Raw genomic sequence first — 576,716 nt, forward strand, 5'->3', positions numbered from 1 at the left:
ACAGTGGGTGCACCACTGACATTCCCCCTAACAAGGGTTCCCTTATCTCCACATTCTCAACACTTGTTCTTTTCTGTTGTTTTGACAGTAGCCATACTAATGGGTGTGAGGTGGTATCTCATTGTAGTTTTGTTTTGCATTTCCCTAATGATTAGTGATATTACACATCTTTTCATGTTCTTACTGGCCAACACATTTACTTTTAAAGGAATAAAGCATAATTAAAAAAAAAAAAAGATCAGTTATTAAAACAGCACTTAAACAGAGGGGGGAAAATAAATGAAAAATTTGAGCAGCTGTAGTTTAGAATCCAAGGGTTCACGTTCCCCATGAGGTTCCAGGAAAAATGTTTCTTCAGGATTAAGGAAGCAGGGCTGGCTGCCCAGTACGGTGTGCTGCCCCCTAGTGCCCAAGAGCAAAGGGCCCTGGGTGGCTCTCCCCAAGGGATCCAAGGAAGCGTCTGAGGAAGGCTCCAGTGACCTGCCCCAGGAGCTCCACTGCTTCCCCAGCTGTGTGGGGATCTAGAGAAGCTAGCTGTAACAGAACTTCTCCCTCAAGCAGGAATGGCCCCATGAGGCATAATTGTCTTCAACAGTTCATGTCCACACTGAGAAAATGATCATGCATTGCTGGTGGGAGTGGAAAATGATATAATCACCCTGGAAGAGAGTTAGCGGTTTCTTATAAGCATACACTTACCATATGACCCAGCAATCCAACCCCTAGGCATTTACCCAAAAGAAATAAGAACATATGTCCACACAAAGACTTGTTCATGAATATTCACAGCAGCTTCATTCATAATGGCCTCAAACTGGAAAACAACACCACATCTGCCAGCAGGAGAATGAATAAACAAGTTGTAGTATTTTCCTACAATGGAATACCCTTCGACAATAAAAAGGAGTTAACTACTGATACATTTGACAAAATGGGTAAATCTTACAGATGTTTTACTGAGTGAAATTCCATTCAAATGAAAGGCTAGAAAACAAATCTATAGTGACAGAAAGCAGATCAGTGGTTGTCTGAAGCTGGGGTGGGGGAGGGATGGCTGCAAAGAGCAGCAGGGAACATTCTGGGGTGTCGGAAATGTTCTGTGACTCGATTGTGGTGGTGGTTCCACTGGTATGTACATTCTGCAAAACCGATCAGACTGTATACTTAAAATAGGTGCATTTTATTGTGCATACATGTTAAAATTTTTAAGTTGATTTAGAGACAAATAAATAGATGATGCAATGTTTCTTGCACATTGGAATTTGTGCAGTGTATCAAAGCCACTACAAAGATTATTTCATTTAATCCTCATAATACGATTGTAAAATAGTTATTATTACCCTCACTTCTCAGATAAGGAATTGTTTAGGAAAACCACCCCCCAGCCTTTCCCCTTGTGTTTCTCCTTTGCTCTCACACCATGTCATACCACACCTACCACTTCTGACACCAGACGTATGGGGGTTTTCACCTACAAGCAGCAATTCTCTGTGACACCAGCTGGGTGTCCTACAATTTAATTCAGTTCTGACACTCCCTGGAGCTAGTGTCAGATCCCACAGGTTAAGGGCTCAGCCTTACAAGACTCTCCACCCCCTACCCGCCCCCGCCTTCAGATGCCAGCCCCAAGTCCAGGTTGTTACCTGTGCTTCTGACCAAGCAGCTATAGATTGGAGATTCCCACGACCCCCTCCTCAGTTTCAATTAATTTGCTAGAGTGGCTCACAGAACTCAGAGAAACATTTTACTCACCAGATTACCAGGAATACCCAGGTGGGAGAGAGACACAGGGCGAGGTATGAAGAAAGGGCGGGGAGCTTCCAGGCCCTCTCTGAGTGCACCATTCTCCCCATGTCTCCACGTGTTCACCAACCCAGAAGCTCTCTGAACCTCATGCTTTTGGAATTTTGGTGGAGGCTTCTTCTTCTTCTTCTTCTTCTTCTTCTTCTTTTTGTGTCTGCACCACGTGGCATGTAGGATCTTAGTTCCCTGATCAGGGATCGAACCCATGCCCTCTGCAGTGGAGGCATGGAGTCTTAACCACTGGACGGCCAGGGATGTCCCTGCGGAGGCTTCATTACATAGGCCTGAGCAATCGTTAACTCTGAAGGACAGGAGGCTGGTGCTGAAAACTCCAAGCTTCTCAACATGGCTTGGTCTTTCTAGAGACTGGCCCCAATCCAGGAGCCCACCCTGAGTCACTTCATCAGAAAAAAAGACACTCCTGTCACTCAGGAAACTACAAGGGTTTTAGGAGCTCTTTGCCAGGTACTGGGGGCTGAGACCAATATATATTTTTTCTATTATCTCACAGGCATCAAGGCTTAGAGAAAAACCTCTCGAGCTGTGCTTGTCTGGGCATTACAGCCACAATGCACATCTCTAACAAAGAGCCCGATCAGTTGTTAGCAGCTCACTTTGCGGAAGAAAACCTGTCTGCTCTCAGGGGTGCTGAGAGCATGTCCGAGTACTACGGCAAGTGTGGGAAATGCAGCTTCCACTCTGGGGATACAGATCTAGTTAGTCTGGGAGATTGTGGGAAAGTTAAAGTTGTAGACCTGTACGTACCTAAGGGTGTATTGTGTCCAGGTGGAAAAGCATTCCTCACCTGGGAGATGGGAAGAGATGCTACAGGGAGTTTCCACGAACCCCTTTGCTTCTGTGGCTCATGCAAACCAAGTGTTTGTTCCTGGGTTGCTTGGGAAGCCAGCTGCTTCCTTCTCTCTGTTCCTTTTACCCAGCCTGGGTTTCCTCACACAACTTGGGCGAAACTGGTCTCCTGGGGAGCAAGGCCGTCCCCTCTCCCCTCATCACTGGCCCTCCATGTCCAGTGTAAGGCTCCTCATTCATTCATGTACGCCAGATCTCCATGGCCCAGACAGAGTCTAAGGTAGGAGTGGGACTCCAAAGAGAAGAATAATAGCAAACCCTCCTCATACAAACCATCGCACCTCCTCCTCACTGAGAGCTTTTGCTGTACTTATTATGGGGTGAGTGCTTTGTGACTATGGCGCAGTCCCAGCTCTCAAGGGGCTCGCGGACTAGCGGGAGAAAAGAGAAATGCACGTGGAATTTCAACCCAGAGTGCCAGAAGCAGCCCTGGGGGAGGTGAGGGTGCGAGGATGCTGTGCCTCGCTCCACGCTCACTGTACTTCCCCAGTAGTTCTCTCTGCTCCCAGAGGGAAGCCTAGCAGGGCCCTTACGCCAAGAGACCGAGGACACCTGGGTGAATGGCTGGGGGAGAGGGTCCTGGCAGGGGTGGTGTTTTCCGGGATGGGACTGTCAGGTTCTCTTCCATCCCCAGAGAGTGGCCCTGAGAGGCTCTGGCACACACGGGTTCTGCCACTGGGAAGAAGTCATCTGAGGCCATCACTGCACAAGAGAATATTGTGCAGGACATTATTGTTGAGGCATGAAGAATTTTTTCCTCTTTCCCTTTGCCCTTCCAATTAGAAGGGCTGTTTGCCCTTCCCTTCAGGAAGGGTGTGAAGGGGTGGAGGGCAGAAAAAAAGAGGCTTCTAGCCTTTGGTTTCCAACAGCTTAGCTCTTAGGGGAATGGAGAGAGTTATGGGCATAAACAGGATGTTGGGAGGGAGGAAGGAAGAGTGAGAGAGAGAGAGAGGTGTTCTTGGTCCCCCAGAGAAAGTGCCTTGGCCTCTGGTCTGTACTTACTTGGGGAGCCAGAGCCTAGCCTGGGGTGGGTGGCTTCTGGCCTCACTGAAGTAGGACTAGTTGGGGGCCCATCACCTCCCCACCTCATGCTTTGCAGTGATCTGAGCTTGAATTGTTGCCCTGCTACTTCCTACCCTGGAGTTTTGAGCAAGTCGTTTCCTTCTTGGAGGCACAGCTTTCTCACCTGTAAAATGGGGATCGTGCTGCCCACTCCCCGGCACTGTGGTTGCTGAGAGGGTGGGCAGGGAGGAGAGCGCGGCAAGCCTGACCCACACCTGCCAGCTCCTGTCCCTCCTCGGTCCTCCCTCTTCTCCCCGTCCCCTCGGCCCCTTGTCCCTCTGGGCCTTGAGGGCCCAGGAGTCTCAGCTCTCCTGCCGTCGGTCTGCCGCCCTCCTCCCTGACCTCCCACGGTAACAGGCCCCGGCTGGGCCCTCCCCTCCCCCGTCTGCTCACTAATTGCCAGGCGCAGCCTCTTCTAGAGGAGGGGAGCCTTTCCACCGGCTGTCTTGTCCTGTGTAGCAGCCATGCCGGCCTCAGGGCTGCGACTGTCCCTCTGCACAGCAGGTAAGGCCACCGCCTGGGCAGGAGGGCACCAGGCTCCACGCACGTCCAGGGCACAGACCTGCGGGAAGGGTGCCTCTCCCCGAGATGCCCGGACTTTGGGGTTGAAGGGGAGACAAAGTGGGAAGCAGGGACTGTTTCTGCATGTCAGCCTGGCTCCCCGCCCCTGCCCTGCCCCCTCTCACCCCTTCCCCGCCCCCCGCCCGCCCGCACCCCACCACCAGGGGTCAGAACCTGGAACTGGCTGTTTTATGTAGAATTTCACTCATTCATTTCTTCACTGACGCATCTAACCAACACATTAAGTGCTAATGGGTGCCAGTCAGGAATGGTGCCCCGCTTTACGGAGCCCACATCCATCCTAGTGGGGGTCAGAGACGTTCGGCAAGAAGACAGTAAACAAGATCATCACAGAATGTGACAAGAGCAATGAAGGAGATGATCAGGGTGACGAGGGACAGTCACAGGGAGAGGCATGTCGGGGACTCTTTAGGTCAAGTGGGCGGGAAGCTTTCACTGAGGAGGGGAGATTTGGGCTGAGCCTAAGGGCTAAACGAAGGAACCTCAAAGAATAAAGCTAGAGAAAGGTCCCGAGGCACGGGGTCGAGCCTTGTGGATGAGTAGGGTGCATGCATGAGCAAGTGCGGGAGCCTGAGGAGGCTTTGCCTATGACAGCAGGGCCAGGACACCCAGGGCCTGGGGACGGTGGTAAGGAGCCCGTCCTGTGACCCGCGGCAGTGACAGGGGGAGCATCTCAGAAAGGTCCTTCTGCACGCAGAGTGGGGAGGGGACTGTGATAGTGGAGGACGGAAGCAGAGAGAGCCTTTGGGGCTGGTGCTGTCAGTCCCAGGGAGGGGATGGTGACTTGGGCCAGGGTGGCAGTGGGCACGGAAAGAAGTGGAAAGTTCGAGAAGGTCCAAGATGCACACTTGCTGTAGAACCGATGGGATTTGCCAAGACAGAGACACAGAGGCACCAACAGTGACTCCTGGGTGGGGCTTGAGGTGCTGGGGTGAGGGGTGGCATGTGATGAGCTGGGACGACTAGGACAGGCCGAATGGCAGGGTGAACCCATGTGCATGTGAGAAACGGACAGTCGGACACGTACACTGAGCTCCAGGGTGGAGGCTGTGTCTGGGAATTGTCATCTCAAGGTGTTTAAAGCCAGGAGATCAGCTGGGGCAGCAGGATTTTTCAAACTGTGGGTTGGGACCCATAACATCCTAAAGTCAATTTAGTGGACCACAGCCAGTGATTTTTAAAAAAATAAACAGAATAGGATAAACAAATATCAAAGTGAATCACACGTCACAAGAAAGTAATTTCTTTCTATTCCTTTTCTCCTGCCCAGGGATCCTCCAACTTCTGTCAGCGACAGGCAGCATCTTCTTGGCCTCTGGTGGGTGTGAGAAGCATCATTCTTTTTGGCAGGCACCTCATCAGGCCTTTCCCGTGTCCTCCCCCATTGTGCACATCCTTGCCCCTCTGTATGCCCGGTTTTTCAGTCTCATTTTGCTCTCCTAGGGCTCTGGCTTGAGGCTGGCTCCTTAAGGACTAGGACGCCCCCTCTCCCACCCCAAGACCCTGAGCAGAGCAGTCCTTAACCAGCCCTCATTTGCTGGCACCTCCACAAGGGGATGGAGTCAGGAAGGAAGGAAGTGAACATTGAGTTCCTGGGGTTCGGGTCGGTTCCCCGGGAGAAGTCTGTGCTCATTCGTTCACTCATTCATTCATTTTCAATACACCCAGCCCGTCTGATGTGCTGGGCACTGGGAATATAATGATGAATAAGGCTCCCAAGCTGCCTGGAGCTAGCGGTGGAGACAGACAAGCCAAAAGGTCCTTTTCCCCAGGGACTTTAAACAAATTCTAATGCTAGTCCCAGCAAAAGATTCAGATCCTTGCTGTTGGGCGTCCTGGGCATTGGTGTATTGGAAAAGTTCCCCAGGTGATTCTAATGTGCAGCCCCAGTTATGAGCCTGTGACACCTACATCAGGGCAAAACCATGCTCTGTCTAAGGGCCTTGCCCTGGGAGCCCCACCCATGGTCCCTGGGCCCTGGTTCTACCCCTTCCCACTGGGTGGCCTTGGCTAAGTCACTTAACTCTCAGTGACTTGGTTTTTTAATTTGTAAAACAGTCATGGTTCTGTTTATCCTAGGGAGTTAGCTGTTGGAAAGGATTCAGTGAGCTAATCGCACCTGGTGAGTGCTCAGTAAACACTTTCTACTGTTGCTAAGCATTAACAAAGGTACATTGTTGCTCATAGGAAGGGAGCCTGCCCAGGATGGGGCAGAGGGAAGGGGGAGATGAGAAACGGGAGAATGGGGGATCCAGGGAGCAGGTGAGGATGGCCAGTCTTTCAGGCCAAGAGAGCAGCTTGTGCAGAGGCCCGGAAGCAGAGCTGTGGTGCTGTGCAAGTGGAGGGCGGGAGGGGAGGGGTGGAGTGGGTTAGGAGAGGCTGGGGAGGCTGCCTGTGGTGTGGCCGAACACCCTGGATTTGGGAGTAGGGTACGGGCAGCCACACGATGACAATCTCTCCTGCCCCAGCCCTGCAGCTGACCAGTGACAGCAAGACCTTCTGGAGGGTGGAAGAGGAGCTGAGCTGGCCTGAGGCCCTGCAGTACTGCCGGCAGCGCCACACAGACCTGGCCGAGCTGCAGAGCACGGGGCGACTGGAGCAACATCAAGACCCTCTCTTCCCTTACCAGCAGCCCCGCGGCCTGGATCGGCCTCTTCTTCGACGTGCGCCTCGGGGGCCTGAGATGGTCCAGCGGCTCCACCTTCAGCGTGCCAGGGTGGAGCTCGCCGCCGTTCTTCGAGGAGGGTCTCTGTGCCACTCTGTATTCAATAGCCATTTTCCCCAGCCTGGGGGCCGCCTCGTGCACTGCTCAGAAGCCCTTCATCTGCTACTACGGTGTGTTCAGAGTCATATTCTGGGCCTGGTCTTCCTCCTAGGGTTTTGCTTCTCAAGAGTAAATGAGAGAGAGAGAGAGTGAGCGAGCATGGGTCTGGCTCAAGCCTTTCAGAGGGTAACTATCAGCTTAATGCTTTTTTGCTACATTCTTCTCTGCCGCCTTAGTTTCTATCTCTTCTGTCCCTCATTCCAAAGGCTCCATCAGAGAAATGGGTGTAAATCAGGGTAGTCAAAAAGTAAAATCTGAAATGTTCCACTATGTCCCCTCCTTCTGCCAATTAAGGATCTGAGGAAAGAGGAAAAAGAAAGGGAGGAAAATGGGAAAGTCAGGTTGGGGATCCATTTGCGTCTGTGCAGGAACCAGAGCAGAGTCCAAGGTCTCTCTCCTCATTAAGCGCGGGGTGGCTTTGTCTCGCAGGGCTGGGGGAATGTGGCACAGCCACTCTCTGGGAGAACCCTTGCTTTGGGGAGGTAGGTGGGTGCCCCTCTGCAGAAAAACCATTTACTCAGTGCACGTGGTGCCGGCTGTTGGGGAACGGCCCCCCATCCTTGCCCCCTGGCTGGCTCCTCTCTGCCCAGGCAGCCCATGCCACTGACCCTTGTCTTACAGGTGCTGAGATCACACGGGGGATGGTTATAGACAGCATGTTCCTGATAAACAGTGCCAGTGTCTGCTTTTCTCTCAGTCAGCCAAGGCACACCCCAAGTCCTCAAATAGGGGTATGGGGGACCAACCTGACGTGTCCCCAGTTCTCTGCACACCATGCCCGTCACGGGGCCTTGAAATGTAGCCCAGGGTAGCCTAGGTTTGATCTTGCAATTCCCAAGCCAGAAAAGAGATTTTTCCAGGAGTGGTGAGTGTGCCGGGGTGGGAGTGGGAGTCCGCTTGAAGGAAGGGCTGTGTGTGCGGGGCTCTCCCTCACTCCCCCTGGAGTCTTTGGACTCCACCCAGACGCGTCCTAACTGCACCCACTTCTCTCCAGCTCTGCAGGTCCACACACCGGCACAGCTCTCCGTGGCGTCTGCACGGCCCCCTCCCGTCTGTTCTGTACAGAGTGAACTCTTAAAAATGTAAATCAGACCACTTTGCTTAAACACATTCAGTAGGTTCCCTTAGCACTTAGAATCACTTCCTTTTTGTAGCCAACCCAGCCCTGCTTGAGACCCTTGGCCTCATCTCCTATTTCTCTCCCTGGCCACACTGGCTGCTTTCCACTCCTCAAACACATGTGGCCCCTTCCCACCTTAGCTCTGCCTGGGGTATTCCTTCCTACCTCTTTGCAAGGCTGGCTCCTTCTCATATTCTCCTCAAGAACAAAGATCTTGCTTGTCTTATACCTGTTATTTTTCCAGGGCCTACCATAGTGTCTGTCACACAACGGCTGCTCAATGTATATATCTATTTATGGAATACACGTAGATAGGAACAAAGGAGCCTCTCTACCCTGGAGCTACGTTTCTCCTGCTTCAACTTGGCGGTTCCCGGTGCCCGCAGAGCACACTGGGCAGCCGCACTCCCGCCCCATAACATGCGGCCCGTTTCACAGATCCTGCCCTGGAGCCCCACACCCTCCTGGAACCGGCTCTCAGCCTGACCACCTCTCCAAAGCCAGGTGCACACCCAGGGCTCCAGGGCTCTGCCTTCCCTTGCACTTGTCCACCTGGGCCAGCTGGCTTCCCCCACCCCTGCCTGGCCCAGGGATCCCCTGGCTTTGCGGCCCCCAGGCTGACACCCAAGCAGAGGCTCAATGCTTTTGTTATTCAGCTGGCCCCGGGTTGGGGGGGGGGGAGGAGCGGGGGTGGGGGGGTGGGGGAAGGTCTCCAACCAGTCCAGGCTGCATCCCAGTCTTCTGGTGCCCCTACCCTTAGCGGCTTGCGGGTGGGGGGCAAGGGCAGCACCTCTCCACAGTCCAGGCTCATCCACCTGCTGAGGGGGATATTACTGCCCTGATATTTTACAAAGCGTTTCTTGGTGTCTGGTTAGAGACATTTCAAAGGAAATTCACTCCTCAGCCTGCTTTGTAAAGTCGGTTTTCTGCTTGTTGTGGAACATGGCGCTGCGGAGTGAAGATAGCACAGGCTTCCGAGGAGGGCAGACCTGCACTTGAATCTCGTCTTGCCACTTAATAAGGCATGAGTTTGGGCAAGTCATCACCTCCCCGAGTCTCCCTTTTCTCCTCTGTAAATGAGGTTAATAACATCTGCGTCTCAGGATTATAGTGAGGATTTTAAAAGATGACGTGTGCGACACGCAAAGCTCAGGGCTGGTGAGGACTAGGTGCTTAAAAAAGGGTAGCTTTAAAAGACCAGTTTAGATAGGGAACATGAGGGAAATAGGCAAATCTCGACGGGGCTTCGGTGAGCAGGCATGTGTCAGAGAGTTTGGGAGGCCCTATTTGACTCTGAGGATGTGATACCCAATTTTGCAAACAGAGGTGTTTCCTTTAACAGGTCTCTGGAATCAATCCCTCAGGTGGTGCCAAAGCACCTCCTTTCCAAACTTCCCTTGTTTAGAATCACAGATGCTTGTGTGCTGCAGATGAGACAGGCCTGGCCAGGGGCAGGGCAGGCGGGGGCTGGAGGTAGAGGCTGTGAGAAGCTGAGTCTTGGTCTGAGCTCCACCAGAAGTCAGGGCCACTGACCAGCCGGTGTGCCCCTCGCCAGGCTCACCTCTTGTCCCTGGCTCTCCTGATGGTGTGAGCCTGAGACTATCACACACTCCCTCTATCCTACCTCAGCCGGGAGCCTCCTGAGAGCCCGTGCGGCAGGCACAGACCCTGGAAACCACAAATGAGGCTGAATCCAGACCAGGATCGTCCCATCTCCCTCATCACCTCCCCGCAAAGTTTAACCCTACCATTTAATTGAGTGTTTAATATTTGCACACGCTGTGGTAAATCATTTGTATACGTGGTTTCATCTAATCCTTTAAACGAAATACATTTAGGTACTATTACTATCCCTGTTGTACAGATGGAGAAATTGAGGCTTAGACTTGACTTGTAAGGCCATACAGCCAAGAGGAGAGTTCTTAACCCCTGCCTTTCCTAATGAATGGTCTTTCCCCCAGCTGCTGCTATGATAGCTCATTCATTCTCCCAGTCTGGTGTTTAGTTTGCCTATAAACTTGTGGGTTTGATCAAACCTAACACCTGAGGATGGGGAACAAGGGCAGGGCCCAAACCAGGGCTCTGTCCTGGGGGCGATGAGCGCTGAGCAGGCAGAGATCCCGGACCTCAAGCCTGTGGTCTCTACATTCTTTGCCCGCAGCTGAGGTTCAGATCAGCAATCTGAACTTCAAGCAATTTGACCAAGAAAGGAAGTGGCTGGCAGCTGTGCGGTACTGCCACAGACACCACACAGACCTGGCTGACCCGCAGACAGTGACTGAGGAGACAGACAAGGGGGCCTTGAAATCCATCATGACTAAGACTGAGGCCTGGGTTGGCCTCTACTTCAGTGCGGCCTCTGGGTCTCTGAGATGGTCCAGCGACGCGGGTGCCAGCGTCCCGACCTGGCTGCAGGTGCCTGAGTTTGGGGCAGGACTGTGTGCGGGTCTCTGCAGCTACTGGAGCTTCTCCCCCAGAATTTCTGCAGTGACCTGCTCTTCCCTGAAACCCTTCATCTGCTTCGATGGTGCGTGACAGTCGTCCCCGCTGCCCCTTGACCCACCAAGGCTAGGCTGGGATGGGAAATGGGTTTTCTTGGCAGCCGGAGGCGGTGAGGATACACCTAAGGAAGTATTTCTAGATTCCGAGGGGAGCGGAGTTCTGGAACAGGTTTTAATTTAATTCTGGGGCATCTTTAAAGAATGGAACGCACCCCATCTAGCCTCAGGGCATCAGCAATTAGCAACAGCAATTACTTATTGCGCAATAAAGAGGTGAAAAGTGTGGCCTGTGGAATCAGACTTTATCACTTGCTAGAAATAAGGTGAGCGGCATCTCTGAGCCTCATTTCCCTCATCTGGAAAAAACAAAATGGTATTGATGATGCACCTCATAAGATGGCTTTGAAGAATGAATGAGAATAAATATAAGGGACCTAGTAGAGACCCTGGCACAGAGTAAGCACCCAAAAGATACTAGCTACTGACACTGTTGTTGTCACCACAGTCACATGGGAACCAGAGGCCCACCTGGTTATTCTGGATCTTGTGTGTGAAACGTCTCCTCAGCAACAGACTTCATCCTGCCTTGTCATTTCCATCTCTCTTCTCTTTCCTCCCTTCCTTCTTTCTTTCCTTCTTGTTTGTATCAGCCTTATTGAGATATAATTCATGTACCTTTAAAATTCGCTCTTTTGAGGTGGCCAGTATAGTGAGATTTAGTACACACCCAGGTGGTCCAATCAACACTACTAATTTTAAGACATTTGTATCACCCCCAATAAGAAACTCCTTACCCTTTAGCAGTGACCCCCCCCATTCTCTCACACCCTCAGCCCTGACAACCACTAATCTACTTTCTGTCTCTGTGGATTTGCCTATTCTTGGCTGTTTCTTTTTGTGTTCTGGATTTGATGAGAATCATGATCCTTATCTGTAAAATAGAAACAATGGTTCCTCCCTTGTTGTGAGAAATAAAGATTGTGAACATACCTGTCCTGTGACAGGTGCCCTCCTGAGTTTGGCTCCTGTGACGGGAGGCTGGTCATCAGTGTCTGGTGGGACCTCTCACAGGCGTGTCGTGCGTGGCAGACCTGCGGGTGCTGTGTCCCCCCTCATCAGCCCTGCCCTCACACTCACCGGTGGTGTTTTCTTGCAGACCCCACCATTGGACACCGGGAGTCAGCAGCCCTCCCTCAGCTCTCCTACACACCCTCCTCAGAAGTGACCATGGGGACAACGCCCAGGCCAAGTACCCTCCCCTGTTTTCTGCTCTCTATGGGTGCTTTGAGCCTGTTCTTGGCTGGATTCTGGGGTCTCCAGGGCCTGGGAAGTGGAGAGGGTGGCCTGGATGCAGCAGCACAGGGTGGGTCCCGTGGGATCCTCCCCAAAGGGCCAGGGAGGGGCCAGGAAAGAGGTGAACCAATGGGGTGGCGACCATGGGCCACTTATGGAGAGGGATTTCCCTGGGCCCCCCACTCTGCTGGGCCAGTTTGGAGGAGGAGGACTCGGTCACCATCAACCTCCTTCCTTGAACTGGACCACTGGACTTGCAGCTCCCGGGCCAGGGGACCCAAGAGAGGTTGTGCAGTCTCTCAGGTGAGGCGATGAGGGCCTGGCCTGGGAGAGAGACAGGAAGACCCCCTCACTGCCCAGCTGAGCAGTGCTTGTGACGAAAGATCATCAGAGAGACCTCTGAGGTTCAGCCTCCAGAGAGGGAAGCGCAATAGAGGGCCAGACAAATCCCTTCAATTTGGGGCTTTTCTGGGAGGAGAGAAGATGAGAGATGAATTGTGGGGACATGGCTGGGAATGACAGTGACAGTGTTGCTTCAGCATCTTTAAATTCCTGAAACATCTTCACAGCTATTGCCTCATTTTGCTTCCCATGAGGTCTGAAGCAAACTAGGATAATTGAGGGTAAAAATCACTGTTCTCCTGGCATCTTTACAGATTCCTACATCTGACAACGGTATTATTGCCTTTTTGAGGACACACAGAAGTTAGGGGGCTTGCTCATAGTCGCACAGAGCTTTATTAATTCCAGGGACACAAGGAAAAGGCGGGGCCTGTTCCGAAGGAGCTGACAGCCAGCTGGGAAGAGGGCTCCTGACAGGCAGTGTTGCCTGTGTAGTCACAGGAATGGTGGGGACACAGAGAAGGGGATTGTCCCCGCTCCTGTAATTAAACGAGGATTTCCTGGAGGAGGTGATTTTGAAGTTAACTTGCAGAGGGAGTGGAGTGGGTCGGGGGTGCGTACCGCTGAGCGGGGAGGCCCCGGTCCTGAAGGGGTGGGGGCCCTGTGAGCTGCCAAGGAACGCGGTCCTCCCCCTGGAGGCAACAGATGAGGTTGAGAAGCGGGGGAAGAGCCTGTCTTCTGCTTCCCATCGAGGTCTCACCTGGCCCAGGCCGCACCTGGCGGGGTCAGGAGGCCCTCCGTGCTTAGCCCTGTCTGCGATGGGTGTGCAGGGCCATGCGCGGAAGAACCGCCCGGCCGCTGCAGGGTCCTGGAGCCCCGCGCACCGCGGTCCCCGCCCCGCACCACCTCCCCCCACAACACCACCCCCCCACCTCCCCCCCCACCTCCCCCACTCCGGCCGCTCGGCGCAGCGGGCCCCACGGCAGCCTTCTCTCTGGCGTAGGGACCAGCGCCGGCCCCGCGCAGGGTCCGGCTGCGGCGGCGCGGCTCCCGCAGCTAGTCAGCCCGGAGCCCGCCGAGCTCGGGCCCCGCCCCCGCGCCCCTCGCGCTTCCGCCTCCGCCGGCCCTGCGGCGCCACAGACCCAAGGGACGGCGGCGCCCAGCCCTCCGACCCACCTCGAGAGCCCTGGGTACGGCCCGGTCCCCGACGGTGGGCCCTCGACCCCGCCAGTCACCGCCCAGAACACGTCCTTCGGCCCCGTGCCCCCGGCCTCCGCGCCGACCCCCCGCCTCGAGCCCCGCGCTCCTGGGGAGCCCCTCTGTCCCCCAGGAAGTGACCGAGACCCCTCTGGCCTCCGCCTCGAGCCCTGCACCTGGCCCCGCGCCCCCGGAGGACCTCGTGACCCAGGGCGGGCCCGGGACGCCGCGGGAGGACGCAGCGGGCTCCTCGCCCGGCTCCACCCGCGGGGCCTCGGCTCACCCGTGGGTAGCGGCGCCCCCCGGGTCTACCACGTCCAGCCGGTCCCGCAGCGCCGAGCTTCTGGGGACGGGAGAAAGCACCTCGGAGCCTTTCGGCTCAGGGAGCTCGGCTGGGCCCCAGAGAACAACGGCGCGCCTGGAGGGGGAACCTCTGAGCCAGGCCGCACGCCAGGAGACCGCTGGCAGCCGGCCAGAGCCTGAGACAGGTGCCCGCCCACTCGCGTCGCTGGGGGTTGGGGACACCGCCCTGGCGCCTGGGTCTTCCTTTGGGGAGACCAAGCCCTAGTTTCCATGCCCCGGCCACAAGTCAGGGAGGTTGAGGGGGTGAGGGTATGTGCTGGGCCACATCTCCCGGCCCTGGGTGCATTCCAGGTCACTCCATGGGGGAATCCTAGAGCCAGTTCACCCCCCTCATCCTCCCCCTAGGTAATAATTTAGGGTGGGGCGATCTAGGGCAGAAAAACCTATCTTTGGCTAGAGGAGTCTTTCAGTCAAGGGTTGGAATGCTGGGTCTTCTACTTACTGTGTGGTCTTAGGCAAACATCCTAACCTCTCTGAACTTCATTTTTCTCATTTTTAAAGTGAACAAAAACACCAGATGTCAAGAGGTATCTTTCAGTGCCTGGCATCAATGAATGGTAGTTATTACTATTCTAATCTCAATTCAGTAATGAAATGTTTAGCGATTCAGTCTCCCATCTGTCCTTACCTTATTCAGTAGACAAGGTTGGCCTCAGTCTCATTTTATTAATTATAAATGATTATGAATGATCACAATTATGAATTATTAAGATTGTGAAATCTCACAGGGCAGGGGCTGTTTTATGTTTTATGCCTCTTTATATCTTTCCCAGGCCTAGAATAGTGTTTTGCACACTGGTAGATGATTTAATTCAACAATCATTTCCTGAGTACCTGTTTTGAACAAGGCAGTGGATACCAAGATGAGCAGGACCCGTTTCCTGTTTTTAAAAGAGCTTACTCTAATACGGGCTAATAGAGACAACCAGGACAGTTTAATTAGTGCTGCCGCAGAAGGGTGAACCAAGAGCCTTGGCAAGAAAATGACTCATTTTTTCTGCCTGCAAAGGTGGTGGTAATTGGACAAAAGGTAATGGAGGATTTCATCAGGCAGCAAAGGCTAGAAGGTTCTTCCTGGCAGAGGGAACAGCATGGGCAAAGATAGGTAGATGTGGAAATATGTGGTTTGGGAAAGACAAGCAGTCTGATGTGACTGGAGTGTCGGTCACATATTTGGGAAGGAAGCGGCAAGTGATGAGGGGAAAGAGCTAGACTGAGGCCAAATTCTGAAGGACTGGATCCTGCAGTCAGCACAGCCATCAGAGGTTTTTAGCAAGTGAGCAAAATGGTCAGCTCTGTAGTCAATAGAAGCAAGGTGGTTTTAATGACATGGGGCAATGCCTGTATCAGGATGCTAAAGGAAAACAGATGATTCAACATTATACATATAACACAGTCACAATAATGTTGAAAGGAAACATCAACCTATACTTGGGAAAAAAAGATTGGAAAGAAACGTGTGAAAATGTTAACAATGGTTAAATTCAGGCAACAAGAATATGAGTGTTTCCCCCCTTCTGTGCTTCTGGATTTTACAAACTTATTCATTTCACTGAAGAAATGTACAATGCTTTGGGTGGAGTAAGAAGAGGGCACTTTGGAGAGGAGACACAGGAAGTGTATGTGTGGGGAAAGACTTGCACAGTCCGGGAGAGTGGAACCGAGGCCAGATCTGGAGCAGTGGAGCAAGGAGGGACTTGAGGGGAACTGATTTTACATCCTTTGCAAGTGACATTAATTGAAGAAATATAAATACAAACACATTTTAAAAAATGCTCAGCTTTGTTCACTGAATCATAGCAATGCAAATTAAAAGCAAGATGCAATAAAAAGTTCTTTGTTTTAACTTAGCAGTTTGGCAAAGATCTGGGGTGATAATGCTGATAAGAATGTGAGAAAATCAGCACTGTCAGACACTGGGTAGCACCGTAAACTGGTGCTACCATTGCAATGCCTGTTAGTTCCAAAATGTGCATACTCTTTCATACAGAAATTCTACCCTTGGAGATTTATTAAGGAAATAATAATACAAGGTGCACATACACATATATACGTGTCCTCCACACACAGGTTGTTTGTTGCAGCATTGTTTATTACAGTGAAAAACTGGAGGCAATCTAATGTCCATTGAAAGCAGATTGATTAAGTTATGGTACATTCAGTGAAATACTATGCAGCCTTTAAAGAGAATAAGGTAGATCTTTACGCATTCAAATTAAAAATTCAAGTGTGTGAAGGATATTCTATAGCAAACTGTTAATAGTGGTTGTCCCTGGGTCAGGGGAGGGGATACTTTTGCTTAAATATTTTACAGTAATATACCACAAGAACAATATGGTTCAAATATTCCATATTTGAAAAAAAAAAAGACATCTGCAAGGCACTGACAGGACTTTGGTGACTGAACGTGACAGCAAGTGAGAGGGAGTAAGGGAGCAGCTGGAGAGCCTCAGTAGACGGGCACCATAAAGGGGGTGGGGAGGCTGCTGGGGGAGGCTGAGCTTGGTTTTGGAATACGTACTTTGAGTTTGAGGTGCTACCCCTTGATGGAGAGGTTGGGGGTTCCTGGGTGCCATGGTGGGGGCCCTGTGTAGCTGGCAGACTACATAAGGGCACTGGGCCTCTTGGGGTAGGAACTACTGAAAATAAACACTCGGTCCTGAGGAGGTATCTTATAATATTGCTAAGCCCCACAAATCCCGGTATCATAGACACTTTATGAGAGATGATGATGTAGCTACTGGGTACATGAGCCTACGGAGGTGAGTGAAGGATTGGCAGGGACTGAGCGTCCCACCCCGGCTGGTTTCTGCAGGACGGTGGCTGCCCGTGCCTGTCTTCTAGCTCAGGGGCGGTCACCAATCTCAGACCACCTTGCTCCTGGCTGTATTTGCAATAACTCGTTTATTTTCCCCTCTTGTAGCTGTGACCAGTGAAAGGAGTGGCACCGATATGACAGATGCAGCTACTGCCACTCAGGCCCAACATTTGAGCTCATCTAATCACCCAGATGCTAAAGAAAACACTCCAACACCAAAACCAGGTAACTGCTTCTGGTTACCAAGTTCCCCTTCTTAACGACCAGGCATTTATATCTGGACAGCCACCCCTTAGCGTAGGGCGCTCAAGACCTTTTTGTGAAAGACAGCCTGAAATGGGAAGGGAACAAGGATGAGGATCCTAGAGTTGGTTAGCTCCCTGGCGATTGTGAAAGCTCGGGGGGCATGTTTCCTTACTTCAGAATCTCCTCTTTCTCATATGCAAAAGGGACGTAGTAAAAACGACCCTGCCTACATCACAGGGTTGTTTCAAGTACCCAATGAGATAATTATGCAAAGGTACTTTATAAACTATAAAATGCTGTACAGATACAGAGTAGTCCTATTATGAGGCTGTAGTTCCTGTGATTACAGCGTTCATGGCCGAAGGCTGAGCATGTTTATAGGCTCAGAGAACTTGAGAGTTTTCTGGGGTACAGCTGGCCTTTACACACGTGGGTCCAGGGGAGAGGTGAATATTTCCAGCATGGTGTGGGATATTTACTCAACAGATTTATTAAAAGGAAGAAGCAAGAATTCCCTGGCAGTCCAGGGATCGATCCCTGGTTGGGGACCTAAGATTCTGCAAGCTGCGTGGCATGCCAAAAAAAAAAAAAAAAAGAAAAGAAAAAAAAAGGAAGAAGGAAAATACTGAGGAGACAGAAAAGAAAATAATTGCCTGAGGGTGGCCAGGATATGGGAGGAGAGCAGTGGTTACTCCACTCATGAGGCTCTTTCCTGTCAGCTACTAGCTGGTTGTGGCTGAGCATGTTTCTGTCCAGCAGTCTCTTTCTTCTTTCTTTTTGAAATCCTAAATCACCATGTAGCATCTATGGTGTCCAGGGGGCACTCCTGACTGCCAAGAACTTGAAGTTTTCAAATGGCTACGAGATAATTTCCCCTGAGCCAGGTAGTACTTTCTTTTTCAGGGCAACTCTTTGGAATCCTGAAAGCAGATTTTCTCATCCCAGTTCTGATGAACCCAGAAGACATGAAAGACCAATTTTTGAGTGAGGTGAGACTTCTCTGTCCTCTAATTTTGATCAGTCAGGTGACTTGACAATGCAAAGCAATCCTGTCGAAGCCAATACAGGAAGAGAAAAAGCTTTGGAAAGTTAGCTCATCTGTCCCCGTTGTCACCATCCTGGCTCATGGTGACAGGTTGGTTCATGTGCTCAGATCTTTTCTTACTCTCTCCATTTTTCCTGAGCTCTTAAAAAAAGTCAATACAGTATAGTCAGAAGGACCTAAATTTGGGTCTTGGCTTTGAGCTTATTAGTTGTGTGACCTTGAGCAAGTAACTTAATCTTTCTTAGCCTCAGTTTCCTCATGAATTAGGAACAACACTACCTAACTCATATGGCTGGTATTACGACAAAATGAAATATTCCATAAAAAGTGCTTAGCAAATTGTCTGGCACATAGGCAGTGCTCAATAAATCTTAGCTATTGTTATTATCAAATTATTATTCTGAATATACATTTGTTCCAGGCTTTTTTTTTCCTCTTGTTTTTTTAAAGTATTGTGAGATGAGAGATTGTGAAGAGGAAGAATTATTCCTAAATAATTGTGACAAAAGCCTCAAGCTGATTTTTGAATATGACCTAAAGGCACATTTTTCAGTGATATCAGATAATAATCATAAGATGTCAGAGCTAGAGAGTTCCTCATAGGCCATCTAGCCAAAACCATAATTTTACAGACAAGGAAACTGATTGGCATTAGTCTGGTAGCTTACTGCAATTTACTCATAGACCAAAGAAATAGCACTCAGGCAATTCATTCTAAAATCTCACAAACTGAAGTCTCTAGGAGGAACAGTTTTTGTGTGTGTGTGTGTGTGTGTGTGTGTGTGTGTGTGTGCGCGTGCCGGTGTGCATGCATGCACAAATGCCTGCCAGGTAGCGGGGAGGGAACTGGAGAGCTTTTGGTGCATTTTGCTGTTGAAGAACAGGTGCAAATGATGCAATTTGGCATCTGATAAATTTTTTAGTAAAAGTTCAAGAAATAAGACTGCAGTGCTGAGTATTAAGTCTACAAAAGTCAAGAACCGTTTTTTTTTTTTTTTTTTTTTTTGGCAGGGGAGGGTTACCAAACCAGAAAGCATCTACCTTTTATTTTAAATTAAAACCAATAATGGGAAAATTGGGGTCAAGATGGGGAATTCCAGCTTCTGGTCACTTTTGTTGGAATATAGCTATCTCATATTAATGGAGAGAATTTCTACCTCACAGATATAAAGGATGGAATTGGTGGGGACAAGGTAGAGTATATTATCAGCTTTAGTAGCATTTACTGATAAAATTTGAAATAGGAGGCAAACAAAACACCTATAGCCAACTTATCCCAGTTCCATGGATGGGAGCAGAGAAAACATTGTAACAGACACTCACGCATTGCTCAAGAGAGAGCTATGGAGTAGTGGCTGTTAACCCTATCTGAACTTAGAATCCCGTGGGGAAGGTTAAAAAAAAAATCCTGGCCCAGTCCTTAGAGAGATTCTATTTAATTGTTCAATGGTGGGTCTAAAGGGGCATCTCTACTCTTACTTTTTCAAGATCCCAAGTGATTCTGATGAACAGTCACGACTGAGAATCCCTGATTGTCATTCGTTTTAGTCTCCTTTGTCATTAAACTTTTTTTGTGTGCTGGGGGTGATGGTGGTGACCTAACAAACTTGATTTCTGTACTTTCCTATTGGTGAAGGTGCTAACGACAGAAGGCAGGTAGCTGCAGGGAGGCTAAGAAAAATAAAGGGTATGGCTGGACATAAAGGGTAGATGGGTGGACAGTTAAGGGCTCAGATGACTAGGAGGTCACAAGATAGCATCAACAACAGTTTCTCTCTTTTTGATGTTTCAGATCCAAGAAGTCTTAAAGCTTACATTAGGTCATGAGCAATTCAGATTGAAATGGGTTGGCTTTGAAGTAAACAAAAAATAGCACACGTCTACTGTGACCTGGAGTCTCCTCACACAATTTTCTCTGGATTTTGAGTGAATTTTAGTTTTTTATTTCATAGTAAAAGAGGAGTAGAAGTCACTAGATATGTGAAGAGGCTAACTGGTGGTATTTCAGACCTATACTTAGCCTTGTAAGAAAACTACTTATGAGACCTGCATCCTGGGGTTTTAAAGAATGAAGGTAAGCAGAAGATGGGGGTATTTGGAAATAACCTCGAGAATTACAAGCAAACAAGAACAAAAAACCCCAACTAGACAACAAAAATCCTGAAACAAACCACATTAATCTGTTGGGGAATTAAGAGAGGATAGTACTGGTCTGGAGAGCTGAGTGGGGCCATACTTTCAATAAAGTGGAGGACATTTTCTTCACCAGTCACAAGCTAGTAAAGAGATTTCCAACTCTCCAGAATGAGGAGCTCTCTGAGGGTGTTATTACAATACGATATGTGTTAATGCTAGCTCTTTGTCCTACAGCTAAATACTTTTTACCTGTAAATTGGGAAATTCTAAGACGCATTGTTCTTAATGTTAAAATATACCTTCAGAATAATGTTCCTGCGTACATTTTATTTCTGGTTTTTCTCCAAGTGTCCTAATCACCCAGATAACATGCTAGAAGTCAAACAGTAATATGTCAAATACAGTAGCAACTTTAGTCTGAAATGTTTAAAGTTAAAGTTTATTTGTATTCTTTGTAGGAATATCAATAAAAGACCTCAAACGTATCTATATCTGTACATGTACAAGAACCGTCAAAAATTATTCACAGAACAAAAATAAATCTTCTTTTAGAACAAACCCAGGTAATGAAATGCAGATATGGATCTCACATATGGAACAATCTAAGTGCCACTAGCACAAAAATATGGCTTTAAAAATAAAATAAAATCTTGGGTTTTGTTTTTCTAATGTGTATTTCTCTTTCTTGAAATAAAAAATAAATTATTTAGAGCTATCATTGTAAAATAGTCATGTGTATTAACACACTCTTATTAAGGCCCTGGAGATGAAAAACAAAATCAAATTTAGAAGTTCCTCACAGGTGTGATTCAGGTTAATGGGCTGCTGTCTGCTTTGAGTTAATTTTAGTGTTAACTAGGAAATGTCGAAGCACCAGTCAAAATTTAACCTGTACTATTTATTTCAAATTTTCTGCAGGATAGTGGTCAATTAGTATTTCACCTTTTGGTGAACTGGGAATTGAAAATTTTCCCTTGGGAGTTTAGAAGTGACATAAATATGACAGTTATTCTTAAATATTTGTAGCCCCACACAGATGATCGAGGCCCCTAAAACACAGCTTCTGTGGAAATCTTTCTACAACAGATATATCTGGTTTTAAATCCCAAACTAAAACATTTCCTAGGGAAAAACAAGGGCACTGAAAAACAAGAACTGAATAGGAAATTAAAATGCATGCTGAAATCTGGACACAAACGACCACCTGGCTTTCCTTGGGTGGCTCATCGCCAAGCCTTGCTGGGTTGGTTCCTCAAACACCTGAGGATTAACTGATCAGGAACCAAAGCTATTCTTTCTGTATCCTACTGTCACATCAGTGATATTCAACTTTCTTTCTGTGACTCCCCAAGGTATCAATAATGATATCTAGGGTTCTTGAGACAATGTCAAGCCAAATTTCAAGTCATTTTAACTTATATATACATATAACACATATGGTACATTTTAAAGAGGAAAGAACCACTGTCATAAAATCTAACAAAGGAGAGCATAAAATCTAAAAAATCTCAAGGAAGTTTGGGAATCACTGCTCTATAAGATGGATTAACATTCAGAAAAAGGAAGCCCTAGGAATTGTGTGTTTTGTGTGGGTACCCACATGTTGTCTACAGAAACGGCCTTTCTATATATATCTATGTATTTCGAGATTGGGCAAAGGATATAAATCCTCCTGTTTCCTTGAACCGTTGGGCTATGGAGAAGGCTGCTGTGCGTTAGTCCCCTTTTGGATCATGTATCTTCCTCGGGTTCTTTCACTCCTCATAAGATATTTATTCTATCTCATGCAAATTTCATCACTTTTGTCCTTCCTAAACTCAAGAGCATTCATAACTGGGTCATGACAGAATGCTTCTAGAACTAATAACAATCACTCAAACACAAAAAGAGATTCTATTTAAAAATTCAACACCCCAACATATCTTGCTTTTAAAAAAACTAGCAAAATAGGTCCTTTCCATTGACATATTGATAAAAACAAAGTATCCCAAATTCTTGGCCCTCAGGTAAGGGGTGGGAAGGCAACTATTTACTGTTGAAGCGAGCAGGAGACTTCACTATCAGACTTGAAAAAGGGAAGGGGAATGGAGAAGAAAGCCCTTTTGGTTTTCCATAATCTGTAGAAGGTGACCCTCCCAAAGGTGAAAACACAGGGAAGGTATGGTGTGGGCTCCAGAGCTGCTGAGTCAGGCCCAGTGACAAGCCTAGTCTGGTGTCAACTCTAGTCAGGGTCACATGGGCCTTAGGTAAATCCCAAGGAGGGTTCCTTCCCAAAGTTCAGTCCCACAACCAGCCTTCTCAGAAAGACCAAACTGGACGTAACTGGAACTAAACCTAGATGGAAGGCAGAACAAATTGTAATCAAACTCACTTGATGGCAACTGTCTTGCTCTGGGGCTTCCAAAAAAGAACTGCTCTCAACCCAGTGTACTTCTGAGGACAGAGTGAGAAACGAGGGTCGGTAGAGCTATAGATCCATAAATAGACTAAGATCTAAAAAGCTTTACTTTTAAAGTCAAGTTAATTCTCAAGGGCATACAGCAGTCGTAGACAGGAAATCCTACTTTTTCTTTCACTGTGCAACACCATTACAGGGAAAGGTAAAGGTAGAAGCAGACTAGAGAAAGCTAATTCTGACCAACTCAATGCCAAGTGAAAGGGCAACGTTACAGCAGCATGATTACCTCATTTTACCACATTTCCCTTACAACAGACTGCCCTGGACCCCAACAGTATCTTGGTGATAGTGCCTGGATCATAGTAAGTGCTCAAGTGTTTGTCATTGTTACCTAGTTATAATCTCCCCTCCTTCATGGCTTGTATTGCAGAGACTCAGGTAATGTGATGACTTGAAGGAAATGTTACTCCTTTTTGCTGCTTTGGCTCAGAAAGCTTATTGCTCTAGTGAAAATAAAAGGGAAATATAAAGCTCTTTTCCTAAATCCTACCAACATTGTCCTTGTTAATGGCCAAATCTGGTTGTCATCTGGACAAGCATTTTGCAAGCACTTCACCGGAATTCCAAATTCCATTCAGCCTTGGTCTATGCTGCACCCCACCATGTGGTGATGTGTTGGGTGTTAGAAGGAGTGCAAGACATGCTATCATAATCCACCCACTTCTCTTCAACCATACACCTCCTCCCAGCAAGAGAGGTATGCACTTATCTGGGCTGAAGAAAAGCCAATTAAGCAATACCTCCATAAAAATTATCAGCTGTTGCTGACTTTTTCCATACTTAAAAAAAAAAATCTTTCAGAATAAGTTCTATAGACTGCAGCATTCTCTAAAGAAATACTCAGAAAAATATTCGGACAGGAATAGGTTCAAAGGATAATCTAAACTTTAACATCTGGCAACTACACTGAACTCCTAGCTTACCTCTAATTTTATTATTTGTTTACTCTTTTCTCTTCATTCAAGATAACCTGATAATAGAGGGCTGCATAAGCTATCCAAACATTTTGGGCATCTAATCTTCCAAAGTAGGCAGCCCTCTAATAAGCTCCCATAATGCCGACAAGATGTACTGCATCCATCAAAAACATATTTGATTTTGTGTCCCCCAACCCTCCAATATAGTTTATCAGTCCTCTGTCATCCGTAATCACCACCTGAGAGCTTCCAAACCTCAATGTAAGACATCACCCATGTTACATACTTAAGGCCACTGAAACTGACCATTCTTTTACCAGGTTTTCTGAAGACTTTTATAAAGAATGGCTAGAGCTGAAAATAGCCACAAACAAGAACAGACCTATGTTTACATACCCTCTCCCCAAACACGAAGCACTGCTTCAGAATTGGTAATGTTTCTTTCCTATTAAAATAAGTCATTTGGCCACAGTGTGCCCTCTGCTTGGAGGGAAGAGAGAAGAATTTGTAAAATAATGATCACGGGTCAAGAAAATACACAAATGCCAATACATGTGGGCAGGAAGTCTGCAGATCAGATAAGCACACTGGGCAGCTCCTGATTTAGATCTCTGACTGGCAGAGACAGGAGTGTTACGAAGGGGAAATGTTTGAAAAGGTTGTGGGCTGGGGACCATGGTGAGGTTGCCGAGATGCAAGGCCCAACACAAAGACCCACCTGAGGGCAGTGCTTAAGAGGTCAGAATGCAAGCCTGGGGGTGCGGTGGAAATGGAGGCTTGGTGTCTCTGTCGGGGCTTCACCCAAAAGGGGACACAATAAATATTCTCTCGTCTCCTTATAAGTATTCTGTTATGTGGAAACACTCACTCCAGGTCTATGGCTTCCTCAGGTGGTTTTTTTTCCCCCTCCTTTCTCCTTTTCCTTCTTAAAAAAAAATTCCTTAAAGTTTATAATTTCAAATAAACATCATTAACTTACTTGAGAAATGTTTTTGCTTTCTCAATATAAACAATTGCTTAGATCTTGCTTAAAGAGATTCTAACCCCTTTAAACATTATATCCAACAGCATAGAAGGCAGGAACTTTTCCTATTTGTGCAGTTATATGTACATATGTGTGAGTATATGTGTATATATACTTGTAAATATAATGTCTGTTTAACTTGTAACATTCCATACTTCTGATAATCAAGGTTGCATTCAAGATGACATTTCACACCTCTGGAAAAAAGGAAGTAACTTAGCTTCCATGACTGTTTCTGTCCTACAATAAACCTGTCCTACAATAAAGCCAACGATGACAGCTAGTGAAACTGGGTTATTATTGCCAAATCTACAAAGAGCATGGGAATAACAGCTGGAATGTGCTGTCCTCCCACTTTTAGTATTTTATTTTTCATTAAGAGTAATCATGACTTTTAAGAGAGCAATGCTTCAGATTTGGATTTCTTTTCTAAATTTTACTGAGGGGATTAGAGGAAGAAGCAATTTAAAAGTTAAAGATTGAGATAAAATTACCCTGCCCAGAGATCTGCTAGTACACCGGGTAAAATCTTTATCCCAAACCAAAATTATAACTTACAAATAGAAAAAAATTTTTTGATAGGAAATATTCAGAGATTCCTGCCATGGTATGGTATGGTTAGCCCTTTTCTGTATGGAAGAAAGGGTGTTTATTTCGGATGGCTTATGGACAGCATATTTGAATAACCTCTCCAGGGGAGAGTAAACCCTGTTGGTGTTGACTGCTCCCACCATGGGGGAGGAAAGGGCAAGTGGGTGTGAAGATGCAGACAGTTTATAGAGACACAAATATTTATAGTTTTGTAAACTCTAAAGAGGAAAAAGAACACCCTTTATTACAACTGGGGTTAAAAAAAAAAGCCCCCTATCTAAAATGGAAAATTCCCGTCTGCTACAGACAGAAGGAAATAAACATCAACAGGAGTTCAGCAGAAATCACTCCTGAAGTCCAGCTTTGATACAACAGCTCTTATCTGTGTCCTCTGGAACAGTGTATCCCCAAATCAGATAGCTGTCCATCCAGAACCAGTCTTGGTTGATCAATGGGATAAACTGTTGTGTTTGGATCTCGGTATTTGCATGTTTTCCTAAAGGACAAGGGAACCGGAGTGGGGTTTTTAAACTGGCAGAGGAATCCCTGAAAAATTCATTCTGACAATGTCCTACTGCGGTCTGTGTGCTCTATCAGACAGACACGTGGTCTCTACCAGCTGAGCCGCCAGGCTCATCTCTCATTCACATGTAGCTCCTACTTTGCCTCCTCTAACAACTGCAGTGCTTTCAACAAGAGGACAACAATAATAAAAATAGCAATAATTAAAAAGGTAATCTACATTATTAACTTCCTTTGGGTATATTACAGTGGTATTTTCTGTACATGGCCCAGAACTAAGTTCCCTATGTACACAGGGATGGGGGGCGTGGGGTGCGGGGGGGCGTGGGGTGCGGGGGGGCGTGGGGTGCGGGGGGGCGTGGGGTGCGGGGGGGCGGGGTGGGGGTGGGGGAGCGTCGACCTTGGAAGTCTTAGCCTTATGCCCTGAAAGACAAGGTTCCTTTCTTCATTGGAGAGTTGCTCGCCACCCTGCTGTTCTGAAGTAGCAACATTCTGTAAACCTGGTGTGGCTGGGGAGAGGGCTGGGGATAGGAGAGCGGGGGCATTTCCTTCTGTCTCCTCCCACAGTCTGTCTATTCACAAAGCCCGTCAGCAGCTGCTGTTTTTGAATTCACCATTCTCCGTGATGGAAAGCTTGGTGGGGTTGGTGGGGGAGATGCCATTGCGGACCTGCATGTTGTACCGCTCCTTCACTTGGGTCAGCGCACTCATCAGTCTGGTGTTGGCCGAATCCAGCGACACGATCCGTTTTTCCTACAACACACCAATCATGGCTTTATTCTGGCTCCACGCAGGCAACTACACCGTAATATTCTACTGAATGACTGTTCTAATGCTTTCTATCAAACAGCAGTACACATGATGCTTCCCAGACAAATGGAACGTCTCTGCCTCTTTCTGCACCCTAGTCAGGCCAGCTTCCCCTGAGCCCAATGGGTCTGTGTTTATTTTCTCTCTTTTTTCCTTTCAGCATAGCAAGATTTGTTATTAATCATCCCTTGGGACCCTAGGACATCATGTAAAAATGACACCATGTGTTACCTCGGACTATGAAACAGAGGTGTCAAGCTGCCTTGCTGTATTAAGTACTTTGGGTCAAAACTAAAACATGGGGATTAGGTGGCAAAGAAAGAAGCACCAGAGGTTTCATTTCACAGAGGAGAAGTGCATGTGATCTATGGGTTCTTAGACCCCGAAGGGGTCACATCAGTCACATTTGGAAAGAATTCACATGGTGCTCAAAACTGAAACAATACATGGTGGCAGTTTATAGTCACCAACAAAGTGAGGATGCAACAGCAAGAGGGGGAGAAGCAGCCAAAAGCTCAGACCAAGGAGTTATTTGAATATGGGAAGGGAGATGTGGCCAAAGGGGGATGCCAGAAACATAACACATGAAAACAAACAGAGAACACAAGCTCCTAGACTCATTCCAGCTCAGAGGTACTCCAGGAAAGCTACCCAATAAGGAGACTGCTTTCATTTTACTTTTGAATCTTGGGGGAAAAAAAAAAAAAAAAAAGGCTTAGAACCAATATTTTGGAACCAAAGACTGTTGAATACACAAAAAAAACCAAGAGAAAAAAGAGGGAAAAAATGGCAATCTAGAGAAAAGTAGGCTCATCTAAATTAAACAAAAATAAAAATCATCCCATCAAAATATCAGTCTCACAAAGACTAGGAGAGAAATCCTAATCTTAGCTTCAGCAGCTAGGTAAATCATCCTAGAACCTTTCCTACATGAAGTTGCCATTTTTTAGAAAACAAGTTAACGCTGAGAAGGACAGTCTTTACCTACATCTATGATATCAAAAAAGAGGAAAAAAAAGCATGTGAGGAACAATCCCCAAAGCCAAAAAGAGCTTTCCTACCCAGGGAGTGTTTTACTCGGGGAAAAGCATGGTAAGGACAGTCATGGTCAGGTTCAGAGAGGACATACAAGGGCTGAGGGTTAGATGCTATTCCTTGCTGTTACAGCATAGCTCCACAGGGCCGTGAGCAGCACTGCTGTGCCGAAACGAGCTGCCCAAGGATGCAGAGTGAAGACCACTGCCCTGGGGGGAAATTTAGGTAAAAGCATATGCAACAACAGCATCAAGTAAGGCTTCCCTTTAATCTCCTGCTTTGGGGGTGGGGCGGGGATCTGTATGGCAGCAGGGCTGGTGGTCACAGTTTCAAAAGTATGAAAAAAAACTAGCTCACACTTGTTATTACTAACATTTTTTTTTTTCCTTTCCCTGATGGAGAACTCAGGTGGTAAGATACAAAAAAATCAGCATTATTAACTAGCCCCTAATCTAGCCTAAGATGCTTTTTACTTTGGGAAGGTAACTTGTTTTAAGGATAAGCAAAACTCAAAGAAAGAAAGAACTACAAGGCTTTTAAAAAAATAATAATTAAAAAAATTACAGCCAGTGGAATTTACTGGGATAACAGGTAGATCTTTTAAAAGTCAGTAAGTAAGGGTTGGCCAGTGGTTACCAGGAGAAAAGGGGTGGGAGCCAGATATGATGTTTCCCCCTATGGTTAGAAATGATCTCTAAGCAGAAAACCTGGTAATATCTAAAAATGATTAAAAAAGAAAAGATATTTTAGTATTAGGATAAATTATCATGCCTCAATTCTAAGGAGTGCAGGATTCTTTAGAGTTGATCCAAAGAAATTAGGCATTCATGAAAAATTATTTGATTCTTAAAGGGTCAAAAAAGGCTAAGAATGATTGTATTTATTTATTTCCTGCAAGAGTAACAGCTGAAGTCAAGCAGCCCTTCTACTAAACAGTTGAAAGTTTCCAAGTGGAGAAACTCCCTTCTGTAACTCCCCCCACTGCCAACCTTTCAAAGTAAAACAAAAAATAAAAGAAAAAAAAATCAAACAGGGACTTTTGAAAGTCAAGTTCAGTTGGCAAAAGATGGCCTTGACTTCTCCATTCTGCCTGGATTGAATGGCAAAGCAATCTAGTTCCTGCCTGACAGGAAGGATTTCAAGTGTGGGGAGTGCAGGAGCTGGAATGTGTAGGAGACCAGTGTACCGGGCCAGGGCTGGGAACTGCTCAGCTAGAGAATGGACGGGTTACTTGCCTGTTTGCATAATCTCATCTCCATTTATGACCTGTAATTTAACACAGCGGAGATATCACTTGCAACAGTAACTAGGCAGCTGCTTGCTTCTCCTAGGAGGAAGTCCTCCATCTGAGTCACATGGAGAGATCCTGGGGGGTGAAAGGTGGCACAGCCCCTGGTCTGACGTTTAAGAAATGGTCCCTTAGTACCATCACCAGGATCTCCATGGTGCTGCTACAAGGCCCAGGACAGGGTCACCAGGGGAGTACTCATCCTCTCCCGGTTCCAGTGGAAAGTGGCTGATCCCAGTGGGGCCTTTGGAGCATAAACTGACTCGAGGAGATGGAGAGGATGAGTTCAGGGACCAGCCTTGTCTGTAGGGGCACAGGGCTGCTGAGAGAGAAGATGGAAACCAGTTCGCTGGGTACCTGACCTGTCCTGTTTTGGGAAATGTTGGGCCCATCGCTAGTATAAGGAAAACAATTCATTTCAGAAATATTTTTTAACTGCCAGTGGCACCAAGGCAGATGTCAGGGACATAAAAGTATGGGTTCCCTCGCTGGGAAGCTTTCACCCCCAAACATGTCCTCATTCTATTAAATAATGCCAGAAGGGCTGCTCTGCTCCATCAAACACTTAAGATGTAAGATTTATCCTTTCAAAGGAAAAGTCATTTGTTACAAAAGACACTAAAGGATTTTCATAGTCTTTTGCTAGAATAAGATTTTAACGTATCAGTGAGACAACAGCTGGAACTGGGAAACCTTCCTTTTAAGGAGATTATAATTTTTAAAAAAACTAGTTTTAGTGTTTATCATCTGTGCTGTGCATGGTGCAGTGGTTTTCAAAATGTGGTCTAATGGATTCTCCAAGTGTTCTTTAGGGATCCATAGTGAGCCTCCAGTAGAAAATTTATTATATAGTAATAAATTTAGTTGAGAGAAGCCCTTGTTCTTGAATGGTCAGCAGGAGCAGCTGGAAAGCAATCTATGGAAGGTATCTCTGGTTCCACCAAAATAGTCCACAGAATCAAACCATTTGAAAACCACTGCCTGAAATATGGACCCAAACTGTTATCTAGTTTAGCCAGACCACAAGTCTGACATTGACTGATGCTTTGAGGATAAGAGTTCTCCCATTCCTGAATGGTGACGCCCTCGTGTTAACTGAGAGAAGGTCCTTACTTTCCAGAGTTTTTGAGCCCTGATGAACCTGATTCCCTCCCTTGCTTTCATCTTCTATGCCTATGACTCATGCTTCATACCTGGTCATCTTACCCTAGATGTCAAAATGGGGGGCAGGGGTGGGGTAGAAATCTTCAGAAGCTAATGATGAGGTTGTCTTGACAGGCAACCGAGAAAGTGGAAATACTATATGCACAGAGCCACGACTACGACACCCCCAAGCTCCCTCTGCTTAAGATTGACACGGTTTTAGACAAGCTGAAATTATTAAAACGGTCTGTATGATCTCATTAGAACTAAAATCTATTCGGGTGTAGTTATTAATAGAACTCTCTCTGCTTTACACCGTCATATTGAAGATCCCAAAGTGAACACTTATCAATACTTGTTTTCCTGACTAAATTGCCTTCTTTATCCAGGCTGTTTCTCTTAAGCCTCTCAGATGAATTTTTACAGTGTGTCGAGAAGGCCTTGTCTCTGCTACCCTTCCCTCACCTACCTTGGGGACACCTAGAAAAGTTTAAAAAATGGACCAAGTAAGAACTTTCTTCTGACTCTTAGGAGGTCTAAATATCCAGAAACTGCAGAGTTCAAGGGTCCAAAATATTCTGGGAACCGTGCTGACGAGAGAGCATGACAACTCACACTCGACTTCCGGGTCTCGTGTATGTGAGGGAGTAGGAGGCCCATGACGCATTCTTCCCATGGCTGTGCTTTCAGCCTTACTCCCAATTCCTTTGTAAAATAAACCCCATCCCATATTAGCCCTGTCAGGAAACTAGACTGGGGGTAAAATGCCTGTTTAAGAATCCTGGGGGCTCTACCATAGACTGACTACTGGCTGATAAGGAGAGAAGAAAGTTGGACATAAAGTCCTCGCTCCCATTTTGATTTCAGAGCTTAGGGAAATGATATGGTACTTAAGGGTGAGAAACGCGAACCTGGCTGGGTGGTCTTCAGGGAGGTGATGCATTCAGTGGCCAGACCAGCCACATCCAAGCTGCACTGCCGTTTGTTATTTGTTTCACTCTAAGAAATACAACCATGTTTTGCACTGATAAAATGAAAAAGGAATTAGAAACATTTCCTGCCTCCTGGGTTTTGCTCTGATCACTGACGTGAACCTGGGAGGGGGTGCTCTTGGCAGTGCTCCGTCATGCCATTATTGTCACAGGTAGAAGCTGCAGTGAGCAGAGGCCCAGGTTCCGATTTCATCAACCAAAAGAGGCTCTCCAAGCACAGCGCCAACAGAGAAGGGCAGCCAAGCGAATCCCAGGCATCAACGCCAAATCCAGAACCAAAAGAGTAACAAGGAAGGGTACCTTTCACCACCCTGTCTTTCCCCTGCAGCTAGACTACTGTTTGGGGCCAGAGGCTGATGGCACAGTGGACGTGACTGACAAGACTGTGAACATCATAGCCAAGCAATGGTCAGTGGAGGTCACAAGCCAGACACATGCAGTGTACTTTTCACAGGTACCCCCTTAGAGAATGCCCTCCTTTCCAGAAGGAAAGAAGTAAACCCCATCATGCACTAGGTTGAGATTTGTCGAGCAACTGCACTAAGCACGCTAAAACTTTGCTAGGTTAACAGACAAGTCACTTGTCACTTGTCACAGTAAAGGAAAGGAAAGGTCATAGAGGTCACAAAGAAACTCTTTTACTCTTCAAAAGGTAATGCTGAGAACTTTCCAGTGACCTATTGTCCATCATGTGCCTTGGCATTTGCAAGGAGTGGGAAGTCAGGAGATAACAGTTATTATAAACAAGTGCCTTCCACTAGATTAAGAATCTGCTTACCTGTGCATCAATTATTTTTTGCTTTGCATCAATAACTGCTTGCATCTCAGCATGATCCTTCTTCAATTCCTCTTCCACAGCCATTAGCCTAGAATTGGGTAGTAAGGAGAGATCAACATCTTCAAGGAGAGAGCTGGCTAACATAGAGGACAAGAAACCCGCACTCAGGACAGCTCAGTACTGCCACTCCTTCCTAGTACAAGATCTGCAACCATGCTCTATCTTCTCACCCACCTTAGAAGAAGACATCCAAACTTGATTTCTCTACTGGGACTGGATTTTCACCTCCTCTGGAATAGCATTCCCACAATTATCATCTCCCTCTTTTCTATCAGATCCTTTCCTCAGCACAACTTATTTCATCTTAAAATAGCAAACCAACCCACAAAAACCAAACCCTCTCTTAATCTTGTTGTCTTGTAACAGGTGACCTTCCTCTTCCCCTGAACAGTTAAGTTTCCTCAGAGCGTACTCTACACATAGTAGGTCTACTTTCTTTCTCATCCACCATTCACATCTTAACCCCCTGATGTTTAACTCCACGAAAAGCCTCTCGGTAAGACTGCTAAATACTTCTGTGCTGCTAAAACAGCAAATCTTCTCTGACTTTAAGTTACTTGACCTGCCTACAGCATTTAACAACACTGAAGCACAGTGGTCATGAGCATGGCCTCTGGGGCTTGACTTCGTGGCTTCAAATCCCAGAAGCAACACTAAGTGACCTTGGGCAAGTGACTTAATGAATTTGTTGCCTGTTTCTTTATTTGTAAAATGAGAATAATAATAATGCCTACTTCAGAGGTTGGCATTAATCAAATTATTATTAACAGATTAAACAAATTTTATCTGTAAAGTGCTTAGAAAAGTACCTGGCCCATAGTAAGTGCTATGTAGCATTTGGTAAAATTGCCCCCTCCCTTAGCCTCCCTTGGACATCCCTGGCCTTCTCCCTTGATTCTCTGGCCCTAAAGACATCCCGTGAAACTCCCTTCCACCTCTCTGGGCTTGTTCTAAAAAAGTAAGTTAACCTTAGACATTGAATACGTACATTTTTAAGATTCAGTTTTCCTCTGAGACCTCTCAAGGGAGTCACTGAGTTTTAGTTTTTTCTAATCGTTACAACTAAAGGAAAATAGACTACCTCTATCTTCAAAGGAAGTGCACTAAGGTCTCACATTTAGAAAAGCATAAGAGATATAGTCAGCCGTCACCTTTGTACCAAGTACCACAGAGGACACGTAGAGTGGAAAATGGCTTTTGCTGCCATTGCTTTAGGATTCTCTGGGTCATCGTCCCACCTCTTCGCAGCCCTAGCTACCCAGCCCACGTCCACCGCCAGGCGACCTCTAACCTGCTGATGATGCTCTTCATCTGGCTGTCCTTCTCCTCCTGCTGCCTGCGCAGCCGCTCCTCGCTGTCCTCCAGCCGGGCCTTGTACTCCAGCAGCAGCTTCTGCATCTGCTGCTCCTGCACCAGCAACCGGCGCTCATACTCCTCTAGCCGCCGGCTGGACACTCGCAGGCGCTCCTTCAGTTTCGTAATTTCCTGTTCGTACTAGAGCAGAGGAGAAGAGGCGCCACAGACAAGGAGAGAAATACTGGAGTTACGCTGGTTTTAGTCGTTAGTGATTTATTTTTTACGAAAGAAACCCTAGGCAATGGAGCTGGAGGCTGCCTGAACTGCCATCCCACGGGCTGCTGATGTTCTTTAAAATTATCAACAGGCATCACTTAGGAGCTCTGCCCACCTCCTAAAATTACATTTTTCATCTTACCTTGGCATTCCAAATCTATATCATTTATGTATCACTCTCCACATTAAACCACCAGTTCCTGCAAGCCACATCCAATCTGTGACGGTATCAAATGGGAGCAGGAAAAAAAAAGATCAAGCACTTAGAAGCGTGACAGATAACTTAAAATAAGCCAAAAGCCAGTGGTCTACATGAGAAAAGATTTCTGTATCATCACCTGTACTGTAGGATCTCTGACATGCCTTCACTCATCAGACTGCCATTCTTTCACCCTACTAGAGCCAGCCCTTTAGAGAGCAAGCAGCACTTCCATAATGTTAAGTTACTAAAACAATAAATAGAATTTTATGGCTGCTTTCTCCCCAGCTATAAAAGCGTAAACCATTCAGGTCACAAGCTCTAAGCAAAAGGCCTACATGTTCTCTGGGGCTGATTAATACTGCCTCTTGGCCTATTTTCATGATGTCGTTCATCTGCCCAGTTTGCTACTGCTTGTTGGAACACATATGTCTGTTTTCTCACTAAAGCTTTATATACATTTATATTCACTAAAGCTTTATATAATTCAATTGGTTACGTGGCCCTTTCTTGTACTGAAGCTGCTGTGGGTTGGGGTTTGAGTAACTGGAATGTCAAATTTCTGGGTGAGGCGAGAAGCATTAAGCTTTCTTGTATATGGCCTATTTAAATTCATTAGTAACTAATGATAAATCTGTATGCTGCTTTGTAAAATGCAATGTATTTTTACATAATATTCCATTTAATTGACAATCAGACAGTTAGCTTCTGCTTATCCAACATCATGGTCCTACACTATGCTTATTAATCCAGAAGGTCAAAGATGACAGTTCTTATACAGTTTGAAGAGGTAGACTGCATCAATAAGCATAGTTTAGGATCCTGCTGATAAGTAAGCAGAAGCTACTTGTCTGGTTGCTAATTAAATTAGGTAATGCCATACATGATGTCAATGTTCTTGTTTGATAATCCTTATTCTTCATGTCAACTTTTCTTAGCAAAACGAAACGAAACAAAACTGAAGCAATAGACAATGTCTTTTTTTTTTTTTTTTTAGTCAATGTCTTTTAAAAAATCAGCTATAGTGTTACAAGTTCTTTACCCAGAAAAGGTGAAAAGAAAAACAAAAAAAGGGACTTCCCTGGTGGCGCAGTGGTTAAGAATCTGCCTGCCAATGCAGGGGACATGGGTTTGAGCCCTGGTCTGGGAAGATTCCCACATGCCGCGGAGCAACTAATCCCGTGCACCACAACTACTGAGCCTGCGCTCTAGAGCCAACGAGCCACAACTACTGAAGCCTGCAAGCCACAACTACTGAAGCTCATGTGCCTAGAGCCTGTGCTCTGCAACAAGAGAAGCCACTGCAATGAGAAGCCCGCGCATCGCAACAAAGAGTAGCCCCTGCTTGTGGCAACTAGAGAAAGCCCGTGCACAGCAACGAAGACCCAACGCAGCCAATAAATAAATAAATAAACAAACAAAAACAAAAAAAGACAAAATCATTACAAAGATATAGAAAGGAAGTCTAGTCCAAGGGTAATCTTGACTATGGTTAGTTATACAGAAACACTAAATATTCACCTAAAATGACTAGAAATGAGTAGCAGAGTTTTCTCCAAGTTAAGGCAACTCATATTAAAAAAAAAAAAAAAAATTAGAGCTAATCTTCCCACCCCAGCTTGATGGACATTTCCGCATATTTTCAAACACAAACACTACTGAATTATCATACACAGATACGCATATAAGGGTTAACATAAGAGGTGGAGCTGAAGTTGGGGACCCTGGGGAGATCATCTCCTTGGCTAGACGATCCTTTGGGTGGCCTATCACTGTGTGGGCAATAAAGACAGACTAGGTTCTACCTTCTCGGCATGCTTGGCTTCATCTTGATTTTGCTCGGTTTCTTCTACATCCTCTTCATATTGCCCATTGTTCAGAACCCAGGCTGCTGTCCTCTCTACTGGGGACATTGTGGCAGAGTCCACAGGTGACTGAACCTGCGTCAGAAATACCTATTAGCATCTCCCAAAAGAGCTCATCCACAGTTATGTTTCACAAAGAGAGCTATTCTTAGAAGACATAATTGTGATCACTGTTTTCTGATAAATGTTCCCAGTTCTAAATAATATTTTGTTACTGCAAGGGCTGGGGGTGAGGGAAGAGAATATCCATTTGTACAAGAATAAAATATTCTGAAATGTTGTGAATAGAAATCACATCTAAGAACCTGCCTTTTTTTCCCTCCAGAGAGGGAAAGCCAAGGCCTTAAAATTGTTAATTAGCCCAATGGTTTCATTAGGTCATTACCTAATGAAATTACGATGATGACAGAATGAGAGAAAGAAAGCACAAGTTGATGGTTGATTGCTCAGGTGAGGAAACACCTGCTTAACCAGGGATGATCAGGAACCAAGGAATTGATTAATGCTAAACAACTCACCTGGTACCCATTTATATATCAGAATGCCAAATTCTTAATTTTCACATCAACCATTTAGGGAAAGAGAAAAAAAAGTGATATTGGTCATTTTTACAGACACACTTCTTCATGGGTTAATATCACTCAGAAGTTCATATTTTACCAGAAAGTTTCTTGATGAATACAGGATCAAAACAATGGACATCAACATAGTCTAAGGGATATTTCTATCCAGTTAGGATAGCTAGATAAATTGCCCTTTTCCAACAGATATACAGAGTGATAAGAATTCTGGCTTTGAGTAGCAATTCTGCTACTTACATTGTCACTTAATCTCTTAAATACTTTTTTCCAAATCTACTGAATAGGGCTACCACCACCATCACCACCTATCCTGACCATCTCCCAGGGAGTTCTAAGGACTGAACAATATAATGTATGTGAAAGTTCTTTGGAAACTATGGAGTACTATAGAGCTTAGATGTTATTACTGTATTTATGCTTAGAAAACTGGCCCTGGATATGATAATTTGTATTGGGCTACTGAACATTAGTGCTTTCTCCATAAACAATGATGGAAATAGACAACAAATTCTTTTTCTCTGGCTTTCTTGAGAGAAAGAGAGAGAGAGAGATAGACAGAACAAAGCATTTTTATGTGAGTTAGCCTTTTTATAATTAAAATGAATTTCTATTTTGAGGACCAACACTCTATAAATAATTGGAAGGGAATTTTCTCTCCCATGCAGAGCTATGTACCTTAAGAATCTTTATGTCATTTTGGAATAAAACCTGGTTAAACTCTAAATACATAGATATTTTAAAATAAGGGGTATCTTGATGACTTTGAGATTTAGAAAGACTAGATGAAAAAAATTGGTTGCAGAGACAAAAAGGTTATTTGGGAGAGACTTTAAAAAATATTCATACAAAAGTAGTATGAGGGTATTTCCTAAAGGTTTGAAGAAGAACCTGGTTTGGCTGATTTACAAACAGATTACAGATACATATCAATAAAAAACAGCTTCATGCCTGAGGCACACACAAGCAACAGTGAATGAACTTTTAGAAATTCCTTCTTTAAAGCCATTTTCTCTGCTGTGTCAAGAAAAATATAAACATGTCTTAAACTTCAGTACCCTCAGTTCTTAAAAAGTCTACCTTCATCTCCACTATGGTAGGTAGGCTTCTTATACTTCATTCATTTGTGTATCATTCTCATTTTTTTTGTCATAACCATGTTGTCACTGATATATTATTTATCATCTCTTTAAAACAACCTTTTTCAGTTAGCTAAGTCCTTATGCTAAGCAAAATTATCAGTAAAATCATGAGTTTAATGTTATATATATTATAAATTTATAAATACATTTTATATTAATAGTTAGATATTTTTCTAATATGTGTTAAAATAATTAAATGATTGATTAAATACCTTGTATACTTAAATAATTTTGAGTATCACACTTTGGAAACACTGATCTATAGACTATAGTATCATTTATATTAAAAAAGATAATAATTATCTACTTCAAAAGTTATTATGAGAAACAAATGAGACAGCATGTAAAAGCAGTTTGTAAACTACAAGGTACTTCACACACACACACACACACACACACACACACACACACACACACACACACACACACACCCCTAGTTCTCCCCCTACTGGATTTTGAAAGCAGAGCACAATAAATTGCTTTAGTATTTAGAGAAAAATAGTTTAAAAAGGGGTTTAGGTTTTTATTTGATATATGTACACCTAAAAGGCAAAATATTGTGGTTCTGAGTCTTTAAAAATTAATAGAAAGTCAATACTTAAAGGAGACAAATGCCTTTTTAGTTTTAGAATCTTATCCCTTTACCACGTAGGGCACAGGAGAGCTGCTTTTCTGTGAAACCAGGATTTTCTATTCAGCAGCTGCTTGAGATAAAGTAGCCACTAAAATGAATAACTTTAATGTTTGGAATTTAAAACTTCAAGGAAGCTAATTAAGTAGCTTTCTGCTTTATAGTTAACAATATGTTGTTCCCAAGAACTTTCTTCCCCTGTGATTTGTTACGAGTAACTAGTGAGTGCCAATAAATGCACTACAAACTAATAGTATCCCTAAGAACATACTGAAGAGAGATCTTAGCCCCTAAAAGCATATTAAAAACAACTTCTTAGGTAATCTAGGCATAAAATGTAAAGTGAGAAGCTGTAAAAATAAAGAGTTGGTTCATTTCACTGGTGTTGGTGGTAGCTACCATATCTTCAGAAGGACTAACAATGTCCACTGAATTATGAGACAGTGTACAATGGGAACTGGGCATTCCAGTCTATTCCTATTTTATTGGTTGAATCTGTTTTTCAACCACTTCCTCATATACCCTAGCACTTTGCATGGCATACGGTAGGTGGTCAATAAGTTTTGAAAAAATAAATCAGACTAATATAACTATTCCTTGTATTTATGATAAAACCTTTACATAATTATAAAGAGCAGAAAAGTAATACTGAACAAATCAGAAATAGTTTTATCTACATTGAAGACTATGGAGGTGATTTTTATTTCAAAATTTTTTTCAAAATTATTTTTTATTGTAATACGTTCTTCATATGAAAGAACTATATACTGTCTTTTACATCTATTTGATTGGTCTTCTGAGTGCTGGTCTTATTTCCTGATTAGACTGTCAACCGTTGAAGCATGGCACCATATATCATAGAATTTTTTTCTTTTGGAATGGTAGTGACTATGTCATTGCACAATTGATGCTCAATAAAATATTATTCATTTATAATTACTTTGGATTCTCTTTAGAATTCATTACCAAAGTGTAATTTATTACTAAAAGAAGGATACCCTATGTTTTTCCTCTAATCCTTTGGAAGTACATCAAAGGCTTTTCCTCAGTGATTGTTCTATCTCCTTTATAAGCTGGATAGACAACAAAATTTAATACCTCTAGTTTATAGTCAAAGAAATTGAGAAAAGAGGTTGGTAAATGGTTCAGATGCCATCTTGCTTAGCTATAGCCTTAAGAAGAGCATTTTCTCCATTGACTTCCAACAGTGGATCATTAAAGAAAATGAAGGATGAAAAAGACGAAATGAAAAGGAGCACGGATTCCTATTAGGAATATCACCCTTTTGAGATAAAGCTTTTATAGGGTTTCTCTGGGAAAAATAATAATGCTTTAGGGCAAAAGGGCTTGAGAAAGCAGTTTCACTGATCCTACAGTTAGCCTGGCTATGCTGAGGATGACTGAGAACAGGCCGGTTCCCTGTTTATTTACTAGATATAAATAAGACTTGTTGCTTTCAGCTTCTCCATAGTCTGAAATAGTCAGGTTCCCATAAATGAATAACACTTTTGCTATCAACACCAAAGAAAGAGCTGACTAAATTAGTAAGTAAACTCTGAGAATCCTTGAAGAGGTTGGTTAGGAGAGGGTTCAACAAATCCAAATGTGAAAACTGTAGCATCATTCTGATAGGCTTGTCAAATACCTATTTAAAAAGCCTCTTCAAATTAGAATTTCTAAGGTTAGGTAACACGCTATAATCTGAACAACTCATATACTGTAAATAGAGTCTATTATGTGCACAGAGTACATGATACACAAAAAAACAAGATGGAGAGGAATATGATTAAAAAGAAATCCAGGGCTTCCCTGGTGGCGCAGTGGTTGAGAGTCTGCCTGCCAATGCAGGGGACATGGGTTCGAGCCCTGGTCTGGGAAGATCCCACATGCCACGGAGCGGCTGTGCCCGTGAGCCACAACTACTGAGCCTGCGCGTCTGGAGCCTGTGCTCCGCAACAAGAGAGGCCGCGATATTGAGAGGCCCGCGCATCGCGATGAAGAGTGGCCCCCGCTTGCCGCAACTAGAGAAGTCCCTTGCACAGAAACGGAGACCCCACACAGCCAAAAATGAATAAATAAATAAATTTAAAAAAAAAAGATTAAAAGAAAAATACTCAAGTGGAATTTACTAAAAAAAAAAAAAAAAAAAGAAATCCAAACAGAGGCCAAAAAGGGTCAAAAAATTCCTTCTCTGTAGAACTAGGATTTTATTTCCTTCCTACTCAGCAAATGGAGACGACTGAAGCTAGTTACATTGCCAACAATGGCCGGTCCTTTGTGCTAAGATACAAATGGAATTTGCATGGGACAAAACCTCCAATAATTACAAATGCCTGCAGAACAATCCCCACAAAGAAATCCTCCAGTTTTTGGGAGAGAAGAATTCCCCAACACAATTTGCAATTAAAATATGTAAAGGAATTTACGTAAAAAATGTGCTGATTATATAGAACATCAGAGGCTTCATGGGAGTGAGATGAGAAAAGCAAGCAAGAAAGATAAGGAACAAAAAAAATAATAACATAAGTTTGAAAGAATAAAACATCTGCATAGAAAAAGCCAGTGTAGAAAAAACAGAAAATTGAGCAATCAAAATACAGTGATTTATGGTTTAACTGGTATGACAGTGGCAGCACCACCAAAGGCACAAACAGGGCTGAATATGTAAAGCTGTGCTGTGGCTATGCCCCACTTCATGCCAACATAATATAGACATTCCCAAGCTCATTAATGGCTATGGCTCAAAAGTATTTTAATTGGTTGTCTGAAGACCATATGCATTTCCTACCTCCCATCTATCCAGACAGCTTTCTATTCACGCACAGAAACACGTAGTGCTTATACGATAGGTGTCATATTTTCCTACAGCACAGATATTATAAATGACAACTGGTTTCAGATGATCACACAAAAGGCTATTTAATTTACAATATCTATAAACAGTCAGTCTGAGTCACGGGTCCTGGGAATTGAGGACAACATGATACAGGAGGGAAGGGTAAACATTCTTCTTTTCTCTCCAGGGCTGGGACTAAGTCCAACTTTGAAAAGTAGGCAGAGGGCCCGCCCTGTGGCCTGTCTTGCCCCTCTCTGCCAATCTGATATTCTTCTCTACTCCTTACCTCATCCTCAGGGCCTTCAAGCTGCACTAAACCCCCACATAGACATTTGCCTCCACACAGTATTGCATCTCTAAAATTACTTATCTTTCTTTTCTCCTCTCAATCAACAATTTAATTATCTGAAAGGGGTTGATCTCAACTAGAAGCTAGCATAAAATCAAAGTATGGAAACTAATTCACAATAAGGTGGGAAAGACTGATAGCCTCCTAACATAAATTAAATGTACATATATGATATATATATATAAAAGATGTATATATATAAAAGCATTTTCATTTAAAGAAAAGGAAAAAATTATATAATATAATCATTATGTAAATTAATAGAGTATAATCTTTTTTCCTTTTCTTTAAATGAAAATGTGTATTAAATCAAATGAATTGGTGAAATTTTGGGAAATATAACAAAATAAAAATGAAAAATTTAAGACTGAAGAAAAAGCTTATTTCTCAGGAAAGCACTGACCAACTAGGAGGTTTTGCTCAGGAAGTTGGCTACCAGAATCAGCTTAAGTTTTTCATCCCTTCTTCTACTTCTGTATCCAAGGATTCTGTAAATGTTCTAATTTTTTTTTTAAACAATAATTATCAAAGTAGGGGCAAGGGCTCTGACCACAGCAGAGTGGTGGCAGAAGCAGCCCAATCAGTAAATGCTTACCTATAAAAATGCAAATATACTAAAGAGATACATTGGGGGTCTCACTGCAGTCTCCTCTGACCAGTGATTCTGCTGACAAAAGGATTTGTCATAGAACTCTTCTAATCACAAAGCTCCCTAATACAAATAAAGTAGGATTAGGTTTCAAAAAAAATTCAACAAAGCTTTTTTTAGGAGAAAAATCTTTTTTAGATGAAAGTAAGATATGTATAAATGCATTCATAAGGTTCTTAGTTTATTTCAAGAGCAAATATGGATTGGTGCCTCAAAATGTAATCTGTAAAGAAGAAATGATAAAATTCTTAAGAAACATTTTTATTTGTGAAGAACAAAGTTTGATAATCTTATATTAAATTTAGGTGAGATATGAGCTGGGCTTGTCCATGTAAATAGAAATATAAGAGATTTTCATAAATGTTTAGAGAATACTTGTCAACCACCTATGTTTCTATCTTTTTACCTCTCTCCTTTACCTTGCTTCTATAGGTGTTCAGTTGTTTATTTTTCTAGCCATTTCCAGGAAAAGGCACACGGGGACTTACTACTTCCAGAGGCAGTTGGGGGATGGAGTAGAGAGCAGTTACACTAAACTCTTGGCTGAAAGTGCCAAACTTTATTCTGGAAACTTAAGAAAAAAAATTAAGGAGGATTAATGTCCAGATTCCCAAAATATATCCTAGTTGAATTGGCCTGTAGATTCACAGCTTAAGTGTCTAATTATTACTCAACATCACAGATTGTTCTCAGTGATAACTGAGATCATAGCTTTGCTGCTTGAAGAGACAGAAAGGCCCCTGGAGTGGTTGTTACAGTCTCCTAAGAGTAATGAGGCAAGCTACATTCTGCTGCCTCATCTAGCCAGAAGCCTCCCAAACTTTTCATTTCCTCTTTCCATTAAAAGGTTGCAAAAAATAGTTTTAAGTGGAAACCCTGCTAGCAATTGGATTTCTCAATGATTTATATATAAAGAACCGAGGAAACAGTTGGACCAAGTACCTGGCAGCCCCCTCCAGCACTCACCCCTACCTGCTGTGTCTGCTGTCTCTGGATCGCTCTCACTTTGGGAACAGGGCTCTCTCTGGAGGAAGAGGACTGCTGCCGGGACCGGCTCCCATTTTGCACAGGTTCGGCCACCAGAGCCGCAGATGCCAGTGACATGCTCCCGGTGCTACGTAGGGAAGCACTGTGTGGCAGAGATGGTGGGGCTTTGGCTCGGGCACCTAGCCCAGCCTGGTCCATTTTTCGGATCTGGGCCTGCCCCGTGCTATTCTGCCGTGGCAGAGCAAGAGGTATGTGTCTGTCCGACACAGTGTGCCGCCTGGAAAAGTCCTCGCTCTGAGTGCTACGTTTGGTGAAATCTTCCATGCTGCTATTGCTGGGTCCACTGAGTTTGAAGTCTTCACTGTTACTTTGGCTCCTGGAACTGGCAGTGCTTAGGTTCTCCAAACTGGAATCCACAGAGGCCTTTGGCATTGCTGGAATTGGGTTATTGAGGTGATAGACAGGGTTCTGGAATGACAAGGGCTGGAGGCTGCCAGGCTGGTTCAAGGCTGGGTGCAGGGGCCTCCGCACTTGGGGTGCGCTCTGGGGAGTGCTCTGGGTTTCCCGAAGTTGTTTGATGCTGGCCACCTGGGTTATGGAAAGCTGGCTTCCAGTCAGGCGCATCGGCACGTCAAGCATGACAGACGCATGCTCCACTTGGGCGGCATGAGTGTCCTGAAGGTCCATGAGGGAGATGCTCCGGCCATTAGGTAGGCTACTTTCCTTTTCATCCTTTTCAGAGTAAGTCATGCTCTGGGAGGAGGCCTGCTGAACCAGCAATAACGTTTTCCCTCTGAAATAGCTATCTGTGTTGTCCTGGCTTGGAGATTTTAGTTTATGCAAATCACTGTGGAAAAGGAAAGGACCCTTAATTACTCCTGTGGCAAATTCAACAGAGTTAAGATTCCTCAACTCAAGCATATGAACTCTTCAGAAGGCTCAGAGGCCTAGTGTGGATACTTACATTGGTTTCTAAACACAGATTTCATCATCACAATTCTTAGGATAAGATCCAACATTTTTAGTTTTTCTTCAAAGGTGGAGAATAACACTGTATAGACCACTCCATCCCTGTCTTAGATGTTTACTAGAATTCCAATCATTTCCTAGTTAGGTTTTAAACCTCCCAAGGTATTCCAATTCCTAGTTAATTGGTTCTGTCTAAACCTTCGAGAAGCCCTGAGTGCACAACCAAAGGGTCCCTACTAAAGGCACAAGTCTTGCCAATACAGAAAACAAAGTCTAAGCATCAACACTGTATCTACCTGTTCAGCTGACACAGCCAGCTCTAAAATATTTTCAACTGAGGTTCTCAGATTTTTGAGCGCTACAATACCTGAAAATATCAATTTCATAGAGCCCTTAGTTTTCCATTAAGCAGGACATAGGTTCTTTTTATAAGTTTGTTGAATATAACTCTACAATATCATTCTAGAAAATAAGTATCTTAGATCATGTGTATTATTATGACAAACAATTGGATTTATCTCAGAAGATTCTTTCCAACTGCTCATGATTTTAAAGTTGTAAATTCAACAAGTAAGTTAAATAGATTTTTCCCAAATCTCTAAATATTATCTCCCTCTGAGATAAGTAGTTCCAATTCTCTCTGAAATTCATACCTGTCAGTAGGGTCTTCAAAAATTTTCTGCAGCCCAGAGGAGAGGCTTCCACTGACATTTGGACTGGAGTTATGCTCAGTGAAGCGTCTCAGTTGCTGTTGTATTGGTGTAGGATTAGTCAGAGATTTGGTAATATCAGCAAGAACACGAGGGAGAGGTCCCAATTTTGCCACGGTCGCCTGTAGGAAGGAATTTTCACCCTAATTGGATAATAAGCATTGCGATATCCACCACAGATTGTTTTTGGGACAACGATGCCCATTGATGGAGGGGTGGAGGTTGGAGGGAAGGGTAGGTGTTTGCATATGGGAGTGGCAGGTTCATAATGCATTGTTATGGAGCAGCAGAACCATGGCGTCGAGATGAATGGAGGAGGCGAAACAAGATGCAGCAGACATTGAGGAAAGAAAGGAAATAGAAATTAGGATTATGCAAATAAAAATTAAAAGACATGCTCAAAACAACCAAACTATTGCCATTCCAACTAAAATAGACATGCAAAGCAAACTAAATCTTTGGGAGGCTGGTAGGTCAAGGTGGGGGAGGGTAGGGGAAGAACCAAACACCTTCTAACCAAAAAGAACTTTAAGACCAGAGGATTGGCTAGTGTGATGAAACTTCCAAAGAAAAGGGATCATGTGAGGAAAGAAATGCATGCCAACATACAAGAAGGTGTTGCATTCAGGGGTCCAGAGCACTGCAGGGCACACAGTTGATATTGCCATCCACTAGCCATTTAATCTTGGGAACCCTGACCTACTGCCAGCTGAGTTTGCATCAGCAAGACAATTTTTTAAGAAAAATTTAAACAGCAAAGTTATGACACATCTATGAGATGTGTCTAGATAGATGTACTGCTGGTTCCCAGGACCAAACAGAGATTAAAAAGGAGAACGTGTGTTTACACAGCAAAGCCTGTTAAAAAGACCTTGACCCTGAATAAACCAGGTTGATTTCAGAAGATAACTGTATCTGCATCCCACTGATGCAGTTATTCAGTGAAGAATAACTTTTTACGATTTGCTTTATCCACCTCAATCATTTTTTTCTTTGGGGAATTCTCATTCTCATGGGGTCTTATGGGAACCTTCATCCGTTAGGCAGTTTTACATGGCTGCCTCTGGGTTTTCGCTGTCTTCTCAACAGACTCTTCTACCCTGCTCAAATGAGTACAGATGCCATCTGAAGAATGTCTTTACTTGCTTGACTCTCTTGAGCCATGATTCATATCCAAGGAATTTACCCTCAGCATAGCTGCAACTTAAAATCTAGCTAGCATTTCTAAAAGTTAAGAAGGGGTCCTTGAGAATAAGAAACAGTTTATTATTTTACAAATGTTTTGGGCACCAGTGGACACCCTACCATTTACATTTCCTCAGGAAAGTGGTCTTTGTTAATAGGTTTTACTCCCCTCTCCCTCATTTTATTGGTGCAATGTTTTTAAAGATAATTGGGGGTGGTGGTGGTGGTGGGATGAATTGGGAGATTGGAATTGATATATATACACTAACATGTATAAAATAGATAACTAATAAGAACCTGCTGTATTAAAAAATAAAATAAAATTCAAAAAATAAAAAAATAAAAAATGTTCTGACTCAAAAAAAAAATAAAGATAATAGGAAAATGGAGGAAAACAAATAAACAAATTCTTATCACAGAAAAATAACTTTGTTTTTTGAAGTTATTCTAACATACCACCACAGATATTTATAAAGTAGCTGTAGCAAACAAAAACATCAATAAATAATTATTGTGATAAACCTAGCCAGAGTCTGTTAGGCTGTTTTCCATAACAATTCTATTCCTCTTTGCAAAATTCGAGAAGGAAGAAAATGATTGGCATGGTATATATTTAGTTATTAATATGATATACAAAAAAATTCTTAGCTTATAGTCAGAAAATAAATGATTAAAAATGATAATTGTTTTCTCTATTCTTAATTCACATCTGCAGATGAAAAGAAAACATCAGGATTTTCAGATCCCACATAACTCTATAGGTACTAATAGTTATATTAAACCCTCTGACTTGCATGATAAAAATAAATCTCAAGGTAAGTTACTTAAACACGATAGTCTCAATATTCTTCTAAGTCCACACTTCCATTAGAAATTACTACATGAGGTTTCATCTCACTCTACTATACATGAATAAGGCTTCACACACTAATATTTGATATTAGTTTCTAGGCAAATACACAAACATATTTGTTTATAGAAATATATACTCCATTAATTCAGGTAACTACTTAAAAATATGTTAATAATTTTGTGGCTTACTAGAATTTTCTGGTTTGTAGGGCACATATTTTACTCAGAAATCATAACTATTTCCTCCCAGACTTCTAGGGCAAAAGGTTGCTTTCAACAAGCAGAAAGCATGAATGTGATTACTCTGTAGATACTCTCCAGAATCCAGGTACATTAGGGTTCTCTACCTCCCATCTCCTGTTACCCTTCCCGCCTACTTTACCTTATCAAGTTGGGAAACTACTTCCCACAGTAAGGAATGCAAAACTGAAAGCTCGCGGCCCAGATCAATGTAACCATCAAAGCCTGGGGTGTTCGAGATGGTGTCCGGATTAGAGATCTCCAAAAGAAAGCGCTTCATTCCACCCCATTCGTGTTCTAAAAAATCATTCATGAATGCCATGTATTCCTCTTTGTTACCAAATCTGAAGTAGAGGGAGAGAAAATGAGAAAGAACATATTCAGGAAAAGAAATGTGACCATTTTGAATTGACTTTACACAGAGCTATAAATTTTTTTTTTTAATTTTGGGGAGGTGACTAATTTGATTATCTATAAGTGATAAATACTAAGACATACTTTCTTAATATTACATTAATAGTCAAAAACTTTGAATAGCTTTCTATTCTCTATAGGGTAAAGACAAAATCCTTGTTTCCTGGTATTTAAAGCCATTGTAAACATTCATTATCAGTATAAACCTTCAATATCGCTAGCTTCTTCAAAGTCCCCCAAATACATTATACTCTTTTTCTTCTCCAAGCCTTTGCTCATGCTATTTATTTCTACTAGAGAACTTCCTCTCTTCTTTGCCTATCTAGGTTCTAGTTATCTTCCAGGCCTTGTTTAAGTCCATAAAGCATGTTCCAAAATAAACTAGAAACAATTTTTACAAGAATTAGCTCAAATATGGGTAAACATGTATATTTCTGTGTTAGCATATATATAGAGCATACAAAGTTAAAATAGTGCACTTCTAAAAAGTCACATGCTAGAAAACAATGTATCTCATTGAAGTTCTAATCTTTTCCTTCAATACATTGCTACTAGAAACTTGTACTTAAGCTTCAATACGGAGTAAGTCTGGGATCGATTTTGCCAGTGTGAATTGCTTCTCAGTGATTTCTTAAAATTGTTTTCTATAAATTATAAAAATTAAACTTAAGAAAAAATTGAAAACAATGAAAAGTGGAAGGAAAAAAGGGTAGGTGTACCCATTTCACCACCCAAACATATCTGCTATTTACAGTTCAGTGCATTTCTTCTCCAACTGCTTTCTCCTAACTTCTTTTGAAAAAGTTGAAAGCTACAGAAAAGTTGAAAGAATATACAACGTACACCCATATGCCATTCACCTATTTTAACCAACCGTTCCCATTTTGCCAAGTTTCTTTTCACTCTCTCTCTTTTTTTGATTGAACCATTTTAAACTAAGTTGCAGGCATAGCCTCTAAGTACATTAGCACCTATTTCTCCAGAATAAGGAATAACTCTTACATAAACCAATGCCATTGTCACACTAAAACTTTTAAAAGACATTACTTATAAATTATCTCATATATAGTTCATATTTAAATTTCACCAATTGTCCCCAAAATGATTTTTATAAATGTTTTTTCCAGTTCAGATCCAATTAAGATTCAAGCACTGCATTGTCTCTTTTAATCCAGAACAGTCCTCCCTCCATCTTTTCCATTTTTCATGATATTGACTTTTTGAAGGGGCCAGGCCACTTGTCTTAGATAATGTAACCATAGAATTTTGACTGATTGTCTTTCCCAACGTTCCTATACTTAGGTTTTTGTGTTTTCATATTGTTGGGATAAAAGTATATGCACCATTTGGTATCCTATCTCTTTTTTTTGGCTGGAGTTTTTAATAAAACTTTTCATTTAATATAATTATATCTTTATCATTTTGCATATTATTGGTTCTTTGTAAACACAACTTGCAGTGGCTGCAAATATTCCACTGAATGCATAGACTACTTAACCATTCCTCTATAAAGTGAATATTCAAATTGATTACAATTTTTTTTGCTATTTTTAATAATACCACAGTGAAAATCATGGAACATGAGTGATGAGGCACCCCACGCTCATCCAAAGGTTAGGCCTCATGTACTTTTTAAACCATGTTGTTAAAAAGTGGTCATGGGGCTTCCCTGGTGGCGCAGTGGTTAAGAATCTGCCTGCCAATGCAGGGGACACGGGTTCGAGCCCTGGTCTGGGAAGATCCCACATGCCACGGAGCGACTAAGCCCGTGAGCCACAACTACTGAGCCTGCGCGTCTGGAGCCTGTGCTCCGCAACGGGAGAGGTCGCGACGGTGAGTGGTCCCCGCTCGCCGCAACTGGAGAAAGCCCTCGCACAGAAACGAAGACCCAACACAGCCAAAAATAAATATAAATTAAAAAAAAAAAAAAAAAAAGTGGCATGGTAGTGACACCTACTTGGCAAAGTTGGCCAGGTTCTGGATGACCTTGGCAATTAGAGTTAGAGTCCGAGATGTGCGGTCATCAGGATATTCCTGCATGAGGTTGAAGAGACTGGGAGACATGATGGCCGGGCACAGAAAACGGAGAAACAACGAGGCACTGATGAGCCGCTCACTGATGTCTTGCTTGCTGCGGTTCAGGCACTGCTGCTTCCAGGATGCAAACACTTCTTTCAACTCACGAGGGAAAACACTGGGGAAGGAAGAAGGACCAAATATAAAAGTACCATAACCCAAGAAAGCACAGGTGATCCCACTCTGGCCCAACAGAGCCAGGTTATGAGGATGGCCTAATAGAGAGAGCTTCTGTCTGATTCATGCCTGAGAAGTGGTGGAAAATTCATAGACATCCAGATGGAGAACAGAAACCCAAAGCTACAAAACTCAGGAATTAGTGTAAACTTAGTTTTGCAAAGTGGGAAAATGGCATGAGGCTCCTGACTAAACCATTTGGTTTACTACAGTTCATCATAACCTCTCTAAAGACTGTTCATCAAAAGCTTCCAAAATCTCACCAATTGCTGGGGTTACAATAATGATCAAAAATCATTAACACATTTGTTTGACACTAGTAAACATGTTTAAAAGTCCTTAAAATACTTTTGGTATTCGAGGATGTGGTGCTAATATTCTGGGGAAACATTATATTTAGGTGGATAGTTCAGAGCAACTTCTGCTTACAAGAGAGGTTTAGATTTTAGACAAAACTGTATTAGGGAAACTTTCAATTTTTCCCATAAGTCCTTCCTTTGGTTGGGAAATAACAGTTAACACTGTGATAACTCATATCGAAAAACTGAAGTTCCAATAGCAGGGAATGAAGCACCGACAGCAGCTCACCAGTAAGAGTTGATGATCTTGCAGAAAGCCAGCTCACAGCACATTTTCAGGTTGCTCTGATGGTCTATCAGTTCACTAGATGAACATTTGCTGGGATCCACTTCACAGTTTTCATCTGACTCATACAAAGCTTTGATGAACTCCCCTATTTCAAGAGAGAAGATGACAGACAGTATAACTATAAATAGTGTCTTCCTGAAGAGAATAAAAGAATGTAGGATTTCTGTACCAAAATGTGTAATGGGGAATTCGTTCTGATTCCTGACATGGAGGGCACAAAACACTGTTCACGAAGGGTTACTGCTTTGGAACCCAAGAGATACCACCTCCTATACGTTATGTTTATTTTCCTTACTCTGGAAGTGGAAAAACAGCACTCATTAACATCATCATCATGGTATTTAAAAAAGAATAATGAAACTACTTTAAAAAATGCTACAACTTTAAATCTTTTATCTAAAACCACAAATATATTAGCAGGAACTCATTACTTATTCTTATTATAAGGCCTCTTTACCTTATGAATAATGTTGTTACTATTTTAGAAGAATAAATAACCCAAGTCTGAATGATTAGCCTACCTATGCTTTTAACTGCTAATACTGGTGCCAAACACATATTCAAGTAAGGGTCTCTAGGCCTACCTCTCCTAATGGGGATAGTCATTCAACATAGCACATAGCAGAGCATCTCTTTATATAATCTGGATGTTTTTCCAAATAAATTTAGCTTAGATGCCCTGTTCATATATCTTAGCCTCTATAGAGATATGCCCAGTATTTCCTGAAAGAGCAAATCCTTACCTTACCTGTTTATCCTCCACCATGCACTATACCTTATATTTGTTCTGTTCTATGTTTCACACTGTTTTGTGCTTATTTGTTCCCACGCCTGTCTCATCTTTAGGATGAATACCATTGAAGGTCAGGGACTGGGTTCTATTCATGTTCAAATCCCAAGCCTATTAAATAGCTTCCAAAGCATTGCAGGGGCTCAATAAATATTTGTTAGAGATGGTAGTATGTTTTTATTTTTTGTTTTTTATAGGTCTTTATGACAGAGGAGTAGAACTTTCACAGCTCCTTTTAAATCTGCTTATATTAATTGAAGTTCAGGCTAGTTATTAATAGACTTCATGAAAGTGAACAGTAATTCCTATAAAAAATTAAGTGGCAGCAGCAATATCAAAGAGCATTTTCTATCAAAATGGTTAGTACTAAGATAAATGAAAGATTTAAAAAATAGCTGTGATAGAGGATGGGAAGTGATTATTTGGAAGAACAATGCTTGGAGAACAGGAATCTAAGTGATGCACAGAAAAGAAAGTGGTGCAGAGAAAAAGTGAAGGCTTTGGAGCCAGAAAGATCTAGGGTCAAATCCTGGACCCATCACTTAACCAACTGTGGGGCCATGAGAAGTCACTTAACTAGTCTGAGTTTTGGGTGCTTTATTTGGAAAACAGCATTAATCACTCCAACCCTCCAGAGCTATGGTGAGGATCTGAAAATAGTGCATGAAAAGAAAAGTGTCTGATACAGTGCCTGGTACTTAGTAGGGGCTCCTTATAATAAGTATTGTTATGTACAAACTTCGTAATTTTAAAATAACTTTTCATAGAGTGAAATAATCAAAATTGGTAAAAGGCTTTTAAAAATGTTTACCAACTCTCACAGGATTTCTACTGAACATGTTCTCAACATCACCTATGCTATGTGCTCCCACACAATTTACCTCATTTAAAGAGTACCTGAATTTAAAAATAAGTCATCAATGTCAAATACTTCATGTAAAAATCAATCCACCTCTAAATTTATATCATTAATATTCAGCTTAGTGAGTTATACCTATTCCAGGAGATAATAACTAATATTAATAAATAACTTGTGAATTTTGAGAGTATTTTTCTTTTATTCTTCAAGAAAAGAACCAAATAAATAACTCAAGGGTCCAGAAGTAAATTAACTATCTAAAGTTTTTTCTCTTTACCCGATTATGATATATTTAAAATCCTCCAAACTTGAGAAAATTTTTTTCACTTTTGAAACTGTAACCTGGGACTTCCCTGGTGGCACAGTGGTTAAGAATCCGCCTGCCAATGCAGGGGACACAGGTTCGATCCCTGGTCCGGGAAGATCCCACAGGCAGCGGAGCAACTAAGCCCGTGCGCCACAACTACTGAGCCTACGCTCTAGAGCCTGCGAGCCACAACTACTGAAGCCCGAGCGCCTAGAGCCCATGCTTTGCAACAAGAGAAGCCACCGCAACGAGAAGCCCGCGCACAGCAATGAAGAGTAGCCCCCACCCCCCACTCGCCGCAACTAGAGAAAGCCCGCGTGCAGCAATGAAGACCCAACGCAGCCAAAAATAAATAAATTTAAAAAAAAAAGACAGGAACTGTAACCTATGTCTGATAGTGTGGAAAGTACCACATTGAAAGGTGAACTTTTTTGGATCTGCACCTAGAAGCTGTTTAGCTGATCAGAAATTACTGAGACAGATTTAATGATCCCTTCATGTCTGCTCTCTTGCCTTTGAAAAAAAAACATCAAGGACAAAGAGGATGGGTGTTCAATATGTTGTTTAAATTTGAGTTTGTGCCTAGAATGTTCTATGGTGTGTTTCATTAACTCATTATTATCTAGCATCCAAATTTCATGTATAGAAATAAGCCACTAGGTATGGATATATTATTGCTAAAAGGAAATTTGCCTCTGCCACCCATGGTGGAAATTAGGCCTTTTTAGAGACTTTTCTATAGGCCACAGAAGATGGTGTTTCCTGTTGATCAGATGCATGAACATGCAAACTGATTTCAATTAGAAAGGCAAAAGGGGTTAACAGATGAAAGACTTAATTTAAGTCAAACTAAGGCGGAGTCTGTAAACAGTAATGCTTTTACTCAAGATAAATGAAGACTGGCTAAAAGGCAGGTAGATATTGTTTAATATGACTGGCAACTTTTAACTCAATTTTCTCTGAGAATTCTTCAGGTAGTCTGCAAATAACATCTATTTTTTTTGTCCAAACTGTACGAAATACAACAAAACTTTAATTATTCAGAGTGCTCAGCTGTACTTATTAATTTGATTTTTTGGTTTACTGAGACTTCACTGTGAAGCCTTTTTATTTAAAACTTCTCACAGGGGCTTCCCTGGTGGCAAAGTGGTTAAGAATCCGCCTGCCAATGCAGGGGACACGGGTTTGAGCCCTGGCCCGGGAAAATCCCACATGCAGCGGAGCAACTAAGCCCGTGCGCCACAACTACTGAGCCTGCGCTCTAGAGCCTCCAAGCCACAACTACTGAGCCCTCATGCCACAACTACTGAAGCCTGCGTGCCTAGAGCCCGTGCTCTGCAACAAGAGAAGCCACCGCAATGAGAAGCCCGCGCACCGCAATGAAGACCCAGTGCAGCCAAAAATAAATAAATAAAATAAATTTATATATATAAAAAAAAGGCTAACTAGAAATATGGGGAGTTAGATGGGGAGAAGACAGTAGAATCTCTTTCCTGAAGAAGCTTACCAATTAATTTTGTTTGTGCTCTTGGAAGCAGTAGCCATTTTCAACACCCTGGTCCTTGCTTTTGGGTTACAAATATAATAGAGATCTTTGTGGGGTTACTTGAATTTCTTCCCCTGCTCACTGAATCAATTTTCAGGTCTCATTGAGCCAATCAGCTATTTAATTATTAACTGTTCTAGGACAGTTAATAATTAACTGTAATGATTAACAAAGGACTTGTCTCTCCTTTTCACTTCAGGAATTATTTCATTTGGGAAGCCTATTTAGCACACTGATGGTAGAATATGAATATCTGATTTTTAAGAAGTAGATGGTCAACAAATATCTACACCTTTATCTCCCCAGAACAGAGAATACTGTTTGAGATGCGTCATCATTGCTTTTTATAAGGCAGTGCAAATCATTAAAGCAAACCATGATATGTAATTTATGATATGACTGTATAAGCTTTTTATGTAAAACTCTGATTCTGTACCTTTCCTAATGTCAATGAAAATCCATTTTCACTAGTCTTGTTTTAAATTCCTATTAGATCTTAAACTAAAGCACATGACTTGAGAAAAGAAAAAAATATGAAGATAGGAAGCAGGAGAAGAAAAAATTTACTTCTCCAAGGTAGGAATTAACTGCTACTACAGTGAGTCCAGCATAGGTAAACACAACGGTTCTGTTTCTTGAGCAGTCATTCACTTTTTAGCCTGTGCAACCTGGCTCCTGTGCTCCTGAGAGCAGTCCCAGCCATCACTAGTCATCAAAATGCACTAGCCATGTTTTCTTTTTAATCTTTACTTTCCCCAATCTCTGACTCTATTGATACTTTTTTCCTCTTGGTGTCTAAGACAGTATTTTCCTGATTTTCTTTCTTTTTTTTGCATGTGTGCATGCATGCTTCCTCTCTCTTTGACCACTTCTCTGATTCCTCTGTTTCCTTCTACACCATAAACCAGGTGCATTGTTAGATCTGTCTTTGGCCTTATTCTCTTCCTGCTCCTGTAATCTTGTAGTTTCATTGATTCCCTCCACATGGGTAACTTAGTCCTAAATTTTCACCAGCCAGCTAGACAGATGTCTTGGGATTTCCTACCTAGAACCTCTGGGATTTCCTACTTGAACTTCAAGTTGAATACATGTGAAGTGAAAATATCATTTCTCATTCTTTCAAGCCTACTACTTTTATGTTCTCTTTCTGTTAAGAATCTCATCATCCTTCTTGTCACTCACGAAGGCCCCAAATTAACTGTAATATTTGATCTCCTCCTCCACCAAGCCGTGCCCCATTCCCACAAACTGAAAAGTTGCCAAGTCCTATTAGCTCAACTTCTTTAATATTTCTTAGATCCAACTTTTCTCTTACTCTTGGCGATTACCTCATTCAGAGTCTTGTTATTTCTTGCCTTCCTTATTATAATGGCTTCTTAACTGGTCTCTGCATTCAGTTGCTTTCTTCACCAACCCATTTAAATCACTCTGTTAAACTGATTCTATTAAAAACACCCTGCTCAAAACTTCCAGTCATTCACCAACGATTACTGTAAAATCTACACTCCTCAGCCAGGCAGTCAAGGCCCTCAACTAATTGGTTCTAATTATTTGTCTAATCATTTTTGTTGTTGTTGACTTGTCTTTTTCACTTTAGTTTCCAGCTAATTGGCTATATTCCAAACATGCCTGGTTCTCTGGTACCTCGATGCCTTTTTGTTCATGAGGTTCTTTCCCCTATGCTAACCCCTGCCATTTCCCTTGTCCAATCTCTGCTTTTACAAACCTTGCTAAACTTCAAGCTACACACACATCATAAATGTCACAAGGGAAATTTTATAATTCCATCAGGTATAATCAATTTCTTTAATTATTTGAAAAGGCACAGGATTCTCTTTCTCTTTTTGGTTACAGGGATATCCTTATCTTTCTTATCTATTTATATTGTAAGCTCCATAATGGCAAACATTTATCCATTCATTCATACCTTATTTTCTATTCTTGATAGTCTCATGTGACTGCTGAGCACTTGAAATTTGGCTAGTGCAAACTGAACATGTAATAAATATAAAATGCACACAATTTCAAGAGTTAGAATGAAAAAAGTAAAATACTTCATTAATAATTCTTATATTGATAACGTATTAAATAATATTTGGATATAATGGGTTAAATAAAATGTTATCAAAATTAAATTTACCTGTTTCTCTTTACCGTTTTTATACTGTGACTACTAGAAAATTTAAATTACTCACATGTGACTCACATTATGTTTCTTTAGGATGGTGCTGCTCTACATTCTGTGTGAAGTACTGGGGATATGGGGATAAAAAAAATGACACTCTTCTTCAAGGAACTCATGTCTGCTTTATCAGAATGTATATCAAAGTGCCGAGCACAGTGTCTTACTCTAGTGGTTAACACCTGAATGTCACGACCAAATATGGAGCTGCAAGTGGGTGGTCTAGTCATTAAGAACTACTGATTGGACAAAAATTAGTTGTGAAAAATTCTGTAGGTCTGGAAGGCAGAAATTGGGAGTTGTGGGAATTGGCAGGAGTTTCTCCATTTTAGATGCATAATGCTAACACTTTCAAGACTTAGGATTTATATCATGATATAAATACCCAACACTTTGGGGGAAACAGGTCAACTAGAAATGACATCTCATTACTAACATTACTGTGTATCTCAGAATCTCAGGGACTTGAGGGCATGGGGGTAGCTGCCTATGCTGATGAGGTTTCTCTTACGGTACATAGTGTAAGAAATCAATCTGCTGTCCCCTGCTGAGTACTGCAGAGACTTCTTACAGCTGAAACTCCAACTTTAACACTTTAATCAGCTAGAACCAGATAACATGCAGAATTTGAGTTCTATTTGGTTGTTTCATGAGGGTCTAAAAATCAAAAGGGAAAGAAAAGAAAACAGATGTTTTTCTTCTCCATACCCAATGCATCATGAAGATACTGTTGTCCCACCAACTTGAGGTATTCCTCAATGGATTTGGTGGCAATGGTGTTCTCTCTGAAGATCAAGACATCATGCTCTCCACAACGATCCACCTCAGACATCACCAAGTCGGTCAGAAAATCCTGGTAGAATAATGTTCAGTCAGGCAGAAAGCAACTGAATAAATAACATACATTAGGAGAGACTGATGAAATATCAAACATCCTGGGAACGCTGCTTTAAAACTAAAGCTACCAGATTCATTTGAAAGAAAAAAGTCAGTCAGGATAAAATTTTAGGTGTCACCAATCCTAAGTTAAAAATTCCTTCAAAGGTTTTTCATCACACTTTTGATATAGACTGTAATTCTGAATGTGGCCTGCAAGTCTCTATATTTTCTGGTTTCTATCTTCCCAGCCTCATCTCATACCATTCTCTCTGTATTGTGCTCTAGTCTCAAGGGCCTTTTTTTTTTGTAGGTCCTTGAATACATCAAGCCCTTTCTAACACACAATGTTGTCTATTCACCACAGAGCTTTCTGCAAATGCTGTTCTCAGTTCTGCTTCACTCCCACCCTTGCTCTGCCCTCACTGCTATGGAGTTAATTCCTCAGAGCCTTTGGATTTTAGTTTGCACATCTTTCCTCAGTGAAGCCTTATCTTACCAACACTGCCCCTGAACTCCATTAGTCAGGACCCCTTAATCCACATTCTCACAGCACCATATAACTTTTTAAAAATCTGCACTTTTCACAGTAATCACACATTTCTGTAATTATTTGATTAACATCTGTCTTCCCCAGAAGACTGTGAGTCCCATGAGACCAAAGACAGTGTCTATTTTTATTCACCTCTATATTTCCAGCATTTAACAGCTTCTGACACATATTAGGCATTCAATATATAATGGTTACAAACTGGTCCATAGTATCAACATGAAATTTCTTGAACTAACCATCTGAATTCATTTTCTAGGCTGATTATATTTGTATGTATGTATGTATCCCCATCCATCCATCCATCCATCCATCCATCCATCCATCCATCCATCCATAGCAAAGGAAGGCATAAGGAGAAATAAAGCCCTTAAGAAATAACTGCTTCATTTCTCAACAGTCTTAAGGAACTTGATTTAAAGTTCATTGTTTACTGTTGTTCAATTTGAAATGTGATAACATCCTGTATTTTGAAAGTTATATATTCACTGGATATTTCAAAGTCTCCAAAATCAAAAACAGAGGGAATATGCTGATTTACTTTTATTTTAAAATTAAGCATTTTAAACATGAATGGGATTTATTCCAGGGTAGATCAACACTGTAAAAGAGTTGTAGACTTAGGAGTCACTACTAAAACTCTTGTGCTAAGGGTCAGGAAGAAACTTGGGGCTGATGGTAACATTCTGTATCTTAATTGCTGTGGTTTCCATGGGTGCATAATCTGTCAAAACTCACTGAATTTTTCACTTTAAATGGGTATAGTTTATGATATGTAAATTGTACCTCAATAAAGCTGTTTAAAAATCCTACATATATCCTTGAACCCTGAGCAAATGAAGAACAGAAAGAATATATCCATACAATTTCAAAGATGAGACTCAAAATTTCAATGACACCTTTTTTAACACCAGAAAGCTCAAAATTATTATTAGTAAATTCAAACACCAAAATGATAATCAGTAGGAGGGCAGTTAAATAAGGGACTAAATATTGAATATTTGATATATTCTGATTTGTATCAAGAAATTTTAAAAACGCTTTATTTTATTGTTCAGTTCTACATAAATTATTCTAGCTGTGAACTCCTCTAGATCTAAAATACAATTTTACCATGACCAATTTGCATATAATATAATGGAGACTTAGCCTAGTTAAGTGAATATGCCTCACAGAGGTGATAATTACCACAGTTCAGGCTGATCAAAGACTCTATCAATTGTTACATCTGAAACTAACACATTGTAAATCAACTATACTCCAATAAAAATTTTTAAAAAAAGACCCTATCATTTGTTTAGTGTTCTTTATACAATTAGTATATTTCTCTCTATCTTCCTGAACTTTTACTTCTATCCAGCATGAATTGACATAAGGTTATCATGAGACAGCTAACAATTAAATAACATCCCTTGGTATTTTAATTCCAAATTTAGATGTTAATCTCATGAAGACTCTTGGTAATGACCAGCATGCTTCTGGAATACCTCATTCTGTGACTAGGGGGGTACAGTCATGAGTCAATCTTAATTTAAAATATAGTGAGGAATAAAACCATCATACAACACACTCCAGAACTAAAGATAAATAATCCTGAACATATTGAGAGAGTATCCACCAATCCTACCATTTATTTTGTCAGACAATAAAGAGCTAGCTGCAGTATCTCTATTTCATGCAAATAAACTTTAAATAAATACTTGTTAGTCTCCATTTTACTGCTTCACTTTTATAATCTCCATCTTTTCTGGATCTAAGAACCACTAATAGGTTTCGTTCCTAATTCTCTTTTTTTTTTTTTTTGACCATTAGCAAAGCATATTTCTCTAATTTGAATCTCCACAGTAAACATGTGCTTGTTTCTTCATAAAAGGTAGGGAGGAGATTTTGGGTAATGCAACCCACCTTTTCCACTTACCTTGGCTCTGCCAGTACTTTGAAGAATGTGCACTAAGGCACAGGCCAACTCTTCCTTATTTCTCACACTAATTACTGGTTCAAGAACAGAACACAACATGGTGTAGTTGCTGGTGACAAATTCTGCAAACTCTTTGTATTGCTCCATAGGCAGAATGGTGATAGTTTGGAAACGTGATTTAATCCGAATAGAAGGTCCTCCTGTCTTTCCTTTGTTGGGTGTAGGTGTACTCACTGGGTACCACTTTTCTACAAATTGGCGACCAGTCACACTGGCAGTGGGGATATTGACTAGCCCTACATAATTATTCTTGTCTTTTTTTTTCTTTTTTTCCACATCTTTATAAATGTGAACTGTGATGCTATGAAGAGGTGGAAGGCTGTAGAACTCAAAATGTTCACCCCAGAAAATATTGTCTGCTTTGGTCTTGCTGGTTGTACGAGCAAAGAGGGTATCATCAAGGCACAGTTCACAGAAATATTTCTTTTTAGGGGCAAGGTCCTTGGCTTCAATAATCCATAAACGGAGAACGTTTTCAGCTCGTCTGCAATTGTCCTATAAAGAAGTAACAAAGTTGTGTTTGAGAGTTGAAATCCCAGAAAGACAACATTTTCCTCTTAAAGTAGGTGATGCTATGTACTTCATTAAGGGCAGTCAAAAAATAATGAAGGGGATTGCAAGCTCTCAGAGAGCCACATACATTCTATTTTACTTGGGTTAAAAAATATCATCCTGTAAGTTTTCATATAGCCAGTCTTGTGGCAACTGAATTAGCTTTCTGCAAATAAAATAGAGATAAGTAATTAAGAAACTTGTGTTCTAGTCCCATTTCTGTCTTGTACTAGCTTCTCACTTGGTCAAGTGACTTAACTTCTCTGAGTCCTCTTATCTACGGGTCCCCAACCCCCAGGCCACGGACTGGTACCGGTCTGTGGCCTGTTAGGAACTGGGCTGCACAGCAGGAGGTGAGCCAGCGGGCAAGCGAGTGAAGCTTCCTCTGTATTTACAGCCGCTCCCCATCGCTCACACGACAGCCTGAGCTCCGCCTCCTATCAGCATTATGGTGAGTTGTATAATTATTTCACTATATATTACAATATAATAATAATAGAAATACAGTACACAATAAATGTAATGCACTTGAATCATCCCAAAACCCCCCCGCCCCCCACCGTCCGTGGAAAAATTGTCTTCCATGGGACTGGTCCCTGGTGCCAAAAAGGTTGGGGACTGCTGCTCTTATCCACACTGGTAATATCATGATACTATCTGTAATAAGATTATTTTGAGCATAAAAGGACAAAACGTATATGTGTTTAAAAGTTCTATAAAATTTAAGGTATTATTACTCTATTTACCTGCAATCAACTTACTGCTTATAGAGTTATACATTTTTTGGACATTCAAAGCCACTATTACCTTATTTGGTTGAACTGTCCTGCGAAGGTTTTCCATCCACTTATCCCTCTCTGAAGCGGAGTTACAGCTGAAGCATTTACTTCCACTTAAGTAGGTAACCTTCAACATAAAGATTAGAGATAAGGAAAAGGAAATACAGGGCTTGGGGTCTCTATCTTCCTAGTTGTATCATTTAAGAGTTAGAGATATGCTATGAACCCATATTATACTACATGGTAACCAAAATGATATTTGCTGGTTTTATGATATCTATATGTACATTCACATTCACTTTTTGCTTTGTTATCTAGTTAGCATCTACTAGAATGCAGGTATGAAGACAAAGGCCATTGAGAATTCAGCTCAGGAACCTAAAACTGGCCTACAGTTTAGAAAGAACAAAACTAAAAACCTTTAATTAAACTTAAACCTTTAAAAATTACCTGCAAATAAATATGCTCAATTCTGAGTTAATAAAAATAACTAAAAAGGGAAGAAGGTCTCTAAAACAACTTACTTCTTGGGACTGCCTTCATTATAATGTTACAGAAGGCTACTACGTGAAACTGAAAAGAGTTACCAGTATTGAATTACTTTGGAACCGATTTCTCTTCTACTAGGCAACCAGTCTGATTGCCAATCATTTAATTAGGTTAGCCTGACGATTATTATCAATGTCCTTTAAAAATGAAGCATGTTGTCTCTATGCCTAGAACCTAACACCTGGCTGGGCATACAATCCGTTGAACTGAGCTCTACAAATATGGCAAAGTTCAAGTGACTTTTATACAAAAGAACACCAATAAATGACCTGTCCAAATTGCTAAAGTGGTACATATTAACTCAATCTCAGATTATAACCTAGTGAATCAGATCAGATGTTACATTCTGTCTAATATGGTAGCTATTAACCACACGTGGCTAGCGAGCACCTGAAATACTAGTCCAAACTGAGATGTGCTGTAAGTGTACAATATACACCAGATTTTGAAGATTCAGTTTTTAAAAAAAGAATGTAGAAAGTTTCAGTGATAATTTTTAGTTCCATGTTAGAAGTGGTAACATTTGGGTTTAATAAAATTTAAAATTACACATGTGGCTTGCACTGTATTTCTGTTGGATAGTGCAGGTCCATAAGAAAAGGTATAAAACATCTTTCAACTTCTACAATATCTAACATAGGACTCATCACTAATAACTTTGTAAGTTTGTGCTCATTAATTAAATCATAACCCTAACAAGTATATGGATGGTTTTGAAATTAAATTTGCAAATGGCCAATTGTGTACATTTACTTTGGGAGGGGGAAATTACCTTATAAAAGGTGATGATGAAATTTTCTGGTGTAGGGCAATTTGTTCACTGAAGAAGTTAGGCACTTGCAATGTGCCAGGGACTGGGCTAAGTGCTGGGGATTACAAAAATAAATAAGACATGGTCCCAGATCTTGAACTGTCCATGTTTTAGTTAGAAAAATTATGGTTTTAGTCAATTTCCTCAAAAGGATCATTAAAATTGGGGGGTTTGGCTTTCAGGAGAAAAATAATAACATATTGTGTGATATCTTTATCAATACTAAAAAATTAAAATACTAACAATAAGTTATTATTAATCTTGTGACCTCTGCTGAGAATGCACTAAGAACCCATTTACTTATTTATTTTTTAAAAATTGGGGTATAGTTGTTTTACAATGTTGTGTTAGTTTCTGCTGTACAGCGAAGTCAATCAGCTATATCTATACATATATCCTCTCTTTTTTGGATTTCCTTCCCATTTAGGTCACCACAGAGCACTGAGTGGAAGAACTCATTTCTTTTGAAAGCAGACAAGCCCAAAAGGAATGAGAAGCCATCATTAATAACTTTAATCACTAACAGAATCAGATTAGCAGATTTCCAATTTTTCCCCTGTAAGTAGGTAATTTTCAGCAACTGAAAACCAGTTAAGATGATCAAATCATCAATACTACAGTAATGCGATCACAAGAATACTGGATAGAAAATCTCTTTGTTGTCTAACTACTCTTCCTTTTTCCTACACTTTTCTACCTCAAAGCAGAAGTCTTGTCCAAGGATGCTGCTATGAAGTGGCTTCACTGATACGGGCTCCCCTCTACCAAGATCCAGACATTCCACTGCACTGCATGGGCTCAGCAGGGATTCATGGGAACGTGACTCTTTTAGTTTAGGCAGCCCACGAGACCTAAAAGTAGAAAAAGATATTTATGGTAGTGTAACCACTTGGCCAACAAGAAAATAAAGGTCAAACGCAATGGAGGCTTAACCAAATGTATAAATGCCTAAGAGGAAAATAAATGAGCAAATTAACAGTTAATCTGTAACAATAATAATAGGACCATATTCATGTGGCACAGATAAACCACATACATATTTGTGTCTGTGTGTACACACTTTCTTTTTTCAACAAAACACAAAAATGTGCTATAATTTTACTAGTCTCAAGGGAGCTTGAAGCTCCGCCACAGACATTGTTTTTATCCTCATTCCTGTGTTGGAGGTGGAGAAATATATATCATCTAAGGTTATCTTACACATTTTTTTTTATGCAAAGGTTTTATCAAAAGACATATCGTTTCTTTTTCTTTTTTTTTTTTTTTCCATGCTATAGCTTTATCCTCTACTATCAGTGACAAAATAGCAGTGACTGAACCCTCATTCTGTTTCCTTTTGCTTTGGCAGAATAAACACGCATACACAAACCCAGATTCAAAGCCAAACTTTTCAGCACAAGATCCTGCTTTTCCAAAGGTCTGATTTCCATCTCTATATGGAATTCTTTTCTGGCAAGCTCTTGGTTCTATCTATGCTTTACTGTACAAATATGAATAAAGAGTAAAATGCCTTGAAGAAACTTCGCACCCTCAAAAGAAATGTTCAAACTAGAAGAACAGACCTTTGTCAACACCGTTCAGGCATTCTGGTTGATTTTGTCCCCTAGTTGTTTAAAAAGGAATGAGGGGAAGCATGACTCTTGTCACTACAGGAGCTAGTACTTCACTGCCTTCCCCTTGGAAGAATCAATGAAGCCAAACAATATAAAACACAATATTCTTGAATCCAGAACTGGGTAGCTATGCAGTTTTACTCAGTAATTATAGTATTTATTGACTGAAACACCCGGAGTTAAATACATATATTTCAAGCAGAAGTACCTAGTAATAGGGATAAAAAGAAATGCCTTGTGGAAAGACATTTGTTTTTGTAAAACACATTAAATAAGCAGCTTCATTAATTTCATTGAAATAACCATGTTAACTTAAAAAGGAACCAAAATACTTAACGTCAGAGTAGCTTTCAGTTAAATTATAAAGTAATGAGATATAGGAAACTAGCACGAAAGGCTGCTCTTACCCTTCTGTTCCCATTCTAACACTGTTTAATCAAACTCCGTACAGTAAAAAACATCTTAAGCAATAGGACCTTAGTCCATTCTTCTTTCCACACACAAAAATGTGTGTTCTAATGTTCAGCAATCTTTTTACGGTCAAAAAGTCAATAATTATATTTACTATTGATAATACAAAGGATGCACAAAAGCCACCTAATGTTTTGTACCTAAAAATATAACAATGTAATGGCTCCACATTTATTTCCTTTTGTTCTACTGGATAAGACAATGACATGTTATATACTGTCAACAGAGCATATCAACTATAAATAACTAAATGCAAAAACAAATTTTAATGTAATTACCATACAACCTTTCCCAATATGCTTCATAGGAAGCCTGGTTGAGGCAACAGGATACTGTAATCTTTTCTAAACACATATGAAACAACAGTTCCAGCCCGTTTTTCCCAGGAGGAGTTGCTTGTAGGGGAAAAGGCTATCCTGCTCTGGGAGTGAGCCTCTCAACAGGGAAGATGAAGGCATATTTAAAATAGGAGGTACAAAATAAGGCTTACTTTTATGTTTTAAATTCTTTAGGAAAATATTCTAAAACATAAATTAATTTTATCTCAAACCAAATAAATGTCTACCTACATGAAGCAACTGTACAGCCATCTTGCAGTGCACCCCCAAATCATAGCGGTGCCACATGTCACGGTACAGCAAATCACTTTCTGAACTACATCTCAGAAAACAACTCTTTAGGAGACAAGAACCAATAGAAGATGGTTTCCCCTGCTGCCTTCGGTTACTGATAACATCTCTGGATAAATGTTTTCCAGGTGTAATTTCAAGTCTTCAGTAGAAGCAGAACAGAAACACATATAACAGAACATGAAGTCATCTTCCGAATAGGCTGCAGGACAGGTAATATTCTTCTCTTCCTCAGGCTGCATCCAGCCCCGCAGGTAACACAAACAAGGTTCCTGGGCTCTAGGCTGGGCCTGTTGCCATGGTGCTACACCTATAAGGAAATTAGAGCCAAAGGCAGCTGGGAGAAGCTGCAGCTTGAAGGACTCAAGGAGCATGCTCTGCAAATGTGACCATTTTAAGACAGAAAGGAAGGAATGGCGAGGCCCCACCCACTTCCATGAACAATTTCGGAGTCAAAAGCTGTGGGAAAAAAACTGAGGCAACTCTGGGGGTGGAGGAGAATCTCTTAACTCTGCTAGAGAACGAAGCTGCGAAGCTTTAGATGTTTGCTAGATGATCCCCAGCCCGCTACTAAAAGGTATTTGCCACATCCCACCTTGCAAGTACAATCTTTCTCTCACATCCGTTTTATTTCCTTTGCAGTGCTTACCCTAGTTTAATGTTTCTAGGTATTACTTTCATTAACTTATCTGAGTTACATTTTTTTTTCTTTCAGAAAGAGTTGGATAATTTTCCTTATTCACTGTATTTCCAGTGCTGAACAAATGTCATTTTGATACTCAGGTTTAACTTCCAAATACAGCCATAAACAGATATCATAACCAAGCCACCTGGAATTAGAATTCAAAATTCTTCCTGGTTATGGAAATTTCAGCTGTTAATATATATAGTTCAGGGTCTCCTGTTGTTCAGCATTTATGTGTTTGTGTGTATGTACACACCGATGCCCATGAACTGAACACCAAAGTTGCTAATATGTTCAACATTGCTAATGAACAAATAAGCAAGCCCTTCCTGTATTGGGAAGAAAGTGACTTGGAGAAGACAGAAGTAATTCCCAGAGAAGCAGGATTACAGTAAACAGGAAGATTAAGCAGCCTGGGAGTGGCAGCGGTGGGGAGGCATAATCTGTGCAAATATTTCTATATAATAGCATTAGTAAGCCCAAGTCCTCTCTAATCATGTTTACCTCCTCCTGTACCTTCCTATGAGTTGATTTTTCTTAGGTCTACTAATCAGAGTTTTAGCAGTTCTGTATGGCACTACAGTTTACTTCTCTAATGGAAAGCAGAAGGTGGATTTATAGAGAGAAAAATAGGAGTTTAAAACGATGTTTCCCAGTCCAATCTGACAATGGCCATCAAGGAACCTAACCTCAAAAGTGGACGTTGTGAATCCCTTGACTACTGGTTCTCTTCCCGATCCCTGCATCCCTACTCCCCAACCCCCACCATCCCAAACACCATGTAATAATTCAGGGCTCAATGTGATAGGTAAGGGTTAAAAATCTAATTGCTTTGCTGATGAAGATTACCTGCTGCTCTGACCTATTTAAGAGAGAAACTACAAGGCAGGAATAGCTTTCTATTACCCACTACAGTGAATTAATATTATATTGCTTTAACCCACATCACTATCTGAAATCAATCTTAAAAGACAAAAGTGAAGGGGTTGGGGGTGAGGAGCCAACACACACACCACTGGATTCACTGAAGAAAAAAAGGGAGTCAAAGAACTCTGAGTAAGAGCAATGTTAAGTAAAACAGCTGGATTTTTCCCAGCTCAACCATCCAATTTTTTAAAAAGCATACTTCCCCCAAAGCACCAGTGGTGCTTGGATGTGCTAGCTCAATCTGGCACATTTTTACAGATTCAGTTACAAATGTGGGAAACTTTTAATTAAAAATATAACTGAAAAAAATGCTTATTGCCACACAAAATCCTGTACTCCAGTGCAGGTGAATTTCTGCTTGGCATGGCAGTTATGATTCTAGACTGCTTTGCTGAGTTCTTGGAAAGACAGCTCAGCCATAAACTGAGTACAGCAATATATGTTTGTATTCACCAGTATGTGTTCCTAAGGCACTTTATCTGGTTTGAAAAATTCCCAGGTAGAAATTAATAAAATTTGGTATCCTAATACTCTACCAATAAACTTACAAAGGGTCTAATCAGTTTTTTAAAAGTTGCATCTGAGCTTTCACTTTGGGAAAAAGGCAGCTTTACTTGCTCCCCAGATTTTACTGTTTTTCAACCTGGTATCTGTGAAACTATCCAACTGATGTTTTCTGTTTGAAAGAGCAGATCCTTTCCTATACTACTGAATATAAACCTTTCCCTACCTGGATTTAAAAAAAAAAAAAGAAAAGAAAGAAAGAAATAAGAGCTCATTCATCAGAGTTCTGCTTGTGTGCTAAAAAAATGTCCCCCCGAGGATCCTGACAGCCCTAGCTGCACTGATTTACCAGCTGCAGTTAAAGCCAGTCCCTACTGCTTATACTACTCACTGGTTTTTATGTTTACTTAAAAAAATATCATACAACCACTCACACAAAAAGCTATTATGGAAACGTAACATATACCGCTGATCTTCCTTCTCTCTGCTCTCAGCCTCTGACAGGATGGTCTAAGGAGCCCAGCTGCTAATGGTAAAGAAGGATGTCTGTCAGTCTGAGTTTTCACTTAAACTCATGGTAAGGAAATTTATCATCACGGTCAAAAATGACATTCAACTTATTTTGGTACATATACATGTATACAGACAATGAAGACAGGCACAGAATGAAGACAAGATTATAAATATTAAAACATGTTCTGAAGGGCAGAAAACTCAACCAGCTTCCAATATGACAGACACTAGGGAACAATCTCCTTACAGAAACTGTACCATATTGTAATACACCTTTTTTTGTTCTTAAATTGCAAATGGAATAAAATCTACTAATGCCTATTAAACAAATTCAATGTAAACACAACTATACTGAATTAAAAAAAAACCCATGAAACTAAACCAAACCACACTCATAAACCACTCAATTAACATACTTACTAGTGTAAGAGTGAGTGGAAAGATTAGTTTTTTTTTTCTTTTTTTCTGAATTTAGGCTTTCAGCCTCATCGTTACCATAAAATTAAGTATGGGTGAAAAGAGGGTAAAAAGTTAGAGAATTCCCTGGAGGTCCAGTGGTTAAGACTCTGCGCTTTCACTGCCAAGGGCATGGGTTCAATTCCTGGTCGGGGAACTAAGATCCCACAAGCTGTGCCACGAGGCCCAAAAAAAAAAAAAAAAAAAAAGAAAGAAAGTTAGACACTGATGAAGTTCAATGACATTTACTTCTTAATCATCCCTAAACTAGGAAAAAGGATGCAATAGTGGCTCTGTGGGCACTTAGTAGGGGCCCTGGATCTTCAGCTGGGGATTCAAAGAAAGTTTCTTGGAGGTAAAAGTAATGTGAAGTTGTGAACTTAAGGATGGAGTGGAATTAGCTCTATGTGGAGGTACTGAGCGTTCTAGAGGGAATGGCCAGCATGTGAGAAGGCCTGTAGTGAGAACATACAAATCTGGGGTGTTTGAGGAACTGAAAAGAATTCAGCAGTGTGGCTCTGGTGCAGTGTGGATGTGTGTTGGGGCTGAGAGAAGAGGCATGGGGAATAATGAGGCTTGAGAGATACCATGATGGGACCCGTAGTAATGTGGGTGTTCCAATTTGATCACAAGGCCAGTGGATGGACATAGAAAGGTTGTGGGTGGTGGAAGGTGAATGACATGATCAGATGTGTGCCTTGGCAAGAGTATACTTTGGCTAAAAAGTGGAGGAAGAGAGGGGTACACAGAGGAGAGAGAAATAATGACTTAGAGACTGGTTCATAGGTTATGATAGTAACCTGAGTAAAGATCACAAACTAGAGCAGCAGAAATACAGAAGTGGATGGATTTGGGGGTATTAGGTGGTAAATAGGCCTTAATGACTGCAATGCTGGAGGCATCAGGGAGAGGGTAGAGTCAAGGTTGAGCCACTGGGTAGAAAGATGGTAATGTCCTTTACAGAGATGGGAAGTGAGAGGCAATGTTGGTTGAAGCAAGGGGGGAAATAAAATCAAGATTAGTACAAGTTTGAGGTTCCTATGGGAGTAGATGTTTGCCACAGACTGAATGTCTCACCCCAAAATTTATGTTGAAATGCTAACCTCCAATGTGATTGTATCAGGAAGTGTGACCTTTGGGAGGTGATCAGGTCAGGGGGGTGGAGCCCTCGTGAAGGGGATTAGTGCCTTTATAAAATGGACCCCAAAGAGATCCATCACCCATTCCCCCATCTGAGGACACAGAGAAAGGGAAGTCTTTTGAACCAGGAAGCAGGTCCCTACCAGACACTGAATCTGCCAGAACCTTGATCTTGGACTTCCTAGCCTCCAGAACTGTGAGAAATAAATTTCTGTTGATTATAAGCTATCTAGTCTATGATGTTTTATTACTGCAGTCTCAACAGACTAAGAGAATGTGAATACTGAAATAGAACATGTAGACTGAGAAAAGGTCCTAAGAAAATAACCTGAGAAATGTTAACATTTAAATCTACAAAACTGACAGAAGAGACTGAAGAATCTGAAAGACAGAAGGAAAACCAGGAGACTCAAGTATCATAAAAGCCCAGGGAAGAGAACTCTTAAAAAGGATGGACTGTCCATTACTGTAGAAGATAGAGTGTGTTAAAATATTAACAGTAGCCATTGGGTATATGAACTGAGAGATAATTGGAGATAATTGTAGCAGTTTCAGTGAAATGACGAGGACAAAAATGAGACTCCAGACGGTTGAGAAAATGAATAGGATATGAGAAAGTGGAGACTAACTCATAGTCTGATGGTGAAGAGGCAGCAACTGGGAAACAGCTACAGGGAGGCATGAGGTTGAAATGGGGTTGAAGGAGGTTTTCTCTAGTTAATCATTTTTTCCCCTTAAATAATAAAGTAATAAATGCTTTTGGTAATAAATGCCAAGAGCTTAGAAGGACAGAAGGTGAAAAATAAAAATAAGGGTACCTCCCTCAATCTCCTACAGAAAATACTATTAATGATTTTTGTGACCCCTCTCAGAAATTTTTTGTACACAGACAACCAAATATTATACATATACATATATGTGTGTGTATGTGTGTGTGTGTATGTATGTATACACATACAAATGAGATTCTACCATACTTTTTTTCCTTAAGAGTATATTTTGGAAATTTGTCTACACTGGAACATATAGATATAAATTGCTGCTTTTTAATGATCACTGTATTCCCTTATATGGGCCTATAGAAGTTTAACCAATCCTTGATGACCATCTAAGTCTCTTTTCTTTTCTCTTTTTTTTTGGTGATCACCACTGAGGTTCAAAAAGTATCTTAGTACATATACCTTGAAGCACATGTGCATGTATTCATGCTTTAAATTTCCAGATGTGAAACTGCTAGGTCAAAGGGCACATACATTTAAAGTTTTGATATTGCTATTTATCCTCCATAATAGATGGCAACAATTTAAAGTCCTACTAATAGTGCATGTTTCTATACACATCACCAAAATGAGATATGGCTAAACTTCAAACATCTTTGCCAGTATAATTGGTAAAAAAGGGTATTTCATTGCTATACTATTGCTTTAGTATGAATTTCTTTAGTTATGAGGTTGAGGACATTTAAACATGTATATTGGCAATCTCAGTTCTCTTTTCTGTGAATTATGAACTGTTATTTCATGTTCTTAAACCATTTTTCTAATTGTTTAACTTAACTGATATGTATTGATACAGACTATGTAAATTAAGTAAATTAGTACTTTTTCTGTCATGTTTGTAATTATTTCCCCCAGTTTATGCTTAGAAAGGGTTCTTCCATTCCAAGAGCACAAGAAATCCAGCTATATTTTCTTTTACTGATTCTATTTTAATTTTTCATCCAAACCACTTGGATTTGGAGGGAAGGGAAGATGATAGGAGCATAGTAGGGAGTCTGCTTTATATTTTACCAAATTGTGAAAATATAATGACCATAAATTGACTCACTAATTATTACTGCATAGTATTCTACTCTTATTAAGAGTTGTTGTTTGAATATGTTTGTGTGTATATATATGTGTGTGTGCATGACTTTTCCTTTTGATCTTTCCTTCTTTCTCAATCATTTTCTCAGCAGGTTAGGCTTCCTATCAACACATGCAACAAAGAGGATAATGGAAAAGGCAATCAACTTGGACCCAAAAGCCCTACGTATTCATGTCAGCTCAAATCACTCACTAGCTATGTGACGTGGAACAAATAATTTATTCCTTCTAAACCTCAGTTATCTCATTTGTAAAACGTGGATAATGATTTCTGTTCCTATACCTCCCATAGTTATTGTGAAAATCAAACGCAATCATCTATGATTTTACAAATATCTCATAAACTACAGTACCATACAAATGGGACTATCATTGCAAACATAGTTTTTCACAGTGATACGACAAGCATTAGTTCATTTTATGTAAACTATTAGGTTAGGAGAGCTATTCCCAAATATATTCCTTGCTGGAAGAATATGAAGATAGAAGGTATAAATGTATGGAAATAATTTTTTTCTATTAAGATAAAGCATTCTAACGAATTTAAAATGCTATCATGACATAATTAGAAACTTCAATTGGATTTTAGTTCACAAAACTAAGGGCTCCTTAACTGGTCCATATCAGTAAACACTAGTAAGGGAAACTCTATAATCTATAGCTAGGCTGTATTGATTAATTAATGGCCTGGAATCCAATAATTTCTGAGAAGTTGTCATTCTATCCAAGTACACCATAGTGAAGGAGATTCTTCTTCTCTATTATCTGGAATTTGTTTGGATTCTTTCCTTTTGTTTCAGGCCAAGAAATTAAGTTCCTTAATAGGACAGGCATTGTGGTAGGGGGTGGGGTTACAAAGATTGTACACTTGCGGAGCTTCCCATCTGCTGCAGTAAGCAGAAACATGAAAATATAAATTCAATAGAAAGCAGTCAGTCCTATAATAAGGTGTATACAGTTGGCCATGGGTGGGTATATGGGGTAGGTGCTTAGTCTAGAATGATGCACAGGAAGAACAAGGAAAAGAAGTCAGGGAGCATATGACTCCTGACTTGGGTACTGTTGCATAAGTATGAATTAGAAGTAAGCCTGTCAAAGGACACGGTGTAGGAATAGGATACGGTATTTGGGATAGAGAGGGCAGCAAGATTAAAAGTAGAGAAATATGAAACAGTTTAGTAAGTAGGTGATGGACTTCTGGTAGGAGTGGTAGGAGATAATGCGGAGAGTTAGGGAATGGACAGAGCCATGTTCCATTTTGTACGTTATGCTCAAGATTATAGATTAGTAAAAATATTATATACATATGTGATGAGATATTAAAATTGAAGTTTCAAATTGAGACTCTAAGATAAAACAGGTGCATGCCGCAGTGAAGTACCAAACTGTAGAATCTACAAAGGAAATGTTTTGGAACCGATTCCATTACCTTGAACCTCTCAGTCAGAGCAGGACTATAAAAAGTGGTGAGAGTATGGAGAAGGGAAAGGATTTTGTGAGAGAGAATTTTTGGAGAAAGCTGTGAGGCTCATCCCTCCCATCCCCACCCTGCCCCCAACATACACAAGGGATATTGGTAGGGAACGCATACAAGGTGGGGTTTGATTTTATCTAGGAAATCTAGAGGATGAGAAATGACTAACTGTTGGTAGCACAGCCCAAGTTGATACTTTTGGATTAGGCTGCACTCCTAGAGGTTTGTCAGGGCAAAGGATGTGTGAATATTTCCTGTAGACCAGAGGATTGGAAGGGTGAAGACTAGAACGGCAAAAATTCCTTCCTAGAAACTGTGGAAGGAGTTGCAAGTGAACACCTAGAATAGAAATGTACCCATGAAACTCAAAAAAACCATAGATGAGAGTTCCTCAAAGATGAGACATTTCTGAAGAATTCTTCAAAGTATCTCATGATAGAAGAGTCAGCTTTAAACATCTGCCAGACTCAGAGAGCATTATGGAAGGCTAAGACAGTACTAAAACTTTTCTTATTCCCTTTCCCCTCCTTTCTGTCTCTTCCCTTGCCCCAAATCTGGAGGGCACCTAAAACCGCGGGTAGTTAAGCTGGATGCGAAGAGTAGATGCGAAGAGAGAAGTAAGTAGTTTATAATACTTCCTTCTCCAAAAGCAGACTGTCTGCAATTGGCTTGGCTGGGGTAAGTATGCAGTTTTGATTACTATCTCGAAGTGAACAGCAATAGGCTCTGAGTCAAGACCTTTGATTTAGAGTAACCATGGATTAACTAAATGGATCATAGACCTAAATATAAAAGCTAAAAATCATAAAACTTCTAAAAGAAAACAGAGGTGAAAATGTCTTGGGACACACACACACACACACACACACACACACAAAACCCATAAAAATGGCTGGTGGGAATGTAAAATTGTACAGGTACTCTGGAAAATAGTTCAGCAGTTTCCTCTAAACCTAAACAAGTACGTATCATACAACCCAGCAACTGCATGCTTGCGTATTTACTGCAGAGAAGTGAAAACTTATGTGTACACAACTGTTCACAGCAGCTTTATTTCTAATAGCTAAAAATCAGAAACCAATGTTCTCCAGTAGGTGATTGGTTAACAAATTTTGATACATCCATAAAATGGAATACTACTCAGCAATAACAAGAAACAAACTATTGATAGATGCAACAATTTGGAGGGATTTCAAGGGCATTTTATTTAGTGAAAAAAAAAGCCAATCTTAAATGGCTACACACTATATGATTCCATTTATATAACATTCTTGAAATAACAAAACCATAGAGGTAGAAAACAAAAAGTGGTTGCTAGGGGACAGGGATGGGTGTGGGGAGGTGGGTATGACTGTAAAGAGTAGCAGAGGGAGTTCTTTTCTGGTAATGGAATAATTCTGTATCTTGATTGTGGTGGTGGTTATGCAAATCTATACATAGGATTAAATTGCATAGAATTATAAACACACACAAATGAGTGCACATAAAAATTGGTGAAAAACAAAATTTGTAGTCTAGTTAACAGTATTGTACCAATGTCAATTACCTGGTTTTGATATTACACTACAGTTATAAGATATCACTACTGGGGGAAGTGCTTGCAAGACTCTACAACTTCTTGTGAGTATACAAATTAAAAAAAAAAAAGTTAAAAAATTAGTTCTAATTAGGAGAAACTCAAGAAGCTGAGTGTATACACCCTACAAATGAACACTACACTTATTCTTAGGTATCTCCTGACAAAGAATAAGCAGACTACTTTAAAACCATGCTTTGTCAGTGAGCCTCAGAATCGAAGACATTACTGCAAAGGTTTTTACTTGAAGGACGTTTGAAGGAGTTGAGAAAATTCTATTCCATATGCTTATCTTTACCTCAAGACTTGGTAAATTTAAGTAGCACTTCCAGAGCAAGGTTGGCAACCTGACAGGCATTCGAAATCCTGGAATGCCTGACAATGCTGTATAACCACGTTTTTTCAGCATTTCCTAGTTTTTCAAACTTTTCAAAGTGTATTTCAATATAAGGCAGAAATAGCAGAGTCTTCTCCTGTCCCAACACCCTTCCACATGACATGGTTTTAATGTGAAAATGCTGCCAATATTGATTCTAGGAAATCACTTTACTGGCTTTTATCTGATTAGATGGCTTTGGAACAATGATGACTTTGTGACATCCTATTGATTTTGCCTCTAAAATGTTTCTCCTATCTTGTCTCTGACTCTTCATTCCCACTGCCAACTACCCTCTTTAGAGCCTTTCTTATTTCCTACAATAGCTTTTTTTTTTTTGCTAATTGGTCTCCCAAACTTACTCTCTGCAAACCAAGTCATTTGAAATTCCATTGTTGGACAAATCTATAATTGGCACAATTCTGATTAGGTCACTTCCATGCTCAAAAATGTTCAAAGATCCCCCATTGCTTATACAATAAAATCCAAACTCCTCATCTGACATTCTGTCCTGTGTATGCAATACTGGGTTGAAAATAACCTCCACTCAGAATTTTGAAAACACTGCTCCACTGACTTTTGATTTTCAATATTCTATTGAGAATTCCAATGCAATGCTTTCATACCTCCTTTGTATGTAACCTATTTTTTCTTTCTAGAAGCTTTTAAGATTTTTTTTTAAACCCTTGGTGTTGTGCTCTTTCATGATGAAGTGAATTGGTGTGTGTGTGTGTGTGTGTGTGTGTGTGTGTGCGTGTGTGTGTGTATGTGTTGGAAAGTCTTTTGTCATTTTTCATTCACTGTATTGGGAATTTGGTGGCCTTTCCAATCTGGATATTTATATTTTCTTGTTTTGGGAAATTTTCTTGTATTATTTCTTTGACAATTTCCTCTCCAAAGTTTTCTAATAAAATTTTTCTTTTACTAGAATCTTCTGGATTGATTTTCTAATTTTCTGTTCCACTTTCTGGGAGATTGACTTGACTTTAGCTTTTATATTTCAATTTCCAAGCTCTCTTTCTTGTTTCTTTGAGGTTCCTTTTCTTATAGCATCTTATTGTTTCATAGATGCACTATCTTATCTTCTGAAAATATTTATTATGCTTTGAAGTTGTTTTTGGCTCTATGCATTGTCTCTGTTTCTTCTGGGTTCTTTTTTCTCTCTTCTATTTATTTGTTTTTCTCTCTGCCTTTCATGTTGAAGAATTTCCTCAAATATCTGGAGATTCTTGGCCATCTGTTTACATTTAAGATTAAAGCACTAAAGAACTCAATGGAAGCTTTGTGTGCTGGAATAGAGCTTACAGATTAGTGAGCTTCACTGCAGAGTACTTCCTGGCCAGCTGTTTTTTTAAAAAAAAATTTAACATCTTTATTGAGATATAATTAACATACCATAAAATCTACCCATTTAAAGTGTACCATTTTCAGTATATTCAGAGTTGTGCAATTATCACCACAGGCTAAGCTTAAAACATTTCATCACTCCAAAAAGAAACTTTATGTCTATTAGCAGTCATTCTTCATTCATCACTTTCCCCTGCCCTATATCCCCAGCCTCTGGCAACCATTAATCTACTGTCTCCATAGATTTGCCTATTCTGGACATTTCATATAAATGGAATTGTACATTATATGGTGTTTTGTGATTGGCTTCTTCCACTTTGCATAAAGTTTTCAAGGTTTGTCCATGTTGTAGCATGTATCAGTACTTCATTCCTTTTTATGACTGAATAATATTGCATTGCATGGATATATCATGTTTTGTATATCCATTCATCAGTTGATGGACATTTGGGTCATTACCACTTTAGAGGCTACTATAAATAATGTTTATGAACATTCATGTTACAAATTTTTATGGGGACATACGTTTTTCATTTCTCTTGGATATACTTAGGAGTAGAATTACCAGCTGAAATTGTAATGGGGGAACATAAATGTTGGTATCTGTAGGTCTTTTTATCTGGTTCAGTTTCTCAAATTTGCTGTGTGATGAATGTAAGCCTGGCTGCTGGCCTGCTAGAGCTGGGTGGGAGCTGAATCTTTCCAGAGTTCTGGGGGTGAGTGGGTAAATCAACGTCTTTCTTATGTTAGAGATGCTAGCTGTCTTCCTAATGCCCGTCTTTTCCTCCTTCCTTAATAACAGACTCCTGTATTATTGGGGGCAACAACGTACCAATGTATAACATTTCCCAGTCTCTCTTGCAGATAAAAGTGACAATGAGAAGCCACTGGGTGAGGTTTCAGGGAAATTGCTCTAAAGGGAGATAACTTGGTTGGAAGACAGGTGTCCTTTTATGGGCCTCTCTTTTCTGGTACCTGAAACATGGATGCTATGGCTAGAGCTCCAGTAGCTAACTTGTGTTCATAAAGAGATCCTTGAAGATCTTGAGAATGGCAGAGGAAAAAGCCCACAAAGAGCCCTGAACCCTTAGTCCTAGACTGCCCACCCTCAGACTTCTTATAGGTGAGGAAAATATAACTTTACCTTGTTTAAGCCATTACTGTTTTGAGTATCTCTTAATTAGCAACTGATCAGAATCATTAAGTGATAGACTTTTTTTCAGAATTTCCTTCTCCAGGCAACTATGTCTGATCTTCCTCTAGTTTTAAGTAATCTATCTTCAGATTTATCCTTGTTTCATCAAAGATGGAGTTCATATTTCTGTTTCTTATATTGAGTCTTTTTTTTTTTTAATTTTTATTTTATTTTATTTTTAATTTTATTTATTTATTTATTTATGGCTGTGTTGGGTCTTCATTTCTGTGCGAGGGCTTTCTCTACTGGCGGCAAGCGGGGGCCACTCTTCATCGCGGTGCACGGGCTTCTCACTATCGTGGCCTCTCTTGTTGCGGAGCATAGGCTCCAGACGCGCAGGTTCAGTAATTGTGGCTCACGGGCCTAGTTGCTCCGCGGCATGTGGGATCTTCCCAGACCAGGGCTCGAACCCGTGTCCCCTACATTGGCAGGCAGATTCTCAACCACTGCGCCACCAGGGAAGCCCCTTGAGTCATTTTTAAGACAAAAAAACACAAAGTTTTTTACCTATCAAAGTAAAAATTGGAACTTTACCTTTCCAATCATTTCCTACCTCACTCCTTTATATACCATGAACTACTCAGTATTTCTTTTCAAGCTCTGTAGTTTCCTGTTTTCTTCTTTTGCTTATTATTTCCATTCTGAGGAATGCTCTCTCCATGTGTCTGTTTCTCAGTTCAAATAATACCTGCTTTTTTAAGGTTCAGCTCACAGGCCACTGCCCTCTAAGGTCTTTCTTGGTCCACCTAACAAGAAGTAATCTCACCTCCCCTATACCATTTCTTCCTGAATATTTACTTCTTCTACTGGACACCTTGAGGTTGGGGCTGTGTCTTTAGTACTCTACATTCCCTGGTAGCAAATGGCTTTCTAGTCTGTACATAACCGTCACAATTAGATATGTTACTGTGTAACAAGAAATTTGGTTCTTAAAAATATTAATTATTTGGCAAAGTTTTACTCCTTATGCCTATGCCCCACAACTTCACAAAGGAAATTCTGAGTTTAAGGATCATTATAAATTGATCCCCAAAGCAACATTGGTACCAAATTCCATCAGGGCCTTAGAGCAGAGTCTACGATTTGCAGATCATTGGGCTAGACAAACCTGGAGGGTCTTTTTGATCAATTAAGTCTGCATGTTAAAATACCCTATGTTCTTTTGCACAGAAAAGCTTACTGATCATATGTAGTAATGAAATAACTTTCTTTAGATGAAATTAACTCATTTACAACTGTTTTTCTGCCATCTGAAAGCAGTAATTCAGACCTCATGAGGATAATTTTATCTTTTTAAAATGTAATCAGTGCAGATAAGGTTTGTTGTTATCAAAAAGCCTGAAGAATTCAAAATATCATGATCATTACTTCATTATCCTCCTAATACCCCAGGTAGAATATTTCCTCCTCCTGAAGAAGTGAGATATAGTGATTTGAACAGCATCATAATGAGAAATTTAATGAGAAAGAGATCCCTGGCTTCTTGAGTTCAGTGTTCTGGTCAAATTTGGCCAGGTAAGCCAACAAAGAAAAAGACTGACATGTTGGACCAAGTGAAAATCTAAAACTTCTATATAATTTAGAGACATGATTTAAAAACACAAGAAACAGACTGGAAGAAAATTTTAACAACGTGCATAATAGTGGCTTACAATCCCTAGTAATAATAAAGCACTACTCCAAACCATAAGAAAAAGGACAAATAGCTCAATAGAAAAATGGCAAAGGGATGAATAAGCAAGTCATAGAAGAAGAAAACTTGTGAAAAGATGGTCAACTTAGTAGGCATTAGGTAACTACAAATTAAAACAAAGAAATGCCCCCCACCTGCCTTTTTTGTGAGAGGCAATATAGCATAAATTAAAAAATGTAGACTCAAGAGCTAGAATTCTTGGATTGGAACCGCAGTACTGCCATTTTCTAAGCTGTGTGAACTTGTGCAATTTACTAATTTCTCTGTTTCAGTTTTCTCATCTTCAAAATGAGGTCATGACTGTAACTAGGGTTGTTACGTTGATTAAATGATTTCATTTATGTAAAGTGCTTAGAACAGTGTATGGCACATAGTACATACTGTATATGTGTTTATTATTACTATTCATCCATCATACTGATAAAATGTAAATGGTTGAATGATAAAAGTAATTTTTTAAAATTGATGTATAGTTGATTTACAATGTTGTGTTAATTTCTGCTGTACAACAAAGTGATTCAGTTATATATATATAGTTCCCTGTGCTATACAGTAAAATCTAAGGGAAAAATATGAGAATGAAAGATCTTTTTTTAATGATTACCTTAAAACAAAAAGGTATAAAAGAGATATTTAACAATACAATTACACTGCAAATTGAACATACTTGCAAATTTCACAGAACATCTCTAACGTGGTTCAGGGATAAGAAGAGCTGATAAAGCAGTAGCCTCTTATCAACTCAGTATGGGGGACAAGTTACTTCACATATAAAACGAGAGTAATTCTCTGCCTGGCAAATCTATAATCTGCCATTATAGAGATTATAATCTATATTTCTGTTTGTTACGCAGATAACTGGAAATAATGGACTTGTTACCAAAAGTAAAAAAAAAACACCCAAGTATAAATAAGAGTATCATTATGAAAGGCAGACATGAGTTTAAATCGAAGCTCTACTACTTAGCTGTGTGACCTTGGGCAAGTTTCTCAATCTATTTTGCCTTAGTTCCTTATCTGTAAAATGAGGATAATAATAGTATCTAGGGCTGTATTACATAAGATACTACATTAAAAATACTTGGCACAGAGTAAGCACTCAATAAATACTGGTGATGGTGATGTGTCAAGACACAAGTACCATTTTCTAAATTTTGAACATTGTAGAGACATGAAATATTACAAATGTGTCCTAGTATACATTCAATCATTTTAGAGGGTTGTTATCCTTAGCAAGCCATGCATTTGAGGTTTGCTTAAGCTGGTAGTGCTAATTATTGAAATCCAGGCCTCCTTTTCATACATATCTTCTAGATGTGACTGCAAATTAATGAGGCCGAGTCCATATACTATACACAAAGAACAATGTAGCAGTGAAGACCATGGACTCTTAGAGCCAAATTGCCCAAGTTTAAATACCATTTTTGCTATTTACTAAGCAGTATAACCTTGGGCAAGATTACTTAACTTCTCTGTTCCTCAGACTTGTCATCTATAAAATGGTGATAATATTAATATTTCTCTTACAGGGTTATTATTAAGATTAAATAAGATAACGCATATAAAGCACTTAATACAGTGCTCAAAAAATGTTAGCTGGGGCTTCCCTGGTGGTGCAGTGGTTGAGAATCTGCCTGCCAATGCAGGGGACACAGGTTCGAGCCCTGGTCTGGGAAGATCCCACATGCCGTGGAGCAACTGGGCCCGTGAGCCAGAACTACTGAGCCTGCGCGTCTGGAGCCTATGCTCCGCAGCAAGAGAGGCCGCGATAGTGAGAGGCCCGCACACCGCGATGAAGAGTGGCCCCCGCTTGCCGCAATTAGAGAAAGCCCTCGCACAGAAACGAAGACCCAACACAGTCATAAATAAATAAATAAATAAAATTTAAAAAGAAAAGATGAAAAAAAAAATGTTAGCTACAGCCATCATCATCCCTTATGGTCATCCTACAAAAGAAAGATACACCTCTGACCACTAGAACTTGATTCGACAGAAACAGCACAACCGATTCTTAAATTAGTTCTTAGGTATCCACACACTCTCTAATATTGTAAGATTTTTAAACTGGTTGGATATTTAAGCCAATATTTTGTACCTTGCCTCAATATGAGCAAGACAAAAAAGTAAATTTTGTATTGGATCTTTCCAACTATCATTGATGCAAAGTTAATGAAGACCGAAATGCCTTATCAAAATGCACTGTAAAATTGCTTTCTTTGTTTTAAGCAAGTGAACTCCTACCTGTCATCTGTATTGCGAAGGGAGGGAAGCCGAAAGCTCGTGTTTCGGTCAAGCTTTGATTGGCTTTTGGTCCTCTTGATGGAGCCTTTCAGGCGCTTGCTGAAGAACCCCTAGAATGAAAAGGCAGAAAGTGATGGGAAAAAGAACCAAAAGGGAACCTTGCTGTCTCCTAACTCATCTGCACTGCCTTTGCAAAAGATACTCAGATTCTTATAATGAAGACCAGAAACAGAATTCAGCTTTTAATTTTTTAATTTGTAAAATACAGCTGCTGGAAACTACCTGATAATGTGATAAAAATTTTTTTCTTCTATGATAATTGGGAGAATTAAACTTTAAAAAAATTTTTTAATTTATTTTTTAACATCTTTATTGAAGTATAATTGCTTTACAATGTTGTGTTAGTTTCTGCTGTATAACAAAGTGAATCAGCTATATGTATACATATATCCCCATATCCCTTCCCTCTTGCGTCTCCCTCCCACCCTCCCTATCCCACCCCTCTAGGTGGTCACAAAGCACCAAGCTGCTCTCCCTGTGCTATGCAGCTGCTTCCCACTAGCTATCTATTTTACACTTGATGGTGTATATATGTCAAGAATTAAACTTTTTGATGGCACTTAATTTCTTATTTCTTAAACAGTTTCTATACTAGCTATGGTAAAGAAACTTCTAACTTCTAAGGTAATATGTTGGTGGTCTCAGCAGTGGCAAAAATTGATCTATGTCACCTTGGATATGGTACTTGTGAAGTTAAATTTTAAATGTAGTTTAACTATTTTAAAATGAAACAGGTATGTATCATGTATGAAACCAGTGAAGCACCTAGACTTCAGAAGAACAAACTGCCTTATAGTTTTTAGCCCTGCTTACCTTCTGCCACTTCCACCAAACTATCTAGAGTGCCTTGAACATCTTCCTAGTCTTAGCACCTGGCAAATAATGGGCATTCAAAAAAGTTTGTTGAATAAAAGAATAAATGCAAGAATGAATTGGCAATTCTACTGTTGCCAGATGAAAGGACATCTCATAGAAGTATATCAAAATGTCTTGACAAAAGACTGTAATTCAAAGAAAAGTATTTTGATGTATGGAATGGACTCTTTCTATTCACCTTGTGATGAATATTAGCTTAGAGAAGCTGTGTAAATAAATATTTCCATAAGGAAGAAAAAAAAATACTAGGCCAATACCAGCACATCAAATCTGTTATATTCTTTTAGTTACCACTAAAGCCCACTGTTTTGGGGTGAAGACTATATTAATCATGATAAGCTAGGTTATGCTTATCTAATAACCCCACAATCTTACTGGCACAAAACGTACTATGTGTCTATGAGCTGGTCAAATATGACGGGGACCTGGCACTATGCTATCCTCACTCAGGGACTTAGGCTAAGGGAGGCTCCATCTTTGTGCTTCTATTAGTTGCTGCCTCAGGATAAAGGAAGTGTGGTAAATTTTGTACTTGCTCTTAAAGCTTCATGTCATTAGTGGTCTCATTTTATTGGACAAAAAAGTCACATGACCACACCTAACTTCAACAGGGAAAGAATGTACAATCCTATCATGTATCTAGAAAGAGATATTTGTTGAACAGTAGGGTGGACTACCATAGTGCTTTTCCATGCCAAGTAAACACACAAGCACTGCCAGAGAAAAAATGGAAACAAACTTATTTGAATCAGAACTAGAGCTATTTAGCTGACTGAAGAAAAATGCTTATGTTATTTCTTGTACTTATAGCCCAAAGAATAAGGGTAAAAACTAGAAAATATCGCATAGACATAATTCCCTAAGCTGTTTTTTATTCCCCAGGCTGTTTTTTATTGTAGGTGTATTGAGATTGATTGGAGGGAAAAAAAACAGGGCTATTTTTAAAAGTACTATATTTCTTAGAGACAGGCATTTGCCTGATCTCCTGTATAATCTTAGCATCATTAGGGAAAGTCACTGTCAGCTGTTCTCTAAGGCAAAGGCTTTATTTACTACTTTCTATGATTCAATCAAGATGAGTCACCACATTTCCTCGTAAATGTAGTCAGCAAACCAGACCTAAATTTATAGAATTCTATTAGGATCATTTATAGTTGGTTCAAAAAACACTGGCCTAAGTTGAGATTCAGCCCAAGGACCGGACCAAATACCATATATAAATACAGTTCTAACACACTACAGTTAAGCAGTTAATTGAGAATGTACTAGTAGATGTTCACTCATATAGTACTTTACCTTCCTGTGGCACTTATTGTATAATACTTCATATTTTAATCCACTTATTTATTAAGTATTTATTTTATGTGTATATGTTATAAAGCATTGTACTAGGTGTTGTAAGGGAAACAAAGATAAAACAAACACAAATTCTGCCCTCAAAGAGCCTGTAGTTTAATATAAGATTAGAAATAAACACAAATATAAATGACACAACATGTATTAGGAAGGTACATGCTCTTAATGCCTGGCATATTTAATCACAAAATAACACTATCATATTTCTTTGAATCTAGGACACCAGTGATTGTAAGTCACACCATTATTTTATGTATACAAAGAAAAAAGCTGCCAATTAACTATAAAACAATGCCTTACCACTTAGAATTTTTATTTTGTATTAAATAAGTTTTTTAAAGACTTACTTTGGCTGGTTTTGTCATATATCACATAGTGTACACATAAAAAGAATATACACAAAATCAGTTAAGGTATCCCTAACGCATCTTCATTCTTCTGAACTATTTTTTTGACTCAGAGTAGCTGTTGTTCATGTTTTTCCACAGAATACCATGATATATTCTTTCTTTCAAAAACGCTGATGACAAATGGCATATGATAAAAGAGTAATTTGAGGGAGACTGGTTCAAGATGGCAGAGTAGAAGGACATGCTCTCACTCCCTCTTGTGAGAGCACTGGAACCACAGCTAACTGCTGAACAATCATCCACAGGAAGACACTGGAACTGACCAAAAAAGATACCCCACATCCAAAGACAAAGGAGAACCCACAATGAGACGGTAGGAGGGGCGCAATCACAATAAAATCAAATCCCATAACTGCTGGGTCAGTGACTCACAAACTAGAGAACACTTGTACCACAGAAGTCCACCCACTGGCGTGAAGGTTCTGAGGCCCACGTCAGGCTTCCCAACCTGGGGGTCAGGCAACGGGAGGAAGAATTCCTAGAGAATCAGACTTTGAAGGCTAGCGGGATTTGATTACAGGACTTCAACAGGACTGGGGGAAACAGAGACTCCACTCTTGGAGGGCACACACAAAGTAATGTGCGCATCGGGTGCCAGGGGAAGGAGCAGTGAACCCATAGGAGACTGAACCAGGCCTACCTGCTGGTGTTGGAGGGTCTCCTGCAGAGGCGGGGGGTGGCTGTGTCTCACTGTGAGGACAAGGACACTGGCAGCAGAAGTTCTGGGAAGTACTCCTTGGTGTGAGCCCTCCCAGAGTCCGCCATTAGCCCCACCAAAGAGTCCGGGTAGGCTCCAGTGTTGGGACGCCTCAGGCCAAACAACTAACAGGGAGGGATCCCAGCCCCACCCATCAGCAGACAAGAGGATTAAAGTTTTACTGAGCTCTGCCCACCCGAGCAAGAGCCAGCTCTACCCACCACCAGTCCCTCCCATCAGGAAATGTGCATAAGCCTCTTAGATAGCCTAATCCACCAGAAGGCAGACAGCAGAAGCAAGAAGAATTACAATCCTGCAGCCTGTGGAACAAAAACCACATTCACAGAAACATAGACAAGATGAAAAGGCAGAGGGCTATGTACCAGATGAAGGAACAAGATAAAACCCCAGAAAAACAACTAAATGAAGTGGAGATAGGCAACCTTCCAGAAAAAGAATTCAGAATAATGATAGTGAAGATGATCCAGGACCTGGGAAAAAGAATAGAGGCAAAGATCGAGAAGATGCAAGAAATGTTTAACAAAGACCTAGAAGAATTAAAGAACGAACACCCAGAAGAATTAAAGAACAAACACACAGAGATGAACAATGCAATAAAACTGAAATGAAAACTACACTAGAAGGAATCAATAGCAGAATAACGGAGGCAGAAGAACGGAGAAGTGTCCTGGAAGACAGAATGGTGGAATTCACTGCTGCAGAACAGAATAAAGAGAAAAGAATGAAAAGAAATGAAGACAGCCTAAGAGACCTCTGGGACAACATTAAACACAACAACATTCGCATTATAGGGGTCCCAGAAGGAGAAGAGAGAGAGAAAGGACCAGAGAACATATTTGAAGAGATTATAGGCAAAAACATCCCTAACATGGGAAAGGAAATAGCCACACAAGTCCAGGAAGTGCAGCAAGTCCCACACAGGATAAACCCAAGGAGAAACACGCCGAGACACATAGTAATCAAACTGGCAAAAATTAAAGACAAAGAAAAATTATTGAAAGCATCAAGGGAAAAAGAACAAATAACATACAAGGGAACTCCCATAAGGTTAACAGCTGATTTCTCAGCAGAAACTCTACAAGCCAGAAGGGAGTGGCATGATATACTTAAAGTGATGAAAGGGAAAAACCTACAACCAAGATTACTCTACCTGGCAAGGATCTCATTCAGATTTGATGGAAAAATCAAAAGCTTTACAGACAAGCAAAAGCTAAGAGAATTCAGCACCACCAAACCAGCTCTACAACAAATGCTAAAGTGGGAAACACAAGAGAAGAAAAGGACCTACAAAAACAAACCCCAAACAATTAAGAAGATGGTCATAGGAACATACATATAGATAATTACCTTAAACATGAATGGATTAAATCCTCCAACCAAAAGACACAGGCGTGCTGAATGGATACAAAGACAAGACCCATATATACGCTGTCTACAAGAGACCCACTTCAGACCTAGGGACACATACAGACTGAAAGTGAGGGGATGGAAAAAGATATTCCATGCAAATGGAAATCAAAAGAAACCTGGAGTAGCAATACTCATATCAGATAAAATAGACTTTAAAATAAAGAATGTTACAAGAGACAAGGAAGGACACTACATAATGATCAAGGGATCAATCCAAGAAGAAGATATAACAATTATAAATATATATGCACCCAACATAGGAGCACCTCAATACATAAGGCAACTGCTAACAGCTGTAAAAGAGGAAAGTGACAGTAACACAATAATAGTGGGGGACTTTAACACCTCACTTACACCAATGGACAGATCATCCAAAATGAAAATAAATAAGGAAACAGAAGCTTTAAATGACACAACAGACCAGATAGATTTAGTTGATATTTATAGGACATTCCATCCAAAAACAGCAGATTACACTTTCTTCTCAAGTGCACATGGAACACTCTCCAGGATAGATCACATCTTGAGTCACAAATCAAGCCTCAGTAAATTTAAGAAAACTGAAATCATATCAAGCATCTTTTCTGACCACAACACTATGAGATTAGAAATGAATTACAGGGAAAAAAACGTAAAAAACACAAATACATGGAGGCTAAACAATATGTTACTAAATAACAAAGAGATCACTGAAGAAATCAAAGAGGAAATCAAAAAATACCTAGAGACAAATGACAATGCAAACACAACGATCCAAAACCTATGGGATGCAGCAAAACCAGTTCTAAGAGGGAAGTTTATAGCTATACAAGCCTACCTCAAGAAACAAGAAAAATCTCAAATAAACAATCTAACCTTACACCTAAAGGAACTACGGAAAGAAGAACAAACAAAACCCAAAGTTAGCAGAAGGAAAGAAATCATAAAGATCAGAGCAGAAATAAATGAAATAGAAACAAAGAAAACAATAGCAAAGATCAATAAAACTAAAAGCTGGTTCTTTGAGAAGATAAACAAAATTGATAAACCATTAGCTAGACTCATGAAGAAAAAGAGGGAGAGGACTCAAATCAATAAAATTAGAAATGAAAAAGGAGAAGTGACAACAGACACCACAGAAATACAAAGCATCCTAAGAGACTACTACAAGCAACTCTATGCCAACAAAATGGACAACCTGGAAGAAATGGACAGATTCTTAGAAAGGTATAACCTTCAAAGACCGAGCCAGGAAGAAACAGAAACTATGAACAGACCACTCACAAGTAATGAAATTGAAACTGGGATTTAAAATCTTCCAACAAACAAAAGTCTAGGACCATATGGCTTCACAGGTGAATTCTATCAAACATTTAGAGAAGAGCTAACACCCATCCTTCTCAAACTATTCCAAAAAATTGCAGAGGAAGGAACACTCCCAAACTCATTCTACGAGGCCACCATCACCCTGATACCAAAATGAGAGAAAGATACTACAAAAAGAGAAAATTACAGACCAATATCACTGATGAATATAGATGCAAAAATCCTCAACAAAATACTAGCAAACAGTATCCAACAACACATTAAAAGAATCATACACCATGACCAAGTGGGATTTATCCCAGGGATGCAAGGATTCTTCAATATATGCAAATCAATCAATGTGATACACCATATTAACAAATTGAAGAGGAAAAAGCATATGATCATCTCAATAGATGCAGAAAAAGCTTTTGACAAAATTTAACACCCATTTATGATAAAAACTCTCCAGACAGTGGGCATAGAGGGATCCTACCTCAACATAATAAAGGCCATATACGACAAACCCACAGCAAACATCATTCTCAATGGTGAAAAACTGAAAGCATTTCCTCTAAGATCAGGAACAAGACAAGGATGTCCACTCTGACCACTATTATTTAACATAGTTTTGGAAGTCCTAGCTATGACAATCAGAGAAGAAAAAGAAATAAAAGGAATACAAATTGGAAAAGAAGAAGTAAAACTGCCACTGTCTGCAGATGACATGATACTATACATAGAGAATTCTAAAGATGCCACCAGAAAACTACTAGAGCTAATCAATGAATTTGGTAAAGTTGCAGGATACAAAATTAATGCACAGAAATCTCTTGTATTCCTATACACTAACGATGAAAAATCTGAAAGAGAAATTATGGAAACACTCCCATTTACCATTGCAACAAAAAGAATAAAATACCTAGGAATAAACCTACCTAGGGAGACAAAAGACCTGTATGCAGAAAACTATGAGACACTGATGAAAGAAATTAAAGATGATACAAACAGATGGAGAGATATACCATGTTCTTGGATTGGAAGAATCAACATTGTGAAAATGAGTATACTACCCAAAGCAATCTACAGATTCACTGCAATCGCTATCAAATTACCAATGGCATTTTTTACAGAACTAAAACAAAAAAATCTTAAAATTTGTATGGAGACGCAAAAGACCCCGAATAGCCAAACAGTCTTGAGGGAAAAAAACAGAGCTGTAGGAATCAGGCTCCCAGACTTCAGACTATACTACAAAGCTACAGTAATCAAGACAATATGGTACTGGCACAGAAACAGAAATATAGATCAGTGGAACAGGATAGAAAGCCCAGAGATAAACCCATGCACCTGTGGTCAACTAACCTATGACAAAGGAGGCAAGGATATACAATGGAGAAAAGACAGTGTCTTCAATAAGTGGTTCTGGGAAAACTGGACAGCTACATGTAAAAGAATGAAATTAGAACACTCCCTAACACCATACACAAAAATAAACTCAAAATGGATTCGAGACCTAGATGTAAGACCAGACAGTATAAAACTCTTAGAGGAAAACATAGGAAGAACACTCTTTGACATAAATCACAGCAAGATCTTTTTTGATCCACCTCCTAGAGTAAGGAAATAAAAACAGAAATAAACAAATGGGACCTAATGAAACTTAAAAGTTTTTGTACAGCAAAGGAAACTACAAACAAGACGAAAAGACAACCCTCAGAATGGGAGAAAATATTTGCAAACGAATCAACGGACAAAGGATGAATCTCCAAAATATATAAACAGCTCATGCAGCTCAATATTATAAAAACAAACAGCTCCTGAACATCACTAACTATTAGAGAAATGCAAATCAAAACTACAGTGAGGTATTACGTCACACCAGTTAGAATGGGCATCATCAGAAAATCTACAAACAACAAATGCTGGAGAGGGTGTGGAGAAAAGGGAACCCTCTTGCACTGTTGATGGGAATGTAAATTGATACAACCACTATGGAGAACAGTATGGTGGTTCCTTAAAAAAGTAAAAATAGAATTCACATATTACCCAGCAATCCCACTACTGGGCATATATCCAGAGAAAACCATAACTCAAAAAGACACATGCACCCCAATGTTCATTGCAGCACTATTTACAATAGCCAGGTCATGGAAGCAACTTAATGCCCATCGACAGATGGATGGATAAAGAAGATGTGGTACATATATACAATGGAATACTACTCAGCCATAAAAAGGAACAAAACTGGGTGATTTGTAGAGACGTGGATGGATCTAGAGACTGTCATACAGAGTGAAGTAAGTCAGAAAGTGATAAAGAAATATTGTACATTAACGCATATATGTGGAACCTAGAAAAATGGTACAGATGAACTGGTCTGTAGGGCAGAAATTGAGACACAGATGCAGAGAACAAACATATGGACACCAAGGGGGGAAAGTGGCGGGGGGAGGGTGGTGGTGTGATGAATTGGGCAATTGGGATTGACATATATACACCAATATGTATAAAATGGATAACTAATAAGAACCTGCTGTATAAAAAAAAAATTCAATAAAATTCAATTTTTATTGGGGAAAAAAAAAACAGTAATCTCCAGAGATGTTAAAATGTGAAAAAATATGCATTTTAGAATTGATGAAACATGGTATTATTATTATTTTTAAAATATATTTATTTATTTTTGGCTGTGTTGGGTCTTCGTTTCTGTGCAAGGGCTTTCTCTAGTTGCGGCGAGCGGGGACCACTCTTCATCGCGGCGTGCGGGCCTCTCACTATCGCGGCCTCTCTTGTTGTGGAGCACAGGCTCTGGACGCGCAGGCTCAGCAATTGTGGCTCACGGGCCCAGTTGCTCTGCGGCATGTGGGATCTTCCCAGACCAGGGCTCGAACCCGTGTCCCCTGCATTGGCAGGCGGATTCTCAACCACTGCACCACCAGGGAAGCCCGAAACATGGTATTATTTTAGAGAGGTACATAGGAAATTATTTCAGGAGTTCGTCAAAACAAAGGGAAATTGTATGGAAGAAGTGGTATATGCTAGGTCCCAAAGGGTAGACATGATTTGGGTTTGGGGGTGTTGAGTAGCAAGGGTATTGTATGGAGCATAGCATGAAAAACGTCATGGAGGTAACAATACACAGGGTATACATTAAGCAGATTTAGTTTGGTGGGTAAATGATTAGTAGTAGTGAAAAATAAGATTGGAAACGTGATTTGTCCAGCTATTCATGTATAATTATTGCTCCCTTTGGCCCTTAAACTTTTGAGGAAAGGTATAATGCTATATCTATCTTAACACTGACCACAGTGTCTAAAGCTTAATAAGTGCTCAGTAAATACCTCAGAAGTATATACATAAAATTATGGTTGTTTAAGGAATATAGATAAGGGAAAGTGTAAGACTGCCGTAAGTGGTCAGTGATATTTCATGGAGGTAGTAGAATCTACTACAAAATTCTGTTTTCATTTCCTTGATATAACTGAAACATGGTTTTCACCTGAGAAGACTGTTTAGCTTACAGCCCTATTTGATAGACGTTTTCCATTCTCCCTACCCAATATTCAATGGTACCAGAAAGAGGAGCTGGGATTTTCCTAGCTTATTACGACTGCTTCCAAACCTTTATTCCATAAAATAATGGTTTGGAGTAAAGCATATTCTTTGAGGTTTATATGACCTTGATTTAATACCCTTTATCACACTCTTTGCCGTTCTCATGTATTAATCTCTCTTTCACTTTCCTTTATTCATTAAGGACTTTAGCCCCCAGCTTGCAATATTTCTCTGTCTCTTAGCTCATAACACCATGCTAGTAAATAACTGCGTAGTGATCCATCTCATATGCTAGCTTCACAATTCCTTAACTCCAATAACCTTTAACCTCCTCTCCAGCCACTCACTCCTAGAACCACGCCCTAGATATTATCATTATTCAGATCCCTCACCTCAGACACCTTAGACAGTAATACTCTTCTTTCTGACTTTTCTTCCTGACCAGGTATGTCTTTCTCCAAATACATCTACTCTCCAACCTCATAGAAACCGCTAGTTCCTTGACCACCCCATTTTTCTCCGTGACCCTGCATTTCTCTCTATTCAACCAAGACTCCCGGACCAATGATCTGAAGCTATTCAATCACCAATAGCCTCCATCCTCTTAATGATCAGCTATCCAAAATCAAAACTGAATCAATGTTTAAAATGTGGTCCTGTGATCAGGCTGTCCAGGAAGACCACATAGCTGAATGGGCTGATGCCACTAAATATTCACTATCTCCAAGCTTGGCTTGGCTTTTACTATGCCTCTGCCTGGACCAACCATGCACTGAGCCTTCCAGCAACATTATTCCCTCTGGGAAGCCTCAGAGCGTATGGTATGCCTTCTTTCCCACGGGCCCCTTCTGAGCAATTCCTTACATACAGGTCAGTATGCTCTGTACCATGAATAGCCCTGGCTATAGCTGAGTAGACCGGGGTGGATACTTGACCTAAAGGTACCTAAAAGAGTGGTCCTGGTAAGAGTTCTACCTGTAGAATACGGTATCATCTGGTAGCTACTAACTGCTCTAGCCGACCCCTGACCATTCCCTACTTCATGCTTTACACGCCAGCAAATCTAAAAGCCTCCAATTCTCTACAGTCATCATGCATCTACGCTACTGTTCATATTCCCTCCCTTTTCCCTGGTTAAGTCATCCTTTCAGACTCAGCTCAGGCATGATCTCTTCTAAGGTGTCTAGTTTGGCATGTCCTGACCCTGCTCTAGATTAGGTGCCCCTCCTATGTGTTTCCAAGAATCTATAAATAGAGCCAGCCTTACATTTAGCACACTGCATACCCACTGATGTGTCAACAGACTTCCCTGCTAAACTCTGAACTCCATAGGACAGGGACTAAACAATTTTTGCATCCCCAAGGCAGGGCTGATATCTGGCATTTAGTAGGGGCTCAATATATGTTTGTAGAACTGAAATAAAATAGGCAGTGAAATGAATAAAAGCCATCATGGTGTTTCTGCTACAACTGCCACCACGGAAAGAACGGGGAACTCAATCAGGAAGTGTGGCTTCAAATCCTGGCTCCAATTTCTCCTAGCTGAATGACCTTGGACAAGTCACAGCTTCTAAGTTTCAGATTGCTTATCTGTAAAATGAGGATTAAAAAATCCTCTTCCTAAGGCCATCCCAAAGAATAAGATAACTGAATGCAAAAGTAGTTTTAAAATAATGGAAAATGGGTACCTATAAGTATTAATTGAATATAAATCTAGGATGAGAGACTACTGAACAGGCTAGGTGAAATCATGAGTCTTTCCTCCCAGAAACTACCACCACAAAGGAAGGGAAGGAAACTAGAAATAAATTCCACAATATCCGGGATTTGGGGCTATTTTGTTCTGTGATGTATGCCAGTGCCTATAAATGATACTTGGTATATCCTAAGTGTTCAATAAACATTTGTTGGCTGAATGAATTTACTGAAGGCTTCCTGGCTATCAAGCACTGGCCAGGTGCTTTCCAATATTTGATACCATTTAATCCATGTAACAACTCCACAAAGCAGGTATTCAGTAACTTGCTTTAGGTAACACAGTTAATAGGTGAGGAGTTAGAATTTAAACCCAGTATATTGCTAGTACTTAAAAAGTTTCATTTGTGTACATTTGTGTATATATTTACTTGTCAGACACTTGAGGCACTTGAGATAATCAGTAAACAAACAAAAATCTTTGCTTTCATTAATCTTATATACCAGTGGAAGGAGACAGACAATAAACAAAGAACAAAATAAATTAGCAAAAGACAAGCACTGTAGAAAAACAGAACTGCATAAAGAGGGTTGGGAATACAAAGTGGTCATGGTAGACCTTATGGAGAAGGATTATATTGAGTAAAGAAGAGGAGGTGAGTTAGCCTTGAGTTAGCAGATACTGGAAGGGAAAATCATTCTAGGCAACAGGACTAGGCTCAGCAAAGGCTTTAAGGCAAAAGCATGCTTAGTGTGATCAAGAAAGAGCCAAGAAGTCAGTGTGGCTGGAATGGAGAAAGCAGTAAGAAGGGTTGTAGGAAATGAGGTCAGAGAGGTAGCAGGCTGGTGTTGGTCCCAGTACTGGGGTAGGGGGTACAGTGTGCAGGGCCTGCAGGCCACTGTAAGGACCTCACCTTTCACTCTGACTTCTAAGGAAATCAACAATGAGAGACAAGACCATTCAAAGCAGTCATAAATAAATAAGCATTTGCTTTTCTGAGAGAAATACTTTTACCTATGAAAATTTAATGTAATTTTGAGCAAGAATGCACAATATATGAAGAGTTCATTTTCTTCATCAACTATATATCAATAGCAGAGATACAGAGAAGCTATCTGACTTTTCCCAAGTCACACAGCTGCTAAGTCGCAAAGTACAACTTCAAGTTCAGGCAGTCTGACTCTGGAACGCTTGCTTTTTAACCATGATACTGTACTAATTCTCCACATTCTAATTTCTCTTCAAATACTCTAGGCACTATAATATAATGCATTTCCCCCATGTGTACTATACTTAATTTCTACACACATCTTATTATAGAATTATATACCACAAAGAGGCAAAAATGCAGTATAACAATTCAAAAATATGAGAGAAAAAAGGAAAACAAACCAAAAAAACCCACTAATGTGACATGTGACTTAAAAAAATTTGCTCCTAAGGCTCCTATCTCTATAATTAAACTAGAGTAAAATTGAAATCCTTTTGAAATTACTTTTTTTTTTTTAAAGGAATTCCTTTATTTTTATTATTTATTTATTTATTTATTTATTTTTGGCTGTGTTGGGTCTTCGTTTCTGTGCGAGGGCTTTCTCTAGTTGCGGCATGCGGGGGCCACTCTTCATCGCGGTGCGCGGGCCTCTCATTATCACGGCCTCTCTTGTTGCGGAGCACAGGCTCCAGACGCGCAAGCTCAGTAGTTGTGGCTCACGGGCCTAGTTACTCCGCAGCATGTGGGATCTTCCCAGACCAAGGCTCGAACCCGTGTCCCCTGCATTGGCAGGCAGATTCTCAACCGCTGTGCCACCAGGGAAGCCCTGAAATTACTTTTATATGTAACTGATTCTGTGGTCACTGAGAAGAAAAACCCAAATATAAAATTTAAAAATAGATGGATGCCAATTAGGAAAATGTTTCTCTCTTTCACAAAAAGTTATGATATCTATGTCTTATGTTAATTTGAAGGGTAAATGATGCTCCTATAAATGTACCCTAAAAATCCTGTATCATAAATGGAAACAAAGGAGAAGACCGCAAATAAACTTGATTTCACCCTTCTGATACCAACCTAATCTGAAAGAACACAAACAAAACCCTCCAAACAAATCCTACTTCATACAATTCTCCTTTGGATTGCTGTTGCTACCATCTACAATTCTTAAAAATAATAAAAAGCGTATCATTTTAAACAACTATATCGTCATAGCAATTGATACAACTAAAATGACTTACTTTAAGTAGTTGGTACTCACTATTTTTGGCCAAAATAAGGCTTAAAATTAGCAACTGCCAGTGAAAGAGAAAAAGCCAAATGGTGTCTTTCTCTAGAGCTTGGTAAATGTTAAGATAACAATAAAAGTTGTTCACCACCTGCAAATTGGAGTAACCCCCGAAGGCTGAACTTGGCTACCAGGGCATGATTGGTAACTGAAATAAAACTGCTGCTATGCAACTGCTCTCAGAAGCCTCAGTGGTGCTAATCAGAGACACTGACTTGCCAGCATCCTAGGGCTGCTGCTGTTCCCTTAAGACATGGAGAAGAGGCAGAGAAACATGTCATCACCTTTCACACAAAAACACAGTGACGTGCAACAGAACCCTGCTTTAATTGTTTGAGACTTTTCCATATCAGTGACCACACAAGGGATTAAACAATTTTAGGTGATTAAGTAATTTTAATAGCAGTTCCTTAAAATGTTATATGACTCACACTAAGAAAATGTCACCTTGTCAACTAGAAAGAACGCAGGTGAGAATTGTTTTTATTCTTACTTTTTAAGTTATAGTTTAATTATTAACTTAACCTGTGTATTTTGCATATTTTAGCAGTTCACATTATTATGGATTGTAATTACCTGAGAAGAAGGGCTGTGCCATATATAAATTATTCCCTCCCTTGTTTTCTTAATATAACTTAGGAACTTACAGATGTTTGATAAATGCTGACTAAAATCTAATTGTAGAAAACAAGGAAAAAGGAAAAGGAAGGGTAACTGAAAATGTCAAACTCTACTTTTCAGTTATCATATTTTACTTAGTTTATCTTCCAGTTATTGGAAGTCTAAACAGAAGGGGAAACTCTAGGTAACAAGAATAATAACAAAACCACAAACAGTTACAAAGTGCTTTATAGTTAATAAGCAGTTTCAATGTGAGTAATTTCTCCTCTAGTGGGGCTTTTTGATTTTGGGTTTTTGTTTTGTCTATGTTTGTTTGCAAATTTAAGCATCACAGGGGAAAAGAAAAGGTTCTATCATAAATTACAATTGTTTTTCTAGCCCAGAGCTGATAAATCAGACTCTTTGATATGAAGCAGTGATCTCCATTTTTAGAAGAATCCAATGATACTTTTGTTAAATGAAGTGAAACTTTTATTATGAAACTCTTAAACATACAAAAGCACAGAAGTTAATACAGTAAACATATACCCGTTAATCAGATCTAAACAATGCTAACATATTGATATTATTAGGTTATATTAAAATATAAAAGTAAAATATGTATATTATGTGACATAACATATGTTATACTTGTTATATATAACATCATAATATAACTTACTGATATGCTGATTTACTAGGGGACCAAACAGACGATATTAAGCACACCTCTTCTATCCCTAATGATAGTCTTTGTCTTAAAGATTCATTTTCACTTGATAGAATACTGTTATGCCAGATTTCCTTTGATAATTTTCTTGTTAAAATTTTTTAAACTTTTTATTTTCAACTTTTATATATTATGTTTCAAATATATCTTTTCTATTAAAAAATTAGGTTCATTGAAGTATACTTTATAAAAGGAAAAATTCACTATTTTTCCTTTCCTATTTTAGGTGTATAGCTTGATGAGTTTTGACAGACGTATACTACCACAATTGAGATACAGAACATTTCTATCGCTCAAAAAATTTATTCGTGGGGCTTCCCTGGTGGAGCAGTGGTTAAGAATCTGCCTGCCAATGCAGGGGACACGGGTTTGAGCCCTGGTCTGGGAAGATCCCACATGCCACGGAGCAACTAAGCCCGTGCACCACAACTACTGAGCCCGTGCTCTAGAGCCCATGAGTCACAACTGCTGAGCCCATGAGCCACAACTACTGAAGCCCACGTGCCTAGAGCCTGTGCTCTGCAACAAGAGAAGCCAACTCAATGAGAAGCCTGCGCACCACAACAAAGAGTAGCCCCTGCTCACCGCAACTAGAGAAAGCCTGTGCACAGCAACGAAGACCCAATGCAGCCAAAAATAAATAAATAAATAAATGAAAAAAAAATTTATTCGTGCCCCTTTATAGTCAATCCCTTCCTCCTCCTTCAGCCCCTAGAAACCACTAATCTGATTCCATATAAATGGAATTATGCAGTAGGGAGTCTTCTTTCACTTAGCATACTGTTTTTGAAATTTATCCATGTTGGTGTATGTATCAGTAGTTGTTCCTTTTTATTCCACTGTATGGATGTACCAAAATTGGTTTATCCATTCCCAACTGATGGACTTTTGGGATGTTTCCCGTTTGTATCTATTAAGAATAAATCTGCTAAAAATTTTTGTGAACAAGTCTGTACTTTTAACATGAGTTAAAAGCCTAGTTGGAAATTCACAAAGGAATAACAGGAAAGAAAGGCAACTAACATTAAGATGTTAATGAGGTGAGTCGGGGAGGGATCTTGAGAAGGGAAGGAATCTCTGATATTTTTTCCTTTATATTTGGAAAAATAGTACAGAGAGTTTTCCTTTGACCAGCTTTGTCTAACATTAACATCGTATGTAACCATAGTATAATTATGAAAACTAGGAATGAACATAGGTACCACACTTGATACAGGCTGGGACCTGGGACCTGGGACCCTTTGCTGTAGTGCTTGCACCTGGACAAACGTCTCCTCCAGCAACAAAATACAAAGGAACTAAAAATAATTGTGTACATGTGCAGTTGGGGAAAATTATGAACAAGATACAAAAAGACCAAAAACCCAAATGCCACTTCTGAGGATCTGGGAGCAAAAGCACCCTGCACACAGCACCACCAAATGAGTGGGCAGACCACCTAAGCCACCCCTCCAGCCCGACCCCTGTACCCACTCCTACCCTCATCCCATATAAGGAGTCAGCTCGCCTCCCCCCAGGGAGCGAGCAAGGGAACCTGTTGTTTGTTTTCGCTCCCTCCTGCTGCAGAAGGGGCCCCAATAAACCACTGCCTGAATTTCTTGTCCGGGCTCTTATCAATTTCTATTAATTAAGCAGGCCAAGAACCCTGGTGGGTAACATACTGACTGAAATTACAGACTTAATTCTAATTTCACCAGTTTTATCACTGGCAGTTTTCTATTGCCACTGTAACAAATTACCACAAACATGGTGGCTTAAACAGTACAAATTTATTATCTTATAGTTCTGTAGGTCAGAAGTCCAACACAGGTCTCATCCGGCTAAAATCAAGGTGTCAGCAGGGCTGTATTCCTTTCTGAAGGCTCTATGGGATAATGCGTTCTTTGCCTTTTCCAACTTCTAAAGGCCACTCACATTCCTTGGCTCATGGTTCCCTTCCTCCATCTTCAAAGCCAACAATATTGCATCTCTCTGAAAGGTTCTCAATTTCTAAGGTCTCATGTGACTAGAATGAACCCACCTGGATAATCTAGGATATTCTTCCCACCTTGAGGTCTTTAGCCTTAATCACATCTGCAACAGTCTCTTTTGCTATGTATGACTACATGTTCATAGATTCTGCATATTAGGATGTGTACATCTTTGAGAGGCCATTACTCTACCTTGCATACGTAGTTGATGTAGTTAATTTCTTATGAGTGGGCATTTAGGTTGTTTCCAGTATTTTGCAATTACAAACAATGCTGCAAGGAATACCTTGTATGTGTGTATTTTCATACTGATGGAGGTTGTATTTTGAAGGTAGACAGCTAAAAGTGGGATTGCTGGGTGGAAAGGTAAATGCATGCGTAGCTTTGCCAAAATCCCCTCTAGAAAGGCTGTACCAGTTTGCATTCCCATCAACAATGTATGAGAGTGTCTGTTTCCCATAACCTGGTCAACTTAATTTGTCATAGTCTATAGTTTTTGCTAGCCTAAAAGGTGAGGTAGTATCTCTATCTTGTTTTAATTTGCATTTCTCTGATTATAAGTGAGTATGAACATTGTTCTTATACGTTCAGAACAATTTTTACTAGTTTCTTTTTTTTTAATAAATTTACCAAATGGCTCAACCATCAATCAGTTTTTATTTATTTATTTATTATTTATTTTTGGCTGTGTTGGGTCTTCGTTTCTGTGCGAGGGCTTTCTCTAGTTGTGGCAAGTGGGGGCCACTCTTCATCGTGGTGCGCGGGCCTCTCACTATCGCGGCCTCTTCTGTTGCGGAGCACAGGCTCCAGACGCGCAGGCTCAGCAATTGTGGCTCACGGGCCTAGTTGCTCCGCGGCATGTGGGATCTTCCCAGACCAGGGCTCGAACCCGTGTCCCCTGCACTGGCAGGCAGATTCCCAACCACTACGCCACCAGGGAAGCCCCCAATTTTTATAGTTTTTGAGCATTACCTATTCATATCTTTTTCAATTTTTCTGTTGGGTTTTTGGTCATTTGTCCTTCATTTTTAAATAATGCTTTATATGTTATGAATATTTTCTCCCAGCCAGTCGGTCGTTTTTTAATTTTTAAAAATTAATTAATTAATTAATTAATTAATGGCTGCATTGGGTCTTCGTTGTTGGGTCTTCATTGCTGCACACGGGCTTTCATAGTGGTGGCGAGCGGGGGCTACTCTTCGTTTCGGGGTTGTTTTTAAACTTTAAAAATAAATAAATAAATTTATTTATTTATGGCTGCATTGGGTCTTCGTTGCTGCGCACGGGCTTTCTCTAGTTGCGGCGAGCAGGGGCTACTCTTCGTTGCAGTGCGTGGGCTTCTCATTGCGGTGGCTTCTCTTGTTGCAGAGCTCAGACTAGCTGCGTGGGCTTCAGTAGTTGTGGCACGTGGGCTCTAGAGCACAGGCTCAGTAGTTGTGGCGCACGGGCTTAGTTGCTCCGTGGCATGTGGGATCTTCCCAGACCAGGGATTGAACCCGTGTCCCCTGCATTGGCAGGCAGATTCTCAACCACTGCGCCACCGGGGAAGTCCCTGTTTTTTAACTTTGTTATGATGTTTTTTGCCATGCACTTAAAAAAAAATTTTTTTTTGGCCTCTGGCTTTTCAGTAACCATTCATTACAGAAGAATATTTTTTAAGGTTAAAGAGGCATTCCTCTATGTTTTCTTCTAGTAGTTGTATCGTTTATTTATTTATTTATTTATTACACTTAGATCCCTAATCCATTTGGAGTTTACGCTTGTGTAAGGTAGCAGATACACCTTACATCTAATTTTATCTTTTTTTCCAAATGGCCACTCAGTTGTCCCTACACTATTTATTTTGAATACCAATGGTTTTGAAAACCATTCTTGATTTCTCTAATAGGAGTTAGTCTCTCACTTCTGATTACCTAAGATGTTTTGTTTATACTACTGTTTTTCTCTGTTTTGACCAATAATTAGTTCTATTCCTATTTTATATCCCTTATTGAGTCTTAACTCCTAAAGGCAAATATTACTGAGCTCATCTTTGTATTTCTTCAATGCTTGGCACACAATGGGCTACTTAACATATATTTGCTAAATGCTAGTAATGATTAACCTGAATTATTAAGCAAATTCCAATTCACTCAAGAAAGTAGGGAAGGGGCTTCCCTGGTGGCGCAGTGGTTGAGAATCTGCCTGCCAATGCAGGGGACACGGGTTCGAGCCCTGGTCTGGGAAGATCCCACATGCCGCGGAGCAACTAGACCCGTGAGCCACAATTGCTGAGCCTGCGCGTCTGGAGCCTGTGCTCCACAACAGAAGAGGCCGCGATAGTGAGAGGCCCGCACACCGCGATGAGGAGTGGCCCCCACTTGCCACTACTAGAGAAAGCCCTCGCACAGAAACGAAGACACAACACAGCCATAAATAAATAAATAATAAATAAATTTTAAAAAAATTAAAAAAAAAAGAAAGGGAAAATATGTAATACATCTGAAGGAAAAAACCCTCAACATTATTAAAATAAAACCGAATCTGGTGTTTAAAGAGGAAAAATTTAGTATCTGAAATACGTACTTCTGTAGACCACCTTAGTTCCTGCTAATGAGGTATATGTTGATTTTCTTATGACTAGAAGAGACTGCTGATCTTACTCAAGTTCACAGAGCATGACTATTAAGGAAGATGGCTTTAAGGGATAAAATAATGAGAAATGAAGGGTTAAAACTAAGAAAGATAACACTCCCCCTAAGTGAGGTCTATTAGTCTATTGGATAGTCTCCCAGAGGTTATCATGGAAGCCTGAAAAAGTATCATATAATGTGAAAGACGTTTTTTCATTGTCAGGGGAGATGAACTAGATGAATTTAATTGAAATTTTCTAGCTCTCATTTCTAGGACTCTAAGAATAACAGCATCATAGATGAAGGGGAGCTTTGGAGCTTATTAGTTGTTTAAAAAAATAAAATTCTTCCTGCCTCTGGTGAAACAAAATGCGCCTAAAACCCATATTATGGAAATGGTGGTGAGCAAAAGGTACAAGTAAAACAACGTAATTACTCTTTACTAATGCCTATCAGGGTAGGCTTTTATTTATTTATTTTTAAAGTATAGAATAAAGTGGGGGAAGGCAGGGAGAAATGCACAATGGAAAAGCCTTTACTAGGCATATTTATATAACTTCTAGAGGCTATTTCCTAACTGTACTCCTTTCTAATGCTGCAAAGATTTTTTTCCATTATGAATTTAGGCACCAAAATATTAACAAATTGGTTCTTAGTACATGATACCTTTTAATCTGCAAACCTGAAAGGATCTTAAAATATTTGTGTGGTATTTCATTATCATATAAAAGGCACCATAGGCCTTAGAAGAGGTCAATTTGCTCTTGGTCACACAAGGGAGATGCTAGCTGAACAAACATTAAAAAATATGGTTCTTACCACTCTTTTCCCTGTTCTATGTCCAAATTCTTAAATGCTAATAATATGAAATCCTTGTACTGATACTCTGGCATAATTAAAAAGGCAGGTGACACTGGCCCTAGATCACATGGGCAGAAGAGTGCAAAGCCTTTTTCAACTGCAGGTAGCTGATTTTAATGGAGAAGTTCTCCTGAGTGACAGCGATGGTCTCACTGACTGCATAAGATATGAGCTCACGTAGCCAAGGACAGATCATCAGGTTTTGACCTTCACTTCTGCCAGATGTAGTATCTTTTTTTTTCATTTAACTTTTAAAAGGCTGAGAGAAGACCACATTACTACACCTCCAATTATTATTTGAGTGAGAAGCAAACTAAGATAGTCCCCATGAGTCATCCTTTCTACCATTAATCTAATAGGGCTTTCAGTGAAAGAAAATTATTTCTTTCTACTCACTGTATTCCACCCTTAATTCTATTTTACTTAACGGATTAATGTAGAATCTTTTTTTAAAAATCCAGTATACAATGCTGATTAATTTAAAACCATCACCTAATGATGAAGATGCTATGGCATAAAAGGTTAATGTCTTTACAATGTGCATATGCTGGGCAATCATGAATGTCACCTATTTATTGAGTTTTCATAAACAGATTAGGAAAAAGAAAAGGTCATTGCTGGAGTTGTAAGATGAATAAGATACAGTCTTGATTTTCTAAAAGAGCAGTTTTTTTAAAATATTGTCATTTTTTTTTAAAGTTTTATTTTTATTGAAGTATAGTTGATTTACAATGTTGTGTTAGTTTCAGCAAAATGATTTAGTTATAGATACATATATATCTATTTTTTTTCAGATTCTTTTCCCTTATATGTTATTACAAAATATTGAGTACAGTTCCCAGTGCTATACAGTAAGTCCTTGTTGGTTACCTATTTTATATGTAGTAGTGTGTATCTGTTAATCCCAAACTCCTATTTTATCCCCCTTCTCCCCTTTCCCCTTTGTCAACCATAAGTTTGTTTCTATGTCTGTGGGTCTATTTCTATTTTGTATATAGGTTCATCTGTATCATTTTTTTTAGATTCCACATATAAGCAATATCATATGATATTTGTCTTTCTGTCTTACTTCACTTAGTATGATAATCTCTAGGTTCATCCATGTTGCTGCAAATGGCATTATTTCATTCTTTTCTATGACTGAGTAATATTCCATTGTATAAATATACCACATCTTCCTTCTGTATTCATCTGTTAATGGACATTTAGGTTGCTTCCATGTCTTGGCTATTGTAAATAGTGCGCAGTGAACACTGGGGTGCATGTGTCTTTTTGAATTATGGTTTTCTCTGGATATATGCCCAGGAGTGGGACTGAAGGATCAGATGATAGCTCTATTTTCAGTTTTTTAGGAACCTCCATACTGTTCTCCATAATAGCTGTACCAATTTTCATTACCAAAACTACAGTAATCAAAATAGTATGGTACTGGCACAAAAACAGAAACAGAGATAATGGAACAGGACAGAAAGCCCAGAAATAAACACATGCACCTATAGTCAATTAATCTAAGACAAAGGAGGCAAGAATACACAATGGAGAAAAGATAGTCTCTTCAATAAGTGGTGTTGGGAAAACTGAACAGCTACAAGTAAAAGAAAGAAATTAGAACATTCTCAAACACCACACACAAAATAAACTCAAAATGGATTAAAGACATAAATGTAAGACCAGATACTATAAAACTCCTGGAAGAAAACACAGGCAGAACACTTTTTGACATAAATCGCAGCAATATCTTTTGGATCCGTCTCATAGAGTAATGGAAATAAGAACAAAAATGAACAAATGGCACCTAATTAAAAGCTTTTGCACAGCAAAGGAAACCACAAACAAAACGAAAAGACAACCCTCAGAATGGGAGAAAATATTTGCAAATGATGCGACCAATAAGGGATTAATCTCAAAATATAAAAATGGCTCATACAGCTCAATATCAAAAAACCAAACTACCCAATCAAAAAATGGGCAGAAGTCTAAATAGACATTTCTCCAAAGAAGACATACAGATGGCCAAAAGGCACATGAAAATATGCTCAACATTGCTAATTATTAGAGAAATACAAATCAAAACTATAATGAGGTATCACCTCACACCAGTCAGAATGGCCGTCATCAAAAAGTCTACAAATAATAAATGCTAGAGAGGGTGTGGAGAAAAAGGAACCCTCCTAGAAGAGTAGTTTTTAAATTGTCTGGACTATGTATCAAATGAGTAAAATATTGTTGGTGTGCATTCCTAAAACTGTTTACTTATAAAGTATAAGAATGTTCTGATGTATGACTATAAAACAGTCAAGAACATAAAAATTTTAAAGAGTGAAATTTAAAAAATCAAACATTTATTATTTTCTTTCTGCAACCCAAATGGATTGTGCTGTGTACCCTCTGAGGTATGTACAACCCATTCTGGAGACTACTAACTAGAATATCATAGACCACAGAAGGTAACTATATACATAATGGCCCTACAATACAGTGGTATCAGTATTATAATGGGTAAATGCACATTCCGAAGGAAGGACAGAGGAGGTCAAGGCTAATATTGCCTACAAGAGGTAGGGAGACACTGGAGCTGAGTTGTGAAGGATGAGAATACTTTTAGGGAGTATAGGAGGTGGCCTTACTAGGCAGAAATGTGCAAAGAAACCTGAGAAAACTTTTTGAGGAACTTAAGTTTGATAAAGATGGAGCACTAAGATGGAGCGCTCTTTAAGTTTGGAGGCTTAAAGAACTGGCGGTAGGGAAGGGGGTATTGTGTATAAAGAAATGAGACTGGAAGGGCAGCAGAAAACTAGATAATGGAAGGCTCTCTGTGCCAAGTTAACTTTGGTTTTGATCACCCAGTAAAACACAAGTTAAACGCAAAAGGTTTCAGCACGTAACTGATGCTTTTTGAAGGAAAAGCTAACTATGTCTGAAGACATTCAAATGAGGGGAAGGAAAAATGCAGAGAGGGAGGAGAGTGGAAAGAACCCACTGTGCAAGCCAAATAAAATGTACAAAATTTGGTCACGTCCATGGGTGTGGGACCATACAGAGCTACTAAAGGACTTTAACCAAGGGAGAGTCAAGTAATGATCAGATTTAAATTTTAAAGAGAACACTCTGGCAGCAGTGTGAAAGCTAAAGTGGGTGAAGGAGGAATCGGAGGCCAGGAGATGAATTAAAATCCCCACTGTATTAGATGGGACCAGCTACATATTTTGAGGAGCTCAGTGCAAAATATTAGGGCCCTTGTTCAAAAAGCAGGAAAACAGTGCCATTAAGTACTAAAATAGAAAATGTTTCCCAGCGGTCTCCCTCTCCATCTGCTATGGTATTTTTCATTTGCTATTTAATGTCATGTTCCCTTGGGCACCAGGGCAAGAGGTGCAGACCTTCACAGATGCCTGGGGCCCTAGCCCACAACTCACTGTGTGGGTGACCCACTGGCTGCTAGGTTGCTCCTCCCCAGCCACCAAACCCATGCGCCATGCCCTGGCCCAGGGCAGGGAAGTTGAGCCAGGTTTCTTCCCTTCCCATGGCTGCCACTCCAACTCACTAGGTACCTGGAATTGGGGATGAACAGAGGCTTGCCTCAACTGGGTTGTGGTCTCTGGTCACCTGTCAGACACCAGTGAAGATGACAGGTAAGGGCAAGGACAGCCCTGCCAAGAGTGCGCAGCCTAATCCCTACCTTTCTTATGCTTGTGCACAGGCCCCACTAGGGTCAGAGAGTGATAGCTGTGGCTGGGTGAGGCAGAGAAAGGAAGGGTGGCTGGTGTTCCAGCGGGTGGGAAAGTGGGGAATGTAGAATCCATCCCAGAGAGGCAGTGGGAGGTGGTACCGTGCCTTGGTTCCAAGTCCCTGCACGTGCTCCATTATCCCATTGGACTTCACTTACAAAACACAGATCACAAATCCAAAAATGAATCATTAAGAATTTTGAGATGGCAACCACTGAGCATTAAACTCCATGCAGAGGGCCTTCCTGAGTGCAGGCCCTGTGCACTGCACTGGTCTCATGCTCATGAAGCCAGGCCTGACTCTTAGGATTTTGGCTCTGGGAACTGAAGAAATTTGTAGTGCTAAAAAGTTAGAAATTCAGAGGGAAAACAGTTTTGGGGAAAAACATAAGTGGGTACAGTTTGGAGCAAGCTAAATTTAAATTACTATGGGACACTGGAACTAAGCATTAGGAGAACACTAACAGAAGACTGTTTAGAAGAAGGCTGTCAAAACAATATCACTTTATATTTCCTGATTTGTGGATCATTAATTACATTGTTATAAAAAGTCATAAAAGCATCCCTCTAATATGAAGATCTCAGCACTAGCAAAAGCTAAAAGAGTATTCCATGCAAATGCAAAAGAAAAGAAAGCTGGGGTAGCAATACTTATATCAGGCAAAATAGACTTTAAAAGAATGATTGTAGCAAGAGACAAAGAAGGACATTACATAATGATAAAGGGATCAATCTAACAAGAAGATATAACAATTGTAAATACATGTGTACCCAACATAGGAGCACCTACATACATAAAGCAAATATTAACAAACATAATGGGAGAAACTGACAGTAAGGCAGTAATAGTAAGTGACCTTAATACCCCACTTACATCAGTGGACAAATTATCCAGACAGAAAATCAGTAAGGGAACACTGGCCTTAAATGAAACATTAGACGAGATGGATTAATAGGTATATAATGAGAACATTTCATCCAAAAACAGCAGAATGCACATTCTTTTCAGGTGCACATGGAACATTCCCCAGGATAGATTACATGCTAGGTCACAGAACAATTCTCAATAAATTTAAGAAGATTGAAATCACAGCAAATATCTTTTCTGCAGTATGAGACTAGAAATCAACCACTAGGGGAAAAAAACTCCAAAAACAGCATGCTAGTAAACAACCAATAGGTCACTGAAGAAATTAGAGGAAATTAAAAAATACCTGGAGAAAAATGATAAATGAAAACACAGTGATCTAAAATCTAAGGGACACAGTAAAAGCAGTTCTAAGAGGGAATTTTATAGTGATACAAGTCTACCTCACAAAACAAGAAAAATCTCAAATAAACAGTCTAACCTTACACCTAAAGGAACTTGAAAATTTCAAGAAGGACAAACAAAACTGAAAGTTAGGAGAAGTAAAGAAATAATGAAGATCAGAGTGGAAATAAATAAAATAGAGACTAAAAAGACAATAAAAAAGATTAGTGAAACTAAGAGCTGGTTCTTTGAAAAGATAAAAAAAATTGATAAACTTTTAACTCTTCAAGAAAAAAAGAGGTAGGGCTCAAATCAATAACATCAGAAGTGAAAAATGAGAAGTTACAACTGACAGCACAGAAAGACAAAGGATCATAAGAGACTAAGAGGAGCAACTATATGCCAATAAAGTGGACAACCTAGAAGAAATGAACAAATTTCTAGAAATGTATAATCTCCCAAGACTGAATCAGGAAGAAATAGAAAATATTAACAGACCTATTACCAGTTATTGATTAATTTATTAATTTATTAAATTATTTATTTTTGGCCACACTGTGTGGCTTGTGGGATATTAGTTCCCCAACCAGAAACTGAACCTGGGCCCATGGCAGTGAAAGTGCCGAGTCCTAACAACTGGACCGCCAGGGAATTCCCTGAATCAGTAATTTAAAAAACTCCCCCCCAAAAAAGTCCAGGATTAGATGCCTTCACAGGTGAATTTTACTAAATATTTAAACAAGAATTAGCACCTATCCTTCTCAAACTACTTCAAAAAGTTGAAGAGAAAGGAATGCTTCCAAACTCAGTCTATGAGGCCAGCATCACCCTGATACCAAAACAAGACAAAGATATCAAAAAAAAAAAAGAAAGAAAGAAAAAGAAAGAAAATTACAGGCCAAGATCACTGATAACGCAGATTCAAAAATCCTCAATAAAATATTAGCAAACCAGGGTTTCCCTGGTGGCGCAGTGGTTGAGAATCTGCCTGCTAATGCAGGGGACACGGGTTCGAGCCCTGGTCTGGGAAGATCCCACATGCCATGGAGCAGCTGGGCCCGTGAGCCACAACTACTGAGCCTGCGCGTCTGGAGCCTGTGCTCCGCAACAAGAGAGGCCGCGATAGTGAGAGGCCTGCGCCCCGCGATGAAGAGTGGCCCCTGCTTGCCACAATTAGAGAAAGCCCTCGCACAGAAACGAAGACCCAACACAGCCATAAAAATAAATAAATAAATAAATATTTTTAAAAAAATGTTTTAAAAAATATTAGCAAACCAAATCCAACAATACATTTAAAAAAATTGCATACCATAATCAAGGTGGATTACTCCAGGGACACAAGAATTTTTCAGTATTTGAAAATCAATCAATGTGATATACCACATTAACAAACTGAAGAATAAAAATCACATGATTATCTCAATAGATGCAAAATAAGCTCTTGACAAATTTCAACTCCATTTATGATAAAAATGCTCCAGAAAGTGGGCATAGTGGGAACACACACCTCAACATAATAAAGGTCATATATGATAGGCTCACAGCTTACATCATACTCAACAGTGAAAAGCTGAAATTATTTCCTCTAAGATCAGGAACAAGACAAGGATGCCCACTCTTGCCACTTTAATTTAACATAGCTTTGGAAGTCCTAGCCACAGCAGTCATACAAGAAAAAGAAATAAAAAGGAATCCAAACTAGAAAGGAAGAAGTAAAACTGTCACTGTTTGCAGATGACATGATACTATACATAGAAAATCCTAAAGACACCACCAGAAAACTACTAGAGGTCATCAATGAATTCAGTCAAGTTGCAGGATACAAAATTAATATACAGAAATCTGTTGCATTTCTATACACTATCAACAAACTGTCAGAAAGAGAAATTAAGGAAACAACCCCATTTACAATTGCACTAAAAAGAATAAAATACCTAAGAATAAACCTACCTAAGGAGGTAAACGACCTGTACTTGGAAAACTACAAGACACTGATGAAAGAAATTTAGGACAAAAAAAACAGATGGAAAGATATACCATGTTCATGGATGGGAAGAATTAATGTTGTTAAAATGACCATACTACCCAAGGCAATCTACAGATTCAATGCAATCCCTATCAAAATACTAAGGATATTTTTCACAGAACTAGAACAAATAACTTTAAAATTTGCATGGAAACATAAAAAACCCTGAATAGCCAAAATAATCTTGAGAAAGAAGAAGAGAGCTGGAGGAATCACACTCCCTGACTTCAGACTATACTACAAAACTACAGTAATCAAAACAGTATGGTACTGGGCTTCCCTGGTGGCGCAGTGGTTGGGAGTCTGCCTGCCAATGCGGGGGACATGGGTTCGAGCCCTGGTCTGGGAGGATCCCACATGCCACGGAGCAGCTGGGCCCGTGAGCCACAACTACTGAGCATGCGCGTCTGGAGCCTGTGCCCCGCAACGGGAGGGGCCGCGATAGTGAAAGGCCCGCGCACCGCGATGAAGAGCAGTCCCCGCACCGCGATGAACAGTGGTCCCCACTTGCCGCAACTAGAGAAAGCCCTCGCACGAACCGAAGACCCAACACAGCCAAAAATAAAATAAATAAATAAAAACATAATTTGCAAAATATAATTTAAAAAAAAAAAAACAAAAAACAGTATGGTACTGGTATAAAAACAGACACACAGATCAATGGAACAGAATATAGAGCCCAGAAATAAACCCATGCTTATGTGGTCAATTAATCTATGACAAAGGAGGCAAAAATATACAATAAGGAAAAGACAGCCTTTTCAATAAATGGGAAAACTGAAGAGTTATATGCAAGAGAATCAAACTGGATTACGTTCTCACACCATATACAAAAATAAACTCAAGATGGATTAAAGACCCAGATGTAAGACCTGAAACCATAAAACTCCTAGAAGAAAATATAGGCAGTATGCTCTTTGACATCAGTCTTAGCAATATTTTTTGGAGCTGTCTCCTCAGGCAAGGGAAACAAAAGCAAAAATAAACAAGTGGGACTACAACAAACTTAAAAGTTTTTGCACAGTAAGGAAACCGTCAACAAACAAAAAGACAGTCTACTGAATAGAATAAAATATTTGCAAACAATATATCCAATAAGGGGTTAATATCCAAAATATACAAAGAAGTTATACAACTCATCAAAGAAAAAAACAAGCTGATTAATAAATGGGTGGAGGACCTGAAGAGATTTTTTTTTCCAAAGAAGACATACAGATGGCCAACAGACACCTGAAAAGATGCTCAAGATCACTAATCATCAGGGAAATGCAAATCAAGACCACAATGAGATACCACCTCACACCTGTCAGAATGGCTATCATCAAATAGACAACAAATAAAAAGTGGTGACAAAGAAGTAGAGATATGGGAACCTTTATACACTGTTGGTGGGAATGCAAACTGGTATAACCACTATGGAAAACAGTATGGAGGTTCCTCAAAAGATTAAAAGTAGAACTACCATAACAGCCACCAATTCCACTTCCGGGTATTTACCTGAAGGAAACAAAAACATTAATTTGAAAAGATATGCACAGCAATGTTCACTGCAGCATTATTTACAATAGCCAAGATATGGAAACAACCTAAGTATCTATTGCTAGATAAATAGATGAAGAAGATGTGGTATGTATGTATATATATGTGTATGTTTGTGTGTAACACACACATACTAGACTATTGGCCATTAAAAAAATAAAATAAAATCTTGCCATTTGTGACAACATGGATGGATCTAGAGGGTATTTTGCTAAGTGAAATAAAGTCAGACAGAGAATGACAAATACAGTATGATCTCACTGCTATGTGGAATGTAAAAACAAAACAAACAAATAAAACAAAATGAAAAACAGACTCATAGATAGAGAGAACAGATGGTGGTTGCCAGAGAAGAGAGAGTGAAATAGGAAGGGGATTAAGAGGTACAAACCTCCAGTTATAAAATAAATAAGCCATAGGGATGTAATATACAGCATAAGGAATATGGTGAATAATATTGTAATAACTTTGTACGGGGACAGATGATTAATAGACTTATCATGGGGACCATTTCATTGTATGCAAATGTCAAATCACTATGCAGTACACCTGAAAAGAACATAATATTGTACATCAACTAGTTTTCAGTTAAAAAATAAGTAAATGATAAATTGAAATTCATAGATGTTTAATATAAAACAAACAAACCATTTAAAGATCCAGTGGAGTGGTACTGGCATTGGTTATAAAATTAAATGGCCTGATGGTAGGAAGGCACCTCAGGGGTATTACTGTTCACCAGCAATGCTTGTACCTTGTTGACTATAGGTATAGCTAAGAAGTACAAAAATACCTTTCTGTACAGCTAACCGTAGCAAATCAAGAAGTTGGCAAGGTTTCCTTTATATATTTCTAACTTCCTAACTTCTTTGAAAGGAGATAGCATCTGATATCAGTTATACTTAGTGGTTAACTATATGCTCCCCTAAGTGGGTATTAGCCCTTCAAAACGTTTATCTCTGGTTGTGATATGAAAGGAGTTAAGCCTCTACTTTCCCATTAAAACAGAAGAAAAATATCTTGGCTTTGAGGAGATGGCCTTAGAGTACACTATCCTTAAGAATGAACTACATTTGAGTTCATCCTGCCCTCTCTCTCAAACAGCCCTTTTCTCCTGGGCAGGATAAGTTGGAATCTCCACTAGTTAGCACTATTGCAAACCTATTTCTAGGAATAACCATAGATTGAGGAGGTTTTCCATCATTCTTTGATTCTTTCAAGTTTAGGATCTTGGCAATATTCCCTGCCATGCCTGCTCTCTTTTCCTCCAGGTATTTGCTATCTGCTTTCTGTCCTCCTTAAGGGGTTGTATGTATCCTTAATCCTTTTTTGTTTCCTCCAAATTTTATATTTTCTGGGGTATTTATCATTAAAAGATTTTAAAATTACACCCGTTCTGATTACAAAATGATTTAGAGGTATAGTTAATATTTAATACCTTCAGACTATAATTTTTCTTTTCTGGCATCCCTATGTTTATTATATTATTTTGATAGACATATAACATGAATATGTATTCATACATATATGAATATAAATGTTCTCTTTATTGAAAAAGGTATCACTGAAGGGTAATCCTACTATGGATTTTAACTCCATGCAGATGGTCAGGAAAGAGAAGAAAGATGAATAAAGAATATTTAAGCAGCAGAGGAAAGAACTTTAAGTGTCCTGGAATACAACAGTAATGAGAATGTAAAAATTGAAACAGGATTGTAGCTCGGGTGCTATGAATTCAAACTGAATATTTTACTGCTAAAACAGATTCTTAGGCTGGTCAGAGGTCACTCTGCCACAATAAAGCAAGTATTTTGTAAAATTAGACAGGTCATCTGAACTGACTGTGGTAAACACTCAGAAGGGCAACTAATATACAACACAGCAACTTGTTTGTGAGCAATAGCATGCCACTGAGAAACTTCACTTGCTAGTTTTTTACGGCAGACTTGAAGGTACAAAAGAAGGCACTGATGTCCACAGGCAATACATTGACTAAGTGGGTTCCTAATACTTCAACCACTCATTTAGACAAATAGTTCTCAACCCTGGTTGCATGTTTGAATCATCTGCAAAGGTTTTAAAAAATACAGAAGACTGGGCTCTAGTCCAGAGATTTTGATTTAACTGGTCTGAGGTGGAGCCCAGGAAGCAGTATATTTTGAAGTTCCTTAGATGATTTTTGTGTACAGCCAGAGTTGAAAACCACTGGTTTAGACAATGAACACTTTCTGGTCTTTATTAAGTGGGCACGAAGCTTTCTGTCTCTTTGTTTACTTTGGAAAAACAAAGATCTTATTGAGGATTCTATTCAAAACAATGGCTAATACCAACTGAGCCCGATATCTCAATACTTAAGAAAGGATGTAACATTACTTTTGTTTTTTTGGCTTTTTTTTTTTTTACAGAATTTAACTTAGTCTACATTTATTCCTCTAAAGCTTTACTTTCTTCTAAAAACTATGCAAAGGTTCCATCTTTTGACAGTCTTCTGTACCTAGTATGTCTGATTGGGAATGCTCAGGAGTCACTGTGACAAGAACACAAGGAGGGTTACATAGGAATAGTCGGTTACTGCTTTAGTTCAAATTTGCATTCTGGTTGTCTTGGCATATATTTTAGTGCCTGAATTCTTTCAGAGCCAAGCTCAAGGCTAATATAAATGAAGCAGCTGCGACTGCATTGTGTTACATTCACAGGGAAGGCCAACTCAGACCATTGTGTTATGGAAATGAAAACACTAAGCGAAGCACCTGGCCCAGAACACAGCAGCTTTCTTTCAGCCAAAGCTAAATTGATGGCATCGTCTAAGGAGAAGTGATACAAAAATCATAAATATCAATAGTCACTTTATAAATAGAATATTAAAGAAAGAAGCCTGTCGCAAAAACTCAGGCAATGTGAAACAAATATATACAACTACAAGATGTTAGCATATTCCCTTTCTGAATTAAATTTAAGTACCTGGATAACTTTTCATTAGTTTACTCATTCCTTCCCAGTCACTCTTGTAACATCATTTAAATGTAGTTTTAACAATATATAAAACATACAATGGATATTTTATTTAAAGGAAAACACAAATATGACAAAGGCAAAAAGTCTAGCAGGATGTTAAAGAAAAAAATGAAAAATAGGATCTTTAAAAAGAGGCAAAAAACTATTCAAATGACTAAAATTGTTCTTGAAGAATCTAATAGCCAAAACTCAAATCTGCAAAAACATTGCAAGCTTATACGTATGTCTGACACCTAAACGGCTCAAAGAAATATCCACAGAGATAAATCATTAAATAAAGAATCCTACCTAGTTTCACTTCCCAACCTAAGTAGAAACAGTATACACTACATACATAAAATATCATAGCCCTGGATTCCAAATATAAATTAAGATCTCTCTTTGTTGAAGAGAAAAAAAAAGGTAACTATTTTGCACAGGTGCACTCCTTTACTCCAAACGATCTCTTAGTGGTTATTAAATGGTTTAGTAATCCACTTGACTAGAGACATCATCTGTAATACCAAGAGAGTAAGTGTGAAACACAGTCACTTGATTCAGGTTCTTAGATAATTCATTTATATTTTATCCACTCAACAATTACTTGTTGAGTGTTTCCTATGTGCAAGGCTCTGTTGTTAGGCATTGGGGTAGCTACAAAGATAACTCTACCCCATGCTCTGCGGTGACCTAAATGGTAAGGAAATCCAAAAAAGAGGGGATATATGTATACGTATAGCTGATTCATTTTGCTGTACAGTAGAAACTAACACAACATTGTAAAGCAACTATACTCCAATTAAAAAAAAAGTTAAGTAGAAGAGATATTTATTGTCTAATGAGGCACACAGACCTACAAACAAATAACTGCAATTGGAATTAAGGTGAAGAGACATGGAATCAGAGTGGAGGAAGAACTGAATAACTACCCTGCACATCTCTGCTTTTCTTATGCCTATGATTAGATAAAAGTACAAATACATTTAAACATTCCCAAAAGCTGAGACCTTACCTTAACCTATAGGTTCAGTGGCCATATGACTTCCTTCTTTCATTTCTTACGTTCTTATTTTTAAACTTATTGACTCTGCTGTCTACTATCTGCATAAAGATGGATTAGACTATGGAATATACGTGAATATACTACTTACTAGTTATCCATTTTAAGTTTAGAAAATATAAATTTGGGGGAATAAGGAAGATATGCAAAGATATATATCCTTTCTGCCTTATCTAGCAGCAGTCAGCAGGATACAAACAACTCTTACCCACTGGCTTCTGGGGATCTCTCAAAGGCTAACCACTACTCTAGAACTACCAGCAGTGTCAGCTGATAGCCAGGGGTGGGTGCTGGACTGGCCTTCTATTGAATGATAGCCCCTTACCTATCACCCTGAGTTGAGATAGTGATAGCAAGAAGAGTCACTTAGGTTAGAGTCAAGTAATTTACCAATATGTCCCAGTATTTATATAACTTGGTTTAGCTTTTAAGCCAAGGCAAATATTTCAATTAAACCAATCTTTAATGCTTTAGTGGCCAGCAAAATTTAGTTAAGCTTGACAAACAAACCCACTCACATTCTTGCCCCAACCTACCTCTCCACCCTCTCTCTAGCCATTTTTGCCTACACGTTTTTCGATTCCTGCCTCGAAAAGCAGGAAATGCTTTCCCATATTCCCTTGAAGCGTGAGTCACCTTATGAAGTATGTCTTTCCAAAATGCTATTCCCTCAGGCTGGAATACTCTCCTTTCCCTCTCAACTATTTTCATTCAGCCTTTGAAACACAGCTGAAATACTGGCTCCTTGACAAAGCCTTAGCTTACATAGTGCATTGTTAAAAACCGGTGTCACCATGCTCATCAACCTCCTTATGAATCTGGTCATTTTTCTGTCTCTTGCTACTAGACTATAAGTTCTCTTGTATGGAAATTCTGTTGTGTTCATTTCTGTTTCCCCAGTACCAAGTAGAGTGCTAAGAAAGCATCAATAGTCTCATCAATATCAATTGGTGAATCACCAATACTTTGCCCAAAGTAAGCATTCATTAAGTGTGTCATTGTCAACAATTTTCATCAAGACTTGTTAAAAATCTATTTTATCTGCCCTCAATAAGCCTGAAAATAGATCTAGGAAGAATAAGGCCCTTTTGGAGAGTCCACAACTAGCTCCTTTTTGGGTCCTCCTGATGGGTAGTGAACCTGCTGTTCACCACAGCAAAGACACCTGAGTCTTAGAACCACAAGTACTTGTGCTTATATCTCACCCCTGCCCCTTTATAAAGTTAACATGAAAATGATCTTAGAGGTACTATATAAGTAACTAAAAGTTAAGTATCTCAAAGTTAGGTTCCTTTTTGTACTGCTTTCCCATATTCAGAAAGTCTTTTGTGATATTTATTACAAAAATATTTTGTGTTAATCTGAAAACTAGACATACTTCTTCTGGCAATACATTTAAGTGATGTAAGTCACATTAGCTATTGGTATCATATGGAGATTTAAAAAATACAGCATACTTCCACAGACATCCAAGTACTGCAGTGCCTCATTTAGCCAGCATATTTTGGTTTCTCTTAAAAGAATATAAATTATTTATCCAGCATCATCAAGGAGTGAGGAACTTCACAAACCAGATTTTTTGGAATAGCAATTTTTATAAAGCTTCACATATCTTTAAGATTTTAAATATTCTCAATGGATATATATCACATAATATTACACAGTTTCCAGTTTTAAAAAAAAGCCTGGTACAAACAATATAATTTCACTTTTCCTTAATGATTCAGGACTATTATTATCAATGTCAATTACTGCACTATGCACCATCCATCCTGTAATACAATGGTACCCTTAAGGACTATCAATAAGTATAAGGCTATATGCCTTTATCCTAAATGAATTCAGATTGTTTTTATGACTCCTTGTTTTTCATTTTCTCTGCCTCCTCCCTCTAATCACTGACAATTTTTTTTTTTTTTGCCATTAAAAAAAATTGCAGTCATTGTGTTTGCACGGTTATTTTTCCAAACAATTGTCTAGATGAAGGCTTATGAATGGCTAAATTCTACTAGAGAGCTAAGTGCATGGGCTTTGTGACTGCAATTTGCTAGTCTGGGGACCCTTCTTTCCCTCAATATTTCTAAATCCATGACGTGGCCGAGATTGTAAAAAGAATAACAAATGAGGGAATTCCCTGGCGGTCCAGTGCTTAGGACTCAGCGTTCTCACTGCCGGGACCTGGGTTCGATCCCTGAGTAAGTAGTCTGTGAGTAGTGCTAGTCTTCATGTATATGCAGCATTGTTTTATTACTTTTACTCAAAAATAATTAGTCTTATTATTAAGGTAAACCTTAAATTAGCTGTCAATTTACTGTTTAAATATAAATGAAAATTGTTATTGCTAATTAATTCAAATTTTAAAGGCCCAGTCATGAACTTCAGATTCAATATAGGAAGTACTTCAAAGTTACCACATGCAGAAGAATATTCTTCTTCAGTTACGGATGTTAAAAGAAAAATAAAATTAAGTATTCACCATTCTATTCTAGCATGACGGTAGGAAAAACTCAAATTCTAACTGAAACCTTTTCACCAAACTCTTTACATAGATAGATAGTTTCACTATATTTGATTGGTTTCATCAGGAAAATAAGACAGGGAAGGGAGAGAAAAGATGCTTTTTTCATTCATGAAAACAAATTTAAATAGATAGTTATGTCTATTAGAATAAAGAAATTTAGTAAAAGGCATGAAATCCAGTATTTTAAAACTCCTGTCATAATTTGGTTAGAATATTAATCCAACACTTGCTTGTGGTCTTTAAAAATGAGAAGATTTGTAAAAATTTGAAGGTCACAGTAATAGATATTCACAAACTCTACAAGGCACCTAGATATAACAAGGGGAAATCTTGCTTCTCATGATTAATGTAAAATAAAACATTCACTTTGGTTAATTTACAAGTGAATGCCAGCTTTATATCTCAAAATACCAGTTCTACTTAAAAGGTCATCCTAACTTTAAAAAATTATATTGGAATAAAGAACACAATGTATTAACTTGGCTGAATTAAAAGAAAAAAAAAATCCTTTTTTTCCCAATAGAAAAGGCTATTTCTACTTTATACTGATTTCCAGTGTACCTATAATAATGACCAACTTCACGGACGTAATTCTTTTCAAGTTTAAAAAGAATTAATTTTAATAAAATGATATGATTAGAAAGTAAGTATATTTCTTATTCAATAAACAAAGAAAATGGATGAATTAAAATCTGGGTTACTCCAAGTTATATCAAAGAGGTCCACACTGCAACTGGTAGTCAGCTGACCTGATCACTTACAGACTTTCCATCTCAGCATTCCTTCATATTTAATATTGATTCTCAGTACTGCCTAGTCAGTTTAAGGAGTATTTTTAACTGGAATATTTCTTCCACGGTATTTCTTAAGCACTTATATAGTCATCTAAAAGATGGCTTAAGCAAAGCATGGGCCAGGTTTCAGGATTAGAATTCACAACTGTCTAATTTTCTAATCTAATTTTCTGATTTTCTGCTCTGCAACTTTATGAGTCTCATCATTCTCTGCTTAGGCTCCATCACTAAAAACACTATAAGCCATCCTTTAAAAAAAAAAAAATTCCTACCAGCATCTTTATAGACTTGTGATAGGTTTTAGTTAGTGACTTGATAAAGAGATTCTTGAGGAACAAAATGTTTTGATTTCTTAGCAGCTGTCTCTAACTCTAAAAAGAAAGGAGAAAAGTAAAGTATTCTTTTTGAGAAGAGAAACACTTACTGGTACTTTGAAGGGTGAGGTATTTGCAGTATCCATAGAGTTGGGTTTCTCTGATGTACTGGTCCCTGAGATACTCCGTCTGCGGGGGGACCTTTCTGCTGGCACCTCTGGAAAAGAAAAAAAGAACATCATAAAAAACACAAATTTAGGATCTTTCGCTAACCTGTAAAATTATTGATTTTTTTCTCACAAAAAATCAGTCTGCTTTAAAGATACATTACATTCTAGCTCTACATAATTTGTTTCTTTACCTCTAAAGAGATATTATCAAGACACTAGGGAGACTTGGTCACTGTTAAGAATCTGCTTTAGTGTGACAGCTTATATCTTTATGTACATATAAAAAGTAATTTCCTCTGAGCTATGTTTAATATCTCTAAGTTCACTTAATATTTGCATCTCAGTGTATGAATCTACTTCTCTATGTCAGCAATATAGGAGTTAATATAAGCCAGTGAAATTTTTTCATATTCTTGTGAACAAATTTTGCCTAGTGAACATGATTTGATGGTGTCTGCACAAGGGTCAAAGTTCAGTTCTGTGCAGATAAGATGATTCACTAGCCTGCAGCCAAAGGTCCATGAGAAGACTAAAAGCTGCTGCTAGGATAAAATAACATATATGCCTATGCTGATATAAAAATAGATCAGCTTCTCCTTGTTCTGGCAATATGACCTCACTAAGATCTTACTCTGGAATCCTAAATCTGTTCAAATTGACCTAACAAGCTTCAGATTTTGCAGATGATGTGGTATTCTCCAATTTAATTACTATACACTATATTAAGGTTACATTTAAAAATTTTTATAGAGTGATATACATATATATGCATATATATATATGCACATAAACACGCACACACAGATGATAGATATATACATATTATACCTTTATCACAACTGCTTCCCATCTCCACTTCAACTGACAGACATATAGGAATCCAGCTTCTCAGATAACATTAGATAATCTCAACATGGACAAGGAAAAAAAAAAACACATCCTAAAAAGAGTATTCTGTGTTATCTTCCAGATCTTAAAAAATAAGGAGTAAATCGTGACTCCGGAGACTGACATTTTCATTCCTGCTGTTCTCCCTTTAAAAGATAGATGCAGTTTAAACTTCCATTTCTGGCCTCCTGGCCCCTGGGATCCGTGCTACTTCCACTTAAGAGAAAGCGTTTTTTCTCGCTCCCTCCCTGTGTCTTGCTCTTCCCCCTCCCTCTCTACAGCTTGCAGAGAGAGCAAGCGAGAAAGCAACACACAGGACTGCAGCTATTCAATCAATTGTTCCGACTGCACATCCTCATTAGTTACTTTCAGGCTATTAGCAGACGCCCAACCACTGCCTCCCCTCAGTTACAGCAAATTTCACTGTATTACACTAATCTGCAGAAGAAAAAACATTTCCTGAAATTTATATTCATCTAGTGCCAAAAGGACACCATTTTACACAGACCCAGTAATACACACAAATCAATCCCTCCTATGAAAATCCAATTGGGAGTGCTTACCCTATTACTATCTTTGCGTGCTGGACACTGATTTTCTTTCCATGACTAAACATTTCTTCACTGTGACATCCTGACCAGTAAGACATAAGCCAAATCGCAACATGCCTAATGACCGAGAGGTTGACAACACAGCGTCTTAAATGCCTGCAGTACAAGAAAGTTCCATGCTATTACTGTGTTTTAAAATTATGACCAATAACTGCCTCTCAACTTCTCTCTAACCATCTGTGGTTAAATGAGCCTTAATGTACAAAGCCATTTTCAGAATTAGGCACACATGAATTCTACTGCACATTTCTAAAAAATGGTACTATAATTAAAATTCATAGGAATGGCACAAAGCACTGAATTTAAACAAATCAGTTTGTCAAAGCACACTGAACAACAAGACTTTCAGACTCCAGGAAGATGACTTTAAAGGGTGATTATCTAAGTCAGGCAATTCTATATGGGGGGCAGGCAGGTGGGGATGGGCTGGTGAAGGTAGAAGGAGATCTCATCTTTCCTCTGATAATTACTGATCATTAGAAGATACATGAGATTGAATATTACAATATATTTTAATCTCTGAATAATTGATGGAGAAACCATATTGGGAGAAAAATAAGTTCCATTAGCAAGGATAAAATGATCTAGTAAACAGTTTTCCTTAATTTGCAATGTTCTGGCTAAGGAAGAAAAAGAAACTTATCTCCTTACTGTCTTCCAAACATCTAATTTTAGTTTTCAGGCATATGAACTCATTACGTAAATATATTTCAGTGCTTTTAGCTATTTGAAATTATTTTGGCTATAATGAGCAACCACATTTCAAACCCTAACAATATGTTCTTTGTTGTACTTATCTTTAGATTCTCTTTCTGTATCACGAAAAAAAAATCACAACTCTGATGTAGCTTAAAGAATGTCACTGGGTTCAAAAAGAAGAAATTAAATTATTTTTGAAGTTTGAACAATTGCCATTAAAGAGGGAAAAGCAAGGAAACAAAATAAGCTAAATCAACTAATGATAAGAGGAGGAAGTCTACACTTCTTGACTTTCCCAGCCCTCACATCAGTGCAACTTATCTGCTGATGTCTTTGAATATTAGGGTTGCTTAGTTTTCAGAAGATTCAAAACTATTTCAAAGCTGAGAGAAGAACATATACCCAAAGAACCAATGTCCACTTAGAAACAGGGGAGCAGCATCAATAAGAACAGAATTAACAACTTGCTGGATTAGTCACAGGCTGGCCTGCATGTTAAACTGGTCCAGCTACCTTTGACTTTAAAGCTCCAAGCAAAAAGGAAAGCTGCTACTATGCTCTTAAAGCTACATTTCTGCTGATTTGGATGGAAAATCTATACCAGTCCCAGCAGACCAAAATTAGACAGCTCTCTACCCTACCCACCCCATGCTACATACTACTGCATTATTTTCACCTGCTGTAAAAATTAATATTCCTTTCATAGTCACAATATTTAATTACAGTCATTTTGAAATATGCTCACTCTCTAAGACAAGAGGCATATGATATTGTTTCGGTAGATAAAGGTCTAAAACTAATTTGTTCACTTTCTCACCCTCTAAAAATAATATTTTTCATCTTCAGATTGAAAGGCAAAAAAAGTTATAAAAAGCCCAGTTAAGTTTTAAATTTATCTCTTCATTTCCTCTGCCATTGGGTATGAACTGAGATGAGGTGACAACTTATAATAATGAGAGATAACCTCCAATACAGCTCCACATAGGATGATGTATTGAACAAAGAGAACATCTGGGTGCTTTTCTTAGCAGCTCTACCAACTATATGTGTGATAATGTGTAAGCCATTTCAACCTTTCCTGCTCTGGTCTGCATTAATAAACTGGGTTATTCAGACCAACCAGAGATGAAGACAAGATGAATGAGTTTATATGCTTTGACCCAAAATTAGCTTTTTGGAAGAATGGGGTTCTCTAAATCCAAAATACATTATTACAACGTCATTTCCTCAAAATACACATTTTCTTCTATGTCAGTGTGCTTTCTTTTAAAAGTGTGGCAAAGGAATTGACAACTAGATAATAATAAGGGCAAAGGCACTTTTGGTGGAAGATGTGCCTATTTGACAAACAGAACTCAATTCTGCCTTTCAGACCTAATAGTGTGCTCATGGCCTTTAGTTTACTTATAACGAAGTCAATGCAACAAATGGTGTTTCAGGGAGGGAAAAAGAATAGGACAGAGAAAGGGAGATGAGTAGGAACAATAATTTCACTACAGTAACTATAGTGAATAGGTAGCTAGATGAATTGAGAAGGTGAGTGGGAGCCAATACTTAAGGAAGTGAAGAGGTCAGGCTTGTAGATTTATCAGGGAGGGAGACTGCAGACAGAGGGAGAACAATACGGAGCTTCTAGGGTAAAGTTCAGCTGGGAGGCCAGTGGGGCTGCTGTCAGTAAGCGGGGACAAATAATAGCAGAAGGCGTAAGAGGAATTAGGGCAGGCATGCTCAGATCATGTAGGCTTTGTAGGCCTACACATAAGGACTTGGCTTTTTACTCTGAACGAAAAACCACCTGGTGAAATGCACTTCATCCAAAGGTACAAGTCACAAAGAACTACTATGGAGAGACACTTATTGGCGCTTTCTTAATTTTTTTTTTTTTTAGGATTTCGAATAATGAATGCGACTGAAATGATTCTAGAATATTATTATGTTTGGAAAGAGAGTAAGGAAAATGCTTATATTCACTGAGGGTTAGGTTCTAAAAGCCTCTGCAAATAAATGAGAAAAGTATCTATTATGTAATGTCATTATGATAAAATATCTATAAATATCAACTATATTTACTTTTTGCTCAGTCACATTTAACCAAATTTCATATACTGTCATGTCATACATGCATATACTTAACATAAACAACATAGCTAAAACTGTCATGAATTCTGATAATGTCTATCACTTAGAGTAAGTTACAATCGTTTTTTGTTTTTTTTTTTTTTAAGTAGAGGAGATGATTCAAAAATACGTTTTTTTAGGAGAAAAAGATGTACTTCAAAATTATTTAAGTACCCCTTTTGTGAATAATTTGTCTAAGGCAGAAATATTTTTCTATTTTTATGATAATTTTTGAGTTAATGTTAAATGTTTGTTATGTGCTAACCACTGGGTCTAGTATCTCTCTTACTTAGTTCTTGCGGTAGCCCCTGAGGTAGTAGCAATTTATTACTCTCTTAGATGAAGATGGAGGCAAAATCTAAAGAAGAGAATAACCTTACCAATGTGAAAGTAATTTCAGAAAATTCAAAACAAACGATAAACAGAATGAAGAAAGATATTTATAAAGTTTCGATTTGGTGGACAATGATGTAAGGAACCAAAATATTCTTCTTACAGCAAAATTCTCTAGTTATGACAGACCAGAAAAACATTACATGTTCACAGATACAGTCAGATGGCATATACAGTATATCTAAACACTTCACATTAATAGCAATCCAAGCCAATTCCTAGTAATTTTGTGTACAGAATTATAAAACATGAATGAATGTGAATGCTCTGTCAATTATAATTATTCACAGGCCCCATTAATATTTTTGACATTATATTTAGGAAACAAGTGCTCTATTGTTATCAAAAGGAAATTCTTTAGTTCACTTCAAAAACCTTTTCAAAAATCAAAAACATTTCAAGAAAGCATGATAGAAAATTAAACACACACCAAAATGTTTGTTCACCCATTCAAGTCACTGGAATTTCAATGTGTATGGTGTTGCTGTGAATGAATCCACTTTGCTATCATCTATTTTCCCTTACATTGCATAAATGATGACAAAATAGGATAAGTCCATGGCTCAAGTTATTAATGAATGAGTTAATAAGCAAATAACTTATTTCTCCATGCTGTGAATTCTAAATTAGGAGAATGCTTCTTCCACAGGAGGCACAGAAGACACTTAAGGAACAGAATAGGAAGGAAGGAATAGTATTAGGAAATGGGTTTGTACCTCTTTAGCAAGAGGGCCTTTAATAACAAATGGCAAACATGAAAGAAAAAAAAAGGCTTCATGACGTTTCATACTTTTTGTTGGAGGATTCCTTAAAGGTAATGAGAGCTTAAAGATGAAGGTAGAGAAGAATTTTATAAAGGAAAAGTGACAAGAGCAAAGAGGAGAAAATTACATCCTGCATTTATATAGTTGCTAACAACATAGCACCTGGGTGTTTTATAGACTTCACCACCTAATTTTCAGCAGGACATTTTCTGCTGTATCTCACTTTTACTGCTGTAAAGCCGAGGCACTGACAGTCACTACCATTCAGCTGCTCTGAAGTACAAATCCCCAGAGCCACTTTAATTCATCCAATTTGTATCACTTAGACTGCAGTACTTCACTCAAACAAGCAGTCCTTTCAAGTTTGCATGCCCTAGACACATTTCAATACGTACAAATTGGTGCTAAGTACAGAAATGTGGTGAATTCTCAGAAAGTAAAGCCATCTAGTCTCCCCCACCTTTTCTTTACTTCAACAAATTTATTCTCTATTATTATTTTTAAAAAATTCTTCTTGTTAATATAGTAGGAGAACAGATTTCTCTCTGGTCAAGCAAGTATTCCATTTCTTCAACTTAGGGCTTCACATGATTATACTGGATGAGATGATAGAGAACACTTTTCACTGTTAACTGGAAAGACTAAGAGAAGAGTTTAGAGATATTTATATGGTTATCTTAATTTTCAAATACAAAGCGTATCTATGGTTCTTAGTGATAACAACCAGGGATCTTAGTAGTAATAATAAAAGTATAACAAGGATAACTACAACACCAAACTAACATTTTTATTCCTTATTACATGCTAAGTGTTTTGTATTAATTTTCTCTTCAATCCTCACAATTCTCTGGAATTGGAATTATAGCCCCCATTTTACAGATGAGGAAGCAAGATGTTCTATTGCTCTGCCCATGTTTGCAGGGCTGGTAAAGGGCAGAATCAGAATTAGAACCCATGCGATCTGAATCTAGAGCCTATACTTTTAATCACCTTGCATGCTATCCTGTTCTCCCTGTGTTTTGTATAATGGATCGTAATGAAGAAAAATAAGATAAACAATCATGGAGACTTCAATTTTCTTACTTCTTCCTAAAAATAACTCAGAGAACTTTAACAAGTGCACACGATTCTTCATATTTCACAGAGAATTAAATCATACTCTTTGGGGGATAATTTACTGCAAACAAAACCCCATCAAAGAAAACTCTCAATACTGGAATGCTAATGCTAATAAGAACATTCTAATCATGAAACAAAGAGAGGTGAGGCAATGTGGTAAAGAAGGAGAAAAGTTACTTGCTTAACATAATGGTGAAAAAATTTGAACAAAATAGGAATTAAGCTATAAAGAATATCTACCACTCATTCCTTGAATTAAAAAGTGACAAAAAGCCCTCCAAAAAATAACCCACCCTTAGGGGGATGGATGAATAAGCAGAGCACAAAGGTTTTTAGGGCAGTGAAAATATTATGTATGATACTGTAAGGGTGGGTACATGTCATTACACATTTGTCCAAACCCACAAAATATACAACATTAAGAATGAGTCCTACTGTACTATATACTTGGGGTGATTATGATGTGTTAGTGTAGGTTCATCGACTGTAACAAATGTATTATTCTGGTGGGGGTATTGATAATGGGGGAGACCATGCATTTGTGGGGACAAGGGTACACAGGAAAATCTCTGTAACCTTCTCTTAATTTTGCTGTGAACCTAAAACTGCTCTAAAAGAACAGTCTTAAAAAAAAAAGAAAACCTGCCCTTCTACCCTCATAAAGCAATCTTCAGTACACCTAAGTGGAAAGATAACTACTTAGGCCAATTCTATGAGACAAAAATAGATAAAAAGCATTGGTCAGCATAAAGTTACTGTTTTGAACATTTCAATCTAGTTATTTATAAGATTTTCTTAATCTCATAGCTTCATTTTGGTGAATAATATTTTGTCCTCAACTCTGGAAGACAATAGGTCTTCTAATTTACAGAGATGCTCTAAGACCTTTATCTAAACTTTTGCTATAACTGACTTTATTAGTATGTTTCAAATATAATTCTGGGTAAATCTGATTTATTCATACCATAATTTCACTGTTCATCTCTAAAATCTTTTTTCAAAAGATCTGATCCTTGATTATGCCAGGGTCTTTTAAGACTAATTTGGGTTTTATTCCAAAACAGACATTAATAGAAAGCATTGAAAGTATTGAAAACATAGAAATATTCAAGCCTCTAATAAAGATTAGAACTTAATCATTTACTGAGGACCAAATATGCATGCGGCACTGCACAAAAAACAAAAAATCTTTACAGTGGACCTCACTTATTAGTGAAAGTAGCAGAAACGGGAGGAGCGTATAATGTTGATTGGTACCCCGTTAGCCACCAAACACTGTCAAGTCTCTCTTTGAACGTTGATTTCATTTTTTTCTCTTTATTTCCACTACCATATATCACTCTAGTCCAGGATTTTTTATTTTCTCATGTAGATTACGGCAGGACCCTCCTAACTAATCTCACTGACTCCTGTCTCTCTCTGTTTAAAGCTATCCTGCTCACCATTACCAGATTACTCTCCCTCAAACAGTACTTTCTTAATGTAATTACCTTCCCAGAAATCTAAAAGATAGACAATCAGGCATTGAAAAAATATCACCTAGCCCCCACCTTACAGAGTCACTCTTTTCTGCCAACACTTTCCAACAAATTGCCTTAGTCAGATGATCTCTGATCTTAAATGGGCCATATTAATTCCTCTGTGTCTGTCTTTGCTAATGGTTTTCACCTATCTGCCAAATCTTAGGTAACCTTCAATACTAATTTCAATTCATCTGCTTCCATAAAACCAGGCCTAATTATTCACATTTCTTTGATTTCCAAGTAATATATTTGTATAAGTTCACATTACTTGATTATATGTTCTCTAGTTTTGGGTGCCAAACTACATGAATTCAGGTCTTGCACTGCAAGATTTGAACAGTGGTGATCCTGTCTAAATTTTCAAATAAAATAAATTTTAATAAATAGAATTCTCTGAATTTTAAGTATTTCTCCCACAAAGTTTCCATAAACAATTTGCACCCATTCTTGCTTGTCTTGCAGGGAATACTGAAACAGAATAAAAGATAATTGGTAACAAATAAATTTTAACTAAACAACTAAAAAATAGTTCAGCATAGTCTGGTCACCTTTTCTCTCCTTTAATAAACACATGTGATCGTATAGAATTGCCATTTTTTTGTATGTTAAAATGGAAAAATATCAGCAATTTCATATGGTTCAACTTAATTCATAATAAAATTATTAATAAATTTTCTAGTTATTTCTAATTCACATATGGCATTAAAGTGTATCACTAATCAAGTTAAAGAATCACTCTCATTTTATGTCTATTAACTTGAATCTTCCACTATAATTGAGAGTTTGATAAAGAAGTTTCATGGGAGATTAAGTTTTTCCTTCTATGCATCATTCTATTTAAAAATTCACAAATTTTCAGGTTTTACTAAGAAGCACACTTGAACATAAATTAATCAGGTTTAAGTCTTGATATTTTGTTATTAATTTCCATTTTCTTGAGATATCTGTTCACCTTGATTTCCTTTAGCTTTTTTTTTTTTAAATAATGTGAGTTTTTAAAAAAAAATTATTTGTTTATTTATTTATTTATTTTTGGCTGTCTTGGGTCTTCGTGTCTGTGCGAGGGCTTTCTCTACTTGTGGCAAGCGGGGGCCATTCTTCATCGCGGTGCGCGGGCCTCTCACTATCGTGGCCTCTCTTGTTGCGGAGCACAGGCTCCAGACGCGCAGGCTCAGTAATTGTGGCTCACGGGCCTAGTTGCTCCGTGGCATGTGGGATCTTCCCAGACCAGGGCTCGAACCCGCGTCCCCTGCATTGGCAGGCAGATTCTCAACCACTGTGCCACCAGGGAAGCCCCCCCTTTAGTTTTTTACTTGCATATCCCTATAAGGAAAAATTTTGAAAGAACTTCCTTTTTTTTTTTTTCCTTTTCTAAGGATATCCCCTCAACAAAGGATGTAATACTTAAAAACTCTAAGGTAACCATGACCACTTGTGGGGCTCAATATGAATTGCCATGCTTAGTTTTTAGCATGGTTCTTAGCATTTTTTTTTTCAATTTAGATACCATTTATTCACTTGCAATGAAAAACTGAACTATCACTGAATGTAAATATTAATGCAAGTGTGATCCAGCATTTATTCTTTTTCAGAAGTCAAGCTATATGAGAAATCAAACCACAATCGGTGGTAGATTTTAAATTATTGATTCAATTTCTTTAATGGTTATAGGTAGCAGCCCTACTTACATTTTTTTATTCCTACTGTAGCCAATTTTAATAAGTTATATCTTTCTTTAAAATGTCAATTTTCTTCAATTTTCAAATAAAGTTGTTCACAATAGTCTATTTTTTAAGTCTCTGATTTTCTGTAATTGTATCCTTTTCCCCATTTCTAACATTGTTTATTTGTGGTTTCTCTTCTGTCTTGGTCAAATCTTGACAGTTCTATCTATTTTCATTGGACTTCTTTAAGAAACAACTCTTAGCTTTATTGATACTATTACATCTAATTTCTGTCTTCTATTTCATTATCATCTGCTGTTATCTTCATTATTTCTTTCCCTAAACTTTCTTTGGGTCTATTCTTTCTTTTTTTGCCTTGTTGAGCTGAATGCTTAATTGGCTCATTTAATTTTATCCTTTTCAATATAAAAGATTAGGGCTGTAAGTTTCACTTAGTAACTATTTTAGCAATATTTTACAAGTTTTGATATGCACTATTTTCAGGATGTTTAGTTCTAAATATTTTATAATTTCTATGGTTATTTTTTCTTTGACTAAAGAGTTATAATAAGTAACTTTAAAAGTTTCCAAAAAGAAAAATTTTAAGAGTAAATTTTTTGGTACTGATTTCTGACTTAGTTCATTAGATCAAGAGAATATGTTTGGGGGACTTCCCTGGTGGTCCAGTGGTTAAGAATCCACCTTCCAGTGCAAGGGACACGGGTTCGATCCCTGGTCGGGGAACTAAGATCCCACATGCCGCAGGGCAACTAAGCCTCCCCACCTCAACTACTGAGCCTGCGCACCACAATTAGAGAGCCCACGTGCTCTGGAGCCCCTGTGCCACACCTAGAGAGAAGCCCATGCACCGAAAAGAAGAGCCAGCATGCCTCAACAAAAGACCCTGCATGCCACAACTAAGACCTGACACAGCCAAATAAAGGAAGGAGGGAAGGAAGAAAGAAAGAAAGAAAGATTAAAAAAAAGAGAATATGTTTGTATGATATAAAGAATTTGATTTGTTGAGATTTATGCCCCAATCCACTGTCAGTTTTCATAAAGATTCCATATGTACTTGAGAAGACTACATAAGTTGGATTCAGGATTCTATACATGTTCATTAACTCAAGCTAATTTTGTTTTTTATATCTTCTATACCCTTACTAATTTTTGTAAATAGGATTGTAGATTTATCAATTTTTCCTTATACTTCTGTCAATTTTTCCTTATAAATTTTAAGGCTTTGTTACTGAGTGCATGTAAGATTGTTATAATTGTCTAGTGATTTTTATATGTTATCATTACATAGGGACCTCCTTTATTTCTAGTAACACTTTCTAACATAAACATCCATTTGATTTCATTTTCAATGGCTATGGTAGCTTTCTTTTAATTAGTATTTGCCTGATATATCTTCTCCCAAAACTTTTACTTTTACTTTTTTTTTTTTGAGGAAATAAATATTTTAAAAATTGATTTATTTTTTTATTGAAGTATAGTTGATTTACCGTATCATGTAAGTTTCAGGTGTACAGCACAGTGATTCAGTTATACATACATATATATAGTCTTTTTTTATTATTTTCCCTTCTAGGTTATTACATAATACTGAGTAGTCCTTGTTGGTTACCTATTTTATACACAGTAGTGTGTATATGTTAATCCCAGCCCCTAATTTATCCCTCTCCCACCACCAAAACTTTTATTTTTAACCCTCTTGGGTCCTTGTGTGTGTGTCTCTCTTTTTTTTTGGCCACACCACATGGCATGGGATCTTAGTTCCCCGACCAGAGATGCAACCTGTGCCCCCTGCAGGGGAAGTGCAAAGTCTTAACTACTGGATCATAGGGAAGTCCCGCTTATGTCTCTCTTATTCACAGCATTAAAAAAAATTGAGTCTAACATACTTTACCTTTTTAACATTTTTATATATTGTGTTTTCTGATATAGTTGGATTTTATTTTTACCATCTTATTGTGTTTTCTGTTTACTTTATTTCTATGCTTTTTTTCTGATTTTCTGTCTTTTCTCAGATTGATCAAGTTTTAAAAATTCATTTTCTCCTCTACTGTTTTTGAAATTATGCACTCTATTTTTATTCTTTTAATAGTTGTCCTTAACATTTTAACACGTGTACCTAAAGCCTAAAGCTAATCCTGATTTCTGTCCTTCTCTTGAATAATTCAGTGATCTTAAAATGCTTCAATTCCAATTACCCCCTTCCTATCTCTGACATATTATTGTTGTCCACTATTTCTGTTTTACCTTATCAGAACTGTGGTTATGAATTCTCAGGGGATTTTTATCTTCCTCCCTCCCCCATCAGTCCAGTCTAAGATAAATAAGACTTGTCAATTTTGTCAGTGAGCAGATTTTTAAATTTCCACTTTCACTCTACAAGGAACCCCGTCCTATGGGGAACAATGGGGTGGGGCTTTCAGTTCTAATTCCTCTCTTTGTTTGGTCCCTAAATCTATCTCCTATCTTGTGGCCATTAAAACTTAACTTTTTGGAATTCTGAGACAGGCAAATGTCCCCAGGGCAATTCACTACCTGGATTTTTAGTTGTTTTCTTTTGTTCTCTTCCTGGGAATTTCCTTTCCCTCCTGAGAGGAGAGTTCAGCCATTTAGTTTTAAATGTTTGTTTCAAAAGACTCCAGGACACAGAGAACAGACTTGTGGTTGCCAAGGGGGAGAGGTTTGGGGAAGTGATGGAGTGGGAGGTTGGGGTTAGCAGATGTAAGCTATTATATACAGAAAGGATAAACAACAAGGTCCTACTGTATAGCAGAGAGAACTATATTCAATATCCTGTGATAAACCATAATGGAAAAGAATATTAAAAAATGTATATATATGTCTAACTGAATCATTTTGCTGTACAGCAGAAATTAACACAACATTGTAAATCAACTATACTTCAATCAAAAAAATAAAATAAAATTTTCATTAATATGACATTTCTAGTTGTTTCTGTATTATTTTTCAGGATATCTAGTCTGACATATTGCCAGAAATGAGAGTTTTAATTTTTGAATATGCTTTCCACCGATGTTAGGTGTGATTTAAAAAAATCAGATAATAATTGCTAATGCCAAATTATTAACTATAGTTAGTAGAGTCACTTAGACACTTAAAAATATTTAGATTTAATAAAAATCGTGTTCCTCTTTTATAGAATTATTCTATTACTTGAATGACTTAATGAAATGAATTCATGTATGTCAGTTTAGAAAATTTAAAGGAGTACAAAATATTTGTTAAGTATTTTCTTTTTTTCTAGAATTTGGAAAACCAATTTATAACGCACTGAATAATAATTGCAAACACTACCAATGTGCCTTAAATGGTACTTGTAGGTATGAGAATAGAGAATAGTAGTAAAAGGTAGATCTGCCAGAATAATTTAGATAACTGTGAAAATGGCTGAATCTCAAACTTGTGGGTATCTGAACAGCATTCATTCATTCATTCAAAAAAGTACTTATTAAGTATTATTAATTAAGCACCTATTTACTACTATTCTGGAAAATGCCAAATATTAAGATCCCTACCCTGCAGTAGCAGGGGAGTGCTGGATGGGTACACAAATAACAACATAAATGGATACACAAATAACCAACTACAACCCAAGTCTGGATAAGACAAATGCCATAAGATTAATACAATGGCTATTATCTTCCTCATCTTTCCTACTTTCTATGGCTAAATCTCCACATGCATCTTTGATTCCTGTATGAGTTTCTCCCTTCTCCCCCTCAAAAGGTTAATTCTGTGCCCTTAATCCCACCTTCACCCTCAAAACCATAAAGGATTTTTGTTCTCTCAGTTATCCTCCTCTCTTGTAAGTTCAATATCTTGTTCTCTCCTCCATCTAAAAATATGCACTTCTCCCCAGTTTTAAAAAAAGGTACCTTTTCCTTTCTATCAGTCACAGATTTCTCCAGACAAGAGACCTAATCTGTGGCTCTCACTGTCTCACCATCTGCTGTCTTTCTCAATATTATAAAATCTGATTTCTTCTCCCTTAACTCTAATGAATGAAATAGCATCGATACCTTCACATGTTATTAAAAGCCTCCCAACTGTCTAATTCAGTGTACAATATTTTCTGACTTCTCTTGGGCTTTTGTAACCAATGACACTATTGACCACACTGTTGACCTTTTCTTTCTTTCCATTAGGATTGTTCTGTATCTCTTCTTCCTCTGTACCCCACCCCACCCCTACCTTTGGTGTTCTTCAAGATTCAATCCCTGCTCTCCACTTTTTCTTGACAGTCTCTCAACAGTAGATAACCTACAAATGCTTCAACAATCTTTCTTCTCTAGATGGCTCCCAGATGCTGCTCTCTATCTGTGACTTCATTTCCAATCATCAGAACTATATTTCTATCCAGATGTGTACTAGTCACCTCAAACTCAATATATCTAAATAGAAATTACCCTCTTCCCTTAAAAACTGGCTCCCTTTCCCAACTTCTCTATTCCTGTTAGTAGTACCATCAGCCTTCCAACTTCAAAAACAGTCTTTGATTCATTTTGTTCCCCATTCCTCTAATCGGTCACCAATTCTGCTTATAGATCTCTTATAATCTCTCCATATTTTCATTTCAGTTATTCATCTGAGCTGTGCAAATATTCATGTACATTTGGAGTGTACTGGTGCTGAAAAGACAGAGGATTGAGCCCCTGTTGTGGAGGCATTCACGATCTAGATTAATAATAAATAAACAACTAGTTATAATATAGAGGGTTAAACCTTAAAATAGAGGCACTTATTTCATATCTGGACTACTGTAATAGCTTTCAAAGAGGTCTAACCACTTCTAGGTTCTTCCCCTAGTGCGACACTTTCAGATATGTCTTCCTAAAAAACTATTTTGAACATATCTTTTTTTGCTCAAGAATCTTTAATTCTTCTCAACTGCTTTCAGGATAAAATTGTCACTAATTAGCCTGTGATGAAAGATCCTAAACAGTGAGACACCAAATATCCTTCAAGTATTATCTCTTACCACTTCTTTACATGAACTTTCCATTCTTTTCAAATCAGTTTACTCTTCGGACATGAAAATAATTTAATATTCCTCATGACACTCCCTTCATACAGCAAACTCCACCATTTCCGTAAAAATATATTCTATCATTTAAGATTCAGGTTAAATCCTATCTCTATAAGGCAATTTTCAGTGTTCCTAATCAAAAATGATGTCTCCCTTCTTCAAATCCTCAAAGAAATTTTTGCCTGGATAAATCATCTCACAATCAGGTTCTGCCTTATTTTATTTTCTCCATTGTTGTCTTGAATTATCATTAATTTTTTCTCACTTAATTGTACATAGTTCATGTTTTCTCCCCAACCAAACTCTATGCTTCTCACAAGCAGCTCTATCTTATACTTCTTTGTATCCAGCCATAGTACCTAGCACAGTATCTTGTTCATGAGCAAGATTTGAAATAGGGGTAGGGTCTCGGAAAGTTCAGTTTGGATGAAGGAACATTGCCGATAGAAGAAACAGCACATGCAAAGGTAGGAAAGGGCAGTGCTTGTCCAAGATAGAGAAAGTTAATGAATTTAGTGGAATGAAGGGTCCTCCCTACCTCTGACCTACCACTGCCGAAAGGAATACTGGAATGTCAGGTGGAAGGGCCAGAATAAGTTCTAGAGTAAGGTGTTTTATCTGATAGGTGATGAGGGAGCCATGGAATTTTTAAATAGACTAATGAAGAGGGCACAGTTTCATGAAATTTCATCAAACCAGCAGTGCACTAAATTAATAGGAAGGCCTGAACATCACTTATGTGGCTATTGTGCAAAGATGAAGTAGTAAAGCCTAACCAGGATTGAGTGCTTTTCTTTCATCTCCTCTCCTAGAAGGATATATGCCATAAAATTCCTTAGGTAAAGAAAGCACAGTTGCATAGGTTATCTGATTCAATGTCCCTTTCAGTTCCACTTATCCTAGATTCACCATAAAGTAGACTGTTTTCTCTTGGCATCTTCCTTGGGAAAAGCACGTTCTCATCAATGGTAACTACATTAGCAAATGACTCACTGCAAGTTATTCCAAGCTATATCAAAGAGAGTTTGCTCCTAGTTCCTCTGGAGGAGTTTAGTAAATTCCTGTCTATCCACAGATGGAGGTGTTTGCTACCCATGCTCAGGACTGAGCTTCAATCCCTAAACTAAGACTTGCTGACATCCAGGGCTCAACCCTGCCACAGCAGAGCACGGGATACATAGCTTCTATTCACTCAGTAACTAACTTCTTGTTACAGCCCTTGAGCAGAATCATGACTCTGACTTACCTGCATTTTATCTATTATATATTCTCAGGTTTCCTTCCACTACGTGGATAATTTGTAGGAATTTGCACTTTTCTTCTAAGTATGTCCTAACATCCTTTGTCTTTATTATCCCCATCTGTGGATAAAGAGGAATGGGAGTGGGGGTGGGTGAGAGGGGGCACAAACTGTAGTACTTTTTATTTGCCCATCTCTATTTATTTGATCAAATCCTTTTTAGGCATAGTAGGGAAATAGCCAAAAAAAGAAATGAATTAATCTTGAGGATTGATAATTAAAATTCATAAAAAATATCATGCAAGAGCAAAGGAAAGATCTTTAGTGATGACTACCTTCCTTGCCCACGATGCAGTAGGGTCTAAGTGGTTGGTTTTACTCAGGGATATTGGTATTTCTCTATGTGTGTGGGGGAAGGGAACGTGAAGCAAGTAGATTTAGAGCAGCTTCAGAGAAATGAGGAGTTAAGAGGTACATGTATTTCTTAAAGTCACCAAATGCCCAAGATAAGCAAAGCTATGATAAACAAATTAAGAATAGGATTAATATCTAAATATATGTATCTGAGTTTTTATAGAATCAAAAAAAAAAAAACCTGATTAGGATGACTCTTTCCATCTAAACTGCATAAAAAAAGAAATCATTTATGGAATGTTAAAGTTGAAAACATAATTGAATTAATAAAACAGAAACTTATATGCTAAATATAATAAAAGAAAGTAAAATAAGACAGAGATATCTTTTGGAATGGCAGAAGACTTTTCATAGGTCATAGAGATTATTTATGAGGAATAAATTAGAACACCATAAATTCTGCCCATTTATAATAAAGGTATACTTATATTTAAGGAAATATACGATAAATTTATAAAAATGATAAATTTGAAGGCAATTATTAATCTAACAAAAGTATTCACAAGTAGGATTTTTATAAGTATCAAGCTCTCCTATTAACTTAAGATACAATTGAATTTACAACCAAACTTTCCTAGGAATTTGTTTATTATATCAATAATTCCATAACCAATAATTGCTTTACTTAGAAATTTATTAGAAAGCACCCGTAAATGGAAAGTTAAAGTGATAGCTGGTCCATGTGTCCTATTTTATACACCCAGTCAAAATCTTATATATGAACATTCCGAATATTTTAAACCTTGCATAAAAGCTACTTCTCAATCCATATGTTGGCTTTCTTGCACACAAAGCCTCCTCCCACTCTCACGCGGCAAGCCTCATCATCACTGTATTGAAAGGTATAGTAAAACAATAATACATTTTGGCTAGTAGAAGTTCTCTAAATACCACGAACAGCTGACCAGATGACATGGTAAGCCTTGCATGGAGCTGGCACTCTTTGTTAAAGCCAAGCAAACTGTCTCTTATTTCTCATAGCTAATGTTGATGGCACTATTTCTACAGACATAAACAAAACTTGAAAAGCAAACAACTTAAACATATTCTGTTAATTCCTCTTCCCCCTTTTAAAAATACAGAAGTGGATTTTAGAAAATTCAGAGTCCTACTCCCCAAAGTAAGAGAAGTTCAGACAACAAAGGGTTAAAAGAACAAGCAGAGCCCTACCGTACCCAGAAATGACAGAAGGCTCTTCTCCTCTTCCGTGCTACTATCCAACCACTCGGCCACATCACCGGGGGAAAGGAGACTCATTCTCCAGCCAGAAAACTTTTCCATACAGAGCACAATTACTGAATGATGGAGCGGGAAAAGAAAGATACAGAGACTAAATTCTTGGGGGTCTAATACTAAAATTGCTGGCTAGGCTGTAATAATGAGAGAGAAAATGTGATCCTCCCTCTACTCTGAATTCTGTCTCTGTGACACCAATCTAATACGGGGGGTGGGTGGGGGTGGGGGAGGGGGAAGGAAATAGAGAGGGTTAAAAGAGGGTGATAGAAGAGAAGGAAAGAGAGATTTGTCTTTCAGTCTCTTGGTGTTAAGCTTTAGCCTGAAAGAAAAGCCAGCAAAAAACTGAATAATGATTTGTGTTCAATGTCAGGAGACAGCAAAGGAAAATAAAGAATAAAGATACTCAAAGAAAAAGAAACAGGTTCCTACACTGAAGCAGCTTAGATAACCAGACAGCACAATAGCTAATCAGTTAAGTAAATCATATCATCAAACAAAAACAAAGGCAAAAGAACAATTTCAGCATTTTGTTTTGTCCTGAGAAGAAAGGTTTTCAAATTTCCTTTCAGTCAGCCGGAAAGAACTGCAGCCCCCAACCCCTTCCTGCTTTAGCTGTTTCAACAGCATCCCAGCCCCCTTTATGAAGATTTCCTGTGAGCAAAGGCAGGTTGATAAATCTGTGAATAGGAAGCTCTCATCCCTCCTTTCTTCTGCTCCTCCTCCATCCCTCCCCCCACCTCGCATGGCGACTGCATTGATCGACAATAATGGAATCTGTAACTGACTGCCAACAGCAACATTAAGGATATTACAAGTCCACTTCATAAGAATTCGAGCCAGTGGTCGGAACCTGGGGGCAACTCTGGGCTTGTAGTCAATAGCTTTGTCTTTCTTAGCAAGAAAGGAAAGGGTGTGTGTGTGTGTGTGTGTGTGTGTGTGTGTGTGTGTGTGTGTAAAGGAAAGAACGCTGAAATCTGAAAGAAGTAAGAGAAGTGAGCTTGTTGGGCTGAAGATTCAAAGATCCACTAATGGAGCAAACAACTGTCCTTCAACTCCTGTCACACTTACAATGTCATTGTGAAGGAGTCAGATCCAGATGGATTTTTTTATGTGATTTACATTATGTATTTACATGGTTTGATTTAGGATTATTTCACAGGGTTATACCTTATTAATAGGCAGAGAAAAATCAAGCAGAAGAGGTATTTTGAGAGACCTAATATCCCTGTTCTCTGGAGATTGATTGGGTTTGTTACTATGAGGAAAAAAAAAAAACTCTCTTGAAAAGACAGAGTTTTCCCCTGCATTAGAAAAAAATTAGCTCTTTTCCCAATAATCTACTCTTTCTTTCTACTCTAGAAATCTGCCTTCAGAGTGAATTCTTACTGCTTAAGGGTTACTATCTCAATATATGGTGAATCCATACCCTCCTCTCCATGTTTACTTCATTATTCTTCTTCTGGACTCTTGTTCACTTTGTAAGTTCCCTGAGGACACAGCTTTGTAACCCTGGCGGCGAGAGCAGTGCCTAGGAGTGTACTTAGTATTTACTGAAGTTTTGGTTGGCTGCTCTAAAAGCTTCAACAGCTTCCACATTGGCAGGAGATCTCAGGTTGGATATTTTACGATCTCTTTTTAAAATTAGTCATTTTGACAGACAGTGACTTAAAAGTCGTTGTAGCAATAGTACCAATTGATTGAGAAAATAGAAAATGTAAAAAAAAAAAAAAAGGGTATTATGAACTCATATGTTTGAATAAATCTATATTTTATTACTCAAAATAACTACATAAAATTGAAAAGTAGTGACAAATACTTATAGAAGACATTTTATTGAAATGTCTTGCTTGTTTAGTATCTAAGCATGGATTGATAATCCCTTTGTAATAACTTGATAACGCATCAGTATCTCTGGAGCTCCCAGGTTGAAACCACTGGCCTAGGGCATTGAGTTCCAACTTTCTGGTGTGATATGGCTCCTGTTGTTTTCTTGGTAGGGGCCCCCAAACTCTCCTCGGCTCAACCCGTTACTGTTTACCTCACTCCCATGCCGTCGCATGTTGCACTTAAAGTAATCTACACAAGGGCAGGAAAAATTTACCTGCTTTGTTCATTGGTATTTCTCCAGTATGAGCATTATCTGGCACACAGTAGGTGCTCAAAAATTTTTGTTGATTGATCTTGGTACCTCCTCTGCGAGGTATCATTCAACCATATGTACTTGACAACATCAAACTGATCCAGTGAGGCTCAGCTCAAATATCACCTCTCCAGGTCTTCCCTGACACTTTAATGCAGAGTTAATAGCCTTCTCATCCACACTTGCACTGTTATTGCTCCTAGTACTTTACTGAAATTATTTGTTTAGGTAGTTATTTCCTCCACTATACAATTAGAAGGCAAAAAGTGTGTTCTACTAATTAAAAAAAAATTTAATGCCTAGTATATAGTGGATGATTAATAAATGTTAGTTGAATAATATATTACTGAAAGTAAGATTGTGATTCTATATACCAAAGATAGATTAAAACAAAAGAATCCCATACATTCCTGAAAGGAATAGGGTTAGGTAATGTTGGAGAGGCCTACAATTTTAGAGGGTAGCCAGGGAGGGCATCTCTGAGAGACTGACTTTTGAGTAAAGGGTTGCTAGGTTTTTAGGAAGAGGCAAAAACCAATAAAAAGGCCTAGAAGCAGTAATAGTCAGGAGATCAGTGCAGGTAGATTGATATGACCCTCATCTTCATAAAAGTATGTATTAGTCCTCCTTATGCAAAATTTTCCTTACAGATAAAGGAATGAAACTTACTTGACAATGTAACAATTTTTATAGTGGACTGTACATTTTGCTAAAATATGAATCAAAGGCACTGAAATACTGTGAGTAGGACTCACAGTTAAGAAACAATGTTTGATTATAATCTTTTCAACAAATGACCAAATCCTGTAGATTTTGGTGGTTTATTGTGTGCCTGAAGTGTAGTAAGGACTTAATCAACATTTGTTGAATTTATTTTATTCATTATTTTCCTAATAATATTGAAAGTACCTGGAAAATGTGATTGAAAGAGTTTCTACTTGAGGGCATTTATGTTTCCGGGTGTGTGTGCGCACAGGCGTGCACATGCACACGCCACTTACTGGGCTACAACTTACTAAAGTATTTTCTGGTTCACTTCACTAAGTGCTTTACATATAATATCTGACTTAAAATTCTTAAACAACAATGTAAGGTGGGTATTATCTTCATTTTACAGATGAGGAAACCAAAGCTCATAAAACTTAAACTTGTTCAATGTAACATAGGTAGTCAAAGAAGAGAAATTTGAACTTCTCAATATCTGGCCAAGGTTCCCTACTATAATAATCTATATCCTACAAGGACTAATTTAGGCAGGTGTTAGCTAACTTCTCTCATAGAGGGTCAGACAGTAAACATTTTATGCTTTGTGGCCCATACAGTCTCTTTCACAACTATTTGAACTCTACTATTAGAGCCCAAAAGCAGTCATGGACAATATGTCGATGAATGGGCATGGCTGTATTCCAATATAACTTTATTTACAAACAAACAAACAAACAAACAAAAACCTGTGGGGTGTAGTTTACTGACACCTGATTTAGGTCCACACTGTCAATTCACTCAATATTTTTTAAGTAATTAATATATGTGTAGATCTCTGCCAGGTCCTTATGATTGTAAAAAAGTAAAAGAATTATTTGCCTGGGTTAAAAAAGTTTTATTTTCATTTTAAGAACTGAATAATTGTCTTTATTATTTTATTTTCAAGACACTAAACACAAGTCATTTCTTTCCTCCCACTTCCTTAGTCTCATGGTCCTATAGGAAACAATTTTTATTTGAATAAAGAGTATAAAACATGTAGCTCTCTCTTCAATTACTTAATATTCCTGATTTTTCTTATAGCTGCCTGTACTTATGATTTCAGATTCACTTATTTGACAACATTAGTGATTAGTAAGTGCCAAGGACTGTTCTAAGCCCTCGGATTCAGTTGTGAATGAAAGAGGCAAAATCTCTGCCCTCATGGAGTTTATATTCTAGGCGGAAGAGATAAACAATACACAAGATTAAAAAGTAAGATATATATTGTGTTAGACGGTGAATAATGTCAAGAAGAAGAGTAAAGCAAGGAACAGGGATAGCTAATATTGGAGAGGTCTACAATTTTAGAGGGTAGCCAGGGAGGGCATCTCTGCGAGATTGACTTTTGAGTAAAGGGTTGCAAGGTTTTTAGGAAGAGGGAAAAACCAATAAAAAGGCTTAGAAGCGGCAATAGTCAGGAGACCAGTGCAGGTAGATTGGAATGACCCTCATCTTCATAAAAGAAGATGAGGTCTGTGAAATAATAGGAAGCCAGATCATGTAAGGTTATAGGGTCTTTGGCCCTTCTCGTTATTTAGATGGAATGACTTTGAGGCAGGAGTGATATGTTAGGCCTTTTTTCATATAAGAGCTTTATTGAAATATAATTCATATACCATAAAATTAATTTTTTAAAAGTGGTTTTAAATATGTTCACAAAGTTGTGTAACCATCACTATAACTTAATTCCAGAACATTTCCTCATCTCAAAAAGAAACCTTGCACCCATGAGGAGTTATTCTCCATTCTTCCCAACCTCTAAGCCCCTAGCAACTACTAATCTATGTTTTCTTTTTATGAATTTTCCTATTGTGGACATTTCATACAAATGAACTCATATAATATGTGACTTTTTGTGCCTGATTTTCATTTAGTTTTGTTCATGTCGCAGCATGTATCACTACTTCATTCTTTTTAATGGCTGAATAGTATTCCACTGACAGCCATTTGGATTGTTTCCACTTTTTAATATTATAAATAATGCTGCTACGAACGTTCTCATACAAGTTCTCATATGGAACCCTTACGCTTTAAAAGGATATCCAAATAAGATGTATCATAGAATCTGCTTTTTCTACACCAGAAATTTTAAAATGCTACAGCATAAGAGAGTTATTTTCTAATTTTACAAGTACCATGTTTTTCTCCTAATTCTTCTAGGATTTCCATCCTTCTTGAAGAAACCAAAACTACTGAATCAGTCTCTTTTCTCCTACTCTATTGTTCTTGCACACAGGAAAAGATTAATGCTAGATACTCAGGAATGAACAAAGGCAAGTAATATATGAAAATAGATCTTTTCGTACATTGCTAACTAAAGTTGGCAAAGTTGGTGGAGTTTTTTTGGGGGGGTAGTTTTACATTTTGATATAGTTTAAAACTTACAAAAAAGGTACAAGTAGAGTACAAGGAACACTTATATACCTTTTAGCCAGATTCACCAATTGTTTACATTTTGTTACCTTTGCTTTATCATTCTTCCTGTGTATATTACTATTATATTGATATATATGCATTTTTCTAAACCATTTGAAAAAGTTGGAGACATTATGCCCTTTACTGCCAACGGCTTCAGTGTGTATTTTCGAAATCAAAGGACATTCTCTTATATAATCCAGAACAATTACCAAAATCAGTACATTTAAAACTGATGTTGGTTGATATTTTAAGGATAAAATTAAATATGTCTCTATGTGTAAAATCTACTATACAAATTCTATTTCAATATCATACAAAGTCCTTTATTTGAAAAAGAAATTGTCTTCAAGCAATGGTGACTGAGAAATCACAGTACTGACTGCAAGTAATAATTAATTCAAAGTAAGAGTCTATATCATATTAAAATAATGCCTATTATATTTCTGAAGGATTACTATTGAACTTATTAACATTCAATATACTGTTGTGATAAAGGCCTAGAAGTAGGAATAACTAATTTTTAAAAAAGGCAACTAAAGGATAAATAAAGTGATTGCATTTCCATCCTGATATTCTTTGGGACACGTATAAACTTTTACCACTAAAGAGCTTCAAGTGAATGTCAAACCATAACTTTTCCTTATATTTTGGTGAGGAGATATTTTACTGTAATAGGAATAGAGTTGACCTTTACAAAATCTTCAGGCCAATACATTAAATAGTACTATTACCATATATATATATATATATATATATATATATATACACACACACACACATACATATATATTCGTCAAACCACTTACATATGATAAGTTATATATCAATGAATGCACTCAACCATTGTTTTCACTTGTCAGAAATGTTATGTTATGACTAGAGCTGAAGAAATAATGAAGCTAAGCTGAATTTTCATCCATTTGGATTTAGAAAGCAGCACTTTTGACATGTGAAGCCACAGAGAAATAAGGATGTTAATATTATAAGAGGCATTCCTATTGTATGATTTTTTAAAATATGTAATAGAAGGTGCTTGATATCCTCCAGTGAAAAGTGGTATCAAAATGTAAAGCAGTTTAAAAAAAATTAAAAGGTAGTTAACACTATTATGAAACAGAAGCTTAAAAGTAACGTGTCAAAGATTAATGGCAGATTTTGTTTGAGGAAGTTGATGATTATCTAGAATTAAAGATAATCAGATTCCTTAAACACTAAAGCTATTCTTTTAAGGACAAAATGTAAATAAAGTGACAACTGTAGTTAATGAACAAATAATTCTTTCTCAAAAAGATCCGGAAAGTGGATAATGTATAATTATTCTTAAATGATTTTTCTTTAAAATAAAAAGTTAAACTTTGCAACTAATTGTACTCAAAGCAATTCTTGGAGTCTTTTATTTAGTATCTAACACAATATCAAGCAGATAGACCCTCAATATTTACTGAGTGAGTGGTTAGATGGATGGATAAACCTACACATCTAAGATTATCACTGCTATGCAAGTAAACTGAAAATATCTTCTTTAATGTCTCTAGAACCAATAATAGTTTGAACATTTGTCGTGAATAATAAAAGATCAAATATATTGTGCACTTACAAGGGTAGTACACGAAGTGCTTTATATGTGCCAACTGAAAATCGGCACTTGCCATCTGCCTCTACAAGAATTAAGTCACTAGCCACTGCAGCTGGCTGCGGACCTTCAACACACCCTGAAAGGAGTTCAGGGTGGAGATCAGGAATGAGGCACTCTGTGCTCTGGGAAAAACTGGCAGGACAGGCCTTCACATAGTTAGATATTTTCAGGAGAAGATTTTATGAGCCCAAATTCTTTCATCTTCTCATATCTAAAAAAGCACTAAAATCCTTAACAGAGATATCTGCTCCTCATGACTAGCAGTAACCTTCACAAGACTAGCAGCAACCTTCTGCAAAAATGTGTGCTTGACTGCATGTATTCCCCTTCACCAAAATCACATATATACTGATCCTTCCCCCACAACCTGTTCAGTGCAGTTCCTCAGAGCTACCTTGAGATGCTGTCTCCTGGGCTATAGTCCTCATTTTGCTCCAAATAAAACAACTCACAACTCTCATATTGTGGGGTTTTTTTTCAGTCAACACATGTTTAATCTCATTTACTCCTCATAACAACCCTGTGTGATAGTAATATTTTCCCCATTTTATATCTGGGGAAACTAAGGTTTAAAGAAAACTAAGGCTTAGAGAAGTGACAAAGTCATATAGCCAGTAAGGGGTTGGAGGTGGGTGGTGCCAGGACTTACATATTCCTATTCCAGAGCTGACCCTCTTTACCACATTTCATATTAGAGGTTTTTTTCCCATAAAATATTTAGATATTTTGGGAAAAGTTTGAAAGGTGAACAGTCATTAAGTGGGAAGTAAAATTATTTTCATTCCTCAATGATCTGAGATAGTACAACAAGGGTAAATAAATTGTGTAGGAATCTAAACATCCCAACAAAATCAGGAAGGCAAATCCCATAGTTTCTAAAGTGAAGGTATGAAAAGATCAACTTGGATTTCATAGAGTACAGACATTTGTTTTATTCCTTTCTACCAATAAGTGATTCTGATAACCTGATTGTTTTTTCACAAGTATCTCTTAACAAAAGGAAAGTTAGTGCAATGCTTGGCCCAGGGTAAGTACTCAATATTTGTTAAGTGAATGAATAAATAAAAATATTTTTCCATGCCTGATCAGGATATGTGACATGGTTGTTTGACCCTATAGGCATTTTAATGAGGCTGTTTGATGCTGTGCTTGACAGATTTGTTACTGCTAATTTTACAATGGAAACCATGTCAATTTTTATTCATCATTTTACGTAATTTTTTCAAGTTAGGTAATGTAACATGTTTGGAGGAAAAAAATATAATGTTTGGTGGATTTAAGAGAAAACCTAACTTGGACATGTGGTACCTAATAAAAATTAATGGGTACTAAAGATTATGGGTACATAATGATTATTATGACAATGAATGTATATATTATTACAGAAATGTTTTGGCAACTCAAAAAAAAATCAAGTGGTTTTGTACTTCCCTGGTGGCACAGTGGTTAAGAATCTGCCTGCCAATGAAGGGGACACGGGTTCGACCCCTGGTCTGGGGAGATCCCACATGCCACGGAGCAACTAAGCCCGTGCGCCACAACTACTGAGCCTGTGCTCTAGAGCCTGTGAGCCACAACTACTGAGCCCACGCACCACAGCTACTGAGCCCACATGCTGCAACTACTGAAGCCTGCATGCCTAGAGCCTGTGCTCCACAACAAGAGAAGCCACCAGAATGAGAAGCCTGCACACCACAACAAAGAGTAGCTCCTGCTCGCCACAACTAGAGAAAGCCTGCACACAGCAATGAAGGCCCAACACAGCCGGGAAAAAAAAAAAAAAATCAAGTGGTTTCACATCTAGTTTTTTACATTAAAAATAGTAACTATCAAAAATTTTAATAAATTTATTTTCACTTGGATTGTTAAATCACCATACATAGACATGCTCAAAAAACAAACACTGCAGTCACCTATTTATTTTCCTTTTGGTTAATATTTGAATATGTTGCAAATTGGGCTTTCATATAAGAATGAATTGGAACAAAATAGTTGCATCAACAGATATGCAAAACATGCTCCATTTGATATTAAATGAGTTTAAAAGGCAGAACTTCTTTACTATTATCTACCTGGGAAGGTTATTCATACAAAAATGGAACACATACAACTCTGGCATCTAAAGATGAATCAGAAAAAGAACTTGTTCTCAAGAAGCTCGTGGTCTATACTTCTCTGATGATCTACCCTTACCACCCAGATTTAAAGAGACAAAGTATCCTTAAGGTCTTTCTCATTTAAACTAAGCTGATCCTTAGTGAACAGTACATTAAAAAAAAAAAAAAAGGAAAAAAAGAAAAAAAAAAAGTACAACCAAAAGAAGGGTAAGGGGATAGTACTTTATTATTTGAAGGAATTTTAGGTTATAATTGCCTGAACAATCCACTCCCCTACTTAGTTTGTGCACAGACTGAAATGATTCTTCCCCTCCCTCTATTCAAAAAAGAACATTGAGTAGGTTATTTCCTATTGCTTCCCACATTTAAAATAAACCCAAAGTGGATTAAGTATCCCTACATTTCAAAGAAAGTGGAAAACAACTGGAGCCAGATACCTACCTCCTCTGGGTTATTGGGAGGTGGCCTCTCTGCTTCCTCAAGTTCTCAGTCTTTACAAGCAGGGCAAAGAGGATTCAAAGATTATCTTCCAAAATGTCAGTGCTGGTCTAGAAAGTAGTGCTTTCCCTGCCTATCTATCCCCTCCCCCCCAACCTAATAAAGAAGCACCAAAAGAATCACTTATAAAGACTGGGTGTATCTGACTAGTAATTCATTCTAGGTTAGAGAGCTGAGGCAGTAGACCTGCTGGAGAAAGGCGGGGGAGGGAGGGAAGGATAAAAAACATGGTTTGAATTGTGTCTCCTAAAAATTCATAGACTGAAGTCTTAACTACCAGTACTTCAGGACAGGACGTATTTGGAAATAGGGCCACTGCTGACATACCTGGTTAACATGAGATCATTAGAGTGGACCTTAATCCAATATTGCTGATATCCTTATAAAATTGAGAAATTAGGACACAGAAGCATGCATACAGAGATAACGCCATATGAAGATGAAGGCAGAGATCGGGGTAATGCTTCTGCAAGCCAAGGAATGTCAAAGATTGTCAGCAAACTAGGCAAGGAATAACATATCTCTCACAGTCCTCAGAAGGAAGCAACCCTGCTGACACCTTAATCTTGGACTTCCAGCCTCCAGAACTGTGAGACAATACATTTTTGTTGTTTAAGCAACCCAGTTTGTAGTAATTTTTTTACAGCAGCCTTAGCAAAATAATACACTGACCAAGATGCAGCAGTGGAGCAGCCTATAGCCTTGTAATTGTATATTCAGCTAAGTAAAAACTTGTGTCCCTTTTCTTAATCCCCTTTCCCAGCTCCAACATCAGAGGGGTTAGAACCAGAAAAGGAAGGGAGGGGGTGGAAGGACTGAAAGAATCAGCTGGGCATCTCCCACTTAAGTTAGAGTGGTGGGAGGGGCATTTTTAATTACTGAAAGTAACCAAAAAACTATTGGTTCCCCACCATATTATTAGAGATCAGCTTTCTAGCACTTACAGTATAGGTGGGGGCTAGGACTGGAGAAAACAACACCCATTCCTCCTCCTCTTGGCTTACACACAGAGGCAGACTTAGGGGCTGAGGGGCCTGAAGCTTGTACAATTTGTGAGCTATCTGTCAGAAAAATATTACAAAATTACAAACACAAATCTCTCTTTTCTTGTTTTCTCTATTTTATTAAGGTCTCTTACACTGAAAAGATCTTGAGGTTTGGGGCAGAAGAAACTGCCATAGATAGAAGAACTTAATTCAACAACAGTAACACAGTCAAAGGTTTGTCAAAGTCCTACAGCCATTTATAAGAGAATCATTCACAGTTCACTGAAAGATAACATCATTTGGCTTTGGTGTGGAATCTATGGTAATAAGTCACTGCCTTGCTTTCCTTTTCAGCAGTGATGTATTTAGTCAGCGTGAAGAAAGATCCCCAGGTTTTTCTGCAGATAATTTAAAAATAACAAAACTTTAAATCTCTTGGGAAATTCATTAGTGATGTTTTATGAAATAAAGTTAGATAAGTAGAGTAAAAGGATAAGCACAAAGTCAGTATGCTGGATAACAAATACTTAAATCTTCTAAGGGGTTTTGAGAATACTAGAAAGGACAATATTTATATTACCAATGACCTACCAGATTTAGTCTTCCTGGCTTTATATCTGTGACTTGGGAGAAATAAATAAACATTTTAATATACTATTATGATAGATTAAAAGATAAAAACCAAATGATCATATCAAGAGATACTGAAAAGGCAACTGATAATATCCAGTAACTCTTCTGAAAGTAATCTTAGAATATTTGGAATAGAGTGGAACTTTCTTAACTTAAAAAAGGATATAGAAACCAGTAGTTCTATTATATACAAACTTAAAACATTAAAAACATTTTTTTTAAGGTTAGGATCAACATAAAGATATCCATAATCAGCACTTTTTTAACAGGATGTAGGCTTGCCGGGGTCTATTATATGTTACTGCTAAGAGGTTCTAGCCAATGTGGTTAAGACAAGACAAGCAATAGGAATATAAATATAAAAAAGAAAGAAACAAATGATAAGTATATGCAGAAAATAAGATGTATCCCTAAGTGAGGACGGCAACAGGGGACAAGACAATCAGTTGAAAAACAATAAAAGGATTTAGTAAGATGATTAGAATAAAGATAAATATACAGTAATTGAGAGTTTCCTTATACATCAGTAACTGCCAATTAGAAAAATTAAAGGGAGAAAAGATCCCATTCAAAAAAAAAAAGAAGGAAACTATAAACTAGGGATAAGCTTAATAAGAAAAATTTAAGACATTTGCAGAAAAATAGGAAACTTTGCATATGACAGATAGGGGTGCTGTTAAATCCATGAGGGAAAAGAAAGACTATTCAATAAAATGAATAGTGGCAGGAAATGGCAGGAAAAAGTTTCAACATGAAAAAAGTGTAAACATATAAAAACCAACTCCTGGTGGAGTAAGGCTTAAATGTCAAGAACAAAAATTTAAAACTCCTAATAAAAAATATCTTGAGGCCTTGGGGTAGGAAATAATTTTGTAAACAAGAAACAAGAAATACTGACTATAAGACATTGATAGGTTTGTCTTTATAAAATTATGAACTTTTGTCCATCCAATCACCTTAAAAAAAGAAAGTGAAAGGACTAGCTACAAATTGAGAATATATTCACAATACACAAAACTGTTAAGGGTGACTATCAAGAACATAAAAAGAACTCCTCCATATTAACAGAAAGAGCATAACAACTCAATAGCAAAATGAGCAAGAGAGAAAAATAATTTTACCAAAGCATTAACATATATAGCCATAGAATTACGAAAAACTGTTAAGTATCACTGGCAATCAGGTTATGCAAATCAAACATTTAATCTTCATTACAAGACTAGAATTTAAAATTCTGACAATATCAAGTATTAGGCAGAATGTGGATCTCTCAGGAGTTCATATACATTGTTGGTGGAAAATAGGTTGGCATTATTTGACCATTATTTGACCATTTATTCACCCTAAGACCCAGAAATTCCACTCTTAGGAATACAGCAAAGAGGAACTCCTGCAAATGAATAAAAGAAGATATGTACAAGAATGTTCATAGCACCACTGATACCAATAGCAAAATTCTGTTAACAAACCAAATACCCTTCAGTGAGAGATGGAACCCTAGAAGCACACCCAACCTAAACTCTAAATTTGTTTGGCATATTCAAACAGTGTAAAAGTCATATAGTAGTCAAATAAATGAACACAGCAACAATATGGAAAGATATTAGTCATATAATATATAACTGAAAACATAAGTCCTAAAAGAATATATAAAACTTGCTCTTTATATATAGTTAAAAACAACTAAAACTTAGAAATGTGTATGAAAGTTAATTCTCCACCAAATAACCTATACTCATTATAATCCTAGGTGAAATATCAACACACATTTTTCTATTTTTGGCTGGTGGTGGGGGACAACTTGCTCTACAGTTCACTTGGAAAAGTAAATGTATGAGCGAAAAGCCAAACACATTTTGAAAAGGAAGAACTAACTAATTAGAAGGAGTCTGCTACATCAGGAAGAGCAGCACATTAAAATCTATAGTCATTAAAACATTGTGATATTGATGTAGGAATAGAACAACAGATCTGTGGAACAGAAAAAGAATCCAGAAAAAGACATATAGATATTTAGCTGATAATAAAGGGCAGTTTTCAAATCATTGAGGAAAAAGTAGGTTATTCAACAAAAGGTGTTAAGACAACTGGCTATACAGGTGGAGAAAAAAAAGAATCTCATTTCAAAAAACCAAAAATAAATTCCAGATAAAGACCAAATCTTAAATTGAGAAAGCCTTTCTAAGCATGAAACAAAAGCCAGAAACTACAATGAAAAAGAGACAGATTGAAAAACATAAAAATTGGAGATTGGTTCAAGATGGCAGAGTAGAAGGACATGAGCTCACTCCGGAGCACCGGAGTGAGCGAGAGCTCACTTGCCAGAGCACAGGAATCACAACTAATTGCTGAACAATCATCGATAGGAAGACACTGGAACTTACCAAAAAAGATACCCCACATCCAAAGAAAAAGGAGAAGCCACAATGAGACAGTAAGAGGGGCACACTCACAATAAAATCAAATCCCATAACCGCTGGGTGGCTGACTCACAAACTGGAGAACAATTATACCACAGAAGTCCACCCACTGGAGTGAAGGTTCTGAGCCCCATGTCAGAATTCCTAACCGGGGGGTCTGGCAATGGAAAGAAGAATTCCCAGAGAATCAGACTTTGAAGGCTAGTGGGATTGGATTGCAGGACTTCAACAGGGCTGGGGGAAACAGAGACTCCACTCTTGGAGTGCACACACAAAGTAGCGTGCACATCAGGACCAAGGGGGAAGGAGCAGAGACCCCATAGGAGACTGAACCAGACCAACCTGCTAGTGGTGGAGGGTCTCCTGCAGAGGCGGTGGGTGGCTGTGGCTCACTGAGGGGACAAGGACACTGGACCATAAGTTCTGGGAAGTACTGCTTGGCGTGAGCCTTCCCAGAGTCCACCTTTAGCCTCACCAAAGACCTGTAGGCTCCAGTACTGGGTCGCCTTAGGCCAAACAACCAACAGGGAGGGAACTCAGACCCACCCATCAGCAGACAAGTGGATTAAAGTTTTATTCAGCTCTGCCCACCAGAGCAACACCCAGCTCTACCCACCACCAGTCCCTCCCATCAGGAAGCTTTCACAAGCCTCTCAGATAGCCTCATCCACCAGAGGGCAGACAGCAGAAGCAAGGAGAACAACAATCCTGCAGCCTGTGGAAAAAAAACCACATTCACAGAAAGATAAACAAAATGAAAAGGCAGAGGACTAGGTACCAGATGAAGGAACAAGATAAAACCCCCAGAAAAACAACTAAATGAAGTGGAGATAGGCAACCTTCCAGAAAAAGAATTCAGAATAATTATAGTGAAGATGATCCAGGACCTTGGAAAAAGAATGGAAGCAAAGATCGGGAAGATGCAAGAAATGTTTAACACAGACCTAGAAGAATTAAAGAACAAACAAACAGAGATGAACAATACAATAATGGAAATGAAAAAACACTAAAAGGAATCAATAGCAGAATAACTGAGGAATAAGAACAGATAAGTGACCTGGAAGACAGAATGGTGGAAATCACTATTGCGTAACAGAATAAAGAAAAAAGAATGAAAAGAAATGAAGACAGCCTAAGAGACCTCTGGGACAACATTAAATGCAACAACATTCGCATTATAGGGGTCCCAGAAGAACAGAGAGAGAAAGGACCCAAGAAAATATTTGAAGAGATTATAGTCAAAAACTTCCCTAATGTGGGAAAGGAAATAGCCACCCAAGTCCAGGAAGCGCAGAGAGATCCAGGCAGGATAAACCCAAGGAGAAACATGCCAAGACACACAGTAATCAAATTGACAAAAACTAAACACAAAGCAAAATTATTAAAAGCAACAAGGGAAAAATGACAAATAACATACAAGGGAACTCCCATAAGGTTAACAGCTGATTTCTCAGCAGAAACTCTACAAGCCAGAAGAGAGTGGCATGACATATTTAAAGTAATGAAAGGGAAGAACCTACAACCAAGATTACTCTACCTGGCAAGGATCTCATTCAGATTCGATGGAGAAATCAAAAGCTTTACAGACAAGCAAAAGCTAAGAGAATTCAGCACCACCAAACCAGCTCTACAACAAATGCTAAAGGAACTTCTCTAAGTGGAAGACACAAGAGAAGAAAAGGACCTACAAAGACAAACCCAAAACAATTAAGAAAATGGTAATAGGAACATACATATTAATAATTACCTTAAAGGTGAATGGATTAAATGCTCCAACCAAAAGACACAGGCTTGCTGAATGGATACAAAAACAAGACCCATATATATGCTCTCTACAAGAGACCCACTTCAGACCTAGGGAAATATACAGACTGAAAGTGAGGGGATGGAAAAAGATATTTCATGCAAATGGAAATCAAAAGAAAGCTGGAGTAGCTATACTCATATCAGATAAAATAGACTTTAAAATAAAGAATGTTACAAGAGACAAGGAAGGACACTACATACTGATCAAGGGATCAATCCAAGAAGAAGATATAACAGTTATAAATATATATGCACCCAACATAGGAGCACCTCAATACATAAGGCAACTGCTCACAGCTGTAAAAGAGGAAATCAACAGTAACACAACAATAATGGGGGACTTTAACACCTCACTTACACCAATGGACAGATCATCCAAAATGAAAATAAATAAGGAAATACAAGCTTTAAGTGACACAATAGACCAGATAGATTTAATTGATATTTATAGGACATTTCATCTGAAAACAGCAGATTACACTTTCTTCTCAAGTGCACATGGAACATTCTCCAGGATAGATCACATCTTGGGTCACCAATCAAGCCTTGGTAAATTTAAGACAACTGAAATCATATCAAGCATCTTTTCTGATCACAATGCAATGAGATTAGAAATCAATTACAGGGAAAAAAACGTAAAAAACACAAACACATGGAGGCTAAACAATACGTTACTAAATAAACAAGAGATCATTGAAGAAATCAAGAGAAAATAAAAAAATACCTAGAGACAAATGACAATGAAAACATGATGATCCAAAACCTATGGGATGCAGCAAAACCAGTTCTAAGAGGGAAGTTTATAGCAATACAATCCTACCTCAAGAAACAACAAACATCTCAAATAAACAATCTAACCTTACACCTAAAGGAACTAGAGAAAGAAGAACAAACAAAACCCAAAGTTAGTAGAAGGAAAGAAATCATAAAGATCAGAGCAGAAATAAATGAAATAGAAACAAAGAAAACAATAGCAAAGATCAATTAAACTAAAAGCTGGTTCTTTGAGAAGATAAACAAAACTGATAAACTTTAGCCAGACTCATGAAGAAAAAGAGGGAGAGGACTCAAATCAATAACATTAGAAATGAAAAAGGAGAAGTTACAATAGACACCACAGAAATACAAACCATCATAAGAGACTACTACAAGCCACTCTAGGCCAATAAAATGGACAACCTGGAAGAAATGGACAAATTCTTAGAAAGGTATAACCTTCCAAGGCTGAACCAGGAAGAAACAGAAAATATGAACAGACCAATCACAAGTAATGAAATTGAAACTGTGATTAAAAATCTTCCAACAAACAAAGTCCAGGACCAGATGGCTTCACAGGTGAATTCTATCAAATATTTAGAGAAAATCTAACACCCATCCTTCTCAAACTCTTCCAAAAAATTGCAGAGGAAGGAACACTCCCAAACTCATTCTACGAGGCCACCATCACCCTGATACCAAAACCAGAAAAAGATATCACAAAAACAGGAAATTACAGACCAATATCACTGATGAATATAGATGCAAAAATCCTCAACAAAATACTAGCAAACTGAATCCAACAACACATTAAAAGGATCATACGCCAAGATTAAGTGGGTATTATCCCAGGGATGCAAGGATTCTTCAATATACGCAAATCAATCAATGTGATACACCATATCAACAAACTAAAGAATAAAAACCGTATGATCATCTCAATAGATGCAGAAAAAGCTTCTGACAAAATTCAACACCCATTTATGATAAAAACTCTCCAGAAAGTGGGCATAGAGGGAACCTACCTCAAGATAATAAAGGCCATATATGACAAACCCACAGCAAACATCATGCTCAGTGGTGAAAAACTGAAAGCATTTGCTCTAAGATCAGGAACGAGACAAGGATGTCCACTCTCACAACTATTATTCAACATAGTTTTGGAAATCCTAGCCACGGTAATCAGAGAAGAAAAAGAAATAAAAGGAATACAAAATGGAAAAGAAGAAGTAAAACTGTCACTGTTTACAGATGACAATGTGATACTATACATAGAGAATCCTAAAGATGCCACCAGAAAACTATTAGAGGTAATCAATGAATCTGGTAAAGTTACAGGATACAAAATTAATGCACAGAAATCTGCTGCATTCCTATACACTAACAACAAAAGATCAGAAAGAGAAATTAAGGAAAGAATCCCATTCACAATTCAAACAAAAAGAATAAAATACCTAGGAATAAACCAACCTAAGGAGGTAAAAGATCTGTACTCAGAAAACTTTAAGACACTGATGAAAGAAATCAAAGATGACACAAACAGATGGAGAAGTATACCATGTTTTTGGATTGGAAGAATCAATATGAAAATGATTGATGAAAATGACTATACTACCTAAAGCAATCTACAGATTCAATGCAATCAATTCCTATCAGATTGCCAATGGCATTTTTTACAGAACTAGAACAAAAAAATCTTAAAATTTGTATGAAGATACAAAAGTCCCCAAACAACCAAAGCAACCTTGAGGGGAAACAAACGGAGCTGGAGGAAAAACTTCAGACTATACTACAAAGCTACAGTAATCAAGACAATATGGTACTGACACAGAAACAGAAATATAGATCAATGGAACAGGATAGAAAGCCCAGAGATAAACCCACGCACCTATGGTCAACTGATCTATGCAAAGGAGGCAAGCATATACAATGGAGAAAAGAAAGCCTCTTCAATAAGTGGTGCTGGGAAAAGCGGACAGTTACATGTAAAAGAAGGAAATTAGAACACTCCCTAACACCATACACAAGAATAAACTCAAAATGGATTCGAGACCTAAATGTAAGACCGGACACTATAAAACTCTTAGAGGAAAACATAGGAAGAACACTCTTTGACATAAATCACAGCAAGATCTTTTTTGATCCACCTCCTAGAGTAATGGAAATAAAAACAAAAATAAACAAATGGGACCTAATGAAACTTCAAAGCTTTTGCAAAGCAAAGGAAACTACAAACAAGATGAAAAGACAACCCTCAGAATGGGAGAAAATATTTGCAAACGAATCAATGGACAAAGGATGAATCTCCAAAATATATAAACAGCTCATGCAGCTCAATATTAAAAAAACAAACAACCCAATCCAAAAATGGGCAGAAGACCTAAACAGACATTTCTCCAAAGAAGACATACAGATGGCCAAGAGGCACATGAAAAACTGCTCAACATCACTAATTATTAGAGAAATGCAAATGAAAACTAAAATGAGGTATCACCTCACACCAGTAAGAATGGACATCATCAGAAAATTTACAAATAACAAGTGCTGGAGAGGGTGTGGAGAAAAAGGAACCCTCTTGCACTGCTGGTGGGAATGTAAATTGATACAGCCACTATGGAGAACAGTATGGAGGTTCCTTAAAAAACTAAAAATAGAATTACCATATGACCCGGCAATCCCACTACTGGACATATACCCAGAGAAAACCATAATTCAAAAAGACACGGCACTCCAGTGTTCATTGCAGCACTATTTACAAAAGCCAAGTCATGGAAGCAAGCTAAATGCCCATCAACAGACAAAGGGATCAAGAAGATGTGGTACATATACACAATAGAATATTACTCAGCCATAAAAAGGAATGAAATTGGGTCATTTGTAGAGACGTGGATGGACCTAGAGACAGTCATACAGAGTGAAGTAAGTCATCAAGAGAAAAACAAATATCGTATATTAACACATATATATGGAATCTAGAAAAATGGTATAGATGAACCGGTTTGCAGGACAGAAATAGAGATACAGATGTAGAGAACAAACATCTGGACACCAAGGGGGGAAAACAGGGGGTGATGGGATGAATTGGGAGATTGGCATTGACATATATACACTAATATGTATAAACTAGATAACTAATAAGAACCTGCTGTATAAATAAATAAATAAAATAAATAAATTAATTAATAAAACCCCCAGGTGGTTAGGTATGGCCAGGTAACTAAGTTCTAGCCAATGGGATGTGAGCATTCGTGACTTGCTCCTCTCCAAGGCCTGGCCCATGAAGATCACCCACGTGCATATCTCCATTTAAATTAAGTTTTAATTTTATAACAATGATAGATTTGCATACAGTCAGAAGGAATAATACAAAGAGATCCCACAGGAAAACTGTATCCTTTACTCAGTTTTCCCCAATGATACATCTTGCAAAAGTATAGTAAAATACCACAACCGGGATCAACATTGATACAATACATCATTGTTTGGATGTAAAAGGTAAATAAACTTCTCTTGTATCAAGCCATTTAGAAAAAAAAAAATTAAAAAATAAAGAAAGAAAGAAAGAAAGAAAGAAAAGAAAAACATAAAAATTAAAAGCTTCAAATAGGAAAGCAAAAGACATCTTGAACAAATTTGCAAGGCTAGTTAACAGTATCTATCAAGTATGAAATGTAAACTACCTTTGATTCTATTTCTAGGAACCAATCCTACAGAAATATCAGCACAAGCAATTGAACATAGATATATGTACAAAGTTGTTTAATAAAAAGTTGGTAATGGCAAAAACTAAAAACAATAAGTGTTCCTAAGTAGGGGAATAGATAAATCTACAATGGAATAATATGCAGACTTTAAGGATCTACAGATGTAAATATAATGAAATGAAAAGATGTCTTCAACATATTATTTTTATTTGAAATATTAAAATAGCATACAATTTAAGTGTAGAGTTTAATGAATTATCTAATATCACCAAAGCAAGAATCAGAACAGTGCCAGCAACCCATAAGTCCCCAAATACTCCATGTGATCCCAATTCCCCCTACCCAATGGATAACCACAATCCTGCTTTCTGTGTTAAACATTCTTTGTGTCTATTTACAGTTTTAACACTCAAATGTGTATTCTTCAATACACAGTTTTGTTTATCCCTTTCTTGAATTTTATATAAATGGTATAACACAACATATGTATTTTTGAATTTGGTTTCTTTTGCTCAAGAATATATATATATATATTTTTAAACATCTTTATTGAAGTATAATTGCTTCACAATGGTGTGTTAGTTTCTGCTTTATAACAAAGTGAATCAGCTACACATATACACACGTTCCCATATCTCCTCCCTCCTGCATCTCCCTCCCTCCCACCCTCCCCATCCTACCCCCCCAGGCGGTCACAAAGCACCGAGCTGATCTCCAGGTGCTGTGCGGCTGCTTCCCACTAGCTATCTATTTTACATTTGGTAGTGTATATATGTCCATGACACTCTCTCACCCTGTCACATCTCACCCCTCCCCCTCCCCATATCCTCAAGTCCATTCTTTAGTAGGTCTGTGTCTTTATTCCCATCTTGCCACTAGGTTCTTCATGACCTTTTTTTTTCCCCTTAGATTCCATATATATGTGTTAGCATACTGTATTTGTTTTTCTCTTTCTGACTTACCTCACTCTGTATGACAGACTCTAACTCCATCCACCTCATTACAAATACCTCCATTTCATTTCTCTTTATGGCTGAGTAATATTCCATTGTATATATGTGCCACATCTTCTTTACCCATTCATCCAATGAAGGACACTTAGGTTGCTTCCATGTCCTGGCTATTGTAAATAGAGCTGCAATGAACATTTTGGTACATGACTCTTTTTGAATTATGGTTTTCTCAGGGTATATGCCCAGTAGTGGGATTGCTGGGTCATATGGTAGTTCTATTTTTAGTTTTTAAAGGAACCTCCATACTGCTCTCCATAGCGGCTGTATCAATTTACATTCCCACCAACAGTGCAAGAGTGTTCCCTTTTCTCTACACCCTCTCCAGCATTTATTGTTTGTAGATTTTTTGATGATGGCCATTCTGACTGGTGTGAGATGATACCTCATTGTAGTTTTGATTTGCTTTTCTCTAATGATTAATGATGTTGAGCATTCTTTCATGTGTCTGTTGGCCATCTGTATATCTTCTTTGGAGAAATGTCTATTTAGGTCTTCTGCCCATTTTTGGATTGGGTTGTTTGTTTTTTTGTTATTGAGTTGCATGAGCTGCTTGTAAATCTTGGAGATTAATCCCTTGTCAGTTGTTTCATTTGCAAATATTTTCTCCCATTCTGAGGGTTGTCTTTTGGTCTTGTTTATGGTTTCCTTTGCTGTGCAAAAGCTTTTCAGTTTCATTAGGTCCCATTTGTTTATTTGTGTTTTTATTTCCATTTCTCTAAGAGCTTGGTCAAAAAGGATCTGGCTGTGATTTATGTCATAGAGTGTTCTGCCTATGTTTTCCTCTAAGAGTTTGATAGTGTCTGGCTTTACACTTAGGTCTTTAATCCATTTTGAGTTTATTTTTGTGTATGGTGTCAGGGAGTGTTCTAATTTCATACTTTTACATGTACCTGTCCAATTTTCCCAGCACCACTTATTGAAGAGGCTGTCTTTTCTCCACTGTATATGCTTGCCTCCTTTACCAAAGATAAGGTGACCATATGTGCGTGGGTTTATCTCTGGGCTTTCTATCCTGTTCCATTGATCTATATTTCTGTTTTTGTGCCAGTACCAAACTGTCTTGATTACTGTAGCTTTGTAATATAGTCTGAAGTCAGGGAGCCTGATTCCTCCAGCTCCATTTTTCGTTCTCAAGGTTGCTTTGGCTATTCGGGGTCTTTTGTGTCTCCATACAAATTGTGAAATTTTTTGTTCTAGTTCTGTGAAAAATGCCAGTGGTAGTTTGATAGGGATTGCATTGAACCTGTAGATTGCTTTGGGTAGTAGAGTCATTTTCACAGTGTTGATTTTTCCAATCCAAGAACATGGTATATCTCTCCATCTATATGTATCATCTTTAATTTCTTTCATCAGTGTCCTATAATTTTCTGCATACAGGTCTTTTGTCTCCTTAGGTAGGTTTATTCCTAGATATTTTATTCTTTTTGTTGCAATGGTAAACGGGAGTGTTTTCTTAATTTCACTTTCAGATTTTTCATCATTAGTATATAGGAATGCAAGAGATTTCTGTGCATTAATTTTGTATCCTGCTACTTTACCAAATTCATTGTTTAGCTCTAGTAGTTTTCTGGTGGCAGTTTTAGGATTCTCTATGTATAGTAGCATGTCATCTGCAAACAGTGACAGCTTTACTTCTTCTTTTCCGATTTGGATTCCTTTTATTTCTATTTCTTCTCTGATTGCTGTGGCTAACACTTCCAAAACTATGTTGAATAATAGTGGTGAGAGTGGGCAATCTTGTCTTGTTCCTGATCTTAGTGGAAATGCTTTCAGTTTTTCACCATTGAGGACAATGTTGGCTGTGGGTTTGTCATATATGGCCTTTATTATGTTGAGGAAAGTTCCCTCTATGCCTACTTTCTGCAGGGCTTTTATCATAAATGGGTGTTGAATTTTGTCGAAAGCTTTCTCTGCATCTATTGAGATGATCATATGGTTTTTCTCCTTCAATTTGTTAATATGGTGTATCACGTTGATTGATTTGCGTATATTGAAGAATCCTTGCATTCCTGGGATAAACCCCACTTGATCATGGTGTATGATCCTTTTAATGTGCTGTTGGATTCTGTTTGCTAGTATTTTGTTGAGGATTTTTGCATCTATGTTCATCAGTGATATTGGCCTGTAGTTTTCTTTCTTTGTGACATCTTTGTCTGGTTTTGGTATCAGGGTGATGGTGGCCTCGTAGAATGAGTTGGGGAGTGTTCCTCCCTCTGCAATATTTTGGAAGAGTTTGAGAAGGATAGGTGTTAGCTCTTCTCTAAATGTTTGATAGAATTCGCCAGTGAAGCCATCTGGTCCTGGGCTTTTGTTTGTTGGAAGATTTTTAATCACAGTTTCAATTTCATTACTTGTGATTGGTCTGTTCATATTTTCTATTTCTTCCTGGTTCAGTCTCGGTAGGTTGTGCATTTCTAAGAACCTGTCCATTTCTTCCAGGTTGTCCATTTTATTGGCATAGAGTTGCTTGTAGTAATCTCTCATGATCGTTTGTATTTCTGCAGTGTCAGTGGTTACTTCTCCTTTTTCATTTCTAATTCTATTGATTTGAGTCTTCTCCCTTTTTCTCTTGATGAGTCTGGCTAATGGTTTATCAATTTTGTTTATCTTCTCGAAGAACCAGCTTTTAGTTTCATTGATTTTTGCTATTGTTTCCTTCATTTCTTTTTCATTTATTTCTGATCTGATCTTTATGATTTCTTTCCTTCTGCTAGCTTTGGGGTTTTTTTGCTCTTCTTTCTCTAATTGCTTTAGGTGCAAGGTTAGGTTGTTTATTCGAGATGTTTCCTGTTTCTTGAGGTAGGCTTGTATTGCTATAAACTTCCCTCTTAGCACTGCTTTTGCTGCATCCCATAGGTTTTGGGTCGTCGTGTCTCCATTGTCATTTGTTTCTAGGTATTTTTTGATTTCCCCTTTGATTTCTTCAGTGATCACTTCGTTATTAAGTAGTGTATTGTGTAGCCTCCATGTGTTTGTATTTTTTACAGATCTTTTCCTGTAATTGATATCTAGTCTCATAGCGTTGTGGTCGGAAAAGATACTTGATACGATTTCAATTTTCTTAAATTTACCAAGGCTTGATTTGTGACCCAAGATATGATCTATCCTGAAGAATGTTCCATGAGCACTTGAGAAAAATGTGTATTCTGTTGTTTTGGGGTGGAATGTCCTATAAATATCAATTAAGTCCATCTTGTTTAATGTATCATTTAAGGCTTGTGTTTCCTTATTTATTTTCATTTTGGATGATCTGTCTATTGGTGAAAGTGGGGTGTTAAAGTCCCCTACTATGATTGTGTTGCTGTCGATTTCCCCTTTTATGGCTGTTAGTATTTGCCTTATGTATTGAGGTGCTCCTATGTTGGGTGCATAAATATTTACAATTGTTATACCTTCCTCTTGGATTGATCCCTTGATCATTATATAGTGTCCTTCTTTGTCTCTTGTAATAGTCTTTATTTTAAAGTCTATTTTGTCTGATATGAGAATTGCTACTCCAGCTTTCTTTTGATTTCCATTTGCATGGAATATCTTTTTCCATCCCCTCACTTTCAGTCTGTATGTGTCTCTAGGTCTGAAGTGGGTCTCTTGTAGACAGCATATATATGGGTCTTGCTTTTGTATCCATTCAGCCAGTCTGTGTCTTTTGGTGGGAGCATTTAATCCATTTACATTTAAGGTAATTATCGATATGTATGTTCCTATTCCCATTTTCTTAAATATTTTGGGTTTGTTATTGTAGGTGTTTTCCTTCTCTTGTATTTCTTGCCTAGAGAAGTTCCTTTAGCATTTGTTGTAAAGCTGGTTTGGTGGTGCTGAACTCTCTCAGCTTTTGCTTGTCTGTAAAAGTTTTAATTTCTCCATCAAATCTGAATGAAATCCTTGCTGGGTAGAGTAACCTTGGTTGTAGGTTTTTCTCCTTCATGACTTTAAGTATATCCTGCCACTCCCTTCTGGCTTGCAGAGTTTCTGCTGAAAGATCAGCTGTTAACCTTATGGGGATTCCCTTGTGTGTTATTTGTTGTTTTTCCCTTTCTGCTTTTAATATGTTTTCTTTATATTTAATTTTTGATAGTTTGATTAATATGTGTTTTGGCGTGTTTCTCCTTGGATTTATCCTGTATGGGACTCTCTGTGCTTCCAGGACTTGATTAACTATTTCCTTTCCCATATTAGGGAAGTTTTCAACTATAATCTCTTCAAATATTTTCTCAGTCCCTTTCTTTTTCTCTTCTTCTTCTGGGTCCCCTATAATTCGAATGTTGGTGCGTTTAATGTTGTCCCAGAGGTCTCTGAGACTGTCCTCAGTTCTTTTCATTCTTTTTTCTTTATTCTGCTCTGCAGTAGTTATTTCCACTATTTTATCTTCCAGGTCACTTATCCGTTCTACTGCCTCAGTCATTCTGCTATTGATCCCATCTAGAGTATTTTTAATTTCATTTATTGTGTTTTTCATCGTTGCTTGGTTCCTCTTTAGTTCTTCTACGTCCTTGTTAAATGTTTCTTGCGTTTTGTCTATTCTATTTCCAAGATTTTGGATCATCTTTACTATCATTATTCTGAATTCTTTTTCAGGTAGACTGCCTATTTCCTCTTCATTTGTTAGGTCTGGTGTGTTTTGACCCTGCTCCTTCACCTGCTGTGTGGTTTTTTGTCTTCTCATTTTGCTTATCTTACTGTGTTTGGGGTCTCCTTTTCACAGGCTGCAGGTTCGTAGTTCCCGTTGTTTTTGGTATCTGTCCCCAGTGGCTAAGGTTGGTTCAGTGGGTTGTGTAGGCTTCCTGGTGGAGGGGACTAGTGCCTGTGTTCTGGTGGATGAGGTTGGATCTTGTCCTTCTGGTGGGCACGTCCACGTCTGGTGGTGTGTTTTGGGGTGTCTGTGGCCTTATTATGATTTTAAGCTGTCTCTCTGCTAATGGATGGGGCTGTGTTCCTGTCTTGCTAGTTGTTTGGCATAGGGTGTCCAGCACTGTAGCTTGCTGGTCGTTGAGTGAAGCTGGGTCTTGGTGTTGAGATGGAGATCTCTGAGTGATTTTCGCCGTTTGGTATTACGTGGAGCTGGGAGGTCTCTTGTGGACCAGTGTCCTGAAGTTGGCTCTCCCACCTCAGAGGCACAGCCCTGATGCCTGGCTGGAGCACCAAGAGCCTTTCATCCACACGGCTCAGAATAAAAGGGAGAAAAAAATAGAAAGAAAGAAAGAAAGAGGATAAAATAAAATAAAATAAAGCTATTATAATAAAAAATAAGAAAAAAATTATTAAGAATAAATGTATTCAGAAAAAAAATTTTTCAATTTTTAAAAATAGATTTATTATTTTTTTATAGTAAAAAATAAATAAATTATTAAGAAAAAATTTAAGAAAAAACCTTTTTTAAATAAAAAATATGAAAAAACTTAATAAAAAATTTTTTTAATTTCTAAAAATAGAAAATAAGGAAAAAATTATTAAGAAAACATTTATTAGGAAAAAAAATTTTTAAGTAAAAAAAAAACAAAAACAAAAATACAAAGCAAAACACAGACGGAAAAGGGGAAAAATTAATATATCCTGCTCCCAAAGTCCACCTCTTGAATTTGGGCTGATTCGTTGTCTATTCAGGTATTCAACAGATGCAGGCACATCAGGTTGTTTGTGGAGCTTTAATCCGCTGCTTCTGAGGCTGCTGGGAGAGATTTCCCTTTCCCTTCTTTGTTCGTACAGCTCCCGGGGTTCAGCTTTGGATTTGGACCCGCCTCTGCGTGTAGGTCGCCTGAGGGCATCTGTTCCCCACCCAGACAGGACGGGGTTAAAGGAGCAGCTGCTTCGGGGGCTCTGGCTCACTCAGGCCAGGGAGAGGGAGGGGCACGGATGTGGGACGAGCCTGCAGCGGCAGAGGCCGGCGTGACATTGCAGCAGCCTGAGGCGCGCCGTGCGTTCTCCTGGCGAAATTGTCCCTGGATCACGGGACCCTGGCAGTGGCGGGCTGCACAGGCTCCCGGGCGGGGCAGTGAGGAGAGTGACCTGTGCTCGCACACAGGCTTCTTGGCGGCGGCAGCAGCAGCCTTAGCGTCTCCTGCCTGTCTCTGGGGTCCGCACTGATCGCCGCGGCTCGCACCCGTCTCTGGAGTTCGTTTAGGCAGCACTCTGAATCCCCTTTCCTTGCGCGCCGCAAAACAAAGAGGCAAGAAAAAGTCTCTTGCCTCTTTGGCAGCTGCAGACTTTTTCCCGGACTCCCTCCCGGCTAGCACCGAGGCCCGAGCCTCAGCTCCCAGCCCCCGCCCGCCCCGGCGGGTGAGCAGACAAGCCTCTCGGGCTGGTGAGCGCTGCTCGGCGCCAAGCCTCTGTGTGGGAATCTTGCCGTTTTTCCCTCTGTGCCCCTGTTGCTGTGGGATCCGCGCTGTTAGCCGTGGCTCGCGCCCGCCTCTGGGGTCCGCGCTGATAGCCGCGGCTCGCGCCCGTCTCTGGAGTTCGTTTAGGCGGCACTCTGAATCCCCTCGCCCCGCGCGCCGCGCAACAAAGAGGCAAGAAAAAGTCTCCTGCCTCTTCGGCAGCTGCAGACTTTTTCCCGGACTCCCTCCCGGCTAGCACTGAAGCCCGAGCCTCAGCTCCCAGCCCCCGCCCGCCCCGGCGGCTGGGCAGACAAGCCTCTCGGGCTGGTGAGTGCTACTCAGCACCAATCCTCCGTGTGGGAATCTCTCCGCTTTGCCCTCTGCACCCCTGTGGCTGCGCTCTCCTCCGTGGCTCTGAAGCTTCCCCCCTCTGCCACCTGCAGTCTCCGCCCACGAAGGGGCTTCCTAGTGTGTGGAAACCTTTCCTCCTTCACAGCTCCCTCCCACTGGTGCAGGTCCGGTCCCTATTCTTTTGTCTCTGTTATTTCTTTTTTCTTTTGCCCTACCCAAGTACGTGGGGATTTTCTTGCCTTTTGGGAGGTCTGACGTCTTCTGCCAGCGTTCAGTGGGTGTTCTGTAGGAGCAGTTCCACGTGTAGATGTATTTCTACCATATCTGTGAGAAGGAAGGTGATCTCCGCGTCTTACTCTTCCGCCATCTTGCCCCTCCCTTCAAGATTATATTTTTAAGATTTATTAATATTGTTGTGTGTCACTACAGTTTTTTCATTTTCATTGATGTATTCTATTGTATGACTATCATACTTTTTAAAAATCCCAATTTATTGATTTTTTTTCCAAGTTGTATCCATTTGAGGGCTATTATGGATGTTTTTAATTTTTGTACATGTATCATCATGTACATAAATATGTATTTCTACTGGGTTAGCATTATTTTCAGTTTTACTAGATAATGCCAAATTGTTTTCTAAAGAAAGTGTATGAATTTTCACTCCTACTAGCAATGTAAGAGCTCCCATTGCTCTTATATTCTTGACAACTTTGGTTTCATCAGATTTTAAATTTCAGCCAACCTAGAGGTTGTACGGTGATATCTTATAGTTTTAATTTGGGTTTCCTTGATTATTAATCAGGCTAAGCACCTCTTCAAATGTATATGGCCATCTGGTTATCTTCTTCTGTGAAGTGCTTATTCAAGTCTTTTGTCCACTTTTCTATTGAGCTTTGTCTTATTAATTTTTAGGAGTGCTTGATATATTCTCGTATTATTTTCTTTGTTGGTTTATGTAGCTTGCCTTTTTGCTCTCTGAGCAGTGTATTTTGATAAAGAGAAGTCCTTAACATAGTAAAATTGATCACTTTTTCCTTCTTTACAGTTAGTGCTTTTTCTGTCTGATTTAAAAATTATTTCTCTATCCTAAAGCCATAAAGACGTTATGATATAGGCAAGAATATACAATGGAGAAAAGACAGTCTCTTCAGTAAGTGGTGTTGGGAAAGCTTGACAGCCACATGTAAATCAATGATGTTAAAACACTCCCTCACACCATACACAAAAATAAACACAAAATGGCTTAAAGACTTAAATATAAGACATGATACTGTAAAACTCCTAGAAGAGAACATAGGCAAAACATTCTCTGACATAAATCGTACCAATGTTTTTTTAGGTCAGTCTCCCAAAGCAAAAGAAATAAAAGCAAAAATAAACAAATGGGACCTAATCAAACTTACAAGCTTTTGCACAGCAAAGGAAACCATAAACAAAATGAAAAGACAACCTATGGACTGGGAGAAAATATTTGCAAACGACATGATCGACAATGGTTTAATTTCCGAAGTATACAATCAGCTCATACAACTCAATAACAAAAAAACCCAACAATCCAATCAAAAATGGGCAGAAGACCTTAATAGACATTTCTCCAAAGAAGACATACAGATAGCCAAGAGGCACATGAAAAGCTGCTCTACATCACTAATTATTAGAGAAATGCAAGTCAAAACTACAATCAGATATCACCTCACACCAGCCAGAATGGCCATCATCAAAAAGTCTACAAATAATAAACGCTGGAGAGAGTGTGGAGAAAAGGGAACCTTCCTTACTTTGTTGGTGGGAATGTAATTGGTAAAGCCACTATGGAAAACAGAATGTAGGTTCCCTAAAAAACTAAAAGTAGAGTTACCATATGATCCAGCAATTCCACTCCTGGGCATATATCTGGAGAAAACTCTAATTCGAAAAGATACAAGCACCCGCAATGTTCACAGCAGCACTATTTACAACAGCCAAGACATGGAAGCAAGCTAAATGTTCATTGACAGATGAATAGATAAAGAAGATGTGGAATATATACACAATGGAATATTACTCAGCCATAAAAAAGAATGAAATAATGCCCTCTGCAGCAACATGGATAGACCTGGAGATTATCATACTTAGTGAAGTAAGCCAGACAGAGAAAGACAAATATCATATAATATCACTTCAATGCGGAATCTAAAAAAGTGATACAAATGAACTTATTTACAAAACGGGAACAGACTCACTGACACAGAAAACAAATTTATGGTTACCAAAGGGGAAAGAGTGGGGGGGAGGGATAAATTAGGAGTTTGGGATTAGCAGATATAAACTACTATATAAAATAGATTAACAACAAGGTCCTACTGTATAGCACAGAGAACCATATTCAATATCCTGTGATAAACCATGATGGAAAAGAATGTGAAAAAGAATACACACATACACACACACACACACACACACACACACACGAAACTGAATCACTTTGCTGTACACCAGAAGCTAACACAATATTGTAAATCAATTATACTACAATTAAAAAAAATATATTTCATGTTATTATTTTGTCATTTACATTTAGGTCTACAATCCATATGAAGTTGATTTTTGTATAACATGTGAAGAAGGAATCACTTCCTTTTTTTTTTTCATTCGAATAACTAGTTGAGCCAGTACCATTTATTGAAAAGACCATAATTTTGCCACCACTCTGCAGTGTCAATTTATCATAAATAAAAATGTACATATATGTACAGATCTGTTTTAAGACTCTTTGTTCCACTGGTCTATTTCTAAAACCAGTATCACTTTGTCTCAATTACTATAGCTTTATAAAAAGTCTTGATAGCTGATAGAGCAAGTCCTACCAATTTATATTTCTTCTAGAGATTTTGGTTATACTCGGGCCTTTGTATAATTTTATAATCCATATAAATTTTATAATCCATTTGTAAAATTCCTCTATAAAACACTCATGAGATTTTTACTGGGATTGTATCGAATGTATAGAGAAATGTAGACAGAAAATTAACATCCTACAAACCAATATTCTGATTCCAGAAATATGGTATAGCCCCCTTTTCAATTATTCTTTAATTTCTTTTAATAAAGTTTTATATTTCTGCTGTACAGCAAAGTGAATCAACTATACTTCAATAAAAAATATTTTACTGCTAAAAAAATGCTAACCATCATCTGAGCCTTTAGCAAGTTGTAATCTTTTTGCTGGTGGATGGTTTGAAATATTGTGAGAATTACCAAAATGTGACACAGAGACATGAAGTGAGCAAATGCTGTTGGAAGAATGGCACCAATAGACTTCCTTGATGCAGGGTTGCCACAAACCTTTAATTTGTAAAAAACTCAGTTATCTGCAAAGTGCAATAAAGTGAAGTGCAATAACAAAATAACAAAGTTTATAGTTTTCTAGATGTTTTGTACATCTTTTACTAGATTTATTTCCTAGGTAATTACTTTTTATGTTATTGTAAATAGTTATCTTTTTTAAAAATTCACTTTTAGTTTGTTGTCGATACAGAAATGCAATTGATTTTTGTTTCCAGATGTTGTATCTATCAACCTTGCTAAACTCATTATCTGTAAAGGTTGTTTTTTTTTAAAATTTCCTGAACAGACAATTACATCATCAGCAAATTATTAAAATTTTGTATCTTTCCAATCCTTATAATATTTGCTTGCCTTGCCGTACTAACTAGGACATCCAGTATAATGTGAAATAGCAGAAGTAACAGTGGACATCCTAGTCTTGATTCTCATCTGCAAGGGGGGCTTTTAACCATTAAGTATGTTTGTTGAGGGGTTTTTGTAGATACCCTTTATCAGAGTAAGGAAGTTCTTTTCTATTCCTGTTTTGCTAAGAGTTATTACGAATGGTTGGTAAATTTTATCAAACATGGTTTTTGCACAATTGAGATGATTTTAAGTTTTTCTCCTTTAGTCCACTGATAGTGAATTATACTAATTATTAAATATTAAACAAACTTTGCATTGGTATAATAAACCCAATTTTGTTATAATGTATTATTCTATTTACTAATATTTGTTTAGGATTTTGGCATCTGTGATAATGAATAAGATTGCCCTATAATTGTCCTTTCATGTAATGTTGTTGTCAGGTGGTATAGAAGTGATGCCAGTGTTATAAAATTAGCTAATGTGTATAGTCTCTTTTCTTTTTCAGAAAGAATTTGTGTAATCTGAAATTATATCTTTTTTCAATTTTTTTAATTGAGTGAAACATTCTTTAAATTCTATAGTGCTTTACAATTTTCAAAAGTTTCATACACACAATTTCATATAGTAAGTCCCCCGCATACAAACGAGTTCCATTCTGAGAGAGCATTCTTAAGTCCAATTTGTTCGTAAGTCAAACAAAGTTAGCTTAGGTACCCAAATAACACAAGCGGGTATACAGTACTGTACCACAATAGGTTTATAATACTTTTCACACAAATAATACATAAAAATAAACAAACACAAAAAAATAAACATTTTTAATCTTACAGTACAGTACCTTGAAAAGTACACAGTAGTACAGTACAACAGCTGGCATATACGGGCTGGCATCAAGTGAACAGGCAAGAAGAGTTACTGACTGGAGGAGGGAGAGGAGGTGGGAGATGGTAGAGCTGAAGGATCATCAGCAATAGGAGATGGAGGGCAAGCTGCAATTTCACTCCCGTCTGACATTGATGGAACACACGTTCGCATCTTTGAAAAGTTCGCAACATGAAGGTTCGTATGTAGGGGACTTACTGTAATCCCATAATAATCCTTTCCCCCCCATCCTATGTTGCCCCTCCCCTCTTCCCTCTCCCCACTGGTAACCACTAGTTTGTTCTCTATATCTGCGAGTCTGCTTCTTTTTTGTTTTATTCACTAGTTTGTTGTATTTTTTAGATTCCACATATAAGTGCCATCATACAGTATTTGTCTTTCTCTGCCTGACTTACCTCACTTAACATAAGGCCCTACAAGTCCATCCATGTTGCCACAAATGGCAAAATTTCATTCTTTCTTATTGCTGAGTAGTGTTCCATTATATGAAATTATATCTTTCTTAAATGTCTGCTAGAATACTTAAGCAAAGACTTCTGGGCTTGGATTTTTATTTGAGGTAAAGCTATTAATTTCAGATTGAATTTCTTTAACAATATTAGGATCTTCTTCTTGTGTCAGTTTTCAGCAAGTTGTATTTTCCTAAAAGTTTCACTAGTTCATGTAATTTAAAAATTTGTTTCCATAAAATTGTTTATAATATTCTGTAAGTATTTTTTACTGTATGCAGGATTGATAGCAACATATCCTTTTCCATTCTGGATAATAATTATATTTTTCTTGATCAGTCTTGCCAAAGGTTTGTCAATTTTATGTCTTTTCAAATAACTAACTCTTAGCTTTGTTGATTTTCTCCACTGCATGTCTGATTTGTTTAATTAATTCCTATTCTAATCCTTTTTTCTTTCCTTCTATGCTCTTTACTATGGTACTATTTTTCTAACTTCAAGTTCTACTCTAGCTAAATCATACAAATTGTGATATATAATATTTTCAGTACCATTTGGTTCTAACTTCTCTTATGACTTCTTCATTGATCTGTGGATTATTTACAAGTGTCTCTGATGCTTTTAAGAGGACAGTTTTTAAAAAAAATACATTTATCTCACTTAGTTGTTTTCAGTAGGAGGGTTATTCGGAAAACCTAGCCCACCATTACCAGAAACAAAGAGCCTATAATATGTTCTTAAGTGAAAAACACAAGTTGAACTACAACATGTATCATTTGATCATGCTGAAAACACAGAAAAATTGTCTATGTTCATGTGCTACTTATACACATACATATACGCACACACACACATATAGAGAGTCTGGTAGGATAAATACTAATTGTTAATTTTAGTTATATGTGCAGAAAATAATAGAATTCCTGGAGTGTGGGGGAAGGAAGAGCTTTTATACCTGGGCCTGGTTTGAACTGTTAGGAATGTCAGCTATTACTGTTATTTTTTTAATTAAGATTTTATTTAAAATAGACCCACATAATACTTCAATTATTATAATGGATTAGAAAATTATACATAATCAAGGGAGCATGGAACTTGAAACTTTATTCAATTAACTTCTTTGGTTTTCAAGTAGGATTTATTTGACCTCAGGAAAAGTAAGATTTAACTTATGATGTCTCACAAAGAAGAAGATCCTAAGAGTCACAGTTTTAAAGCCCCAAACCTACATACTTCTATTTCACTCAGATTCTACATACTGCCATATTCTCTTTTTCCTCCTCTTAATGGATAGGGAAAATAGTTTGTGACAATGCTTTCATATATATTTTGTATTACTGTGTTCCTCACACTGGACAACCTTAATGTCTAAGTTTTCTTCAAGATCTTATTTTCTAGCCTTTCCATCACTGAAAACACGTCCAAAATTTTTTAGATATGGCACATAGAAGAGAACACAGTACTCTAATAAGGACTACAAATTAAACGGAAAATAACTTAATATCTCAAGTGTTATGTTTAAAAACATAATCTAATAAACAAAGCAAAATAAAAATAAATAAATAAAAGTTCAAGGAATAAGAGCGGCACAGGTTACCAAGAATTATGAGGCATTAAAAGATATGCATTTGGAAAGATCTATAATTAGAAGGCAGGATTGAAAATGGGCAGGAAACTGTCATGATGGGCAGGATATACAACATCTTTAGAGGCCTAGGGAGTTCCCTAGAGTTCAGGTCATTCTTCAACAGCAAAATAATTTAAGAATGGATAGGTCTATAACTTTTTAATTCAGAAATTTTAAAAAATTCAGGACTGTCATTCATCAGTTGATGATAAATATGAGGTGGGGTCACATGTTCACCAACAGCTAATTTGGCATCAGAATCTGTTCGGCAATATTTACATGATTATACTGTGTTTTCCTTTATTTTATTAAAAATGGGTGGCAGATTGAAAATGAAAATGCTGCTATCACAGAAAAGAAGCATAGGCTTCATAAAACTAATATTAATTTAATTAAAATAAAGATGAGACTGTTAACCTGCCAGAACTAGAGAATCATTAATTTCAAAGAATAGTCTACATTCGACATGAAAGGGGGGAAAAGAAGCACAATTAAGAATCGTGCACAAAGGCTTTGGTGTTTATGATGTGGGTATATATGGTTCTCACATCTTTGTATAATCCTCTACCCTTGGGTGTAGGTGGGGCCCTGGATCTGTTAATATGATGGGATAGTCACTCCCTCGATTCTGCTGTATTATATGGCAAAGATGATGGTATAGTCATTCTTGTGATTATGTTGCATATTATACTGGACTCCATCATAGTAGACTAGAGTAAGATTCTCTCACTGGCTTTGAAGAAGTAAGTTGCCATGTTCTGGGAGTGTCACAGGAATGAGACGCAAAGGTGGTCTCTAGGAGCTGAGAATGACTCCCTGCCAATAGCCAGCAAGAAAACAGGATTCTCAGTCCTACAACTACAAGAGGACTCTGAGCTCCAGATGAGAATGCAGCCTGCTAATACTTTGGTTTTGACCTTGTGATACGCTGAGCAGACAACCAGCTACACTCTGCCTATACTTTGGTTCTATAGAAACTGTGAAATAATAAATGGGTGTTGTTTTAAGTCATTGAGTGTATGGTTGTTATAACAGCAATAGAAAACTAATTTAGTATGCTAACATGAAAACACTGAGCTTGAGTAAAGCGTGAAATATGAAGGATCTAGTGGAGAAGACTGCTGTAAATGAATCCATAGAACTAAACACATGCATTTTAATGATTCAGAACTGGAAGGATAAGATGGAGGGGGGCGATTTATGTGAGAAGAGAAGAAAGGCATGCTCAAGAAAATATCATGCTTGTATTTTTGCAAAGAAAAAGAAGGAAATTAACATTTATTAAGTATCTTCCATTTATAGTGTTGGATACTTCCACATTTCAGTGATGAAAAACTCTTTTAGACATTTCTCCAAAGAAGATGTACAGATTGCCAACAAACACATGAAAGAATGCTCAACATCATTAATCATTAGAGAAATACAAATCAAAACTACAATGAGATATCATCTCACACTGGTCAGAATGGCCATCATCAAAAAAATCTACAAACAGTAAATGCTGGAGAGGGTGTGGAGAAAAGGGAACCCTCATACACTGTTGGTGGGAATGTAAATTGATACAGCCACTATGGAGAACAGTATGGAGGTTCCTTAAAAAACTAAAAATAGAACTACCATATGACCCAGCAATCCCACTACTGGGCATATACCCTGAGAAAACCATAATTCAAAAAGAGTCATGTACCACAATGTTCATTGCAGCTCTATTTACAATAGCCAGGACACGGAAGCAACCTAAGTGTCCATCGACAGATGAATGGATAAAGAAGATGTGGCACATATATACAATGGAATATTACTCAGCCATAAAAAGAAATGAAATTGAGTTATTTGTAGTGAGGTGGATGGACCTAGAGTCTGTCATACAGAGTGAAATAAGTCAGAAAGAGAAAAACAAATACCGTATGCTAACACATATATATGGAATCTAAAAAAAAAAAAAAAATGGTCATGAAGAACCTAGGGGCAAGATGGGAATACAGACGCGGACCTACTAGAGAATGGACTTGAGGACATGGGGAGGGGGAAGCGTAAGCTGGGACAAAGTGAGAGAGTGGTAGTGTATATATGGACATATATACACTACCAAATGTAAAATAGATAGCTAGTGGGAAGCAGTCGCATAGCACAGGGAGATCAGCTTGGTGCTTTGTGACCAGGTAGAAGGGTGGGATAGGGAGAGTGGGAGGGAGGGAGACGCAAGAGGGAAGAGATATGGGGATATATGTATATGTATAACTGATTCACTTTGTTATAAAGCAGAAACTAACACACCATTGTAAAGCAATTATACTCCAATAAAAATGTTAAAAAAAAAAGTTTTATTTTTCTTCCAATAAAACAAGTAATCACATATCCTTTAAAAGCATAGAAATGTTTTTAAAGCAAAATGATATTAAAGCCAAAGGTACAGAAAACTCTTATTAAATTTGTATCTAGAACTAATTAATAACTATATGTAAAAATTAATGTTTGGTATGAGTAAATTTATATCTTTATATACACTACAGAAATATATATATATAAATTGTTACTACTATAAAATATTTAAGTCATATGAAAATTAGTGTTTTATATGTCTTTGAATGCTTATGAATGGTACTTTGAAAGTTTATGGAAAGCCTGGTAGTTCTATTATTCACATCCTGCAATTTTGTTTTGAAGATGCACTTATAAGCCCAGTCTATCTGAGGCTTTCCCCATCTAACCCTTTAAATGACTCCAAATGTAAAGTCCCTGACAGCACACATAGACTAGGCAAATTTATTTTATTTTTGTCTGCACCGCACGGCTTGCCGCATCTTAGTTCCCCGACCAGGGACTGAACCCGTGGCCTCAGCAGTGAAAGTGCCGAGTCCTTACCGCTGGACCGCCAGGGGATACCCTAGGCAACTTACAATTTAAGAATAAACATGGGGTCATTCCTCACCATCTATGCAAACAAAATGGACTTTCAAAGAATATCATACCATCATCCTGGAAGTTTGCTTATTGTTTTTTGTTTCTATTTTGTGGTTCTGTTTTAGCAAAATGGAAAGATTATAAAAATATCTTTTCTCAGACTCTTTACTAAATGATAACATGCATTCAGAAAAGTGTATAAATAATGAGTGCACAGGTCAATAAAGTTTTTCAAATGGAACTCATCCCAGTAAATAGCACCTAGATTAAACAGAACAGGACAGAACAAAACAAAACAGCATTACTAGCAACCAGAAGCCTCCTTTATACATCCTTTCCAGTCATTACCCCATAAGGATAATCACTATCCTGACTTCTATCACCTCAGATGAATTTGAACTATATAAAAGTAGAATCAAACGGTGTGTATATTCTTTTGAGACTAACTTTTCATGCTCAATATACATTTGTGAGATTTATCCATTCTGTTGCAGGAAGCAGTAGTTCTTTTCAATGCTGTATAGAATTCCATTGTGTAAGCAAACCACAATTTAGCCATTCTACTGCTAATGAGCATTTGGGTGGTTTCTAATTTTTAGCTATTACGAACATTTTTTGTACAGGTGTTTTGGTGAACCTATGTATGCATTTCTGTTGGGTACATATATAGGAGTGGAATTGCTGGGTCACAGAGCATTGTTCAGCTTTAGTAGATACTGTCAAATAGTTCTTCAAGGTAGTTGTACAAATCTATACTCTCATCAGTAGTGTGTGAGAATTCCTTTTGTTCTAGATCCTTGTCAACATTGGGTATTTTCTGTTTTTCTCATTTTAGACATTCTGATGGTTATGCAATTCCATTCTGGTTTAAATTTGCATTTCCCTGATGAATAATGAAACTGAGCACCTTTTCATATACTGAAGACCCACTTGGATAGGCTCTTTTGTAAAATGGGCATTGAAGTCTTGCCTTTTTCTCATAGGTGTGTAGGAGTTTGTTATATATTATGATTGGATATAAAAATTTAAAAATATCTCTTTTCAGATTGTCAGAGAAAAATGTAACATAAGCAACATCTGGACTAAACCTGGAAAGCTTTAAAAAAACCAGTTTCTATTCTCCTGTAACATAGGTTTGACAGGGGAAAAGAGAAACAAAAAGTCTACCTTTAAATATTTAATTCAAGAACTAAGCAAAATAAAAATGGGCTTACAATTTCTGACACTGGAAGAAACCTACTGGGAAGCTGTCATAAATCACAGTATTTTATAGCAATAAAATAGTCACGTCCTTGAAGCTCACTATTTCTTGTTAATTAAAATTTGATTGTCAAATACATTTTGCAGTTTGTTCACATTTTGCAGTTTCTCAGAAGATATGTTTCTGAGAAAAACTGGTAAATAATTGGTTGGATTTTCTTTTTAAAAAGGACCAGAGGAAAGCCTGGCTTCTGCTTTTAAATACCCTTCCATTTACAAATAAAACAAACAAGTAACTTCTAAACTTTCTAAAAAGACTTCTGCCTTTTATATTGCAATAAATTCCCTTTGAATAGTACACTTTGGTTTTGTTAATAAAAATGTTTCCAAGGGAGACTGGTTTTCATTCTTTGTAATGACAGCAATAACTCCTCGGATTTCTTCCTTACACCATGTTTTTGGTTTTGTTAATAAAGATGGTCAACACTGGCTCCAATTGGAAAAAAAAAAAAGAAAAAAAGCTACTTCTTCGGAAAATTTACCTTTACAAGTTGATCATCAATCAAATATTTACTGAGTGCTGTATTTATAAGGAAAGGAAATGAATAAAACCAAAGTTACTAAAAATATATTTCATAATTTTAGCAATTGTCACTGTGCAAATATTTACAAGTAAAAAATGGTACTCATAAAACAGAGTGACATTTATTGTTTCAGGAAACTACCATGATGTTTCACTGAGTATTAAGGGGAGGCAAAAATGCTTCAAGAAAAATTTCAAGATGTACGTAAGCTAACCGTATGGAAGATAAAATAAAGATCTTAATTCATTAAAAATCTCCTTATATTTCAGCTGTATAATGGAGACTCACAAAAATCAGACCAAATACTTACTGTGATACAGTTCCTTTACCATATGCAGAAGGTAAATAATCTATTATCCTTTCTTTGAGTGATTTGTTTCCTATACTTTGAGAAAATGCTAATAAGAAATATAACCATACTGAACAAAATCTTAGAAATGAGCTCTTCATAATGAGCTCTTGGTACACAAAAGATGATTATCCTTCCCTGTTCACAGACACATCACATCTTGTCCTGTCCTTTGACTGAGCAAACCCAATTCTTTCAATGTATTCACACGGGCTAGATTTTTTGGTGGCTCTTCTTGCACTCCCTTTGACACATCATTCCTTTTTTAAACAAATGAAATAAATTATTTCATTTATTTAACTGATGCTTTATAGTCTAGGTGTTCCTAGAAAAAGGGATTATTGAAGTAGGGACCCAAACATCTTATCTTCTCCTATCTGAATCAAGAGACCAGAAATCAAATCAACTGCACACAACCCATTTGAAATGTAATTTAGCAAGAAAGTTACAAACCAGAGGGTTAAAAAGTGAAAGAATATCCAGTTTTTCTAGTTTTCATGTTAACTAAAGGTAATATCTATGAATAGTTAACTATACAACAGTGCTGCTAAGTTTTTCCAAAGGTACTCTATAGTCTGAATTAAATGCAATAATCAGAGTAAGCAAATTGTCCAACAGGCTGGCTATCCTAGGTGACACCTGGTCCTGAATGACACCGGCTTGATCCTAGCAGCTAAACTTGTTTGCTTACTTACTTTTGAAAGTCTGACAAAGAAGAGCAAGCAGAACCAGGTCATTTTTATTCTTCAAAGAACAAAACTGTATTAACCTGAACTAACTTTACAAGTTGCTGTTTCAGCAATTCACTTATTTATAAAATATCGTAAACCTGAGAATGACAGAAATGTGGAGTCTTACAGAGTCTAATTATTGATAAGAACTCCTCACTGGCTCCTTCTCCATGTGTTTAAGTTCAGAGAGCTCCTCATTCAGCAGAATGGTACAGTCTGAGTAGGGGCGAGGAAGGTACCAGAGAAGATAAAGACCTTCATCTGAATTTTAATGATGATTCAGTAAGTCTCTCCTACTTGTCAAGTATGCACAAAGAAAATATTCTCAGTGGCAACGCTTAAGGCTTCCAGACACAAGCAGATATCATACCCATAATTACATGTGAAACTCTGATAGACTGAATCCCCATAAGCACGCACACACACACACACACACACACACACACACACACACACACACACACATACACACAAAGGAAGACAAAAATAAAGAGAAAGAAAAGACAGCTCTAAGAGGATTCATATTGCTGAGTCATAACTCATTTTCTTGACTCACTGTTCAATAGGAAACAACAGGACATAATCAATTTTTTTCTCTTTCTGCACTAAAGAGTTAGATATTTTAGAAAGTTCATGCACCTCAAGTGTAAGAATCTGCTGAATCTGATTTCACCACAGTCACCTGCTTCATTAAAACTGATAGGGAACTGAAAACAAGAACAACCACAAACAACCACTAGAGAGCGTGAAAGAACAGAAAGAACAAAACCAGCGTAACACTTTTCCTCTTTACAGGCTGCTGAAGAAGGTCAAGAGTGGAGCAGAAGGGGAAACACAACCATGTGGTCTACATAATAGGATTCCCAGAGTTTTGAGTGGATAATCAGGTAACCTTTATGAGTAAAGAATTAACTTGACAACTCAGAGCATTACAAAACACTGAATTATACCCAATAAGTAGAGAGAAATTGCAGCGGGAAAGAAGTAACTCCTCTGAATGAGACAAAAGTTTTGATCAACTATAGCCAAACTTTTATCAGAAAAATGTCAATGGCTATGACGCAGAGCTGTTTACCTTCTTTGCAAATTTAATATATAAACTATATGGATATATATTTCATGAAAAAAAATTTAGAGAAACTAGTATCAAGGAAAAAAAATCATGAGTAGTGAAAATGGGCCTGACTTCAAAAAAACAATGGTCAAAAGAAAATTGTTTCACATACATAAGAGAGTTTCTTTCCTCATGTCATTCATTTCACCCTACCCACTCCCTTCCCATTTACAATCTGTCTTTGGTCATAAAATGGGCACCTTATTAGCACACTGCTTTTCTCTAACAGAGAAAGTATAAACCTGCATAATCTGACATCTGTATTCAGGACAGAGAAAGGAGTATGTGTTTCCTTCTAATATTTTTCTCTTTCCAATGCATGGTAGTAATTTTATAATTATCAGATTGGTTAATAAAGTAGTTTCTTTCAAGTTAGGTCAGTAAAATACCAGCAATAGATTAATGACTTGATTGTTTCTAACATGCGGAAATACACTAAGGCCAAAAGTCCATCTTCATCCATCCATCCATCCATCCACCCACCAAATACACACATAATATATACACATATATCATGGCAGTCCTTTCACATACGCCAGCAGGATAAAAGATGAGAGAAAAAAATCTAAGCCCTGTGTAACACAACATGAACACTGTTAAGTTGGATAGAGCATTATGTCCTCATTCTCACAGCCATCAGTCCTTTTATAAACAGTGTGTTTTAATAATGGATTCGGCAGTAAGACAGTCTCTTGTTTCCTTCTGGGTAGAGAATGTACTTTGTAATTTGATTTCCGATAGCCGAGAGCAGTAGTGAAACTGTTCCTTACAACTTACTGTTCATCCCTCACAAACTTATAAATCACAACTGCATCTACACAGACCTAGTCAAAAACTGGAACAGCAGGTCAAGCTTTAACACAAAAACACTGCATCCCTTCACTGTGCTTACAGCCAAATCAAGCTAACTTGTTCCCAGGAATTGTAAAGAGCCATGACAGATCCTTTTGACAGTGGCTATCTTTACTATTTAGCTCACTAGAATAGTGTGGCCTCTTTCAACCCCACAATGGTCTCCAGAAAAATAGAAAGGGCAGCAACCTTTTTAGGGACTAAATGAAAATGTATGAAGACAGATGTTCACTGTCTGTTGTGACTCTCAAGATCCTCCACTTAAGTTACCATCTAACACATAATTCATGAGGTGGTGTAACAGAGGACCCTTATAAATGGAGGAAACAGAGCTGGACCTTGGATAAGGAAGCAACTGGTTCAAACAGCTGGATAATTTTAAAATGTTATCTTACATTAAAAAAATATAAACATAGAGAAGGCAGTGACTATGGGGTGACGTTTTGCTTCCAGTAAATAGATACAAGTTACCCCAAAACAGCTTTACTAACTTAAATTATACAGTTGCTAAGTCCCAAAGTCTTCAAAAGACATTAAAATCAATTTTAATTTTAATTTCATATACAGATATTCAGAACATGCCACAGCTATGTAATTGTTTATATAAAAGCAACATACAAACTATAGTTATTTTCCTTAACTGAAAGCTATTTTTTATTCTGATAAATATTTTGTTATATATTTTTGGTTTCGAAAAAGAATATGATATCAATATTGATGACATCCAACCCCCAATATTTCCTCCCCATAAGATTTCAATCTAGGTTTACGATGCATTTGGTCTTTAGGCAATAATTCATGGTACCTGAGCCAGCAGATACAGTATGGATAAAGTATAAAGCCTAAATGTATTGATAGCTGGTACCATGAAAAAACCAGTAAACTGCAGATCACGAGACCTGGATTTTCTTTTCAATTCTGTTGTAATGCTGTGATCTCGAGCAAGCATCAACTCCCTTAGACCTAAATGTTCTCATTGAAAATGGAGAGAGTGGACTGCAGTAGACGTCTCTCAAGTCTCTTTCAGATTTAACTTTCAATGAGCTAATTAAAGTTTCTAACTTGTCATCTATTGGCAGAGGATATTAAAAGCCTGCTTGGGCAAAAAAACCCACAAAAAACAAAAAACAAGCAAAGTTCTCATTTGAACTCTTACTGTTGTCTATGGATCCAACCTGTTGAGCTTTCCGAATTAAACAGATTTACTACACGCTACTGAGATTCAAGCAAGGTTGTTACAATATTATTAATGGTCAATATATTTTGTCTCCCTCAGAGAGAAATGGGCTGTATCCATTCCCAGGTATCTTAATATTTCATAAAGAATCTGGGGAAGATACAGAATAAGAAATCCACTTCAAATTATTAAAAGAACAAGTAAATGTTGCAGTGTTAGTATTTTGCTATGATCATTACACCTTTAATTTATCTGAGTTTCTCAGAAGGCTATTCTTGAGCTGGATTTTGTACTGGATGTTGACAGCCTCCACACAGTATTCCTGTGAACTCACAGTAATGAAAAACAACCTATTTTTAAAAGCCAATAAGCACAAAAGTAAACAGTCATTCCATTTGTGTAATTTTGAAAAAGCACACATTCCCTTTAAATATATAGGAACTTTTAATTTCTGTCTCAGACAGACTCTAGGAACTCTTACCTGGGGTCTGCATTTCGTGAAGTTTCTGGGTGTTGCTAACATGATCTTTCCGGCATGCCAGTCAAAACACTTTCTATACCGTATGGTACTCACCGTGCTTGCTCACTTGCTCTCTCTCTCTCCACTTCTTTTTTTTTTTTTTTTTTTGCTCTCGCTCTGTGCCTCAGACAGATTGGAATGTAGAAAAGCCAGAGCCAACGCCAGTCAAACTCCATCCCCCCACACACCCCTCCCCGCCCAGTTCTTTTGCTAGAGAGCACTGAACAATGGCTATCCTTCCTGCTCAGAGCGCCTCTCTTTCACAGCACTGGATGACGGAGGCAATCTAGTTCAGGAGAAGCAATGCGATTTACCAAGCGAGGTAATTCATTTCTTCTGTCCCAAGGGTGGATGTGTACATCTGTGTGTTTTAAGAAGTGATTCATTTTTTTAAAAGCAATCTACTTCAAAATCTGTCCTATTTTAGGGATAGAAAAATAAAACAAATTTCAGAGATTCTTATTTTGAGTGTTATTGTGCTGAATTAAAACATAAACTTTTCAAAACCCAGGGAAATATCTTACAGCTGATGTATATATAGAAGTCTGTTAACACAAATATTATTATCTTAAAGTCACTCAGTGTGTCACCTTATTGCAATAGAAATATTTTAAATTCAGAAAAGAAAATTTTTATTTCTCTGAAACCTTTCATTCAGGTCTTAAGCTAGAACTTCATTTTAAAAATAAAGAATAATTAAAAATTAATTTTATAAACAGAATGGCTCCTAACTGATTAGTCAACTAGTTGTGATGAAACTATAGATAATATCACTATTCTCAGTCATTATTTTGGTTTGTTTTCAAATCTGACGTATTTCTAGGGTTTGTTTTTTCCTACATTCCAAAAAAGGAAGGCAGGTCAATGATGTAATCTTCATTATTGGTATGATGACCTAACACATTCTGAAGCTGCTCGTCTGCTAAGGTTAGCATGTCAGGACTGAGCAATTAAAAAATTCACTGTTTGAATCACTGAGCAGATTCCACCTGCCACTTCAGACAGTAGAACAGGACAGACATGAGAAGAGCCCGGTTTCAATCTTTTATCTACCGTTTAACAAACAGCTGATAGAAACAAATATACTCTATCTCTATTTATGTGTTTATATATATGTATTATATATCTCTCTCATATACAATCTAGATATACATTTACACACAGATATATTTGTATATGTACACATACATACATATGTGTGATGAGTGTGAATGTATGTATCTTTGACACCCTTTTTTCCCTCCCCTTTTTCTCTCCAAGTCTCAATGATTCACATATAAAGTCTCCTTTAATTCCATCATAATTTGGTTTTCGTTATCTGCTTTCATTTTCTTTAAAGGATCATAATACTCTAACATTGTATTTTCCTCTGCCTTTACTTTGAGTTTCCTATCTCTACTTCAGAAGAACTATTCCTATAAACCCTATTGCTACTCAAATAAGAGTCATAGAGGGGGAAAAGACATAAACAAAAAGTTATACAGAAAAGAACAAACTAAGGATCTGACCATGAAGACTTACAGACCACAGATTCCCACCCTGCCCTATATGAAACAAAACACCAACAACCCCTACCCTCTTCTCACTCAGGTGAGCTTTACGCTTTATCATTATTTGTCTCATTTATAATTAACCTTAAAATAGTGCAAAGTATACCAAAATTATTTTTACTTATTATTCCTCAGAATATTTATAAAAAATAAGTCATGATTTCCATCATTCTATCCAAGAGTCAGAGTCTAAGTTAGAGTCTAAGCAGTGAGTCTAAATTACCAGGGAAAGAGATTTCAGCTCAATAAAAGGAAGTCAGAGCCATTGCAAGGCGCTTTCCGAAGGGGCTGCCTACTACAAGAGGCAGTGACTCCCTAACTCTTCCCACACGGGTTGGCAGCCCATCTGATGAATAACTGTAGTGCAGCAGCTCTCAAACTATGCTACTGAACTCGCGTTCTGATGACAAAAAAGAATAATAGCAATCTTCCGTGACATGACAGAGAAAGTTCATGTATACGATTTTTTCAAGTGTGAGTTTTTTCTTTTTAAATATATTTTAAAATGTTAGAATCTGTTACTGTTAATTAATCTTAAAGATGCCTGGAATAGTTCCAAATTCAGATCGATAATGACATTTTCAGATATCTAAAGGTGAATTATAACAATAATTTACTGTGTTCTGCAAAAAGCACTTTTCCTACCTAGAGTTCTGACACTTGAGTAAATCTGAGAAGCACTGTTGAGGAAACAATTTTTCATATACCCAAATATGATATTATTCCATTAGTCAACACTGTTCAAAGGATATTATACACCATATTTTATTAATTTCTATACTAAATCTTTTTCACAAGTAAGCATTCCTATTTATAATCCCATTTTATGCCTTCTAGCCTTGAAGTTGCTGCTTCTCTATCTAGAAGTTCCTTCCTTGCCTGGTCTGCCTGTCATACTCTTATTTACCCTTCAAAACCCAGATTTAAAATTATATTCTTAGTGTGGTTTACCTTATTTCCTACCCAGAGTTGATTACATTCTCCTCTGTATTTTTTTTTTTTTTACTCTCCACTATTTTTTTTTTCTTTATAGCCTTCATCATTCTCTAACATTATACTATGTACTGATGTTTAATGTCTCTTTTCTCCACCAGAACATGAGGTAGATGAGGGAGGGGCTTTGTCTTGTTTTCAGCTTATTGCTAGAGCCTATAACAGTGCCTGGCTTAATAGGTACTTAATTAGTGATGCCTGGATGGAGAGATGGATGGATGGATGAAAGAATATATTTCAATTACCAAACCTTTGTAAGTACTTACACTGAGGAGTGCTTTAGAATAACTTGAGGACAGGGACCATAGCATACCATTTTCTGATGCCACAGCCTAGCACTGTGTATGTACATGCGGTGAAACAACAATATAAAGGAATTCGTCTCAGGTTTGTGCAATTTCAAGTTAACTAATTGAAGACAATTGAATTATATACGAAGGGAAAATAGTCATTTCATCATTTACCCAATTAGGACCTACTTGTAATAGGTGAAATCCTGATCCCTAGATGTTGCTTCTTGGAATAATTTTTAATGTCTCTGAACCCACAGCCATGTGTTGTGCTGCCTTGATCACAGAAATGCAGCTTTTGAGGTAGACACTGAAGAGACTGATAAAATCTTAAACTACAACACTAAGGAGTTCTCTAAGAAGCTGGAGAAGCATGCGTAAATGGCTCACACTCCAGCCATGAGCTCAGGTTACAAAGTAACTGAAATCCATGTCCATGCAGAAAATCCCTCATGGGTTAGAAAAGCCTCATAGAGTCTGAAGGTGCTTTGAAATGATATATTGGATCACATAACTAGAAAGCTCAATTCAGCACCCAGCATATTCATTTTGGTTAGATGAGGGCACTTGAGCCATTTTATTTTTGCAAATAGTCACTATTTTGTCAATATCTGGTTTCACATTTCTCCCCTATACAGAGAGTTGGATAGGGTTGTCTTGACTAATCCATCTTACGCAGTCATGATCCAGCACTGTACTTACTAAATGGTTCTACTAGGTTGAACTACGTGAAAATGCCATTTTTGTAAGTCAAAAATAGTCGAATATCAGCAATGATCAAATGAATAATAAGAAAGATTCAAACACTGAATGAAGGGTTGGAGTAGATAATTTTAAAGGTCTCTTCTGGTTCCAGAATTCCATATTATAATTCAAACATAAATAAGAGCATCAATCAAATTTAAAGTTTGGTCACCACCTTGTCAAACTATGGTCCTATTATAACTTAACACAGCACTCTGTTCTTGTCCTTCTTGGAACTTATATAATGTCTACCACATAATAAATGCTTAATAAATATCTGCTAAATAAACAAATAGCTTGAAAACAGGTATAAATGGACTACCGAAGGCTGTATCTATGTGAGTTTCCAAGTTCAGTGTCAACGAATATTGGTTTTCTTTTTAAAACGCTAGGATATTTTTTTTCCAGTTATGAATCAAACAGTATGTTTTGTGAACTTTGAAGAATATGGATAGTATATTTTCTCCCTACCCCTTACAAAAGTAATTATGGAATTCTGACTTTGGTACAGGTATAGAAGTCAATGTAACAGCCATTAAGAAACCCTAAAACTATAGATGCATGATTTTCTGAAAATCAAAGGGCACACACAAAAAAGCTAGCTGCATATAATTAAAAGTTACTTGCACATCCACTTTCTTATCAAACAAATTAACAAATGAGCAAACAAACAAAAAATCCTGGTAATACATGTCATCTCCTCCTCCAAGCAGATACACACATTGATAGCAGTCAAACTGAGGTGTACACCAGTCTGTACGTGTGCTCCCTCTTCTGAACAGCAGATGATCAGAGACACAGCTTCTTCTAACCATAAACACAGTTTCTTTTAATGTCTCCCCATAAACCAGACTGACATTCTGATGCTGTGGCCTTCCTACTGCATTCTTTTCAGAGTTCGTATTAGAAAAGGAAACCATTGTTTATAACTAGAATGACAAACACCAAAGTCACCCACTTATTCAGAAATGCCACTGAAATTCTAATTTTTATTCCATTTTATTTGTATATGATGGGACCACAAGGCATACTTCTCTTCTGATAAAAAGGCATTATAAAGACCAGAGGATCTGTTAGTCATATGGTTAGCAAAGTACTCAGAGTGTTTAGAAAAGGCACATGCCAGACAAGTGACAATTTTGATGGCCACACAACGTTTTTACAACTTCTGGCTAGGCATTAGAGCTTTGCCTTGCTTTTCCAGCTAAGATGATTTAGTAGACTGCATTTGCTTACCTGAAATGGCCACTGGTCAGGAGAAAGCACTATAAAGAGCAGGCAAAATCACACATCAGTCACCCTTCTCAATACTCAGGCTGTCATATGAATAGGACCATACTTCAAAGAAAAATAAGCAAAACCTTTGTGGAAAAATCCAGGTAAATCTTTTTCTAGTTTTATTTCAGTGTATGAGTAATAATATACTACAGAAACAAAAGCAACACTTCTATTTCTATGAAAAAAATCATTAATAAACAGTAAGAAGCAACTAAAAGCTTTCTGGGATAGGGTTGGATATTAATGGATATCTCAATGTGTTCACAGAGCCAAGGACATGCCTATGACATTGGCCCTCCTCATGTAAAAGAAGAGCTTAAATTGAACTTTAATAAAACTTTCAAAAACTCATTTTCTTCAGTGGCTTTAAAATACATATATAACTATCTGCACGGCTTGGCTTGTTGATTTCCTGTTAAGCTAATCTGCTGTCACAACTGAAGTACTATTAGTCCACCTTTCCCATATAATGCAGATAACACTTCAGTTTCAGTAAAAATATGTCATTAGGCATTTATTTTTGCCTTACTTTTAAAGAATATTTGCGAGTGTGGGCTACTGTTTCCATAAATCTACTTATAAAAAGCAAAGATGTCATGGTACAGTCATCTTTGGCATACCACTGATACAACAACATATACATGTACTATATAATTGAAAACACTAGCGCATACTGCAGGTAAAGTCCACTTCACTCAATTTCCATTACTCTCTTACAACTAACTAAAGCAAGCTAAAATCTAGCAGAACTCCAAGATATAAATCATGAAGCAAAGAGGACATCAAAATGGACAACAGACACATGAAAAGATGCTCAACATCACTAGTCATCAGGGAAATGCAAATCAAAACTGCAATAAGATATTATCACCTCACACCCGTCAGAATGATTATCATCTAAAAGACAAGGGACAACAGGTTCTGGTAAGGATGTGGTGAGAAGGGAACCCTCATACACTACTGATGGGAATATAAATTGATCCAATACTATGGAAAATAATATGGGTGTTCCTCAAAAAATTAAAAATAGATCTACCATACAATCCAGCAATTCCACTACTGGGTACATACCCAAAGGAAATGAAAACAGTATTTTAAAGAGATATACACACTCCCATGTTTACTGCAGCATTATTCACAATATCCAAGATACGGAAACAACCTTAAATGTCCATCAACAGATGAGTGGGTAAAAAAGATATGATTTATATACCGATGAAATATTATTAAGCTATGAGATAGGAGGATAGCCTGCCATTTGTGACAACATGCATGGACCTTGAACACATTATGCTAAGTGAGATAAGTCAGACAGAGAAAGACAAATATGGTATGACATCACTTATATATGAAATCTAAAATGTCAAACTCAAAACAAACAAGTCAGACAGTAAAATGGTGCTTACCAGAGGATGGGTTTGGGGGGATAAAACTGATGTTGTTTAAGGGTACAGACTTGCAATGGATAGTAAGTAGGCCATAGAGATCTAATGTACAATGTAATAAATATGGACAACAAAATTATATTACAATTATGTAATGTGATAAATAGCATTACAACGGTAATCATATTACAATATATAAATGTATCAAAGTAACACGTTGTACACCTTAAATTCATACAATGTTATGTGTTAAATATATTTGATTTTTAAAAAGATGGCTCTGATTATTTTTTAATAGAAAAATCCATTCCCCAAAGGAAAACTGAAATTCTTAAGCAAGGGGAAAATTAATCTGTGGTACTTCTAGTCATTACTTCTGAACCATTAGGATGGTGATAGTAATAAAAATTAGACCCTTTTATTCAATTATATTCTAGGCTCCAAGAGTGCATCTCTGTTCCACTTAATGATACTAGTGTTATTACATTTTCGTTTCAAATATTACATTTTGAAATACATACATTTTCCCCCTATTTTTTGAGAAGGGTTATTTTTGAAAGTTCCTATGTAATGATATGAGATTTTTTCTTATTTTAAAAGGTGAGATGAATGATCCGCCAATCTGTTAAAGTCAAGTGTAAAACACTATGGACATGAAAAATAACTCCATAAATAATCATTTTCAGTTTTAGAAAATATCAGTAAATATGAAAAATAACTTTCAAGAGGTTAAACTTCCTTCTAAATTTCTGCACATACGGTAAAAAATAATTCTTTATAGTTACCGAATAAAGTTCTACATAATAAGAAATAAATTAGATAGTCTTCCAGAAAAGGCAAAAGCAATGGTACAAAAGGTACAGAATTATAAGACAAGGCACATAGTCAATTCCAAACCAGCAATCCTACAAAGAAAGCACCATGTAGTTCACCAACAAAAATACTGCATTCAAGGATTGATTTGCCATTTGCTTTAATAACAAATTTTTCGGTCCGTCACAACGGATAACGTATTTTCTCTCCGCAACAGAACATGGCATCTAACTTTATTATTGCTGAAGCTAAAAACCAATGAAAAACTTGAAAATCATCTATGAGAGATTTGTTTCAGTGATAGGAGTGATGTAACTCCAATAAAAAACAAAAATTTGGGTTTTAACATATTCAAGAATTATGATTATGTGCCTGTACTATTCTTTAATCTACCTTCAATAATGGTTACTATTAACAGATAAATCTGCCCCAGGATAAAATAAAGTTAGAGCGCCTATGGCTTGGGTTTTTGAACTAATTTAAAACTAAATAATGTATTTAACATGCTGGTCTTAAAATGTCATATTGATAGAAAACAGAAATAAGTGAAAAATAGCTATATTTAGGGGATGTCTAATACGTAAGTGATATTTTATAAGTGACAAAAATTGAGAGATAAAAGAGGGGTTAATGAATTTGCTAAGGAAATCGTCATTGGTGACTAGGGGCAGAATCACACTTCCACTATTAGATCTCTCAAGAGGCCATCCAGAGAAATAAGAACAGGGATATTTGTGTACGGGAACTGGAAATATCCCTTTCCCCCTCATGTCAGGAAATAAATACAATGGTTTCTATCTCATTGGCAAGAGAAAGATCACAACACTGCTTTTAAGGATATGTTTTGTCCTTAGAGAAGTTCTAGGCTTGAATTTGTAAAATGTGATTATTATGGATCATGGTTTACCCTGTACCATCAGCTGTTGCATGATTAAAATGATCTCCTATAAAACATTCAAAATTTCCTAAGGCTTTCATGATACATATTTTAAATTCCATATCACATGAAATTAAAAAGAATATGATGAATTGGAAAATGCTGAAAATATATTGTGCATCCTTGTTCACTGTTTAATTAGGCTCAATATTTACTGAGTGCTATTAAGTGCCAACCATGTTCTTGGTAGAGAAGTTCTCTGAATGATGCATGAAGTTGCATCTTTAGTAAACAGAATTTCATTCATCATAGTTTTTCCTAAGATTGCCAATAGCAACAAGAAACCTACATATTTTGTTTTCATATTTTCAAATAAATGACGACACATTATTTTCCACTAAGTGACAGTAAAACAGACAACTCTGCTAATAAATTTATTTTTTTAATGGTATAAGGAGATAACGGTTGACAGCGTCACAGGACTCAGGAGTACTCAGCCTCTTTTTGTTTTAGAAGAGATTTTTTAAAATTAATTAATTAATTAATTAATATTTGGCTGCGTTGGGTCTCCGTTGCTGCGCGTGGGCTTTCTCTAGTTGCAGCGAGTGGGGGCTACTCTTCATTGTGGTGTGCGGGCTTCTCATTATGGTGGCTTCTCTTGTTGCAGAGCATGGGCTCTAGGCACGCGGGCTGCAGTAGTTGTGGCACGTGGGCTTCAGCAGTTGTGGCTCGTGGGCTCTAGAGTGCAGGCTCAGTAGTTGTGGCACACAGGCTTAGTTGCTCCGCAGCATGTGGGATCTTCCTGGACCAGGGCTCGAACCTGTGTCCCCTGCATTGGCAGGCGGATTCTTAACCACTGCGCCACCAGGGAAGTCCTAAGAACTCAGCCTCTTTTGCTCACCACTCTAAGGTGAGCAGCAGAAAGAGCATAGAGGTTCAGAGGACTAACTGTAGGGCGAGATTACCAGGTTCAAATACCAGCTGTGCCATTTACTACTTACAGAGTCTTGGAAAAGCCCTGCCTTGGTTTCATTAAATATTAAAAAAGTAAACAAACAGAGATAATAATAGTACCTAGCTCATAGAGTAAAGTAAGTAAATATTTGCAAAGTGCTTGGAACAATCCCTGGCACAAACCACTATGTAAGCATTTGTTGAATAAAATAAAATAAAAATAGTATTCTGTGTGTTTGGGGGAGGGAGGCTGTAAAAAGGCGGGGGGCGGGGAATGAGAACAGTTTTTATCATTCATCCCTGATTTGACATGGCATTCTTTCCCTCAAAAAGCTCACCTTCTTGTGATAAATATCTTTATGGATTTCTTCATTTACCAGGACTCACAAGCTACCATCACCTTGGATTCTCTAAATGGTTCTTTTCCTTCCATTTATAAAAATGTTTAATTCTTTTACCAGAGATCACTTTTAATGCGTTCATTACATGGTCTAGAGTACATCCCCCTGCAACTACAATCATGTGAAGAAGTCTGTAACTTTGTCAAAAAAGTATTACTCTTACCAAGACTACTAGAGATAAGACACTACATATACCCTATACTGTAACAGTAGATGCCTCGATAAGAAAATGCTGACGTTATAAATTACCCAAGGAGAGGTACAAATGAAATGTTCTGTGAAATAATTTCTCAGTAGGTATGTAGGATAGTATCTTATAGAACTTTGGGCATATATTTCAAGCAGCACCAGCAAAACAAACTAACACATCACTTATGTTCCTCATATTACGGGCTAATATTAGCTCAATCTTCAGCACTTATCCAATGAAATAATTTTGAGAAAAGATTGTGCAGGGTTTACTAGTCACCTGATAGTAATGCTGTAATAAAGTGGAACTGAAATAAACTGGTGCCTTCACTTTAGCAGTCAACAACATTTATACTTTTCCTGCCACAAATGACCCTGATAACTTAAGGCAATTTAGTCAACAATATTATCAACCAAGATTTATTGAATGTATAATAAATACTGATCTAAATACTGCTGGAGATAGATTTTCCTGTCCAGTTGATAGTAAGAAGTACATCCAAAGTGGTTAAAGGGCATTAAATTTTGTCAAATTAATTGTTTGCTGTGTACTTCATTTCTGATTACATATTTACTATCTGTGACTGTTTTTTAATGAAAGGAGTTGTTCTCATGAAAAATCTGGCATCTAGAATGTTTGTCATAATCTATTAAACTATGCATAATTTGTACTTAAAGTCTGAAATTTCAGTACCCTACTTAAAAACTAGTTGGATTTTAAATGTGTTCATACATCGATTGTATGGAACTCAAGATTTCTTTTCTCACAGAAAATACAACAAAACTGGCAGAGAGAAAGAAACAAACATTTAATGAGCACACAGTATGTGCCAGCATTCTTCTGGGGAACTTAATTTTAACATGTTATTTTTCACAACACTGTAAAATAGTAACTATCATGCTGATTTTACACGTTCAGAAGGTTGTTTCCTTAAATTACACATTATTAAGTAATATATGTACATTGTGGGAAAAATCTCAACTATACTTAAAATCAAATAAATAAAAAAATAGCAACCCCATAACCCACCCCATCAAAGGCATTCCTTCTTTTAATTTTTAGCCTTGTCTTTTGGTATTTATCTCAACATTTCTAAATAAAACCTAGTGGTATAAGAATATTATTTAGATATATTGAGATTAAATTGAGAAGGCCCTAAAAGCCTTCTATCCTCTTACCCCAGTTTGGACTGGACACTCTCTCAGCCAGCTACATGGCTGCCATCCCGGGACATTCCTTCACCAGTATTCTGGGGATTCCCTTTGTCTTTTTCTTGTTCTTTTCGATTTACCCCTTCTGTTACTTGACAGATCATTTAGCTTGGAATACAATTTCAGTTTTGAGTCATGTTCACGTGGAACTTTAACAGCACTACTCCATGGTCTTAGCCTCTAACATTGCTGTCAAGAACTCAGATGCCACTCTTATTCGAATGCTGTATAGCATATTTTTGTTTCTGTTTTAAATCCCTATAAACTTTTAGGAGGTTCTCCTTATCACAGATGTTCCGAAATTTCCCGAAGATGTGCTTTGAAATAGGTCTTTATTTACGTTGCTGAGCACTTAACAGGTTCATTTAACCTGGAAACTCATAACCTTCAGTTCTGGGAATTTTTCCTTCAGATCTTGACCAAATGTCCCTTAAACAGTGAGATTTTCCCTGGTCATCTCATATAGAATAATGTTCCTCTGCCTTCTTGCCCACCCACAGTACTCTCTAGATCCTGTACCCCACCTCAATTTTCCCCCACTGCATTCATCACCCTATGACATAACATAGAGCTGTCTATCTTTGTCAGTCTACTCCTACCAGAATGTAAGCTCCATGAAGGCAGGGGCTTTGGTCTGCACTGCTGACTGTTTTGAATGCTTTATTCACATAGGCCAGAACAGTGTGCAGCATTTAATAGAAATTTTAAAAATATATATGATGAATGAAAGGATTATCTCCATAAGGAAAGGTAATTTGCTAAGTCAGTCACTCTGTAGGGCTTTGAATCGGGAACAAAATCTTGGGAAGAGAGAAAAGAGAGACAAGGTCTCACAGCTGCTTGTCAGTAATTTAAGTCATTTTAAAATAAGAAATAGTCAATCAGTAATTGCCATTTGTACAAAGGGATGGGGAAGCACCATAATAAACTGGATTTTGAGTCATACATATTTGGGTTTGAATTTTGGTTCTGCCATTCATTTGGCATCAGTATTCTTGTCTATAAAATGAGGATAATAACAGCATCTGTTTCACAGGACTACTGCCAGGAGTAGATGACAGAATGCATAGCCAGTCCTTAGCATGGTCACTATTTCACCATCATTGTGTCTATCTGGCCACACTTCTCGTTTCTTCATATTCATAACTATTCTTTATTTTTATTCTAAAAATATAAAGAGATAAAACTGATAGAGCAATCAGTGATACTAAGAAACAGGAAGAATCAGAGATTCCCACTTAAAATAGCCAGTTCATGGTATTGTATCCAAAAAACATGACAGGAGGTGAGATAAAGTCTACAGAGCATACTTATTCAAGAATTTATTGAATTTATCAAAAAAAAAAAAAACCCAAGTGTATTAGTTTCCTAGGGCTGTTAGAGCAAATTACCACAAACTGAGTGGCTTAGAAATAACAGAAAATTATCTCTCACAGTTTTCTGGAGACGAGAAGTCCAAAATTAAGGTATAGGCAAAGCTGCACTTCCTCCAAAGGCCAAAGGGGAGCATCTTTCCTTGCTTCTTCCAGCTTTTGATAGCTTCAGGCACTTCTTGGCTTGTGTCTATGTAACTCCAATCTTTGCTTCTGCTTCACAAGGCTTTCTCCTCTGTGTCTATGTCTTCTTCTCTTCTGTCTCTTTTAAGGACAGAAATCTTATTGGATTTAGAACCCATCCAGATAAACCAGGATGGCCTCATTGAGAGATCCTTAATTTAATTTCTTCTGCAAAGTCCCTCTTCCCAAATAAAGTCACATTCACAGGTTCTGGATATTAGGACAAGGCCACTTGGAGATCAGGACATTTTTGAAGGCCATCATCAATTCACTACACCAGGTATATATTTTGTTCTTCCTACTGGATTTTTGTTGTATATTCCTATTGGGTTTTCTCTATTGTTTTTGTAGCTACAAGAATCAGTAAGGGTGTCTTCCTGCCCATTATGCCTTCAGATTCAACAACAGATTATGATGTTATTTATTACCGTCTCCATGGCATTTTAACAGTTTTCTGATATCCAGTTTCTAATTTTAAAAAACTTTCTAGCCTCAAGAATCCACCTTCTAGTTTAAATGGATACTAGAATATAGTGTGCTTTAAAATAGCTATTAAGAGGTCCTCAATGACAGCAACTAAACTTGGATACATACAAATACTAGAATTTTATAAAGAGTTTGGTAATTTTTAAGTTTTATTCAAAATAGAAAAGAAACATTAGTTAGAATGAGATTATCCTATTTACCTGGACATTATTACTACATCAAACTGGTCCTTCAGTAAGGACCTTACAATATTTATATGATGGTATGACAACAGTACTGCAACGGACTAAATGTTGGTGTCCCTCCAAAATTCATGTGTTGAAATTCTAACCACCAGAGTGGTGGGATTAGGAGTTGGGGCATTTAGGAGGTAATTAGGTCATGAGGGTGGAGCTCTCATGAATAGAATTAGTACTCTTATAAAAGCGACCCCAGAGAGCTCCCACGTCCTCTTCCCACCATGTGAGGATACAAGAAGTCAGCAGTCTGCAACCCAGAAGAGGGCCCTTAGCAGACATCAAATCTGTTTGATGTTAAACCACCCAGTCTATGGTATCCTATTATAGCAGCAGGGACTAAGACAAGTACTATATAAGAATGTATTATTTAGGCATAAATACAACAGAGCAGTTAAATTCATTGCTAAGTTTGGGAAAGCTTATGGAAATTTTAGTATAATTCTAATTTATTAACCATAGAAACACATTTAGTTATAAAAGCTCATCTTTATCAACAACCCTATGCTATATCACTGACATTAAACATTATTAAAGAGGCCACATTTTCTCCTCATTCCTATTTTGCATGCGGTTTCTTTTTTGGGAGGCTTACCTACCACTGTGGAACCTTCTAGCTTTGAGCAGCTACTCCAAGGCTATTTTTATCTAATTGTTTTGTGCACTGCTGATGATATTCTGCTTTTAAATATATTTTTCTCTCTCTTACTGTCAGTCACTCCCAATGTATTATTTCACAGGCTCCCTCCCTAGCTCATCTGGTTCCTAACACACATCTGAATACTTCCCTACAGTTCCTACTTCTAAAAATTAATTATAAAAGGTTTGTTTAAATATGTTTTTGACTCTTTGATGGCACTACTTTGAGTAAAGTAAAAGGAAAAAAACCCAAAGTGCTCTAAGATAAAAAAAAATGAACTGACATAAAATAATAATCTTTATTACCAGTTCTCTTTCTACTTCAGTCTCTTTCACTTCCTTCCTATCCCAAGAATTCATCTTCTTTTTACTCTTTTCTACCTTGAATTTTTCCTGTTATTCTCTACTCTGTAGTTAGAAATAACATGGCAAACACAGACAAAATAAAAATTATTTTGTAAGCAAAGGGAAAAAATGAAATGGATGGGAAGTTCCTGTTGTGATATATTAACTGTCAACTGAAATGGGAAAAAGTTAACGTGCAAATTTCTGAAGACAACAGGAAAGTAAATAGGCTGTACATTTCAGAGAAAAGAAAGTAGTCAGAACAATCCAGCAGACACAACAGCTTTATGAGAAACTTGGGAGCTTCCTTTCTTAAGTATTGTTACTACAGAAATTAGATGGCAGGGGAGTGCCAAGAGGGTCATAACAAAACACGCTTCATCCCTGGAGGCAGCTCCAGTCTGTTTGGATACAAACTCAACTAGATTTTCCACCTCTCTGATTTACAAATCCTTCTGTTTGAAATATAAACTAAAAAGGCTTCAGTAAATAGCTGAGCCAATCCTGCTCCCTCCCCCACCAAAAAAAGAACAGGAGAAGGGGCTGGGAAGGGTTGGGGAGAGGGAGGGGAAGGAGAGAGGAGAAGGAGACACTGCTGGCGCAAGTAAAGTAAGCAATGCTTAGATAATTTTGCTCAACTTATCTGAATCATATATTTTTCCTTTTTGGAAAGTTTCTATAGCAGCCAAGAGCCTAGATCAAGTCTCAAAAATAAATCTCAAGATGCACTATAAACAACTCCACTCCCATCTTTCTACCTCAAGTTACATAACAGAATGGTGAATTATGACTGTACTTCAGAAGAAAGGAATTTGCCAAACTGTGCAAGTAAAAATGGAAAAAACAAATGAGTAAAGTCATGAGATACAGAGACAGGATGCTTCCTAAGATGCCATACCTGAAGTTTCTTTATTGGGTTGGTTTAAACCTGTCCAAGCAAAATGAGAAACATAAAATGAGAAACATAACACTTCTATTATCTCACTGGTTCCATGAGTCAGAGAGAATTGAAGTTTGTCTCAAATTAAAATTTATGTTGTTGGTCATGCATTCTTCTTTCAAATCATAATAAACATCTCCTCAGATAAGGAAGCTGAGGCTGAGGGTTAAAAATGATGAGAAGAGGGGATTTCCCTGGTGGTCCAGTGGTTAAGACTTCGCCTTCCAATGCAGGGAGTGTGGGTTCGATACCTGTTTGGGGAGCTAAGATCCCACAGGCCTTGGGGCCAAAAAACCGAAACATAAAACAGAAGCAATACTGTAACAAATTCAATAAAGACTTTAAAAATGGTCCACTTCAAGGGAGGGGGTATCTGTATGTGTATGGCTGATTCATTTTGTTGTCCAGTGGAGGCTAACACAACATTGTAAAGCAACCATACCCCAATAAAAATTAATTAAAAAAAAAATGGTCCACATCACACACAAAAAAAATCTTAAAAAAAATATGTGATGAGAAGAGATGGAATTGGAATCCAGTTAGGGCAACTTCAAACCTTGTGCCATTTCCACTGCCTCACAACTGCCTCTGATAAAGGCAATTCTTTCAGAGAGAATGGAGAGTTCCAGTCACAGGTATGAACTTTCTTTCCTAAAGCAGTAAGCTCCCTACCTGTGAGATAACTGCTAAATCTGCTCCTGTGATTTTGATAGACTAATTAATCTCTTAACCGAAACGCCAACAATAGCACACACGTGTATGCTATCAACCTGAAATGCAGCAGAAAGGGTAAAAAGATCATTTTCTATTATTAAAAGAACTTATTTTATCTTACCATTCTGTATTAGGAACAAGAAAATATTTAATAAAAGCTATTTACTACCAACAAAATCTTTAAAAAAAAAAAAGCACAGATGCTGCGCTCACTAACACAACTATGGTTACAATATTAACCAGCAGCACAATCTAAGAGTTCAGATCTGACATTTGCAACCAGGTACACTCAACGCTATGACTTGTTAACTTGGACAATGGCGCATATCAACTTTGCATTTATCAGAACCAACAGTTGTGACTGTATAACTGTTTATAGTCCCTGTGGCCGCATAATGATACTAATTCTCTAATATCATTCCTAAAATATTTCTCTGAAGTGGATGTGGTTTTCCCTGCAGAGGATTGGGGTGGAGGGGAAATACTTCCCACACCTAAGATTACTTTTCACTTTGAAGTGCCTCACCTGAAAAAGTCAAGCAAAGGTTTCTCTAATGTGTCAGTCATTTGCTTAACAATCACTCACTCACTCAACCTGCAACCATGCACAAAAACAACCTGCTAGTTGCCATGGTGACACCAAAATGAAGATAGTGTTGTCAACTAAGAGATTCCAATCTAGTAAAGAAGATACACACCAACAACTTGTTAAAGTGTAAGGACATACATTCATTATTACAGGTTAAAAAAGGAGCTGTTTATCAGAGATAAGTGCTGTGAATTCAGATTAGTGGAATAAAAGAAACAACTGCCAAGAGGTGATATCTAATTGGGCTTCAGGACAAATGCGACTATCATAGATGAGGGTGGTGGAGTGAGAGAACATAGCAAGATAATCCAGGCTGATGGCCCAATGTGAGCAGAAGCCCAGGTATGAGAATGCCCGGGAAACCTGAAGCAGTCCTACGAGGCCTGGACCCAGAATATCTGTGGTGGGTAAAGAAAGAGGAAGTTAGAGAGCCAAGTCTGGGTCAGAATTCAGAGGACCTGTAGTGTTATTGCAAATTTGGATTTCATCCTATAGATAATGGAGATACGGCAAAAGTGTTTAAAGAAATAAAGTAATATGATTCAATAGTGATTTTAAGAAGATTAATGCCAAACAAGCAGTGAAAGGAATAACATGAGGGAAGAAGACAGAACCAAGAAGAGATAGATGGGTAGTTATTAAGACATCTAGGTAGAAACAAATGAGTAATGTAAGGTTAGAAGGACTAGAAGGATGGTGGTCATATTAACAGAAACAGCAATCACATGAGAACAACAGGCTGGGGGGAAGGAGGGGATAAAGAAGGGAACTACACAAAGAGAATGGCTTCAGTTTTGAACATTCCAGTAGAGATGTTCAGATGACCAATTGGGAATTCAGGTCTGGAACTGAGAAATTAAAGCCAGAAATAGGGACTTAAAAGTTATTGGCACCAAGATGATATCTGGAAACATGAAGATAGGTGAAGTTGTCTACAGAGAAAGGACAAAGCAAGCAAAGAAGGGTAAGGATAAGACCTTTAGATACCTGCACTTACAAAGAGGGAAATAGTCAAGAAGGTACAGCGAGGGAGAAACACAACCAAGAGAAAAAAAGTAACAGAAGTCAAGAAAGGAGAGCTCTGAAGAGGGGAGGGAAGTCAACCATTACAAACTCTGAAGAGAGTTAGAAGGTGAAGAGGACAGCAGTTATGGAACTTATCACATCTCTGATACTGCTGGAAATTTCAGTGGCAGATGAAATCAGATTTCAAGGTACAGAAATATGATTAGGTAGTGAGCACAAATAAGCTGCTTTTTAGAAAAGGATGATGAAGAACTGAGCTAGTCCTAAAGTGTCCTAACTTCTAGTCAGTTCTAGAACCAGATAATATACTAAAAATTAGAATGTGACAGTTACTGGAGAAGGATGTTTAGTGAATCAGTGAGAGAGCAGAACTAGGAATGACTCAAGTGTGCTATTTTGATTTTAACTTATCTAGCTTCTAAAATAGAGTAAATTTCATGAATTAAATACTTATAATAAAGTGGGAGGAAGCTGGCTTTAGTCATAAAAGCATTTATTTATGTTGCTTATCACCTCAAGTCTAAGAGGACATTACAACTAGTATTGAACAAGCATGGAAACTTGCTTTAGTTATTGTCATCATTTATTTGCTTAGATTTCTATGTCCTTATTGTCAATTTGATCCCATATTCGTTTCCTGTTGTTTCAATTAATTCAGTTATATCAATTTGGTCTTCTTGGAGAAGTCTTCACGGCAGCCTTCTGACTGCTCCAGTCTGAACTGGCTGTCATCACTCTGCGGCTGCTACCGAGCTATGTAACCGGGTTCCCTCTGCACCCTCCGTCTCTCCCCTGAACTGGATCTCCTATCCTATGTCCCACATCCTGCATGTTCATGGTTAACAATGTATCCCATTAGCCTCAGGAGAAATGATGTGTAGCAGGTAATTTTTTTAACCTTGTATGTCTGAAAATGTCTTTATTTTATCCTCATGTGCAATTCATGACTTACAGCTAAATACAGAATTCTATATTGAAATAATCTTCCATCAGAAGACTGAGGGCATTCCTCATTGTTTTCTAGCTTCTGAAACTGCTGATAGAAGTCTGAAGCCATTCTGATTTCTGGTCCTTAGTTTGTAATCTGTTTTTCCTTTCTTTGGCAGTTTGTAAAACGGCCTCTTTGTCATCAGAGACAAATTGAAATTTCCCGAAAATGTGCCTTGTCATAGGCACTTAGTAATTCCTTTCAATCTGGAACCTCATATCCTTCAGTTGTGGGAATTTTCTTAAATTATTTTGCTAGTGATTTCCTCCCCTTGTTTTTCTTTTTCTGGAACTCATTGTTTTGACTTCCTAAACTGATACTCTAATTATTTTATCTTTTTTTTCCTCTACTTTCTGGGATATTTCCTCATTGTCATCTTCCAACACTTCTACTGAGTTTTATTTCTGTTACAATTTTTTTTAATACACAGCAGCATTTTGGCTTTGTGTAACATTCAGTTCTTGTCTCACGTATGTAATATCTTCTCTCTCTGAAAATAATCATATATTTTTTTTAAGTTTTCTATTCCCTGAATATATCTGTTCCTCCAAGTTTCTTTTTCCTTTTGTTTTTTATTTGTTTTGGATTTTTTCTTTCAAGCTAGAGGCTTTCCCTCTGATGACTACTAGCTTTGGGAATGTCAGTGTCCTTACGTCTTTCCTCTTGGGCTGGTTAAGTATCCCCATGGCACTGATCTCCTGCCTGGAGGGTAAAAGGCAAGTGAGGGAGACAGGTGGAGGGGTCTCATCATTCAGTATGCAGGTGTTCATTTTATTCCCTTGTATTTGGTAGAGTGCCCTGTGCTCTCAACTTTGCCTGGTATAACCCAGTCCAGAGACCCTTGAGTTTTCTCCCCCAGAGAATTAACCTACAGCCTTCCATTAGGGTAGAGATGGGTGCAGGAAGAGCAACGATTCAGTGGTCTGGGGGAGAGGAGAAGACTGAGGGATCTACTACTATGTGTTCCTGGTGTCATCGATTCCTGAGCTATTTGAAGATTCTGAGGTAAAATCTGGTTGGTTCTTGGCTTTCTTCGTTGCTAGATTAAGATTTGGCTTTCTCAGGTCAGCTAGGTCATTTACCACACTCCATTTGCTTTCCAGCTTTCAATTTATTATTATGTATTATTGTTTTTTGTGGTTGTTTTCTTCTTTGCCATTCTCCTTATCCTTGAAGGATCATGTCTTTAAAAGAATATCCCTTTACTACAGTTGTAGTGGGGTTTCTGCAAGGAATACAAATTATATGCTTATGTTCAATACACCATTTTTCTCTTCAGAAGTCCAGGCTGAATCAAAAACCATTCCTGATGCCACTCATTACTATTCCCACCCAATTCTCCAACTACCATAGTGGTTTACTAAGGTTAATATTGCCTTAGGACTGGTCGAGAGAGGCCCCTCGCCTGGGCATCACATTTTAGAGGGCTCTACTTGGTTGGTGTTTTGGGGCACCAACCCCAACAGAGCTTGAATGTATCAGCCAGGATGTCCACATGCCTGTTTGTAGGGCCTCTCATGACATGGGACCAAATTTGAAAATTCTAGCCTGACCTTCCAGATTGTTATAAAAGTATACAGTCAAAGTTGAAGAATAGAATGTATTTTATTTAAGTTAAAAAAAAAGTGTGTTAGACTAACTTAAATATTAAGATATGATACAGTTTCTAAACTTAGCAAGTAGCTGGTCCACAGTTAAACACTGACCTCCTTCATGATTTCTCCTTCCCCAGGTCTTCTGGATTTACAGCAACCCTGACAGTAGCCTATACAAATGACTTAACTGAATCAGAAAAGGAATTTTTTATTTAAGACACCTTACTGCCATCTGCTGGACATTTTATAAAATAAGGACAAATCAACAATGAGAATTAGATGACATGTACCCCTAGTTGCTGGGCAACACATAATTTGCACAACCAGATGGGCAGCATTGCCTTGGAATCACCTTTCACAAAACTGAACTAACCTGTACTATTCCATGATGAGGGTGGGGAGGAAGATAAAAGAGCAAATCAGGAATCTAAACATCCACTTATAACTTAGAAGAGACTGTGGTCTGATACCTTGACTCAGAACCGATTTCCTTGGTTTACCGATTTAAGAAATGATTTAGCTGTTAATCTAAATCTAGCTTATAAGAGTGAAATTTAAAAAATGGCTTTAGGACCAATAGGCTGGGAGCCACTGAATGAGGCATGGCCTGGCAGCCTTTTGGGCTAAGGGCCAGCCCTGCCTATCAGCCCACCCATCGTAGTCAGCTCCAACACAACAGAAGGGCCCATGGAGCCCACACAGGGGACACCCCTAGAGTACATAGCTCTCGTGACCAGAGGGGAGTGTCCTGCTGGGCCTCATAGGATGTCTCCTACATAAGGCCACTTACCCAAAATTGGGAAATGTAACTGACCTACCTAATACAGAGAAAGAGAATTAGGCAAAACAAGGAGATAGAAGATGTTCCAAACAAAGGAACAAGACAAAAATCCCAGAAGCAAAACTAAGCAAAGAAGACATAAGCGATCTACCCAATAAAGAGTTCAAGGTAATGATCATAAACATGCTGAATGAACTTGGGAGAAGAATGGATGAACACAGTGAAGTGTTTAACAAAGAGTTAGAAAATACAAAGAAGAACCAAACAGAGCTGAAGACTACAATAACTGAAATAAAAAATATACTAGAAGGAATCCAAAGTAGATTAGATGATACAGAGGAACAGCTCAGTGAACTGAACGACAGAGTAGTGGAAATCACCCAAGCTGAACAAAAAAGAATTAAAAAAAATAAGGATAGTTTTTAAGATACCTCTGAGACAACATCAAGCATACTAACATTTACATTATAGGGGTACCAAAAGGAGAAGAAAGAGAGAGAGGGCGACAGAGAACTTATTTGAGGAAATAATAGCTGAAAACTTCCCTAACCTGGGAAAGGAAACAAATATCCAAGCCCAGGAAGCACAGAGAGTCCAAAACAAATGAACCTAAAGAGAGCTACAACAAGACACGTTATAATTAAAAGGGCAAAAATTAAAGGTAACAAGAAAATTTTAAAAGCAGCAAGAGAAAAGCAACTAGTTAGGTACAAAGGAACAACCATTAGACCAGTGGTCCCCAACCTTTTTGGCACTAGGGACTGGTTTTGTGGAAGACAATTTTTGCATGGATGGGGGGTGGTAGTTCAGGTGGTAATGTGAGTGATGCGGGGGATGGTTCAGGCGGTAATGTGAGCGATGGGGAGCCATGGGGAGCGGCAGATGAAGCTTCGTTTGCTCGCCCGCCGCTCACCTCCTGCTGTGCAGCTCAGTTCCTAACAGGCCAGGAGCGGTATCGGTCCGCAGCCTGGGGATCAGGGACCCCGGCATTAGACTATTAGCTGACTTTTCAGCAAGAACTTTGCAGGCCAGAAGGGAGTGGCATGATATATTCAAAGTGATGGAAAAAAAAAACCTTACAACTAAGAATCCTCTACTTGGCAAGGCTATTATTCAGATTTAAAGGAGAGATAAAGAGTTTTACAAAAAAGCAAAAGCCAAAAGAGCTCATCATCATTAAACTGGTCTTACAAAAAATGTTTCAAAGACTTTACTAAGGGGAAGAGAAAAGATGACAATTAGAAATACGAAAATTACAAAAGGAAAAATCTCATTTGTAAAGGCAAACATACAGTAAAGGTAGTAAATCAACCATGTACAAAGTTGGTAGGAGGGTTACAAGACAAAAGTAGTAAAATCATCTATATCTACAATAAGTAGTTAAGGGATAGACAAAACATAAGATGTAAAATATGATGTCACAAACATTAAATGTCGGGGGGTGGTGTTAAATGTAGGGTGGTTAAAATGTGTTTGAACTTAAGAGATCATCAACTTAATCTTCCTGCAGCATGAAGAGGGGCCTATAAAATATGTCCCACCTCCTTTCATGCAAGACGCATCCTTCTATTAAGGACCTTAACCCTCTATTTACTTTACCATGTTGCACCATGAGATGATTTTGCCCATCTTCACCATTTGACTGTTGGTAAAAAAGTATATTTTACTGTTTTCCACAAAGTTTGAATCCTGTTTTATCTCTGATTATAATTAACACTTGTTTCTGCAAGATTAGCAAAATGATGACAATTGATGAAGTTCTGTAATGGGCACATGGATGTGTATTGCATTATTCAACTTTGTGTTTGAAAATTCTCATAATAAAAAGCTAAAAATAAAAAAAAGAGAGACCATCAACTTAAAATAATCACATATAGACAGGTTGTTACATATGAACTTCATGGTAACTACAAACCAAAAATATATAATAGATACACACCAAAATAAGAGAAAGGAATCCAAACATAACACTAAATTCCATGAGAAGAAAGCCAGGGTAGCAATACTTACATCAGAAAAAATACACTTTAAGACAAAGACTGTAACAAGAGACAAAGAAGACATTACATAAAGATAAAGGGATCAATCCAACAAGAAGACGTAACACTTGTAAATATATATGCATCCAACACAGGAGCATCTAAATACATAAAGCAAATATTAGCAAACATTAAAGGGAAAAATGACAGTAAGACAATCATAGTAGGAGACTTTAATACCCCACTTACCTCAGTGGATAAATCATCCAGACAGATAATCAATAAGGAAACATTGGTCTTAAATAACACATTAACTATTTGAATGTAATAGATATATACATAGAATAGTCCATCCAAAAGCAGCAGAATACACACACCTTTCAAGTGCACATGAAACATTCTCTGAGATAGATCACATCCTAGGCCACAGACAAATATATTTAAGATATTTTATATTTAAGAAGACTGAAATCATATCAAGCATGTTTTCCAAACACAACAGTATGAGACTAGAAGTCAACCATAAGAAAAAAACTGCAAAAAACACAAACATATGGAGGCTAAGCAATATGTTACTAAATAATCAATGGATCACTGAAGAAATCAAAGAGTCAAAAAATACCTGGAGACAAATGAAAATGAAAACACAATGATCCAAAATCTACGGGATGCAGAAGAAGCAGTTCTAAGAGGGAAGTTTACAGTGATACAAGCCTACCTCAAGAAACAAGAAAAATCTCAAATAAATAATCTAGCCTTACACTTAAAACAACTAGGAAAAAAGAATGAACAAGAAAAACCCAAAGACTGGAGAAAGAAAGAAATCATAAAGATCAGAATAGAAATACAAGGAGACTAAAAAAAAAAGAAAGAAAGAAAAGATCAATGAAACTAAGAGAAGGTTCTTGGAAAAGATAAACAAAAATTGATAAACCTTTAGCCAGACTCATAAAGAATACGAATAAAAAGAGAGGTACCAAATAGATGAAATCAGCAATGAAAGAAGTTATGATTGACCACACAGAGATACAAAAGACCATGAGATTACTATGAACAATTATATGCCAATGAAATGGACAACCTAGAAGAAATGAACAAATTCCTAGAAATGTACTATCTCCCAAGACTGAATCAGGAAGAAACAGAAAATATGAACATACTGATTACCAGGAAGGAAACTGAATCCGTAATTTTTTAAAAACTACCAACAAACAAATGTCCAGGGCCAGAGGGCTTCACAAGTGAATTCTACCAAACATTTAAAGAGTTAACACCTTTCTTAAACTATTCCCAAAAATTGAAGAGAAAGGAATGCTTCTGAACACATTCTACAAGGCCACCATTGCCCTGATAACAAAATCAGATAGACACGACCAAAAAAAAAAGAAAAAAAAGATTACAGGACAATATCACTGATGAACATAACATGCAAAAATCCTCGGCAAATATTAGCAAACCAAATTCAACAATACAATAAAAGGATTATATGCCACAATGAAGTGGGATTTATCTCAGAGAAGCAAGGATAGTTCAATACCTGCATGTCAATCAATGTGATACACCACATTAACAAACTCAAAATAAAAAGTATACAATCATCTCAACAGATGCAGGAAAAAGCTTCCAACAAAATTCAACATCCACTTATGATAGAAACTCTCAACATAGTGGGTATAAAGGGAACATACCTCAACATAATAAAGGCCATATATGACAAACCCAGAGTCAATATCATACAAGACAGTGAAAAGCTGAAAGCATTTCCTCTAAGATCAGGAACAAGACAAGGATGCCCACTCTGTCTACTTTCATTCAACACAGTATTTGAAGTCTCAGCCACAGCAGGCAAGAAAAAAAGAAATGAAAGGAATCCAAATTGGAAAGGAAGAAGTAAAACAGTCACTGCTTGTAGATGGCATGATACTATATATAGAAAATCCTGAAGATGCCACCAAAAAAAACTATTAGAATAAATGAATTTGGTAAAGTTGCAGACTACAAAATTAACATAAGAAATCTGATGCATTTCTATACATTAATAACAAACTATCAGAAAGAGACATTGAGAAAACAATCCCATTTACAATTGTATCAAAAAGAATAAAATACCTTGGAATTAATCTAACTAAGGATTAAAAGACTTGTAGTCAGAAAACTATAAGATAATGCTGAAAGAAATTAAAGACAACATGGACAAATGAAAAGATATACCGTGCTCACAGATGGGAAGAATTAATATTTTTAAAATGACCATATTATCCAAAACAATCTATAGATTCAATGCAATCCCTATCAAAATACCAATGACATTTTTCACAGAAATAGAACAAAATATCCAAAAATTTGTATGAAAACACAAAAGACCTCAAATAGCCAAAACAATATTGAGAAAGAAGAACAAAGCTGGAGGTATCACGTTCCCTGATTTCAAACTATACTACAAGCTACAGCAATCAAAACAGTATAGGACTGGCACAAAAAGAGACATATAGATCAGTGTAAGAGAAATAAACCCATGCTTATATGGTCACTTAATCAATGACAGAGGAGGCAAAAATATATAATAGGGAAAAGATAGCCTCTTCAATAAATGGTGTTGGGAAAACTGAACAGCCACATGCAAAAGATTCAAACTGGACTACTTTCTCACACCATATGCAAAAATAAACTCAAAATGGATTAAAGACCTACATGTAAGACCTAAGACCATGAAACTCCTAGAAGAAGACATAGGCAGTATGCTTTTTAACATTGTTCTTAGCAGTAGTTGTTGGATCTGTCTCTTTAGGCAAAGGAAACAAAAGCAAAAATAAAGAAATGGAACTACATCAAACTAAAATGCTTTTTACACAGCGAAGGATATATAATCACAAATACTTTTATATATATAAATTTAATAGTCAATTTAAATAATGAGTGCTACTATACACAGTCATTATTTATCACCATTTAAAATTCTATTATTTAGTGAACTTATTTACAAAACAGAAACAGACTCACAGACTTACAGGACGAACTTATGGTTACCAGTGGGGAAGGGTGGGTGGTGGGGATAGATTGGGAGTTTGGGATTGACATGTACACACTGCTATATTTAAAATAGATAACCAACACAGACCTACTGTATAGCACAGGGAACGTGGCTCAATATTCTGCAATAACCTAAATGGGAAAAGAATTTGAAAAAGAATAGATACATGTATATGTGTAACTGAATCACTTTGCTGTACACCTGAAACTAATACAACATTATTAATCAAACACATTCCAATACAAAATAAAAATTAAAAAAAATAAAATTAATGTGAAAAAATAAAATTCTATTATTTGAAAAATGGAAGGATATGTTTCTTGTAATATTAAATCTTCATTACTCTCATTTCCCTTTCTTTCAATATTATCATTACCACCTTGTATTTTTATAGAAGACTCTAGCATCTTGAAAATACGTCAATACTCCTAATAGTGAACGTCTTGGGAATAAAAAGAGTCATTAGTTTACACATAAAGTTAGACCTCAGCCTAATTTAACAGAGACAGTCAGGGTTAAAGCTAAGATTTGAATAATCAGTATCCTCTAATAATTTTGATTAAATGAGTTATCCTTTTCAATAATTTTATAAATGTCTTAGTATATGCTACTTTTTAATATTCCTTTTTTAAAAAATTTCCTCAAATTTTCATTACTTGGGTCAATAAACTTAGGAAAACATAGGTGCAAGGCTGGTTTTTCCTCAAATTTTTTCCAGTTTAGTTTCCCTTTTTTTTGGTGGTGTTATTTTAGATTTTCTGTTTGACTTCTTCATTTACATAAACATGAAAATTTCGCACAGCTACCTTTGACTCTAAAAGACTTCTAATATTTTTTTCCTATGCTTGCTAACGTGTATCAAAGGCATACTATGTGAAATTATAATTTTAAGTACATTTACCAGATATTTCTGGGTTTTGAGGACTCCATGATAATGAAACAAATGGGATATCATAGGCACAGTTTTTTAAAAATCCAGAGATTTTGTAAGTAAGAACATGGGGTACTTTTAAGATTTTATCTCAATGTAATAAAATAGAGGCATGGAGATCTCTGCAGCCTTGAATTACTAGATGCTTGGTTTTGAATGTGTCAGTTCAATTTGAACGTTGTTTTTGAGAATTGAGAAAGCATGCACTTATGAGTGTTTGCACTTTCTCATTAAACCAGCTTTATTATCACGTTTCTGACATCACCTGCAAACAAGGGTCTTGCTCACTTCAGGCTCTGACTTTGCTTTGCCCATTTGGGCATCAAAGCATTAACTTTACTGGAATGTCGAAGAAACACAACAACCAGACTGGACAAGTTTCTCAATTCACCTTTGTGCTATCCCCCAGCCAGGCAGCAGACAACATGCAGTAGTAGAGACACATTTTCTTCTATAAATGTATGTGTCACAAAAATGTTGTCCACTGTTCAGCTTTCACTTTTCCTCTATTTAACAGTGTTCTTGAAAGGTGTCCAGTGGCTTTTAAAAAAAAGTTGAATTCATGTAAGTTATATTTACATTGAATATGAATATTTACTCATTCTAGTTCATGTGGTCAATTTATATACCTCCCTGTACTGCTTGTATGCAAAGACCCTACCATCTGAAGAAGTAATTTCCTTTTGAAAATTCAGTAAATCATGCTTTTGCATGGTTTCAATTTGAAAAATCTTTTTTTTATGAATAAATTAAAATCTGGATATTGTTACCAGGGGAAAATAGTTTTTTCTAGGTTTTCTAAATTTGGAAATGGGTGCTTCAGGCCAGATGTTCATATGCCTTAAGAAAATATCTCATTTTCAACGGAAAAAAATTTGCTGTATCAAAATCTGTGTCAAATGCCAGGGTAAATATAAATTTTTTATATTTTGGGTAATCTGTAAGCTGCTGAATGCAAGAGACTGAGAACTAGCGAGTGAGAAGGACATTCTGGGCTTAACCACTCCCCACTCTGCCTCTTCACACACACTTTTTTCTTCTAAGTTCTTGACATTTATTAGGTTTCCCATCACTACGAATTTGCTCATGTTGAACAATGTGTGAGGCAGAAATAGAGGCCTTCCCATCCTTTTTACATTCATGTTTTTTCACCAGTTTGAAGTCTCTGAAGGACAGTAAATTGGCAGCCACTAACAAAAGTTCTTCACAGATCCTTTATATTCACAGGGCTCTTTTCTTTTATGAATTCTCTGAGGTAGAATAAACGGTGCATGTTTTTCACGAGTGGGCATTTCTCCATAGTTGACTGCCTCACACCTGAAATCAAAATGTATGCCATGGTTTTACATCTGCAAAAACTGATCTGTCCTCCTTGGGGTTCCTCTACTGGTGAGGAACAAAGAGAATGCAGAGCTTGCAAAGGGAAAGAACCCTGCAAAAACAGAAGGGCTTCCCCACACACTTGACCTACTTATTTGGAAACAAAATTCTATATTTTCATTCTCTTTCTCTGGTCCATCCTTTACTAATGCTTCCTCATCTTCCTAACCTCTAAATGTTCCAGGGCTTAGTGTTGAGCTTTTCTCTTCTACCTAAATACACTTCCCTTGATGATCTCACTCAATCTCATGGCTTCAAACACCATCTATTTGCTAAAAGCCTGAATCTGTATCTCCAGTCTGTACTTCTCCCTTAATTTCCAGACTCTCTTATTTCTATCTGTGTATCTAATAAGATCCTCGAACTTAAGATGTCCAAACTGAGCTCCTGGCAGTCCCACTTTCAAACTTGGTTCTCCCAGTCTTCCTTATTTTAAAAAATAACTTCATTCTTCCGGCTGCTCTAGCCAAAATTCTTCACTCTTCTGTTTCTCACTTCCCACATCCAATCCAACCAGCGAACTGGCTTGTTGGCTCCACCTTCAAATATAATCTGGTCACTTCTCAGCCCTTCCACTACTACCATTATGGCCCAAGTTCTACCATGTCTTGTCTAGATTATTGCAATAGCACCCTAATTAGTTTCTAAACTCCCATTCTTGCTTCCCTAGTCTCAGTATAGAGGTCAGTGGCTCCCCACCTCCCAGAGTAAAAGCCAAAGCTCCTACGATGACCTACAAAACCTTTATGATCTGCTTGCCAAAGAACTCAATGATGTCATCTCCAACTACTCTCGCCCTTGTTCATTCCGTTCCAGTCTCATTGGCCTCTATGCTGTTCCTGCAACACTCTTAGCATATTCCTACTTTATACTAGCTGTTCCCGAGTGAAACCCCTCACTCACAGGTATCCACATGCATTATATCCACACTTTTATCAAATTTTTAGTCACATGTCACTCAACAGTGGGGCATTCCTTGGTCACCTTAGCTAAAATTATACTTCCCTGACACTTCCTATCCCTGATCCCTACTTTATTTTTTTCTCTGTACTTATCACCTTCTAGCACAGTATATATTTTACTTATTACTCTTGCTTATTGTCTGTCACTACTCAAGAGAATGTAAGCTCCACTAAGGGAGAGGTTTTTGTCTACTTTTTTTTTCACTGCTATATCTCAAGTTCCCAAAACAGCATTTGGCACATAGTTGACACTCAATAATTATTTGTCACATAAATGAATGTTTTTAAAAAATAAAAATCAATAAAAGCCACACAATATACAACAATAATAGTATATACTATGAATAGGCATCAATAATCTATCTTCCTAACTAAGTAAGAATTTTCTAAAGGCAGAAATCTTATCTCTATCTCTTTTCATTCCTAGGGACTGGCATAAATGTTACATATATAGCAATTGCTCAATTAAATAGCTGACAGCAGGAAATTTTGCCTCAAGACAAACCACTGAGAAATAAAAATAGAACAACAGAATAATTATCTAATTCAACATTAGACTGTCATATAAGGAAGAATGGCTCTAAAAGTAGTCTTTTTCTCTCTAATATTTATGGGCCATAGCTCCTAATGCTAATTTAGGACATCCACTCCAAAAATGATCATGGACTGCCATGAGTCAAGGCGGCTGCCAGACTTGTTGTCAAGGACAGAAGGTGGAGGATTGGCTCTGGACTACACATCTTGGCCACCTCATCTTAGTTTGTCTTTTGGACCTGTACCTGGAATGTTGGAGACATTTAACAATTTACTACATATTTCTCTCCTATAAAGTCATAATAGTTATTCAGACTACAATTACAGTTCCTCAAAAATCAGTTGACTTTTGTGGATCAAAGTGTGAATAGTCAAAGGACCCTAGAGAAGTGGCAAAGAGAGTCATCAACATAACATTACAAATAATGACAGCAAAGGAGTTGAAAGAAGGTGACTCTGAGCTAGTCCAATTCACATAGAACTTGTATGTGAAATACAAACAGGCTATAAAATGGTTACATCCAGGAAGGTTTGCAATATAATTTAAGCCCACACCTAAATTGGTTTCAACACATGCTAAAGAAGTACAATGGATGCGAGGAAAATTTGATTTTTCCAAGTATGACCCCTTGGAGAAAAGTGTTTGCTAACCTGACTAATGTCTAGAAAAGCAATAAATGTCACAGGATAAAAAGAGAGCTAAAGGATTCAAATTCTGACTAAGAATCTGAGCTCCATTTAGAAAATGAAAGGAAATGAAGGAAAAGGCAAAAACAAACAAAAAAACCAAAACCCTGATTTTCAAAAATACAACAAAATCACAAAATTATCCACACTAACAAACATAGAGACAATAAATGATTCTGTTTCATCTACCTACTAAATGTCTATGACTAAATGTCTAGGTTCACTAAGCAAACAATAATACCACAATGCAAAACACCAAAGCAACTCCTACTTTTCAAATTCTTTCATTATTTTATTTAATCTTAATTATGTTCACTTAAAATTACCTGACTGGTCTAATTATTTAAATATCCATTGGTAAGCATGCAAAACACCAAACAGAATCATTTGGTAGGAAACAGGGAAAGAGCAGCTTTGATATTGACATTAATTCCTGTAGTATATAACAACTCAAGTGGGGTTTTTTGATGTCTCCCTTCTGTCACCCACTCCAACCACAGTCCTGAATATAATTTACATGGGTCATATAAAATTAGCTCAGCTAAACTAGCCTAATCTGACATTACATTATACAAGACAACACCAGGAGCTGTGTGAACAGGGCACAAACCATTCAATACTAAGTTTCCAACCAAAACTGGCTCCCCAGTGAATATCAGTGCCTCAATAAGATCACCTAATGTTCCTTCAAAATTTAAAGCCAAGCAGTAAAATCAGAAACAACATATCATCCGGCTTGCCTAGGAGTTTACAGAAACCAGCTAGCGCTCAGATAAATCTTCTCTCTGTAAAATAACTTTGCTGCCACTTGGTTATAAAGAATAAAACTTTCTAATGATCTCTAATTCTTGGTTAACATACTATATTTTAAAGTACTTACTTAACAGTAAATGAAGGATGTTTTGTTTTATTGTAACACTCAATAACAAGTCCATAAATTACCGGATAAAAACTAGGAATTTCTTGGGCTTCCCTGGTGGTGCAGTGGTTGAGAATCTGCCTGCCAATGCAGGGAACACGGGTTCGAGCCCTGGTCTGGGAAGATCCCACATGCCGCGGAGCAACTAGGCCCGTGAGCCACAACTACTGAGCCTGCGCGTCTGGAGTCTGTGCTCCGCAACAAGAGAGGCTGCGATAGTGAGACCCGCGCACCGCGATGAAGAGTGGCCCCCGCTCGCCACAACTAGAGAAAGCTCTCGCGCAGAAACGAAGACCCAACACAGCCAAAAATAAATAAATAAATAAATTAAAAAAAAAAAAAAACTAGGAATTTCTTCCCTTTTACATTAGCTTACCCAGTTTAGCGGCGCCCTCTGGTGGGTACTCAGGAAACTGACCCTCGGAAGGGACACTGACAGTTCTCCTCAGGCATCGCCCTTTGGTGGAATCTGTCTGCTGCTCCTGTCCTCCCTCCACAGGTATCTAGTAAACCAAAAAAGAGATGAAACTTAATAGTGCCATAACTACCTTCTGATTGAATAACGTTTTTAATTGATGAAGGCAGGAGTGTGTAATCATCAGAGCAAAACAGAAGAAATGTAGAAATAATGTATGCACAAAGGCTAAAGTCATTACCCTTTTTCAGGAATCTTTTCTTTAAAAAGAAAACTGAAAGATCAGGAAAGGTGAGTATGCAAATTAACTTACATGAAGTATGTACAAATCACATCCAGGTGTGTACCTGCTTAGGGAGCTCAGAAAACAAAACACCCACACAAATAAGATTCTTTTACATCAGAAACTGGTTCACAAGTCCCATTCCTGCCCAATCGTCAATAAGGTAAATGGAAATAAAAGTTGACCAGAAAGATTTCACTCCAAAATTCTCTTAAAAGAAGGTTTTGTTAGATAAAAGTAGTAAAATCAACTAAATTTTCTCCAATTTTAAAATTAAGCACTTAGAGACAGTTAATGAAATACTATACTACCTATACACGTTTTTAGTGTATAGATACTAATTGATACATAAAATGGCATATTTTATTCCACAAGTGAGATTAGTTTTTGAAATCCTAAAAAATACTTTTTCTGGCATAACTTTTTTTTCTGTTTGTACATGTGGAATAAGAACTATGTATGGTACAAAAGATCTCTAATTTCGTTAACTATTTTACAATTTACGCACTGGTTATCACTGTAGGATAATGGGATGGCTCTAAGTTGCTTTTTTTTTTTTTTTTTTTTTCAATTTCGGTAATTCTAAAAGACCAAGTCATCTTACTTCGGGGGTAGAGGGCAAAGACTTTTCACAATGAGATTTTATTAATAACCTCTATCAGACTTAAGAATAGTATTTGTAACATCTTAAATAGTTTGGTAAAATATGTCAGGAATTATGTCACCAAGGCAGTTGCCCAGGAATCATACCTCCTCCCCTCCCTCAAATGGAAACTAACTGCCCTTATCTGAGTTTCATGCTCAATTACAAAAGGAGGAAGCTGCAAACAGAAAAACAAGAACTGGTTAGAGCCAACTAGGCCCAAGATGGCAGAAAACCTGATCTCCAGTGGACCTTGAGCCTCACGGTACGTTCACTGTAATACATTAGCATGCTAAATGACACAACCATGAGCACCATGACAGTTGACAATTGCCATGACAACTGGAAAAGTCCATACAAGGACTGAAAAGGGGTGTTGCCTCAGTTCTGGGTCCAAACCACAGCCTTGTTCTCAGATATCTTATGAATACTTCTCTTTACTCAATTCTTTCCCTTTTACCCGGACCCTTCTATATCTATGGTGTCTCAGCCCGAATCAGGTTGAGAAGTTGATTTGCGAACTAAATTCCCACACTCCTCCATTCTTCGGCCAGTTTCATTATTGGCTGTGTGAATCTTAGTGGAAAAAGAACCTCTCCGGCTGAGACCCCTCGGCCTAGGCTAGGACCCTGGTGCGGGTCCAGGCAACCAATTCAGTAACAATTAATCATAGTCTCTAATTCTTATGGCTCCAATACAGACATTTTTAACAAATTTCAATAATAATGTCTCCAATACAGACATTTTTAACAAATTTCAATAATAATGACTAGAATTAAATTTTTTTTTTTTAATTTTAGATGCCTGCTTTTAAATTTTATTTATTTATTTATTTATTTATGGCTGTGCTGGGTCTTCGTTTCTGTGCGAGGGCTTTTTCTAGTTGAGGCAAGCGGGGGCCACTCTTCATCACGGTGTGCGGGCCTCTCACTATCGCGGCCTCTCTTGTTGCGGAGCACAGGCTCCAGACGCGCAGGCTCAGTAATTGTGGCTCACGGGCCCAGTTGCTCCGCGGCATGTGGGATGTTACAAGACCAGGGCTCGAACCCGTGTCCCCTGCATTGGCAGGCAGATTCTCAACCACTGCGCCACCAGGGAAGCCCGCATTAAATTCTTAGTATGTGCAAGGCTAAGGAATTTACATGTGTGACATTATGAGGAAGCCATTATTATTATCCCCTTTTCACAGAGGAGGAATAATTTATCTCTCCAGATGATTACTATGGGCATATCAATTGATCCAGCAAAACTGGAATAGATACGGGCTTAAACGTACATGCTTTCTGCTTTGCCTCAGTAATCCAACTCCTAAGACTGGGGTCAAGGGGATGATACCAAGGGAAGCTTTCTCTGTGCTACTGACAATTTGAAGAGCAAAATTCTAATGTCTTCATAAGGACTGAAAATTCTCATACTCTTTCCTCATTTCCTCATGACCATAACTACGGTTACTGCTTGCACACTGAGAAACCAAATGGTGGAATTAAGAAAGGTAAAATTCTAAAAAATAAGGGAATATCAAATAATAGCATCAGTAAAGCTAATAAGTCTTCTAAAAGCTCTCTGTAATATAAAACTTTAAGAACAGTAATCTAAGTCATCCACCCCTTTCAGGGTGGAAATGATCTCTACTTAAATAATTAAAAGAGTAGCACCAAGAGGTTAAATAACTCCCTCCTAGTAAGAAAGGTAAAAATGTATCCTCTACCTGCCTTAGGAAAGCATGGAGGTAAATTTGGAAAAAAAAAAAGTAGTCTGAATCTTTGAACAAACAGATGAACATAAATAAACATAACTATTTTTGTAATAGTTCCCCCCAAACTCCTATTACCTGAAATAATGAAGGCGTAAGCCATAGAGAAAAGAGGAGCTATTTTTGACATTTTAGGAGGGAATGACCTACAATCTTATCTGTGGAAATTTATAAAGGCCATATCCAGGAAAAAGAAAGAAATGGTTTCTATTATCATATACTTTGTCTCTATCATATCTAAGAAGAGAATAAATAAAATATATCAAACTTCTTATTTGGGCCTAAACTTCACTCACAATTATATTCTCAAAGTTTCAATGTAGACTCTTCGTTTCCCACTGTTGAAACTTAAAATATGAAGAACGGTTTTATTCACAGTATCACTCTTAAAGTTGAGGGCATTTTATCTCTGACTCAGAATATAAGGGAGAATAGTATTTACTTTTATTCTAAACGTGTGTTTCTTAAGAATCATTTGCTTTTACAACACCACTGACTGTTTCTTACATAAATAATTCTTTTAAAGATATTGACCTGCTTCTTATAAGTTAGTATAATATTTCAAGTATCTTCAAATGAACTAAGCTGGAGTTTACAAATCTTAGTATACAGCCAAAGAAAATCAGTTTTAGAAAAGACAATTTTAGAAAAACGATTCTGTCCATTCTGATTGTCCTAATTTAGTTTACTAGTTCACATTTACTTGTTTACACTGAATTAGTCTAAAAATTGTGTATCTTTCAGGTTCGGTAACATGAGAGAAATTTTTCTTTTTCTTTTTTTTTTTTAAACCTTTTTGCCTTGTATGATGCTTCTTCTGAGCCTTCTTTTTCTTCAGGGAGAATGGTGACCATCACTGTCTTTGGCTGCCTATTGTCCAATGCCTAAAAATAGCTGCTATATATTTTTTTTTCAATTTTTGAATTTTATTTTATTTTTTTATACAGCAGTTTCTTATTAGTTATCTATTTTATACATATTAGTGTATATATGTCAATCCCAATCTCCGAATTCATCACACCACGACCAACCCCATGCCACTTTCCCCTCTTGGTGTCCATACGTTTGTTCTCTACATCTGTGTCTCTACTTCTAACCTGCAAACCGGTTCATCCATGTGAATTTTATAGCTTCCACGTATATGCATTAATATACGATATTTGTTTTTCTCTTTCTGACTTACTTCACTCTGTATAACAGTCTCTAGATCCATCCACGTCTCTACAAATGACCCAACATCGTTCCTTTTTAAGGCTGAGTAATATTCCAGTGTATATATGTACCACAGCTTTATCCATTCATTTGTCGATGGTCATTTAGGTTGCTTCCATGACCTGGCTATTGTAAATAGTGCTGCAATGAACATTGGGGTGCATGTGTCTTTTTGAATTACGGTTTTCTCTGGGTATATGCCCAGTAGTGGGATTGCTGGGTCATATGCTAATCCTATTTTTAGCTTTTTAAGGAACCTCCAAACTGTTCTACATAGTGGTTGTATCAATTTACATTCCCACCAAGAGCGCAAGAGGGTTCTCTTTTCTCCACACCCTCTCCAGCGTTTGTTGATTGTAGATTTTCTGATGATGCCCATTCTAACTGGTGTGAGGTGATACCTCATTGTAGTTTTGATTTGCATTTCTCTAATAATTAGTGATGTTGAGCAGTTTTTCATGTGCCTCTTGGCCATCTGTATGTCTTCTTTGGAGAAATGTCTATTTAGGTCTTCTGCCCATTTTTGGATTGGGTTGTTTGTTTTTTTAATATTGAGCTGCATGAGCTGTTTATATATTTTGGAGATTCATCCTTTGTCTGTTGATTTGTTTGCAAATATTTTCTCCCATTCTGAGGGTTGTCTTTTCGTCTTGTTTGTAGTTTCCTTTGCTTTGCAAAAGCTTTGAAGTTTCATTAGGTCCCATTTGTTTATTTTTGTTTTTATTTCCATTACTCTAGGAGGTGGATCAAAAAAGATCTTGCTGTGATTTATGTCAAAGAGTGTTCTTCCTATGTTTTCCTCTAAGAGTTCTATAGTGTCCAGTCTTACATTAGGTCTCTAACACATTCTGAGTTTATTTTTGTGTATGGTGTTAAGGAGTGTTCTAATTTCATTCTTTTACATGTAGCTGTCCAGTTTTCCAGCACCACTTATTGAAGAGGCTGTCTTTTCTCCATTGTATATCCTTGCCTCCTTTGTCATACATTAGTTGACCATAGGTGCATGGGGTTATCTCTGGGCTTTCTATCCTGTTCCATTGATCTGTATTTCTGTTTTTGTGCCAGTACCATATTGTCTTGATTACTGTAGCTTTGGAGTATAGTCTGAAGTCAGGGAGTCTGATTCCTCCAGCTCCGTTTTTTTCCCTCAAGACTGCTTTGGCTATTCAGGGTCTTCTCTGTCTCCATACAAATTTTAAGATTTTCTGTTCTAGTTCTGTAAAAAACGCCATTGGTAATTTGATTGCATTCAATCTGTAGATTACTTTGGGTAGTATAGTCATTTTCACAATACTGATTCTTCCAATCCAAGAACATGGTATATCTCTCCATCTATTTGTATCATCTTTAATTTCTTTCATCAGTGTCTTATAGTTTTCTGCATACAGGTCTTTTGTCTCCCTAGGTAGGTTTATTCCAGGGATTTTATTCTTTTTGTTGCAGTGGTAAACGGGAGTCTTTCCTTAATTTCTCTTTCAGATTTTTCATCATTAGTGTATAGGAATGCAAGAGATTTCTGTGCATTAATTTTGTATCCTGCAACTTTACCAAATTCATTGAGTAGCTCTAGTTTTCTGGTGGCATCTTTAGGATTCTCTATGTATAGTATCATGTCATCTTCAAACAGTGACAGTGTTACTTCATCTTTTCCAATTTGTATTGCTTTTATTTCTTTTTCTTCTCTGATTGCTGTGGCTAGGACTTCCAAAACTATGTTGAATAACAGTGGCAAAAGTGGACATCCTTGTCTTGTTCCTGATCTTAGAGCAAATGCTTTCAGTTTTTCACCATTGAGAATGATGCTTGCTGTGGGTTTGTCGTATAGGAGCTTTGTTATGTTGAGGTAGGCTCCCTCTATGCCCACTTTCTGGAGAGTTTTTATCACAAATGGGTGTTGAATTCTGTCAAAAGCTTCTTCTGCATCTATTGAGATGATCATATGGTTTTTATTCTTCAATTTGTTAATGTGGTGTATCACATTGATTGATTTGCGTATATTGAAGAATCCTTGCATTCCTGGGATAAATCTCACTTGATCATGGTGTATGATCCTTTTAATGTGTTGTTGGATTCTGCTTGCTAGTATTTGTTGAGGATTTTTGCATCTATATTCATCAGTGATATTGGTCTATAATTTTTTTTTCTCTGTAGTATCTTTGTCTGGTTTTGGTATCAGGGGGATGGTGGCCTCACAGAATGAGTTTGGGAGTGTTCCTCCCTCTGCTTTATTTTGGAAGAGTTTGGGAAGGAGAGGTGTTAGCTCTTGTCTAAAAGTTTGATGGAATTCACCTGTGAAGCCATCTGGTCCTGGGCTTTTGTTTGTTGGAAGATTTTTAATCCCAGTTTCAATTTCATTACTTGTGATTGGTCTGTTCATATTTTCTATTTCTTCCTGGTTCAGTCTTGGAAGGTTATACCTTTCTAAGAATTTGTCCATTTCTTCCAGGTTGTCCATTTTATTGGCCTAGAGTGGCTTGTAGTAGTCTCTTGGGATGCCTTGTATTTCTGCGGTGTCTGTTGTAACATCTCCTTTTTCGTTTCTAATTTTACTAATTTGAGTCCCCTCCCTCTTTTTCTTAATGAGACTGGCTAATGGTTCATCAATTTTGTTTATCTTCTCAAAGAACCAGTCTTTAGTTTTATTGATCTTTGCTATTGTCTTCTTTGTTTCTATTTCATTTATTTCTGCTCTTATCTTTATGATTTCTTTCCTTCTACTAACTTTGGGTTTTGTTTGTTCTTCTTTCTCTAGTTCCTTTAGGTGTAAGGTTAGATTGTTTATTTGAGATTTTTCTTGTTTCTTGAGGTAGGCTTGTATTGCTATAAACTTCCCTCTTAGAACTGCTTTTGCTGCATCCCATAGGTTTTGGATCGTGGTGTTTTCGTTGTAATTTGTCTCTAGGTATTTTCTGATTTCCTCCTTTATTTCTTCAGTGATATCTTGGTTATTTAGTAACGTATTGTTTAGTCTCCATGTGTTTGTGTTTTTTTTCTTCTAACTGATTTCTAATCTCATAGCGTTGTGATCAGAAAAGATGCTTTATATGATTTCAATTTTCTTAAATTTACTCAGGCTTGATTTGTGACCCAAGATGTGATCTATCCTGGAGAATGTTCCATGTGCACTTGAGAAGAAAGTGTAATCTGCTGTTTTTGTTTCCTTATTAATTTTCTGTTTGGATGATCTGTCCATTGGTGTAAGTGAGGTGTTAAAGTTCCCCACTATTACTGTGTTACTGTTGATTTCCTCTTTTATAGCTGTTTGCATTTTTTTTTCCCCCACGGGTTTTTAAAAGTAATTTATTTATTTATTTTTTTTCACACACACACACACACACACACACACACACTGTATTTTATTTTTACAAGAGATAAATAGACTGACACCAAGCATTGTACATGGATGACCACAACAAAAGCAACAATGATTGCAATTACCAAACATGAAACACACTCATACTATGTCATAATATTGACATTCAGTCCAGTAATCCTCCACTGCAACAGCTCCTTTACTTTGCAGTGAAAATTGATTTGTATATTCTTTGCCTCTGAGTCCTTGTGGGATTTTTTTTTTTTTAATTCAGACAGAAAGTCACAAAAATTATACTCATCCTCATCAGTTCACTCAGTCCCATGTAATTAATTTTTTTTTCATCTTGATCTTTTGTTAGCACTTTTATGAGTTCATCAGTTTTTCATTAGAGTTCTGAAAATGCTTATTCATTCAGTTCAGCAGTACAGTCAGTTACCAGAAACCTTTACTTGTCAGAGTCTTTTCCATGAATTTCTTGAAGATGAAACCCTTTTATAGGAACATATTTGCAAAATCATCAGAGTACACCCAGAACTGTCTGTAAATGACAAAAGACTTAAAAATGACCATGGTTAAAGATTTGATGAAAGTTCATAATAATGCAGTTGACAAGAAAATTAGTTGTTTCTGAGATATACATCTTAAAGTAATAACTAGGATTATTACTTATAACATTATACCAGAACATATAAGATTTTTAGAAATTTCATGTAATGTCTGAAACATTTATATTAACATATTTCCATGCAAATAACCCAATGAAAGTTTAGTATTAGTTGTTTTGTTTGTTTGTTTATACTGTAGGTTCTTATTAGGCATCAATTTTATACACATCAGTGTATACATGTCAATCCCAATCGCCCAATTCAGCACACCACCATCCCCACCCCACCGCAGTTTTTTCCCCTTGGTGTCCATATGTCCATTCTCTACATCTGTGTCTCAACTTCTGCCCTGCAAACTGGCTCATCTGTACCATTTTTCTAGGTTCCACATACATGCATTAATATACGATATTTGTTTTTCTCTTTCTGACTTACTTCACTCTGTATGACAGTCTCCAGATCCATCCACGTCTCAACAAATGACTCAATTTCGTTCCTTTTTATGGCTGAGTAATATTCCATTGTATATATGTACCACTTCTTCTTTATCCATTCATCTGTTGATGGGCATTTAGGTTGCTTCCATGACGTGGCTATTGTAAATAGTGCTGCAATGAACATTCGGGTGCATGTGTCTTTTTGAATTACGGTTTTCTCTGGGTATATACCCAGTAGTGGGATTGCTGGGTCATATGGTAATTCTATTTTTAGTTTTTTAAGGAACCTCCATATTGTTCTCCATAGTGGCTGTATCAATTTACATTCCCACCAAGAGTGCAAGAGGTTTCCCTGTTCTCCACACCCTCTCCAGCATTTGTTGTTTGTAGATTTTCTGATGATGCCCATTCTAACAGGAGTGAGGTGATACCTCACTGTAGTTTTGATTTGCATTTCTCTAATAATTAGTGATGTTGAGCATCTTTTCATGTGCTTCGTGGCCGTCTGTATGTCTTCTTTGGAGAAATGTCTATTTAGGTCTTCTGCCCATTTTGGGTTGGGGTGTTTGTTTCTTTAATATTGAGCTGAATGAGCTGTTTATATATTTTGGAGATTAATCCTTTGTCCGTTGATTCGTTTGCAAATATTTTCTCCCATTCTGAGGGTTGTCTTTTCGTCTTGTTTATGGTTTCCTTTGCTGTGCAAAAGCTTTGAAGTTTCATTAGGTCCCACTTGTTTATTTTTGTTTTTATTTCCATTACTCTAGGAGGTGGATCAAAAAAGATCTTGCTGTGATTTATGTCAAAGAGTGTTCTTCCTATGTTTTCCTCTAAGAGATTTATAGTGTCCAGTCTTACATTTAGGTCTCTAATCCATTTTGAGTTTATTTTTGTGTATGGTGTTAGGGAGTATTCTAATTTCATTCTTTTACATGTAGCTGTCCAGTTTTCCCAGCACCACTTATTGAAGAGACTGTCTTTTCTCCATTGTATATCTTTGCCTCCTTTGTCATAGATTAGTTGACCATAGGTGCGTGGGTTAATCTCTGGGCTTTCTATCTTGTTCCCTTGATCTATGTTTCTGTTTTTGTGCCAGTACCATATTGTCTTGATTACTGTAGCTTTGTAGTATAGTCTGAAGTCAGGGAGTCTGATTCCTCCAGCTCCATTTTTTTCCCTCAAGACTGCTTTGGCTATTCGGGGTCTTTTGTGTCTCCATACAAATTTTAAGATGATTTGTTCTAGCTCCGTAAAAAATGCCATTGGTAATTTGATAGGTATTGCATTGAATCTGTAGATTGCTTTGGGTAGTATACTCATTTTCACAATGTTGATTCTTCCAATCCAAGAACATGGTATATCTCTCCATCTGTTGGTATCATCTTTAATTTCTTTCATCAGTGTCTTATAGTTTTCTGCATACAGGTCTTTTGTCTCCCTAGGTAGGTTTATTCCTAGGTATTTTATTCTTTTTGTTGCAATGGTAAATGGGAGTGTTTCCATAATTTCTCTTTCAGATTTTTCATCATTAGTGTATAGGAATGCAAGAGATTTCTGTGCATTAATTTTGTATCCTGCAACTTTACCATATTCATTAATTAGCTCTAGCAGTTTTCTGGTGGCATCTTTAGGATTCTCTATGTATAGTATCATGTCATCCGCAAACAGTGACAGTTTTACTTCTTCTTTTCCAATTTGTATTCTTTTTATTTCTTTTTCTTCTCTGATTGCCGTGGCTAGGACTTCCAGAACTATGTTGAATAATAGTGGTGAGAGTGGACATCCTTGTCTCGTTCCTGATCTTAGAGGAAACGCTTTCAGTTTTTCACCATTGAGAATGATGTTTGCTGTGGGTTTGTCATATATGGCCTTTATTATGTTGAGGTAGGTTCCCTCTATGCCCACTTTCTGGAGAGTTTTTATCAGAAATGGGTGTTGAATTTTGTCAAAAGCTTTTTCTGCATCTATTGAGATGATCATATGGTTTTTTGTCTTCAATTTGTTAATCTGGTGTATCACATTGATTGATTTGCGTATATTGAAGAATCCTTGCATCCCTGGGATAAATCCCACTTGATCATGGTGTATGATCCTTTTAATGTGTCGTTGGATTCTGTTTGCTAGTATTTTGTTGAGGATTTTTGCATCTATATTCATCAGTGATATTGGTCTGTAATTTTCTTTTTTTGTAGTGTCTTTGTCTGGTTTTGGTATCAGGGTGATGGTGGCCTCATAGAATGAGTTTGGGAGTGTTCCTCCCTCTGCAATCTTTTGGAAGAGTTTGAGAAGGATGGGTGTTAGCTCTTCTCTAAATGTTTCATAGAATTCACCTGTGAAGCCATCTGGTCCTGGACTTTTGTTTGTTGGAAGATTTTTAATCCCAGTTTCAATTTCATTACTTGTGATTGGTCTGTTCATATTTTCTGTTTCTTCCTGGTTCAGTCTTGGAAGGTTATACCTTTCTAAGAATTTGTCCATTTCTTCCAGGTTGTCCATTTTATTGGCATAGAGTTGCTTGTAGTAGTCTCTTAGGATGCTTTGTATTTCTGCGGTGTCTGCTGTAACTTCTCCTTTTTCATTTCTGATTTTATTGATTTGAGTCCTCTCCCTCTTTTTCTTGATGAGTCTGGCTAATGGCTTATCAATTTTGTTTATCTTCTCAAAGAACCAACTTTTAGTTTTATTGATCTTTGCTATTGTTTTCTTTGTTTCTATTTCATTTATTTCTGCTCTGATCTTTATGATTTCTTTCCTTCTGCTAACTTTGGGTTTTGTTTGTTCTTCTTTCTCTAGTTTCTTTAGGTGTAAGGTTAGATTGTTTACTTGACATTTTTCTTGTTTCTTTAGGTAGGCTTGTATAGCTATAAACTTCCCTCTTAGAACCGCTTTTGCTGCATCCCATAGGTTTTGGGTCGTCGTGTTTTCATTGTTATTTGTCTCTAGGTATTTTTTGATTTCCTCTTTGATTTCTTCAGTGATCTCTTGGTTATTTAGTAACGTATTGTTTAGCCTCCATGTGTTTGTCTTTTTTACGTTTTTTTCCCTGTAATTCATTTCTAATCTCATAGCGTTGTGGTCAGAAAAGATGCTTGATATGATTTCAATTTTCTTAAATTTACTGAGGCTTGATTTGTGACCCAAGATGTGATCTATCCTGGAGAATGTTCCATGCGCACTTGAGAAGAACGTGTAATCTGCTGTTTTTGGATGGAATGTCCTATATATATCAATTAAATCTATCTGGTCTATTGTGTCATTTAAAGCTTCTGTTTCCTTATTTATTTTCATTTTGGATGATCTGTCCATTGGTGTAAGCGGGGTGTTAAAGTCCCCCACTATTATTGTGTTACTGTCGATTTCCTCTTTTATAGCTGTTAGCAGTTGCCTTATGTATTGAGGTGCTCCTATGTTGGGTGCATATATATTTATAATTGTTATATCTTCTTCATGGATTGATCCCTGGATCATTATGTAGTGTCCTTCCTTGTCTCTTTTAACATTCTTTATTTTAAAGTCTATTTTATCTGATATGAGTATAGCTACTCCAGCTTTCTTTTGATTTCCATTTGCATGGAATATCTTTTTCCATCCCCTCACTTTCAGTCTGTATGTGTCCCTAGGTCTGAAGTGGGTCTCTTGTAGACAGCATATATATGGGTCTTGTTTTTGTATCCATTCAGCGAGCCTGTGTCTTTTGGTTGGGGAATTTAATCCATTTAGTTTTAAGGTAATTATCAATATGTATGTTCCTATTACCATTTTCTTAATTGTTCTGGGTTTGTTTTTGTAGGTCTTTTTCTTCTCTTGTGTTTCCCACTTAGAGAGGTTCCCTTAGCATTTGTTGTAGAGCTGGTTTGGTGGTGCTGAATTCTCTTAGCTGTTGCTTGTCTGTAAAGCTTTTGATTTCTCCATGGAATCTGAATGAGATCCTTGCCGGGTAGAGTAATCTTGGTTGTAGTTCTTCCCTTTCATCACTTTAAGTATATCATGCCACTCCCTTCTGGCTTGTAGAGTTTCTGCTGAGAAATCAGCTGTTAGCCTTATGGGAGTTCCCTTGTATGTTATTTGTCATTTTTCCCTTGTTGCTTTTAATAATTTTTCTTTGTCTTTAATTTTTGTCAATTTGATTACTATGTGTCTCAGCATGTTTCTCCTTGGGTTTATCCTGTATGGGCCTCTCTGCGCTTCCTGGACTTGTGTGGCTATTTCCTTTCCCAAGTTAGGGAAGTTTTTGACTATAATCTCTTCAAATATTTTCTCGGGTCCTTTCTCTCTCTCTCTTCTCCTTCTGGGACCCCTATAATGCGAATGTTGTTGTGTTTAATGTTGTCCCAGAGGTCTCTTAGGCTGTCTTCATTTCCTTCCATTCTTTTTTCTTTATTCTGTTCCGCGGCAGTGAATTCCACTTCCACCATTCTGTCTTCCAGGTCACTTATCCGTTCTTCTGCCTCAGTTTTTCTGCTATTGATTCCTTCTAGTGTATTTTTCATTTCAGTCATTGCATTGTTCATCTCTGTGTGTTTGTTCTTTAATTTTTCTGGGTGTTCGTTCTTTAATTCTTCTAGGTCTTTGTTAAACATTTCTTGCATCTTCTCGATCTTTGCCTCCATTCTTATTCCGAAGTCCTGGATCATCTTCACTATCATTATTCTGAATTCTTTTTCTGGAAGGTTGCCTATCTCCACTTCATTTAGTTGTTATTCTGGGGTTTTATCTTGTTCCTTCATCTGGTACATAGCACTCTGCCTTTTCATCTTGTCTATCTTTCTGTGAATGTGGTTTTTGTTCCACAGGCTGCAGGATTGCAGTTCTTCTTGCTTCTGCTGTCTGCCCTCTGTTGGATTAGGCTATATAAGAGGCTTGTGCAAGTTTCATGATGGGAGGGACTGGTGATGGGCAGAGCTCAGTAAAACTTTAATCTGCTTGTCTGCTGATGGGTGGAGCTGGGTTCCCTCCTTGTTGGTTGTTTGGCCTGAGGCGACCCAACACTGGAGCCTACCTGGCTTTTTGGTGGGGCAAATGGCGGACTCTGGGAGGGTTCACACCAAGGAGTCCTACCCAGAACTGCTGCCAGTTTCCTTGTCCTCATGGTGAGACACAGCCACCCACCACCTCTGCAGGAGACCCTCCACCACTAGCAGGTAGGTCTGGTTCAGTCTCCTATGCGGTCACTTCTCCTTCTCCTGGTTCCCGATGCGCACACTACTTTGTGTGTGCCCTCCAAGAGTGGAGTCTCTGTTTCTCCCAGTCCTGTCGAAGTCCTGCAATCAAATCCCACTAGCCTTCAAAGTCTGATTCTCTAGGAATTCCTCCCCCCGTTGCCGGACCCCCAGGTTGGGAAGCCTGACGTGGGGCTCAGAACCTTCACTCCAGTGGGTGGACTTCTGTGGTACAAGTGTTCTCCAGTTTGTGAGTCACCCACCCAGCAGTTACGGGATTTGATTTTATTGTGATTGTGCCCCTGCTACCGTCTCACTGTGGCTTCTCCTTTGTCTTTGGATGTGGGGTATCTTTTTTGGTGAGTTCCAGTGTCTTCCTGTCGATGATTGTTCAGCAGTTAGTTGTGATTCCGGTGCTCTTGCAAGAGGGAGTGAGCGCAGGTCCTTCTACTCCACCATGTTGAACCAATCTCTGGCTGCTATATATATATTTTTTGGTCCAGTCTTATTTTGTTTGCAATGGGAGGGCTAGTCTTGTACCAGTTACTCCATCACAGCTGGTGTCAAAAGCCTCTTATTCTCTCTTATCCAAACTACTAATACAGTCTCTTCATTGGTGATATTCTGCCCCTTAAATCTATCCTTCACATAGTTACCAGAATATTTCTAAAACGCAATTATAATCATTTAAGGTACACCTCCGTGAGATTCCTCCAATAACAGATCTTTCTCTGGCACTATACTTATACATGGAATCATAATTATTCATTTGTGCAACTAATTCCACATAAGTTAACAGCTTGACTTACCAGTCATTCTGAGACTTAAAGGCCTTCAGTTGCTTTCCTTTGCAGTGTTTTTCAAAGAAGTGATGGTATGTTTGTGTGTGCATGTGACAAGGGACATATCTCTCTGCTTCAACCAGAGCATAATTTGGAGTTTATCTGTTGTACAGGGCTTCTGCATAAGCTTTTCTACAAAAGGCGTTGTTCTGCTAAGAGAGTGTTTTGAAACTAATGTCTTACAGAGCAAGTGCAAGTTCCCTGATATAGTATACCAGGTTTTCCACAATCTGGCCACTGTATAAGTAACCAGCTTTAGACTTTACATACTAGGAACACCAAATTGCTTGCATTTCCCTAACATATTCCTTATGTTGTAGTTCAATGCCTTTGCTTAGTTTGTCCTCTCAGCCTGAAATATTTTCTCTCACTTTCTTTTCTATTCTATACCTGCAAGGTAAACTCCTAACCATCCTAAGGCTTAGGACAGGCATTGCTTCTTCCAGGAACCTTCCTTTCTATCAGTTCCCTAAGGGAGGTTAAGGTACACCTCCCTGAGGTTCCTCCAATAATAGATCTTTCTCTGGCACTATACTTATACATGGAATCATAATTATTCATTTGTGCAACTAATTCCACATAAGTTAACAGCTTAACTTACCAGTCAATCTCCAAACCTTAAAACAGCTCCAACTCACAAATGAATAAATGAATATTTGATGGGTAGAGATGGGGGCCATTTTAGGCAAAGGAAATAACATAACATCAGCCAAGAAGTTGGTAGGCATACTATTTTTTTACTGTATTTGGAACCAGGAGTAGGCCAATTTAGCTACAACCTCTTAAGGGGGAGAAGTGGGAGAACACCAAAATATATTATAACCACATGGGAGGGCTTTAATACCAGGCCATGAATAATTCAGGAAGCACTGGGAAACAATTCAAGTTTTTAGATCAGAGGAATAGTAGTCTCTTAATTGGTCTGTCTCCTTCCTACCTTTCCCTCTTCCAATACATCTTACAGATTAATATTCATAACACATAACTTTGATCCCCTTCCTTTCTTAAGCTTCCTTTGGTAATTGCCCATTGTCAATAGCATCTTAATGACACAGACTACAGTGCTTTAGAATAAATGGATTTCTTTCTTTTATCCTATCCAGTTTACTTGTGCTATTTATCAAATGCCATTTTAAAATTATTTTTCCTATTCCCACAACCAAATTTGGTACTGGGGAGAGGGGAAAGAATTGTGTCTTATTCTTTGTAACTCCTAACAGTGAATTCACATACAGGGGCACATTATGCATCTGCTGAATAACTTGAAAGTAGTTCTGAACGAAATATGCCATGGGTAGTTTACCCCAGGATAAATAATACTTGATTTTAGCTGTTTGCACAAAGCCTAACTGCTATTTTCATCAATATATCTGAGTGTAAATACTGTTTTCCAAAATCATGAAAAATATTTTAAAATATTTTGAAATTGCATTATTACTACCTTGCTGCCTTTACACTAGCATCAAGCTTTTAAAATTCCAAATACAGAAAGTAGAGTCTGACTGAAGAAAAAAGGAGCCACATTTACCATTCTTAATGCCTTGTTATTGCCAAAAGAAAGGAGCTCACAAATTCAGCTTTCTTTTGTATTTTTATACTGGCTGCACCCTGGGGAGTTCATGATTATCTTCTCTACCATTTCCCTCAACTCCTTAATCTCTAGTTTATTTGGTCTTATCTCTTGCAAGCAAAATGGAATTCAAATGGCCTCCTACGTCCTCTTTGAACGGGCTGGTGCCAAGCCAGCTGGGGCCTATCCTGGCATCCGGGCAGGGAAGTAAATTCATAACACATAAGCAATGTCTATTTGGCACAATTTGCATGAAGCAATTTACTGAATCAGTGAATCATTTCTCAAGGTGATACTCCTGGCACCTCTTTCAGCATTCTGCCCAGATCTACTCTTCTGTTACATTCCCATTTTGGAAACTAGTGTACTTAACACTCTTCCCATGTACATTGCCCAAGCAAACTTTTTCCCATTTCTGACAGGAAACATGCAGAGTTAAGAGACAGCATTAAAAGATCCCACACAGTGAATACATGAGTGATACTAGACTAATATAATCCTCCCACATTCCAACAGTGCCTGGCTAAGGATTCAGTTTAAACCCTTACAGAACCCTCTTAATTGATCTTATTAATACAGCAATAAACACCCCTGTGATTAGTTGGTTAAGGTTTAAAACAGCTTTATAAGATAATTTTAGCAGGAAATTCCTTAAAGTCCTTGTTTCAAGGAATTCTAAATTGTTCAACGCAAAACTCCAAAGATAAGAGTTATATTCTTCATGATAATGTGGGTGGAAGGTAAAAAGAGTGACAGCATATTCTGGTCCTTCCACAAAGAAGGAAAAAAAAAAAAAAAGGATTTCTAAACTTTTCCTATCATGAAATTAACAGAATATTAAATAAAATTCAAGTAGCAGGTATAACAATGCCTTAACATTTTCTTATCCTAGAGATTTAATCCAGTTTCTCCAACTTATAGTGGTAGAACATACCTGTCTCAGGGCATTAAACTGCATAAACTTGTCATCCCTTACCTGGTCTATTGCAATAACATAACTCATCTATTTCCTTCCGATCCCTTTCACTCAATTTTCCACGTGATCAACAGAGTTACTTTTCTAAGAAGTAAATGTGATGATGTCATTGCCCTGTTAAATACCTTTCCATGGTCCAAATCATTTCTAGAATAAAGTCCAAATTCCTTAGCATGGCCTTCAAGGTACTTTATTATTCAGCTCTTGCCAGCTATCATTTTTCCTCTTGCAAATTATATTCCAAGAATTCTGAACATTTTGCAGTTTGCCAAAGAGATATAAGATGTTTCTTGACTTTGTATCTTTATATATACATGGAATATCTTTCCCTTCTTTTCCTCCAAGTGAGCTTCTATTTGTCCCTAAAGACATGGCTCAATCATAAATTTATCTGTAGATACTTTTTTGGCATTCTCTACTTTAAACGATAACCCACCCCAGGCAATATCTTAGTTAATCTTTCCCTTGTGGTAATGTAATAATCTTTTTAAAAAAATTGTATTGAGGTGAAATTCACGTAACATAAAATTAACCACTGTAAAGTGAATAATTCAGTGACATTTAGTACATTCATGATGTTGTGCAACCACCACCTCTGTATCTAGTTCTGAACAGTTTTAACTTTTAATTTACCTCAATGTGTTCCCGACAAACTGCATCTTTGCAACCACTATATTTTACACCTAACAGATGCTCAATAAATAAAGATGGAATTTCATATTCAACAATGGAAAAGCATCTTATGGATTATTTTTCCCCTCTTTTATTATCCAGTCTTAGAAAAAATATGTAATTACACCTCTTGTTGTGGGAAGACTTATCACATAAAAAAGAAAAGATAGAAGGTTCGTCTCCTCTCAAACTTAAATTTAAAAAATGGATATTCAGGAATCAAAGTTTATAATGTGGCTTTTTCAAAATTTATTCAACAAATATTTGTTAGAATTTACTTATGTGTCAGGAACTGTTCTAAGCACTGAGGGATATAGCACTGAAAAAAAGACAAAATCCCTGCCCTAAAAGCTTATATAAAAGAGACAATAAACATAATAAATAAATTATATAGCATTTTAGAAGGTGGTAAATGCTATAGGGGAAAAAAAATACAGCCAGGTAATTAGATCGGAAGTTCTGAATGGAGATACAGGGAGGGGTTGCAATTTTGAATAAGTTGGTCAGAGTAGGGCTTATTGAGCAGGTGATATGCAAGCAAAGAGTTGAAGGAGGTGAGAAAGTAAGTAATGCAAATATCTGAGGGAAAAGCCAAGGCTAAGGTCTTGAGGCAGGAACATGCCCAATGTGCTTAAAACAGTGACGAAGCCATATCCAAGTAGAGGTGTATAATGGACAGATGGATATATGAGTCTAGAGAAGAGAGATGTGTAGGACTGAGATAAAAAATTAAGATCATCAGCTTTAGAGGGTATTTGAAGTCATAAGATTGGATGAGATTCCTAAAGAAGTGAGGTCCACGGACTGAACTCTGTAGCACTCCCCTGTTGAGATTTGGAGAGTAGAAGAGAAATCTGCAAAGATGACTCAGAAGGAACTGCCAGAGAGACAGGAAGAAAACTAAGACAGCACAGTGTCATGGAAGCCAAGTGAAGAAAGTGGTTCTAGGAGAAGGAATGAGTGATCAACTGCATTAAATGCCACTAACAGATTAAGTAAGATAAGAAGTGAGAACTGACCACTGAATTTAGCAATGTGGAGGTCACCAGTGAGCTTAACAAGAGCAATTTTCACAAGGTGGTATAGGTCAGAGTATGAATGAAGTAGGTTTAAGAGAGAATGAGAGAAGAATTAGAGACAGTGAGTTTAGAAGTTACCAGAATTTTTGCTGGTAAGGGAAGCAAAGAAAGGGGTGGTAACTGGCGGTAGAAGTGAGATTAATGCAGGCTCATTTTTTCTTTTAAGATGGGAGAAATAATAGCATGCTGATGGGAATGATCTAGTAGAGAACAGAGAGTTGAAGATGTAAAAGAGGTAAGGGAGAACTGCTATTGATACATCCTTGAATAGGCAAGAATGGGCACAAGGGGAGGGGCTGACAGTTGGATTGTAGGCAATCCAACCACAGTGAAAAGAGGGAAATCAGAGTATAAGGAAATAGTTGCTGGCGGATGGGTAGACATGGTAAAAGAGCTCTCTTTTGAGTGGCTGAATTTTCTCAGTGAAATAAGCAGCAAAGTAATCAGCTATAAGTGAGGGTAATAGACAAGGAATTAGAATAGAAGAGGAAGCATGAAAAATCATCTTAGAAATCATCCTGGATTGTGCTACTCCAAGTGTGGTGCAAGGTCCTGTGCTGTTCTGCAAACTGTTTGTTAATGGTCCACAATAAACAATTTAGCAACACAGAAATTGAGAATTGTGCCTGGTGTGATCAGTGGATTCATCTCATTGCACAGCACACTCTCCATGAACATGTACAATTTTTGTAATTCTATTCCTTCTTTTCCTATGTTATCATTATTATTGAACTGTAATTTCATTTTTGTTCAATCTAATAAAAAATTTGGACTTAGACTTTTGTCTTTTTAAAACTTCATTTTTCTTTACAATTCATATTATTGTATTTTATTGTTCATGATGAGGTAGGGAAAAACTTGGTCCTTTACCACGCATAGATTGAGAAGCACTAGTCCAGTAGAGTTGGAAAGTAATTGGACTAGGAAATGTTTTGTGATTGCCAAGCAGCATTAGAGGCTCACATGAGATTTGTAGCCATTAGTTTAAAGACTGTCAGCAGGGTGGAGTGATTTTCTCCAGACACATTATGCTGCATGGAAGCAGGGCAGGATAGATGAGGAGCAGGATTTAACTGACCTATCACATTGCCAAGCGAGTATGATGATGCAAAAAAAGGGCAAGGAAATAGTATGCAAAGATTAAAATGACTGACCATGGAATTCAAGCTGGGAGAAGAGGGAAGAGAGGATATCAGAGGTATGAGGGGCAGAAAAGGTGACAGGATCAATGGCCTATAGGTCCCAAAGGATTGAAAAACTGTTGGAAAAAGGGATGAGCTAGAAAGATAGGAGGTCAGACAGTAAGATGCACACAATTGAGAATATTGAGAAGTTGTAGCAATGAGGCAGGGTAGAGGAAAAGATTCTTGGAGGAGAGGAGTTCAAGGAACTTAGAGCCAGTGTGTTGAAAGAATCATCTCTGCAGATATTGGAATCCTCACAAGTTAAGGCTGGAGTAGTGCTGGAAATAATGATAATGAGCCAGGAGCTAAAATCAACAAGAAATGAGGAGAAATGACAGGGGCCGGGGGTGGGGCTGGAAGATGACTACAACAGGGGACTCAGAGTCTGGGCTTTATAGGGAAAATGAGGGAGAATAGACAGGAAGCAGCCATGAAAGGAGAAGGATGCCTACTACAGGCAGCATGGTATGAAGGCTGTGGGAAAAAACCAGCCATCACTTGACAGGACTTCACAGATGACAGTGTCCTCAGGAAAGCTACTGGTTCTCACGAGACCAAGAAGTTAAGGAACTGCTTCAGAAAAGGGGTGGAAGAAACAGCTGATTTGGCTGATGATGGACTGTGAGTTGCAGAGGGCATAGACAAAGGGTTTCAAGAGGTGGGAAAGGATGAGTGGAAGGCAGGGACAGAAAAGAGGATTTACAGAGCGATATGCAGAAGAGAAAATGAGGGGTTCCCCAGATGTCTAGGGCTACTCTTGATGGCTGGCATAAAAAGCGATGAAGTACATAAGAAATTGTTTTAGAAATCATTCATCATGGACAGTTATTTTATGGGACTAAAGGGAGCCCAAGCCTGGATTACTCAATTGATCAGTAATATTTAATTCATGTATTATATCTTGGTTCTAGATAAGGAATGCTCTTGACCTTATGCTATCTATCTTTAGGCTATATCATTTCTTACATTACTAATTGAATAAAATGTAGGTAAGGGCAAAAAGATGGCAGATGATATGTTCATATCACTCCTTATTAATAGCTCTGATAAAAGACTGCTGACAGAGTCGATTGGTTTAAATGCACGTGTTAAATTATCTGTCTATTCAAATTGGATAATTAGAAATATTCTACACTAATATTCACTCTACCAATTTTTATTATGTATCTACTTAATAGAAACAAAGCAACATGTACTATACTGTTCCAGAAAGGGCTGACCTTTATTGAATTATTTTAATAAAATTAAGTTTAATTATATTACAATACTGGAAAACGGTCATGGGTAGGGAGATGGTAACAAAAGTAAGGGACATTTTTCAATGGTTGGAGAAAAAGAATAACCAAGTTCATAGAGGGCACATTAGCCAGGCCCTTGCAAGGAAGAACTGCCTATGAAAATAAAAGAAGAAACTGAAATTGCTTTATTGCTATGATCTTGCCTTTACGATGTTAAAGAATGCTGAGTAAGAGAAGAGATGCAAAAGAAAAGGGACAGAGGGGGAGGAGAGAGAGAAGAGAAAAGGGAGGTAGAGATCCACAGACTAGAATTAAGAAATGTGTTTTTTGTGCACTGCTTCCTCTGAACTAACTTTTCCAGAGGGATGGCTTATGAAATTGATATTCTACCTACAGCTTTCTAGTTATTTATATATATTTTTGGCAATTAATCTTTCTCCATCATTGAATGAGATCTCTTCTTCTCCTTCCCTCCCATTATCCCTCTTCTTGTCAAGATCATACTAATTTTTTTATGTTGTGGAGCTCGGGAGTAGGATGGTTTTTTGGCCTTACCAAGTCAACTATCCAATAAACCACCAATAAGCAAATGAATTATTTGGATGTGGAAGGATTTGTACACTGTAATAGTTTGAGGAGTAAAGCAATAATAGTATATGATAAGTTCAAGGGTTTTTTCACTTACAAGAACAGAAAGTTTACCTAGAACTAGATGTCTGTGCTAATTACATTCTGTCTGCCTCTCCAGATCTACTCTCTGCCCTTCTCTCCCTTGCTGTACTTCAGGAAACAAATCTCTACAGAACACATCAAAAGCAATCTTTTCCTTTGGCTTCAAGTTAGGTTTGGCCAGTAGGTAACACTGGCAAGAAATCAGAAAGCAGGAAAGAGAGCTGGTGTGTCTGTTCTCCCTTGCTTCCTCCCTGCTGGTCATTTTTGTTTTGGTAGAGGCTGTGTTCTTTTGTGTATAGCCATAGCAACTGCTATGCAGCCCTTTCATGCAACTACAGTTCTCTGGGTTCCAGAAACATTGCTCCCTTCCCTTGCCCTGAAGGTCTAGGGTGATAACTGCTTTCTGCTGTTGCCAGTTCATGGGTACTTTATCCCCATCTGATGGGTCCCCTATGCTGCCCATGCCTCTGTATAGTCCCTTTGTTAAACCTCTTTCAATTAATCTGCTGACTGTGCTATTTGTTACTTGCGAGGAGCTAGACTGATATAATTTCCAATAGCCTCTTTGGACCACTTTCAGGGCCAGGTCTACACAATCCAACCCATTCGCATTGCAAATTACTCAACTCAATATCTCTTTCACTATTCCTTAGTGAAAATCCAGCCCTGTCTTGTTGACATCACGCCTTTGCGGCAATCACGTATCATCATGATGACATCAGCAGCCCCTTAGACCCACTTAGAGTGTATCCTTCATAAAGTCTCCATTTTCATAAATGCAACTCATCAAGATGCAAATAAAAACTAGATTATTTCAGGAATTTGGTCAGAAAAGGGAAGTAGCTTTTCTCAGTAATATCCACCTCACCTCCTTTTCCTTGTTGAGCAACACCAGCTGGCTGTCTGTGAGGATGCAGTACTTCCGCTCCCATGTTGTTGTGTCAGTGTAGGGTGACTGGCCACAAGACAGACGATGGGTAGGTGGCCCTTTCACATCTGTGTGACAAACACAAAAAACAAAAGTGACAAATCATTGCCATGTTTGGTAAACTCCTCGTTCAAATGTAAGATTCTTCAAAATCAAAGTAAGGAGGTCTAAACATAAATCTAAATGGTAAACTGAAAACTTAAATTCCTCTGAAGAAAATAAAAAGTTATATACAGAGGGAAAATTTTGCCCCATAGTCTGAAGAAAAGAGGGCTGAGACACTAGGAAGAATTGTTAGTACAAACTTGACACAGTAATCACCACTGTACATGCACTAAAATAATGGGAGGTCACTTCAGAGCAAAACTAGTATCATTCAAAAGAAAGAGGTGGGCGTGACTCAGAGACAAGAACAAAAGATAGACAGTCTTTAGGAAGAAGATGATATTGCATGTACACTCAAGAGTGCTGCTGATCCAGTACTGAAGGAGTGAGTTATTGGCAGCCTATGTCTTCAAAATAACTTTATTTCTAGTCAGTTGTAAGATTTAGAAATGGTTAAACTACAGCATCATATTACCACTAGAGGCCAGTAAGATCTTAAAAACATAGAAGGCAATTTCCTCAAGGAAAGATCTAAACATATTACCATCATGTCTCTTAAAGGTGGAGGCACACAATATCAAAGTTAAACGTTTCAACTCTTCTAAACGTCTCATTTCCTGTTACTTTAATTTGTTTTCTTTTATTAAGGTATAATTGACGTGTAACATTATACTAGTTTCAAGTGTACAACGTAATGATTCAATATTTGTATATACTGCAAAATAATGACCCCAATAAGTCTAATTACCATCTGTCACCATAAAAAGTTACAAAAAAAATTTTTTTTCTTCTGATGCAAACTTTCTAAGATTTATTCTCTTGATAACTTTCAAATATGCACTACAATATTATAATCACCATGCTATAGTTGACATCCCCATGACTTATAAGTGGAAATTTGTACCTCTTGAAACCTTTCACCCTCTCACCCACCCCCCCCTTCACCCCCTTCCTCTTGGAAATCACCATTCTGTTCTCCGCATCTGTGAGTTTTGTTTTGGTTTTTAGATTCCACATATAAGTGAGGTCATACAGTATTTGTCTGCCTTATTTCATTTAGCATAATACCCTCAAGGTCCATCCATGTTGTCATAAATGACAAGATTTTATCTCTTTCAATGGCTGAGTAGTATTCTATTTATCCACCAATGGACACTTAGGTTGTTTCCATATCTTGGCTATTGTATATATCTTTTCCAATTACTGTTTTCACGTTCTTTGGATAAACACCCAGAAATGAAATTGTTGGATTGAATGGTAGTTCCATTTTAATTTTTTGAGGAACCTCTATACTGTTTTCCATAGTGGCTGCACCAATTTACATTCCCACCAACAGTGCACGAGGGTTCCCTTTTCTCTACATCCTTGCCAACACTTGTTATTTCTTGTCTTTTTGATAATAGCCATTCTAACAGGTGTGAGTGATATCTCATTGTGGTTTTGATTTGCATTTCCCTGATGATTAGGGAAGCTCAACACCTTATTATATACTTGTCCATCTATATGTTTTCTTTGGAAAAATGTCTATTCAGATCCTCTGCCCATTTCTTAATCAGACTGTTTTGGGTGTTTGTTTGTTTTGCTGAGTTGTATGAGTTCTTCATATATTTTGGATATTAACTCCTTATCAGATATATGATTTGCAAATATTTTCTCCAATTCAGAAGGCTGCCATTTCATCTTGTTGATGGTTTCCTTTGCTGTACAGAAGCTTTTTAGTTTGATATAGTCCTACTTGTTTATTTTTGCTTTTTTTACCTTTGCTTTAGGGGTCAGATCCAAAAAAATCACTTAAAAACTCTTTAATATGAACTGTTTGTTCATTTGGGCTGTTGAAAAACTTGGAACATATTTTAACCATAAGTACACATTAGATCCATTGAGTAAGGCTTTTATGACAGTTCAGTATATATTAAAAGTTCTTTAGGGCTTCCCTGGTGGTGCAGTGGTTGAGAGTCCGCCTGCCAGTGCAGGGGACACGGGTTCGAGCCCTGGTCTGGGAGGATCCCACGTGCCGCGGAGCAACTGGGCCCGTGAGCCACAACTACTGAGCTGCGCGTCTGGAGCCTGTGCTCCGCAACAAGAAAGGCTGCGATAGTGAGAGGCCCGCACGCCGCGATGAGGGGTGGCCCCTGCTTGCCGCAACTGGAGAAAGCCCTTGCACAGAAACGAAGATCCAACACAGCCAAAAATAAATAAATTAAATAAATAAATTAAAAAAAAAAAAAAAGTTCTTTAGCCATGAAGGACTAATTCCTCTCAGGAATATACTGCAGGAAACATTTAAAATACATTACTTCTTACTATTTAAATATTACACTAGAGGAGCACCTCAAACTGAAGAAATTAGAAAACAAACACCCATGAGTGCAGGAGAGTTGTAAATAATAAATAAGCACATTTTACCTATTAGGTGAGAATCTTCATTACTATTACTTTCTAAGGACTTTTAGTCTTTTTATCACAGGATGATAGGTATTCCTGGTATTGACTGACTTCAAGGAAATTCAAATGATTTCCTAGATGTTTTTATGCTATAATTATTCAAATATGCATACCTATAGCTGGAGATCTGTAGAAAGTAAAGAAGTTAGTACTTAGGGCATTAGGTATATGTCTCTCTTCTTGCATCCCCTTATGTACCCAATATTATCTTCAGTGCTCCTTCTGGCTTAACTTCCTTGCTCTCTAAAAGTCTATCTAAACTTGTTGCTCTGCATGCTTGGGGAACTTATCAACTACCCTCCAAAATAACTCAAAATTCAAGAACTAATAACATTACCAGGGCTTGGCTTGACATGTTACTAACTCTTAGAAGTTCACTGTTTTTTCCTTTTTCCCCTTGTTTTTCCGCTTCTATCGCCTCTGAACCTCGCACAACCAGTACATGCTGCGTGGATAGCTTCTCCATTCCACGTCAACTCTCTCTTCCCTACCCTTAACTCTTTTATTTCAAGAATTTAAATTAATTTAAAGTTTTCTTTATACTTCAAATTTTCCTAAAATTATCACAAAAAGCTTTAAAGGAACTGACTCAATCATTTTTGACACAGATAAAAGATTCTTGCCTGAACTTAAAAGCCATGTCAAAGCTGATTTTCTTCACATGATTTGGATAAACAAATGGGTTAGATTTTTACCACAATGTAGGCCTATTTTTAGAGTCAAATACCAAGACCACTTCAACAGAGAGGGATGTACCTACTTTATGTAGAAATGTGGTGGTTTTGTGGCCTAGACAAGTTTTCATTCAAATGACTAACCTTCTTATGTAAGTTGGCCGTGGGTGACCTAAACTGCCCCCTGCAATTTAATCTGAATAGTAATCTTATGATCCACACTGAGCAAGAAGACATTGACAGACTCTGTCCATAAAATTAGAATACAGTAAACTGTATTACAGCAGGAAACCCAGTTTTCCTGATAAAATATAAATCTGCATCAGCACTGAATTTAAGAAAACCTAAATTATCTTCCCTGTGTCATCCTGAGTTAATTCTCTTACAGTCTCCCTTAATGCTCTCCCCTTCTCCAACTGGAGCTTTGTTCCTAGTTTCTTCATGGTATTGTGAAACAAGACAATGTCTCATAAAGCATATTGGGGACCCCAAATTACTCCTCTCCAGGGCTAAAGGTAGAATGAAATAGGGAGCAATACTTCTATATTTTACATTTTTCTGTCAGTCTAAATTATGAGGTTGATTAGCCATGTTATAAATTTTATAGTTTCACATTTTTTTCTACTCTCTATTATCCACATTTTGATCATTTTATAAGAATGCATAAAAGGAAGAAAACAAGAAAGAAGTTAGAATAAGTAGGATTTTTTGGTTCTTTTTAGCATTTCTGGATTAAGGTTTGAAGGGCACTTTAAGTAACAATTTAAATAAATTTTTTTAAACCTATAAATTTAATTTATTCATTCTATCTTGTCCTCATTTCCGTGGCTAAATGAAGGTTTAATAGTACACTTGTAAAGCCTGTTTACTGAGACTATATTGACAGGACAAACTCAGATTATTGCCTTATTTCACTTTACCAATTCTACCAGTCCTCCTCTCCCTCCCTCCTTTCCTCCCTCCCACCCTCTTTCTCTCCTGCTCTGGTGACACACATCTAATTTCTGACTTCCAATTACATTTAGTATCTAAAATTCACTACAGAATACGATAACTACCTTAGAATTACAAATAAGAATCTTAATAGCAAAACTGGAAAAAAATTTTATATTTGCGCTGTCCCATTCCTATAAGGATACTGGATGCTGGCCTTATTACAAAAATTGAATAATTTTAGAGATATTAAAAAGAATCAGCGGTTACTCAATGAATCCCATTGGAAAGTGCTTCTTTGAGACTGGATATTACCATGTAGACTAGTAATTATCAAAATTTTTTGATCTCATGATCCCTTTAGACTTTTAAAATTGAGATTTTGTTTCTCTTTGTTTTCAAAGAGATTTTTGTTTATGTGGGTTATATTTACTAATATTTACCATATTAGAAATTAAAACTGAGAAATTTTAAAAATATTTATTCGTTTAACAACAATAACAAACCTACTGCATGTTAACATAAATAACACATTTTTGATGAAATGCAACTATTTTCCAAACAAAACAAAATAATTAGTGAGAGGAGTGACACTGAAGTTTTGCAAGTCTCTTTAAAATCTGGCTGAATAGAAGACAGCTGGGTTCTTGTATCTGTTTCAACTTTTTATCTCTTGCTTTATGTTGTTTTGGTTGAAGTATAAGTAGAAAATCTAGACTCACACAGATATATAGTTGGAAAAGGGAAGAGTATTTTAATAGCATTTTCAGGTAACTGTGGCTCGCCTTTTCTAATACTATACCAAAAACTGGCATGCAGTTGCTCCTTAAAAGTAAGTAAATTGTGGAATTTGACACCACTTCAATAAACTTTTCATACTCTGTTAAGTTAAAAATCATTGGTATACCTTGCCCTTTGAACGGATCTTTTTACCCATATGCATGACTTTGGGGCACTCTGCATTGATCATTTAGGAAAAAATGGTTCACTTAGTTTTGCAGATCTTCTAAACACTGACACTTTTCATTACATAATATCAAAAATTCACATTCATTAATCTTCAGAAAGTCTTGATCATCAGAAAAGTCTTTAAGTACTGGGAAGCTGTCAAGTTCCATGGGGCAGATTCAAGTTTTCCAAAATACTGATCTTTGTTTTGGATCTTAAATTTTATCATCGTCAATAAATACTGTTGTTTTTTTCCCCTTAAGAGACAGGTTTGTGTCTTTTTTTTCCAGAAAATGGATCACCTGTGGCTAGTCAGGAAATCCCCTATGCTCACCATCACCCTTTTTAAGAGAAGAGAAGACAAGCAGGAGATAACATATGACTCTTCTTTCTGGTGAATTATTTCCTTTAGCCTAAGGTTTGCAAACAGCCCTTCTGCTGCCTCACTCTCAGTCTCAGCAGCACCAGGGGCTAAGCACAGGGGTTATTCTAACTCTGCTCCATCACACTTAACTGATAACAACATAATAAGTTCCTTAAAGGCATGACTGACTTAACATTTTTTATCAACTATTCCTTGATAAAGGTAACACTTTTCTTTGCAGAAGAACTAATTTTAGTTTGGGAAGCAATTCCTATGATGGTTCCACCTTGCTTCTCCCTTCCACATCACTAGTACACAGTTTGCACTGCACCTGATCACTTGTGCCATGCAACAGCAGGCAGAGCAGATCATTTCGTTTTCCTTCACTTTTTAGATATGCATTAGAAGAAATAAGTCCCATAATTGCCACATTGGGCCAAGCACAGCTAAAGCAACTATATGGTTTGGGTAACTGAATGGAATGTTATGAATGATGCCATGTTAAGATGACAAATGGCAGTCAATCACAGCTTGCTCTTCAATCCTAATAGTCCACTCACATCTACAGTTCATACTCTTACCTAAACAGAAAAACAGAAAATACTCAAAATAAAATAATTCATTTATATACTCATCCTTAGAAGGAAAAAAAGGGGGTCTATATGCAAGTTTTCTTAAACAGTCAAGCACTGTGCAAATTTAAGAAAAGTGTAAGAAAATATAAGTCTGGCACTTAAAACATAGCCATGGTGTTGTATAAATGATCAAAACTCAAGATCCTTTTTGTATCTCATGTTCCTGTTACTGGTAGAAAAACAAACTATACTAAGAATTAATCTCAAACACTATGTAATACTCTATCTTCTTGTTATATTTAGTACCTCTTCCTATATTAATATACCCCCCATGCCTGCCTCTTTTTGAATTGAATCTCATCGCTTTCCTTTAGGGGCAGCTGCTGTGGGGAAAGAAGTAGAGCTTTTAAAAGAATGTGATTCTTAGAGGAGAAAGGAAAAAAAAAGTAAATAGCTTACCACTATTGAGAGATCAGTTTCTGGGGTTTTCACAATTGGTTATACTGCCAATACTGTGTCATTATCTCACTATACGAGAGTAGAAGGCGGCAGACTGCATTAAAAAATAAAACTTATCAAGAGTTTGGCAGCATTAAAAATTTTTTTAATAGCTCTACCTCTCTCCACAGTATCAAATGGAATAGAACACAGACCTAAATTTGCATCTTTTCTGAATTGTGACCTGTTTGAACCACAAATCACTGAGCTTACAGTGAAAACTATCAAGGAGATAATATGTGCAGGCTTCTCTAAAGAATCCTATCAGTCACTCACTGCTAAGTCACGAAGCCAATTCAGTCAGCTAGGTCCTGACACAACTCAGCTGACTTACATGAGAGGTGAAAAACCTTTCTTGTTATCAAAAAACCAATGACCTCAAATGAGTAAGGGGAAACAAACAACTAAAATATGAGACTATAAAGCAGTAAAAGGAAGCATTTTGCATTTTCTCTTCAATACAATCAACACAAATAGAACGTACATCCTTCTTGTCTAAATCTAGTCCATTTCTGAAAATGTGTTGGATGGCAAATTTTCACATAACGGAGACTATATTCTGATTTTAAGTGGAAAAAGAATAATTCAGTTCAGGCCCATCTAAAACTCCCAATTAATTTCCCCCAATATTAAGTATTCTTAAGCCCCCCTATACAATCCACCAAAAATTTCTAAATTAAAACTAAACATACAAAATCATTTAATATTTAATAAACTTGTTAGTGAATACATTTGTGCATATATACGGTATTAGATACAAGTTACATTTTCCTTTTCTACTGCAAACGTGTTCTATAATTTAAAGAAACAATTATCTGTTAAAGATGCATAATGAATGCAAATAGCAACAAATAAAATTAACTATGAGGTTTCAAAAACTAACATCACTTTCATAATTTTATTTTTTCTCACAAATAGGTAAAAATCATATGTATAGTACATCAGAACATGTGCACAGCCAAGTTTATATCTTTTAACTTTTTGTCTTTTGTCTCTCAGCCTTTATCATTTCCTAACATAAGTTTTTCTAATCCTCCTAGGCTCACCTACTTTTCACAGCCTTTTCCATTATCTTAAAAGATAATTGGAGCTTCCCTGGTGGCACAGTGGTTGAGAATCCGCCTGCCAATGCAGGGGACACGGGTTCGAGCCCTGGTCCGGGAAGATCCCACACGCCACAGAGCCACTAAACCTGTGCGCCACAACTACTGAGCTTGCGCTCTAGAGCCCGCGAACCACAACTACTGAAGCCCGCGTGCCACAACTACTGAAGCCTGCATGCCTAGAGCCCGTGCTCCGCAACAAGAGAAGCCACCACAATGAGAAGCCCACGCTTCGCAACGAAGAGTAGCCCCCGCTCACCGCACCTAGAGAAAGCCTGTGCGCAGCAACAAAGACCCAATGCAGCCAAAAGTAAATAAGTAAATTTATTTTAAAAAAAGATATTTTAAAAAAAAGATAAAGATAATTTAGATTGCATGAAACCTTTAAACAACATTATCACGAAACACAATCCTGTTGTGAAAACAACTGATTCACGGACAATAGTCTACTCCATATTCTCTCACTCAGATTAACGTGCAACTTAATGTTTTTGGCCGGAACATACATGCAAGTTTCTTTCAATGATATTTCAATGTGAATAGTCAATTTTAAGTTAAAAATTTCCAAGAGATAGTAGCAAATATTTAAATGGTGAGAGTTCAGATATCAAGGGATACATTTCACATTATAGACAGTAAAGAGAAAAAAAAGAATATAGGGAAGCAAATAATGATGAGAATCAAGTGGGAGAAGAAATTTAAAAAATAAAGGTCAACAGGATAAGAAATGCATAGAAGAGGAAGAAGGAGACCCTTTGGGAAACAAATCAGAGTTGAAAGATCTTGAAGGTCAGTAAATCACACTTCCTCAATTCATAGATTAATAAAATGAGGCTCAGAGATATAAAATTACTTGTTCAAAGTGACACATCTAGCACAGTTATCTTAGAATTTAGTCTGATATATAAACTAGGATTTTTTCTAGCATATCATAAAGCTTCTCCTTGTTTTTTTGTTTCATTTGGTTTTGGTTGTAATTCAGTAAGTATTTATGCACTGTGTGTAAAGCACTGTACTCAATGCTGGGGATCTAATAGTGAACAAGACAGACCAAGCCACTGAACTCATGGAATTTAAATTTAGTTGAGGGGTCAAATACTGTACAATTAGCATACGATTAAACAATTATGATAAACACTATAAAGAAGCAGTATAGGGTGCTGTGGGAGCACAGAATGAGAGCTATGGACTTAGTCTGGGGCATTATTGCAGCTGGGAGCATGGTTACTGGTGTGTCAGTATGGAGAGGAGTATAAGTATTAGCATTTCAGACAAATGAAATCACAGGCCCAAAAGCCCTTGAGGAATAAAGTGGTTCTGCTCCTCTAACAATCTGAAAAGGAGGCCCCTATGACTGATGCATGGGGAACAAGAAGGTAAGTGCAGAGTTAGGGGGCTGGTGAAACAGTCCAGGCCAAGAACACCCAGAGACCTATAAACCAAGTTAAGGACGTTGATCTTGATCCTAGGAAGGAAAGGAAGCCCCCGAAAGGTTTTAACAGGAGAGTGACACCACTGATTTGCATTTGTGTGAAGAGGTGAATGGGGGTTTCATTTACTGAGATTAAGAATTCTGGAAGAAGATTAGGTTTGAGGGAGAAGCTGATGAATTTAGTTTGGGTCATATCAGGAAAAAAAGAAATCAGTCAAAAGCTAGATCTGTCTATCTAGGTCTAAAACTTCTAACCTTGGCCTACAAAAGAACCCAGAATTACTTCAAGAGGTCCACAAATGCCTTATTCAAGTTTCATTTCAAGAAATACATGGCAGCTACTAGGATAAAATGGCAGACTGAACATATAATTTCAGTCCTTCTCAAAACCCCACTGAAACTACAGTAAAGATAAATTTATATTTATATGTAGAGACAGTGACGATAACCCACAATGACAGAGAAAACAGAAATAGAGAGGAAATAAGTACAATTTTAGAAGCTATAAAGAATACATTCAAGTGGTAACTGACTTAACCAGGCCTGAGAAAATTGAATCCTGAGGTAAGAGTGAGAAAAGGTAAGAACCAACCCAATTTATACTAGAGAATCCTCAAAAAGTTCAGGGATAGGCCAGCACTAGGTATCTCTCAATGGGGAGAAGGGGTGGTCTAAAACAAGAACTGGGTAAAACTGATTTAAGAATGAGAGTCCCAAAAAAAAAAAAAAAAAAAGAATGAGAGTCCCCACAAACATAGAAAATAAACTTATTGTTACCAAAGGGGAAAGGTGGCGGGCGGGGGGAGCAGGGGGAGAAATTAGGAATTTGGGAGTAACATATACACATGACTGTATATAAAACAGATAAACAACAAGGACTTACTGTTTAGCACAGGGAACTATATCAATATTTTGTAATAACCTATATGGGAAAAGAATCTGAAAAAGAATATATATATATAATATGTAAATATATATATAATCACTTTGCTGTGTACCTGAAACTAACACAACATTATAAATCAACTGTACTTCAATTAAAAAAAAAAGATGAATCAGAGTCCCAAGATTCTCTCTCTGACTATTTAATGGGTAACTATCTCCCCAACCCAGGTAAAAGAACAGAGGTTTGCTTGCTTGGAAGGGTAAAATAAGGGGTGGACTAAAGGATGACTGTCACAGTTGAGAAGAACATCCTGGAAACGTTCAAGGAATGCTTAGAAGTGCTTCCTCCAAAGTTCTTTTCACCCCCCATTTGACTCTCATAACAGGCAGATAGACTTGTACTCACCAGGCAGGCAATTAGAAGAGCACTCTTTGGGAATCAGATCAGCTCATGAGGAAAGAACCAAAGATACTAACCAAAGGGGCTCTCCCAACAAACAGCCCACCCGGATCACCTTACGGTAAAGCCCTCAGTGGACAAGGCCCAACTTCATACTCAGATCTTCCAAGCAATTTTCTTATAATCCATTCTTAATCTGGAGCAGACAAACAAGGATTACCAGAGATCAGAGGAAAGGCTCTAGCATGAGAAAATAGAGATCAAAACAAACAGAAAAAGGCAACTTGAAGGAGATACAAGTGATATAGGAGGGAAAAAACCAAACAGCCACCATTATCCTCAAAGAGACATGAGAAGTAATGGCATCCATGAAACAAAAACAGGATACTCTTCATAAAAAACAACATTCATAGAACTAAAAAGAGCTTCTGATATTAAAAACACGATAGAAAAAAATATAAAACAAAATTCAACAGTACAAGTGGAAGATAAGGTTCAGAAAATAATCCCAGTAAGCAGAACAAAAAGACAAAGAGATGGAAAAGAAAAAAGGAATATTGAATAGTGATTTTAAAATATATATATATAGATAGATAGATATAGATAGATAGATATAGATATAGATAACTATGATAAGGAAGTTGGGATGACTGTATGTGATAGCTAAATCCTCATCTATCATAATAGAAAATCAACAAAAAGCTCTAAAATTGATGAATAAAAACGCAGCAGTATATGCATATTGTTTAGAATAAAGAGAAGTATAAATGCCAGAATAAAAACTAGAAGAGTCAGAAGTTCATGTCTCAGAAAAAGGGGACAGAGGTAAGGAAAACCAATATATTCTGTTAAGAAAGGGGCAGACAACCCAAATGAAAAATGGGCAAAAGACATGACTACCACTTCATAAAAAAGAGTATCAAAATGTCCACTTAACATGTAAAAAGTTGCCCAACTTTATTAATCATCAGGGAAATGCAAATTAAAACCACAGTGAGATATTACTACACACCCACCAGAATAGCTATAATGAAAAAGATAACAGTGTTGGTGAGGATGTAAAGTAACTGCAGGTGGGAGTGTGAATTGGTAAAATCACTCTGGAAAACTGACAATATTTACTAAAACAGAACATATACATATCTAGCAATTCTACTCCTAGATACATACCCAAGAGAAATGTGGACACTTATTCAGCAAAAGACGTGTCAGAATGCACACGGCAGCACTATTCTTAATAGTAAAAACTAGAAACAATCCAAAATGACCACAAACAGAATGGATAAATTGTGAAAATTTAGAAAATGGAATATTATATACCAATGAGTGAAAAAACAACTACATATAACACCATATATAAAGCTCACAAATATTAAGCAAGAGAATTCAGACATAAAAGCTGTATAATGGCTTATAGAAAGTTCAAAAATGTAAAATTCACCTACAATATTAAAGTCAGCACCATTGTTACTCTTTGGATGTACAGTGACTGAGAAAGGACATAAGTGAGTTCCTGGGATGCTAGTAATGTTCTGTTTCTTCAGCAGGGTCCAAGTTACTCAGGTATCTTGTCTATGCAAATTCATCAAGCTATACACCAAGCTATAGGATTTGTGCACTTTTCTCTGTGTATATTATATTTCAATAAAAATTATCTTTAAAAAGATTCTAGATCTTCTGTTTATAAGTTGTGTGACTTTGGTCAAATTACTCAGCCTAAGTAAACCTCAATTTCTTCATTTTTAAATAAGGATGACAAAGCAACTATTCTCTTAGGGATTTCTGTGAGGTTCAAATGAGATAATACACATCAAGTGCTTCACAAATGCCTCACACATACTAAGCACAGAATAAAAGTTTATTTGTTAGTATTATTATTAACCACTTGGGCATTAAAAAGGTAGGGGAAATCACTATATGGTCCCATTTTGAACAAATCTAACTCATATGAAACATGAATTTAGCTGTGTAGTCAGATGATTATATTCAAATCTGCTTTTTACTATTTCCATGATTTGGGGCAAATGATTTAACGTCTCTGATACTCCTTTTCTCAATTATAAAAGAGAATAAGATCATGGTATTTTGTGTGTGTGTGTGTGTGTGTGTGTGTGTGTGTGTGTGTTTAGAGATAATTTTTAAAATAGATTAAAAGTGGAAGATAGTTCCAAACAAAGAGTGTTTGAAACTATGTAAGTCTATCTATATTTTCATATGAGTATGTGTGAATGCATGAATTATTTTAAAATATGAAGGTAAGTAGTAGAAAAAGCCTCTAAAGGAGCTGAAAGTGGATGCCTGCATGGAACAGAAACTAGCTGCAGCAATGGGTAAGGAAGCTAGCCACTCTTTTGCATTTCAATCCTTGTAGTACCCACTTGTAACTATATACATCTACTACTTTAAGATTAAAATTTAACTCCAATAAAAATTAATTTAAAAAAGATTAAATTTTAAAATAACTTTATTCAATAAAAAATATATAGTTAGGTACTACCAAATTAAAAAATGATTAAAGGTAAGCTCCAAACTTAAGTTGATCAATTATCAAGCTGATGTAGAAGAAACAAAACAAAGTTTAAAGCACTTCAATACATCCATAATTCAACTTCTCTATCGTGGTACAGAGTGTGGGTGGCATAGAAATGCTAACTTTGAGTCCACAGATTCTTAACTTCCTCTATTAATATAGTTAGAGGACCAAAAAAAAAAAGAAAATAGAGAACCACCTGTTACTAGGGAACCACCTATTTTTAACTAGTTCAAGTCTACTTAAAGACCCTAGGAATCAAAAAAACAAATGCCGGCTATAAGGCTTTAACATATATATATAGCATTTGGAACATGGAGTTGAAACTTATACTCCTCATATGACTCTCTAAGGTTTTAATTTCCCCTGAAAGAAAAGTAATAAAGTACTTCAATATACAGGAAGGTGATACTAACTCACAGTGCCCTGGCACATACTAACCTCGGCTAGGATTCTTATATAGAGCTGCTTAGCATAACTCAACCCTGATTTTCAGCAGATTTGAATTGTTTACAAAGATCTTTGAGAAGAGACTACTAAAGCCAGAAATTTGGCAGTAAGGCTCAGAATCATGGCAGGACCCATGTCCCCAGCGTAGGTTATTTGATTAAGTTAACACACTAGAAAAAGCTGAGAACAATTTCTCAATTTCTGGCACAGGGAAGAAATTCTGGCTCAATAAATATTAGCTCTCATTATTGTTACTGTTATTGAGAGACATAATGGTGGAGCGGTTAAGAGCACAGACTCTGAGTAAGACTGCTTGATAAGGAATCCCATGGCTTACCAGCTGTGAGACTCTAGTCAAGATACTTAACCTCTCAGACTCTCAATTTTCTTACTTTTAAAATGGGAACAATATGGTTTCTACCTCACAGGGAAGTGGTGAGGATTAAATAAGAAATGTCAAGCACTTAGACAGTGTCTGGCATATTGTAAGACTTCAGTAAATGTAAGCTCTTATTATTCTTTTTACATCATGTATCTGAAATAATGGAGTCGTTTCTTAATCCAATTCAAAACTACTGATGCTAAAAATATTGAAATAAAATGAGGGGAAAAAACAACTTAAACTATGAATGATCTTCAGGATTATATGATATATATAAATAAATTTTTCCTTGGAAATATTCTGGGGAAAAAACCAAACTACACAGGTTTGCATCTGTTATCATTGGACAGGTTCTGATAGATCACTGTGCCATGAATATACACAATATTCTTGATGCAAACTTTACAAAGGAAGAGCCAATAAACCTATAGCCACTTGGCCATAGAAACAATTATAAGCAGAAGTGAATGTAAGAGAAGAAACACATACTTGTTTTTGGACTGGTTTGGTCAAATTAATGTACATCATTTAAGTCAGCCTACCAATGGTGAGGGGGTAGCGGGGGGAGGGGAAGGAAGGGAGGAGGAGAGGGGAAGAGGGAGGGAGAAAGAGAGGGAGGAGAAAAAAGAAGATAATCTTTTTAATGGCACTGTTTTATTCTAACCAATTAGTTCAAATACTCTCAGTTCTATAAGCCTCTTACCACTGCACAGCTGATGGCTAAACTTGAGAGGAGCAATTAATCCTCATCTGTCTCTCTACATGTTTCAATTAGCACAAAAACATGTATATACTCCTCAAAAGCAATCACAAGAATGTAAAACAAAAAGAAATTTAGGGCTTCCCTGGTGGCGCAGTGGTTAAGAATCCACCTGCAAGTGCAGGGGACACGGGTTCGAGCCCTGGGCCGGGAAGATCCCACATGCCACAGAGCAACTAAGCCCGTGCACCACAACTACTGAGCCCCCATGCCACAACTACTGAAGCCCGCATGCCTACAGCCTGTGCTCCACAACGAAGAGAGTAGCCCCAGCTCGCCACAACTAGAGAAAGCCTGAGTGCAGCAAAGAAGACCCAATGTAGCCAAAAAAAAATATATATATATAGATATATATATCTCTCTATATATACATATATATACATATATATATATATATATATATACACACATATAAAAAGAAATTTAGCAGGTGATATTTTTTTCTTTTTTAAAAGAGTTGAATCCAAACTCAAAAGATTAAGGAATGGATAGTAAGATTGTCACTGGTTCTTAAAATTAAAGCCTCAGAGAAAACTCTCCCTCTCTTCAGGTGCTTTTCCAAAACTATCTGAACTCCTCTGTAGGTCCACAAACAAGAGATCCATTGTGTGGATCTGTAAATTGTGTGACATCATTGAAACACAAGCACCAATTGGTATCACAGTTTGTGTTTCCAAGGATACCAGGAACTTTAAATACCCTGCAGTTATACAAAGCCCAGGAGCACGACCTTCATAACAATACCAGGAGCCTGCACACTTTCTTTTTAGTCACTGTTTCCAGCAGAGAAAAGGCACTGATTCTGCCCCAATAATACTTCCAAGTAATATTCTCAAGAACGTTCCTCAATCATTTAATTATTCATTTTTATATTCTCAACATAATGACAACAAAAAAGAGGATTAAGAATTTACATAGCCCTGTTAATAGAGAGATTCTCAAAAGGCCAGCCTAGGGTATCTTTAATGAAACCACACTACCGATTTTTAAAATGCAATGCACATAACACTTCTGATTAATCTCTACAGTAATGTTCCTCTGTGTTACAGAGTACTCTTTTAGTAAAAGTAAAATAACTTCTTCCTTGTGTGCCTTTCCTGGAAAAGTTATTTTTCCTTAATATTAGCCTTTAGCTCACACATATGACTTTAGTATGTAAACTTGTTTATTCTAGCTAGAATAACTACAGCAAAATAGAAACACAGGCTAAGTGTGAGGTGATTATGATTAACTATATTATTGTTAAAAGTCAAATAAGTTTATAATCTTTTATAAAGGACTCTTTAAAAAGGTGGTAGTTTAGGGCTACATTGTTATAAAAGGTCTATACTAAGCTCTTCTCTAATATCTGTCTATCCAGAGTTAAACCTAAATACTTATATTATCTTTACATCAACTTTGTGAAATGCTTTCCATTAATTACGTGTGCCATTGAGATTTTGAACAGTTCCAGAGTTATTTTTCTATTTAGGAGATAAATATTTTAAGCAAGTATTTCTCCAAATGCAGGCTGGAAACGTACAAGGAAAATTGGGAGAACTCACGAAGACTGCAGCTAGAGAGTTCCCAAGAGCTGTTTACCGAGGATGGAAGCAAGCAGGGAGTTCGAAGCTGTAAGAATGAAAAGCCATACCTTGTAGTTTTTCTCCATTATACTACCTCACATTTGGACCGTTACAATGCCAAGATTACAGGGCAAAGAAAGAGACTCTCTATTTAGTCATTTTTGTATTTTTTTAAAAAATAACATTGTTGATGATTTTTTAAAGAAATAACATCATTATTTTTTAAAAAAATAACTCCTCTCGGGGAAGGTTGTATTGGGTTGGCCAAAAAGTTTGGTCGAGTTTTTCTGTTAGAGGTTATGGAAAACCCCGAACGAACTTTTTGGCCAACCCAATATTAGATGCCTGTTTATCTTAATTCAAGTTATTAGATGCCTACTTATCTTAATTCAAGTTATTAAGTACTGAGCTTATTTTAGGGCGCTTATACATTGCTTGGTACTTTTGAAGATATATATTACATTGTTTTAATCCTTAGAAAAGTCATAATCTTAGTGAAGAAAAAAATTATTTATGCAAGTGACTTATTTAACCATTCATAAAATCCTTTTTAATAAAAGTAATGTAAAGAATGATGTATGTAAAGGCTCAACTACATCATGCTCAAACTACAGGATAGAGATATAAAATCTAAAGTTTTTTTAACTTTAGAAAGCCCCTTGAGCTTTATATAAGTCCCTTAGAGCCTCCAAAAGTAAGAAATATTGCCTAGTCATCAGTGTCCACATGACAATTAACGAGGAAGGGTAGAGAAAAGTTATCTATTAAATTTAGCAAGGCATTGGTGCAAATCTGAAGCAAAAGAAAGTTTAAAGTACAATTCTAGATGGCAATAATTACAACAAAGAACCAGATCATGGGTTCTGTGCCTTCCAACCATAAAACTGAATTTTGTGACCGTGTACATCTTGTATCAAGCCAAGATTTACACGTAGGTGCATTTCTTTGTCCAAGAGATGACGATCATAAGATGTGATTAAACATATTTTGCTTATAATAAATCACAATTTATTCTGTCAAAATGGGCATCTACTAAAAGTAATTCTTTAAGTGGAATCATCTCACCTTATTGTAAAAGTACCTAATTTCACTGATTAAAAGCCAGTTTTATCATTAATGACAGTGCTTTCAAATTGTCAAATCTAGTCAAGAATTTGAGATAAGTAGCTAAGAAGCTACTCAGTAACTCCTATAATTTCATACTTTCCATTATATCCAAGTAGGAAACAAGGAAGAGTGGGACAAAATGGCCAGGAGCCTATAGCAGGGCAAATGGAAGAAGCAATGTCCACTGAAGCAGAGAGCAAAGAAAGAAATGGCAGGATACTACTACTATAGTTTAGTCATTGCAGACCAAAGACCAAACTGTATGTTTCTCTAGCATTGCAGATCAAAGACCAAACTGTATGTTTTCATAACTATGCCAAGAACAAGCACATGAAGATTATCTGCATCAAGAGGGTGAAGCATATGAACCTGCCCAATCTCTAGTGGTTTACTATATAAACTCTCAGTCCTACAATAAATTAGATAAACAAGATGGCATACATATTAATTTACTGATGACACAGAATTGAGTGGAATGGTACATATGATGGACACACAATAAGGGTCCAAAATTATCATGACAATTAAAAAAATGTGCTAAATATAATAAGCTATAATTTATTGATAATATATTGTTTGCATTGTCTGATGTCCTTTATCATCTTTGAGAATTATTTTTAATGTAGTATTGTACCATATAGATGTACCAAAATTTGAGTGAATTTCTTATGTTGAAAATATAGGTTTGTGCCAATATTTCGATTTTATAAATAATTTCACAACAAATATACACTCAAAGTTTGTATGTATCTCTGATTGTTTCTTAGAATAAGCTGTAGAAACGTAATCATTGAATCAAAGGTTTACAGTTTTTAAGACTCTTATACACATTTTTCCAAACAATCCTTCAGAAAAATGTATGTACAAATTTATACTCTCCAATGCAGAAAATGAAGACATCCATCTCGACACATCTTAAAGTAAATGCATGTCATTTAAATCTATCAATTTTAAAGGGTAGAAAAATGTATGATCTTAAACATTTATTGAGTACTGCTTTAAGCAAATCATTGTGCTAGACATTAGGAAGAAAAGTACAGAGTCCATTGTGATAGACACATAATCAGATATTAGCAATACAATGTGATACACACAAAGAAAAACAAGAAGTGCGTGCTATGGGTAGACAGAGGGAATAATTATTAAATTTAACAGTTGCAGGTATCCAGAGATGGAACAGAAGATATTTTACTCTTATCAATGGTTAAGGATGGGGAGGACAACAACTTGACTGCAAACTTCTTGTAAATGATGGTATGTATGACTATTAGCAAACTAGGTCCAAAGTATACTAGATGCCTTTTTATGTGATCATTTTTTTTAACTTTAGAAAGCCATTGTCAGCTAAATAAAGAATTTTTTTAAAGTTGTACTTGCATGCCTTAAAAAGTATATTTTAAAATCACACATATAAACACAAACCCACTGGCCAATATTTTGTTACAGAGCCAAGCCTTATTTTAGAATGTAAGTCTATTGATTCATAGACTGCACAGTATTTCTGCACAAACCACACCCATTATATACCAACTATGATTTTCAGTTATTTTTTTTACTTAATGAAAACCTGAAGACACTGATGAAATAACTGGAACACAAAGTCTTTCCAAACTTTTTCCCCAGTTTTTTATAGTTGATCATCAGATTAAGAACAATTATTTGTAAACAACCTCTGTTTATTCTTTCCAAAATATGAAAATTTAATTTAATGGAAACTTTTTGCATTCATACTTCATCAATTTACAAAACATGAAAATTTAATGTAATTCCAATAACAAAAATAAAACTGGCAGGTTTGCAAAGAAACATCATTTATTCTTGGTAAGCTTCCAACTTCACTGAAATGTATATAAGTGAGGGTGCATGTTGGAGAGCAGCTTTTTAGCCCCAAATGTCCAGGGCATCCTGAGCGACAGTCACAAGGTTTCACAGAAGGAATGGGGAGTTTTGGGGGATTAATCATATCACCTAATCCACCAAGTCTTTTATAAAATGCTCCAGCTATTTTAGCAATGCTACTTATTGAGGTTACAAAAAGACTTTAAATTATAGAAGAAATAAAATAATGAAAAATAATTTTATATGTAAGCTAACTTGTTTTTTCTTCTTTGGAAGATTCTAAAAAAGGCTTTGTATAAATCATTAATTGATTTTAAAATCTGACGGCAAAAGTCATAATGTTAAACAAAATGAAAATTTTTAATATTTAAAATATTGAAATAATATAATTCTAATCAACTTAATTAAGAATAAGACTTAGAGGGACTTCCCTGGTGGTCCAGTGGCTAAGACGCCACACTCCCAAAACAGGGGGCCCGGGTTCGATCCCTGGTCAGGGAACTAGATCCCACATGCCGCAACTAAAAAAGAGATCCTGCATGCTGCAACTAAAGATCCCGCACGCAGCAATGAAGATCTGGTGTGCTGCAACTAAGATCTGGCACAGCCAAATAATTAATTAATTAATTTTAAAAAAAGAATGAGATTTAGAAAAAGGATCCTAAAATCATAGAACCTGCCATTACATTTCTCCCTTCCCTAAAACTAAAACTAAGAAGGAAACTTCCCTATTAAGTCCATTTTCTAAAGAACAACTGTCTTTCATATGTCTTTCGTTGGTTTACTATCATATCATATTTCATATTCAGGTTTAAATTTCTACCTGGCAAAAGACATTTTTCATGTCACTGTTTGACACAATTTGATTTATACTGAGCAGAAGTCTTAATGAGAACTCTAAAAATGTTAACAAAAGTTAAGACTGTAGAGGAAGATAAAACTAGAACATATACATACAAGATAAAAGACATCAATCTTTCTTGGATCTCCAAATGTGCTAAAACAAGTTTTATAAATTTATTTTTAAAATAACAAAATTAACATCTACTATGAAGGCAAAGCAAACCTCCCATTTCAGGCAATTTGTATCACTCAGTCTAAAATGGAAGATTTTTTTTCAGGAACTCAAATCACTAAAAGGCTGTTTGTGGCTGTACGCTACACTCTAAAGTCTAAAAAGCAATATAATGGTTATAAAATAAACAGTATCTGTGATACCAAAACACATGTAATTTACCTGGGGAGATAGACATTTCTTTTATAGTAGCTTTATTGAAATATAATTCACATAGAATAAAATCAACATGTATAATTCAATGCTTTGTAGTATATTCACAGAACTGTGCAACTACCATCTCCATTGATTTTAGAACATTTTCATCACCTCGAAAAAAAGTTTCATCATGCTTTAACTATCATACTCAATCTTACCCTCTCAATTCTAAGCAACCACTAAGCTACTTTCTGCCTCCATTATATCTCACTATTCTAGATATTTCACATGACTAGAATCACATAATATGTGGGCTTTGCATAACATTTTTAAGACTCACCTATGTTGTAGCGTATATTAGTACACCATTGCATGTATATACAAATTGGGTTATCCATTCATCAGCTGATACACATTTAAGTGGTTTCTGCCCTTTAGTTCTTATGAATAATGCTGCTATAAAAACATTCATGTACACATTTTTATACAGACATATGTTTTCACTTATCTTGGGTAGTTATCCAGAAGTCCATCTATTGAGTCATATGGTTATTCTATGTTTAATTGTTTGAAGGACTGCCAGGTTGTTTTCCAAAGCAGCTGCACCATTTTACATTCCTACCATCAGTATATGAGGGTTCCAATTTCTCTACATCCTCATTAATATTTGTTATTATCTGAGTTTTTAATTCTTTTTTACGGAAACACGTAAGCTCTACTCTCTTAGCAAACTTCAATTGTACAATATAGTATTATCAACCATAGTCACCATGTTATACATGGATCCTCAGACCATATTCATATTATAACTGAAAGTTTGTATACTTTTACCAAACTCTCCCTATTTAGCCCAATCCTGACCCCTGGTAGCCATAATACTACTCTGTTTCTATGAACTCAACTTTCTTTTTATTTAAACTAGATTTACATATAAGTGATACCATTTAGTATTTGTCTTTCTCTGTTTGGTTTATTTCACTTAGGATAATGCCCTTCAACTTCATGCATATTGTTGCAAATAACAGGAGTTCCTTCTTTTTTAAAGCTGAAAAACATTCCATTTTATATATATGTGTATGTGTGTGTGTTTATTTATTTCTTTATCCATTATCCGTAGACAGACATTTAGGTTGTTTCCATACCTTTGCTATCATGAATAATGCTGCACTGAACATGAGAGTACAGATATATCTTTGAGAAAATGATTTTGTTTCGTCTGGATATGCATCCAGAAGTGGGATTGCTGGATCATACGGCAGTTCTAATTTTAATTTCTTGAGAAACCTCCATACTATTTTCCTTAGTGGCTGTACCAGTTTACATTCCCATCAACAGTATTAAAGGGTTCCCTTTTATCCACATCCTCAGCAGCATTTGTTACCTCATGTCTTTTTCATGCTAGTCATCATAGCAGGTCTGAGGCAATATCTCATTGTGGTTTTGATTTGCATTTCCCTGATTTTTAGTGATGCTGAGCACCTTTTCATATATGTGTTGTCCATTTGTATGTCTTCTTTGGGAAAGTACCTATTAAAAGTATTTGCCCAGTTTTTAATTGGGTTAATTTTTTTGCTATTTAGTTGTATGAGTTCCTTGTATATTTTGGATAGTAATCCCTTATTGGATATGGGGTTTGCCAATATTTTCTCCCATTTCCATAGGTTGCCTTTTCATTTTGTTGATGATTTCCTATGCTGAGAAGAAGCTTTTTAGTTTGATGCAGTCCTACCTGTTTATTTTTACATTTGTTGCCTTTGCTTTTAGTGTCAAATCCAAAAAAATCATTTCCAAGACCAATGTCAAGGAGCTTATCCCCTATGTTTTCTACCAAGAGTTTTATAGTTTCAAATCTTATATTTAAGTCTTTAACCAATTTTGAGTTGGTTTTTATGTATGGTGTTGGATAGAAGATCAGTTTCATTCTTTTATGTGTGGATGTCCAGTTTTCCCAACACCATTTATTAAAGAGGCTATTCTTTCCCCATTGTATATCCCTGGCTCCTTTGTTGAAAAGTAAATGACCATATATGTACAGTTTTATTTCTGGGTTCTCTATTCTGTTCCATTGATCTATGTCATTGTTTTTATTCCAATACCACATTGTTTTGATTACTGTAGCTGTCTAGCATAGTTTGAAATCATAAAGTGTGATGTCCCCCAGCTTTGCTGTTCTTTCTCCAGATTGCTTTGGCTATTGGGGGTCTTTTGTGGGTCCATATAAATTTTAGGACTGTTTTTTCTGTGAAAAATGCCATTGGAATTCTGATAGGGATTGCACTGACTCTGTAGGTCACTTTGAGTGGCATGGACATTTTAACAATATTAATTCTTCCAATCCATGACACAAAATATCTTTCAATTTATTTTTGTCTTCTTCAATTTCTGTCAGCAATCTCTTCTATTTTTCAATGTACAGATCTTTTATCTCCTTGGTTAAATTTATTCCTAAGCATTTTGTTCTTTTTGATGCTATTATTATAAATGAGATAGTTTTCTTAATATCTCTTTGCAATAGTTCACTGTTAGTGTATAGAAATGCAACTGATTTTTGTATACAGGCATACCTCACGTATATTGTAAGTTTGGTTTCAGACCACCACAATAAAGTGAACATTGCAATAAAGTGAGTCACACAAATTTTTCTGGTTGCCAGTGCATATGAAAGTTATGTTCATGTTATACTGTAGTCTATTGACTTTGCAATAGCATTATGCAATTTAAAAAAATGTATATTCCATAATTTTAAAATAATGCTATTGGAAAAATGGCACCAATAGGCTTGCTTGCCATGGGTTGTCACAAACCTTCAATTTGAAAAAAGCACAATATCTACAAAGCATAATAAAGTGAAACACAATAAAATGGGGTATGTGTATATTTATTTGTATCCCGAAACTTAACTGAATTTGCTTATTAGTTCTAACAGTTTTCTGATAGAGTCTTCAGAGTTTTCTATATATAAGACTATATCATCTGCAAACACAATTTTACTTCTTCCTTTCCAATTTGGATGTCTTTTATTTTTTTCTTGCCTAATTCCTCTGGCTAGGATTTCCAGTGCTATGCTGAATAACAGTGATGAAAGTGAGCATCCTTGTCTTTTTCCTAATCTCAGAGGAAAAGTATTCAGCTTTTCATCATTGAGTATGTTAGCTGTGGGTTTGTCATATATGCCCTCTATTATGTTGGGGCACATTTCTTCCATACCTATGTTGTTGAGAGGTTTTATTATGAAAGAATATTGACTTGTGTCAAATATTTTCTCTACACCTGTTGAGATGATATTTTTTAGCCTATATTTTGTTAATGTGATGTAGCACATTCACTGACCTGCATATCTTGAACCACTCTTGCATGCCAGGAATAAATCCCACTTGATCATAGTATACAATCCTTTTAATGTGCTGTTGAATTTTGTTTCCTAATATTTTGTTGAAGATTTTCACGTCAATATTCAGCAGGGATACTGGCCTGTAATATTCTCTTCTTGTGTTGTCCTTGTCTGGTTTTGATATCTGGGTAATGCTAGCTTTGTTAAAAGAGTTTAGAAGTGTTCCCTGCTCTTTATTTTTTGGAAGAGTTTGGAAAGAATTGGGATTAATTCTTTAAACATTTGATAGAATTCACCAGTAAAGTCATCTGGTCCTGGACTGCTGTATGGAGGTTTTGGATTATTGATTCAATCTCCTTACTAGTAATTGGTCTGTTCAGATATTCTATTTTTCTTGATTCAGTTTTAGTAGGTTGTATCTTTCTAGGAATTTATTTCTTCTAGGTTATCCAATTTGTTGTCATATAATTTTTCTTGGTACCCTCGTCTGATCCTTTGTACTTCTGTGGTATCGTTTGTAATGTCTCCTCTTTCACTTTTGATTTTATTTGAGTCTTCTCTCTTTTTCCCTTAATCTAGCTAATAATGGTTTGTTAATTTTGTTTAACTTTTCAAAGAAGCAGCTCTTAGTTTCATTGATCTTTTCTATTGCTTTCTAGTAGCTATATGATTTATTTCCACTCTAATTAGTTATTTCCATCCTTCTTCTTCTAGTTCCTGGAGGTATTAAGTTAGGTTATTTATTTAAGCTCTTTCTTTTTTCTTAATATAAGCGTTTATCACTATAAACTTCCCTCTAAGAACTGCTTTTGCTGAAACCCATTAAGTTTTGCTGCATTTAGGATATATCATCCCACAACCTTCTGGCTGACAAGATTTCTGCTAAAAATCTGTTCAAAGTCTTATGGTGATTCCCCTGTATGTACCATAATGCTTTTCTCTTGCTGCATTTAAGATTCTCCTCTTGTCTTTAACTTTTGACAATTTAATTATAACATGTCTCAGTGTGGGTCTCTTTGGATTCATCTTCTTTGAAACCTTCTTGGCTTCCTGAATCTGGGTGTCTATTTCTTTCCTTAGGTTAGGGAAGTTTTCAAACATTATTTCTTTGAATAAGCTTTCTGTCCTATTCTCTCACTAATCTCCTTCTGGGACTGCTATAATGCATATATGGTCCACTTGATGGTACCCCATAAGTCCCTTAAACTATCTTGACTCTTTTTCATTATTTTTTCCTCTGTCTTCAAGTTTGCTGATCCCTTCTTCTGTTTGATTTAGTCTGATGATGAACCCCCCTATTGAATTTATCAATTCAGTTATTTTATTCTTTAGCTCTATGAATTCTGTTTGGTACTTTTTAGTATTTTCTATGTCTGTTGAAATTCTTACTTTGTTCATGCATTGCTCTCCTGACCTGAGTAAGCATCTTTATGACCATTAATTTGAACTCTCTATTGGGTAAATCAATTATCTCCATTTCACAAGATCAGATTCAGGAGATATATCTTCTTCTTTTGTTTGGAACATACTTCCCTGTTTCTTCATTTTCCTTGACTCTCCGTGTTGGTTTTTGCACATTAGATAAAACAGCCACCTCTCAAGCCACTCCTCAAAGTCTTAACATACTGGCCTTGTGTAAGAGATAAATCTTGTCAATCAGCCCAATCTGATAAATCTTGTCAATCAGCTCCTGGTTTTCTCTTGAACCTCTGTGATTGTCCAAAGCACCTTTTTTCTTCTTAGTGGCTCCCAGTAATTGAGGGTGTGCCAAGACCCATCAGTATCTCCAAGGTGTGAGAATTGCCCATACAGGCTCCCAGTGACTACAAACTGACTGACCCTTCGGCTCCCCAGTGTAGGCTAATTAGAAACATTTCAGGTGGGGGCTGGGAGAATCAGGACATTCAATAAATAATCTAATTCCAATCAAGGAGAAGCTGGGAGTTGTGCGTTTTTGCTTACTCACTCTGTGGTGCTTGTGCACTCAAATACAACCACTTCTACATTTTTTGTGGTCCTGACGCTGAAAGCTCGGCCTCTGTGCACCGGTGCCAAATCAAATCTCAGAGACAGAGTTTTGAGTGAAGTAGAAAAGAATAGCTTTATTGCTTTGCCAGGCAAATGGGGACACAGTGGGCTTCTGTCCCAAAAAACTATGTGTCCCAACCTGGGAGGATTTGATAAGGAGTTTTATAGCAATGGTTCAAGGGTGGGGTTGCTGATAAGATTAGGGTGTGTGCAGGGCCTGCACTCCTCTAATCTGGTCTCAGGTAATCTTGATGAGCTTCTCTGGTTCCTGGCCTCTGGTGGTCTTCTCTGGTATGAAGAATGCTGACAGCTTCCATTTGCTGGGTTTTAATTCCATAAAGAGCTTAAAGAATTTGTGATGTGTATCCTTTGAGATGGAACCAGGATGATGCCCCAAGGCTGCACTATTGTTCCTTGGCTCCCTTCCGTTCCCAGATTAGCAACTGTTCGAATCTGCCCTTTGGAACTCAGGGAACATCATGGAGGATGGAGTCTGTTTCCTACAAGAAACGAGGGACACGGAAAGGTTTCTGTGCCCAGGAGCCCCACAGGGTCCTGCTCGGTTTTAGTCCTGGGCTACCTGTGAATGCCAAGCCTGTTCCCAGAGCGATGTGATTTAGGAGCCAGTCCCTTGGGTGGCAGCCTTAACAGTTGGGGTACTAGATGTGTAGACAGGCTCCTTCCAGGGAGATGCTGGCAACTTGATTTAACTGTTGGAATGAGCCAGTTGGAAACAGCGGGGGATGTGCCCACCAGGTCTGTCGGGCCCCCTCTAGTAGTTCACTTAGTACATGCAGGCTGATTAGAAGCTGGAACCTCAGGCAACAACTAGGAAAGTATGCAGTCAAATCCCTTCCAGGTAGAAACTGGGAAACTGGCATTTTTGCCTGACTTTCTGGCTGAGCCCCATCACCCTAACAGTGGAGGGGTGGGATAAGGATAGCTGCAAGAAGTGCATATGCACCCATTTGAAAACTGTTTTTTGTTTTGTTTTGTTTTGCTTAATATGGTCCTGTGGGACTAATGAATGCCAAGTCCTGTTGGTTATCAGGGCTAGGAGATATGATAGCTGGTACCTCAGGTGGCAGCTGTAAAAATGGGGGCATTAGACAGGTGGACACGCTCCTTCCAGGTAGAAACTAGAGACTTTTTTCTTTTTTTTAAATAAGAGTAAGCCAGTGGGAGAATGCAGGGCAAGTACCCACTGGCTTTTTTGGTCTCCCAGTAGGATCACAGTCAGCATCTCTATGCATGCTAATTAGAAGCTGTACCCTCAGGCAGCAGCTTTTAAAGTATGCAGTCAAATCCCTTCCAGGGAAAGACTGGGAGATGGACATGTTTTCCCCTGCTCCCTTTGCACTGAGCCCCAGGGGAATAGCTGCAGTGAGTGCTCACACACTCATTAGTAACTACTTCTTTGTCTGCTATACTCCTGTGGAAGCCCTATTGGTTTTCAGAGCTAGGTGATTTGGGGGCCAGTCCCTCAGCTTTAAAAGTTGGGTCCTAGATATATGATCTAAACCCTTCACTCCTCAGGGAGAGGCTGGGAGTTGAGGCTTCCCTCACAACTATATGGTACTATGTCTGGGATGAGATTTATGGCAAGGATTGTCTCAGCTTTTTTTACCTGTTTTGATATGAGTTTTTCTCAGCTGCCCAATATATAGGAGGCACTCAGCTAGTTTCTGGATTTCTCACAGAAGGAATCATTCTGTGTGTAGCTGTGTATTCAGTGTGTCCATGGTGAGAGAAATTTAGAGCCTCCTATGTTGCTATCTTGGTGATGTCTCTCTCATTGTAGTTTTGATATGCATTTCCCTGATGACTAATGATGTCAAACATCTTTCTTTTTTCCCTGTATTAGGGTTTGTTCAAACATCTTTTCATATGCTTATTATCATTAGTGTATCTTCCTTGGAGAAATGTCTATTCCTTTGCCCATTTTAAAAACTGGGTTGTCTTTTTATTTTTGAAATGTAAGAGTTCTTGATATATTCTGGATAAAAATCCCAAATCAAATAGTTGATATTCAAATATTTTCTTCCATTCTGTGGGGTTGTCTTTTCTTCACTCTCTTGCTGGTATCCTTTAATGCACCAAAGTTTTAATTTTGATTAAGTTCAAATTATCTATTTTTTCTTTTGTTGCTCATACTTTTGGTATCATTTCTCAGAATCCTTTGCTAAACCAAGATCATGAAGATATATCTCCATATTAATTTTTCTAAGAGTATTATAGTTTTAGCTCTTATGTGTATGTCTTTGATCCATTTTGAGTAAATGATGTATCTGGTGTGAGGTAAGGGTCCAATTTCAATTTTTGTATCTGCCTATCAAGTTGTCCCAGAACACTTTGTTCGAAATACTGTTCTTCCCCCACACTGGATGGTCTTAGCACCCTTGTGAAAAAATAGTTGACCTGAAACACATGATTTTATTTGTGGACTTCAATTCTATTCCATTGATATATATTTCTGTCCCTGAGCCAGTAACACACTGTCTGGATTATTGCTGCTTTGTAATAAGTGGTAAAATTGGGCAACATGAGTCCTCCCACTTTGTTATTTTTGATTTTCAAGATTGTTGTGCATATTCTGGTTCTTAGAATTCCATATAGATTTTAGATTCAGCGTATCATTTCTACAAAGAAGTCAGCTGGGGTTCTGATAGGGATTGCATTGAACCTGCAGATCAGTTTAGGGAGTATTGCCATCTTAACAATATTAAGTCTTCTAATTCATGAACTTGAGATATTTTTCCATTTATTGAGATCTTCCTTAATTTCTTACAATAGCATTTTGAAGTTTTTCAGAGTAAAAGTTGTGCACTTCTTTTGTCAAATTCATTCCTAAGTATTTTGCTCTTTTTTTGATGCTACTGTGAATGGAGTTGTTTTCTTAATTTCATTTTTGTATTATTCATTGAAAGTTTATGGCAATACCACTGATTTTTGTATATTTATCTGGCATTCTGCTGAACTCATTTATTTAACAAAATTTTAGTGGCTTTCTTAGGATATTATACTTGAGCATTTCATTTTCAAATAGAGATATTTTTACTCCTTTCTTCCTTCCCAATCTAAATGCCTTTTATTTCCTTCTGTTGCCTAGCTGCCCTGGCTAGGACTTCTAGTAAAATGTCAAGTTGAGATGAGGTCATACTGGAGTATGAATCATGTCCTTATAAAGAGAGGGAGATTTGAAGACCCAGAAGAGACACACAAAGAAAAAGACCATGTGATGATGGAGAAAGAGACTGTAGTGATGAAGCTAAAAGCCAAGGAATGCCAACAATCACCTGAAGCTAGGAGAAAGGCCTAGAACAAATTCTCCCTGACACCTAGATTTCAGACTTTTGGTCTCCTGAATTGTGTGAGAGCCATCTGTGTTTTAAGCTACACAGTTTATGGTAATTTGTTACAGCAGCCCTAGGAAACCAACACAGAGACTATTATGGTAATCCAGGCAAAAGGGATGGTAGATTGGGGTCATTGTGTGGTAGAAGAAATAAAGCAAGGTCATATTAGAGAAATATTTAAGTGGTAGAAAAGACATGACTTGATGATGAACTGGATTTGGTGACAGAAAGGGAAAACAAGGTGTTACTGAAGAATCCTCAGTTTCTGGACTACCAAACTAGATGGTAGATTGTGATTTCATAATGCTTCTTAGCATTTGATCCTTTTTCTAAATATTATTGTAAACTTTTTGCCTTTAACTTTTATCTAAAAATTCATTCTTGAGCTTTCTGAGCCAATGCTTGAGTTCTAATCTTAATAATTAATAGACTTTTTCATTTCTCTTTCTATGTAGCATTTCAGAGATCTGCAACTGAAGGAAAATGACTAAGAGAAACTGGTTGCCAGTTCCTAAACATCACACTAAAAAGTCCCCTGAAAAATAAAATATATGGGCTTCGCTGGTGGCGCAGTGGTTGAGAATCTGCCTGCCAATGCAGGGCACACGTGTTTGAGCCCTGGTCTGGGAAGATCCCACATGCCGCGGAGCAACTAAGCCCGTGAGCCACAACTACTGAGCCTGCGCGTCTGGAGCCTGTGCTCCGCAACGGGAGAGGCCACGACAGTTAGAGGCCTGCGCACCACGACGAAGAGTGGCCCCCGCTCGCCGCAACTGGAGAAAGCCCTCACACAGAAACGAAGACCCAACACAGCCAAAAATAAATAAATAAATAAATTTATTTATTTAAAAAAAAAAAGAAATTACAATGGAAATTTTAAAATGTTTAAAAAATAAAATAAAATATAACTTATCGTTCATTTTCTAATCTTCATGTAACTACAAACATTAAAATATAGAGTTTACTTTTTATTTAAATATCAGTGTTCATATTGAGATCTTGCTGGGATAAGATAGTGCTATCCTAATATTCTCCTCCAAGAATAAGTGAGTAGCAAGATCCCAGGGTGAGTTTACTATCTGAATATTCATAATCTATACCTGGATTATTCCAATTTTACATTTAAAATGCAATAATTCATAGGTTTAGAATATAATTTTTCACTTAATTTTATTTTCAAATCTTGAATTTCTTTCAATTCCTCAGAATTACTTTTGAAGTGAAAATCGTTCAGATTAAATCTCAAAGTGAATTGTAAGGAACAAAAAGCCACCTAAAATAATTTTTCAGATTGCACAAGTTTTCAATTATTTTATTCTCCTGAATATATAACTTTTTCCTTTATCTAAAAAATATAAATTAGCACTGATTCTGGACTACAATGAGAAATCAACTTGGCAAATTTAATGCCTTTTCTGACCTGACCATTTGACTTTTTGAACCTTATAAAAATATTTAGCTAAATCTCACTAATTTAAAATTGTCAAAATCTTGTGTAACATTTCATTTCATATACTGCCTCTACCTGCAACCACTATCAGCTACACCATTAAAGATAATGTAAGAATAAGGTAAATAGTTACATTTTAATTTTCCCTAATAGAATGTAAGCATGTAAGGAAAAGAACTGTCTTACCTTTCTGCATGCACATAATAGCCAGTTGATCAATAATTACTGAATTGAATTAATTAAAATACAATTCTACTGTGGCAGAAGAAGAGACTAAATGTTCTTATAAGTTACCTTTTAGCCCATATTTTATTGTCATTATAATTAATCAACCTACCACTCTTTGCCCCCATTTTCATACTTTTTCATTTCTTTGAAAAGAGTGAAACCTACATTATAATTAAAACTAAGTATAAAAATGAGAAATTATTGTTTGGTCATTATCCATAATTTATACATCCGATTTATATATATATATATTTCTAATATAATGTGGCAAGGAGGATCTATGTTTTTAAATGATGAAGGAAACACAAAAGAAAATGTTCTAACAGAACTATCATCACCCACACATTATACATATATAGTAACTTTGGACTAGTAGTTATGCTGATGAAAAACTGTATACATATTTAATGAGCAAGTGAATGTCAATGCAGAGATGAATAAAGTTATAAGCTTATATAGCACCTTTCTCCCACAGATCTCAAAGCATTTTCCAAAAATTTTTTTACCATCTTCCATGAAGTGAGCAGATGGCAAGATTCTTCTAGCTTTAGATTGCAAGATTTAGACACAAAAAGGTTAAGCAGTTTCCCAAAGAGTCCAAGTGAGTCAGGAACAAAACAGAAATAGAACCCCAAACTCCTGATTCTTAATCTCACACTGAAGCTACCAGACCTCACTTAACCCTTACCTTTTCTGATCTTAGGATTTTACAAAATAACAGTAGTAATAACACCAGCAAACATAATACTTACTAAGTGCTAGCCACTGACTGTACTAAAGGCTTTATATGCATAATCTCATTTAAGCCTCACAGCATTCCTGCAAGGTTGGAATTATAATTACTGGCATATTACACATAACGAAACTGAGGCACAGAGAATTTGAATAAATTGATCACAGTCACACCGTTAGTAGGGAGTAAAGTCAGGATATGAACCAAAGTAGTCTGACTCTGTAGCCCACAATCATAATCATAATGCTATGCTACATCAGGGCTACCCAACAGAAGTCAGGAGATTTGGGATCTCATTAAACTAAGTTATGTACTTACTAGCAATTTGATCATTACTAGTATGACCACATGTCCCAGATTATACCTGTTGTCCCGAATTGTTAATAATGCCCCCTTTCAATCTTCAAAAGTCTCTCTGTTTAGATTACAAATTACAAGGTCATCTTAATATTAGGCATGTCTTTAATATTTTACCCATGTGTAAAATAAAGACACAAGAGGACTTTTAAAGTCTTTCTAAATTCTAAAGTAGTATAACAAAATAAATAAAGTAAAACGACATATACAGGAAGGTTTTTGCTTATATAAGTATTCATTGTAGTCCTCACAGTTATAAATTTTTATAGAGAAATAAAAGTTTACCAAACACAAAAATGTTCACTAGTTAACTGACTCCTTATAAAACTCAATCGCCACTTGAACAGTATCCATCGCTAAACCTTTGTTGATCACTGTTGAATACTGTATGAGTGCAAAATAACTACAGAGTCAAATTGCTAATCTTGTTAAAAAGAGATAGGATTTCACAAAGCTGATGAGAGTTATGTTGGGAAAGAACTCAGATCCCAAGTAAAAGTTCTTATAAGACAGGATGCAGAAGATTTATATTGTTTAACAACTGAAGAAAATTGACATAGATGATCACAGGTTAGGCACTCTAAACAAAAATGTGAATAACAAAGGATTAAGAATGAGTCTTGGACCAGACAAGATGACACAGACTCCTGTCTTGCTGCTGCTCCCTGCTAAATACAACTATAAACTTTGGAACTTGAAAAGGTAGCCATAGGACTCTGAAAATAGAAAGAAGGCTGACTTGTTAGGTGTCTTCGGAATGGAATGCTTCTCAGATTAGCTTCAGTAACAAAGGTTCAAGTATGTCCCAAAAGGGGTGGCGTGAGAAATGGGAGAAAGGCTACAGGAATTGGATTAAGCCATAAGTTGGTACCAACCAGGTGAACGCAGACAGTCTAGCTTCCATGCTGCAGTGAGGACAGCATAGGGTATCACAAAAAAGGATGGGCCCAGGAAGAAGAGATGCAGGAACTCCTAAAGGACAAGATGTGCCCTATGGGTGCTCTGGTATGGGATATTCCCAAATCTCTGGGGTTGTGGAACTGATGGTAAGTATAAGGGCTGTTTGGTTCATATGTTTTGACTTATTTATGTAAGGTAGATAATTCTAATTTTCACTGAATTGGCAGAACATCTTACAACCCCAGGTTCAACAAGAGAAGTTGACCCAGACCTTGCCCCAAACCTAATAACAGGAAGTGCCCTAGGTAGGCTCATTACTTTCAATGACACTAGGCAAGCCCAACAGCACTGGTAAGGGGGTATTGATAGGGAGGACTACAGACAGTGAGCAGCCAAGGAAAGCACTCTCATTCCCCTCCCCAGACCTGAGCCTCCCCTCTCCCACTGAAACACTAGGTCGAGGTATTGAAGGTGGCACTGGAAAGAGAGACCTACCACAACAAGGGCTCAGCCTGGGAATTGTTCTCCATCTCCTACAGACAGTGGGATCTTACCACAGCAGCCCAGCCCAGAAAGCCCCTCTGTATCCACTGGCTGGAGACTCCCTTCTCCCTTCTAGAAGCACAGATAGCCTATTCTGGGGAAGCTCATTCCATTCCCTGCAACCAGCACTAGCAGGGACCAGCAGGAGGTCCAGATAAACCAAGCAGACTAAAACAGTGCTGCAAAGGATCTGAAAATTAAATTGTCATTGGAACCTGCCCCTCAATGGTAGGCCTAAAACTACATGGTAAATCTAAATAAGGTGACTGCCTGCTAAAATAAAAGATTTAAATAGACCCAGAGTTTCCTAATATAACAGTCAAAATGCTCAAGATTCAATTAAAAAAAAAATCATCCATCATACCAAGAAACAGGAATATCACAACTCAAATATGAAAAGAAAATCAACTGAGATGAATCAGATGTTGAAATTATCTGAGAAGGAATTTAAAGCAGCCATCATAAAATGCTTTGCAAACAATTATAAAATCTCTTAGAACAAATTAAGAAAATAGAAAATCTCAACAGAGAAATCAAAATTATTTTTTAAAAACCACATGGAAATTACAGAACTGAAAAATACAATAACAAATAAAAATCTCACTAGAATAGCTCAACAGTAGAATGGAGATGACAGAAGACAGAATCAGCAAACTTGAGGACAGATCAACAGAATTTACTGAAAATAAACAAGAGATAAAATAGACACAAAAAAATAATTTAAAAGGAATAAAGACCTGTAGGATAATATCAAAAGATCCAATATTTGTATCATCAGGGTCCCAGGAGAGGAGTAGGGATAAAAGAGTATTTGAAGAAACAATGGCTGAAGACCTCCCAAAGGGTAGGCAAAGACATAAGCCTACAGATTCAAGAGGCTAAACGAACCCAAATAGGATAAATCCAAAAAAAATCCAAGACAAGACACATCATAATTAAACTTCTGAAAACTAATGACAAAGAAGAAATCTTGAAAGCGGCCAGAGAAAAATGACTTATTACCTATAGGGAATTCAGTGGATTTCTCATCTGAAATCACAGAGGCCAGAAGGAAGTGGGACAAAATGTTTCAAGCGTTGAAAGAAAAGAACTGTCAATGCAAATTCTATACCTGGTGAAACTATCCTTCAGAAATGAAAGGGAAATAAAGACATTCTCAGATGAAAGAAAATTGAAAATCACTAGCAGACCTACCCTTAAAGAACAGCAAAAGAGGATTCTTCAAACAGAAAGGAAATTATAAAAGAAGGAATTTTAGAGCATCGGGAAGAAAGAAAAAAATAATGGTAAGTGCAGAAACATGAAGACGTATAGTCTACCCTCCTCATGAGTTTTATAAATATTTATTGATTGAAGCAAAAATTACAATACCATCTGATACTCAAGAAAATGTTATTTTAAAGTGGAGGGGCTTAAATGGAAGTAAGATTTCCACACTTCACTCACTCAAAGTGGTAAAATGTTGATACCAGTAAACTGTGATGTCGCATATGAATATTGTAAGACTTCTAGAGCAACCACTAAGAAAACTATACAAAGAGATACACTCAAAAACACCATGAACAAATCAAGAAACAACCTGTGGGTGAAATAAGGCAGTTCTCTATCCTAGTGCTCGAATAGTGCTCCATGAGTGAGTGACCAGGTGAACTGAGGAGACAGCTAAAGGTAAACACCATAGCAAGAGAATATAAAATCTTCATATGGAAAGAAGTTTCCAGACGAAGCAGTCCAACTGTAGCCTCTGCATGTACCTCTCTACATATGTATGTATGTGACAGGGGTGGGGGGTGTAATTCATCTGTACTATTATCTGCATTTAGTAGTTAACCAGATGAAGAGTAAAGTTGTTCAAGATACTGCAATGATAAGTTAGGAGGCTGCTTGCCACCCTTGGCTCATTGCCCAGTACAATCCTTGGTCATCCTTCTCTGGCAGAGGAAGAAAAGGTATTAGTAAAGGTTACTGAATCTCACTCATGATCAACGCTAGACTTATTCTAGTTAAATTAATGTAAAGATAGAAGGATAGAGATATCAGGTTGGTAGAGGATTCAGGTCTAACTCTCAGGATCTCCCATTTCTCAATTCTAAATCCACAGCCACATTTTTAAGAGGAAAGAGCTTCCTTCTGGAAATACAATATTTATCTCCATATATAAAGTGTTTTTCCCCATACATAAAGTGAACTTACTACTTTCTCCACAATGTACTTATCAAATAACACATGTGATAGGGTTTGAAAACTACAAAGAACCCCAAAATATACAGTACTTTTGTTGCAATACAGCTCAGAGATCTTTTGATGTCTGTACATAGAGAGCACTTTATTCTTTAATACAGTTACTCAGCACTCCGCATTTTATACCAAGGACAGACAAGATTTATATCAATAATACTCCTTTAGGATATGTAAGTTCTAAATACATAGCACTCCAGAAGGAAGCATGATTATCAACACCTAGATATTCAGATATATTCATAAATTCATTCTATTTTAAAATTTTATTTATAAATTGTAAACTATTCTTTCTTCAGAATTTTTCCTTGTGCTTGATGTCCTGCACTTTAATTTTAAAACAATGTTGTTAAATTAGAACAATGAAAGATCTTTCAATGAAAGAGATCTTTAGTATCTTATTTTAAGGGTACAACACCTCCATCCAGCTCAAGGACCAGTAGTAATACAAGAAGGCTTATTTTTTAAAACCCTTGGTTTAGGATGCTGTCAAGAGGATGGAGGTAAATAAAACTTAAATACTAGAATGTCAGTGCCTCATCTCCACATATTAGAATCATCACACAATCTTAAAGCATGTTTCTTACTCTGAGATTCTGGAAAGTAATACTGTGAAATGGATGAGTTCTACTAGGTAGAATTTTGAGCAGTCCCTTGGGTAGAGTAATGTCTAAATACTTTGAAAAACAAAAAGTTCATTATAAGTTGCTTAAAATACCATCACTACTTCTTAGGAATATTAATCATGTTTTTCTTGAAGACAGCTTAAAGAATGGAATCACAAAGGACCCATGACAGCTATCATTATTTTACCTATACTATCAGTAAGTTGTCGTATATTATTCTGCCAATAGTATAAAATCTTCACTAGTTACAATGTATTTGCAGTATATAAAGCACTGTACTAAACATATACCAAGCATGATCTCTGTCTCTCTTCAAAAAAAAAAAGCTTGGATCTGAGAATAAACCCACAAATGCTGACAACAACTCATATGTTCTTACCACCAGATACCACTTTTCTCCAGAACAACAAACCACACACATAGCATTCAAAATATCCTTTATTTTCACCGTGGTTATGGTTTTATACTGTGCTAAATTATAATTGAATTGGTATCCCTTAAGCTTCAAACTACTTTGACATTTTGGTGACAATGTCTAAAAACATGGATACAACACAGGATTTGTTTTGTAAAGGCAAATGAATAATCATCATCGAATCCAGAAATAAACTAAGAGAAAAAGAAACTAAGGATATCTCAATGAGAAAATTCACAAGAAATGACAGGAAAAATGCCTGTGGTTTACTGACTAAAGCTCAGTAACTACGAACCTGTATACTCATATGGATGAGGTTTCATAATCATAGATTCAGAGTCATTACTCATTTTACTCTTCTCTTTGCTTCCTCACAAAGATATACCGACCTTGAGTGTGAGAAATTAAATGAAAACTGCCTCAGGCAGATAAAAATATGACAATCATCCTGGCAATGAAGACAAATCACCATGTTCATTACAGCCAAGCTACCAAAAGAAAACTCTAGATCACACTAAACTAAAAACATACTTATGTTTATGTTTTCATTACACATGTAGGAAATTGCCAGTTACTGAAAGTAATTGTAGGATATGCCATGTAGGAAATTGCCAATTAATGAAAGTATTCAATTAAGACTAAAATCTTATAAATACCTTATACAAATATTTATTGAGTAAATATACAGATATAAAACACAAATAAAATGGCAAAATTGTTACATGTTTAGATAAAAGATGGGAAACTAAATGTAACTTAAAGTCTCAAAACACTAATTCATTATCTTGGACGCAGGATGTGTCCTTCACAAAACAGAAGGGTAAATACCCAAGAGAAATGAAAACATGTCCACGTAGAAACTTGTTCATGAATGTTCAAAGCAGCATAATTCATAATATCCAAAAAGTAAAAACAATTCAATGTCTATCAACTGATGAATACATAAATAAAATGTGATATATCCATATAAGAGAATACTACTTGGCCATAAAAAGAAGTGCTGATAGATGCTACAATATGGACGAACCTTGAAAACATTATGCTAAGTAAAAGAGGCTATACGCAAAAGGCTATATATTGAATGATTCCATTTATATGAAATCTAAAGGCAAATTTATAGTCACAAAGCACATTAGTGGTTATCTATGGCAGGGGGAGAAGGGGGTGCATTGGGAAGTGATTGCTAATAGGTACAGGGTTTCTTTTTGATGTTATAAAATTGATTGCCATGTTGACTGCAAAACACCATGAATATACTAAAAACAACTAAACTGTACCAAAGGGCAAATATTGTGTGATTCCACTTACATGAAATACCTAGAGTAGTCAAATTCATCAAAACAGAAAGGAGAATGGTGTTACCAGGGGCTGGGGAGACAGAAGAATAGGGAGGTATTTGTTTAATGGATACAGAGTTTCAGTTTAGAAAGATGAAATACTGTGAGATGAATGGTGGTGATGGTTGCACAACAAGGTGAATGTACTTAATTCTACTGAACTCCACACTTAAAACTGTTAAAAAATAAAATAAAATGTTTAAAATGGTAAAATGGTAAACTTTATGGTATGTATATGTTACCACAATTCAAAAAAACCCAATTGAGCTGTAACTTTAAATGAGTAATTTCTATGGTATGTGAACTATATCTCAATAAGCTGTTAAATAAATAAGTTGTGTGGGTATAAAAGTAAGAATGTTAAACTTGTCACCATGATAGGTTAACTCCAAGTCTATAATTGTAAAAGTTGAGTGGCTCTGCTAATAGACTCTGGTTAGCCTGGAGTAAGATGGCCGGATGTGCCAAGGTCAGGGTGCTAGTCTTGACACACTCATTACCCTCACACTACATCCTCCACTGAGTGATTTCATACTCTCCTGTGACTTCAACGTCCTTGTATATCTTCATATGGGACCTCGTCTCTACTTTTGAACTCCTGCCCCTTTATTCCTCAATGCTCATTGGACAGCTATTCCCAGGTTTTTGAAAACCTCTCAAACATCACATCACAAAATGGAGGGTAAGAACAGGAGCCTGGAGTCAGAGAGACCTGGATCCACCACTTAGCTGCGTAGTCTAAGGGAAGTAACTAAACCTTTCTGAACCTCTACTTCCTTACTTTTAAAATGAGAATAATTACCTCACAGGATTATTCAGGGGATTAAACCAGATAAATGCATATAAAGTACCCGGAGGTTGAAAAACCAAGCATATACAAAATACTGAACACATGTTCACTGCCTTCCCCTACGAACTTGTTCTGCTTTATTCTCAAACTTGGTTAAAAGGGTCACCATTTTCTAAATCTACATAATTTGTTACTATTGATTCCTATTTGTCTTCTGCATTATTCTTCGAATTCTATCAATCTACCTCAGAAAAGTCTTTTTAAGTCTCTACCCTCAGTCATTATCAACACTTTAATTTAGGCTTTTTTCATGTCTCATTCTGGCACAATTTAATTGTATCTCTCCATCATTAGTCCACCCTCCATGCTAACATAAAATTATCTTCCTGCTTATCTCCTACTTTAAAATCTCTGTTCAAACTTTAGCTTGGTACTCAGCATAGAACGCTTCAAACACTGACCCTCCACTTTCCTTTCCAGTCACATCTACTCATCTTCACATACTCTACACTTTTTACCTTGTGAACTTCTCACCATTCCCTAGATGTACTCCTGGCCTTCACACTGTTCCCTCTGTCTAGAATACCCCTAACTCCTTTACTTAACTTGAGAGACTTTTATTAATCCAAATCTATTTCAAATGACATCTTCTCAGGGACTATTATTTATCTGTTTACATATCTGCCTCTTCACTACGTTGTAAACTAGTGTGGAGTATGGATAATGGGCTATATTCCTTTCTGTATCATCCTCAGCAGCTAGTGATGAAGAAAAAATGAAGGGAGTCAATAAAGAAAGGAAGATCTGGATCCAGTTACATTAAGGTATCAGAGCCCAATATAAAAAGTCACAGGTTAATTTTGCTCCAAGGTAAATGCCAGACATCCTACTGTTCAGTGCAAGTCATAACATAAAGTTCCAACCAGTGAAATAAACTATTAATCACAATATTTAAAACCAAATCCTTTCTGATTTTTTTTCTTTTTGCTTTACTTTACTTGTTAAGACTTTACTGGAAAACTATGAGCAACTGAAAACTAAGGAATTACTAATCTTTATAGGTTTAAGGAGCAAAAAAATGACCCCGCTGCAACTATATAAAAAAAATTATTACTTGGATGACTAGGCAAGTTTTAGAATGGTTATTGAGAATTCTACTAGCTTTCAGCTTATGTCCAAAATTAGAATCTCTGATTTTGGAAACTGAGATTAACAACAAATTCTAACGCTGAAAGACAGGTCCAGATTACATACCTATGAAGTGATAAATTCTATTCAAGGTTAGAGGTAGCTCAGCACTCAAGATTATTGGGCATAGACTAGAAAAACTGCTATATGGTTGATGGCACCATTAACTCTCAGTAAAGAATATCTTCTGATTATCTAAGGGTTTGATAATCAATGGCTCTCTAACTTAAATTTCTACAAAATGAGCTTGAAAAAAGATACTGGCAGCCAGGAGAAGGTGGGAAAACAGTTGAATAATTTTTGTTTGTTTGTTTGGAAAACACGCTAGGATATTTTAGATAAATAAATAAATAGCTAGGAAATTTTATTCCTTAGGATGTTGGCTCTCTATAAATTTATCGATTTACTTACTGACTTGATGAATTTAAGTTAAACTACTTTGTTTTAGATAAGAAAATCAAACCAGTTATTTGTTAAGGAAAGTCTTTGCATATAAAGCACATATTTTTTTCATTTTATTATTCCGATTGCTCAGAAATTACATAACCACATGGAAAGAGTGAAATCTGATCATTTAAGCATGAGACAAAAAGGACAAGAAAATTCTGCTTTCAAGAATAGATTGAAAATAAGAAAGAATGTATGTATATGTATAACTGAATCACTTTGCTGTATAGCAGTAATTAACACAACATTGTAAATCAATAAAAAAATAAATAAAATTTTTAAAAAGGAATAGACTCATTGAAGCCTTTGATACAAATTCATTGAGGGAAATAAACTAAAATATTCAAGGAAGTTCTTTTTATTGATTATACCTAATAATTAGCTGCATTTATATTAATTGGATTTACTTAAATATGAAGCAAAAATAAATACAAATTGTATTAATGTTGGAGGTTATTTTACTTAGCACATATTAATATACTGAAAATTCACGTGAAAATAATTTAAAAACAGAAAGCACCAAAATGAAACAAGAGGCAGAAAAACAATTATCAATAATAAGGAATGCAAAATATTAAATCACCTTTTTAAAAATATCACTGAATAATTAAGGCACCATGAATGAATTCACTAGAGATAATTTCCAAAGTATTATATATCATTCTAATATTCAGAAAAGGATTACACTTTATTCAAGGGGCTAAAAACTAATACATAGTTTTGACCACAAAATCACTCAAAATAAGATTTAAAAAATTACTGTGCAATCTCAAAGACAGAAACATAGTTACAGATGACTTACCCAAAAAAAAAAAAAAGTGCTAGCATACCTCAGCAAAAAAATACCTCAAACCAATTATCCACCATACATAGGTTATCCTAGACTTTCAATGCTAGTAAAATAATAGAAAAAGAATGATAAAAAAAATAGATCTCAGTAGATGACAATAAGGCATTTAATAACAACTCAGTATTCAACTTTAATTGATACTATAAAATATCAAATATAAAAGTTCTTCATGTGAGAAAAAGCATATTTATTTCTAGAGTCAAAATCATATTTTCTGCAGTAATGCTAGTTATTAACTCTAAATATTTAAATAATAATAGGAGTTAACAGTGGTTGTTGTTAAACATTTAACACTGCAGTTCCTGAAACACCACCATCACCCCAACCATCACCCCTCTCTGATCTGTAACATTTCTGGAGTATAAATAGTCCCACCGTGTCTAATTTTAAGCTATCATTGCCATGTCACTATGGGAATTGGGAACAGATGCACAAAACTGGCTTCTGCTTGCTGCCTCCAACAAACCACTGAGTATTAACTTATTGAGCTCTTACTATCTCACGAGCACATGCTATGAACTTTACACATCCCCTTTCATTTAACCCTCACAACAACATACAAAGTGGATATTACTTTATCTTACAAATAAGGAAACTGAGGCTTAGGGAGATAAAGTAATTTGCCTAAGGTCACATTACTAATGAGTGGTAGAGGCAGAATTTAAGAATATCTTTAATCACTTTAATTATCATTCTTCATTCATGACCTATTGTTATTAAGGGGTCATGCATGGCCTGATTTGTAAATTAATCAACTCATCCATTTATCTCCTTATTTGTACTGCAACATATATTGGTAAAACCATAATTCAAACCCTAATGAAAAAATTCCAGTGACTTACATCAACCTATGCATTCCTTCCCTTCATGTCTGCTTAGTTCTCCCCAGCAAAGGTAAACCCTAAAGTTGGTGTTAATTATTCTCTTTAAAGCCAGGTTTATCTCTAAATATCTCTAAAGAAAACCTCAGATTCTTGACAACTGCATTACGTTGCTTTTTAATAATCTTTCAATATAGATATTATCCTTATTTTAAATATGAGGAAGGTAAGGCTCAAAAAAGTCAAACAAACTCACCAAGAATTACTTAGCAAATAGATGACATAAAAAGAGTTTGAAAACAGTTCTTTATGTCTCCAAAGACCGATCTTTTCACTAAAATATTCTGCTTCAAAAATAAGGTGATTTTAAATATCAGATAATTAATCAGTAATAAACTAGAGCTCACGATAAAGATCAATGTACCTCCTTACCATCTTTAAAATTAACTGTAATATATGCAATAAAAACAGAGCCCAATCATAAGTATAATAATATTTGAAGGTTAATTTTTTTCTCTTATTAAAAAAAATTTGCAAAATTCCAATGGAAAAAATTAAAGAAGTCAAGAACAAATGGAAGTGTGTATACACACACACACACACACACACACACACACACACACACACACGGTGCTCTTGATTGGGAAGACTACATACTGTAAAAAATTGCAATCGTTCTTCTATTAATTAAACAGTTAACAAATAGGAAGCTAAAGTCAAGTATTCCCAGAATTTAAGAACACATTTAGAAAATAACACTTAGACAAAACTGATTTATAAATATATAACTAAGATTGGAATATTTTTATTTATTAAGTCTACTGAAAAAAGATTCCAAGGTGTATCTTCATGAACATACAGCATTATTATTATTTTAAACCATTAATTGAGCTCTTACTATAAGTTAGGTAATGTGCTTGACACATACTATCTGATTTAATCCTTATAACAACTTCATGACATTTGTAATACTAGCTCTATTTTATCGTAAAGAAAATAGAGAATCAGATAGGTTATGCATAAATTTTAAACAGAAAAATTTTTTTACTTTTATAATTGGAGAAAAGGCTATTTCATTTTGCAGGAAAAAAAACACCTTATTGCTTCTAGAAATAGAAAAATCTGTGAAATAAGAGAAATTCCAGGGAACATTTAAAAACAGACATAGAGACATTCAGAATATTTTAAACAAAAAAACTACCAAAAAAGAAAATTACAAGCCAATATCTTTGATGAATATAGATGCAAAAATTCTCAACAAAATATTAGCAAACCAAATCCAATAACACATAAAAAAGACCATATACCACGATCAAGTTGGATTCATCCCAGGGTCACAAGGATGGTTCAACATACACAAATCAATCAGTGTGATACACCACATCAACAAAAGAAAAGACAAAAACCACATGATTATCTCAATAGATGCAGAAAAAGAATTTGATAAAATTCAACATCGATTCATGATTAAAAACTCTTACAAAAGTATGTATAGAAGGAACATATCTCAACATACTAAAAGCTATTTATGACAAACCCACAGCCAACATAATACTCAAGAGTGAAAAGCTGAAAGCCTTCCTGGTAAAATCTGGAATAAGACAAGGATGCCTACTCTCACCACTTCTATTCAACACAGTATTGGAAGTCCTAGCCACAGCAATCAGATAAGAAAAAAGAAATACAAGGCATCCAAACTGCAAGGAAAGAGGTAAAATTGTCATTATATGCAGATGACATGATACTATATATAGAAAACCCTAAAGTCTCCACACAAAAACTACTACAACTGATAAATGAATTCAGCAAGGTAGCAGGATACAAGATTAACACATGGAAATCTGCTGCATTTCTTTACACTAACAATGAAACATCAGAAAGGGAAAGTAAAAAAAGAATCCCTTTTAAAGTCACATCAAAAAAATAAAATATTTAGGAATAAACCTTACCAAGGAGTGAAAGACTTACGTGCTGAGAACTACAAAACATTGCTAAAGGAAACTGAAGATGATTCAGAGAAATGGAAAGATATCCCATGCTCTTGGATTAGAAGAATTAATTTTCTTAAAATTAATATTGTTAAAATGGCCATACAACCCAAAGCAATCTACAGACTTAATGTGATCCCTATCAAATTACCCATGACATTTTTCACAGAACTAGAACAAAAAAAAATCCTAAAATTTATATGGGAGCATAAAACACCCAGAATTGCCAAAGCAATCCTGAGAAAAATGAACAAAACTGGAGGCATAACCCTCCCAGATTTCAGACAATACTACAGTAATCAAAACAGCGTGGTATTGGCACAAAAAACAGACATATGAATTAAAGGAACAGAATAGAGAGCCTAGAAATAAACCCAGACACCTATGGGCAATTAATCTTTGACAAAAGAGGCAAGGATATATAACGGAGAAAAGACAGTCTGTTCAGCAAGTGGTGTAATGTAAATGTAAATCAATGAAGTTAAAACACTCCCTCACACCATACACAAAAATAAACTCAAAATGGCTTAAAGACTTAAATATAAGACATGACACCATAAAACTCCTACTAGAGAACATAGGCAAAACATTTTCTGACATAAATCGTACCAGTGTTTTCCTAGGTCAGTTTCCCAAGACAATAGAAATAAAAGCAAAAATAAACAAATGGGATCTAATCAAACTTATAAGCTTTTGCACAGCAAAGGAAATCATAAACAAAATGAAAAGACAATCTATGGACTGGGAGAAAATATTTGCAAACAATGCAACCAACAAGGACTTAATTTCCAAACTATACAAACAGCTCATACAACTCAATAACAAAAAACCAAGCAACCCAATCAAAAGATGGGTAGAAGACCTAAATAGACATTTCTCCAAAGAAGATACACAGATGGCCAATAGGTAAATGAAAAGATGCTCAACATCATTAATTATTAGAGAAATGCAAATCAAAACTACAATGAGGTATCACCTCACACTGCTCAGAATGGCCATCATTAAAAAGCCTACAAATAACAAATGCTGGAGAGGGTGTGGAGAAAAGGGAACCCTGCTACACTGTTGGTGGGAATGTAAATTGGTTCAGTCACTATGGAAAACAGTATTGAGTTTCCTTAAAAAACTAAAAATAGAGTTACCATATGACCCTGCAATCCCACTCCTGGGCATATATCCAGAAAAGACGAAAACTCTATTTCAAAAAGATACATGCACCCCAATGTTCACAGCAGCACTATTTACAATAGCCAAGACATGGAAGCAACCTAAATGTCCATCGACAGATAAATGGATAAAGAAGATGTGGTATATATATACAATGGAATAGTACTCATCCTTAAAAAAGAACGAAACAATGCCATTTACAGCAACAAGCATAGACCTAGAGATTATCAAACTAAGTGACATAAGTCAGAAAGAGAAAGACAAATACCATAGGATATCACTTATATGTGGAATCTAAGATAAGATACAAATGAACTTATTTACAACACAGAAACAGACTCACAGACATAGAAAACAAACTTATGGTTACCAAAGGGGAAAGGGGGTGGAGGAGGGATAAACTAGGAGTTTGGGGTTAGCAGATACAAACTAATATATTTAAAATAGATAGACAACAAGGACCTACTGTATAGCACAGGGAACTATATTCAATATCCTGTAATAAACCATGATAGAAAAGAACATGAAAAAGCTTATATATATAGTTTATATATATATATATATAAACTTTATATATATATATAAAAGTTAATCACTTTGTTTTACACCAGAAACTAACATTGTAAATCAACTATATTTCAATTTAGGGACTTTCCTGGTGGCGCAGTGGTTAAGAATCCACCTGCCAATGCAGGGGACATGCGTTTGATCCCTGGTCCGGGAAAATTCCACATGCTGCGGAGCAACTAAGCCCGTGCACCACAACTACTGAGCCTGCACTCTAGAGCCCGCAAGCCACAACTACTGAAGCCCGCATGCTCTAGGGCCCGTGTGCCACAACTACTGAGCCCGCATGCTGCAACTACTGAAGCATGTGTGCCTAGAGCCTGTGCTCCACAACAAGAGAAGCCACCGCAATGAAGAGTAGTCCCCACTCACCGCAACTAGAGAAAGCCTGCACACAGCAACAAAGACCCAACGCAGCAAAAAAAAAAACCCAGAAAACTATACTTCAGTTTTTAAAAATTTTTAATAAAAAAAAAATATTTCAAACACATACTGAAATCATGTAGAAAGAAATAATTTGTTACAAAGGTTTTAAGTTACAAATAATTTGCTTAGCTCTATACCTCATTTCATACAACTAAATCAATCCCAGATAGAATATAATTAAGCATTTCCAAAACAAATTTTTAAAATAATGAACTATAAGGATATATTTGTACTAACTGTTAAGATAAATTTTCTAAATAGTCAAGAAATGAAGAAGGATCACAAACATGCTTTAAGGTTTGAATAAGTCTTTTAAACTGCACAAATTTTATTTGAAAACAAAAATATCTGGGATAAATGTAAATGATTTTAAAACCTACAACGTAGAGTAACTGAAAATAAACGAAATATTGCTACATATACTCAGATTCCACTTGATAGTCAAAAGAAACAAGAGAGGCTACTTGAAAAATACTCAAATATTATATTACAAATATAAACTATTTTATGGAAAAATATACCACTTCACTAATAAAATAAAAATACAATAGTAATATTATATACCTATTAAACTAATAACCATAAAAACTTTTTATTAACTAAGTACCTAATAAGAGCTAGATATCTTGTTTCATTTACTATTTATAATAACCCTACAAGATGTTATCACCATCCCACACTTTACTGATGAGAAAATGGATGCTCAGAAAGGTTATGTGAAACTTTCTCAGTCATATAACTAGACAACCACATGGGTAAAAACCTGAACCTACTCATCCAACTCCAAAGATCTTTTCCTTTTCCTCACCCTATGCTATGAGTAAAACACAAATCACAGAACTATAATAAAGCAATGCTTAAGCCCAAATTTGGTAAAGTCATGGGGGGAAATTGTACTCATAAATTGTTATGGGCATTATTAATGTGTTATATCTTTCTAGTGGAAAATCTTATAATATATAATGAGCTACAAGATAGTCATATTCTGCAGTATAATCATTCCTAGTATACCCCCAAAGAAATAAGCCAAATCGGGGAAAGGGGGGTGGGGCACATATCCATAAGGAGAAACTGTAATGGAAAAAAACTATAAACAACTGAAGTGTCCAATAGAGCCTACTTCAACATTTCAATATAATAGATTAGTAGAGTATCCCACATCCTCAACATTTTTATTATTGGTCAATAGACGGGAATATATATGAAATAGTCTTAAATGAAAAAAAGGAATACAACTTATACTGTTTATAACCATTTTAAAAATATACATATACAATGAGAAAAATAAGACAAATTTAAAGTGACATAGCCTATTTTTCTCTAAAGCTCCTTAACTTCATAACAAATTATTTTAAGTTTGAGCATATATATGACTATGTCATATAACATTTTAAAATTTATGCTAGTATATTGCATTAATGACCTCATAATTGATGAGACCTTTGTTCCCTGATGTTATGGACTGAACTGTGTGACTCTAAAGTTCGTATGTTGAAGCCCTAGGCCCCAGTGTGACTGTGGGCCTTTAAGGAAGTCATTAAGGTTAAATGAGGTCATAAGGGTGGGGCCCTAATCTAATAGGACTGGTGTCCCTTTAAGATGAGAGAGAGACACTAGAGTTGCCTGTGCAGAGTAAAGGCCAAGTGAGAATACAAGATAGCCCTGTCTACAAGCTGAGGAAGCCTCAGGAGAAAGCAGCCCAACCACACCTTGATCTTAGACTCCTAGCCTCTCAAACTGTGAGAAAATACATCTGTTTTTTTAAGCCACGTAGTCTGTGGTATTTTGTTATAGAAGCTCTAGCAGACTAATACACCCAGAATACATTTATTTAAAAATAGAAGAATTATACTGATATGTTGGATAATTTTAAATACAATAAAGTTATATGTAAATAGTATAAATTATTAAAGTTCATTGCCTAAGTTTTTAAAAATATATTTATTAACTTCAAAGTTGCTTAACAATAGACATCATAAATATCATAAGTGACAAAATGCTGGACTGACAACTGCAAGACAGCTTAAAAGCAACAGATGAGTGACAAACTGCTAGCTGGGTAGGGGTTATGCATACTGAAATGCAATGATTCTTAGGAGAAATGGCAGAAAAGGAATATATTCCTCTGTATTTTGCAAAGAGGTCTCTTTCGTTAATTCATTATGATATAAAGCAAATAGAAGGTCCAATTATAGAGAAGATCTGAGGTATTATATAAGTTCTTATAATAACTAGACCTTACCACTATTTACTATATGTACATCTTACGAACTGAGTACTCTATTTTTTTTCTAATTTAGGTACTGACTCCCTAGAATAAGTGAGGAAGTCACTAGTTACTTAATTAAATAATGTGCTGTGTTCCCAGTACCAAGAGCAGTGTCTGTTGATTTAATGTATAAGGTCTTTTTGAATTAGATTTTTTATTAATAAGTTGATTAAATTTGAATGACACTATTAAAAGAAAATTATCTTGAAGAAAAAAAAGTAAAGCTTTCTAATTCCCAAGTTAGGAGGTCTTTAAAAATGTAACAGGGGGAGAGAGGATATTGTTATTACTATGACATTATAGATAAAGACAACATATTAACTGTAACCAGAAAGGAGAACTACATAAGGTATATTTAATTTCTTTTCCTACTTTTTTTTCTTTAAGCTTTCAGTCCTATCTATACCTACTGACAGAGGAAGAAAAATAATTTAGGAATAAAATTGCTTCCCAGTAATTTCTCCTTTTAAGTGTTATACACATGGGATATATACAGTTTACATCCCATGTATATTTATATTTTATAAGTTTCTTCTGAGTTTCACACAGCTAATAAGTGACAGTTATGTAGACTATATGGTATTTTGTTGATTTGATATGTCATAATCTGTTTAGTTAATCCTCTTTTATTGGGTGTTTCAATTTATTTCCACTATTGCAAGCATGGTGACACCATTAGACATGGGCCCAAAGCAGTTGGAATTACTTTTAGCTATAAGAAGCACAAGTTTTATTTTTTATATTGTAGCAGGTGAAGGAATATATACTGTACAGCTGGAGGGTTAAACATAGTACAGTAGTGAAACCTCTGAGCTTTTACCTCTTCAATTGGTTAGTAATCCTGAGTATGATATATTTCATTGCTTTAAGCATGAGATTAACAGTATTCAGCTGTGACACAAGGAATTGTTACTTGTATATGCTCAGAACATACACATGCTCAGAACAAGTTCAGAGTCACAGAATTTAAGACTAGCACATTACAATTTATTTATGTTTGGTAATTATAACAAATTCAATGATCAGGTATCCTCTTTCTCTTTCCTATTTTTTTAAAACTATATCCCTATAAGCTCACTTTCTTAATAGAAACAATATCAAATATATACTGAACACTGTAAATCAACTATACTTCAAAAAAAAGGAAAAAAAACATTTTGACTGAAAAAAATGAAAACACAACATTAAAAAAAAAAAAAAAAATATATATATATATATATACTACACAACCGCTATGTGCCAAACACTATTTTAAATGTTTTAAATACATACTATATTATTTAATGCCCGTCATATGCTGCAATTCCTATCAAACAAGAAAAGTAACAAACACTAGTGGGTTTCAAATTTTAAAATATATTGATTTGCTTAAAGACATCTATATTTTAATAATCCCACACCTTGCCATAATACTATAATAGCAACTCTGATAAGAACACGTTCTACTCACACAGCATTTGTGAATAAATGCTACATAAACTATAATTTACATAGTATTTCCAAATTTCATTTATCACTTTGTAAGAAAGAAATTACTATCCCATAAAAGTGTAAAGAGAAATTCAGAGATTAAATTTTAAAAATGAGAATTGGCATAGATGGAAGTAGAATTCAGGTTTCCTGGGTCAATGTATTCTTTCCCCTGTGGGGAATGAGAAATGAAGAAAGGTTTACAACTGCAGAAAGTTCGAAAACCACTTACGTAGACTCTAGGCTGGGTAGAAGCTACCGCGCAAAGAGAAAAGGAAATCTCTACACAAGAACTAGCTCCAGTCTTTGTATTAAACAGTATATTTCTGCCTTAAGAGCTTGACTGTCCACTAGTGAAGCACTTAGGAGATATCATAGTTACTGCTAAATAAAAACTGCTGATCTGACTGGTAGGAACACTATGTACTGTTCTTTACTTCCTGGACCTGAAATTCCTTATAATAGCACCTTAAACTCTGTTTAAGCCTCCATTTGCATAATTATTATATATGATTAGAATGTATAAGATATTATGAAGTAATAAATATAGAATATTTTATATCACTTTAAGTGGACCATAAATGTGTAAGAAGCAAGGACACATTCTCAGAGCACCTCACACATAAGTGGGCTACCAATAGGTTGGCATAGTTGCTAAAAACTGAAAGTTAACTACAAAAGTCCAAAAACGTTTGTAAATACAAATACCAAAAAAAACCCAAAAACCTATAGCCTTCTTTTATCAAATGTATACATGTTAACCACTGAGAGGCACTGATTCTAAGAATTTCTTTTAAACTCTTTATTTCCTTTGATGCTCCTTTACTTAGATCATCCTATGATCACCTGGCAAGGAAACAGACATACTAGTATCCAAGGAAATGCAACAACCTAGCCTTTCAAAAATTTTAGCAGAATGTTAATAGAGGCACATCAAGAAAGACTTTATTCTTTTGGTAATTATCTACAAGCCAAGGGTAAGAAGAAAACATATTTACTTAATAGTATAATTAAAACTCATCGGGCAAAGGGAAATCTAAGGGAGGACAAGGTTTAGGAGAAATACTGAATTTCTGGCACAAATATATTTGGAAAATTACTCAATTTTTTACTGTTATTATTTTTAAAGAAATTAAATTGTACTCCAATAAGAAAATTATTCAACAATTCCCACAGTTTTAGAAAGAGTTTAAACTTCTGCTGATGTGGTCAATCTCATAATAAAGATAAGATAAAGTTTTCTAACGGTAAGAGCATATCCAAAAGTTTCAGTGTTAAGGTTTTCAAAAACAAAAAACAAACAAACATAGGTCCTAACTCATAATTGGAATACTTCATCAGATAAGATCAATCATTTCCAAGGCAATCAGATAAAAATTTAAGTTCTTTCTGTAGTTTAAAATGCTATCATCAATATCATACTTTTAAAAATTTAAACAAGTCCTAAATGAGCTTTTTTAAATGTTGACGACTCTGTTACCTGAAATGCCTCAAACACGAATTTCTATTTTCTCATCTAAAGAAATATTCAAGATTTGCATCTTCTGCTTCCACATTCAAATTGTGTATTACTATGACATGAGCAAATCAAAAGCCCCACTTATTAAAAGCTATCAATACACTTCAGCTCTAAATAGTTCTCTCTAATAACATTTGTCAATTTTTATGAAGAGATAATAGTAGAAATTCTACCTTTTAATTCTCAACTGTGTCAGGAGAAGATGATTTGATAATTTCTCCCTCTAAATTGCATTTAATGTACAAAAGTAGATCAACGGGATTAAAAAGGGTAAAAGACAAAACAAAACAAATAGTTTTACACAGGCCCCAAAACAGGGTTCAAGAGTATAACGTAATAAAAAATTTCTTCTAAATCCATTTTTTACTATTAATTACTATCATTCACTGAGTCTCTAAAGCAGTGTTTATTACTTTCTAAAAATTGTACTAATTAAGTAAATTAGTTTATAATGAGCAAATAGAATGGTTTAAATTATTAATAATGGTTTAATTATTATAAAACACAAATATTAAAATTCCAATAGTCATTAAATCTGAGCCCTCCCTCTTTCCCCTTATTCATCACAATATACCTTCTCTTACTGGCTCATTGGTTGATTCTCCTTTTAGACTCAGCATCCTGGAGAAGCCATTGGAAAGAGTAGAGAAAATGCCACGGATGAAATATCCCTGCTGCTCAGACTCCACTGACCCCACTGAAGTCGGCCACCGTCTAACAAATCTGATACTGCAGCGGTGTTCTGGCTCTGAAAGAGATCTGCTGAATGGAACCCGAAGTGACCGAGTGTTGACCAGGTTCTGCTTCTCCATTGATGTTCCAAGGACCTCATTAGCAGAGGAAGAAACATTATCCCCAACCATCTTTGGCAGGACCTCTTGTTGTGGTTCATCCAAGCCTCCTTTATTATTTTGCAATTGCTCCCTTTTGCCCCCTTTCCACCTAAAGCTGGGATGTGTTTGCCACCGATATGCACCCAGTGGCTTTCCTAGATTGGAAACAGCCTGTTCATTTTTCTTCCTCTTGCTTTTCATTGGACCACACCATGGATAACTCTTTACGCTTGTTCCTATCTCTGAATGTGCATAATCAGGTTCTGACAAAGATCTTCGATAGCTCGGAGGACACGGTGATGTTTGTCTCCTAAAGATGCTCATCTTCCATGACTCCATTTTTTAACAACTTCTCGAAACTTTAAATTTCCACTGCTCTGCAGTCTTTGCAGTCGAACCACACTTGTCCGTGCAGTCCAAAACATTCAACTGCTTAAGCAGCTTTCTTTGTGCGGCTTTGAACCACAGCAGATGTTGCTGCTTAAGAGCTGGTGTCATGTTATTACCCCGTTTTCCCAGATCTCTGAAATTTCAGCAAGCACCCAAAAACCTCCTGTCTGAAGCAAATTATCTTCATAATACAGCAAAAGAAGATCATCTCGCTTCCTGCAGTAGGTTATATTTCTGCACTGAGTTTTCAGGAAATGGTGTTTTTAAAAAATGAGAAGTGAAATAAAGCGATAAAAAACCCACAAACACCTTTATGGACCAATAGCAGTTAAGTGTTCACTATGTGAATGACACTGGGTTAAAAACAGATTGTGAAAGTACTCAAGCTGACATCCACACTTTCCGGAAGAAGAAGAAAAAAATCTGCCTAAAAGCCTGCTCTCTAAGTGACAGCTCTTCAGAATAGTTTTTAAAGTTTGCATTTCAAGAAAATCCTTGCTATTTATACCACAACTTCTCTCAAAGTTAATACTGTTTCTCAACTAATTGGTAAAGTCATATACTGTTTTGTGCAAGTAGGCACTGCAAAGACAAGGAAAAATGGACAAAAGAATGCCAAAATATAAAGCCATTTTTAATGTAAACATACTAGGGAGAATTTTAAAAGCACAAATGGATAAAAAAAAAAAAGAAAAGGGATAGAGGATATTTGCTATGAACTATAGCAAAGGAAAAGGAAAGTCTTGAGGCAACATCTTGTGGAAACTGGAACACAGGAAAGTACATACTTAAATGATTTCTAGAAGGGAAAAGTTTGCTTTGAAAATCTAATTGGGATAAGTTGTCCGGAAAAATATTCCCTATGTATTTAACCATAGAAATTCCTTTATTCCTCTTTGTGCTATTTACAACTTAAAAAAAAAAAAGAGCTGACTACCTAAAATTTTGTTAAAGCAAGTACCTTATATTGAACCAAGATCATGAATGCCAAGTTTTTGGCTGGTTAATTTTTTTTTCAACTGTCTGCTCATAAACTCCTGAAAATAGGGGTTTCGAATGGAAAGCCTGACAGACTTTAGACCACCAATAAAAGACATATAACATGGCAATCAAATCACTTTGCAAGTTGTATAAAAAAATGATGATTTCATGTGGAAAACTAAAAAACCATCCATTTATTTGTAGAATATGTACAATGAAAAACAGTTCTTACACTAAGTCTCTTTCTTATTACTGCCAAATAGTAAAGTTGGTAACATACCTATTCTTTGAAACATATTAAAATGTTCTAGTTATTTCCATTATCATAAAGTAATAATCTCATCTTCATTTGTTTATATAGTCTGTAAATTTATACATTTCTATATTAAGGAAATTTTGAAGAACTTGGCTTTCCCAAAAGCATAATATATCAAACTAGAGCGTATTACAATCGTAAAATATTCCCTTGTTTTAAAAAAATACTTAGAAATGTCAATCTGCATAAAGAGAAAAACAATAAACATTAAGTTCTAATCTCTATTTATGGCACATCACACAATCCACAAAAACTAATCTGTGATGGAAAATAAACCTAAATGTAAAATATAAAATGATAAAGCTTGTAAAAGAAATCACAAGAGAATATTTTTGTGAACTGAAGGTAAGCAAAGATTTCTTAGAATACAAAACGTAATAACCATGATAGGAAAACATTAATAAATATGAATTCATAAAAATCAAAACCTTAATATGTCTAATAAGACATATTAAGAAATCAACAAGCAACCTACAAAATGGGAGAAAATATACACAATACAAACATCTCACAATTTGTACCACAAGATATAAAGAACTCCCACAACTTATTAATAAAATGAAAACCCAATTGTTAAAAATAGGCAAAGAGAGCTGAACAAATCCTTCATAAAGAAAGCTATATGAATGGTCAATAAGCATATGGAAAAAGTACTCAACCTCATTAGGATTTAGAGAAATGCAAATTAAAGCCATAATGAGATATCACTCACATTCACCAAAATGGCTAACACTTAAAGGGCTAATAACACCAGACGTTGGTGAGGATGTGGAGCAACCAGAAATCTCATAATTAGTAATAAAAGTATGAAATGATACAATTGCTATGGAACAAACTTGACAATATTTTTTTACAAAGATAAACATACATCTACCCAATGCACATCAGTTCCACTCACAGGCACTTACTCAAGAAAAATGAAAATATACAAACTTGTACTTCAATCTTCACAGCAGCTTTATTTATGATACCCATAAACTGAAAACCACCCAAATATCCATCACAGTAGAATGGATAAACAAATTGTGATGTTTTCATACAATGGTATACAACTCAGCTATAAAAAGAATAAGCTACTAATAACAAAACAATGTGAATGAATACCACAGATATAATGCCAACAAAAGAAACTACACACAAAAGAGCACATACTGTATGATTCCATTTCTACAGAGTTCTAAAACAGGCTAAACTAATCTACAATGGGGGAAAAAAATCAGGAAAGCAGTTGTCAGGGGTGGAGGGCATTACTAACAAGAAAAGGACACCAGGAAGCTTTCTGGGGTGATGGAAACTTTCTAAGTCTTGATATACATGTGAATATGGATGTGTTTATTTGTCAAATTCATCCAACTGTTCCCTTAAGATTTATGCATTTTTCCATAATTAAATTTTACCTTAAAAAACTGTAAATACTATACTCTAGTTAGTAAGTTTACTTATCCAGTGTAATGGGTTAGCAATTCTGAAAGCCCCTTCTGTGTATTTTAGGCTTGAGGAAAGGAGTAAATACATTGAGAGGATGAATGAATGGATGAATGAATACATACATACATACAGACAGACAGACAGACATACCAATACCGGAACAAACCGATATTATGCAACTCCTGATATGATGAACTGTGAAAGAATAGCTTGTGATTTATTCCTGCCAAAAAAAAAAAAAAGCATAACCTAAATTTAATCACAAGTAGCATCAGATAACCTTGAATTAAAGAAGATCTACAAAATAACTGTATCCTTTGCTGCAAAAATGTCAAGGTCAAGAAAATCAGAGAAAGGCAATAGAACTGTTGTAAATCAAAGGAGACTAAGGAGAAACAATTAAAAATAACGCCTAATTTTGGATTTGATCCTAAAGTGGGGGGGGGAGAAGCTATAAAGAACATTATTGGGACAATTGACAAAATTTTAATATGGATTATGGATTAGATAATAGAATCATACTAACATTAAGCTTCCTGATTTTGATTATGAAAGAAAATGTTCTAATTCTTACGAAATTCACACTGAAGTGTTTAGGGATCTAGAGGCATGATGTTTCCACTTTACTCTCAAATGACTCAAGGAAAAAACTATGCATATAAAGGTAGATAAAATATGACCAAAGAAATGGGGCAAACTGTACACAATTATTGAATCTAGGTAAAGGGTATATGGGAGTTTCTTGCACGCTTGCAAATTTTCTATAGGTTTGAAATTTCATCAAAATAAGACATTACACAAGCAAAATTTTTTTAAATTTCAAACTACTTCCTTTGGGTCTGTAAGATATTTTTATTATTAATACTGTAATGGTCCCTATTTCAGAGTATCTTTTGAGTAATACATATAACAAAGTATCTAGTTTCACAGGTTTCATGAGAGGGAACTTAATCAAGATCACCCTATTAAAATACCTCAGTGAAAAATTAAATTAAAACTATAATTTTGAGAAAAGTTGCACCATAGGAGTAGAACTTGAGCCCCATAATCAACACTGTAAAATTCAGAGACTCAGTGTTAAATGAGAAAATACTTTTACACACTAAATAGGTAAGGTAAAAATAATTGCCATAGTTTCTAAGGAACTACTACAATTCTTCTAACCATAAACTTCCCTATTTAAGGAATATGGAAATGGAAAATATTAAACAGCACAGAAAAACATTCAAGCGAAATCAGAAAGCAAAAGAACTATAGATTGAGGAAGTGACAGTCTCTAAGTAGGAATAATCAAAGAAATGAAGAGATTCATCTCTCTCACAGTTGGCTAAAGGTGGATTTGGCAAATGCTTCAAATTATCTTCTATCATTATGAAAGCCTAATATCATTTATGTTAGTTATTTCTCCAAGTTTTATCTTTCATCTGAATATAAGACAACTTGACACTCTTCGTTTTCTGAATTTTATCAAATATATATAATGAATTTATAATTTTTAAGAAAATATTCACAGGTTTTATAATTTTTAAAATTAGAAACAATGACACTAGTGCCACTGAACTACCACATTCATTATGAATCCTAATATAAAAATTGGCTGCTGATTGAAGTGTCATAACAAGAACATTACTGCCACCTCAAGTATCAACTAATTATTATTAATTTTCTTAATAGTAATTTGTAATACTTAAAGCACAGCTTTAAGAACCACTCGGTTGCTAAGTCAAAAGAAATATCTGAATTCTCTAAATAAACATACAAGTACTTATATTCACACAGAGCCATATTTTAAATTGTTATTGAGTACCTGCCATGTATCAGGCACTGTATTAAGACTAGAGGGGCTTCCCTCATGGTGCAGTGGTTGAGAATTCGCCTGCCAATGCAGGGGACATGGGTTCGATCTCTGGTCAGGTAAGATCCCACATGTTGCGGAGCAACTAAGCCTGTGTGCCACAACTACTGAGGCTGCACTCTAGAGCCCACGAGCCGCAACTCCTGAAGCCCACACGCCTAGAGCCTGTGTTCCGCAACAAGAGAAGCCACCGCACTGAGAAGCCAGTGCACCGCAATGAAGAGTAGTCTCCGTTCGCCACAACTAGAGAAAGCCCGCGTGCAGCAATGAAGACCCAATGCAGCCAAAAATAAATAAATAAATAAATTTATTTAAAAAAAAAAAAAAAGACTAGAGGAACAAAAAAGAATAGAACACTGTCCCTGCCCTCTTGGAACTGCCAGTTGACTGTGAAAGGCTGACATTAGGAAGGGGGGGGTCTACAGAATGTTAGGGAAGTGATTTGTAAGGGAATTTTTAACCATGTCTAAGGCATAAGGGATGGAACCTATTTCTTTTGAGATTCTCTTAATCTTGAGAGTCTATTGTTATACTCAATTCTGCTATAATGTGACATGCATTTCTAAAAATCATCACACTATACCAAATTGAATAATAAAACTTCAAGGCTTATGAGGAAGTGGGGTTGGGAAGCAACGTTCAGAAACAATGACACATAAAAAAAGATAAGAAGCTAATAAAAACTGTAGACCATTTTACACAGGTTAAATAGTTAAGAAACACCTAAGCGCTAAAATAAATACAGCACGCTACTTTGAAAAAACCCTGAAGTTTGCAGTGGGCATCAGAAGGGTTGTAGCTTTTGTGTTTTTGTGAAGTGATGGAAGGAGGGTTATCTAAACTCTGAAGGACAGCTATAACACTTAAGTGGATGGATGTGGCTCATAACAAGTATGGGGAACTGAGGTAGCCGGTAGTTGGTCAAGATGTTTGCCTTTCAGTATTTGCTACAGCACGATGCTTTACTTGGATACAGTTTTCTGTATTCAGCTAACGTTTCTCAAACAAATGGCACATAAGCAAACACAAAATTCATGTAATGCTCAAATTGTTCCCTACTATCAATCATATGGTACAAATCCTCATTTTCAAAACAAATATAAAATATATAAAAATGTGTGATATAAAATAAAATTAAATTTAAAGAATTTTTTTAAAACACCTGAAACATGTAATAAAGAATAATAATAAAATAAAATAATTTTATTTTTAAAACACCAAAAACCAAAACAAAACCAAGCATGATAGTAGAACTGACTATATTTTCTCTTCTCCACATAACTGGTATGGTAAAAAACCAGGTAAAAATCAACAGGAGACCTTACCATTGGAAGGCACAATAAAAGCAGAGGGGAAATAGCTCTTATCCTTAGTAAATTCCACTCTTTAGTTCAAACTTTTCATTTTTTTCTTTTCTTCCTCCTCTCTATATCAGAACAATAAGAACCAAAGGATCAAACTCATGATGTGGGCACAGAGGACCAAGCATAAAAAGATAATGCAACAGATCTGCTTCTAAACTGGTGCTTCTCACATTGTAACATGTAGATGAGTCACCCCAAGATTGAATTAAAATATAGATCTTGCTTTAGTACATGTGGAAGAGGGTCTGAGATTCTACATTTCTACCCAGCTCCTAGGTGATACCTATGCTGATCCATGGGCCAAATTCTGAATAAAAAACTACAGACAGATTTTTAAATAAAAGGACTAATGGAATTCTCAAGGCTCCCATAAGATTCAGTCAAGTTCACCAAAATAAAAAAATTGTATTGGGATTGAGGGTAAAGCAAGAACATTTGCCTGAAATATTCTGTGAGAGCATATACATCACGTAGAGACTTAGCTCATGGTAGTGTACTGAGAATCAAATATACAGTAATCCAAACCTCTTCCTTGGAGACAGCAAAGACTACAATATATAAATAAAGCACAATTAAAAACTGAACAATCTTCTGCACTTTATGAACTGCAGCATTTTTTTAATGGAAGGAAGCAAGGGAGGAAGATGCGAATGACCATCTATAGGAGAGTGACAAATAAATCACAGTACAGAACTATGTAAAAACAAACACATATATTAGGTGAGCTACAAAGACACATTTTTTTTAAAATTAATTAATTTATTTTTGGCTGTGTTGGGTCTTCGTTTCTGTGCGAGGGCTTTCTCCAGCTGTGGCGAGCCGGGGCCACTCTTCATCGCGGTGCGCGGGCCTCTCAGTGTCACGGCCTCTCTTGTTGGGGAGCACAGGCTCCAGACGCGCAGGCTCAGTAGTTGTGGCTCACAGGCTTAGTTGCTCCGCGGCATGTGGGATCTTCCCAGACCAGGGCTCGAACCCGTGTCGCCTGCATTGGCAGGCAGATTCCCAACCACTGCGCCACCAGGGAAGCCCCAAAGACACATTTTTAAAGAGTGATGCCTGTGAGGAGTACAACTGAGAAATCACCTGAGATCCTTAAAGTTTTATTTTTTAATTGTAAGTATATACTATAGTCATAATAGTAAGAAAAAACTTAAACAGAAATTTATGTGGTAAGAGGTCTAAGAGAGAAGGTAGAAAAGCAATATATACTATAAAAAAGTAGATCATGATCCCACTTTTATTGAAGATTATCATTAATACATCAGTATGTACATGGTGGAATATGCACAGAGAGAAAAATCTGTTACTATTTCTTTTAAATATTTTCTTTTTTAACAATAATAAAATCTGTTGTTATTTTTGTTACTACAGGAGATTTTAATTTTTATATTATTAATTTCTGTAATATATGAAATTTTACGAGTGGGTATTTTTATTCCTTTTGAATGCAGAAAATTTAAATTATTATTATTATTATTATTTTTTGGCCACACCACACAGCATGTGGGATCTTAGTTCCACGACCAGGGATCGAACCCGCGCCCCCTGCATTGGAAGCGTGGAGTCTTAACACTGGACCGCCAGGGAAGTCCCTAAATAAATATATTTTTAAATCTACCCAGAGTAAAAATGGAAGCTTTAATGTTAACTCACAGAATCAGAATTAGAGAACAGAGAACTAAACAAGTCATCACAGATTAACTTAACCAACTCTTTCATATAATCAAACAAGATCAGAGAAAAGAACTTGTCCATGACTACTTAGTTAACAGCAAAAAACAAAACAAACAAACAAAAGGAAGAACACAGGTGTATCTTAATTCCCAGTTCAGGATTCCAAAACCTCTTTAAATTAGCATTTTCCAAATTATGATCCACAGAACGTAGCTGAGAAATTTAGGCTTACAGAGCATAATTGTGACATTAAGGCCAGACATTATAGTGTTATTTTGTTTAAATGCTAAAATTCTTTCTTTTTTAAAGGTTAAAATAGGATATCAGTTTCTCATTAAAATGGCTTTTTAAAATTTATTTCAACTAAGGGAAGCAAGCGGAGATGAAAAGGCAAAACTTGAGCTTTCTCAGTTTACAAATACTAGTCTGCCACCACTTCCTTTCTTAAGACACACCTTTTCTATACTGAAATTCTATACTATAAATCCCACATGCTCTTTTATAATAGAAGACATAACACATGCTACAATTAACAAAGAGTTCTGGAGTTCTGTTATCAGAAAAGAGAGTACATACCTCTTAGATCGACTCATGAAAAACTTTAAAAATAGGATTAATTTCTATAAACCAGAAGAATACATCTTTTAAAAATACAAAGTCTTTGTTTATACAAAGCTAAGTAATTAATAACAAAACATCCCCTTCCCATCTCCTATCACTGGAGCACATCTGCTTCCCAATGAAACACTTCCTGTGGCAAAAACTACCTCCCTTCTAAGTAGTAGAACTCAAAGACACACCTGACACGTACACAACTGCTTTTCATTTAAGAGACAAAGATATGTCTAAAAGCACTAAATAAAGATTATTTTTAACAGACAACTGCTGGAATTGATAATCATTTTTTAATAAGAAAACATTTTAAAATGAAAACCAAAACACAGATGACTCCTAATGCCATTATTAAAGTCTCTTTTAAAAAATAAAAAATAAAAACTTCTGCTTTTCCTCTGACCTCTCTAATCACACCTTTTCTGTCTCCTTTGAGGTGCATTCTTCTCTATCTAGTCTCTAAATGTTAGGAGTTCTTCAAATTGGGTCCTAGGCACCCCCTCTCCATATTCTCACCATGCACATCATCATTCACAGTTACCACAGCAACTTATACCTCCAGTTCAGATCTTGTCTTCTTTGAGCAACATACTCATATATTCAATTTGACAATTTGTGGCCTCTCAAATTGAAAATGTATAAAACTTAACCCATGATCTTTCCTTTAAAATCTGGTCTCATTCCAGTGTTGCTTATTCTAATAAAAAGCACCGCATCCACTCCACTGTACAAGCCCCAAACCTTAGTCCTCTCCCTCTCTTACCATTTAATATCAAATCCATAAGACTCGCTGATTTTCCCTCCTAAGTATTATTTAATCTACTTCTCACCATTTCCTCTAAATCAACCTACTATCATTTCTCACCTAGATTATAACAGCCTCCTAAATTAGTCTATCTACATCTACTACATCCCCTTGTAAACCATCATTCCCACTATAGTCAGAATAATCTTTTCAGAATACAAATTTACTGCATACTGTTTAAAACCTTTCAATTGCTTCCCAATACTCTTACGAAAACAACACAAAACAAACCAAAATTCCTCAATATAGGCTGGTCCCTACCTATCCCACCCCTTCAGCCTCCCTTGAAAACTTTTGGTCCTTCATACTAGCCACTCTCCTTCCCCACCATAGGGCTCTTGCCCACACTGCTCCCTCTACACGTAAGGATCTTTCTCTCCTCATCAATTGCCTACTCATAATTCACATTTCAGTTCAAGTGCTACCACTTCCTAAGGGAGGCCTTTCCTGACCTCCCTGACTAGGTCAAATCTCCTTTTATAGGCCTTTACAGTCCCATGTATCTCCCTATTACAGTAATAGCTATATTTGGATATTTCCTTGTGAGATAATTAATCACTGACTGTTTTACCCACAAAACTATCATTTCCATGCCTGTTTTATTGTCTACAGAGTTCTCAATGCTTGACATATGATAGGCACTCAATAAATATTTGTTGAATTCATTAATAAAATCTGAGAAAGATCTAAACTAAAAGCACCTAACTTCAGACTAGTAGTAAGAAGGGTCAGTGATCACTGTTTGAGTTTAACATTATCTCTGACACCAGGAAGATCACATTAAAATACACACGATGGGGGAGGGGGACAGGGGAGAGAAGATAGATATACTCCAGGGAGTTGTTTTCCTTGAACCAAGTGGCTATTTGTTTCTTCAAGGTTATGGACAGAGAGGAGCATTAACAGAGGAAAATAAAAGAATTCTGTGAAATGAGAAGAGGGCAAAAGGGAGGCAGGAAATATTGCTTTAATTGTTAAGAAATTTTTTTCCAGAAATGTCAATTTAGTTGATGCAGAAACTATTATCTGGCTTTTCTAGGTTTTCTTAAAAATTATTTTTAAGAAAAATTTTGGCATCACTGTTTGCAGAAAATCTTAAAAAAGCATAAAAAGATAACTACAAGCACTCAACAAGTTTTATACATTCTTTAATGAACATATACTTGGAAAATGAACAACATTCTGATAACCTGAAATAAATATCGGCATTGTACATCTGATAAATAACCAAGCAGCTTGTACTAAGGTAGACTTAGCTAAGCACCAAAATTGGGGATGCCAAAGGAAGGAATTGGGAATATTTTATTATTATAAGATACTTGCACTACCTGGGAAACAATATAGTATCATTTGAAAGTGGACTTGGATTAATTGTAAATATATATTGCAAATTCTAGGGCAAACACTTAAAAACTTTTTTAAAAAAGTAAGAAAGAAAAAAATAGAATGATATAAAATAATTAAAATCACAAAAGGCAAAAAAAGTGGAAGACAAATATAGAAACAAAGAACAAGAGCAACAATTAGAAAACAGTAACAAATATAATAGATATTGATCCAACTATATCAAAAATCCCTTTAAACATAAATGGTCTAAATAGTACACCAATTAAAAGATAGAGATTGTCAGTGGGGATCAAAACACAAGGCCCAACTATATGTTGTCTATAAGAAACCTGCTTTAAATATAAAGACACAAATATATTAAAAATAAAGGGATTGAAAAAGATGTACTATGCTAACACATATAACATATAACATGCTAATCAAAAGAAAGCTAAAGTAGCTACAGTAATTTCAAACAGAGCAGAATCCAGAGCAAGGAGAAGAATCAGGGATAGATAAAGGCTTACATAATGATAAAAGAGTCAGTTCCCTAAGAAAATATAAGAATCCTTAATATATATGCATCTAACAGCAGAGTGTCAAACTGCATGAGGTAAAATCTGCAAGGAGAAATAGATGAATCTCCATTATAGCTGGAGATTTCAACCACCCTTCTATGAGAAATGGACAGATCCAGTAGGCAGAAAATCAGTAAGACACAGCTGAACTCAACAGCACCATCAATCAACTGGGTATAATTAATACCTATAGATTACTTCATCCAACAATGGAATACACATTCTTTTCAAACTCACATTCAGCATTCAAAAAGATGGACCACAGTCTGAGCCATAAAACATACCTTAACAAATTTGAAAAACTAGAAATCATACAATGTATGCTCTCAGACCCATGAAGAATAAACTGGAAATCAGTTAACAGAAAGATAGTTGGAAATTTTGAAAATATGTGGAGATTAAACAATACTCAAAGAAGAAATCTCAAGAGAAATTTTTTTTAAATTTTGAACTAAATGGAAATGAAAATAAGACATCAAAGTTTGTGGGATGTAACAAAGAAGTACCTAGAGGGAAACTGAATGCATATATTAGTAAAGAAGAAAGATCTAAAATCAATAACCTAAGCTTCCACCTAGGATAACAGAAAAAGAAGAGGAAATTAAATCCAAATTGGTTATGTCTAAATATAATTCTTATTGCAACAGTGAAACTCAAATATTTCAAAATTATGCTATTTAAAGGTTTATGTAAGAGTCTAAATCAGACATATCACCCTCAGCATGACTCAAAAAAATAAAATGATAAAGACAGTAGATGAGGTAGGAGAGACTACCTTTCAAAGAGATCTAGTTCCAGGAAGAAAGGTAACCTTGAGCTAGGCCAATCCTAGCACTAGGGAGAGCCTCCACCAAGTTGTACTGTTCTGACAGGAGTTGGAAAACCTGAAGTATTTGGTCCCTGGAAATACAGGATTGTCAGATTATCCCTGTATTCATGGAGCTGAAATTCCTAAATCTCAAAGGGCCTTTAACAAGCAGTATTGACATTAATCAACTAAACGTAAAAGATTCCTCCCATACTTTGCATCTGTGTTTGAAAGTACAGCGACATCATTAGGCAAATAAGGAATTAGTGATGACAACTATATACTCAATAAATTCTATTGAGATATAGTCTGGGTAATGGAAAGAAGCCCAAGCTCCTCTTCATCAGACTCTGCCTTTATCATCAGTGAACCAACCACCTTCTGGAACGAGAACAAAGGAGCTGATACTCTGGATCAAAATAATGAAAATTCCATCAAAAATGAGAAGCCTGGCTAGATGGTCACTTTCCAAGTCTGATCTCATTTTCTCATTTAGTTCATACGGGAATTTTATAAAATCTCATGCATTTCATAAAAGCCAACACCTATTTGATGCCCTACATGAGATTATTCCTCAGGCTTCTCTTTTACATAGGTCTGTATTATTACTATAATTATCCTAGGATTTACATCCAGAAATTTACCACATCACTCTTAAGTGGTATAGTTCACAACTAGTAGCAATGTTCTACAACTGTTTGTCAATATAAATATCAACATAATTCCTACACTTAAATAAAATCTTAATTTCCTAAGCTTTTTAAATTACAATTATATAGTTATTGTCAACATTTTTTTCTGTCAGCTAAAAATCAACCCTTTTCCATTTTTTTAATTCCTATTCTTTCATGGTATGTTTCATACTTAAAAAACAAAACAAAAAACCAAAAACTCAAGCTACATCACTCAAACTGTATCTTACCTATAAGTGTGATGGGCCATCACCTCTTAATGGCAGCCATACAGACCTCAAGCATGTGAGTAATAATGGTAAATATCTTTATTTCTCCTAGTCATCCTTTCCCTCAGACTATTAGCAACCAACAAGGATATGCAGTTCTTGGGGAGTTTGGGGGAGAATGTATACATTGGCTGAGGTGCCTTGCTGTGCACCTGAAACTATCACAATATCGTTAATCAGCTATACTCCGATATAAAATAAAAAGTTAAAAAAATAATAATAAACATAAAAATTACCACACACACACACACACACACACAGATATGCAGTTCTTCAAATGCCCTACTTGGGATTATTTATTATACTGCTGCCATATCCTAGTACCAGTTCCTATATGGGCTAATTGGCATGAGCCATTTAGTAGGTCATAGAATTCACATAAAAGAACCATAGAGACAGCAATCTGAAAATGCTATTTTTATATTTGTTTAGTTATTTCAACTTATTATATGGTTCACCATATTATTTGTTGGGTGAGTTCTTTTGTAATTCACTCATTCGACAAACACTTTCTGAATGCCTACTACCTTATGATGAACTGAACTAGTTGAACATGTACTCTGCCAGTTTTTGGTGACCTCCAAAATTTTACAGGGACTTTTAGAGATACTTTTCCAAACTGTAGATCATCTCAACATGTAATAGGATCCTAGAATTCTACAAGATAAAACTTTAGAAACTATATAATGTACTTCTTCACTTTATAGTTCATTATGAATACCAAGTGAGAAAGATTTTACAATACTGCTCAGGTCAAAACATTCATTCAATTACTTCAACAGACATTTTTAAGGCACATATTGTATTCTCAGAGTTCGGCTAAGGAATGGGCATAAGTTACAATGCATTCTATATCCCCTCAATGACCCTGGAGTCTAGTAAGGAGAAACAGACATGGACACTAATAACTGCTAAGATAGGTTGGTTAGTTCAAAAGTATTAACTACATATGGAATATAATAGGGACAAAATGGAAACCATAGTCTACTCTGTGGAAAATGAGGTGATAAGAGAATACATGAAGAAAGTTCTACAGAAAAAAACAACAATTTTCCCAGGTTTTAAAGGATGAGAAGTTCTTCAGGTCAAGGGGATAGAGTTTGAGGGTAGAAGAAAGGCACTCCTGGCAAAGAGAAAAGTACTGGCAAAGATACAAAGACATAAAATATTTCAGGCAAAGATTAGCATACAGAGTACAAAGAGAAAGGCAATGGGAGACAATACTACTGTAGAGGTAGGCCAAGGGAGGACTAGTGAGACTCTTTTTTGGTAAAGAATTTGGTCTTCATCTTATAAATAATGAGAGCAACTAAAAAAGTTTAAGTGAGCTAGTAATATGATTGTGTTTGGGTTTTTTTACAAAGCTACTTCTGGTAATGGTCAGGAAGTTAGATGGCAAGGGACATGGCTCAATGGAGGGAGACCAGCTAGGATATAATTGGAAGTAAAATAATGAGAACCTGAACTGAGACAACTGGGTTAATGATCCCATTCCTGGTTCCAAGACCTACCAAAGATTTCATGTTATCAAACAACTAACCATGGTGAGGAAGTACCTGAATGAGACAACAATCCAGAGGAGTAAGCCTGGCACTGGAAGCAGTTCCTACTTGAAAGCCTTTGCTACCAAAAAGAGATCCTGAGAAACTGAGCTATGTTGTTAATAGGCAAAGGGTCTAAAGAGGTAAAAAGTCAGAGACCAGGGAAAGACAGGGTTGGAAACCCAGGTTACTAATCCCCTTCTCTTTAGCCCACTTTGGACTGGGACTCCAAAGAGTCACCCTAGGACTAAAGTGAATTACAAGTAAACCAGATTTGTAAAGAGCTTGGCTTTTACTCTTTTAGGTTAGCTCATCAAAAATCTCAAGAATTGAAATTAGATATGATTATTCCAGTTTGTTAGAACCTTTAGTGTTTGGCAGGAAATAATAAAAATCTCACTGAGAGAAATATAACATTATCCCAAGCCTCAAATTATTTCTAGAAATAAATTTTCAAATAGGTCCACTATTGTTTATCTAAACTTTCAGGCTAAATGTGTTTGAGAATTTGGAAGATTTCACATTTTGGAAAGATAATATGGTACATACACCATGTATTGTTACATCATCAGTAGGGTATGGGGCATCACCCTGTTATCAATCTGACACAAAAAGTACAAACATTTACACTAAGTTGGATAAGACTAAATAGCTTTATGTCACTTCACAGCAGGTTTGGACAATAAATCAGTTATGAAACAGATTTAGTTGCAGAGCTTTCTGGATTTCTGTAGATAAAGGACTCTAATGCTATATAATGCTCAGCACAAAATAAAAGATAACAATGCACATGAGAAGGCAATAAATCATGAGCACAAACAAGTAAAACCAACAGGCAATAAAAACATACATATCTAACAGAGACATTAACAGAGATATGCACTCGAATTGCAAAGCCAAGTCTATATAATTACATGCCTACAATATACAGGACAATAAAATCCAAGCCTTGAGATTTAGCAAAACATTGCAAATTATAAAAATGTCATAGTAGATCAGAAAAAGAACTAAATAGAAGTCCTAGATCTCAGAAAAAACATTAGATACTGCTGAAGAGAGAATTAGGTCAGAGAAAACTATCCAGAAGAAAGCATGGAAATACAAAAACATGAAAAACATAAAAATATAGAAAATATTCAGGAGTAAAAATATAGGAGTAAAGAGACCTAGAAGTAACAAGGAGAATGTTTAACACGTTAAATTGGAGCCCCCAAAAGAAGAATGAATGAAGACAGGTATTGTTTGAAAGGTAATGACTAAGGGTTTTCCATATTTGATGAAAGATATCAATCCACAGCTTTAAGAAGTTTGAAAACTTCAAACAAATAATTTTTTTAAAAATCCAGGAAACATAACTTTGAGCTTTAAGACAAATAATAAGCCCTCTTATTACTGCTCTCAGAATGATTCATGCAGATATTTGCCTTCATTAAAGAAAAACAGGATGCTATAGAAAAAAAGCAATTTTTTAAAAATTAGCCTTTATTTGGTTTATAAAATTGCCCAAGAATCTTAGGGTCAAAAGTAAAAGTCATATTACTCCTGCCTCAATTTTTACTACTAAAAATACACAAACAAAACAGGTGAAACACTTGTACAAAGAAAAATGGGCAACTGTGTTATGCAACCTCATTAAGACTTTAATTGTTCTCAAACTTCCAATCTATCCATTCCCCCCACCCTTCCCCCCTGGTAACCATAAGTTCATTCTCTAAGTCTGTGAGTCTCTTTCTGTTTTGTAAATAAGTTCATTTGTATCATTTTTTTCAGATACCTCATATTAGTGATATCATATGATTTGTCTTTCACTGCCTGACTTACTTCACTTAATATACACTACTATGTTTTAAATAAATAACCAACAAGGACCTACAGTGCAGCACAGGGAACTCTGCTTAATATTCTGGGAATACTATATAAATGGGAAAAGATTTTGAAAAAAAATAGATACATGTCTATGTATAATTGAATCACTTTGCTGTACACCTGAAACTAATACAACATCATTAATCAACTGTGCTCCAATAAAAATAAATTTTTTTTAAAAAAGACTTTAATTGCTGTCTTTTTAAAATCATGTGTATGGTCAAATATCAAATGTTACAGAGAGCACATAGTAAAAAGGAGGTCTATATCCCACCCTTGTCCCACAGTGCTTTTTCCAAGAGTCAACAATATGACTTGTTTCTTATATCCTTTTAGAACTAATCAATGCACACCCAGCATTTAGGTAGGTGCCTCCTTTTTATTTCTCTCAGGTGATAACATGATATAAAAACTATACAGGACTTTGTTTTCTTTTCTACTATTTCCAACATATCTTGGCAATTATTCTATGTTAGAATGACCAGAGTTATCTCAGTGTAGAAAAAAAGCAATTATATTACAAGAAAGAACTGCTGGGAATTCAAATTAGCCAAAACAAAACAAAAAGATAAAAACAAATTCTCAAATACCACTTGAAAAGTTGGGAAAACATCCTACAAATAAGGACCAAAAAACAGGGGCAGAAAAATGAGGGGAAAAAAGATACGCAGATCAATCTATGAGGTCTAACATTTGATTAATAAGAATCCAAGAAAAAAAGAATGGGAAAATGGATGGGAGGATATTGTTATATAAAAGAAACAGAAAGAAAGAGAATTTCCCAGAACTGAAATGCAAGTCTTTAGATTAAAAGAACCTACCAATTATTGAATGAAAAAAGACCCAACCAGTGCACATCATCACAATATTGCAGAATATTGGGAATAAAGAGATGAGCTTAAAACTTTAAAGGAAGGGGGATAAAAATGTCACCTACAAAGGAATGAAGAAAATGAAAAAGCACTGGACTTTTCAGGAGCCACAGTGAATACCTTCAAGATATTAAAGTGTTATTAGACCAGAATGACATGCAAGGACTCAGAAATTTTGATCTCAGTGCATCATTTCTTAGGAAGCTACTTGATGATATGCCTCAGCAAAATGAGAAGTAATTCAAGAAAGAGGAATACATGGGATCTAGGATATAGGGTATCTAATCCTGGAAAGCAGTCAGAGGAAGTCCCAAAACTAGGTCACAAAGCAGAAAAGAATATAATCAAAGTATGGTCTCATGTTAAAAAAAACACTTTTTTCCGATTTGACTAAACGATATACAGCTATTTTGGAGATGCTGTAGTGAAAGTGGGTGGTATAAGAGTCCTAATGTCTCAAAAGAGGAAGAATTAAATATATAATATCTAAGATCAAGAAACAGAAAATATTGTCACATTAAATATTTGAGAAAACCCAGAGTAAACTATTTAAAGAATTTAAAAGTAGTTGCTCTGGAAGTGAGAAGGCGGAGGGAGGAGGAGACTGTTGTTTTTCATTACAAGCCTTATAAGTTATTAACCATAGACATACATTAGTCTGTTTAGCAATAAAAGAATAATCTAATATCTCACCACTCAATGAACATTTTAGTTTATTCTCTTCTGGTATATTTTTAATGTGTACATGTGTTAGGGATATGTATATTTCCTTATAATCAAAATCATAATGTTTTCATATAACACATTTCCAGTCATCATTAAAATGCTTTAAGCTCATTACTTTTATTTTCTATATTATATTACATTGAATAGATCACCATAATTTATTCAGCCATTTCTTTAATGATGGACGTTTAGTTGTTCCAGATTTTTCATCGGTTTGTCTTTGCTTTTAAAAGTAACATTGTGACAAACAACTTAGTACAGATCTTTGTTCCAATACTGACTTTTCTGGAGTAGATTTTTAGAAACAGAATTCACGGTTCAAGGACTTTTACCAAAGAGTAGTGACTAGGATGGGATCTTAAATTGAAAAAGAAGATAATGGTGAATTGCAAAGAACATGGATGGGCTTTATAGCCAGACAGCCTTCCACATCCAGTATTAGATCCATTCCTTATTAGCTGTGTAACTTTGATTGGGCTTGTCACTTAACTGGTTTCCTCATTTCTAAAATGAAAATAATACTTCTCTCAGAGTTTTTGTGGACAGTGTCACACACAAGTATTGTCAATAACTCTTGGCTGAAAGTTTGACCAAGTAGAAAGGGAAAGGTTGAATATTCAAGAGAGAAAAGCATTGGTGTAGCAAGGTCTAGTAGGGAATAGGAAGGGAAAGGGAAGGGTAGAGGTAAAGTATAGTTTAGCCATTTGGTCTCTAAAATGAGATCTTTAAGAATAGAACAGAATGCTACTCCTCTTTCCTCTCTGGCTTTCTTTATTCCTATCTTTCCTGAAACCTTCATCTAAGCTGGCTTGTTTGGGTATACAAGAGTATAAAGAGAACAGAGTACACAGAGCAAGAGAAATACACTGATGAGAATTTTATACTTAAGGGAAGGGCAAAGGACTAGAACTGAGGAACAGGCTGGGAAGGAACAGTCAGAAAAACAAAATTAGGACAGTAACGTTAAAGAAACCAGAGAAGAAAGAATTTCAAGGACAGTATGGTCAAGCGTCAAACAGAAGTCAATAATGTTCAGGATTTAGAAGTTGCCATTAGATTTAGAAACCAGGACCTTCGTGATTTCAGTAAAACGTTAAGTATAGATGTCAGGTTCCAATAAGCTAAGAAGTAACTCTGTTTCTGGCCTTTAACTAAATCATTCAGGGATAAAAACCACTTAACTAAAAATTCTATAAGATCTGATATGGCCTGTTAATTCACATAAGCATCTATTTTTCCATAAACATGAACCAATTTTTGACAGTATCTGAATGACAAAAAGGATTCTAAATAACTGGCTTTACTAATTGCTTGACTATATATTTTTAACTAGTAATTCTAATATTTCTTTTCCCTTTTTATCATGGATATGTTAGGCCCTAATTATGGTCAGGAATGAATTTGGAAGCCTTTATATATTCCCCCAGTTATGAAATACAATTATATTCCATTTTCTGGAAGAAAGTACATGATAAATTGTAACTGAAATTAAAATGGCAAATGATTTGTCTTTAACTGTATAAGCATTTTATAAACTAATTGGAAAAACCCATGAAACAATTTCATAAAGGGCTTTTATTCTTTCTGTATAGACTATAGGATGATTTAATCAAATCTTAAAGTCAAGGTTTCTCAAAATACAGTGTTGTACTTTTTAATTTGTGGAAATTTTCAATATTTGGCTTAAGAACCATCCCTTTCATTTTTTTGCCTCCATCAAGATCAGCAAGCAGCTTTCTTCTGGAGATCATTTTAAACAATACAAAAATCTTCCAGTTTGTATTTCCCCCTTAGGAGGATACTGTGTTCTACATATGCTTGAGGAACAGAATGAAATTATCAGAGGTGCAGAGAAGAGGGAAAGTGTTAGTAGAAGGCTACATTTGCTTAGTGCAGGGTCTGGCTCCCTCTTGTCAGCCTCCAGGTAGTTGAGGCTAGAATTTTTGCCTCCAAAAAATTACAAAAGTATCTATAATAGGCTATGAGCATGTTTAACTTTAGCAAGTAAAGCCGAAGAGTTTTTTAAAGTGCTGTACCAATTTACAGTCCCATGAGATGTATTAAATAAGAATTCCTATTGCTGTATATCTCCTTCAATATTAATTCTAAATGTTTACTGATCTGATGGTGTGTGATGGCGCTTCCTTATATTTTAAGTTGCATTTTCCTGATTAATTACTAGCAACTTCTGTTTCTTCTTTTGTGAGATGTCACTTGAAGTCTACTCATTTTCTATTGGGTGGTTTGCCTTTCCCTTATTAACTTATAGGAGTTCTTTATTTTAGATGTTAATTCTTTGTTTTATATTGATACATTGCAAATATCTTCTCTCACTTTTGCCTTTCTTTGACTTCTCCTTCTCTTTATAGTGTTATAGTTACTTTTTAACATGGTTTTAATGAGCGTGAATGGCCCCCCAAATTTGCAAAGCAATATTTTTAGGCATATATGATACCACCGGCAACTATTTACTTTTTTTTTAATCAATGAAAACAAGTACCACAAAGAGAGAAAAGGCTTTTGAGAATTAAAGAGTATACTTTATTTCTTAAATTAAAAGCCTATAATATTTTACATCCTTCTTTCCTTTTTTTTATTTACTATGATTATACTGATATCCTCAAGTATTTCTGAGATCTAGAATCCTCTTAAGTCTTTGATCTTGGGGTAGTGGACTTGTATCTTTAATATGTTACAGAATCCTAAGATTTACATAAGTCACCTGAACAGTGTGGACAATATATATTAATCGCATGGAAAAATATGAATATACATATGTGAATGGTATGAGTTGAGGGGAAACTGTCAGTAACCTATTTTTTTTATGATCACAATAACAGCCTTGGAATAATGAATCCAATATATTTAATTCAGAGCCCACCATAACTAGCTTATTTTTTTGTCCTGGGTATATGTGTTACGCTTTCAAGAGTTCTATCCAGAAAATAATGTGTAGTTTGATGAATAAATCTGTTTAGTCTTGACGTCGTAAAAAAATGATCCACCTTCTGCAGCAGTTTTTTGAGAGGGAAAATAGCAAGTATGCTAAAGGATAATAATACATACCATTTATTGAATACTTAACATCTTATATTATCTTTTTTAATTCTCACAGCACCCTATGAGGTAGGTATTATTCCCATTTTATAGATGAAGAAAATGAGGCTAATTCCCAAAGTCACACAATTAGGTACCACAGCCACAGTTATTAAGCAGTAGAGCAATATTTAGCAAGAGGCAGAACAATAATTCAACACAAGCCTAGTAACTCGTAACCCTCGTAACAACCAAAGTTGCATATTATTGAAAAGATAATAATCAGCTGTTCAAGTGAAATTAATTAAATAGCAAATACTTAATGAACTTTTACTATAGGGAAAGTAGTGTCTTGACTGCTGGCAAATTAGAAGAGGTCTGGATTGTAGGATAGAATATAAGCTTTACAATCAGAAAAAAGATGAGGTCTAGCTGGTCCCACCCATGACAGTCTAGCTGGCTGACCCTGAGCAAATCAGTTAATATCTCTTGGCCTTACTTTACTCAAATAAAAAAGGGACTATAGTGGAATTGAATTGTGTTTGTGTATCTGTGCTGAGTGAAATGGAAGCAGGAGTGGAGTTAGGTCTCAAAGTAAAAGTTAAAATTGGGTGGAGTCAAAAATTACCCTTGAAAGTTTTTAAATTACTCAGACTACAGTATCAGAAGTACTATCTCTTACAATGTCCTACACAACTATTTTTATTTTTGTTTTTCATCAATTGACTATGGCAGGTAGAACAACAGAAAAAATGGTTGGCAAACAATTGTTGGGCATACTGAACCAAAAATATCTACATTTAAATTTAAAATCATTCTTTGTGTCAAGCCCTTATAGTTAGATTTGTTTCAGTTTCATATATGTATGAGGCAATATAAGTTGTTAGCTACAAGGAAACAAAGATTAGGTCCCTCTCAAAGAGGACATTTAAATCTAGGTAAAGAAGTGATATATTAAGTACCTGTGTTAGCTGCTGAGCAGGAGTTGGGGGGGGGTGGTTGGGGGAGAGAGAAAAGAGATAGAAGTAAAAATTTAAAGAAATGAAATAAGGTTAAAGAATTTCCAAACAGAATTAACTTTTATGAAGCATGACATCATAAAACCATGTCCTCGGTTTTTTAGGACAGTGCTAGCTTATTTAATTTTTGTTCTTTTCTATATAGAGGACTCATAAAATTATAAGCAAAAGCAATTTATTTTTACCGTTTTAAGATTTTTCCAACAAACTCATCAGGAAGGATAGAAAAGAGGGTCTATGGCATTTATTGTGGACTTCAACATTCGCTTGATAACATGACCTGTTCTTATCCTATGAACCATATTTAGAGAACATTACACAGTTGGCAGGTGGGGTTAAAATACAACAGAAGATTATCAGTCAATGTTTGTGAAGGAGCATCAATAAAGGTAATTGCCACATGAATCCACACTGATTTATGTCATGGCAGAATAATTTGAAATTGTTGGGATGGGTTCCCTCAAATGTGATCCAGATTTAAATATATTTTTTTCATTGCTTCTTGTTTAGCTGAAGAAATATGATCCTACTAAGGGCCTTTATTCCTTTAAAAAGTAATTTTCCTGATTCTCAAGTTGTGACTCAGTCTGGCTGTGTCTATCTGCCTCCTGCCAAGGATCAGCTTCTCTGTGGGAACTGGAAATGTGTGCATACCCAAGAAGTGATGCAAGATCTGAACTTTCCCTGGGGGCAGTGCCCGCATCCTAGGACTTCAGACTTCTGTACTTCTTCCCTCTCCTAAACCAGTCTCTCAGAGATGGAATGCAAAGGAAATAGTTGTGCAGCCTCACAGGAGGAAGTCCTGAAAATTATACACTCATTTGCCTACTCAGTCACACTTTCAAGGCAAAAGGCTGTACACCTCTAAATTCCTCACCATTTTCATCTCCTGTAGATTAGAGGCTAAATTTAAATTTGTCCATTTGTTGATGGGCTGCTTAAGCTAGATCAATATGGTCTATCTATCCAACCACCTTTCTCTAAATTATCGATTTTATTATTTAAAGAAAATATTAAATCCACTTCAATACAGATGTGTCATCTATAAACACTTTTAATTTTAAAATAATCTAGACATATTTTAAATTTCTTCATTCACTCTTCTATTGCAGTATCTAATGCATTTTACTCTGTATTTTAGTTAGTTTTATATATTTTGAATTATTCACCAGATTTTAATCTCCTCACGCTCAAGTTCCTTTGTAATTTCCAAGGTGCCTAGCAGAGTAAGGTATCATCAAATATATATTAAAATAAATTGAAAGAGTATGATGGGATACCAAGTTGGAGGAGCAAGAAGAAGGTATCAGTATAGCACAAAGTAACCTTCAAACTCTTAGGGCACTAGTTTTCAAGCCCCTTCCCCATCCTAACATCCTCCTCCTCTGCCAAAAACTGTTTAAAACAGTGTTGCTAGCGGGTTAAAGTGGTTTAAGTTCTTTTTTTCTCCCAGTCTGTGTTATACAGTTACAAAATGATGTATGTATTCGTCTGCTTTTCTATCAAGAATTATTTTTATAAAAATTTGATTCACATAGACATAAAATTACTAGTCTAACTTTTGAGACTAATAAACTGTCTTCTTTTCTTTCCAGAAAATGACGTTTTCCTCCATCCAGTATGTACTGACATTTAGAGCCTTAGGATTTTGCTGCATTTATATATTCAATTCTTATTTCATTCATCGAGCAGATTTTTTACTTATTGCCTGCTATGTGCCACAAACCTTCCTAGATCCCCAGTTCTTAAGGATTGTTTTTACATTTTCCTTAAATAAAATAAATGAATTAATAAAATAGTTGATAGAATGAAGGCCCCTTTGAAGTAAAGTGAGAGTACAGATGATGGATTACCCAAGTTAGCTTGGGTAAGTCAAGGAAAGCTTTGCAGAGAAGGTCATACTTCAACTGAGATTAGGCAGGAATTTGTACTTAGTGAAGGCTAAGTTGTAAACAGTAAAAAAGGAAATTTTATTTCAAATAATTTCTATTGAAATCAGTCCTATTCAAAGCTTAGTTCTCAGACCTCTGGTGGTCCACAAACTGTTTGCTATGAGGCTGTGTCAAGATGAATACAAAAATCGAGAATAAGTGTTTAAAGCTTTACAGAAATTTGACAGAGTAATTTTATATCTATTGAATCTAATAAAAAAATTACAGCTTGTTTTTTATTTCATTTCTCTAGTTATCCATTTTTATTGTGTTTTGCTAAAGTACTGGTACACAACAGATTGAAAAAATTTTTTAGACGGAGATAGTTTGAGTAGTGCTATTATTAAATGCATCTAATTCTGACTATAACTCTCCAGTTGTTCCCTCTTTTAAGCTTCTTTCTGGATTTAGAGGGAACTCGAGAGGCTTATCCCCTGACTTCAGGGAGAACCTCATATATCAATTAGATGATGATCCATTTTAATTAAGAATCATGCTAACAATTCAGCTATGCTGACCAAACTCCTTAAGCATCTTAGCGGAGTGAGGAACAGTTGGTTCATATTCTTCGGCGTATGTTATCAAAAGTAGAAGCAACTAGATGGTGATAGAATACTGTTCTATTTCATTTTTCTAATACTTGAAGCCATTAATCCTTACACAACTCTTTTGTAAGGCCAGCCTTGCACCTCTTTGGAATCGTCTTTATTCAAAGCACACAAGTACACATAGAAATAAGACACGTTTGATTCAGATATAAATGCAAATAAAGACAGGTCTTCACTATCTAAAAACTTGTGCTCTGAAATGGAAGACACACAGTGAATGTTTATTCCTACTATAAAAAGGGTTTTTTCTATCCCCAGGCTGTAAAAACCAAAATAAAGTTTAATATGCAAAGAATAATGTACTGAAAGCACATAAACTCAGAAATAAAATTTCAAGTCAGAAACTTTCACCAAAATCATTAGACCATATAGTCTTTGTTCTTTACTTTGCAAAACAGTTCATTCTAATTGATGATGGATTCTCTCTTGTCAATCTTATCAGTAGCTACTTTCTTTTTAGATTTCAATGCATCAGGACACCAATTTCATTTATAAAATATCAAAAGGTTTGGTAGCATACAAAGTAGAATTTGATGAAGTGCAAAATCACACACAAATATTTAAGATACTACTATGTGGGCCTTCACACATTTTCTTACTTGTTTTCCTCTAATTAATTAGATTACCCTTTTGGTTTTACAAAGGTCTGGATACTTACAAGTACCTTCAGTTCTTTTGGTGCCTATTTTTGAGATACTAAAAATATAGACATACACACAGGAAAGCCCAGTATTAGTCTAAGGTGAGATGAAAAAGAAAAATGGGCTAGACTCACTTCTTTGCTATCCATCTATCAAGGAAGAAGAAATACAGCCTGTAGCAAGGTTTCTCAAATTCATTTTAGACCAAATGATAATTCTTTGTGTGTGTGTTTGGTGGCGTGTGCTAGCAGAGAAAACTGTTCTGTGAACTGAAGGGCATTTAGCAGCACCCCTGGCTTCTGCCCACTAGATACTAGAAGCTCCCTGAAGCTACCCTTACTCCCTAGTCATGACAATCAAAAATGTTTCCAGACACTGCCCCCAGTTAAGAACCGCTGATTGACAGTAGAGAATAATAGCTCCAAACTTTTTTCACCAACACACACTGTCATTACAAAATAAATTTGAGCATGCATCTCTATCTAGTTATATTTATTTATAAATTACATATATAGACTATTTCACTAATGTTACGTACATTGTAAAGCATAAATTTAAACAGAATGAGATTTTAAAATATCAATAGCAGTGCTAATACTTTTAAGACCTGAACCCAGAGGATTATTTTGTGTACTCCCAGGGATGTACACGCCACACTTTTGAGACAACTGGTGTAGATTATATTCACAGATTGGAGATTTGGTTCTTTTGCTGGCTCAGTTACTAATCTATACTGAGACTTCGAGACAATCAGAGTTAATATAACTCTAATATATGGTGTAAGAGGTTATTACGACCTTTGTTGAAAATGAAATAATTCTAAAGCTTTCAAGACACTGTATTAATTAAATTCTTGATATTATTAAGAGGTATGATCTTGAGACCAGTGACTCAGGATGAATTCTCTGGTTGACTATGATCTTTCCTTCTCCTATATCTGATACTTGTACATATTACTAGTTCAAAAAATGATAGATGCAGTATTCCTACCAGTTACCACAAAGTTCCACAACCCTTATTTTCAACCGACTCCAATACTGGACCAGGAATTAGTTATTATATCCTTACATGATAATCAATCTTTATTAAAATTATGTGGGGTATATGTACCAGGGAATATAAGAACTATAATTATAGCTATTGCTAAAAGTCTCTTACTTTTGCCATAATGATTTCGCCACATGGTTTTGGAGACTATCATGAATCGTTTACTTATGGTGCCTCATGATTGATAATGATGCTTTGATATCTGTGTAATCGCTCCAGATTTTACAAAGGTAACATAAATAAACATTAGAAGTAGATGGCAATAATTGCTATGGTTATGTGCCTATATTTTGGATGCTTCTAACAACCATATGGGTCTTTCTTTTATAATTGGTGCTAGTGAATGTGGCTCCATATTAAGCAAACTTAGTGGTTCCATCTATGAATCACTGAGTCAAAACAGAAGAAACGTCTGAGGATTAGGGGGTTATATATTTGAGAAATTAAGTACTTTTAGTGACTCCTAGAGTTCTTCACCCTAGAACAATGCAATTTAGTTCATATTTAGGCTAATATACAGATATTTGTAAATACTGAATATAATTTACCTTCTAAATAGTAATACTCCATAAATGTTTGTTGAATTAGAATTAAACATAGAATCAGAAAGTAAGTTTAAGGATTTTACTATTTCTAGGTTTTATTTAAACATGCTTTGTGACAGGAAATATTTTAAATTATCTGTTAAGTAAAATTACTTTAGTGGTAGACTTTTTGGTGACATAATTAATATTGTGCTAAAAGCGAAACTACAGTCATCCATTTCCTGCCATGACCAAGTAACTGATATTGAACTTGCCCTCCTGCTGTAAACAACTAGAAAACCAGACAAAATATATGAAACAAGATTTTTCAGATATTAGAAAACAGGAAACACAGGACTGTGATCCCTAGGAAACGGAAAACATGTCAGATAAGCCTTATGACAATCCTGGGTTTTAAACTGGAGGCATTTTCTGAATATTGGCACAAGGCAGAACACAATCGTCTCACTGAATTTGAGGAGACAAAAATGGGAGTTCAGGGAGATTGAGGCTGATGGAATTTGCAGGTAAAGTATTAGAGAAAAGGAAATTACACAGAGAAAGAGATCCAGAAATCTGCATGGGGATCCCTTTGAGTGACTGGTTGCATAATTAAGCTGCATGTGTGGAGGATTAAACTTCATGACTACTGGCCAAGAAAACTACTAGGGAGCTATAAACTGGAAAATCCTCACAACTCAGGTCTGGAAGATATTTGAGATCCCTCAAGTCAAAGAAGAAATCTTGTTTAATACCCAAAGCATGTGTAGATATTCCCAAAGGTTATGCATTGGTAGCAGGACTAAATTAGCCCAAGAAAAAAAGGCTACTTTAGACCCATCCTAACACAGCTTTAGGTCAAGCCTCAAAACTAACAAGCTGATTCTCAATAAATGTAAATTCAACCATAATTAGAGGAAGACAACAGAAAGCAAAAAATCAACAACGTAAAATTCACACTGTCCAAAATCCAATCAAAAGTTACTACCCATGTTGAGAAGTAGGAAAATGTGAAACATAACCAGTAGGAAAATTAGTCAGTAGTTACAATACCAGAAATGAAAGAGATGATGGACTTAACAGATAGAGACTATAAAAGAACTATTCAAATATGTTTAAGGACTTGAAGGAAGACATGATAAGAGGCAAACAAATGGAAGAAATTTTTTAAGGGACCAAATGGAATTTATGAAACTGAAAAATACAATATCTGAAATGAAAATTTTACTTGATGTGTAGAAGAGCAGAACAGATTACATTCCACAAAAGAAAATATTGTTAAACATGAAGAGAGAGCAATTCAAAATATATAATTGGAAAACAGATGTGGGAGAGGAGGCTGACAATAATGACCAGTAGTCTGTGGGACCATATCAAGCAATTCCTGAAGGAGAGGATAAAAGGGGAGGCGACAGAAATAAAGTTGAAGAAGTCTGAAATCTGTAAAAATTTGAACTAAAAATCCATAAAACCAACAAACCCCAAGCAGGATAAAGCCAGGGAAACCACACCAAGACACATAATACAGTTGACCCTTGAAAAACACAGGGGGTTGGGGTGTCAACCCTGCCACAAATAACTTTACAGTTGGTCTTCCTTATCCCTGGTTCCACATCACCAATTCAACCAACCACAGATCTTAGTACGTATTTACTGAAAACAATCCACATATAAGTGGACCCCTGCAGTTCAAACCTGTGTTGTTCAAGGGTCAACTGTAATTAAATTGCTGAAAACTAGTTATAAAAAGAAAAATAATAAAGTGAGCCAGCGGGTTGGGGGATATACCATGAAGAGGAATAAACGTGAGAATAACTTGATTACTCATTAGAAAAAATTCAGGCTTCAAGATGATGGAACAACATTTCTATGAGCAGGAAAAAAAAAAAAACACCAAACAAACAAACAAAAAAAAACACCCTGTCATACTGAATTCTATATTTAGGGGGGAAAAAAACCTTCAAAAATGAAGGGGGGAAAGAAAGGACATTTGGGGGGAAATAGAGCTGAGTGAATTCATTTAGAGCTTGCTTAAGGGTAAAACAAGCAGGGGAAAAAAAAAAAAAAACAAATAAACGGAACTGAAAATGGGAAAACAATAGAGAAAAATCAACAAAACCAGAAGCTAGTTCTTTGAAAGGATCAATAAAATGTCTAAATCTCTACCACAGGTAAACAAAAAGACAGAAAACACAAATTATCAATTATCAGGGCAAAAAAAGAGAAGTCATAACTACTGATCACACAGACATTACAGGATAATAAATGAATATTACAAACAACTCTGCTCATAAATTTGAAAACTTAAATGAAATAGTTCCTGAAAGACTTAACTTACCAAAACTCACACAAAAATAAAAAATGTTAATAACCTTATGTATGTTAAAGAAAATGAATCAATAATTAAAACAGGGAAGAACAAATCTGACTCCGTATTGGATCTGTTTCTTTTACTTTAATGTTTGTATTCTACTGCTTTTGCTACAAATTAATCACTGAAGGGATGTTGCCTATAGTTTAAAGTATACATAACGGCCCATATCTCCAGGGAACCCTGTTTCCCATGCCTAAACTTTAAGCTAAAATACCTTTGTTTAAGGTAACAGGAAACATCCTGACTTGGCCCACCTGTGCATGGTTGCAGGAAAGAAGAAATTAACACATGTCCTGCAGAGTCTGGCAGAACCAGGAAATACTTGCAACAGCTTATCACCTTTTTTACTTTACTTCCCCCTCTCTGCTCTATAAAAGAAACCAGCATCCAAACCTGGATAAGATGTTTCTTTGGGACACTAGTCCACTATCTTCTCGGTCTGCGGGCTTTGCTAATGAAATCATTATTCCTTGCCCCAATACTGCGTCTCTTGATTTACTGGCCTGTGGTGTGGAGAGCAGTACAAGCTTGGACTGGGTAACATAATAATCTTCTAAAAACAAAGAACCAGGTCTAGATAGTTTCAGTGGTGGATTCTACTGAACACATAAGGAACAAGCAATGCTAATTCTCCATAATCTCTTCCAGAAAACAGAAGCAGAGAAACCACCTTCTAACTCATTCTATGAAGCAGAATTATCCTAATACCAACATCACATAGAGACTTTACAAGGGAAAAAAAAACGACCGAACAATCTCTCTCATAAACATTGACATACAAGTCCTCAACAAAATATTAGAAATCAAATCCAATAATGTACAAAAAGAATTATACACTACAACCAAGTAGGATTCCAAGCATGAAAGAGTAGATCAATAATCAATGTAATCCACTATATGAACAGGATAAAGAAGAAAAATCATAAAATCATCTGAAGACAAAAAAAAAAAAAAAGACTTGGAAAATCCATATAACATTTTAAATCAACTATACTTCAATAAAAAAAGGAAAAAATCCAACACTCGTGAATTTTAAAAAAACCTTCAGCAAATTTCCTCAACTTCATAAAGAATATCTACAAAAAAACTTACATAGCTAACATCATATTTAATGGTGAGAGACTGGACACTTTTTCCCTAAGATGGGAAATAAGGCAAGGATGTGCACTCTCACCACTCTTATGCAACATCCTACTAAAAGTCGTAACTACTGCACTAAGACAAGAAAAGAAATAAAAGCCATCCAGAATGGAAAGGAAGAAATAAAACTGTCTTTATTTTCAGATGACATGGATATCTGTGGACAAAAAAACAAAGAATCCACAAAAAAATCTCCTGGAACCAGTAAGCAATTATAGCAAGGTCACAGGATGCAAAGTTAAACAAACGTCGATTGCTTCCCTATACACCAACAAAGAACAATTGTAATTAGAAAATTTTAAAATACCATTTATAATAGCATCTCACCCTCTTCCAAAAAAGAAAAGAAATACTTAGGTATAAATCTAACAAAATATGACCAGAAACTATATGCAAAACCTACAAAACGTTGATGAAAGAAATCAAAGAAGATCTAAATAAATGACGAGCTATCCCATGTATTGGAACACTCATTACTGAAAAAGTGTCAATTCTACAAACTTGATCTATATATATCAACACAACCTCAATCAAATTCCTAGCAAGTTACATTGTGGATACCAACAAACTGTTTCTAAGGCTTTATAAAATGGAAAAAGACTAAGAATAACCAACATAATACTAAAAAAGAACAAAGATGAAGGATCACACTGCCAGATCTTAAGACTAACTATAAAGCTGCAGAAATCAGGACAGCATGGTATTGGCAAAAGAAGAGACAAATAGATCAATGGAACAGAATAGAGAGCCGAAAGGAGACCCACACATATATAGTTAACTGATTTTTGACAAAAGCAAAAAGGCAATGCAACGGAGAAAGGATAGTCTTCCAACAAATCAGATGTCTATATGTAAAACAATGTACCCAGACACAGATCTAACACCTTTCACAAAAATTAACTAAAAATAGAACACAGACTTAAATGCAAAATGCAAAACTATAAAACTTGTAGAAGAGAACATAGGAAAAATTCTATGTGACCTGGCGTTTCATGTTTGGTTTTTAAATATGTATGGCATCAAAAATACATAATCCATGAAAGAAAAAACTGATTAAGTAGGACTTCATTAAAATTAAAAACTTGTGCTTTGCAAAAGATAGCTCTAAGAAAAAAGACAAGCCATATTTTCTGCAAGAAAATATTTGTAAAACACATATCTGATATAGGACTTGTCTTCAATATATACAAAGAATAATTAAAATTCAACAGTAAGAAAATAAACAACCTATTAAAAAATGGGCAAAAGATCTGAAGAGATACTCATCAAAAAAATATACAGATAGCAAATATGCATATGAAAAGATGATCATGTGTCATTGGGGAAATTCAAATTAAAACAACAATAAGATAGCAGATACAAACTACTATATACAAAATAGATGAACAAGAAGGTCCCACTGTATAGCACAAGGAAGTATATTCAATGTTTTGTAATAAACTGGAATAAAAAAGAATATGAAAAGAAAATGTATAATTGAATCACTTTGCTGTACACCAGAAACTAAAACATTGTAAATTAACTATACCTCAATTAAAAAAAAATTTTTTTAATTTAAAAAAAGAACAGTGGGCTTCCCTGGTGGCGCAGTGGTTGAGAGTTTGCCTGCCAATGCAGGGGACGCGGGTTCGAGCCCTGGTCTGGGAAGATCCCACATGACACGGAGCGACTAGGCCCGTGAGCCACAATTGCTGAGCCTGCGCATCTGGAGCCTGTGCTCCGCAACAAGAAAGGCCGCGATAGTGAGAGGCCCGCGCACCGCGATGAAGAGTGGTCCCCACTTGCCGCAACTAGAGAAAGCCCTTGCACAGAAATGAAGACCCAACACAGCCATAAATAAATAAATAAATAAATAAAATTAAAAAGAACAGTAAGATACCATAACACACTTATTTGAATAGCTAAAATCCAAAACACTGATAATACCAATAGCTGCTAAGAATGCAGAGCAACAAGAACTCTCAATCATTGCTGGTAAAAATGAAAAATGGTACAGATGCTGTGAAATACAATTTGGCAATTTCTTGAAAAGCTAAACATAGTCTTATATAGTCATATGACCTAGCAGTCATGCCTCTAGGTATTTACACAACTGTTTGAAACTTATATCCACACAAAAACCTGCACACAGATGAGCATGGTAGCTTTATTTATAATCACTAAAACTAGAAGCAACCAAAATGTCCTTCAATAGGTAGTGGTAATAATAAGCTATTAAACAAAAGAAAGGTATGAGCTATCAAGATACACAAAGACATGAAATCTTAAATACATATTATTAAGTGAACAAAGCCAGTTTGGGAATCCTATATAATATGTATGATTTCAATTGTATGACATTCTGGAGAAGGCAAAACTATAAAGATGGTAAACAGATCAATAGTTGCCAGGGTAAGAGGGGACAGGGGTGTTGAATAGGTGAAGTACAGGGAATATTTTTAGGCAGCAGAACTCCTCGCTATGATACTGCAATGGGGAATACATGATACTATACATTTGTCAACCCATAGAACTTTATAGCATAAAAGACTGCACCTTAAAGGATACAAACTAAAAATAAATCATTTAGGAAGTCGGGGGATCCCAGGATTGAATGCAGAATCTGATAAAACAAACTACCTCTCATACAAATGAAACAATCTCACTTTAGGTGGTGGGGGTAACAAGTGCTACTGTAAGTAACTCTGGAGTCTGTAAGACTAAAAGTAAAAGTAATTATATATAAGCAGTCTACTTTAGGTGATGAAGTTATTTCTCACAGATGTGGATTAACAATTCTGAAACCCCTACACAGGTATACTGAAATTGAACAATTAAGTAAATGGGTGTCAGACTATGGGAGCCAGGTTTCTCCTTGTTGGAGTGGGAATTCACGGATAAGCCATGGAAGGAAGGTAGAATGATCCATGTGGTAATAGAAAACAGAGACATGAGTACGAACTTATGTTTTAGCTTATATAGATACAGATGGTTACATTTAAAACTATTTATTGATACGTGTATATACACAGGTCAATATACACACATATATGTCCTTCCTCTGTCAACTTAGAAAGCCAAGAAGCAACAAAGCCCCAGTATAAACAAGAACACCTAGTGCCCATATCTTGAGTCCCAATGCCATTCTCCAATAAAAAAAGGAACCAGGGCTCTTTGGAGAAATAGCTGATTCTAGGACTGGGGTAGAAAATATATAAGATGGGCCGGGAGCATCCTGTAGTTCCAAAAAGTAAGGAACATTTTCAGACAAAAGCACAATGATGGGGAATGTCAAAAGGACAAAGAGCCAGCTGAAAGAGCTCCCAAAGGCTAAAGCGAGAATAATGTGAACAACAAAAAATATAAAATAGTATGGATTGTAAACCCAAAGTATGAAATAGTGATATAAATAAGTAAATGGGGGGAAGGGGGAGACAAGGAGGAGTAGACAAATCTCCTGTGCAGAAATAATTTCAAATAATTCATGTAGATACTCCAATTTCAAGAAGTTGGAACATAACTCATCACTCCTTAAGTGTGCTGACCAGTGGACTTCCTTCCCAAAAATACAATATGAAAAAGAGGGGGAAAGAATGACTTCACAGTGCAGAAACTTGACAAATGCTATCTCAGCCAGCTGATCAAGGTCAACATCAATTGTGTTAAATCATGTTCTTAAACGTAATACCTGAAACAGTAAAACTACTAGATGAAAACATAGCAAAAAAGCTTCTTGACATTGGTCTGGGCAATGATTTCTGGGATATGATGCCAAAAGCACAGGCAATGAAAGCAAACATAGACAAATGAGATTGCATCAAACTAAAAATCTTTTGCACAGCAAAGAAACAATAGAGTGAAAAGGCAACCTAAAACTGGGAGAAAATATTTGCAAACCTTGTATCTGATAGGGGTTAAACATAGGACTTCCCTGGTGGCGCAGTGGTTAAGAATCTGCCTGCCAATGCAGGGGACACAGGTTTGAGCCCTGGTCCGCGAAGATCTCACATGCCGCGGAGCAACTAAGGCCGTGCGCCACAACTACTGAGCCCGCACTCTAGAGCCCGTGAGCCACAGCTACTGAGCCCGCGTGCCACAACTACTGAAGCCTGTGCACCTAGAGCCCGAGCTCTGCGACGAGAAGCCAAAGCCACCGCAATGAGAAGCCCGCGCACTGCAACGAAGAGTAGCCCCCGTTCACAGCAACTACAGAAAGCCCGCACGCAGCAACAAAGACCCAATGCAGCCAAAAGTAAATAAACAAATAAATAAATAAATAATTTTTTAAAAAATAAAAACTACATTTAATAATTTAAAAAATATATATATCCAAAATACATAAAGAACTTCAACAATTCAATGGCAAAAAAACCAAAAACTGATGTAAAAAATGGACAAAGGCCCTCAATAAACATTTTTCAAAAGAAGACATACAAAAGGCCAAAAGATATATGAAAAGGTGCTCAACATCACTAATAATCAGGGAAATACAAATCAAAACCACAATGAAATATCACATCACATCTGTTAGAATAACTACAATCAGAAAAAGGGAAAGATAAGTTGGTGAGAATGTGGAGAAAAGGGAACCCTTGTACACTGTTGGTGGGAATGTAAATTGGTACAGCCTTGTGGAAAATAGGATGAAGGTTCTTCAAAAAATTAAAAGTAGAACTACCCTATGATCCAGCAATCCCACTTCTGGGTATATATCCAAAGGAAATAAAACCGGGATCTCGAAGAGATATCTGCACTCCCATGCTCATTACAGCATTATTCACAATGGCCAAGACACAGAAACAATCTAAACGTCAAAAGATAAATGGATAAAGAAAATGTGAGATATATACACACACATACATACATACACACACATATGCAACGGAATACTATTTGGCCTTTGTAAAGGAGGAAATCCTATCATTTGCAACACGATAAATGAACCTGGAAGACATTATGCTAATTAAGTCAGACACAGAGACACAAATACTGTATGATCTCTCTTATATGTAGAATCTGAAATACACATACAGCAGAATGTGGTTGCCAGAGATTAGGCGGGTGGAGAAAATGGGGAGAGACTGGTCAAGCACAAAGTTTCAGTTATGCAAGATGAATAAACTCAGTTGACTGAATGTACAGTATAGTGACTATAGTTAATAATGCTGTTTTGTATACTTGAAATTAAGTCAGTAGATCTTAAGTGTTCTCAACACACACACACACACACACACACACACACACAAAACTACGCGAGGTGATGGATATGTTAATTAGCTTGACTGAGGTGATCATTTCACAATGTATATCAAAACATCAAGTTGTATACCTTAAATATACACTATTTTTACTTGTCAATTATACCTCAATAAAGCTTAAAAAAAAGTGTTACGTTGATAGTATGTACTCTTGATATGATGTAATGAAAATGGCACTTTACCTCTGCATCTCTCTCCAAAAAACTCCTAACCCAAATCTAATCATGAGAAAAATGATACATAAATCTCAACTGAGGCACCTGACCATTACTCCTTAGAATTGTCAGGGTCATCAAAAACAAGGAAAGCCTGAAAACTGTCACAGCCAAGAAACACCTAAAGAGATAATGATAACTAAATTTAATGTGGTATCCTGGATAGGATCCTGGAATGGAAAAAACACATTAGGTAAAAACTAAGGAGGGACTTCCCTGGTGGCACAGTGGTTAGGACTCCACACTCCCAATGCAGGGAGCCCGGGTTCGATCCCTGGTCAGGGAACTAGATCCCACATGCATGCTGCAACTAAGAGTTCTCATGCCACAACTAAGGAACCTGCGTGCCACAACTAAGGAGCCTCCCTGCTGCACCTAAGCCCAGAGCAACCAAATAAATTTTTTTAAAAATAAGGAAATATGAATAAAGTATGAACTATAGTTAATAATAATATATCAATATTGGTTCATTAATTGTGGCAAATGTGCACTACTAAGATATTAATAACAGGGGAGAATAGGTGTGGGGTATATGGGAATGCTGTAGTATCTTCATAATTCTTGTACAAATCTAAAACTATTCTATTATTAAAGGTTTATTTAAAGAAAATGTAACAACATTAGTAACTACGCATATTGTCTGCCCCTCTCAACAAACACACTCCACCTCTTTTTCTGGAACAGGCACTAAATTATGAAAGAAAAATAATGCAGTGCACAAAATACAGATATGATCAAGATGCCATTTACCTTGGATTTCTACCTCTTTCTAGTCTTCCAAGGTGTCACGGGCATTTTCAATGTGTAGGGATTTGGGGTAGGAGGATAAAATGTAGCTGACCTGATATGAAAAGGAGGAGGGAAGTGAAACAGTAGTTGATGTCCCAAATACCTCTTCCCCTGATCAGGGAGTTGGGAAGATGTTATTAAAGGGTACAAACTTGCAACTAGAAGATGGTTAAGTCCTGAAGATCTAGTGCACAGCATAAAGATTATAATCAACAATACTGTATTATAAACATCAGAATTGCTAAGAAATTAGATCTTAAATGTTCTCACCACAAAAAAATGATAAATTATGTGATGTGATAGAGGTGTTAACTAAAGCTACAGTGGTAATCATACTGCAATATGTAAATGTATCAAATCAACACGTTGTACACCTTAAACTTACACGTTATATGTCAAATATAGCGCAATTTAAAAAATAAATTGGGAGTTCCCTGGTGGCCTAGTAGTTAGGATTCCGGGTTTCACTGCTGTAGCCCAGGTTCAATCCCTGGATGGGGAAATGAGATTCTACAAGCTGCACAGCACGGCCAAAAATAAATAAATATTTTAAAATTTTATACATCACTGACACAGAAAGCTGGTTTTTTGGAGAAAGATTAATAAAATTGAAAAACCTCTAATCAGATTAACCAAGAAAAAAAGGTACAAATTACCAATATCACAAATGAAATGGAGACATCACTATAGAGTCTAGAGACACTAAACAGATAAGAATATAATATAAAAAACATTATGTCATTAAATCCAGCAACTTAGAATGGAATGTATATCTTATCTGATACCAAAACTGGCCAGTAGAGATTGGTTCAAGATGGCAGAGCAGAAGGACATGCACTCACTCCCTCTTGCAAGAGCACCAGAATCACAACTAACTGATGAACAATCATCGACAAGCAGACACTGGAACTCACCAAAAAAGATACCCCAAATCCAAACACAAAGAAGAATTCTGCAATGAGACAGTAGGAGGGGCGCAATCACAATAAAATCAAATCCCATAACTGCTGGGTGGGTGACTCACAAACTGGAGAACACTTATACCACAGAAGTCTACCCACTGGAGTGAAGGTTCTGAGCCTCACGTCAGGCTTCTCAACCTGAGAGTCCAGAAACGGGAGGAGAAATACCTAGAAAATCAGACTTTGAAGGCTAGCGGGATTTGACTGCAGGACTGGGGGAAACAGAGACTCCACTCTTGGAGGGTACACACAAAGTAGTGTGCACATCAGGACCTGGGGGAAAGAGCAGTGACCCCACAGGAGACTGAACCAGACCTACCTGCTAGTGTTGGAGGGTCTCCTGCAGAGGTGGGGGGTGGCTGTGGCTCATTGTGGGGACAAGGACACTGGCCCAGAAGTTCTGGGAAGTATTTCTTGGCAGGAGCCCTCCCAGAGTCCCTCACTAGCCCCACCAAAGAGCCGGGTAGGCTCCAGTACTGGGTCGCCTCAGGCCAAACAACCAACAGGGAGGGAACCCAGCCCCACCCATCAGCAGACAAGCAGATTAAAGTTTTACTGACCTCTGCCCACCAGAGCAACACCCAGCTCTACCCACCACCAGTCCCTACCATCAGGAAGCTTGCACAAGCTCCTTTGATAGCCTCATCCACGAGACGGCAGACAGCAGAAGCAAGAAGAACTACAATTCTGCAGTCTGTGGAACGAAAACCACATTCACAGAAAGATGTATGAAATGAAAAGGCAGAGGACTATGTAACAGATGAAGGAACAAGATAAAACCCCAGAAAAACAACTGAATGAAGTGGAAATAGTCAACCTTCCAGAAAAAGAATTCAGAATGATAGTGAAGATGATCCAGGACCTCGGAATAAGAATGGAGGCAAAGATCGAGAAGATGCAAGAAATGTTTAACAAAAACCTAAAAGAATTAAGGAAAAAACACCTAGAAGAATTAAAGAACAAACAAACAGAGATGAACAATACAATAACTGAAATGAAAAATACACTAGAAGGACTCAATATCAGAATAACGGAGGCCAAAGAACGGACAAGTGACCTGGAAAACAGAATAGTGGAATTCACTGCGGTGAAACAGAATAAAGAAAAAAGAATGAAAAGAAATGAAGACAGCCTAAGTTAGAGACCTCTGGGACAATATTATATGCAACAACGTTCACATTATAGGGGTCCCAGAAGGAGAAGAGAGAGAGAAAGGACTCGAGAAAATATTTGAAGAGATTATAGTCAAAAACTTCCCTAACATGGGAAAGGAAATAGCCACCCAAGTCCAGGAAGTGCAGAGAGTCCCATACAGGATAAACCCAAGGAGAAACACACCGAGACACATAGTAATCAAATTGACAAAAATTAAAGACAAAGAAAAATTATTGAAAGTAGCAAGGGAAAAGTGACAAATAACATACAAGGGAACTCCCATAAGGTTAACAGCTGATTTCTCAGCAGAAACACTACAAGCAAGAAGGGAGTGGCATGATATATTTAAAGTGATGAAAGGGAAAAACCTACAACCAAGATTACTCTATCCGGCAAGGATCTCATTCAGATTTGATGGAGAAATCAAAAGCTTTACAGACAAGCAAAAGCTAAGAGAATTCAGCACCACCAAACCAGCTCTACGACAAATGCTAAAGGAACTTCTCTAAGTGGGGAACACAAGACAAGAAAAGGACCTACAAAAACAAACCCATAACAATTAAGAAAATAGTAACAGGAATATACATATCGATAACTACCTTAAATGTGAATGGATTAAATGCTCCAACCAAAAGACACAGGCTTGCTGAATGGATACAAAAACAAGACCCATAGATATGCTGTCTACAAGAGACTCACTTCAGACCTAGGGACACATACAGACTGAAAGTGAGGGGATGCAAAAAGATATTCCATGCAAATGGAAATCAAAAGAAAACTGGAGTAGCAATATTCATATCAGATAAAATAGACGTTAAAATAAAGAATGTTACAAGAGACAAGGAAGGACACTACATACTGATCAAGGGATCAATCCAAGAAGAAGATATAACAATTATAAATATATATGCACCCAACACAGGAGCACTTCAATACATAAGGCAAATGCTAACAGCCATAAAAGGGGAAATCGACAGTAACACAATAACAGTAGGAGACTTTAACACCCCACTTGCACCAAGGGACAGATCAACCAAAATGAAAATAAATAAGGAAACACAAGCTTTAAATGATACATTAAACAAGGTGGACTTAATTGATATTTATAGGACATTCTTTCCAAAAGCAGAAGATTACACTTTCTACTCAAGTGTACACGGAACATTCTCCAGGATAGACCACATGTTGGGTCACAAATCAAGCCTCAGTAAATTTAAGAAAACTAAAATCATATCAAGCATCTTTTCCAACCACAATACTATGAGATTAGAAATCAATTACAGGGAAAAAACCATAAAAAACACAAACACATGGAGGCTAAACAATACATTACTAAATAACCAAGAGGTCACTGAAGAAATCAAAGAGGAAATCAAAAAATACCTGGAGACAAATGACAACAAAGAAAAGATGATCCAAAACCTATGGGATGCAGCAAAAGCAGTTCTAAGAGGGAAGTTTATAGCCATACAGCCCTACCTCAAGAAACAAGAAAAATCTCAAATAAACAGTCTAACCTTACACCTAAAGCAACTAGAGAAAGAAGAACAACACCCAAAGTTAGTAGAAGGAAAGAAATCATAAAGATCAGAGCAGAAATAAATAAAATAGAAACAAAGAAAACAATAGCAAAGATCAATAAAACTAAAAGCTGGTTCTTTGAGAAGATAAACAAAATTGACAAACCTTTAGCCAGACTCATCAAGAAAAAGAGGGAGAGGACTCAAATCAATAAATTAGAAATCAAAAAGGAGAAGTTACAATGGACACCGCAAAAATACATAGCGCCCTAAGAGACTACTACAAGCAACTCTATGCCAATAAAATGGACAACCTGGAAGAAATGGACAAATTCTTAGAAAGGTATAACCTTCCAAGACTGAACCAGGAAGAAATAGAAAATATGAACAGACCAATCACAAGTAGTGAAATTGAAACTGTGATTAAAAACCTTCCAACAAACAAAAGTCCAGGACCAGATGGCTTCACAGGTGAATCTATCAAACATTTAGAGGAGAGCTAACACCCATCCTTCTCAAACTCTTCCAAAAACTTGCAGAGGAAGGAACACTCCCAAACTCATTCTATGAGGCCACCATCACCCTGATACCAAAACCAGACAAAGATACTACAAAAAAAGAAAATTACAGACCAATATCACTGATGAATATAGATGCAAAAATCCTCAACAAAATACTAGCCAACCGAATCCAACAACACATTAAAAGTATCCTACACCATGATCAAGTGGGATTTACCCCAGGGATGCAAGGATTCTTCAACACATGCAAATCGATCAATGTGATACACCATATTAACAAACTATAGAATAAAAACCATAAGATCATCTCAATAAATGCAAAAAAAGCTTTTGACAAAATTCAACACCCAATTATGATAAAAACTCTCCAGAAAGTGGGCAGAGAGGGAACCTACCTCAACATAATAAAGGCCATATACGACAAACCCACAGCAAACATCATTCTCAATGATGAAAAAATGGAAGCATTTCCTCTAAGATCAGGAACAAGATAAGGATGTGCATTCTCGTTACTATTATTCAACATAGTTTTGGAAGTCCTAGCCATGGCAATCAGAGAAGAAAAAGAAATAAAACGAATACAAATTGGAAAAGAAGAAGTAAAACTGTCACTGTCTGCAGATGACATGATATTATACATAGAGAATCCTAAAGATGCCACCAGAAAACTACTAGAGCTAATCAATGAATTTGGTAAAGTTGCAGGATACAAAATTAATGCACAGAAGTCTGCTGCATTCCTATACACTAACAACGAAAGATCAGAAAGAGAAATTAAGGAAACAATCCCATTCACCACTGCAACAAAAAGAATAAAGTACCTAGTAATAATAAACCTTCCTAAGGAGGTAAAAGACCTGTACTCAGAAAACTATAAGACACTGATTAAAGAAATCAAAGATGACACAAACAGATGGAGAGATATACCTTGTTCTTGGATTGGAAGAATCAATATTGTGAAAATGACCATACTACACAAAGCAATCTAGAGATTCAATGTAATCCCTATCAAATTAGCAGTGGCAGTGTTTTACAGAATTTGAACAAAAAATCTTAAAATCTGTATGGAGACACAAAAGACCCCGAATAGCCAAAGCAGTCTTGAGGGGAAAAAATGGAGCTGGAGGAATCAGACTCCCTGACTTCAGACTATATTACAAAGCTACAGTGATCAAGACAATATGGTACTGGCACAAAAACAGAAATATAGAATAATGGAACAGGATAGAAAGCCCAGAGATAAACCCATGCACCTATGGTCAACTAATCTCCGACAAAGGAGGCAAGGATATATAATGGAGAAAAGACAGTCTCTCAATAAGTGGTACTCTGAAAACTGGACAGCTACATGTAAAAGAATGAAATTAGAACACTCCCTAACTCCACACACAAAAATAAACTCAAAATGGATTAAGTACCTAAATGTAAGACCAGACACTATAAAACTCTTAGAGGAAAACATAGGAAGAACACTCTTTGACATAAATCACAGCAAGATCTTTTTTGATCCACCTCCTAGAGTAATGGAAATAAAAACAAAAATAAATAAATGGGACCTAATGAAACTTAAAAGCTTTTGCACAGCAAACTATAAACAAGACAAAAAAACAACCCTCAGAATGCGAGAAAATATTTGCAAACGAGTCAACGGACAAAGGATTAATCTCCTAATATATAAACAGCTCATGCAGCTCAATATGAAAAAAAGAAACAACCCAATTAAGAAATGGGCAGAAGACCTAAATAGTCATTTCTCCAAAGAAGACATACAGATGGCCAAGAGGCACATGAAAAGCTGCTCAACATCACTAATCATTAGAGAAATGCAAATCAAAACTACAATGAGGTATCACCTCACACCAGTCAGAATGGCCATCATCAAGAAATCTACAAACAACAAATGCTGGAGAGGGTGTGGAGAAAAAGGAACCCTCTTGCACTGTTGGTGGGAATGTAAAGTGATACAGCCACTATGGAGAACAGTATTTTTTCCTTAAAAAACTAAAAACAGAATTAGCATATGACCCAGCAATCCCACTACTGGGCATATACCCAGGGAAAACCATAATTCAAAAAGACACGTGCACCCCAATGTTCATTGCAGCACTATTTACAATAGCCAGGTCATGGAAGCAATCTAAATGCCCATCGACAGATGAATGGATAAGGAAGATGTGGTACATATTTACAATGGAATATTTAGCCATTAAAAGAACGAAATCGGGTCATTCGTAGAGACGTGGATAGGTCTAGAGAGTAGCATACAGAGTGAAGCAAGTCAGAAAGAAAAACAAATTTCATATATTAACGCATATATGTGGCATCTAGAAAAATGGCACAGATGAACCAGTTTGCAGGGCAGAAATAGAGACACAAATGTAGAGAACAAAGGTATGGACACCAAGGGGGGAAAGTGGTGGGGGGTGGTGGTGGTGTGATGAATTGGGAGATTGGGATTGACATATATATACTAATATATATAAAATATATAACTAATAAGAACCTGCTGTATAAAAAATAAATAAAATCAAATTTTAAATAAAGGAAAGTTTCCAAAAAAAAAAAAAAAAAAAACTGGCCAGTAGAATTAAATTTCAGTGGTTTCTTCTTTCCAGCTTCAATAGGTACATTTGGTTGTAAGCTACAATTATTTGTACACAAACAAAGTGTGTTTTACTATACTATGTGCCTTTTTTATAAAGTCCCTATTCAGGATTATTTTAGTATTTTCCTGAATAAACATTTTAGATACTTCTAGTTGCAAAACTAACCATAAAATCTGTGGCTAAGGTAGGGTAATGATGTCTTCTTTTCTTCTTTTCCCATATCCTATTTTTAATACCAAATATTTTACAAGAGTGGGAAAAGGAAAGATTTATAAAATTAATAATGTGTTCTCTTTCTTGTTGGGTGTTAATGCTACTTGGCTCAACTCAGCCTTTATATGCTTCATGAAAGAATCTAAATACCATTAAAAGAACTCAGAACATTTCAGTAAAATACATGGTTTTTAAGTGATTGGTTATAAACATACAGAAAAATTTTTTAATCTGTCACCTTATATATCTCAAAGCTACATGTAGTAATAGGATTTTACTGTAGATAGAGCATCGAGATTAATACATATTTCATAATCAGTCTCTGTAAAATTCAAGTGAATGAACACTCATTCTAGATGTGTTCTGAAACCCTCTCTCCCCTTGTTATTTATAACAATAAGCAGTTTTGCAAATGCTGAATATATGACAGCGTATTTGGCTTTCTTTTTTACCCCAGAAAATTGTGATCATTTTCTGTGTCATATGAATAAGAGATTGTTATTTATTATCTACATTAGCTACTTTGTTGGACTGTTTTTGTGGGCAATGGTGTGGTCACTGGTTGAAGATGGTGTGAATAAGAGCGGTAAGAATAGATCATCAGTTACAGGAAGGGGGTTGTCTGAACACAATCCCACTTAAGATATGGTAGCCATTATTATCATTTCTATATTCTGTGCAGCCTCTTGAGAGTGAAAAAAATCACAGTTGGTTGCTACCATTTTGATAAAACTTGAGTTACCACTTTAACTAAGACTTATGTTTCTCTTCCCCCACTCCAACAGGGTCTGAATCAGTTGCTCTCAAATTTCAGTCTTAAAGCTCCTTTCTTCCTCCTTCTCCCCTCCCTCCCCCTTTTCTCTCCCATCTCTTCCAATTCTTTGTCTTCCTCAAGTTAAAAGGGCAGTACTCTACTAATTTTTATCCACAAAGGAAAAGGAGTATTCTAGAGAAAGTACAGTCTTTAGAATTAGACTGATATGAGTGTGAATTTTGCCTTTATCAAATTAGTTACTTTGTTTTTAAGATCTCAGTCAGTGGTACCCTAGAGCCTGCTCATACCGCTGGAGGGCCAGTCATGCCCTTCTCTTCCCAAATCCCCTTCACTGACTTCATCTGAAGTCAGCTGATAACTTGAAATCAGCCATGATGGGAGCATTTACCCCACAGAAATCAGCAAATGCTTCAAATCAGGGCTTTTTTTTTTTTTTTTTACCAAGGAGCCAGTTGTTGAACATTCACCAACACAACACTGAACACTGGCTTAGTGTCCACACTTCTCAAACAGGCTGATAATGTGAACCCTGAAAATTTGTTGTAAGAATTTCAAATAATATAAATAAAACACCTAGCAAAATGCCAGACACATATAAGGCACTTAGTATGTGGTAGATGGCAACATTGTTACGGTATTAGAGTCTGGCTATCTGAAAGTAGAGCATTAAAAAAACCATATAAGCCATGAAATCAATATGAAAAAGTATAATAAAACACTTGAACTTTATTTTAGTAGGGTTGTTAGATCTTTCAGAATTTATAAATGGAAAAAATTAGCATAGTATTCCATACAATACCCCTCAATTAATGAGAACAAATTTTTTTTTTGCATCTACTCCAATTTTCCAGGTTCACTTTTAATTATGACCTCTGTTCAAGTTGTCAGCCACCACTACATATCATATAAATGCAGACTTTTTGAGTAGTGACTTGCAAGGATTCAGAAAGTCACAAGACTATGAGGAAGTACCGTAAGTGGGAAGTCATAAATAGAGGTAATTTAGTAACTGTAATTAAGCATATAAAAAAACTCTTAGGTTCATCATTAGGATCACCTGTTTACCATTTCTTCTGACACTGACCAAGATTTTGGCTTCCACTAGAAAAAGTGGAATTTTTTTTTTTTTTTTTATAAATGTGACATTCTCCTAAACAAGGAGGCAGAAGAGAAGGGATTATTGTGACCAATAATCTTGGACTGTAATCCCTACTTCTGGGTCTTGTGTTTGAGGCTTTCACAGTTCATTTTACTGAAGGCTTCAGAAATTTGAGCAAAATCCCTTGCCTACAGTTTCTGCATAATAAACTGACTTACCATACTTCATTTAAAAAGATCACTTGGAGGCCTCCAAGTGTCTCAGAGTAAAAAGTGTTTATAAATCTGTCTAGAAAGATATTGTTTTTCTTCCTTCATTAAATAATGATTTGAGTGGTTTTTTACTTCAGCTCTTATAAATAAATACCAGTTCTTCATTCAGATTATCGCTACGTTGCAAACATGACATAAATGAAATAAATCATTTAAATAATTTTTTATTTTCATTCTTTGTTTCAAGTGGTTAGTACTCACATTTCCTACTCTGTCCTATATATCCTCTGATGCTGATTTATTACTTGTATTGAAGTTAATTTTTTTATGGTAATCTAATGTCTAAATGTTTGCACTGGTGTTCAGAAGCTCTCAAATTCCTTTCTTATCACTGACACAAGTCTTATGATAGCTAATGCTCCTAAAGCCAAAAATCAACTCAATAAGTAACACTCAACACAAAATTTGAAAACTGTAATCACAAGACAGATAGATAAAACTCTTCAATATGAGATTCAGGTTTCAGCTATGACTAGTTTGAAACTTCATGGAAATTATTAACATCAAGATTGGAAATGTTTTTCTAGTCTAAAACATAATGGTAGTATGGGGCATTATCTATTATGAACTACAAAAAGTATTTACAGAACAGTTTAGAATTAATCAAGTCCTGTGGTCATTTAAATTAGCTATTTTTACTGGAGGCCTGTTCCCTGCCTACTTTCTGGAACAATCTAACACCATCAAAGACCCTTCACACCCAGCATTATTTGGTTTCTTTAGTTTTTCTAATACACTATCCTTCCTCATTCCAAAGGGCCTTTCCAATGTTGTTCCTTCAGACTGGAATGTTCTCCCAGTGCTCCCTCCACTTTAAATCCCAATTCAAATATCACTTCCTCAGAGAAATCTTCCCTTATCTCCCAGTGAAAGTCACATTCCTTTTCTTGACACCACTTACCAGTTTATATTTATACATTCATTGTCTGTGAGACTAAACTTTAGGCTCCATGAGAGCAGGGACCTTGTCTATTCCTGTTCACCATTATAACCTCAGGATGTAGCATGGTCTCTGGCACATGGCAGGTGAATGAATGAATGATATACACAAATTAAGTTTCAAGATATATTAATCAACCGTAGATGTAATTCAAGATCATGGTATAGTTACTAAATCCCAAACAACACTGATCTGGATACAGTATTATCAAAACTTAAGAAAAAGATCATATTGGAGCCTACTGATACCACTGAATATATCAGCTTCCAAAGACATCACTCAGGCATTTTATTTTTTTCCAATAGCAGGGAGACTTTGAGTAATTCTCAGGCAGTATCACACCCTGTATTCATGACACTGTTCTCTCACCTATTCATGTTACCCACTGTTCCTTTAAAAAAAAAAAAAGAAGAAGGAAATATTCAGAGGAAGGAGATTCTAGAGATAGCAAATTTTAGATCCATTTTCCTTATAATGGTCTACACTGATAGGATGCTCCAAACAGAACTTTAAAATTACAATGGTTTAATATTACATGGTTTAATTTTATATGTGGTTTAATGTTATATGATTAACCAACTCTGATGAGTCAACACTGACTATCTAAAGTATATATTAAGAAAGATCCTGAACTCTACTCAATACTCTGTAATGACCTACAATGGAAAAGAATCTGAAAAAGAGTAGATATATATATATGTATAATTGAATCACTCTGCTGTACACCTGAAACTAACACAACATTGTAAATCAACTATATTCCAATATAAAATTAAAAAATTTTTTAATTTAAAAATAAAATTAAAAAATTTTTTAATTTAAAAATAAAATTAAAAAAGGAAAGATCCTGAGGCTGAGTCTAAGCTCAGAGAAAAGAGAACTGTGAAGGATTATTAATGAAGTATCAGCCAGGAGTGCAAAAGCCCAGGAGAGTAGCGGCATATATGTAATGAATTTGCCCATCCTAGTTAAATGGCATGGATTTATTTTATTTATGAGAGAATTTAAAATGTTTATGTATTTTGTGAATCACATTAACATTTTGTTTATCTGAATATATAACTGGACTAAATGCCAGTAGGGGAAAAGAGCATAGGTAAAAGGACAGTGTATTGAGAGGCTCTAACTACCTAAATTACTGATTGCCTAGACAAAACAAAGAGGCCTCAACTACATAACTAGTTCTGACAGGTTTCTTGGACTTGGAAACCTTGGCATGGAATGTTTCCACTCTGAAAATACCACCCCACTTTCAGTGCCATATGAAAATGGAAAGTTTTGACACAGTAAGTTTTTAAAACATGTGAACCAAATGGAAAAAAACTATAAAATATAAAGCACTATCACCATTACTATTGTTGTTTGAAATTATATCACATACCTTCTCACCATCTTTAAAATGGAAGAAAAGTACTAACTGATCATAAATTATTTTCTAATAAGGATCAAAGTGTAGTAACTGTCTAGCAAAATAAACTGCATTAAGTAAATAAGTTAGTTATTAAATAACTGTAAAACTCTATAGCCATTATTATTTATGTATAATCTATTTCAAAAGAATGTCAATGTTTAAAATAAATATAAATAAATACAAAATAAAATATGATAAAAATAAAGTAAAATACAAAATATGTTTGGTGAAAAGTGGGCACACACATGCATTCAAACATATATGTGCTCATGCATGCATAGAATATTTCTGAGTGGATACAATGGCATTAATGGTTAGCTCTGGGAGAGAGGCCTGAGAAACTTGGAGAGTCTAGGGTAGGAAGTGGACTTCCCTTTCATCATACTTCCTTGTAGTTGTTATAATGTTTTCCATACTCACATGACTTCCCCCCCTAAAAAGTTAATAAAAATTTTCTAAGTTAAATGAATGGAATTAAGTGGGAATAATTAATCATTCCTATAACTTAACTAAAAGGGAAAAAAGTGTTAGAATCATGGAAGTAAAAGGGACCTAAGATCACTCTTTGCATTTTATTACTGAGAAAACTGAAACAACAATTAAGAAAATGTTGTTCTCCTAAAGTCAGCAGTCAAGTCAGTGACATCAGCTCTAAAATCTAGAACCTCCCTATTCTCAGTAAGGTGGCAAGTACCATATCATTCTATCTCACCTTAGTTATAAAAGTATCAAAAGCTCCACAGAACAGTAGAAACCTTTCTAAAAGTGTCTCTTGACTGACTCTAGGTAAGCAATATACAGCAATCAGGATTTGACAATCATTTTTACTGATTTGAAAACAGGCAACTCAAGCTGAAATCTGGCAAGGATGATTATTTTTTAAAGTGAGCTCAGGAAGGAGCTGAATTTAGCTCATCAAGGAACTAGCTGCTGCCTGCAATTGTCCTTGGAAAGTAAATGCCAAAGTCAAAGGGTTCATGCATGAACTCTTTAGGCTGCTTAAATCCAGAAGCAGAGGCAGGAAACTAATTAGCCTCTCATTTATTATCTGTTCAGGCCTTCTTGTCTGACCTAATTATAACTCATCTCCAACACAACCTAATCATTTAGGGAATTTGGCCTAGAAACAGTTTAACTTCATCTAACCTATGGAATACATAACTTAGGTGCCACTCTGATAAGAGAAGCCCCCATTAACTCTTCTTCCCCCAATGATATACTCACTTGAAAGATATTTTATGGCATCATTCAGATTATATGTTAGAGAAGACACATTTTGTCTCAGCAAAAATTGCTAAATGCTTTTAGAATTTTCCAAATTAATACAGTAGAAACTATTATCAGGTAAACATTAATCTTGGATGGCAAATAAAAAAGGAAATATGATAAATATTAGAAGAGAGAATCCTGACACCAATTCCCAAATAGTAAAGACATAGAAAGATACAGATAGATAAGAGATACAGATATTCTAAAAAGACTACCAGGAGGGTACAGGATAGGATAAAGAGAATATCACAAAATATTTGCTATAACAAGTAGACAGTGAGTGTGACAGAGTTGAGAATCATTGATCTAGGGATGACAATATTACATTTAAAAGGGAAAACTGTCAAGCTTCTTTATAAACTGAATATTGTTAAATGATAGTTTATAGGATTAATTCGTGGGTATTTTTATCCATCTCATTATGCTAGAGGATGGGTTTATAGTCAGCATCTCTTAGACTACCACCATTTCCACAAGTTACGCAGGCCATAGTTAGAAGTAGTCCTTCCTCTCACCTGAACCCTTGACACACTATTACCTGGGCCAATTTGTAGGTATACTTGATTTTGTGAAATTGGATGAGGGGAAAAAAAAAAAAAGATTAAAAGGACTTGCAAATTCATTAAAAATACATCTCTTTCATGTATCAATTTTTCTTTGACAACTTCTCCAAACAGGGCACAGTCAATAATAGTTCCAAATTTAGTCAGGCCTTGACCAGGTTCAAATGTGGAAAAGGGCTGTCATGAATGAACGTAAGGAAGAGAAGAATGGAAAGAGGGGAAAAGGAAAAAGAAAAAGAATCTTGCTCAGGTTGGTAAGGCCATGAAACAGAAGATGAAAAAGGCTCTCCAGGAATGGATAAAATTTATACGCCGATAAACTTCTCAATGATTAAAAAAATCTTAGGCAATGAATCTTTTTTAAAAGCCTTGAATGATACAACCAAGTAAGAGGGTAAATTTATGGACAGGGTTACTCCCATAAAAGATTGTGAAAAAAGAAAGCAATTAATACTTGGTGGGGGGGGGGGGGGTCCCGCTCCTAGCACTTCAGTCTCACATCTCCCCCCAGGCCAAAACTTCGTAAAATATCTCCAAATAAGCCATCTGATTAAAATAGCTTAAATTTTGATTAAAATAGCTTATATTAAGTACTGGGTAAAGAATTTTTGCCACAGAAACTGTTCACAATCTACTCTTTCTATGAGGATCTGATCTACCAATTATAAAAGTATCAAAAGCTCCACAGAACAGTAGAACCGGTTCACTCCAATTCCATGGGTACAATATCATTTGAAAGGACAAAGTACAATCTACCCCATTTTTAAAGAGTCCTTGCTTCCCTCAGAACCACTAACTGCTCAGACTTCAAGACTGAATTTCCCAGACCAATATTTTAGGCAAGTTACTCAAGTTTCAATTATTATTTTCATTCTTCTGTAGAGGAAGCTGCTCACATAATATTAGAGTTTGCAGGTTTTATTAATGTTTCCTTAGCCTCTACCCTGTGGACAGAATCCAGTTACTGGTTAAACTGCCTGAGCTCCATGGTATTGATGCTTCTCAAAACAAAACCAGGACCAATGTGAGGGTAAGAATGAGGAGGAACAATATGCTGATAGATCAGGTTACTTTAAAAGGCTTATGTTTTGTTCCTTATCTTTTCAACTCATATCTTCAGGATTAGAAATTGCTTTTGGATGGCCTAGAGATGTAGTACGTGGATAAAAATGCTCCATACTCTCAGGAACAATTGGTGTACAGTTGTGTATGAATTTACTGACCGCTGATTAAGTAAATATTAATTATTAACTTATTAAAGACATAAAGACAAGCAAATTTATGTTGAGCAAGAGCATATGCCAAGAAACTTAGCCAAAATGAATTTACTGCTCCCATTCAAACTGGCTGAGAAAATGTCATTAAAAATCAATGAGAAATGATGAAGGAAGAAATGGAATGATGAACAATTCAAAGCAACAAAACTTAAAAAAGAACTGATCATTTTAAACAGAAAAACACCCAGGCTGCTATGTATGTGCATATGGGCATGCATGCATAAGTGTGTGTGTGTATATGTGTGTGTGTGCTTAATTGTAAACAGATGCTGATGCATGAATGATTAACATTTGAAACCTGAAGATCTGAAAAAAGGCTAAAGATAGAGCAGAATTCCTGAATAAATAAGATCTGTGAAAAAAGCATGAAATACAAGTAAATAGCATGTCTTTCAGAGGACAGGGCAAACTGAATCAGCTTAAAAAGTGAACACAGAAGGGCCAACCCTAAAAAAAAGAACCACCAAAGAACTCCTCTTGAAAAGTATGCTGTAAAACAGGAGAGAAAATTTTAAATAGTTGCTCATGTGAATGAATATTAAAAATATTTTAATCCTCCTAAGAAGCATGTTTCTAATTAGAAATTCCCTTTTCTGATTATATATTTTATTGCAATGGAGTAATTAACTATGACTTAACTCTTCCCACAATAGTAGCTGTTAGATTTAACTTAGCAGCTTCCTCTTTTATGCTCCTACCAAAACATGTGTATACTATGTCTTAACATACTTCTTCTGGGGAAAGACCACAGAATTTCTGTATCTCAATTTAGCTAGTTCCTAATACAATTTACTGTATCTATTTCTATGTTAAAATAGAGAGGAAATCCTTTAATCTATTCCATAAATGTTTAATTCTCTGGTCAACATTCTATTCCCTATAAAATGCAAGTCAAAAATCCACTTTCAAATGTCTTGGAATCCTTCTTAGCAACCAAGTAATAGAAAGTATTGCCTATTTTCAACCTATATATTCAGAAATGAGGAAAAGTTTAAACCAAACAAGACAAATCTAAAATAAATCAGGGTGAGGAGGATGGGGAAGGACAAAGTCACACACTAAGTATTTTAAGAGTGAAAATAAATGTATTCATAATCACTTAGCCAAACTGCTAATCTATTTTAAAACTTCCATTCTTCCATGACATGTATTTCTTTGAAATATAAAAGTGGAATGTTAAGAAGGCAGCACTCTGGCAAGCATAAACACCCTAGTAATTCTTACAAGTTGCTTTTTGGAAAGGCCCACCCGCCTAACTCCATCCCCATTTTAAAACTGTGCTGTCCCATAATTAAATAATATAGCCTTCATTTTAAAGGTAAAACTTCAAACTGTTCTCTACATTTGGAACTCAACATATGGTTGCAAACCCTAAAAGGCAAATTCAATCATAAATAGAATGGTAAAAACAAGAAATGGTAAGAAAAAAAAATTCTCCACAAATTTGAGAATTGTGGAGAGGAATCTTTAATTAATAATTGTGTCATAAGCAAGACCAATAAGACTTCTGCATATCTCTTGCCTTATACCTCCTCTACGGGTAAAAGATAAAGACCATCTCTTGGATCTACTCAAAAGTTAGCATCCTCATTAAACACCCAAAAAGGAAGGCAATTAGTGTCAACTGCAGTGATTAAAAAGAACACCTTTCAAAAATGAATTCATCCAGCGGCTTCCCTGGTGGCGCAGTGGTTGAGAATCTGCCTGCTAATGCAGGGGACACGGGTTCGAGCCCTGGTCTGGGAGGATCCCACATGCCGCGGAGCAACTGGCCCCGTGAGCCACAACTACTGAGCCTGCGCGTCTGGAGCCTGTGCTCCGCAACGGGAGAGGCCGCGACAGTGAGAGGCCCGCGCACCGCGATGAAGAGTGGCCCCCGCTTGCCGCAACTAGAGAAAGCCCTCACACAGAAACGAAGACCCAACACAGACAAAAAATAAAAATAAATAAATTAAAAAAAAAAAAAAAAAACTCATCCAAGAATGAACCTACTGAAAAGCCTTATCTGAAAGACATATAAAAATAAATGAACACTTCACCAAAATAAAATCTTCTAATAAGAACTGTCACCAAAGATCCCTTTGGGTTTTTCTAAATTGTGAATACAACTTGTCAATCAGAGAGGGAAAAAAAGTAACCATTACAGTTAAGTAAGACTTGGAGATATTCAAATATAAATAGACATTTGGCTGTTTTCTTTGAGTACACACTGGCTTAAAAAAATAAAAGGTAATCATAAAAATGTCAAAAAATTGACAAATGTTACATTTTAAAGGGCAGGTGGACAACTGGTATATGCAGTTGCATATACCAATGCTAAAAATAATTTTAAAGATTACAGCTTCTATTGCTGTATTACTGCCCTAATACATGATGAAAACTAAGGATAATTTCATTGATCTTTCCTCATTGTCTTGGAAATATTAAATTTAAATGAAAATTAGTTTGGTAGTTAAAAGAATAAATTTATAGAGCCACAATTAACTTCAACAATACCATACATGCTCAAAAAAATATTAAAAGACTTTGGTTTCCATATATGAGCTGTATAACACTTGACATAAGCATGACTATAAAAGAGTTCATTCTGTGTGACCCACTACCCACTGCTCACGTGATGGTACAGACAGCCCCACTGACTGCTGTGAGGTTGAACATAAGCTTGTAGGCAAAAATCTCAGAAATACAGAGCCCAGTGTGCATTTCCACTAGCTTCCAAAGCTAGCAGTGCTATTGCTAAGACCTTCAGGCCACATTAAAGGCAGAACATACCACAATCCCAAATTTTAAAATGAGACAGGAAAGTGGGAGTAGAAAATATCATACTCAGAACAGAAGTGCTCTCTCACAGATTACCAGTGAAAACTTCTGATTACAAATTGGTCCTTTATAAAGCACTCTAAAGGAATTACCTCTGGAAATTAAGCTAAAGGTGTGAAAAGAAAAAAAGATTTCTAGTAATAAGATTTCTGATCAATTTTCTCCTTGGAGGATACATCTACATCTACATATAATAAATATGCAGTATTTTGCCAGTAATAAGACAGTCAACTTTCTGGTCTACGATTTTCACTTTTTAGTTTGTCACAGGATCTGAAATAAGACTAAATCTTAGCTATTTGTGTGCTATCTCTGATTTCAACTTCAATCAATGTGTTAAAACTGTAGAGAGTATTTAAGTTTAAAAGTGCACAGGATATTATGAATACTAGAACATACGCAGGTGGGTGCTTGAGGAATTTTCTGCCCATTCTGCCAGAAGCACTATGCCATCTGCTTGTGCCATGAATCAAGCTAACCCTCAGCAGTTTCCAAAGTTGACAGGAAAATCTGGTTGTTTAGTTAACATTGAAAACACACTCTAAATCCAAGATGAACTGATATTTTTAAAAATGCTCTTAGATGTAGTTAAAAACTTGTTTTCCCCTTTAAAAGCAGCTGTCTGTTTTTATATCTTTTTTTTCTCATACAACTAATTTAAAAAGAACTGAATTATGCAAACTGCTGATTTCAAAATAGTACTCTCAAGCAACTGAAAATCTATTATTTTGATTATCTGAAAAACAAGCTCATCTTTTAAACTGGAAATTATTTCTCTCTTGTATGGTACAGATATCAACGATAAGACAAAAAAAAGGCAAAGTAAAATCATTTACATGACTAAGTTTCACAACAGTTAACTGGAAACTATAAATCTTCATTCTCTCATTCTGTCGTTTCTTTATCTGCCTCTCTAATTTAAACTTCAAGTCTTCTGGGCTAAAGTCCACTGTCATTCTGTCATTTGTGTTTAAATAGCATAAAATACTAATAACTAGTAGCATATGCACATTCTTAGTGTGCATACTACTAAAAGCCTTAAAAAACCCACTAAAGATGGAAAATATCTTGCCAGATGTTGCTGGAAGGAAATAAAAATCTTGTTGGATGTATCAATTAGGGAAGTTTTTTGTTTGATTGTTTTGAGTAACAACTGGAAATGCATTCCTCAGAACAAAAGCTAGAAAGAACTGTAATAAAACTGTAAAAAATCCATATAAATGACTAAAATTTTAAACTAAAAAGTGACCAGCATTCACTGATTTTTTTCTTATTTTTGCTTCCTTTTTGAATAAACATACTAATAATGAAATATCTACCTCTCTGTTTTAAAACTATATAGAACTTTTAGCCATGTCTTATTCATATAAGGTACGTACTGATTTTAGTTCCATAAGTATGTCTGTCATTTCATTAAAAACTTTCCCCTTAAAATTGTCGATAACATGCTTTGATTTTTTTTAAGTGCATTTAATTGAAAAATCCCTTAAGTGACCACACTGGTATTGTCACACAGCTGTTATTTTCACACTTTGCAACACTGAGATTGATCACAGCACACAACCCATTTAAAAAAAAAATCTTCCCATCTTCTCTGTTTCTAGAACTGTGTATGAGTATGCATGTGTGTGCATGTGCATAAAGAAGGGGAAAGATCGTGAATGCAATTCTACCATCTCACTCATTTACAACTAAAGCCTTTAAAGAGCAACAGGCAAATACTAGGTTAATGCTAGGCGGGAGGTCTAGTTTAAAGGTTCCTTTCAGTTCTAAAAATCAAATATTCATTGAATATCAATTACTAGGAACATAAAAATGAATAAAACATAGTTTTAGCCCTAAGAATGATTTGATGAAAAACTCAATCACCATGTTCACTGTAACTACATACTTCTGGACCTAAGGCTGATTTGATTAAAAACTGAAGCACCATGTTCACTGTTTCTAAATAATTTTATACACACACACGTGCACATGCACGCACACACACATATATGAAATGTTTGAAGAACAAAAGCATGTCTTCTGAAAAAACTTAAAACTTTGGTCTCATGAAATGAGAAAAATAAGTAAAAATGACAATATATCACTCCACTAAAATAAGTAATTTATCAAGCACAGGACTGCCCAAGATCAAGCTTTTAATACCATGGTCAATAATCAGCCATACATATTTTTGTCTCCTTTAAAGAAGACAAAAATCCTGCATTCCTAGAGGAAAACGACATCAACAAATTTAATGATAGCTTATTTTCAGGAAAGCACTTAGAACAAGGAAGGAGAAATATGGTTTAAACACCACACACATACACATATATACAGACCACAATGCTATTTATCATTGTAATTCTTGCTTAGATGCTTAAAAATTAAATGTTTCCCATGAAGATTTGGAGTCTGTTCCATTTGGAAAGAACCAACTTTTTAAATAATTAGAATTAGAAATGACACTAATCTATCTGATTGCTGGCACAATAATGATTGCCAAAACAGAAGATGTTATAATTGGCGTCCTGAACTCAGAAATGCACTCTATTTTTGCCTACCCCACCCAGTATTGGCAAATAATAAATAATTGGCAAATCTAAGAGCTAATTCCTGTATCCACCAGTTGCCTTATCTTCCTTTTATGTAATGTTTTTTAAACTTTTTATTTTGAAGTAATTTCAGACTCACAGAAAAGTTGAAAGAATTGTACAAAGAATTCTCATATACTCTTCACCCAGATTCTGCAAATGTTCTTATTTTATCACATATGCTTTATCATTTTCTCTTTTTTTAACAAAATAGCATGAAAAAGAATAAAATACTTAGGAATAAATTTATCAAAAGAAGTGAGAGCCCTGTATATTGAAAACTATAAAACACCAGTATAAAAAATTAAAGATGACCTAAATAAGTGGAAAGATATCCCATGTTCATGGACTGGATATCATTACCATGGCAATAGTCCCCCACCCAAGTTAATCTACAGATTAAACAAAATCCCAATAAACATTCCAGCTGATTATATTTTGGCAGAAATTCATAAGCTTATTCTAAAACTCATGGAATTGCAAGGAACCCCAAAATAGCTAAAACAATTTAGCTGTCAGAATTAGAACTTAACATCTAGAAAAAGAACAAATTAGAATACACACACTTCTCAATTTCAAAACTAACTACAAAGCTAGCAATTAAGACTGTGTGGTACAGACACAGGATAGACAAATAGATCAAGGAAACAGAAAAAACCCATATATTTAAGAACAATTGATTTTGACATGGGTGCCAAGACAACTTAATGTGGAAAGAACAGTCTTTTCAAAAATGGTGCTGGAATGACAGGCTACCCACATGTAAAAATAAGAAATTGGACCTCATACCTCATATCATACACAAAAATTGACTCAACATTGATCTATGTATATTCTGGACATTAGTTCATTATCAGTATACTTATATCAATATATGATTTTAAAATATTTTCTCCCATTCTGCAGGTTGTCTCTTCACTTTCCTGATATCTTTTGAAGCTAAAACTATAAAACTTTTAGAAGGAAACATATGCATAATTCTGTGTGACACTGGAGTAGGCAATGGTTTCTTTGATACGACACCAAAAGCACAAAAAAAAAAAAAAAGAAAAGAAAGAGAGAAAAAGAAACAGGACTTCATTGAAATTTAAAACTTTCATACTTCAAAAGACATCATCAAGAAAGTGTAAAAACGACCTGCAGAATGGGAGAAAATATTTTCAAATCATATATCTGATAGGGTCTGGTATCCAAAATTCTTACAAATCAACCATCAATTTAAAAAACAGGCAAAGAATTTGAATAGACGTTTCTCCAAAGAAGATACACAATGTCCCATAAGCACATGGAAAGACACTCAGCATCATCAATGACTAAGGAAACACAAACCAAAACCACAAAAAGATGCCACTTCACACCCACTAGGGTGGGTATAGTGAAAAAGATGGACAGTAACAAGTGTTGATAAGGATGTGAAAAAACTGGAATTTTCTTTCATCACTGGTGGGAATATAAAATGGTACATTTCTGCATTTCCTCAATAAGTTAGGCACAAAGTTACAATATGACCCAGAAATTTCACTCCTAGGCATATACCTAAGAAAACTGAAAACCCATCAACAAGCTTGTTCACAAATGTTCATATCAGCATTATTCATAGTAGTCAAAGAGTGAAAACAACCCACATGTCCATCAACTGATGAATGTGGTATATTCACACATTGGAATATTATACAGTCATAAAGTGGAATGAAGTACTGATATATGCTGTAACATGAATGAACCTTGAAAACATTATGCTCGGTAAAATAAGCCAGTCACAAAAGGCCACATTATATGATTCCACATAAATGAAATGTACAGAATAGGCAATTCCATAATGACAGAAAGAAAATTAGCGGTTGCCAAGGACTAGAGGAGGGGAAAATGGTCAGTGACTATTAACGCATAGAGGGTTTCTCTTTGGGGTGATGAATATTCTGGAATTAGACAGCAGTGATGGTTGCACAAGTTATTGAGCAATATACTAAAAACCACCTAACTATACATTTTTAAAGAGTAACTTTCATGGTATGTAAATTATATCTCAATTTTTTAATTATTTGAGGGAAAAAAAAAAGAAAAACATGTGTTTGAGACCTTTGTGAGTAAAAAGAGAAAGAAAAACAGCAGGACAGACACTTGGGAGAACGCTCACCTACATGGAGCAGAGAGGAAAAAGAGGCCAGAGAAGCAATCAGAGAGAATGTGGAGTTTATTATGTCCCAGAGAACACCACAGTCAACAGCATCAAATCCCTTTGACAACTGATTCTGAGTGATGAACACGCTTAATACAAGTCTCACCCAGTTTAAGTTCTCTCTCTTACAAAAGAAGCCTGGTTACTACTCCCTCTTCCTTCTCTAGTGTGGGCTAATCCTGCACATTATTGGGAGCAATCAAGCTATCTTCTTTCAAAATGTTCCATAAGTCAGGCTGTTCACTGTTTGATTGACCTTTTCTTCATTAGACAGGCTTAGTAAATATTTCCTCAATAAATTTAACATAAATGGGATCCCTTCATTACCAACCTTGACCCTGATCTCATTTCGTGAGTTTAGTTATTAAAAGAAAATCTATTCTCTTGACAATCTTATAAAGTAATAATTTTATTACTTTATTATTTTTATGAAGTTATTTTTTTCCTCTGGACAAGTTCTACTGTAGTTTTCAAAACTACAGAAAACTTTCCCAGAAATAACTGGAAACTTTAAAGTTCTGATCATTTTGATTTTTGCTTTGGCCACACTCATCCAAAGTGGTATTTTATGGAATACATGCAGAAGAGAAAATAATTTTTTCAATAATTGTCTAGTAAGTGAAAGCATCTTAGAAAAGAACAGGTGGATGTATAAATCAGTTTGTCTTGAAACACTTTCCCTGCATCGCTTTGTTTTGTTTAATTTTATTTTCTAGGGCATCTGAAAACTACTAGGCTGTTAAGCAGACTGTCCGGTTAGCCAAGACAAAGCCTTGGCACTACTTTGAAATAAGATATGCCAGGTCTACCCTCTTGTATTATGTGACTGGCCTAGTTAGAGGATATATATACACATGATAGTCAGAGAGACATCATCAATATGGATGCTATGGGGTCATATCTCATGAGCAATGTTTCTTGTGGCAATGATGTGCATGCTAAATAAAGAAGACAAAAATATGAAGGATAAAGAATTCTAAAATAAAAACCCAACATATCCAGTGTAATACTAACTTGCACAATTTAGTTGGAAACACCAAGTACAGGCTTAAACTTTCACTCTTTTAAAACTATATTTTATTTTCCAAGAATAATTTCTAAATTAAGTCTTCTATTATTTATTCTATTTATATTCCAAACTTCAGGTTACATTTTTACCTGCTTCCAGTATGATTAATACTTTTTTAAGCCTATATTTTGGCAATATAGAGTTCACAAAGTAAGTACTATCCAGTAATCTAAATTTATGCCTTAGAATCTAGACGTCATCAAGAAACATTTTTATTACAATACTTTTTAACACTTGCATGTTGTCCCATGTTCTATGACCTCAGAAATATTGGGATGAAATGGATACCTATTAAGAGAAACATCAAGTAAATTCTAAGGGAGAAATCCATTTAAATATTTCCACAAAGAACTTGGGGATTTGAATTATAAGGTAAGAAAGCATGGAGGATCAAAGTAATAGATACTACTAATATTCTGAGAAAGCTACCATGATACTAGTGGTTCTTCTGTCTACAATAAGAATCACTACCATTTATGGTGTACCTACCATATGCCAGATGCTACATATAAATTGTCTCTTAAATTTAATCCTTAAAAAGAATATTATTTTCCCCATTTTACAAATGAGGTAAATAAGATTTTGTCAACTACTTTGTCCAAGGACACACAACATATGAGGCAGAGTGGGGTTTTGAATCCAAGTTGGTCTAATTCCAAAACCTATCCCTTCACTATACTATGATGTTTGTTGTTCTAAAGCAGGGCTGCAAACTCAAATGTCAACAGGAGACTTGCAATTAAAATAAAATGTATGCAGTGAGTTAAACAAATAGAGAATAAGGTGGCTTTGCAACCAAGCATACACCTGCCTAACCCAACCTGGCCTCTTGATATATATTGTGCAAGCATAAGAAAGCAGCCAAACAAAATACATCCACTGGCCACTAATTTTCTAGATACATGTAAAAAAGAAAATTACCATTTAGAAATCAGCAAAAGATGAAAAGCAATCCGAATACAAAAGTATTTTTTGAAAAATTAGTGGTTTTCATATGAGATGTATAGGGCTGAAACCGGTTAACACTGAACTAAATAAAATAAAACATTGATTGACTTTTTAAATAACTCCTTTAACTTTTGAATCTTATATACAAACTTTGTAGCAATAATAAACTCTTTAGTAAAGCATCACTTAATACTGGTTGTCCCTTACTTTTATATTTAACATTTACAAAGATGCGCTTGAAGGCTGAATGTGTACAAGTCTAAAAATAGATATATATGCTGTAATGGTGGTAATGTTCTCAGGGTACTAAAAGATATAATCGTATCCCTAATTAAGGCTTTGAGAGCCTGTCACCTGAACCAGCTACCCAGGGAGCAGCAGATAACCCTCAGAGGCACCTCAATAATCTCTGGCCTTGGGAATTAGAACCAGGTATTTCTCCTTCCTACAGGCCTATAGCCCTTCCACTGACCAAGCACCAATCGCCACAAGAATAAAAACTGGGTGGTAAAATGGCAGAGGGATGACAGAAAGTGAATGGCAGGACATGGGGGAACCCTGAGCAGATGGGCACCACTGTAAACAAATTCTAGGCTCTGGCTGCGTGGCGATCCAGGGAAGCACCTGGCAATGTAAAATTTCTGGGAGGCTCCCTCTACAAGTCAGGACACAGTGAAAATATTTAAACTATTGCCAGCCCAGTCACACTAAGCTAAAAAACATTGTGAATGATCTGGGGCAAGAAGTGTCACAATGCAATAGTTCAAAATCATCAAGATTCAGGAAACAGAATATGGATGATGGGGATGCAGAAAGGAATTCAGGAAGTCTATATAATGTTCAGAAATAGGATTTTTATGACAGTCAAGGCCCACCAAATATGTACTATCATTTTATATACACAAAGAAGGCTACCCATAATGTCAGGTATTATAAGAAGAGATGATACTCAGGAGTAGGTATTTAGGTTAAATAGAATTGTGGATTTATAGATGAAATGCCATTCTAGGCATTCACAAAATGACTCTGCCAAGGGTCTTGTACATAATCACATTTTCCAACCTGTCCTAACATTATGTTTATTTTATTTTATGTTAATTAGTATCATCTATCTATACACATTCACTGAATCAGGTTTCTAACACTGACATTTTTCACTGTGTTTTTAAGACTAGCATTTACTGGAAAGTCTAATACAAGACCTGTTAAATGCCAATCATCCAAAACTCCATCACTTACTCTTCTAAATAGAATTGCTAAATGGCTCTAAAAAAGTCTAGTACTTTAGCTAACACTAATAATTTAGCCACTCTAATTTCTTTCAAATAAAAAAGTATGCATCTGAGCACAGCTGACATTCTGACAAAAAAAAAAATACATATCCCCTAATCCCATCCACAATTTACTGTTATAACCACCAAAGTTCCATATTAACATTCATATCATATTCTAAATCTACTGTTTACAAGGAATCCACTAAATTAACACATAACTCATATTCATCCTAGAACTACTTGATATAATAAGATGGGGAAGAGGGCAGAAATCACACAATGCTTACTTAGAGATGAATGATTTTTATAACGCACAAAATTAAAATTAAAGTCAGGTAAATGAGAGAAAATTCTCAAAACAAACAATAATTTATATCACTATCATTTCTAAATAAATAGCTTCATTTCTTCTCATTTATGTATGTGCTTTCAACAGCAAATAGTGAATAATTTGGTGGCTCAATTCCAGTGTTTAATATGCCTCAAATGAAATCATTTTTAAACCTCCAGTTAGAAATTTGGGGACTGCAAGTTTCTATTATAAGGAGTAATTACGAGCTCCCAGCTGTGAAGTAAATATTACCTAAACAGAACTTCTTAAAATACTCTTTGCAATAAAATACCTAGTAATCATTAAACAAGGCAAGAAATATAAGGTTTATGGGGGGGTGGGGGAACAATGAAGCACGATTTTACAACAGGTTTCTGGAAACTATGAATTCAATTGGCAGATTACTAATTACCAGGAAGGAGAAGGGATCTTGGTTCTAAGATCTCTGTAACAACCTAGATACAGATGTAATAGCACCTAACTAAATTGTTCCCTGCATAGAACAGAGGTACAATATTCTCAACAAAGCCCTGTAGCATACACCACAGTCTGCTGAAAGATAGTCATCAGTGGTAACCAGTCATTCACGGGGGGCTTTAAGTAGAACTGACAGAGAAAGTCCAACATATTCTGTGTAAAAGTAAAAAAAATTAGGCTGGCAAGATGACGGTGATCCAGCAAAATCTGTCTCCTGTGCTATATAAAAGATGTAGGAGGCTGCTTTAGAACTGACTAAAAAAATCTCCTGGAAGACATTAACAGATTTTTTTAAAGGTAACATGTAAATTATAACAATAGGATGTCACCACATTTCTAATCTTTTTTTTTTCTTCCTGGGTTATTATGTACTGAGCTATGTTCTTCAAGACAGGGAAAAACTTCCTAAAAATGTCTTAAATTTTAAAAATAAAGGGCAAGTTTATCAGGGAAAAAAATGCATAAATTATAATCAAGAAATTTTGTTAGAAGACAAAGCATGCAACCAGACGAAGATGACTCAGAACCAAGTCATTTACATCAGAATGGCATCTATATCCTGAAATATGCTAATGCCCTCTGGGCCCGGAGAAGAATATAGAATCAAGGTCCTGTTTCCTGGTACTATATCTAGATTATCTGTCTAAACCCTGTTTATACTTTCTAGAACTAGATTTTAGTGTAAAAAAGACTGAATTAATGACAGAACCAAAGTGAATGACTATTTCTTTCAACAATATATCAATCAGTCACCGAGACTCAAAATCTGGGAGTTCCTTTCCCTTTCTTTTATGTCATATTATTAATCGATTACTAAAAACTAACTCTTCTCTCAAAATGTTCCTTACTAATTATCACAGCCTCAGGATATCTCCCTCAAATACTGATTAATTACGTGGTAGGTTTAACACGTGTCCACAAATTCTTTGATATGCCTCCTTCCAGGGGGTGGAGCTTAATTCTCTTCCCCTTGAATAGTGACTTAGTGACTTGCTTCTACTGAACAGATTATGGAAAGAGAAAAATAGCAACTTGGCAGTGGAGAAACCTTACCAAGTGATCAAAGTTAACATTACCAGTGGTAAGTCATGTTGATATCATGTATCTCTTTTTTTTTTTTTTTTAGCCACACCACGCAGCATGCGGGATCTTCCCCGACCAGGGATGGAACCCATGCCCCCTGCACTGGGAGCACAGAGTCTTAACCACGGGACCGCCAGGGAAGTCCAATATCATGTACCTGTTGAAATGACACAGTGAGAAGGGTTCTTCACAAGTGTGGTATTCTTCCCAGAAAGGCATAAATCCAGTCTAATCATGATAGGACATCAGCCAAACCCAAATTGAAAGACACTGTACAGGATATGTAACTAGTACTCTTCAAAAGTATCAGGTCATGAAAAACAAGGAAAGCCTGAGAAAGCATTACAGATTGGGAGAGACTACGGAGATATGACAATTAAATGCAACATGATATACTGGATTCGACCTTGGAATAGAAAAAGGGTATTAGTCAAAAAACTGGTGAAATCTGAATAAAGTCTGTAGTTTAGTTAATGGTATTGTATCAATGTTGATTTCTTCATTTTGATTTAAGGTTACATAAGATATTAACATTAGGGGAAGCTAGGAAAAAAACACTTGGGAACTCGCTGTACTATTTTTGCAACACATGTAAATCTAAAATTATTTCAAAATAAAGGGTTTTTTTTTCCAATTTCTTAACCACATCTTCCCTTACTTTTAGAGAGCCACTACCCTAACTCATAACCCTTATCACTATTACTGAGATTGTCCAGATTCCCATGTCTTTAGGATCTGCCCTCTCCAATTTATCTGATACATATCGAAGGATCAAACTTAATTTATACCACCTCCTTATTCAAAAAATACACACTCAAACCTACAAGTGACTACTCAGTGCCTCAATATTATTTATCACTAAGCTTATCACTAAAAGGCATCTGCAAAACAGCCATACACCGCTTAGCTAACCGTCTATCACTACTAGAGATACTTTCTTTTTTTTGAATTTTATTTATTTCTTATACAGCAGGCTCTTATTAGTTATCAATTTTATACATATTAGCGTATATAAGTCAATCCCAATCTCCCAATTCATCCCACCACCATCACCCCCCACCCACTTTCCCCCCTTGGTGTCCATACATTTGTTCTCTACATCTGTGTCTCTATTTCTGCCTTGTAAACCAGTTCATCTGTACCATTTTTCTATATTCCACATATATGCGTTAATATATATTTGTTTTTCTCTTTCTGACTTACTTCACTCTGTATAAGTCTCTAGGTCCATCCACGTCTCTACAAATGACCCAATTTCGTTCCTTTTTATGGCTGAGTAATAATTCCATTGTATATATGTACCACATCTTCTTTATCCATTCGTCTGTCAATGGGCATTTAGGTTGCTTCCATGACCTGGCTATTGTAAATAGTGCTGCAATGAACATTGGGGTGCATGTGTCTTTTTGAATTATGGTTTTCTCTGGGTACATACCCAGTAGTGGGATTGCTGGATCATATGGTAATTCTTTTTTTTTTTTTAATAAATTTATTTATTTATTTATTTTTGGCTGTATTGGGTCTTCGTTGCTGCGCGCGGGCTTTCCCCAGTTGCAGTGAGCGGGGGCCACTCTTCGTTGCGGTGCGCAGGCTTCTCACTGCAGTGGTCTCTCCCATTGTGGAGTGCCAGCTCTAGGTGCGCAGGCTTCAGTAGTTGTGGCTCACAGGCTCTAGAGAGCAGGCTCACCAGTTGTAGCACACAGGATTAGCTGCTCCGCGGCATGTGGGATCTTCCCAGACCAGGGCTCAAACCCGTGTCCCCTGCATTGGCAGGCGGATTCTTAATCACTGCGCCACCAGCGAAGCCCTCACATGGTAATTCTATTTTTAGTTTTTTAAGGAACCTCCATACTGTTCTACATAGTGGCTGTATCAATTTACATTCCCACCAAGAGTGCAAGAGGGTTCCCTTTTCTCCACACCCTCTCCAGCATTTGTTGTTTGTAGATTTTCTGATGATGCTCATTCTAACTGGTGTGAGGTGACACCTCATTGTAGTTTTGGTTTGCATTTCTCTAATAATTAGTGATGTTGAGCAGCTTTTCATGTGCCTCTTGGCCATCTGTATGTCTTCTTTGGAGAAATGTCTATTTAGGTCTTCTGCCCATTTTTTAATTGGGTTGTTTGGTTTTTTAATATTGAGCTTCATAAGCTGTTTATATATTTTAGAGATTAATCCTTTGTCCATTGACTCGTTTGCAAATATTTTCTCCCATTCTGAGGGTTGTCTTTTCGTCTTGTTTATAGTTTCCTTTGCTGTGCAAAAGCTTTGAAGTTTCATTAGGTCCCATTTGTTTATTTTTGGTTTTATTTCCATTACTCTAGGAGGTGGGTCAAAAAAGATAGAGATACTTATTTTTAATCTTTAATCATATACCAATGATAATTTAAGAAAGTTTTTAAATTCAGTATTAAAACTGGGCAGTAATGGAGGATTTTTAAAAAGAAATACGGATTTTGCTTTTAGAAAGATTACAATCTTGTTAGGTACATAATGGTTATTTGTTTTGTATTTTTATCTTATTTCTTATCACTTTGCCAAACTTTTTAGTAATTTTCATAGGTTTTGTTCAATTGATTCCTTTACTTCCTAAATATCTGATCATATCTGTATAATAAAACAATCTTAAATTTCCCGTTATTTGTATCTACTTCTGGCAACGGTTAATAGTCTAAATTAATTTTGTTTTTACTTGAAAATAGTAATAACAATTCTCAACAATTACAAATGATGACATTATAAAATGTTGCAGTAAACACATAGCTGACCCAGAAGAGGATAACTGGTCACAGAATTACCAAATCTTACCAACACACCCTAAGAAGCCTCCATGGAATGCTTACTCTTCCTTTTTCCAGGAGGCTTTTTCAGTCCATTTTAATGGACAAATAGTTTTCTAACTACCTACCTTAAAAATATTTTCATTATATCCACCAAGTTATTTTATGAATATCAACAATCTGGTTCTAAAGTTTATATGGAAAGGCAAAAGGCCCAGAATAGCCAACACAATACTGAAGGAACAGAACAAAGCTGGATGCCTGATGCTACCTGACTTGAAGACTCCCTATGATGCAAGAATCATGACACTGTGGTATTGGCAGAAGAACAGACAGATAGATCAATGCATAGAACAGAGAACCCAGAAACAGAGCCACATAAATACAGTCCACTGATCTTTGATAAAGGAGCAAAGGCAGTACAATGGAGAAAAGAAAATCTTTTCAACAAATAGTGCTGGAACAACCGGATATCCACATGTAAAAAACAAATCCAGACACAGGTATTACATCCTTTACAAAAATTAACTCAAAATGGATCATAGATCTAACTGTAAAATGCAAAACTATAAAACTCCTAGAAGATAACACAGAAGGAAACCTAAATGACCTTGGATATGGTGATGCCTTTTTAGATACAATACCAAAGGCATAATCCATGAAAGAGATAAGCTGGATTTCATTAAAATTAAAAACTTCTGCTTTGTGAAAGACAATATAGAGAGAATCAGAAGACAAGCCACGGACTAGGACAAAATGAATACAAAATGGGCCAAAGACCTTAAAAGACACCTCACCAAAGAAGATATACAGATGGCAAATAAACATATGAAAAAAATGCCCCACATCATATATCACCAGGGAAATGCAAATTAAAACAAGGAGATACCACTAACCCCTATACAGGCCCAAACCTGGAACACCAACAATACCAAATGCTAGCAAGGATGTGGAGCAACAGGAACTGTCATTCACTGCCGGTGGGAATGCAAAATGGCACAGACACTCTGGAAGACAGTTTGGCACTATCTTACAAAACTAAACATACTCTTACCATATAAGCCAGCGATTGTACTCCTGGGTATTTACCCAAAATAGCTGAAAACTTATGTCCACAGAAAAACCTGCACATGGATGTTCACAGAAGCATAATCCATAGCTGCCAAAAAATAGAACCAAACAAGATATCCTTCAGTAGGTGAATGGATAAGTAAATTGGGGTACATTCAGACAATGGAATATTAATTCAATACTAAAAAGAAATGAGCTATCAAGCCATGAAAAGACATGGAAGAACCTTAAATACATATTAAGTGAAAGAAGCCAATTTGAAAAGGCTACATACTATATAATTGCAACTATATGACGTTCTGGAAAAGGCAAAACTATAGAGACAGTAAAAAGATCAGTGGCTGTGGTAGGAGAGGGAAATGAATAGGCAGAGCAGATTCTTAGGACTGTGAAAATACTGTGCATGATACTAGAATGATGGATTTATATCATTATACATTTCTCCAAACCCATAGAATATATAACACCAAGAGTGAAACCTTAGGTAGACTATGTGATGTGTCAGTGTAGATTCATCCTTGTAAAAATACACCATTCTGGCATTCTGGTGGGGGGGTGGGGGGAGGATGCATGTGGGGGGCAGGGAGTATATGGGAACTCCCTATACTTCCCTCTCAATTTTGTTGTAAACTTAAAACTGCTCTTTAAAAAAAGTCTTAAATTTTTAAAATTATATTTATAAACACACAATATATATTCGTATATCTGAATATTATATCTGATTCTTTATAACTGTTTCAGTTGGTTACGCTGCTTCCCTTTCCTTCTTTTCATTTAACCTTATGAGCCAATTAAACCCAAGTATCCGTTTTGCCTTTGTAAGTCATCTGACTTCCCCTTTAATTTATCCTTTGTCTCAGTGCTACAGATGTGGGGAAGAGCACTGATGAGAGTCAAGCAAACTGGGGTATAACCTGACTCTGCTTATAACAATACAATTCTCCAAATTTCTGATTCTGCACCTCTAAAATGAAGTTTAGAGACTAAATGACCTCCCAGTTCTTCCTAGCCCTAACCCTTTACAATTCTCAGTAACAGGTACAAGTAAAATAAATGTGAAGGGATTTGGGGACGATGACGATGAAGGCTGCAGACTTTTGAATTTCCCTAAATTCCCCTGTGAAAACAGAACAACTAGGATACCTAAACCAATAATTCACAAACAACATTTTTTTAAAAACTAGATAAAGTGAAATTCCCACGAACCTCAAAATATAAGCAAACAAGGCAATAACACCAACAGCTACAAGACGTGTATAACCAAAGATTCTATAGCAACACAAACTGACCTTAAAGTATATTGGCACATACTTTTATGAATATGCAAGAACCCAGGGAATATAATTCCCTTGAGCCCTTCCTGAAAACAGACTATAAACTGGCACTGTCCAGTAAAAGTCTCTGCAATGATGGAAATGTTCTTTCTATGCTATTCAATATAGTAGCCACTAGCCACATGCGACTATTAAGCACTTGAAATGTGACTAGTGTGACAAAGGAACTGAATTTTTAATTTTATTTTAATTAATTTAAATAGCTATGTTGCTAGTTTTTGGTCATGGAGCTATAGAATGAACATTAGACAACTAAAATGATAGGCATGCCATAAAGACAGGCAATATCTTGGAAAATAGTTTGGCAGATTTTTTTTTTAATTAATTAATTTATTTATTTATTTATTTATTTTTGGCTGTGTTGAGTCTTCGTTTCTGTGCGAGGGCTTTCTCTAGCTGCGGCAAGCGGGGGCCACTCCTCATCGCGGTGCGCGGGCCTCTCACTATCGCGGCCTCTCTTGTTATGGAGCACAGGCTCCAGACGCGCAGGCTCAGTAGTTGTGGCTCACGGGCCTAGTTGCTCCACGGCATGTGGGATCTTCCCAGACCAGGGCTCGAACCCGTGTGCCCTGCATTGGCAGGCAGATTCTCAACCACTGCGCCACCAGGGAAGCCCAGTTTGGCAGATTTTTTAAAGGTTATAGAATTATAATATTACCTGGCAATTCCACTCCTAAGTATCTGCACAAGAGAAATGAAAACATATGTTTGCACAAAAACTTAACATACAAAAGATTATAGCGGTGGGACTTCCCTGGTGGTGCAGTGGTTAAGAATCTGCCTGCCAATGCAGGGGACACGGGTTCGAGCCCTGGTCCGGAAAGATCCCACATGCCTTGGAGCAACTAAGCCCGTGAGCCACAACTACTAAGCCTGTGCTCTAGAGCCCACGAGCCACAACTACTGAAGCCCACTGAAGCCTGAGCGCCTAGAGCCCATACTCCACAACAAGAAGCCACTACAATGAGAAGCCCACACACCACAACGAAGAGTAGCCCCCGCTCGCCACAACTGGAGAAAACCTGCACACAGCAGCGAAGACCCAATGCAGCCATAAATAAATAAATAAATAAATATATTAAAAATATATTATAGCGGCATTATTTTCTTCTTTTCAGGTTTTTTTCCAGTTTTATTGAGATATAACTGGCATATAATATTGTATTATATGTTCAAGGTGTACAACAAAATTATTTGATATATGTGTATATTGCTAAATGATTACAATAAGTTTAGTTAACATCAATCATCTCACACAGTTACAATTTTTTTCCCTGTGATGAGAACTTTTAAGATCTAGTCTCTTAGCAACTTTCAAATATAAATGCAGTATTGTTAACTACAGTCAATATGCTACGTATTATAAATCCCCAGAACTTATTTACCTTGTAAGTGAATTTTTTACATGTTGACCGCCTTCACCCATTTCCCCTATTCTCCTATCCCCCTGCCTGTGGCAACCACCAATCTGTTCTCTGTATCTATCTTTAGGTTTTTTTAGATTCCACATAAAAGTGAGATCACACAGTATTTGTCTTTCTCTGTTTGATTTATTTTACTTGGACCCTCAAGGTCCATCTATGTTGTCACAAATGGCAGGACTTCATTCTTTTTTATGGCTAAATAATATTTCATTGTATAAAAATATACCATATTAGGTTGTTTCTGTGTCCTGGCTTTGTGAATAATGCTGTGATGAACATGGTAGTACAGATATTTCTTTGAGATAAGATTTTGTTTCCTTTGGATATATACCCAGAAGTAGATTGGCTGGGCCATATGATAATTCTATTTTTAATTTTTTGAGGACCCTCATACTGTTTTCCACAGTGGCTGCACCAATTTACATTCCCACCAACAGTGTACAAGGGTTCCCTTTTCTCCATATCCTCACTAGCACATATATCTGCCTTTTTGATAAAAGCCATTCTGACAGGTGTGAGGTGATAGCTCACTGTGGTTTAGATTTACATTTCCCTGATGATTAGGTATGTTAAGCACCTTTTCATATATCTGTTGGCCATCTGTAGGTCTTCTTTGGAAAAATGTCTATTTGGTTCTTCTGCCCATTTTTTAATTGGATTGTTTTTGCATTCTGTTTTTGTTTTTCTGCTTTGAGTTGTATGAGGCAGCATTATTATTAAGAGACATCAACTGGTGAATGGTCAAATGTGATATAACCATATAATGAAATATCATATTGAACAATAAAAAAGGACTAATTACCGATACATGCCACAACATGGATGAACTCAAAAATATACTCTGTATTAAGAAGCAAGACACAAAAGAACATGTTTTCTATGATTCCATTTACATGAAATGTCAAAAAAAAAAAGCCAATCTACAGAGACAGAAATAGATTAGTGGTTACCTAAGTCTAGGGGCAGAAATAGGAAGTGATTATAAATGGGCATGATTAGTGTTTTGCAAGTGTTCTAAAATTGTTATAATAGTTGCATAACTATAAATATACAGACATTCATTGAATTGTTTACTTAAAGCTAGTATATTTTACATTATGTACATTATACCTCAATAAGGCTGTTTAACAAAACAGTCTTCCCAAAAAATCTAAATCAGATCAAGCCCGTGGATATAACTACAAATATTTAGGAAGTGCAGGGGCAAGATGACATGGTAATGACACCACAGGGATGCAGTCAGCAAAACTTAGACTGTGGGAAACTGCAAAAAAGAATCAATCCTATTTCTTCAACAAAACATTGCAAGGGGTGGGGTGGGAGAAAGAGAGAGAAACAGGAAGAACCTACAAAGTAGAAGAGACTTATGAATATATCAATGACTAAAATGCAGGAACTTATCTGGATCTCATTCAAATAAACTAAACGTAAAATGAAATTATAAAACCAGGGAAATATGAATAGTGATTGGGTATTAGATGATTTTTAAGAAATGATTAACTTGGAGGGATATAATAATGATTTATAGAGTTCTTATCTTTTATAAATACATACTGCAATATTTATGGGTAAAAAAATGTATGGGATTTGCTTCAAAATAATCTGAAGTGTGACTGGGGAGTAAACTGGTATAAATGATTGGCCATGAGTTAATCATCATTGAAGTTGACTAATGGTCACATGGGACGCATGACACGGTTTTCTCCACTTTTGTGTATGCTTGAAATTTGCTATCAAAAAGGTTAAAAATAAGAGAGAGAGAGAGATGTATCAGTTTCTATGCCTGCATAACAAATTATCCCAAAAATTAGAGGCTTAAAAATCACAGTAATCATGTATTAGTCTCACAGGATCTGTGAGTCAGGAATTTGAGACAAGCTCTGCCAGTTAATTCTCACATGGGGTCTCCCAGGTAGTTACAGTCAGATGGCAGCTTAGGCTACATCCAACTGAAGGTTGATTGGATATGGAAGATCGATTTCCAAGGTGTCACTCACCTGACTGGCAAGTTGGTGCTATAGCTGTGTACAGTTTTTTAAATCTCTGACACCAAATATATGGTGTCTTTTCCAACACCAATTCCCCAATTCCCCAACACCAAGTGTCCAACAATTCAATTCAATTCTGACACTAACTGCTCAGGGTTAGCACAGAGCCCACAGGTTAAAAGCTCAGTCCTACAAGACTGCTAGGTGCTAGTCACAAGTCTACAGGGGGCCACCCATACTTCTGACCGACTGGCTCTAAACTGGGGGTTCCCACAACCCCCTCTTCAGGTTCAATAATTTGCTAGAACAACTCGCAGAACTTAGGAAAACATTTTACCTACATTTACCGGTTTATTATAAATGATAAACTCTGGAACAGCCCAATGGAAGCAATGCATGGGCAAGGTATGGGGGGGTGGGGAGGGGAGTCCCTGTGGAACTTCCATGCCCTTCCACACCACCTGCTCAGCAACCCCATGTGTTTACCAATCTGGAAGCTCACCCAATCTCACGGTTCAAAAGCTCCTAAAGAGCTCAATATCTAGCTTCTCCTTCCTTCCCTGGAGGTCAGTTGGTGGGTTGAAAGCTCCTACCTTTTAATCACTTGGTCTTTCTGGTGACCAGCCCCATCCTGAGGCCAACCAGGTGGCCCACCCTAAGTCACCTCACCTACACAAACTCAGATGAGATCAAAAGTGGCTCATTATGAATAACAAAAGACACTCCTAACATGCAGGAAACTCCAAGGGTCCTAAGGGGCTCTATGCCAGAAACTGGAGACAATGACCAAATATATATTTTTACTATACCTCAGCTGGGGTCCTCAATTCCTTTCTAGGTGGGCTTCTCTATAAGAGTACATAGATATCTTCTGGGTACAATAGCTGACTCCCCCAAGAAAGAGCAATCTAAGCGCCAAATTTGTAATAATGCCTTTCATGATCTAGTCCTGGAAGTTACAAATCATCACTGCCACCGTATTTTATTGGTCACACAAGATTCAGTGTGGAAGGGGACTATACTAGGGTGTGAATACAAGGAGGCTTGGATCATTAGAGGTCATTTTGGAGGCTGGCTACCACACTATACAATCGATTCTCATTATTTGTTGTAGGTATGTTCTATAAAATCACTGCAAACACTGAATTAGTGATTACTAGACCATTACTGCTAAGGGAAATAGTCAGTTAAGTTCCTGTGTGCCTCTGCTGACAACATTTTCATCAACTGATCAATATAATCTTGTTTTATGTGTGTTTCTGTTTAAAGTATCTTAATATATATTGTTGACTAACACTGAACTCACAGCCAACAGCACTATAACTCATGCCTCAATGAAGTGTATCTAACATACATGCTTTCTTCATAAAGTACATCACAGCCTTCTTGAACTTAGGAACACAAGATAGCACTTAAACACTATGCCTGGGTGCCATTTTAAATAATAAAATCACCAACAAAAAGCACAAAAATAGGATAAAATGTGGAATTAAATAGACAGCAAAAAGGACACACGTTTATAGTATGAGAATTAAAACAAGAAGATAGAGGGTTGCCCTGTTTGATCTCACCTGGGAACCTGCACATCCGGGAACTCAAATTTTCTGCTGTTCTGCAAATGGCCACAAATGCATCAGAGTATTGATTTTGGGTTACAAATAAAATTTAGCGAGTAGGCAAATTCTCAAACACAGAATCCATGAATAATGAAGCACAATTACATATGGAAAGCACAATTACTTCAAGTTGCACATCCATTTGGGGAGTTTCAGTGATCATCTGCGACTACTAAGTAGTAACTCCTTAAGGAGAATGGTCTAAAATATAATACCCTACAATGCTTAAGGAGATATAGAGCCAATTAAATGAATCCTTTTTTAACATGAGAAATTTCAGCAAATTTTACTGATACCCCTGAAATTTTAGAAGTAACTAGCTGCTTTTTATTAATATTCATTTTGCCTTTTATTTTTAACCCCAGGTAAGCATCTTGTTTGATGCAGATGTTTATTTTCTTTTCCACTGGGGAATATTTTTGAAGAAAAAAATTTACCACACTTTCCTAATGATCATTTTAGGGTTATAAGCAGTATTTAAAGTATTGTTTCACCTGTAAAACAGAAAATGTACAAAAGACCTAAATAACCTTTTATTCAACCTCCACAACACTAAAAAGCAGGCAAACAAACAAAAAGCACTAATTAAAATATTCCACCAAAAATGTACAGTCATCCCTTGGTATCTGATGGGGGGGAATGGTTCCAGGACACCCCATGGATACCAAAATCTGCAGATGCTTAAGTACCTTATATAAAATGGCATAGTATTTGCATAACCTATGTACATCCTCCCATATATACTTTAAATCATCTCTAGGTTACTTATAATACCTAATAAAGTGTAAATGCTATGTAAATAGTTGCCTGCAAGGGCAAATTTAAGTTTTTCTTTTTGGAACTTTCTGGTATTTTTTTCCCCGAATATTTTCAATCCCTGGTTGGTTGAATCCAAGGAAGCAGAACCCGTGTATACAGAGGGCCAACTACCATCACCATCTAATCACAGCTTTATAACTTTACATACAAACTTCACACATTTTGAAAACTAGATACAATAACCTATATTTTTTTAAAAAATCAGAAAGCTACACGTCTTTAAAAATGTTGAGCCCATTCAAAGCAAGTGTTCATTAAACCACTGTCACTGTTAACACGAACTGTATTCAGGAGACATGAATTACTATACTAGCGCTTATACCAGCTTTGGTCAAGCTATTTATCTTCTCAAAACCTCAATTTCCTTACCTTTGAAATATAAAAGTTGACCTGCAATGAGAACACTTCCAACTCTATAATTTTACAATTACTACTTCCTCATAAATTATAAAATAGCAAGAATCCTCAGTCCTTAGAAATTTACATTTAACTGTCAAAACAATTATCTCTAAGACAGCTATGCCTGACACTTCCACCTCTCCAAAGATTACAAAAATCCCCAGTGAAGATATCACTCCTCCCCTACTCACAGATTTTTACAGATCTTACTTCCCTTTCTCTTCCCCTTTCCTCCCACTCCCAAAAGCTCAGGGAAATGTAATATACTTAAAGGTTGAGAGATCCTAAACTACAGTTTAAAAAATTGATGATGATGATGATGATGATAATGATGATGAAAGAATTTTGAACTACAAACAATCCCCATAGAAGCGACAAGTATTTATTATTTCTATATCATGATATTTGAATTTAATCCCTAATGTCCCCATTAATATAACAGCAGGTGATATTTTATCTTTTATGGAGAAAATAATCAATGGATTCTTATTTTGCCTTTAAAAATACAAAACAGTTAAGTCCAATAGGCTATAATTTCTTAATTGAATCAGACAACAAAACAAGGCTTTTAATTTTTAAAAACATCTCAGAAAATCTATAAAAGATGAAAAGTTTGGGCTTCCCTGATGGCACAGTGGTTGAGAATCTGCCTGCCAATGCAGGGGACACGGGTTCGAGCCCTGGTCTGGGAAGATCCCACATGCCGCGGAGCAACTAGGCCCGTGAGCCACAACTACTGAGCCTGCGCGTCTGGAGCCTGTGCTCCGCAACAAGAGAGGCCGCGATACTGAGAGGCCTGCGCACCACGATGAAGAGTGGCCCCCACTTGCTGCAACTAGAGAAAGCCCTCGCACAGAAAGGAAGACCCAACACAGCCAAAAATTAATTAATTAATTAATTAATTAATTTTTTAAAAAGTATTAACAGTATTTTAAAAAAAAGAAGATGAAAAGTTTAAGGAACAAGCTTATCTAATGACCTAACAAGGAGCTAATTTACAATCTAACTCTCCAAAAGAGGACAATACTTTTAAAAATGGGAAAATTACAAGTTGAAGCATCTAAAGCAGAAAACAACACTAACAGAACTCACAATGTTTATATACTGGGGTTGAGGCAGTTTCCAAATCCAATCCACTAACAGCCATTCCTAGTCTAATTTGTTCCCATTAGCTAATGAAGGAGGATAACCAATGGTCAGACAAAAGATAATTAAGAATCAGTGATCCTATTTGCATCTTAAATGTAATTTATTTTAAGTGTAACAGAAAATCATTCAGACTGCACTATTTGATCAAATCTGCCTTCCATTTAGGAAGGTGGTAGAAGGAAGGATGATGGGAAAGTGTTTAAGGAGAATATAGGACGGTTTTTTTTTTTTTTTTGGGGGGCTGTGTTGGGTCTTTGTTGCTGCATGCGGGTTTTCTCTAGTTGCGGTGTGTGGGCTTCTCATTGCAGTGGCTTCTCCTGTTGCTGAGCACATGCTCTAGGCGCGCGGGCCCCAGATTGCATGGGCTTCCGTAGTTGCCGTGTGTGGGTTCTAGGGCATGCGAGCTTCAGTAGTTGTTGCACATGGGCTCAGTAGTTGTGGCTCATGGGCCCAGCTGCTCCGCAATACGTGGAATCCTCCCAGACCGGGGATCGAGCCCGTGTCACCTGCACTGGCAGGCAGATTCTTAACCACTGTGCCACCAGGGAAGTCCTATAGGATGGTTTTGATTTCATACAAAAAAGAACATCCTGGGCTTCTCTGGTGGCGCAGTGGTTGAGAATCTGCCTGCCAATGCAGAGGACACGGGTTCTTGAGCCCTGGTCTGGGACGATCCCACATGCCACGGAGCAACTAGGTCCGTGAGCCACAACTACTGAGCCTGCACGTCTGGAGCCTGTGCTCCGCAGCAAGAGAGGCCGTGACAGTGAGAGGCCCGCGCACTGCAATGAAGAGCGGCCCCCGCTCGCCGCAACTAGAGAAAGCCCTCGCACAGAAATGAAGACCCAACACAGCCAAAAATAAATTAATTAATTAAAAACAAAACAAAACAAAACAAAAAAGAACATCCTTTTTAAAGTGACTACTTTGTTCCAATGTGTCTCACAGAGAGAATATGGAATCCCTCTTCAAGTGATACTCAAAATGTTTGGCAAAACGGTAAATTAATGATTAAGGCAAAATATGGAAAAAAGACAAAGACAGCAAACACCATTAGGCAAATAACAGAAAATTAAGAGATGACACAGAAGAGAAAGATTGCCATGGTTGAAGAGGCACTGAAAGAAATATTTAGGCTAAGGGAGAAAAACGAATTAAAACCACAGCAATTTTGCAGTTTCTTTTATTGACAATGTGTACAACCATCAGAAAAAAAAAATCTACTTAAGATACATGTTTACTTAATCAGACTTTGGCATGCTCCTTAAGAGGTTAAAACTCCTACAAGTGCCTAGTATGTTCCCTTGTATACATCAAATACTCAAAAATATCTAAGAACATAAACTCTTCCTATCTTTATTCTCCATATCTTAGGAATCACTAAAAGGCTTCTTAGTTTTCATATCGCTATGTAACACATAAATTAATGAATAGTTTAGATATAGCTTATGTCCTAGAATAACCTAGCTCAACAAGCACATTTTTACACTGGTGTAGATCATCCACATGGCAAAATCCTCCCTAATGAAATAATTTTAATTATCTATATTTAAAAGAAGTAAGGAAGGGAAGATGAAAGGGTGGGGTGTGGGGTGGGGAAGAGGCACAAGCAAGCACGCACCTAACCATCCCAGTAGTCCCGTTTTTTTCCAGATAAGAGATACAGAAGACAAGTGGAAAATTATAGCAAAAGAAAATGTAATTTGCAAAATTACAAAGGCAATCTCCAAGACTGCCTCAATAAACCCATATATTTACATGCTGATATTCGTTTAAGTGTAGAGTAACAGCTTTAAGTAGCCATGGACAACTCTCCAAATTTCTAAACTCTAACCTAGTAAACAGTCAAGAATAAAATAGATAAAACACAGTCAGCCTGTTGATTATGCTTGTAATAAAATGACTGTGTTTAAATTCGCCATTAAGGAGACAGTAACTAAATGGTTTTCCTTTGGACGATTTAAGATGTATATATGAAACTTGCCCCTGAAGGGTCAAAATTAAAAGTCAAAGCAGTTTACCAAGGCTTACTCTTTTTTGTCCCTTCTTTTATCTAATCCCTTACTTATGGTTTTATACCCTTTTTAAAAAATGAGTAAAGAAAAAAAAATGAACATCAGAGAAATACCAGTTACTCCAGTGCAGATGCTTATGGTAAACTAACAACTCAATCATTTTATGGCAAGTCTGGAAAATGAAAGCCACATCACTTCAGGAATAAAGTTGCTCAGTAAAGTGAGCTTTCTCCAGCTGTACATTATGTACACAACGTTGTTCTCTTACTGCATCTCAGACCACCAGGGAAAAAACATCTTGCTTTGTATAATCTCATTTATTTGCCAAAGGGAGCCTGTGAGCTTATATATATTTTAATAGATTGTTCATATTCACTTACCCATTTTACTGCTTTTATAAACAAACTTAAGGAGAGTAGAATGGAAGGTAAAGGTGAAGACAAAATATCCAATCCTCCTAATACAAAAGTTCAAAATAAAACAATGAGGTATTTACCATAAGCATCTACTTTTGGCATAACCAATTCAAAGGAAGATTTAATTATAGCTATAATGTGCAACATCATAAATAATCCATGTTGTATGGAATAAATGAACCAATCTTAAGAAAGCTGGAAACAGCCAAAGGCTACTGCTAAAAGAAAGCATTTTATGCTATTAAGTGACTTTGGCATTCATACCAAGCCTTTATATAGACATCTCCACCCACAGGTTAGCCTGACATTACGCCATGCTGAGACTAGGTCGGTGTGGGAAAGGTTACTGCCATCTATCACTGTGAAAATTAATAGCTTTGTAATAGTTGAAGAAATAAAGGTATGGCACAGCAACCTCGTAGCAAATATAATTTGCTACCAAAAAAGCGTAGGCAAAATCCATTCATAACATTCCCTTCCCAAGGCCACCTACAAGTTAATTCATTATTCAAATGCCAAAGACAGCAGCAGGCACACATACTCAGCCAATAAGTCACCATTATAAAAGCTGCATAAACATTTCCAGCTCAATCATCTAAGAATAACAGAATGAGACAGGAACATGTTTCCCAAGTATCTCAGCAATAAAACTTGCAACAGCTTTGAAAACAACATGATTGCATGCAAAAATAGGCACAACTAATATTTTTTGAGTGTCTCATGGAATAATTTATATATCTCAAGTTTTCTCTAATTTTCTTTTCGAACATCAGAAAACAAAGAATGAAATCTAACTAGAATTGGTATGCATATAACAGCTAAATAAAGCTTGCAAAGGATAATGTCAGAATCCCCTTAGGACTCCAGAGCTTGAGTATGAAGAGTAAAAATAGGAAAGATTATTCCTCTCTATAGTGAAAAATCAAAGTATAATCTGTCTTATTTCCCAGAAGTACCTTTTTAAAGCCCTCTGAATATATGTCCATGGCAATCCTCCATGTTCCTTCCAACAAGGAATTTATAAGAAAGACCTTGTCAATAGATGACTAAAATTAATTTATTACAAACTTGCAATAATCAACAAAATTTTCAGAATTACCTATTGTATCTCAGTAGAAACAGAAGCTATTATTTCCTTCTCTATGGTAGAGAATGCTACTTTCCTATCCAATATGCACTCTTCCTTCCTTAATAATGGAGCCCCAATTTTATTTGGGGCAGTAATGCATCTAGTTTACTTTCTCTTATAGCCAGGTGTAGCCACATGTCTAAATTCTGGCTAATGAGATCACGTGGAAATGTTGTGTGGGACTTTCTGGAAAGGTTACTTATATGTAATTGGTTCAACTGAACAGTGGAGTCTTTTGGTCTTATCCCCTTCTTCTTTGCTGCAATCTGGAATACTGACACAATGGCTGAGCTCAGTGGTCTATGCAGTTACCTTAAAGACGGTTCTCGGAAGACGAAAAATTTTAGCTACTAAAATGATTGAGGGACTTCCCTGGTGATGCAGTGGTTAAGACTCCACGCTCCCAATGCAGGGGGCCCAGGTTCGATCCCTGGTCGGGGAACTAGATCTCACATGCATGCCGCAACTAAGAGTTCGCATGCCACAACTAAGGAGCTGGTGAGCCACAACTAAGGAGCCCATGTGCTGCAACTAAGGAACCAGCAAGCTGCAACTAAGGAGCCTGTCAGCCGCAACTAAGGAACACGTCTGCCACAACCAAGACCCAGTGCATCCAAATAAATAAATGAAATAAATATAAAAATTAATTAATTAATTAAATGGTTGATGGCCCTCCAAAGGGCCACATAAACAAATGCATATTATATCTATGATATTAAAATTTCATGGTGGGGTCTAAAAGGCTCCTTGAGATTTTGCTTTTCTGGTTCAACAAGTAACGAGCTCACAAATACATAACTGTCAAAAATTGGAAGCAAACAAGAGATGTCCTTTGATAGTATAAACAAACTGTGGTATATCCATACAGTGGAGTATTATTCTGCAATAAAAAGAAATGACATATCAAGCCACCAAAAGACATGGAGAAACCTTAAATGGCTATTGCTAAGTGAAAGAAGCCAGTCTGACAAGGCTACAGACTATATGATTCCAACCACAGAACATTCTGAAAAAAGCAAAACTATAGACAGTAAAAAGGCCAATGATTGCCAGGGATTCAGGGGGACAGGGGAGTGGAAGAGGGATGAAGAGGGGGAACATAGGGCATTTTTAGGGCAGTGAAGCTATTCTGTATGATAATGTAATGATAAATGCATGACATTATGCATTTGTCAAAACCATAGAACTGTACAACACAAAGAGTGAAACCTAACCTAAACTAGGGACTTTAGTTAATAATAATGTATGAATACTGGCTCATCAACTGTAACAAATGTACTGCACTAATGATAGAAGAAATTGTGCATGTGTTGGGTGCAGGGGTTGGGGAGGGGGCTGGATGGTATGAGAACTCTGTACTTTCTGTACAAGTTTCCTATAAACCTAAAACTGCTCCAAAAAAATAAAGTTTTTTTTTTTGGGGGGGGGGGTTAAGGCTGGGGGGTGGGAGTGGCATGGGGTAGGAGACATAAAGAAGAAAACGTTCAGAAGCACTGATCTAGTCTAAAAAGAGAAGATCCAGCTATTTCAGTTTTAAATTTTAACCAGCTTTCGGAGATTTTAGAATAATGTAGAACTGGGTTCAAATCCTGGCATTTACTAATAAGGTAACAAGATTTTTAACCTCTCTCAGCTTTGTAAAATGGAGGTAAGAATACCAACTTTACATAGGGTATATGTAAAAAGGAAAATGTTATGAATAGCAAGGTTAATATAAGTGCACTTGTAAAGTGCTCAGACTCTGACACAGAGGAGCTCAGTAAAACGCAACCTTCCACTGTTTTAACATGAAACAGCTAAATTTGTGTACATTTCATTCCCATGAAAGGTAACAAGGTGTCTAGACTATTTTACCACTACCTTAATTTACCACAAAGGAAATCACCCTGGAAAAATCTACATTAAAAAAAAAATTATATTATGACAATTGATAACTTTATATGGCAATTATAATATGGCATATAGTCCATATAATTTAGTGAACAGTACAGTACCATACGAAAAGAAATAAGTTCCTCGGTTATTTTTCCCCCAATATCACAGGCAACTTTCCTATTTGGTAAAAACTAAAGAATATTTTATCTATAACTCTGTAACAAATCGGTAATCAGAAAGAAGAATGAAATAATGGTAAGGAGTTAAACCAGAAAATTCAAAAACTCAGTAATCTTCTCTCCTTTGTATTTACTATATATCTATAACATTAAGGAATTCAGTTTTCTTTTTCAAAATGTCCAATGGAAAGTGTTTTGTGTTCCACAGAGAAAAGGTATTATATAATCTTAAAATTATAAATAAATCAGCCAACCATGGTTGTTATATTTTTAATAGGTATTAAAAATAGCTAACACATATAGCATTTATTATGTAGCAGGTACTAAGTGCTTTATATATATACTAACTAATTTGATACTCAAAAGAACCCTTTGAGGTAAGTACTACCATCAGATCTCTGAAGGCGGCTAGTTGCTATATCTTACCAGAAGGTATCAACAAAAGATTTTCAAATAACTTCATCTCTATTGTCATCTGGCTAATAGTAAGACATAGCAATCATAAACATACATCCCAACTTCAGAGCACTTAGAATATGAAAAAAAAATGTTTACAGTTCAGAATCAAAGGAAACAGGGCATTTCCATTCCATCTAGAGATAAGGGAACTACGGAATAAGAAGGTCCTGCTATTTGCTCAGGGTTATGTGGCCACAACTCTCCATTCTGAAAAGAGACCAACAGAGATGTCTGTGATGCATTATAGAGAGAACATGCATGATAAAGTCAGTTCTAATTCAGGCCACTATTCTGAAAAAGTATTCTGTTAAAAACTTTTACAGCTGCAATATATCCATATGAGGCATAAAAGAACCACAATTATGATAGCCATGTACAAGAGTATATGATATCGTTCATCCGACAAAGTAAAGGCACTTAAGGAGAATTAGCTCATGAGTTTAGAACTGGTTATCAGTTGTTATTCTCCCCTTTTTGTAAAGGTGGCCAAAAGATCTTCAGATTCCAGATTCCCTCCCAGATTCCCAAATGCAGGCATCAATCACCATTTTTCTATTCCTACAGTAATGTGAATGCTTAACTGACATATTTAACCTTCATGTCATTCACATGGAAAACTTGTGAAAAACATAAAAGTCACAGAAAATTTATATTAACCAGCTTTAGGAGATAATATATAAATTTCCTCCCAACTGAATCTTGCCAGTGACTTTACTCTCTAGGACTATATTTGGGATCTTACTTAAAGGACGTAACAAGTAGATGCAATGCATATAACTAGACTGATACTGGTTTGGAAAAATCAATTGCAAAGGAAACTTTGGGGTTAATCAGCTCACTGAAAAAAGATGAAAATTTATTGAAATGTTGGGAGAGCTAAAAAAAGGCAAAGGAACATTAAGTGTTCAGACAATGGTAGGTGCTAAATGGTGGGAATTTAACTTTTTTTGCTTATCTAAGTATTTAAGTAAAATATAAAGTATGTATGCATTTTATAATTTTCAACAACACACCTAGATTACTTCTATAATAATAAAAGGGTTTTTTTTTAAAGGAAGGGAACAAAAGGAAAGAAAAGAGAAGAAAGAAGGAAGGAGAAGAAAAGAAAGAAGGAAGATAGAGGAGGAAGGAGAAGGGGAAAAAGGGAAGAAGGGAAGAAAGGAATGGAAAAGGAAAGACAGACATGGATTCAGAATTAGACAGACCTGGTTCAAATCCTGACTGCATCAGTTAAGAGATGTGTGACTATGGGCAAGTTACTCAATCCTTTAACTTCAGTTTCTAGAGAATATCACCTGTGTTATAAAAATGTTTATAAGGATTAAATAAGACAATTAAGTATTATCTAACACTAAAGATTTGTTCAATATTAGTCATTTTCTTCCTCTTCCTTCTCCACAGCTAACAGAAGGTAGGAAAACATACTCAGCTTCTCTCCTGAGTGCTTCTGGAAAGTGTGGAGTGGGAGAGAAGCGAAAGCATGTCTGTTTCCACAGTGTCTTTGGCAATCCAGAAGAGGAGAAATGGTGGGAAAAAAACGGTACCTGCTACAGACACATTATATATTTTTACTTAGTTTAAAAAGTAAGTATTTGGTATTGGTTTAAACAAATCATCATAGTCACAGTCTTGATATTTTGGCCACAAACAAATCAATTCAAAAAATCCTTAAGTCTGCTACTATCTTGAAAGTCAAAATAGGTGACTATTTGAAAGCATCAGTCAGCATCTAAGGCTGACTCTTCCTAAAAGCACTGACAAGATTTTTCCTTTCAAAGTTAACAGAGGTTAATAAATTAATCACCAATATTACTCCCTACTATATATCCCAGATACATAGCAATAGAATATTGCTGGCATGAAGAGAAAAAAGGGATGGGAGTATATGTGCCTTCGAAGTGTTCCAGATAATCTGCTTAGCCAACAGTAAAACCGTGCAGCACTCCACAGAAAAACAACAGAGGGAGACAGCAGAATTCACTTCAAATGCTCAATTCCTAACTTCCTTAAAAATGCAGTAATAGGAAGAAAGAGGACAGGGGAAAAAATAACTTCAATTCTGGGAGCAGAAACAGAACAGAGAGGAGGGGGAGAGTCTATCTCAGTCCCTGCAGTTATTTTAAAGTTCTTGCTGAGAAAGGATCTTAGATCTACATGGATCTCCTCTAGAAAATTTTATTCACTGGATTTAAAAAAATAAAAAAACCTTGAAACCAAGTAATAAACATTAAATTCTCAGATTCTGAATAATAAAAGAAAATTAAATCCCTCTTCTGGGATTAACTGCAGCCTACTGTCTCAAAATTCGGGAAATCAGAGTTGCAGCCCTTGTGGATTTAAACTCTCCAATGACTCCCACTACACTCAGAATTAAATACAAATTAATGCTTGTCGCAACCTCAAAGAGCTTTAAGAGTTGGCTCCTACTAAGTTCTCCAATCTTATCCCCACTCTGTGCAGGCACCAAGCCTTTGATTAGTTCTATAAATTGTCAAGCTCGTCTCCACCTACAGCCTTGCACACGTTACCCCCACTGCCTGGACAGAGCTGAACCTTTAGGTCTCAGTTTAAACATATCTCCTCAAAGAAACCTTTCCTGACTGCCTTATCTTTTCATTCTTTAAGGGAAAGGAGTAAAATGAAGGTAATTAAAATTTACTGAGAACCTAAGAAACACGGGGCAACCCTTCACATGATTTCCACTTAATCTTCACTATAAACCTCAAGAGACTGGTACTATTCTTATAGATGAGAAAACAGACTCAGAGATTAAATTGCTGGTCCAAGGTCACACAGGTAATACAAAACAAAGATTCAAGCCTGAATTTGTCTAATCCCAAACCCACAATCTTTCTGCTGTACTATATTGCCTCTCTGTTTAAAGAGAAACTACCTTACTAGGAGGAAATGTTTAATTAAATACAAAGCTACAAAAAGGATCGTAGTTTACATAAAGATCTATAAACTGACAGTCTGGATAATTAACTCTATTCAGAACTCTCATTTGGTATCTGTATTTCTTTTATATTAGCAATTAGCTAACTAGGATCATTAAAGGGAGAATGGCTATTTTTCCTAAGACTGAAAGAGTTCATGAGATATATTTAAAATGTTGCTATTTCTCTTCTATATTTTATACAGTTGGTATAATAGGCAAATCAAGTAATTAAATTACCTGAATGTCTGAGTTTACACTAAAGAGTTCAACTAACACACACTCAGGAACAGCACATTTTTTGTTAATGAAGGGAAGATTTGTTAGCATTCTCCAATTAAACTTAATAAATTGAAACAATATGAGGAAAAGTTAATTTGAAAAAATTCACAAGTACTCTGGAAATATATTTTATCTTCGTTTCTTGTTGTTTATATAAATGCCTAACTTTCCCAACTAGGACTACAAAATCCTAGAGTGCAGAGTCTTTAACCTATATATATCCATAATACCTTGCAATGGAACGACTCAAAATATTTTCTAATGCCAGATATTAGGGGAAAAAAAAATTTTTTTCTTTTATATCCCCTATGTTAGTTTTAAAATATGTCCACAAATTCCTTAGCATTCCTCCCATTAAAATATGAAGCCTAATTCTCTCCCTTTGAGGGTGGGTTGGCTTAGTGACTCCCTTCTAAAGAAAAGAATAAGGCAGAAGTGACAGTATATGATTTCCAAGACTAGGTCACAAAAGGTACTGCAGCTTCCTCCTTGCTCCCTCTTTTGAATCACTCACTCTAGGGGAACTAGCAGCCATGTCCTGAGAACATTCCAACAGCTCTACAAAGATGTCCACTCTGCTGGGACTAAGGCTTCCGGCCAAGTGAGGAAGTGAGGCCAGTGAGGAAGTGAAGTCTCCTAACAGTCATATGAGTGAGCCATCCTCCAGCCCCAAACAAGCTTTCTGATGATGACATCCTGGCTGACATCTTGACTACAATGTTACGACACCCTGAGCCAGAACAACCCTGCTAACTAGCTCCTGAATTTCTGGTCCACAAAACTGTGTGAGAGAATAAATGTTCATTATTGTTTTAAACTGCTAAGTTTGGGGAGGTGGGGGGATGTTGTGCAGCAATAGATAAAGAATTAAGAAATCTCTCAACTGTTAAAATCCTCTTATTGATACCAATAAACATCTGCTTCAACCTTTTTCCTTTCCCAACATTCATCAGAATCCTGGGGAGCAAGGTAGCTATTTATTTAGAAAAGGTCCTCCCACATGATCCTGTCACACTTCTCCCTGATTTGACAATTACTGATAAAGAACATAATTATCTGAAAATAAATGAAATGCCCTTTAGATGTTGAGTACAGTAAGAAAGATAAGAGGATTTGTCAGACTTAGCACCCAGGCTCTCCCAGGACTTTCCTAACTGGTATGATTTATCTAAACCTCAGAGGGATTCCCCCTACTCTTTCACATGAGCAATATGAAAAGGCTTTCATTGGGAGCAGGGCAAGAGCCCTACGCATAGGGAAGAGAGCGCGAGCCCCACCAGAATTCTTATGGAAACTCTAATACATTAAAGTACCTAATTACATATAAGACAAATTTTCAAAGTTTTGTTAGTAAGTTATAGAACAACTTAAATTACTACCCCTCCCACCAAATATGCCCCCAACCTCCTGTGAAAACCAACAACAACAAAACAAAACAAACAAACAAAAAAAGACCAACAACAGGGAAGTGTTTTCTGGTGGCACTTTTTTAAGTGTGAGGAAAGTAAATACCCTCCTTGCACACATGCCACATTCAAGTCTGTCCTGCTGTTCATAGAATTGTGAGGTTTACTCATGGCTGATACAACGAGACCAAAGTGATCATAGAAAGGCAGGTGACAGGCAGTTCGTTTCATGCCATTTAGAACTTAGAACACCCCCCACCCCCCCACAAAAAAAATAAAGAAAGCAAAATACAAGACTGAAGCTATTTCCTCAGGCAAGTTTATGAAGGGGTTGGAAGTAAGGAGAGGAAAAGAATGGATACAGTAAAAGGATGATGGCAGACAAAGCACTGAGCACTAACAGACACCAAATTGTACTCTTATCTCATGGATCTCACTTCCTTGCCCCAATCAAACTTCTGTTATCATCTAAATTTCCAAATTGCAAAAGATGAATGAAAGTAACATAAAAGATGTACAAATCATACAGTTATAGCACTCATCCTCCAAACCTCAAGAAAAACCCATCCTGCAGTTCAAATTCTATCTCCGAGTTAAATACCCAGAGAGATTTCTCCCTTACTTTAAACAGCTATCATTCATCAATTCATCACTGGGGAACTGCTTCTACTATAGTATTGAACTGTTACTTAAAGTTATTGTTATTTACTTTTTTTAAGCATTTATTTATATTGTGAAAATAAAACAAGCTCATAGCAAAAATTTTAGAATACAAAAAGTTCTCCCACATCCAGACCTTAGTTCTATTCACTAGGGTTAATAGATACGTCAATGATGTATCAAAATGACATAAGTTTCCTGTGTATCCATAAAATTGGAAATTATTTACTTTTCACATACTTGTATTCTGTTTCCTTCTGAAGAAAGGAGCTATGCTTTATATTTATTTGCATCCTACCCAGCACCATGCATATAGTAGAAAATAAATATTTGTAGATTTGATTTGTTACTAAAAAGTACCTATTGTTCATTTATTCCCAGAATTGACCATTCCAATAAACAAACTTGCTTGTTTGCATACATTTCATATAACTTGAAATGAAAAAATCATATCATAGTGCCAAGAAGATAACTGGAACAAAAAATATGTTATGTTTAAATACAATAATGAAGTATTTGATCCTTCTGGAAAAAAATCTTGAGTGTCCCACAAGACATCTTACTGTAGTAACACTCTGCATATTTGGAGATAATTTATCTTGTAATTTATGTTATCCTGATTTATGATCTACTCACTTTTAGATTAGAAACATTAACAAGGTTGTTTACCTGATGTTCAAGCCTACAGAAGATTAGAAAAAAAAAAATAAGAGGAATATAAACAAGTATGTTTGACAGTAGTAAATTATCAAAAGAAAAAAAGAAGAAAAAGAAGCCATAAAATGAGGAAACAAAAACTAGAAAAGCAGATGTACAGACCCCCCCAAAAAAAAGAATAGCCAAATTGGGATTTTAATACAGGAATAAACAGTCTTATTGAGGGCATTCTAGTACTATATAACTGCTGATTTTTATAAAGGTGTAGAGGTAATGCTGCATAGTGATTAAGAGTTCAGACTGTGTGGTCAGACTGCCCAGAATTTACAGTACCATTCTGCCACTCACAACTCATGACTGGAAAAGTTACAATTATTTTACTGCCCTGGGGGTGATTCAATTAATCCTTAGTCTAAAGATACTAATACTTAATTTGTGTGCTAATGAGAAAATAAGATAATTGATATAAATGTTCAGCTTAATGCCAAGTTTCTGAAAAACACCATCACCATCACCACTCCCAATGGTTAAATAAATAAATAACGAGAATGTTAAATTGAGTTTGGTGTTTACTTTCTAAGAGGGCAAGAAAATAAATTTGAATATTCCCATCCAAGAAGCTTACTGTAGAAAGGATCTTGGCATTTAGCAGGTTATAATCTAGTTATATGGAAATTTAATTATACAAATCCATCTCATAACCTAGGAAAACAAAATTACAAATATTTTATTTTTTAAGTGTATAGAAAGAAGGGAGGGGGGAAAAAAGAAAGGAAGGAAAGAATATATGACAGGAAAAGCAAAGTCAGAAGATCAAAATTAATATTTGATTATATCTGCCCAATAAGGTAAAGAAAAAAATCTTTAACCTTGAGGTTTATCACCAAAGGTAACACCCAAAGACTGGACCTAAATCAGACATACTGTAAATGACATATGGCTTCCTTATATTTCCCATATGATAAACTATTCAAGTCAACATACACTGTAGTCAAGACAATATTCAAGATTTAACTTGTATAAAATATACAAAAAGATAAGAATACATTCTATCTCTCACACAGAGGTGATGTGGTTGAGGTTACATAAGATTTTTTAGGAAAAAAAAAAAATGCTCTTTCACATGCCAAAATAATAAGTGTGGCCCTGGCCCCCTGGCCCCCGCCGCAGCCGGCGGAGCAGGCAAAATTTGGTTGCTTGTTGGCCTTAACACATGCCTCCAAATTACAAAACAAGATTTACTACTAGGTACACATCGGAAGAAGCAGGTGTTAATACCACTGGAACTTTGCCTTGCAAATTATTTACATAATCTGGCCGTGTGGAGGACAGGCTCTTGCTGCTCCAGCCAGGCATAAGGGCTGTGCCACTGAGGTGGGAGAGCCAAGTTCAGGACACTGGTCCACAATAGACCTCCCAGCTCCACGTAATATCAAATGGCAAAAATCTCCCAGAGATCTCCATCGCAACAAAAAGAATAAAATATCTAGGAATAAACCTACCTAAGAAGACAAAAGACCTGTATGCAGAAAATTATAAGACACTGATGAAAGAAATTAAAGATGATACAAATAGATGGAGAGATATACCATGTTCTTGGATTGGAAAAATCAACACTGTGAAAATGACTCCACTACCCAAAGCAATCTACAGATTCAATGCAATCCCTATCAAACTACCACTGGCATTTTTCACAGAACTAGAACAAAAAATTTCACAATTTGTATGGAAACACAAAAGACCCCTAATAGCCAAAGCAATCTTGAGAAAGAAAAACGGAGCTGGAGGAATCAGGCTCCCTGACTTCAGACTCTACTACAAAGCTACAGTAATCAAGACAGTATGGTACTGGCACAAAAACAGAAATATAGATCAATGGAACAGGATAGAAAGCCCAGAGATAAACCCACGCACATATGGTCACCTTATCTTTGATAAAGTAGGTAAGAATATACAGTGGAGAAAAGACAGTCTCTTCAATAAGTGGTGTTGGGAAAACTGGACAGCTACATGTAAAGGAATGAAATTAGAACACTCCCTAACACCATACACAAAAATAAACTCAAAATGGATTAAAGACCTAAATGTAAGGCCAGACAGTATCAAACTCTTAGAGGAAAACATAGGCAGAACACTCTATGACATAAATCACAGCAAGATCCTTTTTGACCCACCTCCTAGAGAAATGGAAATAAAAACAAAAATAAACAAATGGAACTTAAAAGCTTTTGCATAGCAAAGGAAACCATATACAAGACGAAAAGACAACCCTCAGAATGGGAGAAAATATTTGCAAATGAAGCAACTGACAAAGGATTAATCTCCTAAACATACAAGCAACTCATGCAGCTCAATATCAAAAAAACAAACAACCCAATCCAAAAATGGGCAGAAGACCTAAATAGACATTTCTCCAAAGAAGATATACAGATTGCCAACAAACACATGAAAGAATGCTCAACATCATTAATCATTAGAGAAATGCAAATCAAAACTACAATGAGATATCATCTCACACCGGTCAGAATGTCCATCATCAAGAAAATCTACAAACAATAAATGCTGGAGAGGGTGTGGAGAAAAGGGAACCCTCTTGCACTGTTGGTGGGAATGTAAATTGATACAGCCACTATGGAGAACAGTATGGAGGTTCCTTAAAAAACTAAAAATAGAACTACCATACGGCCCAGCAATCCCACTACTGGGCATATACCCTGAGAAAACCATCATTCAAAAAGAGTCATGTACCAAAATGTTCATTGCAGCTCTATTTACAACAGCCAGGACATGGAAGCAACCTAAGTGTCCATCAACAGATGAATGGATAAAGAAGACGTGGCACATATATACAATGCAATATTACTCAGCCATAAAAAGAAACGAAATTGAGTTATTTGTAGTGAGGTGGATGGACCTAGAGTCTGTCATACAGAGTGAAATAAGTCAGAAAGAGAAAAACAAATACTGTATGCTAACACATATATATGGAATCAAAAAAAAAAGAAAATGGTCAGAAGAACCTAGGGGCAAGACGGGAATAAAGATGCAGACCTACTAGAGAATGGACTTGAGGATACGGGGAGGGGGAAGGGTAAGCTGGGACAAAGTGAGAGAGTGGCATGGACATATATACACTACCAAACGTAAAATAGATAGCTAGTGGGAAGCAGCTGCATAGCACAGGGAGATCAGCTCGGTGCTTTGTGACCACCTGAAGGGGTGGGATAGGGAGGGTGGGAGGGAGGGAGATGCAAGATGGAGGAGATATGGGGACATATGTATATGTATAACTGATTCACTTTGATATAAAGCAGAAACTGACACACCATTGTAAAGCAGTTATACTCTAATAAAGATGTTAAAAAAAAAAAAAGAAAGAAAAAAAAAAGTAAGTGTGGCCCTGAGGAATATTTAAAAGCAAATGTCCCTAAAACAGAAAAGAAACTTAATTAAGCATTTTTCTTTTGACTTTTATCCTCTGAAAGTTGTATGATCTGCCAATTATCAATCACATATTACTGGTATTGAAATTTGGGTAGAAGTCAATAACCAGAGACCCAGAATGACAATAAATAAAGATGTAGGGACTGGTCTTTTAAACAAATCATGTTTAACGTGAGCCATAATTTAAAATGTGTTATACTTCTTTTACAAATTGCCCTGATGAATTTGGATATAATACGGAAAAGACCTGTCCTATATTTGAAATAAAGATTTTCCTTCTTCAGTTATGCAAATATCCGTATCCTATAAAAAGCAAAGGGCTATAATACTGGTATTTATGTTAATGCTAAAATATAAATATTGCTAATGAGCCATAATAGTTTATTTTAATTATTCTAACTTACTGTGCTGATATAAAAAGAAAAAAATGTTTCAATGTACGTACAACATATCAAAAATTCACTAACAGTCTTACCTTATGGTCCACTGTTTTTCAACAAAGATGCTAAGATCATCTGATGAGGAAAGGACAGTTTTTTTTAAACAAATGGGGACAGGATAATTGGATATCAACATGAAAAAAAATGAATATAAAGAATTTTACCTGATACCATATATTAAAATTTACTTAAAAATGGCTCAAAGACCTAAATTTAAGAGCTAAAACTACAAAACTTCTAAAAGAACCATAGATCATCATCACAACCTTAGGTTAAACAAAGAGTTCTTATACAATATATGATACCAAAAGCCTAATTCATAAAATTAAAAAATTGACAAACAAATTCACCAAAATTAAAAACTTTTACAGTTCAAAAGATACCATAATAAATAAAAAGACAAGCCATAGACTAGGAGAAAATATCTTAAATCACATATTCTTAAAAAGACCTTGTATTCTGAATATATCAATAATTCATAGAACCCAATAATAAGATAAACAACCCAATTTAAAAATGGGCCAAAGATATGAATTAACATTTCACTAACAAAAAGATATAGTAGTGTCTAATAGGCATCCAACATCACTGGTAATCAGGAAAATGCAAATTAAAACCACAATGAGATACCACTTCACACCTACTAGGATAGCTATACAAAACACACACACACACACACACACACACACACACACACACACACACACACACACACAGAAAGAAAGTAAGTGTTGGGGAGGATATGGAGAAATTGGAAGCCTCAAACATTGCTGGTTGGGAATGTAGAACGGTGCAGCTGCTTTAGAAAACAGTTCGGCACTTCCTCAAAAGGTTAAACATAGAGTTATCATACCACCCATCCCTTCCAATTGTAGGTATATACCCAAGAGAACTGAAAACATAATAACAAAAAACTTGTATATGAATATACATAGCAGTATTAGTCATAATAGCCAAAAAGTGGCAACAATACAAATGCCCATCAATTAATGAATCAATAAACTAAGTGTGATACATCTATACAATGGAACATTATTCAGCCATAAAATGAAATATGAAGTACTGATTCATGCTACAACATGAGTGAACCCTGAAAAGATTAGGGTGAGTGAAAGAAACCAACCACATATTATATGATTCCATTTATATGAAATATCCATAAAAGGCAATTTAGCTAGTCAGAGAGTAGATTAGTGGTTATCTAGGGCTGGGAGTGGGAATTAACTGCAAACAGATACAAGGGAACTTTTGGGGGTGATGGAATTGTTCTAAAATTGGACTGAAGTGACAGTTGCACAGCTGTATAAATTTACTAAAAATCAGTGAATTGTACAATTACCATAAGTGAATTTTATGGTAAGCAAATTACACCTCAGTAAAGCTTTTTACAAAAAAGATATACCAAAAAAAAGTACAGTGTGTTATGTTTCAAATCACATAAAAAGAGTCTCTTCTTTCTGTTATAATGTTACCAATATGAGATACTGAGTAATTCATTTAATCTTCACAATAAGCTAGACTTCTATTACTATCTCCACATCACAGTCCAGGAACCTTAGACACACGGAGATTAAATAACCTGTTATTCAGTTAATAAACTGCAGAACCAGGATTGGAACTCTAGTTTATCTGACTTCAAGTTACAAAATCGATAAGTACTTCATTTGTTTATAAAATGCAATAAGCATTTTCTATACTGATCAATGTTTTTAATCCTGTGGTTTTCAACAGGAGAGAAATTCTTTAGATCACCGAAGAGATCATAAATACCTAAGAAGTGACATAGAAAGAACACTTCATCAGGGTCAGAAGGCCCAAGTTGATAAACCTTATGTAAAAATGAGAACTGAACTAGGTTGTCTCTCTAAAATAAAATGCCTTTCAGGGGCTTCCCTGGTGGCATAGTGGTTGAGAATCCGTCTGCCAATGCAGGGGACACGGGCTCGATCCCTGGTCTGGGAGGATCCCACATGCCATGGAGCAACTAAGCCCGTGTGCCACATCTACTGAGCCTGTGCTCTAGAGCCCACGTGCCCCAACTGCTGAAGCCCACGCGCCTAGAGCCCGTGCTCTGCAACAAGAGAGGCCTCTGCAGTGAGAGGCCCGTGCACTGCAATGAAGAGTGGCCCCCACTCATCGCAACTAGGGAAAGGCCACGCGCAGCAACGAGGACCCAACGCAGCCATAAATAAATAAATAAATAAATATATACATACATACATACATAAAAATTTTTTTAAATGCCTTTCAATTCTGTTTCACAAAATAAAATGTCTTCTGAAGAAAACAGACACTTTCACCATAGGTTTTCTATAGGTTTCTGTAACATAGCCACCATGGCAATCATTTGCTCCCTCCTAATTTTTTAATGTGCTTTAGTAAGTAGGGTAGAGAGGCACTGTTCTCTGTCTGGCCCTCTTTTCCACTAGTCATTCACTGCAAACTTCTACTCTTTAGGAACAAAGTAACAATGCCAGAATTCAACTGAAGTTATGTACAGTTGTCCTGATCAGAAATTGAAGGGGAAATATGTTTATGGGCTATGGAAATGTACATAAGAAAAGTCTAGATTTGAGAATAAGTATTGAGCAAAGAAAAGCAAACGTACTAAAGGCCTTTTATACAAAGATCACCACTATAGGAATTTATCTCTAGCCTAAAAGTAACAAAGTTACAAAATGTAATGTTCATTCCATTTCCTCTGTGTCTTAAGTTTCATATATATATCTATGTATCTTAAATGAAGTTCCAAAAAGATGTGTTCTTTCCAAATAATCTATCCTTGAAATTTTAAAAATCAGAGAAAGCACTATCAATGACTCAAAGGAATCATTTTTACTTACTATTTGGGGATGAAAAAAAATTAATGCTGTTGTTATTCCCTCAGGAAAAAAAGGGACTAAAACTTCCTTGTGTCTTTAATGCTTCCATTTCAGAACAGAAAGCATTTTTTTTTATGCTGCCTAATTTTTAAGAGGCTGTATATCTCACTAAAACTCAAGAATGATTCAAAGTCAAGAGAAAGTGTTAAACTTAAACATACTTAAATATAGCATCATTAAGTACTAGAAAATAGTGATTGTTAGAAAGAAAGTTACTTTAAAAACAAAAACCTTTCTTAAGTCTCCATCTTCAAACCACTCTATCTTCCTATCTGTGACACACTGTGGAAACAATAAAATTAATAAAAGAAGAGTAGAATCAGCCTATAATCTTTGGGTCACAATGTGACTGAGGGCAAAAGAAGCTATCTATACAATGAAGGACCAAAGAATGAAAACCATTCTTAATCTTCCAGCTGCTCTAAGTGGATGTTTGCCTCCCTTGAGGCCAGGCCTCAATCAAACCACTGAGTCAGATTTACTCAGAGAGTCATGAGGAGGCAGACAGCACATGACAGCATGCTTTGTAATGCATGACACAGACCTGAAGTTTTTTGTTTGTTTGTTTTTGTTTTTTGACATACATTTAGACTTTATTACAGTACCTATGGAAGAACCAAATTTAAGCATTCTTTGTCCATATTTTCTGAAATATCTTACAAAGCCTTCACGTAATTTTTTTTATAACATTCAATTTACCAGGTTCTCTTCTATAGCAAATGAGAATAATTAGCAAGTGTGATGATGCCATTTTCCAAGTTTATCCAGACAGCTGAAGCTTTCAGGATCAAGCTGCATTCGCCAAAATGACCGCATTCTCTTCTGCCGTGTTGCTCTCTCCCCCACTGCAGAGCCTTTGCTAAGTTACATGCAGATGGTGACGGAGATCGTGGTACCTACAGTCTGCACCCTCTGTACACTAATCGCTGCAGTTCTCCTGATGCTTCTGTTGCAGAGCCTGAGCTGAGACAGGGTCACCCATTTTGTAGCTGCATCTTTCACAGAGAACCTTTGGGATCTTCTTCAGGATCTTCCTCCTTTTTCTCCTTCGAAGGTTTACATACATCTGTTTTCAGGTTCTGTGATAATTACCTTCCCACCACCCCTCTCTCTCTTTTGCTTTTTTTTTTTTTTTTTTTTTTGGCTTGAGCTTACAGAGGGTCCCATCAGCACACTTGACTTGAAATGCACCTGGCTGCAGGTAACCATGTTAGTAAAGGATATCCTTTCTTCCAGGCTACCATTTAATGTTAATTCAGAAAAATCATCTCTACCAGGTTTGTGAAGTATTAAAACAAAGCTAACAAAAGTCATTTATGGGGGGTTGGATGACTGCAACTGCCCCCTTCTTTTCTTCCCTCTCCCCATCTTCTCCCATGGATTATGAAGAACGACTTTCAAAGGGTAGTACAAGTAGAAATCCCTTGAAAAGGCAGCTAGGTTATAAAACATACTTGCTCTTGAAGCTTTCCCAGATTTTCATTTAAATAGACTTCAGAAACAAGTGAAAGAATGTTAATAAGCTATTCAATATGACTACATATTCATGGCTAAAAAAATTTTTTTGAATGAACAAACAAAAAACGTACTGCCTAAAAGAATGGTGTTTCTTTCCATCTTACCCACATAGAGTACATATGCATAGCGGAAAGCCCATCCCAGCTTTCCATAATATTATGCAACAATACTGCCGGAGTCTAGAATTCTGATTCTGCCTTGCTATGCCAATCTTTGACTACTAACTGGACCCATCTTTCTCCTTATTGCCTTTATTTACAGTCTACAATGTTTAAAAATATATATTATATATCTTTGCATGTGTTAGATACATGTCACCTCAACTAGACTACAGGTTATTTGAGGGCAAAAACCATGTCTTCTACTTTCTGGTATAGAGTACAGGTTAAGAGCACAGGCTCTGGAACCATACCACCAGGGCTCAAATCCAAGCTCTTTCATCAGCTTTGTGACCTTGACCAAGATATTTACCTTCCCTATGCCTCAGTTTTCTCATCTGCAAAGTGAGGATAACAGCACATAGCTGTTGTAAAAATTATATAAGCAATAAATTCTGAGTGCCTAAAAGAGTGTCCAGCACATAGGAAGCACCATAAAATATTAGTTATTATAATTATCTGTACCCCCTACAATACCTAGTACCAAGCTTTGCTCCTTTAGTAGATGTTCAAGTACCTGCTAATTGGCCAAAAAATGTACAACTCTTATCAGCAATACAATTTCTCTTATCACAGCCATATAATTTATGAACAATGTAGTCTCTACAGTTCAAGAACACCTTCTTTAATTGTTTAAGATATTTTGCTCAGTTAGTCTAAAATGTAGCATCACATATCCCTACTTTTCAATCTAGTGCTAGACTAGTTTGCATACATAGTTTTTAACAGCAAACTACTAAGATAGAAAATTTTAAATATGTTATATTTTTTGCTGTAGTAGGGAGACTAAACTTGATCCAAACCATCATCTTTGTGGCTCCAACTCATAAGACAATATAGTTCCTAAGAACTTAAATTCATGGGAGGTTTGCATAGAATGACTGATTAGTCATAGCAAAACTTTGCAATAGGGGTGGGAGAGATGTAAGAAAAAAATCATTTGTTTCGTAATAGAACCAGAATCGCAGCTTTTTAAAACCAGTGAGTAAGATGATACCAGCAGCGAAGAGAATGCAGATGTGTGTGCTGGGAGAGTTTGAGGAGGAGGTTAAAAAATAACTACTAAGCACAGAACAAATTTTTCAGTTCGACAGTCCCAGCTATGAAGTATGAGAGAGCAGAAAACCTAGGGCAATCCAATTTTAAACTGGTTAGAATATCACATACATTATCAGAATACAGGAAAGTTTACTATTATTTTTTTGAAAAATAATATAAGTTCTTAATTTCAAGAGCAAAACAAAATAAGATATTTTAGAGACATTTTTCACAATGTAACAAAAGAAAAAAAAGCTTGTGATATTAAAACCACAATGAGATACCACTTTACATCCATTAGAATACTATTATCAAAATAAAAAGAAAAGAAAAAGGAAGGAAGGAAGGGAGGGAGGGAGGGAGGAAAGAAATAACAAGTGTTGGCAAGGATGTGGAAAAATTGAAACCCTTGTGCATTTCTGTGAGAATATAAAATGGTGTAGCCACTGTGGAGAAGAGTATGGTGGTTCCTCAAAAAAGTAAACATGGAGTTAATATATGATGCAGTTCCACTTCTGGGAAGATACCCAAATGAACTGAATGCAGGGACTCAAACAGATATTTGTACACCAATGTTCACAGCAGCATTATTCACAAAAGCCAAAAAGTGGAAGCATCCCAAGTGTCCACTGATAAATGAATGGATAAACAAAATGTGGTATATAATACACTGGAATATTATTTAGTTTTACAAAGGAAGGACACTGTGACACACGCTACTATATGGATGAACCTTGAAGACATTATGATAAATGAAATAAATCAGTCACAAAAGGACAAATATTATATGATTCCACTTATAAGAGGTACCTAGAATAGTTAAATTCATAAAGACAGAAAGTAGAACTGTGGTTGCCTGGGCTAAGGGGAGGAAGAATAGGGATTTGTTATTTAATGGGTACAGAGTTTCAGTTTGACAAAATGAAAAAATTATGGAGATGAATGGTGGTGATGGTTGCACAATAATGTGAATGTACTTAATGCCACTGAAGTGTACATTTAAAAATGGTTAAAACTGTCAATTTTATTAATATTTTACCACTATATGTTTGTATGTATTGATAGATTATTCGAGAGAGAGAGAGAGAGAGAGGAAGAGAGAGGACAGTCCCTTAGAAAACAGTTTGACAGTTTCTTATAAAGTTAAATATACTCTTACCATATGACCCAGTAATCTAATACTCCTAGATATTTGCCCAAGAAAAATAAAAACATATACCCGACAAAAACCTGCATGCCAATGAATATAGCAGGTTTATTCATAATTGCCAAAAACTGAAAACAAAATATTCATCAACCTGTAAGTGAACAGATAAACCGTGGCATGTTCGTATAATAGAATACACTCTGCAGTGAAAAGGAATAAAATACTAACACATTAAAAAATTTAAAAATTAAAAATGAAAGAATCTCAAAAGCAACATTCTAAGTTAAAGAAACCAGACATACAAAGCTATATACTCTATGATTCCATTTATATGACAGTCTGGAAAAGTCAAAAGTACAGGGACAGAAATCAGATCAGTGGTTGCCAAGGACTGAAAGTGGGAAAGGGGGACTGACCGTAAAGGAGACAAGGCTACCTTCGGGATGATGGAAACATTCTCTATCTCGATTGTAGATGGGAGTTTACATGACTGTGTCTACTCATCAAAGTTCACAGAATTGTACCCATAAATGGGTACAATTTATTATATGTGAATTATAACTCAACAACAAAAGCCTGGAGTACTATGATCAACTTAAGCATTTCTGCTTCTATAATAAGTATTCTTAGTAAGTATTCAATATGTAAGACAACAGTAATTTTGTACTACTTTGCTCAAACAGAACAGAGGTAAAAATCATGTTTCTAGTTTCATCCTTCAAATTTGCATTTTATTCCTAAGACAAGGGGTTGAGTTCATCATGACAATACACTAGAAATAACCAAAGGGTGAGCAATAAATTGAAAAAAATGGGTTATCATAACATAAATAGTTCTTTGGGAACTTATCTTACAAATCACAGTAACAAGACACAGGTGGCAGTTCTAGCAGCTTCCACCTAGTGCAAACTCAAAAGCACTCTCCTATATTCACAGAATTACCAAATACCACATAAAGCAGGATGGTCATGCATTGTTGCATGTAAAGTTAGTGTTTTCAAATGCCTTCTGTTTCTACTTCATAAAACTGGGTGAAATTAATAGCTAGCTGTTGTTTTCTACATCCATAGAAAGTGTTGAGGTACTAAATTTTCTACACTTTTATGAAAAATTCCATGCCTAGTTATTAGTTTCCTAATTTACACAAGTTAGTAAGTATATTCTACATTGCATATGAAGAGACACCATCCCACTGCCTTATGAAAAAAAAATAGGGAAAAACTTTTAGATAAGAATAGTAAGAATATCATTCCAACATTCTTCAACAATCAGATACTTCAATTTCCCCTGAAATATAAAGCAAAAATTATCTGAAATGTGGTACTCCCATTAAATATATAATGTCACAGGAAGTGGGTAAAATGCTACATACCCACTGAAGGAAGCATTTGGGGTGAACAGAACTTCCTTAACGTACTTTTTCTAATTAACATTTGGGCATCAACTCCCTCAGGATATCTGTAGGACTGGCTGTTAGGAAGGACCTAAGAAGGGTAGGAGGACTTCCCTGGTGGCGCAGTGGTTAAGAATCTGCCTGCCAATGCAGGGCACACGGGTTCGAGCCCTGCTCCGGGAAGATCCCACATGCCACGGAGCAACAGAGCCCGTGTGCCAGAACTACTGAGTCTGCGCTCTAGAGCCTGCAAGCCACAACTACTGAAGCCCGCGCGCCTAGAGCCCGTGTGCCACAGCAAGAGAGGCCACCACAGTGAGAAGCTCTCACATTGCAATGAGGAGTAGCCCCCGCTCGCCGCAGCTAGAAAAAGCCCCCGCACAGCAATGAAGACCCAATGCGCCAAAAAAAAAAAAAAAAAGGGGTAGGAGATAATTTCTCTAAGACTGAAACACAACATTCTAAACGCAAGTTTTTTTCTCTCTCTGTAGAATTTAATACTGAATTAAAATGCTGCCGCATTAATAGGAACAAGTTTATGGAGAAAGATTCTACAACTAGAAATACTTCCACTTTAAAAAAAGACAACTCGGACTTCCCTGGTGGCTCAGTGGTTAAGAATCCGCCTGCCAATGCAGGGGACACGGGTTCGAGCCCTGGTCCAGGAAGATCCCACATGCCGTGGAGCAACTAAGCTCTTGCGACACAACTACTGAGCCTGCGCCCTAGAGCCTGCAAGCCACAACTACTGAGCCCATGTGCCTAGAGCCTGTGCTCCGCAACAAGAGAAGCCACCACAGTGAGAAGCCCGCGCACCGCAACAAAAAGACCAAACGCAGCCAAAAATAAAAAATAAAAATTTAAAAAAAAAAAAGACAACTCACTTCAATAAAGGTGATTTAAAATTTCTTTTTTTAAAAAAAGTCAAATTATCTGATAAAAGCTGGTCATAAAATAAAAGCAAACCGCCCACCCAAGCTGGGGAGGGTGACTCTAAAAGAGAGGCTGTTGGGACTTCCCTGGCAGTCCAGTGGTTAAGACTCCATGCTCCCAATGCAGGGGTCATGGGTTCAATCCCTGGTCGGGGAACTAAGATCCCACATGCCACACAACATGGCCCTAAAAAAAAAAAAGATATCCTTGTTCTTCCCTGCCTTCAAAGATCTCCTAATTTAACTATCTTTTTGTTTTGTTTTGTTTTGTTTTGTTTTGTTTTTTGTTTTGTTTTTACAAGTGAAAGTTTATTTTAGTGCATTATCTGACATAAATCAGAGATCCTTATGCAAATGACCACCTATAGTGAAGCCAATGCAAATGACCACCTATAGTGAGAAATGAAAAAAAATGCAAGATTTTTTTTAAAACCATCAATTCTACATATATTAAAAGCTTATACACTGCCCTATATAAAATAGATAAACAAGGATTTACTTTATAGCACACTCAACTACAGTCAATATATTGTAATAAACCATAATGGAATAGAATATAGATATACACATACATATGTATAACTGAATCATTTTGCTGCACACCTGAAATTAACACAATATTATAAATCAACTATATCTCAATTTTTAAAAAGCCTAAAAAAGTTAAGTCAGATCATTTGATTGTTTCATAATAAATTAGGATTTTGTTTTTATTTGCATCCCTGAGGAACCTGTCAGAGACAGGGGTAACTTGTGCAATGAATGACCATGATTACCAAACGAAACAGTAAGAATACAAAGGAACATACAAAAAAGGGGAGGCAATAAACAAAATCACAACTAATTTAACTATCTTAAACAGAAGAGTAACATATGTAACATGTTCAAACATCTGTAAAGGAGATCTCAATTTTAATGTGCCTCCAAATTACCTGGGTGCTTGTTAAAATGTAAATCCTAGGCAATGTTCCCAAAGATTTTGATTAGTGGGAGACAGGAATAGGAAAGGTCCAGAGATCTGCATTTTTAACAAGCATTCCTAGTGATTCTTATGTAGATTGTCTGAAAGACTCATTTTTAATAACACTGGTTGACATGTTGAATGTGGCACCAATGTCATGAAATTCTAACAATCTCTATCCACAGACTATACCATACTTGGTATTTATTACCACTAGCCTCTGGTCGACTCAACTAAGATCTAAAGATAAAAACAGATTTCAAATACTATACAATTAAATGGTCCACAGTAGTGTGTGAGCTAAGAAATGAAAAGTAAATATCAGAGATTCATTTTATGATGAATGGCTCGGCTATAAAATCCAATGAATCTGTATCATCTATTTTTCCCTCATGCAAAACTACACTCACCGCGGCTATAATTTTATCCCCCCAAATAAATAAACCTTTACTGGTTATAAAAATTCTAGCTCTCTGATAAAGGTTTTTTTTTTTAATTTATCATCTTAATCTTTTTTTTTTTATTATATATTTATTTATTTATTTTTGGCTGTTTTGGGTCTTCGTTGCTGTGCACGGGCTTTCTCTAGTTGAGAGAGAGCGGGGGCTACTCTCTCCTTGCAGTGCACAGGCCTCTCATTGAGGCGGCTTCTCTTGTTGCGGAGCACGGGCTCTAGGCGCACGGGCTTCAGTAGTTGTGGCACGCAGGCTCAGTAGTTGTGGCTCGCGGGCTCTAGAGTGCAGGCTCAGTAGTTGTGGCACATGGGCTTAGTTGCTCCGCAGCATGTGGGATCTTCCCAGACCAGGGCTTGAAACTGTGTCCCCTGCATTGGCAGGCGGATTCTTAACCACTGCGCCACCAGGGAAGCCCTCTGAAAAAGGTTTTTCATGCACCCCAAACATACTTGCCTCTAACAAACAGTACAGTCAGTTCACGAACCAGTCGTTTTGATTCACTGTCTTCCTGGATACACGTTAAAATGACGTGCTAGGATGCAAACAGATAAATGACTTCTCATGTCATTTTGACATCCAATCATTTTTACTGCATTCCTTCTACAGTCTTCATTCCTGAAGACCTGAAAATATTATTTAAGCAAGTGGCCATGTCAATTTCTTTTTCTCCATTTTTGACTTAAGCATAGTTAAAGCAGACGGCATTATTTTCTTTTTGACTTAATGTGCCTCCCAAAATATTCAATTTTTTAAAAAGCGTTGGTTTTATAAAATAGATGAATATTCCCATACTTGTCTATTTTTTTCTTATACCATACAAAAATAGGATTACTGATAAAGCACACTAATGTTTTCACATTTCACCTAACATTCCAAACCCATTCAGTTGAACATTTCATGAGTCTCAAGCTAGTGGTACATTCAGTCATTGATTTTTTTTAGCAGTAACAACAGGAGTCAGCTCCATGGATTCCATGCTCCTTTGAGCAAACTTAGGGTGCCCTTTGTCTTCAAGGTACGGAATACCATAAATAAAAATGAGGCAGTCCTAGAGCCAGGCTTAGCTTTTAAAGAACATCTATCTCCAAAAGCTTCCAAAGGAACCCAGGAATGAAAACCATTATCAGAAAGACTAAAACCAAAAATGAGGTGAGGTTAGTGAAAAATGCTAAAGATAAACAAAACAAGGCTGGGTTTTTTGTTGGTTTGTTCTTTGTTTGTTTGTTTTAAGCAATTTACAGAAAAACAAAGCAGAGAGAGATCTAGGGTTTGAAGGGAAAGAGTGTAATGACAACAAATGACCAAGAGAAAGCAGAGGGCTTCCCTGGTGGCGCAGTGGTTGAGAGTCCGCCTGCCAATGCAGGGGACACGGGTCCGAGCCCTGGTCTGGGAAGATCCCACATGCCGCGGAGCAACTGGACCCATGAGCCACAACTACTGAGCCTGCGCGTCTGGAGCCTGTGCTCCGCAACAAAGAGAGGCCGTGATAATGAGAGGCCCGCGCACTGCGATGAAGAGTGGCCCCCACTCGCCACAACTAGAGAAAGCCCTCGCACAGAAACGAAGACCCAACACAGCCATAAATTAATTAATTAATTAATTTAAAAAAAAAAAAAGAGAAAGCAGAACTACTGTACTGGAGTCTCTAACTCTAAGTAAGTCCCAACCTGCTTCAGGCTCAGTTTCTTCATCTATCACCTTATTTCTCAAAATTGCTATGAGGAACACAAAGGAAAATGCATATCTTACATGCCCAAGAGCTACACAAATATAAGTTTTTAATCCCTTAATGAACAAAATACATTTTTTAAAAAGGAACATTAAGAAGAAATTGGAAAAAGAGAAAAATTTATTCACAGAACTCTGAAGGTGATCTTATGTAAAGAAAATATTGTATTGATTTTCATAAAGGAGTTAGGGCTAGGTCCCAGAAACCTAACAGTTTAGAAACCTAAATCACCAGTAAGTTTGATGACACCTGGAAAAAGCTGAAAATGTATAATGAAACAGCTGATTTTTAAAAACTTGGGGGAAAGAAGGTTTCTGGGATCCTGCTCTGATTCCCTTTAACAGATTAAAAGAACTTGAAAGAATCGTATTGTCATATTCCGAATCTTAATTGTGCTTTATTTATAAGATCTTGCTATTTCCTTCACTCAAGGTACATTTATTTTTTAATATAAGTAAATCAATTTTAAAATGCAGCTTTACTAGTTACTTGGAATACACATTTAAGAGCTTTTTTTAAACTAAAATATAAAAACATCATACAATGCTTAAACAGAATGGGTTAGAGTTGAGTTCATCTCAGAAACCGAACCTGATTGAGATGACAGCCCAAAAAGCTATTCAGGTCAAATCATCCAAAAGATTACTATTTACAATAGTATCATGACTTTAACACTCAAAGGGCTTCCAGTTAGATCTATTAGAGAAAGTAAAAAGGAACATTTTGATCTTTGAAAACACAAAATAATCTCACCCCACGGTCTTCAAAAGTATCCTTTAATATATGGCATGGATCTAAAAAATTAGAACAATACTTATCTTACCTACCTAATAGGGCTATTATAGGATTAGATTGAGACACATTATGTGTGAATATGTTTTGAACAATTACTAAGTCTTACACAAATGTTAGGCATTTTATAAGAATATGCTTAGCTCATCAATTGCAGACTGATGAATTAATCACCTATTTTGTTAAGAAACCTTGAGCAAAAGCATATTTAACTGTAGTTCCTTCTTTAGAAAAAGTAATGTTTAATAATGACTAATGATCTAAAAATGAAATTATAAAAGACCTTTCTACCATTATGTTACCCTAGTGAATTCTTCTTGTATATAGATATCTTAATGTACACAGAGCTTTAATTAACTGAAATAGTACACTTCCTCATGGAACTCACACCTTACTAAGGTGATAGTATTAAAGAAATATTACTGTTAGTTGTGAGACTATCAAATTCATTAAAGAATATTTCAGTAAAGAAACAGTTACTATTAGCTGTGAGACTATCAAAATGAATAAAATTCCCATTCAATAAGCAGCTTTCAATATAATAAAGGAAATAAAACATATACAAATAAGTAGAATACAACAAGTTAGATGATGAAAAGTTCCATAACAAAGTTTAATAGAAGTTCAGAGAAGGGAAATGTTATTTCTAGCTATGGGGGAAAGTAGGCAAAGAGATGTCAGGGAAGAAGTCATATTTGTGCTAGGTCCTAAAGGATGAAGAGGACTTTGAAACATCCCTAAATAAAATACACATTTCCCTGGAAGAAAAATGCTTCCAGTTCACTGGGGGGAAAAAACCCAAAAAACAAAACAAAGCAAAAAACTGTATCTCGTTAAATAGTACCAATATCCCTCCAATATTCATTCACAATTAAACAGAAGTTACCCTTTTCACATCCCCCCATCCTTCCCCACATCTCAATTCCCCATATTTAATCCTTCACCAAATCTTACCCATTTTAACCTATTAAATATCTCTGAAATCTGTCCACTTCTCTCTTCTCCATCACTATCTCCATAGTCTGAATTACCATCATCTCCTGCCCAAACTACAACAATAGCCTTCTGACTGGTCTACCTGCTCCACACCAATCTATCTTCTACACTGAAGGCAGAGTGGTCTTTTCTAAAGCAAATATACCAGACACTACTTTCCAGACCCAAATCATTGACACATGGTTACTTCTCTAGCCTCATCTTATACCATATGCCCTCTCACTATTTATGACCCAGCCGCTCTTGTCTTTATTCCGAGTTCCTCAAACTTGCCAGGCTCACTAACACCAGGACCTTTGCACATGCTACCCTCTTCATCTGGAACACCTGCCCACTCCTAACTCCCCTCACCTAGTTAACTCCTATTCACCTCTTAGATCTTAGTCACTTCGTTAAGAAAGTCTTCTCTATTCTCCCAAACTAAATTAGATCATTTAGCTATATATTCTTAGGACCAACCCTGTGTACTTTCTTATACAGTATTTGTTAGAATTGTAATTTTATATTTATTTTGTGTTTATTTGATAAGTAATTACCTCCCTGACTAAACTTGTAAACACTATTAGGACAGGATTCAGAAATAATTAGACCTGCCAACATACACATTTGTTCCTAAGTCAATACATTTTCTTTTCAGTCAAAATATATATGGTGAACCAACAGGTATAGACGTCATTGCCCTGCCTACACTACAACAAGCAGTCTGTACACCAAATTCTGGCCATTCACCAATTCCCACCCATTCTTGTTTCCCATTGTCTATTTGGCAAAAATTACTTTATTTTTTGACCTAATAATAAGCATGATTTAGTAGCTTAATTGCCTGCTAGTAAGAAGATTAGGAAGTTTAGTCTAAATGTAGAAAAATTGACTTTGCTTGCCAAAAATAGCGCCTTCAGAAAAGAAAAAAAGTATTTCATTGATTTATTCAGGTCAAGTAAACATTCCCAACTTCCACTCCACCATTTATAGGAAGAGGTGTGCTATGAAATTTGTAGTCAGGGCTTATGCCATTAATAGTTTGCAGCATATTTGGAGGAATTTAAAGTAGATATGAAGGTTTTTTATTGTGTTGAGTCAGATGGCTATATGGGTGACACTACACTAAGGAGATACAGTGTATCTGTGACCTCGTTGGAACACTGACTTTAAATAAGTAAAAGGCACTAAAGAAACCCAACTTGTCAAAGCTTCAATAGCTCAAGGTCATACCTCCTTGAAGAGGTGAAAACACCAGATTTAAAACCGCAGAAAGAAAAGAAGAACACTGCTAATTTGCTCCAGGACATGTTATCATTCGGGTCCAAACCAGATATGGGGGGACTTCTATCAGTCAAGATTAACAAGGACCAGATTTACCCTTCTGTCTGAAACAACTAAAATTATTATTTTCCCATATTATGTAAATCTTTTTAAAAGACTGAAGCAAAAACAATATTTTTGTGGGGTTTATAAGTAGAAGTAAAATGGATGACAACAATAGCACAAAAGCCAGAAAGGAAGAATTGTAAGTATAATGTTATAAGGTTCTTATAGTATACATGAAGTAGTGTAATATCACTTGAAGGTAGACTATTATAAGTTAAAAGATGTATACTATAAACTATAAAGCAATCACTAAAGTGAAACAAAATAGAAAGTTGAATCATAAAAAATACACATTTATTTCAAAAAGCATTAAAAGAGTAAAAGAGAGAAAAGAACAGATGACAAATAAAACATAAATAGTAAGATAACAGATTTAAACCCAACCACTCAATTTAAACCTAACCAATCACATTAAATATAAATAATTAAGTACAATCATATTAAATATAAATAGTCCAAATACCCCAACTGAAAGACTGGATAAAAGATCAAGACTCAGCTACATGCTGCTTACAAGAAACCCACTTTATAAAGAGACAAGTGGGTTAGAAGTAAAAGGATGGAAAAAGGTATTCCATGCTAACACAAGTCACAAGAAAGCTAGAGTGGCTTTATTAAAATCAGATAAAATAGATTCCAGAACAAAGAATATCATGAGTGATAAAGATGATGATTTCATAACGATAAAATACATAATGATATTATGTCTTCATCAGGAGGACATAACACACCTAAATGTTTATGCTCCTAATAACGAAACTTCAAACTACACGAAGCAAAACCTGATAGAGGGACTTGCCTGGTGGCGCAGTGGTTAAGAATCCACCTGCCCCATCATCAAAAAATCTACAAACAATAAATGCTGGAGAGGGTGTGGAGAAAAGGAAACACTCTTGCACTGTTGGTGGGAATGTAAATTAATACAGCCACTACGGAGAACAGTATGGAGGTTCCTTAAAAAACTAAAAATAGAACTACCATATGACCCAGCAATCCCACTACTGGGCATATACCCTGAGAAAACCATCATTCAAAAAGAGTCATGTACCAAAATGTTCACTGCAGCTCTATTTACAATAGCCAGGACATGGAGGCAACCTAAGTGTCCATCATCGGATGAATGGATAAAGAAGATGTGGCACATATATACAATGGAATATTACTCAGCCATAAAAAGAAACGAAATTGAGTTATTTGTAGTGACGTGGATGAACCTAGAGTCTGTCATACAGAGTGAAGTAAGTCAGAAAGAGAAAAACAAATACCGTATGCTAACACATATATATGGAATCTAAAAAAAAAAAAAAAATGGTTCTGAAGGACCTAGGGCAGGACAGGAATAAAGAAGCAAACGTAGAGAATGGACTTGAGGACACGGGGAGGAGGAAGGGTAAGCTGGGATGAAGTGAGAGAGTGGCATGGACATATATACACTACCAAATGTAAAATAGATAGCTAGTGGGAAGCAGCCGCATAGCACAGGGAGATCAGCTCAGTGCTTTGTGACCACCTAGAGGGGTGGGATAGGGAGGGTGGGAGGGAGATGCAAGAGGGAGGAGATATGGGGATATATGTATATGTATAACTGATTCACTTTGTTATAAAGCAGAAACTAACACACCATTGTAAAGCAATTATACTCCAATAAAGATGTTTAAAAAAAAATAAAAAATAAACACAATCTTAAAGATTAAAAAAAAAAAAAAAAAGAATCCGCCTGCCAATGCAGGGAACACAGGTTCGAGCCCTGGTCCAGGAAGATCCCACATGCTACGGAGCAACTAAGCCCATGTGCCACAACTACTGAGCCTGCGCTCTAGAGCCCATGAGCCACAACTACTGAAGCCCGTGTGCCTAAGGCCCATGTTCTGCAACAAGAGAAGCCACCGCAATGAGAAGCCCGCGCACCACAACGAAGAGTAGCCCCCGCTCACCGCCACTAGAGAAAGCCCACACACAGCAACGAAGACCCAATGCAGCCAAAAAAAACAAACAAACCTGACAGAACTGCAGAGAAAATTAGACAAATCCACAATTATACCAAAGACTTCAACAAATCTGTCAATAATTGATAGCAAATCAAGAAGAATACAGAAGATTTGCACAACACTATTAACCAACTAGACCTAATAGATATTTATAAAACACTCCACTCCACGACAGCAAAATACACATTTAAGTGTACACTATATTCTGGGCCATAAAACAAGTCTCAGTTAATGTAAAAGGATTCAAATCATACAAAGTATATCCTGACCACAAATTAGAAATTAGTAACAAAAAGATACCTGGAAAATCCTCAAATATTTGGAAACTATATGAACTTCTATAAGCCCATGAGTCAAAGATGATACCAAAGGAAAAATGAAAAATTATTTTGAACTAAATGAAACATCCCACATGTGTGGGAATGGAACTAACGCGGTACTTAGAGGAACATTTACAGCATGGAAATGCCTTTATTAGAAAAGAAGAAAAGTTGCAAATCAATGGCCTCAGCTTCTACATTAAGAAACTAGCAAAGGGATAACAAATGAAACCCAAAGTAGACAGAAGAAAGGAAATAATAAAGATCAGAACAGAAATCAGTAAAATTTGAAAGAAAGAAGAAAAAATAGAAAAAAGACAATGAAACCAAAAGCTATTTCTTAGACCAATAAATTTGATAAACTTAAACCTACCAGACTGATGGAGGATAAAATAGGGAAGACACAAATTTACAATATCAGGAATGAGAGAGGTAACATCATTAAAGATTCTGAAGTCATTAAAAGGATAAGGAAATATCATAAGCAATTTTATTCTGATAAATTTGACAACTTAGACAAAATGGACATAATCCTTCAAAGACACAAAAAACAAAAGTTCATCAAGAAGAAATGAATAACCTAAATGACCTTATATTTATTAAAGAAGTTGAATTTGAAGTGAAAAAAATCTTCCCACAAAGAAAAGTCCAGGTCCAGATGGCTGCTCTGATGAATTGTACCAAAAGTACAAAGACAAAATAATACCAATTCTACACAAACTCTTCCAGAAAATCAAAAAAGAAAGAAATACTTTACAACACATACTGTGATGTCAGCACATTCTAAAACCTAAGCCAGAGAAACAACACAAGAAAACTACACACCAATATTCCTCCAAGAATATAGATACAAAATTCTTTAACATAATTTTAGCAAATTGAATCAAACAAATCATGCAACATATAAAAAGATAATAATACATCAAGATCAAGTAGGGTTTATGCAAGAACGGCAAGTTGGTTTAAGGCTCAAAAATCAGTGTAATTAGGGAATTCTCTGGCAGTCCAGTGGTTAGGACTTGGTGCTTTCACTTGTGGTGGCCCAGGTTCAATTCCTGGTCAGGGAACTAAGATCCCACAAGTCTCACAGCCAGAAAAAAAAAAAAAACATTGTAATTAATATTAATAGACTAAAAAAGAAAAACTATATGATCATCTCAATAGATGCAGAAAATGCATTTGACAACATCCGTTCCTGACTGAAAAAACCTATCAAGAATAGGAATAGAAAGGGATGTCTTAAAATTGGTAAGGGGCATATATGAAAACACAAACAAACTTAAAGCTAACACCACACTTAAATAGTAAAAGACTGAAAGCTTTCCTTTTAAGATCAGGAAGGCAAGGATGTCTGCTCTCACCACTTCTATTAAACATTATCCTGGAGGTTCTAGCCAGTGTAATCAGGCAAGGAAAGCTAACAAAAGGCATCCTGATCCGAAAAGAAGTAACATTCTTTATTTGCAGACATTATATATGATCCTCTGTATAAAAAGGCTAATAGAATCTATAAAATACCCACTAGAAATAACAAGTGAATTTAGCAAGGCTGCAGGATAGAAGACAAAAATGCAAAAATCTATTATAGTTCTATATACTAGCAACAAATAATTAGAAACTAAATTTTTTTAATGTACTATCTACAACATCATCAAAAATTGTAATATACTTAGGGGTAAATCTAACAAAAGATGTGCAAGACCTGTACACTGAAGGCTTTGTAGAGAGAAATTTTAAAAGACAAAATACAGAGAGATGTACTGTTATTAATATTATTAAAATATTAATTCTCCCCAAATTGATCTATAGATTCAACACAACAACAATCAAAATCCCAGCAGGCTTTCTGTATAAATTGACAAGCTGAGTCTAAAATTCATTCAGGCATGGAAGTGATCTAGAATAGCTTAAATAACTTTGAAAAAAGAAAAACAAAGTTAGAGGATTTATACCTGACTTCAAAACTTACTAGAAATCTATAGTAATCAAAATAGTACGCTTGTGAATCAGGATAGACAGTAGAAAGACAGAATATACAAAAGACCAGATGTAGACCCCCATGTATATTTGATTTTCAACAAAGGTACAAAAGCATTTGAGTGCAGAAAAAACAGTCTTTTCAACAAATGGTGCAGGAACAATTAGATATCCATATTTTTAAAAGTTAGTGTCATGGACATATATACAGTGTCATGGACATATATACACTACCAAATGTAAAACAGATAGCTAGTGGGAAGCAGCCGCATAGCACAGGGAGATCAGCTCGGTGCTTTGTGACCACCTAGAGGGGTGGGATGGGGAGGCTGGGAGGGAGGGAGATGCAAGAGGGAAGAGATATGGGAACATATTGTATATGTATAACTGATTCACTTTGTTATAAAGCAGAAGCTAACACACCATTGTAAGGCAATTATACGTCAATAAAGATGTTTAAAAAAAAAAAAGAGAATGTATCTAGCAATAATAATAATAATAATAATAAAACATAGCTAAGTTCAAAAAAAAAAAAGAATGTTTAAAAAAAAAAAAAAAGTAAATCTCAATCCTTATTTTGCACTATAGACAAAAATAAAATCAAAATGGATCACAGACCTGAAATTATAAAACTTTTAGAAGAAAACACAGGAGAAAATCTTTACAACCTTGGACTAGACACAAATTTCTTAAGTAAAATATGAAAAGCACAATCCACAAAAGGAAAAGAAAATATTCATCAAAATTAAGAACTACTATTCTTTGAAGACAGTGTTAAGAGTATGATTAGGTAAGTCACAGAACGGGAAAAAACAACTGCAAATCACATATCTGATTAATGACTTGTATCCAGAATACACAAACAACGTATATAAACTCAATAAGACACACCCAATCTATTTTTTTACTGAAGTATAGTTGATTTAAAAGTTGTGTTAATTTCTGCTATACAGCAAAGTGACTCAGTTATACATATATATATTCTTTTTTATATTCTTTTCCATTATGGTTTATTCCAGGACATTGAATACAGTTCCCTATGCTATACAGTAGGACCTGTTGCCCACTGACAAACCCAATTTAAAAATGGACAAAAGATTTGATTTGACATTTCACTAAAGAAGATAGATGAATGTCTGATAAGCATACAAAAAGATGCTCAACATTACTAGTCATCGGATAAATGCAAATTAAGACCACTTTGGATATTGCTACACATCTCCTACAAGGGCTTAAATTAAAAAGACTGACCATACCAAGTGTTGGTAAGGCAGTAAAACTGGAACTGTCATATCCTGCTGGTGGTAAAATGACACAAGCACTTAGGACAACAGTTTGGCAATTTCTTAAAATGTTAAACATAAACCTACCATATGACCCAGTCATTCTACTCTTAGGTATCTGCCCAAGAAAAATAAAAGCATATATCTATACAAAGACTTGAACGCAAATGTTCACAGAAGCTTTATTTGTCATAGCCAAAAAACTGGAAACAACCCAAATGTTCAACAAAAGGTGAACTGATAAATAATTATGGAATATCTACTCAGTGGCATACTATTAGGTAATACAAATGAATTAACTGTTGATACATGCCACAACATGGATGAATCCCAAAATGTGCTGAATGAAAGAAGACAGACTAGAAATAAGTGTATGTTATATGACTTCATTTATATAAAATTCTTGAAAATCCAAACTAACCCATAAAGACAAAAAGCAGTTTAGTGGTTGTCTGGTGATGCGGTGGCGGGGATCGGGCAGGAAGATTACAAAGGGATGCAAGGAAACTTTTTAGAGGAAATAGATGTTCATTTTCTTGATTGTGGTGATGGTTTCATAGTTATTTATATATTTCAAAACATATCAAATTACACTTTAAATATGTGTAGTTTGTTGTGTGTCAAATATATTATATCAAATTGGTTTTTTTAAGACGTATGAATTAGATCAGAATGTAACACTATAACTCACTTCCCATTGCTATACTGCCCATAACTCAAAGAATCACAGATTTTGAAGAACTGCAATTCATTAGTAGGAAAGTTAAATTTCAGAACTGATTCACAGTTTGCTGTGTTTAAATCATGCTTTAAGTTTCTGAGTCCTTGAAATACAAACCTTAGGATATTTTTAAACTACAAAGCATATGCCCCATAAAGATAACCAGGTTCAAGAGGAACTAAGATGAAAACAAATCAGGAGCGATGAGAGGCCAGTGTTCCTGGGCTTTTGGAAAAGAACATGTGAATTCTAAAAATATCCTAAAATGTCTCTTATATGGCCAAGTTCTGACCAATGCTTGGGTTTACCTGGCTCTATGAAAGTGGATTCTCTTTTCAGAATTTCTGATATCAAAGGGGAGAGGCACTTGAACTGTAAATCTTAGAATAAAGCTATGCCCCAGATGAAAATGATTCATGGTTCTTATGATTGTGTGGTCTCTTAAATTTCAGTATTCTCACTGGCTTGGTCAAACATCAATAATAGGCCGACAAAGGCATTATTGGGGAAAAAAAACTATTTTTATATTTTGTATTACTGCTAAAAATACATAAATTTTAGATCACTAATAGACTTTGTGTAACCTTTTTTAAATATAGAACTATTCACACCACTCACCCACATACAGCTTCCTCATGTTGTCTACAGTTAATAAAACTTGGACAACTCTACGAAGATGTTCAATAACATCATGACATCCAAAGCATATCCAGCACATCAAATGTCATTATTTTATAGTTATGGTGCTGTATAAAACACATAGGTAAACTTCAAGGTTCAAATTAACAAATATCACAGTGAATGCTTTTTATAATAACAGTTTAAGGTTCTTATCTATGAGAAACGAAATTATACAGTAGTTAAGAACACAGACTCAAGACTGAACTGCCTGAGTTCAAATCTCACACTAGCCACTTACTTGCTCCATAACCTTGGCCAAGCTCCTTTATATCTCTACGCCTCTGATCCCTCATCTATAAAATGAGGATAATAATAGCATTTACCTCATAGGGTAGTTATGAAGATTAAATAAATTAATAGGCCTAAAGAACCACGAACTGTGCCTGCCTCATGGTAAGCACCCAAGAAGTTTTACATTATTGTTGTTGTTATAGTCATGCTTATGATTGTCACTGTTATTAGAGTTAAGATTACTATATAGGATAATTAACACTTATCACTGATAATTTGAAAAATACAAATATATCTACTAAGAATTAATATAAAAGAAGGATTTGAATAGACATTTCTCAAAAAAAATATACCAATGGCCAATAAGCCCATCAAAAGATGCACAGCACCATTCATCAGGAGGAAAATGAAAATCAAAACCACAATAAGGGTACTTCCCTGGTGGGAATGCAGGGGATGCAGGTTCCATCCCTGGTCAGGGAACTGAGATCCCACATGCCGCGGGGCAACTAAGCCCGCACGCCACAACTACTGAGCCCACGTGCCACAACTAGAGAGCCTACATGGCACAACTACTGAGCCCTTGTGCTCTGGAGCCTGCACACCACAACTGGAGAGCCCACGTGCCACAACTACGGAGCCAGAGTGCTCTGGAGCCCAAACACCACAACTAGAGAGAAGTCTGAGCACCGCAACGAAGATCCCACGTGCTGCAACGAAGATCCCACGTGCTGCAACTAAGACCCGACGCAGCCAAATAAATAAAATAATTAATTAAAAAAAAAAAAACACAGTGAGATATTACTCCACACTGACTAGGATGGCTTTAATAAAAAAGAAAGGAAAATAACAAGTGTAGGCAAGGATGTGGAGAAATTGTAACCCTGTGCATTGCTGGTAGGAATGTAAAAAGGTGCAGATGTTGTGGAAAAGTGGCAGTTTCTCAAAAGTGGGTATAGGTAGTGGTGAGGGTTACACAACTTTGTGAATATATTTAATGTCACTGAATTGTACAGTGAATTGGTTACTCTCTCTAGTATCCTCACTTTTATTCCTTCAGTTCACCAATGAAGAACTCAATACCCATTCTTACCTACATGGCTCTAAAAAAGGCAGAGAAGCTAGGATAAGACATACTGCTAAATTCTAAGAGAACTTAGAAAAGCATAAAAATGCTACTTTGATAACTCATGATAGGGACTTTCCTGGTGGCGCAGTGGTTAAGACTCCATGCTCCCAATGCAGTGGGCCCAGGTTCAATCCCTGGTCAGGGAACTAGATCCCACATGCATGCTGCAACTAAGAGTTCACATGACACAACTAAGAAGCCCTCAAGCCGCAACTAAGGAGCCCGCCTGCTGCAACTAAGACCCAGCACAATCAAATAAATAAATATATTTTTTTAATTTATAAAAAATAGCTCGTGATATATTTTAACACAACTATATTAAACTGGAAACAGTAACTATGAACTTGGATAATAGAGATAGGGTAATTTTTCCCAAAAAAGTACTGGATTGTAACTCAATTCCAATCTTACTCAGATTCCAATATAACTTCACCAAGAATCTTTAAATCACTAACTTTACATGATTACTTCCCAATAAAATGGAGAAAAGACTTATCATTTTTCATAAATTTATTGAAAAAAATACAGGGTATTTTCAGACTGTAGGAAAAAAAGCAACTTTGTAAAAAGGTATCATTTTATAGAATATGCTCACAGGTAAATGGAATAACATTACTGGTTATATAAGCGAAACATTATCATTGCCAGTTAAGCTACAGGCAAAGAAAGATTACCGGCTTCACAAGGTAATATGACTACTTCTCAAGGTATGACAATCAAGATGTACACCAAAAACATAACCTAAAGTGCAAGTAACTAAAAATTTCCTCAAACTGATTTAGGGGGTGCTTGAAAAAGATGACTTAGGACTTTCTGACCTGAATAAAACAACAAGAAATATGGCCATATTAAATCCTCTAGAGAATCTTTCTATTTCAATAGGAATCACCACATACGATACTGTTCTTTCTTAACCATGTTATCAAACAAGATTCAAAAATAAATCTTCATTTCTCTAAAAATGAAAACTACTATAAAGTCTTTATGAAGCCAGAATATACTAAAAGTAGAGTCATTTTTTAGATTTGAACCACGTCTTTTCTTAGTTGGTAGCTACTATGCTGGGCATCTTTTTCAGGTACATTGATACAGGCTAATCACCAACCACTGGGCAAAACTGGCCCATTTCAAAATAGGATCGTGCACTAGAAAGACCTTGGGTTTCCTCACTCTGGGGTATTCTTGAAATCTACAAATACACAGAAAATTGTACAGAGTCAAGCCTAAGGAAATCATGGGAACAAGATACTTATATAGTATATCCTGCCCAAATTTAAATCAAACAAAATCTCCTACAAACTTCCACAATATTAACTGGATACAGGATTCTTCATTTCACTCAAACTGCTCTATGTCACTATTAAAAGTTAAACTACTTTGTTCCTTTCTAAGTGTGCTCCTATTACATGCTAAACAAATGACTAATGGATAAAAGAAAATTTGGGTATAATTTCAACTATACAGCATTTTGGAAAAGGCAAAACTACAGAGGCAGTAAAAATATCAGTGGTTTCCAGGGGTTAGCGGGGTAGTGGGTAAGAAGAGATGAACAGACAGAGCACAGAGGGTTTTTAAAGCAGTGAAAATACTCTGTATGATCCATAATGGTGGATACATGTCATTTTACATTTGTCCAAACCCACAGAATGTACAACACCAAGAGTAAACCCTAATGTAGACTTTGGGTAAAAATGATGTGTTAATGTAGGTTCATCAACTGTAATAAATGTGCCAGCCTGATTGGGGATGTTGATAATGGGGGAGGCTATGTATGTGTGGGAACTGGGGATATATGGGAAATCTGTTATCTTCCTCTCATTTTGCTGTGAAACTACATCTGCTCTAAAAAAAATTAAGTCCTTAAAAAAAAAAAAAAGAAAATTTGGTTAACTGGTTAATGGTCTATACAAACTATGCTTTTTCAAAACAATTCCTATTCCTGCCCTTTTTTTTGAAGAAAATATTTTAAATTACTTTTGTCATTAATGTTAGTTCTTGTTGCCATTCCTCAAATTTGGCTTTGACATTATAAACTTCCCTAGAACATACCTAAATGAATCCCATGCTAAAAACTCAGCACTAACACAGTGTTAATATAAGGTATACACCTCAGTCATTCATCCTGCTAAAACTAAATGAACCTATATTCAAATCACTGATGTCAATTCCTTCTGATACTCTGAGAAACAAAGAGTAGAAGGAAGACACGATCAGCTGAGATGAAAGCCACCAACTATGTTCTTCTTAGAGTATCTAGAACATTATGTATCTGTGTCAGGTCATTTCAGTTGGAGAGTCTGACGTATAAATAAGGCCATGGTCATGGATTTGACCTTTAGCAGACCAACTGCTTTGACTCTATACTCATGCTCCCCTCATTCACCTGGAAATATGCCATTAATCAAAAGGAGTACCATTGAGGAAAACTCTCAGTTTTATAAACTCAGTCTTATAAACATTATAAACATTAGAACTCTGAGCACATTTAACATGTGCTAAATAACGTTTAAGGCACTACATGAAATCTATGCAAATATACTTCAATATGTTGAAAGTCGCAATACAGAAGTAGGACTTAAAATTATGAGCTGTACTTTCATACACTCGTGGCAAGAACTGCTTTCCAGGAAGGTCACACAAATTTGGCACTAAGTCTCAGGCCTTTAAAAACATACTCTTCTAGGAATTCAGCCTAAGGAAACAGTCAGAAGTTCAAAGACTTATGCACAAAGAGAATCAATAGACTGCTAATATAAAATTTTTGAAAAATATTAATGTTTAAAATAGGATAATGGTTAAATGAGTTATGTTCAATTAGTCATTAACAAATTATATTTTCATATAAGCCTCAGTAATAAAGCTGTGTGATACTGGCACATGAACAGACCAACAGAACATAATAGAAAATCTTGAAATAAACCAAATTGTATATGGCAATCTAGTGAAGGATAAAGGAGTCATCTTAAATCAGTGGGGAAAAAATTAATTATTCAATAAATGGTGCTAGGATAACTGGAAAGCCATCTTTCTAAAAGTGAAATTGTATCAATACTCATACCTTATACCAGGATGAATTCTAAATGGATCAAAGATGTAAATGTAAAAATAAAAACAAGAAAGTACTAGACAAACCATTATTATTTTATAACCTCAGAATAGGAAAGGCCATCCTAACTAGGACATAAAACCAAAAAGCCATAAGATTGATACATTCGGGATTTCCTTGGCAGTCCAGTGGTTAAGAATCTGCGCTTCCACTGCAGGGACACGGGTTCAATCCCTGGTCAGGGAACTAAGATCCTGCATGCCACACAGTGTGGCAAAAAAAAAAAAAAAAAAGAAGAAGAAGAAGATTGATACATTCAACTGCATAAAAATAATTTCCTCATAGAGGAAAAGAAAAAAAAAAGATAAATGAAAATACTGGCAACTCATGGCAGACAAGGGGCTCTTAATATACTAAGAGTTCCTGCAAATCACTAAGAAAAAGATCCAACAACCCAATAAAAATGGGCAAAAGATATGTACAGTCACAAAAAAGGGTATATTTAAATGGCTCTGTAAGATATTCAATCACACTTAATGTAAGATTTGAAAAATTAAAATTAAGCTAAGACTAATTTTTACCTTTTAGATTGTCACATTAAAAATCCTTGATAATTCCCTATGTACGGGGAGATGGGCACTCTCATACCTGGAGAAATATAAATAGGTACAACCCCTAAGAAGAGCAATTTGGGAATAGCTTTCAAAATTACAAATACACCTATCTTTGACCTAGCAATTCCATGAATTTTTGTTATAGATATACACAAGCAAAATGGCTTATATCCAAGATTATTCATGCACTATCACTTGCACCAACAAAATGTGGGGATTGGTTTAATAAATTATGATTCATCCAAGCATCATGCAGCCATAAAAAGAATGAGGAACCACTTTACAAATGGACAGGAAAATATATCCAAGATATATTAATAAGTGTGTGGAGGGGAGATGTGAGGGAGGAATAACACAAGCTGCAGATCAATTCCTATAATGGGTTAACGATTCTGTAAAAAAGGAGAAAAACAATTCTGTAAAAAAGGAGAAAAAAGCATATACACAGTAAAAACTATGATACTATCAATTCAGATACTAAGCAATTAACAACAACTGGCTCCAGACCCCCAGAACACCCAACCAACTTCCTTTGGGGGTTTGTTCCAGTCATTTCATTAATCTCACCAAAAAATGACCCAGCCTTTTTTTTTTTTTTTTTGGCCATGCGGGATCTTAGTTCCCTGACCAGGGATTGAACCTGTGACCTCGGCAATGAAAGTGCGGAGTCCTAACCACTGGACCACCAGGGAATTCCCAAACCCTGAATTTTTTTAAACTAAATTTCTTGGATTCCACTCTTGGCAGTTTTTACCTATCTATCTATCTATTTCTATATGCCTGGAATAGGTATGGAAGGATACACAAAAATTTCCAACATTTATTCATTGTGTGGGAGGGAAATGATTGCCTGTCAGATGGCAAGTGAGGGGTGGGGAGGAGGGGTGAGAGAGACCTCATGGCATATCCTTTTATACCTTTTGAATTCTGAAAGAAGGAAATGTATTTCCTATTTTTAAAATTACATTTAAAAATAAAAATATATTTGAAAAAATTTTAAACATTTTCAAAGCCATAAGAAAATATGCTATTAGAAAAAGGCAGGATATAAAATAGATGCAGTATGATACCAAATATGTACAAACAAGTATATCTGTACACAGAAAAAACTGGTAAAATATAATCAAATATTAAAGGAAGAATTATCTCTAAGAGGTGGAATTATAGCTGATTTTAATTTTCTTTGGCTTTTCCTATAATTCAAATTCTTTACATTAAGCATGGATTACATTCATAATTAGGAAAATAGTATTAAATTTTTAATAATATGAATCAGAGAGGTTAGAAATTAAAAGGGAGGTATAAAGTTACTAAGGATTATCCAGGATTCTAAGGATCATAAATGAAACATTCAAATTTCCTCAAAACATCACTCCAATGGCAGAATAAAGAATTTAGGAAAAGATCTAATCTGTCCTCTAATCTGCCTCTTAAGGATCACTATGAGATTATTCTCCTCCTCCTACTTTCTGGATGTTTTGACCATTTTTGTTTTCTGTTACCTAGGTAATGGTACTTCCAGCATTTCCCTTAAAGACTGTGAAACTAACAATCTGGTATTTCTCACTGACCTTCAGCTTTGAAAGGCCATCTCCCTAAGGGAAAGCAGTAAGATCTAGAAGCTATAACAGGAGGCTGAGGAATCTGAGGTTAAGAGTTCTAATCCTGACAAACTGTGGAATTTGTCTCCTATTTTGGGAATAAGCTAAATTTCCTGAGTCAGTTTACTTAATGAGGAAACTTAAAGGATTATTTTGAAAAATATTTAGGACTATCAACTTTTTACACTTTTTAACTCTTCACACTATTCTTCTGAACTTTGTTTTCTTGCCTTACGTTAAATTTTTCCTCTCTAAATTTTCACTCTCCCAAACAGTATCTGCAAGTATTACCAATGTCTTAGACTTAGGAGCAGGGAGGGGATACTTTTAGAAAGCCTACTGTAAATGACACAACATGAACAGAACTTGAGCCAAGTTGAAGACAATTTATGGGGGAATAAGAATGCAATCAGGATCTAAACTGGACCCTTATGAGCAAAGTGGCCACAGACAACTAATTAATGTAACTACACTGAGTAAGGGAGGGTAAAACTCAAGACTCCTAACACCTGAACCCTGCTGATAGAGATAGGAAGATGATAACGTCTATGTCACAGGGCAGAAATGAAGTTTTGTCATGCTTTCAAGGGCTCAATTTTTATTTCTTTTGTTTACCGTGTTCCCTCTAACCCCATTGAGCTGGGCCTCAGGACATCTTTTTTCCCCTACTATTTACATATCATGTACTTCTTGATGGCTGCCTTCCACAAGAAAACCAGCTACATTAAACTTGTAAAAGGTTCTCTACCAACAGGTCTTGAGAAGCACTTGATAGCCTTTGGGAAGAAACAAACATCAGAGAGCAATTATCCCTCTGCCAAGGGCGGAGTGCCCTCAGCACACTTCAAACTCCTCCTCCTGGTTAACAAGACCGAACACCTCTCTAGTTACTTAAAAATTATTCCAATAGGGTGGGACAAGGGAGCAGACAGATGAATTTTTTCTGGATTAACTCAGTCATTAGTTCAATGCTTTTTTGTGCTTCACCTACTTAAAAGGTGATCAAATCACTTTGTGCTACTCAAGAGAGCAACTGCTAAAAACAATTACATAAACCCTCCACTTCAATTTACCTTATCCTTCTTTCTAATAAAACAAAGTGTAAGAAACCACTGCCTTGCTACCATTTCCTCAGTAATCTCAGTAAAGCCTACTTTGTCATATGAATCCCTTTTCTTTTCCTTAGCAAATCAGAAAAATTTATCTCATTCACCATAATAGGACACAACTGTACATCATTTTTTAAAGTGCATACACTGAATCTTATTATCTGAAGAAGATAAAGGCAATCCTTATAAACAAACTATTCTCAGATAAACAGGGGCATTCTAGAACTTCATATTATTTACATCAGAGAATTTGTACAGATCCTCAATTCCATATCGGCAATTCTCAAACCCAAAAAGCTCTGAACACTCTTTTTCCATAACTTCTCTAGCAGTAAAATCTGACCTGCACTGACATCATACTGTGTATAGTGTTATACCGTACTTAGCATGAATGTCCATTTGTTTAATTGCAGAAATATTAACATGACTGATGTTGCTCCACACACCACTAGGGGGTTTATATCACTATATATACCATATTTTCTAAAATCAAAAGTTTTGAATTTTGAAACACTCCAGTCCAAACGGTTTTGGACAAGGGATTGTGGATGTATAGTTTCTATTCTGCAAAAATATTTTCGTTCTTTGAAAATGAAATAGCAATAAACCAACATGATAGAGGGTAGAAAAATACTAAGATGTTGTAAAGGAAATTGTCCACCATCTGTGACATTAGTAGAATACACAATTTAAATGAGATACATAAATTTTCTCCTGAAGGAAAAAAAGGAGGGCTACTTGAAATCAATATAATTTAAAATAAACAGTATATACCTAGGCCTTCTTGGAAGTTCTCTTTAATTTCAGTGGAGAACTGTCTACTCCTACTGTGTATAAAATGTATTGGAGATTATGGGAAAATGATGTGTCAACACTCAAAGTCAATGCCCCATCCTTGAATATTTTTTTTTAAACAAATGGCCTTAAATATTTTTTTTATATATTTTTTAAAATATTTATTTATTTATCTGGCTGTGCTGGGTCTTAGTTGCTGCATGCGGGATCTTTAGCTGCGGAGTGCAGGGTCTAGTTCCCTGACCAGGGATTGAACCTGGGCCCCCTGCATTGAGAGCCTGAAACCTTAGCCACTGGACCACCAGGGAAGTCCCCACCCTTGAGTACTGAACTCAAGCTTAAGATCCCAAGGATTCCTAAAACATTAATACTCATTTGTAAAAGTTCAATTAATAGTATTTGAGGAAATTAAAACACTTAAGTAACATGAACATGTTTTGGGATATACTCAATACATAGTCACTGATTTTCTTCTGGCAATCAATTAGCTAGAGCACATAAAACTTTTAGTCTTGGTTGAGCAATTTCATTTATCTACATGTTACCACAAAACAGGAGTCATGGGGTGCATATGTAAGGCATGTAAGAATGAGTGATCTGCGGGACTTCCCTGGTGACACAGTGGTTAAGAATCTGCCCGCCAATGCAGGGGACATGGGTTCAAGCCCTGGTCTGGGAAGATCCCACATGCCGCGGAGCATCTAAGCCCGTGTGCCACAACTACTGAGCCTGCACTCTAGAGCCTCCGAGCCACAACTACTGAAGACCGCGTGCTACAACTACTGAAGCCCGCACGCCTAGAGCCCGTGCTCCGCAACAGGAAAAGCCACCGCAATGAGAAGCCCGCACACCACAACGAAGAGTAGCCCCCATTCGCCGCAACTAGAGAAAGCCCGTGTGCAGTAACAAAGACCCAATGCAGCCAAAAATAAAATTAATTAATTTAAAAAATAATAATAAGTATTTTTTTAAAAAAAGAATGAGTGAGCTGCTGAGAATATTCAAGATGAATTATGCTAAGAACATTCTGTATAAGCCCAGCGAGTTAGTCATAACTAATTCATACTGGACCAAAATAAAATAACTTCCTGGACTTGTTACTGGTTGCAACATTTTAAGTAAACATAGAAACATGTTCTCTAAAAATGCAATAAAATATACTTTTTTTAATTAAATCATCCTTTGTTTTAATTTATGAAGTATAAGCAATATTACTTACTACAAGCAGGTAAGACTTCTGCCCCCATCAACTCATATCCAGTTCATGAGAAATTCTTACCAAATTCCCATTGCCATATTTCTAGAATTATATTATATTTGATGCAGAATGATTAATTCCCTTTTTCTTCTGCTTGCTGAAATAGTACCAGCCTTTAGAAATTTTCCAGGAGATCCCTATCAATCACTAATAAACAATTAGCTATATATTAGCTTAATGGTAGGCAATAATGTTGATGTTATTTTATTAACTGAATATTTTAGATAAGTCCTGCCCATACTATTAAAATTAAAAACAATATGGTTTCTTGGTGATCACTTCATCATGAGAACTATATTTCCCCTCTAGCTATTTAAACGCACATCTGTGCATACACTTGCAGATCTGTTGTACTGATGGGTGCAGAGCTCCAATGCGGGCACTGCTGGAGATTGGTATCTTTAATTTCCCCCAAATAGTGCCCTTCACTCACCATCCATTCATGGTAAAGTAGTTAATTTTAACGTCCTCATTGTTTACCAGAAAGCAGAGACAGTGAGGCTGGCTTTGCCGCTCCCGTTTCCTTTTGCTGGGCTGCTGAGCTTTTTCAGCCAATTGACTTCACTTTGAGGCTATAAATATCTGAAAAATGTTCTGCATTTGATGCTCTTGGATTCTGCATCCATATTTAGCTGTTTGTGGCATGCCTTTGTTTAAGCTACTCTACCACCCATACAGTCAGTCAGGTTGAGATCTAGATGGTCAAAGGACAGATGGATCAACATTCAGCACACACTGACTTACCATGGGGGAGGCATCAATCTGCTAGACACTGTGACAATGAAGGGAGTGGCAAGATAGGAATACAGAGATAAACAAGACAGACAGATTCCCTGGTGTCAAAAATATTATAGTCTTGACGGGCATGGGCACAACTTATAATAATATTGGAATAAAACAAATGAAACATTTTACAACTAAAAGAAAATGAAGAATAGCACAGCATAACTATTTTCTCTTGGCTGTGTCTCAAAAATGTGCATTTGTTTGTGTTCTAAATATAGGTCTACATATTATAAAGCTCTGGACATATTCCAAAAAGTTTGCAATCATGACGATACAAAAAACTCTGAATATAGGTATAATCCACCAAAGAGCCAGACCTATCAGTAGCAAACTCAAAACAGTGCCCAGTCTTCAAATTTTGTGAGGCAAACTAATAAAATATTGTTTCCAAAAGTTTCTGTAAGTAAATAAATAAAATAAAAGTTTCTGTTAAGATATTTGGGGAGAGGGGTTACTTCTGTTCTTGTTGTTGTTTGTATGCATACTGATTTCAAACGTTAAGTATATTGAAGAGGATATAAACCATAGCCAGAAGCCAGAAGCACTTAATACAGCTCCTTACTTTGCATCCTATCTTTAAAACCCACAGGTCTATTCTAGGTTAGGTCTCAAAACTGAATGAGCTAGATCTGAGATCCCCATCCCCACCTTCCTATCTTGTGAAAACATTCCAAACAAATATACATCTGCCCTCAACATTCCTTCTTTCAAAACTCAGTTCACTGACCTTTTGATAAAAGTGCTCCCCAGAATCCTGATAGTCATGATTTAAATGTATTAAAGGCTTGCTTGATGCCTGGCCCCAAGAGTCAGGGTGGAATTGGGAGGCAAAGTTGTAGGTTAAATAATAGGGTAGGCCATAGAATCAGAAAACTCTAAAACTAAAATGTACCATAGATACAATTACTCCAGATTCCACATTTTATGTAGAAACCTAGACCCACGGACTTAAAATTACTTGCCCAAAGTTAAACAACAATTTGTGGCAAGGCCAGAATGAAAACCCAGGTTCTCAACCCCCAGTTGCATGCTCTAGACTAGTTTCTGGATTTCTTTAAAAAACATTGGAGTACACTCATCAAAGTCTCTTTCAATTGTGTAAAAGAACCTTGATGTTCCAAAACAATCAGGATTTTGAACACACAAAACAAATAAACAAGAAAACCAAGACGAACTCTCTTCCAAATTGATTTTCTACATTCTATTTTTTTTACTTCAAAGCTTTTCAAAGAGCTATACAACAGGCAACTTAAAAACTAGCTAAGGACATAGAAAAGCCAAGTCATTCAGATAGTTTTGGAATATTTACATCAAACTAAAGACAATAAAGTAGTACCCAAGATGAGCTGCCTTAGAGGAAGGAAAGTAGCAGTACTGAACAGTAAATAAAAACTTCTGGTTAATTGATAGGGAAGACAAAAAAGTTACAATGCAGTAGAAAGTCTGCAAATTGGCTTTGAAATGCACACTATATATGTGTGTGTGAGAGAGAATATACATATATATTTAAGAATATACACACAAATCTAGCCCTAGGAATGGACTACAAAAACAAGCACATAGTTTTATGGGTTATATGCAAAGAAGGTAGTTAACACTAGGTCTAGAAAATCCAGACAGAATAGTTTGACACTGAAATACTGAATTGTCATATATACATATTCTTGCAGTAACAAGGCCCTATCTCTAACTTCATATAAAAAACAATATGCAAAAGAAGTGTATAAGGACAGGAAGGATAGAATAGGAAAAAGTTGTAACCACAATATACTCTAATTCAAGCTCAATTTCAGATTCTCACCAACCTTTGTTATAAACCATCGGCTAAGTAGGAACAGCAGGTGGGTGGAAAAATCAGGGACTAAAGTTTTTAATCTGCTGAGAATGAACAGGGTGACCTTGCATCATCTCCCACTTCTTTGCTTTAATTCTTTCAGTTAATTAAAACAACATCAAGAAACATTTATAAACATCCAGCAAAATACAAAGTGCTACATACATAAATTCTTAAGAATTGGTTATAAAAATTGATGGATTTTTAGAACTAGAAGGACCATTAAGAGATTATTTAATCCAATTCACTCATTTTACAGAAGAGGAATGAGATGTCAAAAAAGTGACCTGCTCTGCTCCAAATCACATAGCCATTTAGTGGCAGAACTGAGACAAAAATTCAGATCTCTGGACTCCCAGTTCTATGATCTTTCTGATGGTGATAAGACTTAAAGTCTTGAAATCAACTGAACTATCCAGGAAGACAACTTCAAAGTCACAGTCACTCTTGAATACTAAACACATACCCTGTTCAGGATGAAAAAACAAAAAACAAAAAACGTAACGTACTTGATCACTAACAGGCTTAGATGCACATGACTGCAGGATAACATCTTAACATTGTGTTGATCTCAGGTGCTTCAAATTTGCCATCTTATACTCAGCCACATTACTAATGTCTTTTATAGTCCTGTGAGATAAGTGATAAACACCTTGACGTTGCAATATTTTGGAAAGCCACAGCTCAGTCCTGAATGCCAGGCTATAAATCCTTGGGCTATGGGTTTTCAAAACCAGCATGGTTTTAATGCTGCCACAAGGCTCGCCCTAATAGAATCTCATCATTCAGTTTTAATTAAAGAGGTGGTTACTAGGAATGCAGAAAGGGAAAGTTTTAGTGTGTTCATCACTTTTTAACTTGCTGAGTAGCAACCCAGTCACTTTACAAAGAGCACCAGAAACAATGGTGCAATCTGAAACAATCCACACCCCTTGGACTAAGTGCTTGCCTTTGGAGAGTGAGGTTCAGAAAGAGGTTATAGAATTAGACTGTTCCCACCAAATAAATGCTTCTGATTTTTACTTTATTATCTTAACCTCTGATAAGCTTTTTCATAATATCTTAGTTTGCAGCCTTGCCTCACTCCAGAGAAAGCAATGAAACGCCATTCATTTGATTTCACGGTTTGTTCTTCTTGAAGATCAGCTGACACTTCTCTTGAAGTCACCACCTGAGAATTAAGTCTGCATATCCCAACTCCACCTTAAATCTACTGCAGGTATCTGAAAAGGTCCAAAGACCATACTGAGTCACATCTCTCTCCTCAAGTACTAGTCTGGAGAAACTTGTCAGAAATGCACCCCAGAACCAAAAGGGATGTGGGAAACGGACCCAGGATGGATGGGGACTGAGAACAGGACTGAGACCAGGGAATGAATTTCAGCCTGAGCAAAGATACGAAACATCAGCCTCTAAGACGGCCTTTGGTCCTTACCGTACACCCGGACCCAGCTCTGTTGCTGGCACACGGACTCCAGAAGGATCCGATCCAACATGCCACCGGCCACGGCCCCACTGACCGGGACAACAGCGTCCAGCTCATCCGGGGGGAGCGGCGAGTCGGACTCCAGTCCCGGGAACATCTCCGGCCAGGAGAGCGCCTCCGCGGCTCCTCCGCACGATAGGGAGAGCTCCATGGTGCCCCTGAGGGACAAGGCGGCGGCGGCGGCGGCGGCGGCGGGGCGGGCGCGCGGCTCCGCGCCCTGCCTGCGGGAAGGGGAGGAGGAGAGCGCAGCAGCGGGGGCAAGGACTCGAGCGGCAGCCGGCGCGGACGCGGCTCACCTCCTTCCCCGCCGCCCACTGCCCGCGGCTCGGGCGCTGCTGCCCACCTGCAGCCGGCGGGCGGGACCCAGCCCGGGAGGCGGATCCAGCGTGGCCCCTGGTGGGGGTGGGTCCGGGTTCAGGTATGGGTCCCTCCCGGGAGGGGACGTGGAAGGACCCGGGAGGGGCGGATTGCCCGCCCGCCCCCTCGGAGCCGCCTTTCTGTGCCCCAGCCGGCGTCACCCGCGGGCCGATAGGGCCGGGGCTGGGGATGGAGTGGGGCCAGGCAGGGCTGGTCTGGGGGCGTCGCCGCCAGGGGCCGCCCCCTTTGACCGGCTCCCGCCGCCGCCGCAGCCGCCGCCGCCTCAGGGGCTCCGACTGTCCACTCCCTCACCCCTGGGTGGGCGGAGGAGGGGGGGCGGTGGCCCCGGGTTCTCGCCCGCCAGTCCTCAGCACCCACCCCAGGAATGAGCCGGCCCGCCCCTGTAACTCTCAGGCCACGGCTCTCGCCGCTGCTCGGGGTCCGGCTCCGACTCCGCCGCGGATCCCACAAGCCCGGCAGCCGCGGCTGTGGCGGCGGCAGGCGGCATCCCAGGGTGATAGGCCGGAGTAATCGAGGGCCGAGAGCAAAGCCGCGTGTGCAGTAGAGTAACGAAGCGGAGGAGGAACTGCCGCCGAAGGCAGGAAAAATCGGACCCCGAGTTATTCATCCAGCCAGTCCCGCCTACTTTCCAAATACCCTCTCCCCCACCTCCCTGCAGTGCGTTTCCCGGTCTACCAGTCTCCCCAACTGCTTCTTGAAGTGGAGCCGGCGTGGAGAGGCGGGGTGGAAAAGGGGTGCGGGAAATTTAAAAAGAAAGGAAAAGAGCTTCCCTTTCCCCTCTTCCCACCCTTTTCCTTGTACGTATGCATTTATGTCTTTATTTGTTTGGACCAACATTTCTTTCTCATTGGACGGAGAGATTGGAGATGCTGCTTTATTTTACAGTCACCCTAGGGGAAAAGCTTCGTTCCTTCCCAGAGAGGAGAGTTGGCAGCGGGGTCTGGGATTGTGGGATTGTGTGGGGACCGCGCTCTGCGACCTGTCCGCGCTGAAGCTGGATTTGTCATCGGTTTAGAATAGCATGGTTAAGAAGTGTGGTGTGGATGGATGGACGGGCCTCGCAAGCACACGAAATGCTCAAAAGCCCAGTATTAACCAAACATGTTTCTCTTTTTTTGCCTTTGATCTTTGTGCAATATGTTGGCTTTTTTGCCGAAGTCTCTAATGTCACTTGCGTTTTATTTTTGGTTTATCTGTAGACTGTCTCCCTTGACCTTGGGTTTAATTTTATGCCCACCCAAAGCGATATTCACCAGTTCAGATTTGAGTTGCTGGAAAAGTAATAATTATGATTTTAAAATTGAAAAGTAACAACTTAAACAGTGTCTTGCACATAGTGGGTCTCCAACAATGTTTCTTGAACATGGCTGCATAAAACCTAGCAAGGGTTCCATAAGTATACATTGCGGTTTTTCTTTTTAACTCCTTTGCTGGGGGGAGGGGGGTGTTGTTTAGTGTTTGTCCCCCGTTTCTCCCTACCTGGCACAAAGAGACGGGTCTACAAGGGGACAATCTTGTTTTCTGTATTGTTCAGTCTTATCAAGAGGTATGAGGACGCGTTTTGTAATTTTCTCTAAACTGTTATTTAGAGTAATAGTATTTCACAACAGGAAGTAACCTTAGAGAGAATCTCATCCTGCCTCCTGTTTAACAGGTGAGAAAACTGAGGAACAGCCATGTTACCTGGCAAATCAACCACCAGTACAGATAGGTCTGCAATGCCTCAGTGATATTGGTTACTTCAACTTCTTTCCCTCAAAAACCTTTTGTGATTAAGCTTGTTGATATGTGGCTTGGTGATGTATTGAAGTGATCATTTCCAGTATCTAGAACCCTGATTTCTTACTATCTGACTCCATAGTCAGACTTCCAAGTCTAACCATCGTATCCCTCAGTGTGTGGACAAAAGAAAGTGTTGAAGCTAGAGATTTAGAGCCCTGCCCTGAATAGAGCTAGAGCATTTTTATTTACACTAAATTACCGGTGAAGTTATGGTAACAGAAGTCAGGGACTTCCCTGGTGGTCCCGTGGTTAAGAATCCACCTTCCAAGACTTCCCTGGTGGTGCAGTGGTTAAGAATCTGCCTGCCATGGGCTTCCCTGGTGGCGCAGCGGTTGAGAATCTGCCTGCCAATGCAGGGGACACGGGTTCGAGCCCTGGTCTGGGAAGATCCCACATGCCGCGGAGCAACTGGGCCCGTGAGCCACAATTACTGAGCCTGCGCGTCTGGAGCTTGTGCTCCGCAACAAGAGAGGCCACGACAGTGAGAGGCCCGCGCACCGCGATGAAGAGTGGCCCCCGCTTGCCGCAACTAGAAAAAGCCCTTGCACAGAAACGAAGACCCAACACAGCCAAAAATAAATATAAATAAATAAAAATTAAAGAATCTGCCTGCCAGTGGTGCTGGGAAAATTGGACAGGTAGATGTAAAAGTATGAAATTAGAACACTCCCTAACACCATACACAAAAATAAACTCTAAATGGATTAAAGACCTAAATGTAAGGCCAGACAGTATCAAACTCTTAGAGGAAAACATAGGCAGAACACTCTATGACATAAATCACAGCAAGATCCTTTTTGACCCACCTCCTAGAGAAATGAAAATAAAAACAAAAATAAACAAATGGGACCTAATGAAACTTAAAAGCTTTTGCACAGCCAAGGAAACCATAAACAAGACCAAAAGACAACCCTCAGAATGGGAGAAAATATTTGCAAATGAAGCAACTGACAAAGGATTAATCTCCAAAATTTACAAGGAGCTCATGCAGCTCAATATCAAAAAAACAAACAACCCAATCCAAAAAATGGGCAGAAAACCTAAATAGACATTTCTCCAAAGAAGATATACAGATTGCCAACAAACACATGAAAGAATGCTCAACATCATTAATCATTAGAGAAATGCAAATCAAAACTACAATGAGATATCATCTCACACCGGTCAGAATGGCCATCATCAAAAAATCTAGAAACAATAAATGCTGGAGAGGGTGTGGAGAAAAGGAAACACTCTTGCACTGTTGGTGAGAATGTAAATTGATACAGCCACTATGGAGAACAGTATGGAGGTTCCTTAAAAAACTAAAAATAGAACTACCATATGACCCAGCAATCCCACTACTGGGCATATACCCTGAGAAAACCATCATTCAAAAAGAGTCATGTACCAAAATGTTCATTGCAGCTCTATTTACAACAGCCAGGACATGGAAGCAACCTAAGTGTCCATCATCGGATGAATGGATAAAGAAGATGTGGCACATATATACAATGGAATATTACTCAGCCATAAAAAGAAACAAAATTGAGTTATTTGTAGTGAGGTGGATGGAGTTAGAGTCTGTCATACCGAGTGAAGTAAGTCGGAAAAACAAATACCATATGCTAACACATATATATGGAATCTAAGAAAAAAAAAAAAAGGTCATGAAGAACCTAGGGACAAGACAGGAATAAAGACACAGACCTACTAGAGAATGGACTTGAGGATATGGGGAGGGGGAAGGGTAAGCTGTGACAAAGTGAGAGAGTGGCATGGACATATATACACTACCAAACGTAAAATAGATAACTAGTGGGAAGCAGCTGCATAGCACAGGGAGATCAGCTCCATGCTTTGTGACCACCTAGAGGGGTGGGAGGGAGGGAGACACAAGAGGGAAGAGATATGGGAACATATGTATATGTATAATTGATTCACTTCGTTATAAAGCAGAAACTAACACACCATTGTAAAACAATTATACTCCAATAAAGATGTTTAAAAATATATAAAAAATAATAATAATAAATGCATGTATGGGCACTGAAAAAAAAAAAAGAATCTGCCTGCCAATGCAGGGGACACAGGTTCGAGCCCTGGTCCGGGAAGATCCCACATGCTGCGGAGCAACTAAGCCCGTGCACCACAACTACTGAGCCCGCGTTTCACAACTACTGAAGCCCACGTGCCTAGAGCCCATGCTCTGCAACGAGAGGCCACCTCAATGAGAAGCCCGTGCACCGCAACTAGAGAAAGCCTGCGCACAGCAACGAAGACACAATGCAGCCAAAAATTTAAAAAAATTGAAGAATCCATCTTCCAATGCAGGGGACGCTGATTCGATCCCTGGTTGGGGAACTAAGATTCCACATGCCGTGGGCAACTAAGCCCGCACACCAAAACTGGAGAGAAGCCCACGCGCCACAACTAAAGATCCAGCAAGCGGCTGCAAAGACCCAACACAGCCAAAAATAAATAAATAAATATTTTTTTAAAAAAGAAGAAAGAAGTCAGAGAGCAAGGGAATAATGGGCATCAGATGTACAAATTTGGGCATCTCTTTATTAGTCACTGTATATGGAATTTATTTACCCAAGCAGTTATTTCAAAGCAGCATTAGGAGTGGTGTATGAAACATTCACAGTGTTTTTTTTTCTTTTTCCTAGCTTGCTCTCTCATTAGCGTCATTCATTGTTGAGCTGAAGAAAAAAACTTCTGCCAATCCCCAGTAATCCTACTTTCTGCATCCAGTTTCCCCAAATCCCAGTTTTTCCTTCACCTCCCCATTCTGACCCCAGACTGGCTTCAGTGGTTATCTAGTTGCTTAAGTAACAGTATGTCTGGAATGTATCTACTGTTTATAATTTAAAGAGAAAATACTTTCACAACCTGAACAATAATTCTGTGAGATAAGCCGAACTAGTGTTTTTTAAAATCACCATTTAGCCAATGAAAAAAATTGGAGCATAGAATTCTATTAAGCAACCTACATAAAGTAACATAACTAGTTCATAGATTAAAACCCCAGTTTCCTAATTTTTTAATTCATTGATGGATCTGGATTCCTTAAGGGGTTTCCCCACTTTGTCAGGTAGAATTGTTCTAACGGTTGTGGAGCCAAAAGTAAACATTTCGTGGTTTTTGTAAATTATTATCACTTAAAAAAAATATTGAAGAAAAATAAAATGAACAAAAGTGTTAAACCAATTTGCATTGCTGGGAAGCAGTTAATCCTACTTGGATTTATACCAGTGTTATCTGCCTGGTGAAATCCCAGATTTTAAAGTGAAGATAAATCCTTTGCTGTTAAAGTCTTAGTTTACATTGTAGTTTGCAAACAGGCCTTTGTGTGTGAAATACAATAAAGTCTCATTTCCCTGCCTGCCCTACTCTCTCCTCCTTTTTCCTCCCTCTAGAGCTTCTGACACCAAGCTCCCAGAGGTGATCTACATATTTATTGTCAATGGAATTCAACTCTAAGAATCTGACCCAAAACCCAGACCAGAGGGAACTAAAAGTTGGGGAACTCTGGAGGAGAAAAGATAATAAATTCCCTGGTCATAGGCTGAAAAACAAAGGCTGATAATAATCTGAGATTTCCAAAAGAAAGAAAGAAGCTTTGGGTTCTAAGTACACATTTTCAATATAAAGGAGAGATGAGGATTTGCAATCTTGGCTGTCAGTCTGAGGACCAGGTACGTGTCCAATTTTCTCATCTGTTCATCTGTCAGAAAACACTTACATAAGAGGCTCCATCATCACAAATGCTCTTAACTATTTTCTTAATAGCCAGTTCCTTCTAGGCAATCTAGACACTAGCTCTAAACCCCTAATCCCCCAAGCAGTAATGCAGCTGTGGTTCACCAGCCAATCCCTTTCAATATTCCCTTTCCCCTTGGACACAATGATGTGGCACTCTCTTGATTATATTCTGTAACATTGGCCATGCCTAGTTCATCATAATGGAAGAATTTAGACATTTCTCAAGACTCTGTTGTCCGTCTTCTTCCTGCCTCACTCTCCAATTCCTTGGTGCTCTTTTCACTTTGAGGATTTCAGCTCCTTCACTTAGATAATGTTGACTCCAAGATACCCATTTCCAGCCCCATCCACAGTACTGAGGTCCAGTCAGGAGGAGTTTGTGAATGTTGAACACCTCCACTAAGCTATGCATGCTTCCTGTGCTTCAAATTCAGTGCACGGAAAGTGAATTCTTTCCCCCTTTCCCCCGCCCAAACACCCTTCTCTTCTTGAATTTCCTTTTTATGTTAGTAGAACTAGTAGGTTCTACCACTGACTTGCTTAAACACGGAGTTACCTTTGAGTCCCCTCCTCCCTCCCTAGCTTGCATAAATCTAACCCATTTGGAATGCTTTCCATTCCCACCGACACCGTCCTAGCTCAGGCTTGGTTAGCTTTCACCAAGATTATGCATTGGTTTTTTTAGCTGTCCTCCTTCCCCTGAGACCTTTCCACTTCCAGTTCATCCTACACTTTGCTGTAGGTGAATTATTCTAAAGCACAGTTCAGGCCAGGTCACATCCAAGTTCAGAAAGACAGCTCCCTGCTGCCTACTAAGTAAAATGCATGCTCTACTAAGATCAAAAGGGCCTCCCCAGTGTGGTCCCAAACCATCATTGCTACCTGACTCATAGCCTATGCTCAGCCACCCCAAATGGCTGATGTTCCCCAAATACATCCAGCACTTTTCTTGCTCCTTGCCTCCTCTTGTTTCTTATATCGGGAATGTCCTTTTCTCTACCTCTGACTGCTAAAAACTCACCAACTTTCAAGCCTCCCCCATCAAATGCGGATGTCCTCCTCCAGCAAGTTATTTCTTATCGTCCAAGCTGGCAATGATCTCTTCTTCCTCTGAGTTCCCATGGCATTTGTTCATGTCTGCCTCTGGAATCAATCACAGTTTATAGTATTTTGTGTAACTCTAATATCTGCTAGTATGTTATAAGCATCTTGAGGACAGAGGCCTTGTGTTAATTCATGTTTACGCCCTACCTTGTCTTTCACATACCAACCCCTCAATGAAACTAGAAGCCAGGAAACAAGAAACTAAACTGAAAAGGAAAACATGGTTGGGTTCATAGATGTTTGGGGCTGCAAAAACACCTAAAAAAGTCAATTTAATGAACCCAGACATGAAACCCCATTCTCACCCTGCCCGTCCCCCATTTAAAAAAAAATAAATATGCCAACAGAAATAGAGTCACAGATATAGAGAGCAGTCTTGTGGTTGCCAGGAGGGGAAAGGAGGGGGAGGGATGAATTAGGAGGTTGGGATTGACATCTACGCACAACTATATATAAAATGGATGACTAATAAGGACCTGATGTGTAGCACAGGGAACTCTACTTCGTAATGACCTATATGGGAAAAGAATCTGAAAGGGAGTGGATATATGTATATGTATAGCTGGTTCACTTTGCTGTACAGCAGAAACTGACACAACATTGTAAATCAACTATACTCCAATGAATATTTTTTAAAAATAAATATAAATATAGCTAGACCCAAGAAAATGACCTGGCTTGCCCAAGGTCACACACCTAGTGACAGAGGAAGGATTAGAGTTCAGATCTCCTGAATCTTAATTCATCAATTCCATCAACAGATTGTTTCCTTCCTGCTCTTTTCTGTCCTTCTCTAAATGGAGGTTTTTCTTCTTGATACGGTTTTCTTCAGTAACGTAATTTTGTTCTTTTACATATTATTTAAGCTTAAAGCATTTGTGCCACATTCCTGGCCTCACATATAATTTTAGCAAAATTATACTTTTTTTTTATAAACCAAAGGACCAAACAGAGACATCAGAGAAACATCTGGTCTGATTCATCAGGGTAGCAGCAACATTTCTATTTATACATGAGCACAGCCCTATCTTTGTAGCTCTCAGCTGTTCCTCATTGCTCAGTATGTCCCTCTTTTCAGCCTTGTCTGTCCCCCATCAAGAGAGCATCCTGCATCCTTAGTCTTAAGCAGAATCCAATGCAAAGGAAGAAAATAGATTCCCTCCTCCCTAGAAGGGGTCTGTATTTCAAAGGAACTCTTTCTCTACTTTCTGTCTTTTTATTCAAGAGCCGAGGACAGCAAGCCTCAAGTGGTTGGGTGACTGCCATTCATTCTGCTGCATTCTGGGTAGAAAGAGTTGGATGAAAACCAAAGCTGTGGCATGAGTCAAGTTTGGAAGCAGGTCAGGTGGAAAGGAAGTGAGTATTCTAAACGGGAAACTGAGGTTGAGGTAGAGGACTTAAGGAACACTGATTCTCCTCACAGCAACATTTGACAGTGATTATAAATTAGAAACTGCTGGATCTTAGACATTCATCCGTACCAAGGAAAACTTAGGGATCTTCTGAGGTTTTGTGAGCACTCTTTTATACCTGGCCCGTGTTGCCTAAGAGAAAGTCACTGTTTGTACCAACCGATGACCGTATTGTTTGGGAAAGCAGCAGAACAGGCCAAACAGAGCTCCGCCAGTCATTTCTTCTTGGTACAACCTCCTCTGGAATAATAACCTTGCCTCAGCATTCAGCTGCAGGAATGCAGAAAGAATAAAAACACTCAGATGGAGCCACAAGGGCCACCGACATCAGGGCCTCATTGAAACCTTTCAAGGTCCTAAGCACTGAAAATAATAAAGGGTCCTACCGCATACCATGTAATTAAAATGAAAACATTGCAAAGTGTCAGAGAGAGCAACAAAGTGCTGATTTTTTTTCAGCGATGACCACTACAGAGCCTGTTTTAGAAATGGCAAGTATCGAACTCTTAAAATTTTTGTGTGTGTTTTTGTGTACTCCTGCTTTTGCCAGCGCTCTGAACACCGTATCTTTTCCAGCTCTGCCTGGAACATACAGTACCAACCATCTATTAACTAACACAATCTATGAAGGGGGTAATCTTTAGCAAATTAATTTCTGTGTTTTTCTGGTAGCTATAGAAACACTAAATTACTTCAGCCTAGCTAAAGAAAATGACCCCTTCCTTAGCATTTTGGTTCTAATGAGTCCCCAAAAATGCAATTAAAAAAATCAAAGCCAAATGATTCTAGAGTGGTGATTTTTTAAATGATTTCACTGTCCTTATGTGACCCTGAGAGCAATACTATCACCATTTGTCGACATGTGGAGGCTACACTGGCCCATTTTCATTTTGCCTCTAGTTTAATAAAGGTGTTAAGACATCGGTTATAATAGTTGGAGCCTATTTAAAATGACTCTCATGAGTAAAGACCAAAAAAGACCCAAAATATATCCCTAGAAGGCTGTCATCTAAATGTGGATTAACATGGTCATACCTCCTGAAATGTCTCACCATTATTGATCAGGGTGGATTGCTTTTGAGAATAAGAACTCTGGAAAGTTTTTTTGGATCATTTTCCACTTGGTCTGTAACAGGACATCCTTACAAGACAACTAGGGAGGAGCTAGAAGTTAGAAGCTAGTAGTCAGAAAGTGGGGTACTGCCGTTTAACATTGCTGAGGTGTAATGTCTGAGTGATGACAAGAAATAGAATGTGGTCCTGGGAAGTAGATAACTGAAGTAGAGTGGAAAAGAAGGTTGCAAGTGTTAAGGAGGTACAAAAATAAGGAAGCTAAGTTATTGAACTTTTAGGATGGGGGTAGGAGGTGGGATAAAGAGGACGACTGTGAGTTAAGTCTCAAAGTCTTTGCGGAATGAAAGGAAGCAACCTGAAGGGTGGTTAGTGGCAGGGAGGAGGAGAGGGTAGTGATCATCCTTAAGAGAAGGGTGATCTTTTACATGAGAGTTGAAGAGTGATGGTCTGGAAGTAGCAATGGGATTGCAAGTAGCCAAATACCAACCCCTGCACCTCAACTCCCTCTATAGCACAACATAACCAAATGTATGAGAAAATGAACAACCCCAACTCGAGGAATTTGCAGGGCAATTTCTAGCCTTGAAGGAAACTCACTTAATTACCTTGGAGGCACATACCTCCAAGAAGAAATATTAAGAATGTATTTTATTACAATGGAATAATGATCCATATGACTCAGTGGAAAGGATGATTAAGGGGCTTGTAGTGATAGGTACAAGAAATAAGAAACAAGGGGTTTATAGTGATAAGCTGAAAAAGTGAGAAAGTACTAAACCATTAAAAGGACAAGGCTAAAAGAGAATAGGTGACTAGAAGCATTTCTCTTTTAATCAGTGACTGAGGATTATAGGGAAGAGAAAGAGACGGGCTTCAAATATTACACTTTGGTGCACAGTTTTTGGTGTCCCAATAGGATAAAGCCTCTGTCAAAAGGCAGAGATGTGGTGAGGGCTGCCACAGAGTTTCTAAAGAGGCCATGAAGACTTTGTTTTTGAACAAACTGTGTCTCTGTGTTTGGAGTTGTAGCAGTGAGCCTAGTTAGAACAAAGCTTCTCTCTAAATTTGTGGCTCAGCAAAGGGGCCATTTCTCCATTTCATGAGAACTCAAATCTGTTGATCTCTTTATTTGATTCCTAGACTCTCTTAGTCTCATGCCCTGCTTGGGATTAAGAATTGCTCATCTGAAATACTCTCACACGAGTCTTTTCCATTCCCTTGCACCCTGTCCTGCAGCATCAACTCTAGATCTTTCCTTCAGTCTGCTTCTTTCTGCTCCTCCTTCTCAAACAGCTGAGAGCTGGAGAAAATCACATAATCTAGAGTCTTGCTTTGCTACAGATTCAAGCTCATCCGGGCACTCAGAGACTCCATCAATCCCTTAACTTATTTTTGATCAATTCCCTCTCCCATTCTCTCCGGTAAATATACCTAATCTTAAGAGTTCCCTGGTGGTCTAGTGGTTAGGATTCGGCGCTTTCACTGCCATGGCCCAGGTTCAATCCCTGGTCGGGGGAACTGAGATCCTGCAAGATGCGTGGCATGGTTTAATTATACACACACACACACCTAATCTTTGTCTCTCTCCTCAGGACCTAGTCAACTCCCAATTCTCATTCTCAAAATATTTCTTCCTCCCATATCAAGGAGAAAAATTGAGGCCACCGAGAAAGATCTCCTTCAACATCCCTACCCCACCACCACCTTTTCCTTCAGTCTCAGAGAATGAGTGGTCCCTCCCCTTTTTCAAAAGTCAAACTCTCCCACCTCTTTCAGCCTCAACAATTATCTTCTCTCTTTTTTCTTTCAACCACACTTTCAGTATTGAGGGCTTCTTCCCTCAGTTTATATGTTCATCTCTCCCATTTAATCAAAAATCTCCTGACCTATGAAATGCACTGATGTCTGCAACTTTCTTTAAAGTGCATGCACTAAAATAAGATGTGTTGATGGATGGATAGATGGACAGATATGTGATAAACCAAATATAGCATGTGTGTATGCAAATCTTTTGATGATTTTTCCTATTGAATTTGTCTTTTGTGACTCCATGAAACTTACATATACATAATAGATACTGAAATTTACTTTTTGCATTCAGTATTGTGTTTTTAAGATTTATCTACATTGATACTCATGGATCTAGTCCATTCATTTTAACTGCTGCGTAGCTTTGTATCGTATAAATACTCCAGTATTAATTTATACATTCTGCTACTGATGGTTGTTTCCAAATTTTTGTGATTGCAAACAATAAAGCAGTAACCATCCTTAAGGCAATTCTCCTTGTGCATATGTATGTATAAGTGTGCCTCTAGATATATGTCCGGAAATTGAATTGCTATGTATTAGGGTACATATTGATTTCACTCTATAAAATATTGGCAAATTGCTTTCCACAGTGGTTGTACCAATTTACTTTCTCATTAGCAGAGTATGAGGGTTTCTAATTTCACATCCTTGCCAAAATATTATCAGATTTTAAATTTGTGCCATTCTCATATATATGAAAAGCAGTCAAATTTTACATTTACATTTTCCTCTAGAGAGGTTAAGCATCTTTTTATATGCTATTGGCAATTTGGATTTCATGTCTCTGAATTGCCTATTCACAGTTATTGACAAGTATTTTTCTATTGCATTTTGGTCTTTTTCTTATTGACTTATAAGGTTCTCTTTATATACTGTGCCCTAATCTTTTGTAAGTTATTTGATTTGCAAGTATTTTCTCTTAGTCTTGTCTTTTAACATTGTTTATGATATCTTTCTCAATAGAAATTTTAATTTATCTTTTTTGTTTGTTTATGGTTTGTTTTTCACGCCTTGAAAAAGCCTCCCCGGGACTTCCCTGGTGGAGCAGTGGTTAAGAATCCCCCTGCCAGTGCAGGGGAAAACGGGTTCGATCCCTGGTCCAGGAAGATCCCACATGCCGTGGAGCAACTAAGCCTGCGAGCCACAACTACTGAAGCCTGCGCACCTAGAGCCTGTGCTCCACAGCAAGAGAAGCTACCTCAATGAGAAGCCTGCACACCGCAACAAAGAGTAGCCCCTGCTCGCCACAACTGGAGAAAGCCCGCACACAGCAACGAAGACCCAATGCAGCCAAAAATAAAAATTAATTAATTAATTAATTATTTTAAAAAGCCTTCCCTACTTGGAAGTAATGAATATATTGTGCTCTATTATCTTCTGAAAGCTTTATTATTCTGCCTTTCACATTGAAGTCTTTTATCCAATTGTTATTTATTTATCTGTACAGTGGGAAGGATCTAATTTTTCCTTGTATGGGTAGCTAATTGACCCTGCACCATTTATTGAATAGTCCAGCTTTTCCCCATTACTTTGTACTTTCACTTCTATTATATACCAAGTTCTCATATGTGTTGCTTTCTGTCCTGTTCTATTGGTCCCCATTTATTTATTTATGCTCTAGTACCACATTGTGTTAATTTCTCCCCCTTATTTTTCTTCTTCAAAATTACCTTGCCTATTCTTGGCCCTGAAGTATTCCATGCACATTTTAAAATCAACTGGTCAAATTCCACAAAACACCCTGTTGGAATTCTGACTGTAAATTTAACAAAATTTATACATTGAGGAGAATTGTCTCTTTATAATATTGAGTTTTCCCTTCAAGAATAAGCTATTTCTCTCCTATTTTATATCTATCAATAAAGTTTTATTTGTTTATACAGATATTAGATTTTTTTGTTAGATTTATTTCTGAATACATTATGGCCTTTCTTGCCACTGTAATTCAGGTATTATCATTATTATATTCTCTAACTGGTTATTGCTTATGTATAGAAACACTATCAGTTTTTGAGCACTGATTTTGGGAATTCCCTGACCAGGGATCGAACCCGGGCCCACTGTGTTGGGAGCATGGAGTCCTGACTGATGGACCATCAGGGAAGTCCCTTGAAAAACTCTCTTATATGTATTGATTACACGTCAAAAGATTATCTTGAATGTTTTCTGTAGATAATCATATTATTTTCATATAATGACTATTTTGTTTCTTTCTTTCCAATCCCTTTCCCCCGCCTTGTCTTATTACATTGGTTAGATCCTCCCGGACAATGTGGAATGGACACACTAATTCTGTCTTGTTTCTGACTTTAAAAGGAATGTTTCCATTATTTCACCATTAACTATTATGTTTTCTATAAGTTTTTGATATTAATGATTCTCTGATCTATTTCTAGTTTTCTAAGAAAGATATTTTAAAATCATAAAGTGAGTATTAAATTTTATTAAATGTTTCCTTTTGTATTTATTGAGGTGATCATTTAGTTTTTTCCCTTAATTGGATAAGACAGTGAGTTACATTAACAGATTTCAAAAAATAAATTATCATTCCATTTCTGGGATTAAACCTTTCTTGATTATATTGTATTTTTAATGAACTGTAAATATTTTATTTCTTTTTTATGTATCTATATTTATATGTGAGATGAACCAATAGCTTTCCCTTCTGGTGTTGTCCTTGTCTGGCTTGAATAACCTTCCTGGATACTCAAGGGGGTTGCCTCCTTACACACTCCTCAATCTGTTTCTACTCTATGACACAGCTCTCAAAATGATATCTAAGTGGATAAATTGAAAGCCCTATATTGCAATGCTTCTGTTACATATAACAATTAAATTCTTCCTTCTTAAAATTTACTCTTCATTTTAATAACACTCTCCTTGTTCTCTCATGTATCTTTGAGCATTCCTTCTCTACCTTCTTTGTTGGCCTTTTATCTTCTCCCTGGAATCTCCCTTGACCAGCACTCTTCTCACTCTACAAGGTTTCCTAGGTGATCTGACGCATCCTCAAAGTTTCAACTATCCCTGTACAGAGATGAATTTCAATGCTGTACCTTCATCTTACACCTCTCCCTTCAGTTCTAGCTTATCCTGACTCATTCTGGCTGTCCCAAAGTCACCTGGAACTTCACATGTTTAGAATAGAACGCTCCATCTGCTCCATTAAACTAGCTTCTCCTCCTGTAGACAGAATCTTAGCTCATGACACCTTTATCCATATTTGTCATCCAAGAGAGAATTCTTCGGATTCTTCTCCTTTGTTTCGCAAGTCCAATCAATTACCATGCCTGACAATTTAACTTCCTCAACATTATTTGATCTGCTCCACCTCTCTACCTTCACTATCCATGCCTCAGATAGGGTTCTCTTCATCTTTTACCTGGACTAGAACAAAAATTTGCTAACAAATCTCCTCTGTTTTGTCTACCTCAAATATAGATACAACCACATGGGACTTTCCTGGTGGAGCAGTGGATAAGACTCTGCGCTCCCAATGCAAGGGCCCTGAGTTCGATCCCTGGTTAGGGAACTAGATCCCACATGCATGCCACAACTAAGAGTTCACATGCCACAACTAAGGAGCTGGTGAGCCACAACAAAGGAGACCTGGAGCCTCAACTAAGGAGCCTGCCTGCCGCAACTAATGAGCCCACGTGCTGCAACTAAGGAGCCCACCTGCCACAACTAAGACCGAGCGCAACCAAATTAATAAATTAATTAATTTTAAAAAATATAGATACAACCACAGGCGCCACTACAACTGCTTTCTAGTTGTTCTCTTTACAGTCACTGAAGTAATTTATTTAAAATTCTAATCTTGCCATGGCACTTTTCTGCCTCAAAACCCTCTAATGTTTCTCAATTGCAGATAGGATGGTCTACATTTTTTAAAATGGCGTTCAAATCTCAGAGGTATATAGCCCTTATCTTTTTCTCTAGCTTCATTTAAGTCTTAATCTTGCCTCCAGCAACTCAAAACTATGTATAGCCTATGTATATTTTTCCTTCCATGCCTTTGCCATGTGGTTCCTTCTAGAAAGCACAGCTCCACTTCCCTTCACCTCACGTACCCCAACCGAAATGTAATTCCCCACCCCCATTTCTACATGACTAACTGTTCACATCCTTTAAGATCCAACTCAGCTGTCAGCTCATTCAAAAACCATCCTAATGTTGACCCCTCCTGCAGTCTTCACTAAGTGCCTCTCTTTAATGATCTCATAAATGTCATTGTTATTACTATATTTTGCACTTACCATATTGCACTGTAATTATCTGTTTGTGTATCCCCACTGGACAGTGAACTTATCAAGAGAAGCGATTGGGTTTTATTCATATTTAAAGTTTGAGAACCTAGCAGAGTATCTAGCACAGAAATATTTGTTGAGTTCAATGAATAAATGATTTCATTGAACTGAATATTCTCTTTGTAGAAACTTTTGGTCTTTCTGATTATTATTGCTTAAAATTTAGTTTTCGCTAGACTTTTCCCACCACATAGACTTCATAAATTTAATTTTTTTGCCCTGGATAACCAACTCTAAGAATAGTAAAAAAACAGTGACCTATGATGTGGCTAATATGGTCTAGATTAGAGTACAGAACCACCAGGGAGAATAGAAGCAAATAAAGTAGGATACAATGATGAAAGGAGAGGATACAAACGGGAACACATACTGTCTATCATCCCTAGCTAGGGTTTTCACTAATACTATGGTGAGGAGTGATGAATATTTATCAGTAGAATCACACTGTTAATGTCTCCTGGATTATCTGGAAAATCAGATATCACTTTGAGGTTTACATAAACTCATCTGGAAACCCCATCCCATGTCTTATGGGGAAACCAATGCTCTCCCCAAACTCTCTGCAGTTTTTCTGGGCTCCCCACGCTCTTGATAACCTCAGGATTTGATTTCTGGCTTCTGCTGAATTCCCATTCTTCGCTCTCTATCTTGCAGCTGTTCCTTTATCTTCATTTGGCACTGACTCAAGGGTGGGTTACAGCCCTTCCTCCTAGATTTCCCACCCCAAATTCATGAGAGGCAGCTGTGTGCAGTAGTATCTTCGTGCAGATTCAGAGATAATGTTTGCCAGATAAGAGGCTAAATGGCAAATACGCAGCACTTTTCAGCAGCCAATTTAAAACTGAAAATTTGATTTTCTTGCTCTATTCTTACCAACCCAAAGTTAAGTCTCCTGACATTTTGCTCAACCTTCTCTCCCACTCTTCCTCCTCATTTACTTCTTCTTTTTCTTCTCATATTTCCCAATTTCTTATGCAGAATGACTTTGTGATCTTTTTGTTGTTTCTTTCCAACACATACAGAGCCTGTACTTTCGCTTCTTAGGTGTCTCTCAAGATATTATTCTAAACAAAGACAAGTTTTACCTAAAAAGAACTCATGCCAGTTCACAAAATAACATTTTCTCATTCCTTGACTAATTTCCATTTATGGTACATATGTTTATGTATCAGAGAGATAAAAATTCAATATTGTTCATTTTAATTCATGTGATTATTTCTTCCCAATTAAATCTTTTGTAAAATCTTTTGCAAAAGAACAACTTTGCTAATGATTGGTGCCTGAGCCAGGTGGTACCAACCAACACGTATAGTCACCATCCTGGTTTATAAATTGGGACAAACCAAGGAGTAGTCTTTACAGAATTATGTCTGAACTGGGCCTTAAAATAGTCTCGACTTAACGCCTTTAAATAAACATTCCTCATGTTTGATACATGTATATGTGGTCAATCAAAATGGGATATTTCTGAACAACAGCAGATATTGATGGTTCCTAAACTTCTGGAATCCCAAAGAGATTTTCTCTTTTGGAAAGACTTGAATTCATATTCAGCAAATATTTGTCAAGAGCCTACCATGGGTCAGGCTGTATGGTAAACCCTAGGGACTGAGCGGCGAGGAAAAGAGTTGAACTCCCTGCTCCACTGGAGCTTATATTCTAGCAGGGAGCACAGTCAATAGGAAGGAAGTAGATAATCACACACTGTGGTGAGTTCTATGAAGAGAGTCAGCATGGCAAGTTGATAGAGAACAAGTGGGAGGAAAGGGTAGTTTGGGAAGTCCTCTTTGAGCTTTGACCTGTTATCTGAGACCTAAGACATGAGAAGGAACCAGTCATGCAAAGAAATGGAGAGATCAGTTAAGAGGCCATTGTAGCAGCCCTAGTAAGAGATGATGGTGGCTTAAACTGGGGTTGTGGCAGTGGAGAGAAAAGAAAGGAGATGTAGTCCAGATATGTTTTGGAGGTACAACTATAGTAGTATTGGCTAATAATGTATATATTTAAAGATAGAGAGAGAAAAAATGAGGGATAATTTCTATGTTTGTGGCTTGGGCAACTATGTAGTTCATTTTGACACTAAGATGAAGACTAGAAGAACAGGTTTAGGTTGGGAAATCTAGTGTTCCATTTTGGACCTATACATTTAAGATACCTCTTGGACATTCAGATGTGGATATTGGATATACAAATCTGGAGTTCTGGGAAAGGTTAGGGCTGGAAATAACATATTTGGAGTAATCAGCACACAGATGCTATTTAAAGCAACAGAATTGAATGAGTTCTCCTAGAAAGAGAGTCATCCTTAGAGAAGAGGGCCCAGGCCTGAGCAGTGAAGCATGCCGACATTTAGAAGTTGTATAGAGAAATGAGAGACCGAAAAGGACTGAGAAGGAGTGGCCAGTGAGGCGAGCTAAAGCCAAGAGAGCATGGTATTGTTAAGTCAAGAAAAAGTGGGACAACAATTAATCAGGGACAAGAGCCATGTTCACTATATGTTGCATACCCAGTGCAAGAGTCTGCCCAACCTGTAAGTTTTCTTAGCCTGAAGATAGACATCAAGAAAGGTTTCTAACATCAAACCTTCCAGGGAAGGTTTTGCAACCTAATTGGGTGTCTGAAGAGGCAGCAACTCAGGGCATTTGTACGAGTTCTGGTTCTTCCAGGCTGTGATGAACACAGTAGTAGTAGGCAGTTAACAAGTGACTCCAAGCTGCCTTCATATTGACATAAATTTGTTGGCTGCTTCTTAGTCGATAATTCCAAAAGATCTTTGTGTTGAGAACAAAGTGTAAAGGCACGATTATAAAATTAGTATGGGAGTTTCATGACTTCCATGGTAAAAGCTGGATCATCTTTGTTAATTTGTGCCTAATTCCTTTTTGCAGGAGGCATTGATAACTAGAAATAAAGAGTGGTGCCTCTTTGTCTTCCAGTTCCTTGTGGTTAAGTCCAGCTCCCTACTGAAAGTTGGAGCATCAATGGAAAGAAACACAACTTTTCATCCTACCTTTATAAACAGCACTGACATTCTAAAAAGCATTCCTTTGATGGCAAGTCCTGTGCCAATGTAGGATACAGCCATTTTGATACAAGCTGTTTTATAATAGACAATTTGCTGACACACAGCTTTGACACAGTCATTTTGATGCCAGGAACATCTTGATGTGGCTGCCTTGAAGTGGCTGTTTTGATATGGGAACATTTTGACTCTGCCTAAAAACAAACCAATAAACTTTTCGTTTAAAAAAGTTATTACCAAGTAATGTGCATTGACAGACCTCCTCACCCACTCCTTGGGCTCCATCTCATCCCCACTCCCTTCAACAGAAGCTGGACTGCAGAGGTGGACAGGGGGACCCTTGATAGGAGAAAAAATCACCATGAGGGAGGGAGGAGACTGGAACAGTAGACCCAACTCAGCAATACAACCTGAAGAAAGAGAAAGGTAGTTGGGCTCTTGAACCCATCTGTCTCAGCCCCTTAAAAAAGTCATTTCATCTCTACAACACTGCAAGCGGCTGAAGGAACTCTGCTCTAAGAGAAACCCCCATCCCCTCAGCTTGCGAGAGCTGTGCCGTGACCAGGCATTTCTTTTTTCTTTTCCAAACAAAAGAAAAAACAAACAGAAGTTTAATAATATGTATACTTCCTATATAAATAGGAGATACCCAGGAAACTGAGTAACTAAGCAGGCATTTCTTTGACAGGACATGCACCATTGAATGAAACACAGTACCTTTGAGCAAGGAGGTTAAAAAGAGCCACAGCCCTGCCCACCCAAACAGGAAACAGCAGCTTCAGGCTGCCAAGTGACAGATGTGGGCATGGAGGAATCCGATGGTTGGGTTGATCCAGGGTTGATATTTTGTCATTCAGGTGTGATGAGACAATAGGGAAAGGAAAATAAAATGCCTTGGGCCCATTGTCTCACTCATATTATCAGGGATACATCAGGGATCTATTATCAAGTGTCCTATTAGATGAATGGAGAATATAAACTGACTTCCTCTAGAGCAAATTCTTTTTCTCTCTAAGAGCTCTCTCCTTAAGCAATAATAGAACTGAAACACTCTGGGAAACCAGTTAAATCATTAATATGATTAATGGTATAATTTCTCCAGTACTAGGTGTTCATATCATTTACGCTCATGAAATAAAACATTAAATATTTTCAAAAGATGAATCTCTGTCTATTTCTGCCACCATTAAATGTTATTTAATTGAATTTGAAGGTGTACGTGGAGGGTATTGAATGAAATGTAATATGAACATGTATGCAGTGCACGTGATTTATTTCCTAGAAATAGAAATTTCCCTTCTCCCCAAACCCATTTACTTTATCTTTTATTGCAAGCATTTCTTAATGTTTTAGTTTCAATCCTTTCCAAATACTCTGATTTCAGTTTAGGTCAGCAGATATGTATTAAATTCTATACTATGTGCCAGTCATTTTGCTAGGCACTACAGGGAACAAAAATATAAATATGAATAAGAAATAGCCTCTGCTCTCAGGGAATATGTTGGGAGAGATTAGACTTGTCTCTAAACAAAATACAAAAATAGAGATGTCACTAGGCACTCATGCACTTGAATATCATCTGATAAACTGGCATAATCAGAATGACCTGGGACCACAACAACTAGAGTAATTAAACGCTACTGGGAGAAGGAAAGGGAAGATGGCATTTAACTGTGGATAGCCTCTTCTGTGATAAGCACTGTGCTAAGTGTTTTACATATCTTATCTCATTTAATCCTCCCAACAGTCCCATTTTACAGCAGCTCAGCAAAATTAAGTACCTTGCCCAAGGTCACACAGCTCAGATTTGGTGTTGGAGGCCAAATTCAAACCTGGAAGAATCCACATTCCCTCCAGTCCCCTCAAGGCAGGCAGCAGTGTGGATTACAGTTGAGTCAAGGGAAGAACTGGCAGCTCTTGACATTCATGTTTGAAAGAATGACTTTGGGTTATTAAAACTGTATAAACAGAAGATAAAACACATGGTAGTCATAGCCAATCTAGATCCACCACTGAGCAATTCAGCGGGCACTTCAATCAAAATGGCTATTTGGGGGACTTCCCTAGTGGCACAGTGGTTAAGTATCCACCTGCCAATGCAGGGGACACGGGTTCGATCCATGGTCCGGGAAGACCCCACATGCTGCAGAGCAACTAAGCCCGTGTGCCACAACTACTGAGCCTGCACTCTAGAGCCCGTGTGCCACAACTACTGAAGCCCGTGAGCCTAGAGCCCGTGCTCTGCCACAAAAGAAGCCACCGCAATGAGAAGCCTGCGCACCACAACAAAGAGTAGCCCCCGCTCGCTGCAACTAGAGAAAGCCGGTGCGCAGCAACAAAGACCCAATGCAGCCAAAAATAAATAAATAAATTTATTTTTTTAAAATGGCTATTTGGCACATATATACAATGGAATATTACTCAGCCATAAAAAGAAACGAAATTGAGTTATTTGTAGTGAGGTGGATGGACCTAGAGTCTGTCATACAGAGTGAAGTAAGTCAGAAAGAAAAAAACAAATACCGTATGCTAACACATATATATGGAATCTAAGAAAAAAAAAAAAAAAAGGTCATGAAGAACCTAGTGGCAAGACGGGAATTAAGATGCAGACCTACTAGAGAATGGACTTGAGGACACGGGGAGGAGGAAGGGTAAGCTGGGACAAAGTGAGAGTGGCATGGACATATATACACTACTAAACGTAAAATAGATAGCTAGTGGGAAGCAACCGCATAGCACAGGGAGATCAGCTCTGTGCTTTGTGACCACCTAGAGGGGTGGGATAGGGAGGGTGGGAGGGAGGGAGATGCAAGAGGGAAGAGATATGGGAACATATGTATATGTATAACTGATTCACTTTGTTATAAAGCAGAAACTAACACATCATTGTAAAGCAATTATACTCCAATAAAGATGTTAAAAAAAATGGCTATTTGGTAAATATGACTTTGTATAAACTTTGTTGCGTTGTCAATGAGAGTAACAAAGTAACAAAAACGTACAGTTTACCTTTTAAAAAGACTACAGCAATTCTTTAGCTTCTTTTTTTTGATTTTTAAAAAATATTTTTATTGGAGTATAGTTGATTTACAATGTCGTGTTAGTTTCAGGTGTACAACAAAGTGAATCATTTATACATATACATATATCCACTCTTTTTTTAGATTCTTTTCCCATATAGGCTATTGCACAGCATGAGTAGAGTTCTCTGTGCTACACAATAGGTCCTTACTAGTTATCTCTTTTATATATAGTAGTGTGTATATGTCAATCCCAAGCCCCCAATTTATCCCTCCCCCCCTTACCTCGTGGTAAACATAAGTTTGTTTTCTACATCTGTGACTCTACTTCTGTTTTGTAAATAAGTTCATTTGTACCCTTTTTTTTAGATTCCACATATAAGCAATATCATGATATTTGTCTTTCTCTGTCTGACTTACTTCACTCAGTATGACAGTCTCTGGGTCCATCCATGTTGCTGCAAATAGCATTATTTTGTTCTTTTTTATGGCTGAGTAATATTTTAGCTTCTTGAATGTAGAAATTTACCTTTTACTCCAATGAGAAAAATTAATAATTATAACCAACATTTATTGAATACTTACTAACACTGGGCTCTGTGCTGAATATATAGAACCAGAGATTGAGATCATGGATTTAGAACCAGGTTTAGAGGGTTCAAATCTTGGTTTCACCACCTGTTAGCTATTACCTTCACCAAGTTACTTAATCTCTCTGGGCCTTAATTTCCTCATCGGAAAGACTCCATAGTGTCTGATAAACATCTAGTAAGATTAGCTGTTATTATGAAGTTGGAGTATGTTTAACTACTATCTTGGGGAGTGAGGGAGTTTCCTGAGTACACGCACCCATGAATAAATCCAGGCCTCCTGCTTTGGGGCTCACGGCAAGGTGGGGGTCATACACACAGGGTAAGCAGGAAGGAGCCAGTCCCAGAGCATGGTGGCCATCACCCCTGCTGGAAGGCCCTGTCAAATAAAGGGAAGTCTGCTGTGGAAGTAAAGTCATCAAATGATGCCAAAAGGAAGTTGAGCTGGCAGAGCCATAGATGCTGATCACAATTCCAGGGAAGTCATGGTCTGCTCCCACTCATGCCTGGATGTTCCAACAAATGCCTCACAGTGTCTCTGATAGCCGGGCTCTGAAATAACCCCCAATGGCCCTCATCTTTAATAGTCACGTTCTCGTACAGTTCCCTCCCACATTGTAACAGAGTTGATCTATGTAATAGGGCAGAAGTGATCCTATGACACATCCAAGATTAAGACACTGTGGCTTCTGTATGTTTCTTTTTTTTTTTTTTTTGGCCGCGCCGGGTCTTAGCTGCGGCACACGGGCTCTCCTTCATTGCAACATGCAGGCTTCTTAGTTGCGGCATATGGGCTCCTTAGCTGCATCACACATGAGGGATCTAGTTCCCCCACCAGGGCTCGAGCCTGGGCCCCCGGCCCCCTGTATTGGGATCTCCGAGTCTTACCCACTGGACCACCAGGGAAGTCCCTGCAGCTTCTGTCTTGGTCTCTCTCTTCTCTCTTTCAGATCATTTATCCTGGGTGAAGCCAGCTGCTGTGTCTTGAGCATCCTGATGGAAAGGCTCACGTGGTGAGAAATTGAGGCTTCATGCTAACAGCCATGTAAGTGAGCTTGAAAGTAGATTCTCCAGCTCCAATTAAGTCTTCAGATGATGGCAGCCCAGCCAATGGCTTCACTGCAATCGTGTGAGAGACCCTGAGCGAAAACCACTGAGCTAAGCCACTCCCAGATTCCTAACACTCAGAAACTGCGAAATAATCAATGTTTGTTTGTTTCCTTTGACTGCTAAGTGTGGGAGTAAATTGTTACAGAACAATGGATAACCGGCAGTGTCCAGCAATAGAGAGCTTGCTGAGTTATCCATCATTCCTATGGGCTTGGTTCTCATAAATCTTGACTTCTCTACAGTGACACCCTCCTCCCCGTACAGACACACACACACCCTTCTCTTTCAGCTCCTTTTCCTTTTTGGCCATTCTGCGTGGCTTGCTTGCGGGGAACTAAGATTCCCGACCAGGGGCATGGCAGTGAAAGCGCCGAATCCTAACCACTGGACCACCAGGAAACTCCCTCAGCTCCTTTTCTTTCTCTCCAGGATGGAGGGAATCTTTTCTACTCTTCAGGGAAAATCAATTGCCCAGAGACAACCCTTCTCTCTTTTTTTCTTTACTACAAACTTTTATTATGCTAATATGTATTGTGAATGATCATAAGATACATTTAACATATAGCATTTCCCATACTTAGTTTTCCCCAGCACTCTTCCTTTGGGAAGCATCTCCTGGAAGTATGGTTGCTCACAACACACTTCTGGAAAAGCAAAATTAATCTCCCTGTCAGGGCAAGTGTTTCAATTGATTGTTTTTACCCAGATGAAGGCTGTATATTTTCCCTTGATGAGGTTATTTGGTTAGCCTTTACCAGCCTGCCATAATGTTTTTTTTAATATATGTATATATGTTAATCCCAATCTCCCAATGCATCCCCCCCCACCACCCGCCCCACTTTCCCCCCTTGGTGTCCATACGTTTGTTCTCTACATCTGTGTCTCTATTTCTGCCCTGCAAACCGGTTCATCTGTGCCATTTTTCTAGATGCCACATATATGCGTTAATATACGATATTTGTTTTTCTCTTTCTGACTTACTTCACTCTGTATGACAGTCTCTAGGCCCATCCACATCTCTACAAATGACCCAATTTTGTTCTTTTTAATGGCTGAGTTATATTCCACTGTATATATGTACCACATCTTCTTGATCCATTCGTCTGTTGATGGGCATTTAGGTTGCTTCCATGACCAGGCTATTGTAAATAGTGCTGCAGTGAACATTGGGGTGCATGTGTCTTTTTGAATTATGGTTTTCTCTGGGTATATGCCCAGTAGTGGGATTGCTGGGTCATATGCTAATTCTGTTTTTAGTTTTTTAAGGAACCTCCATACTGTTCTCCATAGTGGCTGTATCAATTTACATTCCCACCAAGAATGTAAGAGGATTCCCTTTTCTCCACACCCTCTCCAGCATTTGTTGTTTGTAGATTTTCTGATGATGCCCATTCTGGCTGGTGTGAGGTGACACCTCATTGTAGTTTTGATTTGCATTTCTCTAATAATTAGTGATGTTGAGCAGCTTTTCATGTGCTTCTTAGCCGTCTGTATGTCTTCTTTGGGGAAATGTCTATTTAGGTCTTCTGCCCATTTTTTGACTGGGTGAGAAAACCCTTCTCTTGCTGTTGGCTTCAGATGTATTGATTGCCTGGCATAATCTTCTTAATGGGTGTTGGGGCTCCTCAATTAGGCAGATACTTTTTTCTCCTTTTTTCTCTTGTCCTCCCTCCCCCACTGTACTTCAAGGAGTAGACCACAAGGAACAGTTCCAGGAAGACAAGTTGCTAATAACTTAAAAGTTAATGTGTCAAAAATATTATTCCACCAAATGCATTATCTCCTTTAAAACCCTATGAGATAAATGTTCTTATTATCCCCATTTTACAGACAAAAAGTTATCTTGTTTTAGGTCATGTAGCTGGTAGGTAGCCTAATCAGGATTGAACCTCAAGTTTGACTGACTCCAGAGCCTGTGCTTTTAACTATCAGGCAATATCACCTCCTTATACCAATTATTCCAATGTCGTGATATTAGAATCTAATGAAAAGACGCGATTTGTGGAGTCTGCATATCCCCAGTAAAATACAGCACCTAAAATGAATCATCAATGAATATTAATTCCAAGAAATATTTATTTATTCTAAGTCCAGTTAAGTAGCTGACATATCCACCTATGTTTCAAACTTGTTTGTGGAGTAGGATAAAACACTTTCCCAGGCAAGCTCCTGGGTCTCAAACAAAGCAGGGAATTTGGCTAAAAGCAGACATCACAGTGGGGGAGGTTCTTCAACTTCAGACCCAGCTGGGACCCTCGTAATATGTTCCCTTCCATGCTCCAAAGCGACTCTCACATGTTCTTCTCTCTCCGCAAATCTGCAGCCATCCTTCCCACCCACACATGTCACTTCCCCTTCACTCTCAGCAAGTGACTCAACACCCACTGATAGGGAAAGTACAAGCCACCCTAGATAACCACCTCAGCTTCCTACCCAAATCCTGCAGCCTGGCTCCCACCAGACATATCCCATCCGCCTTCTATGTGGTTACGATGGAAGTCCTCTTCCTCCTCTCTGAGGCTAAAGCCCCTACCCGTCCTTTGGATCCCAAACCCTCCCACTTTCTCAGGAATGTATTGTTTTCTCCTCCTCTCTTCACTGCCCACCTTTCCCTCCCAACAAAATCCTTTCATCAATATTTTCAAATGGTTGTCTCAGCTTAATCAATTAAAAAAAAAAAAAAAAAAAGCACCCTCCTATGGCCTCTGTTCTTTCTCTCTTCCCCTTCTCATGTCTTAAGGAATTGTCTACACTTGGTGTCACTAGTTCTTTACCTCCCACACACTCCTCACCCTCACCACATCTCAGCTCATGCTATCAATGTTTTTCTCTGTCTGCATCATCAAGGACACCAGTGACCTCCTTATTGCAAAATCCTAAGGACACTGTTCACTCCATTTATTTCCTCCCCTCTCAGTGTTTGATACTGTTGTTCATCATCTCTTGAACTGCTTTCTTTGCTTGGCTGGATTGTCTTTGTACCTCTCTGGCTGTACTTCTTTTAAGCTCCTCTTTCATTGGCCATCCCTTTCTCTTGGAGTTCTGTGTTGGGTCCTTTTCATTTCTCAATCTGTACTCCATTTTCAGTCACATCTGATGGTCATACCTTTAACTATCTCTGGAATCCACTCACTTACTTTCATTTCCTCTACCACTGACTAAGCCAAGCCCCCATCTCCTCTAACCAGGATTACTGCCAGCATCTCCTGACTGGTCTGCTTGCATCCCATCTTGTCCTTCTCAAATCCATTCTCCATCTTGCAGCCAGGGTGATCTTTCTAAAGTGCAAAATTTTCAAGATAAAACCCTAACTTCTTGGCATGGCACGTGTGGCCTCTTGTGACCTGGCCATCTGTCACCAAGCTCTCCTTTGTCCCCTCTACCCCCATACAGTCTTCTCTTTGGCCTCAATGAACTAACTGACACTGGACTCTCTGCTAGCAGATTGTCCTTAGTCTCAATCTAACTAACACTTCTTCTGCAACATCATTTCTCCTCCACTAATTTATATCCCTGCATGTTTCTACCTATTGTGGATTAGGCTGAAGTACTTTCCCAGGCATGCTTTTGAGTCTCAAACAAAGCAGGGAATTTAGCTAAAAATGTATGTCATAGTGATGGGTAGCTTAAGTCAATATATCTCTTAAATACTTTCTGATTTCCTACACTTCCTTCAATCATAGAACATTTTGTCTGTTTTCTCTCTTTAGACCCAAGGCACTTGAGACCATGACAATCAAGAACACTGGTTAAGAATTCGGGCTCTGGAGCAAGATTGCCTGGATTCAAAATCAAACTCTGTGATGTCCTAATTTTGTGACATTAGATGACTTGCTAATCTGTGCCTTAGTTTTTTTTTTTTTTTGCAAACTAAGACCACTTGACTGTTACTGAAATGAATAGCCCAGTTTGCTTTTTTTTTTTAAAGAAATTCACGTTCTTTTTTATTTATTTATTTATGACTGTGTTGAGTCTTCGTTTCTGTGTGAGGGCTTTCTCTAGTTGCGGCAAGTGCGGACCACTCTTCATCGCGGTGCGCGGGCCTCTCACCATCGTGGCCTCTCTTGTTGCGGAGCACAGGCTCCAGACGCGCAGGCTCAGTAATTGTGGCTCACGGGCCCAGTTGCTCCGTGGCATGTAGGATCTTCCCAGACCAGGGCTCGAACCCGTGTCCCCTGCATTGGCAGGCAGACTCTCAACCACTGCGCCACCAGGGAAGCCCTGTGCCTTAGTTTTGTCATCTGCAAAATGGAGATGATAAAGTACTTGTCTCATAGAACTGTTGTTAAGATTAAATGAAAAAAGCTAAGTAAAGCATTTTGAATGGGGCCTGGCACATAGCAAGCATTCAAAAGAGGGCTGTTATTACTTTTGAAGGCAGGTACTGTATCATTTACTTCCATAGAGCGACTCACTAAATATTTATGAAATGAATAAATGAAGGAAATGTTTGTATCTAAACTTGTTTGTATCTAAAATGTTAACCCAAAAGTGAATAATAAATAAGCTAAGCACCATGCATACAAATTACACCAATATGGTCGCTGGTCACCTGGAGCTTTTTGGAAATGAGGTCATTCTATTTCTACCCAAGTGCTCAGGGAATTATACTCTCTAGAGGAGGGAGGTCTGAATCAAACAGGACACCTCAAGGTCCTTGAAGGCGTCATGACTGACTCTGAGGTAATGTCTTCTTTACATAAATGTGACTGTTAAAAGCAAGGAAACATTAAGGTAACTGTTTTAACTTGTTTTCCAGTAACTTAAGACTACTGGGCCTTCCATTCTGCCAGTGTCACAGACCTGTAATCTCACTCATCCAGCTCAAGGGAAGGGCTGTGTTCTGAGGGTGCTTTCCCTTCCAGTCATGGAAGCTAGACCTTAGTTCAGACTTCACAAGCTTTTGTGATTTAAAAGTCAGTTTTTAATAACGAAAGTAGTGCCACCAGATGCTTAGTTTGATCAGGGGAGAGATAGAAGCAGAATAAAATTATTTAACAAAGGTGGGTTTGTTTCCAAAGAAACAGTTGAAGAGGGAACTAAGGTGGCCTAAGAGAAGTTTCAGAGTAGGAGAAAAAGCTGGACCAGACATACGCATGGCACCAAATTGCCAAATATGTGTGTGTGTGTGTGTATACATATGTATATAAATACATGTGCATCCCACTTTTATTACTGTTCGCCTTCCTCACTGGCCTCCTGTCTCTTCTAGGGATAGAGACACTGACACAGTATTTCTGTCTTCATAAAGGAAGGCGGGCATCTAGGGAAATGACCTTGATAGACTGAACTATAAATATAATATTAATCAGAGCAATTTGCTCTTGAATTGTGCCCCCTTTCCCAATATCCCAAAGCAACTCCAGGAGACAGGCAAAAATGCTCAATCACTAGCCATTTAATGAGTGTGCAAGTAAAGGTCAAATATTCCCACACAGTGGGAAAGTAACCTGAGTCCTGCTTCCAGAGAAAGTTATTTCCCAAGATTGGCTACATCTAAATAGATTCCATAGATCTCTATGCCAAAGGGCTTCTGTCTTGGTGTCATAGAGCAAGGTGCTCAGGAAAATAAGGTTAGGGGTTTAAATCACATGTAACTACTCACATTTGCTCTCTGAACAATCCTTATTCTTGGACCCGCTGTTTTGCAAATGTCTGTCCTCCAGAATGTCTGAGGTGGGGAAAAGCCTAAGAAAGGGCCAGCCTATGGCAGCAACTCACAATCAGAGCCTATTGGCAATAAGAACAGCACATTACATTCATTTGTTCTATACTCTCATTGGACGTGAGCATTATTTTTCAGGTCAAATAAATGCTTGATTTCAACAAGACCAGGACTTTGTGTCCCCCAAATAAAAGTCATCAAGAGGATATTCTACCCAGTAGAAAAGAATATTTTCAGCGTAAAGTTTGAACACAAAAAGAAGAGCCCTTGGTCCTCCCTGCTTAAGAGCCTCTACCGCCAATTTAGCTGCTGTTTTACAAGTCAAAAGCTGGCTTTTCAACTGCCTGCACTGGGCCCTCCACGTGAGCCTGGAGAATTGAGCTGCTCTCCCTATGCCTCTAAGTGACCTGCTGAGTAATAAAGGTTTGTGGAGTTGCTTTGTTTCTTTCTTTTTTTGTTTTTAAATCAGAACTAAGCTGACAGTCTTCATGACGACAGGGAGGGCAAGGGCAAGTTAAAATCCACCTCCAGCTCCGCGGGGAATGAAGAAGCTGAGGCTCGTTCCTGTCAGCAGGTGTGAGTCATCCACACAGGGAGCAGCAACATTGAGGAAGAAGGTGCCATTTTGTTGTCAATGTTCCCACCACCACTGCACAGAAATAAATTGTTGGAGAAAATGATCCAGGATAAAAGAATGATCCGGCTGGGAATCAGACTGAATAGAGGGTTCCCATTGAATACTGCTTCATTATGCAACTTTTCCTTTCACTGAAGGATTCCGATTCTTGGTGGAACCAATTGTGACGAGGAAGTGCTGACAACCGTGGGAACCAGCAACTCGGGCCTTTGATTCGTCGCTTTGAAGCCCAGTCCTATCACTGAATTGATAGTTGCGTGTAACCAAGTGAACTTGGCCTCCTCGAGTCTCAGTTTTTTAAAATCTGGATCTGTAGCCTTTACCTTTAGATTAATGTTTACGTATAGTGTCTGAGTTGAGGATACCGTCATGCCACTTTTTAACCATCCTCCAAACTTCCCCAGAGATACTCTCCTTGTCGTCTTGTTTGTTTTATTTTTAATTTTTTATTTCTTTTGGCCACCCTGCGGGGCTTGTGGGATCTTAGTTCCCCGACTAGGAATCAAACCCGGGCCCACAGCAGTGAAAGCATGGAGTCCTAACCACTGGACCACCAGGGAGTTCCATCTTCTTGTTTGTTGCTGGAGGGATGGCGACTGGCTTGATATTTAGCCCACACTAGAAAAGCATCAAAGGAACCTAAACAGACTCAGGATAGAACTATCTCATAACCAACTTTCTAGTGAAAAAGATCGAAATTTAACCTCACAGCTCCATTCTATATCATTTATCATTTCTGTATGCTTAAGCTTTAACTGTTTTGTAAGCTAGACGTAGTTCATTCGAAATAAATTTGGAAAGGAGAACCTGTAGTTCATCCCAGAGAGTGGGAGAAATTCTATAAATCCTTTCACTTGTTTCATTATAAAGTCCAGAATTTTAAACAGAAAAACCCACCAAATATTATTTTACAATTCTGTGGTTCTCAACCTAAAGTGTACATCGAACACATTTTTGAGCCCCACTCCAGATCTACTAAAGCAGAATCTCCGAGGTTCTTGGGCAAGTGAAATTGGCAAACTTGGCACCATGTGATTCTGATTTGCACACTTGGATAAGAATGCAGAAAAAGTTACTCAGATCAAATGGACCCCAGGTGACCCTGGTGCAGCCTTTCCTTTCTCAGGTGATGCTTATTTCTTCCTTCCATTTGCTTAGGCCAAGAGCCTTGGCAACATCCTTAACTTTTATTGTCACACCTCACATCCAATCTATCAGCAAATCTTGTTGGCTCTGTCTGCTTTCAGAATACATCCAGGAAAAAAAAATGTGTTCATATACCTAGGATTCATCACTTTTGCTGATACCCTACCACAGTCTTTTTTCTACCAAGCAGGTAGGGTGATTCTGTTAAAATTTAAGTCTAATCATTTCATTCCTTTGCTCCCAAACCTCCTGTGGCTCCCGCTTTCACTCAGAGTAAAAGGTAAAGTTCTGACCTTGGCATTCAGGGCTCTGCTGACCTGGAACCTGCCACCTGACTGCCCTCTCCTCCTATACTCTGCTACTCCAGTCACAGTGGCCTCCTTGCTGCTCTAGGCACATTCTCATCTCAGGTCCCTTGCGTTGGTTCTTCTCTCTTTCAGAAAAGCTGTCCTCCAGAGGCATCCACATGGACAACTCCATCACCTCCATCAAGTCCTTGTTCAAGTGCCACCTTCTCAATGACCTCCTCATGGCTACTCTGACCAGCCCATTTCCTTTACCCCAGCTCTCCCAGCTGCTCTTACTCTGATCTACTTTTCCTTTCCTTCCCCAAAGAACTTATCACCTTTCAATATATAATCTATTTACTATGTTTTGTTTATTGTTGATCTTCCCTGGCTAGAATATAAGCCCTACAGGGCCAGAATCTGTATTTGTTCTGTTTCCTAATGTATGCCAAGCCCCCAGAACACTGAGCACATAGTAAATGCTCAATAAATATTTGTAACATTTAAGGAATACAAATTCTAGAATCCGGAGAGAGCAAACTAGGTAAGCGCAGAATGCTGCCTCCACAAAGTTCATTTCTAATTGGGTTTGCCACTATGGGGACAATCACAGCTTATATGAGATATTGAGACCTTTGTGGTGCTGTTGCTATAAATGCCATGAAATATGCTACTCTTGTTTTTCAAATCAAGAACTAAGAGTTGTCGAACTACTTCTACACTGACAACCAACAGCTAAATCAAAATCGTTGCTAGAAATTTTACTTTAGCTGCATGTTTGCGTGTTATGTGTCATTATGTAGGAAACAGTGTGAGACAGAATATGGCTTTAGTTCTGGAACCTCCAGCTTCTACCAGATGGGTAGGGGTCAAAAACCAAACTGTCAGAGGGTCCCTCTCTGAAATGAGTTAGTAATAGAAACTCAATTCACTGCAGAGAAAATGTTTTTTTAAAAAGAGAGAGAGGGAGATTTCACTTCACATATCTATTTTTATTTTAGTGGGCATTATCACAGTCTCCCCCCAAAACGGTTAGCCCAGTGGGGCAGAGAGACCAAGAGCATCATGACAGCATCAGAGGCAGTGGCACTCACCCCTGGTGGAAGCCTTCCCCCTCCCAGGACAATGCTCTTAATTAGCTGCACCATATTTCCCAGAGAACAAAAGCTCCCCACCCCTCAGAGGAAAAGCTTTTCCAGGAGATATCTCATTGGGGAGGCGCCAGGCACACAACAGGGAGAGGAGAACAGACAGGCTGTTCTGGGCTCTGCAAAAAGACACAAACTTTGGATTCCTAGGGGAGTCTTAGAGGTTACCTGGCACATTTTTTCTCCACGTGACAAGCATGTGCTTCACATACCCTGAGGTGGCCAGCTTCGGAGGTCCCCTTTTCTTCTCCCTCTCCCTCAGCCACTAGCTGGGGTTAGGAGTCTTGCGGGTGGCTGGCAAAATCAGCTGGAATCATCTTCAGAACTGAGCATCTGGGGAGCAGTAGGGAAGGAACTAGGAGTTTATTTCAGGTGACAGACATGGAGCAGGCCCCTATTTTTTTCCTGCGACTATAATAATATTTCTGAAACGGGGATGCTTGAATCATATGTCTCTTCATATCACTGTGTGGGAAGTCTCAGTTACAAGCCTAACAATGGAAGAGATGGTGGGGTTTTTAGGGCTTGGTGGGTGCTGAGCAAACGGGTCTGGAAGTTTGCTGGGGGTGGGGATGGGGGATGGGGGTGGGCTGGAGGTGGGGAGTGCAGGCAGAAAAGGCAATTAAGGGCAAAAGGACTGCCTCACCTGAGCCTGTTTAGGGAACAAAGAAGAGGCGGCTGAAAAGTCTTCTCTCCATAACAATTTTGCTTCCCCCCATTAAATGTGTTTTTTGAAAAACACAGAGGAAAAAAAAAAGTCTTGTTTAAGTGCCTCTTCCTGAGTAAGTCCACTGTCAGGAAAGGAAAATCCAAACGCTCAAATAGTCTATTTTTGTGCCCAGAGGCTCCAGGCCCTGCACACAGACTCTTCCTTACTCTGAAGGAAAGGAAACTGGGCATGAGGCCTCCCTGTCACAGAGGCTGGAATTCAGGAACCTGTATTACTCGAAGGCCTGTTCCCCGTACAACCTCCATTTTAGGAAATAAGGATATAGTGCAGGATGCTTTGGGGCGGACCTGAGTGGCATTGGTTAAAAAAAACAAAAACAAAAACAAAACTCATTATTCTGTAGGCTAACAATCATGGCACTGGACTTTAATTGGAAAGTTCAATGAGCTGCATCAGTGTTATGCTGCTTCTAGCCATTAAGGTTTACTGCTACCACCTGCCTCTTGGCTACCATGCAGATAAGGATGAGAGGCCTGATTAAGAGTTTTGATTTGCAGGTCAAGCCGAAGTCCTAAATCAGTAATAAGCATAATAAAACAGCAGCTACCTAGGTAGATAAGGCCTCTGTATATTTTGCATAAATTTTCTACACCATTCACAGGTTTGTTGTTTCTCCTCTGTACTGCCTTTAACCAGTTCAAGGGTGGTGCTTAAGGCGGCCAGCCAAGGAAATGGGGTTCAGACCACTCCCCCTTCCAACCCAGCGTGGCCCTGCCTCCCTGTCTACTTTGCCGGAGATTGCCTTTTGTGAGGACCACAGGGTAGACCGAGAAGAGCAGTCCAGCTTGTGACACTCACACCTCTTCGGCTATTCCTGTCTCCTCTGCTATCTGGCCTGTGAAGCTGACCTTAAAAAGAGACCTCTGCTTTGAAAGGGTTTCCTGGGGAGCTGGTGACTGGGGATGGAGGAAGGAAATTGGAGAGATCCAGTTAAAGGGAGAGACTGATTCTTTACTGGCTTATTAACAGTGACCCTGGCATAGGCAGAGCCTCCTAAAATGCAGATCTGATCATGGCACTACCCCTGCTCATAATCCTTCAATGGCTCCCCAGTACCCTTAGGATAATGTCCACATATCCCCATTAAGGTTTACAAGGCTCCTCACACGCTGGCTGGCCTCGGCTCGCACTGCTCCCCCAACACTGTTTAGCACATTTCCCTTGCCCTCCCTCCCTCCCCAACTCCCCCAGTTGAATTCCCTACTGAATTTCTTTCGGTTCCTCAAATATCTGCTTCTTCTCTTCCCCAACTTTCAAACATCCTTTTGTTGCTGCTCCTAACTCATCCTTTAATTTCTTTCATTGAACATTTCTATCCCAGGAAGCCCTCCTTCACCACCACAACTCGGAGTTAGGTTTCTCCCCTATGAGCTCCCACAAACCTCCTACTAAACCTATCACTTACACACTACTTTGTAATTACGCGTTCATTTGTCTCCCTGCTGGATGGTAAACACCCGAGGGCAGCACTAAGGTGTCTGTCTTGCCCACTGTTTTCTTCCCAGTGCACGGCCAGTGCCTGGCACGTGGTAGAGCCCCACAAGGATTCGTGAACAAATGGGCATTATGCCAACATGACAAAAGAAGTCCCAGTGGTCCTTCCCAGATTCGTATTTGCATGTTTATTTGTCTGCTGAGACACGAGGAAGAGCCCTGAATTAAAAAGACATGTGTTGTACTTGGGCTGCCCTGGACCCTGCTTCTCCTTTTCCATGATGCCTTCCCAGGGATCCTGGTCAACTCAGGGCCACCGGTGGAGTTCCTTGTTTGTGCATATACTGGCACCTGTTTGTGTGACATTTAGTAATTTATTCTATTTTTTATTATTTTTAAATTAATTTACCATTATTTAATTATTTTCAAATGATTTCGTATTTATGCCTTATCTTTCCCACGTTTTTCTTGAGAGTAGGAAATATGACTTCTTTTATCAATCCTTTTAATACCTAATGTTGTTCACAATTTGTGTTTAATGAATATACACAAGGATGACTTAAAGTCTAATTTTTTCTTTAGAAACTGAATTTATTACAGCGCCATTGTGGAAATGCATGGTAGATATATTTGGTGATGTGGCAATGGATTGTTTCTTAAAGGAAACTGTGGTTCCAGGATGGGCCTGGAAACTGTAGCCCAGAAGTATGAGGGCGCCACAGCCCTGGTCGGTTGGCAGAAAGCCCGAAGCCTGGGGAAAATGTTGTTCCAGGGTGCCCTCTAGTGATCCAAGGTGCCACTAGGTCAGAAGCCAGGGCCAGATGCTCTTGAACTTCAGCAGGAAGCAGAATCCATGGGGGAGCCTAATAAAATGACAGCTGCCAGGATGCCACGCCAGCTGGGAGACCAGTCCTTCTAATCAGCACCTTCAGGCATCTGATGCACAGTCCACAGATCATACTTTGTGAAATACCGACTAAGTGATGCCCATCAAAGAAAATGTTCCAGATATGTGGTCTGAGAACACCCAGTCTCATTCTTCTGCTTGTAGGGATGGATCACTGACTCCTTGCTGACCATTCAAGTATGGACATGAGTGAGAAAGAGGAAGACACAGAGATAGCCTAGACCTCTGGTATGAAATACAGTCCAGGAAACACAAAAACAGTCAGCAGCGGTTTTAGCTAGACCACTGAGAAAATGTTTTAGAGAGGATTGTGTTACCTTCTCTTGATGTCTATTCTCCAATCTAATGGAGGGTAGCCCCTCTCCTCTTTTTTGCCCTTCCCAGCAATGGGTGACTGTTTTTTATTGAGCACACACTCCGTGGCCAACACTGTGTCAGACTGTTCATGTATATCAGTATGTCATCTCTGGAGGTCCCTGGAATCATCACAAGTGAGGCATGCCTTATGCCGTACAAGCAGAGGGAAGGATTGCAGGACAACTAGTTCAAGCATAGGCAACAGCTAGAAACTGCTTTCCTGCATTCTATACTTATGCTCTGTTAAGCAAACTCACTAGAAAGATAAACAGAGCAAAACCCACATCATTTTCTCTATTGTGAAGGAGCTAATTCCTACTCAGAAACCAAATAACATCCATCAATGATAGAAAGAAAAAATTGCATCTCTGAATCCCTACCTATCAGTACAGTCATCCCTTGGTATCCTGGGGAGTGGGGGAGGGGAAAATTGGTTCCAGCACCCCCAGTGGATACCAAAATCCACGGATGCTCATGTCCCTTATATAAACTGGTGTGGTACAGTCTGCCTCCATATCTGGAGATGCAGAACCCATGGATACAGAGGGCTGACTGTACTTTTCTTCTTTCCTCTTGAAAATTTCAGTTGAAGGCTGCTGCTTTAATTAGGGGCTGTTAGCACATTAAATGTTTGTTGAACCTTGCAAGGTGATAAATTACTCTGATTTGCAGTCTAGTACTTAGGTCTAATTATTTTATGTACTTTTTCATGTACTAACAGCACCTAATGAATTCACTTAAATGGTAAAATCACATTTATTGAGTGTCTATGTGTCTGGACACTGTGTTGGACCATGGAAATATAAAGGAGGCTAGGTGAGGTTGAGTGCCTGCCCCATGGGGGATCAGAGCCTAGAGGGTACATTATCTCTGATGCAATGTGATGAGTACCTTATCAGAAATATGAACCCAGGGTTAGGCTAGCACAGGACAGTTACTTCTCTCCATGGGAACCGTTTGAACAGAGAAATGCTATCACAGATACACACTAGTATTCTAATAATTGATGAATATTAGAATTTTCATGGGGAGTGGGGAAAATCACAACATTCATTTCCAAATTATCTTGGACTAAAGAGTTACCAAATCTCTCTTCTCACAAGTAACAATGTTTTCTTTCATACTACCCCACCCCCTTACTATATCTTTAAAACAAAACATGAGGTGCTGGCCTGATGCCATCTGATTTCAGTCCTGCTCATTTGCTTGTCCGGAAAACTTTAAGCATAGGCTCACAGAGCCCTTGATGAGAAAGCTCATTAAAAAGCCGTCTGAAACGGGGAAACAAATTACATGTACAACACAGCCCACTCTTTTCCTCTTCATTTCCTTCTCCCCCTCTCAGACTGCGACATTATAAAAGACAAGGCTAAGTGAGTCATCAGGTTTGGAAAAGGCACTGCTGGATGGGTCTGTCTTTACCTTGCTGCTTTGATGACATTTATCTTGCTTCACTGCAGTACTAAAATGCTGCCTAAACAGCAGGAGGGCCCTGTGTGTGTAATGACGGCCTTGGGAAAGCCTTTGATTGTGTGTATTTGGGTGGAACTTGAGCTTGTAATTGGCAAATGCACACATTGTCTAATTTCAGAGCATCTCCCTAGAAACTTGTTTATTCCTGAGGAAAGGGGAAGTTTCTTTCCTCCTAGGTATATCTGTGACCACCTTCTGAAGGTTTCCTCGGGAGAATTACTTCAGGATGGCAGCGATCATACTCAGGGCTGGCCCAGCCACAAAGTGTCTTATTAAGCCACCCCCTACTCCTCTCAAGTGGGGAATTTCATGAGCTAGGATAGGCTTCCTGCCTCCTGGCTCAAAAGGGAAGTGATGGGGGTGATTGTCCACTGGGAGGAAGAGATGGGAGGTGGGTTTTATTTTTTCTTCCTTCTCCTCATCCTGGAGTTTGCAAAAGGAAGGCTACAAATACCAAACAATCCTTCCACACCTGGTAGCTGGGGCAGTGTTTGTGGGGAAAAGGAAGTCCTTCCTGCCACCTTGCCCCTTGTTATATATAATTTGCTGGGGTTGAGGCACTTACAGTAAAATACTTGGAACATGGTTCTTTTCTGTGCTGAGGCAGAGAGACTATATCCTTTAAAGTCAGAAGACTAGGGTTGAGGTTCTGCCTTTTCACTTCCTAGCTGTTTGATTCTTGAGAATTTGCAAAACGCCTCTGAATCTTATTGTCTACCATGTGCCAGGCCCTGTGCCAGGCACCAAGAATGCAAAAATAGAGAAGTCACTGGCTCCACCCTGCAGTTTTGTGTAATCTCCTGCGGAGACAGACCCATGCACCGGCACAACACAACGTGGGATGTGCTTTACTGAAGCTACAGAAGAGTTCCCAGGAAAACGAGAGGCGGGGACAGTGTATGTTTTGGAGGTGGGAGAGAAGAATGAGAAGGTGAGAAGTGGTGAGACTATGGTTAGGGAAGGGTTCCCAAATCAGGAGCTTGGGCAGGATTTTGAAGAAAAAAGAGAGTTCACTTAGAGAGAGAGAGAGGGGGAGAGAGAGAAGGATGGTAGAAAGAACCCTGGCTGACAACATTAGAGAAGTGGCAGAGGAAAGGAATCTAAGAACAAGCCTGGGGAGTGGGCTGAGAAGTAGAAGGAGAACCAGCAGAGACTGGCTTCAAATGCGGCAAGAGGCCGACTGCAATGGGGACTGACTGGCAAGCATCTATTGGACCAGTGGCATTTAGGGGAAGAGCACAGTGGAGAGTGAATGGGAGGAGAGCAACAGGGTCACTGAGCATATTCCTTTTATTTTTATCATTATTATTGAGGTATAGTTGATTTACAATATTATATTGGTTTCAGGTGGACAGCATAGTAGTTCAGTATTTTTACAGATTATACTGCATTAAAAGTTACTACAAGATAATGGCTATAATTCCTTGTAAAATATATCCTTGTAGGGCTTCCCTGGTGGTGCAGTGGTTAAGAATCCACCTGCCAATGCAGGGGACAAGGGTTCGAGCCCTGGTTCGGGAAGATCCCACATGCCACGGAGCAACTAAGCCCACAAGCCACAACTACTGAAGCCTGCGTGCCTAGAGCCCGTGCTCTGCAACAAGAGAAGCCACTGCAGTGAGAAGCCCGTGCAATGCAACGAAGAGCAGCCCCCGCTCGCCGCAACTAGAGAAAGCCCGTGCACAGCAACGAAGACCCAAAGCAGCCAAAAATAAATAAATAAATAAATAAATATATTAAAAAAAAAATCCTTGTAGCTGACTTATACATAGTTTGTACCTCTTAATCCCCTCCCCCTACTGTGCCCCTTCTCCCTTCCTTCCCTCCACTAGTGACTGCTAGTTTGCTCACTCTGTGAATCTGTTTCTTATTATATTCACTGGTTTGTTTTACTTTTTAGATTGCACATATAAGTGATATCATACAGTATCTGTCTTTCTCTATCTGACTTATTTCACTAAACATAATATTCTCTAGATCCATCCATGGTGCTGCAAATGGCAGAATTTCATGCTTTTTATGGCTGCGTAATATTCCACTATAAATCTTTTTTATTCATTCATTCATCTGTTGATGGACACTTGGGTTGCTTACCTATGTTGGCTATTGTAAATAGTGCTGCTATGAACATTGGGGTGCATGTATCTTTTTCAATTAGTGTTTTTGTCTTTTCCAAGTATATATCTAGGAGTGGAATTGCTGGATCATATGGTAGTTCTATCTAACAGGCATATTCTTTTTTTTTTTTTTTTTAACTTTTTTTTTTTTTTTAAAGATTTATTTATTGATTGATTGATTGCTATGTTGGGTCTTCGTTTCTGTGCTAGGGCTTTCTCTAGTTGCGGCAAGCGGGGGCCACTCTTCATCGCGGTGCACGGGCCTCTCACTATCGTGGCCTCTCTTGTTGCGGAGCACAGGCTCCAGATGCACAGGCTCAGTAGTTGTGGCTCACGGGCCCAGTTGCTCCGCGGCACGTGGGATCTTCCCAGACCAGGGCTCGAACCCGTGTCCCCTGCATTAGCAGGCAGATTCTCAACCACTGCACCACCAGGGAAGCCCAGGCATATTCTTAATGTTCAGTGGACTTGGCTGTTAGGAGGAGATGAATAGGGTGTTGGTTAGAGAGGGATGAGAGATGAACAAAGATTTTTGTTGTTTTGTTTATGATTGAAGCTTGGGTGTAGTTATATACCACAGGCCAGGAGGAGTTAATTTAAAGGAAAGGGATGGGATTAAATGGGGTTAATTCCTACCTTGTAGAGCCCTTCTGAGAATTAAATGAAATCTCCTGGGGAACCCTTTTTGTAATGAGATATGCACATGTGAATATGATTATCCTGCTATTGAAATAAAACCTCCACGCATCACAAGGCATTTGAGCTCACTGATCACGTGGCTGCTGAGATAGGCAAATCTCCCTCTCCATAGCCTTTTTGTGTGAGCTGCTTTCCTATTTCCTCTTGCCACCACTTTAGACTGAGAGCCCAAGAATGAACTGAGCCCTCCTTGACATTTCTTCCTGCCAAACAACACAACTCACCAGTTCCCCTGGATCACAACAGGAAGCTGGGGGTTGATAAGTGAGAAGCAATTAAGGGAGGGGACAAGAAACTCCTCCTTGTTAGGAGGTGGGACTCACATCTAGACCTCTTGGAAACTTGGAAACTTGCTTTGTCAGTTTATTAGCTTTTTATCAGATAACTCTGGAGCCACATGGGCTATGAAGTAGACTGTCCCCTCACAGACACCAGTGGCCCCCTTTCCATCTCAATTCATGAACTGCAAGTCCCAGTAGGGCAAGGATTTTTGTCTGTTTTGTTCACTACTATATCCCCAGTGAGTAGAACAGTGTCTGCCACCAGGATGGTGTCTAATAAATGCTAACATTAATAAGTGAATGAATTTACCCATTCATTCATCTTTCCATCGACAATCGAAATGGCCAAACACTAAGCTCGTCCTAGATAAACAGAGATAAATAATTCTTGCTATCATTAAAAAAAATGTACATTCTGTGCCAGGCACTTTACATACACTAGTTCATGGAATCACAATCATTTTACAAATGGGAAAACCGAGACTCAGAAAGAGGTCACTCGGTTGAGGATATTTGGCTGGAAAGTGGTGAAGCTGGGATTCCTCACTGTCTGATTCCAATACCTACGTTCTTTCTACACCACCATCTTCTTCTCCAGTCTCATCCCTCACCATTCTCCAACTCAAACCGTAACTTCTGTCATAACTGACCACCTATAATTCCTTGAGCATGCCACGTTCTCTCTCATGCACTCCTTTGCCTGGGACACGTTTAGCTGTGCCCTCTGTCTGGCTAATTCTTCCTCACCCCTCTTCTGGGAGACTTTCTTGAAATGATGCTCTCCAAGTGGGGTAGGTTGACCTTCTCTGTGCTCTCACAGCCCCCTTTGCAGCCCCCTATCATAGGCCATTTCACAGGCATTTTAGAAGCCTATATTTTTTTGGCCACGTCGCGTGGCTTCTGGGATTTTAGCTCCCCGACCAAGGATCGAACTCATGCCCCCTGGGGTGGAAGCGCAGAGTCCTAACCACTGGCCTGGTAGGGAATTCCCTTAGAAGCGTATTTTTTGTGTGCCTTTCTCCACTAGATGGTGAAAGGTTCAAGGACAGGGACTGTCTTCATAAGAGCTGCCATTTGTTGAGGGCTGCAATGTACTGGCTTATCTTGTTTAATTCTCACAGCTATTATTATGCTTGTTTTATAGGTGAAAAAATGGAGGCTCAGAGATGTTAAGTAACTTTCCCAAGGTCACAATGACTGAGTGGCTAAGCCAGGAATCCAGCATAGGTACCTCTGATTCCAAGGCCTAAATTATTTTCTCTTCAATATGTTTATCATCGGAACCATCCACAGTGCTCACAGCTTAGCTGTTGGGGTAAACAGATAAATACCACCTGAACAATGAGATTAGTGAGCTAATCCAGGTTTATAAAATTCTTGGGCGGGAACATGTGGAAGGGAAGGGTTTGTTCTCTCTGGGGGAGGTGGGGTTGGAAAGGCTTCATAAAGTTGCCAGACTGCTTGGGAACTTGTAAACTGGTTCCATAATGATGCCTTAAAATGAAAAATAGATTCCTGCATCAAATATTGGTGATTAGTTTTGGAGGCCATGGCAGACATTGTTCAGGTCACCATTGCTTCCAAATGAGTCCATCTGGGTGCCAGGAATTTAGCCCAAATGCCTGCTGGTACCTGCTTAAGTGATGGCTGGTAACCGGCCAACCCAGTCAGCACATTGTTTCATTAAAATCCTGTTCGCGTGTGTGTGTTTGCGTGTGTGTGTGTGTGTGTGTATGTGTGTGTAGATGTGAATGTGTGTGTGTGAAAACTACTTTACATAATCATAGTTTTAATCTTACACACTATACTTTAAATTTAAATAAAATCAATACAGTTTCAAGTTTGTGGCTATAAGGAATAGGGTAGTACTCCTAATTATGTGTTAACTTTTCTTCCTGCTCTTGGGTCTTAACTGCAGGCATCCCTGGAGGCTGCTTTCTCTCTGTTCTTCTCTTCAGGGAATTCATCTATTTTCTAGGCTTGAACTACTGTAAAATTCCTATAAAATTAAACTTAAAACTACAAGCAAAAAGCATGGCTTTAAAATGTACGGTTACAATACCTTCTTTGTCTGCTGTGGAGGGCGTTTGTGAGGGAGGGCACAGTGGGTGGCCAGGCTCTGGCATCAGGCAATTAGGAGGCTTCTAAACTGCTCCATTTCCTAGCTGTGTGGCCTTGGGAAAGTTACTTAACTTCCTTAAGTCTGCATTCCCGATCTATAAAAGAGTGAAAATAATAGTATCCTACTAATAGGACTATTGTGAGGACTAATAAAATAATGCAAAAGCACTTAGTAACTGGTTTGTTGTAAGTTACCAATAAGTGCTAGTTGTAACAATAATTATTATTGCTCTCATCACTGGCAGGATAAAGCAATTTGGGTGACAGTGATTTGAAACCTGTGAAGTACTATGAAAATGTGAAATATTATTGTTTTGTACAGTGTTGAGTGAAATCCAAAGAGCTCGATAGAAAGGGAATCGAACAAGAAATCAGGAAAGCCAGATCCTAACAGATCCTAATGCTACTTCAGCCACTAACCCGCACTGTGACCTTGGGCCAATCTCTCTCTGAGCCTCTGCTTTCTCACTTGTAAATGAAGCAGTTTGCTTAGATTATCTTGACGAGCAATCCCAGCTCTGAAATTCTATGATTCCATGAGTGTTGGAGCAAATAAGTTATGTAGCAAATCTTACACGGTTCTTGGAATAGACTAGAAGGTTAATATGTCCCACTTATACCAACGGCTAAAGTCCATCTCTGAGGTTGATAAAAGTTAACCGCAACTGCAACAGTCAGAAAGAGCTATCTGGGGGAATTCAATGAAAAGGCAAACTACAACGCACCTCAAGACTCTTGGGAGACATCTTTTTTGGTAGAAGATAATAACGTTATCTATAATGGCAATACTGAACTAGTCAGAAGAAAGGATCAGATTATGCCTGGCAGCTGTATACTTAGGCAGGAAAGTAGGTGCAAGACCCCTTAACATTTTTGGATGTGGCTTTGAATTGTAATGTGCTGGTAGCTCTCCCACACAGCTTGGGGGGCTCCTGGCTTCCTACCCTCCTAATGTACTGAGTATCTGCTGTGTGCTAGATGTAGTGGTCAACTGGGCTACTGAGACACACGGTCTCTATTCTCAAGGCACTGACAAACTATTGGATAAAGCATTTTAACTGTGGGGGACTACTTTTACATTTTCAGCACAGTCCTGCATGGTATTTATATTGTTTATATACTGTTTGTCTATTATTCTGTGAAAACATAGCTGTTTGTGTATTCAGCTCTCCACCCTCAGCCCTCCAGCAGCTTCTGGATGTTAAATATTATCTCTTCATGTGAGCTGTACCAGCAGGAAGAGTCATCTGTTACTCTTTTACTTCCTAATGAGCCCTCAAACTGGTTTGTAGGGCAGTTATAGATTCTTTCTTCGCAGAGGAGTGATCATTTCAGATTTAGTTGCTTGGTCTTATTCTCCGCCAGGACTCAAATTTTGTTCTTCCTCTTCACTTTCCTACCTTACCCCACATAAAACAAAATAACCAGAAATGATAACAAAAACTAGACAGTATGGTGTGGTGCCAGCAATTTGATGGATCAGCTAAAATACTTCTTTTGCTACTATAGCAGCTACTATTAAATGCCTTATCACTTACCTTTGAAGCTCTTCGGAAAAGTTAAAGTTATTTTGCATATAAGTGCTTAAAATCACCCCAATTACCTAAGATACTTTCATCTCCCTCCAAGATTCTTCTTAAAGGCCCTTTTGCTATTTTCTTCAGATACTGTTATAAATGTAGAATGCAGTATTGATAGATTTCTCCAAACTCACTGATTTTCATATGCCCTGAGAATAACAAGGATATTATGAAAATGACAATAGAAAAAAGTTCCATAAAAATAATTAATCAAAAATCAAAAACCTGACAGTTACAGAAAGATAGAGAAGATGAAAAGGCAGAGGGCTATGTACCAGATGAAGGAACAAGAAAAAACCCCAGAAAAACAACTAAATGAAGTGGAGATAGGCAACCTTCCAGAAAAAGAATTCAGAATAATGATAGTGAAGATGATCCAGGACCTCGGAATAAGAATGGAGGCAAAGATTGAGAAGATGCAAGAAATGATTAACAAAGACCTAGAAGAATTAAAGAAAAAACAAACAGAGATGACCAATACAATAACTGAAATGAAAACTACACTAGAAGGAATCAATAGCAGAATAACTGAGGCAGAAGAACGGATAAGTGACCTGGAAGACAGAATGGTGGAATTCACTGCTGCGGAACAGACTAAAGAAAAAAGAATGAAAAGAAATGAAGACAGCCTAAGAGACCTCTGGGACAACATTAAACGCAACAACATTCGCATTATAGGGGTCCCAGAAGGAGAAGAGAGAGAGAAAGGACCAGAGAAAATATTTGAAGAGATTATAGTCGAAAACTTCCCTAACATGGGAAAGGAAATAGCCACCCAAGTCCAGGAAGCGCAGAGAGTCGCATACAGAATAAACCCAAGGAGAAACACGCCGAGACACATAGTAATCAAACTGGCAAAAATTAAAGACAAAGAAAAATTATTGAAAGCAGCAAGGGAAAAATGACAAATAACATACAAGGGAACTCCCATAAGGTTAACAGCTGATTTCTCAGCAGAAACTCTACAAGCCAGAAGGGAGTGGCATGATATACTTAAAGTGATGAAAGGGAAGAACCTACAACCAAGATTACTCTACCCGGCAAGGATCTCATTTAGATTTGATGGAGAAATCAAAAGCTTTACAGACAAGCAAAAGCTAAGAGAATTCAGCACCACCAAACCAGCTCTACAACAAATGCTAAAGGAACTTCTCTAAGTGGGAAACACAAGAGAAGAAAAGGACCTACAAAAACAAACCCAAAACAATTAAGAAAATGGTCATAGGAACATACATATCGATAATTACCTTAAACGTGAATGGATTAAATGCCCCAACCAAAAGACATAGACTGGCTGAATGGATACAAAAACAAGACCCATATATATGCTGTCTACAAGAGACCCACTTTAGACCTAGGGACACATACAGACTGAAAGTGAGGGGATGGAAAAAGATATTCCATGCAAATGGAAATCAAAAGAAAGCTGGAGTAGCTATACTCATATCAGATAAAATAGACTTTAAAATAAAGAATGTTAAAAGAGACAAGGAAGGACACTACATAATGATCCAGGGATCAATCCATGAAGAAGATATAACAATTATAAATATATTTGCACCCAACATAGGAGCACCTCAATACATAAGGCAACTGCTAACAGCTATAAAAGAGGAAATCGACAGTAACACAATAATAGTGGGGGACTTTAACACTTCACTTACACCAATGGACAGATCATCCAAAATGAAAATAAATAAGGAAACAGAAGCTTTAAATGACACAATAGACCAGATAGATTTAATTGATATATATAGGACATTCCATCCAAAAACAGCAGATTACACATTCTTCTCAAGTGCGCACGGAACATTCTCCAGGATAGATCACATCTTGGGTCACAAATCAAGCCTCAGTAAATTTAAGAAAATTGAAATCATATCAAGCATCTTTTCTGACCACAACGCTATGAGATTAGAAATGAATTACAGGGAAAAAAACGTAAAAAAGACAAACACATGGAGGCTAAACAATACGTTACTAAATAACCAAGAGATCACTGAAGAAATCAAAGAGGAAATAAAAAAATACCTAGAGACAAATGACAATGAAAACACGACGACCCAAAACCTATGGGATGCAGCAAAAGCGGTTCTAAGAGGGAAGTTTATAGCTATACAAGCCTACCTAAAGAAACAAGAAAAATCTCAAGTAAACAATCTAACCTTACACCTAAAGAAACTAGAGAAAGAAGAACAAACAAAACCCAAAGTTAGCAGAAGGAAAGAAATCATAAAGATCAGAGCAGAAATAAATGAAATAGAAACAAAGAAAACAATAGCAAAGATCAATAAAACTAAAAGTTGGTTCTTTGAGAAGATAAACAAAATTGATAAGCCATTAGCCAGACTCATCAAGAAAAAGAGGGAGAGGACTCAAATCAATAAAATCAGAAATGAAAAAGGAGAAGTTACAGCAGACACCACAGAAATACAAAGCATCCTAAGAGACTACTACAAGCAACTTTATGCCAATAAAATGGACAACCTGGAAGAAATGGACAAATTCTTAGAAAGGTATAACCTTCCAAGACTGAATCAGGAAGAAACAGAAAATATGAACAGACCAATCACAAGTAATGAAATTGAAACTGTGATTAAAAATCTTCCAACAAACAAAAGTCCAGGAACAGATGGCTTCACAGGTGAATTCTATCAAACGTTTAGAGAAGAGCTAACACCCATCCTTCTCAAACTCTCCCAAAAAATTGCAGAGGAAGGAACACTCCCAAACTCATTCTATGAGGCCACCATCACCCTGATACCAAAACGAGACAAAGACACTACAAAAAAAGAAAATTACAGACCAATATCACTGATGAATATAGATGCAAAAATCCTCAACAAAATACTAGCAAACAGAATCCAACAACACATTAAAAGGATCATACACCACGATCAAGTGGGATTTATCCCAGGGATGCAAGGATTCTTCAATATACGCAAATCAATCAATGTGATACACCATATTAACAAATTGAAGAATAAAAACCATATGATCATCTCAATAGATGCAGAAGAAGCTTTTGACAAAATTCAACACCCATTTCTTATAAAAACTCTCCAGAAAGTGGGCATAGAGGGAACCTACCTCAACATAATAAAGGCCATATATGACAAACCCACAGCAAACATCATTCTCAATGGTGAAAAACTGGAAGCATTTCCTCTAAGATCAGGAACGAGACAAGAATGTCCACTCTCACCACTATTATTCAACATAGTTCTGGAAGTCCTAGCCACGGCAATCAGAGAAGAAAAAGAAATAAAAGGAATACAAATTGGAAAGGAAGAAGTAAAACTGTCACTGTTTGCAGATGACATGATACTATACATAGAGAATCCTAAAACTGCCACCAGAAAACTGCTAGAGCTAATTAATGAATATGGTAAAGTTGCAGGATACAAAATGAATGCACAGAAATCTCTTGCATTCCTATACACTAATGATGAAAAATCTGAAAGAGAAATTATGGAAACACTCCCATTTACCATTGCAACAAAAAGAATAAAATATCTAGGAATAAACCTACCTAGGGAGACAAAAGACCTGTATGCAGAAAACTATAAGACACTGATGAAAGAAATTAAAGATGATACCAACAGATGGAGAGATATACCATGTTATTGGATTGGAAGAATCAACATTGTGAAAATGAGTATACTACCCAAAGCAATCTACAGATTCAATGCAATCCCTATCAAATTACCAATGGCATTTTTTACTGAGCTAGAACAAATCATCTTAAAATTTGTATGGAGACACAAAAGACCCCGAATAGCCAAAGCAGTCTTGAGGCAAAAAAATGGAGCTGGAGGAATCAGACTCCCTGACTTCAGACTATACTACAAAGCTACAGTAATCAAGACAATATGGTACTGGCACAAAAACAGAAACATAGATCAATGGAACAAGATAGAAAGCCCAGACATTAACCCACGCACCTATGGTCAACTAATCTATGACAAAGGAGGCAAAGATATACAATGGAGAAAAGACAGTCTCTTCAATAAGTGGTGCTGGGAAAACTGGACAGCTACATGTAAAAGAATGAAATTAGAATACTCCCTAACACCATACACAAAAATAAACTCAAAATGGATTAGAGACCTAAATATAAGACTGCACACTATAAAACTCTTAGAGGAAAACATAGGAAGAACACTCTTTGACATAAATCACAGCAAGATCTTTTTTGATCCACCTCCTAGAGTAATGGAAATAAAAACAAAAATAAACAAGTGGGACCTAATGAAACTTCAAAGCTTTTGCACAGCAAAGGAAACCATAAACAAGACAAAAAGACAACCCTCAGAATGGGAGAAAATATTTGCAAATGAATCAACGGACAAAGGATTAATCTCCAAAATATATAAACAGCTCATTCAGCTCAATATCAAAGAAACAAACACCCCAATCCAAAAATGGGCAGAAGACCTAAATAGACATTTCTCCAAAGAAGACATACAGACGGCCACGAAGCACATGAAAAGATGCTCAACATCACTAATTATTAGAGAAATGCAAATCAAAACTACAATGAGGTATCACCTCACTCCTGTCAGAATGGGCATCATCAGAAAATCTACAAACAACAAATGCTGGAGAGGGTGTGGAGAAAAGGGAACCCTCTTGCACTGTTGGTGGGAATGTAAATTGATACAGCCACTATGGAGAACAATATGGAGTTTCCTTAAAAAACTAAAAATAGAATTACCATATGACCCAGCAATCCCACTACTGGGCATATACCCAGAGAAAACCGAAATTCAAAAAGACACATGCACCCGAATGTTCATTGCAGCACTATTTACAATAGCCAGGTCATGGAAGCAACCTAAATGCCCATCAACAGACGAATGGCTAAAGAAGATGTGGTACATATATACAATGGAATATTACTCAGCCATAAAAAGGAACGAAATTGAGTCATTTGTTGAGACGTGGATGGATCTAGAGACTGTCATACAGAGTGAAGTAAGTCAGAAAGAGAAAAAGAAATATCGTATATTAATGCATGTATGTGGAACCTAGAAAAATGGTACAGATGAGCCGGTTTGCAGGGCAGAAGTTGAGACACAGATGTGGAGAATGGACATATGGACACCAAGGGGGGAAAACTGCGGTGAGGTGGGGATGGTGGTGTGCTGAATTGGGCGATTGGGATTGACATGTATACACTGATGTGTATAAAATTGATGCCTAATAAGAACCTGCAGTATAAAAAAACAAACAAAACAACTGATACTAAACTTTCATTGGGTTATTTGTATGGAAATATGTTAATATAAATGTTTCAGACATTACATGAAATTTCTAAAAATCTTATATTTGTATTTGTATGGAAATATGTATGGAAATATGTTAATATAAATGTTTCAGAAAAAAAAAAAATCAAAAACCTGATGCTTAAAGATACTTCCAATTATCTGGAAAATTGATACTAGGTAACCGAGTGCTCATTCAACAATTCAGTGATAAGCACGTATTAAGTGCCTAAAAGTGTGGCATTGTGCAAAGTACTGCAAACATAAAGGAGATTAAGAAATGGTTGTTGCTTTCAAGGATCTCAATTAAAAATTGTTCCCTTTATGTAAACCAACTATACTTAATAAAAAAAATTTGCTTGCTTTATAGCTTGTATAAATACTTAATATTTTACAAAACGTTTTCCAGATGTAACAACTCATTTCATCCCCAGATCAATATTGGTTTCAGACTTCATAAACTTGAGATTTCTTGTTGCTCACTCTTCTTTGGCAACCAGAATGCTGGTTTTGATGATGATAATGTTTGTATTTCTCCACTATTCCTGGTTTGATTTTATGTACCTAATGACTAAGAGTTTGCAAAGTGTTTCATGGAAGATAATTTTTTCCACCTTCTCACCTTCTAGTCCTTGTTCCTCTTCTGCCCAGTTTCTCCCTGAGGGAGGTGGGGCTAAAATGACTTCAAATTCCCTGTGCGTGCTCTTAAGATAACGGTGACCTCTGCTACATACCTGTGGTGGGAAACTGGTTTTTGAATTCCTTTCCCACCAAAGCCTTTAGGCCATGATTTCAGAAATTCATTCCTACTTCATTTTTGCTATTTTTCCTTTATTCCATTCCTGATCTTTCCATAATTCTATGCTATCTTGGACTATCGTTTCCACCAAAAAAACAGAAACAGAATTTAGCAACTGAGGGATTATTCTGCCCAATGCTTTCACTTTATGGGGGAGGAACTGGGTTCCACAGCCATGAGGATCGCCAAAGCCATACAAATAGGTGGTAGAGTTGGGCTTGAACCTCAGAGGCTATACACTCTTTGACCAGATATCTTTTTTTTTTTTTTTGGCTATGCCTGGAGGCTTGTGGAATCTTACAATAGTTCCCCCACCAGGGATTGAACTCTGGCCACCTGAAGTGGAAGCACGGAGTCATAACCACTGTACTGCCAGGGAATTCCCTGACCAGATGTCTTTTTAAAGATATCAGACTGTCTTTTTTTTTTTTTTAAATAAATTTATTTATTTATTTTTGGCTGTGTTGGGTTTTCGTTGCTGCATGCAGGCTTTCTCTAGTTGTTGTGAGCTGGGGCTACTCTGTTGCAGTGCACGGGCTTTTCATTGAGGTGGCTTCTCTTGTGCAACATGGGCTCTAGAAGCACGCCTTTCAGTAGTTGTGGCACACGGGCTCAGTAGTTGTGGCTCACAGGCTCTAGAGTGCAGGCTCAGTAGTTGTGGCGCACGGGCTTAGTTGCTCTGCGGCATGTGGGATCCTCCCAGACCAGGGATTGAACCCATGTCCCCTGCATTGGCAGGTGGATTCCTAACCACTGCACCACCAGGGAAGTACCAGACTGTCTTTAAAAGCTATCTGTCAAGTGAAACATTCTTCCCAGGATAACATTCTTTTATATTGCTAGTATATAAATATTTGGCTACTGTTGCAACAGAGACCTGCCCAGTTTTACAATTTTTCACAGATTACACTGTTATGTTTTCAGTTTTCCCAGAGTGCACCTGTTCACCCAGGTACACTGTCCTTGAATCAATTGTTGAGCATCTACTACGTGTCACGCAGAACATAGGTGTTTTGGCCTGACTTGAATTGGAAGTACTCTTTGGATTCGTGTAGAATCATTTAACACTGGATTACTAGTAACTGTACAGTTTTAGTGTAAGTAAGTGGTCCAGTAAGTGTGAGAAAATTAATAACAAGAATTGAATCCTAATAAGATGTTGAAGGTAGACATTAAAGCCTTTATGCATTTAGGATTTCACACATGCAGAGGACCCCCCCAACCCCTAATTATTTATTTATACATTGTCTTATTGAAGTAGTTGATTTACAAGGTTATATTAGTTTCAGGTGTACAACACAGTGATTCAACATTTTTCTAGATTATACTCCATTTAAAGTTATATTGGCGGTATTCCCTGTGCTGTACATTACATCTTTGCATCTTATTTATTTTATACCTAGTAGTTTGTACCTCTTCATCTCCTTCCCCTATCTTTCCCCTCTTCTCACCCCCCCTTCCACTATTAACCACTAGTTTGTTCTCTGTATAAGAACCGCCAAGTGTGGTTTTTAAGGTCTCCTGAATTTGCTACAAAAATGCCAACAAAGGATAATCTCCGGGAATCTGTTTCTATTTACTCGTCTTCCTCCATCCCCGCTCCCAACCCCACAGTGGGCTCCAGCTGCAGGGGGCCCCAGGGGACCAGGGGGCCCGGGCGCCCGGGAGAAGCGCGGCACCTCCGCGGGTGGGACTGGCCCGTGGCGCGGTCCCGGCCGCTGCCGCCAGCCTGGGTCGGGTCGCGAGTCTCCGGCGCCCGGGGCGGGGCGGGCGGCGTCCTGCTCTTCCGGCCGCGCTCGGACCTCCCCCTCTGGCGACACTTGCGCGGGGCCCAGGCGTCGGTGGCGGCGTGGGGGCGGTACTTGCCTCGGGCGTGGCTCTGCAGGTGTGGCCCTGACTCACCACCGAGCCCCCAGAGGCGTTAACCGGCTCGCCCCCAGCAACTCGACCCTTTGTTCCGTGTTGCGGGAGGGCCGGGCAGGGCTGCGGCAGGCACTACCGCGCCGCGCTCTGCGCCGAGTTGAAGCAGCCCCTGACCATTGAGGAGGCGGTCTCCCGCCATCTCCGGCCCCACGAGGTAGGGTGACTGGCCTGGCCCCGGGACCCCCTAGACGCCCCCTTCTCCGCGGCCACCACCCAAGCCCCGCGGGCTCCCGACCGGAACTGAGTTCCCCAGTGCTCGGCTAGGGGGCGCCCGCGAGACTGGAGCGCAACTTCGTGCTGGGCTTCTAGAAAGGCCCTTTCTGGGGTCACAAGAAGGCCGAAGCGCAAAAGGAAGATTGTTCCCCAAAACACAAATGTAGAAGTCCCCAGAGCTGTTGCCTCAGAAATAGAGAATTCTGATTTGCACACGACTTTGCATAACCACCTGCAAGTTATTGATTTAGCACAGATAAATGGACCCCATGCTTTGCTTCCTCTTCTTCAATATCAGCATCTAATTATCTGCCCTCCCTCCTCCCCCCCAGCCAGCCGCTAACGCTATTTACATGATAATGTGCCTTGTTCCCTCCCCTGGTGTACTGCAGTGATTTGGGGTGGGTGGGGTTATATTAGGGTTGTGGGCATTTACCCACATTTAGGGTGGTGGAAAATGGGCTTTGCCTGTTGACCACTTGGTAACACTGGCATCTGGCGTGGAGAATGAGAACCTCTGACAAGGTGAAGCAGGCAGTGAGTCTCAGGGTTGGGGACCGCTGGTGAGAGGGAGAAATGTGACTGCAGCCCTGAAGTGTCACTAACACGGACCCTGTGACTAAATAGATTATTTGGGTGAGCGCAGGACAGCAGCCAGTCTGCTTTCTGGGATTCACATGCTGAAAGATGTTCACCTTGAATCAAGGTGGAGTGGCTTGAGGATTTATAGGTGCTGTACATGTCAGCAACTGTGTCATGCACACAATGTGCATAGGCTTGAGGGCTGGGCTCCTTTGTTCAGTTATTTGTCCGGACTGCTGTGTCAGAAATTAGCTCCTGAGAGCTGGGACTATGAGAATTTATCCATCGTTAAATCCCCATAGTCTGGAAGGGTGCCTGGCATGTGGCAGATGCTTAAAATATTGTTGAATGAATCCATTTTGCCCATAAAATATCTTCTCATAAATAAGGTCACCTCTGTATGATATGGGAAATGTAAGCAAACAAATAAATAAACGAATGTCACCGATTCTGTCTCTCAGCCTTCATTTCCTCCTGTGATCCCAAGCCCTGTTGAGTTGGGTTGGTCTATGACAGTAGTTCTTTAACTCCAGGCTGCATCAGAATTACCTTGCCAAAACAGATTGCTGGGCTTTGTCCCCAGAGTTTCTGATTGAGTAGGTCAGGGGCTGAGAATTTGAACGTCTAACAAGTTGCCAGGTGACACTGAAGCTGGTGGTCTGGGGACCACACTTTGAGAACCACTGCTTAACAAGGTCCAGAGAAATTGCTGCAGGCCTGCCTCTGCTCTAGCTCTGTCATGAAACACATAAGCTGGGGAATCCTGTTCTAGCTTCTAGAATTCCTGATTCCCAAAACAGCTGATCATGTTACCCTCTGCTTAAAATCTTTTAATGGCTTCCACTGTTCCTAGGCTAAAGATTAAGATCCCCAACAAACCCTACAAACCCTCAGATGCTGTGGGCCTTGCTCTCTAGCCCCATCTTTTTCTCTTCTTTGTGCACTAAGCTGGTTTTTCTTTTGTCCCCACCACCGGGCCTTTGCACATGCCATTGCTTTTGTCTGTGCCAGGCTCCCTACCCCACTATTTTGAATAGTTAACTCCTAGCTGTTCTTAGGTCAAGTGTTACTTTCACAGGGGATTCTCCTTACTTCCCCCAAAGGTCAAATCTCCCCATTATGTGCTTTCATGGCACCATGTATTTCTATCTTTAACATTTTGTGTAGGAGTTGTAATTTAACACATAAATCCTCATAACTATTTGGTAAATGTCTGTCTTCTCTGCTATACTCTTAGCTCCATGAGGTCAGGGACCTTGTCCATTCTGCCTCATGAATGTACACTGGTACTTAGTTCAGTACCTGGCATATAGTAGGCATTCAGTAAATTCAGTAAATATTATGGTATAATTGAATGAACTTTGTCTGCAGACATGTGTACTGCTCTGCCTTTTTGCTCTATTTCCTTTGCAGGTCAGAGTTGATGTCCATTTCTGTGGGGTTAACTTTGCTGATATTTTGGCCTGTCGTGATCAGTATCAGGAAAGGCCCCAACTTCCCTTCACACCTGGTGAGTAGGAAGGGCCAAGTGACTGCTTCAAAAAAAGAAGATATAAAGTGTTTTCAGAACCATGTGCTTCATCTTGGGCACTACGATGGTGGTGTCTGCCTGCTGTCAGTGGTGTCTCAGATATGTCAGCCTCACTACTAATTAGAATCACTAGATTGCAAGTGCTGTGAGGGAAGGTTCTATTACTGTCTTGCTCAACATTATTGCCCTCCCCCCACCCCCGGCCCCATTAGTACTCTCGTATCTGGCTCATAGTAGATGCTCAATAAATACTTGATAGATTGATTGATTGAAATATAGTTGACGTACAATGTTATGTTAGTCTCATGTGTACTACATAGTGATGTGACATTTGCATACATTATGAAATGATCACTATGGTAAGTCCAGTAACCATGTGTCGCATACAAAGTTATTACAATATTATTGACCATATTCCTTATGCTATATATTACATCCCTGTGGCTTTTTATTTTATAACTGAAGATTTGTACCTCTGAATCCCCTTCACTTATTTCATCCACCCCTCAATAAATACTTTAAAAATGCGTAAACGAACAAATACAATTTTACATATCATTATGCTCACCAGAATCCTGATCAGAACCATCATTGGCCGTAGTCATTCCCTTTCATTCCTTGTGCTCGCTTCGGCAGCACATATACTAAAATTGGAACGATACAGAGAAGATTAGCATGGCCCTTTCATTCCTTGACAGTGCCTCAATTTTGTTTTTACCCTGAAGGATCATAAACATCTGGTTGCAGCTAAAACTCTCAGTCCTCACGAATACATTCCCAAAGAAACCTAATACCAGAGGATCAGAAAGAAACAGTTTATACATTTCTTAGCAGCCTGCTCTCTGATTTGCATTATGCCCAATCTGATTACATTTAGATCCTGAATATGTGGACCAATGACTGATTTTTGTTGCTGAAATTTATTAAAAGAGATATAAGTATAGTTTAGTATATATCTGTATATATATATGTCATATATAGTTATATACTGTAAATATACAGTACATGTATATTTTATACAGATATATACTATTAGGGATACAGTGATTGCAAAACAGTTGCTGTGTTTTGGCCTTAGGGTACTTGGTTAAGTCTCAACAATTGGAAACATTTCCTTCTGTTTGTATTTTTTGAAATGCTGGATGGGGGGAAGATGTCATACTCAATTGAGTTATTCTTCTGGCGGCTCAAGTGGGAAATATATGATAATTGAATTCAGAAATTTTGGAGGTGGAAGAGGAAAGGGCAGACAACACCAATTCATCCAACTGAGCCAAGTACTATATGAATAAATATAGTTCATGTCCTCGAGGGCCTCATAGTTCAGAAGAGGAGACGTGGAAACAGATAAATACAATATGATGAATTTGTCATTGGGGTGCTGTAGGAACCCAAGGCCCCAGTGATCAAGGTCAAAAGTACTTGTGTACCTGTGATTCTCTGTGCTTTTGCCCATTCTTAAAATTTTCATTTGTGTCACGGTAAGAATGGGACTACTATAGCTTTTCAGGTTGTTATCATGAAATCTTAGTTCACTTTGCTGTGCTTTGGGTACAACACTCTTACCCTTCTTCCTGGGTGGGGGGAACATAAACCCTCACAGCTCCAGAATACTCATAGGACAGCCTGTTGATCAGGGTTTTCTCATCTCTCTTGTGCTGGGCTTTGCAGATAACCTAATCTTTAAACAATTTGCTTTAGGAATGGAGTTTTCTGGGACAGTATTGGAGACAGGCACAGATGTCAGCACGGTGAAAGAGGTAAATTAGTTGAATCTAGGGAATTGATGTGTGGGTAACTATGAGAAATGTGCTAACCTCATTTGTAGCCAAAGGGTCTTGCTTCTCCTGGACTTTGCCAGCAGACACCAAAGGGAAAACGAGACGGAGCAGGGAGAAACTAATTCTGAATTGAGGGAAGGAAGTCTGTGGAAGTTCCTGGCTTCGTTAAATTTTTTATTACTAATAAAAGGCAGCACCTGGATTTTTAGTTACTGAGAGGATAGAGAATTCTCAAGTTTCAGTCTCATGTGAAAGAAATGAACACTGGGATTCTAATTCATATCAGTCTTTTCCTTGCCGCATCCTATCATTGTCGAAAATGTGCTCAGATTGGCTTGGCCACCTGATGGGGGTAGTGAGAAAATGGCTGAATTATTTACTAAACAGTAACACTGAACAGATAATTAAGGGAACCTGTGTCTTAGTGGGTCAGAAGGAAAGATTTCTTTCTTTTTTGGATTAATTCGGGAAGGGATAAATAGCAAGGGCATGCATTTGAACATACCCTTAATGGTATTTTCCCTTCAGGGAGATGGAGTTATTGGCGTGAGTGGCTTTAATGGTATGGCTGCAGAATGCATCATTGACCACAAGGTAGCCCTACCTCTCAATACTAATCCTTGGAGATTTTTTTTCTGCTTTCTTTTCTTTACTTTTCATCTATCCATCATTCTTTCTTCTCCTTTCCCTCTCTTTCTTTGTCTTCTTTTGGTTATATCTTGTTTCTCAGCCAAGCACTTCTTTCTTTCAAATGCTAAACTCCTTTTTTATATCGGTGTGACAACAGTTGCACAGAGGTTTGTTTGTGTGGAGTGGTTTAATGAAGAAGGGCATTTTGTTTTCTGAGCCCCGGAGCAACCGACTGGCTCTCCAACTGGACCATAGTTAGGTGGTTTTGGTAGAAAAACTGGTTTGGGGCATTGAGCTAGATGTAATGGGTTTCTTCCCCACATCAAGCTTGTGAAAGAAAGAGTCCTGGGAACGTTGCCAGCCAGGGTGGGCATGGGGTGGGCGTGGGGTGGGGTATGTTTGTGCAGGATGTGAATGATGCCCCCTAGTGGTGAACGGTACATTTTTTTAAAAAACAGCTTTATTTGAGGTAAAATTTTTATGCCATCCAGTTCACTCATTATACTACAGTGGCCTGTGTTACCTTCTCTATAAGCTGGTTCCTTCCTGATCCAGATGCCAGCCTTAGGATTTTCGAAGAGTGATGCACGCAAGTCTTGATCTTGGCCACTGCTTGCTTGGTCTTGACTTCCACTGGGCTTGGTTCCTGACATGTGTTGCTCTTTGCAAATCAAATCATAACACATATTGAGCAGCCTTTATGAACAGGTACAGGTGCTTAATCTCTAAGTCACTGTTATCTCTTTTATAGGCACTGTGGCAGATTCCAGAAAGGGTTCCCCTCCGAGAAGCTGCTGCCCTGCCGGTATCTTATGGCACTGCTACTTTGGCCCTGGAGCGTCGGGCCCGTACCCAGCCTGGGTGAGGACTGTGTAGACAATAGAGGGCTAGATGGTACCTTCTCTGATACCAGAAGTGTCCACCAAGACCTTGCCCCTTCCTTTCCCTTCCCTGACCCTTAACCTCATGTTTATCTGAGGAAAGGCCGAAGGAAGGTAACGAGTGACCCAAGATTGGAGCCTGGTGACAGTGGGGATATCCTTTTGTCAGAGAGGGAATGGTAGACTGTGAACTTGGCCAATATGTATTTGGAGAAATCTGTCCCTCAAGTCTGACCCCTCTGGATATCACCTCCTAGAAAACTTTACATTTTAGTGAGCTGGTTTATTTAAACTCGCTTCACCCTAGTTCTAATGGAGGCCTGTGGTATTTGTTTCTGTGAGGCTTGGTTGGGTGTACCTAACTGGGATATTTCAAACTCAGAGGTGCTGAGTTTCCCACTTTACCTGGAGCGTAACTACAGGTTCTTGCTCTTTTCAGAGAGCCTCAGAATTGATCCAGGGAGATGGGCTTAGTTGAGCAGTGGCTGTTACCTTCTAAAATTTGGCAGTGTTTAGTAGGAGAATGATTTGAGGACAGAATTTATGAAGCAGAAATTGGAGTGGTAGTGCAAAGGAAGGCTGCCACTGGAATGAGGAAAAGACTACCTAGAGAGATTAAGGACCCTTACTTGGGAAGTCTTCAAGACTGGACTAAATTAGCACTGATCTACATACATAACCCAGCCTGAGAAGCTGGAGAGCATACATATATGTGTACATGTACATGAAGGGTCGAATGAAATGGCCTCTCAGTTCTCTTCTTGCTTGAAAATGTCCTAGCTTCAAAATGTTCGTGAAATCATACCATTGGATGATTTTTGATTTCTTGAGTAGCGCTCATCTTTCTCTGGCACAGAGAAACTGTTTTAGTGACAGCAGCAGCTGGAGCCACAGGCCTTGCCGTGATTGAAGTGGCAGGAAATGTTCTTCAGGCCAAGGTATTTGCATGTTTGATTCTCCATTAAAAAATATCATACCTCTTGTTTTCAAACATGGAATATATTCATTTATTTATTAGAAATCATGTGCAAGTTACTGGGGATGTAAAGTAACCTAGAGTAGGGTCTTGCCATCTATTTGCTTGCAGACTAGTGAGGGGACTTAGGAGTAAACCACTCATCCTTCTAAGTTACTAGAACGTGGCAAGGTTCAATTCGCTTCACAACCTCTGAAGATTCTATTCCTTCTACCTATAATGCTCTAAACTGTCCCCCCCGAACTTCAAATTTAAACTCAGGTGTCGCTTTTTTGGAGAAGTATTCTTTATCCCTCAGGAGACGTTTTTCCCCTCCCCTGGACTATTTGTATGTGGTCTCATAGCATCCTGTACTTCTCTTTCATAGCATGTGGTGAATCCTTTACTTGTGTCATTATTAGATCAATGTGTCCCTCCCACTAGACTGTAATCCCCATCAAGGCAGGAGTAGTGTCTGTTTGATTCATTATTGCAGTCCCAGCACCTAGCATGGTGCCGAGACCTTAGTAGGCACTCAATAATTATTTCTTGAATGAATGAATAAATACATGAAAGAAAGACCCACCTCTCTACAGGGGCTTTTCTCAGAGGCTGCGGGTATTAGAGAAGAAGGATTTCTTGGAGGAGGTGGACATTTAAGCTGACTTTTGCAGGACTGATAGCAGTTGAATAGAGGAAGAAGGGAAGGGAAGGCCATTTTAGTGGTGGGAGGACATATTAGAAGACAGGGACATAGGTACTAATGTGATGCATTCAGGGAATTGCAAATAGCATCTGTGGAGCAAAGGATGTGTGTGGGGAACAGTGGGAGATGACTGTAGGGAGGGGGGCAGAGATAAGATCATGAGGCACTGAAGAATTTGAACATTTCTTGGAAGCTGCAGGAGCTATTGAGGATTTTGTAGAGAAGTGACATGATCGTCTTTGCATTTTGCAAAGCTCACTTTGGTAGCAGTGGGGATGAGGGATAGGGGCAAGGTCAGAGGCAATAGGATAGATTCCTGGAGCAATCCAAGCCAGAGGTGATGATACTTGAAACAAGGCACTGGAGGCGATGATCAGAGAGATACCAAAGTAGAAGAAAATAGAGAATTTGGTGACTGGGGAGCATCCTGATATAGTTGAAGGAACAAGGACTTTGACATTAGCCTGACCTAGGGGCGAATTCTAGCTCTGTCTCTGGCTTAATAGCTTCAGTTTCCTCATTTGTACAATAATGCTTTCTCATTGGGTGGTTATGGGAATATTGAGGTCACTCGTGCCATGTGCCTGTTTGAGGGCATGGTATGTCATGGAGGATCCCTTAAAAAGGGATCCTGTTATTATTAGACATTGAGTGGGAAGGCGCAAACTAGGTGCACTTGGGGATTTGCCATTTGTTGGGACTGAGAACCCAGGAGGACATGGTGAGTTCAGTTTTGGATGTGCTGAGTGTGAGGTTCCTGTGTAGCCTGCGGTTGGGATATCCAGAGGCGCCAAGATGCTATACAGGTTTGGTGATAATTGGACTGACGTGGAATTTCTCCAGGTGGCAGCTCTCTTTTCTCACATTGACTTTCTTTTGGGAAGGACATGTGAGTTCTGAAAGCAGTCTTAGATACCAGGAGGCTCTTCATGGAGTATTAACACATTTCAACTCAAAAGTGAGGGCTTTTAGCACCTCTCTTAGGGGGGAGACCACAGTTAGTCTCATTGTCTAGAACCATTGACTATTTAACATTTCTGGGAAGATAAAACTGTACCATTTGTTTTATTTATTTATTTTTAATTTTTTTTAAAAGGAGATTCTTCTACTTTTTTTTTTTGGTTGCACTGGGTCTTAGTTGCAGCAGGTGGGCTCCTTATTGTGGCAGGCGGGCTCCTTAGTTGCGGCATGCATGTGGGATCTAGTTCCCTGACCAGGGATCAAACCCAGGACCCCCGCATTGGGAGCGTGGAGTCTTATCCACTGCACCACCAGGGAAGTCCCTACCATTTGTTTTAAATAGTTATAGGAAGTTAAGTAGAGAGAAAAATTTACTTTAATTCAGATATTAAAATTAACCTAAGCTGTATTTTCTTTAGCAGCAATAATGGTTTTAAGCAAAAACAAACAGAAAAATAATGTCATCATGCCACCTACTTGGAACAGGTCATTTTGAGAACACCTTTCATTCACAGTATTTCATATTGCTTTCACATTGCCTCCACAGCAATTATCTTACCCTTGGTCCTCACAGACCACTTGGGAGATGGGGAATGCAAGTGTTTATTATCCCTATTTCACAGACAAAGAAGGTGAGGCACCAAGAGAGAAAATGATTCACAGCAGGCCTCACTGGGACCTACAGAGAATCCTGGGGTTGGAATCAGGTGCCTGACCCTCGACTGGTGTCTGCTCTCTATGGCACTGTGTGCTGATAGCAGTCAGTGAAATGCAGATGTTTGAGGGTTCCACGGGGGGAGTATTTGAGGGTAGCTTTCAGTTTCAAATAGTTATGGGTGAGTTTGGAATTTTTTAAGGGCACAGATGTTCTTGGGTGTTTGAATGCACGTTCTGAATGTCACCTTGGGCCCAAAATGCTTGGGCTGGTGGATGCTGCCCAGGGATATGGCACCTCTAGGCAATTCTTGAGTGTCTGAAGATTTTCTGGAGACTTCCATACCCCAGACCTTCTCACAGTATCACCCACAGCCATCTATGCCATCTTTGGCAGGCCTTAGGCATGGCTTTCTCCCAGGGTGATGGGGTGGGAAAGCATGGGCTTTGGAATCAGCAGCATTGGATTTGAATTGTTGTTCTATCACCTACTACCTGGATGATCCTGGCTTAATTATTGGGTTGGCCAAGAAGTTTGTTCGGTTAGTGAATACATTGTTCAGTAAAGTTCTTCATGAAAATGAAAAATGTGTCTTTTATTTTTACTTAAAACCGAACGAACTTTTTGGCCGACCCTATACTTAACCTCCCTGGGTCTTTGTTTCCATCTACAGAATAGGAGTAACTGTACCTCCCCCATAATGTTCTTATGAGGTTTAAATAGAATAAACAATTGCATATGTGTAACAATAGATTCAATTTATCCAACACTTTGTTTTCCAAGTGCTTTATATACAGTATTCCATTTAATTTTAAAAATGTATCTTATTTTATGGATGGGGTAACTGAAACTTAGAGAAGTTGGCAGGCAAAATAGAGGTTAAAAGCATGAACTCTAGAGATGAATTACCTGGGTTTGGCTCCCAGTTCTGCCTCCCATGAGCTGTGTGACCTTGGGCAAGATACTTAACTTCTTTTGCCTCAGTTTCTTCATCTTTAAAATGGGGATAATAATAATATGCATATTATTGGGATATTAAGATTAAATGATTTATTAATATATGTAAAGCATTTAGAATAGTGTTGGGCACATAGTAAGCACCATGTAAGTGTTAGTTCTTACTAAGTACTTTGCCTTAGGTAATACAGCTAGTTAGTAGCATAGCCAGGATTTGAACTCAGGTCTGTCTGACTTCAAGATCTTTCCATTGAATCATGTTTTACCCTCTGAGAAGTTTTTCCTGATCTTGTAGATCGAGGTTAGATACCTCTAGCTTGCACTTCTGGACCCCTCTGTACTTCCCCCATCATACTGCTGGATCTTGCTTTTTTGACTCTAAGCTTGTTATTTAGCTTGTGTCCTTACTACTTGACTCATAGTGGGTACTCAATAAATGGTGGTTTTAATTTGCATTTGGAGAATAATTTGTGAGTGTCTCCTGAACTGTCGCCTAGCTAGACCCGCTGGGGTTCCGGATTCCTGGAAATGTGGATCACGTTGCCAGTGAGTATGGAGGGGCCAGTGTGATGGTGCTGTGTGACGGGCCTTATGTGTTGGGTTGAGGCTGATGCTAGGACAGTGAGGTCACACTGGTTTCCTTCTTTAGTTGGAGGCTGGGTGGGTGGGGTGAGCCTTCTTGGTACGTATTCTGGACCATCAGAAGCATTGTGTTCTTTATGTAGGTAATAGCTATAGCCGTGCAAGCTGGCGATGCAGAGGGGTGCACAGTCCATCGTGAGCTACGGTCAGGGCAGCCTGAAGGAAGCAGTAGGGAAGCTGGTGGGCAGTGGCGGGGTGAACGTGGTCATTGATACCGTGGAAGGAGATATCTTCCTGGAGGCTCTCCGCAGGTACATGCAGTGGTCCTCCCGAGTGGGCTAGACCTGGGGCTCTGCAGAAACCTTTCCAGACCTCTGTCTTCCTTCTGGCCTTGCTTCTCTTTTGTCTTTGCTGCTCACTTTTCCTGTAGGCACCGGCATCAACGAGAACAGCTGAGTGGGTGGGTGAAAAGGAATAGAAGCAGAGGGAAAATCAGGAAATGCTTAAATATAGCAGAAACAAAATAGCCAACTGGAAAATATCCAGAAAATGACTGCGGACTCTCTAGTTGGAAATATCAAATGTTTTAGAAATTATACATGTGTTAAATTCAGCTATGCCTGCCCCCACTAACTACTTTATATACATGGTGTGGGTAATTCTTGAGGAGATCATTGTTCAGATGTTAGAATTACTGGGGTGGCAGTCTCCCAGTTCACTGAGCAACAAGGTACAGACTCTTTTGATCTTACTGGTTTCTGAAGCAGCCACCAGTATAGGTGTCTCCTTGACTTGTTTTATTTTTTTATTTTATTTTATTTTTTTAAAAAAATTAATTAATTAATTAATTAATTTATGGCTGTGTTGGGTCTTCGTGTCTGTGCGAGGGCTTTCACTAGTTGCGGCAAGTGGGGGGGCCACTCTTCATCGCGGTGCGCGGGCCTCTCACTATCGCGGCCTCTCTTGTTGCGGAGCACAGGCTCCAGACACGCAGGCTCAGTAATTGTGGCTCACGGGCTTAGTTACTCCGTGGCATGTGAGATCTTCCCAGACCAGGGCTCGAACCCGTGTCCCCTGCATTGGCAGGCAGATTCTCAACCACTGCGTCACCAGGGAAGCCCCTTGACTTGTTTCATTAAAAAAAAAAAAAAAAAAAATCACTGGAGATTTCATGGGACTGCTGTATCCACACCAATTCTCATTCTGTTTCAACCAGGGACCCTGGAGGGCTCTGATAATGTTAGCTTCATTTCTTGTGTCATCCTGGTAAGCACAGTTTTGTGGTTTATCTTAGTTTAAAGTAGAAGAAACAGAAGCAGAGAGAGCAGCTTGCCCACAGAAGGGATCCATGTGGTTCTATAGCCCCTGTGCCCACTGTGCCCACTACTGTGCTTAGACAGGAGGCAAAGGTAAGAGTGTGTTGACTAAATGGAGAGCCAGGACAGAGGACTGCTAATACATGCCCTTCTCTTGCCTTCCAGGTAATAGTATTTTGGCAATTATTCAAAATTCCCTAGAAAAGTATATAAATTAAATGAGTCCTAAAGTAAGCCTTAGTGTAAAGCAAATGATGCTTCATGAGAGTGTCTGAATTCTTATTCTTGCTTCCTACGTTCAAAATTTTCAAACTCAGTTGTTCAGCATTGGAATGATATCTGTTTATACCTGATTCCCTTCCACAAAGTAGTTGAGTAGTTAAATAGACAGCTTTGATTCTAAAGTGGGTTCCCTTACAAGACTGGCTAGTTTCTCTGACCCCCTACTATCTTGCTTATAGCTTATTTTTTTATTTTCCTACTGAGGAATACAAATTGGTGTAGAATGGGTCACCCCTGCCAGTTTGTAAGGTCAATAGGAATTCCCAGCTGGGTGTTTAATGCATGTTGCTTTTTTTGTTAATTGTGGTAAAATATACAGTAACCTAATATTTAGCATTTTAACCATTTGTAAGTATACAATTAAACATGCTCACAATGTTGTGTAACCATCCCCAACAAAAACTCTGTACCCATTACACAACTGCCCCCCACCCCCAAAACCTACTTTGTCTCTCTGAATTAATGTACATTGCTTTCTCTCCCCTCATTCTGTGTTTTTTTATTGTGGTAAAAAATACAGAACAAAAGACTTGCTACATTTACCATTGTAAAGTGTATAGTTCAGTAGTGTTAAGTATATTTACGTTGTTGTGAAACAGATCTTCATGAGTTTTTCTTCTTGCAAAGCTGAATTCTGTATCCATTAAACAATAGCTCCTCTTTCCCCGCTTCTCCCCAGCCCTTGGTAACCGCGATTCTACTTTGCTTCTATGAATTCGACTACTTTAGATACCCCCATATAAGTAGAATAATACAGTATTTGTCTTTTTGTTAATGGCTTATTTCACTTACCATAATGGCCTCAAGGTTCATCCATGTTTTAACATGTGACAGGATTTCCTTCCTTTTTGAGGCTGAATAATATTCTACTGTATGTATATAACACATTTTGTTTAAACATCCATCAGTTGATGGACATTTGGATTGTTTCCACCTCTTGGCTATTATAGATAGTACTGCTATAAACATGGGTGTACAAATACCTTTTCAAGACACTGCTTTCACTTCTCTTGGATATAGACTCAGAAGTGAGATTGCTGGATCATATGGTAGTTCTATTTTTAATTTTTTGAGGAACATACTGTTTTCCATAGCATTTGCACCATTTTACAATCCCACCAACAGTCCATGAGGGTTCCATTTCTCTAAATCCTTGCCAACACTTATTTTCTGTTTTTTTTTTCTTTTTTTAAATAGTAGCCATCCTAATGTCTGTGAATGTACATTTCCTTTTAATCTTTTTTTCTTCTCCTTTTCCCCTCAGCCTGGCATGGGAGGGCAGGATTGTGGTGGTGGGTTTTGCTGGAGGAACCATTGCTTCTGTGCTGGCCAATCTTCTGCTCCTGAAGAATATCTCTGCCGTGGAGCTGTACTGGGGATGATACCAGGACCAGAACTTTCCCCTCTTCTCCCGAGGCCTGTCCTCAGCAATTCAGTACTGCCAGGAAGGGCGCATCCAGCCTTACATTGGAGCGGTTTTTAAGCTGGAGGAAGTGAGATGCTCTTAAGGGATGTGATGTAGATAAGGCCAGGAAATAATCTGTGCCAAACTACTGGATAGTTTCTCTCTAGATACTATAATTCCTCCTTTTATGGAATTAAAGGGTAAACACAATGTAGAATAATGAGGTCTCACAGGCTGCAGAGTCATAGGATTTCTCCCTGTTGGGTTGTATGGCTGTATACTCAGGCCTAGTTAACCAGTGGGAAACGGAAACTGTGAAGGCCATGAAGGAGCTGGATTTTGAGGGCTCTATCTACATCACTGGTGTCTTAAATAGAGGGATGTGATAGTACTTTAGAAAATAATTTACCCGTGTTGATATGAACTCTGAACTTCACAACATACAAGTCTAAAAAGGAAGCACTTAACTTGACCTTTGATTTTAGAATACAGACTCCTTTAAAGTACAACCAGATGATTTAAGCTGGAGTTCTGTGAACAGAACACCAAAATCATGCTCAGTATCATATGACTATAATTCATCCATTAGTCACTGTAGTTAATTTCATTGGCTATTCAAGCCCTTTTTCATTCCCTCACAGTCCCATTAATGTGGCTTAAACTTCCTCCAAAGTACAGTTGTGTGCATTCATATGCAGTATAGTTGTAAATGTGATTCTGTTAGGCATTCACTGTGAAGGGTTTTTTTTTCTTTTGGCTGCACCTTGTGGCTTATGGGACCTTAGTTTCCCGACCAAGGATCGAACCCGGACCCTGGCAGTGAAAGTACTGAGTCCTAACCACTGGACCTTCAGGGAATTGCTGAAGGGTTTTTTTTTTTTTTTTTTTTGGCTTAATTTGTTTTAATGTTCAAAAAACGGTTTTCGTAACTAGTCAGCCATTGATGGAGGTGGTGTTTCGTTCATATGCAGATTAGTGGAGCCCAAGCTGCCAGGCTTCATTGCTCGCCAGCCTTCCATTTTTATGTTTTTCCTATGATGAGGCACATTCTTCTCAAACATGTTTTACTTTCCTCCTCATCTTTTTGGTATGTCAGTCAAGAAGGTAATGTTCAGTGGTAAAAAGAGAACCTGACTGGCCATCAGAAAACTGTTGGATTCTGTTTTAGCTCTGTCCCCATCTGGTTACAACTTTGTGGAAGTCCTCTCACCTTTCTGACCTTCACTTTCCACATCTCTAAAGTTGAGGGGCAGGAATTCCCTGGCGGTCCTGTCGTTAGGACGTGGCGCTTTCACTGCCGGGGCCGGGTTCAATCCCTGGTCACGGTATTAATATCCCATAAGACGTGTGGCATGGCCAAAAAAAAAAAAAAAAAGTTGAGGGGTGGGATGGTATCAGTGGCTTTCAGATTATGCTTCCGAGCCACATTCGGGATGGGGGGTTGCAGGTGTAGACTTGAGCTGCTTGGGCTCTGGAACTCCATTTCTGCTGCTGGGGCCTGAGTAGCTGCACGTTTTTATTTTTTTATTCATGCTTTTCTTAAGAAAAGGTTTTGTGGCTTAAAAACTGTAAAACCACCTGTTTAGAGAGTATCTGGATCCCTTTGCATCTTGTGGCTTTTATTATGTGACTCGTAAACTGAGGTTTGCTTTACCTGAGGCTCACATACACCTGTTGATGTAGGATAAGCACAGTTAGGCAGTACCGGAGTGGAACCGCGTGCTAGTCTGTGCTGTTTCTACTCTGCTTTGGCGTGTTCTAGGTGCTGATCTGGTAAGAGAGAAAGCCAGAGGTAGATTACGATTTTAATCATCCACACTGATGTTCTCTCTTCTCTTAAACACAAATTACTAACCTGCTGTCAGCTTCCATTTGCCCTCCTTTTCAATGAGGAGGGCACATAGGATTTTTCTAGTTCTTCCCACTCTGCTGACATTCCCGTTATCAACTGTTCCCCGAGGCCACGCTCCCTAACATATTTCAAGCATCTCATTTACACACCATCCATTTACTATTTCTTCCCTTTCTGCTTCTTTCAATATGCAAACCATTTAGAATAATAGTAATAATGGCAGCTCACAGATGTTAGGTGCTTATTATGGGTCAAGAACTGTGCTAAGCACTTTACAGGCATCTTCTCACCTAATCTTCGCAACAACCCTTTGAGGTATGAACCATTTTTATCACATGTTGCCGATGAAGAAATCAAGACTTGTAGATCTAAGAACCCTGCCCTAATGTATGTAGTAATGACAGACCCGGAATCCAGTCCAGGTGTGTCTCTGACTCCAGAATTGGAGCTCCTTATGGCTATGTCAAACTCTCTCTTCAAACAAGCCAGGAAATTGCTTCTTAGAAACCTTATTCTAGAGTATGAAGTTTATCCATCTATCATGGAATCATCTATGTGAATGAACTATCTCACTGTTAAAATGACCAGGAATCTTGAATTTTCCTAAGCAGTACCAGAATTTATATATTTTGTTCTTTTAAAATGAAGATGATTAAATGAAATTATAATTAATTTCACTGAACTTTAAAGCCTGGGTAATATTTTTCTCATGTAAATCCATTAACATATTGGAAACAATTATTTATCAGAACCTGCTTGGGCTTGGAAAATGACCACTGTACTTATATCTATATAGTACCAGAGATACCAATGCTTCCTAGCTTATATTTTATCCTGAATATGTGGACTTACAGATTTGACCTTGATAGTTGATGTTAGTATTGTTACCGACCAGAGTTCTTGGACTCCTTAATCAATAGAAATTGATGATGCCAGACAAGAAATTGAGGCAGCACGAGGGAGCAGAAACAAGTAACAGTTTCCCTTGATCGCTCCCTGAGGCGGGGCGAGCTGGTGCCGTAAATGGGGTGAGGGTAGGGGCAGATCCATGGGTCAGGCCAGAGGCGTGGCTTAGGTGGTCTGCCCACCCCCTTGGTGGTGCTGTGTGCAGGGACCATGCACAGTACCTGGCTTTTGCCCCTGACACCTCAGAAGTGGCAGTCGGAATTTTGGTCTGTTTGTATCTTGTTGTTCATAATTGGCCCCAACTGTGCATGCGTGCAGTTATTTTTAGTCCCTTATTAGTTTCCTTGTAGTCTGTTGCTCGAGGAGACATTTGTCCAGGTGCAAGCACTGCAGCAAAGGGTCCCAGGTCCCAGTCTGTCTCAATATGACCACATACTTTGTACCGTAGCCTTTTTAGTAGGCATAGGGTGTGAACTTCTATAACCCTCTCTGCTTCTCCTTCATCTACTTGTAACTACTTGTGCGATGCCTGTCATTCCCATAGACCATAAACTCCACGGAGGCAGGGGCCATGTGCTGTGGCACCTCCGTATCTCCAGATTCTGCCAGGTACTCACATATCTGTTGAATGAATGATTGAGAGTATGGGGCTCTAGGATCAGACCCCAGAATTCACACCCCGGCGCTGCCACTTAACTGGCTGTGGGCAGATGACTTACATCTTTGTGACTTAGTTCCCTCATCTGTAAGGAGGACAGTAATATACCCAACCTCTTGGGGTTGAGGATTAAATAAGATAATACACATAAAGGCACATAGTAAACATTTTTAAAGCAAAACATGTAGTCATTATAAAATAAAATTGAGCTTTTTCAGGTCCCTGAACTGTAACACTTTTGCATTGACACTTTAGAGGGCAGGTTTAGAGACACAGTCTTTAGATTCTGAATTTTAAGTAGAATTTATTGTTTCCTGAAGGGTTATATCTGTGCTGCGACAGGTGGATCATGAATTAGCCCCATGATCTGTTCAGAGGATGGCATATTTGGATGTGCCAAGTCTGCTTTCTGTAGGGAGCTGTGCACACACATCTCCACCTGATACAGTACTTAAACCTCACAGATCTGAACTTTTGTTTATTATGTGAAGGTTCGGTGAGATCACCACATGAACAGATTTAATAGGTAGAAATTGTTTGTTTGAGGTTTCTTAAGTGTATCTGTGGAATACTCTACAAAATTAAAGTACTCTATTAGTTTAGATGGAGTGTTAATTTTAGCCCATTGCTCTAGACCCAGTTAATGGGCCTCCCTATGTCAGCCAGCCCCACCTGCCCCAGGCCTTGGCCACTTGTCACACTCCTCCCATCCCTGCAGCTGGACAGCTCAGGCCCTGTCCCTAGGGTCCATCTCCTGACACTGTTGATTGTCTCATGCTTTCCCCAAGGATAGGGCTGATCTTAGGCAAGGCTGCTGTTTTGCTCATCAGGGCGAGAGCTGCTGAAGCTCTGGCTTCCCCAGAAACCATATGCGGGGGTCTGGGTAACACAACCCAGAAACGTGGGGGAGCTCCCCCATGGACAAGCTTGGACAAATGAGAGACAGGAGATAAATTGCTTGCCTTTCCTCTTCCCGATGGCTGCTTTGATGTACCTCGGGTCCCATATGGCCTCTCTGGAGAGGCCCCGTGTGAATGACAACCAGCTGCATGTCCCTCTGAAGCTGTGACCAGTTCAGGATCGATAACACTCACCTTGCGGTTCCTCTTCCTTCTTCTGTGATTCACTCCGCTTTCCCCTCACCCCTGCCTCCCTGGCATTGCAGTGTAGTACTAGGGGATATGTTTTGATCAGGCTCTGTTTTCTAAGGAACCCAGGTGGACACTTAATTTTGAAAATGTATTTATTTTTGTGTTTAACAATACATGGCTTGACTTTTTTTAAAAAGTCAGGTTTATTGAGGCATAATTTACATACAGTAAAATTTGCTCTAAATTTGACAGACATATATAGTCATGTAGCCACCGCCCTGCATTTCCATCCCTCCAAAAAGTTCCCTTGTGCCCCTTTGTCATCAATTCCCTTCTCCTACCCCTACAGCCCCTGGAAACCACTGGTCTGTTTTCTCTCCCTATAGTTTTGTCTTTTGCAGAACGTCATATTAATGGAATCATACAGCACGTAGCCTTTCGAGTCTGGTTTCTTCAACTTTGCAAAACGCTTCTGAAGTTCATCCATGTTTTTGCCTGTAGTTTGTAGTTTGTACAAAGTCAGTAGTTTGTTCTTTTGTTATTGCGGAATAGTATCTCATTATATGGATGTACCACAACTTGTTTTTTCCTTCACCAGTTAATAGAGGCTTGATCATTTTCAATTTTTGGTGATTGTGAATAAATCTTCTATAAACATTGATGTATAAGTTTTGTATAGACATAGGTTTTTATTTACACTGGGATTTCTGGGTCATGTGCTAAGTGTATGTTTAACCTTTTTTTTCTTTTTTTCTTAATTTACACAGACATTTAATTGGCTGTATTTATCCAGCTGCAGATTCCCCCCACCTGCCCCTACCCAGTCTCCAATTGTGGCTAGATAACATCATTAGATAAGATTGTCAGTTTAAAACTGACCAACATAGAGAACAGATTTGTGGTTTCGAGGGGGAGAAGGGGTGGAGGAGGGATGGATTGGGAGTTTGGGATTAGCAGATGCAAACTATTATATCAATATATAGAATGGATAAACAACAAGGTCCTGATGTATAGCACAGGGAACTATATTCAATATCCTGTAATAAACCATAGCAGAAAAGAATATGAAAAAGAATATGTATATGTATGTATCACTGAATCACTTTGCTGTACACCAGAAACTAACACAACATTGTAAATCAACTATACTTTAATAAAATAAATTTAAAAAAAAAGAATGTCAGTTTAAAAGAAATCTGCAGAATCCTAAAGATAACAGATGTTTATATTCCTCAAAAAGGGGCAAGCTTGACAAATCAGCAGCTTGCTCTCTATTTCTTAGTTACTGAGAAGCAATTCTGTTACAGTCTCTACAGCTCATGATTTTGAAGACAAGGCTACTATTATTGCATTCCTATCAAAGCCCATAGTACATAGGTTTTCTTATTTTTTCTCTTTCTTTTTTCTTTTGGTGTATTCTGGATTAGAAAGTTGTGCTCCAGTATACACTGTTTGAACATTTCAGGATTTTGTTTGTATTGGTCTGCTACTATATGTTTACCTTTTAATAACTACCCAACTGTTTATCAAAGTGGTTGTATTATTTTGCATTTCCACCAACAATGTATGAGGGTTTTAGTTGCTTTGCATCTGCCAGAACTCAGTATTGTCAGTTGTTTTCTTTAATTTTAGCCATCCTAGTAGGTGTGGAGTGGTAATTGATTTGTGGGTTTAATTTGCATTTCTCTAATGAATAATGATCTTGAGTACCTTTTCATATGCTCGTTTGCCATCTGTATCTTTTCTGGTGAAATGCATTGACTGACTTTTAAAAGAAGATTCAGATTAACTTCTATCAGAGCAGTGATCTGATAAATATAATTCAGCTATGACAGCATATCACTAACTAAACATTTCTACCTTTTAGAAACAATCCCACTCAGTCCCCGATATACTCATTCATTCATGAGTTTATTTTATTCATCAAACATTCACTGGGTATATTCTGTATGCCAGTCAATAAAAAGTAAGACTTAAGGAATTTATTTTTTAGTAGGGACAGTCTCAGGACAGTGCTGTGATAGGAGGAAGAGCTGGTTTCTTATGGGAAGCATGAATCAGCATAATATACATAGGGAACTGTTTGATGAGCTAATTAAACATTCCAACAGCAGAACCTAAAACAAAAACAATATCCTCACCCTGCCCCCAAGTTCCAGGTTGCATATCTCCAGAGACAGATTTAATCATGGCTTCACCTACTGTAGGGCAGAGAACCAGGGTTCTGGGAACAGCCTGTGTATCTATCTAGGTATCAGTATGGAGCAGCCTCCCTCTCTGTGTCACAGCTTGTATCATACAGAAGGGGGAGAATGTCCCCAGGCATCTGAATTATCTATCAAAAAACTCTGGTCTAAAGCCATGTATTTCACTTCCTAGTCTCTGACTCAGAGCCTTATCACTCTTATTAAACATCTAGTCTTTAACACCACCGGTTGTCTGTTTTCCCAGCCCAGATAGAAACCACAAGGTAGAAAGGGACAGAGCTGGGTTATTTTTAACAACAGCTATCACAACAGAAGTGGCAACTGGACATCGAGAGAATTAACAGAACATCTGAAAAACAGAAGACAGAATAATGGATGTTCAAGATTAGGAGATTCCCAAGTCATGGAACAAAAAGGTTATGCTTCCTCCCGCTCCCCAAGCCCCCAACATTATCTTTTAAAGAAGTTAGGTAAATATGTGCTACATTTTAATAAAGATTTATGTGAAGAATGATTAAAAATAAGCCTCAGCATTTGAAGGTACAACTTTCTTTTTATGTTAACATTTATTTGCAGCAGATTCCTCATTGCTCTAGGATGCCAGGTGAAAAGAAATATCGCTCTCCAATTACACTTGTTTTCCCAAGTATTTTCTGTTGTTGGGCTATGACAGATCTCTGGGAACAAGCAACTTCTAACTGACAGGGAGAGTGATGCAGCTGTGAGTCACCTGGAGATGTACCTTTGAGTTATTGACAGGGTGAAGGTGAGTGTTTCAAACATCTGTCTTAGACCTCTTCCACCTCCTCTGAGTGCATCTAAATTTGCATAGATTGGAAAGGTCTCTGTAAGGCATGAAGCCCTGAAAGACAGATGTTTTTGAAACCAGGGATTTCATGCTGCAGAGAGATTGCCACGACTGACTTGCTTCTCTGCTTATTTTTATGTATTTATTTTTCTTATGCTTTTGGGGGCAGTTTCAAGTGGAAAGGGTTGGTTACTCAGAATCCTCTTTCGAAGCACATTTTCATTGTTGGACCACACAAGGTCCATCTTTGGCTTCTATGTTGGTATGTTTATGGCTGTCTCTATTTACTTATTCCCTTCATCCTCCTTTCCTCCCCTCAGAGTCAGTCTCTATAATGTGTTCCACACATATCTTTGGATTTATATTTCCTTGTAAAACACACAGAATCATTTTGTGTACTAATTTACTTTCAAGTGATGTAAACGTGCTGTAGGTCTTACTCTGTTTTCTATTTTTTCACTCAGTGCTGTCTTTTTAAGATCCACCTGCATTGCTGGTCCTGTATCCAGTTCATTACGTTCCACTTCTGCATAGTAGTCCATGGTGTGCATCTACCATTGTTTACAGATCCATTCCCTAAAGATAAACTTCAAAGTTGACTTGATTGCCTGCCACCATAATCGGTACCATCTATAACGAACAGTCTCATTGGTGACCGTCAGGACTTGTGCAAGTGTTGCTTAGGGAGTATTTTCCCAGGAGCAGGGTTGTTGGGTCACAGGATATATGCATATTTCATTTGACTGCCAACTGCTCTCCAGAATCACTTGCCCCGTTTATGTCCTTACCAGCCGTGCGTGAGAATTTTTTTTTTTTAAGTATTTGTTTATTTATTTATTTATGGCTGTGTTGGGTCTTCGTTTCCATGCGAGGGCTTTCTTTAGTTGCGGCAAGCGGGGGCCACTCTTCATCGCGGTGCGTGGGCCTCTCACTATCGCGGCCTCTTTTGTTGCGGAGCACAGGCTCCAGACGCTCAGGCTCAGTAATTGTGGCTCACGGGCCCAGCTGCTCCGCGGCACGTGGGATCTTCCCAGATCAGGGCTCGGACCCGTGTCCCCTGCATTGGCAGGCAGATTCTCAACCGCTGCGCCACCAGGGAAGCCCAGAGAATTCTTATTTATTCACCACCCTGTCAATATATAGCATTGTCCAACTTTCTTATTGCTTATTCAAATTGATAAGCATAAAGTGGTATTTTATTGTTTTAATTTGAATTTCCCTGGTTTCTAATTAATTTAAGCATCTCTTTATATATTTGCTAGCCATTCAGGTTTCCAATTCTTTGAATTGTAATTTAAGCCCTTTGTGCACTTTTCTTTGGGGCTTTCTGTCTCTTTCTCACTAATTTGCAAAAGTTCCTGTATAACCTGCGGTTTTCAAACTTTACTGTGTACATGACTCATGTTAAGATGCAGATTATGATTCAGTAAGGGTAGGATGAGGCTCAAGACTGCATTTCTCATAAGCTCCCAGATGATGCAGAAGCCTATGGTCCTGGACCACCCTGTGATTAACAAGGTTCTAGATGTTAGCTTGAGGCTTTTGCAAAAGTCTGTCCTTCCAGAGTTGTCATGTGTCTGTCACCTTTGTTTAGATTTAATGTAATCAAACACATCAATATTTTGCCTTATGGTTAGTGCTATTTGGGACCTGTTTAATAAGTCCTTTGTCATCCCTGGGTCATAGTGATTTTCTTTTCCATTTTTCTTTTTTAATTTTGTACTTTTATTTCACACTTACGGATTTAAATCCATCTGAAGTCACCTTTGTATTGGGTATAAATTAGGTAACCAATTTTAATTTTTCTCCTCATACTGAGCTTGTTTTCTCAGATCCAATAGTTCATTGTTTCTCCATTTGATTTGTCTTTTTTTTAAATTTATTTTTTATTGAAGTATAGTTGAATTACAATGTTGTGTTAATTACTGCTGTACAGCAGAGTGACTCAGTTATACATTCATATACATTCTTTTTCATATTCTTTTCCATTATGGTTTATCACAGGATACTGAATATAGTTCCCTGTGCTATATAGTAGGACCTTGTTGTTGGTGCTACCTTTGTCTTATTTCAAGTTTCCAGATATACATGTATGTGTCTGCTTTCTGCTTTCTATTCTATTCCCTTGGTTCACATATCTGTTCCTATAATAGTATCACACTGTTTTATGTTTATAGCTTTGAAGCGTGTTTTAATATCTGGAAGAGTAACTCTTCCACCTGTGTTCTTCTTTTTCAAATGTGACTTAGCTATTTGTGAATCTTTATCCTTTTAGATAAATTTTGGAATAACTTTCTTTAGTTCCTCAAAAAATCTGCCTGAAATTTTGAATGGAATTGTGTTGACTTTAGAGATTAATTTGGAGGAGTATTGACATTTTTACAATTTTAAGTTGTCTCACTTGTGAACAGGGATATATTGCTATTTATTCAGATCTTTCATGTTTTTAAATAGAATTTAAAGTTGTTCTCCTTAAAGTTGTGTGGATTGTTCTGAATTATGTTAATTACAAGTACCTTACTGTTTTTGTTGCCCTTGAGAACAATATTTTATTTCTGTTATATTTCCCAGTTGATTATTTCTGATATAGAGAAATATCAGTAATTTTTGTAAGCTGATCTTGTATCTTGTAAGTTTCCTCCATGTCTTTTCATGGCTTGATAGTTCATTTCTTTTTATCACTGAATAATATTCCATTGTATGGATATACTACAGCTTGTTTACCCATTCACCTACAGAAGGACATCTTGTTTGCTCCCAAGTTTTGGCAAATACGAACAAAGCTGCTATAAACATTCTTGTGTAGGTTTTTGGGTAGATGTAAGTTTTCAGCTCATTTGGGTAAATACTTAAGAATGCGATTGCTGGATCATATAAGATTATGTTTAGTTTTATAAGAAACTGCTAAACTGTCTTCCAAAGTAGTTGTATCATTTTGCATTCCCACCAATAAAGAATGAGAGTTGCCATTGCTCCACATCCTCATCAGCATTTGGTGGTGTTAGTTTTTGGATTTTAGACATTCCAATAGGTGTGTAGTAGTAGTATCTCACTGTTGTTTTAGTTTATAATTCTCTAATGACATATGATGAGCATCTTTTCATATGCTTATTTACCATCTGTATATCTTCTTTAGTAAAGTGTCTGCTTAGAGCTTTTGCACATTCTTAAATGGTCTTGTTTGTTTTCTTATTGTTGAGTTTTAAGAATTCTTTGTGTATTTTAGGTACAAGTTCTTTATCAGATACGCATTTTGCAAATATTTTTGTCCCAAGCTGTGGTTTATATTTTTATTCTTTTAAGTGTCTTTTGCTGAGCAGAAGTTTTTAATTTTAATATGTCCAATTTACCAATTTTTTTTCATGGATTGTGCTTTGGTGTTATATCTAAAAAACTCATTCCTAAACCTAAGGTGCCTTAGTTTTTATCTTGTCTTCTTCTGGAAGTTTTTTAGTTTTGCCTTTTACATTCATGTATAAGATCCATTTTGAGTTAATTTGGTGAAAGATATAAGGACAGTGTCTTCATTCATTTTTTTGCATTGGATATTCAGTTGTTCCAGCACCATTTTTTTTTTTTAAAAATAAATACATAAAGGCACACATTTATCTATTTATTTTTAAAATTTTGTTTATTTTTGGCTGCGTTGGGTCTTCCTTGCTGCACACGGGCTTTCTCTTGTTGTGGTGAGTGGGGGCTATTCTTCGTTGTGGCACATGTGCTTCTCATTGTGGTGACTTCTCTTGTTGCAGAGCACAGGCTCTAAGTGTGCAGTCTCAGTAGTTGTGGCGCACGGGCTTAGTTGCTCTGCAGCATGTGGGATTTTCCCGGACCAGGGATCAAACCCGTGTCCCCTGCAATGACAGTCAGACTCAACCACTGCACCACCAGGGAAGTCTCCAAACTTACTTCTTAATGTGAGCTATTTTTGTATTTAAATGAAAGTTAGTTTTCAACAATATCAAGATACCAACTTTGAAGCTAATTTTAGAATTTCCTGACACCTTTTGGCATAATAGAAGACATGCTGGAGAGACCCCAGAAGAGAAGGAAGACAAATCAGGATTGAGAAAAGTACACAAGCCCCACTGGGAGCTACCTTTCCCACCGTTCAGAGCTGATCAGTAGATGTCACTAGTAATAAAGATCGATTGTCCCCAGCTCACTAATGTCAAAATGACTTAGATTGAAAGAGGCAGTCATTAAAGAGAGTGAGTTTCTTCAGGTTTAACAAGTATTGGTTAGAACCCCTAATGACCTGCTCTCTGCTCGCCTGTGTTCCTGCTTCATTAGAATGATTTTATTTGAAAGCATTTGACTCACATTTTAGTCATCTTTTGGTTGTTCTACCATCTAAGCCATTAGTTAGTCTGAAAAAAGAATCAATGCAGCTCCAAGTGACAGCATTTATTCTATATTCACAGACTTTTCCCAGCTCTCTCTTGTAGGCTGGCTGCTGGAGAAATCACTCCCACACAGCTACCTCTTCTTTTCCTCTAACTGTGGGTCTATCCACCTGCACACACTTCTCTCGACAACTGAAGTGAGGTTTTGTGCTGTTAGCTGTGGAATAATCCTGTCTGCACATCACCCGTGTATTTGTCCCTGCTCCTTCCTCTGCAGTCTGTGTGACTGTAGAACGCTATCTTTTCTATTGGAACTATGGTAAAGACAACGAAAGATTTGTTCTTTGGCAAGTAAAGGAAAATAAAAGTATCGACACATAATCACTTTTATTTAACAACCAAAAAAAAAGCTCAGTAAACTAAGAAAAATTCACAGTATTATTTGTTTCTCTTATTTTCCTTCCAAGATTGTATAACTAAATAAAAAGCAGTGATTTTTTCAAAATGTTTGTTTATATGGGTCATGTGAGGGAAGGAAATGGTTGTATGTGATGTACATCCTCATTATGGAATACTAAGCAGTTATTAAAAAGAATGAGACAAACATGCTGGCATGTCTCCTTGTTCTCTTCCGTGCTGCCTCTTTTTTTTAAATAGATCTTTATTGGAATATAATTGCTTCACAATACTGCGTTAGTTTCAGTTGTACACCAAAGTGAATCAGCCATATGCATACATATGTCCCCATATCCCCTCCCTCTTGAGCCTTCCTCCCATCCTCCCTGTCTCACCCCTCTAGGTCATCGCAAAGCACTGAGCCGCTCTCCCTGTGCTATGCTGCTGCTTCCCACCAGCCAACTATTTCACATTCGGTAGTGTATATATGTCAGTGCTACTCTCCAGACACCGTGCTGCCTCTTCATCACAGCTAGATTGGAGATCTGAGCTGGAAATATGCTGATTTCTGGAACTTTATCATTGTTGAGGAATCATACACAAAGTGGTTATTTTATTTTTGCTGTACCTAGAAATGGCCAGTTTCCTGAACTTTGGTGAGTTCTATCATTATCTTTAAAAATGGTATTGTTAAAATAATTACAGTACCACAGGGTCATTGAAAAAAAGTCAAACCAGCAAGGAGTTTTTGAGTAGAAGTTTCTATTCTATTTTTCTCTATCCTGTCTCAGTCCCCTTCTCCAGGGCAACCACTGTAAGCAGTTTGGTGTTAGTCTTGCAGACCTTTTTATTTTATTTGTATTTGTTTATTTTTTATTGATGTTTAGTTGACTTATAATAATATGTTAGTTTCAGGTGTATTGCAGGCCATTTAAAACATATATACACATATGCATAAACACATACACATGTATACATACACACAGAGATTTTTTTAAATAAAGACATATATAGGTTTAAAAAATAACTGATAATAGTATTCATACTGTTCTGTAATGTACTATTTTTAATTAATAATATGTCATGGACATCATTCCGTATTAGAACATATAGACCTATTCTTTTTAACAGCTGCCTAGTATTCCGTAATGAGGATGTATAATCCATACAACCGTTTCCTCATTAGTGAGTTTATTCATCTATCTAACAAACATTTATTGACGTGCTTCTGTGTTCCAAGCTCAGCACAGCACGGGGAATACGATGGTGAGCAAAAGTTTACAAAGTGGTGGGGGAGACAGACATTAATTAAAACCATGCCCAAGCAGTGCTGTGAAAAGCATAATGGAAGAATTTAACTCAGGGAGGTCAAGATAGGATTTCCTGAGGAAAGACCCTTCAACCTCTATATGAAGTTGGAGCCTTCTAGGAATCTAATTCTAGGAATTTAAATAATCAGGGAAGACAAGGAAGAATATACTAGGACCCTGTGGCAAATGAAAGCATGGTGAGTAAAAGGGCCTGAACGAAGGCTAGTGGGGCTGGAGCTTAAGAAATGAAGGCGAGTGTTGTGAGATGAGGCTGGAGGTGGGACCACGTTAGACAGGGCTGGTGGGCCAGTTCTGGGTGTTTTGCCTTTACCCTATGAGCAATGGGATGCCATTGAAGTGTTCTAAGCAGGGGTGGGGTAAGGATGGCACGACCAGAATGGCATAGTCTATAGTGAGGATGAAGGACTGGAGAGGGAGACCAGTTAGGAGTCCGTGAAAGTCCAAATGAGAGATGACAGTCTTGGGCTCAGGTGGTGATTATGGGGAAGGAGAGAAATGGACAGCACAAGAGCAGTGTGGGAGGTAAAAGTGAAAGGACTTGGTGTTAGATTGGACATAGCAGTGGGGGTAAGGGGAGGGAGAGAGAAACGTCAAGACTCGTAGGTTCCTGGATAGGTATTTGAGAGGAGGAACATCAAAAGAGAACATATTGAGACACCCAAGAGATGTCAAGTATGCAGTTTTATACCTTTCTGGTGCCAGAGTGGAGGTGTGGCCTAGAGATATAGATTTGGGAGTCATTTGCGTGGAGGTGAAAATGATGCCTGTGTTGTGGCTGAGATTGCCCCTGGAGATTGTGTAGAGAGAATAGGGAAGAGGGTTTAGATTAACCTTAAACATCTTTCCTTTCAATAGAACTATAGAATATTTTGTGACTGTGCTGTGGCCACTGAAATAGACTTAGAGAGAGGTAGTTTGGTGCTTCAGTGTAAATCACAAACAAGTGTTTATAAGGAAGGCTATATTGCACAGTGGATAAAACACTATTCTCTTGATGGAAGCCCAGTGACTGGGGCTCTAATTCCAGCTGTTTGACTGTGGGTTAGACTCATCTTTTTACTTTTCTCATGTGAAAAATGAGGATAATAATACATTTTTTCTCCTGTGCATGGTTCATGTGAGGGTCAAGTGAGATAATTATGTGAAAGTGCTTTGCAAATTGTCATTTTCATAATAGATTACAAGGTTGCCTAGTAGCGGTGTGTCCAAATTCATTTCAGACTTGAAGCAAAAATGTATATTTTTTCATTCAGCCTATGCTGGGCTGACTTGGAGCAAAAGAATTGCTTGATTTTTAAAAGTGTCTCTCAAATATTTCTACATTTGATTTTAGCTGAAGCCATTTGTGCTCTTTTATGAAGAATAATGGACAAAGTGATGAGGGCCCGATGATCTGATACACCTCAAAGACATACAGAGCCAACCAAGGTCTAGAGAAGGACACCTAAATTGAGCCAGAGGGTCAAGAGAGTCCTTTATGGGGGATGATAAAAGAATTAGGGCTTTTCATTCTGGAAAGACCCAGACTGAGAGGGGAATATAATTGGAATTTATAAAATAATGAAAATCATAGGATAAAAATATGAACTTATGAAATCCCAGAGCACAAGAACTAGGGACAACTTTATCATTTTAAATAAATAGTTGTAGGGCAAAGTAAAAATAGCACTTCTTTCCACAGAAATAGTGAGTATATGGAACTTACTACTCTAAAATTTGGTTAGGACCAAGCCAACTATTATAAGAGAAAGGCATATTGTTGGAGGGTAGAATCATAGGAGAGTACAAAATGAAATTAAAACTATTTCGGCAAATCTCCCTAATCTTGGAGGATGACATCATAGAGACTGCCCATTAAGCTTTCCTATCCCTATCTGGCACCTTTATCCAAATCAGGGTTCCTGAGCGGATATGCCAGAGAGGACAGAGGACAGAATTGAGCTCAGAGGGCCTGGCTGCAAGTTCTACCTCTCTGACCTTAGGGACCCACTTCTTTTTTATGTACCTCAGTTTCCTCAACTGTAAAAAAAAAAAAAAGAAAAAAAAAAGTCATATCAGCATTAAAACCCACCTAACTATTGTGAGATTCAAATGAAGGCCTGTTCTGGAAGTGCTTTATAATTGATAACCAGATATTATGTATATGAACTTAAGAATTTCCACATTTACTGTAACATCTCCAGTTCTATGTCCTCCAGGTGGGTTGACCTTCATCTTGCCCTTCCTGATCCTGGCTGGCCTCCTTGGGACAGTATTTCCCAACTCAGAGTGAAGGAAAGGGCTGAGGGCAGGGAACAATCCCTCATCCTCTCGGGAGGTGGAGAGAGTTCAGATACCTCTTCTCTCATGCCCTTTTCCTCCCTGGGAAGATGGAGAAATAAAAGCTAAGTAGAAATTTGCATCTCTCTTCTCCTTCATATGTTTTGGGTGGTAAGATGTCACCTAAAAAACTAGTGTGCTGGTCTCTGGGTAACTGTGAGGGTTCTTGTGGATCTTGGGAAAACTAAAAAAGGCCAATATAGGGCCAAATGAGAAAAACCATGGGGAATGGTTTCCTATGGTTTCTCATAGGTTTAGGATTTAAGGGAGAGAAAAAAATAGGACTGAAATTTCCTTTCAAGATGGCCATTGCAGTTCACTGTGGCAGGAAAGCTGATGGAGATCTGGAGGGAGAGAGTGTGTCTTGCCTGGAGGGACCTCTGAATTGTGTGTGTGAACCTTGGGAATCTGACTTAGGCAAAGCAGCTAAGGCAACAGCCGGAAGACACAACCGATAACCAATACCTTATTTGCTCGACAGCAAACGTGGACTGCTTCACTGGCCTTCCAAGCACTCCACCAGCCACCCTCCCCTGACATCATTTCCCATGGGGTATTGTGGAAAGGGAATGGCCCATGAGCTAGGCAGCCCTGGATTTGAATTTTGGCTTCACCACTAATTAGCTCAGTGGGCTCAGTCTCCAATCCATAAAATGGTGATAATAGAAACCCCCCTTATCGTTGAGTTGCAGTGAGGAGCAAGTGAGATTTGTGAAGCACTTACCATAGTGCCTGGCACATTATAGGCCCTAAATAAATGTCAACTTTTGTCACGACCCAGCAGTACCCTGGACTCTAAGGAAACTGATCTCTGGACTACAGCTCTGTGAAAGCAGGGACCAGGATGCGCTTTGCTCACCATTGCGTCTGTGGGGCACACACAGTGCCTGAAGAAACAAATCCCTTCACCGCAAGAACCTGTCACTCCCTTTCAGTGCAAGTTGTGTCCATTCTGAGCTTGGCTGAAGTCTCGTTTGTTCAGTGAAACCAGCTTGTATTGATCTTGCCCTTCTAGGAACTCTCCTGGCACACAATTCAGCCCTCAGGTTGCCAGGGATTTGCAAAGTTGTCTTGTTGCATTGTGTATGGTAGTCTTATCCTTCAGTGATGTTCAACATTTAGGGAACATTTTCTTTTTTTGGAAATTTATTTTATTTATTTATTTTTTATACAGCAGGTTCTTATTAGTTATTTATTTCATACATATTAGTGTATACATGTCAATCCCAATCTCCCAATTTATCCCACCCTCCCCTTTCCCCCCTTGGTGTCCATACGTTTGTTCTCTACATCTGTGTCTCTATTTCTGCCTTGGTTCATCTGTACCATTTTTCTAGATTCCACATATATGCGTTAATATACGATGTTCGTTTTTCTCTTTCTGACTTATTTCACTCTGTATGACAGTCTCTAGGTCCATCCACATCTCTACAAATGACCCTATTTCATTCCTTTTTATGGCGGAGAAATATTCCATTGTATATATGTACCACATCTTCTTTTTCCATTCGTCTGTCGATGGGCATTTAGATTGCTTCCATGACCTGGCTATTGTAAATAGTGCTGCAATGAACATTGGGGTGCATGTGTCTTTTTGAATTATGGTTTTCTCTGGGTATATGCCCAGTAGTGGGATTGCTGGGTCATATGCTAATTCTATTTTTAGTTTTTTAAAGAACTTCCATACTGTTCTCCATAGTGGCTGTATCAATTTACATTCCCACCAACAGTGCAAGAGGGTTCCCTTTTCTCCACACCCTCTCCAGCATTTGTTGTTTGTAGATTTTCTGATGATGCCCATTCTAACGGGTGTGAGGTGATACCTCATTGTAGTTTTGATTTGCATTTCTCTAATAATTAGTGATGTTGAGCAGCTTTTCATGTGCTTCTTGGCCATCTGTATGTCTTCTTTGGAGAAACGTCTATTTAAGTCTTCTGCCCATTCTTTGATTGGGTTGTTTGTTTTTTTTTAATATTGAGCTGCATGAGCTGTTTACATATTTTGGAGATTACCCCTTGGTCCATTGATTCATTTGCAAATATTTTCTCCCATTCTGAGGGTTGTCCTTTTGTCTTGTTTATAGTTTCCTTTGCTGTGCAAAAGCTTTGAAGTTTCATTAGGTCCCATTTGTTTATTTTTGTTTTTATTTCCATTACTCTAGGAGGTGAGTTAAAAAAGATCTTGCTGTGATTTATGTCAAAGAGTGTTCTTCCTATATCTTCCTCTAAGAGTTTTATAGTGTCTGGTCTTACACTTAGGTCTTTAATCCATTTAGAGTTTATTTTTGTATATGGTGTTAGGGAGTGTTCTAATTTCATTCTTTTACATGTAGCTGTCCAGTTTTCCCAGCACCACTTGTTGAAGAGACTGTCTTTTCTCCATTGTGTATCCTTGCCTCCTTTGTCATAGATTAGTTGACCATAGATACGTGGGTTTATCTCTGGGCTGTCTATCCTGTTCCATTGATCCATATTTCTGTTCTTTTGCCAGTATCATATTGTCTTGATTACTGTAGCTTTGTAGTATAGTCAGAAGTCAGGGAGTCTGATTCCTCCAGCTCCGTTTTTTTCCCTCAAGACTGCTTTGGCTATTCGGGGTCTTTTGTGTGTCCATACAAATTTTAAGATTTTTTGTTCTAGTTCTGTAAAAAATGCCATTGGTAATTTGATAGGGATTGCATTGAATCTGTAGATTGCTTTGGGTAGTGTAGTCATTTTCACAATATTGATTCTTCCAATCCAAGAACATGGTATATCTCTCCATCTGTTTCTGGCATCTTTGATTTCTTTCATCAGTGTCTTATAGTTTTGAGTACCGGTCTTTTACCTCCTTAGGTAGGTTTATTCCTAGGTATTTTATTCTTTTTGTTGCAGTGGTGAATGGGACTGTTTCCTTTATTTCTCTTTCTGATCTTTCATTGTTAGTGTGTAGGAATGCAGCAGATTTCTGTGCATTAATTTTGTATTCTGCAACTTTACCAAATTCATTGATTAGCTCTAATAGTTTTCTGGTGGCATCTTTAGGATTCTTTATGTATAGTATCATGTCATCTGCAAACAGTGACAGTTTTACTTCTTCTTTTCCAATTTGTATTCGTTTTATTTCTTTTTCTTCTCTGATTGCCGTGGCTAGGACTTCCAAAACTATGTTGAATAATAGTGGCGAGAGTGGACATCCTTGTCTCGTTCCTGATCTTAGAGCAAATGCTTTCAGTTTCTCACCATTGAGAATGATGTTTTCTGTGGGTTTGATGTATATGGCCTTTATTATGTTGAGGTAGGTTCCCTCTATGCCCACTTTCTGGAGAGTTTTTATCATAAATGGGTGTTGAATTTTGTCAAAAGCTTTTTTTGCATCTGTTGAGATGATCATATGATTTTTATTCTTCAATTTGTTAATATGGTGTATCACATTGATTGATTTGTATATTGAAGAATCCTTGCATCCCTGAGATAAATCCCACTTGATCATGGTGTATGATCCTTTTAATGTGTTGTTGGATACTGTTTGCTAGTATTTTGTTGAGGATTTTTGCATCTATATTCATCAGTGATATTGGTCTGTAATTTTCTTTTTTTGTAGTATCTTTGTCTGGTTTTGGCATCAGGGTGATGGTGGCCTCGTAAAATGAATTTTGGAGTGTTCCTTCCTCTGCAGTTTTTTGGAAGAGTTTGAGAAAGATGGGTGTTAGCTTTTCTCTAAATGTTTGATAGAATTCACCTGTGAAGCCATCTGGTCATGGACTTTTGTTTGTTGGAAGATTTTTAATCACAGTTTCAATTTCACTACTTGTGATTGGTCTGTTCATATTTTCTGTTTTTTCCTGGTTCAGTCTTGGAAGGTTATACCTTTCTAAGAATTTGTCCATTTCTTCCAGGTTGTCCATTTTATTGGCATAGAGTGGCTTGTAGTAGTCTCTTATGATGCCTTGTATTTCTGCGGTGTCTGTTGTAACTTCTCCTTTTTCATTTTTAATTTTATTGATTTGAGTCCTCTCCCTCTTTTTCTTGATGAGTCTGGCTAAAGGTTTATCAATTTTGTTTATCTTCTCAAAGAACCAGCTTTTAGTTTTATTGATCTTTGCTACTGTTTTCTTTGTTTCTATTTCATTTATTTCTGCTCTGAACATATGAGTTCTTTCCTTCTACTCACTTAAGGTTTTTTTTTTTTTTTCCTTCTTCCTCTAGTTGCTTTAGGTGTAAGGTTAGATTGTTTATTTGAGATTTTTCTTGTTTCTTGAGGTAGGGCTGTATGGCTATAAACTTCCCTCTTAGAACTGCTTTTGCTGCATCCTATAGGTTTTGGATCATCTTTTTTTCGTTGTCATTTTTCTCTAGGTATTTTTTGATTTCCTCTTTGATTTCTTCAGTGATCTCTTGGTTATTTAGTAACGTATTGTTTAGCCTCCATGTGTTTGTGTTTTTTACGGTTTTTTCCTGTAATTGATTTCGAATCTCATAGCGTTGTGGTTGGAAAAGATGCTTGATATGATTTCAATTTTCTTAAATTTACCGAGGCTTGATTTGTGACCCAAGATGTGATCTATCCTGGAGAATGTTCCATGTGCACTTGAGAAGAAAGTGTAATCTGCTGTTTTTGGATAGATGTCCTATAAATATCAATTAAATCTATCTGGTCTATTGTGTCATTTAAAGCTTCTGTTTCCTTATTAATTTCTGTCTGGATGATCTGTCCATTGGTGTAAGTGAGGTCTTAAAATCCTCCACTATTATTGTGTTACTGTCAGTTCCCTCTTTTATAGCTGTTAGCATTTGCCTTATGTATTGAGGTGCTCCTATGTTGGCTGCATATATATTTATAATTATTATATCTTCTTCTTGGATTGATCCCTTGATCATTATGCAGTGTCCTTCCTTGTCTCTTGTAACATTCTTTATTTTAAAATCTATTTTATCTGATATGAGTATTGCTACTCCAACTTTCTTTTGATTTCCATTTGCATGGAATATCTTTTTTCCATCCCCTCACTTTCAGTCTGTATGTGTCCCTAGGTCTGAAGTGGGTCTCTTGTAGGCAGCATATATATGGGTCTTGCTTTTGTATCCATTCAGCGAGCCTGTGTCTTTTGGTTGGAGCGTTTAATCCATTCACCTTTAAGATAATTATCCATATGTATGTTCCTATTACCATATTATTAAGTGTTTTGGGTTTGTTTTTGTAGGTCCTTTTCTTCTCTTGTGTTTCCCACTTAGAGAAGTTCCTTTAGCATTTGTTGTAGAGCTTTTTTGGTGGTGCTGAATTCTCTTAGCTTTTGCTTGTCTGTAAAGCTTTTGATTTCTCGGTCAAATCTGAATGAGATCCTTGCCGGGTAGAGTAATCTTGGTTGTACGTTCTTTCCTTCCATCACTTTAATATATCGTGCCACTCCTTTCTGGCTTGTAGCGTTTCTGCTGAGACATCAGCTGTTAACCTTATGGGAGTTCCCTTGTATGTTATTTGTCGTTTTTCCCTTGTTGCTTTTAATAATTTTTCTTTTTCTTTAATTTTTGTCAATTTGATTACTATGTATCTCAGCATCTTTCTCCTTGGGTTTATCCTGCCTGGGACTCTCTGCACTTCCTTGGACTTGAGTGGCTATTTCCTTTACCATGTTAGGGAAATTTTCGACTATAATCTCTTCAAATATTTTCTCAGGTCCTTTCTCTCTCTCTTCTCCTTCTAGGATCCCTATAATGCGAATGTTATTGCATTTAATGTTGTCCCAGAGGTCTCTTAGGCTGTCTTCATTTCTTTTCATTATTTTTTCTTTAGTCTGTTCCGTGGCAGTGAATTCCACCAATCTGTCTTCAAGGTCACTTATCTGTTATTCTGCCTCAGTTATTCTGCTGTTGATGCCTTCTAGTGTATTTTTCATTTCCGTTATTTTATTGTTCATCTCTGTTTGTTTGTTCTTTAATTCTTCTAGGTGTTTGTTCTTTAATTCTTCTAGGTCTTTGTTAAACATTTTTTGCATCTTCTCGATCTTTGCTCCATTCCTTTTCTGAGGTCCTGGATCATCTTCACTGTCATTATTCTGAATTCTTTTTCTGAAACGTTGCTTATCTCCACTTCATTTAGTTGTTTTTCCTGGGTTTTATCTTGTTCCTTCATCTGGTACATAGTCCTCTGCCTTTTCATTTTTTCTTTCTGTGAATGTTGTTTTCATTCCACAGGCTGCAGGATTGTAGTTCTTCCTGCTTCTAACATTTAGGGAACATTAGCTATGACTGGGGCCCTGGGTTAGTGACCCAACCAGGGAGTAAATTCCTTAGACTCAGGACCTACCTCTGATACTTTTTCCCCTGCATGGGACCCCAAGGCTGGAAAGTGCCCATCTTGTCACAGTCCTGAGGGAAACCATCTGTTCTTAGGTGCTGCCTTTGACACATGACACAGTGGGATGCTTTGCAGAAACATCTCACTCTGAGGTCCTGGGAGAAATAGTTTGTGGCACTTAGAGCTTCCTCATTCCTGGTATCTTTGAGTTGATGGGACAGCTGTGCACAGGTGGTTATATTATTGCTGTTTTTTCTCAAAAAAACACAAAGCAGCACTCAGAATACCTTTCTTATAAGAACAGCATTCATATGTCAGTTGGTGCCACTTTCATGTTACTTAGGGCAATGGCTTAAAAGATTCCCCTTCTTTTCATCTTGTTCTGAAATTGCAAAAGGCAGTGGTAGATGCTGGGAACAAACCTACTGAATTTCTTTCTCCTTTTCTTCTCTGAAGAATGGATCAAGGGCAGTGTGTTTTTAAAGGGAAGGCTGGTGTGGGGAAGTGCACATGCACCCACACCTGCATGTCTCCTTCCATCAGTTTCTGCTCCAGTCTCAGGTCCACGTTCTGATGTAGATTCCAGGCCACCCTTCTCAGTTCTGATGGAGCTAGGAAGTGCTGTCACCCACCAGGGACCCTCCCTGCAGCTTCCAAGTCAGGGTCAATAACCTAGCTGTTCCTATTGAATAGTTCCCTTTTGACTTGAGCTTGTAACATTTCTTAAATGTTTTTCAGTTTTATCCTCTCCTTTTCTTTAAAGGTTATATTTTTAAGTTAAAAATAAGCACAGGGAGACCTTGTGATCCTCTTCTCACTGACCCAGATATTTTAAGAGCTGGAGGACTGACAGCAACATCTCATCTGGGGATACAGGCTGGCTCTCAGGAGCCAACTATCTAAATGTAATAATAAAATATTAATCCAGGGCTTCCCTGGTGGCGCAGTGGTTGAGAATCTGCCTGCTGATGCGGGGGACACGGGTTCGAGCCCTGGTCTGGGAGGATCCCGCGTGCCGCGGAGCAGCTGGGCCCGTGAGCCACAATTACTGAGCCTGCGCGTCTGGAGCCTGTGCTCCGCAACAAGAGAGGCCGCGATGGTGAGAGGCCCGTGCACCGCGATGAAGAGTGGCCCCCGCTTGCCGCAGCTGGAGAGGGCCCTCGCGCAGGAACGAAGCCCCAACACAGCCAGAAATAAATAAATAAATAAAGCCAGAAAACAAAACAAACAAACAAAAAAAATTAATCCAATTTCCCACACATAAAACCCTCTCCTTGTTTTGCCTTATCTATCCAAACCCTATTCATTCTTCAGTGCATTGTAGAAAAAGCTATGGAGTTGAGGATAAAAGACTTGGGTTCAACTCCTGACTTGGAAACTTACAAGCTGTTTGACCTTAGGTGAGTCACTTTATGTCAGTGAACCTGGGTTTCTTCGCCTGTGAAACAGAGATACTGATAATCTCATGGAGTGAGGATTGGGGGTTTAGGGTCCATCCTGGTGACTGGGATACACAGAACAGACTCCAAAGAAATACTTATCGAACTCCACAAAGCCCCATTTGATTAATCCTGGAATCATTACTCTCTTCTATTTTTGGATTTCTGTATCATTGAGTCTATCTACACCATACAATTTAGCAATTAACTATACATTGTCTTTAATATGTGGCTCTAGTTTCTTCACATCCCCAACTGATAGATAAGTTCTTTTCAGGGCAATGCTGTGCACTTTATTTTTCTTGTGTCAATGCTACAATAATAGGCACTTAATCCTTGATAATTGATTGATGGAGTACCTTACTTTTTCAACTAAATTTGAGTTCTTCGCACAACACTGGTTATTTTCTTTGGCTTTATGTCTCCTTCACTGTTTGCTGCTAATGGTGAGGTAGCAGGAAATCTTTGAGGTTTTCATTATCTTGTCACTTTGTAGCTTCTCATCAAATATATGTTCTATATATATGCAAAGATACTGCTGACCTACCATGAACACAAAGTTTATTTGAACTGTTTATCCACTATGAGGATGGGTTTTCCCTGAATCAGCTTTGTTTTCTCACTCAGGCAGGGTTGAGGACAGTCCACTGAGCATATGTGCTTGGTGAGGTTGCTCTTTCCCCTGCCTGGACACTGAGGTCTATAAAGTAGGCCTACTGCTGGCCTCTTATGCAATGATAGGCGAGCAGCGGATTTAATAGAGACCCAAAGAGCCTTTGTTCTTTGGATAAGAACACTCTTCTTGGCTGTCACATCACCTCCATGAATTGCCTGTTGTGGGTTGAATTGTGTCCCTCTCCTCCCCACGAAGGATATGTTGAAATCCTAGACCTCAGTAGCTGCGAATGTGGCCTTATTTGGAAATAGAGTCTTCGTAGATGTAATCAAGTTAAGATTGGTCATACTGGATTAGGGTGGGCCCTAATCCAATGACTGGTAGCCTTATAAGTAGAGAGAGACTTGGACACACACAGAGGGAAGACAGCCATATAAAGGTGGAGTCAGGGGCCCTGGTGGCGCAGTGGTTAAAGAATCTGCCTGCCAATGCAGAGGACATGGGTTCAAGCCCTGGTTCGGGAAGATCCCACATGCCACGGAGCAACTAAGCCCGTGTGCCACAACTACTGAAGCCCACGCTCCTAGAGCCTGTTCTCCGCAACAAGAGAAGTCACCATAATGAGAAGCCCGTGCACTGCAACGAAGAGTTCCCTGTGCTATACAGCAGGTCTTATTAGTTATCTATTTTATATATAGTAGTGTGTATATGTCAATCCCAATCTCCCAATTTATCCCTCCCTACCCCCTTATCCCCTGGCAACCATAAGTTTGTTTTCTACATCTGTGTGTTGTCTGTTTTTGAACTGCTGACTTGAGAGGCAATATAAACAGTGATGAAATATTCATAGCCCTGGATTCAAAGTCTGGGTTATCCTTGCTAGCTGTGGGACTTTGAGCAAATTACTCATTGTCTGCGAGTTTCAGTTTTCTCATTTATAAAGAAAGGGGAGGATCTTCTTGGTTGGTGAACACACAAAGATATGGGGAGAGTGGCATGCTGGGAGAGGATTTGGAAGCTCCTGCTGCCTTCCCACATACCTTGTCCTGTGCGTCTCTCCCATCTGGCTGTTCCTGAATTCACACCCCAAAATAATTCAAGATAGATCATGGACCTAAATGTGAAAGCTGAAACTATAAAGCTTCTAGAAGAAAGACTGGAGCATATATTCATAACCTTGGGGCAGGCAAAGATTTCTTTCATGAGATCCCCAAAGCACTAACTTTAAAAGAAAAAAGAATTGATAAATTGGACTTTATCAAAATTAAAATTTTCTGCTTATTAAAAGGCAGTTAAGAGTGGGGAGAGATAAATTAGGAGTTGGGAGTTTTATGTATATATATATATGTGTATGTATATATATATGTGTATGTGTATATATATATATATATATATGTGTATGTATATGTGTGTGTATATATATATATGTATATATATATATATATATATCTGAATCACTTTGCTGAACACCAGAAACTAACACAACATTGTAAATCAACTATACTTCAATAATAAAAAAATTTACCAAAAATCGTTAAAAAAAAAAAAAGACAGTTAAGAAATGAAAAGGCAAGCCACAGACTGGGAGAAAATATTCCCAATAGATATCTCTGACAAAGGACTCGGATCCAGAATTAAAACTCCTACAAATCATAATAAAAAGAAAAATAAAGCTTAACATGGGCAAAAGAAGAAAAAAAAAGAAAAAAAGAAGAGCGGTAACAGGAGCTACTCCATAAGGCTGCTGTGTGGATTACATAAAATTAATATAAGTGCTTTTTTCTGTAACAGTTCAATTTCTCTTTTTAAACCCCATTTTACAGATAAGAAAACTGAGGCCCAGAGAGATTCAATTACTTACCTGACATCAATGGGGCTAGAGAGTGGCAGAGCCAGGACCTCAGCCTGACAGTGTGGCTTCAGAGCCCACACACATAACCATTGTGGTATACTTCCTCTGCTCAAAAACCTTTTGTGTAATCTCTCCTGGGCAGTTCAAGATGTTTTCCCGTCTCTTGACTTAGTCTTGTGGTGGGTAAACATGAGATTTTTGGTCTGTTATTATAAGTAATTTAGTTTAAGGGATGGAGCTTAAAATTCTTTCAAGAAGCAACATTTGTGCTTGTTGTTTCCTGCTGTGGTTTTGGTTTAGCAAAGTCTGAGTTAATTTCTTGAATCTGCTGATGATACTGCAAAGTATGTGCCTATGCGACCCAAAAGGTATGTACTTGGGAGCATAGCAGTCATTGCATTTTCTCCTTTTTATTTAATTGTTTAGCTACATACAGACAGGTCTATAACTTTCTCAATTTACCTGAGGTGTCTGAGCCAAGGAAATTGCAGGTTTATGAAAATCTGGATGTATGCTTTTTGCACATTTTCCTAATGTGTCTCTTTTTAAGTGAGGAAAATGTGTGGAAAATGAGACCGCTAGATGGTCTCCGGATCAGGGTCACAAGTCCCATGTAAACTAAGGCCCAGTATGGTCAATAATAGCCTGAGCAGTAGAAGTGTTCTCGAATAAGAAACCTTGTATTTTGAATATTCTTTCCTATCTTTTTTTGCATTGATTCCTTTTCTCACCACCCTTGAAATTACCTTCAGTTTATCTTCCTCTCCTGATTTCTCGTAGCTGACATCACACATTTGGCATTTATTTACATTCTGCTTTTTATGGATTTCTATTTGTATTCTTCATTTCATCTAGTTGAGTGATTATTAACAAGGTAATGGAGACTAGACTAATCATAAGACAAGATGGTAAATGCAGGTCATATTTAAATATTCTTTGCATAAATCTAAGGAGGTGCTCTTTGCATATAAAGCAAGAATATGATAATTATAAGTGCCTTCTCTAGTTATGACAAGTCAGGTTAGGTAGGATCTATTCTTAATACTTACAGCACAATGTTGTGAGATGATCTCTGAGAGCCAGAGCCCTAAGTTCTACTGTGTGACCTTGGGCAAGTTATTTAACCTCTCTGAATCTCTAATTATTTCTATCTAAAATGATGGGTTGAATTCAAGATCCTTTTAGGATAAAAAATTTTTGCCTTCACTTTGAATTATTTTTGTAGTTTAAAGTAAAAGAACAACATTTATTTTTAAAAAGTTATTTCTAAAACAGTTCTATAATTTAGAAATTTTATCTAAATCAGTTCTTCTTCTCGTTTAAGTTTAAAATTGAAAGCTTCACCCATTCCAGAGTAATGAATATATACATATGATATATGCCTTCTGGTTCATACAAATATCTACTTAATTCACAGTCTTTATGGTGATGGGACATCTTGAATTTTCTATGATTGCTCCAATTTAAAAAAACTCTGTGGTGTTTCCATATAAATAATTTTACATCCAAGTACATTCATATACCTCACTTCATTTTAATTCAGAAAATGTGGCCAGTGAATACATAGTGACCTTGCCCATATTTTAATTATGTAAAATGTGTTGGTTATTTGGTCATTGATCAATAAGAGCTTATTTCCCAATTTCTGGCTCTGTTGCTGAAAGCAGGATTGACTGGTTAATTCCAACTCCCTTTTCCTCAATTGGCATTTTCCCAGGTGATTCCTGAGTCACCTCTAGAGGCATAATCTGAGGCACTATGGATTACAGCCCCGTCGCAACTTCTCTGTGTGTGCAGGTGCCATGGGGCCCTCCCTCTGCACCACACATCACGGGAAGGTGCGAAGCTGTGACCCACCTCTGCCATCGATCTCAAAGGAGAGGAGAGCCGTGTGAGGTCTGGGCTAGAAGAGTGTTTTACATTTCGCTTTGGCATGGCTTGTCTGTTCCAGATAAGCACAAGAACATCTTCAGAATTCTGGAGTGTATTTGGAACACAAAGGAAAAAACCCAAATCTGTTTAAGATTCAGCAGAGGGCCTCAGAAGCATAAGAGCTCAGGCAAGTTACCGCTTGTCAATACTTTTTACATAATAGAAACAGCTTTATTGTTTGTTCTGATTATATAAATAAAACCTTTTCTTTGAAAAAGATTGAAATACACATAAAATTACAGAGAATAAAATAAAAATCATGTGGAAGCCCACCACCATAAGATATCTAATTAACACTTTTGTAAACTTACACATACTTCTCTTTAAGCATACACGCCATTCACATGCAGATAATTTTATAGGAATGGGATGTAATAAATGCTGTTTATTGTGAAGCCTTTAAAAAAGTTACTTCCATCTCTAGTCATTGCCCTTGTACATCCTCCCCCTCAAACAAAGGAAGTATTATTAACTGCCAGGTACATATCTTTTGTATACTTTTATCTATATAGATACATAGTCATATATAACCACAAATAATCATATATATATGCATATATAATAGCATAATAGCATATGGGTTAATATTATACCTTTTCACTCAATAATATGTCATAGAAACCCCAAACAGAATAATATTAATAATAATTAATATTAATATTATTATTAATAATAATATTATACCTTCTTTGGCTCATTAATGTTTCATAGACACCCCTTCAAGTTAACTGATATAGCTCTAATTCATTATTTGTCATTAGATATCTGAATATTCCACAACATAAATGTCTCATAATCTATTAAAAAATATTCCTGTTCATGAGAATTCAGTTTCAGTTTTCTGCCACTCCAAGCTCATAATTTTTTAATGAACTAAAATCTGTAATGCTGACTACAAGTCTCTAAATTTTACTTTTTCACTTTCTAATCCTGATTTTTTTTTGGTCAGTTATCTACTTGCTGTCATGATTGTTTAGAAAGTCAACATAATATTTAGTTTCCTTTTGGAATTGTCATTTAGATGCATGAAGGGGTATGTGCCTTCTTTCTGTAATTCTGTAATAAAAGAGGTAGTGAGCTCTTTTACTGAGACCTTCTCAATATGGTGGTCAGATCATGTTTCCAGCCTCAGGATCTACACACAAATCATTCCGTTGGGAAACTGTTGCTGAAGCAGAAAGGTTCTGGGCAGCTGACGTGGCATCATGCTTTACAGTGTCTGCCAGTTGTGAGTAACAGCGGGCTGTCATGTTGGAATATAGCCGAAGCAGCAGCAGCAACTCCTGATTTAGGGGCAAAAGATGTAAGTACTTATTTTCACCATTAACCAATTAACCTAAACCAAACTCAAACTGAAGAGGGAATACAATTCCCACTAGAGACCCTTCTACCAGATTCATTTGAGAAACATTTTGTCTTAACCAGAGTAGAAAGTTTCAAGCCAGCACATGGTTTTCAGCAAAACGAAGAAACTCACAGGGTCTTGCTTGAAAAAAAAAAACAAAACTTCAACTGTGGCTAATGCCACTTTCAAGTCCTAACTCCTTGAAGTACCTGCATACTCTGGCAGGGGCTGTCCCCTGTGGGATAGAGTGCATTGCTAATGTGCAAAAGGACATGTGATTTCAACTTACATAAAAATTTTAGGCAGGTTTGGTTATGGGAAGATGATAGGAGGCTTAGCAGTTACAGTGTTTTGGGGGAGAGGAGAGAGCCTGTTAAATATTTTAAGGTGGATTCAAGCTGGTTAAAGCTGACTTAGAGGCAATGGTGGAAACTTCTGTTCTCGAGGTATATAGATGACTAGGGGCATGGTGCCTGCCAACCCAGTGACAAATGAAGCCCTGGCACGGATCCTGAGGTTGAGCTGCTGTTCCCAAGGCTCCCACCCTGGAAATCATGTCTTCAGTGTCTGGTATTTTCAGAGTTTCTAAACCATGTGTTTAGGGGTCGGTGATTTTTTTTTTTTTCTTTCTGTTGAGACCATTTACTCTGATGCTCAGTTCTTCATGAAACCTCACAAAGACCAACAGTGGTCCACCCTGAGTGTGGTTAACTTACTAACAGATTTTTTTAAAAAATTTATTTATTTTATTTTTATTTATTTTTGGCTGCGTTGGGTCTTTGTTGCTGCAGGCGGGCTTTCTCTAGTTGCGGCGAGCGGGGGCTACTCTTCATTGCGGTGGCTTCTCTTGTTGTGGAGCATGGGCTCCAGAGCGCAGGCTCAGTAGTTGTGGCGCACGGGCTTAGTTACTCTGCGGCATGTGGGATCTTCCCGGACCAGGGATCGAACCCATGTGCCCTGCATTGGCAGGCGGATTCTTAACTGCTGCGCCACCAGGGAAGCCCCTAACAGATATTTTTGATTGTTACCTCTATGCTGGGGACACCTAAGTGAACAAGATGGAAGGGGTCCCTGGCCCAGTGGAGTTTGCTGCCCAGCAGGAAAAACAGATGTTATGAGAGGAGGGATGAACAGTGGATGGGGAGTCAGGAGACTTGGATTCGGGTCCTGGCATTGATCCCATTAACCATATGGCACTCTGGGCTTCAGTTTATGTGCTATAAAATGAATGGGTGGGAAGGATAACCCCATCAGTAATTGATTCCTCATCTAGTGTGAGTTTCTCCCTTGCTGAACAGCTTTTTACATAGCACTGAATTTGCTCCACATCCAATTTGGGAACGGGTGTTTTATTTATGAAATAGATCTCACATGTCACCCACCAGGCTCTATCAAATGGTGATTTTTCTGTAACAGAAACTTGAAGGATCCTTCTTGGACGGGCCCACATATGATATGATATTAATAGGAGGAAATATTGTATCTGAGAAAGATGTCTTAAAGGTAGCAATTCCACACAGACTCACCTTAAATATCTATTTTCAAATGGTTACCGATTGGAACAGGTACTTTTCCAACTGCTGCTGATTTTTGAGGAGCAAAGACACAAGAGCCTGACACTAAGGAAAATGAAATTTCTTAAAATAAGTGTGACCCACAGGCTACAGCTTGAAAGATATTAAACTGAGTCAAAAATAAGCCAGACCGTGGTTTCCAGTAGAATAGAAAATACACAAAAAAAAAAAAAAAAAGAAAAGAAAAATAATAGAAAATACCAACCACTGGGGACTGTGTGATACATCCTCAGCTTCCTGAAACCCAGCAAAATCAGCTCAGTCAATTTTAGCTTTGGAAATTGTGGGTGTCTCATTAACATGTTTTAATAGAATGAAGGATAAAGTCAGTTTCTTTAGCATAATTAGTATGTATATTTTTTCTATCAGCCTTGCCTAGCCTAGCTCACAAAATTATCCACATGGGCATTCATACATTCCTTGTTGCCTCCTTCCCTTCTCAATGGCAGAAGTGTACTTTTTGACCCCTGAGTAATCTCTTCTCTTGGGCTATGAGCTCCATTCCCCTTGGCCTTCTCTATTTTTCGTGTGTGTGTGCATTAAAAATTTTTTTTTTTAAATTTGTTTATTTTTCTGGCCACACCACAGGGCATGGCATGCGGGATCTTAGTTCCCCTGACCAGGGATCAAACTCGTGCCCCCTGCAGTGGAAGTGTGGAGTCTTAACCACTGGACCACCAGGGAAGTCCCCGCCCACCACATCCATCACTCATTTCTCTTATTCTCCCATCTCTTTAGTTTCTCCTCTACACTGTCTTTCCACCATAGGTAAAAACATGTTCGAGTGTCTCCCATTTTATACCAACCAACCAGCCAATGGACAACCACTCATGGTCCCTCCCTACTGTCAAGTTCTTATGTAACTTGATCTCTTACTGTTTTTGTTCTCTTTACTCTTCCTCTGTCTTGACCCCTTGTCTTCCTTGATGCTGTTATGACTCTGCCTTCTTAGTCTTCATGAACTTCTCATTCTCTGCATTTTATCCTTAATTATTATTATTTTTAAAAAATTTTGAAGCCTGTGCTTTCCCTTGCCAATCTCATTCATATCCATGATTTTAATTATGACTTGTGTGCTGATAACATGTAAATCAAAGCACATACAAATCTTCAGGAAAGAAGCAATGTATAAACAAATGAACACCACCCACCACATGTGTGTCCCTGCAGACTTTTTTCAGGAGCTCCTGACTCATATTCACTGCCTGAGACACCCTTAAGTATATTGTCCTGCAGACAGCAGTTCAACTTGCTATGGTCCAACCAGAACTTACCTTTCCTCAGAAAATCTGCTTCTTCCAGTAAAATGCACTTCAATCTTGATCAGGGACATCACCATCTACCATCACAAGGCCAGAGCTGCGTAAATACAGTGAACCTCTAGATCCCATTTATTCTGCTTCCTTGTTTTCTCTTGAATCTGACACCTACCTCCTGCTCACTTTTTCTCTTCCACCAGTGCTTTAGTTTGGTTTGCATTCACTTTAAAAAGGAGGATGATGGTGACCGCCTCTTAAGGCTCACCCTGCCCACAGTCTGGCACTCCCCAAGCTGTTCTCTACATTGTGACTTGTCTGGTTTTCTAAAATTCCAACTTGATGATGTCACTTGTGCTTTGGATCTTTTAGAAGCCCCTTGAAGTCTTCAGCAAAAATCCAAGGCCTTCACCATTCAGTCCCAGTTTGGCCATCTGGCCTCCTTTCTCCCACTCCCCTGAAAGGGCATTATCTTCCAGACTGATTGAATATGGTGGGTCATCAGAGCTTGTCCAGCTGGGCCTCCCCTCCATGCCTTTGAACTTACTGATTGCTCTTCTGGAACCACCCCCATGCCTCAGTTCACTTGACTAAGTCCTAATTATCTAACAAGGTTTAATGAGCGTTTTCCCCCCTAGGAGGACTTGCTTGAGTTGGCTGCCCTTCTGTGATCATATAATAATCTATGTAACATTTATCACTTTTAACTAAAGTGATTAATTTATTTGCCTTTCCAGTTGATGGTGAAAACCTAAAAAACAGAACTGTGTCCTTTATTTCTGTGTCCCTAATGTCTACAACAGCATGAGGCACATAGTAGTTATTCAAGAAACTATTACTGGGTGAATGAATGGGGGACAGATGGCTGCCTGCAGCTCCAGGTTGATATTCTATCACCTCAGTCAACCCAATGGGAAGCACACTTCGTTCCCAGTAGTTCAAGCATAAGTTCTGGGAACATGCTTCTTGGACATGTCCCTGGACATCTGCTAACTGCCAAATTAATCACTTTGGCCAGGGAGCTGCAGGACTCTTACTGTCAGGTATGAATTTTGCGTCCATTCATAGAACAAGGGGTGGGGTCAGTCGCATACATGCTGTATAAACTGAGAGGGGGCAGGGAAGCTCATCAAAGGGAAACTAATGATTTATTACCAGAAGCTGGAGGATAGGATGCAGGGCAGGCAGAAATAGCACATGTTTGCCACACTTTGTGCAAACTGTCTGGGTACTGGGGACAGCTGGGGCTACACTCTGCTCTACTTCCTGGCGGAGGCAGCTAGGACAGTCTCTTCAGTCTCAGCCCTCATCACTTCTGTCTTTATCCATTCAAGCTGCTATGACGTGGTACCATAGACTGGCTGACTTATAAACAACAGAAATTTGTTTCTCACAGTTTTGGAGACTGGCAAGTCTAAGATCAAGGTGCTGGCAGACTGGGTGTCTGGTGAGAGCCTGCTTCCTGGTTCGTCTTCTCACTGTGTCCTCACATGGAAGGAGGGGCACGGGATTTCTCTGGGGTCTCTTTTATAAGGGCACTAATCCCATTCATGAGGATTCTGCCCTCATGACCTAATCACCCCCCAAAGTCTCCACAAATACCATCAGATTGGGGATTAGGTTTCAACATGCAAATTTTGGGGGGGCACAAATATTCAGTCTATAGTAACTTTTTTTGCATTCTAGCCTCTAGCTACACTGAATATAAAACCCACGGATGATGTGCTGAGTGCACAGGCCCTCCTTCACCTCTGAGCCCTTATCATATCCATCCTCTTGCTGGGATCACCTTCTCTCTTGCTCTCCCTTCCCTCCTTCCAGGCTAATGAACTCACATCCTTCAGGTCTCCTTTGAGACATCTTTCTTTGCTGGAAAGCCTTCTCTGACTAGGTTTGGCACCTCTGCTGTGTGTTTCATCTGTTTCTTACTGCCATCCTCTCTTAGCACTGATCATTGGTGTTGCCTGTTACCTTGTCTGCAGTAAACTCCAAGAGGATAAGGAACAATCTCACCTTGGTCATTTCCTGTGGCCTGCACTTAACACCTATGACAATGCTTGGCGCATAGTAGGCACTCAATAAATACATGATGAGTGAAGTACTCAGTTTCTCACCCATTTCTTGGTTATTAAATAGGAACCAAGATTCTTTTGGTTTCCTTCTACGTAGTCCTGGGGCTTAGCAGCTTTTTTTTTTTTTTTTTTTTTTTCTTCAAAGAAGAGTGAGTCTTGTAGTATTTCATTCTTTTTTAAAAAAATATTTATTTAATTAATTAATTTATTTCTATTTGGTTGTGCCGGGTCTTAGTTGCGGCAGGAGGGCTCCTTAGTTGCGGCATGCATGTGGGATCTAGTTCCCTGACCAGGGATCAAACCCGGTCCCCCTGCATTGGGAGCATGGAGTCTTAACCACTGCACCACCAGGGAAGTCCCCTTAGCACCTTTTTTAGGGAGACTGTGGAGAGCTAGCTCATACAGGAGAAAATATTCTTATTACAATGAATAATAAATTAATATTTGTCTAAAATATTATTTATTGAATGAAGGAAATAATTTAAAAAAATTCTCCCAGGGGTAAGGCTATATAACCCTGTCAGATTCATTCAGTGACCTCATCCATCCAATGAACGACATTTGGACCAGCACTAAGACATGGTGTCATAGTGTCACGATGTCGTGGAGCATAGAAAGTATCGCATCTTTAGTGAAAAAGGAAGTATTCTTAGGAAGCTTGTACAGAAATGTCACAGAAGCAATGTTGGGAAAGGCAGTAAGTATTTACTCAGCATGCAGAGACTCTATAACATTCATTTATGGGCTGCTCCCAGAAAATAATGAACTTTGGCCATCTCCCTTGTGATGACTGCAGACATTTATGCTTAGAAAAGAAACTTCTCCATCAGCTTGTCGTGCCCTTCAGTGTCCTCCAGAAACTGAAGTTTGAGCTTCGTTTTTTGACATCATAAGTGGCTCCTATGGAAATTGCCCTGATGTGCTAAATTCAGCATTAGAACAGCACTCCTGGGGATCTTGGCTATATCTGCAGTCACTTATTCCAGGCTGAGAGAACAAGAATGTGAGTGCCACTAAAATACGTGTATGCACTCACGCTGTGCACACACGGGCTATTTCTGTACGTGGAATATTGGGCAGAGGAGTAGAACCAGCAAAGTGATATGCGCCTTTACTGACTGACAAATGGGACAAGGAGGAAATATAGAAATTAAGCTTTGAGTTTCTGTTTTTATGAATATATATATGCCTATGTATATGTCAAGTTGAATTAACCTATTTACAGTGACTAATAGCTTTGAAGATTATGGAATAGATTTTTAAATAATTGCATTTTTGTATTAAATATATCACATGGCTATTACTAACCAGTATGTTTTTCTGGACAAAGCTTTGACTAGAAGTCCTGTAATTGATTTTCCTCCACTTGGTGACTGATACTGACACTGCCTGAGTTTAGTGAAATCCCTTACCCTTTCTGGTCTCACTTTCATTGCCCTCTAAATGGACAAACTCTGTCAATACCACTGGGTAATGTAGATAAAGAGCCAAGGATGCCCACCACTGGGGAAGACAAGCTATGAATGCAGTGGATTATGATGATGAGAGAGAGGGCAGGAGAAAAATTAAAAACAATAACCTAAGATTAGATTCTAAGTCAATAATAAAGAATAGCTAAGATAAAAGTTAAATATGAACAGCAATGATAAAAGAACATAAGAACATATACCCTGAACAACCCAGAAGGGAACTCTCCTGCTATGTTCTTTTACACAACAACACTGGCGACAAGCACGTGGTGAACACTTCCTATGTGCAGGCGCTGTGCCACGTGCTTTTCCTAGCTCGTGCATTCATCTAGAATCAGATATTCACTGTGCACCTCCTACATGCCATGAACAGTACTTTGTCTCATTTATCCCATAACAACCTTCTGAAGATATCCATTATTATACAATCACTTAACAAATAAGAACACTTAGCCTGAGAGGTTAAGTAACCTGCTTGAAGTCTCACAGCTAGTCAGGGGAGGCTCTGGGACTCAAATCCAATTTGGACTGCAAAACCTGAGCTCTTAACCCTTATACTGTACCACACTCGTGAGCTTTGCCTACAGTTTAGATTGTTACCCGTTTAACAGCAGGTAAGGAACCCAGAAGAGGAAGAGGCAAAGAGATTTATTGCAAACCTCTATTTAACAGGCACTTTGGTGTTTTTCCATGTAACATTTCATTTCATCCACATCACAGCCCTGTGACATACTTTTTAGACTTTATTTGAAAGAGGAGGAGACTGGGGCTCATAGAGACTGAATGATGGTTTTCCAAAGGCACATGGCTGGGAACTGGCAGTGCTAAAACTAAATCCAGGTTTCAATTCCTATTTCCTTTCCCCTGGGCCTTTGCTACTCTTCAAAATGATTGAGGAAAGGAAATTGTACAAGGAAACATAGCAGGATTGGGACCATGTAACCTGGAGAGGAGAAGGAGGCTGAGTGGCGTGACATTTCCCCCTATTCAAAGAGTTTAAATGAGTCTGAGTCATGCATGTGTGTTACCATCAAGGAAGAGTATCTTGACTCTAAAATATTGGGGTGTGTTTATATTAGGAGTCTGAGAATGTACCTTAACTGGAGAACAAACGCTTCCTGTCCCAGGTAAACTGGGAGAGTCACTGGCCTCCTGGGTACCCTGTAGAATCTTATATAATAGAGGATTTTTATCCAGCAGTGGAGAGCTTGGAGTGCTACAGGTCTGTAAATCAAAGAGCTGTATGCCTTGGCCTGAGTTTCCCTGGCTTAGACACTGCTTCACCTGCAGGGATGGATTCCTTCCAGAGATTTTTTCCAGCTCATCAGTTACATGTCTGAATGTCTGCTCTTGTTCGGAATGTGTCTCTCAAACATTTCCATCAAATGGCAGGGAGTGATTCCTGGGGGTGCAGGGGATGTATATGTGAATGTGTGTGTGTGTGTGTGTGTGTGTGTGTGTGTGTGTGTGTGTGTGGTGTGTGTGTGTACCTGTCCCGTTGCAAGTACAAACATTTTTCGAAGTTTCTCATTGTTGTAAAAATTAATACAAATTTGAATTTTATTCCATAATATTCAATAGTACAATATTTGTGTTTGTTAAAAATTAAAATAATATTTTAAATAGCTTATAAAATAAAATTAGTGCTGATCCTGTGGCATCCTGCACTGTCCCTGGGGCTACAAGTAGTCCAGAGTGAGAAGCATAGGACTGCATTTTCGTGAAGTTTCTAATTCTGATGTTTTTACGTTAACCCATTCTTTTTTGTCGTTATGTAGTTATGAGACATAGATTCTCAATTTTCCCTTGATCTCATGGTTCAGTGGGGACACTGGGTTAAATGTGAAGGAGGAGTTGTGGATTTCAGAGCAGTAATGGATAATCAATTAATTCCTGACTGATGACTTGTACAGAACGCTTCCTAAGCACTTTATAGCATTTTCAGGGAAATGGTAACAGTTAACATTTATTGAGCATTTACTATATGTCAGATAGTTTGTAGTTTATTAACCTAATTTTACTCTTAAACAATAACTCTCTGAGAAAAATTCTATTATTGTCATCCCCATTTTATAGAGGAAGAAAAGGAGATACAGAATAACTTGCTCAACTTCTTGCAGCCAGCAGATAGTGGGGCTGAGTTTCACACTCTGGTAGCCTTATTCTGCTTACCTCCTATTGGCTTTGGGGGCTCGGAGGACACTCCCAGCATTTATAGCCTTTTATTTCGTTTAGCAGGTGCATGAGTCACCTTTGCCTGATGGAGCTTGATGTGGGGTTAAAAGTCACAGCAGCATCCAACTGCCACCGCACTCATCCTGGTTCAGGGGGCATCAATAAAATGGGAGGGGCAAAGAGCGGAGAGAGTGAGGCCCCCTCTGCCAGCCCAGGGCTGATAAGGAAGAATGGAGGCCTTTGTCTTCATGAGTGGTACCCTCCTTCTCTAGCGCCTGGCAGCAGAGGCGGAATCGGGGGCGCAGGTGTGCAGGCAGCCACAGGGGTGGCATTTAAAGGACCCCTTTTGTCAGGGCTCACATAACAGAGTTCCTTGGTCCTGTAGGAAACCAATAAAGTAACCAAACCTTCACTTCTAGGACTGTGGTGAGAGCAACAGTCCCAGAATTGGCATGAGTAGCTTGTGATGCCTGTGCCAGGCTAATTGTCTCTGGCCCTTAGACCATGTTTTCCTGGCACTCGTCCTTCCTGATAATGGAACTGCTGACAGGCACATGCTGCTCTGCCTCTCGCCTGCCACCCAGCTTACCGGAAGGAAGGGGCGGAGCCTTGGTGGCCAATCCCTGGCCAAGGCCATGAGCTCCGGATCTTCAAGGCTGGCTTCAGGGTCTGACTTTGCTGGAGTCAAGAGGCTGCTCGGCACTAAACCTTCCCCAGGTCTCCTTCCTGGAGTCAGAGCTATGAGATGCTGGCTGACTAAAAAGCATCTCAGTGTATCAGATATTTTTGGAAAGGCGGGTATAGGCATTATCCTGTCAGTCCCACTTTAACTAAGGTTTTTTATTTTGAATTGTGATTGAATGTTTTTCTTTCACTGTCCTATTGGAGAGGGCCTCTTAAGTATTTCTAGGGACCTCAGTTTAACAAGGTATGCAGAGAATTTGTGTTTCTGTCTCATTTATGACCCACATGGCATACCTTTAACCACTCTGTGGTCAGTCCTCTTAACTCACTGCCTCAACATTCCCTTTTACTTTCTCTAGGAACTCCCTGTTAGAGTTTAATTCTATACTCAGGCTGTGGAAACTACTGGATACGATCTGCAGTAAGGCTGTTGCTGCTATAAATTTCAGATGTCCATTCATTAATAAATAAAATCTTTATTGCGCTCTTATCACACACTGGGCACCGTGCTAGGCACTGTGGTCATAGCCTGGACCAAACACAGATGCTCGATGTCCCCATGGAGTTTCAAATCTGTCTAAGGGTCCAATAACAGCTGCGCTTCCTGCCTACTTGTTCCTCTGAGGACATGTTCCTGGTTAAAGCCCACTCCCAGTTTCCACACGGACCAATCGAAGCATTCATCACATTTCTCAGGTCTCTCTCTAAATGCTCACCCTGATCTCTAGCAGTCTACTCCACAGAGAGGTCTCAGTATCCAGTCCCTTTTTGTACAGACTTGCCTCCATCCATGCCCATCTTCACCCCCTTTATCTCTTTCTCAGAGGAAGAGATGCCCTTCCTCTTAGCTAGGCTTAACTTTTGCTCCTATACTCTGGGTCCCATGTGATCAGCCTCTTTTGAGATTTATTCCTTCAGTAATTGTATTTGCTTTCTGTATCTCCAGTCTCCGTATGAATCAGCATATAACTCTCTTTCATCTTGTCCACCCTAAACCAATTCTTCAATCCCAAGTGCCTCATAGTAGTCCCGGCTATCGTCCCCTTTTCTTCACAACCGGGCTTCTCGAAAGAGTAACTCTACTTGCTTTCTCCTTTTCCTTACTTTTCATTCGCTGTATAAGTGATTTCTGTGTCTAATTCCTCACTCCCTTGACCATAGTTCTACTGAGATTGTTCATGTTATGATCATCAAACCTCCTCGGTGGTAAACCCAGTGTGTGGAGAACACTTTCACTGTTGCCTCTCTCAGTATTTCTCCTATTGTCAGTATTGTTGACCACGTGCCCATTTCTGAAGCCATCACCTCTCCCCTGCCTTCTGGGCCACCATCCTCTCCTGGCTTTCTGCCCACCTCCTGGCACTTCACTGTGGTCTTTCACAGGCCCCTCTTCCTGTGTCCAGCTCTTCAATGTTGCTATTCCTCAGAACTTCTTCCTAGGACTTCTCTTCTAACTTCAAGCTTTTCCTAGGCAATACTACCCATACTTGTGGCTTCAGTCACCACGTCTCTCTCCTTAGACCCCTTCCTTAAGCTCTACACTCTTAAAACTGACTTCTCACTGACCACACTTACCTCTGTCCACAGGCCCCTCACAATTAGCATGTTCAGAGCTGAAGTTGTCATCTTCTCCCACCAAACTGGCCCCTCTTCCAAGATGATTATCCCTGAAAGGAGCAGTGTGGTCCTGTCTTTATAGCCTGAAAACTTGAGATTGTCCTTGACTTTTCCTTCTCCTTCATTTTCTACATTCAACAGAGTGTCAATTCATGTTGATTCTACTTTATATTCATATATCTGTTCCTTCTCTTCCAGCCTCTTTGCAGTTGCTCTAGTTGAGGTATTCATTGGTCTTGCCTGTTTGTGGGGTAACCTTGAACAGCACATCTCCCTGTTTCTAGTTCTGCACATGCCCCTGTGCTTCCTCCTATTTGAAAAAGTAGTGATTATACCCATTAGAATAATGATTGCATTGCATATTGATTGCATATTTGAATTTCTACTGCTCCACCAGACTGAAAGCTAGGGCAAGGATTATATGCCATTTATCTCAGTATCCCCAGTGCAAGTGACTATGCTGGGCATATAATGGGTGTTCAAAAAACATTTGCTTAGTGAATGAATGACTTCCAGAGTCGTCTTTCCAGAAGAGCAGACTGAGCACAATCGACCAATCTTGGATGCTTTGGGGAGTCACTGCTCCATTTTAGCAACATGAGTGTGTAATTAGTTACTGATATGACAACACCACATTTGGATATAGTATTTTTTTTTTTTTTTGCTATTTTTCATCCTTTAATTGGCAAATATTAAAAAGAATATCCAGTGTGGATAAGAATGTTCAGAAAGTTCTTCTCACGTAGAGAATAGACTTGAGGACATGGGGAGGGGGAAGGGTAAGCTGGGATGAAGTGAGAGAGTGGCATGGACATATATACACTACCAAATGTAAAACAGATAGCTAGTGGGAAGCAGCCACATAGCACAGGGAGATCAGCTCGGTGCTTTGTGACCACCTAGAGGGGTGGGAAAAGGAGGGTGGGAGGGAGACTCAAGAGAGAGGGGATATGGGGATTTATGGATACATATAGCTGATTCACTTTGTTATACAGCAGAAACTAACACAACATTGTAAAACAATTATACCCCAATAAAGATGTTAAAAAAAAAACTTAAAAAAAAAAAAGAAAGGTCTTCTCATGCATTGCTGGTGTGGGTATAAATTGCTATAATATTTTTAGAAAGAAATTTATAAAAATTAACAAAAATATAACCTCTGACCTAGGAATCTTGCCTTGGATATAGTATTAATCAAAAATAATGCTAGTTGATTTTGTCTTTTAAAATAATGTAAGTTTATTGTAGAAAAGTAAGAAAATATGGACAAACAAGAAGAGAAAAATAAAATCACCCTCAATCCCATTACCCAGACAAATAATTACTGTTCATCTGTTGACATAGGGCCTCTCAGTTTGTTTCCTAAATTTTTACTTTTAGTAAAGGAATGGGGTCAAGCCTGGGGGATGTCTTAGCTGCTGAGCTCTCCCTTGCAAGGGTCAACAGTCATTAAATTATAGTGCTCACGAATTCGTGGCAAACCTGACCTAGATCTAGGTGAGTGTTCACATCTATCAGCACTATTCTGGTGGGAAGAGATTAGCAACATCATTAGCAGTGATGATGCTTTCGTTAGATAGATGTCAAACTAGGGTAGTTATTACTGGTTGAAGCAAGATCCTCTTAGTGGTCTGACATTTGGAAAGGGTGGCAGGGACTGGGAAAGGTAATTCACAACAATTAGCAACTGGCCAGGGCTCCAATTCCAGTGGATAGTTGGAATGCAGAGTAGGAATCAGGCAAGAGGACAGGACACTTGGGGAAGAGATAATGTGAAGACTATAACTGTTCCAGCATGTGGGAGCCTGTGGGATCATGCCAGGGCACCGCAGCCAGGACTTGAGGTGACAAGACCAATTTTAGCCCAACTCCTGTCGGGGATGAGCTTCTAATGTATTCTCAAACTGAGTGAATTTTCTTAGGAACCAGGAAGACTTGAGTTGCCAGGTTGAAAGACTTAGTAACTGTTGATATATGGGGCTGGGGAAGGCAGGGACTGATAAATCCCAAACCTTTTGGAGTGGTGAGATCCCACACGATCTATTTCATTCCATGACCCATATAACTGTGGTATGCCATATGTCTATATAAAATAATTAAAACTAATTAAAATTAATTTTGGTTGGTGAGTGTTTGAAGAGTTTCATAATAACACTTGAGATAATTAGGGATGCTTTGGGATGTCACAAAGGAGCATTTGGAATAACTGAGCTAGATGTTTAAACCAGAGATGTGCAATGAAGGCTTGTAAAAGAATGACAATTCTGTGGTTGAAAGAACACTGGAATAGGAGTTAGGAGTTGTAATCATTATGCCGATAAACTGATTATCTAAAAACAACAACAACCTGGCTTTGTAGCACTTGCCAATTTCTGTGGTGTAGATACTCTCACTGTGGTGGATTTCAAATTATCAGTGGTTTAACTACTGGCTCACACAATTCCTGAATATTTTATAATCAGCTCTTGTAAGCCTGATGCAAGGCAGGTCCAGTACATCAGTATAATCTTAACTGAGCTTCTAGTTAGCTTTGCAACGTTGGGTAAATCACTTCATCTCTCTGGATCTTAGTTTTATTACCAATGAAGTGAAGTTGCTAAAATAACCTGTAAGGTATCTTCCAAAGTCAACATTTCAGTAATGTAGCTGGTGTTATAGGGCAGGACTAATGTCATGTTATAAGCCAAAAGAGTTACATCAGGTTTTTCTGAATGTTATTGTGAGATATTGGGACAGATAATTTGATATCTGAGTCTGTGTCATAATCAACCATGTTCTGATTCCTGCTGTCAATGTGTGTGTCCTTCTCCAGTACCTCTTCCCAGGAGGATTAAAAATGGCAGTGCAGCCATTAGTGAGCCAAACCTCACCAGTGGGGTAAGAAACCATGACCCAGAGTCAGAGAATTCTACACTCAGTTGTCAGGTCCTAGGAGTCAGTTGTAGGGCCGTGACAAAATCTTATAGCTTCGGTACCTTACCCTATCTGACCATGAGACCAACTGTGGCGGTCTTCCCTGGACTAATAACAACATGAGAAGTTAATTTGCTTGAAGCTTTTTAGAACCAAGGGCTGTGTCCTTCATGTCTATGTGTGTCAAATCCTGATACATAATAAGGACTCAGTGTTTGTTGAAAGAAAGAATAAACGATTTGAGCATTTTTAGAGCAAATTCTGAGTTTTATTTATACTTTTCCCCAGCTTTATTTAGATATAATTGACATATGACATATAAGTTTAAGGTGTACAGCATGATAATTTGCTGACTTTTAAAATATTAATTCCAAAGTGGACATGAGCTACTCTGTACTTACCTGAAGAAATGTATTTTTCAAACGAAGAAATTATTTTCTTGTAATAGAAAACTTCTCAGTGCCTTCAGTTCAATATTGGGCATTTAAATTTGCCTTCCATCTAGATAACACAATTGATGCACAACCAGAATCCAATGAAGAGAAACACGAATGAGAAAAACCCAAACTGGGCATTTACTACCCACCAGTGAGTACTCTGCCTGCCTCAACCAGTAGAATTAGCTCATCTCTTTTGAAAGGAAAAGATAATACTTATTTAAAGAGCATACATAATTATATATCATGTGCCACTTTGCCAACATTTACAGGCATACCTTGTTTTATATCACTTCACTTTACTGTGTTTTTTACAAACTGAAGGTTTGTGGCAACCCTGCGTCAAACAAGTCTGTCGGTGCCGTTTTTCCAATAACGCTTGCTTTGTGTCTCTCCGTCACATTTTGGTAATTATTGCAATATTTAAAACTTTTTCATTATTATTACATTTGTTTTGGTGATCTGTGATCAATGATCTTTGATGTTATTATTGTAATTGTTTTGGCATTTTTTTTTTGCAACAAAGTATTTTAAAATTAAGGTACATTGTTTTTTAGACATAATGCTATTGCACACTTCAATAGACTACAGTACAGTGTAAACGTAACTTTTATACGCCCTGGGAAACCAACACATTCGTGTGACTCGCCTTGTTGCAGTGGTCCGGAACCGAACTGGCAATATCTCTGAGGTCTGCCTGGACTCCTCATGATGACGCTCATAAGCTAAGTACTGTTATTCCCCTTTTAGAGGAGAAGCTGAGAGGTTGAGCGATAGAGCCACTCGTGGCCGAGCCAGGAGTTCACAACCCATAGGCGATGCTCTTCTCTCCAGGTCAGGCTGCCTCAGGGCTTTCTGCACTTCCTCTCCCTCGGGTCTCTGCTCCTTGTTTGCTGTGGGGGTCTGGATGCTTTGTCACATGTCACATGTGAGTGAACCTGGCTCAGCCCACGACCAGGCAAACAGAAGCAGCAGCCTCTGACAGGGTTGTGAGCAAATACTCCAAGCCGGGTCTGGCCGACTGGGGGAGCTGCGCTGTACTTTGCCCTCATGGATCGGCTCCATGAAGGCCGTGGCAAAGGTAGCTGACAGACTGTAGATCTGAGGGCTAGGTAGGTCTTGGTAGATGTGGCACCTGGACTTTGACAGCGTCCAGGAGGAGAGCAGACACTCCTGGAGCTGCGCTGAGGGAAGGTGGTGGAGAGCCGTCAGAGCAGGTGTGTGGGAATGCTAGCGCCCTTGCTTGCTTTGTCTTGGCTGTACTTGCTGTGCTGTCAAATTAGGAAAGGCAATACTGACCTTAGCGGGACCAGGGAAGGTCATTTATGTGATGTGTGAGTATGACTTGTCACTGTAGACGTAATGCCTTCATTTGGAGAATCTTAGGTACTTTTCATTTGGGGTCCTTAATTGTAACCTGAGGTCTAACCTGCTGGGGTTGATATCTTGGCAACGAAAATCAATTGTAGTTGACTTTGGCAAAGGGACTGGGTATTGCGCCTTTGCAGTCGGAGAAGGGCTGTCTAGTGAAAATATCTGGGGACAAGGTGGAAGAAGCTTTCTTCTTGTTGAAATTCCTTGTGTCCAAATGCTATCAAGTTCCGTGGGCCTTCAGGAAAGACCTGTTTAGCCTTTCACTGTGTCCGGGGCATTTGGCCTCTGCTGGGATTTGCTGGAAAAGGCTCTCATTGCACCTGACTTTTTCAAGAAAGTGGGCTGACACGGGAAGGAAGGTGCAAGTTTTCCTGAGCTGGATTGCTCTTGAGGTGGAAGGCACTTCTGTGCCTTGTTCTTCTGGTACGTTCTGCTTACAGCTCTCGGCTCATAGCTGTGGACCCTGGCTCCGCAGCGTTCGAGCAGTGTGACATCTTGATTTCAACACACACCCTTTGACCTTTTGTTCTGATATTCATTTTTATATTGGGCTGGGAGTTTCAGGAGTGGGAACAAGTTGACTGGATCCGATCAGAACTTTTCAACGTAAAATAGTTCCCAAGGGGGAAGAAACATGGGGTGTGACTGAGCTATGTATTCTGACATGAGAGACTCCTGAGTAGCAGTAAGGTGTGATGTGTGCTTTTTCTTTGGGGGCAGCTGGACGCAGGTGCTGCTCTGTGATACAAGCAGAGAAGCTTGGAAGGTATCTTGTCCTCTGGAGCTATTTCCCATTTTGAAGCATAAGTGGAGAAAATCAGTTTGATGCTGGGGAGACTTCCAGGTTTTAAAATCTCCAGCCAGGAAGATTACTGAGACACGGCTCTCTAGTTTGTCAGGGAAGCAATCCCAAACTTGCGTCTCATTGCCTCCCCTGGAGCAGGGGCAGGAATGGCCAGATTATAGGGCCTAGTTCTTCTAAGACTTCAAGGATTCAGAAAAGATGTCTCTTGAGGTCACTTTAAGCTCCTTTTTATTTAGGAAATGTCTTCAGCTGCTCACACTACCCTAATCTTTATCTCTGATAACAGTAACTGTTATTTATTGAACAATTACTGTATACCAGCCAGAGGGCCAAGTTCGGCACTTTATGTAAGGATCTCTGACTCTGACAGTGACTCTGTCAGCTCATTATGGTCCTCATTTTATGGGTAAGGAAATTAAGGCTTGAAAAATTTAACTAGCTAATCAGTGGCAGAGTTAGGATTTGAACTGTGGTCTAGCTCTGTCTAAGGCCCACTCTATTTCTATGACAGAATAGGGCCTCCATAGTAAGTGTTGAATAAACATTTACTGGTGGAATATGTGAGCACACATGTATTTTTTAAATTTTATTTTATTTTTATTTTATTTTTGGCTGTGTTGGGTCGTTGTTGCTGCACGCAGGCTTTCTCTAGTTGTGGCGAGCGGGGGCTACTCTTCGTTGTGGTGCTTGGGCTTCTCATTATGGTGGCTTCTCTTGTTGCAGAGTACAGTCTCTAGGTGCACGGGCTTCAGTAGTTGCAGCACGCGGGCTCAGTAGCTGTGGTGCGTGGTCTTAGTTGCTCCACGGCATGTGGGATCTTCCCAGACCAGGGATCGAACACATGTCCCCTGCCTTGGCAGACAGATTCTTAACCACTGCGCCACCAGGGAAGTCCAGCACACATGTATTTAACTGGGATACTTTGATAGTGTTTTGGAGCTTCATCTATTACTGTTCTCTCTCCCATGTCTCCCACATCTATTGTTGCTCCAAATATACTTTTTAATTTTTATAGCAACATCAGTATAGTTGTCTAGCCTGTTATTTATTTCACATATCTCCTTGAGATTTTTTCAGATATCTCTGTATCAGTGCCTGTGTGGTTTGTTTTAGATAGAAGATTTTGAGGACCATAGGTGCTTCTTTCACAAAACCTAATTAACCTTCATGTTTGGATATAGGCCTAAAATGATGATAATTTTTTTCCTTCTGTTTTGTCTGTAGGAAGATAAAATAACTACACAATTGACTCAAAACACGAGAGAAATTCAGAAGGTCAGGGATGGAGCCTTGGGTTCCCCAGTGGCCGCCTCAGCCAGCAGGGAGGCCCCCAGCACCATCAAGGGATCCAGACCGAGGGCTTCAGAGAGATAGATACTATCGGCCTATTCGTCACTCTTGGCACAATGGAGAGAGGGTCCATCAAAGACAAGACATGGGCAGGAGCCCCCAACCACAGCAGGACCCTGGGGCAGACCACCAGCAGCCTCATTATGCGTCCAGGCCTGGGGAATGGCATCAGCCTGTGTCCAGGGTTGACTGTTATAAAGGTGGTTATCCCAGTCAGTTGTATTCAAGGTATGGGTTTAGAGCTTGGAATTGACCTAGCTCTCCTAAATGCTTCCAAACAGATTGCTCTTTTCCTTGTTCCTTTTCCTTTTATTTCTCCTCTTTTTCTTCTTTTTCCTTCTCCACCCTACTACACTGACTTAGCTACACCCTTTCCTCTCCCAAATTGGATTTTGGTGACTGAAAATATAATATTTTCCTTTCTTTATCCCCTAGGGGAGCTTCTTAAAGAAGCCATCACAATGTGATTGGGTGATGGGGGGAGAGGGTAGAAAGAATGATGAAATTCAAGACAGCAGATGAGACCCTCTTACTCTGGGATCACAAAAGGCAATGTTTGTAGACTCTGGAAAAGCTTTTCCTATGGATCTCTATAAAAAGTTCCTTATCCTCTTTGGAAGACTCTGACCCAGGGTTAGCACTGACCCACCAGCACCAAGAAGAGCCCTAGTGCCTAGAACATCACCTAGAGTGTGATGGGTACAGAAAAACAAAATGTATTGAGTGAATGAATGGGAACTTAAAATCAGAGAAAGCAGATACAAGCTTGTAGGCTCCAAATTCAGAATGAAGAGGTCTCAGTGAGGTAATTCTAGGAGAATCTGGAGTTCCTCCTGGACTTCATATTTTATGGAATGTTGCAAGCCATCTATTTTCTACTTTAACTTTTTCAGGTGGGGTGATGTTTTCCTGCCTCCAGATTTAGGGTTGAAATTATGACAATTATTGTAAAGAATTCTGCCCCTATGAAATAGTAAAGAATTATTAATTGATAAAGATACTAACAACATGATGTTCCTTTGTTGAATTCTCGAAGGAAGGTATGTTAAGGACAGAGGCAATAAAAGCAATCAGATTTAAGATGGTCCAACTTGACTTTTTCATCTCATTGCCATCTATAATATGCATGGGAATTACAGTGGTATATGGGGCACTTACACAGTCTTCTTGGGAAGGGGTTTCCTAAGGTGATGTCAGAGCAGGGTTTTCTCAGATAATATTTTGTGTTGTTGTTTGTGTGTGTGTTGGAGGAGTAAGAGGGATCATGGGGAGGGAGAATGAGACACTTGGCTATGGTTTTGCTATAAAAATTGCAGTGTTGTTCTGACACAACGGTCCTACTCCTGCTCTGATTCTGGATTTTTTGGTTATGGCATCCAGAATGAACTGTGGCTTTAGAGCAGATTCTAGACGGGGGTCACAATTCTGTCCTCTGAAGTTGTTTTGTTTGTCAAGTTCTCCGTTGGTTTTTCTCTTTACCATGTTCATCCTTGAATGACTGGCCGCCTTTGTGATTCTTTAGGCCGGGCATTGAGGATCTATATCAAAGCTATCACTCTCCAGCCCTAAGGGAAGAATATGCTTATGGAAGTTATTACTACCGTGGACACCCGCAGCAGCTGCGGGAAGAAAGAGGTATGGAATAATCTCCAAGAAGCCTTTGGGATGGTGCAGCTGGTCGGATAGGGCAGAGGGCAAAGGGGCCGTGCTCGGAGGCTCACCCTGGGCCTCCTGCTCGGCTGAGGTAGAGCCCCAGCCTCACCTGCTTCTTTCTTGGCCAGATGAGGCCACAGCAATGACACTACTGCTAAATGTCTTGAGAAGAAGAGATAGAAAAGAGTCATTTTTCTTTGTACGTGTAGATGATGGCACTGAAACTATTACTACATTACTAGTATTGTGGATAGTTTGTACTTCATCCATATTTTTCTTCTAAGATTATAGCCTCTGACCAAGTAACAGTGAAGTCAGTTCTTAACAGTGAAGTCATCAAGTGTGTGGCTGGGCTGTAATGAGTCTGACCATCATTTACCCTGAGGGAGGCAGATATGTACAAAAAAGAACTTAAACCTTACACCAATAGTAAGGCTTTAGGTATGTACTAAAGGCATCTTCTGACCTGCTAGCAAAGAGAAATCTGTTTCAGCGTTGAAAACACAAACATCTGTGTGCACACATAGGATCCCCGCTGTTGTACCATTGTATAGAGCCGTGCTAATTGGTTCAGAGAGATGCATCTTATGGACTTTCACTGTTAGCTTTTACTTATCAACTTTACTCAATTTGGCAAATACGGTCAGCCCTCTGAATCTGCGGGTCTGCCTCCAACTGATGATTGAAAATATTCGAAGAAAAGAAAATTCGAAAAAGCAAAACTTGAATTTGCTGCTTGGAGGCAACTATTTGCATAAGCACCTACATTGTATTTACAACTATTTACATAGCATTTACATTGTATTAGGCATTATAATTCATCTAGAGATGATTTAAAGTATATGGAGGGTGTGCATAGGCTATATGCAAACACTACACCATTTTATATAAGGGACTTGAACTTCCCCAGGTCCTGAAACCAATCCCCCCCATGGATACAGAGGGATGATTGTATGTTTTTATACCTGCTGTGCTCCAGTAACTCAGCTTCATGGCTTGCTAGTGTCTTTCTGAACTTTTAGGAATAGGAAGTGACCTGTCTTTATTTTGTTTTTTCTGAGGGTGCAGTGCCAAGGCAAGGGAGTCCTTATAACTGGCATGAAGATTATCGAGATCAAAAGTACCTGAATGAACACCAACGTGAAAACCAGAATAGTTCGTTTGGAACAAATAGTGAGACCCAGCTCCAGTAAGTGTGAAAGGAGAGGCCGGTTCAACATGATTCAGCCAAACGCAGGCTATGTTAGGCAAACCTTATGTCATCCGGTGCTGGTCCCTCATCTTCAGAAGCCCGTCTGCTTTTGTTCTGGCCACCGGGGTGTGAGAGTAGCCTGGATTGGCTGGGACCAGCTGTTCACATGGACACTAGGGGGAGGGATTCTTAATTCTGAGAGGTGGTTCCCAAAACCTATGAGATTACTTGAGGTCCGTCTTAGAGGAGGGCCTTAATTCTATGTTGGCCTCGGAACAGATGTGGCCTTGCAGAAGTTCTCCTGATTGGGTCCTGCCTGGGGCTGGGGTGCTTCTCCTCTGCCCCCTCCTGTGCCCTGAGAATGGGCTCTCCTGTGGGATAAGGTGAGCAGGGAACAGCATTTTGTTCAAGCCCCTGTCTGGTGCCCTTAGACCTGGTGCCTTAACCCTGCCTGGAACTCACCAACCCAGCTGCTCTGATTTAACTTATTCCAGGACGTCAGGCTACAGAGACCGAGCCTCCTCTGCAGGGTTTGGGGCCACTTCTAGTGACTGTACTATGAACTACAGGAGCTCCTGTTTTTCTGGTCTAATAGACTGAGGTGGAGAAATGGAGGAGAAGGCTTTTCCCTGCGACACACGGGCCACCCCGACACCTGCCCACGCTTTGCAGCAGAACAGCCTCCAGCAGAGAGAAGCTCAGCCTTGCTGGCCTGCCCTGGACCCCCTCTCACCTGCTCCTGTCATTTTGCCGCAGATCTAAGCGTTGGAACCCTTATAAAGACAATCCTGCTTCTAACTCTGGACAGGAGAGACCTGGGGACTTACTTCTGGAGAGTCCGCTAACTGGGGCCCAGAAAAACAAGGTAACCTGAAGTGACATGGGGCTGGTGGTCTGTGACAGTGCATCACACCTGCCCTCGTCAGTAGGGGCAGAGCAGGGCCCTGGGGGGCGGGGTCCCCAGTGGCCAGCAGTCTGAGGGGGTCCCATTCCTCCCCAATTGGCAGAGCCTCTACACCCACCTCTTCCTTTCCCTGCTCCCTGTTTCAGTCTTCTGGATCTGGGGCCCTGATCTGGCCCTTTTGCATTCTTTTGCCAAGTTGGCTGGATCAGGAAATGTCACCCAAGTCACTCCAAGGTAGGAAAGAGAAGAGGCTGTCACCGGTACCCCGGTGGATTAGCAATTCGGTTTACCCAGGAAGTGGGAAGTTGCTAGAATCTTTTAATTCAGATCTGAAAAGTGGAATTTTTCTTGACTCTTCCATCTCTTTTTTCTAAAATCTTACTGTGTGTACCAGCTGGGTTACAAAATGGAGCTCTTGAATTTTTTTTACAATAAACTTTAAATTTTGGAATAATTTTAGATTTATGGAAAAGTTACAAACATACTACAGAGACAAGCTCTTCATTTTTGACAGTCTTGTATTAATTTTGTATCCCTGATGAGATTTGTATGATTTGTGGGGACAGTTTCTTCTGTACACCTGATGCTTCACAGGGCGGGGCACCTATTATGACTAACAGTAACAACAACACAATAACAGCAGCCATACATATGTACAGCACTTTACAGTGTGGACAAAGAGCTTTTGTATCCATTGTTTGCATCCATTGTTTTACAGTCCTCAGGATGTAAGTTCCGTGAATTTCTTGTACACCTGTATCCTTAGGGAAAGCATAGCACCTGGAGCATAGTAAGTGCTCATTAAACGGTTGGTGAATGACTGCAAGAGTAAGTGCTTGAACTATATAGGGTAGGTATGATGATCTACGTTGCAGATAAAGGTCCTGAGCTCAGAGAGTCTAAGTCACTTGTTCAAGGTCACAGCACTTGGTATTGACAAAGCTGGGATTGAATTCAGCCTCCCTGACCCCAGGACCTGCACGCTTCCCACTAGGCCACAGTGAATCCTTTAGCAAACACCTGTCAATTGAATTATCCCTTCTTTTCCTTTCAGCACATCCACATTCATTATATTTATTTGCATTTTGTTGCTTTGAAGAAACACTTGGGGGGACCGTCTCTCTGAAAGTGCTTCTGATTCTTCCCATGTGTTTTGTTGTTTTTAATTTCCAGCCATCACTGACCGAGGAGTCCAACCTTCTCCAGCAGCACGAGTCTGGTCTCACCTCCAGCAGCTATGAGCTCAGTCAGTACATGGCAGATGCCTCTGAGCTGTATGACCCCATGGCTGCAGCGGCTTGGCGTCCAATTCAGGCTGGTGGGTACTGAAGTGATCAAAGGAGTTGGCTGAGTCTGTTGAGAAGAGGGCTGGGTGGTACATGTCTTGGAAAGTCACCTTTGCCCTGTATTTCCAAGAGCAGACCATTTGTCTGCCTCATTTGTGTAGGGAGGTCTCCTGAGCAGAGTGGCCAACTTTGGCTCCATTTCCCCCCTTTTCTCTGGTACTGGAGATTGCATCATAGCTGATTCTTGGAAGGGAACACTGCCCCTAGCCATCATCAGGCTGGGAGAGGAGGCACTCAGAGGTACTCTTAGGTAATAGGTGAAGAAAGTAAAGACCAGAGTTCAGTTTGGGAAAGCGAAGGCAGGTCACAAAGGTCTGGATGTAGGAGGCTTGCCCTGAGTACTGGGGCTATGAGAGCCAGAGTTCCCAGCGTGTCACCATTGTGGGAGTCTGGCCCTGGTACATTATCATTTGGACCAAACCAACAACTCCTTGCATTATATTCTGACATATTCTCAGAGGTTCAGATCTCACTCGGAGCATGGGCTTCTTCTAGTTATGCAGCCCATCCAGAATCTTATCTTGGTCCCAGGTGGAATTTGGAAAGAAGTGTGTCTGTGGAGTATTTCTGAAGTAAAGCAAAGCAGTGGCAGTAATGCTAACAGTGTCCATCTGTGTCTGTTGGTCAGAGGACATCTCGGCAGCTGGTCCCAAGACACCCATGAAGTTCTACATCCCTCACGTGCCTGTGAGTTTTGGGCCAGGAGGTCAGCTGGTGTGTGTGGGTCCCAGATCTCCCAGTGATGGACAGACGGCCCTTGTTGAACTGCACAGCGTGGAGGTAAACAAGATTCTGTGTCCTCGTCATGTCAGCACTCTGCTCCCTGCTTCCCTTTGCCTGAGCCCTGGGCATCTCCAGGAATAAGGTGCTCTTGGAGGGGACTGGGCCAGGCACCCTGTGGATTGGTGTGTGTGTGTGCACGCGTGTGTGTGTGTATGAAGAAATGGCTGGGGCTCTTCTGTGAGAGAAGTAATGCTAGACTTCTGTTTTTCCTGAGATGCTACTGGGTCATATTCAGCAACTAGAGAGCTCATTTTTGTCCTCTGCTTTCTCCATGAGGCACTGAGCCACATCCTAGGATCACGGCTCTGGGTTCTGATGTTGGACTTGACTGAGCAATGGGGCACTGAGGGGACATAGTCTTGAAGACCAAACTTGATTTTTTTTGTTCCAGGTTATTCTTAATGATTCTGAGGAACAAGAAAAGATGAGGACTTTCTCAGGACCCCTGATTAGGTAAATTACCATAAGAGCTGCAAAATAAGGGCTTTTGAAACCTATAAAATCTTCCTGCCCAGATCAGCATTTTGGGGATTTGTTCTTGACTTCCTTGAAAGAAAATGTCTCTCCCCGTTGGAGTGGAATCTCCGTGCTACAAGTTGGAGCCAAATGTGACCTGAGCCATTTTGACAAGCAATTTGAGTGTTGAAAGGCAGAAAGAAAAATTAACTTAAAGGTTTAAAAATCTGAAATCAGTTCTATTTTACAAAGCCTACATGGTAAGGGGTTTTAGCGTTCTGTGTACTTAATAGTACTTAAACTGGTAGAAGAGTGGAACACAGCCTGGGAAATCATAGGCAAGTGGGTCATATGGAAAAATTTTTTCTGGGGAGATAAGTAACATGGCCAGCATTTGAGTTACTGGACAGTGTGCAAGTCTGCCCTCTGCAGGATTGAGCTAGAACTGCTTTTACATTGCTAGTCATGTTACTGATAAATATTCAGGATGCTCTTTGTCGAGAGAGGAGTCCTGGCTGGTGTCAGAGGTGAGATAATGCACACCAAAGCCCTTAAAATATCATCACTACTGTGTAAATGTGTTCTTATCCTGAAGCTTCCCCCTCCAAGAAAATCCCCATAGTATTTTGACAGTTCCTTCAAGTAAAAATGAGTGTTGTCTCCATTTCTTACACACAGGTATACAGATGTGGGGTAGAGCACCGAGCTGGGTATTTGGACACTAGGGTACTGGTCCCAGCTTGATTGATTTCATTGAATGATCTCAAGTAAATAATAATTCCTGTTTATTGAGCACTTATATACACTACACAATTGGCTAATTCCTTTTTGTACGGAGGTAGACTTTTAAAAAAATTTTTAGTTTGAAATATAGTTGATTTACAATGTTGTGTTAGTTTCAGGTGTACAGCAAAGTAATTCATATAGATAGATATATATATATACATATGTATATATATCTATTCTTTTTCCGATTCTTTTCCGTTATAGGTTATTACAAGATGCTGAGTTGGAGGTAGACTTGTTAACGATTCCTATTTTAGCAAAAAGAGCCGAGGCTCAGAGGAGATAAGAAACTTGTGTAAGCTGAGAAGTGGATGGCTAGATTTAAACGCAGGGTTGTCTGAGCCCAGAGTCTGTTCTCTTCCTTGCTACCAAACAGTCATTTCAGGTCTCTGGGCCTCAGTTTCCTCCTCTGTAAAATGGAGAGGGTGGACGAGAGAATCTCTGAGGTCCCTTCCTGTTCTATAAGGAAACAACTATGCTGTAGCTGTAGACTCACTACCCCCGTCCTGGGTTGTCAGGATTCTACCCCATCTCCAGCCCCAGCAGCACCCTCACACTGTAGGAGGGGACTGTGGTCCTACCCGGGGGACGAGTCTTTCCCTCACTCTTTGCTCCCTGAAATCTCTCCATAGGGAAGATGTACACAAGGTGGACATCGTGACGTTTTGCCAGCAGAAAGCAGCGCAGAGTCGCAAATCTGAGACACCGGGGAGCAGAGACTCGGCTCTACTGTGGCAACTGTTGGTTCTCCTTTGTCGGCAGAACGGGGTCAGTACCACCGCGTTGGCGGGTGGGCAGGTGCAGGCTGAGCTGGAATTTAAGTCTTCCTGGGAGAGAGAAGATTCGGCTTGTGGCATGATTGATTATAAAAGGTAACATTAAAGAAGCAACAAATGGCCTCAAGGGGAAAAACTGCTCAGATGTCAATGCCAGTTTGCTAATGCTAACCTTTCCCCTCCCCTTCTCCACTAGCCTGGGGTTATCGCCCAGTATGATACACCTAGGAGAGTGTGCATATTTCTGGTCGTCTTTGTGGCTCCTGACAGGCAGGAAACAAGCATGATAGGGAAGCTGGAGTTTGAAATACAACAATCTAAGAAGGGGCTGTCTTGTGTTTGCATGTCAGCCTCCTCCTGAAGAGGGCAGGTGCTCTGGTGCCTTCTTCCTTCAGCCTGGGCTGCCAGCATGAGGATGAATAGGATTCTCTCCCAGGATGGCCCTCTTTCCCTTGCAGTCCGTGGTGGGGTCTGACATCGCGGAGCTGCTGATGCAGGACTGCCAGAAGCTGGAGAAGTACAAGCGGCAGCCGCCTGTGGCCAACCTCATCAACCTGACGGATGAGGACCGGCCAGTACTGAGCTTGGGGACCCGGAACCTGCTCACTGGGGAGATTCCCCCCAGCGTGGAGACGCCTGCGCAGATCGTGGAGAAATTCACTAAGTTGCTCTACTACGGAAGGAAAAAGGCAAGTGCTGTGCCCACTTCTGCTTAAAAAAGTAACCAGCATCCCCACCACTCACCCCTCCCAATTGTATGAGTGACATATACTCATTTTATAGCACTTAAGTTCAGAAAGGTACAAAGAAAAAGAAGAACACCCACAATCCTATCACTAAAAGATAATGCCTGTTAACATTTTGATATATTTACTTCTAGTATTTTCAATGCGTATATATTAAAAATCAAATTAAATTACATATACAATTACTTCTTTCTTTTCCCCTTAAGAGTATATGGTGAAATACTCTCATGGCATTAAAATGTACCATTTAAAAAATGGACTATATCCTATTATATGAATGTATCACATTTTATTTAACCAATTCACTGTTGTTGAGTATACAGGCTATGTACAGATTTGTCACCCATTATAAATTATACCATTCGAACATCTTGTTGTATAAACCTTTGGCTGATTTTTTAAGATACATTCCTAGAAGTAGAACTACTCAGTTAAAGGCTATGCACCTTTTTTTTTTTTTTTAATTTTATTTACTTTTGGCTGCGTTGGGTCTTCGTTGCTGCGCGCGGGCTTTCTCTAGTTGTGGCAAGTGGGGGCTACTCTTTGTTGCGGTGCGCGGGCTTCTCATTGCGGTGGCTTCTCTTGTTGTGGAGCACGGGATCTAGGCGCATGGGCTTCAGTAGTTGTGGCTCTAGGCATACAGGCTTCAGTAGTTGTGGCTTGCAGGCTCTAGAGCGCGGGCTCAGTAGTTGTGGCACACGGGCTTAGTTGCTCCGCGGCATGTGGGATCTTCCCGGACCAGGGCTCGAACTCATGTCCCCCGCATTGGAAGGCGGGTTCTTAACCACTGTGACACCAGGGAAGTCCCAAGGCTATGCACTTTTAAAAGGTCCTTCACATATACACTATATCAGTTTCCAGAAAGTTTGTTTACAAATGATATCCCCATCAGTTATATCTAAAATATACCTATCAATACTGAATACTTTAATTCCACTGATGAAGTGATGCCTTGTTTATTTTTTGATATGTAAATTAGAATTTATTTATTAAAATTTTTAAATTGAGGTATATTTGACAAAATTGTAAGATATTTAAAGTGCACAATGTGATGGTTTGATATACATATACATTGTGAAAGGATTCCTCCCATTTAGATAATTAACACATCAATCACCTCACATTTCCCTATTATTTTATGCCTTGTTCAATTTTGAAGTTGAACTTACATTTTACAAAAGTCTTAAATATTTGAATACATGATTGAAATCAATTTGAATCAATCTAATTAAAAAAATCAAAAGATGAAAGGGATATAATGGGAGAAATGATGCTGTCCCCCACCCCCTCCCAGCCATGCAATTTCTCTCATTGAAATATCCAGAGATATTTTCTGCATATATAATTATCTTCTCCTTTTTTCCCTTATAGCATACTATGTACCATTTCTTTACCTTCCTTTTTTCATTTAGCAAAGTACTTTAGGAAACACTCTATGTTGGGGTTGGCAAATTTTTTCTGTAAAGGGACAGACAGTAAATATTTTAGGCTTTGCAGGCCATGGGGTCTCTACTCAACTGTGCTGTTGTCCCCTGAAAGCAGCCACAGACAATCTGTAAATAAATGCGTGTGGCTGTGTTTCAATAAAACTTCATTTATCGACCTAGAAATTTGAAATATATATCACTTTCATGTGATGAAACATTATTCTTCTTTTGATTTTTTCCAATAATTTAAAAATGTAAAATCTATTGTCAGCTTGTGGGCTGTACCAAAACAGGCAGTGGGCTGAATTTGGTCTTCAGGCCACGTTTTGCTGACTCTTGTTCCTTATAGTATATAAATACCTTCCTCATTATTTCTTATGGCTGCATAGGTTTCTACAGATAAATTATAATTGATTCAAGTAAACCTCTATAGATTGACATTTAGATTATTTCTAGTCTTTTGCTGTTACAAATAATGCTGCAATGAATAACGTTGTCATTTTGCCCTGTGGAGAGAATATACGTAAGGAAAGTTTGTGGAAGTGGAAGCTTTGGGTCAAAGGGTATATGGTTTGTAATTTTGATAGATATCGACAAATTGCTCTTTTAGAGGTTGTAGCGATTACTCTACCAGCAATGTATGAGAGTGCCTGTCTCCCCACACTGTCACCAGCCCTGTGTGTTTCCAAACTTTTGGATATGTGCCAATTTGAGAGGTGAAAAAATGTATAGTAGTTATTTGCATTTCTCATTATAAATGAAGTTGAATATCCTTTAATCTGTGATTACTTTTTGTCATGGATTTTCCACATTTTCCTGTTGGATTTTTGATCCCCCCTTATTGATTTGTAGGAGCGCTTTACTTTTTTAGGATTTTCTGTCCAAAATCACTTTTTTGGGGTCATATTTAGAAAGGTTTTTCCTGCTTCAAAATTGATTTATGAAAATAAAGTTGAAGTACTTTTGTGACTTCACCTTTACATTTAAATCTTTAATTGTGTGTATGTATTTGTATGTGATGTTATCTTTTAAATGAGTGCGAGATATACTCAGTGAAAATTAATGGGATCAACTTATAGCGTCTATATGTATGTATATATGTGTGTGTGTGTGTGTGTGTGTGTATTCATTATATAGTAGGGACTTGTTATTTCACCAGTGATTCATTTATTCAATAAACATTTATTAAGCAGCCACTACTTCTAAGGCATTGAACCCAGTCGGGGGATACAGAAATAAATCAATGATAATCTCTTTCCTTAAGAATGATAAATAATGACCATAACAACAGCAATAAAGCGAATATTTGAAAAATACTTTCTATGTGCCAGATACTCACTTAAACCTTACATGCATTATCTCATTTATCTTTGTAGTAGGTCCAATTCTTGTTTTATGTATTTACCAAGGAGGAAAGTTAGTAAATAATAAAGCCAGGGTTTAGATTTAGGCAGCCTGGTGCCTGAGCTTGGGCTTGTAATCACAACCACATCACCTGTCATACATTGACCCAAAGGTAAGCGGTGGGTAGGTAGAGCACTATGGGAGTCAGGGTGATCTATGAGGAGCTGGACACCACAATATCTTTAAAACCTGTATTAACACTCGACTGGGGTCTTATTTCTGGCATTGTGTGAGATTGACATCCTTGGTATAAGTTCTCAGTTTCCTCACTTATTCTTTTTTTTTCTTTTTAATAGTAATCTTTTACTTATTTATTTATTTTTATATTTATTTTTGGCTGTGTTGGGTCTTCGTTTCTGTGCGAGGGCTTTCTCTAGCTGCGGCAAGCGGGGGCCGCTCTTCATCATGGTGCGCAGGCCTCTTCATTATTGCGGCCTCTCTTGCTGCGGAGCACAGTCTACAGACGTGCAGGCTCAGTAGTTGTGGCTCACGGGCCTAGTGGCTCCGCGGCATGTGGGATCTTCCCAGACCAGGGCTCGAACCCGTGTCCCCTGCATTAGCAGGCAGATTCTCAACCACTGCACCACCAGGGAAGCCCCTCTTCACTTATTCTTAAATTATATTTTTGGAGATGCAGATTTTTGAGTAAACTAGTAATTCTCAACCAATCATTAGTAACTCCTTTTAAAAATACTATTATGAAATAGTTTAACATACATAAAGAGCATTATTTTTTAAAGATTTCACCTGTTTTTCTTTTTTTAAAAATTTAAGTATAGTTGATTTACAATGTTACGTTAATTTCTGCTGTACAGCAAAGTGATTCAGTTATACATATATATACGTTCTTTTTCTAAATATTCTTTTCCATTATGGTTTATCACAGAATATTGAATATAGTCCCCTGTGCTATACAGTAGGACCTCGTTGTTTCAAAAAGAGCAATCTTAATGTCATTTTTACTTCTACTGGATATGAAGCTGAATTTCTTAACTGTGATTGTTTAAATTTATTCTCTCTTCAAAGACGATAACATGGGAGCTGTTGGGATAATCAAATAAATTTTCATTTGGAGGTGGAAATACCTCATTAGTGACCTCCTGTCCAAAAATCACATTATTTGGGGGGCACTAAGGAAATTATTAATACCAGGTCAACCTCATATATAAACTAAGCTCTTACTAAATAGTTTTAAAAATTAAATGAAGAGGTGAATATGTGTGTGTATGTTTTAAAATTTGCAGCTTCAAACCCGTGTCACCAAGTTAATCGTGTCATTAATTTGACGTATGAAGTTGATAGTTAACAAGCACTTGATAGTAAGCGGTTAGTTACAGTATTAGGTGGGGGTAGTTAACTATTATGTATACTGGCTTAAACATAACAGCAGCCTCGGGATTTCCCTGGCGGTCCAGTGGTTAAGACTCCACGCTTCCAAAGCAGGGGGCATGGGTTTGATCCTGGTCAGGGAACTAAGATCCTGCATGCTGCGTGGTGCAGCCTAAAACAAACCAACAAACCAACAAACCCCTCCCCGCCCCGAAACCATAATAGCAGCCTCTTTCTTTTCATGCGAGAGTACTGGGCAGGTGAACAGAAGATGGGGCAGCCCTCCTCCCTGTACTCACCCAGGGACTCAGCTGTAGGAGTCTCCACCATCTTCAATGCAGAGTCTCTAAAGTTTCCGGGAGTCATCTTCATTCCAGCCCGATGGGGAAGAGGCCATGGAGGGTTGAGCACAGGGAGGGGTTCTATGGGCCAGACCTGGAAGCGTCACACATTGTTTCCCTTCCCATCTCAGTGCCACACCTCAGTGCCAAGGAGGTGGGAAATGCAGTCCGGCTCTTGGCCTAGGAAGGGGAACTTGGATTTGGGTGAGGAACTAGCAGTCTCTGCCACAGTTGTTAATAAAGAAATGGTTCCTCGAGAGGGGGTATCGGTATGTGTATGGCTTATTCATTTGGTTGTGCAGTGGAGGCTAACACAACATTGTAAAGCAACCATACTCCAATAAAAACTAATTAAAAGATAGAAAGAAAGAAAGGAAGGAACGAAGGAAGGAAGGAAAGAAAGAAAGGAAAGGAAGGAAGGAAGGAAGGAAGGAAGGAAGGAAGGAAGGAAGGAAGAAAGGAAGAAAGAAAGAAAAAAAACCAATGGTGGGGGTGAGATGCTTCTCTCATTTTTTGGTGCTTAGGTTCATAAAAGTATTGTGTGACTTTGGCTAAAGAGATAAAGCTAACTGGAAACTATGTCTGACGGGGAGCTAATGCAATCACATAAGGGGTTTGATAAGGTGAAGGCTGGAGAAAGGGGCAGCTTAGAGAGAAGTACCTGCCAGTTAAAGCCATTTCTCTACCGTTCCTTTCTCACATTCGCAGGGGAGGCTCTGAGTGTCTTCCTGGAAGCCCGCCCTCTGCTGCTCGGGCGTGGGTGGGTGGGGGGGCAGTCCCCAAGCACAGTTGTTTGCTGTTGCTCTTAGAGGCAGGTGAGCAAGGTGGTACTGAAGGTGATGTCTGTGTTTTCAGGAGGCCTTGGAGTGGGCCATGAAGAACCATTTGTGGGGTCACGCTTTGTTCCTCGCCAGCAAGATGGACCCAAGGACCTACAGCTGGGTCATGAGTGGGTGAGTTGGGGACGTGCCAAGAAGACCAATGGAGCAGAGTGGCTCCCCTCCAAAGGTGGAGGTGAGGGTGGGGAGAAATGCAAGATGCACTGAAAGGCCCCTCCCTCCAAGCATCTTTCCAATTCTAAGTTGGACGTAGCATTTCTCTTCTCCAGATCCTAATAAGCTAGACACAGACACATTCTTTCTAGCTGGTAAGTTGAATAAAACATTTTACTAATGTTTCCCAGGGTCAAAGTTTCCAAAAATTAAGTAGGTTTCTACATTGCAGTAGCCTTCTCCCTTTGGGAGGGTCTGCTCTGGAGAGTTCCATCGGTGAGGGGGTAGATCACTTAAGGGAAACTGACAGAGCCTTAGGACTGAGAGTTAGTAATTTACTGCTTAGTCCTGCAGCGTGGGTGTGGGTGCTGGGAAGTAGGGAGGGATACAGGGTAGCAGGGCTGTGAGCTGTGGTAGAAAGGGGTTTATAGGACTGGGGATGAGATCCAGCAGTCTTCATCTACTGGGAGATGTCAAGACCGAAGGCATCCCTTCAGGTTACACTGGGCCACCAGGACCCGGGTGCCGGGGGGACCGGAAATAATACCCAAACCAGGACGGAATAGGAATGGAGGTGTGAGTACATAGCCAGGAGTTTAGAACAAGGGCAATGAAACAGCTAAAGAGACTCAGAACCAAGTGGAGGTGGAGGTGTATGGGGCGCTGTAAGGGGTCAGCCCTTCAGGCTGCAGTTAGCGTCCATGGATTGTCGGGGACAGATGTGTGGCAGGGGTGGGCTGGGGTGGGGGCCCTCCTATAAGGAGCAGCCTTGGCTTAGACAGAGAAAAGAATGGTACCTCAAAATTTATCTTCTCACATTGGTTAAAGCCGTGAAGCTACCTTCTCTGCTTATCTTATATTTCAATCGCCCATACGTCCCGTTGGGCAGAGAGTTGGATAAGATGGACACCCACACTTTAAGTTCAGTCTGTGGGGCTAACGTCTGTCACTACCTGGGAGCCCATTCTTCACCATGGCTTCCATGAAATCTCTTTATTACTCTGACCCTCGGTTTTCCCAGGAACTAGTGACACCACCACGTACTTCATTATGTTCAGAGACCGGAATGGTGAGGAGCACTGAACTTCTATTAGGAGAAGCCCTCTGAGCTCTGGAGGAAAGGTGCTGTTAAAAAAAAGATGGTGTTCAGAGGAATGAGTTTCCTTTGGGTTTTGGAAACGAACGTCCCACAGCTCCACACTGTAGCATACATCTCGGCTACAGATTTTTGCCTTGGGCCATTGATATTTGATGGGGCCCAGTGAATCATGAAAAATCTCTCTTACTGAGTCTGCTTAAATCTCAAATCAGCCATAGAGCTTATTATGTCCTTGTTAAGCAGATCCCATGGTTTGTCATCAGCATGATCATTTCTGGTCCCTGCTCTACGCCTCTTTGGTTACTGAAAATGACTATGTAGTGCTTGTGAGCAAAAGCACTAGAGACCCAGGCTAGCGATGAGCCCGCAAAACAGCACTGAGAGCTGTGGGCTTGGGGAGGAGGGCTGCTGTGGGGCAGTGGGTGTGGAGGGTGCCTGGGGAGGAGGTGCCCACCGTTGGGCTCTCAGGGGTCTTTGAAGTATTTGTGGCTCACCTCCGTGATGGACGAAGGCCTACAAAATAGTTACTCAAGAGTTAGGGCGTCAGTGCTAAAATGCAGAAGATCTTCCCCAGTAATGAGATCTATTTGGCGTGTGTGGTGGGATGGAGATCCGAAAGTGGGATGGAGCAGAGGCACAACTGAAAAGAGAAACTCAAGTTCCAAAAGAAGCTGCTGCAATCAAATACAAGTAGATGAGGCCTTGGGCCTCACAGGCAATGGGTTAGAGGCTCTCTTGGCTGGGTTCCCACTGACGGGCGGTCTCCTCTCTCTGCAGCTTCACCAGCACGCTGGCGCTCAACGACCCACTGCAGACCCTCTTCCAGCTCATGTCGGGGAGGATCCCACAGGCAGCCACGGTACCCTCTGTGACAGGACCCCCTCAACGCCCCAGCACCCTAAGGGTTCAGGGGGTAGGGACTGCTCGGGAACGAGGTGATGGCTTTAGAGATGAAAAATAAGTAATTACTGTTGGTTAATCACCTCCAATGTGCCTGGCCCTGTGCTAAGCGCTGTGATGCATGTTATTTCATTTAACGCATGGAGGTAAGAATGATTATCCCTGTTTAGCAGACGTGACGACTGAGTCGCAAAGGTATAAAATGACCAAGATCACAGAGCTAGGAGTAGTGGAGTCAGGATGGGCCCAGGTCTGTCTGATTCCAAAGACTGTGCCCTTTCCACAATCCACGGCTACCCGCTGTGTGGCAAATAGCGAGAGAACCCGAGGCTGCTCTCCACACTTCCCACAACCAGGCTTTCTTTCCTTCCCACCACTGCACGTGACCCTTCAGAGCTGGACATGTTAGATTCTACGTCATCAGTGTGGGACGTGGCTCGGGAGAACCCTGAGGCCAGCTTGATAGTTTTCCCATTATAAGAGCATTGATCTTTTTGTCCCAAGGTATTCCTTCCCTATCCTTGAAGTCCAATAACTTTACTAAGATATATCTTGTTGTTGACTGTCTGTGTCAGTTATTCGGGGATACAGCATGCTCTTTTAATATGTGCATCCATATCTTACAGTTCCAGAGAAATTTCTTGAATTATATCCTTCAGTATTTATTTTGTTCTCTTATTTTGGTTTTCTTTTCAGGAACACCCTCTATACATAAAATATATATAGTTCATATATATATATATATGTGAACTGTATACATATACACATGTGAATTATATATATAATTTTCTCTTTAATTAAAAAAATTTTTTTTTGTTTCAATTCTTTCTTTCTTATTTTTTGCTGTGTGTCCATCCTGTGTGTCCCTTATTGTGTTTTCATCAGTGTCTCTTGGCTTCTGTGCTTTTTCCATTTTTGTCTTTATTTCTTTGATTTTTCTCCCACTTCCCTCCTGAGCTCTGCAGGTCACATTTACCTCCCCCTGTTCTCCACCATCTCTTTCCTCTGCTCCTGTAACTTAGCTTTAGACCCTTGCTTCATAGAACAAATTGTTTCATTATTTTACTTAAATTCATGATGAAATGTTTGGTGACAATTCTTTGTTTTGTGGAAACATTTTTCTGGTGAATGTTCTTTCTACCTTCCCCCCTCCTTTTATCTTGATGGTATATTTGTAGGGATTCTATACTTGTTCCTTCATAGGCTTCAGGTCTTCCCTGGATGAGTTATTTATGGGAGGTTTGAGCTGGGGAGGTGCCAGGGCCATATTCCAGGCCAGCTGGCATTTCCGCATGACCTGGTGTTTTCTGTGAGCATCTTTGCTTCTCCCCAGCCAGTGGAGATGGCTGTGGGATCCCCTCCCTCTGGTGTTCTCTCTCTCTGCCTCCTAAACCCACCTCTGTTCAATCTCCATTACTTTTGGAAGCCTTTTCTTGTGTTTAGAGGCTTGGATTTTTGCTGACACCTAGTTTCAATGAAAATGTACTTCATGCTTTTGCTTTTTTTTTCTTATTGCTGTGGACAATTTCAAGAAAAGAAAAGAGAAATGATGACTTTCATGCCCCCTCGTCAAACCAGCTGGCTATACTGGAACATGGGGTGCACCTCACAATTCTGCTGAGGGCCTGTGCTCTGCAATGAAATTGCACCGTGTCACAAAGCACTAAATGCAGGAAATGATGTAATCAGCATACAGTCCATTGGGTCTCATTGCACTGGTAGAATTTGCTAAATGTTCCCTACTCTTGGGTGAGAAAACCGAGGAGCCAGAGGTGATATGCCAATGCAGTATTTGACCCTAGTGTTTGAGAGTTTCCTAGCATCGTAGCATCCAGTAAAAGGCTAGACTTTGGTACTTATAATAAGAGGGGTAGTGGAAAAAGCATGGCACCTGGAAAACACAGACGTGGGCTTCTGTCACAGGCTTAACCTAGACTCTTCTCCTCACTGTTGTGTGAACTGGGCCCTGCTACTTAATCTCAGAGCCTCAGCTTTTCATCTTTGTGGGCATTTTGATGCCTAACAGAGCTACTGTAAAAAATTAAAGGGGAGAGAATATCTGTACATATCAACCACCATGCTTGGCCCATTGAAGTTAGTTAATAAGCGTTCTTTCTCTCTCTTCTCCCTCCATAGACCTGCTTTACAGTGATTTTTTCCCAAATCACCTGGGGGAGGAGACAGAAGAATTACTTCTAAGTTTTTGTTCTTTTAGCAAGGGCTTTTTTTTGCTAGTCCCTTTAGTTTCAGCAAGAAAGAGCCTGGCTCACATGTGAAAATGGGGATAATAATAATACCTAATGCATGTGATTGTTCTTAGGAGAAATGCTTAGCACAGGCTGTGGCCCAGGGTCAGAGTGCAGTAAGTGAGAACTGCTGTTATTATTGTGATTTATTGTCATCATCGTCCTCATTCACACTGCATTGCCCAGATAAACAGAATCACTATAAAATGGAGTTGGATAAAGCATCTTTTGTTCTGTGGGATAATTACAAATACAATACCAAATAATTGTGAATTGTTTTGACCTCCAGATCTAAGCTATTACTGTCAATCTCCTGCTCTATCTATTCAGTATAACAAATTGGAGGAGAGACTAGTCTGCAAATCACCTCTTTCCTTTGCTGTGCTTCTCTGTGTATGTGTGTGTGTGTGTGTGTATTACATGTAATTTATAAGGTGCAAACCAAGTGTAAGGCACTATGCTATGGGCTTCATCTAACTATATTATTATCAACAGTAATCCTGGGATGAAATGAGAGAGTAGCATTGACATATATACACTACCAAATGTAAAATGGATGGCTAGTGGGAAGCAGCCGCATAGCACAGGGAGATCAACTCGGTGCTTTGTGACCACCTAGAGGGGTGGGATAGGGAGGGTAGGAGGGAGGCTCAAGAGGCAGGGGATATGCGGATATATGTATATGTATAACTGATTCACTTTGTTATACAGCAGAAAGTAACACAACATTGTAAAGCAATTACACTCCAATAAAGATGTAAAAAAAAAAAAAATCCTGTCAGTTAGACATCATGATCTCCATTTAAGAGATGAAGAAACAAAGGTTCAAAGACATAAAGAAACTTGCTCAAGAGGCAGGACCCCAGGTGAATCCAGGGCCCGTGTTATTTCTGTGACATTGTGTTGTTTCTTTATTGATATTTCCTGTCCTGAAATTCCCCTTTATTCAGGAGAAGGGCGGCCCATCATTCATGAGGGGCTTCCGCCCGCTCCCACTTCTCTGATTATACTCTACCGCCCCCTCGTGGAGCTCTGCTGCCTCTGCATTGTCACCAGAGGGAGGGGACATAGTGCTGGCTGGGCCACTTGGCCTGGTTTTCTCACTCCTCAAGAGGCGATAGGAATTAGAGTTCACAGGGTTGTTGTGAAGATTAAAGAAGGTGATGTGTGAGAGAGGGCGTTGGCTTTGTAAAACCAGAAAACATTAGCCAATTGTTAACAAGGTATCAAGGAGCCCAGTGTTCCCCTGTCTTCTAATTGGCTAATGTGGACTCTTCTCATGAACCAAGGGTATTTGATCCTCCTTCTCCCACTGAAACAGCAGTTGTTGTTGTTTGTTTTTTTTTTTGATTTTGTCCCTAGCTATTGGGGTTAGGGGCACCAGGAGGAAATCTGAAAATTAGTGACCAAGAGTGTCATTCTATTTATCTATCTCCCAACATCCCTGTGTGTGTATGTATGTATGTATATGTGTCTGCCTGCCTGCCTATTCATCCTTCTAAGAGTTTTGCTTTTTTAAAAAGAGAACGCAAAATCAATGAGTGGCCACACTGCCGGCAGCATAATGGGCGTTCCCGGAAAACCAGGAAACAGACAACAACCTTCCTTACTTACCTATGTTCTGGTCAGCGCTACATTACTCAGTCAATTTTCAATTTTTTCTGCTGCTTTTCAGTGTTGTGGGGACGAGCAGTGGGGAGACTGGAGGCCGCACTTGGCTGTGATTCTGTCGAATCAAGGTGGGGACCCGGAGCTGTATCAGCGCACGATCGTCACCATGGGGGACACCCTGGGTAAGCAGAGAGCAGCACCATCCCCTCCTCTCCTCTATTTCCAGGCCAGCTTTAACCACCCTGTGCTTAGATTCTCAGGTTCTGTGTTGGGCCTGAGTCTGTGCCTCAGGCTTTCCTTTGACCCAGGAGCCTCAGTGTTTTGGGGACAGAAACTCCAGGGAGAGGGGTGTCCTTCTTGCCTTTCTGTTTCCCAGTTTTCCGCTGTGAGCCAGTGCAGGCCAGGCCCCTGAGACTCTGGGGTCTGCCACTGCAGGAGGCTCCCCTGAGTAGGTGATTCCTATGCCTGGGTCAGATTCCCGTGCAGATGGAGTTAACACATGGGGGCATCTCGCCTACTGTTGCTGTTACTCCCGCAGTGACCCAGCTCAACCAGATAGGAAATTCTATTTTTGCCTGAACTACCCTGGGTAATCGTATAATCTTTATTTCTATCATCTCTCTGTGAATGTGGCCTCATAAACACTTAGGGGCTGTTGAATGTTCCAGATCAGTGGTTCTCAGATTTGGTCAAGGGCCAGAACGTCTAGAAATCATCGCTTTGTGGCACTTCGTGAAATACTGCTCTGCTAAACTTAAAATAGCTACGCGTAAGATTGTGCCCAGTCAAATGGCAGGTTGTTCAGCACCTGGGTAGAAAGAGAACTAACTTTTGCCCAACCTTCTTGGGTGCCGGGCCCCGTGCTAGTTACTTTACCTATTTGAATTAATTCAATGTTGAGGTAATGGAAAATGTATGGGAGAACATTTTAAAACTGGGAACAATTTGGTAATGAATGTAATTTTTATGATCACTGGGAAAGGTCTTCTATTGTTTGACTTTAGCGGGGGAGGCATTAGTGCCCCAAGAAGCCTAGTTTAAAAACTGCTACTCCCAACGGCCAGCTTCTCTGCTCAGGTGTAGGCATTTCTACCCATTTCGCCCTCTCCAGAAGGACTAAAATGCTTAGAAACGTCCTCATCGAAAATCCATTAGGGGGAACGTGAAATAGTGCCTTATTCTGGCTGAAGAGAAGTGAAATAATGTCGGAGGCCAAAAATGCGGTAGGAGAGGGAGTGGGGTTTGGGGTCTGTGACTCGTAGTGTGCAAAGCTCGTTCCTTTATCCCCATGAGGCTCTCCGCTCCGACCTCCAAGCCCCTCTCCAGCCCTCTCCCATCCCCCCCAGATGATGGGTCCTCACGTGGGCCTGTTCTGTGACCGTGACCGGGGCTTGTTCTCCTCCTGCAGCTGGGAAGGGGCTGGTGGAAGCAGCTCACTTCTGCTACCTCATGGCTCACGTGCCCTTCGGCTCCTACACCGTGAAGACAGACCACCTGGCCTTGCTGGGCAGTAGCCACAGGTATGCGATCTTCTGGGGGAAAGGGAGTGGGAAGGACATCTTCCAGGGGATTGGTTTAGCCCTTGCTGGGCTTCATGGCTCCATTTTCCATTGTCTTGTGTGAATTTCGGCCACTGCTGGTCCCCTCCTCTGGGATGGTTTTCTGCACAGGTAGGCTCTGGGGGAGGAGATGCCGGGTGGGTGCCGCATCACACCGCCGGGGGGCCTCAGGTCCAGGCCCTGCTCCAGGGAAGCTGTGAACTGGTGCCTGTGGGTTGCATTGTACCCCTATGGCCACTCGGTGGCTCCCTGGCTCCGTGATCAGAGACTGACTAGAAAATGCTTAGCGGGAGCGCGCGGCGGCTTGAGCCTCTGCGTTAGGCAGCTCTGGACCCGTTCTCAGAGCCCGCCTTGTGCAAAACCCGAAAGTGGAAGACGTTTGTTTAGCCACCACACCCTACCCTGACTTGGTGCACAAGCTACTCAGAGTCGTGCCTGTCACTTATTCCCTGCTGGCCGTAGCATTAGGCTTTTCACACAGAAGGACCTTAATAAGCCTCTAGACAATGAATAAATGGACAAAACGACCAGCTTGCTCTCTAGCTGTCCTCCACATTCTAGATTTCTCTTTCTCTTTCCCTGTAATAGTTACGATTTCCTAAGTTCTTACATTGTGCCAGCTGTTTTATTTGCACTATTTCCTTTAATCATTACACATTTACCCTGTGAAGAAGGTACGCTTTTAATCTTCACTTTATAGAGGAGGGAAAGCAAGGCACAGAGAGGTTAAGTAACTTGTCTAAGATGGTACAGCTAGTGTGGGGTCAGGTTGGACTTGGAATCCAGACTGTCAGGCTTTTCTTTGTAGAAACGCAGCCTCTCATAGTCTGTCTGTCAAGGTCACAGTCTCTGATAGCACCTAGTTGGCTTGTCAAAGAGGCCCGTCTGGGCCAAATGAGACACTAAGTGAAACGGTTTAATGTGTCTCCCTCCTATGTTTATGTTGTACGAGGATGTTTCTGGAGATACAGTCCTGACCCTAGGCATAGCCCCCGTGATTATGATTTCAAACCCCACAGCAGCTGTTTTGGGACCTGTGGGGACTCTGAGGGCCCCTCAGATCACGTTCACCCAGCCTGCTTCCTCACTGGAATGAACCTCCAGCACAGGGACTGTCTTCTGATTTTTGGCTCCGCAGTGCTACCCTCTCTCTGCCGGGCCTTCTTTCTTCAATGCTTCCGAACGTCACATCACTCCCTCTTTTCTGCTCTTCCGCTCAGGCTGTGGTGGCCTCTCACAGACGCCCGCTCTGGGTTCTCAGGGCACTAAGGCTGGCTCTCAGTGTGCTTACGGGGAGGACCCAGTGCCCCACTGAGCTGGGTGTGAGAGCAGCTTGCCTTACGTGACCCTCCAGCAAAGATGGCAGCGATCTCCCCCTCCCCCCAGTCTCTCCCCCCTCCTTCCCCCAGAGCCTCTGGAGGTGCAGATTCTCTTTCCTCTCTTGGAGCTGCCCCAGGGATCAGCCCAGGACAGAAACTCTACCATGAATGGATGCAGCTGGTGTTTGGCCATCTACTAGGATTTAAATCTGTCCCCACCTCAATCTCTTTTATTCTTATTCCCTGGTTTTAGTCAAGAGTTTTTGAAATTTGCAACAACTGAGGCTATCCAGAGGACGGAAATCTTCGAGTACTGTCAGATGCTGGGCCGCCCCAAATCCTTCATCCCTTCTTTCCAGGTAACTGAACCCTCACGAGGCCACCACCTTAGTTGCGTCACATGGCTGTGGGCCACTGGGTTTTCCGCCTTGCTATCTGGCACATAGTGGCTGGGCTAAGTCATCCACTGGACTTTTCCTCATTAGCTGGAATGTGGGAAGGGTTAGGATGTCTTTCTAGGTCCCCTAAAGCTTTGCATTTTAAGATAGGAAAGCAAAACACTGCAGCAGCCTCTGTGCTGGGGGCTCCTGCCTCACTCCTGGCAATGAGAATCGTGCCAGCAGCCCTGGGGCTCCCCTCCTGTCTGCAGCTTCTTCTGCTCTTCTACCTCCAAATGGCTCCACCTTCTCCTCAGCCCCATGGTCATCCTGCTGGGAGTGGGAGCAGGAGGGCCCAACTGGGGTCTGCTCACCCTTCTCCCTCTCCTCTGACCTGCCGCTCCCATCTCTTTTGGATGACTCTGTTTTTAACTCTGGAAATTCCTCCCTGCTCTGTCCTTGGCCCCCATCCTTCTTTCCACCCCCAGGGCTGCAGCTGTGCAGGCGGTGTCCACGCAAGTTCTAACCTCTCTTCTCAACCTCTCTACTGGATGCCCTGTTGTCCCCTTAAATCCATAATGACTCCTTCCGTGCCTGTATTGAGAGTGTACTCGGTGGCAGCAACACACACACACATGCACACCACCACCACCAAACACAAAACACAAAACAAAGGCTTGGAAATGAATGAATTACTGCCTATAGGGCAATGACCCAGTTAGTATCTTCTTTAAGAGTTTTACCAAAGACCCACCTTCTCCAGCAGAGCCCTGCCTAACCAGCTCCTTTGGGTCCATGCAGGTCTTCAGTCTTTTTCTTTCTGTTCTGTAGTCATCCCACCTCTCAGCTGTCTTTGGGCTGATAGCAGTGAGATTAGCTGTTTTTAGGGAATGAGTTCTACACGCCTGGCACTGTGTTATGATGCTTTGACTGTATGATTTCTAATCCTGTGAGGCGGGCATGATTACCCTCCTTTTACAAAACAGGTTCCAAGGAGTTACATGCTATTGGCTCACATCTCTTGGGTACCATTTGTTCTAAGGATTTTACATGGATTATCTCACTGAATCTTTACAACAGCCAAGGGGTAGATCATATTATCATCCCCATATTATAGTGAGGAAACCAAGGCGCAGAGAGGAGGTGGGGTAACTAGCGCAATGTTCCACACCCAGCATGGAGTTGGGATTTGAACTTGGGTCTGTCTGATTTCCAGCCCTCAGGCTCCATTTAGTTCTGTCACTCATGCTTCTCTGAACCCTTACCTGTCTCTGTCTGTACACTCCCTTGGGCTTGAAGTCCCTTGCACCTGAGTCATTTTTTCTTCTTTTATCCATCCCCCTGGTGCCTGGTCCTGTGCCCCACATACACCAGGCTTCCCAGAGATGTGGGCTGCCTGATAAGAAGAGTCCAGTGCATTTCCACGGTGACCAGAGCCTAGGGAGATTCAGCTGATGTGCCTTCCAGCCCTTTCTCTATGAGGACGGAACTGCAGGCTGGATTTGGAATTGTGCCCATACACAGATAGAATGCCCCAAATGGCACAAGGCCCTCTTTAATATTTGGATCCAGAGTTAGAGGAAGTTGGCAGTCAGCTGACTTCCAAGAAGTCTTATCTCCACTTCTCTCTTTCTGTCCCTACCTGGATGGGCTCATCACTGGCCCTGCTCCTCTTCACAGGTGTATAAGCTCCTTTATGCTTCCCGTCTGGCAGATTACGGCCTTGCGTCCCAGGCCTTGCATTACTGCGAAGCCATTGGCACAGCCCTCCTGAGCCAGGGAGAGAACAGTCACCCTGTGCTATTAGTGGAACTCATCAAGGTGAGCTTCTCAAAGGGTTCTCTGCAGGTGTGTTATCTTCAGTGTTCAGAGAAAGCTATTGTAAAGCGGCTCAGACACCCCATTTCATCTTCTTTGAACATGCTGTAAAATTGGAGCCCGTGGCTGTCTTTGACCACGTATGCATGTCCAGATGTGATAAGCAGAGGCCTGACACTGCACAAAGAAGGATGCTGTGGGCGGGGATGGCGGCGGGGAGGGACGCAGTGAAATTGGGGGACTGGAAACCAGTCATGTGCTATGCAGGAAATTCATTCTTGCATCTGCTTTTTTGGTACAGTAAAACTGCCTGTTACGGTGAACTGTTCTAATGATAAAGGCTGGGCTTAGAAAATATATTTTAGTGGTTAAAACAGGAAATGATCCTTATTAAAATGCTTTTAAATGCATGGAATATTTTATCACATGTGAGATACATTCAAAAAGAGAAAACAAAAACATATCAACTTTTAGTTCCTGAGAAAGAAAACAATCAGGCAAATCGTTGTTCCAATTAATTGAAGAAAAATCCATTAGCTGAGAGTAAAAAGGCAGCCTACCGTCAATTTTTTCTTTGCTTTAGATGAGGCTCAATGTTGGATTCTGTAATCAATAAAATCTGTGGTACTGAGCCCCTTTGATGGTAAATTTCTGCCAATAGGATGATGGTTGTAGGGAGCTCAGGACCCAGAATGGAGGAGTAGGAAAGTCTGGGAACTTAATGATGGAATAGTCTTACGATACAGGCAGTCGCTCGACCAGCAGCACAGACGTCTCCTTGTAGGGAGCTTGTTAGAAATGCAGAATCTCAGGTCCCACAGATTTCTGGGATCAGGACTAGCATTTTAGCAAGGTCCCAGGTGGTTCCTACCAGGCCTGAAGTTTGAGAAGCGCTTCTCCTGAGGACAGCTTTGCAGAGACATAAAGCAGAGTGACAGTTTCTCCTCATAGTTTATTTAGTGTCTAGCAACAAGATGGGTTAACCGTTTGTTTATGTTGCAATTCGGGGAAGATATCTGCTGAATTTGTTGTTTGGCAATTCTTTGTAATCTGGTTTACCAGTCAAGGCTCCCTTCTTTTTTCTTACTGCCTCTCCCCATGGCCTGTCCATTTCACTTACTTCTCACTCTCTCCTTTTCCCTCTCTTACCGTCTGGAAACCTGGAACAGCTTGCAGAGAGACTGAAGCTGTCAGATCCTCTGATTTTAGAACGCCACCGCCGTCACCGAGGAGACAGGGACCTGGAGCCAGACTGGCTGGTACATCTTCGGGGGCACCACAAGGAGCTGCAGGTAAGTGGAGGGGGTGCAGGTCAGTGGGGTGGGCCTCTGTTTCCCTCTTGGCTGCCCTAGACCCAGAGTAGGCAGGCACTGACCTCAGCAAGCCCCCGACCCCATGGAGGGCTCTGGGGTCCCCTGTCACCCATGAGGCACAGCCTGACTGGGGAAGGGGTGGCACTCAGCTTCCCCGCTGCTGCCTCGCGCCCGGTTGGAAACATTTTCCTGTGTTTGGTGTGAGACAGTGGGGCCCTCTTCCAAAGCACCCAGCCACCCTTCTCTGTGGTCCCAGAAAATACATTTTCTGACCATCAAAGCTTCCATCTCTCCGTGAGGAACAATGGCTCACAGTGGCCCTTGTCACTTTCATGTAATGTAGGGCAATTGCTTAAAAGACTTCCGGGCCTTTCCTTTTGTTGTTCTGACAATTGCAGAAGCGGCTGGTAGTAACTGTACCAGTAATTGGAACAGGGCCTCCTCCATGTTGTTTCTCCCTCTGTCGCTGGGAAAGGGCAGGGGGATTTTTTTAGGCACACACGGCCCTTGCTTCTTACATGTGCTGTGGGCTCTGGGGCCCACGGTTTCGTTCCCTCCTCTTGCCCCTTCCTCTGGGAGAGGATGCTGCCCTGGTCCCTGCCTGCTCTGGGCAGAGCTGGGAGGTAGGAAGGGCTGAGGCTGCCCCTCCCCCTCCCCGTCCAGCCACCGCATTCACCTGCGACTCCCTTACCTTATCACTCCCAAAGTTTCTTTTTGACTTAATTTTAAACCATGGTTCACTGTTTTTGTTTTTCTTTGTGTTACTTAAGAGGTGTTTACTTTATCTTAACAGCAAAAGGCAGCAGGAGACACTGGGGATGCTCGCTCTGCTCACTCAGATATTTTGGGAGCCAGAAAAACAACAGGTACCCAAAACAATGAACTGAATGTGTAATAGCTGACTCTCAGGATCTGATTATACGAGATAACCTAAAAGACTCTCCCCCTTCCCTTCCTGGAGTGCCTTCCTTGCCTGTGTCAATCTGACCCAGTGGTCTGGGCCCCCCCTCTCCACACAGCTCCGCTGACCAGAGGCATCACTGACACGATTTTTTTCCTTTTTTTAAATTAATTAATTGATTTATTTTTGGCTGCGCTGGGTCTTTGTTGCTGCGCGCGGGCTTAAGTAGTTGTGGTACGTGGGCTCAGTAGTTGTGGCATGCAGGCTCAGTAGTTGTGGCACACGGGCTTAGTTGCTCCGCGGCATGTGGGATCTTCCTGGACCAGCGCTTGAACCCGTGTCCCCTGCATTGGCAGGCGGATTCTTAACCACTGCGCCACCAGGGAAGTCCCCACCCCTGACACTTCTGTTTCTGCATTATTAGAGTTTTTGCTTCACATTCAGGTTTTAATCTTGTTATGTTGTGTTGTTATCTAATTGCTTCACTTGTGTCAGTACTGTCTCCCTAGCTGAATACATTCCTTGAGGCCAGAGGTGGTGGGTTATCTGTATTTCAGGTTAGCAGTGGGGACATAGGAAGTGCCTGTGGTGTTTGAGCATCAATCGCCACACGCGTGAAATAGGTTTCAGAGTGTTTTCAGCAGATCCCTCCTTTCCCTTCAGGATGCCTCTGAGTGTTGGGTTGGGCAGACGTTGTTACCCCAGTTAATTCTGTGCCCTTTCCCCAAACAGCACTCCCTGGTGGGGTCAGGACGGGGCCTCATCTTTTTCCTTCCGGCTGTGTCCCAGCCTTTTTTGCTTCCTTCAGGGATAAGCGAGGGGGCAGCAAGGAAGGGCAGGCCTTGGTTTCTGTTTCCCAGCTTTGCTGCTGCGTCCCAGAATCTGTGAGGGTGAAGGGCTGCAAGAGAGCAGGCTGGGTGTTTCTGAGTGGCCACTTCCGCTGGGAAGCAGCTGTGTCTCCTGTCACCCAATGGAGCAGGTGGGTCAGATGACCACACCAGTTCCATAACCTTGGGGCAGCCATTGTCCCCGTCCACACCTTGGTCTGTCTCTTCAGCAACACAGCAGAGCCAGAATGAATACCACCAAGGTCCCTTCCTGGGCCAAGGTTCTGCTTCTTTAAAAGCAAAGCCATCATTTCTGTAGTCTGACTTGGGTTTTAACTGGCAACATTCTAAGTTTCAAGTACCCAAGTCCCTTAGGAGATCCTTAGAAGAGAAAGTTTATCCAAATTCAAGAAATTGTGGAGTTAAATGAGATGGTAATTTCTTCCCTCCCAACCCACTGGTTTAAGGCTCAGAGATCATACAAGGTAGTGAGGGAAATAGTTTTGTAAACTCTGAGTCATAAGCGGTGAGAGGTGTTACAATTACTGCTGTGTTGTACTTGTCATCACATCGATGGCAGCCACACCAAGCGGCCTGTCCTTGTCACTGCTTTCCAAAGAGCAGGATTGTTCCTGGTGTGATTAGTCCACACAAATGCCACATTACAGGTCTCACTTCCTCCTCTTTGCCCTATGTCCTTAGATGACACTTTCTACCAGGATCTTTCTGGACATCAAGGCAACTCAGAAGCCCTTGGGGACTGCTCAGGCCTGTGGCCAACACTGGAGCCGATGGGCCCGGCCCATCCCAGCCCACAGCAGCCCCTTCCCCTCCAGCCCAGCTCCTACCCAGCAGGAGGAGGTTCCGGGCAGACGGGGGTCCCGGTGCCTCTTTACTCAGTTCCTGAGACCCATCTGCCAGGGACAGGTGGCAGCATGGCAGTGACAGGGACTCCTGGAGGAAGGGCCTGGGAGGAAGCCCAGCAGATGCACCCGCCCCCTGGTAAGACCTGCCAGCGAGGCAGCGAACCTTGGGTGACGAGGTGTCTAGGGGAGCAAGCAGAAGAGGGAGGTGCAGGGACCAGTGCAGGGTGTGGGGTGGGAGCTGGTAAAGCCCTGAGTGGTGGGTGTGAACATGACTGAGGGCCTGGTACTTCACGTTATTCTGAGGGGGACAGCTCTCTCCCATTCCAGCCCATGTCTCTACTGGGACAAGCATAGCACAGCCAACTGCAGCCACTCTTGCCATCCCCTTGGATTCTGTAGTTTCTAGGATCTCGGCTGGAGAAGGCAAGAAAATGCCACCTGTGCCTGGAGCTGTAGTTTAGGCCAAGTCCTCTTTCTGAAGTCATCAGTGTCAGGGACCGTGGGCAGAGGCTCGTGCTTCTGTCTTCTTCCCTCAGGCCTTGGACAACAGGGGCCGAGTATGGGTGAGCATTGCAGAGTGATGCCAGGGAAGTGCGGGAGACCACGCAGAAGGATCAGATCTTAGACCTTCTAAGACAAGGTCCTGTCCAAGATGGGAGACTCACATGGAGGGGAAGGTCAGGGAGGATCCCTGCGATCCAGCTTGATGTGGCCCTGATTTCCGGGGTTCCTGAGGAATGACCCTGGTTCGGGGTGAAGGTTGGGTGAGCAGCATGTCCTGGGGTGGCTGGAATTCAGAGGCTTGTGCAAATGGACTTTGCATTTACTGTGATGCACTTGGGGCTATGAGCTCAGAGCTCCAGCTGCTTTGCAATTAGGAAAGCCAACTGTGTCCCCCACTACCCTTCTTCAGGATAGATGGGAAAGGCCCCACTTCACATCACGATTTCTGTTGTGTTTTGTGCCATAGGAGAGAACACAGTGTCTCCAGAAACCTTCCAGCATCCTGATGGGCAGAAGGTTGTTTCCAAACCGCAGGTGAGAGGACAGAGCCCAGTAGATGCGGTGCCCACTCTGAGCTGCGGGTTTCCTTCAGTTGACACGGTTTCTCAGCCACTCACAGATGCCTTCCTGTGCCTTGCACCAGCCCTCTCTTCCATGTTTCACCTTGTTTCTTTCTACACCAGATCCTGAGAGGTGGAGAGGAGGCTTGTTCGGTTCATGTTCAGTCCTGCCAACCTGTATCCATGGGGGCAGGGCCGGCAGGGCTGAGTGTAGCTTTGGACTCACACATCCGCTGCCTTTGATGCCCTCTTCTTACTGTTGCACCGAACACTTGCTGTGCTCTGCCCCACCATGGAAGACTCTTGATATTTCTTCCTTTCTTTTAATTTTTACCTTGCTTTATTTCCAAGAAGGACCTACCGCAGCTGAATCTCTTCTGCCCAGGTGTGCCGTCAGGTCTTGGAGGGAACCACGTCTAAGTAATCATCCAGCCAGCTGTTGGATGAATGAATCCCTTCCCTCCAACAGCAGGCATTGCTGGTCCCAAACCTAAGACGTTGTCTACCTTTGCCTAGCTGGAGGTGAACTTCCTCAAGTCGTAACCGGGCTGCAAGGCTTCCGACTTTTATGCTTTACTTTTTTTTTTTTTTTTTTTCTAACTGAAAAATTAGTACATTATTGTTATAGAAAACTTGAAAAATAAAGAAAAAGTGTCATATAAAGAGTCAAACAGACATCACTCAGAAGCCCATAGTCAAATATTTTCATTATTTCCTTCTAAAAGTTTTTCTATATACGGGTTTCTCCTGCTATCCGAACATAGAGCCTTTCCATGAAACCTTTCGTAAGTCTAAATGGCATGAAGGGAAGAAGCAGTTACCTCAGTACACATCTTGCTAACAATGCACAGAATAAATCGAAAGGAAGCACAGGTGCTCACAGACACAGGTCAAAGCTATGGCATCTTGATGCGGAGATGCTGAGCGTAGTTTCCGGGAAGGAGCTTGGCAGGCCACTCTCACTGCTTGGGGTACGCTCTGCCTCTATAACGGCTCCTACAAAACAAACGCTGAACGCTTTTTTTCACTTTTTGCCTTTTTTTGTAAAAGCAAAAATCCTCTTTGGACTTTTTTTTGGTTAGGGAAAACAGGTACTAATGTAGGTCTTTGGTAAAAGCCAAGTGGCATAATGCAAACTTTCAAAAAGTGGGGGAGACCTGTCTATGTATATATGTGTGTATATAAATGTGTATACATACACACATGTGTTTTTAAATGGTTAAGAACATATGTAGGTGAAACTTTATTTTCTATTTATTTAATACTATAAAATTGAGATTTTCCATGTCATTCCTAAATAGGATTTTTAATATTGGTGTGATAAAATCCATTGTATGGAAATACCATCACTCATGCATTTATTCATTCACAAATACTGAGTTCCTACAACATACCTGGCACTGTTACAGGGGTTGGGGGTACACAGGGAAGCAGACAAAGCCTGCCCTCATGGGGCTTCTGTTCCGTGGAGGTGACTGCAAATAAACCACTGTGTGCATGAGGGATGTTACTTTACATGGAGTGGAAGGGAAGGCATCTCTGAGGTCAGCATGGAGGGTGGACGGAAGCCAGGTGAGTATTCAGGGAACAAGTGTTCCAGGCAGAGGGAATAGGGAGAGCAAAGGGCCTATAATGGGACTGACTTGGTGCAATCGAGGAAGAGCATGGAATCACTGTACCTAGAAAGTGGGGAGCAACAGGGGAGAGGGCTAAGAAGCAAGACCAGAGAGGCAGAGAGAGACTGGGTTATGGAGGGCCTGGTAGGCCCTGGAAGGAGCTCAGATTTTAATTCATCTTCTCCCCATTGTTAAACACTTCAAGTGTGTCTCCTTTCTTTCCTACTCTTTCTCGCTACTCCTCCCTTCTCTTCCCCTCATATGTAAAACACAATGATGGGCATTCTAGTATATAAGCCCTTGTCTATTCCTCAAATTTGTTCAAATAGGAGAAATTCCTAGAAGGAGAGTCAGACTGCTTAAGTTTAAATCCTTGCTCTGCCATTTACTAGCTATGTGACCTTAGGTTGCTTAACCTTTCTTTTTTAATAAATGTATTTATTTTTGCTGAGTTGGGTTTTCGTTGCTGCGCTCGGGCTTTCTCTGGTTGCGGCGAGCGGGGGCTACTCTTCATTGCGGTGCGCGGGCTTCTCAATGCGGTGGCTTCTCTTGTTGCGGATCACGGGCTCTCCCCACTGCTTTACTGAGCAGGTCAGGTGAGGGAGTACGTGCAAATGTGCCTTTGCAACCTGTCAAGTGCTATAAAAATGTTACTTCTGTTTTCTTTAATCCCAGGTGCCACTGATTTCCAGAGCACGAAATATTTCTGAGAGTTCCACTGTATCAGTCAAGGAGGATGAGGAGGAGTCCTCCGATGAGGCAGATAAGAAGTCTTCCGAAACCACCGCCCAGAGAGAAAAGCTCGGAGACGCGAAGGAGAGTACAAAGGTAGAGGGATTCTTCTCTTCCCAGAGGGCGGAGCAGAGCTGGGAATCTGGGCTTCGGTGGTGTCCCTGCCCCTCCTGTCTCACCACCATCACAGGTGGGGGGTGGGGCGGCTGGCTAATCTCATATTCAGAGGGAGAAGCGACCCTGCAGGCCACAGAACTCGCCTTCCTCCCTCCAGAGCTCGGGGTTTGGCTGGCTCAGCTGGTTTCGCCCGAAGCCCGCCAGAGACGCGCCCCCCCCTGGAGACAAAGACGCATCTGACAGTCCTGACTCTGAGGTAACCTCGGCAGGGAGGGCGTGGAAGCTCCCCCTTCTAGGGGCCCTAGGAGGGTCTGGAGCTGGCATCTCTACCCTGGTCCGGGTGAAACAGGTTTAGTGATGGAAGATCGTGGGAAACAAATTGGTCCAGTGAGGGGAAAGGCAGATGATGAAAGGCCTTAAAAGTCAGGATGAAGAATTTTAACCTTCGAGGGCCAGGAGTAATTTGGATCATTGAGCAGAGGAGCGGCCTAAAGAAAATGGAACTTGGGGGAGAGAAAGCCAGCATCTGGTTGAGGCAGGAGGCCGCCATGTGGGCCCTGCAGGAATACAAGCAGGCAGCATCGGTTTGTTAACCGTCAGGGCTACCTTCCTTTCTGCACTAAGCAGGAAGACCCCCGAGCATCTTCTCCTCCCCAGCCCAGCCCGGGCCTCTCGCCGTCGCCGCCCCCAGCTCCCCAGCCTCTGCCGGATGCCGGCGCCTCCTCCAGGGACACAGGTACCACCAACCTCATGTCCTCTGGGCTGCCTGTGGTCCTCTCTGCGCTCCCCGGGGGGGGAGTGGGGGTTGCCTTCTGGGCGTGGGGACTCCTCTGTCCCGAGCAGCGGGAACACCCCTGACTCATTGCTTCCTAGGCGGGAGTGAAGCCCGAGGATCAGCGTCCGGGGCCGGGAGAGCCGAGGGCACGGGGAGTGGAGGCTTGTCGGGACCTGAGGTGAGCCGCCCACCAGGCGTCTGTGTGCGGACTGAACTTTCATGTGGGCTGGAGGTGTCGCCCTGTGAGGGCCTGACTCGTGGAGGATATGGAGAAAGCTTCTGTATTAGTTTGCTAGGGCTGCCAGAACGAGGTATCAGAGACTGTGCCATTTAAACACCAGAAACTTATTTCCTCCCGGTTCTGGAGGCTGGAGATCTGAGATGAAGGTGTCGGCAGCGTGGGTTTCTCCCTCAGCTTCTCTCCTTGGCTTGTAGCTGGCCATCTTCTCCCTGAGTCTTTACATGGTCTTACCTCAGTGTGTGTCTATGTCCAAATTTTCTCTTCTTATAAGAACACCAATCATAATGGGTTAGGGCCACTCTGATGACTTCATGTTACCTTAATCACCTTTTTAAAGACCCTGTCTCCAAATACATTCTGAGGTGCTGGGGTTAGGACTTCAACATATGAAGTTTGGGGGGAACAGGAGTTAGCCCATAACTGCTTCTTTAGGTGATGTCTAGAGAACGGCCTTGGGACTTCCCTGGCAGTCCAGTGGTTAAGACTGTGTGCTTCCACTGCAGGGGTCGTGGGTTCAATCCCTGGTTGGGGAACTAAGATCCTGCATGCCGTGCGGCATGTGCAAAAAAAAGAGAACGACCTCTTTCCCTGTCCCAGTAGGAGCCAGAGTTCACCAGTATCCTTGGCAAGGGCTGTGATAAACTCTTGATGAATTGTCCACACCAGTATGGATTTCATGCCGATTGCTAGGAAAACATTTTTATTTCTTGTGGCCTGGTTACAGCACTCTTGTAGTATTTTAGATCTTTCAAAGAATAGGAGGTTACTTTTTATGATGCTATTAATACATTTATTATGGCCTTTTCTTTTCATGCAGCAGCACCCGAGGCTCTGCAATGCCACCCTAGACCCAGGGGTTGGCTGTGCCCACTTGAACCACGTTTGTTTGCTCAAGATTCCCTGAGCTCTATCACGTCTGCATCTCTTGACCAAAGTTGATGCTCAGGGAAGCCCTTGATGTTCTGGAATCTGGGAAGTGGTGACTAAGAGGATTTTCCATTATTTTCCATCACAGGATGTTTCCTCTGGGCTCTACTTCAACCCTGGTGTTCTGCTTCCCCCACCCCCCTTGAAAGGGGCTGTCCCTCTCTACAACCCATCCCAGATCCCCCAGGTAAGGAGGCCCTGAGGGAGAGGGGGTTAGGAGCATGGGTTCTGGATTAAGGAGACCCAGATTTATAACTTACTTATAACAACTTACTGTGCCTGAGTTCTTGAGCAATGACTAACCTCTCTAAGTCTCAGTTTCTGCATCTGTAAAATGGGGTTAGTAGTAGCTACCTCAGCGGATAGTTGTGAGGATTAAACCGGAGCATGTATGTGAAGGGCCTGGCACTCAGAAAATGCTCAGTCAATGTCACTATTATTAATATTGCACTTGACCTTTCGTAAGTCTTGAGACTCAGGAGAGACAATTGGTGTTGGTGTCAATGGTGTGGTTGCACCAGGGCTGTGTCCTGGGGGTGAGGGGATCATTGCAAAGTTTGATTGAAGCTAAACTCCCTGCTTCTGCATGATCTGGGGCAGACCGCTTGTTCTGATGTATTACTGGCCTCCCTTCTATATAAAATTGAATTTCTTTCTCCTTATTTAAGAGGTGAAGGTGTTGGGTGAAAACGAATAATGAGAACACCACCATGGGAAGCCAAATACAGCAGAAGGGTTTCTAGACCCTCAGGGTGCCCAAGCTCAATACAGCCAGTCAGCCCTGGTCGGAGTCATGCTTGGGGCTATAATCTAGTGCCATGCTTGTTCTTTTCCAGCTCTCCATGGCTACCAGCCTGAACCGGCCAAATCGCCTAGCTCAGCGCCGCTATCCAACCCAGCCATGATGAGAAGGACCAACCATCCCAGGCTGGTCTCCCTGAAGCACAACTTTTATGGTGTTCTCGTTTCTTAATCTCCCAGCCCCTTTGCCACATCGGGGCCCCCAAGAGGGTTGTGCTAGCCTGTTGCCTCCATGGGGCATAGAGAACGCAAGGGGACAGGGTCTCCCAGGACATAGCTCAGTTCAATCTCTTAAGATTAGCTTCAGAATGATGGTGCAAATGACTTCATCAGATGGAAAAGCTGGGCATAACAGCAGACTGGAGGTGAGAAGAATGCTGTGACGGCAGCACTTAGAATGTGGCTTGAGATCCTCGGGAAAGTCAGGGCCTAAGAATCCCACTGCTGGAATCAGTGATGACACCACTGGCCTCAGCAGCAGGAAATTATTGGGGGAGACGCACTCAGAGCAATATTCTAGACTAACTTTGACTTCTTCCTCAGCCTTAGTTACAGACCAATTCATGGCTCTAGTTAGCAAAAGAGTTCTGAATCTCGGAAACTTATCATTGTTTCCCGTCATCATTCCCTCTTGGGTGACATTTTGGCAGTTTCCCTCTTGGTTTTAGTTTTGTGCACATTTTTTTTGTGGTTCAGATTAATTATATTTCTCTCACTTTCTTAGCTGGTCCTATTTTTCCACATTCTGGCATCTGGCTATCAAGTTAGATTGCCGTAGGCATCATATTGTCATAGTAATTACTGAACCTAATGATGCAGATGGATGGAACATCAGTGTAATAAAGGATGGAAAATGTTCCCTAAAAATTCACTCCTTCCATAAGAGAGGAGGAATGAGTGCCTGAGTTTGTTAATACCTCCCTTCCTCCCTCGGGCCTTTGCAAATTGATGTTCGGAGGGTCAGAGGAGCCAGAGGGAGGAGGGGCACATCTTGGAAATTTCCATTTCTCCTTTCAAACCCCCAATAGGAGTTAACTCTTGCTGTTTGTCAGATTTGCTGAAAATTGTTCCTCACAAAGAACATTTTTTGTATGTGTAATTGTACATACAGGTTTTGTACTTTAATGTAATATGGTTCTGATGTTGATAGTGATTAAACCAGATAATTTTATAGCAGATGCTTGTCTCCGGCTGGTTTTTGCAGAGGGAGAGAGCACACTGAGTGGTCTCTTCCCTGAAGTCTTTCTAATAATGGTTTCATTGTGTGATAGGTGCGAACAGCTGGTAAAAGCCCTTTGTTAACGAAGAATCTAGGGAATGGTCCTCTTAACTTCTAAGTCTACCGCTATTTTTTCAGTTAAAAAAATATGGACAAAAGCTCCTCTGATGCAAATTGGTTACTCTGTTAACTAAATATTGCATATTCTGTTCTCTAAAAAGTTTATTCATCTCTCAGATTAAATTGGGAAATGTGTGCACCAGTGTTTTGCATCTAGAAGGCCCTCAGTAAGTGCTGTTCCCTTTTTCCCTAAAAAAGACTGCAGCCCCTTCAGTTTGGTATGCTGACACCCAGTGGCGGTACAATGCCAGTAGTTTGTGAATTTCATAGGCACCCAATTGTTTAGACTTGAATCCTGGCTCATCCACAGTTCATCTTGTAGTCTTGGACAGGGTTGTCTAACTGTCTTGTGCTGCAGTTCCCTCATCTATAAAATGAGGATGATAATTACAATAGTACCTACCATATAGGGACAGTGCAAGAATTAAAGGAGTCAAGCTCTTAAAAAAGTACCTAGTACATGCTAAGCATTTTATGTGTGTGTTTTAAAAAAATTATTAGTATATAATCTAATAAGTAAAATTGCCTTATCTTGTTGCCTATGATATTAAACTGTGGATTTTTCATTCTTTTTTTAAAAAAATTATTTTTTGAAGTATAGTTGATTAATTCCTACTGTATAGCAAAGTGATTCAGTTATACATATATACATTCTTTTTTAATATTCTGTTCCATTATGGTTTATCACAGGATACTGAATATAGTTCCCTGTGCTATACAGTAGGACCTTGTTGTTTATCCATTCTATGTATAATAGGTTGCATCTGCTAATCCCAACCCATGCCTCCCCCACTCCCCCTCCCCCTTGGCAACCACAAGTCTATTTTCTATGTCTGTGAGTCTGTTTCTGTTTTGTAAATAAGTTCATTTGCATCATATTTTAGATTCCACATATACGTGATATATGGTATTTGTCTTTCTGAATTATTTCACATATTATGATAATCTCTAGGTCCATCCATGTTGCTGCAAATGGCATTATTTCATTCTTTTTTATGGCTGAGTAGTATTCCATTGTATATATGTACCACATCTTCTTTATCCGTTCATCTGTTGATGGACATTTAGGTTGCTTCTATGTCTTGACTATTGTAAATAGTGCTGCTCTGAATATTGGGGTGCATTTATCTTTTCAAATTATGGTTTTCTCTGGATGTATGCCCAGGAGTAGGATTGCACGGATCATATGGCAACTCTATTTTTAGTTTTTTGAGGAACCTCCGTGCTGTTTTACATAGTGGCTGTACCAATTTACATTCTCACCAACAGTGTAGGAGGGTTCCTTTTTCTCCACACCCTCTCCAGCATTTGTTATTTGTAGACTTTTTAATGATGAGCATTCTGACCAGTGTGAGGTGGTACCTCATTGTTGTTTTGATTTGCATTTCTGTAATAATTAGTGATGTTGAGCATCTCTTCATATGCCTGTTGGCCATCTGTATGAGATTTTTCTTTCTTGATACAGGTGTGTAATGGGAAGAATAATTTAAAATTACTTCTCAATAGGTGTTCTTATGACTAAGCCAGTTTCTCTCCCTGAATCCCACCTGCCACCAATGTTAGGTCATGTGGCTTAGTGCCCGCAGGAACAATGACATAGGGGAAGTCCTACCCTATAAAAATAAGCACTTTAGAGGAGGACAGTGAGGACCAAAGAGGAAGGTAAAGACATCAGATGCCTGTGTCCTCACTTCTGCCTCCTGTTGGGATTATTCATGGAAAACGAGTGACTACAGTGTCAACAAAGCATGTACTGGGATTAGTTACTTCCCAGGCAAAGGAAGTAATATGTGCAGCAGTGGACACATTTTCTGAGGGGAAAATCAGAGGGTTTTATGCACTAGAAAGGGAGGAGGCCATGGTACTTAAGCTAATTCATGATTGGAAGCTTGTACTCTGGCAAAGTCAGAACGCATCCATTAACATGGAGCATGGTTGGTTAAAACAAGTCCTGTCGTTCATTCGTCAGGAAAGAGCCCTCAGTTGGGCCCAGTAAGGGTATGATGAACTGGGGTCTCTCAGAGCTCTTAGTTGTTTATCAGCTTTTTTTAGTGATCGTGATGGTGGTGAGTTTCCTAAAGGTCATGACTATTTCAGAGCTTTAGAGGTTAAAACCAGTTGTGGTGAAACAAAGCAAATGCAGCTGTAAGAAGAAAATACTTTGTTCCTCCTTTACAAGGTGGAAGCTTGGGAAGTAGAACAGGTTGTGCTAGAAATATGCTGCTGGGAACGGGGAGCCTGAGAACACTGGGGCCTTTTCTCATCTACAGCTCCCGAGAGGCTGCAAGCCTCTGCAGGCCAAGGAGAAGCTGGCTTTGGCTTGGGAGCCATAGCAACTTGGCCTTGGGTTTGACCATGGTCTGAGGCAGAGCCTCCAGCTCCCTGCAGTCTGGTGTACGTGGACTCTTGCAGGCAATGATTGCACAGTGTCCCAAAAGGCCACAAGGGACCAGTTGTCCCCTGTAGATGCCAGGTCAGCGCCGGGCCAGACCAGCTACCTGCAAAGCATAAGGCTGACCGTGTCAGCCATAGGCCTTCTTTCCCATCACCGTAAGCCATTTTGGGGACAGGAGATAAACAGAATTCTCTCTCTTTTAAAAAAGGAATTACCCAAAGACACTGTTTAAAAGGGAAGAAACTGAGATATTGTTAATTGGCAAGTTTGTTTTTGCCCCTACTCCTCAATGGGGTATGAGCTTGGAGGAAGAATAGTTATAGGAAATGAAGAAGCTACATTTTTCTTAAAAAACTGAGTGGTAATGTGCAAATTTGTGATCCTGCTATATACATATAATTTAATATTTATATGGAAACACTTAAACCTAATGTTCAGTAATTTGGAAGAGAATAAACCGTTAAATTCCATTTAAGTGTCTTTATCACATATCACCATTCCTGCCTTCTGTCTAATCCCCTTATGTGGCTATAAAACTGCAAACAAGCCTTGCTTCCTCAGTCACCTATACCTACTCCTCTTTCAGCCCTAACTCAAGCTTCAGGTTGCTCAGGATCAAAGTCTCTGCTAGCTTTTTTCTTTACCCTAGAAATCTCCTTTCTCTTTGGTTTCTTCCTCTGAGCAACCAAGAAGGGCAAGAGGCTGCATCCACCTCTTCACTAAAATCAGAATATTTTCTTCCCACAGGAAATATGCAAAGCACTCTTGCCCTTGAAAAGAATAATAGGTGTGTAATTTGGGTCTCTCCACTCACAGGGGTTTCTCTGACACTTCCCGAACCAAGAGAGTGGCATGGAAGTGCCTTTTCCCCTCTTGGTTTTTTGTTTTTGTTTTTTTTTTGAGGAGGGAGATGACGCTTAGGAGGATGGTCCTGACGTTCTGCGTGGGCTTCCACCGCTCCGAGGGCAGCTCCCCGCTCTGGGGGTCATCGACGGGGGTGTGGAGGATGGAGATGCACACGCCCCCAGTCTCGTAGATGTTGGGGTGCCACATTTTGGTCAGGAAGCGAAAGGCCGGCGGAGAGTAGGGGTAGTCAATGGGGAACTTGAGTCGCGCCTTGAAGCAGCCGCCCTCGTAGTAGGTTTTGGGGGGCCCGAAGATGGCCACCTCCCAATTGTACAGGTCGCCCTCGTCCACCAGGGTCACCCGGAAGCCCTCCACCGGCTCCTCCTGCATCCCCTTGAGCTCCAGAAGCAGCCCCTTCTGCGAGCTGGGCACCAGCGGCCGGGCCATGGCGGCGGCGGACGGGCCCGGGACCGGGGGCGCTTGGGGCCGCGGGGCCGTGGGGGCGCGGGACGGGCCGGGGCCGGGGCCGCCTTCTTCGTCTGCGCCGCCACCACCACCCGGAGCCGCCGGGCGCTCCAGTAGCTCTGCACCGCCGCCCGGCGCTCACCTCAGCCTCCGCGCCGCGCCCCCGCCGCCCGCGCCGCGCCCCCGCCGCCCGCGGCCGCGCCCCCGCGGCCGCGGCCGTGCCTGCGCTCCGCCCGCCCTGACCGCGCCTCTCCCCTCTTGTTTTTGTCATCTTAAGCTGGAAATTGCATATGGCATGGTCTGCACGTAATAGGGTATTAGGTACTTACCTGGGTTTGCCTCAAACACGGCCTTCAACACTGCCTGCTCTCATGAAGTACTTATACCAGGCACCATTCATTCAGATCCTTCAGAAATGGTTTCTTAATGAGATTTAAAGTTATTTTGAATGAGGATTTAGAGCATATTAAACTGTTTTCATTGCAATCTCACTAAGTAGAGGAATCTGCTTCCCATGCTCTCTTCCTTTTTATTTGTATCTCCAGGTAATGGTACTTTGCAGGAACTAGGTCAACAGCAGTGCAACTCAGACTTGACTGACCCATGCAAACTTGTTATTTTAATGTGAGATGTTTTCCTGGTCTTTATCCAACTTAGAGCCGATTAAGTATCCCATTTTTAAAGAATCTCAGGAGAGGATTCCATGGCTTCCCCTGAGGTTTCAGGCTAGGGTTTCACACTCTCACACATTATTAGGAAGCTATTCCTAGTACTTTCCACCCAAATCACTCATGTGGCTCTTTAAGACTCTCAGCTGGTCCTCAGCAGAGAGGGAAAACAGCTGCTTCCCACCACCTGTGCCTGGAACTCTTCCACGTTCTGTAAGCCCATTAAATCATGTCTCAGCTTGTGAAATGAAGGCTTACAAAATGGGGTTTTCTTGACTAAAGTTGGGAATTAAACCAGCTAAATGCTTGGAATCTTTTGGTAGCTATGGTGACCAGACATTCTGAATTGCAGTAACAGTAGAAATATATTTATTGAGTACTTATGTGATAGGGGCCATGCGAGCGCGCAGCCGTTAGAGCCAGACCGTTATCGCGAGACCCTGAGCGCGGCCGGCAGTTAACGTGGGCGGCAGTTAACGTGGGCGGCAGTTAACATCGCAGTGGTTCTCCAGGCAGACGGTGCGGTGAGAGGCGGATGGCGTCCTTCTCCCTCGGGCCCTCCAGGCCCTCTGGCTTCGGGCCTGGCGGGTGAGCTGGGGGGCCCGGGAACAGGCTGAGGGCTGTGTCCCGCAGAGCTCTAGAGCCCTCTCCACGGCCGCCCACTGGCCAGGCCCAGGCCTGGAAGCAGCAGCGAACCTCTCCCCCATCCCCACCTCTGCGACCTAATGGTGGTGGCATCTCCATGGGTCACAGTCCGCGGAGGCTTCAGCAACTGGAATATATGGACACTGCCACTAAGGTAACAGCTTCAACCAGCTTCAGTCTCTCTGTTTAAGTTTCAAAAATTGGTCCAGCTTAGATCGGTTGTCTACCCCTAGGAGGTGGCCAGAGGACAGGGTTAAGTTGCAAGGACACTGCACATTATTACTTTGGGTCCACCTCTGTGGTTGGCGCTATTCCCTAAGAGGGGCAATTGTGAGCTGGGAATTAACCTGATTGGTATTTGCTACACATATTCCTATTGATCCTATACAAATGATTCTTTCCAGTTTAAATGAAAAGTCTGAGGGACTTCCCTGGTGGTCCAGTGGGTAAGACTCTGTGCTCCCAATGCAGGGGGCCCGGGTTTGATCCCTGGTCGGGGAACTAGATCCTGCATGCATGCCGCAACTAAGAGTCCATATGCCACAACGAGGATCCCGTGTGCCACAACTAACACCCAGCGCAGCCTAAATAAATACATAAATATTAAAAAAAAAAAAAAGAAAAAAGAAAAGCCTGAGGGCCAGCTGGGTCCTGGGAGCCTGGCTTCCTCAGTGATGATGGCTGGGCAGGGTCTGGCCCTGAGGGTGCCACCAGCTGAGATCTGCCTCCTCAGCCGGGGCTGGGCACTGGCAGGAGGACCCAGGCTGGGTGCTGGATGAATGCTCCCCGGCAGGGTAACCGGCCTGTGCAGGGACCCCTCCTCTTAGCCAGGCCTGGACCTCGGAGGGCAAAAGTTGAGCCTTGGGACCTTGCCCTTTCTTGTCAGAACAAAGAATAATGTTCATTTTGGTGGAGGTTTATAGGAACATCGTGACCTGACCATGACCTGACCTCAAGAACAAAGAATCTGACACCAAGAAGTATGCAACAACTAATCATGCCCCTCCCTCACCTTTCCTATAAAAGGGCTTGCTGAAAGCTTTTGGGGAGTTCGGGGTTTTTAAGGCATGAGTCACCTGTCTCCTTGCATGGCCCTGCAATAAACCTTTCTCTGCTCCAAACTCTGACGTTTTGCTATTGTTTGGCCTCACTGGGCGTCGGGCACATGGACTTGCGTTTGATAACACTTACTTTGTGTCAGGTGCTGTGATATACATTCTATGAAGTGTGTAGTTGTATTGCAATGTTTTATAGATGAGGAATCTGAAAATTCAAGAGATAGATTAAACAATTTGTCCAAGGTCACACATCTCGTAAGGATGGAGCTGGGATTAGAACCCAGGTAGTCTGGCCTCAGAATCTCGGCTTTTGGCTACATTGTCCCTGGACATATGTACATTTATTTGTCATTAATTCATCAAATATTAATTGAATGATGTGTCAGGTATTGCACTGCTTTCATAACAAGGTGGTCTTCACACTTAAAATACTCAAAGTCTAGTGAGGGAGCCAGACACATGAACACAGAAATTACTGCCTAATGTGAGAACTGTTGTACTTAAAAAAAATATTCCAAGAACTTAGTTACCTTGATATCCTTCATAATGTAGGGATGTCATGTATTTATATAATTTGGGGGATAATATGGAATATGTTCAAATTATACCACCTATTGCTGGTTACGATCAAGGTGAAGTTTGTGGCTAGTGGGTAGGAAGCAAATTTAAACTTTCGGGCCAAAGTTTAAAGTGGCATTAAGCTGAGGAGGGTGAGCATGAAGCCTGAAGGAACAAGGGTCATGGAGCATTGTGATGACAGGGGTCATGGAGCATTGTGATGACAGGGGTCATGGAGCATTGTGATGACGGGGCATGCAGCATTGTGACGAAAGGGATCATGGAACATTGTGATGAAAAGTGCCACGCAGCATTGAGATGACAAGGCCCATGGTGCATTGTGATGACAGGGGATATGGAACATCGTGATGAAAGGGGTCATGGAGCATTGTGATAACAGGGGGCATGGAGCACTGGGATGATAAGGGAATGGAGCATTATGATGACAGTGGTCATGGAGCATCGTGATGAATGGGATCATGGAGCATTGTGATGAAAGGGGTCATGGAGCATTGTGATGACTAGGGTTATGGAGCATTGTGATGACAAGGGCTTGGAGCATTGTGATGAAAAGGGCCATTTAGCATTGTGATGACAGGGGTCATGGAGCATTGTGATGACAAGGGCATGGAACATCATGATAATAAAGGCATGGAGCATTGTGATGACAAGTGTCAGGGAGCATTGTGATGACAAGGGTCCTGGAGCGTTGTGATGAAAAGGGTCATGGATCATTGTGATGACAAGAGCCATGGAGCATTGTGCTGACAAGGGTCATGGAGCATTGTGCAGACAGGTCTTGGAACATTGTGATGATAAGGGCATGGAGCATTGTGATGACAAGGGCATGGAGAATTGCGATGACACTGTCATGTGGCATTGTGATTTCAAGGGTCAGGGAACATTGTGATGACATGTGTCATGGAGCATTGTGATGACAAGGGCATGGAGAATTGCGATGACACTGTCATGTGGCATTGTGATTTCAAGGGTCAGGTAACATTGTGATGACATGTGTCATGGAGCATTGTGATGAAAAGGGTCATGGAACATTGTGATGAAAGCTGTCATGAAGCATTGTGATGAAAGGGGTCATGGATCATTGTGATGACAGGGGTCACGGAGCGTTGGGATGAAAGGGGTCATGGAGTATTGTGATGACACAGGTCATGGAGCGTTGTGATGACAGGGGTCATGGAGTATTGTGATGAAAGTAGTCATGGAACATGGTTATGACCACGGCCATGGAGCATTGTGGTGACAAGGGTCATGGAGCATTGTGATGACGCGGGCCAAGGAGCATTGTGATGAAAGGGGTCATGGAGCTATGTGATGAAAGTGGTCATGATGCATTGTGATGACAGGGGGCATGGAGCATTGTGATGACAGGGGTCATGGAGCACTGTGATGACAAGGGCCATGGAGCATTGTGATGACAGGGGTCATGGGGTATTGTGATGAAAGGGGGCAGGGAGCATTGTGATGAAAGGGGGCAGGGAGCATTGTGATGAAAGGCATACTGGAGCATTGGGATGAAAGGGGTCATGGAGTATTGGGATGACACGGGTCATGGAGCGTTGTGATGACACGTGTCATGGAGCATTGTGATGAGAAGGGTCATAGAGAATTGTGAGGACAAGGGCCATGGAGCATTGTGATGACAGGTGTCATGGAGCATTGTGATGACAGGTGTCATGGAGCATTGTGATGACAAGGGTCATGGAGCATTGTGATGACAAGGGCCATTTAACATTGTGATGAAACGTGTCTTGGAGTATTGTGATGAATGTGGTCATGGAGCATTGTGATGACAGTGGGCATGGAGCATTGTGGTGACAAGGGCCATGGAACATTGTGATGACAACGGTCATGGAACATTGTGATGAAAGGGTTCATGGCGCATTGTGATGACAGGGGCCATGGAGCATTGTGATGAAAGGGGGTACTGGAGCACTGTGATGAAAGGGGTCATGGAGCATTGTGATGAAAGGGATCATGGAGCATTGTGATGAAAGGGGTCATGGAGCATTGTGATGAAAGGGATCATGGCGCATTGTGATGAAAGTGGTCATGGAGCACTGTGATGAAAGGGTCATGGATCATAGTGATGACAGAGGTCATGGAGCATTGTGATGACACGGGCCATGGAGCATTGTGATGACAAGGGTCATGAAGCATTGTGGTGACACGGGCATGGAGCATTTTGATGACAAGATCCATGGAGAATTGTGATGACAGGGGTCATGGGGCATTGTGATGTCAGGGGTTATGGAGCACTGTGGTGACAGAGGGCATCGAGAATTGTGATGAAAGGGGTACTGGAACATTGTGATGAAAGGCGTCATGGAGCATAGTGATGACAAGGGTCATGGAGCATTGTGATGACAGGGGTCATGGAGCATTGTGATGAAAAGTGTCTTGGAGCATTGTGATGATAAGGAACATGGAGCCTTGTGATGACACGTGCCAAGGAGCATTGTGATGAAAGGGATCCTGTAGCATTGTGATGACATGGGTCACGGAGCATTGTGATGAAAGGGGTCATGAAGCATTGTTTGGACAGGGGTCATTGAGCATTGTGATGCCAGGGATTATGGAACATTGTGATGACAGAGGTCATGGAGCATTGCCAAGAAAGGAGTCATGGAGCATTGTGATGACACGGGCTAAGGAGCATTGTGATGAAAGAGGTCTTGGAGCATTGTAATGAAAGTTGTGTTGAAGCATTGTGATGACAGGGAGCATGGAGCATTGTGATGACAAACGCCATGAAGCATTGTGATGACAAGGGCCATTTAGCATTGTGATGAAACGGGTCATGGAGCATTGTGATGAATGTGGTCATGGAGCATTGGTATGACATTGGGCATGTAGCATTGTGATGACACGGGCTGAGGAGCCTTGTGATGAGAAGGGTCATGGAGCATTGTGATGAAAGGCGTACTGGAGCATTGTGATGAGTGGAGTCATGGATTATTATGATGAAAGGGATCATGGAGCATTGTGATGACAGGGGTCATGGAGAATTGTGATGAAAGTGGTCAGGGAGCATTGTGATAAGAGGGGTAAAGGAGCATTGTGATAAAAGCATTGTGTGTCTTTGGGCACTGTGATGACAGGGGCATGGAGCATTGTGATGACAAGGGCCATGGAGCATTGTGATGACAAGAGTTATGGAGCATTGTGATGACAAGGGTTATGGAACGTTGTGATGACAGGGGTCATGGAGAATTTTTTTTTTAATCAGTCATCAACTTTATACACATCACTTTATACATTTCAATCCCAATCGCCCAATTCAGCACACCACCTTCCCCACCCCACTGCAGTTTTCCCCCCTTGGTATCCATACGTTTTTTCTCTACATCTGTGTCTCAACTTCTACCCTGAAACCCGGTTCATCTGTACCATTTTTCTAGGTTCCACGTACATGCGTTAATATACGATATTTGTTTTTCTCTTTCTGAGTTACTTCACTCTGTATGACAATCTCTAGATCCATCCACGTCGCAACAAATGACTCAATTTCGTTCCTTTTTATGGCTGAGTAATATTCCATTATATATGTGTACCACAACTTCTTTATCCATTCGTCTGTTGATAGGCATGTAGGTTGCTTCCATGACCTGGCTATTGTAAATAATGCTGCAATGAACAATCGGGTGCATGTGTCTTTTTAATTACGGTTTTCTCTGGGTATATGCCCAGTAGTGGGATTGCTGGGTCATATGGTAATTCTATTTTTAGTTTTCTAAGGAACCTCCATATTGTTCTTCATAGTGGCTGTATCAATTTACATTCCCACCAACAGTGCAAGAGGGTTCCCTTTTCTCCACACCCTCTCCAGCATTTGTTGTTTGTAGATTTTCTGATGATACCCATTCTAACTGGTGTGAGGTGATACCTCATTGTAGTTTTGATTTGCATTTCTCTAATAATTAGTGATGTTGAGCATCTTTTCATGTGCTTCGTGGCCGTCTGTATGTCTTCTTCGGAGAAATGTCTATTTAGGTCTTCTGCCCATTTTTGGATTGGGGTGTTTGTTTCTTTAATATTGAGCTGAATGAGCTGTTTATATATTTTGGAGATTAATCCTTTGTCCGTTGATTCGTTTGTAAATATTTTCTCCCATTCTGAGGGTTGTCTTTTCGTCTTGTTTATAGTTTCCTTTGCTGTGCAAAAGCTTTGAAGTTTCATTAGGTCCCATTTGTTTATTTTTGTTTTTATTTCCATTACTCTAGGAGGTGGATCAAAAAAGATCTTGATGTGATTTATGTCAAAGAGTGTTCTTCCTACGTTTTCCTCTAAGAGTTTTATAGTGTCCAGTCTTACATTTAGGTCTCTAATCCATTTTGAGTTTATTTTTGTGTATGGTGTTAGGGAGTATTCTAATTTCATTCTTTTACATGTAGCTGTCCAGTTTTCCCAGCACCACTTATTGAAGAGACTGTCTTTTCTCCATTGTATATCTTTGCCTCCTTTATCATAGCTTAGTTGACCATAGGTGTGTGAGTATATCTCTGGGCTTTCTATCTTGTTCTATTGATCTATGTTTCCGTTTATGTGCCAGTAGCCTATTGTCTTGATTACTGTAGCTTTGTAGTATAGTCTGAAGTCAGGGAGTCTGATTCCTCCAGCTCCGTTTTTTTCCCTGAAGACTGCTTTTGCTATTCGGGGTCTTTTGTGTCTCCATACAAATTTTAAGATGATTTGTTCTAGTTCCGTAAAAAATGCCATTGGTAATTTGATAGGGATTGCATTGAATCTGTAGATTGCTTTGGGTAGTATAGTCATGTTCACAATATTGATTTTTCCAATCCAAGAACATGGTATATCTCTCCACCTGTTGGTATCATCTTTAATTTCTTTCATCAGTGTCTTATAGTTTTCTGCATACAGGTCTTTTGTCTCCCTAGGTAGGTTTATTCCTAGGTATTTTATTCTTTATGTTGCAATGGTAAATGGGAGTGTTCCCATAATTTCTCTTTCATATTTTTCATCATTGGTGTATAGGAATGCAAGATATTTCTGTGCATTAATTTTGTATCCTGCAACGTTACCATATTCATTAATTAGCTCTAGCAGTTTTCTGGTGGCAGTTTTAGGATTCTCTATGTATAGTATCATGTCATCTGCAAACAGTGACAGTTTTACTTCTTCTTTTCCAATTTGTATTCCTTTTATTCCTTTTTCTTCTCTGATTGCCTTGGCTAGGACTTCCAAACTATGTTGAATAATAGTGGTGAGAGTGGACATTCTTGTCTCGTTCCTGATCTTAGAGGAAATGCTTCCAGTTTTTCACCATTGAGAATGATGTTTGCTGTGGGTTTGTCATATATGGCCTTTATTATGTTGAGGAAAGTTGCCTCTATGCCCACTTTCTGGAGAGTTTTTATCATAAATGGGTGTTGAATTTTGTCAAAAGCTTTTTCTGCATCTATTGAGATGATCATATGGTTTTTATTCTTCAATTTGTTAATATGGTGTATCACATTGATTGATTTGCGTATATTGAAGAATCCTTGCATCCCTGGGATAAATCCCACTTGATCGTGGTGTATGATCCTTTTAATGTGCTGTTGGATTCTGTTTGCCAGTATTTTGTTGAGAATTTTTGCATCTATATTCATCAGTGATATAGGTCTGTAATTTTCTTTTTTTGTAGTATCTTTGTCTGGTTTTGGTATCAGGGTGATGGTGGCCTCATAGAATGAGTTTGGGAGTGTTCCTTCCTCTTCAATTTTTTGGAAGAGTTTGAGAAGGATGGGTGTTAGCTCTTTTCTAAATGTTTGATAGAATTCACCTGTGAAGCCATCTGTTCCTGGACTTTTGTTTGTTGGAAGATTTTTAATCACAGTTTCAATTTCATTACTTGTGATTGGTCTGTTCATATTTTCTGTTTCTTCCTGGTTCAGCCTTGGAAGGTTATACCTTTCTAAGAATTTGTCCATTTCTTCCAGGTTGTCCATTTTATTGGCATAGAGTGGCTTGTAGTAGTCTCTTAAGATGTTTTGTATTTCTGCGGTGTCTATTGTAACTTCTCCTTTTTCATTTCTAATTTTATTGATTTGAGTTCTCTCCCTCTTTTTCTTGATGAGTATGGCTAAAGGCTTATCAATTTTGTTTACCTTCTCAAAGAACCGCTTTTAGTTTTATTGATCTTTGCTATTGTTTTCTTTGTTTCTATTTCATTTCTTTCCACTCTGATCTTTATGATTTCTTTCCTTCTGCTAACTTTGGGTTTTGTTTGTTCTTCTTTCTCTAGTTCCTTTAGGTGTATGGTTAGATTGTTTACTTGAGATTTTTCTTGTTTCTTTAGGTAGGCTTGTATAGCTATAAACCTCTGTCTTAGAACTGCTTTTGCTGCATCCCATAGGTTTTGGATCGTCGTGTTTTCATTGTCATTTGTCTCTAGGTATTTTTTGATTTCCTCTCTGATTTCTTCAGTGATCTCTTGGTTATTTAGTAAGGTATTGTTTAGCCTCCATGTGTTTGTGTTTTTTATGTCTTTTTCCTATTATTGATTTCGAATCTCATAGCGTTGTGGTTGGAAAAGATGCTTGATATGATTTCAATTTTCTTAAATTTACTGAGGCTTGATTTGTGACCCAAGATGTGATCTATCCTGGAGAATGTTCTGTGCGCACTTGAGAAGAAAGTGTAATCTACTGTTTTTGGATGGAATGTCCTATAAATATCAATTTAATCTGTATGGTCTATTGTGTCATTTAAAGCTGTGTTTCCTTAGTAGTTGTCTTTTTGGATGATCTGTCCATTGGTGTAAGTGAGGTGTTAAAGTCCCCCACTATTATTGTGTTACTGTCAATTTCCTCTTTTATAGCTGTTAGCAGTTGCCTTATGTATTGAGGTGCTCCTATGTTGGGTGCATATATATTTATAATTGTTATATCTTCCTCTTCGATTGATCCCTTGATCTTTATGTAGTGTCGTTCCTTGTCTCTTGTAACATTCTTTATTTTAAAGTTTATTTTATCTGATATGAGTATTGCTACTCCAGCTTTCTTTTGATTTCCATTTGCATGGAATATCTTTTTCCATCCCCTCACTTTCAGTCTGTATGTGTCCCTGGGTCTGAAGTGGGTCTCTTGTAGACAGCATATATATGGGTCTTGTCTTTGTATCCATTCAGCAAGCCTGTGTCTTTTGGTTGGCGCATTTAATCCATTCACGTTTAAGGTAATTATCAATATGTATGTTCCTATGACCATTTTCTTAATTGTTATGGGTTTGTTTTTGTAGGTCCTTTTCTTCTCTTGTGTTTCCCACTTAGAGAAGTTCCTTTAGCATTTGTTGTAGAGCTGGTTTGGTGATGCTGAATTCTCTTAGCTTTTGCTTGTCTGTAAAGCTTTTGATTTCTTCATCAAATCTGAATGAGATCCTTGCCGGGTAGAGTAATCTTGGTTGTAGGTTCTTCCCTTTCATCACTTTAAGTATATCATGCCACTCCCTTCTGGCTTGTAGAGTTTCTGCTGAGAAATCAGCTGTTAGCCTTATGGGAGTTCCCTTGTATGTTATTTGTCATTTTTCCCTTGCTGCTTTCAATAATTTTTCTTTGTCTTTAATTTTTGCCAATTTGATTACTATGTGTCTCGGCGTGTTTCTCCTTGGGTTTATCCTGTATGGGACTCGCTGCGCTTCCTGGACTTGGGTGGCTATTTCCCATGTTAGGGAAGTTTTCGATTATAATCTC

General features: G+C 38.5%; 3 protein-coding genes, 1 long non-coding RNA gene and 1 pseudogene across 9 annotated transcripts; 2 read left to right on the forward strand and 3 right to left on the reverse strand.

Moving 5' to 3' along the window:
* Positions 1-4,196: 4,196 nt before the first annotated feature.
* CLEC20A (C-type lectin domain containing 20A) lies at positions 4,197-21,183 on the forward strand (the record flags this gene model as incomplete). The annotated part of the gene is given in 9 exon segments (XM_082367852.1): positions 4,197-4,236; positions 6,783-6,910; positions 6,912-7,188; positions 10,360-10,785; positions 11,916-12,008; positions 13,459-14,079; positions 16,878-16,997; positions 17,922-18,007; positions 19,856-21,183. Coding segments are annotated over 9 exon segments (1,872 nt in total). The 3' UTR covers positions 19,937-21,183.
* Positions 21,184-26,059: 4,876 nt separating this feature from the next.
* On the reverse strand, positions 26,060-415,132 carry RASAL2 (RAS protein activator like 2). Of its 5 annotated transcripts, none has more exons than XM_082366722.1 (18): positions 413,265-415,127; positions 232,461-232,588; positions 209,913-210,039; positions 117,139-117,245; positions 80,381-80,490; positions 62,373-62,526; positions 60,344-60,442; positions 58,925-59,479; positions 56,289-56,433; positions 49,837-49,981; positions 48,953-49,189; positions 46,724-46,925; positions 44,248-44,447; positions 42,611-43,472; positions 35,394-35,528; positions 33,109-33,311; positions 31,758-31,845; positions 26,060-26,464 (listed from the first exon to the last, which is right to left on the reverse strand). In XM_082366722.1, exons 1-18 carry the CDS (start codon positions 413,464-413,466, stop codon positions 26,300-26,302), a joined length of 3,864 nt encoding a protein of 1,287 aa, XP_082222848.1. In that variant the 5' UTR covers positions 413,467-415,127; the 3' UTR covers positions 26,060-26,299. The 5 variants fall into 5 exon arrangements, with proteins under 5 accessions (XP_082222848.1, XP_082222849.1, XP_082222852.1 ...); XM_082366723.1 differs by having other exon boundaries at positions 44,248-44,426; positions 413,265-415,125; XM_082366726.1 differs by lacking the exon at positions 413,265-415,127 and adding an exon at positions 284,347-290,684.
* Positions 415,133-419,232: 4,100 nt separating this feature from the next.
* Positions 419,233-446,071, reverse strand: LOC309604860. Its single transcript, XR_014231094.1, has 3 exons — positions 440,907-446,071; positions 423,768-440,524; positions 419,233-423,736 (listed from the first exon to the last, which is right to left on the reverse strand). It is a non-coding gene; the product is annotated as an uncharacterized lncRNA (long non-coding RNA).
* An 18,730-nt stretch (positions 446,072-464,801) lies between these two features.
* SEC16B (SEC16 homolog B, endoplasmic reticulum export factor) lies at positions 464,802-562,209 on the forward strand. The gene is given in 33 exon segments (XM_082362606.1): positions 464,802-465,243; positions 465,246-465,404; positions 467,459-467,555; positions 469,278-469,336; positions 469,886-469,951; positions 470,739-470,848; positions 471,725-471,806; positions 525,662-525,691; positions 525,693-526,015; positions 527,310-527,422; positions 528,509-528,629; positions 529,389-529,497; positions 530,710-530,854; positions 531,511-531,662; positions 532,057-532,118; positions 533,540-533,675; positions 534,142-534,372; positions 539,786-539,883; positions 541,799-541,880; positions 545,843-545,960; positions 547,187-547,298; positions 548,910-549,015; positions 550,714-550,854; positions 552,021-552,143; positions 552,958-553,030; positions 554,595-554,894; positions 555,729-555,796; positions 558,114-558,266; positions 558,445-558,543; positions 558,912-559,023; positions 559,161-559,240; positions 560,319-560,417; positions 561,067-562,209. Coding segments are annotated over 33 exon segments (4,206 nt in total). The 5' UTR covers positions 464,802-464,865; the 3' UTR covers positions 561,136-562,209.
* A 3,351-nt stretch (positions 562,210-565,560) lies between these two features.
* LOC309633988 (ubiquitin-conjugating enzyme E2 R1 pseudogene) lies at positions 565,561-566,205 on the reverse strand (annotated as a pseudogene). Its single transcript has one exon. The product of its transcript is annotated as a ubiquitin-conjugating enzyme E2 R1 pseudogene (transcript).
* Between the last annotated feature and the right edge of the window lie 10,511 nt (positions 566,206-576,716).

Source organism: Balaenoptera borealis, assembly GCF_965194805.1.
Source record: "Balaenoptera borealis genome assembly, chromosome: 1".
Lineage (NCBI taxonomy): Eukaryota > Metazoa > Chordata > Mammalia > Artiodactyla > Balaenopteridae > Balaenoptera > Balaenoptera borealis.

Excerpts from the sequence above, each read along its gene's own strand:
- RASAL2 (XM_082366726.1), bottom strand. The coding sequence starts at position 284,944 with ATGGAGTCATGGAAGATGAGCATCTTTAGGAGACAAACATCACCGTGT. Across the intron at positions 80,491-117,138 it reads CCTCACCCTTCAAAGTACCA|GGGTTCTTCAGCAAGCGCCT; the intron begins GTAAGTGTTTCT and ends TTTTCATTCTAG. Across the intron at positions 60,443-62,372 it reads GACAAGACTTCTGCTTTGAG|GTTACCTACTTAAGTGGAAG; the intron begins GTAGAAAAGTGT and ends TTTATGTTGAAG.